Source organism: Symphalangus syndactylus, chromosome 9 (assembly GCF_028878055.3).
Source record: "Symphalangus syndactylus isolate Jambi chromosome 9, NHGRI_mSymSyn1-v2.1_pri, whole genome shotgun sequence".
In the NCBI taxonomy this organism is placed as follows: domain Eukaryota; kingdom Metazoa; phylum Chordata; class Mammalia; order Primates; family Hylobatidae; genus Symphalangus; species Symphalangus syndactylus.
This window is the reverse complement of record NC_072431.2, coordinates 110,724,451-111,298,002: the sequence shown is the minus strand read 5'-3', so window position 1 is coordinate 111,298,002 and position 573,552 is coordinate 110,724,451. Positions and strand designations below refer to the sequence as shown.

Sequence of the window (573,552 nt, the reverse complement as noted above, 5' to 3'; positions counted from 1 at the left end):
GCTGCCCCCAATATAGGAGTAAGGAAGGTGGGATAGTGGCTATAAGGAAGAAAACTAGCATTCTTCCTATGGCATGAATGACAGGAGCATGAATGAAAGGGAGAGATTGATATACAAATCATGTTCAGTGTGTCAAGGCCTTTCTGGAAGTGTTTCGTATTTCTCCTTATGTAATGGCTCGACAAGGAATAGAAGAGTCAGGATAGGATGGAGTGGTCTCTGCTGGGCTGCTTCTGGGGAAAAGAAAGTGTCTTTCACCGATGTATTAGCTGAGGGCCCAAAGTGGGGTAAAGTGAGAAACCAGGACTCTCAGCTGGCCCAACTCAGCTGAAGTATTGCTCTCTCTTCAAAGGATGCTGGCTTAATGATGGAGTTATCATCACTCATGCTCTTCTTCCCATATGGGATGCTCCCCTCACTCTACATCTGAATTCCCAGCTCCTACCCAACTCCTACTCAGTCCTTCAGTTCTTAGCTCATAGGTTCTTTTTTTTTTTTCTCTTGCTCTGTCGCCGAGGCTGGAGTGCAGTGGTGTGATTTCGGCTCACTGCAAGCTCCGCCTCCCGGGTTCACGCCATTCTCCTGCCTCAGCCTCCCAAGTAGCTGGGACTACAGGCGCCCACCACCATGCCCAGCTAATTTTTTGTATTTTTAGTAGAAACGGGGTTTCACCATGTTAGCCAGGATGGTCTTGATCTCCTGACCTCATGATCTGCCCGCCTCGGCCTCCCAAAGTGCTGGGATTACAGGCATGAGCCACCACACCTGACCAAAGCTCATATGTTCTCATAACCTTGTTATATGTTCTCATAAACCTGGAATTTGGTCGGGTGTGGTGGCTTACACCTGTAATCCCAGCACTTTGAGAGGCTGAGGCAGGAGGATTGCTTGAGCCCAGGACTTCAAGACCAGCTTGAGAAACATAGTGGTATCCTGTCTCTACGAAAAAATTAAAAAATTAGCTGGGTGTGGTGGTACACACCTGTAATCCTAGCTACTTGAGAGGCTGAGGCGGGAGGATTGCTTGAGCCCAGGGTGTCGAATTTGCAGTGATCCATGATTGTGTCAGTGTATTCCAGCCTAGGTGACAGTGTGAGACCTTGTCTCAAAAAACAAAAACAAAAAAGCCCTTGAAATTTACCAGTATAGCACTTGTTTGAGATCTGTTCCTGCCCCAGTCTTTTATTCTACCTCCAAGTAGAAGGTCCCTGAGAGGAGATACCATGTCTACCCTATTCATCATTGAATTTCAAGCACTTTATACAGTACCCAGAACATAGTAGTTGCTCCACAAATATTTTCTGAATGAATAAATATATCTTATAATAAAGTTCATACTATTTCTTAGCGATCTTTGGATTGTAATTAACAAAAATCTACTAAACTAGTTTAATCAAGAAGGAGAACTTATTTATAATGATACTGGAACATCTCAGAGACAAGGGACTAGATTATAGCCTAGCCTCAGGAATGGAGTAGAACTAGAAACTCAAATGCCACTGGGAATCTTTCTGTTTTTCGTTCTCTCTCATAAAACTAGATTCTTCTGCTTGTTACTCCTATATAATAAGGAAAATATGGCTGCCAAGAGCACCTAACTGTTACATGTTGTTGGGTCAATCAGCTGGAGGGGAGTTAATATAGCACTCTGTTCTCTCTTTCTTCAATATTCCAGCATGGCTCAGGTGCCTGACCCTGGACCAATCAAGTGACAAAGGGTCAGGGTCATATTGTAGAAACATGGCAGCTCCCACTACAACCTTGTGGTTTGGGTATGGGAGGGTTGTTTCCTGGAAAAGAGGAATGAGTGTCCATTGGAGCGAGCATCACTCATCCCTGCCCCAGCACTGGCTCCTTGACCATAGCTCCAGCATTTCATTAGATTGATGCCTGGATCCCTAGCACCTCCACTGGGTCTTGAGGGCCCTTGCCAGAGGCCTCTGATAGTTTCTAATCCAAATTCTTTGTTTACTCCCCTGAACCATTTTCCCCCAATAATGCCAGTATTTAGAGATACCATGGGTGCTTGAGACTTCACAGGGAGGAAGAGGCAGCCTGGCCTCCTCAAGATCCAAGAGATCTTGCTGAGCTTTACTGCCTGCAGAAGGTGACAGTGGAGTCAGGAGAGCTGTTGGACAAGGACAGACCTCAGGTGGGGGCAGCTCTCTTCATGATTTCCCTCAACTAGCACCCTACTCCCCTTACATCTGGTCATCATGCAGCTATGAGGGATGGGCCTCCATAACCATCTGACAAATGAGGAAACTGAGGCCCTTAAAGGGGGGAGGACATGGGCATGGTCATTCAACAGATGTCTCAGTTCATTTTGTGTTGCTATAACAGAACATCTCAGGCTGGGTAGTTTATAAAGAAAAGAAATTTATTTCTCACAGTTCTGGAGGCTGGGAAGTCCAATATCAAGGTGTCAGCATCTGGTGAGGGCCTTCATGCTGCATCATCCCCTCATGAAAGGTGGAAAGGCAAGAGGGGTGAGAGCAAGAGTGCAAAAGGGTGCTCAACTCACTTTTCTTACAGACCCAATCTCTCAAGAACTAATCCACTCCTGAGATAATGACATTAATTCATTCATTAGGGCAGAGCCTCCATGACCTGATCACCTCTTATTCAGCTCCATCTCCAACACTGTTGCGTTGGGTATTAAGTTTCCAACGTATAAACTTGGGGGACACCTTCAAACCATGGCAATAGATAAATAGCAAAGAAAACACTTGAACTTAAGTTTCCCTTCTTTGTGCTCCAGCTATAGGGATTGGATGAGCTTAACATCTCTTCTGCAGAGACAATGCTGTGTTCAACAGATATAGACTACATTTCCCAGGATCCCTTGCATGTAGGTATGTTGTGTGACTGAGTTCTGCCAATGGAAGGAGGTGGAAGAGATGCATACCATTTTCACATTTGGCCATGAAATATTCTACACACTTAGGCTGGGTGCAGTGGCTCATGCCTGTAATCTCAGTACTTTGGGAGGCCGAGGCAGGTGGATCACCTGAGGTCAGGAGTTCGAGACCAGCCATGGCCAACATGGTGAAACCCCATCTGTACCAAAAACACAAAAAATTAGCCAGACGTGGTGACAGACGCTTACAATCCCAGCTATTCTGGAGGTTGAGGCAGAAGAATCGCTTGAACTGGGGAGGTGGAGGTTGAAGTGAGCCAAGATTGTGCCACTGTACTCTAGCACGGGCGACAGAGTGAGACTCCATCTCAAAAAAAAAAAAAAAAAAATTTCTACACACTCTCTCCTCCACCTGTGAGGCTGGAAGCAAAAGGGTCTGTGAATGGTGAAACCTCCTAATGGAAGAAGGCCAAATCTCTGATTTCACCACTTGGATGAGAGTTACCCAGGAGAGAGTTCCCTATCAAGATCTGCATTGGATTTTGCTGAAGGAAGTAATCAATCTTTAATGTTAAGCCACTAGGATTTTGAGGTTATAAGTTCTTATACATAGCCTAGCATACCCAGACTAGCACATTTCTGATGGAGCCCCTCTTCCCCACAAAGAGTTAGACTTGATCTCCCACAGCACTCTATCTGCCCCAGCCCTCCCCGCCTTTTCCCCTGACAAAGACCCAAAGTACAGTTTTGCAATTAGGGGCACAGACCTTAGGTCTCCTCAGAACTGAGTCTGAACTCCAGGTCCACCTCAGACAGACCTAAGCAGGTTTCTTAACCTCTTTAAGACGTTTCTGCATCTGTAGAGATGGTATCCATGTCAAAATGTGGTTGTAAGGATTAAACGAGATATTATATGATCAATTGTTCACAATAAGATGATGCCACTCTCTGGGGACAGGGGATTAGAAATTTGTAGGGCCATTTTTAGTTGTAATGATGATTGTGGCACCCTTCTGGCTAGGGATGCTAGAGGTACTGTGACACTTAGGGCACTCTCACACAATGATAAATTGTTGCTTGTTCCCCACACCTTTCATATGGTTCATCATTCATTTGTCTGACATTACAATCACATAAGCCTAGAACCTAACTCTTACGTATAATCACAAAGTATTGTTGTGTGGCTTTAATTTACTTTTAATTTATTTATTCTTACTTTTTAATTGCAGTGAGGTCTCTCTGTGTTTCCCAGGCTGGTCTTGCATGCCTGAGCTCAAGCAATCCTCCTGTCTCAGCCTCCTGATTATCTAGAATTACAGGTGCATGCTGCCACACCCAGCTGTGTGGTTTTAAGATATATTAAATAGTCCAGGAATATCCAAGGGTGTGGACAAGGATGGGGAAGACAGAAGGGATATGGCAGAAACCCAGATCTGGCAGGAGCAGAGTTATCACCACCACTATGCCCAAGGAGTGAGGGGTGGGAGATTACTAGAACCTGGAAGAAGAGTGTATGTTGCAGAGTGGGCGGAGTGTTGCAGAAAGTGTTCGTTTCCTAGGGCTGTCACAACAAATTACCGCAAACTTGGTGGCTTAAAACAAAAAAAAGATTCTCAAATTTCCAGGGGCCAAAAGTTTAAAATCAAAGCAAGGTCACAGTCCTTTCAAAGGCCCCAGGGAAGAATCCTGCTCTTCCAGCTTCCAAGGGCTCCTTGGCTTGTGGCTGCATAACTTCAATCTGTGCCTCCATCCTCATGCAGCCATCTCTTCTTCTCTGATTTCTCTTCTGTCTCTTAGAAAGATACTTGTGATTAGATTCAGGGCCCACCCAGATCATACAGCACCATCTTATCTTGAGATCCTGAATTACATCAGCAACGATCCTTTCTCCAAATAAGGTCATGTTCACAGGTTCTGGGAGTCAAAACGTGGGCATATCTTTTTGGGGGGCCCCCATTCAATCCACCATGGCCACTGTATTAGTCTGTTCTCACATTGCTATAAAGAAATGCCTAAGACTGGGTAATTTATAAAGAAAAGAGGTTTAACTGACTCACAGTTCTGCAGGCTGTACAGGAAGCATGATGCTAGCCTTTGCTTGGCTTCTGAGGAGGCCTCAGGAAACTTACAATTTTGTAGAGACGAGGTGTAACTATATTGCCCAGGCTGGTCTCAAATTCCTGGACTCAAGTGATCCTCTGTTTCCACCTCTGGGTGGAGCTATGAGTCACCTACCCCTGTAGTTCTTAATGTTGTGTGACCTAAAGCCCCTTTCTTATAATAAATATTTTGCTACACCACGTTTAGCCTACATAGGCAATATAACCAAAGTACATCATGGCTTCATAAAATTAGGCCATAATATGTCACAATTAATGTAAAGGTGAATTAAAAGAAATATTTAACACAAGGATGTATATTTCAATATGTAAATGCTTGGACAGACCCCTGCTAGAAGATATAATAAGTAGTCATAAGATTGTACCTTACACAGAATCTCCGTGAATGTGCAACAGTTACAAGTGCAGACTGATACAGGTGTGTTACATAAGCAGGCACATCACATGGCTAGAGCAGCAGCAAGAGAGAGAGGGGAAAGGTGACACACACTTTTAAACCACCAAATCTCATGAGAACTCACTATTTTTAGAACAATACCAAGAGGATGGTGTTAAAGCATGCATGAGAAATTCATCCCCATGATCCAATCACCTCCCACCAGGCCCCACCTCCAACATTGGGGATTACAATTCGACATGGGATTTGGGGGGTGACACAGATCCAAACCATATCAGCCACCTTGAGAGCAGCAGTGATCTTAGTTTGAGGTATATAGCCAAGGAGGTAGCCAGAGAAATAAATGTCCCAATCTTCCTTTCTTCCCTCGGTCCATCTCCTACCAGGGGTCTCATAAACCAGAGGGCGTGAACATGGTTGGTGGGTCAGGCTCCCAGGGCTGAGAGCAGAGTAGAAAGGGAAGAAGCACGTATCTGGAGGGACAAACAAAAGACAGTAGCCCACCATGTAAATCAAGGGAAGATTGGACTCTTATTTAGAACTCTAGTAAGAGAGTTCTCTTGCAGTAAATCATAATTGAATGGGAATGGGACTGGTGGTATTTGAGCCAGTCACGTAACAGACCTGTATCAGTCGCCACTTGTAACTGTTGCACATTCACAGGGATTCTGTGTAAGGTACAAGCATATGACTATTATATCTTCTGGGAGGGGTCTGTCCAAGCATTTACATGTTGAAGTATACATCCTTGTGCTATACATTTCTTTTCTTTTCTTTTTTTTTTTTTTTTTGAGATGGCATCTTGCTCTGTCACCCAGGCTGGAGTGCAGTGGCATGATCTCGGCTGACTGCAACCTTCGCCTTCCAGGTTCAAATGATTCTCCTGCCTCAGCCTCCCAAGTAGCTGGGATTACAGGCATGCACCACCATGCCCAGCTAATTTTTATATTTTCAGTAGAGGCAGGGTTTCACCACATTGGCTGGCTGGTCACAAACTCCTGACCTCAAGTGATCCGCCCACCTCAGCCTCCCAAAGTGCTGGGATTATAGGCGTGAGCTACCGTGCCCGGCCTATATGTTCCTTTTATTTCACCTTACCTTCACTGTGACATTTATGGCCTAATTTTATGAAATCTTGATGTAGTTTGGTTATATTATCTACGTATGCTAAAGGTGGTGGTGTAAAATATTTATTATAAGAAAGGGGCACTGGATCACATAACACTGAGAACTACAAGTGTAGGTGACTCATAGCTCCACACAGAGCAAGCACTAAGTGTTCAATGCATAGTATCTATTGTTATTAAGGGTGTTATCACCCTTCTTCACTTCCAGGCACAATCAGGTTTAGATCTTGGAGACCAATCCTGTTGTGAGTCACCAGAGAGGAGCAGGCACAGCTTGGAGCCAGTTCCCCTGGGGAGGGTGGCACTGAGTGATGTAAGGCTGGGTCCCAAGAAACCCTGGCCCTGATGCCGCTGCCCCCTCTCTGGGAGCAGGAAGTCTCCAGGGGAAAGGACTATTTCTCTAGAGCCCTGGAAATCCCAGATGAACCCTCCTACTAGGTAGATCTACAGTGTTCCCTCTGAGCATACCAGCATCTCAAGTTTCCCACTAAAGCAGGGGACTGGGCCAGGCTTGGCTCCAGAGCTGTGAACAGCCTGGACAGAGCTGACATCAGCAGTTAGGCCAGGTTGGGGAAGGGTAGGGTTAGCCCCCAGCAGCTGGGCTGTCTCACCCATAGGGGAGGGGAGAAGAAGAAGAGGGAGCAGCAGGAGAAGGGAGGAGGGAAAGCAGGAATAGGAAAGTGAGCCCAGGGAAGTTTGCTCAGGACAGGCTTTTGCTGTAGGGTAGAGGAATTTCTCTAGCTGTAGCGTACCACTACACTTCAGCCTGGGAGCAGGATTCCTCCAGCTGTAAAGTGGAGTAATCCGATGCATGTTATCTCCCCGCTTAACAAGTGACGTCCAAGACGCCTGCCTATGTCTTCATCTTTATTTCATCTCAGACCATTTTCTGCCATGCACGGACCTTCCCATAGAATCACTTATAGATCCCTCCAAAGGCCATGCTAATCCATGACTATATGCCTTTGGGTATACAGTTCTCTATTTGAATTGCTTTTCCATGATTTATCTAGCTGGAAATTTCCTTAAAATATCACCTTCTCCATGAAGTATTCCCCAATTCTGAAAAATTATTCTTGCCTCTGTGTTAAAATCTAGGTGTCTAAGATACATTAGAATGACTATTTATTAATCTAGTAAGTGTTCTCAAACTTTAGTGTGCATCAGAATGACCTGAAAATCTTGTTAAAACACAGATTTTTGGGATCCAACCCCAGATTTCTGATTTCAGTTCTGACCTGTAGTGGGGTCAAGAATGTTCACTTCTGGCTGGGCATGGTGGCTCACACCTGTAAATCCCAGCACTTTGGGAGGCTGAGGCGGGTGGATCAATTGAGGTCAGGAGTTCGAGACCAGCCTGGCCAACATGGTGAAACCCCACCTCTACTAAAAATGCAAAAATTAGCTGGATGTGGTGGCGGGTGCCTGTAAGCCCAGCTACTCAGGAGGCTGAGGCAGGAGAATCACTTGAACCCAGGAGGCGGAGGTTGCAGTGAGCCAAGATAGCGCCACTGCACTCCAGCCTGGGCAACAGAGTGAGACTCCGTCTCAAAAAATAAAAAAGAATGTTCACTTCTAACAAGTTCCAACGTAATGTTGATCCTGCTGGTCCAAGGATCACACTTTGAGAACCACTGATTTACCACAAGAAATTCTCAGCCCTCAGTATGGTCAGTGCTTACTTATTAATTTATTCAGTGAATGTCTACTGAGGGCCTGCTATGTGCCAGACATGGACCAGGTGTTGAGTATTCAATGATAAGCAAAGCCCACATTCAACTTGCCCACATAGAACTTGCCTCCATGGAGCTTCCAATCAACTATGGAAGACATATTAAGCAAATAAACATACCATTAAGTATATAATAACAGGCCAGGAGTGGTGGCTCATGCCTGTAATCCCAGCACTTTGGGAGGCAGAGACAGAGGATCGCTTGGGCCCAGGAGTTTTGAGACCAGCCTGGGCAATATAGTAACACCTCGTCTCTACAAAAAAATTTAAAAATTAGCCAAGCATGGTAGCACACACATGGAGTCCCAGCTACTTAGGAGGCTGAGGTGGGAGGATAGCTTGAGCCTAGGAGGCAGAGGTGTACTGAGACAGCACTACACTCCAGCCTGGGTGACAGAGAAAGACTCTATCTCAAAAAAAAAAAGTACATGATACTTTGGGAGGCCGAGGCGGGCGGATCACGAGGTCAGGAGTTCAAGACCAGCCTGACCAACATGGTGAAACCCCGTCTCTACTAAAAATACAGAAAAATTAACTGGGCGTGGTGGCATGCACTTGTAATCCCAGCTGCTCAGGAGGCTAAGGCAGGAGAATCATTTGAACCCAGGAGGCGGAGGTTGCAGTGAGCTGAGATCGCGCCATTGCACTCCAGCATGGGTGACAGAGCAAGACTCCATCTCAAAAAAAAAAGTACGTAATAACAAACTGTGATAATTGATCTGAAAGAAAAGAATATTATGAGAAAGAATAATAACAAGAACCTATTTCAGATTGTGTGGTCAGTTAAGGCCTTTTTGGGAAGGGGACATTTATATAGGCAGACACCCAGTACTGTAAACAAACTTCTATAAGGTGTGTTTATTGCACTGTATTGTTACCTAGCTTTAAGTTGTCCAGCTAACAACCAGACTGTGTACTTCTTGAAATCTAGAATCTTGTCAATATTTGTGCCCTCAGCATGCTGCACAGAGTAGGGCCTTGGTAGCTAGTGAAAGAATGAATGGAAAGATGGAGGGATCATGGGAAGAGTGAGCAAAATAAATAAAGGAGGCCGGGCGCGGTGGCTCACGCTTGTAATCCCAGCACTTTGGGAGGCCGAGGCGGGCGGATCACGAGGTCAGGAGATCGAGACCACGGTGAAACCCCGTCTCTACTAAAAATACAAAAAATTAGCCGGGCGTGGTGGCGGGCACCTGTAGTCCCAGCTACTCGGAGAGGCTGAGGCAGGAGAATGGCGTGAACCCGGGAGGCGGAGCTTGCAGTGAGCCGAGATTGCGCCACTGCACTCCAGCCTGGGCGACAGAGCGAGACTCCGTCTCAAAAAAAATAAAATAAAATAAATAAATAAATAAAGGAAACATCAGGTAGCTGTATGAGTGCATACTTGCATGGATGGATGATGGATAGGTAACGGAGGGATGGGTGACTGTCTCCAGCAGCAAAACTGACAACCAGGATTCCTGGTGGTACCAGTGAGACAAGAGTAGAAACTGATAGAAACTTAGCTGATTCCTTTACTATATTTCCAAACGATGTCCATCATGTAAGGTGACCACCAATGGCCTCTCCTCCCCCAAAAGCCCCTTGATTACCATTGCTAAGCCCTACTCCACATGTGAATGAATTGCTGTCGCCTCCTGTACTCCCACACATGCCACACCACACTTACGTTGACAAACATAACTGCCTTGCGCTTGCCATCCACTGATCACCTGTGGTACAGGTTTCTCAGGGCAAGCCATGCTCTCTGTGTCAGTCTTAGAAGGGAAAAGGGATAGAGAGAGGAAGAAAAGAAAGTTTCTCTCCTACATCTGAGCCAAAGAAGGTGTAGAGCTCAGTGGGCAGTGAGGAGATTCCTGCTCTGATAATTCATCACATGACTTCAAAAAAGCACTTTAAATGACACATTTTTTCTAAATATGTGTCTTAGGCCTCCTAAGAGGAGTTTGTTTAGAGACCCAGTTTGAGTCACAATAAAGAGTTAAAAAAAGCACCAGGGTCCCTCTGGGATATTTTAAAAAATGGACAGAGAAAAGAAGATTATACACAGACCACTCTCTTCCCTTTAAACAATCTCTACCTGAAAGTGAATGCTTACCTGGTTTTGCGTTCCTCACCTGAGGATGAACGCTCACCTGGCTTTGCATTCCCCACCTGAGGATGAACGCTCACCTGCCTTTGCATTCCCCACCTGAGGATGAACGCTCACCTGCCTTTGCATTCCCCACCTGAGGATGAACGCTCACCTGCCTTTGCATTCCCCACCTGAGGATGAACGCTCACCTGGCTTTGCATTCCCCACCTGAGGATGAACGCTCACCTGCCTTTGCATTCCCCACCTGAGGATGAACGCTCACCTGCCTTTGCATTCCCCACCTGAGGATGAACGCTCACCTGCCTTTGCATTCCCCACCTGAGGATGAACGCTCACCTGCCTTTGCATTCCCCACCTGAGGATGAACGCTCACCTGGCTTTGCATGCTTTAAGACTCCCATATACTTGTTTCCAGTCTCATCGAAGCTCTTAGCTACCCAAGCCCAGTCCTGTGTCAAAGGAGCTTGAATTCAGAAGAGAATTTCCAAAGGGCTTGAAGGTGGGAACAGAGCCCCTCTCTTTTCAAAAGAGGGCAAGATAAAGAATCTGGGACATGACAGTCCCCAGAGATTGAAATAAAATACTTCTTAATTGTGAACGGCCTGAATAGACAATTCCTAAAAGAGGGCAAGGGATTAACAAATATGGTCATGAATATCTAACCCCAAAAGTAATGAAAGAAATGCAAATAAAGCAAGATTATATATGTCTCCATGTATATATGTATACACACATACACACATTTTACACTGTAAGACTCTATGTGTGTCAGGATGTGCTGAAATGGTTTCTCATGCGACTGTAATTGGTAATATGCTTCTGGAATCCTTGGGCAGTAGGTCTCAAGTGTCTCTAAAATGTTCATATTTTCCCCAAAAAAATACAGGAGGAAAGGATTTGATATCAATTTATCCCTAATTCTGCTCATACATTTTAAGGGAACACTTGAAATACAAAAAACAAAATAGCAAAAAGAATACTAATCATGAACACTAATCACAAAGATGTTCATCTCTGTGTTGTATGTAATAGCCAAAGGCTGCAAATAGCCTTAAAGTCCAGCAATGAGAAGATGGCTATTGGTTAGACATTTATAGAATACTCTTTTTTTTGTTTGTTTGAGACAGAGTCTCACTCTGTCACCAAGTCTGAAGTGCAATGGCACAATCACGGCTCACTGCAGCCTTGACCTCCCAAACTCAAGCAACCTTTCTGCCTCAGCCTTCCCAATAGCTGGGACTAAGGGTATACACCATCATAGAAAATTTTTTATTTTTCGTAGAGACAAGATTTTCCTATGTTGCCCAGGCTGGTCTTGAACTCCTGGGCTCAAGCAGTTCTCCCACCTCAGCCTTCCAAAGTGCTGAGATTATAGGCGTGAGCCACCATGCCTGGCCTTACAATATTCTTTATCAATGCCCACTTATGGGTTCTGCAGGGTTCTTCCCTGGGGAATGTGCTAGCAGGCTGTTGTCTAGGGTGCAGGCCCCAGATCCTTCAGGAAAGTGCCTTGATTGAGTCTCTCAAGTCCAAAACCTGGTTCTCAGCTTCTCTGGGTCAGAAACTGGATTTTCTTAGTGTACTAGAGACGAGTGGTCCCTTGGGGACAGACTTACTCTCACTAATACCATCCAAGGCTGATGTAGCCATCAAATACCAATTTATTAGATCACAGTGGATGACATCCCTTTGCAAACAGCATAGTATGTATATCCACTGCCCAATATCTATTCTCCAGCTGGTACTAGGGTAGACAGGAAGAAAAATCAGAAGGTTTCTTGGTGAGCAGCATGTTTGAATAAAAGGAAATGGACAGGCTTGAGGAGTACTTTTTCAAATCATGATGAGACCTGGTGAAATGTCCCTGATTGATAGGAGAGACAAGTTCTCTGTGACTAAATTGCTTGTTTCTCCTGGTAAAGTGTCTCTCTCCTCTGGAGTGTGTAGGCGGCTAGCTGACCAGTTTACTTTCCTGCACCTGCTTTTCCATGTTCACTGCTTCTCTTTTTATTAATGAATTCCATTCGTAGCAAAGGTAACTGAGCAATTGAGAGGGGGCACTGACAGGTCCAGCTGGCCCAGTCATGGTCCCTTCTCTGGGGATATGGACTTGGGATTGTGCTACTTATCAATCTATTGCCTCTCAGTGCCAAACTCAGACTTCATTCCCTGCTCTGCAAAAATGTAGCTGGACACTCTTAATATTTTTCCTTTGTCAACTGACAGAGGTTAAACTTTGTTAGTAAAGGGCACTAGAGAGACATTACAGGAGAAATAAATTTTTCTTTCTTTGTTATTCTGGTGTGCTCTGCTCAGCAGATCCCCTGCATGTCTCAGCACGCAACACCTGGGTTCTATAGATAAACTTCTCCAGTATCCAGCGTCTGCAGTGCAAGCAACTTCTTTAGCATCAGGTTCCCGCAAAGACAGACGGCTTCTCCAGGGTCTGGCTCCTACCATGCATGGTGGCCAGCATCAACCAAAGGCCCGCAGCAGCTTCCTCTGGCACTCCCTACTACAGGTAGTTTTATAGAAGGAATGACTCTGGCAGACACCTCCCAAGCATCTCAGATGGTAGATTTCCAGCAAGTTCCATCAACACAGCACCACATGGACTTCTTTACAATCCAGTGAACCGCAGCCATACCTGCTCCAACAATGTCTGGATCTCAACCCTCGGGGTGGGGATTGGGGATTGGTTTCTGTCTTGGATGGGATATCTCAGCCCTAGAGGTAGTAACTGCCCCTTCTAGCTGTTATTCCCATACTCTTTAAAATTCTCTTTACTTCTTACTGGCCAGTCCTTCACTACTCCAATCCCTGTTACAGATAGTTAATAATTCTTTTTTGAGACAGTCTCGCTCTGTCACCCCGCTAGAGTGTAGCGTGATCTTGGCTCACTGCAACCTTCGCCACCACCCACCCCGGGTTCAAGCAATTCTCATGTTTCAGCCTCCCGAATAGCTGGGACTACAGGTGTGTGCCACCATGCCTGGCTAATTTTTTGTATTTTTAGTAGAGACAGAGTTTCACCATGTTGCCCAGGCTGGTCTCAAAATCGTGAGCTCGGGCCATCAGACCGCCTCTGCCTCCCAAAGTGCTAGGTTTACAGGTGTGAGCCACCATGCTGGGCCTTCTAGTGTGTTTCTGTAATTTACAACCAAAAGATCCTTAACTAATACAACCTGACTCTGGGAGATGCTGCGCCTCCTCTCACTATGTATTCATTTCATTGGAACCTTTAGAGTTTGAGAGATGTCCCCTTTTGAGACAATGTTATTTATAAAACTGAAAATGAGAAATAACTTAAAAGCTCAATCATAGATATGCGGTGAGAATAGTACCACATTTTGAAATGTACTAATGTGCTTGTTTCTTTTGTCTTTTCCCCTTCAGCACAAATCTCATGGGCTGGTTATTTTCCACCTGCCTCTTCAGATCCATGGTCCACCGTTTTCCACCCTTTGTGCACTGGGAGGCCGCCTTTCTGCGGAATATACCTACCTCTCTGCCTTCCATTTCAGTTCCACAAATGGGAGGCACTGGAAAGAACGTGAGGGCAGGAGGAGAGATATGCCAGGGTATTTATTGCCCTAGCTCCCCCTCTGCCAGACCACAGGTAAGAAACGACTGCATTTCTCCACCTAAATTCCTTTCGAGCTGTCCCTCACCCATCGCTGCAGTTTGTATTGTTGCTCCTTTGGGCCTCAGGGTAGCGATGCTCTCCCACATTTCTAGTCCCTGAGTGCTTTGCCGTTTCTTATTCACTACCTTAGCCTTGCCGGCACTTTCATAAACAATGTCTTCATTAAACCCTTCAATGACCACATTGAGTAACCCGTCTGTTTTCTGCCGAGACCCTGGCTAATGTCGCATCCACTGGGAAAAAGGGAGGGCAGGGATTAGAATTTACTACAGAAAAAATACAAAGAGAAAGACTGAGGCTTCTGACATACAAAATTGGATTACATAGAAAAACAAAAGCCTTTGCCAAGCGTGGTGGCTCAAGCCTGTAATCCCAGCACTTTGGGAGGCTGGGGCAGACAGATCACAAGGTCAGGAGTTCGAGACCAGCCTGACCAACATAGTGAAACCCTGTCTCTACTAAAAACACAAAAACTTAGCAGGGTGTGGTGGCAGGCGCTGTAGTCCCAGCTACTCAGGAAGCTGAAGCAGGAGAATCGCTTAAACCCTGGAGGCAGAGGTTGCAGTAAGCCGAGATCACGCCACTGCACTCCAGCCTGGGCGACAGAGTGACACTCCATCTAATAAAATAAAAAGAAAAAGAAAAAAGAAAAACAAAAGCCTTAAATACAGGCTATTTAGGTTATTGCTTCAGATTTTTCTTTAGTTAGGCCCGTTGTCATTTTTCCCTATTAACCAGTGGGTGGGACATTGTGAAGGAGACTACATCAGTTAGGGAGAAAGAATATAGAAATCACAGTTTCTCTGCACATTCTCAGTCAAAGTGTGATATAAATCTGTCACCACTCTCAGGGATGTGACTAACTTAGAGGATCATAGGATGGAATATTAATTATGATTACAGCAAACGTTAATGAGTAAGAGCTTATAACATACTGCTAAGTGAAAAAGTAGGGCATGAAACGTATGGTCATTATGATCTGTCAACTATGTTAAATATATACATAAATATACATAGGAAAAAAACTTGTGAGAAATTCACCAAAATGTATAAGGAAGTGCCTTTAGATGGTGGAATTAGGGGCAGGATTTTTTTCCTTATATTTTTCTGTATTTTCTAATTTTTCTGTAATGAACATGAATTACTTTCGTAATGATAATTATTTTTCTTTTCTTTTCTTCCATTTTTTTTTTATGAGAGGGGGTCTTGCTCTGTTGCCCAGGCTGGAGTGCAGTTCACTGCAGCCTTGACCTCCCAGACTCAAGCAATCCTCCCACCTTAGCCTCCCAAGTAGTTGGGACCACAGGTGCATGCCAATACATGTGGCTAATTTTTAAAAATATGTTTTGTAAAGATGGGGTCACCCTATATTGCCCAGGCTGGTGGCAAACTCTTGGGCTCAAGTGATCTGCACACTTCAGCCTCCAAAAGTGATTACAGGTGTGAGCCACCATAACCAGCCTCTTTTTCCTTTCTGTTTTTTTTTTTTTTTTTTTTGGCAGGTCAGTTGTTACACACTCCTTAGCAGATTCAGACTTTCAGACTTACATGGAACACGATCCTGCTTATTTTGTTTTTTGTTTTAGCTTTTTTTTTCCTTCTTTTTGAGACAGGGTCTCACTCTGTCACCCAGGCTGGAGTGCAGTGGTGAGATCTCGGCTCACTGCCACCTCCACCTCCCGGGTTCAAGTGATTCTCCTGCCTCAGTCTCCTGAGTAGCTGGCATTGCAGGTGCACACCACCAGACCCAGCTAATTTTTGTATTTTTAGTAGAGACGGAGTTTCACCACATTGCTCAGGCTTGTCTCAAACTCCTGGCCTCAAGTGATCCATCCACCTCGGCCTCCCAAAGTGCTGAGATTACAGGCCTGAGCCACCACACCCAGCCTTATGTTGTTTTTTAAGAAAACACACACATTATGTTATGTTCATGTTATCAGGAACAAATGAGACTGACTCTGGCAAGTCCCAGCCAAGGAAGCTGCCTCCAGATATGCCTTGGCCTGGTTGACTCTTGGAGTTAACCCTTCAGAAAGCAGGAGGCAGAGACCCTTCTGAGGAGGGCTGCCTCTAGGAGTGGGACTGCTTCAGCGGATCCAGCTGAACTGTCCTGAGCAACTATTGTAGAGATATGGGGAGTACTTAGTCTTCCAGTTGAGGCCAGGTTGGGCCACTGTGCAGTGGGCTGCTGGAAGACAAGTTGAGTCCAAATTAGCCCAGTTCTTGAGGAGCAACCACACGACTCTATCACCGTGATATGCACAGGTTGTGACTGGTGTCCTCAGACTGGAAAACACAGTAGTGCCAGCTCAATCAGGGTAGGAGAAAGACATATACGTTGACGTTTGTCTTCTTGTCTGGATGAGTGTGGTCCTGCCTTTGGGCCTTTCCTTGGGCCCTCCCCCCTACGTGAAATGCCATCTCTACTAGCCCATCTCTGTCAACTAGAGTCCTGCCTGATTTATTTGTTTAGGTAGAATAGCAAGAAGTCTACATCCTGGCGATCCTGGGCATTGGGAGCTCACCTCACCTTCTCTGGACTCTGGAGGGCACACACAGATGGCCCCTGCTGGGGGATGCTTCGCACACAGACTGTCTCCTAGAGGCAGGGACAGGGAAACTGCTGTAAGGTGGGTGTTGGGATCTCTTTATATTTAGTTTTGTTGTGCTGTGGTTATTGATGTTGCAGTTTTCAGTTTCCTTCCCTCTTAGTTACTCCCCACCTGGGCTAGCCACTCTCTACCCATTACAGGCCCAAGTCTGTGAGAAGGGGCTTCTCCTAGGTCCTCACCAAGGCCCCTTCCCAAGGCCCAACCTGCCCACAGTCTCACCGAGGCCAGCAGGGCCCAGGTCTGGGCCCAGGTCCAGTCCCAGGTAAGGGTGTCGTGTCTGCTTCCTGATAGGTCAGGACGCCCTGAACCCTCCAGGTACACTGGCCCTAAATGTGTTTGCTTCCTGAAGGGTCAGGTTGCCCTGAACCCTCCCTGCACTTCCTCCTGTGACCAGTGTTGAAGATCAAGAGGAAGAGGAAGAGGCCAAAAATTCTCCACACAGAGCCCTTGGCTTCGAGGCCCTATGGCTGGTCACTTACCTGGTCCACAGCAGAGGTGGTGTCTCTAGATGAGGGTAATGGGAAGCATCTTTCCCCCATCCCCTGCTCCCTTCCTCCAAGCCATACCCATTACACTGAGCCGGTCAGGGCAGACATCTAGGCAGGAGGGACCACAGGGGTGGCCTCATTGCCTGTCTTTGCTCCCTGCACACTGCATATCTGCAGCCTAACCTGCTGAATCACAGTCATTGTTAGGTGAGGGCCAGGACAGGAGAGAAGACACTTTGCTTGTTGCCACTACCAGTCTTTCTATACCTTATCTTCCTATTCTGTCTGCCTGGCCTGGTGTGGAGCCCACTAGGTCAGCCTTTGACCAAGACACCACACAGAAATATATTTTGGTTCTGTTTACATTCTTGTCAGAAAGTGTGCTATTTTAAGGCAGCGACTCTCAAACGTGAATGCGCATAAAGATCACCCAGGGATCTTGCCACAGCCTAAGTTCTGATTTGGTAATTCTAGGTCAGGACATTCTGCATTTCTAACAAGCTCCTGATACTGCAAAGGTGGAAGGGACCCAGGCTCATATTCTAGGCTCAGATGAGGTCTTGCTTGTTCTGTGAAGATTATCAGAGCACTGATGTCAGAATTAATCACTTCACCCATCATTTCCTGAACACCTGGCTCAGCCGTTGTCCCAGGTGCCAACACAGTCTGCCCACATCTGCTCCCTGACTAGTCTGGGGGCTACTGGGACACGTAGTCTTTGTAGCTGTACTCCCTAACATGGTGGATCTCAGCAGTTTGTTTGAGCAAATTAATGAACAAATTAATGGCATTTGAAGGCGATTTGCAAAAGGTATAGGTTATTAACATATACATATATATTTTGAGATGGAGTGTCACTCTGTCACCCAGGCTGTAGTACAGTGGCACAGTCTCAGCTCACTGCAACCTCCACCTCCCAGGTTCAAGCAATTCTTCTGCCTCAGCCTCCTGAGTAGCTGGGACTCCAGGCACGCACAACCACGCCCGGCTAATTTTTTTGTATTTTTAGTAGAGATGGGGTTTCACCATGTTGGCCAGGCTGGAAGGTTGTTAATATTTAAGACATTTCCTAAACCATGTTCCCTGGGACACCAATTCAGAGGGATGTTAATAGATATTTGTTAAATGTGGTGGGGGGAGTGGGAAGCTTTTGTAATCACTTAATCCAAGAAATGCCAGATGAAAAATAGACTCCTGAAAAGCTTCTCACAGCCTTTAATAAACTAGTGGTCAGTGCCAGTGTCCCAGAGAGAGATCCAGTGAGCAGCATTTCGCTCACTTCGTTGACCATAGAGAATGCCTCTTGAGAAGCACCTTGCAGGGCTAGGATGCCGAGGAACAGAGGTGAGGGGCACAGTGAGCACTCTAGTGTTCACCCAAGTCTTGTAGATAATTAAGTTACAAAGGTCTAGAGAATTAATAGCCACTTGATGAGGGGAGAGGGATGTCAGAACTGAAAAGAAAAGAGGAGGATGTTTCTTTCACAGACTGAGTCATCAGACTTTGGAGTTTTGTTTTGTTTTGGGGGTTTTTTTTCATTTGTTTTAGATATTTTGTTTTGTTTTGGGGGACGGTGGTTGTTCGTTTGTTTGTTTTTAAGATGGAGTCTTGCTCTGTCACTCGGGCTGGAGTACAATGACACGATCTCAGCTCACTGCAACCTCCGCCTCCCGGGTTCAAGCAATTCTCCTGCCTCAGCCTCCCAAGTAGCTGGGGTTACAGGCACCCGCCACCACGCCCGGCTAATTTGTATTTTTAGTAGAGATGGGGTTTCACCATGTTGGCCAGGCTGGTCTCAAACTCTCAACCTCTGGTGATCTGCCTGCCTCAGCTTCCCAAAGTGCTGGGATTACAGGTGTGAGCCACTGTGCCCCACTTCTTTGGAGTTCTTATCACACTGCTGTGGGGCTCTCTCTGCTCTTCTAGGTTCCTCTGGGAGGGGAGCACAGGAGAAATTCTGACTCTTTCTCTTCCTCCTCTGACCTCTGCAGTGGCTGAGAGGGGGAGGTTAGGAAACCTAGAGAGAAGCGAACATGAAGACTGTTGATGCTCAGTCCGCTAAAAGACAAAGGACTCCAGAAAGTGTCTGGAGATAAAGTGTCTCCAGGAGGAGCTTTACTCCAGCTAGAATACAGGGGAGGATGTTTTTTTAAAGGGCCATGTAATACAAGTCTATAGCTGAGACTGGGTTTGAAATGAACTGATTAAAAGAAAGGAAACATCTAGAAAAAGACTCAGTGAATCCCAGACTTCATTTATCTTAAAACAGTCATTCTCAACTGGAGTGAATTTTGGTCTCCCATTGGACATTTGACAAGGTCTGGAGACATTTTTGGTTGTCACTACTGAGAAGAGGTGCTACTGGCATCTAGTGGGTAGTAGCCAGAGATGCTGCTAAACCTCCTACAGTGCACAGGGCAGCCCCTCACAACAAAGAATTATTAGGTCCCAAATGTCAGTAGTGCCACTACTGAGAAACTTTGCCTTAAAAGTTGTTTTTAAATATCAGCTTTAATTTACAATTTACAATGGTGCACAAATTCAGTTGCTATACTACAAAAAAATTGGGAGAAATTTATTCAGTATAAAAAAATCCAGATTAACAATTTGGTCACCTCCTTCGAGAATGAAAAAAAAAATGGACATCCAAATCTTAGTCAACAATACTATTTTGTAAATTTAAAACACATCTCAAACAACACTTGCTATTTTGCAAAGAGAGAGGTAAAAGGATTCACAGCATATATTCCCTTTAATTTAAAAGTTTAGGACATTGCTTAAATATATTTAATAACTTTTAGCACGAAGATTTTGAAGGAAATTTTTTATGATGCATCTTTTTATTTATAAAAATTGTAAAAATTTATGGGGTACATGTGAAATCTTGTTACATATATATATATATATATATATATATATATATATGATGCATAGTGATCAAGTCAAGGTATTTAGGCTGTCCATCACCCAAGTACAGTACATTTTTGTTTAACTATAGTCACCCTACTCTGCTATCAAGCAATGAATGTATTCCTTCTACCTAACTGTTTGTGTACACTTTAACCCACTTCTCTTCGTCCTTCCCCCTCTCTTCCATTCATTCTTCTCAGTCTCTTCTCCGTATTTCCTCTCTTTACCTCAATGTGATCACATTTTTTTGGCTCCCACATATGTGAGAACATGCTACGTTTGTCTTTTTGGGACTGGCTTATTTCACCCAAGATAATGACCAATTCTGGAGGAAATGTATTAAGTAGAGGGGGATAAAATGCTACAAATAAATAAATATTATGAGTAGGGATGGGGAGGATCCCACTACTGGCTATATAATTAAAGAGATTCTCACACAACTCCATAAAGAGACATGTAAGAGGATTTTTTTTTTTTTTTTTTTTTGAGACGAAGTTTCACTCTTGTTGCCCAGGCTGGAGTGCAATGATGCGATCTCGGCTCACTGCAACCTCCACCTCCCAGGTTCAAGCGATTCTCCTGCCTCAACCTCCCAAGTAGCTGAGATTACAGGCATGCGCCACCATGCCCAGCTAATTTTGTATTTGTAGTAGAGACAGGGTTTCTCCATGTTGATCAGGCTGGTCTCGAACTCCCGACCTCAGGTGATCCACCCGCCTCGGCCTCCCAAAGTGCTGGGATTACATGCATGAGCTACTGTGCCTGGCCATAAGAGGATATTTTATCACCAAGTTATTTGTGATGGCTGGAGAGCTGGATGCAATGAGGCATTCATCATTGGGGGAATGAATGTAAGTAAAATGTGACATAAGCACACTACAGAATATTCTACCACAGTAACAAGCAATGAATTAGATACACACGCAAGGTCAAGAAATCTTTAAAACACGGTTCTGTCCAGGTGCAGTGGCTCAAGCCTGTAATCCCAACACTTTGGGAGGCTGAGACAGAAGTGTTGCTTGAGCTCAGGAGTATTAGACCAGCCTGGGCAAGATGGTCTCTACAAAAAACAAACAAACAAGAGCAAAAAAACCCGCCAAAACTCCACAATGCTGAATGGCGGAAAAAAGAAGAAAGGAACAGAAGGAGGCCTCCAGCACAATACTATTTTTTGAAATGAAAAATACCCACAAAACAATGCCACATGCTTTTGAGAACACTCGCAAATAGAATGATTTATGAGTCTTAGTCACTGCATAAACTTTACAGTTGAACTCTTGGAAATTACGCATCAGTGCCACCTGGTGGTAGCACTTCAAATTTGTGGCATAATTCAGTTTTGTTTTTAACAAGATAATATTTACATACAATGAAATGCACGGATCTTAATTTGATGATTTTTCGACAAGTGTATACCCCAGTGTAATCCCCACTCTAAATAATATAGAGAGTATTTCCACTGCCCCAGAAGGTTCCCTCCTACTCTCCCTACGCCCAACCCTGAAAGCAACAACTGATCCTCCTCTGTCACTACAATTAGCTTCCCCTGTTGTAGAACTTACATATGTGGAATTATACAGGATTATACAATGCATACTCTTTTGTGTTTGCCTTCTTTCAGGATCATAATGTTTTTGAGATTCAGTCATGTTGTAGCACGTATCAAGTGTTAATTCATTTTTATTGCCAGGTGGTATTCCATTGCATAGCTGTATTCCAGTTGGTCTATCTATGCACCAACTGACTGACATTTGGATCATTTCCACCTTTTGCCTAATACAAATAAAGCTTCTATGAATATTTACAAATAAGGCTTTGTGTAGACATATGCTTTTTATTTACTGTGGATGGAATTGCAAGGTCATAGCATGGATGGATGTGTAATTTTTTTAATTGCCAAAAACAATTCTCCAAATAAGTTGTATCATTTTGCACATCCACCAACAATGAATTTATATCAGCAATAGAAAGATGAGCCGGGCGCGGTGGCTCACGCTTGTAATCCCAGCACTTTGGGAGGCCGAGGCAGGCGGATCACGAGGTCAGGAGATCGAGACCACGGTGAAACCCCGTCTCTACTAAAAATACAAAAAAATTAGCCGGGCGTGGTGGCGGGCGCCTGTAGTCCCAGCTACTCGGAGAGGCTGAGGCAGGAGAATGGCGTGAACCCGGGAGGCGGAGCTTGCAGTGAGCCGAGATTGCGCCACTGCACTCCAGCCTGGGTGACAGAGCGAGACTCCGTCTCAAAAAAAAAAAATAAAAAAAATAAAAAATAAAAAAAGAAAGATGAACAACCCAACTTATCTAAATAGGCAAAAAGTCTTGAATCAACATTCGAAGATATGTAAGTAGCTATATAGTACATGAAAAAGTGCCCACCATTATTAGTTTTCAGGAAAATGCAAGCTAAAACCACAATGAGATATCACTTTACACTCACTAGAATGTTAAAATGTTGAGAATGTGGAGAAACTGGAGGCAATTGGAAATCACACACACACACACACACACCAGCTCTCTCAGGTCACCAGCTCAATTCCTTCACAAAAGAAGGATTCAGCTTGTGACTTGCACATTTCCGCATAGGCTACTGTTGGTCAAGCCTGGAAAGTTAAAAAGGCGGAAAGACAAATCTGCTGCTGTGCATTGGTGGCATGGAGCCACAGGAGTGCCAGAGGCATATACTGGGGCAGGCTGTTATACCTGTTTTTAACTGCAGTTCTTCATTCAGTAGGGAAAGCTTTCACAGGGTTCTATTAGTAGAGGTTGGCCCTGACCCTTCTAAGGGGGATAAGAGTGTCCTGAAGTCAAAATGAATGAAAGCCAGGTGAAGAGATGGGCAGGTTTCCATGCGCCCCGCATTGCCTGGGGCTGCCCAGAACATGGGGCTGGCTGTAGCTTCACCACCCAACTTCTCTCTTCCCTCTTCCTCTTTCTGCTTCTCCTCGCCTCTCTCTTCCTCATTTTGATAACAGCATCATGTATTAAGTTTTGTTATGAGCCAAACGTTTAATTTTTTTTTTTTTTTTTTTTGAGACAGAGTCTTACTCTGTCACCCAGGCTAGAGTGCAGTGATGCAGTCTCGGCTCACTGCAACCTCCCCTTCCGGAGTTCAAGCGATTCTCCTGCCTCAGCCTCCTGAGTAGCTGGGATTACAGGTGCCAGCCACCATGCCAGGCTAATTTTTTTTTTTTTTTTTTTTTTGTATTTTTAGTAGAGACGAAGTTTCACCATGTTGGCTAGGCTGGTTTCGAACTCCTGACCTCAAGTGACATGCCCGCCTTGGCCTCCCAAAGTGCTAAGATTACAGGTATGAGCCACTGCACCCAGCCCTAATATATACTTTTTAATACAACACTTCAAGGTAGGCATTATTATTATTGTTGTTGTTGTTGTTGTTGTTGTCATTTTTGAGACAGGATCTCACTCTGCAGGCCAGGCAGAAGTGCAGTGGTGCTCACTGCAGCCTCGACCTCCAGGCTCAATTGATCCTCCCATCTCAGCCTCCCAAGTACCTGGGACTATAGGCGTGTGCTACCATGACTGGCTAATTTTAAAATTTTTTGTGAAGATGAGATCTCGCTATATTGCCCAGGCTGATCACAAACTCCTGGGATCGAGCAATCCTTTCACTTCAGCCTCCCAAAAATGCTGGGATTATAGGCATGAGCCACGGCACCCTCACCCCATAAGGGAATGTGGGTTCTCCGGTTAAGGAATTTGCTTGAGGTCACAGAACTTGTGGATTCGCACCCCATAGCTGCAGTCACAAATTACCACAAATGCAGAGGCTTCAAACAACATTAATGCATTCTGTTCCACTCGGGGGTCAGAGTCTGAAATGGTGCACAGGCTTGCTCTCCCTCTGCAGGCCCTAGGGGAGGAAATGTCCCTTGCCCTTGCCAGCTTCTTGGGGCTGCCTCTACCCCTGGGATCCAGGCCTGCATCACCCCCACTCTGCTTTCCTCATCACAGCTCCTTCTCTGACTCTCCCACCTCCCTCTTATTAGAACCTTATGGCCCAAGCTCACCCCAGTAACCCAGGATAACCTCCCCATTTCAGGATCCTTCCTTTGATCACAGATGCAGAATCATCTGTCATGTGAGGTAACATATTCACAGGTTTGGGGGATAAGGAGGTAGGTATTTGGGGGGATGGGAGCATCAGTCTGCCTATCACAGTGAGTGAGTGGCCAAGTGAGGGTTCAAACCCGGTTCTGTCATATTCCTGAATCTGGGATCTTTCTCCAAACCACACTGCCCCTTCCTTCAGTCCTTCCTCTCCTTGGAGCTGTCCTGGGTTCCCAGCAAGCACAGATTCTCAGAAAGGGACAGCAGAAGACCCTAAGGCTGGACACATCAGGAGGAGGCACTCCTGGTGAGAGTCCAAGGACTTCTTTTCAAATCTGGGAGGGAAGAGGAGAGGAGACGACAGGAGACTCCATGCCCATACCCCATTCACCATAAAGGGAGGGGGAGGTTGGCCTTGAGGGCCAGACAGGAGAGGTTCTGCAAAGGGAGCAGTGTACCCTCTGAACAATGCCAAGGACAACACATGTATGATGTGAATGTTGGTGAGGAGGGTGCAGGTTGCTGGGGTCAGTGGCGGTGTGAGTAGCAGTATTTTGGATCCCGTGTCTAAATTCAGCCTGGTCATAGATACTGCCAGTGGCTGTGTCTGGGAAGATGCCAAGCTGGGGTCACCTGGGTCCTGCCTGCTGAACCTATAAGTGCCATGGAGCATGTGTGGCAACTCCTCCCACCTTCTGCCTGGACCCCCTGGATTGACTGCCTTTTGGAGAGGGTCTATATTCAAGGACCTCTAGACCTTAGCTGGGACCAGATGCAAGGAGGTTCCACCTGTGGTCCACACTTGACTATTTTGGCAACTTCCTGCCAAGGCTGGACCACAGAATTTTCCACGAAACTCACTTCAAATTGTGCGGCTCTTTCAGCTCCTGCTATTTCAGTTACTGGGCCAGGATGGGCTTCTGGGTGTATATATTTGAAACCAGAATCTATGGTGGGCAGAGGAATCTGGTAAGAGTCTGAGATTTAAAATCAGATATTGGTTTGAATGCCAGCTCTGCCACTTACAATGCTGGAAACTTCGAACCTGTCATTTAATCTTTCTGAGCCTTAATTTTCTTGTCTGTAAAATGGATAGAATTATAAGGCCAGGTTAAGACGCTAAGAGGGGGAGCTCTTTGTGCGGATCTCGCACAAAGGGGTCCTCGAGGACCCCTGCTCAAGGCTGGGAAGAAAGAGGTGGGCAGGAGACCCTGGGCGGGAGACCATGCCCAGATCACACCCACCACAGGGAGAGGGTAGCAGAGATCTTCGGGCAGCTCGAGGGCCAGGCAGGAGACAATCACCAGGGAGGGGCAGACAAGCCCTGAGACCTCACCTGTCAACACACTGACTCACCGCAAATATTTACTGGGCGCCTTTGAGCATGAGAACTGGACCTCTCCCTTGCCTGCTTTGGCCTAGTGCTCATGGGCATATTGAAAGCACCTGCCTGGAAGGGAGTCTGCCTTGAGAGGGTGGGTACCAACCGGGGCCACCTTGGATATGGACAGGAAGCATCACGAAAAGGAAAGAATTTCCAGGGCTTCTGGAACCGACTGAAGACTTTAGCCTTTTGGGCTAAAGGCTGTGCCATTTGCCAGGCTCCAAAATCACTAATCATTTTATCCTGTTCCTTTGGCAACAATAGGGTACATGTGACCTCAGCCCAACACATCATAGATGCCCAATTTCCAGGCCACATTGATTGGTCCAAGAGATAAGCACATGACTTACCCAACCCAATCAGAGTCTTCTCTTGGGTTTTTATACACGGAAGGAGGCTGTGGGGAGAGGAGAAAAGTCCCTTCTGTTCTTTCAGTTCACAAAGTTGAGAAAAGTGGTCTGCAGCCATACCTCCCCATCCCTAATAGCAAAGAGTAAGCCTCTCTATAAGTGGGAGAGCATGATGACAGCTCCCCAAAGAAAAGTATGAGAGTGGGAGATTGTGAACAAAACTTTGGTTCACCCCAGCACACCCCAGGATCCTTTGGGCAGGTTGCGTGGCCTCTGAACTTTGCTGCTGGATATCTTACCTGCCCCCACTCCAGTTAAGTGCACACTACAGGGCCCATGGAATTTAAGGGGAATGGGACCCCCTGGAGATGAACAGAACACGTTCCACACAACCACATGAAGTAGTCCTGATTACAGATGAGCAACTGAGGCTCAGAGGTGCAATGACACACCCAAGGTCAAACAGACCAGGTGTCCAGACTCCAGAGCCTAGGTTCTGATGGCATGGCTGCCTCCTGGCCCACCCCTGGCACAGCCCAGAAGAGAGGCAGCACTCAGGACTCCAACATGAGTCTGGGAGCTGTTACTCTATGATGGCACCCCTGTGTCCAGGAGCCATCAGGAGGCCCTTGTTGGCCCAGCTTTATGAGGCCCTGGGCTCTTGTGAGTGAATTCATCCTACAAGTGAAAGATCAGCATGTGGCCATGGTGAAACCCTGTCTCTACTTAAAATACAAAAATTAGCTGGGCGTGGTGGTGCGCATCTGTAATCCCAGCTACTTGGCAGGCTGAGGTGAGAGAATTCCTTAAACCTGGGAGGTGGAGGTTGCAGTGAGCCAAGATCGTGCCACTGCACTCCAGCCTGTGCAACAGAGCAAAACTCCATCTCAAAACAAAACAAAACAAAAAAAAGTAAGCATGTGGGGAAGGTTTAGTGACATTTGTGGCTTTTGTCTGACGAGCAACATTCCTCCTTTCGGTAATAGAATCCCAAGTTTTCTTTGGAGACCTACTTACCTTCATTGGATACAAATAAGGGACTGTCCATCAAAATGTCTTCCCTTCCCTGGTCAGAAAATAGACATGGGCTGGGCACAGTGCTCACACCTATAATGCTAGCACTTTGGGAGGATCACTTGAGCCCGGGAGCTCGAGACCAGCCTGGGCGACATAGGAAGACCCTGGTCTCTACAAAATAAAAATAAAAAATTAGCTGGGCATGGTGATGCATACCTGTGGTTGCAGCTACTTGGGAGGCTGAGGAGAGAAGATCGCTTAAGCCAGGAAGGTCAAGTCTGCAGTGAGCCGTGATCTCACCACTGCACTCCAGCCTGGGCAACAGAGCAAGACCTTGTCTCTAAAACAAAAAACAAAAAAACAGAATGTGGACACATAACTCTAGGTTTTTTGAGCCCAGTTCTTTTGGGGCATAGTTTTTTCAGCTTGTCACCTAGTTTTTTGTGCAGCTGTGGTAGCAGGCACTGTCAGTGTCCCACCCACACTGTTTACCAGTCCCCGTTCTTGTGCATACCTGCGGCTTCCCTGTGCAACCCCTGCAATCCTTTGCCTAGAGGCTTTCTCTAAGAGCCCAGAGACATGAAAGGAGCTGGCCAATAGTGCCTGGGAGTTAATGGTCTCTCTTCCAGCAGCCCTCAATCAGCGACTGTTGGGAGTTGCTGGATATATACCCCAACTCCTTCACCTCTCAGTGGGGTAACTCCGACCTGTGTGCCACACAGTGTCCCAGCCATCCCTGGTTGGATTGAGGCCCAGTTTCCCCAGTGGTAACCTCAGCGATGCACACTTTATTAGTTCCCTTTCCTGCCGTCCTTATTCCCACTCTCCTGCAGGTGTTTCGTGGGATGGCTTCCCAGAAAATGACTTGGAATCTAACGTGCTTTTCTCAGGGTCTGCCCCTAAGTGAGTCCAACCTAAGACAACACCACATCCTTCTGGAAGATTATTATTCTGCTGAGGTTTGCCAAAGTCTGCTTCTGTTGCTTGCGACCCAAGGACCCTATAAAAATTCATAGTTGTCTGGAGTTGTGTCACGTTGCACCAGGCTGTGATAATCTCTGATTTTTCTGAAGGCCATCAGAGCTCTGGAAGGGAAGGGGGTATCAAGAGACTTTGTTCTAAGCTCTTTTGTATGTGTGCTCAGAGGACTTGAGCCACTGGTTATGTCCATGAATGGAAATGTTTGGATGGCAAAAGGCCCCAGAACACCAGGTCTCTTGCACAGCCCCACTCCTTGGTGAGGTCTGTATGATAATCCCTCACTGTTGGAGGTGATCAAGGCAAGAGTCCATGCACCAAGAGAGAAGATAGGCACTGAAGCTGTTTCCTGTGAGTTCAGCAGATGGTCTTGTGGCAGCTTATGGAGATAAAGCACCACACTCAGGTCTTAGAGGAGATACTAAGTTCTTAGGTCCCCAGCCAGGTTGGCTAAGAGCTCAGTAGAAAATGTGGTCCTTGAAATAGAGTGCCACCTCTGTTCCCGCCTATATGGACACAGCATAGGATGTCACTGGCTGGACCCAGTGGACCCGCTAGAGTGCAGCTTGTCCTCAGAGCTTCCTCAAGCCCTCAGTCCAGCAGACCAAGCATCTGAAGCTGGGATTCTTGCTGTCCTGAGATTTCATCCAGTGCAGGATGGATTCATATGGTCCACACACACATGCCAGGCCCTGGGCAGAGCACTGGGGATATGAAGTGACTGAAATGTCCCTCTGTCCCTCTCTTTAAGGAAATATGAGAGATAGTCACATAAGCAAGATAAGGTCATGAAACATTACAGCTGCTGCTGGGATAGATGGCTGTGCAAACATGGGCCCCAAACTGGAGCGGGCTGAGGGTCTGAGAGGAGAGCCCAAGGGGAGGTAATAGAGGGGCACGCCAATCAGAGAGAACAGCGTGAGAAAAGGCTTGGAGGCATAAAAGCCTGCAGGTGGTTCTATGGGATGGAGTGAAGGCTCAAGTGGCCAGAGGTGAAGTTAGAGAGGCCAACAGAGGACCAGTCATGGTGGAACTTGTATGTCATACAAACCAAGGAGCTTGGTTTTCATGCTTGAGTCAATAGTGATTGAATAACTTTAGTTGAATTGACTAACTGTAATTGAATAATATTAGGCAGAGGGATGATGTGGTCATTTTTGCATTTCAGAAAGATGGCTCTGAAAGCAGAATGGATTGGAGGAGGTGAGATTGGAGGCAGGGAAACAGCATGAGTAATGAAGGTGAGAGGTCGCAGAGGCTGAACTAGAGGAAATATAGAGGAGGTGATGGATATGAGAGGTGGTGAGGAGATGAAATCAGTAAGACCGGCCGGGCGCGGTGGCTCAAGCTTGTAATCCCAGCACTTTGGGAGGCCGAGGCAGGCGGATCACGAGGTCAGGAGATCGAGACCACGGTGAAACCCTGTCTCTACTAAAAATACAAAAAAAAAAAATAAGCCGGGCGTGGTGGCGGGCGCCTGTAGTCCCAGCTACTCGGAGAGGCTGAGGCAGGAGAATGGCGTGAACCCGGGAGGCGGAGCTTGCAGTGAGCCGAGACTGCGCCATTGCACTCCAGCCTGGGTGACAGAGCAAGACTCCGTCTCAAAAAAAAAAAAAAAAAAAGAAATCAGTAAGACCTGGTTCCTGGAATGTAGAGGTGAGGGAGAAGCTCAGGATGGTCCCCAGATTAGCCTAAGGCACGGGATGATGGTGGTGCTGTCCACCCAGGTGGGGGAACTGGAAGGTAGGGCAGCTCTGGGTGGACAGAAGATGGAAAGTTGACTTTTGGACATATTGAGAAGGGGGTCCATAGGATAATGGGGTGGAAGGAATATCTCTATCACTATTTCTATCATGGCTCTCACCACAGCATTTTATAGATACCTGCTCAAGTGTCCATTCCACCTCTTCACCACTGGTGAACTGCAAGCTCCTTGAGTCCAAGTCTCATTCATCTCTGGAGTCCCAAGGACTGGCATAGTGACTGGTGCCCCACAACAGGTGCTCAATAAGTGTCCATTGAATGGTAGAGTGGATGCCCCCATGGAGGGATGACTTCAGCCCATTTCATCACTGAGTATTCCTTGGAATCAAATCCCAAAAAAGTAGATGAAACCTCTCCTTAAAGCAGTGTCCTCCCATTGACCGCCCCCTACAGCTCTGGACCAAGTGGAATGGGCAGATGGGCTCTAGACCTGGGACATGGAGTTGGGTGGCTGAAGGGCCCAGGACAGGCTGTGGAGCTGGCTCAGTCCAGACCAGGTCTCCCTTGAGGGGATGCCCACACCTGGGTAGCTCACACAGGTTTCCAGGCAGATGGGGGCACTTTGGGCTGGAGGAAGGGTGGAGCAGGATGTGAGCTGGAGGCCAGGGAAGGTGGTCCCAGGGCAAACTGGCCATGCTGGCCATGCCATCTGGCAGGCCCAAGCTCTGCTGGAGCTCAGCTCACCCACCTTAAGCCAAACAAGGCCTCTGTCCCCACCACCCATCAGCAGAACTCATGACTCAGACCTGATGGATCCAGCATTGCCGTCATCAAGGAGTGGCTGTTTTCCTCAAGGAGCTGGGCACCAGTCCAATCTAAGCAGATGGCATGAAGGCTGCTGGGTAAGGCTGGGGAGTGTTGGCCCATCCAAGGCACAGGACCCAGGTCTTCACTCTGACCTGGGGCAGGAGATGCAGGAATTGCCCAGCTTCCCTGCCTGAGCCCTGTTTTAGGTCATCTCTGTCCTGATTGTATTGATTCCAGGACCTGTGCAGGTGCCCAGGACATGTAGGTCTTGGCCTCTCCTCTGCTTCCAGGAATCCCCACTTAAGCCCTTTCCTTGGTATCACAGCAGCTACACACATCTCATCTCACATTCTCCTCTCCAGGGCCCTCACAGCTGCCCTGGGAGTCAGGCTGCTGGTGGTACATATTGGTGAACCCAACATGGGAGATGGAAGAACATGTGCAGGCCCAAAGAGGGGAAGGGATGCACCTAAGCTCACCTAAGAAACTGGTGGCTGGGCTGGGAGCTGAGTGTATAACGTGGCCCTCACCTCCCGCCACTGACTTCCTTGTTCTTTCCATTCTGGCTGTACTGGACTCCTTGGTGTTGTAGCTGCCAACCCTGTTCCCACGTCAAGGCTTTTGCACTTGCAGTTCTTCTGCTTGGCAGGCTCTTCCCCCGCCATCTCTGCAGGACTCGTTTCATCTTTGCTCACGTGCTACTATTTAAAGAGAAGCCTCTCCTTTGTCCCTCTCCTCTTAGGCCACTTGATTTCTCTTCCACCTCACATGTCATGTGTTTATTGTTGTATTTCTTTGTTGTCTATCACCCCACTAGAATGTAAGCTCCTTAAGACAGGGACTTTCTCCATCTTATTTATAGCTGACTCCCTGGTGACTCGAACAGTGCAAGGAATATGGTAGATACTTCATAAATATTTGTTGAATGAACACACAAACCCAGATTGCCTCACTCCTGGTCTGGAGCTCTCTCCTGTACCTCTCTATGTCTCAGAGAAGCCAGAGGAGGAAAGAGTGAAGGAGGGGTTGGTTTAGGCTGGAGGGTGTCAGCCTTGCCCCTTTGCCAGAGACACAACAGGCACTGTGACCCAGGCCACGCCTCCTGGGGCCTGTATGTATCTGGGGCTCTCTTGGGCACTCACAGCATCCCAGGGGCATGGAGGGATCAGCACTTACCTCCCCTTTTCCCAAAGCAGGCACCATCTCTGCCCTTGGGCCCACTGTGTTCTTCCCATTCTTGGATCTGTCACGCAACATTTTTTTGAAACAGGGTCTTGCTCTGTCACCCAGGCTGGAGTATAGTGGTGTGATCACAGCTTACTGCAGCTTCTACCTCCCAGGCTCAAGCAATCTTTCTGCCTTAGCCTCCAGAATAGCTGATACTACAAGGCACATGCCACAGTGCCTGGCTAATTTAAAAAAAAATTTGTAGAGATGGGGTCTAACTACATTGCCCAGGCTGGTCTCAAACTCCTGGCCTCACGCAATCCTCCAGCCTTAGCCTCCCAAAGTGCTGGGATTACAGGCATGAGCCACCACGCCTAGCCTCAACACTTATTGAGCACCTACTGTGTCCCACGCTCAGGACTGGGCACCAGGGCAATAGAGATAATTGAAACATTGTCCTCTTTCCCAGACAGCTTGCAGCTTAGTCAGCAGATGGATAAGCAAGCGCCACCAAAGTGCAGGGGGAAGACAGGATGGAGGAGACAGAAGGGCACAAGGCGAGTGGGGCATTCGGGGTGGGTGACAACAGTCATGACCTTGTTGGTGAAGGGCAGTTAGGAAGGTTTCAGAAGAGGGAATGTTTAAGCTAGGTTTCACAGGATGGGAGTTGGGGGATAGAGAAGGGAGACCCAGCATTGCCAGCAGACAGAATAAATTGTGTAAGGGGTTCAGTTGAACTAAAGAAGTGCAGGTCCAGGGTGGGGCAAGGTGAAGGTGAAGCTGAAAAGATGGGTTGGAATCAGATGTTGAAGGGGTGTGAACACCAGGCTAAGGAGGTTGGGCTTCTTCCTGTTGGCAGTGGACGCCATTACAGTGTTTTGGGCAAGATGACCTGGTCAGCTTTGCTCTTTAGGAAGCTTGTCCTGGACGCTGCGTGCAGAGTGATTTGGAGTGGCACGTGGAGAGCCAGGGATATGAGTCAGGACACTATTGAGGTGGCCAGGCTGGAGACAACAGTGGCCAGGGCTAGGGTAGACTGGGGGGTGTGGAGGGGCAGGGATGGATTCAAGAGCTATGTAGGAAGCAGAACCTAGACCCTCCGTGGGAAGGCAAACAAGGCTGAAGGGTCAGTGCCTGTGATTCCACTGCCGGAGGTTGTTGGCATGTGGGGCAGGGGAGCAGAGATCAAGGCTTATTTAGCCCCCACTGACCATTCCAGACTCCTCTCACGGCCCCTCCCGGCTCCCTGGCCCCACCTTACCCACATGGCTTCTCTGTTCTTCAGATGTGAGAAGCTTCTTCTTGCCTCAGGGCTCTCACACATTCTGTTTCCTCTACCTGCAGCACTGTTCCACTTGGCTACAGCCTGCCCTGCCCACTCAGCCCTTGGTGTCTCTGATCTCAGATGGATAGGCCACTCTTGGATCCTCTCACAGAACGGAGCATGTGTGGTTCATGGGACCCACTCCAACAGTGATGATACAATGCTGCTGCCCGTTCAGTACTGTCGCTCTACTTAACCAAAGCTCCTGGAGGACAGGAACTGTACCTGACTCACTCTCTGCCATATCCAAGGACTCAGCATGGAGCATGGCACTTAGCCGCTCATTGAACTTTTACTGAACACATGAAGGCTGAATTAATGGTGAGGTTTACTTGGATGCACTGACATCTTTAGTGGGCTGTTCAATAGCAGTTGGATATAGAAGTTAGGTTCACACTTTGATGGGATGACAGATTAGGAAGTTTGTTACTATGAGTGAATCTAGAAGGTATTTGCCTGAAGAGGAGACCTTGAGGTGGGCTGGGATGGTAAGTGAGCTCAGTACTCCACAGGCTGCCCTTGACTTTGCGCTGTGCTTTGAAGGATGCAAAATTCAAGCGTCCTGGCTCCTTGCAGCAGCTAGAATGTTCAGTAGCCATTCCTGCCACATGGATAGAAGTCTAAGGTCCAAAACAAGGAAGGGGTCAAACCCCTTTGCTCCCCTCTGTCCCTTCCTTACTGTAACCTGGGACACTGACAGACAGACCTGGGATCAGATGAGAAATGAAGAGAGGCCCAGGAGCTTCACATGTGCAAGGGTAGGAGGCAGGCAGATGCCGGACCTGCTCAGCCTAGAGGTGCTCGTGCAAGTACAGGAGGTTCATGCAGGTACAGGAGGCCAGAGACAAAGCTCTGACCCCCAAGGACTCTCAGGGAGGCAGACCTCTTGTGTGAGGAAGGACTGTCTTTGTTCGAAGCCATCCAACAATGAAACTGGTAGGTAGTGAGCTCCCCATCACCATGAATGACCTCCCAGTGGGGCTGCTGTAGAAAAGCCCTAGTGGAAGAAGGGAGATGAAACCCAGATGACCATTATTTTTTATTTTATTATTTTATTTATTTATTTATTTATTTTGAGACAGAGTGTGGCTCCATCACCCAGGCTGGCGTGCAGTGGCGCAATCTTGGCTCACCACAACCTCCGCCTCCCTAGTTCAAGTAATTCTCCTCCCTCAGCCTCCCAAGTAACTGAGATTACAGGCACACACCACCACACCCAGCTAATTCGTGTGTGTGTGTATGCATTTTTAGTAGAGATGGTGTTTCACCATGTCAGCCAGCCTGGTCTCAAACTCCTGACCTCAGGTGATCCACACAGCTTGGCCTCCCAAAGTGCTAGGAACAGGCGTGAGCCACCACACCAAGCCTATTTTTATTTATTTATTTATTTATTGAGACAGTTTCTTGCTCTGTCACCAGGCTAGAATGCAGTGGCGTGATCTTGGCTCACTGTGCCCTCCACCTCCCAGGTTCAAGCAATTCTCCTGCTTCAGCCTCCTGAGTAGCTGGGATTATAGGTATGTGTCACCATGCCTGGCTAATTTTTTGTATTTATAGAGATGGGTTTCACCATGTTGACCAGGGCTGGTCTCGAACTCCTGACCTCAAGTGATTCATCCTCCTCAGCCTCCTCCCAAAGTGCTGGGATCACAGGTGTGAGCCATGGTGCCTGGCCCCAAGATGACCTCTAAAGTCCAATTCCCCTTTTATAAGATGGCGTTTTTGCTTTAGGACAGGAAGTCATCATTAAATATTTTCTCTACCTGCCTAAGCAATGGAAAGATAGCTGCCACCTGCCTCAGAGGCATCCCTGGGACTGTGCAGTTTCTTAAGGAGGAACGGAAGGATCTTGAAGCTGAGTCAGGGATCACTGGGGGCCTCAAGCTGGTCTTGGCCACAGATCTGGGGCTTCTATGGGTCTGTAGAGGTGACTGGTTGGCTGGTGTCCCCAAAGGGACTGTTCTTTTTTTTAATTTAAAAAAAATTTTTTTGTGGAGCTGGAGTCTTGCCATATTGCCCAGGCTGGTCTCTAATTTCTGGGCTCAAGCAATCCTCCTGCCTCAGCCTCCCAAGAGTTAGGATTACAGGCATGAGCCACTACACCTGGCTGGGGCTGTCCTCAAACAAGAATCCTTCGCCTTGTCATTAGAATATTCTTGCAACTTATCTGTAGGCTTGAAATCTTTCGAAATAAAGTTTTTCTTAAAAAAAAAAAAAACACAGATTCTGATTTAAATATTCCAGAGTGAAGCTCAGCATCTGTATTTGTAAATTCTCCCCCAGGGAAATCCAATCTGCAGATAGAGCTGAAAAACACTGACCTAAATGAATTAGAGAAATGTGTATGTAAATAAAATGTATTTTATAAATCAGAAATTCTTTGAGAGCAAATATCCAAATTACTTATTAATGTATACTATGTAAATATGGAGGAGTTTTAGATACTGATTTTTCTTTAAAAGAATCTTGTCTTTATTTAACCTATGAAGATGCAGATGAGGCCACGCACAGTGGCTCATGCCTGTAATCCCAGGACTTTGGGAGGCCGAGGCAGGCGGATCACGAGGTCAGGAGTTCAAGACCAGCCTGGCCAACATAGTGAAACCCCATCTGTACTAAAAATACAAAAACTTAGCCGGGCAGGTGGCGGGCGCCTGTAATCCTAGCTACTCAGGAAGCTGAGGCAGGAGAATTGCTTGAACCCAGGAGGCGGGGGTTGCAGCCAGCCGAGATAGTGCCAGGCACACCAGCCCGGGCAGCAGTGTGAGACTCAGTCTCAAAAAAAAAAAAAAAAAAAAAGAAAGTAATGCAAATGAACACATAATACCTGCAAAGCAAGAAGGCATCTTCCTTTTAATGTTTTATTTCGCCTTTGTTTTGCCGGTCAGTTGTGCCCACTTTGTGGTACCAAAAAAATAAGTGAAATAAAAGTAAGTAAAAACGATCATTTCTGCTTACATTGACAGCTCATTTCATATTCTGCAAAATGTTTTCCCATCTGCTATCACCGCCCCCATCCTCACAGCAGCCTGGGAGAAAGGCAGAACCAAAATTATCATCTCCACTTCGTGCATGGGTGATCTGAGGCCCAGTTAAAAAAAGTGGCTCTACTGAGGTCCCGAAGTTGGTTGCTGGAGGCACTGGCAAAGGAATCCACGCTCCAGCCCCCTTCTCTGCCTCCTGCCATCTTCCAGTTGCTTTTTTCCTCTCTCTTTCTCTATCTCTTTCCCTTCCTCTCTGCCTTGAACTCTCTTTCTACTTCAACTTTCTTCTCCTTGCTCCAACCCTCAGATTGGAGTCAGCTTTGCAAGTTGTCCAAACTTTTTTGTCACTCTGGAAACCTGCCAGCCCCATGGCCACAGCCCCATCTCATCAAAAGCTCAGCATCTGCACCTAGAGCAAGCCCTTTCCGGATGTCAGTGTGCGGAGATTAACTCTGGCCTCTCCATCTGGCCCTAGATAAGATAAGATTAGGGGAGCGGCACTGTAAATAGGCTCCCATCCTTCCCCAGGCCCAGGCCCCAGCCAGCTCAGGCTACACCATCGCAGGATCAGCATGGCCGTCCGCCAGTGGGTAATAACCCTGGCCTTGGCTGCCCTCCTTGTTGTGGACAGGGGTGAGTGGGCAGAACCTAGATTCTCTGTGGCTTTGTGTTGGTCGGTGAGCTCGGGATGAGAGCAGAAGCAGGGCCTGGAGCACCCTGTGAGGCCTCAGCTTTTTCCATGTACCTTCATTCTGCATATGCACCCTCCACTGTGGTGGAGAAAGTTCTGGGCTGGGAGAAAAGAAACTTGGGTTCAAATCCTGACTCTGGCTCAGAATTGCCAAAGTCCCCTACCCTCTTGGGGCCTCAGTTTCTCCAGCTGTAAAGGAGGGGATTGTTCCAGTTCAAAGCTGCACTGAGCAACTATTGGGCTGGAGGTTGTGGGGGCAGAAGGGAGCAGGTGGGTCCCAGCTCTCAGGAGAGACTGACAAGTATGCTGGCTGCAGGGTGGTGGGTGCTAAGAGAGACCTGGCTGAGGTCTTCTGAGCTCCCGATCTCTCTGAAAGGCTGTGGTTTGGGACTTGGGCAGCCATGTGAGCATGACAGAGCCCTTTCCCAGGACTGGACACATATACTTGGGGCAGGGCCCCGTCAGGGTCTGGGCCATCCCTGCAATCTCACAGCTACCATGTCAGGCACTGTTCTGAGCCCTTAAGACAGATTAGTGACCCAAACAGAAAAAGCACGGTCCTGATGGAGCATAAATCCAATGGCGTAGAGGAAAAGGGAAAGGCAATAAACAAGATGGTTACGATGTATGTTAAACGGTATGTTAGAAGGTGATAAAAGTTAAGGAAAAAATACTTGGCAGGGTGATGGGTACTGGAAGGGGGTTGCAATTTCTAATCGGGGAGGTATCTCTGAGAGTCCGATGTCTGAGCAAAGCTTGAAGGAGATGAGGGACTAAGCCATGTGGATATCTGGGAGAAGAAGGTTCCAGGCAGAGGGAACAGCTCAGGTGCAAAGGACCTGAGGCAGGAGCATGCCTGGAGTGTCTGAGGTACTGTAAGACCAGTGTGGCAGGAGGGGACGTTGTATGGAGTGATAGGAGAGGAGATGAGAGAGGCAACTGGGAACTGTACCAGGAAAGACCTTGTTGGCCAACATAAGAACTTGGCTTTTCCTCTGACTAAAATGGGAGGCACTGAAGGCTTTGAGCAGAGAGTTATGTCTTTCAGGAGTTGCTCTGGTTGGTACATTGAGAATAAATTGAACAGGGAAGCGGGGAGACCAGTTAGAACCCGCCTGGACAAAAGCTGTAAGTTATAAGGCAACGCCTGGCAGGATCCCAGGGCCACTGACCTCATGGCCCATCCCACACCCATTTCCCCAACTGGAAACAGACCTGGGCACAGGGGGAAAGGGAAATGGGTCTGGGGGCCTGTTCAGGAGCAGCCTGCTTATGGCCAGCCTGGCACCTACACCTACCTACTCCTTGAGCAGTTGGGAACACTGAAGGGCCTGCTCTGAAGAAGTTTGTTTTTGTTTGTTTGTTTTTTGCACATTTCAGATTACTGCCTTGGCTGAGTGAGGAGGGGGCACTTTGGGTCAAGGTCAAGGGCAGCCTGGGGGTAAATGTAACTTTTCCCCACATCCCCCAGAAAGAAACTCTGACATCTTAGAGTTCTGAACACCCCCTCCTCCCAATACACTTTACTTTTTTAAAAAATATTTAAACAAAATTTTTTTTTTCAAGACAGAGTCTTGCTTTGTCGCCCAGGCTGGAGTGCAGTGGCATGATCTTGGCTCACTGCAACCTCTGCCTCCTAGGTTCAAGCAATTATCCTGCCTCAGCCTCCTGAGTAGCTGGGATTACAGGCATTCGCCACCACACCCAACTAATTTTTGTATTTTTAGTAGAGACGGGGTTTCACCATGTTGGCCAGGCTGATCTCGAACTTCCAACCCCAAGATTTGCCTGCCTCGGCTTCTGAAAGTGCTGGGATTACACCAATGCACTTTAGTATTCAATTCCTGAACACCCACAGTGTGGGACATTGAACCAAGCGCTGCGCAACGGCAGACATAAAGGAACCCCAAGAAGCTCAGGTGCATAGGGAGGCGGGATGACCCAGTGAGTGGGACAGTACGTGGTGGTGTGAAAGAAGCCTCCATCCAGATCTGCTCAGGAAACTGTGGGGGATATCAAGGACAGCTTCACTGGGGGGCAGCATCAAGCCTTGAAAGGAGGGTATGATTCGGTGGGAGGAGAACGGAGATAAGGACATTTCAGGGAGGGGACATGGCATGAGCCAAAGCAGGGCCCAATCCAGGACCCGTGAGCAGAGCGGAATAGCTGGGGTATGGAGAGGTGTACTAGGAAGTCAGCCCAAGAAGCAGGTTTGGGTCAGCTCACACAGTGCCCTAAACGTAAGACTAAGCAGCTCAGGTCCATAGGGAGGCTTAATGATCAGGGCAGGGAACCATGGAAAGGCTTTATACTTTTTAAATTCTTTTCTTTTCCCTAACAGTTAAATACCAAGAAATGCACAAATCTTATCACTCGATGAATCTTATCAATGAGTCTTTATGATGTATACACTCGTGTAACCCAAACCCCCATCAAGATACAGTACATCTTGAGTCAAGGACTTAGGGAAGAAAAATAAATACAGAACATTTCCATAGCCCCAGAAATTCCCCTATGTCAGTCAATCCCTGCCCCCACCCCAGTGCTCTGACTCTTTTTTTTTTTTTTTTTAAGAGGCAAAGTCTCACTCTGTTGCCCAGGCTGGAGTGCAGTGGTGCAATCAGCTCACTGCAGCTCCAACCTCCTGGATTCAAATGATCCTCCCATTTCAGCATCACAAGTAGCTGGGACTACAGGTGCGTGCCACCACGCTCAGCTAATTAAAAAATTTTTTAAAATTTATTTTTATTTATTTATTTATTTATTTTTGAGATGGAGTTTTGCTCTGTCACCCAGGTTGGAGTCCAGTGGCACGATCTTGGCTCACTGCAATCTCTGCCTACTGGGTTCAAGTGATTCTCCTGCCTCAGCCTCCTAAGTAGCTGGGATTATAGGTGTGCACCACCATGCCCAGCAAATTTTTGTATTTTTAGTAGAGACGGGGTTTCTCCATGTTGGTCAGGCTGGTCTCGAACTCCTGACTTCAGGTGATCCACCCACCTCGGCCTCCCAAATTGCTGGGATTACAGGTGTGTGCTGCTGCAACCTGCCCTCATTGTTAAATTTTTTTGTAGAGATGGGGTCTTGCTATGTTGCCCAGGCTGGTCTCAAACTCCTGGCTTCAAGTGATCCTCCTGCCTCAGCCTCCCAATGTGATTTTTTTCATCATAGATTAGTTGGCCTGTTCTAGGATTTCACATAAATGGAATCACAGGTATATAATCTTTTGTGTCTGGTTTCTTATGCTCAGCAAACTATTTTTGAGATTCAGCCATGTTATTGCATGTATCAGTTGCTTGTTTTAATTGTTGAGTAGTGCCCCATTGTATTTATTTATCCATTCTCCTGTTGAAGGACATTTGGATCACTTTCAGTTTGGGCAATTTGACATGGAAGGGTTTGAAGCAGTTCAGTGACAAGTCTAGGTTTGCATTTTGATACCCCAATGCCAGGTTTAAACAGCATATCGGGGTGACTTAGTCTAAGTTTCTGTTTCCCTCTCTCTGTGGAAATATCTTGTAATAGCATCTCCAGGAAAATATAAAACTACATTGCCTTGCACACCTCCAGTGATGGGAAACTCACTACTTCTGGAGAAAGCCTCTTTCACCGTGGCATAGCTCCCACTGAGAGAAAATTCTGCTTCATATGGAACCCAAACCTGCTTCCCTGCAGCCTCCTCACAGAGATGGGCTCTGTTCTGTGAGGCTGAAAAGAGTCCATCTCTCCCTCAGTTCCAGGATAGCCCTTCAGAGACTTCAGGGAGCATCCTGCCCTTCTCTAATTTACATAAACGCCCTTCCTTCCACCTGTGCCATTAGACATAGCTCCAGTTCCCTCATCCACCCATCACGCTTGTCAGTCACATCACAGTTTGCTCATGTCCTTTAGGCAGTTCAGCCAGACCTTGAGGGGCACACCAGTGTATGTAGAAAGAGTCAGGCTCTGGACTGCAGCAGACGTGTGGGAAAATCCTAGCTGTGCCTTAACAACCTGCATCGCATCACCTCTTTGAGCCTCTTTCGTAGTTCGTTAAACTGACCTATGCCCCAGGAAACAGATTCTGAGCTATACATGCAGATTACTGGGGAGCGTTCATGGGAGTAACTTCCATGAAGGATGAGGGAAGTTGACTTCCATGCAGTGCAACAGAGGCTTCAGATGATCCTACAGGCAGCTTTGGGCAAGGGGATCAGGGTCTTTGTAACCACATCAACCCGACATGGGATATGGGCTGTTCCTGGGTAGAGGATGCAGCCCTGGACAAGGCAGCTTCATTCTCTGAGGGTAATTCCTAGGAAGAGACTTGCAGTGAGTGGTCAATATTTCCGGCAGCTGGGGAAATGAGTGCCTCAGACTTGCGGGAGGGCTCTTGATGGCAGAACACAGCATCCACTACTATCTCCTTTCTTCCCTCTGTTACACAGCAGTAAGAGAGGGGTGGAGAGGAGTTAAAATCATGTGTTCTCAATGCCCGGCACATGATAACTGCTGAATTGTTATTTTATAATTATTATATGGGACACAACAATTCCAGTGGGATCTAACTAACAAGGAATAGGCTGGACTGTCACCTTCCTAATTTTTGAATTTCTGTCTCTGTTTATGGAACCCAAGATCACATCAGCTTTCTGGCAGCCCCATTGTCTGGTGGCTCATCACCTTTCCTTGAGGAATTCCAGGTTGGGTAGTTGCTGGACCAAGCTCCCTGAAGAAGAAGCAGTCCTCAGACCCCTAGACCTGGGGTCTAGAGCTGGCATCATCTAATTCTTGCTTCTTTGTGTTTCAGAAGTGCCAGTGGCAGCAGGAAAGCTCCCTTTCTCAAGAATGGTAAGGCAGCTGCGTGCTGTTCTCACCTTCTCTCTGCTGAGAGGAGTCTTCTCATCCATGCTGAGAAACCAGTTATTCTTCTCCACGATCCTGCTCAGACACCTTCAATGGCTCCAAGGTGGCCAAGATGGCCTCCTGGCCTGCACATTCCCCAGATTAGCCCCCAAGGCTGAGTAGGCCCAGCCCCCTCACCCAAGTCCCAAGATTGGCCTCAAAGCCCTTGTGATGTCCCCCACCTGGTGTCCAAGGCCCCTTCCATCAGTGAGATCTCCCCACCCAGGCTTAGCAGGACAGGGTGTGCTCTCTGCTCTGTAGAGTGCAGACAGGCAGGCCACAGAGTTCAGGCCAAAGAGGGGACCCTGGCACACTGAAAGCACCTGTGGAGTGTGCCAGCCTCCCCCCACCACATTCCATCTGATTGTCTAAACACCAAGTTGTCCCTGAATCCTGATTCCACCTTGGCCCTTGGTCTGATGCCCCCAGTGACCCAGAAGGCTGTGGTACTGGCATCCTTGAGACCCTTGAGATTGCCCCTTCGTGTAGTGGAATGAGGAGGCTCGGAGCCACCTTCCCATCCACAGCCTCAGCATCGTCCCCGTCAGTCCATCAGAATCCAGCCCCATTTACTCAGTGCCAAAGAGCCAAATACTTTACATACATTATTTCAATTAGCCCTATGTGAGAGGAACACCACTATTATAATTTTTACAGATGAAGGAACTGAGACTCAGAGAGTGGAAATACCTCAATTAAGGTTATACAGCTAATCAGTGGCAAAATTCAGGTTTCTAGAGTTCGGGCCTTCACAGTTGCACCGCACGACCTTTCTCACCCTATCCCTGTCTCAGGCGCTAATGCCAGTCCTGACTGAGTTCTCACCTTGACCTCAGGCCTGTCCTAAAACCCTTTCAGACAGCCTCGATTAAGCCCCAAGCTCTGCCCCATTTCTTCAGCCTTCCTACCCTTTGCAGCCTTTCTGACATGGGCCTGATAGATCACGCAGGCCAGGGAGAGTTCAGGAGCCCCAGAGAGAGAGGGGCCTCCTAGGAATGATGGGTGGTTCTGTATCCTGGGGTCTTCAATGGGACCAGCAGCAGAAGTTCTGATTAGTGCCTCTGAAGAGGGTGTGAACAAGTCCCCAGGTGCTTGAGGGCACAAACTCACTCCACACACATAGACATAAACACAGGCATACGCTTGAATGCCTGCACACCTGGGGCTCCAGAGACACAGGTACACATATGTACACATCCAGCCATAGGCACACACGTGGTCATGCACACACACATACAAGCAAACACACCAAGGGGCCCTGAGTGGTTGGTTTCATCTTCACTGGACCCACACGGGGGACCTTCTTGACTCTGATACCTCACTGGGGCCCCACTGTTTCCGAGCAGAACCCCTGTATCCCTCCCCACTGCCTCTGAATCCCTGAATCCTCTCCCTCCCTTCTTTTCCACAGCCCATCTGTGAACACATGGTAGAGAGTCTCCAACCTGTTCCCAGACGTCCAATCTGGTCTGCGGCACTGATGGGCTCACATATACGAATGAATGCCAGCTCTGCTTGGCCCGGATGTAAGTCTGCCCCACAACCCCTGCTTGCTTGGGTGGGCCCCATCTCTGGTGCACAGTCTGAAAGGAGCAAGACTTGACCTGCTTCTTCCTTCATACATGCTTGACCTGAGAAGAGTCCTCCAACATATGCCCCTAATAGAATGAGCACCAGATTAACTCAAAGAAGGCACATGGTTCCAAGCAGAAATCTAGAAGCTGGTGGTGGGTAGGGAGTAGGGGCAGAAACCATTTTCCTTGCTCTGCCCTGACTGACTAGGTGACCTCATTTGTTCTTTCATTCATCTAACCAGTAATTATTTATTGAGCATTTACTATGTGCTAGGCACTGGGGCTAGAACAGAGCCTAAGTTAGACAGCATCACTGGCCTCCTGGAACATACAATTGGTGTAAGGGGGAAGCCAGGCTGATAGTCAGCCAATTGCAGCGCAGAATTTTTTTTTTTTTTTTTGAGACAGACTCTCACTGTCACCCAGGCTGGAGTGCAGTGGCACGATCTTGGCTCATTGCAACCTCCGCCGCCTGGGTTCAAGTATTCTCCTGTCTCAGCCTCCCGAATAGCTGGGATTACAGGCACCCACCACCACACCTGGCTAATTTTTTTTTTTTTTGTATTTTTAGTAGACATGGGGTTTCACCATGTTGGCCAGGCTGGTCTCGAACTCCTGACCTCAAGTGATCCGCCCGCCTCAGCCTCCCAAAGTGCTGGGATTACAGGTATAAGCCACCGCGCCCGGCCTTCAGCACAGAATTCTAAGGGATCAGTGGGCACACAGGAATAAGTAGAAATTAGCTAGGAAAAAGGAGCAAGGGAAGATAATTCCAAGTAGATGAGTTTGGAAAGGTCTACAAGGAAAAGTTTACATTTGAGGAAATATAAGAAATTGGACATGTTGGAGTATAAAGTTTAAGGGAGAATCAGGGAGAGGCAAGGAGTGAGTCCAGAGAGATGAGCAGGGCTAGAACATGACCTCCCTACATCAGATCACCTATTGGCTCTTAGTTTCTTCATCAATAAAACCCATCTTCTAGGATCCTGAGAACTAAATGAGACCATGGAAGTGAAGAAAGTCCTCGGAAGCTGCAAAGCTCTGGATAGATGTGAAAGTTTGTATTTGAGGAAATATAAGGAACATCAGGATGTTGTCCCAGCTTAGAGAAAGATCATGCTAATCAAAGACTCATGGTTAGGAGGTACATTGGGAGTGGAATTGACAGGCTTGGTATGTGACTGGATGTGAAGGCTGAGGGGAAGGAGGCAGCATACTGGTTTCTGATTTGTGGGCTTGGGTGGCCAGTGGTTCCATGTGCTGCGATGGATGGTTTGGGGGTCTGTACCAGTTCTGTGGGGGGCAGTGATGTTTGTGGACAGTTGAGCCCCTAGGACATCCCACTGGATATGGACAACTGCATGAACAGGCAGGACATAGGTCTGAGCTGGAGACAGATTTGGCAGCCATCAGCATGCACTGGTGGTTGAAACCCCAGGAAACTGAAATTCCCCAGGGGCAGGGTGTGCAAAACAGGAAAAGCTGTAGAAGGATGTGCCCATGGACCCTTGGGATCTGCCCTGTATCCATACACTGCATATGTGGGCGACGCTCAGCAGGATGTCTGGATGGACTATGCCAGGTCCCTGAATGGTACACTACAGCTCCTGAGAAGGTAGCCTCATGCCTGTCTTCTTTGATCCTAGAAAAACCAAACAGAACATCCAGATCATGAAAGATGGCAAATTCTGATCCCACAGGAGCACCTCAAGCCATGAAGTGTCAGGCTGGAGAACAGTGGTGGGCATGGAGAGGATATGACATGAAATAAAAGATCCAGCCCAACTAAGTGAAGTGGTCAGTGTCTCTGGGGACACTGGTTGCAGAGGGGATATAGGAGGTGAATCTTGCATTGTCACCTCTACTCTGAATTTGATGTCCAGCTTCTCTCCGTCCCTCTGGTGCTCCTTAACCCTGTCACATGTCCCCTCAGAGGTCCCAGTTATCTTCGCCTGCCTGAGAGGCCAGTCCCTGACCCCAGGATGCTGCCTAGTACTCCCGTCTGCCCCAGCCTGGACTATCATTCAGGCCAAGAACCTAGGTGAGGTCTGTATCCTCTGCCACTGCTGGGGTGCATGGCCCAGCCTCAGAAAGCCTCTGTGAAATCAGGAACAGTGGCTTATACCTATAATCCCAGCACTTTGGGAGGCTGAGGGTGGCAGGATCGCTTCAGGCCAACCTGGGCAACATAGCAAGACTGTCTTTACAATTTTTTTTTTTAATTAGCCAGGCTTGGTGGCATGCACCTGTAGTCCCAGCTATTCAGGAGGCTGAGGTGGGGGGGATTGCTTGAGCCTGGGAAGTCGAGGCTGCAGTGACCCATGATCGCATCACTGCACTCCAGCCTGAGTGACAAAGTGAAACCCTGCCTCAAAAATGAAAAAAAAAAAAGCTTTGTGAGAGTCATCCTGTGCCCCCCATGGCTTCCTCCTGGGCTGTGCCAGCACTCCAAGGCGTGTACACACAGACACGTGGCACAGCAATGGCTGATATTCAGGCAGTGTACACAGTACAGCTGAACTGCTTGTTGTAACATTGAACTAGGTTTTTCACAATCGAAAACAGGTGATGCCCCAAGCCCTTTGAGTGCCCCCCTATACCCTAGCCACCCGGATTGTCCCCTGGAAACACCTGGGTCTCTCGGTGTCCATGGTCTGGGGTTAATTCCTGGCACTGTGGGATGATTTCCAGATGCTGCTCTGCTCTTTTGGTCAACATCTGCTCTGACTGGTTGTCAAATATTCTGACATTAGACATAGCCCCAGGCACGCCCTGCACACATGCACTCACACAATGTCCCACAGGGACACACAGTGTTCAGAATTGTCACCATAGACAGAGACCCCCTCCTGTGGTATATGTTGAATACCTCCTCTTTTGGCCAAAGCCCCTAGGCAGAGCCTCTTGATAATGGTGGCAGGAGAAAGTGTTATGGAGAGAGGCCTGGGCAGGTGAGAGCAGTTTCACACAGACTCTGATTCCTGCTGCAGAGTGGGCAGAAAGGGCAGGAAATGCTCTGTAGAAGACACATGTCTGAGAGAATGGGCACAGGAAGGCAGGAAGCTACTTTCTCTTGGACCACTGGAATGGGAACACTGAGCAGGAATTGATGCTGATAGATTTGCAGGTGGCAGGCCTAGGAGGCCATCTATGAATAAGGCCTTCTACTGGGACTGATTCATACCTGTTTCATACCTGCATATGAATGATGTAGGATGAAGTTTGGCTGTGAGAGATAGAAAACCCAAAATAACAGTGACTTATAGACAGAACTTCATTTCTCCTACACGTAGCCCTATGTAGTATGACAACTCCATGCTCCTCTATTTTGTTACTCTGCCATCCGCATCACAGTTTCTACCTCAGGTCCAAGACAGCTACCCCAACCACAGCCATGACATCTGCATTCTAGGCCACAGAGAGAAAGGGCACGCCACCTGCCTCTGAAGACATTTCCCATAAGATGTACACACTCTGTATAAACCACATTAGCTAAAATGTAGTCTCATGGCCTTCTGAGCAGGGAGACTGAGAAATACAGTCTATATGGTTGGCCATGCATTAAACTAAAAATTAGTTCACTTTCTTTAGGAGGAGAAAGTGGATATTGGTGCCATCTAAAAGTTTCTGCCCTAAGTGGGACACCCCTCTTATACCCAAGTGGCATAGCCCAGCCAAGCCTCTCACCAGTGACCCTTCCTTCCCAGGCTTCTACTCATCATCTGAGGAATCAGAGATTAAGCCTGAACAATGTGCCAGGCACCACCTGGAAGGAATACCTAATTTACCACTTACAGATGTGGACTCTGTGGCCCCCTCTCTGGGAACTACCCCAAAACCTAAGTGTTGGCCCCTAAAGACCTTATGTGTGGCATGAGACCCTGCTGCCCTGGCCATTGCCGATTAGCCAAAAGATTCTTCCCCAGGATCTTTCAAATTAGAAACAAACAAACAGAGGCAGTTCCCCTCTGGCACTGAAGTTGTAGGATGAGCAACACAGGGGTTGTCAGCAGTCACACGTCCTGCTTTGTGGAAGGAGGAATGAGAGGATGATGCAGGCATGCAGAGGCAGAGTAATTACAGGCAGTGTTTGAATTCCTGAAGCCCGGCTGCCTTTGACCTTCCCAAAATTACATGGGATAACTTGATATCATGACCATAAAGTTTCTATTTTGCCCAGTCTCTTTGCAATTAGGCTTCTGGTATTCTTTCTTTCTTTCTCTCCTTCCTCCCTCCCTCCCTCTCTCCCTCCCTCCCTCCTTTCCTTCCTTCCTTTCCTTCCTTCCCTTTCTTCCTTTCTTTCTTTCGAGATGGAGTTTCACTCTTGTTGCCCGGGCTGGAGTGCAATAGTGCAATCTCGGCTCACCGCAACCTCCACCTCCCAGGTTCAAGCAATTCTCCTGCCTCAGCCTCCTGAGTAGTTGGGATTACAGGCATGCGCCACTACGCCTGCCTAATTTTGTATTTTTAGTAGAGACGGGGTTTCTCCATGTTGGTCAGGCTGGTCTTGAACTCTCAACCTCAGGTGATCCACCTGCCTCAGCCTCCCAAAGTGCTGGAATTACAAGCGTGAGCCACTGTGCCCGGCTTGGCTTCTGGCACTTTTGACAAAGGTCCTGACTACTATATGAAGGAGTCTCAGAAGAGGTAACCTTTAAGTTGTGCCTTGAAGGATAAGTAGAAACCATTAACTAAATAGACAATGTCGAGGCCGGGCACCGTGGCCCATGCCTGTAATCCAATCACTTTGGGAGGCCAAGACAGACAGATTGCTTAAGCTGAGGAGTTCGAGACCAGCCTGACCAACATGGCAAGACCCTGTCTCTACCAAAAACACAAAAAATTAGCCGGGCATGGTGGCACGCACCTGTGGTCCCAGCTACTCGGGAGGCTGAGGTGGGAGGATGGCTTGAGCCCAGGAGGCGGAGGTTGCAGTGAGCAGAGATCAAGCCACTGCACTCTAGCCTGGGCAAGAGAGCAAGAACCCATCTCAAAAAAAAAAAAAAAAAAAAAAAAGCAAACAAACAAAAAACAATGTGGGAGAATCCTTCCAGCCCTGAGGCTGAAGAATTCGTTTGTGGGAGCACACATTCCCATCTGTTCTCCCTGTGGTAAGACTTACCATGTTCCAGGCAAGTGGGCACCTGAGAAGGGGTGCTCTCTCCCCTTCTCACGGGAGAAGAGTTTCACAGGCAGAAACCCCTTGGATGAGCAGATCTGCGTGGTTGGGGCCTGTGCAATCACCTGTCACATCTGCCTAACAGTCCATGCCTTAGGGCCTCTTTTCTCAACCCTTCAGACAATAAAGGCTGTTAAGGCTGTAAATTCCAATGCTGACAGAGATTCTGAGGCCAAATGCAGCTATAGAAGTTTCACTATTGATGTGTGCATTCAACATTCATTCGTTCTCCAAATATTTATTGAGGTCTTACTATATACAAGACAATATGCTTGAAATAATGCTGTTACCAAGATAAAGAAGCTCCTTCACCCAAGGAACCCTGGTGTTAAAGGCAAAGATTAACCAAATAATCCCACAAGTAAACTATCATGGACTATGTAAATGCTGTGAAAGAAACGTATGGGAAGCCGAGAGAGGATCCCACCTGGGGGCCAGACAGGGTCTCAAGACAGTAGGTGAGGGTTCTCCATGGAAGAGACATGTGAGTTGAATTCTGAAGGATGAACAAAAGTCACCTATACAAGGGTAGGGTTGGAGGAAGGAAGATGAGCTGTTCAAGCAGAGGTAGTAGCAGGAGCAAAGACCCCCAGGCAGGAGAGGGTGCAGTGCATCTGAGGACCTGAAAGAAGAGTGGCTGACAGCAGACAGCAAACAAATGAGGGGCTTGAGATGAGATGGGAGAAGGCATGGGGTAAAGACTTTCGCCTTTATAGTAAGAGAAAGTGAGCCATTGGAGGGTTCTAAGGAGGGGACTGACATGGCAAGACTTGCACTTTATGATCACTCGGGCTGCTCTACAGAAAATGAACTAGAGCAGAGAGGAAGTGGGAGCTAGAGGGAGACGCAGAGGAAAAAAATCAGAGAATGGGCCTGTGCAACGCTGTGTTGGTTGAGAGGCAGTACAGTAGAGGTGAAAAGCACTGGCTCTGAAACCAAACCGCCCAGCTTTGTGTCTTGGCTTTGCCGCTTACTCTACAACTTTGTGCTAATGACCTAAGTTCTCTCGGTTTCCTCATCTCTAAAATAAGGATATCTGTCTACCTCTCAAGTTACGTAAGAATTAAATGACTAATATATATGAATAATTTAGAACAGTGTTCAGCAGTTCGGTGCACAGTAACTTCTCATTAAATGTTGTGGCCCACGCCACACAGCTATCACACAAAAATAGATCAATAGTGAACCGCTCTGATTAAAGTTGGGGTGCGGTGGGCTGGGACCCGAGCCTTGTCCACAAGTCTACCTCTACTACCTTGTCTGAGGTCTTAACCCCGCCCAGTCCTGAATTCCTGGGACTTCAACGACTCTCTCTCTGCCAAATGATGTGGGTCTTTAGGTAGAGTTCTAGCACAAAGGGCTACTATCAATGTTATTAAGCATAAATTATGACTACAGCCACAAAATGATTTCCTCATTCATCAAAAAAAAAAAAAAAAAAAGGCAAACCACTCTTCTACTTGATGATGAGCACATAAACAGTTTTTTTTTCTTTTTATTTATTTACTTTTACTTACTTAAATTTTTAGAGATGGGGTCTTGCTATGTTGCCCAGACTAGACTCAAACTCCTGGGCTCAAGTGATCCTCTAGCCTCAGCCTCCCAAGTAGCTGAGACTACAGGAAGGAGCTACTGCACCTGACTCAATTTTTTTTTTTTTTTTTTTTAGATGGAGTCTCACTCTGTGACCTAGGCTGGAGTGCAGGGGTGCAATCTCGGCTCACAGCAACCTCTACCTCCCAGGTTCAAATGATTCTCGTGCCTCAGCCTCCCCAGTAGCTGGGATTATAGGCACATGCCACTACGCCAAGCTAATTTTTTTTTTTTTTTTTTTTTTAAAGCAGAATGGGGTTTTGCTATGTTGCCTGGGCTGGTCTCAAACTCCTGGCCTCAAGTGATCCGCCCGCCTCAGCCTCCCAAAGTGCTGGGATTATAGGCATGAGTTGCTGCGTCAGGCCTTAAGTTTTTAAAAACAATGATGGGGTGGGAGTGGGGGACAGTCCACAAAATGGACAGAACAGCCGTGAAGGAAATATAGAACTCAGGAGGATATGGTTACAAAAATGCCTTTGAAGGAAACACATGTCACTCCTGAGAAGTTTGTGGTTGGCTTCACCACCTGCCTGCTTTACTCATTCTGGTGCCTTCTCTTTGCCCTTCCTAATCCATGGCTCTGGCCTGGTTTCAAGCACAGACTCAGTCAACACTGGGTCCTAACCTTCTAAAGACTTGCTTGGGGACAAGGAAGGCTTGCATCAACCACAGACTCCATCCAAGGAACGGCCCCCTGGTATCTCATGGCCTGTGGCTAGTCAGGGTCACTGGGAGGTGAGGACAAAATCTAGAAACAAACAACCCAGCCAGATGTTCTGGAATTAGGTCACGATGAAGGATATGTGGTCTATTTATGTGCCAAACACCTTGTTCTAGGCCATTCCCAATATTCCTGACTAGATGCAACCTCCTGGTGATTCTGGTTTTACAGCTATGGGACTACACGATCACAAGAGCAAAGAAGCCCTCATGTATCTGAAGACTGAGGGGGCCTATAAACCTGAAACTGGCCCAAGGCAAATTAGAGCTCTCACCAGCCCAAAGAAAGCACCCACAGGTCCAAACAGCTGGGAAAATTTGGGCAGAGGTGGCCCTCTCCAGAAAAGGTGGATTGCTGGACAGTACAACCACAGAGACAGAAGGAGAAAACAGATAGGAGCTTTACTCAAAATCACAAAGACACTATTTTTCATTGAGAACCGGTGTGAGAGTAGGAAAATTGGCAAATGGCCAGTTGCTCCCAGCAGCCCTGAAGAAATCAGGTAAATTCCGCTCCAGAGACGGCAGAGCTGGTGGCACCATTCTTCAGGGCAGCACAGCCTTTTTCTGCCACACCTCACTCGGCCAGGGCAAAGTTTGTAGACTGCAGCCGCTCGGTCTCCTGGCAGATGTTCTGCTCCACTGTGTCACACTCGGCTAGGAATGCCTAGAAAATACACACGGGGCAGTAAGGGCCCATCCAGGGATAGCCAACCACTGCCCACACAAGGCTCCTTGCTTACCCATTCTGGGGAACCCATGGCTGAGACTCAAAACAGACTGTGCATGAATGGAGATGGGCCACTGGCCCGGGTTCCAAGGTAAGGGGAGGGAGGGAGCATAGGACCAGCATTCTGACCATGCTCTAGGCCAGCAATCCCCTAAAAGGTGGTAAAGGCAGGGAGCTTTGCCTCAGGGCCACTGCACAGCAGCTGCACAATCGCAGGAAGCACTGTATGCATGAATACTGCCTCCTGGAATTGTGTAATGTGTCAGCCCTATCTGCTCTCCAGTGAGTTCCCTCCCTAAATAGTTTAAATTCAAATATAATTACAGGGACATAAGGTGCTCTTCTCTGATGTTTTGGGTTCCTGCTGATAAATAAATATAACCAAAACAAGCCCATACCACACACCATGCTCCTACACTACCTGATTTTGAATAGATAAACACACATAACCACACATTAACATATTATACCTTGTCGTGCACTATTACACAACTCACCTGAACCTTTTTTACCAAGCCTTTCCTTTTCAATCTACTGTCTGTGAAATTTTCTGGCAGGATCTATGGAAGAGTAAGTTGATAATACAAGTTGGTAAATAGTAAACATGTAACAAATAATCCTCAGTGAAAATGACATGAGAGCACATAAGAAACACCCACAGTACATAAAACAGGTCACGGGTCACCAATGTAAATGTGATGTCCATTTTCAGGAACCCTTTCCCTGGGTCTGTATCCTGTATGGCCTTTCCATTGCTCTTGTCCCTATAAAAGCTCCCTGTGTTCTCAATGTCTGGGCCATAGGAACTGATCTGTAACCCAGACTTTGTTCTTTTACTGTTTCCTATGTATGGATACTCTGCCCTGGCCACACCATGGGCTCACTGTGACAGGAAAAGTGCCTGCTGCTGCTTCTTTACACCCACCCTGGCCAACAGAAGTACACAGTGCAGTTCACCTTCAAGAATGAAGCATCAGGCTGAGATATCATTACTATCATCTGCAAAAGAGAACCCCTGAGTTAATGATTTTCAATGGCCTCACAAGACCTGGGTCTGGCTGAATCCTCTGTAAGTAGTAATGAGCCCTGCAGAATTATCAGTCACATACTCATCAGAGAAAGTTAAATCTGGCCGGGAGCGGTGGCTCACGCTTGTAATCCCAGCACTTTGGGAGGCCGAGGTGGGCGGATCACGAGGTCAGGAGATCGAGACCACGGTGAAACCCCGTCTCTACTAAAAAAAATACAAAAAATTAGCCGGGCGTGGTGGCGGGCGCCTGTAGTCCCAGCTACTCAGAGAGGCTGAGGCAGGAGAATGGCGTGAACCCGGGAGGCGGAGCTTGCAGTGAGCCGAGATTGCACCACTGCACTCCAGCCTGGGCGACAGAGCGAGACTCCATCTCAAAAAAAAAAAAAGTAAGTTAAATCCTCTGTTTCCTTGACCATGAGATCGTGGACTCCTTCGGTCCCAGCTTCATGATGATTACAGATGCTACTGGCAAACATAAGTATAAATGATAAAAGTCCTATGCTGGAGGGCTGTGAGTGCCTAGAAAGCAGGAACTGTCTTATCATCATGCATTCACCCAGGACCTAGCAACGTGACTGGCACACAATAGTAGATGCTTAATATTCTCAAGTGATGGGTTTGCTCAGGCAATAGGAGAGTACATTACTGAAAGAGTGAATGTGACTGAAATAAAGTCAAAGGAAACTAGTTATTCTCAGCTGAATATTTACTTACCAGTGTGTCAATCTCCTCCAAGATCTTCATAAACTGCTCTATTGTGGCTTTTACTCTCCTATCAAGTTTGCAGAGAGCTTCAGCTTGCAAATCCTTGGGCAGAAAACCCTGCGGGGAAATAATGCATTATTGCAAGGGTTCTTTGAGGCTGATGGAAGACTCCATGCCACAATACTAATGAAGCAATCACACTGAGCCCACCATAGCCCTGGCAGGCCAGGCCACATCTCAGATCCACAACTTTAACTCTTGGAAAAATTAAAAAGGCTGGCCGTGGGCCAATCCAAGAATTCTATCAGGTTGCAGTCTGCTCTACCTCGCATGACCCACTGCGGCTGCAAATGCCTCCTGAGGCTTGGCTCCAGTGAAGCCCCCAGTCACAAGAAGAGGCAGATGTTAAAAGCACAGGTTTAGAGTCTTCAAAGCCTCCGCCTGAAAACTGACCACCATTTACTAACTTGTGATCTTGAGCAAATTACTTAGCCTATTCATGCCTCAGTACCCTCATTTTAAAAATGAAGATTATGATACCCACACCCTAGAGGGTTACTGTGAGGTAAAGGGAATATATGTACATGTGTCACTAACTTGTGGCACAGACACATGCTAACAAATGGCAGCAGTGCTTATTTTTATCAAATTGTCTAATGGTTCACTCACACAGCTTGGCCTAATGACCAGTTAGCTGGTGACAAGAATTGGATAGCAGGGATCTCTGAGGATGTTTATCACAGCCACGAGCTACAGATACAGATTTCACAACATGTAGCAAGAGCTTTAAACATCACCCAGCAATTCTAACTCAAAGAATTTATTCTACCAAAAAAACCAGGAATGGTCAAAAAAGATTTATGTCCAAGGATAGTCAAAGAAGCATTACACATAATGGTAAAAACAATATTAAATGAACAATACAGAGTTGGCTAGGTAAATAATAAATTTATACAAGATGAAATGCATGCAAGCTTTGAAAAATACCATCACAGGAAAATGTTTAATTTTTTATCCAATAAAAGAATAGTTTATAAAGTGTAAATAACATTATATCAATTTTTTTTAAGATGAAAAATATATTTCAGGCTTTGGTAATGGTCATCTCTGAGTTGGGGCCTCATGGGTAATTTTTATTTTCCATATTAGTGCCTATACATATACTTAAAACTTTTGTACAGTCAGCATGTATTCTGTAATTAAAACACAAACATATAGGCCAGGCGCGGTGGCCCACGCCTATAATCCCAGCACTTTGGGAGGCCGAGGCGGGCAGATCACTTGAGGTCAGGAGTTTGAGACCAGTCTGGCCAACATGGTGAAACCCCATCTCTACTAAAAATACAAAAAAATCAGACAGATGTGGTGGCAGGCGGCACCTGTAATCCCAGCTACTCGGGAGGCTGAGGCAGGAGAATCACTTGAACCTGGCAGGCAGAGGCTGCAGGGAGCCGCTGAGATCGCACCACTGCACTCCAGCCTGGTCGACAGAGCGAGACTCCATCTCAAAAAAAAAAAAAAAAAAAAAACCAAAACACAAACACACCCCAATTAATGTTATAAAATGAAAGGGAAAAATAAGTAAGTGGTCTTGAGCTAGTCCTAATGAGAGGTGACAGCATGCTGGCAGTCCTCACAGCCCTCACTTGCTCTTAGGGCCTCCTCTGCCTGGGCTCCCACTTTGGTGGCACTTGAGGAGCCCTTCAGCCCACCGCTGCACTGTGGGAGCCCCTTTCTGGGCTGGCCAAGGCGGGAGCCGGCTCCCTCAGCTTGCAGGGAGGTGTGGAGGGAGAGGCGCGAGTAGGAACCGGGGCTGTGCGAGGCGCTTGCGGGCTGGCTGGAGTTCCGGGTGGGCGTGGGCTTGGGGGGCCCCCCGACTCAGAGCAGCCGGCCGGCCCTGCCGGCTCCGGGCGATGAGGGGCTTAGCACCCAGGCCAGCGGCTACGGAGGTTGTACCGGGTCCCCCAGCAGTGCCAGCCCCCCGGCGCTGCGCTTGATTTCTCACCGGGCCTCAGCTGCCTTCCCACGGGGCAGGGCTCGGGACCTGCAGCCCGCCATGCCTCAGCCTCCCACTCCCTCCATGGGCTCCTGTGCCGCCGGAGCCTCCCCGACGAGCGCCACCCCCTGCTCCAGAGCGTCCAGTCCTATCAACCACCCAAGGGCTGAGGAGTGCGAGCCCACAGCACGGGACTGGCGGGCAGCTCCCCTGCAGCCCCGGTGCGGGATCCACTGGTGAAGCCAGCTGGGCTCCTGAGTCTGGTGGAAATGTGGCAAACCTTTATGTCTAGCTCAGGGATTGTAAACACACCAATCGGCACCCTGTGTCTAGCTCGAGGTTTGTGGATGCACCAATCGACACTCTGTGTCTGGCTGCTGTGGTGGGGCCTTGGAGAACCTTTGTGTCGATACTCTGTATCTAACTGATCTGATGGGGACGTGGAGGACTTTTATGTCTAGCTCAGGGATGGTAAACGCACCAATCAGCGCCCTGTCAAAACAGACCACTCGGCTCTACCAATCAGCAGGATGTGGGTGGGGCCAGATAAGAGAATAAAAGCAGGCTGCCTGAGCCAGCAGTGGCAACCCGCTCGGGTCCCCTTCCACACTGTGGAAGCTTTGTTCTTTTGCTCTTTGCAATAAATCTTGCTACTGCTCACTCTTTGGGTCCACACTGCTTTTATGAGCTGTAACACTCACCGCAAAGGTCTGCAGCTTCACTCCTGAAGCCAGCGAGACCACGAGCCCACTGGGAGGAACGAACAACTCCAGACGCGCCGCCTTAAGAGCTGTAACATTCACTGCGAAGGTCTGCAGCTTCACTCCTGAGCCAGCGAGACCACGAACCCACCAGAAGGAAGAAATTCCAAACACATCCAAACATCAGAAGGAACAAACTCTGGACACGCTGGAACACTCACCGCGAGGGTCCACAGCTTCATTCTTGAAGTCAGTGAGACCAAGAACCCACCAATTCCGGACACACTAATCCTTACTGGGTTTTAGTACCCCATCTCTAATATTAGGAATTGAATAGGATGACTCCCCCAACCCCACTATCATGTTCAACTTGGACCTTCTATGAACCAACAAAATGTTATTTGCCTTGCCAAACACATTACAACAGCCCAGACAGAGAGAAGCTACTTGTTCTACTTCAGACAATACATGATCCTAGCATGGCAGGTGCTCTCCTGTGAGCATAAATGGATGCTGGCTGGGGTTTGACAATAACTATGACAATAAATGCTTATAAAGCACTTAGTATGTGTCAAGCTCAATCTACATTATTTAATCCTCCCAACAATCCTAATAGGGAAATGTCACCATTATTCCCTTTTTACAGATGAGGAACTTGAGACAAAGATAAACTTGTTCACAGTAAGAGAAAGGGTGAATCCAGGATCTGAACCCAGGGAGTCTGACTGCAGAACCTGTCCCCATAACCACAAGTTATATCCAGGAAGCTCTGATAGAAGGCAGAAAGTCAAGGTCCATGAAGAGAGTTACCTGCTGGATTCCAGTAAGCTCTTTATTCAACTCTTCCAGCTGGTCAGCTACCTTCTCCACAGACTTCTCCAAATGTTTCAACTTCTTTAGTTCAACCTCCTCCTGTGGACTGTTCTAAAATGTTTAAGAAGAAAATAAAGCCAATAGTCAACAAGAACAGGCTGGGCGCAGTGGCTCACGCCTGTAATCCCAGCACTTTGGGAGGCCGAGGTGGGCAGATCATTTGCTGTCAGGAGTTCAAGACCAGCTTGGCCAACATGGTGAAGCACTGTCTCTACTAAAAAAACAAAAAAATTAGCCAGGCATGCCGGTGTGCACCTGTAGTCCCAGCTACTGGGAGGCTGAGGCTGAAGAATAGCTTGAACCTGGGAGGTGGAGGTTTGTAGTGAGCTGAGATCTTGCATCTGTACTCCAGCCAGGGTGACAGAGCGAGACTGTCTCAAAAAAAAAAAAAAGGAAAAAGAAAAAGAAAAAGCAATCAACAAGAACAGTAGCCTCTGTCAGGAAAAATACCTGACCACAACTGCATGAAACCACTCACCTAGAAATAATGGTTTTAACTCTATTGCTTCTTGGAAACCAAGTCAAAGGGTTATACATCAAGTTTTCCATCTACAAAGACTCCAGACTAGAGAGAAAGCGTTAGGTAAACATTCTGGTGAGGGCCCTGACAGCTTGGGTGCAGAGAATGGAGACAATCCAAGTGCCAGATTCAGTCTCAGCCCTAGACTGATCAACAACCAAGACTGAAGCCTGGAGGGTAATCACATTTTAGTAAACACTTGTGAGGAGTCCAGAATGGCAAGACAGGTGGAATTCTACCATTCCTTTAAATGGAATTCCTAAATGGCAGCCTCCAGTTGAGCTCTCCTGTTTAATGTGATGCTGGTTAACAACGATGAATACTTTTATTGAACACTTCCTACATGCCACACACTATCCTAAGCACCTTACCTATTTTTTAAGCCTTACCACAACTCCATCAGGGAAGTACTGTTGTTTTACAGATGATGAAACTGAGGCTTAATGTAGTAAAGTAACATGAGATCACACAGTCCAAAAGAGGTAGATTAGACTTAAGTTCAGACTTTTTTTTGAGATAGGGTCTCACTATGGTGCCCAGGTTGGAGTGCAGTGGCTATTTACAGGCATGATCATAACTCACTGCAGCCTCAAACCCCTGGACTCAAGTGATCCTCCTGTCTCAGACTCCCGACTTGCTGGGACAATAGGCATGTGCCATGGTGCCTTCCTTGAGTTCACACTTCGCTCCATACGGTCTGTGTCAGCTCCAAGTAAAAGTCCTATAGTTTCTTCAAAGTTGACTCTTTGGTTCTGCCTGTTGCCCATCACCATTCTCCCTGACCCTGAAGCCAGAAATTTAGAATATTTCCCTCTTCTCTCAGGTAAACAATTGATAGATAGGTCTAGCAGCTTTCTGCTTAGTTATGCCATCCCAAATTATTCATTTCTCTTTGTAGCTAAGTCCTGAGTTCCAGTCTCCTGGCAGTTCCAAGTCTGGATTAGATTTTTTTGCCTTCACTTTGTTTATCTGCCCTCTCTCTACTCAGCCACCTCACTCACAATAAGGGAACTTCATATGCTCATAATTCCGCTGCGTCACAATGCAGGGCTGGCCACAGCCCTCTCTCATCACCTTAAGGGTTGCTGACCTCATCTGTCTTTTTTTCCCCTCAGTTCTTTAGTCTGAACCTTTCTTTCCAGTCGAAGGTTTTCCCTTGTGGGAGATTTTAGTTAAAAGGTTGGTTAAAGGGAGAGAGGCTCCTGAACTGGAACAGAGTGATTATTCTTAATATCTACAAGTTTATTTTAACAAAAGACTCTTGCAAATTCTACTCCAAGTGAATGAGAGCACCATTTTAAACAGACCAAGATTCCACCACCAAAACAAAAAACATATTATTAAGGCAGCACAACTGCTCCTAACTCCTAGAGCAAAAGTTCTAACCAACAGGAGCAGGAGGGTATGAGAACAACAAAATTGGTAATCCTATAAAACAAATAAAGATTGTATTTGCTTAGAGAGGTGTTTTATCAATGCAGAATCTGGGTCCCAAGTTTGGTCTTCTAAACAGAAACGTGTATAAAAGACTTCAGTCATTTGATTCTGAGGATTTCTGATGGAAAAAGCAAGTTACCTTTTTCCCAATTAACATGACCCGGCAACCATCTTGTATTCCAAGTGCTGACAACGGTGTTTCCATTTCCTTCAGAGATTTTCCTAAAAAGAGGAGAAAGGTAGGCCAAGCTGTAATAATTGTACAACACTGAAAATAAATTTCAGCAGGATACAGGAAATAGACAAGTGTGTTCACTAATGAGAATTGGTATCTTTTTAGAGGGTGTCATGACCCAGTAATTTCATTTCTAGATATTTATCCTAAACAAATAACTGGACATGCAACTCCACAGTAACTACTATACAATAATATTCAGTGCAACCTTTTCATAATAGTGAGAAACTGGAAAGAGCCAAATATTCAGGAAACGGGGACCAATGAACCACAGTACAGAAGACTTTAAAGTCTTCAGTAGGCACTAAGGTCTACAGTAGCCATTAAAGCTCATTTTTTGCAGGAAACCTCAATACCACAATGAATGCTGATGACACAGTGTTATTATGAGGGGTTTTATCCAGGGGAACATTTTCTTTTTCATGCATTCCTCTATTTTGAAACATGAATTTATATTGTCTTTATAATTCAGAAATAAAATATTTTAAAAAATTAAAGACAATATGTTACACTATGAAATATAAATAAAAATGCCTCCTATTACTAAATTCTTTATAATGACTGACACCCAATGGGATAAGTCTTTCCCCAGTGGATACCAGAATAATGGATTCTCAGGGGGGTGGGAAGACAGAGGACAGGGGCCAGGAGGGTGTGGGTCCTGGCAGAAATGAGCATCATCCATCCACTGAGCCCGCCACATCCAGGCCTCAGGTAAGTTTGTTCAAAACCTCCTTGGAGTCAGAACAATGTGAGGCACTGGAAACACAGCAGTATCTCCAACCTCACGAAGGCTGTTATTTTAACAGAGAAATCAGATGTTAAGCAACTACGAAAATGATTATGTAATAGTAATTTCATAGAAGTGATGCAAAAATAGCAGGGAGTACCATGGTAACATATAATGGGAAGATGATCTAACCTAGCCAGGGAAGACTGCCCATGAGCTTCATCAAAAATGGTGAGATTTCTGCCATCATCATAAGACTTCAAATCTGACACCTGTCCAGGTGTTTGAAAGTGTCCAATACCTAGCAGGTCTTCAATAAATACCTGTTGAAGAACTGAATGAATAAACAAATAAATAAAAATTGTCCCAGTTTGAAAACAGACTGACTATTAGGAAAAGTTCAGCAGTTTGAAAACTGTCCTTTGGCCATAGGGAAAAGCTGGAAAAGAAATGCTTACTCTTGGCCAGGTGCAGTGGCTCACACACACTTGTAATCCCAGCACTTTGGGAGGCCGAGGCGGGTGGATCACCTGAGATGAAGAGTTCAAGACCAGCCTGGCCAACATGGTGAAACCCCGTCTCTACTAAAAATACAAAAATTAGCCGGGCATGATGGTGGGCACCTGTAATCCCAGCTACTTGAGAGGCTGAGGCAGGAGAATCACTTGAATCCGGGAGGTGGAGGTTGCAGTGAGCCTAGATCGTGCCATTGCACTCCAGCCTGGGCGACAAGAGTGAAACTTTGTCTCAAAAAAAAAAAAAAAACAAAAAAAAGAAAAAGAAAAAGAAAAAGAAATGCATACCCTTAAATATGAGTTTCTGAAAAGACTGTGGAACCCCTATGACCTCTTCAACAACCTGGGCCAGGTCTTGGACAACTGGTTCACTGCTGCCCTGCTGTGGGGTAACATGAAGGTCGTGCTTCTCATTGCCTAGGGAGAAAGAAAAGCATTTGACGAATATGATTCTTTCACATAAACCAATATAGGATGACGCTTTATCACATTTATTTACCCAGCCTTCAAGGCCCAGTTCATATGCCACCTACTCCACAGAGCCTGCCCCCATGCCACGCAGCTTTCCTCTGGTGACCTCCTCAAGTATCTCTGTTTCCTCTATTATAATAACTAACAATATGAATGATATCAGCTAACATTTTAAGCATTTCATGCATAATCTAATTTAATCCTCAGATAAACCCCACGAAGTAGATCTACCTATTACTTCTTATTTCACAGATGAGCAAACTGTGACTTCAGGCAAGTTAAGGCCTGCCTATGGAGACCCAACTGTTGGAATCAGAACTTGACATCAGATCTAGCTGATTCCCAAGCCCACCTTTTTCATCACAAGCCATCTGCTTCCTGTGGCCTGACTGCCCTGTACCCTGTATTATATTGGTCTCGTCTCGCTTGCTGTAATGGGCAAGTGACTGTTTTCCTCCAAGTCTCTCCCACTGAACACACTTGAATGCATCCATGATTGGTGCTAAGTAAACAGACAAATGAATACGAACAGCAGAGCCTTTCTTTCTGAAGAAGAGACGCCAATTCTTTTCCAGGGATGTGGACAGTAAGGAGGGAGCCTGTGTCCAGTACATTACACCAAGGTTTGGTTCCCCCAGCAGCTCCGTGAGGTCAGCGGGAGCCAGGGTTACCAAATCTACTTCACAGAGGAGAAACCGGATTCTTAGAAAGAAGGCGTCCATCCCAAGGTCACTCAAAATCGCAGGATCTAGAATCCGGGTCTCCAGATTCCCAGACCCTTGGGCCTCCCCTAGCTGGTTCTAGAGAAACCTCATGGACTCAGCTCTCCAGTATACTGACTTCATTTGGTTGTGTGTCAACTCCAACAGTGGGCAGACCCAAAGGGTGCCCAGAGTACAACGCTTGGACCCACGGCCAACTCAAGCGGCGCACACGGAGAAGGCACTCAGCAGATGAGGAGCACCCAGGCATGCACGAAGTTCTGACTTATCACACACGGAGCAGTCGTAGACCACATGGCCAAATATATGCCTGACACAAAGGGCACAATAACTGCGCGGGCACACAAACACAACCAGGCCCACGACGTAAAGCACGTTGAAGCTCAAACACCCAGGATCGCACAAATGGCCAGAGACAAAATACACCGGCCACATGGAAAAGTGTACAGACACAAGCCCGGGACAAAAGACAGTTCCACGGACACAACCAAGAACCCACGCTTCCGGACGCCAGGACAAGCGTAAGGTCATGCGCTTCTGGAGGACACTTGACTAAACCCACAGACCCCCGCCGGGCTTTCGGGACCAGCACGGAGCCCACCTGGCGCCCGACACTCACTGTGGGTGACAGTCACGGTGAGCCCAGCTGCCGCCATTTCCTCCCTGGTCACCTCCTCGTCCCGGGTCACCTCCTGGCTCTGATTCATCTCCTCTTCACTCCGGGTCCCTTCCTCACTCAGGGTCAACTCCTCGCTCCGGGTTGAGCGGCGCCGGGTTTTCTTCTTCATCCGCGGCCTGCGAGCGCCGGCGGCGGCGCCCCTAGTGGGTCGGTCATGCCCGCTGGCAGTACCCCGGACAGGTGGACGCCGAGAAGGAGGCGGGCCACGCTGGGCCGGGGGCTCCGACTGGCGCGGCTCCCGGCCTGGCCGAAGGGCGCGCAGCCGGGAACCCAGCCGCTCCCGGTCGCCTCCCGGTCTCCGCGCCCCGCCGCGCTCAGCCAGGCCCGCACTTGTTGACCGCCCAGCGATGGTAGCTGAGCGCGGCGTCTCACAACCCCGCCCGACTACTTCCCCAGCCCCGCCCCGGCCTGCCGGCCCCGCCCTCGCCCTATGCCGCTTTAGTTGCCTCCAGGCCCCACCCACTCAACTGAGGCCCCGCCTTGCTACGGTAAAACCCCTCCCACTCCTTCTACCAACACCCCGCCCCCTGCAGGCTCTCTTCTAGTGCACCAAGTCGTTTTGCTCTCCTTCCCCGGAAGACCCGGCTGAAAATCCGGAAAAAGAATCGGGAAACGCCAGGAGGCATATTGCGCTTGCGCACGGAGGGGCCGGAAGTCGAGGCGGGAGTGACTCTGCTTCCGTTTCTGGTTTTGCTCTAGTGTTTGGGTTTCTTCGCGGCCGCTCAAGATGAACCGACTCTTCGGGAAAGCCAAACCCAAGGCTCCGCCGCCCAGCCTGACTGACTGCATTGGCACGGTGGGCATTTGATCATGCATAAGTAGCCTCAGGACCTCTGACACACCCGACCCCGCCCACCCCCAGCCCCGGGCCCATATTCTTCCACTTCGTTTCGGGTCCTGGGCCCCTTACACGTCATCCCTCTCTATCTCACCTTCTCCCCTTCATCCCTGTTACCCAAGTCATTCCTAACGCCACAAACCAGGGACCCCCAACCCCATCACTGCCTTGCCCTGCCAGCACCCAACCCGTTTTGATGCCCATTGCCCGTCCACTCTCTCTCGCCTTGATCCTCTCACCTCACCCAGCCCTAGGCCCGTACACCCTTCCCACCTCGTCCCGCCTGATCCCTTACCCTTCTTCCATCTGTCATCCCCAGTCCACATCAGGACTCAGCTTGATATCCTAGGTCAACATATCTGTACCTCTGTCCTGGATCTCAGTAACACAAAACTCAGAACCCTGGCGCCTCAGATTAAGCCATCATCCCCGATTTAGGGAATGGCATTAGATCTTCAATCAGCTGGTTTCACTTGGCACTGGCCCATTTCATGTGCCTCTTGGATGAACTCTCAGCCTGGCTTGTCTCTGATTCTAGGGAAATTCCAACTCAACTCAGTGATTCTCAAATTATTTTCTCCCCCAACCCACTTGAAGGCTACCTGGTATATCAGAATCGGGGCAGTGTGGCGGGGGGTAAGAGAATAATTTACAAAAGCCCAGGGTTTCTGGTTGGGAATACCCTTCTTTGTGAACCACTGTTTTTCACCCTTCCCCTTAAGCTCCTTTTTTATTCTTCTGTATTCCTTCCTCTCTACCTGCCCCTTCTGGAATAAGTGTATTGCAGTAACTACTAGTGCATTTGATATTTTCCCCTAAGGTGGACAGCAGAGCAGAATCCATTGACAAGAAGATTTCTCGATTGGATGCTGAGCTAGTGAAGTATAAGGATCAGATCAAGAAGATGAGAGAGGGTCCTGCAAAGGTAAGGTAGGCAGTAACTGCTGCACAAGGTGCTGGCAGAGCCTAGTTTTAGCACCTATAGAAATAGGGCCTAGTTCGGCTGGGCGCAGTGGGTCATGCTTGTAATCCCAGCACTTTGGGAGGCTGAGGCAGGTGGATCACGAGGTCAGGCATTTGAGACCAGCCTGGCCAACATAGCGAAACCCTGTCTCTACTGAAAATACAAAAACTTAGCTGGGCATGGTGGCAGGCACCTGTAATCCCAGCTACTCAGGAGGCTGAGGCAGGAGAATCGCTTGAACCTGGGAGGCGGAGGTTGCAGTGAGCAGAGACCACACCATTGCACCTAGCCTGAGTGACAGTGTGAGACTCCATCTCAAAAAATAAAAAAGAGAAATAAGACCTAGTGCAGGGGCTGTGAGCATCCCTACAGAAGAGATGCTTACAGTCTGGTAAGGAGAAAACATGTGAGGGTGTATCCTTTAGGGAGGAGAGTCTGCAATCAAATATGGAGGGGAGGCTGGGGATTGATCTGGTGGAAAGAGATGCTGGTCACACGTCTAAAAGTATGTACATGAGAATTAGCATATTATACTGAGAAGGTGGTAATCTGGAGAGGAAGACTAGGCTGTGCTCAAGATCAATGACTTGCTAAGCTGGTCAGGTTAGGTTGGTATGTTAGACTGCTTAAGGAGTGGCCTGCTGGGAAAAACTGAACTAGGCATCTGGGACCAGTGTTCTAATACTAACACTGTCACTGCCTTCTAGTTGTGACCTTGATAAAGTCACTTATTTTCCACTCCTGTTAGGTAGAAACATAAAATACTGTGTTTAAGCACATGGACTGTGGATATAGAACTACCTTGTTTTTTCCAGATCCATAACTTATTAACCATGTGAGCCTGGGTATCACTGAACCTCTATTTCCCCATCTGTAAAACAGAGATAATACCCACCTTACAGTATGAGGATTAAATGAGGTAATTGATGTGACCTGTGTACCACTATGTCTAGGATAAAGTAGTACTCAGTAAATGTGAGTTATGATCATCTGTGAAGTAATCTCCTTCCTCATTGGAGAAGACAAATAAAATGATCTACAGAATTCTATAGAAAAGGAAGGCTTTTCCCAGCCATCTTAGTGGATGGTGTGGAATGAAGAGCAACCAGAGGTAGGAAAGCCCATTTAGATTTGAGACGATGAAAGCCCAAACCATGGTGGTAGGAAACCAAAGAATCAGTTTGAAAGTGAGTTCTGAAATCAGCTAACAGGATGACTGTGCATGAAGAAACAACAGAAAGAGGAAAGAGAAGGTTGATAAAAAGGTTTTCAACCTAGAGAGGTGAGAGATTGGTGGGCCATTGTTACTTATTTCCAAGGTGAGATAAGGTTTAGGAGTTTAGAATTGTTGAGGTTAAGCTGATAGGCTATACAAGTGAAGAATCTCCCTAAGGCAACTGGATATACAGAATCAGCACTTTTGGGGCTAAAGGCAGAGATAATATGCATTAGGAAAAGAGAAAGTAGTTCAGGACTCTGGGATGTGGGATGCAAAGACAGATAGGAGTGAAGGCTTAAAGACTGGGCCTTAGAGATACCTGTTTTTGGGAGGGGAAGAACAGAATCCAGAAGCCATTATGCCTACTACTTTGAAGAAGAGAGGAAGTAGGCATGTGAGTTTGAGGCTATGGGAAATTTCTTTTACCGTATATGTGTTTTCCACCTTATTTTTATTAAATCTGTTTTTCTCTCCAGAATATGGTCAAGCAGAAAGCCTTGCGAGTTTTAAAGCAAAAGAGAATGTAAGTTACACATACAATTTCTTTACCTCTAGCAGGTTTAACTAAAAGAGAAATGGTCTTCCATTCCTTCAGGTTTTCATACTATTTTCTAAGCACTCTTGATTTAATTACAAATTTTCACTGACATGCAATCGAATACAGTTAGCTGGGTTGTTATCTGTTGTAACAACTTCCATCTAAATAGAACTTTTTGCCATGATGGAGATGCTCTATATCTGTGTGTTCAATACAGTAGCTATTAGCAACATGTGGTTATTGAGCACTTGAAATGGGCTAGTGTGACTAAGAAAATGAAGTTTAAATTTTATTCAATTTAAATAATTTAAGTAGCCTTATATGGTTAGTGACTACTGTTTTGGACTGACCAGATCTGTAGGGTTTGGTTTTCCTATTATTTATTTTAGAGTGTACCTTTTTTGTTTTTGTTTGTAAAGTTAGGAATCCTAAATGTTTGTTCCCTCCCACCAGAATAAATTTAAAGATCCTTAATTTGTTTTGGGTGACTATGTCCCAATTTTGAGCAGAAGCTAAGTAGTATCTTTGGTGCCTACCTCTGTAGACTGTTCAGCTGATGAGATCCTCTGCAGGGTTATAGAGGTCAGGTATAATTAGCTATCGAGGGACCAGAAAGATTGTCAGTGTCTCTCTTCCTATATTAAAATGACTTTTTACAAGATACCAGATGCCATCTTCCTTCTTTTAGATTAGATAAAATTGGAAAAAGAAATTGTAATGCCTAGACTGGTGAGGGTGTGGTGAAATGATTTACCTTCTTAATTGGTGGCATTGCTAGTTTTAAGTAACCTTTTTTGTTATAAAAAGAATATAGGTTCATTGTAGAAACTTGGAAAATATATAAATATGAACAGAAGAAAATAAAATTTACCTAGATTCTTACTACTAGAAATAACCACCTTTAAAATGCTAATTTCTTCTAGTTTCTTTCCTCTGCTTCTGCATACGTGGTATGTGTGCATATAACTTTTTAGAAGAAATGAAATTGTAGTGTGTATGTGTAGGTTTTCCTTTTCCACTTAATGTTATATCATGAGCATCTCCCTGTTCTTTTAAATATTCTTTGGAAACTTTACATTTTTTAATGAGATTATAATATTCTACCATTTGCTTGCACCATGAATGGACCATTCTTTTTCTAGTTGGATAGTTAGATTGTTTCCAATATTGTATAAAGAACATAGTGACATAAGTCTTTGAGGTAATATTATAATTTGATATAAAACTTTATTTTAAAAACATTTTGAACACCACACATTATATTAGGTCAGATGGATTACCTAATTATGGGTGCAAAATTAATAAAACACCTGGGGCTGGGCACAGTGGCTCACACCTATAATCTCAGCACTTTGGGAGGCCAAGACAGCAGATCACTTGAGGTCAGGAGTTGGAGATCAGCCTGGCCAACATAGCGAAACCCCATCTCCACTAAAAATACAAAAATTAGCTGGGCGTGTTTGCATGCACTTGTAATCCCACCTACTTGGGAGGCTGAGGCGGGAGAATTGCTTGAACCCAGGAGGCAGAGGTTACAGTGAGCTGAGATGGCACCACTACACTCCAGCCTGGGTGACAGAGCAAGACTGTCTCTAAACAAATAAGTAAATAAATAAACAAAATAAAATATGCCTGTCTTCAGGGAGTTCAAAATTCTGGAAAACCATTTAGCTATATGTATGAAGAGCCTTAAAAATAGTTTTACCCTTTGCTCTAAGAATTTCACTTCTGTATATTTATCATAGAAAATAATTATAAGGACTTATTAAGATATGTAGCAGGCTGGGTGTGGTGGCTTATGCCTGTAATCCCAGCACTTTGGGAGGCCGAGGTGGGTGGATCATCTGAGGTTGGGAGTTCGAGACCAGCCTGACCAACATGGAAGAACCCGTCTCTACTAAAAATACAAAATTAGCCAAGCGTGGTGGCACATGCCTGTGATCCCAGCTACTCCGGAGGCTGAGGCAGGAGAATCGCTTGAACCCAGGAAGGTGGAGGCTGCAGTGAGCCGAGATCATACCATTGTACTCCAGCCTGGGCAACAAAAGTGAAACTCTGTCTCAAAAAAAAAAAGATATGCAGCAAAACAGAAAAAAGCAAATGCTATAATGTTAAGTGGAAAATAGTGTTATAACTAAAATACAGTCATGTGCTGCATAACAATGTTTTTGTCAATGAATGACAGAACAGACTGCATTATACCACTCTGGCCCCTATGAGATTATAATACTGTATTTTTACTGTACCTTTTCTGTAGGATGTTTAGATACACAAATACCATTGTGTTACAATTGGCTATAATATTCAGTACAGTAACATGCTGTACAGGTTTGTAGCCTAGGAGCAAGCAGTAGGCTATATCATATAGCTTAGGTGAGTAGTGGGCTATACCACCTAGGTTTGTGTAAATACATTGTCTGATGTTTGCACAATGACGAAAGTACCTAGCAACATATTTCTTAGAATATATCCCCATTGTTAAGCGATGCATGACTGTACATGCAAAGGAGAAAGACTGGAGGGACACATCAAATGATATTTGTGTTAGAGTGATTAAATTGTTTTTGCCAATTTTTCTGTGTGATAACCTAATTTTTAAGTTTGTTGTTCCTTTTTTTTTTTTTAAATACTCTTATTTGGTGTGGGGATACTTTGTTCTTGAGGATTTCTATCTGGTTCATATATTTGCCATTCTCAATTGACTCTAAAAAGGTATGAGCAGCAGCGGGACAATCTTGCCCAACAGTCATTCAACATGGAACAAGCCAATTATACCATCCAGTCATTGAAGGACACCAAGACCACGGTACTCCCAAAACACCTTTTCCTGTTATTTCATTTATTTATTCTTATTCTCTTTTCCTATGGCTTTTTAAAGACAGTTTAACCAGCCAGGCACAGTGGCTCACGCCTGTAATCCCAACAGTTTGGGAGGCTGAGGCGGGTGGATCACCTGAGGTCAGAAGTTTGAGACCAGCCTGACCAACATGGTGAAATCCTTCCTCTACTAAAAATACAAAAATCAGCTGGGTGTGGTGGCGTGCACCTGTAATCCCAGCTACCTGGGAGTCTGAGGCAGGAGAATCACTTGAACCCAGGAGGCAAAGGTTGCAGTGAGCCATTGCACTCCAGCCTGGGCAGCAAGAGTGAAACTCTGTCTTAAATAAATAAATAAATAAAGACAATTTAACCAACATGACTTACTAAAACATTGTGTTTTCTTCTTCCTTTTCTTAGGTTGATGCTATGAAACTGGGAGTAAAGGAAATGAAGAAGGCATACAAGCAAGTGAAGATCGACCAGATTGAGGTGAGACATATGCTAGTTTCTGCAAGAATGTGCACTAGTTTCTGAGAGAATCCAAACGAGTGTACGTGTGATAGGAAGAGCACAGGAGAGGAACTGAATCTTGGGGCTGCCATTTACTAGTAGAGTAACTTCAAGAAAGGGTACCAAACGTCTCAGTTTCCTCAGTGCAAGGATCCTAATACCACATACAGTTACAGACAGTCCCCGATTTAAGACGGTTCAACTTAACGATTTTTCAGTTTGATGATGGTGCGAAAACTATACGCATTCAGTAGAAACCATACTTTGAGTATCCACGTAACCATTCTGTTTTTCAGTTTCCATACAATATTTAATAAATTACATAAGATACTCAACACTTTATTATAAAATAAGCTGTCAGATGATTTTGCCCAACTGTAGGCTAATGTAAGTGTTCTGAGCACAATTAAGGTAGGCTAAGCTAAGTGACGGTTCAGTAGGTTAGGTGTATTGAATGCACTTTCTACTTAAGATATTTTGAACTTACAATGGGTTTATCAGGATGTAACCCTATCATAAGTCAAGGAACTTATGTATTATGAGGATGAAACAAATGAGCTAGTATATCTACACACACAATGCCTGGCCTATAATAAGCATCCAGTAGTTACTTTTAACTAATTCAATGATATTTAGTCTGTTTCTTCGATGGTAGTGGTGTTGTTGCCTATTCCCAGGATTGTCATGAGTGTTAAATGAAGGTATGTAGGTAAAGTTTATGTAAAATGTTTAACCCAACTCCTGGCGTGGTAGACTTGGTTCCCTTTTCTAGTAATTCTCTTTAGATTTTTAATAATAATGTCATTAGTTCCTTAAAGTTAGCATTTCTTATTGGAATTGGATTTTGACCAGGGAGATGAGCCCTAAGAGCTTGGCAGCTCTCAGCTGTCAGATGAACAGCCCAGGTGGCAAGAAGAGATAGCAGAGGGAGTGAGTGGTGACTGGTCAGAGGAGAGAGGCTTCCTTTCTGCATATAAAATGGCGCCCTTGACCTTTACCCCCTGACTAGAATGTCCATTTCCTTGAATGCAGGGACTTGATTTTGTTCACTACTGTGTCCCCAGTGCCCATAACAATGCCCTGCCATGGTTGGTGCTCAGAAAGTATTTGATGGTTGATGAATCAGAGGCTATAAAGGGAGATAAAGCGAAAAAAAAAAAAAAAAAAGGAGAAAAAGCAGTACGGCCTGATTCAAGCAGTGTTTGTTAAAATACCAGGCATTTTATTGCCTCAGCAAAGATATTCTCTGATAATGCTAATCTTTAGTAAGAGTGAAGGCAGGCCGGGCACGGTGGCTCACGCCTGTAATCCCAGCACTTTGGGAGGCCAAGGCAGGTGGATCACGAGGTCAGGAGATCAAGACCATCCTGGCTAACACGGTGAAACCCTGTCTCTACCAAAAATACAAAAAATTAGCCGAGCGTGGTGGTGGGTGCCTGTAGTCCCAGCTACTCGGGAGGCTGAGGCAGGAGAATGGCAACCCAAGAGCAGAGCTTGCACTGAGCCGAGATGGCGCCACTGCACTCCAGCCTGGGCAACAGAGCGAGACTCCATCTCAAAAAAATATAAAAGAGTGAAGGCATTCCTCCCCTCTCTTATTTTTTCAAGCACCCCTTTTAGGTTGCCTTTGTCTGTCTCTAATCCTCCACAAGTGTTTGCATGCATGGAATTAAACTTTGTGATACTCTCTAAAAGCTTCACTGATGAAAGTGTTCTGTGTATGCTTGTCTTTTTTTTTTTTTTTTTTTTTTTTTTTTTTTTTGAGACAGAGTCTCATTCTGTCACCAAGGCTGGAGTGCAGTGGTGTGATCTCGGCTCACTGCACCTCTGCCTCCTGGGTTCAAGCGATTCTCCTGTCTCAGCCTTCCAAATAGCTGGGATTACAGGTGCCTGCCACCACACCCAGCTAATTTTTGTATTTTTTAGTAGAGATGGGGTTTCACCATGTTGGCCAGGCTGGTCTCAAACTCCTGACATCAAGTGATCCGCCCGCCTCGGCCTCCCAAAGTGCTGGGATTACAGGTGTGAGCCACCACTCCCAGCCATCTTTTTTTTGTATAATATCATTTGCCATTAAGATATAATGAAATGCAATGGTATTTTCTGCTTTTAGGGTTCCTTGTGTTTTAATTAAAGCTATTTAATAGGAACAAAAGAGAAACTTTGGTCTTGGTGAATGCTTTGTATGTCTCTTCGTCTTTCACCTGTGGTTGTCTGTCTGTCTCCCTGCCTAATTATCCTTTTCCTGTCCTCCGATAGATTGCCAGCATGACAGGTGGAGAGCCCCTTTAACTCTTTTGGTGTGTATGTGTCTTTGGTTAGATCCGAATTTTTTGGTCAGATTTATTTTCCTAAAATGCTTTACTTGGAAAATATTTTCATTGTTTTATAGCTTTAACTTTTTATTTTGCTGTTGTGTGTGTGTGGGTCTGTTTTTCTTTTGCTTTTTCAGTTGCTGCATATCACTTTGTCAATGTTCTTTTTAGCTTAGTGCTTATATTTTTTTATATTGCTTTTGTTTGTTTATATAATAGAGAACCAGCTAATGTTTTGTGGGATAAATTTTTTCTGTGTCTATCCTGGAGTCTTGCTAGGAATCCTACTCATAGATGATCTGGGAAGATGTGTCTTGATGTGTAATACTATTGTATAAGCTTGACTTGATTAGCTTTCTCTATGTTATTTTCATTGTCTTTTAATTATTACTCAGCCAGTGCTTCTCTGTGTAGCAGAGTGTTAAATATGCATATAATTTGGCAGTTTGGTACTTGGAAATACAGAAAATCAAAATTAAAAAAAAAAATTTCTGCTCCATTTTACTACCCTTTTCACCTTTATGGGGGCCAGGAAGGAATTTTCTTTTTTCTTTTTTTTTTTTTTTTTTTTTTTTTTTTTTTTTTTTTTTTTTTGCTGTTGCCCAGGCTGGATTATAGTGACTCAGTCTCAGCTCACCGCAACCTCCACTTTCCAAGCTCAAGCCATCCTTCTACTTCAGTCTCCTGAGTAGTTGGGACTACAGGCATGCACCATGCCCAGCTAATTTTTGTATTTTTTTGTGGAGATGAGGTTTTGCCATGTTCCCCAGGTTGGTCCCAAACTCCTGAGCTCAAGTTATCCGCCCTCTTTTGCCTCCCAGAGTGCTTGGATTACAGGCATAAGCTACTGCACCCAGCAGAATTTTCAAATGTCTTGCATTGCTTTAGAAATTCTGAAGGATAAATGGTGCTGATTTGGTCCTTTTGCTTTATCAACACTAGTTCTGTTCCTGTCTGTGTGGAATTTTAGTTTATGAAGAGTGTATTGTTGTTCCGCACATAATTAACACAGTAAAATATATATAGTATTAGGTGCTTAGTGTTTTACATATATTATTGCAATAAATCCTTACAATAACCTCAGTGAGATATGGCTATTTTATTTATTTATTTTTGAAACAGAGTCTCGCTCTGTTGCCCAAGCTAGAGTGCAGTGGCGTGATCTCGGCTCACTGCAACCTCTGCCTCCTGGGTTCAAACGATTCTCCTGCCTCAGCCTCCCGGGTAGCTGGGATTACAGGCGCATGCCGCCATGCCTGGCTACCTTTTGTTTTTTTTTTTTTGAGACAGAGTCTCGCTCTGTCACCCAGGCTGGAGTGCAGTGGCGCGATCTCGGCTCACTGCAAGCTCCGCCTCCCGGGTTCACGCCATTCTCCTGCCTCAGCCTCTCCGAGTATTTGGGACTACAGGCGCCCGCCACCACACCCGGCTAATTTTTTGTATTTTTAGTAGAGACAGGGTTTCACCGTGGTCTCGATCTCCTGACCTCGTGATCCGCCCACCTCGGCCTCCCAAAGTGCTGGGATTACAAGCGTGAGCCACCGCGCCCGGCCCTGGCTACTTTTTTGTATTTTAGTAGAGATGGGGTTTCACCGTGTTGCCCAGACTGGTTGCGAACTCATGAGTTCAGGCAGTCCACCCACTTTGGCCTCCTGAAGTGCTGGGATTACAGGCATGAGCCACCGTGCCCGACCAGATGTGGCTATTAATAATTGCATTTTACAAATGAGGAAAATAAGGCTTAGAGACATTACTTCTCATTGAGTAATGGCAAAATTGAACTTGGGTATATCTGACTCCAGAGTCTCACTCCTAACCATTATACCAGCTGCCCTTTGTTATGCTATACCACTTCTTAGATTGGTTTCACATTACAGTTTACCCTTGAACAGCAAGTGCAGTTTGAACTGCACGAGTCAGTTATATGCAGATACTTTTCAACCAAATGAGGATCGAAAATATAGTGTTTGCAGGATGCGAAGCCACCCATATGGAGGACCAACTGGGGACTTGGGTGTGGGCAGATTTTGGTATAGGCAGACACCCTGGAACCAATCCCTTGCGTGTACCAATGGACAACTGCATTTTTAGCCTTGTAGTAATCTCCCAGTTAAGCACAGGTAGATTATTCACACAGGGTTTATGCCCTTGGTCCATTTTTTTCACCAGCCTTGTCTTGGCTGTGACACCTATCATGCTTCCCTTTCTGGTTCTCCATCCAGGGTGGGCCATGTACAACTCATTTTTTGTACCACTTCAGTTGTTTCTACTCTTGCCTCCTTTCTCTACACAGTGGAATCTGTCTTTGGCTGACTTGAGAAGAATAATTTGCTTGTCTCAATAACCTCCCTGTCTTCATTAACTAGAAAATGATTGATAGTTTAGATCAAGATAGTTGCTTGATTTAATGTTTCAAGTAAAACTTTCTGTAATGGTAGACAGCTGACAATCATGTATTCTCACATAGGACTTTGGGCTTCCATGAGGCACTTTAAAATCAAATCCAACCGGGCACAGTAGCTCATGCCTATAATCCCAGCACTTTGGGAGGCTGAGACGGGCAGATCACCTGAGGTCAGGAGTTCGAGACCAGCCTAACCAACATGGCAAAACCCCATCTCTACTGAAAATACAAAAATTAGCCAGGCGTGGTGGCGCACACTTGTAATCTCAGCTATTTGGAGGCTGAGGCAGGAAAATTGCTTGAACCCGGGAGGTGGAGGTTGTAGTGAGCTGAGATTGCACCATTGCACTCCAGCCTGGGTGACAGAGTGAGACTCCCTCTCAATAAATAAATAAATAAATAAAGTAAAAAATAAAATGAGAGATCACCAATTCTATTCTTTATTTTTAAGTTCACATTTTGCCACCAAAAATAGGCGAGGGATTATGTGGGTCAGTAACATTCATAGTTATTGTTAGAGGAAATCTTTGGGCTTGTGATTTTTAGTTCTTTAAGCATCCTTTCATACTTTTAATTAGAAGGGATGTTTAAGAGTTACTTGAACCTGTCCTTTAGAGGAGTGTCTGCTCAGTTGTTAACATTAAAAAATTGCTAGCCAAAGACTGGGATAGGGGAGGTGAACTAACAGTTGTTGAGACCAGTTTATGTGCTTGGCATTTTACATACATTATCTTTTTAAAAATTGCTCATGTCTAGTCAAAGGAGAACGTAGGGGAAAAGGGTAGTTAAAAGAAAATGGTAAATGAGAGAAAATCCTCTCATATATATTTCCATAGGATTTACAAGACCAGCTAGAGGATATGATGGAAGATGCAAATGAAATCCAAGAAGCACTGAGTCGCAGTTATGGCACCCCAGAACTGGATGAAGATGATTTAGAAGCAGGTAAGTTATGAGAAAAGTAATGTATATTTAGTTTTGGAGTCCAAAAGGAACAGCTGCCTGGGACCTTTTCCCAAATGCTAGTGAAAATTTCTATCAGGATTTCCTGAAGGTTAGTTTATGGTACAGTCCCTGGGCAAAGAGCTTGTGAGGCAGCCACATCAGATTGCATACTCCACCAACAACAGTGGGATGGATCAACTCTGAAGGAAGTCCAGGTACAGGCTGACCTGGTGCTTGGTATCTGTAAGTGTCCTCCACATGGCCTTTCCTTGCTGTATTCCTTTTGATTTTGTTCTCCCTATTTTCCTAGTTGGAGTCCTCTCCCTCAGAACAGCAAAACCAATTAAGAAACAATAATTAGGGCCAGGTGCCCTAATCCCAGCACTTTGGGAGGCCAAGGTAGGTGGATCCACTCAAGCCCAGGAGTTCGAGACCTGGCTGAGCAATATGGCGTGACCTTGTCTCTATAAAAAATACAAAAATTACCCAGGCATGGTGGTATGCGCCTGTGGTCCTAGCTACTCAGGAGGCTGAGGTGGAAGGATCGCTTGATCCCAGGAGGTAGAGGTTCCAGTGAGCCGAGATTGCACCACTGCAGCCTGGGCAACAGAGTGAGACCTTCTCTCAAAAACAAAGAAAAAAAAAAGAATAGTTGGCAAATACTTAGTGTGCATCTACTCTATGCCAGGTACTCTACTAGGTGGTGGGAATTTAGCACCGAATAAAAATGCAGTCCCTACATTCATGAAGCTTCTCTAGCAGTGGAAGACATAAATGGTTTGCTTCAAGTAATTAATTACTAGACCACAGACTATAGGGAAGAAGTATGGGGTAGCATGGGAGCACATACTAAGGGACTCTAACCTAGTTAGTAGTGGGAGAGAGGCATGGGACCTGAAGGATGAGTAGGGGATAGCATGAAAAAATGAGAAGGGTTGTCGAATGGCCTCAGGGAGAACAGTCTGGAAGTTATTGCGATAGCCATTTAAGAGATGATGGTGGCCGAGACTAGTTAGGGTGATGGTAGCAGAAACAGACAGAAGTGGACAGATTGAAGATGTCTTAGAAAATTGAGTGGACAAGACTTAATGATTGACCGGATGTGGAAGAAGTGGGAGGTGTCAAGGGTGGCTGTCAGTTTCTAGCATGAGTAACTGGGTAGATGACAGAACCATTCCACACTGGATTTCTATTGTGTGATTCCCCTGTTACATTACTGCTGCTGCTTTCCCGCTCTCTCCATGGTCTATTTTTGCCTACAACCTTTTATTTTTTTTCCATTTATTTCTTTATTTTTTAATTTCCTATCTTCAATTGCCCCTGGTGAGTCTCTACCTGCTATTGTCATTCCTCTTGGCCACTTCCAACTCATTTTACCACAGACTTATTTTTGGAGTCTGATTTCATGTAATGGTCACACAGCATACAACAATCTCATGCCCTCTTCACTGCCTTCTTTCAGGTCCATCGATAAATGAGAGAAATTATTAGCTGCCAGTTTTCTTGGTTACATTTTTTTTAAATGTTGACTGTTTCAATCTCAGAGTTGGATGCACTGGGTGATGAGCTTCTGGCTGATGAAGACAGTTCTTATTTGGATGAGGCAGCATCTGCACCTGCAATTCCAGAAGGTGTTCCCACTGATACAAAAAACAAGGTGAAAGCTTTTTCTGTTTATATTTCAATGCAAAATAGCAAAGGCTTTATGCTTGACCATAAGTCTGGGAATCTAAAAGGTAGTCTTACACAAGAACAAAGAAAGACAGTCCTGGTCATTATTTTGTGAACCCTTGAAGGTCCAGTTTTTCTGCATTGGATGATGAACTGACTGCATAAACACTGTCACTGAGGTTCAGGAATATTTTTATACAATGACAATTTGTGTAACATACATAATCACCCTTCTTGTGAGCTGGCACTGGGTACCACTGATGGGTCTTAGACATTTCCTGTAAAAGCGTAAGCAACACATGCATGAGACTTGCTAGGCAGCAGTGAAAAAGTCTCACTCTCCATACACACCAGTTAATTACTGACTGGATTTTTAATTTTATTTTCCTTTCTTTTTCTTTTTTTTTTTTTTCCTGTACACACAGGAGTTTAGAATGGGTGGATTTTCTAAACTATGGATTAATAATTTAAGCATAAAATTTAATGTAGAAAGATTCTAGTTTAAGGCAAAAGAATCAGAACACCTGACACTAAGTATGACTAATTACTTAGCTATTGTAAGCTTTTCTTTTCCTTGCATCTGTAAAATGCAGATAATTACAAGTATCTCACATAATTGTTGTGCAAGCAAATTAGATCTTGTATGTAAAGGACTTTGCAAACTTAAAGCTCTGTCCAAATCTACATGATTGTCTTTTTTTTTTGAGACAGAGACTCATTCTGTCACTCAGGCTGGAGTGCAGTGGCATGATCTCAGCTCACTGCAACCTCCGCCCCCCTGGTTCAAGCAATCCTCGTGCCTCAGCCACCCCAGGTAGCTGGGATTACAGGTGTGCGCCAACATGCCTGGCTAATTTTTGTATTTTTAGTAGAGACGAGGTTTCACCATGTTGGCCAGACTGGTGTCAAACTCCTGGTCTCAAGTGATCTGCCTGCCTCAGCCTTCCAAAGTGCTGGGATTACAGGCATGAGCCACTAATAATGACAACCAGGCTGGGCAAGGTGTGGCTTTGAGCAAAATAGCAGAAATTTATGTCTTCTTTTTGAACCTCATCAGTTTTTCCTGCCTGTAAAATGTGAGAGCAAAGGGCAGGGAGCAGGTAATTTCTTCGGTCCATTATTACTGGTTTCTGTGAGTATGCATCTTCCTCTATTGTATCCTTCCCTTCTCTGTTGAGCCTGGGATAGTCTTGCCTTTCTGAACTGCCCACTCCTCCCCGACCTCTCTGGCAACTTCAAGGTCCCAGGTCCATGGGTTGCTTTTTCTCAGCAACCCATGAAATAATTTTTATTAACACTACCATAGCCCACCTTGTTAATTTCCTAGTAACAAGTCCCTGAAGCGGCCGGGCGCGGTGGCTCAAGCCTGTAATCCCAGCACTTTGGGAGGCTGAGGCGGGCGGATCACAAGGTCAAGAGATCGAGACCATCCTGGCCAACATGGTGAAACCCCGTCTCTACTAAAAATACAAAAAATTAGCCGGGCGTGATGGCAGGCTCCTGTAATCCCAGCTACTTGGGAGGCTGAGGCAGGAGAATCGCTTGAAGCCAGGAGGCGGAGCTTGCAGTGAGCCGAGGTCATGCCATTGCACCACTCCAGCCTGGGCAAAAAGAGTGAAACTCCGTCTCAAAAAAAAAAAAAAAGTCCCTGAAGCATCAATGTTATTTCCACTTTGAGAAGGTCACAGATTCCTGAGTTATATATGCTATGGATATATGGCAGTTTTGTTGTTGTTGTTTTATCTTTTTGAGATGGAGTCTCGCTCTGTCACCCAGGCTGGAGTGCAGTGGCACAATCTCAGCTCACTGCAGCCTCCACCCCCGGGTTCAAGCAATCCTCCCACCTCAGCCTCCCAAGTAGCTGAGATTACAGGCATGCTTCACTACACCTGGCTAATTTTTTTGTTTTTAGTAGAGATGGGATTTCACTATGTTGGTCAGGCTGGCCTCGATCTCCTGACCTCAAATGATCCACCTGCTTCAGCCTTCCAAAGTGCTGGGATTACAGGCGTGAGCCACCGCGCCCGGCCTGTTGTTGTTTTTAAAGTAAAGGAATAAAAGAATGGCTACTCCATAGGCAGAGCAGCCCTGGTGTTTTCATTGATAGTGATGTCGCTGCCTATGATTATAGTAAAGCATGATATGGAAGTGACTGCCTATCCAAGGGCACTGCTCCTTCAAGGATTTGGGAGGCTAAGAAAGGTATTGGTCCACATTAGGGATCAGAGTGAAAATGCAAATCTGGAGGCAAGGACCCACTCCTCAACCTTTCCTTTTTGACCCTCCTAGCCTCCTTTTCCCCTTTCCAGGTTTACTCTTAGATTTCTCTTTCTCCCTCTTTCACTCTCTTTCCCCTGTGGAGGAGTCCCCTTTTGGCCCTTTCTAGTTCTCTTCTTGATTCATCACTTCCTCCTTTACCTTTCATGAAAAAGCTTGTTCTCATCTTATGAGTGCAATTTTGGTTTTGATTGATTAAATACTTGGAAATGAGTTTTAACTATTAAATGTTTGTAATCCTTTTTTTTTTTTTTATCAAATAGAAAAATAGTGGCACTAAACATTGCTTCCTTTTTACAGGATGGAGTTCTGGTGGATGAATTTGGATTGCCACAGATCCCTGCTTCATAGATTTGCATCATTCAAGTGTATCTTGTAAAACAAACACATACTATGGGACTAGGAAATATTTATCTTTCCAAATTTGCCATAACAGATTTAGGTTTCTTTCCTTTCTTTGAAGGAAAGTTTAATTACATTGCTCTTTTATTTTTTCCATTAAGAGACTCATTGCTTGGGAAATGCTTTCTTCGTACTAAAATTTGATTCCTTTTTTTCTTATGAAAAACGAACTCAGTTTAAAAGTATTTTTAGCTCGTATGACTTGTTTTCATTCATTAATAATAATTTGAAATAAAACTAAGGAAATGGAATCTTAAAAGTCTATGACAGTGTAACTCTACAGTCTCAAAATGACCTGATAAATTGATAAGACAAAGATGAGATTATTGGGGCTGTTCATATTATGATTCAGAATCATTTTCTATTGTGGTATTATAGGTTGGTTAAAGTGATGGCCTTTTTGATGGGTTTTGTTGTGTCTTGTGAACAAGTCTTACTGTGTCCATTATTGGAATGGAATTATCACTACTGTATCATGAGTGGGTATTTTGATTCTATGGTTCCCTCAGTATTACATCTTGACTTGTAATCAATAATGAATATTTCTTGATATTTAATGTATAGGACATTTATTTATACTCAATAAATATTTTTCAAAAGGATATAATTTTAATAATATCAGTTCAGCTTAAAACCTCTACTGCGGAAACCAAATTTAATAGAATTTTAATGTCATTTCAGCCTATAACTCCACTACAGAAACCAAATTAACCAGTAGCATTGTGAGGAAAGAGCAAGGAACAATCTGGGCTTGGGCCCTGGGTCTACCATTTACTAACTACTGAGTAGTCTATTCAACTTCTCTAACCTGCTGTTTCCTTATTAGTAAAATCATGCTTAACTCACAGAGCTTTTGTGAGGAATAACTGAGGTAATGGTCATAAGTACCTTGTTAACTGCAAGGGGCTATTCTTATATGAGGGATTGTTAACAATAAAAAAGAAACTGCTTCATTCTTTTCTTGGAAGGTGCCTGGAGTACTACAGCAAGTTCAAACTCCTGCCCAATTTCAGGGTCTTTAATGATCCTGTCCCCCCTTCCTCACTCAACTTGTTGCCAACAGCATTCCCCCTCCCGCCTAGCTGGGTGCCTCACGGTGCCATGTGCACCTGACTCTCATGTGTCTGCAGATCAAACCAATAAACATTTAGGAACACCAGCTTTGTAGAAGTCTCTGTACCAGCCGAGGGGTTACCAAGTTCCTCACTTCAGGAGTTCTTGTCTAGTTACAAGTGGGGATGAGATAACATATGTCACCCTCTCCCATCTCCAACCTCATCTTCTCAAGAAGCCTTCCACAGGGAGCAAACATTACAGTATTCATCATTACCTTCTTGAAACCTTTCTTGGCTTTTCTATGAGTTCTGAGTTTTCTTCTAATCTGGCCCACTTATTCTCTTATATGGATACCTCTTAGCCCCTTGAATATTTCTTCCATTAGAGTTCCAATCTGTATTCTCCTTGAGAAATCTCACACCCATGATATCAACTATTACCTATGCACTAATGACTCAAAATGACTGTCTCTAGCCTAGACTTCTTATCCTTATTTTCAATTCTGGGCATTTCCACTTAAATGCCTCATCGTTACCTAGAATCTAACATATCCAAATTAAGCTCATTATCTTGGGGTTCACTGTCAGCAAACATTTCTCTTTGATTTCTTGTCTTGCTTAGTGTTACCAGTGACTCATATATTGCCCATTTTAGTGGGTGATATTTAGCCCTTTAGCTAGACCACATTAGTGCATCGGTTACGAGTGAGCAATCATTCTACCTAAATCTCTACTCTCTTGGCTTTTGTGACAGTACTCTCCGGTTCTCCTGTTCCTCTAACTATTCCCTCTGAAGCTTCTTTCTGAAATCCTCAACTCTATAACTGTAATATTACTGCTCCTCTGGATTCTAGCTTTTACCCCCCAGACTTCTTTCTCTGTTTACTTATATTTAGTGATCTCAGCTATTCTCATGGCTTTAACTGCTAAGTTCCAAATCTATACTTCTATCCCTGAACTTGCCCCTGAGTTTCAGGATCTTATTTATATCCAGCTGTTTGCCTAACAATTATTTGGATGTTCCAGAAGCCCACAAGCACCTCACATTCAAATGGCTGAAACAGCCTATCACCTTTCCTCAGACCTGAATCTCCTGCTTCTGATTTCCCTGTCTCATGATGGGAGCTGTGAGACAGGGAAACCATTGTCTCACGATGGGAGGCTGTCAGGCTAATGGAACTATTATTCTCCTATCATTCAAAAGAGAAAGCGCTTGAGTTGTCCTTGATGCCTACATTTTGCCTACACAGTCAATTATCCTTAAACCCTAATCCCTGTTTCTCAAATCTAACTCCTCCTCTCCTCTTAACTCTCCCTGGCCTAGATGTCTCTCACATAGTCTTTTGGAATGTCTTCTCTTCTCGCATAGTTTCACTTCCTTGAGTACACTGATCACATATAGCTACTCTTACCTTTCTAAAATGCAAATCTGACTTAAATTCTTTAATGTTCTCTAATACTTCCACCAGGGCATAAAAAACTGCCAATGACCTGGCCTCTGCCTATCCGTAATGGTTTATTGCCTAGTCTTTTCAGAAAGCATTTCCTTTCTTTCAAGGGAACTGCTCCCCCATTTCAACTGTGCGATTATTAGGAACATGCCAATTTTATAGTAGTACTGTCCTTACCCTTCCGAGCTATGGAAGTGTGTATGTGATCACGCTGTGTCTATCAGAGTCCATAACTCAGATTTTCTTTTTTTTTTTTTTTTTTTTTTTTTTTGAGTCGGAGTCTTGCTCTGTCACCCAGGCTGGAGTGCAGTGGCGCAGTCTCGGCTCACTGCAAACTCCGCCTCCCGGGTTCACGCCACCACGCCCGGCTAATTTTTTGTATTTTTAGTAGAGACGGGGTTTCACTGTGGTCTCGATCTCCTGACCTCGTGATCCACCCGCCTCGGCCTCCCAAAGTGCTGGGATTACAAGCGTGAGCCACCGCGCCCGGCCTCATAACTCAGATTTTCTAAATTGAAAGTAGGGGAAGGCCGGGCACGGTGGCTCACGCTTGTAATCCCAGCACTTTGGGAGGCCGAGGCGGGCGGATCACGAGGTCAGGAGATCGAGACCACGGTGAAACCCCGTCTCTACCAAAAATACAAAAAATTAGCCGGGCGTGGTGGCGGGCACCTGTAGTCCCAGCTACTCGGAGAGGCTGAGGCAGGAGAATGGCGTGAACCCGGGAGGCGGAGCTTGCAGTGAGCCGAGATGGCGCCACTGCACTCCAGCCTGGGTGACAGAGCAAGACTCCATCTCAAAAAAAAAAAAAAAAAAAAAAAAAAAGAAAGTAGGGGAAATGCTTTTTCCCTTTTTTTTTTTTTTTTTTTTTAATTCTTTTGCTCTGTCAGTATGAGAGATTGAAGCCAGAGGGGAGCCAAGATGAGAGACAGAATGAAAGATGTCCATGGCACTCAGCTCTGAATTCTGATCCTTGACATTCCAAGTCTCTACAACTCTTTGTTCTGTGAGGTATTTAAGGATTCTGCAAATAAACTTAACCCCCTTTTCTGCTTAAAGTAGTTGGCATTGGGTTCCCGTCACTTGCCAGTAAGAGACAGAATACTTGCTTTGCAGCTTGTGTCATGTCACACTTTTCAATTTTGTGATCTAGTAATTGTTCTGCGTCTAGTCCCCTCACATCCACCATACAACCATGATTCCTTGCCTCTGTTCATGGTTTCTCCTACCTGAAGCTTCTTTATGTCTTTTATATCTGCTAATTCTTCCTGTATTGGGGAAAGGCCAAAGGGCATGCCCTGGTTTGCGTCAATACCAGTGAATTAAAGGAAAATGGAAGGAATGAGTCCTGTATTAGAAAGCCTTAGGTACCATAAAGCCTGTGATCATCACTCCTGTAGCTACCACCAGACAACCTCGCTGGTCAATATTTCACCTGTTAACTATTAGGAAAGAGCAGAATTAAGTGCAGGGGGTCCTAGGTTTTAATCTGTCAGTTCTGAGAGTTTAGCAGGAATGGGGAAGGAGATTGACATGATTCTGTATAGAAAAAGTTTGGCACTTCTATCATCCATATCCCTTAGCTTTCCTTTTGTGTTTTCTTATAGTTATGTCACCAAGGGAGTTATTAAAAATATTGATGTCTGGGTCCTACCCCCATAGATTCTGATATAATAGATCTGGATACAGTGTGGGCATTTGGATTTTTAAAAGCTCCCCAAGTACTTAAGTGTATCCAAAGTTAACTGCTGCTCTGTGGTGCCTGATCAGTCTGAACCTATTTTCATGGTTAAGCATTCTGTACTGTTACCATCAATTAATGCAGTGAAGGAGTAGGCAATGATTGCCCTAAGGTAAAGTTTTTTGTCCATGGAATGAATTGGGAAGTACTCCCTCCTCCTGTACTTTTTGGAAGAGTTTGTGAAGGATTAGTGTTCATTCTTCCTTGAACATTTGGTAGAATCATTTGGGCTTGGGCTTTTCTTTATGGGAAGTTTTTAAAATTACTGATTCAGTCTCTACTTGTTACAGGTGTATTCAGATGTTCTATTTGTTCTTGAGTAGTCTGTGTCTTCCTAGGAATTTTTCCACTTCATCTAAGTAATCTAATTTGGTTGGCATACAGTTGTTCATAGTAGTCCCTTTTGATCCTTTTTATTTCTGTAATGTGGGTAGTAATGCCTACGTTTTCATCCATCATTTTAGTAATTTCAGTTTTTCTCCTTTTTTCTTGATTATTCTCTCTAAATATTTTTATCACTTTGGTTCAATGAACTGTTGATTTTTTTCTGTTCTTTTTCTATTTCAATAATTTCTGGTCTTTTATTATTTCTTTCCTTCTACATGCTTTGGTTTAGTTTGTTTGCTCTTCTTTTTCTTTTTTCCTTTTTTTTAAATTTTTTTTGAGACAGGGCCTCACTCTACTGCCCAGGCTGGAGTGCAGTGGTACAATCATAGCTCACTGCAATCTCAGCCTCCCAGATTCAAGCAGTCCTCCCCACTCAGCCTCCCTAGTAGCTGGAACTACAGACATGTGCTATCAAGCCCAGCTAATTTTTTTTTCAATTTTTAGTAGGGATGGGGCATCACTACGTTGCCCAGGCTAGTCTGAAACGCCTAGCCTCAAGCGATCCTCTCGCCTTGGCCTCCCAAAGTGCTGGGATTACAGGTATGAACTACCCCCACCCCAGCCCTGTTATTCTTTTTCCAATTTCTTAAGGTGGAAGTTTAGGCTGTTGATTTGCGATTTTTCTTCTTTTTTATTAATAAACTTTATTTTTTTAGAGTTTTGGGTTCACAGCAAATTGAGTGGAAAACACAGAGAGCTCCCATATAACACACAACCTTCCCACTATCAGCTTCCCTCACCACAGTGGTACGTTGCAATCAGTGAATCTACACTGACACATTATTATCACACGAAGTCTATAGTTTACATTAGGGTTCACTCTTGATGTACATTCTATGGGGTTTTTTGTTGTTTTTTGCTTGAGATGGGGTCTCACTGTGTTACCCAGGCTGGAGTGCAGTGGCATGATCTCAGCTCACCGCAACCTCCGCCTCCCGGGCTCAAGTGATCCCACCTCAGCTTCCTGAGTAGCTGGGACCTCAGGCGCATGCTACCATGCCCAGCTAATTTTTGTATTTTTAGTAGAGATGGGGTTTCACCACGTTACCCAGGCTGGTCTTGAACTCCTGGGCTCAGGCGATCCACCTGCCTTGGCCTCCCAAAGTGCTCGGATTACAGGCATGAGCCACCATGCTAGTGATTCTATGGGTTTTAACAAATATAATGACATGTATCCCCCATTGTAGTATCATGCAGAATAGTTCACTGCCCTAGCAATAGTTCACTGCCCTAGCAGTCCTCTGTACTCTGCCTATTCATCCTTCTCTCCCCTTTAACTCCTGTCAACCACTGATCTTTTTACTGTCTCTATAATTTTGCCTTTTCCAGACTGTTATATAGTTGGAATCAAACAGTAAATAGTCTTTTCAGATTGCCTTCTTTCACTTACCAATATGCATTTAAGTTTTCTCCATGTCTTTTCATGGCTTGATAGTTCATATGGATTTGGGATTTTTTGTCTTGTTTTGTGTTTTTGAGACAGGATCTCGCTCTGTCACCCAGGCTGGAGTGCTGTGGTGCAATCTTGGCTCACTGCAGCCTCCGCCTCCTGGGCTCAAGTGATCCTCCCACTTCAGCCTCCTGTGTAACTGGGACTACAGGTATGCACCACCAAGCTTGACTAATTTTTGTATTTTTGGTAGAGACTGGGTTTCACCATGTTGCCCAGGCTGGTCTCGAACTCCTGGACTCAAGCGATCCACCTGCTTTGGCCTCCCAAAGTGCTGAGATTACAGGCATGAGCCACCATGCCTGGTCTTTGGGTATTTTTTGTTTGTTTGTTTTTTGATAGTATCTCGCTATGTTGCCCAGGTTGGGCTTGAACTCACCTGGGCTCAGACAATCCTCCTGCCTCAGCCTCCCAAGTATCTGAGACTACAGGTAAACACCAACATGCTGGCTTCATTTGTTTTGGGCACTGAATAATATTCCATTATCTGGAGTTCTTTTTCAAATATAAGTGTTTACAGCTATATATTTCTGAGTACAGCTTTCACCACTTGCCATAAGCTTTAGTATGTTGCATGAAATAGTTTGTATAGGAAAGGCAAGATAAATGCTTGCTTACTTTCATTTATTCACAAGTTTTGAAAATAATGAGTAGATTCTGTAGAGTGCCAATTATGAATTTGCTTTCAGTTCTACATTTTTCGTTTTTGCTTGCTCTGTGAAATGGATTTGGGCCTTTTATTTATTCTTTGCCAGCTGGCAGATACTAAACCTTGTCAGCAGAGGGCACTGGAGAGATACTGCAGGAGGAAAAGGGTTTTGGCTCCTGTTTCTGATTTCAGTGGGGCAGGCTTCTGTAGTCTGGGCAATTTCTTCAATGGCTTCTGCAATGCGCTGGCTTCTTCAGTGCCTGGCTATCGCACTGTATCGCACCAGTTGTCAGAAACTTCTCCTAGCACTGTATCGCTTCTGACAACTGTATCGCACCAGTTGTCAGAAACTTCTCCTAGCACTCCCCGCAGATGGTTTGTAGTAGAGTACCTCTGGTGAGACACCTCCCCAAGAATGGCTTCAACCAGCACTCCATAAGAAAAATGTCTGGCAACTTCCATGCCATCCAGTGAGCCACAGGTCTTTTCTCTAACAAGGTCTGCATGCCAGCTCTGGTCTCGGCTTTTCTTTGACACTCTTACCTCAGCCCTAGCTGCTCCTTATATATGCTAATCCTGTTTTGGAATTATCTTGCTTCTTTACTAGCCAATCCATTATTATTCCAACTCCCTATTATACTTAATAAATCTTTAAATCAAACTTTTCTTATTAAAAAAATGTAATTCCTATTCAAAAAGTGGGGTTCGTCTCTCCTGATTGGACCCAGACTGATACACCTGGTAATTTTTAAAGGTGACTATAAAGTTTGATGAGCTAAGCTGTCAAAATTAAGGATTTATGTTCAACAAAGGACAAAATTAATATTTAATGGAATAGAAAACAATTTAAATGTCTAAAACTGACGATTGACACCTGCAATATACAAGAAACCATCAGGAAGGAAAATGGGCAGTGGATATGGATAAGCAGTTTTAAAAGGAGGAAACTCAAAAGACCATCAATAAATGTTTGGGCCAGCACGGTGGCTCACGCATGTAATCCCAACACTTTGGGAGGCCTAGGCGGGTGGATCACCTGAGGTCAGGAGTTCAAGACCAGCCTGGCCAACAGGATGAAACCCCATCTCTACTAAAAATACAAAAATTAGCCGGGCATGGTGGCAGGTGCCTGTAATCCCAGCTACTTGGGAGGCTGAGGCGCAAGAATCGCTTGAACCCCGGAGGCAGAGTTTGCAGTGAGCCGAGATGGTGCCACTTCACTCCAGCCTGGGCGACAGAGTGATAAGATTCCTTTTCTTTTTCTTTTTTTTTTTTTTTTTGAGACGGAGTCTGGCTCTGTCGCCCAGGTTGGAGTGTAGTGGCGCCATCTCGGCTCACTGCAAGCTCCGCCTCCCGGGTTCACGCCATTCTCCTGCCTCAGCCTCTCCGAGTAGCTGGGACTACAGGCGCCTGCCACCACGCCCGGCTAATTTTTTTGTATTTTTAGTAGAGACGGGGTTTCACCGTGGTCTCGATCTCCTGACCTCGTGATCCGCCCGCCTCGGCCTCCCAAAGTGCTGGGATTACAAGCGTGAGCCACCGCGCCCGGCGATTCCTTTTATTTTTCAAACCAATGGGGTTGTGTCTGTTGTCCCCCTTGGTCCCCAGGGGTGGGGGGCCCTTGGAAGGCAGGGTGGTGTCGGGGGGCTGAGGGGCAGGCTGAATGTGTGTGGGTGTGGGTGTGTGTGTGGAGTGTGGGTGTGTGTTTCCATGGTAGGACTCCAGTCCCAGCTGCTGCCTAGGCTCCTGTGGGTCCGACCGGGATCCCCCTCCCCTGTCCACCTTCCCCAACAGGGCTATAGTTTAAGGGTGTCCCAGGCCTTGGCTGGTTGGCTGGGCCCAGCTCCTGGGGGCTGGGCAGGGCAGGGCAGGGCTGGGTCCACTTCCATTGTTAGCAGTTGTTTGCGGAATTTTCTCTTTAACCATTCCTGTCTTTTTGTTCTCGCCCAGAGTGGGTGGTTTTTTGTTGTTGTTTCAGATTTTCATGTGAAGGCAGAGAGTTTTTTTTCTTTTTTAACTCCCCATCCCCCTATGCGGGGTGTCATTTCACCATCCACATCCACATCCTTGTTTGCGTTTCTGGCCCTCTTCTTCCCTGCCTCTCCTCTGCCTCCCCAACCCCCGCCTACCTACTGCTCCCAGGGGTCTCTCCAGGGGCAGGGGGATTTCAGGAGATGGGGTGGGGGCCAGCCCCTACTGGACCCTTGTAATCTGATTTGGAAACCACCCCCATGATGGGACCAGCAGCCCCGCCGGCCCACTGGGGGTCCCTCTTAACATCTGCTTGTTGTGGGGGTCAGTGCCAGGGTCTGGCTGGGGTCTTGGCACTGTCTTCCTGGCCGGGGCCTGGCACCTTAGCCCCCAGCCGGCCCGAGTGGGGGATATCGACACCCCCAGCTAAAGCACAAGCACCTTAGTCAACCCTCCTCTCCCCCTGCCTCCTGGCCTGCCACCCCACCCCAGTGTTCACCCCAAAGCACAATGCCCTGGTCACTTGGCAAGCGGCTGGGCCTGACGGAGGCCGAGGGGCAGACCGGGGCTCCAGCCAGACCCCCGAAAGGAAGCAGGTGCCCCACTTCCAGGCCTTAGTTGGAGCTGGGGTCCAGCTCCTGGGCCTGGGGTCTTCTCACCCCCACCCCCTTGTCCTGGGTAGGCCTCTGCCTGCCCCTCTCTGCCTTTTCCTCGGGTGTCCCTCGAGCCCCTGCGGCACTGGTTGGGTGGCAGAGCCCACTTGTTTCAGGGACCCCAGGAGGTGCTCCCGGGACTGTGTGTGGGTCTGGGGGGTGGGGAGAAGGGTCGGGCAGGGGGTGCAGGGGAGCAAACTCCCCACCAGGAAAGCCAAAGATAGGGTTGTGCCTTACCCCAGGAGCCACCCCTGTGCCCCCCTTGCCCTGCCGTTCACCCTCCACCCCTCCCCCCGGGCGGCCTGCTGCTTTTTCCTTCTCTTCCTCCCCTGCCCTGCCCTGAGCTGCATGGTTCCCCCACCCTGGGCAGCCAGGAAGGAATCTGAATGGAGAATCACCAACCACCAGAGAAAAAAGACTGTAGGGCCCTCTCCTGCCAACTCCCCTTCCCTGGCCGCCCACTCACCTACACCTCTTTCACGCAGGACAGGCTGCCCACCCTCTCTCTCCACGTGAAGTGCCAACGCCCTCCCCACCCTGGGCCGAGCCCCCACTCCTCCCTGGGCCCCCAGGTGAGATTGCACATTTAACTACTGTAAGGAGAGGAGCGGCGTTGGCAAATGTGAACCATGAGAATATCAGTGATACTGATGAGAATAAACTAAATGCCTTTGTGTAAAAAAAAAAAAAAAAAAAAAAAAAGTTTGGAGCCAGGCGTGGTGGCTCACGCCTGTAAGCCAAGCACTTCAGGAGGCCAAAGCGGCAGGATCGCTTGAAGCCAGGAGTTGGAGACTAGCCTGGGCAACATGGCGAAACCCGTCTCTACTAAAAATAGCTGCGCATGGTGGCTCTGCCTGTAGTTCTAGCTACCCGGAAGGCTGAGGCGGGAGGATTAGAGACTGAAGCTATAGTGAGCCATGATCAGACCACTGCACTCAAGCCTGGGTAAGGCAGCAAGACCGTATATCAAAAAAGAAAGAAAGAAAAACCACAATGATTACGCAAGTCGCCGCCCTCCCTCCCGCGATTGTTGCTATTTCCATCCAGCTACTAGTCGCCTCCTCCCGCCCGACACCTGGCGCATCTATCTGACGCCACGAACGCGCCACACAGATTCGGGCTGCGCAATCTCTGTGGCCATCTACACGGCGCGCAGATGCGAATATTCTCGCGGCGCCGGAAGTCCGGAGCACGTGACCTGGTGACAGTGCTGGCTTGGCTGTACAGCTCGATCTAGGTTCTGCGGCACGGGATGGCGGAGGCGCCTCCTGTCTCAGGTATTGTCCCGGCCCGAGCGGGACGGGGCCCCTTTCGGGGAGCGGAAATTGGGTCAGTGACGAAGTTCTAGGGCCTCAGCCACTCATATCGCGAGAGTAGCACATGCTAGGGCGTAGGATAGTGGCTCGGAAGGGCCAAGCCCCGCGCATCGTGCGTATGGAGATCTGTGTCCTCTTGGACTAGGTGGTGAAGCCCAGTAGCTGGGTTTCGGAGGAGAGAGGACTTGTCCCGGCGCTGCGAGTCAGTGTGGGTGCCCTGCCCTCCCACAGGCTGTTTCTGGGGCAGCGGCGCACTGACCTTCGACAGGCGGGCGTCGGCCAGGTCACAGCCCGTGACGGTGGCGGGCTCTTGACGTGTAGGGTGTGGTGTGCTCATACCGCCTGGAGTGGTAGCGTGGGCGCGAGCCGAATTCCAGTAGTTTAGAGTCTCAGCCTGCCACGAACCCCGTGTGACTCAGTCTCAGTTTTCTTATCTGTCAGTTGGGAGTAGTTAATTCCTGTGATGGCCCCCGCCCTGTACTGTACCTATTCCGTAATTGTTCATTCACTCCCCCTCTTGGAGTTGCCTCAGTGTGTAGAGACAGCCTCATTTGTTTGTTGATATAACATCCATTTCCTCAGGGTGTTCCATAGATCAGTGTTTTCCAAATTTGTTGGAGAGCAACCAAAAGAAATATTTTGCATCGCGACCTTAAATATTGTACACTTACATAACTATAAAAGCAAATATAAAAGCGAACCAGAAGTTTCTGGAATCAGTGAGGTTGGTTGGTTTTACAATCAGCAATATATTCTGTTTTCTATTTCGTTTAAAAATATGTCACAGTCCACTGCATTCGTTTGATTTTTATGGTCCACTCTGGAAAACAGGGCAGCAGTTTGCAGAATGGAGTTTGGAAACCATTGGTTTGAATCTTAGCTCTGTCCCCGACCAGCCGTTGGGGCACCAAGAAGACCATATATGTATTTGTATACTGAGTGGCAGGTAAAATGTATTTATTACTATGGTTCTTAGTTTAAAAAGTTGGGGCCGGGCACGGTGGCTCACACCTGTAATCCCAGCACTTTGGGAGGCCTAGGTGGACGGATCACGAGGTCAGGAGGTCGAGACCCTCCTGGCTATCACGGTGAAACCCCGTCTCTACTAAAAATACAAAAAATTAGCCGGGCATGGTGGCACGTGCCTGTAGTCCCAGCTACTCGGGAGGCTGAAGCAGGAGAATCGCTTGAACCCTGGAGGCGGAAGTTGCAGTGAACCGAGATCGTGCCACTGCACCGTGCCGCTGCACTCCAGCCTGGGCGACAGAGTGTGACTCTGTCTCAAAAAAAAAGTTGGAAAACACACTGCATTGGTGTACCCTAGTCTTGATGTGGATATTAAGTCTTCCTTGGGGTTGGAAAACTTTTTGGGCTGGGTATTTCGTTATTCTCCTCACCTAGTCCTTCACCAGATTCTCTAAACTGGATCTATTAATCGTCTCATCCACAGGCTCATTTCTGACTCATTTCTGTACCCTTCAGTGTTTGAAGAAGAATTGGGTGGGGCCTAGTTGTGAGTCATCGTGTTGAACTGTGGTGTTGTGCCCAAGTTATTACCTCCAACCCAGAAAGTATCTAATGAGGCAAAATCTTCTAGTCCAAAGACCTCCTTACTCCTTTTCATGTGCTTTAGTTTGATTTTGCTTTAGTTCCCATTCCATGTTCTTATTTTAGCATCATCTTTAGCCCACACCCTCATCATCAAAGTCTTTAAACGGAAGCCCAGTGCAGAGGATACTTTTCTGCCCTTGAGCAGACTGTGCAATGCCAGCCTTGTCTCTGGACTTTGTAATCTGCCGGTTGGATTTCCCTTTAGTCTGCCCTTCCCACCTGTTGGACACCTACTGTGCTGCTGTGTTATCTTGGATTTAGGGTACCACTTGTATTCTAGCCGTGGTGACTAGACATCCTATTTACTAACTTCCAGCTACTTGAAATAGTGAAATAAAAATAGTGCCTCTGATCTTTGCCATGGCCAGTTTCCTGATCAATGTGTCCTGTTTCCCTTCCTCATGTCTCTTATGGGTTTTTTTCCTGAGGGCTTTGCCTGCTACCTCATGTCTAGTTGAACATATCCTGTATATGAGTACATGCAGCCTTCTCTGGATTCTCTAGTTGCATCAACTCATTACTGCTTAACATGAAACACTCTTTTCCTATCCTTTACTAAGCTTCTGTAGACATCTTTACTGATCTTATTTCTGCCCCTCTTTCTAGTCTCGCTTTTTCAAGCCAGAGAGAACTACGTGATACCCACTGGTCCAATTTAACCATTCTAACCTTTAAATTATCGTATGTTTCCAGAATACCTCTGCCACCTTCTGCATTTGTCTAATCCTCTTGTGATTTTGTGAGGCCCTCCATCCCACCCCCTAGAATTCTGCCTATGTGAAAGCTTTCAGGAAAAATCCTGAATTGGGTGAGAGGTTACTCTATGACCTTTATGATCATTCCATTTTTCACTGTATGTTTCTATGGTACCCACTGCCCAAGCTCTGTTAGTGTAAGAGCGCAGTATCTAATACACATCCTGAGTTGGAACCCCGGGTCTTCCTTGGAATTCCTCTGTGGCCTTGGGCAAGTTCCTACTCTCTCTGTGCTTCAGTTTTCTCATCAGGAATGTCAGGATTAAATGAGTTAATACATGTAAAGTGCTTAGGATAGTGCCTCACACATAATACCTAACAAATGTTAGGTCTTATTATTAAACCTGAAACCCTCAGGCTCTATACTGCACCCATCTATGCTCAAGCCTGTGTGTTTCAGATACTCTGTAGTCCTAACAGCAATGATAGAGTACCATTTTAATCATTTTATGTGTGTTATTAACTTGCTTTACTCTTCACTGCAACTCTTTGATGTAGAGATTGTTACTATCTTCATTACATGTAAGGAAACTGGGGCTAAGTAACTTTCCTGAAGTTACAATAAGTGATAAGTGACTTAAACCCGTGTCTTCCAGGTCTTACCAATTTATAGTATATTCTGTATGCTACACATAGTTCTGACTTTGCTACTAATTTTAGGTCCTTAGGCAAGCCATTTTGTCTTTGTGCTTCAGGGACTGAATTGACTGTACCAAGAAGCATCTTCTGGGGGAACATGAGTGGGTTGAAGGGGAGTATGCTTGATTTTTTCTACTTTGGGATTGTAGACCATATTATAGAGATTATGTATGGAAAACCCAAAATACATTCTTAGAGGAAGGAGATGAAAACTAATACACTTATTAAGTACTATCTATGAAATCATATTTAAATTTCTCAGTAACCATTGAAATAAGTATTGTCATCCTTTACTATAGACAAGGAAACTAAGGCTAAAAGCAGGCACGTGATATCCCTAAGTTCATACAATAAGTTGGACAGGCGGACTTTAACCCATTTTGGCTTAGTCCAAAGCCTGTTTACTTGATATTACACAATGCTACTTTAGCATTTTGAAAGAAGACCACATGGAACCTGATGATTGATATCGCTGAACTGTTAGCTGGCCTTAAATTTTTGTAATAAAATGAATACATGTATACATAGTACTTTATGGCCCAGGTGAACATTTTTACTCAACAACACTTAGCTGTCATTGGCTATTGGTGTTTGGTTTTTGGACATGGAATAATGATTGATTAGTCCTCCACAAGCACCTTGAACCCATCACCTTCACTGGAAACATAGGTCTCACTTAACAGCATATTTTATACAAAGTTCTAAGGAAAATAATTTTTAGATTTGGCTTGGAGTCTATGACTTTCATGGATGAAGCTTAATCTCTTTATTGGCATGTCTATTTTTTATGTCCTAGGTACTTTTAAATTCAATACGGATGCTGCTGAATTCATTCCTCAGGAGAAAAAAAATTCTGGTCTAAATTGTGGGACTCAAAGGAGACTAGACTCTAATAGGATTGGTAGAAGAAATTACAGTTCACCACCTCCCTGTCACCTTTCCAGGCAGGTCCCTTATGATGAAATCTCTGCTGTTCATCAGCATAATTATCATCCTTCAGGAAGCAAACCTAAGAGTCAACAGACGTCTTTCCAGTCCTCTCCTTGTAATAAATCGCCCAAGAGCCATGGCCTTCAGAATCAACCTTGGCAGAAATTGAGGAATGAGAAGCACCATATCAGAGTCAAGAAAGCACAGAGTCTTGCTGAGCAGACCTCAGATACAGCTGGATTAGAGAGCTCGACCAGATCAGAGAGTGGGACAGACCTCAGAGAGCATAGCCCTTCTGAGAGTGAGAAGGAAGTTGTGGGTGCAGATCCCAGGGGAGCAAAACCCAAAAAAGCAACACAGTTTGTATACAGCTATGGTAGAGGACCAAAAGTCAAGGGGAAACTCAAATGTGAATGGAGTAACCGAACAACTCCAAAACCCGAGGATGCTGGACCCGAAAGTACCAAACCTGTGGGGGTTTTCCCCCCTGACTCTTCAGATGCATCCTCTAGAAAAGGAGTATTGGATGGGTATGGAGCCAGACGAAATGAGCAGAGAAGATACCCACAGAAAAGGCCTCCCTGGGAAGTGGAGGGGGCCAGGCCACGACCAGGCAGAAATCCACCAAAACAGGAGGGCCACCGACATACAAATGCAGGACACAGAAACAACATGGGCCCCATTCCAAAGGATAACCTCAATGAAAGACCAGCAAAACCTACCTGTGACAGTGAGAACTTGGCAGTCATCAACAAGTCTTCCAGAAGGGTTGACCAAGAGAAATGCACTGTACGGAGGCAGGATCCTCAAGTAGTATCTCCTTTCCCCCGAGGCAAACAGAACCATGTGCTAAAGAATGTGGAAACGCACACAGGTAAACCTACCTATATAGGTGGAAATATTTTGTTGTCTTTTTAAATTTTTAAATAAGTCATATATTCACATAATTTAGAAAGCAGAAAGTATGAAAAGTTACACTGTAAGAAGTCTCAATCTTTATTCACTGTCTGCCTAAGTTCTACCACCACTTGCTGCTCCCTGCCCCAATAGGTAACCACTTAGTTTTATGCATATCACAAGCAAATACAAATAAGAATTCTTTTTCTTTTCCAAATGAGGAATTTTGTAAGGGTTTTCAAAAATGCAAATACGGGTGGTGTAGATGTCTGGTTACAAGATTTTTTTGAGTTGTGAAACAAGTGGTGGGTGGTAACATCTCTGCTGCCTCTTTTGGTTTCATCCTGCATCATCTCACCTGGTCTGCTTAGTTGTAGCAGTTCCTAACTGGTCTTATCATCTCTTAATTTCTCTCTTTCAGTTCACTTCTTAAACCAGCATCAGAGAGCGATCTTTATGAAACACATATTTTATTTATTTTTTTTTTGAGAGGAGTCTCACTGTTGCCCAGGCTAGAGTGCAGTGGTGCAATCCCAGCTCACTGCAACTCCTCCTGGGTTCAGATGATTCTCCTGCATCAGCCTCCTGAGTAGCTGGGATTACAGGCGCCCGCCACCGTGCCTGGCTGATTTTTGTATTTTTAGTAGAAATGGGGTTTCACCATGTTGGCCAGGCTGGTCTCAAACTCCTGACCTCAGGTGATCCGCCTTGGCTTCCCAAAGTGCTGAGATTACAGGCGTGAGGCACTGCTCCTGGCCTAAAACACACATTAAACTGTGTCACTCCTCTGCTTAATTCCATTTACTGCTTCTGCCTTACTTAACAGTCCCATCTTCTGCTGCCTCAATATCTACCATATTTTATTCCCTGGATTCTACACTTTTTTGTCTTTGCATGCTGTTGCATGTGGCTCCCTCTCTCTAGAATTTCTGTCACTCAGTTCACTGGCGAAGTCTTATTCATTTTTCAAAAGCTACTTTAGGCCAGGCATGGTGGCTCACACCTGTAATTCCTGCACTTGGGGAGGGTGAGGTGAGAGGATCACTTGAACACAGGTGTTCAAGACCAGCCTGGGCAACATAGGGAGACCCTGTCACTACAAAATAATTAAAATAAAAAAATTAGCCAGGCATGTTAGCACATACCTGTAGTCCCAGACACTCAGGAAGCTGGGGTGAGAGAATCACTTGAGCCCAGGAGATCGAGGCTGCAGTGAGCTATTGTACTCCAGCCTGGATGACAGAACAAGACCCTGTTTTGGGCGGGGGGGAAAGTTACTTTAGTCACATGTCCAGGGAACCTTTTCTCACCTCTATTCTCTTACAGCCCTTACACTTATGTCTTTCTCTTATATTTGCATGCTTCTATTACAGAACTTACACTGGAAACCATAATTTATTTATGCTTCATTGTCCTCCACTAGTCCGTAAGCTCCTTAAAAACAGCCACTGTGTATTTCTTTTTTTTTTGTGACCCTGCTGCCCCACACAGCTCTTGAAACATAGTAGGTACTCAGTTCTGACCGTTAAAAAGTTCATCCTTATATTGAACCGAAAGCTTCTTTCCTTTCCTTCCTATACTTTGGTTTAAGTTTTATCCTCTGGAGCAGCATAGCAACTAGTCTCCCTTCTCACAGCTCCCCACCTCCTTATTGCAAATCAGTTTTTTGCAGTATTCGAAGACATCTGTCATTTTGCCCTAAGTGTATATTTCATCAAGCTGAATAGTTTTATTCTGCTAGCTCTCCCTCATGGACCTTCACTATCTTAACCCCTCTCCAGTTTAATGTGAGATACAGCCCAACCCTTGAAGCCACCCACCATCTACCCAGGGCCTGTTTTTACACCAGCCTATAGTTCTAGTTGCTTGCTTCATCGGGGTTGTTCTTGGAACCTCAATGTATACGTGAAGCAAAGCAATGTTATACTACAGTTGTTATTGAATCCTTAAGGCTAGTTAATAATTACCTCTTGCTTTATAGTGAATTATCACAATGTACTGGCTTATGATAACACACATTTATTATGCCACTGTTTCTGTGGGTCAGATGAATGGGTCCTGGTTAGCTGGGTTCTTTGCTCAATGTCTCCAAATTTGGCTAGGGATGTGATCTCATCTGAGGCTCAGGGTTCTCTTTCGATCACTGGTTGTTGGTAGGATTCAGTTCCTTACAGGTGTAGGACTGAGGTTCCTGTTTTCTTGCTGGCTGTTGGCCAGGGGTGTCTCTCTCAGCTCCTAGAGGCCACCTGCATTTCCCTGCCACATGACTGTACACGACATGATAGTTTGCTTCTTTGAGGCCTGCAAGAAAGCAACTGCTGCCACTTCAGATCTGACTTCTGTTTGATTTTCAACTCTTTTAAAATGACTTACTTGATTAAGCCAGGCCCACCCATACTCAAGGGGAGGAGATTATATAGGGTATGCATACCAGGGAGGTGGGAATCTGGAAGACCATCTTAGAATTCTACTTAACAAATCTCTTGGGGCCTTAACATTCTGACATTATTCATATCATTTTTGAGAACACTTCATTCATATTTATTGCGTAAATACTATATACCAAGCACTGTTCTAGGTACAGGGAATACTGATGGAACTTACATTCTGGTAGGGAAGACAGGCAGAAAGCACTTAGATATTTAATATGTCAGGTGGTGATAAGGACTAAAAAGAAATATTAAGAAGGTTAAGAGGACAGAGTGACAAGAGTGCTATTTTACATAGGTTGACCTCTTTGATAAGGAGACATTTGAACAGAGACAAGAATGAAGTACAGAAATGCACCATGTGGCTAGCTTGAGAAAGAGCATTCTAGGCAGAGGGAGGAGCAAATTTAGATGTGGGGAGGGGTATTATAGGCAATGAAGGTGGGGGCAGGAAAGGTGGTCAGAGAAATAGCAAGGGCTGAATCATGTGAGGCCCTTAGATTTGGTTCTGAGTGAGATGAGAGGCTGCTGGAAGGTCCTGGGAAGAGGGATGGCATGATCTTACATTCTAAAATAATCACTTAGGGTCTGGATGTGGCGGCTCACATCTGTAATCCCAGCACTTTGGAAAGCCAAGGCAGAAGGATTGCTTAAGCCCAGGAGTTCAAGACCTGCCTGGACAACTTAATGAGACCCCCATCTCTGCAAAAGGCAAAAAAATAAAAATTAGCTGGACATGGTGGCACATGCCTATAGTCCTAGCTACTCAGGAGGCTGAAGTAGGAGGATCACTTGAGCCCAATGGGTCAAGGCTGCAGTAAGTAGTGATTGTGCCACTGCACTCTACCCCGGGTGACAGAATAAGACCCTGTCTCAAAAAAAAAAAAAATAATAATAATAATAATAGGCTGCTGTGTGGAGAATAGGCTCTAAGAAAGCAACAGGACAAGTTAGGAGGCTATTGCAGTTGTTCAGGTAGGAGATGATGGAGACTTAGACTAGAGTAATAGTCGTGGAAAAGGTAACAATTGGATAGCTTTTGGATGTGTTTGGAAGGAAGATTTTATGCATGAGCAACTTAGAAGAATGGAATTGGCATTTACTGAAGTGTCAAAGCCTAGTAGAGAAAAAGGTGTTTGTCTGTAAAACGTTTCAGTTTGGAATAATTTCAGATTTATAGAAAAGTTGCAAAGATAGTTCAAAGAATTCCCATATATCTTTCACCCAACTTCCTCTAATGTTAACATCTTACTTAACCAGAGTGCCTTTGTTAAAACTAAGAAATTAGCACTGGTATAATCGTATTAAGTAAACTACAGATGTTATTCAGATTTCACCAGTTTTTCTGCCAGTGTCCTTTTTCTGTTTCAGGACCCAATCCACGTTGCATTTAGTCATGTCTCCTGAGTCTCCTACCATCTCTGACAGTTTCTTCATCTTTCCTTTTTGGAAAAGATGTTTTTGCTTTTGTTTTATTTACTTCTTATTCAGGGAAGATTTTTTTTTAATTTGGTTAAATTTCTGTAATCCCAATACTTTGGGAAACCAAGTCGAGGATCACCTGAGCCCAGGAGTTCAAGACCATCCTGGGCAACAGAGGTAGACCCCATCTCTACAAAAACTAACAAAAAAATCAGCCAGGTATAGTGGCACACGCCTGTGGTCCCAGCTACTCAGGATGCTGAGGTGGGAGGATCACTTGGGCCCAGGAGTTTGAAGATGCAGTGAGCCACGATCGTGCCACTGCACTCGAGCCTGAACTTTGGTGACGCCTATAACTTTCACAGAAAGAGGTTATGGAACAGACTAAATATCACTCATTTATTCCTTTATCCATGAATTTAACAAATATTTAATGGAGCACCTAGTATATGCCAGACACTGGAAATACTACACTCAGCGAGGTAGACAAAACTCTCCCTCCTCCTGAGCTTTCAGTCTCAGGGTGTTCTCTATTTCTTTTGACATTAAACTGAACAATCAGAAAGTAAATCTTAGGAGAGCCAATATTATGGAATATTACAATGTGCGCTTTTGAGTCAGATAGTTTGACAAGTTTGAATTTTGACTCTTAAATTTCTAGTTCTGTGACCTTGGATAAATGATCTAACTACATGAAGCCAGTTTCTTCATCTGTAAATGGTACCTATGTTATAGCCTTTTTTTTTTTTTTTTGAGATAGAGTCTTGCTCTGGAGTGCAGTGGTGCAATCTCGGCTCACTGCAACCTCTGCCCACCGGGTTCAAGAGATTCTCCTGCCTCAGCCTCCTTAGTAGCTGGGATTACAGCCACATGCCACCACGCCCAGCTAATTTTTGTATTCTTAGTAGAGATGGGGTTTCACCATGTTGGCCAGGATGGTCTTGATCTCCCGACCTCATGATCTGCCCTCCTTGGCCTCCCAAAGTGCTGGAATTGCAGGTGTAAGCCACCGTGCCCAACCTGTTATAGCCTTTTTGAGAGGACTAAATAATAAGTATGTAATGTGCTTGGAATGTTATATTTAAGGTTAATTTTATTCTTTTAACTTATTTGGACCTGAAAGCAAATAACAATAATATTGTGAAATAAATGCAATGCTAAAAGTATGTACTCAAAAAAGCATATACACACACTCACACTCAGTTTTGAGAGTATCTGGCTGTACTGACATCTAGAAAGACTTTGCTGCAATTGTGTTTGAGGAAAAAAATCTGGAAGTGGGTGAAGGTATTCAGGAATAGATCTGGGAGGATTATTCTGATACTATACACGGTTCTCTATCACAGGATGTTGAGCTCCTGGAGCCAGGGACTGTAACAACACCATGGGGCTTATGGTAGGCACCAAGAATATCTTTGTTAAGTGAATGACTAAAGACTTTGAGGGCAACTGCTAGAGCCATCTCACCACTCATGGGTTGTTGGAACCTGCCCAGACTTGGGCTTCTTATAGCTGACACTACAGCTTCATGAGTCCCTTTCTAACCTAAAATCCATGGATCTGATAGATTTAGAGGATCCTGGAAAACAGAAAATGCAAAGCAAGATCCTGTATTGCCCAGTGGATCCTCAGGCTATGTTACAAGGGGCATTTGGCTACTCTGCTATTTTCCTGGGAATGTTTCCTTAATTGTGGGAATCCCCACCTGAGTGTCTCCTTCCTAAATCCTCTTCCTCAGCAAATTCCTGCCCCTTATTGGCCTCAGTCTGAATAGCCAGCTGCCTTACCCAGAATCAGATATCCCTTAAAATCTCTGCATTTGGATTCTTCTCTTGAATGACTTGCTGATCCTTGGTTGATTAAAGTGAGGAATGGTTTTCTGTGTTTGAGTTTACCTTTTTTGTTATTTTGTTTTTTAAACAGGTTCTCTAATTGAACAACTAACGACAGAAAAATACGAGTGCATGGTGTGCTGTGAATTGGTTCGTGTCACGGCCCCAGTGTGGAGTTGTCAGAGCTGTTACCATGTGTTTCATTTGAACTGCATAAAGAAATGGGCAAGGTCTCCAGCATCTCAAGCAGGTCAATTAATTCTCTCTTCTGAGTAGTTCTTCTCCCCTATTTGATATGTTCAAGTTTTAAGCCCAGCTTTAAAAATATAGTTTAATTTCTCTCAACTACTTTTTCTGCAGGGAGAGTATGTTACCTTGATCATGTGTTTCATATGACCAGAATTAAGTTATAGATCTTAAATAAACCAGCTAAACATAACAATATTAAAATACATTTTAGGATATGATAAAATCAGTCACTCTTATTGAAAATGATGGCTTTTACTTATTATTTTTTCTTTGACATATTGATTTTATTTCCTGTGGATACATACACAGAAGTGTGATTGCAGGATCATATGGTAATTCTATTTTTAATTTATCTTCTTCTCATTTTTGGCCAGGCATGGTGGCTCACGCCTGTAATCCCAGCCCTTTGGGAGGCCAAGGCAGGCAGATCACCTGAGGTCAGAAGTTCAAGATTAGCCTGGCCAACATGGCGAAACTCCATCTCTACTAAAGATATAAAAATTAGCCAGGAGTGGTGGCGGGCACCTGTAATCCCAGCTACTCGGGAGGCTGAGGCACAAGAATTGCTTGAACCCAGGAGGTGGAGATTGCAGTGATCTGAGATTGCACCACTGCCCTCCAGCCTGGGTGACAGAGCAAGACCCTGTCTCAAACAAACAAAAAAAAAAATTTTTTTTCATTTTTAAATTTTTACTATGCATACGTAATAGTTTACATGTTTATGGGGTACACATGATATTTTGATACAAGCGTACAATGTATAATGATCAAATCAGGGTAATTGGCATATTGGGATTCCAACACCTCAAATACTTATCATTTCTTTGTGTTAGGAGCATCCCATTTCTACTCTTCTAGTTATTTTGAAATATATAATAAATGAGGCCGGGTGCGGTGGCTCAAGCCTGTAATCCCAGCACTTTGGGAGGCCGAGGCGGGCGGATCACGAGGTCAGGAGATCGAGACCATCCTGGCTAACATGGTGAAACCCCGTCTCTACTAAAAATACAAAAAATTAGCCGGGCGTGTTGGTGGGCGCCTGTAGTCCCAGCTACTCGGGAGGCTGAGGCAGGAGAATGGTGTGAACCCGGGAGGCGGAGCTTGCAGTGAGCCAAGATCGTGCCACTGCACTCCAGCCTGGGGGACAGAGAAAGACTCCGTCTCAAAAAAAAAAAAAAAAGAAATATATAATAAATTATTGTTAGCTGTAGTGCTACTAAACACTAGATCGTATTCCTTCTATCTAACTGTATATATATTTTTTTTTTTTTCGAGACAGAGTCTTACTCTGTTACCCAGGCTGGAGTCCAGTGGTGTGATCATGTCTCACTGCAGCCTTGAATTCCTGGACTCAAATGATCCTCCTGCCTCAGACTCCCAAGCATCTGAGACTACAGGCACATGCCACCACATCCAGCTAATTTTTTTTTTTTTTTTGAGGCGGTCTGCTGTGTTGCCCAGTCTTGTCTTGAACTCCTGGGCTCAAGCAATTCTGCATCAGCCTCCTAAAATGCTGGGATTAGAGACAGAGCCACCATGCCTAGCTAATGGTTTTTTTTTGGTTGGTTTTTTTTTTTTTTGAGAGGGAGTTTCACTCTGTCACCCAGGCTGGAGTGCAGTGGCGCGATCTCGGCTCACTGCAACCTCCATCTCCCAGGTTCAAGTGATTCTCCTGCCTCAGCCTCCCGAGTAGCTGGGATTACAGGCGCGCACCACCACGCACAGCTAATTTTTGTATTTTTAGTAGAGATGGTGTTTCACCATGTTGGCCAGGATGGTCTCAATATCCTGACCTCGTGATCCACCCACCTCTGCTTCACAAAGTGCTGGGATTACAGGCAGGGGCCACCACACCTGGCCTTTTTTTTTTTTTTTTTTTTTTTTTTTAATGAACCCCGTATTCAGTGGAAAATGCTGTATTCAAGCTAAGCAGTCAGTATTGTGAATTTGTTCCTTAAATGTCTGATATGCTTAACATTGAAATTATTACCACTACTTCAATATTGTGTCTTCCTATAGATTTAAATTTTTTAAATTACATGTAGCTTTTGGAAGAAAATTTATCTGGCCTACTCCCATTTTTCCTGACAGATGGCCAGAGTGGTTGGAGGTGCCCTGCCTGTCAGAATGTTTCTGCACATGTTCCTAATACCTACACTTGTTTCTGTGGTAAGTTTGTTTATATACACTGGAGTCTCTTTTACTACATACATTGTACCTTAGTTCAGGAAAGGTGGTCTGCGGGGCATGTTTTAAAAGTTACTAATGAGACTTCAAAGCTATAGGAATCTATAAGACTATAATTATGTGGTCCATCACACAGCTAGAGCCACAGCCTTTGTGCTCCTGGCAAGCTGTTCTGGAGATAGCCAACCAGGCTCATGCTGCTTCTGGGCTGTAGTGCTTGTCTCCTTGGTCTTGAGACCAGGCCTGACCAGGTAGCAGAGATAGGTGCGGACATGGGCTTCATCTCACCCCCAGCAGTTACAGCTTTGATATTCGAGATTTGAGCAGTATGAGTAAATAATAGTGTTTATTTTAATCCTGGAAATAAGTCACTGGTATTTATAATAAGCAGATTTTTTATAAACCAGCATTATAAACTCTATCCTGGTATCTTCCCTCTTTATGGCATATTTCTTTCTGTTTTTGAATATCTCAGTTCCCCCAAGTATTAGGGGAAAACTTCCTGTAATCCAGATGCTCATTCTTGCTGCTAGCCCATTTCTGCATGTTTTTTTTTTCCTTTCCTGCCTTTTAATGATCAACTTCCCTCTAGTTGTTGATTTTTCAGATTTTGTTTCTTTACTGTCTGTCTCCCTCCCTGAAGCATTGCATTTTTGCTTCTGTCTTGTTGCCTCACTGAAACTGTATTCAGAAATTACCAATGGGCCGGGCTTAGTGGCTCTCGCCTATAATCCCAGCACTTTGGGAGGCCAAGGTAGGTGGATCACCTGAGATCAGGAGTTCGACACCAGCCTGGCCAACATGGTGAAACCCCGTCTCTACTGAAATAAGTTAGCTGGGCATGGTGTCGCGTGTCTGTAATCTCAGCTACCCGGGAGGCTGAGGCAGGAGAATCGCTTGAACCTGGGAGGCAGAGGTTGCAGTGATCCAAGATCATGCCATTGCACTCTAGCCCAGGCGACAGAGTGAGACTCCATCTCAAAAAAATAAATAAATAAAATAAAAACAAAGAAATCACCAATGACTCCTTTCCAACCATATCTAGGGCTGATTTTATAAGCTCATAATCTTTTTGGTAGAGTGATAGCCCTTGACACCTTTGACCATTCCCCTCTTGAAATAAGTAGCTCTTCCTGTTTGTTTCTGCATGCTCTCCTTATTTTTCTAACCAATTTGCTCATATTTCTCCTTTCCCATTACTTAGCTAGCAGCTTTCACAAAGGGTCAAATCATTTACCATCAACTCTGTGTCTTCTAGACGCAATACCTTGGTGAACTCCTTGACTTCCCCTTCTTTTCTTTCAGTTCTTAACCACAATATCATTTAAGATCTGACCCCAAACAAAGGAAGCTTCCCTCTTACAAAGGAAGCTTTCCTTTGTTTTTCTCTCTCTCACTTTGGCCACTGTTTTATTTGGAATTTTCTGGTCTTATATGTTTTATTGACAGAATCTGAGCCTTAATAGATACTAAATTGGTATTAGATGAGGGAATAAATATTCTTGAATATACTACCAGAAAGGCAGCATGAAACTGGAAGTAAGAGATCAATGGAAATTTGGGCAAATAGGACAATACCAATACTTAATACCTTATTTTGAAGGATTTTTAAACATAAAGTACCACAATGGAATTAAAAATCTTGTTAAAGCCTCTACTGGCAAATTAGATGAGAGACTCCAAGGCAGTATAAGAATGTGGAGTGAAGGTCAAGATGATCTGAAAGTGGTAAAATGATGTGAGAATGCACATAAAGGCCTTATTTGCCAATGACTTTGCCCCACACTGTTCTTCCAGGGGACCATTAATTTAACATGTTTTTATTGAGAACTTATTAATGTTCGAGGCACTGTGAAGAAACAGAGGCGAATAAAACGGTTAACTTACCAGAGCTTACAGTCTAAGAGTTAAGACACGATTAGCCTGATACTCTGCTAGAAGTACAAAGTACTATGGGAGATATTTGGGGTAGTTACGACTTATAGCTGGATGATTAAGAGAAGCCTTCTTGGAGGAGGTAGAATTGAACTGGCATTGTAAACTAGGTAAAATCTTGGTAGGCAGAAAGATATGTTGAAGGGAATAGCATAGGCAGTTCAAAATCAACAGGGTTTAGGATCTACTGGGAGAAGAGTGATTCATCCACTTACAGAGCCCGAGATCTATGATGGTAGGGGAGTGAGAGATGACTGGAAAGGAAAGGCTGACCCTTTGATACCAGTCTCAGATGTTGGGACTTCATTTGGAAGGCTGTGGGAAGCCACTGAGGGCATCAACATGATTCTTTATGGAGATTAGTTTGGTAGCAGTGAGTAGAGTATTTTGGAGCCTAAACAATTTGGGACTTAAAATCCAAATGAAGAGTAGTACAAGCCTCTAATGAGTGTGATAGAAAAATATGGTGTTAGATTGATTCCTAACAGTAGTAGGAATGGGAGTCACCCAAAGTTTCATGCTTTTGGAAATGGTGATACCAAGGAAAAGGGCAGGTCAAAAGAACAAGGTCTGATGGGGACAGTGACTACAGTTTAGAAGTGTTGAGCTCGAGGAGTGGGCAGAACATACAGTGAGATATGTCCAACAGGCAGGTAGCAATATTTGAGGAAAGACCAGGACTTAAAGATGAGAATCACAGCTGAGAGGAGTAGTTAAGACCCTAGCGGATGAAAGGATACAGAGTGAGAAGAGGGCGTAATGCAGAACACTTGCAGGGGAAAGAAAAGCAAAAAACACCAAAGCATCATTTGGAGTCAGGGACAAGAGGTAGAGCTCTTGAGAGATGTTAGGGGAAAACCAGGGCCCTGTACTGGAGCAAAAAAGCACAGAGGCAGGGAGGCTTTTGTTATAGTCTGGAGACGAGGTTTTGGCCAGTAGAGAGGCAGGAACAGGAGAGGAGATGAGGTGAGAGCCACTTTGTAGGAAAAATTGACACAACTTGGTGATTAAGTAGAAAGAGGTGTCAGCGATGACTGTAGTTTTTGAGCATGTGTGACTCTGACAGAGTTGATGTCACTGACAGAAATAGGAAACCCTGAAAAGGGAGGAGTTGTAGAGGGAAGATGTGAACTTTGGCTGTGGATAAAGCCAGTTTTAGGTGACTGTGAAACCCCAAGCAAGAATGTTCAGCAGACATTTGGACATATGGGTCTGAAACTGAAGATTCAGGGCAAGAGAGAAAATGTGGATATGGGGATCAATGGCCTTTAGGTGGATTGCACCTCTCAACATGAATAAAATTTCTGAAAGAGATAGTTTAGAGAGAAAAGCAGAGGCCATGGACTGGGGATGGCTGCAATTTAGTGTGCAAATTGCCCAAGTGAGGATGAGTTCCTCAAGAGGAATCCTGTGCCTTCGTTTTACTCTTCCCTGTCTCTGCTGAGTCCATGGAAGATGTGCCATGAAGATTTGCAGTGACATTGATTATAAAATTATAAGCTATTTTATGCCAACTTTATCGTTCTGGAATAGGTGAGTTCCTGCTACACAAGGGATTTATGTCCTTTCCATCTCTTACTGCCTCCCCACTTTCCCCACGGTGCTCTTCTCTTATTCCCTCTCTCTGATCCTTGCAGCAACAATTTGCATATCAGTTTAGAAGCCCAGTTATAGACGACTTGTCTTATAGGTATTTATCTTAAATTAAACGTTTCCATTAGTCAAGGTAGTATTTTCATAAGTAAAAGTGACTTTTTATTTATCTTTCCTAGGTAATCCAAGATTTAAGATTTATCATCCTCAGTGAAACTTTTTATGAATAGCATTATATTTATCTTTTTATTTTAGGGTATGGGATAATACATTTGTTGAAATAATAAAAACCACACTAAAGTTGCATGCTGCCTAGCTATACTTTACTGTTTCATTAAAGTTGAGGATGTGGTTGAAGTTTGTACCATTGACTCTCTGATCTGATATGTTCTAGGCAAGGTAAAGAATCCTGAGTGGAGCAGAAATGAAATTCCACATAGCTGTGGTGAGGTTTGTAGAAAGAAACAGCCTGGCCAGGACTGCCCACATTCCTGTAACCTGTAAGTTGGAATGCTAATTCTGTTGGGATTGCTGGTGGACATGCTTTGCTGGTGGCTCTAAGTAAACGTACCTGGTTAGCATGTAATGGTTTGGGATGACGGGTGATATGGGACCTCAGTAAATGGTCTCAGATCACCCTGTGCCAGGCACTCTACATCAGTTAACTTGTTGAATCCTTACCACAGCCCAGTAATAGATATTTACCATCTCCACTTTACAGATGAGGCTCAGAAAGGCCAAGCCTCTTGCCCAGTGTCACAGTGGTAGGCCGTGGATGGTGGAGCTAGGGTTTCCAAAGCCAGTGCTCCTTCCATTACATTACACTGCTTGCTTCTAAGAAGAAATGTGACTCATATGTTTTATCCTCCATTGATATCCAGGATATTCAGGTCCAAGAGAATGTACGGGAGAACCTTCTGTCTGGGGAAAGACAATTGTGTAGGGTCCCGGTCGGACAGTATTTCTTTCTAAGATGTCAATCTTTTTCTTTTTCTTTTTTTCTTTTTTTTTTTCTTTTTTTTTTTTTTTTTTTTTAGACAGGGTCTCACTTTGTCACCCAGGCTGGAGTGTGAGTGTGGTGGCGTGATCACAGCTCACTGCAACCACCGCCTCTTATGCTCAAGCCATCCTCCCACCTCATTCTCCTGAGTAGCTGGGACTACAGGCGTGTGCCACCACGCCTGGCTAATTTTTGTATGTTTTGGTAGAAATGGGGTTTTGCCATGTTGCCCAGGTTGGTCTCGAACTCCTGGCCTCAAGCAATCTGCTCTCCTCAGCCTCCTAACATGCCAGGATTACTGGTGTGAGCCACCACACCCAGCCGTAGGCTGTCAATCTTTTCCCTGCAATAAACAGCCAGTTGTAGACTATATCCATAAGCCAGACACGGTGGCTCATGCCTATAATCCCAAGTGTTGGGATGCCAAGGCAGGAGGATTGCTTGAGGCCAGGAGTTCTAGACCAGACTAGGCAACAAAGTGAGACCCTGTCTCTACAAAAAAATTTAAAATTAGCCAGGTGTGGTGGCACACACCTATAGTCCCAGCTACTTGGGAGGCTGAGCAAGGAGGATCATCTGAGTCCAGGAGTTGAAGGCTGCAGTGAGCTGTGATTGCACTATTGCACTCCAGCCTGGGCAACAAAGCAAGACCACGTCTCTAAAAATAATAAAGAAATAAGTAGACTGTATGCAGCCAGCTTCTAAATACCAAAAAATGCACAGTAATAGAAAAACAATTGATCAGTTACAAATACATTTCTACAGGCCTTGACCTCAGACAAAGGTTTAAATCTTAGGTTCAAGTTACTTAAGTAGTTATGTGACCTTGGACAAGTTACTTAATTTATCTAAGCCTGTATCTGTAAAATAATAATGATAGTAATAATAATACTATAGGGTTCTATGAAAATTAAATGAATTAGTGCACCTATGCAATTCGATACAGAGTCTGGCAAGTGATCAAAAAATGACAATTCTTACTTTTACTACCCAAATCTAAGAGTAAACCAGACATCAGAGTGTTATCTTGGTATTTCTACTGCTTGGAGCAGGATAATATTGGACCAGGGTCCTAGTGATCAAGGCATGGTGGTGGCACTGGGGAAATGTCAGTGGGGGTAGAGCTGTTTTAAACTGGGCTAGACAGCATGGCCTGTGATCCGCTGGGCAGTCAGATACCTCCTTCCCTTTGACTGCTCACATAGGTCCTTCCTTAGGAAGGACTTAAGCTATTCTTGCCATTAGCTGTCATTTTCAGTAAATTCAGTAATAAGAAGTTAATCCTGGCTGGGCACAGTGGCTCACGCCTGTAATCCCAGCACTTTGGGAGGCCAAGGTAGGCGGATCACGCCAGGAGATCGAGACCATCCTGGCTAACACGGTGCAACCCCATCTCTACTAAAAATATAAAAAATTAGCCGGGTGTGGTGGCGGGCGCCTGTAGTCCCAGCTACTGGAGAGGCTGAGGCAGGAGAATGGCGTGAACCCGGGAGGCGGAGGTTGCAGTGAGCCGAGATCGCGCCACTGCACTCCAGCCTGGGCTACAGAGCGAGACTCCGTCTCAAATAAAAAAACAAAAAAAAACTTAATCCTCTGCATGGACTATTTTTTCAAACCCTTCATGACTACCAGAGATCAAAACTGGTTTAGATCACGTGATCAGCACCATGTCTGAAAGAAAAGAACACCTTAAAACCTGCTCCTGCTCTTTTGTGGCTCTGGAGCTCTCACATTTGACTTGGGAACTTTCTTTTACTTTCAGGGCCATAGAAGCCCATTCCCCAGTAGCACTTTTCTGGTCTCCAAGAAAGCTTTGGTTTCTCTCATTTACACTTGTTAGGACTCAAAAGCCATAGAGACAGGGTCTCGCTCTGTTGCCCAGGCCTGAGTGCAGTGATGCTATCGTAGCTCACTGCACCCTCGAACTCCTGGGCTCAAGCGATCCTCCCACCTCAGCCTCCCAAAGTGCTGAGAGTACAGGCGTGAGCCACCATGCCTGGTGTGAACATCTATATTTTTAAAAGCTCTCCAGGCACTTCTAATATATAGCCAGTGTTGTGAACCTCTGGTCTAAAAGTTAAGAAAACCTGAGATTGAGGAGATTGAGTCCAGGCTTCTGAGGTATTTGACATGACCTAGAATCACCCAAACCTGACAAGCAATGAAAATTGTTTCACCTGAAAGGATTGAGGTATATGTAAAATATAACTGTTGAATAATGATACTCATCTTTAAAGAAACATGCTTAAACTTATGTCTCCTATGGGTATTGTCTATCAAAATGAGTCATCTTAGAAGACTAGACACTTGTTCCTGGATTGTTTTCAATGTTTAAACCTTATTTAAGAATTATCAGAGCTTGTTTAGGAGTTTCATAGAAACTAAACATTCCAGCCAGACCACTTTATAAGCACACTAATGTTTTACAGCAAATTCTATTACCCATCTGATTAATTGGTCTTGGCTCTGATTGGCTTTTGATTCCCAAAGGGTTGTGATTTGCCACCTGGAATATACCCCTCCTACTCCAAAAACAGTTTCGTAGAAGTTCCCAAAATGTTTTAAGTAGTGGTATTTCTGTACCACTGTGTAATTTGCCAAAGTGTCTGCTTTGAAGAGGACAGTATATATTTGAATATACAAATTCCATATTGTAACTTTTTTCTATTGGTCTCTATAATATATCTCCTAAAAATAGCATTTTTCAGAGGGCTAATTCTGACCTATAGCATATCACTCAGCCCAGTTCTTTCCATGACCCCTTTCCCTCTTATTCTCTCCATGTTACTCACTAGCATGCCTCCCCTCGTGTCAGCCTTCTTTTCACTGTTCAATTGTTTGCCCAGTGCCTGATTATTACTTCACTAGCTGATAAAGAGTATGTCCGTACTTCTTACGGACCCGGTAGATTTGAGTTCTGTTACCTTGCTTAGACTCTGATCTTCCACAGTACTCTATTAGCCATTCTGCCTTTTACCTGAGTAGCAAACTATTTTTATTCCCCCACACTGCTGTAAGTGGGCCAAGACTGTATTTGAAAATGTCATCTTTGACTCTCAGACCCAAATATAACCAGTATTTTGACTTGGGATTTACTTCTCTGGTTAGTCTATGGTGATAATGATGTCAATTTTTTGCACATAAAAGTACAGTTGATATCTTTGTTCAAATAGTTTAATCAACTTGAAACAAATACAAAGACATGTCATAGTAGATGTATTTGTTGCCATATTCACAATAAGACCCAGCTGGGACAGCTTTGTTCAGGTTTGGATACATGGCTGTGGTGTATTCAGTGAAACCTTTCTCTTTCAGTCTCTGCCATCCAGGACCCTGCCCACCCTGCCCTGCCTTTATGACAAAAACATGTGAATGTGGACGAACCAGGTAAAGTTAAAATTACACCCTAAAGAAGACCTCAGTTTTCACATGCATGATTGACTTGTGAATTTCTAAAATAAAAGAATATAGGTAGATACAAATAAATGGTAGGCATGAATAGTACTTTTTTTTTTTCAGGAGTGAAAGTTTATTAAAAAGCTTTAGAACAGGAAGGAAAGGACAGAAGGAAAGTACAACTTGGAAGAGAGCCAAGTGGGCAACTTGAGGACCAAATGCGCCATGGATAGTACTTTTCTATAACTAGTAGTTCCCTGCGCTGCCCGTGACCCTATTTTGTAATCTTATAAGTGATTAAGAAATTATATGCACAATGAGATTGTGAGACTACCCATTATTTTGGGTAAAATACCAAAGTGACAAGGATTTTTTTTTTTTTGAGACGGAGTCTCGGTCTGTCGCCCATGCTGGAGTGCAGTGGCGTGATCTCGGCTCACTGCAACCTCTGCTGCCCGGGTTCAAGCAATTCTCCTGCCTCAGCCTCCCAAGTAGCTGGGATTACAGGCGCCTGCCACCGCACCCGGCTAATTTTTGTATTTTTAGTAGAGATGGGATTTCACCATCTTGGCCAGGCTGGTCTTGAACTATTGACTTCATGATCCACCCGCCTCGGCCTCCCAAAATGCTGGGATTACAGGCATGAGCCACCACGCTCGGTCGGCAAGGATTTTTTTTTTTTAACCTCTCTAGTGGGTGACAGAACCAGGAGTTGAACCCAGGCCTAAGGAGTCTGGGACCGGTTTCCCGTGCCTAGCACAGTGTCTGGCATCTAGGAGTCTTTTAATGAATATTGTTGAATGAAAGAATAGGTGACTCTAGAGCCCACCCTTGTTCCATTATAATACAAGGTCTCCTACATTGTTAATACAAGGATCACTGATAGCTGTGGAGTGTCTTTGAGGCCCAGTAAGATCTTAAAATGATTTCTGAACCACAGGATGAGATGAATCATGCAGATTTTCAGTGAGGTGCATTTGTTTAGCCTTCACTGAACTTATGAGGATAGCCATGTTGCCTGAGATTACATGTAAGTGTTTTGACTCAGAAAGGTCAGATCCTGGTTCTGTCACTTCGTGATTGTTGATTCTGAGCAAGTTGCTTGGTCTCACTGAACCTCATTTTTCTTATAAAGTAGAAATAATAGTGTCTACTTCAAGGGGTTAATGTTAGCCATGGTGCTAGGCAGAATGGTAGCATAATAGGCTAGTGTTAGCCATTATATCAAGTACTGCAAGCTGATCATTTATGTACATAACAGTGACTTTTAAAAACAAAATATGGAGTTGAGATGAGAGTCGAGGATCAAATAAAATGCTTCTTGCAGGAGAGTGGACTCCAAGTGCTTAACCATTACCCTAGAAAGAGACCTGAAGACAATTGTCTAAAAGTACTTTCTGCGGCTGGGCACAGTGGCTCACGCCTGTAATCCCAGCACTTTGGGAGGCCGAGGTGGGTGGATCACTTGAGGTTAAGAGTTCGAGACCAGCTGGGCCAACATGTTGAAACCCTGTCTCTACTAAAAATACAAAAATTAGCTGGGTGTGGTGACACGTGCCTGTAGCCCCAGCTACTGGGGAGGTTGAGGCAGGAGAATCGCTTGAAACCAGGAGGCAGAGGTTGCAGTGAGCCAAGATGGCACGACTGCACTCCAGCCTGGGCAACAGAGCAAGACTCTGTCTCAAATAAACAACAACAAAAAAGGACTCTCTTATATCCTTCTCTCAGCAAAATCAAGATGTTTATTAGAACAAAACTAGAATTAGCTTATTTCCCTACCCTGAAGCAAAGTCACATATAGTATGTTCTAAGTGCTGGGTCTCAGGATAATGCCATTGTGCTGTTAGTCTGAGTGTGTTAGATCTGGGTACATGATAGCTGTCTTTCTCCCCTGTCTGTAAAGTACTGTGGAAGCTCCAGGCAGAGCTAGGACTAGAACCCAGATCTTCTCACTCCTCACCCCAGCGTTCTTTGTCCTTACGCATGCTGCTTCATGGAACTCAGAGATGAAATCAAATAAAGCAAATACTCAGGAATAGCCTTCAGTTCCTCACCACTCAGAAAATAGGAGAGAAAGACAGGATGGAAAATGAAAAAGGAGGAGAAAGAAGAAAAAGTGGGCCAGGCATGGTGGCTCAAGCCTGTAATCCCAACACTTTGGGAGCCTGAGGCAGGAGGATCGCTTAAGCCTAGGAGTTTGAGATCAGTCTGGGCAATATAGTGAGACCCTGTCTCTATTTAAAAAAACAAAAAAAAACAAAAAAAAAAACAGAAGAAGAAAAAGAATGGAGAAAGGGAGAGTAATTGAGGAAATAAGAATTGGAGGAGGGAGACATAGGAAAAAGTGAGGGAAATGAAGTTAGAGAAAGGCTTAGTGGGTTTTGAGGGGAGAGGTAGGGCCACAGTGTTAGTTTAGTTGTCCAACAGGAACTTTTAGACTGATGCTGTCTTTACATCTATTGTCTTTACAGGCACACAGTTCGCTGTGGTCAGGCTGTCTCAGTCCACTGTTCTAACCCATGTGAGAATATTTTGAACTGTGGTCAGCACCAGTGTGCTGAGCTGTGCCATGGGGGTCAATGCCAGCCTTGCCAGATCATTTTGAACCAGGGTAAGTGGTGGGCACACCAGCTAGCAATGCTTGTGTTCTTTTCTGGAACCTTATTAATGATTGTCTTGATAAACTTTGATTGGTGTCAGACTTTTAGTCACAAAGACCTTGAGTAGAGAGAACTGGAGATACAATGCTTAGATGGTTTTTATTATTTTACCTGCATACCAGTGTAGGTCATTGTCCTATATAATTTTTTTTTTCTTTTTGAGATAAGTCTCACTCTGTCGCCCAGGCTGTAGTGCAGTGGCGTGATCCTAGCTCACTGCAACCTCCACCTCCCAAGTTCAAGCAATTCTCCTGTCTCAGCCTCCCAGGTAGCTGGGATTACAGGTGCCTGCTATCACGCCTTGCTAATTTTTGTATTTTTAGTAGAGATGGGGTTTTACAATGTTAGCCAGGCTGGTCTTGAACTCCTGACCTCAAGTGATAATGCCTGCTTGGGCCTCCCAAAGTGCTGGGATTACAGACATGAGCCACAGTGCCTGGCCTAATTTAAATAGCAGATTTTAAAATGCTGTTTAAAAGTAACTGCTTGAAAAGGACCAGATTATTATGGACCTAGAAAGACTAAAATAATCTTTAAAAATGAACTGGCCAGGCACAGTGGCTCACGCCTGTAATCCCAGCAGTTTGAGAGGCTGAGGCGGGTGGATCACTCGAGGTCAGGAGATTGAGACCAGCCTGGCCAGCATGGTGAAACCCTGTCTCTACTAAAAATACAAAAATTAACTGGGCATGGTGGTGGGCACCTGTAATCCCAGCTATTCGGGAGGCTGAATCAAGAGAATCACTTGAACCCGGGAGGCGGAGGTTGCAGTGAGCAGAGATCGTGCCACTGCACTCTAGCCTGGATGGCAGAATGAGGCTCAGTCTAAAATAATAATAATAATAATAATAATAAAATGGGCTGGGCACGGTGGCTCACGCTTGTAATCCCAGCACTTTGGGAGGCCGAGGCGGGCGGATCATGAGGTCAGGAGATCGAGACCACGGTGAAACCCCGTCTCTACTAAAAATGCAAAAAAATTAGCCGGGCGTGGTGGCGGGCGCCTGTAGTCCCAGCTACTCGGAGAGGCTGAGGCAGGAGAATGGCGTGAACCCGGGAGGCGGAGCTTGCAGTGAGCCGAGATTGCGCCACTGCACTCCAGCCTGGGCGACAGAGCGAGACTCCATCTCAAAAAATAATAATAATAATAATAATAATAATAATAATAATAAAATGAACATGTGAAATCTAAGAACATATAAAACTAATTTTTCATAATAAAAATTAGAAAATGGTTGCCTAGTGGTGGAAATTGGGGGAAGGGACACAAATTTTCTGGGTTGATAGAAATGTTTGATATCTTGTTTTGGGTGGTGGTTACACAGATGTGTACAATTACCAAAAGATATCTGAAACCAATCAAAACTGAATATGTAAAATATTTGTGTTTATTATATGCTAGCTATACGTCAATGGGAAAAAAAGTAGAAAGTATCTACATGAATAGAAAAAATTTTTTTAATTGTGAATATAAGTTCATGTTTTTGATGTTTTCAGTTTTTCTCTTCCTCTCCATTACTGCAATCTAGAAATGGGACAGAAGAATCTAATTTTATAGTTGGGGCGTGTTGGCGGGCACCTGTAATCCCAGGTACTTGGATGCTGAGGCAGGAGAATCACTTGAACCTGGGAGGCGGAGGTTGCAGTGAGCTAAGATCGTGCCATTGCACTCCAGCCTGGGCAACAAGAGCGAAACTCTGTCCCAGAAAACAAAAAAGGAATCTAGTTTTATTTTCTCTTAGTGCAATTATCCCCTCTTTGCTCTCCAGAGTGAATATTGTCAGGTACCCAGTCACTGATTAAACAGCCTGAAAGCTCACTGTATTTTTAGGTAGGCTGTTTGGTCATGATACAACTCTAATCGTCCCAGTTTTTTGTTTTATTGAGCCAAAATCTGCTTCCCTGAAATATACTCTGTCCTTGGTCTGCCTTTCTCTACATTTCATGTTCCTCCTGGGTTGTTCAAAATTAGCTGTCATATATTCTTTCCCCTGTTTCCTTTCAGGCCTAACAGCTGTGATTGCTTCATTTCTTCCCTGTGAAACATGCTCAGAGACCACACATCCTCTTAAAAGTGGCTAGATTGGGCTGGGCACGGTAGCTCATGCACTTTGGGAGGCCAGGGCGGGTGGATCACTTGAGCCTAGGAGTTTGAGGCTAGCCTGGGCAACATGGCGAAAACCAGTCTCTAACCAAAAAAAAAAAAAAAAAATTAGCCAGAGATGGTGGCATGCATTTGTAGTCCTAGCTACTTGGGAGGCTGAGGTGGAAGGATCGCTTGAGCCCAGGAGGCGGAGGTTGCAGTGAGCCGAGATCATGCTACCGCACTCCAGCCTAGGTGACAGTACCCAACTCTGTCTCAAAAAAAAAAAGTGGCCAGATTGTTCACAACAATGCCAGTCTTCTTGTGGGATCCACCAAAACCAGTATTGCTCAAAACTCGGTGTTCTTTGAGTACATTCTTGAGATTTTTCACTGAGACGGAGGACTGATTAAATGTGTCCTGATTATTTTCCAGACTAAAATTTCTGTAGTCAGTTCTCTCTGGAATAGAACTTCAGGGCTTCCATCACCTGTTGTGAATCCTGACCCTGCCTGTGAGTGCTCCCTCCAGTTTTATCCCAGGCTGAAAATGGGATAATATGCTCCAGCCCCTGTTTTTAATAGTCTCTTCAAGAGAATGAAGAGTTGCCTGTGCCCAGTTTGATTATTCATTATGTCATATGGATCTGTAATTAACAGGAAGTGTAGAAAAGCTCTCTATCCTGGTACTTACCAAGCTTTTTTTTTGGATCTCGTTCTGTCATCCAGACCAGAGTGCAGATTCTCCTGCCTCAGCCTCCCAAGTAGCTGGGACTACAGATGCACACCACCATCCCTGGCTTCAGCTGTTTTTTTTTTTTTTTTTTTTGAGATGGAGTCTCACTCTGTCGCCCAGGCTGGAGTGCAGTGGCGCAATCTCGGCTCACTGCAAGCTCCGCCTCCCAGGTTCACGCCATTCTCCTGCCTCAGCCTCTCCGAGTAGCTGGGACTACAGGCGCCCGCCACCACGCCCGGCTAATTTTTTGTATTTGTAGTAGAGACGGGGTTTCACCGTGGTCTCGATCTCCTGACCTTGTGATCCGCCCGCCTCGGCCTCCCAAAGTGCTGGGATTACAAGCGTGAGCCACCGCGCCCGGCCCGGCTTCAGCTGTTTTTAGCTCTTGATTCATATTGGGCTTTTACTCAGCGAAATCACCCAAGTCTTTTTTGTACAAATTTGTATGGATCCCAGTCTCTTCCTCCTTGTTTCTGTTTAGTTGATTTTTCAAACCCAGTTTTGAAGACTTGAAAAACTAATGTTTTTCTACATTAGTTATCTAGCAGAATATTTTGGCCATGTAAATAGTTTATCTTCTTGAATTATAATTCTTCTAGGATCCATTTCAGTGTTATCTAGAGATTAATAAGCATTCTTTTTGGGTCTTTATTCATATGTTGATAAAATACTAAATGAGTTAAGGCTGGCAACAGTGTCCTTTGGTTCCTTAATACTATTTAACCAGCTGTGACTCTACCTAATTCTTCTGTCACCTGTACCTAATTCTTCTGTCACCTGCTCATATTTCTGTCTCTTGTGCCTAGGAGAGCTTTTTAGTATTTACTCAGATTTTTTCATCAGGAACTCAATTTTTTTATTGTTACCCATTCTGACCCTTGATTCTTTTGCTCACAGCTTTCTATTCATTACCTCTGTAAAAAGCCTTTGTTCTGTTTGAGCAGAAACTTAGCAAAGAAAAGCCTACTAGCAAAAGCTCCCAGTTGCCGGGGTTTCTTTACCAGTTCACTGATTGTACAAATATTTATTGTATTTTCTGAATCTTTATTAATTTATCAAATCAGTCTTTATTAAATGAACAAATGAGTTTTAGACGGGGGAAAAAATTGCATATAGGCCAGGTGTAGTGGCTCGCATCTGTAATCCCAGCACTTTGGGAGGCCAGGATGGGCTGATCACTTGAGCCCAGGAGTTTGAGACCAGCTTGGGCAACATGGCAAAACCCTATCTCTACAAAAAATACAAAAGCTAGCCAGGTGTAGTGGCACACACCTGTACTCCGAGCTACTTGAGGGGCTGAAGTGAGAAGATTGCTTGAGCCCGGGAGTTTGAGGCTGCAGTGAGCTGTGTTCACATGACTGCACTCCAGCCTGGGTGACAAAGTGAGGCCCTGTCTCAAAAAGAAAGAGAAAGAAAAGAAATTGCACATGGACTTACTGGAAGATGGAATGTGTATTTTAAAAATAAAGAGTCCTTGAATCTTAAATTCAGCTAATTAAAAAAAAAAAAAATCAAAGCAGGCACAGTGGCTCATGCCTGTAATCCCAGCACTTTGGGAGGTCGAGGCTGCAGTAAGCTGTGTTCACACCACTGTTCTCTAGCTGGGCAACAAAGTGAGATCCTGTCTTTAAAAAAGGAAAAAAAAATCAAGAGTCTCGATTATGGCCGGGCATGGTGGTTCACACCTGTAATCCCAGCCGTTTGGGAGGCTGAGGCGGGTGGATCACCTGAGATCAGGAGTTCAAGACCAGCCTGGCCAACATGGCGAAACCCCATCTCTCCTAAAAATACAGAAATTAGCTGGGTGTGGTGGCGGGCCCCTATAATCCCAGCTACTTGGGAGGCTGAGGCAGGAGAATTGCGTGAACCAGGGAGGTGGAGGTTGCAGTGAGCCAAGATCATGCCATTGCACTCCAGCCTGGGCAAGAGTAAGACTCCGTCTCAAAAAAAAAAAAAAAGAGTCTTAATTATAGTGAAACCTTTTGGTTCTGTTTAATGTACGGTTTTATTTTATGAGTATTATTTTTAATACCTTATTAGAAGGTTTCTATTTTATTTTTATTACATATGTGATTTTTAAAATGTGATATTTTTATAATACTGCATTTATTCTGATCATTAGATCTTATACTCTCATGCCAATTTTTAAATTTCTTTTTAGTAACGGGGACCTTTTTACAAGCGTTTTATGTAAAACCTGACATAAAGTATGAAACCTGTGCTTCTTGGGTTGAAGTGAGGATGGGAAATCCAGATGTCAACTCCTCCACCACTACTACCAGCTTAGCTTGTCTATCCCCTCTAACATCACCAGAGGACCCCCAGGAGCCTCACAGTGAATGGTGTTCAACCATGGCCTTATGGACCAGATAGTGTTCTCTTAATTTAGAGGTTGCTTCACTCTGATGCTGTTCTTGGAATGTGCTGCAGAGGCACTATGAGATATTAATAGTTTAACAAGGCCTTTTTTATTTCTTCCTATGGTAAAGCTCTTAGGTGGGTCTCAGCTGCTGTATAAACTATACTCATTTCTGCATAGGTCTGATCAGTACTCTATTTGGCCTTCCAGAGTGCTGGGATTACAGGCATGAGCCACTGTGCCGGGCCCACATTTTGTATTTTCTTATAGATTATTTGGGATATTTTAAGAATCCATACATGTTACTAAGTTTTTGTTTTTGAAACTTTCTCTTCAAGTATGCTATTGCGGCAGCACCTCCCGAGATGTGTTATGTGGAACCGATGTAGGAAAGTCTGATGGATTTGGGGATTTCAGCTGTTTAAAGATATGTGGCAAGTAAGGTTTTACGTTTTCCTCAGCTGAGCTAAAGCTGCACTTTATGCAACAATTATGTAATAGTGTGTTATTCTTAACAGGGACTTGAAATGCGGTAACCATACATGTTCGCAAGTGTGCCACCCTCAGCCCTGCCAGCCATGCCCACGGCTCCCCCAGCTGGTGCGCTGTTGCCCCTGTGGCCAAACTCCTCTCAGCCAATTGCTAGAACTTGGAAGTAGTAGTCGGAAAACATGCATGGACCCTGTGCCTTCATGTGGAAAAGTGTGCGGCAAGCCTCTGCCTTGTGGTTCCTTAGGTAACTAGTAAGCGTAAAGTTGGCTTTAAAAATATTATTGTAAATGGTTGGCAGCAATGAGTGCTTAAGCAACGTAGAAGTAAGTGCCAGTTACAATATCAGAGGTTTCTAAATATTATGATCATATTTATGTAGGTACTTTTTCTTTCCTCCTCAAAATATACTTGCGAAAACCCATACGTTTGCCCAAATGATCTCTCTGATTCAGGTATTTTATTGTTAACTCTGGACAACTATGGTGAGTTACTGTTCCACAGGGGTTACAATTTCTCTTAGGAGCCTGTACTATTATGAACACTGTATGTATTTATACCAATCCAGGTTCAGCAAGTGTTGAAAAGCCTTTTCACATAATAGGAACATGCTAAAATAATTGTGGGTTAGACAGAGTCTAGTTTGGAGACAGAGTCTCGCTCTGTCACCCCAGCTCGAGTACAGTGGTACGATCTCGGCTCACTGCAGCCTCCGACTCCTGGGCTCAAATGATTCTTATGTCTCAGCCTCCCAAGTAGCTGGGACTACAGGCACGCACCACCACGCCCAGCTAATTTTTGTGTTTTTAATAGAGACGGGGTTTCACCATGTTGACCATGCTGGTCTCGAACTCCTGGCACCAAGTGATCCACCCGCCTTGGGTTCCCAAAGTGCTGGGATTACAGGTGTAAGCCACCGTACCTGGCCAAAGAACTAAAATTGTAAGTACAATAAAACCTCAGCCATTTAGATCATTCAAGGAATGTCAGTCTCTGTAGCTAAGTTTCCCATCTAGCTGAGGATATGAGGATAGCACCTATTGAACATCATTTTGGATGAATATTTTTCTTTCTTTTTTGAGACAGAGTCTCACTCTGTTGCCCAGGCTAGAGTGCAGTGGTGTGATTTTGGCTCACTGCAACCTCCACCTCCTGGGTTCAAGCAATTCTCCTGCCTCAGCCTCCCGAGTAGCTGGGATTACAGGCACCTGCCATCATGCCCAGCTAATTTTTTTTTGTATTTTTGTAGAGATGGGGTTTCACCATGTTGGCCAAGCTGGTCTTGAACTCCTGACCTTGGGTGATCTGCCCGCCTTGGCCTCCCAAAGTGCTGGGATTATAGGCATGAGCCACCATGCCCGGCTGGATGAATATTTTTCTAAAATTTATATTTCATGTTTAAACAGAGGTTACCGAAGGTGTTGTAATTTTTCTCTTATTGACCCAGAGTCATCATTTTTATGAACTCCAGTTACTGTATTACACTGAATGCAGTGATGCCCTCGGCCTGCTGAGGTTTCTCAGACTGATGCCCCATACCAATGAGCAGTTTGAATTGTTGTATCTGCTTGTTGAAGCTTTTTGTTGTTTATATTCTTGTCAGTGCTTTTAGTATGCTTGCCTGTCTACTTTTAGTGATTCCTCCTTTCTTCTGATTTGTGGCTTCTGATTACTTGGATATAGAAACCAGAAAAAGCTCATTGGAATTAGATACAAAGTAATACTATACTGAGCCTATCTGACTCAGTCTTTGGGGAATGTATGTCTGCAGTTTTGCAATGCCTTGGCAACTTCTCTCCTGAGTGGGTGTTGAAAGGCTGTGCATTTAGAAAAAATGGAAAGTAGTCAACTGAGATTGAATAGGAAAATTATTTCTAAAACTAACCATGTATCTTCTGAGGTAAAGCTAGAATCTTTAAGTTTGGTTTCCATTTCATCAAAAGGAGAGTTCACATTTCTTTCAAGTGCCAGCGTGAATCAGTGGGAGCACCCTACTTAATCCTTTTTCTCAATCGGACTTTAAAATTGTATACAGAGGAGAAGTGCTCTCTTCTTATATTTTAGTACACGTTCCAGCTGCATTAGGAAAGCCAGTCGTCTGTTGGTTCCCTGCTTGCCATGAAAATGTGTCTGTGATATGGAGATCAAATGACTAGTAAATCAAATCCCCTTTCGGAAAGCACATGAGTCAGTTTTATAAGAATTTCGTATATAATGACCAGAAATCCTACCCTGGCACTCACGTATCCTATTGGTGATGAGAGAAGAAGGAAATGTGAAATGGGTAATGCAAAGGGACTTGAGCAAGAGAAGGGTAGTAACTGGCAGTAACAGACCTTGGGATGGGACAAGACCAGGTTAAGGTATAAGAGGGTACCTGCTATACTTCAGCAGGTATCATGGAAAACCTTTAAGGAAATAGGCTGAGTTGACTGAGAAGCTCAGAGACAAGCCTATGGCTAGTGATAACAATGACTGTCAGGTTTGTTCAGACCTAGCTGATCTATAGAAAGCTCGCTTAGGTCTTTTGTATCTCACTCAGTAGGAAATTTCCATCCCAGAGGCACAGCTTCAGTATAAGAGACGGGGTAGAGTTCTACTTTAAGGATGGTAGCATGAGGAGCTCCCAAAGATCTGCTTCCCAGTAAAACAAACAAAGCTAGGGAAAACTATAAAAAAGCAACCATCAAGGCCGGGCATGGTGGCTCATACCTATAATCTCAGCACTTTGGGAGGCCAAGGTGGGAGAACTGCTTGAGTCCAGGACTTTGAGACCAGCCTGGGCAACATGGCGAGACCCTGTATGTACCAAAAAACATTTTTTATTTACCTGGGTATGGTGGCACATGCCTGTGGTCCCAGCTACTTGGGAGGCTGAGGCAAAAGGATCATTTGACCCTGGGATGTTGAGGCTACAGTGAGCCATGAATGCAGCACTGCACTCCAGCCGGGCTGACAGAGTGAGACCCTGTCTCAAAAAAAAAAAAAATGAACCATTTAAAGTTTCTGGAGGCTGGGTGCAGTGGCTCACACCTGTAATCTCCCATACTTTGGGAGGCTGAGGCGGGCAGATCACTTGAGATCAGGAGTTCAGGACTAGCCTGGCCAACATGATGAAACCCCATCTCTACTAAAAATACAAAAATTAGCCAGGGCTGGTGGCACATGCCTGTAATCCCAGCTACTCGGGAGGCTGAGGCGGGGGAATTGCTTGAACCTGGGGAGCAGCAGTTGCAGTGAACTCAGATCACGCCACTGCACTCCAGCCTGGGTGACAGAGTGAGACTCTGTCTCGAAAAAAAAAAAATGTCTCTAGAAATTGCCCTAAGAGCATACCTCAAATGAAGACATATTTATTCAACAAAATCTACTAAAACTCTGGTAAACAACAGCAAGAGTCTGTGGCATTGAGCCCTAGCCAGTTCCTTCCTCCTCCCCTCAGCTCAGCTTGACAGATCTCCACTCAGGATAAGTGTGGACAAGAAGATGGGGCTTCTTCTCCCCTCAGCCCCCAGTCAGGTTTACCATATCTCACTGGGAAGGCCACATTGTCAACATTTCTCTTCCGCTCCAACTCCAAGTTGAAGAGGCTGAAATTCTGGTGAGTGCAGCTGAGAGGTTAGGGCTCCCTTTCTCCACCAAGCTCCCACTTACAGAATGGAGGCTCCATCCCATTTGCAGCAGAATACTGGAGCCCTAATCGTCCTCACCCCAGCTCACTTGTAGGGCGGAGGTTCCACTGAGAGAAGCAAGCCAAGAAGGCAAGAGGCTGCTATCCCACCCAACACCCAGAGTAGTGCCTCAGAGACCTTTCCCAGGGGGAGAGAGAGTTCATAACAAAAGAGAGCTCCGAAGTACTCTCCAAAGGAACTGACTTTATTTGAAACAGTGTGGGGAAGTACAGGCCCAAGGACACTTTAGAAAATGATAACATACCTTAATAAAGAACAGTAACTAAACTGTAGGCCATCTAGTTCATCAGAGAGAATCACGGAAAGGTAGCTAAGAGGAGCCCTCTTCGGGTCAGAACAAATCTCAAAGACACAGCAAAGACTATTCCTGCCCAAATTTAATTGGATCAGACTGCTGAGCAATTGATGCCCTGGAACATTGTCAAAAACAATAGAACTACAATTAATGGATCCTCGAGGCTGAGTGTAATCCAAATAAAGCACACGGTTTAACAGAGAGATCAGGAATCAAGACAAAGAGAGCCCTGCTTGAAACGACTGTCATTCCAGGGTCAGTTTGTACCCCTAAGGCTGTGCCATCCAAAGAGTGACACCAGTGGCTTCATACTGTAGGGAAAATAGACTTCACTGAAATAGTATAGCCAAGTCACAAAACAAATAAATAAGCAGCCACAACAAAAACAAGCTGTGGAGAGGGGAAGCAGTATCCAGAGTTGCTATATAGCTAAAATGTCTAGTTTCCAATAAAAAGTATGAAATGTGCAAAGAAACAGGGAAAAAACAGGCAACAGAAACTGCCTGTGAGAGTGATCAGATGTCAGATTTTAAAAAGACTGTAGGATAATCGTAATAAATATGTTCAAAGAACTGGGCCAGGCATGGTGGCTCATGCCTGTAATCCCAGCACTTTGGGAGGCTGAGGCAGGAGGATCATGAGGTCAGGAGTTCAAGACCAGCCTGGCCGACATGGTGAAACCCCGTCTCTACTAAAAATACAAAAATTAGCTGGGCATGTTGGTATGCGCCTGTGGTCCCAGCTGCTCCAGCGGCTGAGGCAGGAGAATCACTTGAACCCAGGAGGCAGAGGTTGCAGTGAGCCACGATTGCGCCACTGCACTACAGCCTGGGCAACAGAGCAAGACTTCGTCTCAAAAAAAAAAAAAAAAAAAAAAACCAAATAAATAAATATCTTCAAAGAATTGAAGGGAAACCATACTTAAAGAGGTAAAGAAAGGTGCGAAGATGATGTCTTATCAAATAGAGAATATCGATAAAGAGGTAGAAACTAGTTTTTAAAAAGGCCCAAATGGAAATTCTGAAGTTTAAAAGTAGGATAACTGAAATGCAAAATTCATTAGGCTGGGTACGGTGGCTCATGCCTGAATCTCAGTGCTTTGAGAGGTGGAGGCAGGAGAATTGCTTAAGCCCAGGAGTTGAAGACCAGCCTGAGCACGTAGTGAGACCCTATCTCTACAAAAAATTTTGAAAACTTAGGCCAGGCACAGTGGCTCACGCCTGTAATCCCAGCACTTTGGGAGGCTGAGGCAGGCAATCACTTGAGATCAGGAGTTTGAGATCAGCCTGGCCAACATGGCGAAATCTCATCTCTACTAAAAATATAAAAATTAGCTGGGCATGGTGGCGCACGCCTGTAATCCTGGCTATTTGGAAGGCTGAGGCAGGAGAATCGCTTGAACCCAGTAGACAGAGGTTGCAGTGAGCCGAGATCGCACCACTGTACTCCAGCCTGGATGAGGGAGTAAGACTCCATCTCAAAAAAAAAAAATTAAATTTAGCTGGGCATGGTGGCACACACCTGTGATCCCAGCTACTCAGGAGACTGAAGTGGGAGGATTGCTTGAGCCCAAGAGGTCGAGGTTGCCTGGGCAACAAAGCAAGACTCTTTCTCAAAGGAAGAAGAAAACTTCATTAAAGGGGCTCAATAGTAGATTTGAGTTGGCAGTAGAAACAATCAGTGAGCATGAAAATAGATTGAAAGAGATTCAGTCAGGCACGGTGGCTCATGCCTGTAATCCCAGCACTTTGGGAGGCTGAGATAGGTGGATCACGAGGTCAGGAGATCGAGACCATCCTGGCTAACTTGGTGAAACCCCGTCTCTACTAAATATACAAAAAAAAATTAGCCGGGTGTGGTGGCAGGCACCCGTAGTCCCAGCTACTCAGGAGGCTGAGGCAGGAGAATGACATGAACCCTGCAGGTGGAGCTTGCAGTGAGCCGAGATTGCGTCACTTCACTCCAGCCTGGGCGACAGAGTGAGACTCCATCTCAAAAAAAAAAAAAAAGAAAGAAAAAGATTATATAACCCAATGGACAGAGAGAAAATATAATGAAGGCAAATGAACAAAGCCTCAGAAATGCAGGACACGTTTAACTGTATCAGTGTACACGTAATTGGAATATGAGGAGGAGAGTAGAAAGAAGCAGAAAAATATTTAATGAAATAATGGATAAAAACTTTCAAATGTATTGAAAAACACTACACATCCAGGAAACTCAGTAAACTCCAGGTAGGAAAGAGATCCACACCTAGACACATAATAAAAATGCTAAAAGTTAATGATAAGGAGAAAGTCTTGAAAGCAACAAGAGAAAAATGACTTATCACATACAAGGGAACCTCTGTAAGCTTAACAGTGGACGTCTCATCAGAAACAATGGAGAACACATCACAACCAGAAGGCAGTAGGATGACACATTCAAAGTGCTGAAAGAAAACTGGCAACTGGCCAGGTGTGGCTCATGCCTGTAATCCCAGCACTTTGAGAGGCCGAGGCGGGCGGATCACGAGGTCAGGATATCGAGACCATCTTGGCTAACACGGTGAAACCTTGTCTCTACTAAAAAATACAAAAAATTAGCCGGGCATGGTGGCGGGCACCTGTAGTCCCAGCTACTCGGGATGCTGAGGCAGGAGAGTGGCGTGAACCCGGGAGGCGTAGCTTGCAGTGAGCCGAGATTGTGCCACTGCACTCCAGCCTGGGCAACAGAGAGAGACTCTGTCTCAAAAAAAAAAAAAAAAAAAAAAAAGAAAAAGAAAAAGAAAACTGTCAACCAAGAATCTTACATCTCACGAAACTAACTTTAGAAAATGAAGATAAAAACAAAATTTATTGCTAGCAGGCAGACTTGCCTTACAATAAGTACTAAAAGAAATTCTTCAGGCTATAAGCAAGTAAACCCAAATAGAATTTCAAATCCACATGAAAAAACAAAGAGCACTAGTAAAGATGATTATGTAATTATAACAGGCAGTATAAATGCATATTTCTTCTTCTCAACTGATTTAAAAAACAACTGTATAAAATAATATGTATCTAATTATATTTTAGGCCTATAACCTGTAGAAGTATATTTGATAATTATAGCATAAAGGAGATAGATGGGATCAAAGTTGTGTTAGAATAAGAAAATGATACCAGATCACAACTCAAACCTACAGGAACAAATGAGGGATGCCATAAGTGGTAAATTTTGTGTAAGAGGAGGGCTACGCGCAGTGACTCACACCTGTAATCCCAGCTCTTTGGGAGGCCAAGGTGGGCGGATCATTTGATGTCAGGAGTTCAAGACCAGCCTGACCAACATGGTGAAACTCCATTTCTACTAAAAATACAAAAATTAGTGTGGTGTGGTGGCACATGCCTGTGATCCCAGCTACTCAGGAGGCTGAGGCACAAAAATTGTTTGAATTCAGGAGGCAGAGGCTGCAGTGAGCCAAGATCATGCCACTGCACTCCAGCCTGGGCAACAGAGCAAGCCTCTTTTATAAAAAAAAAAAAAAAAAAAAAAAGGCTGGGCACTGTAGCTGTCACCTGTAATCCCAGCTACTCAGGAGGCTGAGGTGGGAGGATCACTTGAGGCTAGGAGTTCAAGGCCAGCCTGGGCAACGTAGTGAGATTTAATCCCTAAAAGAAATTTGTAAAATTACCCAGACATGGTGGTATGTGCCTGTAGTCCCACCTACTCGAGAGGCTAAAGTGGGAGGATCACTTGAGGCCAAGAGTTCAAGACTGCAGTCAGCTATGATCATGCCACTGCATTCCAGCCTGAGTGACAAGAGTGAGACCCTGTCTCCAAAAATTAATAAAGCTATATATACATTTGTTATCTTTTTCAGCTTCTTTAATAGATATAACATTATATAAAGTTATAACAAAGTAGTATTGGGTTTATAACATGTAGATGTGATGTGTATAACAATAACTGCACAAAAGGGGAGAAGAATAGAGCTGTGTAAGGGTAAACCTTCTGTATCTTACTGGAGTTAGTATAAATCTGAAGTAGATTCTGATAAGATGTATATGGTAAGCCCTAGAGGGACCATTAAGAAAATAACTCAAAAAATGTAGTGAAAAGTATAATTAAAGGAATTACACTATAAAAAATATTAACAAAATGCAAAAGAAAATAGGAAAGGAGTATTAGAATAACAAAAAAAGACATGAGACTTATAGAAAACTAAAAAAGACGAACATAAATCCAGCTATAACAGTAACATTAAATGTGAATGGATTAAGCAAAAGCAGAGATTTTTGAGTTTTGATTTATTTATTTTTTATAGAGGTGGAATCTCACTCTGTTTCCCAGGCTGATCCCGAACTCCTGGGCTCAAGCAGTCCTCCCACCTTGGCTTCTCAAAGTGCTAGGATTACAGGCATGAGCCACTGCACCCAGCCAAAAGCAGAAATTTTTTAGACTGGGTTTAAAAAACAAGATCCAACTCTATGCTCTCTTGAGATGGAGTCTTGCTCTGTTGCCCAGGCTGGAGTACAGTGGCATGATCTTGGCTCACTGCAACCTCCGCCTCCCAGGTTCAAGCGATTCTCCTGCCTCAGCCTTCTGAGTCGCCGGGATTACAGGTGGGCGCCACCACGCCTGGCTAATTTTTTTGTATTTTTAGTAGAGACAGAGTTTCACCATGTTGGTCAGGCTGGTCTCAAACTCCTGACCTCATGATCTGCCCACCTCGGCCTCCCAAAGTGCTGGGATTACAGGCGTGAGCCACCGCACCAGGCCATGGAGACAATCTTTATAGTCAAAGATACAATGAGGCTGAAAGTTAAAGAATAGAAAAAGTACACCATGTAAACAGTAGCCATAAGACACTCCAGGTGATCCCCATAGGATCCTGGAAACAGGACTTGTCCTAAACCTAGTTTAGCAGCATGGATGCAGGCACCACCAGACATTCACAGAACTCTAGTCAGTCAGACTGTGGATCATGGCTTCTGATTATTTATAATCCCCAGATGACTTTCAGAGTCGAGAGCATTCCACTAAAGTCATCCATGGCTACAATTTTAAGGAGATTCAAGTCTACACTGGAGATGTGGGGCCTAAGGAAAAAGAAGATTTATTCTGCGTTTTTGTTATTTGTTTTGAAACAGGGTCTTGCTCTGTCACCTAGACTGGAGTTCAGTGGTGCGATCACAGTTCACTATAGCGTCAATCTCCCGTGCTCAGGAGATTTTCCCACCTCAGACTTCTGAGTAGCTGGGACTGTAGGCCTGCATCACCACTCCTGGCTAATTTCTTGTTTTTGTGCCTTTTTTTTTGGTAGACACAGGGTTTCACCATGTTCCCAGGTGATCTCGAACTCCTGGGGTCAAGCGATCCTCCCACCTCAGCCTCTCAAAGTGCTGGAATTATAGGCATGAGCCACCACACGTGGCCTTTTTTTGACTTAGGCAAAACGTCGTATACTTTAAAGCATATTCCAGTGTCTAATGCTGGGCCCTGAAATTGTCAGAAAAGGCCCAGTCTGCCAGATGAAGGGAAGATAGCAAAGAAGCATTGACTGCATACTTCCCTCAACTCTGATTCTGGAGTTGCAGGGCATGGAGGGGAAGACCAGTGTGTCTAGCAAATTTGGGAGTATGAAAATGAGTAGTTGCAATTTTCATTTCCAGCTCTTTTCGTTTTTATTAAAGATTTCATTCATACCTGTGAAAAGCTCTGCCATGAAGGAGACTGTGGACCATGCTCTCGCACATCAGTTATTTCCTGCAGATGCTCTTTCAGAACAAAGGTAAATCCTAAACAATGCTAGAGTTGTTGCCATCAATGTTTTCTTTAAAATGGTGATTATGGGAGGGGAGGAATCAAAATAACCTCAGTAGAATAGGTATGGAAAGTGGTTGTGGCGCTCAAGGTCCAAAGGCCTGTAGTGGGATAAGGCAAATGTACAGATCACTCTACCAAATACAGGTGTGATAGCCTGAAAAGAGGAACAGTAGCACTGTTGCAAGGAGTCAGCCAACTAAGAAGTTAGAGGAAACACAGTCCATATGACCACCCACTTGTGGTACCAACTTTTGATACCAATTGAAAGTTCAGTGGTCCCTAAGACCACCTGCGAGGCTTGATAATTTGATATAAGGACTTACTGAACTTGCTGATGGTTACACTCATGGTTAGAGGTTTACTACAAGGAGGTTACAGTTTTATTACAAGGAAAAGGATACAGATTAAATCAGCCAAGGGAAGAAGTATGTAGGACAAAGTCCAAAAAAGTACCAAAGATGGAACTTCATTTGTCCTTTCCCTGTGGAGTCAGGAAAGTATTATTCTCTCCGTGTCAGTGTGTGACAGCATACATGGAGTATTGCCAACCAGGAAAGTTCACCGAGGCCTGTGTGTTCAGTTTTTATTGGTGCTCTATTGTGCAATCATAGTTGACTGCCCATGTGGCTAATCTCAGTCTCCAGTCTCTCCAGAGGTCTACTGATACCATGTGACCCAAAGCCCCTGCCCTAAAACTATCCAGTGTGGCCAGCCTGCTCCTAAATCATGTAATTGGACTATCCAGTGACTCAAGACTCCAGGCAAACAATGACACTTCTGTCAGGCATGGCATTCCACTAGGCTTAGAGATTACCTCTCAGAAGCCAAGTGCAAAGGCCAGACTCTCTTTAAGTAAGGTTTAATTCTTCACTATACATCTGTTTTGTCAGTTTCTACTTTCTGGTGAAAGCCAGGATAGTTTTTATTTTTCTTTTTTTTTTAATTTTATTTATTTATTTATTTTGAGACAGAGTCTCACTCTATCACCCAGGATGAAGTGCAGAGGCGCAGTCTCGGCTCACTGCAGCCTCCACCTCCCAGGTTCAAGTGATTCTTATGCCTTAGCCTCTGGAGTAGCTGAAATTACAGGTACACGCCATCACACCCAGCTAATTTTTGTATTTTTAGTAGAGACGGGATTTTGCCATGTTGGCCAGGCTGGTCTCAAACTCCTGACCTCAAGTGATCCTCCTGCCTCAGCCTCCCAAAGTGCTGGGAGTACAGGTGTGTGCCACCACACCTGGCTAATTTTTGTATTTTTAGTAGAGGTGGGGTTTCACCATGTTGGCCAGGCTCATCTTGAACTCTTGACCTCAAGTAATGTACCCGCCTCAGCCTCCCAAAATGCTGGGATTACAGATGTGAGCCACTGTGCCCAGCCTACCTTGGATAGTTTTCATCAGACTTTATGTTATAAAAAGTCTTCGGGCGATTCAGCTTGGGGAACACACTGAGTGTTGATTTATCCTGCTCTTTGACCTCCCTAGTCATTTCAGTGTATATCAACATTTGTCCCAGCAGAGTACAAGCCAGGGTGGAGACAGAATTGTGAACCGCTGGTTCTGTTAAACACAATCCAGGGTCTGGCAGCATCTGACTTGCAAATAATTCTGAGGATATAGTCCATAAATTGGAAGCTAGTTTAATAGGAAAACTTCAGAAAAAAAGGGAAAAGTAGTATAATTTACATGTTACAAAAGTTGTGTAATCATATGTGGGTTTTTTCCTGAAAGAAATTACAATATACATAGGATACTAGAGGCATTTTGAATGTCAGGTATGGGACCACTTTTGTACTTTGCAAATACTGTATTAAAGACTGTGAGATGCTGTGATTTGGCAATCATAAATTTAGTAATGCCCAGAGATGCTCTTTGTGATCTTTGTGACTGAAAATTGTAAGCAGGGTTGGGACATGTAAGCCGGAAGTGGCTGCTGTCAGTTTTCTTCATTCTCCCACAATCCCTTTTTCTATCTCTACGTTTTCTTGCTTCTCATTGACTCTTTGTCCTCACTCCCTCTAATAGTAGAATCCATGGCAGTGAGTGTATTCTTGAAAAGCTATGTGTAAGTTGAATTTTTGCAAGTAGAAGTCCTTAAATTGCAGGAGGAGCTCACTGTCAATACAAACTCTGTTAAACCTGTTTGACAAAGTAAAAAAAAACACTCTTCAAAAAGCTGATAATTGGCTGGGCGTGGTGGCTCACGCCTGTAATCCCAGCACTTTGGGAGGCCAAGGTGGGTGGATCACGAGGTCAGGAGATTGAGACCATGGTGAAACCCCGTCTCTACTAAAAATACAAAAGATTAGCTGGGCAGGGTGGTGGGGGCCTGTAGTCCCAGCTACTCAGGAGGCTGAGGCAGGAGAATGGTGTGAACCCAGGAGGCGGAGCTTGCAGTGAACCGAGATTGCGCCACTGCACTCCAGCCTGGGTTACAGAGTGAGACTGTCTCAAAAAAATAAAATTAAAAAAAAAAGCTAATAATTATCACCTCATTGTTTAACTAGATTTTTCATGAATATGGATTTTTCATGACATGGTTTTTGTAATGGAATGGACTTTTCCACAGAAGTGAGTTTTCTAGGTAAATAAAACATTTCTTAAAACTTCAAAGATTGTTTTCATTTCATCACTTTGGTGGGACTCTGATAAATGTATGCTGTGTCTATGTCTTCATAAAGCATGCTATATTTAAGTCTTTATGGTAATTCACGTGCAGGAATTTATGGGATTTCTGCCTTTCCTGACATTTGTAGATAACCACTCCTGCATATCATTTCTTCTGTATAATCCAGTGTTCACTGATGGGAGCATTAACTCAGTTTCATGAGTCACTTTTGCTTTATATCTGTAGAGAGCATATAGGGAACTTTTTCGTATCATCAATCCCAGGCACCTCATTTTTTATCTGAAATGTATATTTTCCAGCCAAGAACCTTTTATTACTTAGACCTCTTCACATCTGTTATCAACTCCAGTAGCTGCCTTTTTTTTTTTTTTTTTCCAGGATAATTTTTACTAAGAGGGGACTTTTAAAGTCACTTTTCTCATTTCTGAGTACATGGCAACCTGTAAATGACATCAAAGCCAAAATCAGATGTAGAAGACGGGCAGCTAGCCAGACTCATTCTACCCCAAGTGACTGACTTGCTTCCCACACACCAGCATCACTACACACGTTTTTTAGGATCATGCCTCAGTAAAATTACATGATAGACCTTTTAGACCACTCATATGTAATGGAAACCACAGTAATAAAACTTTAGAGGCCAAACCGAAGATCCTGCTTTATTTCACTTTGCTATAGTTTGGTGATATTACCAGGTGTGCTCTGAAGTATATAGAGCCGTTTGTCCCTGCATTAAATGGTACGGATTGTTATCTGTTTTCAATTCTTATATCTGCTTTTTATGGCTTTTTCTGTCTGTATCCTTGTTAGGTGATGACTTCTCTTTCCTTTGCATACCTTTAGCAGCCCCTCTTTCTATTCAGATTTTGCAATTATTAGTCTACTGTGAATTTGGAGACCAGACCACAAGGATTGTTAGAATTGTATTTTCGTGAAAAGTCTGTAAGCCTGGAGTTCTCTTGTGAGTAAAGCTCATTCATATGGGGATTAGGCTTGCTCCAGACATGGCAAGTGAAATTGGTGAATAAGTGACTATCAGAGAAGTACAGGATATTTGGGTTATTGTTACCTTTGGCATTATATTATAGCTGTATTATTTTAATTATTCCTAAAGTAGTTACCATTTCTTTTTCTTTTTCCATAGGAGCTTCCATGTACCAGTCTCAAAAGTGAAGGTATGACTGGGGTGGGGCATGAGGGAATTTTTGGGGTGAAAGTGTCGTCACTTGGCTGGGCGCGGTGGCTCACGCTTGTAATCCCAGCACTTTGGGAGGCCGAGGCGGGCGGATCATGAGGTCAGGAGATCGAGACCATGGTGAAACCCTGTCTCTACTAAAAATACAAAAAAAAATTAGCCGGGCGTGGTGGCGGGCGCCTGTAGTCCCAGCTACTCGGAGAGGCTGAGGCAGGAGAATGGCGTGAACCCGGGAGGCGGAACTTGCAGTGAGCCGAGATTGCGCCACTGCATTCCAGCCTGGGCGACAGAGCGAGACTCCGTCTCAAAAAAAAAAAAAAAGAAAAAGAAAAAAGAAAGTGTCGTCACTCTGCATCTTGTTAGGGAGCTGGGTGGGTTATATATTTGTCAAAATTCAGTGAAGGCATACTTAAGATTTGTGGTATAACTTTCACCTCAAAAGGAAAAAATTATAAATTCTAATTGATGAAATGCTGAAAAATATAAGCTAAGTGTACTCATGTCTACAGCTTGCTTTGAAATGCATTAAAAAAGAAAATTAGTGTGTAGGTAGAAGAATGGATATGTATATGAAAAAGTATGTTAATGGTAGAATCTAGATATGGGCATATGGATGTTCACTGTAAAATAGTTTGAACTTTTTTTCTTTTTTCTTTTGAGACGGAGTCTCGCTCTTTTGCCCAGGCCAGAGTGCAGCGGCGCGATTTCGGCTCACTGCAACCTCCACCTCCCAGGTTCAAGTGATTCCCCTGCCTCAGCCTCCCAAGTAGCTGGGATTACAGGTGCCCACCACTACACCTGGCTGATTTTTTTATTTTTGGTAGAGATGGGATTTCACCGTGTTGGCCAGGCTGGTCTCTAACTCTTGACCTCAAGTGATCCACCCGCCTCGGCCTCCCAAAGTGCTGGGATTACAGGTGTGAGTCACTGCACCTGGCCTCGATTCCTGTTTTTATAACCGTCACATACTGTTGTTGATGCCACTTTAAAACCTTTTTGGAAAAGTGATGAAAGATAAGGGTATGCAAAATAAAAGGTCTTATTGTAGTCAGAAAGAAAGCTGTATTGGTTAGGAAGCTTCTGGATGCAGGTAACAAAACCCAAGAAAAAGTGACTTTTACGATAAGGGTGTTTACTACCACACCTAATGGGAAATCTGGTGGCAGAGCAAGTCCAAGATTGGTTAATTTTAAGCTCAGTGATTTTGAAGACTTCAATTTGGCGTCTCTGTGGTTTTCTTGATTTTTTCCTTGTGGGTATGTTAGCTGCTGCAACTTCACACATTTGGTCTCTGCCCAACAACATCTAAACAAAATCCATGAGGAGAGTGTTGATCTTCTCTTCCTATGTAAGAGCAAGGAAAATAGTCCTGAAAGGTTCTCAATACACTTTGTGTCCAGTGCTTCTGCCTAAACCTGTCACTAGCAAAGTGAATGGAATTATCATGGTGGGTAAAGCTACACAACATCCACCCCTGGAACTGAGGAGCACACTGGCCCCCAATTTCTGGACAAAATTAAGGTTGTCTTTGCCTGAAAGAGAAGAGTGGCTGTTTAGGAGGTACCCAGCAATATCTGCCTCAAAACCGTATTTAAACTTTTGGTTCAGTGTGCCATCTGTATCAAGGAAAAAAAATTTGGTTATTAAAAACATAATTTGGGGCCGGGCGCGGTGGCTCATGCTTGTAATCCCAGCACTTTGGGAGGCCAAGGCAAGCGGGTCACGAGGTCAGGAGATCGAGACCACAGTGAAACCCCGTCTCTACTAAAAATACAAAAAAAATTAGCCAGGTGTGGTGGCGGGCGCCTGTAGTCCCAGCTACTCGGAGAGGCTGAGGCAAGAGAATGGCGTGAACCCAGGAGGCAGAGCTTGCCGTGAGCCGAGATCGCGCCACTGCACTCCAGCCTGGGCAACAGAGCGAGACTCCGTCTCAAAAAAATAAAAAATAATAAAAAAAAAATAAAAAACAAAACATAATTTGGGTCCAGGCCTGGTGGCTCATGCCTGTAATCCCAGCACTTTGGGAGGCCAAGGCGGGCGGATCACCTGAGGTCAGGAGTTCAAGGCCAGCCTAGCCAACATGGTGAAACCTCATCTCTACTAAAAATACAAAAATTAGCCAAGTATGGTGGCGCACGCCTGTAATCCCAGCTACTCAGGAGGCTGAGGCAGGAGAATCATTTGAACTCAGGAGACAGAGGTTGCAGTGAACTGAGATCACACCATTGCACTCCAGCCTGAGTGACAGAGTGAGACTCCGTATCAAAAAAGAAACAAGAAAAACATAATTTGGGCCTGATGCAGTGGCTCACATCTGTAATCCTTATGCTTTGGGAGGCCAGGGCTGGGGGATCACTTAAAGCCAGGAGTTCAAGACCAGCCTGGCAACATAGTGAGACACTGTCTCTGCAAAAAAATTTTTAAAGTTAGCCAGGCATAGTGGCATGTGCCTGTAGTCCTAGATACTCAGGAGGCTGAGGCAGAGGATTGCTTGAGTCCAGGAGTTTGAGGTTGCAGTGAGCTGTGATTGTGCCATTACACTCTAGCCTGGTGACAGAGCAAGACCCTATCTCTAAAACAATAAAACAAAATAATAAAAACATAATTTGAAAAAATAAAAAATTAATACACTTACGAAGTTTAAAAAAAAAACAGTATGAAGTGAAAGATGAAAATTTGCCCTCTAATAGTAGTTTGTTAGAGTTTCAGATCTTTTTCCCTATTCATACAGATGTATAAACATGCCAGCATAGTTTTGTTTTTCCCCTAGATTTAGGCTCATACTAAAGATACTGTCTGCAGCTTATTTTCCCTCACTAATATCTCAAAGACGTATTTCCATGTCAGTATGCATAACTCTTGTTCTTGCAGAGTATTCCGTATGTGGATCTACCATGTCATAGTTCACCATGGCCCTTTTGGTGGTCATTTAGGTTGTCTCCAATTTTTCCCCATTATTAATAAGCAGGAACCGTTCTGTCCCACTTTTTATAACTTTATGATGCAAAATTTCAACCATATGTGAAAGTGGAGAAACTGGTATAATGAATCCCCACGTACCTATGACCTGTCATCATCAGTTGTCAACATTTTGCCTCTCTTGTTTTCATCCATCCCTCCTTCCCTACATTTTATTTATGCTAAAGTACTTTGAAAACAAGTCTCAAATATCATTTCACCCATAAATACTTCAGTGGTTAGCCCACTTTTTTTAGTTGAAATTCACATAACATAATTAACCATTTTAAATGTACAGTTCAGTGGCACTTAGTTCTCTCACAATCTAGTTCCAAAATATTTTCTCTATCTTACATTTTTCTTTTTCTTCTCCTTTATTTCTTTATCTTTTTTTTTTTTTTTTCTTGAGACGGAGTTTTGCTCTTGTTGCCCAGGCTGGAGTGCAGTGCTGCAATCTCGGCTCACTGCAACCTCCACCTCCTGGGCTCAAGCAATTCTCCTGTCTTAGCCTCCTGAATAGCTGGGATTACAGGCACCCACCACCATGCCTGGCTAATTTTTTTGTATTTTTAGTAGAGATGGGGTTTCACCATGTTGCCCAGGCTGGTCTCGAACTCCTGGCCTCATGTAATCCACTTGCCTCAGCCTCCTACAGTGCTGGGATTACAGGCATCAGCCACCGTGCCCGGCCTTCTTTTAAATTTTATTTTAAAAATATGTTGAGACAGGGTCTCACTTTGTTGACCAGGCTGGTCTTGAATGCTTGGTCTCAACACGTTGACCTCCCAAAGTGCTGGGGAAAAACATTTTTATCACCCTGAAAGGAAGCCCTGTATTAATTAAGCATTTACTCCCCACTCAGTCCTCCCCCTGGTAACCACTGATCTGCTTTCTATCTGTATGGATTTACTATTTTCGAATACTTCATCTAAATGGAGTCACAATATATATTCTTTTGTGCCTTGCTTCTTTCACTTAGCATGTTTTCTAAGTTTATCATACTTTAGTATATATCAGCACTTCATTCCTTTTTATGATTGAATAATAATTCATTTTATGAATATACATTTTATCCATTCACTGGTTGATGGATATTAGAATTGTTTCTACTTTTTGGCTATTGTGAATAGTGCTGTTATGAACATTTGTATACAAGTTTTTGTTTGAATACCTATTTTCATTTCTTTGGGGTATATACCTAGGAGTAGAATTGCTGGATCCGATGGTAATCTTGTGTTTAATTTTTTTGAAAAACTGCCATTCTGTTTTCCACAGTGGCTACACCATTTTATATTCCTACCAGCAACATATGAGGGTTTCATTTTCTCCACGTCCTTGCCAATACTTGTTATTTTCTGGGTTTTTTTTGTTTTTGAGATGGAGTCCCACTCTGTTGCCCAGGCTGGAGTGCCGTGGCACAATCTCGGCTCACTGCAAGCTCTGCCTCCTGGGTTCACGCCATTCTCCTGCCTTAGCCTCCCGAGTAGCTGGGATTACAGGTGCCCGCCACCGCGCCCGGCTAATTTTTGTGTTTTTAGTAGAGACGGGGTTTTACCACGTTGGTCAGGCTGGTCTCGAACTCCTGACCTCTTGATCTGCCCGCCTCAGCCTCTCAAAGTGCTGGGATTACAGGCGTGAGCCACCGCACCCAGCCATTTTGGGGGCTTTTTAAATCATAGCCATCCTAGCGAAGTGATATATCACTACCACATGATGTGATGTCTCTGATATCTCAATGTTGGGTTTTAAAATCTATTTATTGTTTGAGACAGGGTCTGTCTCTGTCGCCTTGACTGGAGTGCAGTGGCAGATCACAGCTCACTGCAGCCTTGATCTCCTGGGCTCCAGTGGTCCTCCCACACCAGCCTCCCAAATAAATAGCTGGGACCACAGGCATGTGCCACCACATGCCCTTGGCTTAATTAACTTTTAATTAAGTTTTAAAAACTTAATTTTTAAAAGTTTTTGCAGGGCTGGGCGTGGCGGCTCATGCCTGTAATCCCAGCACTTTGGGAGGCCAAGGCAGGCAGATCACTTGAGGTCAGGAGTTCAAGACTAGCCTGGCCAACAAGGTGAAACCCCGTCTCTACTAAAAATACAAAAAATTAGCCAGCATGGTGGCAGGCACCTGTAATCCCAGCTACTCAGGAGGCTGAGGCAAGAGAATCGCTTGAACCCAGGAGGCAGAGGTTGCAGTGAGCAAGTTCTTGTAGAGACAGGGTCTCATTATGTTGCCCAGGCTGGTCTCAAATTCCTGGGCTCGAGCAATCCTCCTGCCCTAGCCACACTTAAATTTTTGATAGAAACATACACTCAGCCAGCCTTCCATATCCACGGGTTCCATATCCATGGATTCAACCAACCACAGATTGAAAATATTCAAAGAAACAAATTACATCTGTACTGAACATGTACAAAATTTTTTCTCATCATTGTTTTCTAAACAGTACAGTATGACAACTATCTACATAGCATTTACATTATATTTGGTGTTATAAGTAATCTAGAGAAGATTTGAAGTATAAGGGAGGGTGTGCATAGGTTATATGCAAATATTATACCATTTTGTATAAGAGACTTCAATATCTGTGGATTTTGATATCCAAGGGAGGTCCTGGAATCAGTCCCCCATGGACTCCAAAAGTTTGTACACCCATCTACTAAGATGAGCATGCCTTTTTCTCCACACCTTAAACCCTACCATTGCTATTTTTTTTATTTTTTGACAGTTTTAAAGGTGAAAATTGATATTTTAATATGCATTTTCAGCTGGGCAGAGTGGCTTACACCTGTAACCCCAACATTTGGAAGGCCAAGATGGGAGGCTCATTTGAGCGCAGGAATTCGAGGTTACAGTGAGCTATGTTAATGCCACTGCACTCCAGCCTGGGTGACAGAAAGAGATCCTGTCTCTTTAAAAAAATAAAAATAATAATAATAAAAAAAAAACTGATGGCCGGGCATGGTGGCTCACACCTGTAATCCCAGCACTTTGGGAGGCCAAAGCAGGTGGATCACTGAGGTCAGGAGTTCAAGACCAGCCTGGCCAACATGACGAAACCCTGTCTCTACTAAAAATACAAAAATTAGCCGGGCGTGGTGGCACACACCTGTAATCCCAGCTACTCGGGAGGCTGAGGCAGGAGAATCGCTTGAACCTGGGAGGCGGAGGTTGCAGTGAGCCAAGATTGCACCACTGCACTTCAGCCTGGGCAATAGAGTGAGACTCTGTCTCAGAAAAAAAAAAGAAGAAAGCAAAAAGGCCAGGCGCAGTGGCTCACACCTGTAATCTCAGCACTTTGGGAGGCCATGGGAGGTGGATCACCTGAGATCAGGAGTTCAAGACCAGCTTGGACAACATGGTGAAACCCTGCCTCTACTAAAAATACAAAAATTAGCCGGCTGTGGTGGCAGGCACCTGTAAGCCCAGCTGCTTGGGAGACTGAGGCATGAGAATCACTTGAACCTGAGAGGTGGATGTTGCAGTGAGCCGAGATCATACCACTGCACTCCAGCCTGGGCAACAGAGAAAGACTCCATCTCAAAAAACAAAACAAAAAAAAACTGCATTTACATTATTACAGTTGTATTATTATTATTATATTCTTTGAGCCTATAGTTACTCAAATATTTGTTGAATGAATGTTCATATCCTTTGTCTGTTTTTTTTTCTTTTTAATTTGCCACAGCAGATGCTACATTTATGTGTGACAAGCGGTGTAACAAGAAACGGTTGTGTGGACGGCATAAATGTAATGAGATATGCTGTGTGGTAAGTGGACTTATTAGGCGTAATCATATTCCATTCATCCAGGGGCTGGGCTTCTGGAAGCCTGAGCCATGTGGAGAATGCAGCCCAGATTTAAAAGTCACTGGGACGGGCCCCTAAGCAGCAGTCAGAGAGCTCTCATAGTCCCCATAACCTCTCTGCAAAGAGATAGATTGGGCCTTTTTAGCCTCACCCAGGTCAAGAAGTCAGCCAGTGGCATCTGGTAGCAATGCAGAGGAAGAGAAAGAGGAAAGAGATCTCACACCCCAGAGCCCAAGACCCCTAGATGAGCACACAGTCTTCTGCAGAAGATTGTGTGTTGTCCCAACACAAACTGGCCTGGACTTAGCAACTCGGGCTTCAGGTTTCATGTACTGCTTAGGTCAGGTCAGTAGGAAAAATTATTAGGACATTTTTTAAAAAGATTTTTAAAAATAAATATTTAAAATATTTGCTTTTATGGAACTAATTAAATCACTAGCTAGCTATTTGTACTCTGTTATCTCATATACTCATATATAAAAAAGATAACATATATGTATGTTATATATGACATGATAACATGTATATATAAATGTGTATGTATGTATTAGTCCATTTTCACACTGCCAATAAAGACATACCCAAGACTAGGCAAGTTACAAAAGAAAGAGGATTAATGGATCTACAGTTCCAAGTGGCTGGGGAGGCCTCACAATCATGGTGGAAGGCAAGGAGGAGCAAGTCACATCTCACATGGATAGCAGCAGGCAGAGAAAGAGAGTTTGTCCAGGAAACGGCCTTAGAAAGCCATCAGATCTCATGAGACTTATTCACTATCACAAGAACAGCACAGGAAAGACCTGCCCCCACGATTCAATTACCTCCCACCAGGTCCCTCCCACAACATGTGGAAGTCAAGATGAGATTTGGGTGGGGACACAGCCAAACTATATCATTCCGCCCCGGCCCCTCCCAAATTTCATGTCCTCACATTTCAAAACCAATCATGCCTTTCCAACAGTCCCCCAAAGTCTTAACTCATTTCAGCATTAACTCAAAAGTCTATAGTCCAAAGTCTCATCCAAGACGAGGCAAGTCGCTTTGCCTATGAGCCTGTAAATTCAAAAGCAAATTAGTTACTTCCTAGGTCCAATGGGGGTACAGGCATTGGGTATATACAGCCATTCCAAATGGGAGAAGTTGGCCAAAACAAAGGGGCTACAGGCCCCATGCAAGTCCGAAATTTGGTGGGGCAGTCAAATCTTTTTTTTTTTTTTTTTTTTTGAGACGGAGTCTTGCTCTATCACCCAGGCTGGAGTGCAGTGGCCCGATCTCGGCTCACTGCAAGCTCCGCCTCCCGGGTTCACGCCATTCTCCTGCCTCAGCCTCTCCGAGTAGCTGGGACTACAGGCGCCCGCCACCACGCCCGGCTAATTTTTTTTTGTATTTTTAGTAGAGACGGGGTTTCACTGTGGTCTCGATCTCCTGACCTCGTGATCCATCCGCCTCGGCCTCCCAAAGTGCTGGGATTACAAGCGTGAGCCACCGCGCCCGGCCGGGGCAGTCAAATCTTAAAGCTACAAAATGCTCTCCTTTGACTCCATGTCTCACATCTAGGTCACGCTGATGCAAGAAGTGGGTTCCCATGGTCTTGGACAGCTCCGCCCATGTGGCTTTGCAGTGTACAGCCCCCCTACCAGCTGCTTTCACAGGCTGTCATTGAGTGTCTGTGGCTTTTCCAGCCACACAGTGCAAGCTGTCAGTGGATCTCCCATTCTGGGGTCTGGAGGACAGTGGCCCTCTTCTCACAGCTCTACTGGGTGGTGCCCCAGTAGGGACTCTGTGTGGGGACTGCAACCCCACATTTCCCTTCTGTACTGCCCTAGCAGAGGTTCTCCACGAGAGCCCCACCCCTGCAGCAAACTTCTGCCTGGACATCCAGGCATTTCCATACATCTTCTGAAACCTAGGCAGAGGTTTCCAACCTCAGTTATTGATCTCTGTGCACCCACAGGCTCAGCACCACATGGAAGCTGCCAAGGCTTGGTGCCTGCACTCTGAAGCCATGGCCCAAGCTCTGTGTTGGCCCCTTTCAGCTGCAGCTGGAGTGGCTGGGATGCAGGGCACCAAGTCCTGAGGCTGCATACAGCAGGGGGACCCTGGAGCCGGCCCCCAAAACCATTTTTTCCTCCTGGGCCTCCAGGCCTGTCATGGAAGGGGCTGCCATGAAGACCTCTGATGTGCTCTGGAGACATTTTCCCCATTGTCTTGGTGTTTTACATTTGGCTCCTCGTTACTTAGCAAATTTCTGCAGCCAGCTTGAATTTCTTCTCAGAAAATAGGATTTTCTTTTCTGTCACATTGTCAGGCTGCAAATTTTCCAAACTTTTATGTCTGTTTCCCTTTTAAAACTGAATGCCTTTAACAGCACCCAAGTCACCTCTTGAATGCTTTGCTACTTAGAAATTTCTTCCACCAGATACCCTTAATCATCTTTCTCAAGTTCAAAGTTCCACAGATCTCTAGGGCAGGGGCAAAATGTTGCCACTCTCTTTAATAAACAACAAGAGTCACCTTTGCTCCAGTTCCCAACAAGGTCCTTATCTCCATCTGAGACCACCTCTGCCTGGACATTATTGTCCATATCATTATCAGCATTTTGGGCAAAGCCATTCAGCAAGTCTCTAGGAAGTTCCAAACTTTCCCACATTCTCCTGTCTTCTTCTGAGCCCTCCAGACTGTTCCAACATGTGCCTGCTACCCAGTTCCAAAGTCACTTCCACATTTTCGGGTATCTTTTCAGCAGTGCCCCACTCTACTGGTACCAGTTTACTGTATTAGTCTGTTTTCACACTGCTGATAAAGACATATCCGAGACTGGGCAAGTTACAAAAGAAAGAGTTTTAATGGACTTACAGTTCGAAGTGGCTGGGGAGGCCTCACAATCATGGTGGGAGGCAAGGAGGAGCAAGTCACGTCTTAACATGGATGGCAGCAGGCAGAGAGAGCGAGCTTGTGCAGTGAAACTCGGCCTTATAAAGCCATTAGATCTCATGAGACTTATTCACTATCATGAGAACAGCAAGGGAAAGACCTCCCCCACCATGATTTAGTTAACTCCTACCAGGTCCTTCCTACAACATGTGGGAATTCAAGATAAGATTTGGGTGGAGACACAGCCAAACTGTATCAGTGTATATATACATAAACAAGATAACACAGTACCAATAGCAAGGTAGTATGTGTGTATGTGTGTATGTAACATACATAATTATTTTTTAAATTTATATATTTAAGTGAAGAGTGATGAATTGTGCAAGTGTTAGAAGGCTTAAAGACTTCCTCTTATTATAAAAAAATTTGCAGCCAGGCATGGTGGCTCACACCTGTAATTCCACTTTTGGAGGCCGAGGTGGGTGGATCTTGCTTGATCCAAGGAATTCAAGGCCAGCCTTGGCAACGTGGTAAAACCCCATCTCTACCAAAAATACAAAAATTAGCCAGTTTCGGCCGGGCACGGTGGCTCACACTTCTAATCCCAGCACTTTGGGAGGCCAAGGCGGGCGGATCACGAGGTCAGGAGATCGAGACCATGGTGAAACCCCGTCTCTACTAAAAAATACAAAAAATTAGCTGGGCGTGGTGGCGGGCACCTGTAGTCCCAGCTACTCGGAGAGGCTGAGGCAGGAGAATGGTGTGAACCCAGGAGGCGGAGCTTGCAGTGAGCCAAGATTGCGCCACTGCACTCCAGCCTGGGCGACAGAGCGAGATTCCGTCTCAAAAAAAAAAAAAAAAAAAATTAGCCCGTTTCATAACCTGGTCTCTAAATAAATAAATAGATTTAAATGTAAAAATAAGGCTGGACGCGGTGGCTCATGCCTGTAATCCCAGCACTTTGGGAAGCCAAGGTGGGCAGATCACTTGAGGTCAGGAGTTCCAGACCAGCCTGGCCAACATGGTGAAACCCTGTCTCTACTAGAAATACAAAACTTACCTGGACGTTGTGGGCACTTGTACTCCCAGCTACTCAGGAGGCTGAGGTAGGAGAATTGCTTGAACCCAGGAGGTGGAGGTTGCAGTGAGCCGAGATCGCACCACTGCATTCCAGCCTGGGCAACAGAGTGAGTCCCTGTCTCTCTCTCACACATACACACACACAATGTAAAAATAAAATACATTTTTTAAAAATTTCAAAGTGGCTCATGCCTGTATCCCCAGCACTTTGGGAGGCCAAGGCAGGCAGATCATGAGGTCAGGAGCTCGAGACCATCCTGGCTAACACAGTGAAACCTCATCTCTACTAAAAATACAAAAAAATTAGCCAGGCTTGGTGGCAGGCGCCTGTAGTCCCAGCTACTCAGGAGGCTGAGGCAGGAGAATGGTGTGAACCTGGGAGGCGGAGCTTGCAGTGAGCCAAGATTGTGCCACTGCACTCCAGCCTGGGCGACAGAGCGAGACTCCATCTCAAAAAATATATATGTATATATCAAATGTATGCAGAAGCAGAGAGACTAGTATAGAGAGTCCCATATACACAACATCCAGTTTCAGTATTGATCACCTCATGACGAATTTTGTTTTATCTTCATCCCCACCTACTCTCCCTTCTGTGGCTATTTTGAAGGTATTTCCAGACATCATTTTATCCATAAATGTGTAGAGCTTTGTTTTTATTAATCTTGTTGTTATTTATGGAAAATATAAAATGAAGACCATTTTATGAACAAATACAAATCTCTTTTCCCAGGATAAGGAGCACAAGTGTCCTTTGATTTGTGGGAGGAAACTCCGTTGTGGCCTTCATAGGTGTGAAGAACCTTGTCATCGTGGAAACTGCCAGACATGCTGGCAAGCCAGTGAGTGTCTTTACTGTATAGTTTATTAGAAGAGTTTTTTAGAAATTCAGACATAATATACTTTGAGAGATTGACTTACTTAGAATCGTATGGATTCTTGAACTAAGCCTTCGTATTTCCAATATGTTGAGACTTTTTTTAAAGTTACTTCTAATGCTGTGTTGTAGTCCCTGAATGTGCAAAACTTGGGATATGAGCAGCAATCCTGAGATGGGGCCTAGTTCGTTAATAGATTCCTTCTCTGGTACCTGCCTCATATATGTTATTGACCTAGGTTCTGTTCTCAACAATCTTCTTTCTCTATATTATTAGCAGCAGTTTGCAAACTTTTTGGTTGTAGGGCTCATTTACATTACTAAAAAGTATCCTAAAGAGTTATTTTTATGTGAGTTGTATTAATCTTTATCTACCATATTAGAAATTAAAACTGAGAAATTTAAAAAATAATTGATTAGTATATTTCAGAATAATAATATACTCATTGCATGTAATCACAAAAATTTTTTTAAATAACTTTTCAAAAAAATAGAATAGTGGATACTTGGTTTAATAGAAGATAGCTGCATTCTTATATCTACTTCTGCATCCAATCTGTCGTGATATAGTTGAGGCAAATGAAAAAAATCCAGCCTTACACAGATAGCCTTACACAGGAGAAGGGAAGACTATTTTAAAGATGTTTTCACATAATTATTGATATTCTTTGAAATTACACCAAAATTCAACCTCATTTCAGAAAGGACTTGACTCAGTGTTTTTGTTCTCTGTCACAAAAATTTATTGGACTTTCTTGTACTTTGAATGGATCTTTTTACCCGTGCATGATTTTATAACAGCGCACGTTGATCATTTGGAAAATAATTCTTCACTGAGTTATGTGGTCTTTGAAATGTTGATAAATTTCCTATTATAATATTAAAAACTCAGTCATTAATATAATCTCCAGTCTAGAAATATGTTGGGAAAAGTATTGGGAAGTTGTCAGGGTCATAGTAATAAATGAAACTTCATATGTGTGCGTGCCTTTTTCACCAGCTTAGCTTTAATAAAATAAAAGTTTAATAAAATAAAAACCTCTTTTGAAAAAAGTAGCACCCCCCAAAAATTCTCCTCAAAAAATACAAGCAAAAATGTATGTGCGTGCGTGTGTGTGTGTGTGTGTGTGTGTGTGTGTGTGAATATGTACGTGCACATCCCAAACTCAGAAAGGATTCTTTTGTTTTACCTGCTGCTCCACCAGGTTTTGATGAATTAACCTGCCATTGTGGTGCATCAGTGATTTACCCTCCAGTTCCGTGTGGTACTAGGCCCCCTGAATGTACCCAAACCTGCGCTAGAATCCATGAGTGTGACCATCCAGGTGAGTACCAACTTGTCTTCACACTTCAGCCTGCTCACACCGTGTCATTTAGGATCCTACTGTGTAACTGTCTTTGCTGCTCTAAAGTCATGCTGTGATGGCTGCCCCTTGCTCCCGGCTCAGGGGCTGCTTCTCTGAAGGTGGGTCTGCGATCTGGGCCATAGCTTGGAATCACAGTGCCCTCCATTGGTTTACTCTAGGGATGTCAAACACACCTAAAAATGTTGGAAGACACCCCAGCTGATCTTATGTCTCAGGAACTTTTCTTTCTTTGTGGTCTCCACTTTGGTGCATATTTTGAAATTTAGCATTTACAAAATTAAAAGTGATTTTTTTGTTGTTATAGAAGCAATATATATTTATCATATTAAAATTAAGAAAATAGAGTCCAGGGCCAGGCTCAGTGGCTCACGCCTGTAATCCCAGCACTTTGGGAGACCAAGGAGGGGCAGGGGCAGATCATGAGGTCAAAAGATTGAGACCATCCTGCCCAACATGGTGAAACCCCATCTCTACTAAAAATACAAAAATTACCTGGGCATGGTGGTGCACACCTGTAGTCCCAGCTACTCGGGAGGCTGAGGCAGGAGAATCACTTGAACCCGGGAGGCAGAGGTTGCAGTAAGCTGAGATCGCACCACTGCACTCCATCCTGGCGACAGACCAAGACTCTGTCTCAAAAAAGAAAATAGAGGCCAGGCACAGTGGCTCATGCCTGTAATCCTAGCACTTTGGGAGGCCAAGGTGGGCGGGTCACTTGAGGTCAGGAGTTCGAGACCACTCTGGCCAACATGGTGAAACCCTGTCTCTACTAAAAATACAAAAGTTAGCCAGGCATTGGGGCGGGCACCTATAATCTCAGCTACTCAGGAGGCTGAGGCAGGAGAATTGCTTGAATCCGGGAGGCAGAGGTTGCAGTGAGCCAAGATTGTGCCACTGCACTCCAGCCTGGGTGACAGAGTGAGACTCTGTCTCAAAAAAAAAAAAAAAAAAAAAGATAAAGTCAAAAGTTTGAATTAAATAATCTATTATATGTCACCTCCTAAGAATTATACCTTATATGTATTTCTCAGGGTCTTTTGCCATGTGCAAATATATATGTTTGCATTTTTTCCCCAACATAAAAGTGGGATCCTACCGAACTTAATGCTTTTAACTAGCTTTTTTTCCACTCTTATTATTGTATTTTTAATCTGTCCCCTTGTCAGTATTTTTTTACAATATAAATTTTTAATGGCAATTGAGTGTCCTGTTACATGGATGGGCCATAACTTATTCAGTCAGCCTTGTGCTGCTGGACATTTTAGTGTTTCCAGTTTTTCTCTGATAAACTGCTCAGATACCAGGCCAACAACCATTTGACATCACTCAATTTCCGCATCTGTCAAGTCTAGTTGCTGGCTTTTCTCTAGCACCATACCGGGCCCATCATTTCATTTTACCAAATACCAGAGGCAAACCTGAAGTAATTCAGGGGACCAGATTTGATACCCACAGTTAGTCTGGCAATATGATTCAGACTTAAAACTAGAAAACCAGCTCTTGATTTTTTAAGTTAATGGAGTAAAACAGAACTTAACAAATTCTTCATTAAGTGGAATGTTCCCTCCTTCCTTGGGGATCTTAGGATAGCCCTCCCAGTGTAGTTTATAAGCCCCTCCTGTGGCATTCATACCAGCATGAAGTACATGCCCAGGCCAGTCCCCACCCATTCCCTCCTTTACGCTTACCTGCAGGTGAAGTCCAAATCCTGCTGGGCAAGGTCCATAGTAAGAACTTCACCATTTGTGAATTGTGTTGTTTTAGCCTATTTTGTTCCCCATTCATTTCCATTTTCTTAAGTGTTTATTGTATTTCTAACATGGTGTCAGACACAGAGGGAACTTCAGAGGAAGAGAAAAATACCCTGTGACCTTGAGGTTCTTACGTTCTCCCTGAGAGGAGGAGGACGGTAGTTCAGTACACATGATACAACCACCCTTCACATGAAGATGGGCTAAATAATGTGGCAGCAACCCATCTGCATAGAAACTGAGACACCAGGAAGTGTGAGGGAGCTCAGGCTAGAGTGTGGTCAGCCAAGGAAAGGTTCGTTGTAGGAGGTGAGTTTTGATGAACCTCCCCTTATAGGCAGTAATGAAATTGGAAGGAGTCAGCAGAAGCATTTTAAATGGAATTAATAGCAAAGATATCTGAGCAGAAGTGAGCAGTTGCTGTTAAAGTAGGGCCAAAAGAATGACGTAGTAGAATTGGATGGACCATATGGCTGTGCTGCAAGAGATGAGATGGGAAAGCTGCCTCCTCTGCTTCTGTTTTGGCATGTCTCTTCTGCCTTGATTGGGTTTCGTTTTCTCACTCAACACTTTAACATAAAGCAAGGTACTTTTTACTTTCCTGTGACCGTTTTTCAAAAGTACTCCCAGTTTCTGAATTTAAAAGTTTCATGCCGTATGCCACTTATATGATGTATAATGGTTTACATGGCTTTATTTAGAAAGTATTCCTAAAGTTACCTTTCTCTTTCTGCAGTATATCATTCTTGTCATAGTGAGGAGAAGTGTCCCCCTTGCACTTTCCTAACTCAGAAGTGGTGCATGGGCAAGCATGAGGTAAGTTTTCTCTCTCAAGTGCTCATTGTTTCAGGCAGAGGTTCATGATTTTATTACTTAAGAATTGTTAGTCTCATCGTTTGTCAAAGTAAATACACTCAGAAGTAGAAGCTTTCCGTTGCTTAAAAATTTTTTCTGAAGATATAATTTGCATACAACAGAATTTACCCTTTTTATTATACAGATCCATGAGTACAAAAGCATACATACCATCAAACCACTACCACAATCAAGATGTAGAACAGTTCAGTCACCCCCAAACATCCTTCATGCCTCTGTATACTCAATGTCCCCTACTTCCAACCCCTGAAAACCAATGATCTGTTGTCTGTTCCAATCATTTTACTTTAAAACACCAAATTTTTTTTTAATAACCTCCTTATTCCTGCAAGAATGGCAATAATAAAAAAAGAATAGATGTTGGCGTGGATGTGGTGAAAAGGGAACACTTTTACACTGCTGGTGGGAATGTAAACTAGTACAACCACTGTGGAAAACTGTGGAGATTCCTTAAAGAACTAAAAGTAGATTTACCGTTTGATCCAGCAGTCCCACTACTGGGCGTCTACCCAGAAGAAAAGAAGTCATTATACGAAAAAGATACCTGCACACGCATGTTTATAGCAGCACAATTCACAGTTGCAAAAATGTGGAACCAGCCCAACTGCCCATCAGTCAACAAGTGGATAAAGAAATTGTGGTGTATATATACGTACCATGGAATACTACTCAGCCGGGAACGAAATAATGGCGTTCACAGCAACCTGGATGCATTTGGAGACCATTATTCTAAGTGAAGTAACTCAGGAATGGAAAACTAAACATCGTATGTTCTCAATTATAAGTGGGAGCTAAGCTATGAGGACGCAAAGGCATGAGAATGATACAATTGACTCTGGGGACTCTGGGGAAAGGATGGGAGATGGGTGAGGGATAAAAAACTACACACTGGGGCCGAGCACAGTGGCTCACGCCTGTAATCCCAGCACTTTGGGAGGCCGAGGCAGGCAGATTACGAGGTCAGGAGTTCGAGACCAACCTGGCCAACATGGTGAGACCCCATCTCTACTAAAATAATCAGCCGGGCCTGGTGGCGCATCCCTGTAATCCCAGCTACTTGGGAGGCTGAGGCAGGAGAATTGCTTGAACTCGGGAGGCGGACGTTGCAGTGAGCCAAGATTGCACCACTGCACTCCAGCCTGGGCAACAGAGCAAGACTCTGTCTCGAAAAAAAAAATAAATTTTAAAAACTACACATTGGGTACAATGTACACTCCTCGGGTGATGGGTGCACCAAAATCTAAAAAATCACTACTAAGGAACTTATTCATGTAACCAAACACCATCTGTTCCCCAAGAACTATTGACATAAGAAAAAAGAAAAAAAAAATCACTGATTGCAGGTCACCATAACAGACACAATAATGAAAAAGTCTGAGATGTTGCGAGAATTACCAAAATGTGATGCAGACGCGAAATGAGCATGTGCTGTTGGAAAAGTGGAACAGATAGACTTGCTGGACACAGGGTTGCCACAAAGTTTCAATTTGTAAAAAATGTGATATCTATGAAATGCAATAAAGTGAAGTCCAATAAAAAATGCATATTTATTGTACAGTTGAGAAGATTTAATTCTGCTACTGAGAAAGAAATACTCTAACATTCTGGCATATAAACCACCAGACATGTGGTACACATTTTTCCTTGCTCTGGTTAAGATGATACTGTTTTCTACATTCCAACTGTCCTATACCAAAAAAAAAAAAAAGATAGTGTTTTGTAACCTGCTTTTTTTGCATCATGACGTATTGGCCAACATTTCATGAAACTCTCTTGACATCTATAACAACATGCCATATTCTTTTATCTTCATGGACGTATATTCCTCCACTGATTTCCTGTGGGTGGTTCTCAAGTCCTTGGTATTTATTCTTTTCTATATGTCTCACCTTTTCCAGTTTATCCATTCTAAAACATCAATGTGTTATCTTTGTATTGATGGCTTATTAAGACTTCATTCAACAGATATCAAGTATGAGTACCTACTATGTGCTAGGTAACAGGCTAGGTTTGGGTGATTTGAAAGTGAACAAGACTAACCCAGCCGGGCGCGGTGGCTCAAGCCTGTAATCCCAGCACTTTGGGAGGCCGAGGCGGGCGGATCACGAGGTCAGGAGATCGAGACCATCCTGGCTAACATGGTGAAACCCCGTCTCTACTAAAAATACAAAAAATTAGCCGGGCGCAGTGGCGGGCGCCTGTAGTCCCAGCTACTCGGGAGGCTGAGGCAGGAGAATGGCGTGAACCCGGGAGGCGGAGCTTGCAGTGAGCCGAGATCGCGCCACTGCACTCCAGCCTGGGCGACAGAGCGAGACTCCGTCTCAAAAAAAAAAAAAAAAAAAAAGACTAACCCTTGCCCTTATGAAGCCTTCACTTTGGGTCGGGAGGCAGGCATGAAAACAGACAATAGCAGTAACGCAGGAAATACAGAGGGCTAAGGAGGATGGAAGGGCTCTCCAGGTGTTCTGGAAGAATTAATATCCTAAAGGATAGTGAGAAGAAAGTAATGTGGAGAGGATGACAGGGCAGAGCATGGGCAAGAATTATCCCCATTGCCCTGGTAGTAGAATGGGTAAGTGTTTAATGATTGAGAACTACATTCTACTAAAATATGGATTCCAGTGTGATGGGAAATATATATGTCCTAGATGTTGGAGGTCTCTTCAAGGGGAGAAGTTGTGTGTCACTGCAGTAGAAGTATATCCCTCATTTCGGGGGTTCATGAAAGAATTTAAGTGAATATATAAGACTAGCCTTTGGTCCTATGAGCGTAAAATTTCAGCAGCTTTTTCCTATGGTGAGGAAGCCTGGAAACAGGCCATTTTTCAAGAAAAAAAAATGAATTGGGGGTTCCATGCCCTGTTGTCTCTTAATTTTTTAAAGGACATGACTGCCTGAACCTGTGGAGACCATGAGTTGAGAGACATGAGGAGAGTTAAGTATTTTATTACAGAAAACAGCCTTCTAGCCTGGGCAACCTAGTGGGATCCTGACTCTACAAATAATACAAAAATTATCTGGGTTTAGTGGCATGCCTGTATTCCCAGCTACTTGGAAGGCTAAGGCAGGAGGATCACTTGAACCCAGGAGTTCAAGGCTGCAGTCAGCCACGATCGTGCCACTGCCCTCCAGCCTGGGCAACAGAGCAAGATTCTGCCTCAAAAAAAGCAAAACAGGCCGGGCATGGTGGCTCACGCCGGTAATCCCAACATTTTGATAGACTGAGGCAAGTGGATCACCTGAGGTCAGCAGTTCAAGACCAGCCTGGCCAACATAGTGAAACCCTGTCTCTACTAAAAATACAAAAATTAGCTGGGCATGGTGCACACACCTGTAGTCCCAGCTACTTGGGAGGCTGAGGCGGGAGAATCGCTTGAACCCAGGAGGTGGAGGTTGCAGTGAGCCGAGATCGCGCCACCGCACTCCACCCTGGGTGACAGAGCGAGACTCCATCTCAAAAAAAAAAAGCAAAATAAAACAAAAAAATGGCCCTGCCATCAGTCTCAGAACCCTGGGCTAAGGTTGCCCTCCACCCCTCATCTATAAGAATTAGTCTATTGACTGCTTTAGCAGTTCAGAAAGGAGGGAAAAGATCATCTGCCCCTCCCAGTTAGTCATAGCATTTTCAAGCACTCCCTAGTTATCTAGTTAACATTTGTTGTCACTTTGGAAAGTTTATGTCCCAGATCACATTTTTGGCTTCTGCTACAAATCCTTTCGAGTCATAACAGGGATTATTAAATAAAGTTAAGGTTTGTTTTCTTCATCTCAAACTAACCTTTCATACTTTGAAAATCAAACTGATTTTTTTCAGATAAATAGAGCTTTTTTAAAAATACAGCTTTTAAGCTGGTTGCAGTGGCATGTACCTATAGTCCCAGCTAATCAGAAGACTAAGACAGGAGGCTCACTTGAGCCCAGAAGTTCAAGTCCAGCTTAGGCAACATAGTGAGACCCTGTCTCTAAAAATTAAAATAATAATAATCCTTATTTTAAAAACTGAGCTGAGTGTAGTGGTTCACGCCTGTAATCCCAGCACTTTGGGAGGCCAAGGCAAGTGAATCGCTTGAAGTCAGGAGTTCAAGACCAGCCATCTGGCCAACATGGCGAAACCCCGTCTCTACTAAAAATACAAAAATTAGCTGGTCGTGGTGGTACACCCCTGTAACCCCACTACTCAGGAGGCTGAGGCTAGAGAATCACTTGAACCCTGGAGGCGGAGGTTGCAGTGAGCCCTGAGATCGGCGCCACTGTACTCCAGCCTGGGCAACAGAGTGAGACTTTGTCTCAAAATAAATAAATACAAACTGTTATTGCCAGATGCAGTGGCTCACACCTGTAATTTCAGCACTTTGGGAGGCCTAGGCGGGTGGATCGCTTCCACTCAGGAGTTCAAGACCAGCCTGGGCAACATGGTGAAACCCCACCTCTTAAAAAAAAAAAAAATACAAAAATTAGCCGGGCGTGGTGGCATGCACCTGCAATCCCAGCTACTTGGGAGACTGAGGTGGGAGGATCACCTGAGCCCCAGGAAAGTCATAATCACACCATTGCACTCCAGCCTGGGGGACAGAGTGAAACCCTGTATCTCAAAAAAAAAAGACAACCCTGCTATAAGCTGAGAAATGTTTAAAGAGAAAGTTAAAACTCACCCCAAATCCCACATGGAGATGAGAATCTGGCTACTTCTGTCTCTCCTAGTTTCGGAGCAACATCCCCTGTCACCTGGTTGATATCTCTTGCGGATTACCCTGCAGTGCCACGCTACCATGTGGGATGCACAAATGTCAGAGACTCTGTCACAAAGGGGAGTGTCTTGTGGATGAGGCCTGCAAGCAGCCCTGCACCACCCCCAGAGCTGACTGTGGTCACTCATGTATGGCACCATGCCATACCAGCTCACCCTGCCCTGTGACTGCTTGTAAAGCCAAGGTGGGTATTTCTGACCACAGATGGAGCATAGACTGTAGTTCTGAGGCCATTAGTGAATCCAGAACTGTCTACAGTGGCCCCTGGGCATGCATCTTAATCAGGGGTCATTGGTTGCAAATAACCACGAGTTAGAGAGAGGTAAGTCATACAGGTTTCTGCCTGCCCAACTTGGTATGGCCTTTTGATTCAGCAGGTACCCACTGCCACCGGACCACAGTCTGTGTCTCCCTTGGATCAGATTCTTAATAGTCACTGATTGTTTATTCCATTTATTTAATAAATGTATAAATGTCTTTTGTGCAAGTCAGTATGAGGTGCTAGGGATAAATTAGTGAACAAGAGACCCATGGTTCCTCACAATCTGATAGGACAGATACTCGATTATTACTTAGATAACTAATTATGGCTGTGGTGTCATGAGGGAGTAGTTTAAGCCTTGTGGAGGGTGCTGTGAGAGCAGGTAAATGGGAGGTTTAGCCTGGTCTAAAGGATCAAGTGTGGCCACCTTGAGGATGTGGAGTTGGCTAGGCCACAGTTGGGCCTAGGGCAAGTGTCTGTCTCTGATGGTAAAAACTTCATCCTAGGCCTGCCCCTCCAGCCAGGATTAAGAACAGAGGAGGTTTCCAAAAGGGGGCATTGTGGACGGGGCACTTCTTTCCTAGCATGTCAACAACTGTGTCAGTTTGCATGTGTGGTTAGCTTCTTCCAGCTTGGAGAGTGGCCACCCACTAACTCTCTAGTCTCTGCTATGGTTTAAGAGAGGATTTAAGAGTGAAAACTGCTTTATTCACATGGTTCCAGTGTGCTAAAAGTCGTTCCATGTTCATCTGACTTCAGGTAGAGCTACAGTGTGAATGTGGACGAAGAAAAGAGATGGTGATTTGCTCTGAAGCGTCTAGTACTTATCAAAGGTTAGTGTTACGTAAATGTTAACAACTGATGACCTAGGTGAAACAGATACATGTGTTTTGTTTTGTTTTTAAAGCTAGTCAAGTGAAGCAGTGGGAGTGGAGAAGAAACAAAGAAGTCTGTAACTGGTTGTGATCAGTGAGTTGTAAACACCACTGCACAGATACATGTGTTTATCATAGTATCCTTGCAACTTTTCTAAAAGCTGGAAAGGTTTTTCTGTTTTTTTGTTTTGTTTTGTTTTACTGAGAGGGGTCTTGCCCTGTTTCCCAGGCTGGTCTCCCACCTCGGCCTCCCAAAGTGCTGGGATCACAGGCGTGAGCCACCACACCTGGCTGGAAAGTTTCTTACATACATTTTTAAAAATCTGGTTTCTCTAGTTCAAAGAAAAAGTGCTGCTTTATGTACCTTGTCTTCCCTAACTTTAGTGTGTAAAATAACTTTGAAATTTCTCCACTTCCTCCTTCCTCTTTCTCTTTTTCTCTCTTTTGGTCGTATTACATTGTGAGATAAGAAGGAAAGATGTCCTGAAGTTAGGTGAATTGCTTTCACATCCTACCATTTGTCATTGACACAGCCAGGGCTAAGCCCTGTGCTCCTCTGGTGTGAGGGTTTCTAATTGTTCTGTGAGGTATCTCTGCAGCCTCCTGAAGTCTTGGGACCTGTGTAGCCATATAGGGATCTGAGTACTGAGATGGAGGTGTTAGAGAATGAATAGTTTTATATATATATATATATATATCTGGTTAGATGGGGAGAGGTGCCATGGATATAGGACTTTAAGAGGATGCACACATCAGATTGGCTGTGTTTGAATACCTACTAAGTGCCAAGTGTTGCTCTAGGGGATACTGAGGGATTGAGTCACCTCATCGCTTCCCATGTAGCTGCTTTGAATATAATTGAAGAGACATAAATATGTAGGTAGTTCATAGTAGCTGGGCTTCCAAGGCCACACCAGTTTTCATGTGCTAGATTTGCTTTTTTTTGAAACGGAGTTTCACTCTTGTTGCCCAGGCTAGAGTGCAATGGTGCAATCTCGGCTCACTGCAACCTCCACCTCCCAGGTTCGAGAGGTTCTCTTGCTTCAGCCTCCTGAGTAGCGGGGATCACAGGCGCCTGCTACCACGCCTGGCTAATTTTTTATATTTTTAGTAGAGACGGGGCTTCACCATATTGGTCAGGCTGGTCATGAACTCCTGACCTCAGGTGATCCACCTGCCTCGGTTTCCCAAAGTGCTGGGATTACAGGCGTGAGCCACCACACCCGGCCTAGATTTGCTTTTAAAGAGGTCTTCTGTATCCCAAGTATAAGGAGGTTCTTGTGAAACTGCAATGCCTCTTTTTCCCTTTCTTTTTTATATTTCAGAATAGCTGCAATTTCCATGGCCTCTAAGATAACAGACATGCAGCTTGGAGGTTCAGTGGAGATCGGCAAGTTAATTACCAAAAAGGAAGTTCATCAAGCCAGGTAATTTTTAAAATACATATATGTGCCTTCTTTCTTCAGTTAGACTTCAATTAGAGGGCAGGGATTATTCATTTATCTCAATCCTTCATAGCAGAGCCTTGCATACACAATAAGTATTCAATAGACAAGTTGATGTTGTGACATCCGCTCCATCCCCAATGAATCCTACTCAGGAGATGGCCAAGACTAGAGGAGACTTTTCCAGGCCTCACAGTAACCGAAGGAAGCAGAGACCTATAGGTGTTTAGCTTAACCCATATGAGAATAGAGAACCCAGAGTGGTGGCTGTCTCTGGAGAGGGAGATCGGGCTGTTAAGAGGGGCACCTGTGGAGCATTTGGGGCTGAGCAGCCAAGGAACACTCTGAGGCCACTGGAGGACTCCTAGACCCCATAACAGAGAGGCCATCCCACCTGTCCTTGAGAGGGACCTCATCCAGCCATTGCTGGATTGGGGTCCCTGGGGAAATGGTATTTCTAGGGCAAGGTTACTGATGGAAACTGAAGAACAGGTGGCCTCACAGGCCTCACAAAAAACATTCCTGGCCTGAGGGAATGTTTTTTGGCAAGAGTCAGCTGTGCTTCCAGGTTGACTGAGACTTCCTTTTCTTGCTGCATAGGAGCTGTACAGCCTGTATTCTGACTTTAATTTTTTTTCATTTGCTTATCAAGGCTGGAGTGTGATGAGGAGTGTTCAGCCTTGGAAAGGAAGAAGTAAGTAGTTGCAGCTGCTTTTTTAATCTCCTTGCCCTTGAGCTCTGTGAAATTAATGGGAGGGAGCAACCCTTCAAACATCAGACATTCACTCAGCACTGCACTGCGTCTTTTACTGTTATCAAAGAGCAAGAGAAATGCCATTACCAAAAATTGAATTGTCTTAAGGATAAACCACTCAGGTGATTTCAGCATATTGAGAAACAGGAGCTGCGTGGTTTTGGGCATGATATAAACATCACATAACACAGCATACTTATTCAGGGACTGGCCAACTTCCTGACTCAGAGATAAGAGGTTTAAAACAATGTTTAGTTAACTTTTCGTTGAAGTTTAGCATACATATTGAAGATTGAAAGTGTGCAGATCAGTGAATCGTCACTAAATGAATACAGTTGTGTAATCAAGCACTCAGGTGAAAAGATAATTACCAGAACTGTCTCCTATACTCTACATAAAGGTGAAACTCTATCCTAACTTCTCTTTAGATTAGTTTTTGAACTTTATGTAAGTGATGAAATCATGTAGTTTGTATTATTTTTGTCTGGCTTCTTTCGTTACATTTTTGTGACATTCACTCCTGTTGTTGCATGTAGCAATGCTTTATTCATTTTTATTCCTGCATGATTTTTTTTGTATTACTATTCATTTACCCATTATACTGTTAATGGATATCTTTGTATTAACCATTAGACTATTACAAATAAAGCTGTTAAGAATTCTTTTTTTTTTTTTTTTTTTTTTTTTTTGAGACGGAGTCTTGCTCTGTCTCCCAGGCGGGAGTGCAATGGCGCGATCTCGGCTCACTGCAAGCTCCGCCTCCCGGGTTCATGCCATTCTCCTGCCTCAGCCTCCCGAGTAGCTGGGACTACAGGCGCCTGCCAACACGTCCGGCTAATTTTTTGTATTTTTAGTAGAGATGGGGTTTCACTGTGTTAGCCAGGATGGTCTCGATCTCCTGACCTCGTGATCCGCCCACCTCGGCCTCCCAAAGTGCTGGGATTACAGGCTTGAGCCACCGCGCCCGGCCGAATTCTTTTTTTTTTTTTTGAGATGGAGTTTTGCTCTTGTTGCCTAGGCTGGAGTGCAATGGCATGATCTTGGCTCATTGCTACCTCTGCCTCCTGGGTTCAAGCGATTCTCTTGCCTTAGCCTCCAGAGTAGTTGGCATTACAGGCGCACACCACCACACCCAGCTGATTTTTGTATTTTTAGTAGAAATGGGGTTTCACCATGTTGGCCAGGCTCGTCTCGAACTCCTGACCTCAGGTGATCCACCTGCCTCGACCTCCCAAAGCATTGGGATTACAAGCGTGAGCTACCACGCCCAGCCCAGAACATTCTTAAACTTGCTTTGCTCTATATTTCTGTACATTTCTGTTGGATATAAGCCAGAAGTAGAATTGCTGATTAATAGGGTTTACGTATGTTCAGCATTAGTAGATTCTGCCAGTATCCAAAGTGATTGTACCAAATTACACTCCCACCAGCAAAGGATAATTCCCATTGCTGTACTTTTTTGCCAGCACTTGAAATTGTCAGTCTTTTTAATTTTAGCCATTTTGTAGATGTGTATAACAAGATGTCATTGAGCTTTTAATTTCTATTTTCCTGATGACTTAAGAGATTAAGCACCTTTCAGGCCGGGCGCGGTGGCTCACGCTTGTAATCCCAGCACTTTGGGAGGCCGAGGCGGGTGGATCACGAGGTCAGGAGATCGAGACCACGGTGAAACCCCGTCTCTACTAAAAATACAAAAAAATTAGCCGGGCGTGGTGGCGGGCGCCTGTAGTCCCAGCTACTCGGAGAGGCTGAGGCAGGAGAATGGCGTGAACCCGGGAGGCGGAGCTTGCAGTGAGCCGAGATTGCGCCACTGCACTCCAGCCTGGGCGACAGAGCAAGACTCCATCTCAAAAAAAAAAAAAAAAAAAAAAAAAAGAGATTAAGCACCTTTCTTGTAGTTACTGGCCATTGGATAGCCTCATTTTTGAAGTGCCTGTACAAGTCCTTTGCTTATTTTTTTGTGCTCTTTTTGTATTGATTAGTAGGAATTCTTTACGTATTCTGAATATGAGTCCTTTGTTGGCTTTATGTATACATTGTGAGTACTTTGTTGCACTCTGTACTTTCATTTTTTACTCTCTTGATGCCTTTTTTTAATCCCAGAAGCTAAAGAACTCTTGATGTCTTTTGATAAACAGAAATTTTTAATTGTAATATTATCCAGTTTATTTGAGTTTCTTAATAAGCACTTTTCATGTCCTATTTAGAAAAATTTGTCTATCCTGAGGCAATGACAATATTCTGTTACTATCTAGAAAGTGTATTATTTTACCTTTCACATTTTAAATCTACAGTTGACCTGTACTGATTTTTTTGAGTATGGATAAGGAGAGTTTACAATTCAGCTTTTTTCCATGCAAATATCCATTTAACCAGTACCAAGATTGTCCTTTTCCCAGCACTCTGCAGTGCCACCTCTGTCATAAATCACATATAAGCCTGGGCAACTTGGCAAAACCTCATCTCTACAAAAAATAAAATAAAATTAGCCAGGTGTGGTGGTGCACACCTATAGTCCCAGCTACTTGGGAAGCTTGAGGTGGGAGGATTGCTTGAACCTGCAAGGTTGAGGCTACAGTGAGCCGTGATCACCAGGCTGGACTACACTCTTGGTGACAGAGTGAAATCCTGTCTCAAAAAAAAAAAAAAAAAATAGACCGGGCATGGTGGCTCACACCTGTAATCCCAGCACTTTGGGAGGCTGAGGCAGGTGGATCACGAGGTCAGGAGATCGAGACCATCCTGGTAAAACCCCATCTCTACTAAGAATACAAAAAATTAGCCGGGCATGGTGGTGGGCACCTGTAGTCCCAGCTACTCGGGAGGCTGAGGCAGGAGAATGGCATGAACCCAGGAGGCAGAGCTTGCAGTGAGCCGAGATCGTGCCACTGCACTCCAGCCGGGACGACAGTGCAAGACTCTGCAACAAAAAAAAAAATAATAAATAAATTAAAGTATATCAAATATATATATATGTGAGTCTATTTCTGATCTCATCCTGTTCAACCGCACTAGTATCACACTGTCTTAATTACTGTGCCTTTATAACAAGTCTTAATATCTGATAGTATATATCCTCAACCATGACTCTTCTTCAATATTGTCTTTGATTATTCTTTATTCTTAGCCCTTTACATTTCCACTTAATGTCTTTTTCATTTATTTATTTATTTATTTATTTATTTATTTATTTATTTATTTATTTATTTATTGAGACCGGGTCTTGCTCTGTCACCCATGCTGGAATGTAGTGGCACAATCATAGTTCACTGCACCCTTGAACTCCTGGGCTCAAGAGATCCTCATGCCTCAGCCTCCAAAATAGGTAGGACTACAGGCACACACCACTACGCCCGGCTAAGTTTTTCTTTTTCTTTTTCTTTTTTTTTCTGTAAAGACAGGGTTTTACTATGTTGACCAGGGTGGTCTCAAACTTCTGGCTCAAGCGAACCTCCTGCCTTGGCCCCACAAAGTGCTGGGATTATAAGCATGAGCTACTGCACCCAGCCCATTTCCACTTATATTTCACAATTGGTTTGTTATTATAATATATGCCCAAGAAACCTGCTGGGATTTTGATTGAGTTGGTATTTAACTTGTAGATCAATTTGGAATCTTTACAATATTAAATTTTCTAATCCAAGAGGAAGGTGTATTCTTGCATTTCATGTCTTTGATTTCTCTCAATGATACTTTATGGTTTTCTATATATAGATTTTGTAGTCTTTCAGTAGATTTGTTTCTTGCTTTTTGATGCTGCTATAGATGGGTTTATTTTTCTTTTTTTTTTTTTTTTTTTTTTTGACATGGAGTCTCTCTGTCGCCCAGGCTGGAGTGCAGTGGCATGATCTCGGCTCACTGCAGGCTCCGCCCCCCGGGGTTCACGCCATTCTCCTGCCTCAGCCTCCTGAGTAGCTGGGACTACAGGTGCCCGCCACCTCACCCAGCTAATTTTTTTTGTGTGTTTTTAGTAGAGACGGGGTTTCACTACGTTAGCCAGGATGGTCTCGATCTCCTGACCTCGTGATCCACCCACCTCGGCCTCCCAAAGTGCTGGGATTACAGGCATGAGCCACCGCGCCCAGCTAGATGGGTTTATTTTTCTTGTATTACTTGTAATTTTTTATTTTTTTTTCGAGACGGAGTCTCGCTCTGTTGCCCAGGCTGGAGTGCAATGGCGCGATCTCGGCTCACTGCAAGCTCCGCCTCCCAGGTTCATGCCATTCTCCTGCCTCTGCCTCCCAAGTAGCTGGGACCAGAGGCGCCCACCACTACACCCAGCTAATTTTTTGTATTTTTAGTAGAGATGGGGTTTCACCATGTTAGCCAGGACGGTCTCAATCTCCTGACCTCATGATCTGCTCATCTCAGCCTCCCAAAGTGCTGGGATTACAGGCATGAGCCACTGCGCCTGGCCAACTTTTAATTTTTTAAAAATTATTATTATTATTTAATGTGACAAATGTTTTGTTTATTTTGCTTTTGACCAGGTTGACATCCTCAAGAAAAAATGCAAATTACAAGGCCTTCATTTTAAAGCAAATGCTCATTTTAGAAATGTGTTACAGAAGATATTTATATGCTTCAGCAGTCATAAAAATATATCACAGATTAAGGCAAAAAAATTCTATGAATGGCTTGATTTATTTATTTTTTTTTTTGATACAGAGTCTCACTCTGTCTCCCAGGCTGGAGTGCAATGGCACAATTACAGCTCACTGCAGCCTCTACCTCCTGGGTTCAAGTGATACTCCCGCCTCACCTCCCAAGTAGCTGGAACTGCAGGTGCATGCCACCACACCCAGCTAATTTTTACATTTTTTTGTGACACACCCAGCTAATTTTTTTGTTTTTTTGGTAGAGATGGCGTCTTGCTCTGTTGGCCAGGCTGGTCTCACATTCCTGGGCTCAAGCCATCCTCCTGCCTCAGCCTTCCAAAGTGCTGGGTTTATAGGTGTGAGCCACCACACCCGGCTTAAATTGGTATTTTCTAATTGCTTGTTGCTGGTATTTAGAGATACAATTGATATTTATTGACTTATTTAGAAACCTTGCTAAATTCACTTATTTCTGATATTATAGATTATTTTGGATTTTGCATATACACAGTCATGTCTTCCAATAATAGTAATTTTATTTATTTTCAATTCCTGTTTTTTCCTTTCTTTTTTCTTTTTTCCTTCTTTCCAATTCTTAACTTTCATTTCTTCTTCTTACCTCATTGTACTGGCTAGGGCCTTCAGTATATTGTTGAATGGAAGGTGGTAATAAAAGATATTCCTTGGCCGGGCACGGTGGGATGGCTCACACCTGTAATCCCAGCACTTTGGGAGACTGAGGCGGGCGGATCACTTGAGGTCAAGAGTTCGAGACCAGCCTGGCCAACATGGTGAAACCCTGTCTCTACTAAAAATACAAAAATTAGTTGGGCGTGGTGGTGGACACCTGTAGTCCCAGCTACTCAGGAGGCTGAGGCAAGAGAATTGCTTAAACCCAGGAGGCAGAGATTGCAGTGAGCCAAGATGGCGCCAACGCACTCCAGCCTAGGCGATAGAGCAAGACTCAGTCTCACAAAAAAAAAAAAAAAAAAAATAGATATTCCTGACTAATCCTCCATCTCATGGGGAAAAATTTAAGTATTTCACCATTAAATATGATGTCTGCAGTAAGTTACTTGAGGATACTCTATCAGATCAAGAGGCATTTATTCAATGACTGACAAACTTCCTGATTCTAGCAAAGATTGATTAAATTGAATAGCCCTGCAAAATGTTAATAATTGGAGAATTTAGGTGAAGGGTATATAGAAGTTTATTGTAATATTCTCATAACTTGTCTTTGAAATTTGTTTAAGATAAAAAGTTAGACAAATGCAGACAAAATATAGCCCTATTTTACCTTGAAGTTTGACTTTCAACAATTTTAATAGTACCTCTTTACATATTAAGTGTGTAGAAGGTAATGTGATGACTAGTAGTGCTGTCCAAATTTTCCTTGGTTTGACCCTTATGATAACTTTCTAGTGAGTGCCGTTCAAAACCCTTGCCCTTTAGGAACGGTCAGTCAGTATTCTCAGCTGCAGAATGTAAATTAGGAGTCCTAGGTATTCAGAAATGCTATAGTGAATACACAGAAGGTCTCCAAACATGGAAATGTACTTTTGGTGGTTGAAAGACATATTGTATACTAGTTAGAGCCAGAGCTCTGGAGTCAGATTGTCTGGATTTGAATCCTAGCTTCACAAATCACTTAGCTGTGAGACCTTGGGCAAGTCACATATTGTCTGTAAGCCTTAGGTTGCTTAAAAATCTAGAAATGATGATAATAACAGTATTTACCTTCCAGAGTTGTTATGAGGATTAATACATTAAAACTAAAAATGATACTCATAAAGCTCTTGGCACAAGAGCTTGGCTCATAGTAGGTACTCAGTAAATGTTATTGATTAAAACTAGCTATTTTTGAAAGCCTTTTGAATTTCTCGTCAATCTTGGTGATGACATAATGACCCTTACAGGTTAGAGTCTTTCATAAATACACACAAACCTAAGAGAAAAAAAATGCAAATTTAAAGAAAAGTCCATCTAAAGTTATATCTATATATACACACACATATATACACGCATACACCTGTGCGTATATGTATGTGTGTATGCATGTGTGTATATCTCTATTGTAGAAATAAAAAACTAGCAGGCCAAATTCAGCCCACAGACAGGTTTTATTGGTGTTTAAATTTGAATTAGTGGCCAAGTAATCAAAACATCAAAAGATCTTCCCCTCGAAATTCTCTTGAAAATTTGAGAAGTAAGCCTCTTTTGAAAAGTTGGAAATCTAGCAGTGTGAACCAGATTCTGTGGGCACTAAGCTTGTAAGTGACTCCTGGTGCAGTGTAAATGAAAATTGTACTAAGTGCTAAGCTGAAATCTAGCTTTAAAAAAATAAAATAACTTGAATGTTGGTGAGATGCCATGAGATTCAGACACTGATGGCTAGGGCACAAGGTGGCATTTCTGGAGACCACTTACTCCACGTTGATCAAGAGTCTTATGTCCGCTCCATGTGCCCCACAACTGGAAACATTTTCAAAGCTTTTTGCACAGAGATATTAGTTGTGTCTTAATTTTTCTCACAAAAAAAAAAAAATAGATATTCCTGACTAATCCTCCATCTCATGGGGAAAAATTTAAGTATTTCACCATTAAATATGATGTCTGCAGTAAGTTACTTGAGGGTACTCTATCAGATCAAGAGGCATTTATTCAATGACTGACAAACTTCCTGATTCTAGCAAAGATTGATTAAATTGAATAGCCCTGCAAAATGAGGAATATTGAGAAACTGAGGAACTGTTAAAGAAACCTAAATGGGAAATGATTAAAATATGGGAACATCATTAGAAGACTATGAGCCATGAAAACAGTTAAGTGTGAAAACAAAATAATAATATGAGAAATGCTAACAAGATAATGCTGGGGAGACGCAAAGAAACAAGGTTTTTTTAATTTTTTAAATTTTTTTATTAAATAAAAATGGTATATATTTATGGTAATACAGCATGATGTGTATGTATACATTGTGGAATGGCTAAATCAAGCTAATTTGCATATGCATTACCTCACATTCTTATTTTTGGGGGGTGAGACAATTTTGAATATAATAATGGCAGCTACTTAAAATTATAGAGAAAGGCCGGGCACAGTGGCTCACACCCGTAATCCCAGCACTTTGGGAGGTCGAGGCGGGTGGATCACCTGAGGTCAGGAGTTCAAGACCAGCCTGGCCAACATGGTGAAACCCCATCTCTGCTGAAGATACAAAAATTAGCTGGGCATGGTGGCGGGCACCTGTAATCCCAGCTACTCGGGAGGCTGAGGCAGGAGAATCACTTGAACCCAGGAGGCAGAGGTTGCAGTGAGCCGAGATCATGCCAGTGTACTCCAGCCTGGGCGACAAGAGCAAGACTCCATCTCCAAATATATATATATATATATATACACACATAGAGAGAGAGAAACGTTATAGTGAAGAAAGGGGCCCATTACAGCGGCTCATGCCCATAATCCCAGCATTTGGGTGGCTGAGGCCAGTGGATCGCTTGAGCTTAGGAGTTCAAGACCAGCCTGGGCGACATAGCAAAACCCTGTCTCTACAAAAAATACAAAAATTAGCCGGGCATGGTGGCACACTTGTAGTGCCAGCTACTGGAGAGGTTGAGGTAGGAGGATGGCTTAAGCCCAGGAGGTGGAAGTTACAGTGAGCTGAGATCATGCCACTGCACTCCAGCCTGGGCAACAAGAGCCAGACCTAGCCTCAAAAAAAAAAAAAAACAATGAGAAAAAAGGGAACACTTACACACTCTTGGTGGGATTGTAAATTAGTACAGCCACTATGGAAAACAGTATGGAATTTCCTCACATTAAAAATAGAACTACCATATGATCCAGCAATCCTATTGCTTGGTATCTCTACAGAGGAAATCAAATCTGTAGAGATACCTGTACTCTCACATTTGTTGCAGCACTATTTACAATAGCCAAGATATGAAATCAACTGAAGTGGCCAACATGGCTGAATGGATAAAGAAAATGTGGTATATATACAGAATGAAATACTATTCGGCCATAAAAAAAATGAAACCCTGTCATTTGCAACAACATGGATGGACCTGGAGGACATCATGTTACGTGAAATAAGCCAGACACAGAAAGACAGATACCACATGATCTCACTCATATGTAGAATATTTAAAAAATAATATAGAAGCAGAGAGTAGAACAGTGTTTATCTGACTGAGAAGAAGGACAGGGTGGAAAGGGGAGGATGAGGAGAGGTTGGTCAGTGGATAGAAAGTTACAAATAGATGGTAGTAATAAGTTCTGGTGGTTTTTTTTTTTTTTTTTTTTTTGAGAAGGAGTTTTGCTCTTGTTGCCCAGGCTGTAGTGCAATGCCGTTATCTCAGCTCACTGCAAGCTCTGCCTCCCAGGTTCAAGCGATTCTCCTGCCCCAGCCTCCTGAGTAGCTGGGATTACAGGCATGCACCACCACACCTGACTAATTTTTGTATTTTTCGTGGAAACAAGGTTTCTCCGTGTTGGTCAGGCTGGTCTCGAACTCCCGGCTTCAGGTGATCCGCCCGCCTCAGCCTCCCAAAGTGCTGGGATTACAGGCATGAGCCACCGTGCCCAGCCTAAGTTCTGGTGTTCTATGGCACACTGGGGTGATGATGGTTAACGGTAAGGTGTAGTTTACAAAATAACTAGAAAAGAGGCTTCTGTGTATTCTCACCACAGTGAAATAATAAGGGCATCAGGTGATGGATATGCCTAATACACTGATTTGGTTATTATACAACATAATATATATGTACCAAAACATCAAACTGTGCTTCATAAATATGAAGCAATGACAATGGGTCAATAAAAATAAAATAATAAAGTAATGTATTATTTTTTATTTTATTTTATTTTTTTAGAGTCTCACTGTGTCGCCCAGGCTGGAGTGCAGTGGCGCAATCTCGGCTCACTGCAACCTCTTTCTCCTGGGTTCAAGTGATTCTCATGCCTCAGCCTCCTAGCAGCTAGGATTACAGGCACACGCCACCACACCCGGCTAATTTTTGTATTTTTAATAGAGACAGGGTTTCACCATGTTGGCCAGGCTGATCTCGAACTCCTGGCCTCAAGTGATCCACCTACCTTGGCCTCCCGAAGTCCTAGGATTACAGGTGTGAGCCACCGCACCCAGCCAAGAAATGTATAAAAATGAAGTGTATATGTTAATGGAATTCTTTACTTTTCAGATTTCTATATTAATTTTAACATTTGTATGTCTATTTTATGTACCTTATCTTTAAACAAAGCCTCAGGGAAAGTCATCCCCCATTGACCATTCTCGGTGATCCCACACCCCCAAACTCCTCTTCCCCAAATAATCTAAGTCCCCAGTGTTCAGCCTATGACTTGCTCAGATCATTATAGATCTGTTTTATTTTCTTTTATGAAGACAATACCACCTCATGTACCAAGTTGTTGTTATTCTCTCCTTAATAATCCAGTTTACCAAAATAGAGATAAATAATGTGTAAAGAATTTAGGATATAGTAGGCACTCGGGGTGACTGTAAGATAGTTTCCCTCCCACTCCTTTTATTTGCATACCTCTCTCTCCCTTTCAGGAGATTAGCAGAGGCGTTTCATATCAGTGAGGATTCTGATCCTTTCAATATACGTTCTTCAGGGTCAAAATTCAGTGATAGTTTGAAAGAAGATGCCAGGTACGTAACTTGTTACCTGCTTTCTTAATTGTGGCTTGTCAGAGTGTTTGGTCTTTTGAGATGTCATAACTAATATGTACTCCTCCTGTGATTGAGCCAGTTCAGGTTTGTTTGTTTATCTATTGTGAAAGATTATGTGCTGTTTAATAAATACCCTTCTCTTGGTTTCTCAAAACTGTCCCCTTAAAGAACTGAGCTTGGGTAGGGTTGAGACAAGAGTTTGGGTGGGGCGGTAAGAGTTTGGGCCTCCCAAGGGCTGGACTAGACTAAATTGGAGGATCTCTGGGCTTCATTCCACCTCCGTCCACCCCAGTCTCACATTCACATGCGTTCCCACTTGGAGCTATAACAGCTCTTACTTTTCTCCTGGAGTCCCTGGCCCTCCAGTGGCTATTTCTCCTTTCATCTTCTCATTTCTTATATTTTTCTCTTTTGTTCTTTCTTCCGTCACAGTCATCCTTCTGTTTTCTGACAATTCCTGATCTCTGCAGTTTTTCTGCTAGCATTGTCTATTATCTCCGCTTTACAGGGAGAGGATGGGTGAAAGGGGTTCTCAGAAGGGCAGGGACAGACAAAATTAACTGGTGATTTCTCATTTCAGGAAGGACTTAAAGTTTGTCAGTGACATTGAGAAGGAAATGGAAACCCTCGTGGAGTCCGTGAATAAGGTTGAAGTTGAAACATCCCACTGGACATTTCTCTAAGGCCAGCTTGATGAAAAAAAAAAAGCAATCAAGTCCTGGAAACACTGTCAACCTAGAGTAGTTGTAGGAAAAAGTCACAACTTCTTTGAGGATCCTTATCTTTCTCAAAACACAGCCATTGTAACATCTGTGGAAGCCTGTCCTGGTTCAGGACAGTTGACTACAGAAAAGATCTACAGTCGGCCAGGCGCGGTGTCTCATGCCTGTAACCCCCGCACTTTGGGAGGCCAAGGCAGGCATATCACTTGAGGTCGGGAGTTCTAGATCAGCCTGGCCAACATGACGAAACCCCGTCTCTAATAAAAATATAAAAATTAGCTGGGTGTGGTGGCGGGCACCTGTTATTCCAGCTACTTGCAAGGCTGAGGCAGGAGAATTCCTTGAACCCGGGAGGTGGAGGTTGCTGTGAGCTGAGATTCTGCCACTGCACTCCAGCCTGGGCAACAAGAGTGAAGCTCCGTCTCAAAAAAAAGAAAGAAAGAAAGATCTGCAGTCAGCTGTAAGTAAATGCCAGGCACAGTGGCCCACACCTGTAATCCCAGCACTTTGGCAGGCTGAGGCAGCAGGCGGATCACTTGAGTCCAGGAGTTCGCGACCAGCCTGGGCAACATGGCAAAACCCTGTCTCTACAAAAAGTAAAAAATTAGCCAGGTGTGGTGGTGCACACCTGTAATCCCAGCTACTCAGGGTGCTGAGGCAGGAGGATTGCTTAAGCCCGGGAGGTCAAGCCTGCAGTAAGCTGAGGTTGAGTCACCGTACTCCAGCTTTGATCTCCAGCTTGAGATCCTGTCTCAAAAAAAAAAAAAAAGAAAAAGAAAATGCTGGCTAAGTGCCTAAGAATGGATGAAGAAACTCTGGGTGAGGGGGCTCAATAGTGATAGTTGAGTGACTGTGTGGGACACTTAGGAAGACACTCTAGCCCCTCAGATCTTTGAAGGGCTATTGTATGCCAGGAAAGCCCACTGTTCTTTATAATTCCAAAGGCAGGAATGTCCCCTTTGGGAAAGTTGTATGACTACAGCTGGAGAGCAGTGGGATAGACTCCTTCAGAGGAGGGAGACCCCTGTCCTGGAGGTGGCCAGGGATGTCACAGAGGTAGCTTTAAGTGAAAAGGACTTGAGTTTAGTCAGAAGCCCCCAGCACTGCATTGGCTCCCTCCCGCTTCCATCAGAGGGGACTGTGAGTAAGGACGAGATGGCTGCTTTAGCCCCTGTATCTAATGCTGGTGGTTTTCCTTCCCAGTCTCCTTACCCTCTTCCCATTCCCCTCCTTTCCTCCCTTCTGTTACCACTTCCCAGCAGAATATTAACATGAGGGAGAAAATGGAATGCATTGTTCCTCTCCTAATTAAGAAACCCAAACAGATGTGTTTCTCTGCTTGTGTGTCTGTATCTGAATACTCATGATTTTTAAAGTAGAATATACTTTTAAAGGAAATAATATTTTCTTGTTTTGTAAGTATTTAGTCATTTTTAGGGAATATCACCCACTCCCCAGTTATGGAACCCATCAGGAAGAACCATTATACTGTCTGCCTAAGTCGCAGTTCACGTACCCTTTGTCCCTAACCCTGTCCAGCTGCTACTGTTTTTTTTTTTTTTTTTTTTTTTTTTGAGACAGAGTCTCGCTCTGTCGCCCAGGCTGGAGTGCAGTGGCGCAATCTCGGCTCACTGCAAGCTCTGCCTCCCGGGTTCACGCCATTCTCCTGCCTCAGCCTCTCCGAGTAGCTGGGACTACAGGCGCCCGCCACCACGCGCGGCTAATTTTTTGTATTTTTCAGTAGAGACGGGGTTTCACCGTGGTCTCGATCTCCTGACCTCGTGATTCGCCCGCCTCGGCCTCCCAAAGTGCTGGGATTACAAGCGTGAGCCACCGCGCCCGGCCTAAGCTGCTACTGTTGTGGCTCACAGAGTAGGTGAAAGAAGTGCATCAATGCCCATCTTCCCAAACTCCTCCAGGCTTGCTTGGCAGTTAGTAAAATGCTCTGTGCTGTGGGCCTCTAAAATCACCTCTTATTGATCCATGCAATTCTTGTGTGGTAAGATTAGTTGTGAGCATTTTGTTTTCAGAGTGATATGATCAATCAGTCATCTTTTCCCTCAATACAGGGAAAGAATACTAAGAAAAGCCACAGCTTCCCTCCCATGAACAGAGACCACCGCCGGATCATCCATGACCTGGCCCAAGTTTATGGCCTGGAGAGCGTGAGCTATGACAGTGAACCGAAGCGCAATGTGGTGGTCACTGCCATCAGGTAGGTCAATCCTGCCATCAGAGGAAGAACTCCTAAGCAGGGCAAACTGGACCCAAGAAGCAGGGTCTGTCAATATTTGTCTTTCTTACTACCACTCTCCCTCTTGGAAAAGTAGAAGGAAAATCTGCTTCTCTGGCACTTCCCAGATAATCTAAAGGCCTGAGCCAAAGAGCAAAACCTATGCCTCGACCCACAGGGCAGATGCACTCAAAATGCACAAGTGTCACATCTGCCTACAGTCATAGCAGATGCTGGAAGCAGCATTTCTTCAGGCAAGGGGGCCTGCCCATCATATCTGCTCTTTTCTCCTTCTGTCTCCTGTTCCGCTGTCTGTCCTCTCCTTGGCTCTGTCCTCTTGGCATGGGGAAAACAGAAAGAATGCTGGACTCTGGTTTGAGGCACCACCTGTGAATGGTGTTTTTGCCATCAGAGGAAGCTGAAGGAATAATGTGGCCAGGAGGGGACAGGGAGGACCTAGGATCACTCTCAGAACCTGGGAATAGGAAGAACTTCCCAGTGAAGAAAACAAGTCTGACATGAAGCAAGCCACGGGCCTGGCATAGGTGGGTGGAAGGGACAGTGGGTTAAATGCAGGTGGCCATGCCTGAGAGCAGACAGTTAATACCAGAGAGTGCTCAGTAGTGTCACAGTGCCAAAATCAAGGGCTGAGTTTCTAGCTTTCTGTCCATCTCCACAAACGATTCTCACTTTTCAATGCTTGATGTTTTGACTTTTGTCAGGGGGAAGTCCATTTGTCCTCCTACCACGCTGACAGGTGTGCTTGAAAGGGAAATGCAGGCACGGCCTCCACCACCAATTCCTCATCACAGACATCAGTCAGACAAGTAAGATTCTCCAGCTGCTTTCCAAGGGGAACTGTCTGTCTAGAAAAGCCAGCAGGGGCTGAATTGTCCTGAGCTGCACCAGCCATTAGTGGCCTCTTCAGGCCTGGCCTTGGGGTACCATGTTCAAATATGTAATGTTTAGTTGGGGTATCAGACACATTTGTTCCCACCAGAGGGATCCTAAGTTTGTTTGTAGTGCTTGATTCTAGAGAGAGCAGTCACTGGACATAATTTCCATAGTGTGGATGGTGACACTGGGAAGTGGATTCAGTCTGTCATACCAGATGGTTTAAGACTGAAACATCGTGTAGTTAGGAATACTTACTCTGGGCCGGGCTCGGTGGCTCACGCCTGTAATCCCAGCACTTTGGGAGGCCAAGGAGGGTGGATCACTTGAGGTCAGGAGTTTGAGACCAGCCTGGCCAACAAGGTGGCTACTAAAAATACAAGAAAGTAGCCGTGTGTGGTGGCAGGCACCTGTAAACACAGCTACTTGGGAGACTGAGGCAAGAGAATCACTTGAACCTGGGAGGCAGAGGTTGCAGTGAGCTGAGATCACGCCACTGCACTTCACCCTGAGCAACAGAGAGACAGACTCCGTCTCAAAAAAAAAAAGAATAGTTACTCTGAAGATGGAAGTGGGTGTGGGGGTGAGAATTGCCGGTGACAGGGGCGGATGGTACTTTCTTGTTTTGCTCTGTCTACTTCTATATGGTTTGAATAATTTTTATAACATATTCATGATTTAAAGAGAAAAGAAAACCAGGTTGGCAAGGGGCAAGTCTGCCAGGTGTTTTCTCAGACAGGAGCAGGGAAGGAGCTCTGAGAGTTGGGGGACTGTTGGGCTTTATTTGGAGAAATCAGAATTGTGGCCTGAAACCAACTTTAGAGCACTAGCCCCAGTTGTCCAGTTGTTTGTCACTTGTCAGGGAGAGGAAGGGAAGGCAGGATGGTGCTCCTTCCCTGCTGCCCTACTGTAACTAAGGCAGTGTGTCTAAAAGTCACTTCAAAGCCCAGAAGGAGAGGGGTGCCTACTCCTGTTTTGGCTTTCCACAAACAAGTCCTAGCAATACCTCCTCTGTGATTCCTGCACAAAACCTCTGGAAGGGTGGTTAGGGCAGTTTACAAGGTCACCATGAAGGTCACAGCACTTAGTGTTCCTGTGGGACTGGACAAGAAGACAGCTAGGTGTTGTCCATTGAGCTCAGACTCAGCCAAGAGCGTCCTGGTCCCCAGGACCAGCCCTTCTCCACCCCTAGGAGCCAGGTGTCCTAGGTTCTGGTCAGCAGTCTGCAAATCCATATGGGTGGTCACTTTGGAAACATGAGGGGTTTTCTCAGAAACTGCCACAGTTGGGTCCAGTCCTGCTTAGACACAACGATGTGGAGTTATTGGCCCGTTTATCCCATGCTATCTTTTTTTTTTTTTTTGAGACGGAGTCTCGCTCTGCCGCCCAGGCTGGAGTGCAGTGGTGCGATCTTGGCTCACTGCTAGCTCCACCTCCCGGGTTCACACCATTCTCCTGCCTCAGCCTCCTGAGTAGCTGGGACTACAGGCGCCCGCCACCATGCCCGGCTAATTTTTTTATTTTTAGTAGAAACGAGGTTTCACCATGTGTTAGGATGGTCTCAATCTCCTGACCTCGTGATCTGCCCGCCTCGGCCTCCCAAAGTGCTGAGATTACAGGCGTGAGCCACCGCGCCCAGCCATCCCATGCTATCTTTTTAAAAACCCTTTGCTTGCTTTATTTTTGTATAAAACTCTATTATGGAAACTTTTTAGAGTAGAGAGAATAATATTACTATCATAAATGCCTATGTGCCCATTACCAAATTTCAAAATCACCAGCTCATGTTTGTCCCACTATCAAAACTTCACAAGTGAGATGCTCACTTGACTTAAGCTGTTAACTGAGCATTCGTTGAACTGTGAAGGCAGAGTAAAATAATCATCATGTATGAAATCCTGTAAATAGATTGTGAAAGGTTATCTCTAAACTGTAAAGTGTAAATAGAGAATTTGTTATCTCACAGAACAAAATTCCCCATGTAATATGTAAATCTAGAAAGAAACACAAAAGTTAAAAAAATTACTCACAAAGGGCAGAAGGAAAAAAGTAAGACTAAAATAAAAATAAAATAAAATAAACGTTTAAGCTTCACAAATGGTAAATCAGCTGATCCTTAACTTTCTGAAGTCCTGTGTCTGTTTCCCCTAAAGAAGAAAAGACTGATCATTCTTTGTTTTTCAGGAATCCTGGGAGCAGTAATTTACAAAAAATAACCAAGGAGCCAATAATTGACTATTTTGACGTCCAGGACTAAGAAGATCACGATGCACTTAGATAAAAGAATGATTAGGTGTAGTGGAGACTTATTTGCCAGCAGATAAATCATGCCTGTTCCCCTCTGCCTGGCATAATCAGTCTCACATACTGTCTTGTACTGACACATCCAAAGCATGAGTGTGTCAGAAATCCCTTGTCTATTCCTGTCTGTATAAAGTGTTTCATTATGACCAGATCTCTGATTGTATGGTCACTAGGTATGCAATCATGTATTCGAAGAGGCTCTTCACACCATCACTGTGATTGCTCTGAGAGTTGGGGGACTATTGGGCTTTATTTGGACAAATCAAACTTTTAGCCTGAAACCAACTTTATGTGACTAAGTCATAGCCTCAGTTGTCTCAGTTATTTGTCCTCCTGAAAATGCCTGAAACATCAGACAGACATTGCTTGCTTTACCCAAAATGAGCAAAATCTTTTGGAGCACAAATGAATTTCTTAGTCTGAAATACCAAATAATGAATTGGTGTACCATATCTGGAATCACACATGTTATCTTAAACCCAGCCATTATACCTAAGTCTTTTGCCAAAACCTCTCATAGGTATATCTAGCTGAACTTATTTTGGCATTTCCCAATGTGATCAGTTGTAGACCTAGAAGGGGATCAGGCTGCTTTACAGAACTCTATTTCCTTAAGTCCCTGGCACTTCTCATACCACATCACTGAACCTGTTCAGTAACAATCAGTTTGGCCGTCCCCCGTGATGGTAGGAAATATATAGAGCAAGTTCTTCTGCCAGGTTCACACTGTGGTCTCTGAACTGACCAGTATATCCCTAACTCCTCTTTGATAGAGAAAGAGTCTCAAATGGACAACTGTCCTGTGTTGCTTTTCCCTAGGCCTTCAGCAGCCATATTGGCTCTCCCTGCCTCTGAGCTCTGGACTCTGTTTGAATATTCCAAGTAGTATAGGGACAGTCCAGGGCATATGCCCAGCAGCCCACTGGAGGCATTCTTCAGGCTCCTTTAAGTCAGGTGCATTGATAGTTCCATTAGTATGACCCTTGCATTGGCACCCCTCCAGCCTGGAGACCAGGCTTCCAGCAACTTCCTTCTGCCCCAGAGCAAGCCACGAGTCCCAGAGCAGTAGCAGGAGACTTGAGAAGTAGAGTGACAAAAACAAGCAATTAAATTACAAAATTTAACTTTATAGGGCTGCCTTTTGGTGTTTTTATTTCTCTTCATTTTTTTCCTCAATCCTCCTCCTTCTGTAGCAGGGCTGTCCTTTGGTCCTTACCCAGTCTGCTTCGAAAGGGATCAGGTACAGCAGCAGGAACAGGCGACTGGAGGGAAGTGACACAAAACAAAACCACCTCTACCTGGACCCATGTAATGCAGGTCAGTGGCCCCACACACAACAGGAAGCCCATGAGCATCTGTTACCTCTTTCAAGCAGTGGGTTCAGTGGGTAAACAGTACGTGTGAGAGTATCTCAGAATCAGCAAAAGACAGGAGACCTGACTTCACATTCTAGCTCTGCCACATAACTTGCCGCTTGATGCAATGAAAGTTTCACTAACCTCATTAGGGTTGTGAAGATTAAAGGAGTAATATACCTGGAGGTACCTGATCCATCATAGATGCTCAAAGTTCATAAAAATGATACTTAGTATCTAGAAAATATGTACACATCTTCCTCCATAATACTAGCCAAGTAAAAGGTGTGGAATGCTAACCAGGCCTCTTCTGGTAAACATTTGCATGCCTACCCTGTGCCAGCCTTGTGCCAGGGCTGTGGGAAGCAGATGCAGCCTGGTTTCGTACATTTAGTAATCCAGGGAGGACACATGTGAACAGATGTTCTCAGTGGAATTGGCTGGTCTGCCACCAGTAGGTCATTAATCGGTTATTAAAAGCTGAAGAGTCCTAAGAGGAATATTTTGTGAAGTTGCGGTAGAAATGGGTTAGCTCTGGGGGTGGGGGCAGGACATGTGGGAAAGTGAAATGGGAGGAAGCCATTTGAGCTGAGGCTTGAGATGGTAGACTGCCATTTGGAGGAGGAAAGAGGCACATGCCGAGAGAAAGTAAACAGCAGGAGACAGGACTGGGGGAATGGTTAAGGAAGGGTTGTCCAGAGCAGGCAGACAACTAGGGGGACAGGTGATGAGGCTGGAGAGGTGGACAGGGGTCAGCTCATGGAGAGCCACAGGGAGTGACAAGAATTCTAAGCAGAGTGGCATGGCCAGATTTAGGATCTAGACCAGGATTCAGCAAATGTTTTGTGAAAAAAGATCAGATAGTAAATACTGCAGACTGTGAGACTTATAGTTTCTGTTGCAGCTATCCAACTCTGCCATCGTAGCGTGAAAGCAGCCGTAGACAATATGTAAATGAAAGAGTAAGGCTCTGTTCTAACGCTTTATTTGTGCACACTGAAATAATTTCATATGATTTTTATGTCACAAAATATTCTTTTGATTTTTTTTTTCCCAACCATTTATAAACATAAAAACCATTCTTAGCTCATGAGTTGTGCAAAAACAGGCAGCAGGCTAGATTTGACCAGGAACTTTATTTTACCTACCCTGTCCTGGAGCAGTCCCTCAGGCAGAAGAGTGTAGAAGGGATTGGAGGGCTACTTGGAGGCAAGAAGCTCAGCCGGGAAGCTGCAGAAGTGATCCGGGTGAGAGAAAATGAGGGTGATGGAGGTTGGCACTGCAAAGAGGGAAGAGATTCAGATCAGGGAGGTAGGATTGGATGCCAGAGGTTAGCGGGAGAACTAGCCCCCATCAGATCACCAAGGGGATCCCAGGTCTCCTCAGCAAGGGGAAGCTGCTTCTCGTAGCTTTGGTGGATTCCTCACTGAGCAGTGGCACTGGACAAGAGTGTACAGGAGCATGAGCTAGAGGGAAAGACCCCTCTGCCTCCACCACCCCATGCATGGAGGGAGGGCGCCAGGACACCAAGCTGTTGCTCCCTGAGAATCAGGTGGTAACTTCTCTCCCTGCTCCCACACTCTCTTTCAGCGGGAGAGTTTTTATGGGCCAGAGCTTTCCAGAGACCAAATTCTTCTCTCCGAAATTCCCTCTGGCTTGTTTGGCAGGGCCAGCTGCTCTCAATAGTGTTACCTGCCTGGCATGCAATAGTGGCTGTGTGCGGGACTGTGGAGATGAAAGCAGGCCCTCCTAATTGCAGGTCTGTTGGCCACAGCCCTAGATCCTGTCTTGGAGAGGCCAAAGAAGGTGGCAGGGGAGGAGGAGGAGGAGTGTCAGTCTTGAGGGAGGGGGAGGGGCAAAGACTCGCTCACTGAGTCCTATAGATTAAGGTTTGGGGAAGAATCCTTCCTGTGTAGTGCTGGCCATCTTTCTTTGTGCCTGAAAGCCTGGAGACCTTGTTCCCTAAGGAGAACCTGCTGATGTGCCTCCTCTTCTAAAATCGGTGAGGGACGGCCAGGCCAGCTCCTTCACCACAGCAGACCTGCCTTCCTCATTAGCCTTCCTCACACACAAACATTGGAAAGTTCGGCCTCCCTAACTTCCCATATGGCCTCAACACAGATGTCTCATACCATCTCCCATGGCTCAAGGATCCCCAGGGGCTTCTCTAGGCCATGTCAGTCCCTCAGCCTACAAAGGCCAAGCCCAGAAGGAACAGGTTCCCTGGGGTCACACCGTCACACTAGAAACATCCTGTACCAGGAGGGGGCTGAGTCCTCAGGACAAGGGGAGCTATTTTTCCTCCTGGCTTCCCCAAACACAGCTCAGTGGGAAGTCCTTCCCAGTATCCCAGGCTCCCTTCAGCCCAGGTTTTGCAAGGTCATTCTTCATAATGCACAGCCTTCTGGGAGAGCTGTCTGCAGAGAATCCAGCTGGACAGCTAGGATGTCTGTGTTGCTGCCTCAACTCACTCTGTCCCTGGGCAGTTTGGGCATCAGTTTCTGCATCTGTCGGGTGAGATAATGGCTCCTGCTCATGTGCTTCCCAGAGCCGTCCTGAGGGTGGTGGGTAGACAATGAAAGTCAGAGATCGGGAGAGTCTCCCAGTGCCACGTGGCATCTCAGTACAGTCAAACCTCTGGAGCCCATACCAGGTCCAGCTCTCAAAGAATAGCTCTTGGGGAAGAGGGAAAGGAACAGAGCCGTAGTCAAGCTGCTCAGACAAGGGCCAGGGTTTTGGTCACCCCCACTGACACTCCCCTCACTAGCTTCAAGCTTGACACATCAGTGAGGGAGTTGAAAGTCCTCATCTGCTCACATTTTCCCAAGAACCTTTTTTAACAGTAGGTAACAGCTATTGGCACTTAATGTGTGCTGAGCACCACAGCCATCTCTTACTCCTCAAAGCCCCATGAAACCAGCATGGTGGCACACATCTGAGCTACTCAAGAGGCTGAGGCAGGAGAATCACTTGAATCCAGAAGTTGTGCGAGCCCAGGAGGCTACAGTGAGCCACGTTTGCACCACTGCACTGCAACCTGGACGACAGAGCAAGACCCTGCCTCCAAAAAAACAAAGGCCAGGTGCAGTAGTTCAGGCCTGTAATCCCAACACTTTAGAAGGCTGAGGCAGGAGGGGATCATTGGAGCCCAGAAGTTCAAGACCAGCCTGGGCAGCAAAGTGAGACCCCGTCTCTACAAAAAATACAAAAATTAGCCAGGTATGGTGGCATGCACCTGTAGTCCCAACTACTCAGGAGGCTGAGGTGGGAGGGTTGCTTGAGCCCAGGAGTTTGAGGCTGCAGTGAGCCAAGGTCGTGTCACTGCACGCCAGCCTACACAACAGAGAGAGATGTCTCAAAAAAAAAAAAAAAAAATCCCCATGAAGTATGTATTCTTATTATCTCCATTTTACTAGAGGGGAAACTAAAGATCAGAGAAGTTAGGTCACTTGCCCAAGATCACTCAGCAAACAACCAGTGATCTGAAATTCCTCTCAGGTCTGTGTCTTTGACAAGAGCTGTGTGAATTGCCCCTGAAACTGTCTTAAAATTGCCTTGGAATTGGGGCATTTGTACAGCTCCTCTTGGAGTTCCTGGGGCAGAGTGGCCCAGGTCAGTCCAAGGGGGAGGGAAGTTTACACATGTCCCAAAGCAGAAAACACCCGTTAATCCCCAACTCTTGCACTAGAAGACAGGGCTTTTTCTCCAGTGGCCACTAGGGTGCAGTATGTATCCCTAAGCCCGGAGCCTGGGGGTGGGGTGGAGGAACGCTTACACTTTGCCTCGGGAAAACTCTCTTTATTTAAAACTCTTTAGTAGAGTTTATAACCAATATTTTCAAAATTTCCCACATTTTCATTTTTTTAATATTATTTTCTCTCCGCTAGTTGATATACACAGTATGGGCACCAGGGAAAAAAACAACGCACACAGATACTGAAAGTTCGGAAGGAAATTCAAGGCAGAGAGGGAAAGCAGCTGCAAAGTCTCTGAGGTGGCAGCGCGCTATACAACTTGAAGGAACAGCAAGGCCGTCAGGCTGTAGGGGAGTGATTGATGGGGGAAGTAGCAGGGCTCAGAACAGTAACAAAGGGAACCTGATAGGGTGGGACTTTGTAGGCCATGGGAAGGTTTAAGGTAAAGGAGTGAATGATAAAGCTAGCTTTTGTTGTTGTTGTTTTTGAGACTAGTCTCACTCTGTCCCCCAGACTGGAGTGCAATGGTGTGATCTCGGCTCACTGCAACCTCCGCCTCCTGGGTTCCAGCGATTCTCCTGTGTTCCAGCGATTCTCCTGTGTCAGCCTCCTGAGTAGCTGAGATTACAGGCGTGCACCACCACGCCCAGCTAGTTTTGTATTTTTAGTAGAGACAAGGTTTCACTATGTTGGCCATTCTGATCTCAACCTCATGACCTCAGGTGATCCGCCTGCCTTGTCTTCCCAAAGTGCTGGGATTACAGGTGTGAGCCACCGCACCCAGCCCCCTAGCTCATTTTTTTTTTTTTTTTTTTTTTGGCAGAGTCTCGCTGTCGCCCAGGCTGGAGTGCAGTGGCGCGATCTCAGCTCACTGCAAGCTCCGCCTCCCGGGTTCATGCCATTCTCCTGCCTCAGCCTCCCGAGTAGCTGGGACTACAGGCGCCCGCCACCTCGCCCGGCTAATTTTTTGTATTTTTAGTAGAGACGGGGTTTCGCTGTGTTAGCCAAGATGGTCTCGATCTCCTGACCTTGTGATCCGCCCACCTCGGCCTCCCAAAATGCTGGGATTACAGGCGTGAGCCACCGTGCCCGGCCCAACCCCCTAACATTTTTTACAGGGTAATGCCAGCTGCTGTACTGAGACTAGACCACAGGGCTGAGTGGGAACAAGGGAAGAGGCTGGAAGACCAGAAGTCCCCTGCTATAGTCTGAAAGAGGCAGCATTGGCTGGAACCAAGGTAACAGTGCTGTAGTGGTGAGAAGTGACTGGATTCTGGATATATTTTTCAGATTAACACCTACAGCTTTTGCCAACAGCTGGGATGTGGGGTGTGAGAGTGAGAGAAGAGTCAGGGATGACTTTAAAGTTTTTGGCCTGAGCAATTGGAAGACTGAGTTTGCTGTTTACTGAGATAGGAAAGCGTGTGGGAGGAGCAGGCTTGGGGATGCAAATCTGTCCAGTAGGCAGTTGTGCGTGGGAGTCTGAAGTCTGGAGAAAGGACTGGGCTGGAAATCTAATTTGGGGAGCTGTTAATGGCGCCTATAATGGTATTTAAAGGCTGGTGAAACCATGTAGGGAAGGAGGGTGAAAGAGAAGATGTCCAAAGACAACTGTGCCCTGGGCACATCCTCATCCTGAAGGCAGGAAGCTGAGAACAGGGAAAGAGTTAGAGATGTCCAAAGCCAGAAACAGGGGCTGAAGCTGCAGGACCCAGTGCTACAGGAAATCCTGTAGGGTGAGGGGCTCTAGGGTTTTCTTCCAGGTCGTCTAGGAGAGGATGAGTTTCTCTCACTTATCGTGACCTGTCTGAACCCCTTGAGAGAAGGGCCTGGCCCCAGGGCACATAGTCAGTTAAGGCCTCAGAGTGTTCAGGCTCCCAGGGCCAAAGGAGGCCATGAGCCTTGGCTAATTCCTCTCCTTTTCTTTTTTTTTTTTTTTTTTTTTTTTTTGAGATGGAGTCTGGAGTCTCGCTCTGTCGCCCAGGCTGGAGTGTAGTGGCGTGATCTCTGCTCACTGTAAGCTCCACCTCCCGGGTTCACGTCATTCTCCTGCCTCAGCCTCCCGAGTAGCTGGGACTACAGGCGCCCGCCACCACGCCCGGCTAATTTTTCGTATTTTTAGTAGAGACGGGGTTTCACCATGTTAGCCAGGATGGTCTCGATCTCCTGACCTCATGATCCGCCCGCCTCGGCCTCCCAAAGTGCTGGGATTACAGGCATGAGCCACTGCGCCCGGCCGACTTCCTCTCCTTTTCTTATCCCCCAGTATGGGTGCTCTAGAGGGCTCTGCAATCTCTCCCTGGGCTACCTCGTCCACCTGCAAGCCTTCAGCTGCCACTGCTGGGCTTCAGTGGTCTGTCTCCAACCCAGATTCCTGGCTTTCCCTAGATGTCCCACGAGCCTCTCCTACTCAGCATGTTCAATACCGCAGCCATCTTTCCCCCGCAAACTGTCTTCTGATGTCTCTACCACCTACCCAGTTCCTAGACAGAGCCCTGGACAACACCTTCCACCCTTCTCACAGCCGACTCAAGGTCCATAACTTCCCGCTTCTGAATTTCTTTTTTTTTTTTTTGAGACGGAGTCTTGCTTCGTCGCCCAGGCTGGAGTTCAGTGGCGCAATCTCAGCTCACTGCAAGCTCTGCCTCCCGAGTTCACGCCATTCTCCTGCCTCAGCCTCTCTGAGTAGCTGGGACTACAGGCGCCCTCCACCAAGCCCGGCTAATTTTTTTTTTTTTTTGTATTTTTAGTAGAGACAGAGTTCCATCGTGGTCTCGATCTCCTGACCTTGTGATCCGCCCGCCTCGGCCTCCCAAAGTGCTGGGATTACAAGTGTGAGCCACCGCGCCCAGCCTAGCTTCTGAATCTCTTATCTGGTCATCCTCTCTTCTCCCCACCCTTCACCAGCTGTGTCAATTCAGCTGCCTCTCCTTGCTCTCCTGCCTCCAGTGCCTCCCCTTCCAATTTAGCCTCCACACAGAGGCTAAAGGGCCCCTTCTCAGGCACAAATCTGGCTCTGCCATGACTTGGCTTAACACTCTTCTCTGACTTTCTAAGAGATGAAAGTCCCTGTTGTCCACCCTGGCCCTAAGCACCTCCAGCCACTCCCGACCTTGCCTGCTCCCTGTCACGTGCATCCGTGTGAAGAGAGTCCACCAACAGGCTTTGTGTGAGCAACAAGGCTGTTTATTTCACCTGGGTGCAGGCGGGCTCAGTCCGAAAAAGCAGTCAGCAAAGGGTGGTGGGATTATCATTAGTTCTTACAGGTTTTGCAATAGGTGGTGGAGTTAGGAGCAGTGTTTTGTTTCGGGCAAGGGGTGAATGTCATAAAGTACATTCTCGGGCCGGGCGCGGTGGCTCACGCTTGTAATCCCAGCACTTTGGGAGGCCGAGGCGGGCGGATCACGAGGTCAGGAGATCGAGACCTGTTGAAACCTCGTCTCTAATAAAAATACAAAAAAAATCGCCGGGCGCGGTGGCTCACGCTTGTAATCCCAGCACTTTGGGAGGCCGAGGCGGGCGGATCACGAGGTCAGGAGATCGAGACCACGGTGAAACCCCGTCTCTACTAAAAATACAAAAAATTAGCCGGGCGTGGTGGCGGGCGCCTGTAGTCCCAGCTACTCGGAGAGGCTGAGGCAGGAGAATGGCGTGAACCCGGGAGGCGGAGCTTGCAGTGAGCCGAGATTGCGCCACTGCACTCCAGCCTGGGCGACAGAGCGAGACTCCGTCTCAAAAAAAAAAAAAAAAAAAAAAAAAAATTAGCCGGGCGTGGTGGCGGGGGCCTGTAGTCCCAGCTACTCGGAGAGGCTGAGGCAGGCGAATGGCGTGAACCCGGGAGGCGGAGCTTGCAGTGAGCCGAGATCGCGCCACTGCACTCCAGCCTGGGCGACAGAGCAAGACTCCGTCTCAAAAAAAAAAAAAAAAAAAAAAATACATTCTCAAGGGTGGGGAGAATTACAAAGAACCTTCTTAAGGGTGGGGGAGATTACAAAGTACATTGATCAGTTAGGGTGTGGCAGAAACAAATCACAATGATGGAGTGTCATCAGTTAAGGCTATTTTCACTTCTTCTGTGGATCTTCAAGTGCTTCAGGCCATCTGGATGTATATGTGCAGGTCACAGGGGACATGATGGCTTAGCTTGGGCTCAGAGGCCTGACACTCCTGAGCAGCCTGGGCCTCCAATCTATGTGCCTTTGTTCCTGCCATTCCCTCTAGCTGAAGCCCCCCTAACCCCTGTCCCTGGTGAACAAGACTGCCTGGTACGGGTGAGAAGTGCCTTGAGAGCTGGGGTAGGCACTGGGTTGGGGGTCAGGGGTGGCGGGGAAAGAGGGAGTCCTTCCAGCGGGGCTCTGGAGGGCCTCTCAAATGAGGCATCCCCTTCCCGCATCAGAGACTCCTGCAGGGCCAAAGGGTTGGATGGGCCCAGGAGGGCACCTTCAACTGGCCTTCCTCCACCCAAAAACTGAGTCTCCCTTACCCTTAGAAGTTTTTCATCTCATATCCCCTGGCACAGGACCAGAGGCCAAGGCAAGGCTTGGGGAATGACGAGGGTTGGCGGGGGCAAGAACACAGTTTTGCTAGCCCTGACGGGGCTCTTCCAGGGGCCTGTTGCAACCCCCATCTAAGGACTCCTCATCATTGGCCAGTGAGGGTTTGGTTGGGTCTCTGGAGGACTCAAAGGATCAACCCAAAATTTGAGGCTCATCTGTGTGAGCTGTGTATGTCTTCTCCCTCAGCCCCTGGCCCAGCCTCGGAGCCTCCACCCTCCACTCACCAGGCCCTCCCACTAGGCCAAGAGCATCCTCTTCAGAACCCCCACCTTGGCTCCTGACCACAGAGACAAGGAGAGACCATGAGCTCTGGTAAACTCCACCCAGCCTTGCTCTGTCACAGGGGAATGCCAGTGTCAAGAATTAAACTTGAAGCATCTCAGTTCCTCTCAGCCCCATTATCCCGTTTTTGAGGTATGAAAACTGAGGCCCACAGAGGTTAAATCACTTACCCAAAGTTCAGGGTGCACGCTTGAGTGGTTTTTTTTTATTTGTAGTTTTGTTTTGTGTGTTTGTTATTTTAACTATACCTATATGTTATATATACTCATGTTTACAAAATATACTTAATACACAATTTAAAAACCAAACAAGGCTGGGTGTGGTAGCTCACGCCTATAATCTCAGCACTTTGGGAGGTAGAGGCAGGTGGATCACCTGAGATCAGGAGTTGAAGATCAGCCTGGCCAACATGGCGAAACCCCGTCTCTACTAAAAATACAAAAATTAACCAGGCATGGTAACACATGCCTGTAGTCCTAGCTACTCAGGAAGCTGAGGCAGAAGATTCACTTGAACCCAGAAGGCAGAGGTTTCAGTGAGCTGAGATCGCGCCACTGCACTCCAGTCTGGGCAACAGAGCAAGACTCCGTCTCAAAAAATTAAAAAATAAAATAAAATAAAATAAAATAAAAAACAAACAAAAACTAGCCAAGGTCACCTCCTTGGTTTCTGGGTGAAAGCACAGGCTTCACGGGCACATTGACAAGGGCTATAATTCCTGCTCTTTGCCCCTTACTGAGCCAATCTCCCCAGCCTCAGTTTCCCTGTATGTCAGATGTGCATGACGACGTGCAGCTCCCTTTAGAGGGTGCTTAGTGACAGCAGCACACACACTTCCATCTGCCAGACATCACCCGTGTCATCCTTCCAGTGGCACTGTGAAGTGGGAGCTATTATCTTACCTAAGGTCATACGGCTAGTGAGTGGCAGGGCCGGTATTTGGATCCAGGCGGGCTGGCTTCGTTGTCTGTGCTAAGTGCCACAGTATGAGCCCCTGCCACGTACAGGAGGGCCGGGGTCACCCTGAGTTTCACTGTTCCTACTGTAAGATCAGCACAGAGGTGGGTGTGGAGCAGCTGTGCTGTTCGGAGTGACTCCAGCCTCCTCACACTGAGGGTGCCAGCACCAGGCCAGGCCTGAGGTGGCTGCTCCCACCTCTTCCTAAGCTGCAGGACCCCATCTAAGGGAGGAAACCTAAGACAAGCCAGACCAGGGTGCTGCCAGTATCCCTTGGAATCCCTGGAGCTGAATGGGAGAGCAGGCCAGGCAAGGGTAAGGGGCTCCTCTCAAAACTGGGACTACCAGGCTGAGGACCATACATTCATCTGCAGAGCCCTGGATGGGCCTGGCCTGGGAATGGGGCCATGACGTGAGGCTTCAAAGTGCTGTAAGAAGAGCTGGGGGGCTCCCCAGATACCAAAAGATCCAAGCCTTCTGTACATATGGGGAAACTGAAGCCCAGAGAGGGGAGGGATCCTATCCAGGTCACACAACCAGTCCATGCTGGGACTGGGAGAATGGGAGAGGGTCCAGTGCTCCCATGGCTCATGTCTCAGCCTGGGTCCCACAGCTGCACAGATCCACCTACAGGAGGAACCATGCATATGCATGTGTGTGCGTGCATGCGCGTGTGTGCATGACAGCAAAACCAAGAGCAGGGACCCACAAGGTGCTATGATGCCCACCCCACCTTATCCTAATGCCTGCCTCCCTCCCTCCCTCCCTCCCTCCCTTTCCTTCTTCCCTCCCTCTTTCTTTCCTTCCTTCCTTCCTGGAGCAGGACCTGCCTTTCTCCTCCAGAGACTTACCTCTGCCCCAACCCTTGTTTTCATCTGTCCCCAGGGCCTGGCCTCAGTCCACCCACCATCCCCCTTACTTCTCTGACATCTTCTCCCCTTTCCTCTTTCCATTCCAGCACCATGGCCCCTGTGGCTCCCCCTCAGGGAACAGGCTGTTCCTTCAGCCTGGCATGTTCTTTTTTTTTTTTTTTTTTTTTTTTTTTTTTTTTTTTTTTTTTTTTTGAGACGGAGTCTTGCTGTGTCACCCAGGCTGGAGTGCAGTGGCGCGATCTCGGCTCACTGCAAGCTCCGCCTCCCGGGTTCAGGCCATTCTCCTGCCTCAGCCTCCCGAGGAGCTGGGACTACAGGCGCCCGCCAACACGCCCGGCTAATTTTTTGTATTTTTAGTAGAGACAGGGTTTCACCGTGTTAGCCAGGATGGTCTCGATCTCCTGACCTCGTGATCCGCCCGCCTCGGCCTCCCAAAGTGCTGGGATTACAGGCTTGAGCCACCGCGCCCGGCCAGCCTGGCATGTTCTTTCCCCAAGTGTCCACATGGCTCACTCCCTCACTCCTTCAGGTCTTTACTCAAAGTCACCTTCTCAATGAGGCCATCTGCTCTTCACACCTCCCCACACTTTCTAGACACTGTGCCTACTTTTTCTCCATAGCATCTATAACACGCCATATATTTTACATAGAACGCTAGCTCCATGAGGACAAAGACTTTTATCTTCCTTATGCCTGTGTCCTCAATGCTGGAATGGTGCCTGGCACGTTGGGGGCTCTCACCTGATATCTGCCAAGAGAATGGAAAGGATTGCTCTGCGACTGGTCAGGGCTCATCTGAGCCTGACTTTGGGACCAGAAACTGCAAGGTGTTAGGGGCAACGGGCCTAGTGCAAGCATGTGGCAAAGCAGTGGACAGCAGGTGGGGGCTCTGTATGAACTCATGGCTGTCCTGCCTCCAGGGCCCCTCCCAGGGACGGGAGGATGCCAGAGGGCTGAAGTGCTCAGGGAGGGACAGAGGAGGGTAGGAACCAGAACCCTGGGCCCCATATATGCCTCTCTAAGCTGTAACCGAGGCCTTGGGACCATGCTGCTCTGGAATGCCAACAATGAAAAAGGCTCACAGGGCCACTGAGGGTGAGAGAGGGAAAGGGGCTTGTAGAGGGTTACCAGAGAAGGCTACTGTACAGCTGGGGACTTCCAGCTGTGGGCCCTTCCCTGGGCACTCCCAGCCCTGGTTCCCCTGGCTCGGCTCCTCCCACCGTGGGACGTCAGATACAGTCGTCCTCCCTGGATTCCCTGTGTTCTCACCAGGCTCCCACCTGTTACCCTCCCCTCCCCTTGGTGCCCCCCCTCCCCACTCCACCATCCTCACACTACAGCTATTCCTTCTTTGTGTTTTTAAATGTATCTACATACTGGCTAGGCGGGGGAGCTCACGCCTGTAATCCTAACAATTTAGGAGGCGGAAGCGGGTGGATCACCGGAGGTCAAGAGTTTGAGACCAGCCTGGCCAACATGGCGAAACCCGGTCTCTACTAAAAATACAAAAATTAGCCAGGCATGGTGGTGCAGCCTGTAATCCCAGCTACTTGAAAGGCTGAGGAAGGAGAATTGCTTGAACCCGGGAGGCAGAGGTTTCAGTGAGCCGAGATCACACCATTGGCACTCCAGCCTGCGTGACAGGAGCGAGACTCCATCTAAAAAAGTATATATATATATATGTGTGTGTGTATATATATATACACATATACACATATATATCATACAAACAATATGTATCACATTTATATGTTATCAAGCACAATCATATAATGAATCCACAAATGTCCAACCCCAAAACTAGAAAATTATTAATAGCTTGTACTACTCCTGTGTTCCTCCCCATCTGCCTGTAGGAATTATTTCTTTTTCTAAAATAGTTTTCTTACATATATATATATAGCAAAGAATGTATTTTTGCTTATTTTTCAGCTACAAGACTGGTGTCACACTGTATATAGTCTACTGTATTACTTTTTTTTTTTTTTTTTTTTAGACGGAGTCTCACTGTCACCCCAGGCTGGAGTGCAGTGGCACAATCTCCATTCACTGCAACCTCCACCTCCCGGGTTCAAGGGATTCTCTCCTGCCTCAGCCTTTTGAGTAGCTGGGATTACAGGTGCCCAACTACAACAGGCTTTTTTTTTTTTTTTTTTTTTTTTGAGACTGAGTCGCTCTGTTGCCAGGCTGGAGTGCAGTGATGCGATCTTGGCTCACTGCAACCTCCGCCTCCCAGGTTCAAGCAGTTCTCCCGCCTCAGCCTCCTGAGTAGCTGGGACTACAGGTGTGTGCCACAACACCCAGCTAATTTTTGTATTTTTAGTAGAGACAGGGTTTCACCATGTTGGCCAGGATGGTCTCGATCTCTTGACCTCGTGATCCATCCACATTGGCCTCCCAAAGTCCTGGGATTACAGGCATGAACCACCACGCCCAGCTACTATATTACTTCTTATGCCTCCAGAATTTTTCTGTGTTGTTGCAGGTGTCTGTTGTGCCTTAATTTTTCCTATTGTAGAGGATTCTATTATGTGCAATTGCACAGCAGTGTATGTATCTGTTCCCCTGTGGATAGACATTTGGGTTGTGTCCAGTGTCTCTTGACCACCTACCTTGTGCCGTGCCCCTGACCCTCCTGTCATTACTCCACACTCTAGCTACATCCACAAAGCCATGACTTCACGAAACCCTGTCTTCCACTTCTGAGCTCCAGACCATATAAAAGGCATAACTGTGTTTATTGAGCACTTACTCTGAGCCAGAAACGATTCTCAACATTTTAAATGTGGTAGCACATTTAATATTCACAGCAACACAAATGGGAGGTAATATTCTTATCGTCATTTTCAAATGAGAAGACCAAGGCCCAGAAGGGTTGAATATCTTGCTCAAGATCAGACACCCTTTGCCACCCCCCATTCCGAGTCCCATAGGCAACTCAGACTCAGCACATCCATGATGTAACTTGTAATCTTCCTCTCCAAACCATTTCCTCACTTGTGCCCTACTGTCAGTGGGGACATCTCCAATCCCCAGGCCCAAGCTGGAAACTGGAAGCCATTTCTGACTCCTCCCTCTCCCTCACCCACTCCATCCAAATGGAGCCCAAGTCCTGTACATTGTACTTCTCGAGTATTGATCAATCCCGGCTCTCGTCTCCATGACCACGGTGCTGACCCATTATTAGGTGCCCGGCTGCTGCTCCTGGGTCATCACTTCCCAGCACTCTCTTCGCAGGCCCATCTCCACCATTTCCAGCATCCTACACACTGCGGCTCAGGTGTGCTGTCGAAACCTCACCTCACCGTGTCCCCACCTCCAGAACGAAGCCCAGCCTCCTCTGCCCATCTCCTCAAACTGTAAAGTGCAGCTCCCAGCCCCAAAAAGGACACCCCCCACCACCATACCCTGCTCTGTCTCCTCCTCTGGGAAGCCTCCTGGCCTTGGCCCAGAGGCTGGATGTGAGCTCCCCCACCCCGAGCCCCACAGCCTCCAGGCCTCCCACTCTGCACTCACCTTCTTCCTTATAATTACCTGTCCCCCATTAAACTGCCACCCTCAAAGGCAGAGCCCAGCGCATCCACTGCACATCCCCAGTGTCCAGGCAGGGCCTGCACACAGTAGGTGCACAATAATTGTTGAAAGGCAAAATGCATGAGCAATGACAGAAACCATGGGTGATGCTGCCTTCTGAGCCCCAGGCAACGGAGAGATTCCTGCCTGGCCCCAGGGTCAGCGGATCCTGGCCCCCCACCCCACCCAACCTCTGCACTTGCTTCCCTGGAGCCCTGGAGCCCTAGGAGGCCTCTTCCTGTGTCTTCATGTGTTCAAAGGATTTCCCTCTTTGCCTCTTCCTTTCCTACTCCTTCATGTGGGAGCACTCTGGCACCAGGAAGAAGAAAGAGGAGCCCAACCCTTACCAGCCTTCAATCTATAACAAGCATTCTCAAGGGAATTAAAACTGATTCTTAAAAGGGGAGGCGAAAAAAAAAATCTTACTCTTTTTTATGTATAAAGCACAGAACATATACAGAACATAAACAGATATATAGTATATCTGTGGTATTAAAATTTCATGTGATTAAGAAAAAAAATCCAGAAGAATACTAGGGAGGGCACTAATGAAAAAAAGGCTAAAAATTCTGATCTACATTCTTGGGCCTTGCCTTGTCTGGTCCAAGAACTGGCCAGAACTCGGGGAAGGGAAGAACCAGGGGAGAGTCTAGAGTCCAATCTCAGGATCCCCTCAAAGTATTTCCAAAGCCGGCCCCCCACCAGTCAGCTACGGTCCGTTCCCCAAAACCGCCCTTCCTTCCCCCGTGCCTGAAAATCCCTCATTCTGTTTCTGTCATTCTTTCATCTCACCCTGTTCCTACTGAGGGCACAGGTCAGCTCTTCCCCATTCTCCCCCAGGGGCACCCCAGTTCCCAGGGCATGAAAGACTTGAGGCGCCTCACCTCTACACCTTGGGCTAAGACATAGCCCTAGAGCTCCTGGAAGAACCCAGGAGGGAAGCCCAACCACAGGAGGCCCCCAGGAAGTGGGGGTACTGCTGTGGGACAAGCCTTGCTTTATTGGGGAAGGGATGGGATCACAAATAATCTCTAGGGGTGCTCTAGGGCCATGGATTCATGTAAGGGTGGGGCAGGGTGGACTGAAGATCTGTTGGCAGGGCTCACGGAGACAAGGGTGAGGGGAGAGATCGTGGGTTCATGAGATCCCGTCTTGCGCAATACGGTTATCCCGTGGTCTTCATACGCCACAGAGTCCTCCAGTTTCAGGGGCTCCCGTGGGATGGTGGAGCCAATGAAGACCAGGTAGATGATGCCACCTAGATAGGCACCCAGAAGTGGTGCCACCACTGGCACCCACCACCAGTTCTCCCCATCGCTGCAGGCAAGAGGCAGAGGCCTGCTGAGGGGGCTGATGCCCAGGACAGCACCCTCATCCACCTCGGGCCAAGACAGGTTGAGCAGAGGAGTCATCCCCAGGCTACCCCAGGAAACACCCTTAACCTGGGGCCCTGGTCAGCCTCAGCCCGATTCAGGGACAGGGTTGACACTCAGTGCAGGTGCAGGATCTGTATCTGTACTGGCCTGTGAAAATGTTGGGACTCACTCCTGCTCCCCAGGCCACCTGGGGGCTCTGCAGGACCCTCCTGTGCTGCCCCTCACATCACCCCCCACCCCTCAACACACAGGGGACCCACAGAAAAACTCAAAGGAATGGGCCTGGGCAGGGGCAGTACCTGAAGACCTGTTTGCCCCAACCAGCAATGAAGGTAAAGATGCGGGGGGGCAGGTCCCGGGACGGGTTGATGGCATATCCTGTGTTCATGCCGAGGGACACCCCGATGATGACCACGAGGATGCCTATCACCAGCGCCTGTGTTCCTGGCAGTGCTGGGTTGTTCTCCTGGTCCGTGATGGCGAAGAGACACAGCTGGAGCATCCCAGTCAGCCACGCCTGAGGAGCAGATGCTGTGGCAGCTCACCTGGGCCCCTCCCCAAGCCACAGGACCTCGGCAGTGCCCCAGATCCAAGCCCACCAGCAGAGACACGTCTCGGTACAGTCTCCATCCAGAGTTCTTGTCCTATCTATCCGGAGGGACTCCCTGCTGGCTCCATCCTGAGGGGTGGAGGGCAGGGGGAGGGGTACTCATCCTGGACCACTGACCTCATTCAGGAAGCCCCGCCACAATGTCATGTGATCAGGAAGGTAGGTGGCAAAAATGCCAGCTGTAGCGACGGGACCGGTCACCATCAGCTGTCCACCCGAAAAGTGGAGAATGGCCGCTGAGGAGACACAGACTGTCATGCGAACCTGCCCCCAACTAAGCCCCACCGGGGTCCCAGAAATGAGGTTATAGGTTAGAGGGTGGGGGAGCTCCAAGGCTTTTTTCTCCCAGCTATTTTTTACAAATCAGGACACTGAGGTCCAATCTGCCCATATTTCATAGGAGGCGGCTGAGGCCAGAGGCAGACACCAGGGCAGGACACTCACTGTAGAAGAGACTGTAGATGGTGGCAGCTGCCAGGAAGGAGCCCAGGAACTGCCCCAGCACATAGACCGGAAACTTCCTCCAGGGCACACGGCCCAGTGCACAGTTAGCGAAGGTCACAGCTGCGTTCATGTGGGCTCCTGTGGGCAGCAGGCAAGTGTGTCAGGGAGTGAGAGCAAAACAAACAACAGTGACAAACGGTATGAGAACAACGATGGCTAGTGTGTATGACAGCATGCTCCGTGACAGCTCTCTCCTGGAGCCCTCACAACCACTCCGTGAGGCAGGGGCCACCATCTTCGTTTCACTCTTAAGGAAACTGAGGAACACAGAAGGCGATGGCTTGCCTAAGATGACCCAGCCAGTGAAAATGGTAGGTCAGGGGGGCCCAGGAAGAATTTGGGGCAGACACGTCATAGGCGCGGGGTTCAGAGGAGACTTCCTCCCGCCCAGTGGTCAGGCTGAGGCACTGGCTGTGCTGGCAAAGGAGCTGGCTGAGGCGGGCAGGAAAGAGCCTGCTGGGGACACCTGGTCTTGCCCGGTCCGGCAGGGCCTGGGCTCACTCACCAGAGATGCGGCCTGCCACGTGCACTCCCATGGTGACTCCGAAGCCAAAACCCAAGTTGACACCAAGGTAGCTCCCGTATTTTTTATTTAGAACCATATGGGCCACGGAACCAAGGCCGAATACCTACAAGGGAGGGCCTCTAAGGGGGCTGCCTGCCTAGAAGCCCCAACCTCAGAGGAGGGCTTAGAGCTCAGTTCTAGCTCCTCACCCCCATGCCCTGGGCCTCCCTGGCATTGCCTCGAAGACCCTCTGCCACGCCCTCTTCCCCCAGAGCCTTCCCTCCTCACTGCCTCCTCTCCTTGCCTCTGCTGAGGCCTCTCAGACCTGAGCCACTGAGAGCCGGGTGGAGCGGCAGAGTTAGAAGCTCTTATGACAAACATCCAAGCACCTCAGCCCCAAGCCCACCTGAAGTTTGGGGGTGAGGCAGGGCTGCGAGGAGGGGATGGCTGGCATGCATTGCACCCCCTCAGAGTCCCTCACACTTCAGGCTGGCCTGAAGGAAGTTTCTTCAAGGGACCTCCAAATCCATCCATGCCTGACTGCCAGGAACCCCTCCCTGCACACATACACACATGCACGCGCACACACACACACACACTCCGCCGCAACCCCCACAATGCTGGAACAGTGGGGCCCTAACTGTCTTGCCCTCAGCTTCATTTCCACTGACCTCAGGCAGCATTCCCAAGCTGCTGCTTCTTGCCCATCCCTCATGGCTCCTCAGATAATGCCACCTTCACAGGGGAAGGGGCCTACCTTCAGGCCCATTAGCCTCAGTCTAGAGCCACTGTTCCCTTCAGCCCTGGCTCCTGTGCTATCCTCTCCCTCTGCAGAAGCTTCCGTCTCCCCTGTACCTCCCATCCTCCCATTGATCAGCTCCCACACACTGGAGTCTCATCCTTCCCAGCAAACTGTCCCACCCCTGCCCAGCGTCCTTCTCCAGCTGTGGGTTCCTGGTTGCCCCCTCCCTGTTTCAGTCAGGCTGCAGGAGAGAACACGCTGGCCAGCTGCTTCACCCCTTCCCTCGCACCCCATCCTCAATCTGGCTTCCACTTCCACATGTCACAGACACCAAAGCTCTCTCCAAGGGCTCCAGCAACCTCCTGATTTTCCAAAGGTCTTTTCAGGCATGGTTTTACCACGTAGACAGTTTCAGCTATGCCTGTAAAATTCCCATCATCTCCATGGGGGAGCCAGATCCCTATTTGCAAATCCCCACTGGAACTCTCCTGGTGTTCCACGGGCATCTCAGGCTCTGTTGAAGGTTCGCCATCTCACAGCACACCTGCTCCTCACTCTATGTTCCCCATCCCCATTGGCTGAGCCAGAAACTCAGATGTTGCAAATGAGAGCTTCCTCGCCATCCTCCCCAACACCCAATCAGCTCTGCTTACATTCTCCCCAAACCTCACCCAGCCTCCTCCTTGCAGCCAGAGTGATCTTCCTAACAAAAACCCCATCGCGTCTTCCCCGGACTCACTCACTGGCTCCCCTCCACTTCTAGGATAAAGTCCAAACTCAGTAGGCCACCATTTAAGACCCTGCATAATTTCATCCTTTCTGCCTGTTTCATATCTGTCCCAATACTCTTTGTATTCAGCAATAGTATTACTACTAAATAATAATAACCATTTATTGAGCACTGCCTACATGCCAACGAGTTATACTGATCACCTCCTTTAACCCTTACACCAATCTTACGAGTTAAGCACTATTTCTCCCCCACTTGACAAATGGGTAATCTGAAGCTTAGAGAACTTGAATGGCTTGTCCAAGGTCACACAGCCTGTACATGGTAAGCCAGGATTAAATCCAGGCAGTTACCTGTGCCAGATGGCCTCAAACCAAACAACTGCGCTGCTCCATGCATGCCTTGCTTTCTTGTGCCTCTGTTTTATTTGTTTGTTTGTTTGATGTTTGAGACAGGGTTTCGCTCTATCACCCAGGCTGGAGTGCAGTGCCATGATCAAGACTCATTGCAGCCTCCATCTCCTGGGCTCAAGTGATCCTCCCACCTCAGCCTCCCAAGTAGTTGGGACTATGGGCATGTGCCTCGGCACCCAGCCAATTTTTTTTTTTTTTTGAGACAGAGTCTTACTCTGTTGCCCAAGCTGGAGTGCAATGGTGCGATCTCGGCTCACTGCAACCTCCAACTCCCAGGTTCAAGTGATTCTCCTGCCTTAGCCTCCCGAGTAGTTGAGATTATAGGTGCACGCCACCATGCCCAACTACTTTTTTGTATTTTTAGTAGAGACAGCGTTTCACAATGTTGACCAGACTGGTCTCAAACACCCGACCTCAGATGATCCACCTGCCTTGGCCTCCCAAAGTGCTGGGATTACAGGCATGAGCCACTGCGCCCTGTCCCAGCTAATTTTTTCAATTTATTTTGTGTAGAGATGAGATTTCACTATGTTGCCCAGGCTGGTCTCGAGCTCCTGGCCTTAAGCAATCCTCTCACCTCAGCCTCCCAGAGTGCTGGGATTACAGGTGCGAGCCACCATGCCTGGCCAGAATATCCTAATAATTCTACATTGACTGCATCTTGAAACAGGATTTTGGATATATGGGTTAATTATTAAAAATTAATTTCACCTGTTGCTTTTTACCTTTTTAATGTGGATACTAGAAAATTTTAAATTATACAGATGGCTTGCATTTTATTTCCCCTGGAGAACTCTGTTCTAGAGTTGATAAAAGAGAAAACCTGGAGAATTGTAGACATGAGGGCTGAAGTCAAAGCCATCAGAGGAGAAGGCCCCAGGAGAGGGTACGGTGTAAGAAGGCAGACCAGGCCGGGTGCGGTGGCTCATGCCTGTAATCCCAGCACTTTGGGAGGCCCAGGTGGATGGATCACTTTAGGTCAGGAGTTCAAGACCAGCATGACAAAACCCCGTCTCTACTAATAATACAAAAATTAGCCAGGCGCAGTGGCGCTTGCCTGTAATCCCAGCTACTCAGGAAGCTGAGGCAGGAGAATTGCTTGAACCCAGGAGGCGGAGCTTGCAGTGAGCGGAGATCGCGCCAGTGCACTCCAGCCTGGGCGACAGAGCAAGACTCTGTCTCAAAAAAAAAAAAAGAAAGAAAAGAAAAAAAAAGAGTTGAAAGGCACCAGTGTAGACTCCTCTTCGAGAACTCGCCTGAGGAGCGGGGAGAGAGAACATGATCCGCGAAGGGGCCGACACGGTGAAGGGAGGGGTGTTTCATTTTGTGTTGTTTTCAGTGGAGAAACTTCAGTATGTTTATAGGCTGAGAGAGGGACGGGCTGAAGATAAAGGACAGAAAAAGGACAGAGTAAAGTACCTGAATAGGCTGGACAGCTGGATTGGTGCAGAAGTGGAGGGGTCCTCCAGGAAGGAGAGGACCCTGCCCCAGCCAAGGGGTGATATGTGGATACACGGGTGGTTAATGGGTCTGGTGGTGAGAGGGACAAGAGGGTGAGCTGAACACAGGAAGTGTTGATTATTTTACCTGTCAAGCAGCAGATCAAGCCATTTGCTGATTTAAAAAAAAAAAAAAAATGTCAGAGTACAGAGCAGCTTTGGGGAAGTCTGAGAAAATGTGAAATAGCCCAGATATGGTGGGGGAGAGGCAGCTGAGCAGGGCCCACTGGGTCCCTCAGAAGCCCCAGGACAGAAGCAGGGGAGCCCAGAGCTGGGCTGGCTTCGGATCCAGGATAAGATACAGCAGGAGAGCACAGGAACAGATGGGGGTGCAGGGAGGAGGGAGGCCAGGACAGGTTGACAGGCTGGCAGGGTCAAGAGGTAGAGGGACTGGAGCAGGCATGGAGGGTCTGAAAACAGAGGGGCCCCCATGGCCTTTCCCCCATTCCAATACCATGTGCTAAAAATACTGGATAAGCATAGGCCGGGCGTGGTGGCTCACACCTGTAATTCCAGTACCTTGGGAGGCCGAGGCAGGCCGATCATGAGGTCAGGAGTTCGAGACCTGCCTGGCCAACATGGTGAAACCCCATCTCTACTAAAGATACAAAAAATTAGCCAGGTGTGGTGGCACATGCCTGTAATCCCAGCTACTCGGGAGGCTGAGGCAGGAGAATCACTTGAACCTGGGAGGCAGAGCAGTGAGCTGAGATCACACCACTGCACTCCAGCCTGGGCAACAAGGTGAGACTCTGTCTCAAAATAAATAAATAAATAAAATAAAATACTGGGTGAGTGAATGAACCCCACATGATTCCCTGTGTCAGGGTTGCCAACTGGCAACTCATGCACCTAATTCATCCAGCGCACAGGTTTTGTTTAGATAACTTGGTTTTGAAGAACAGAAGTTTCTATCTCTCTTGAAAAATGAGCAGCTCAGGCAACACTGGCCTGCATTCCACCCTCCATGGCAACAGTCAGCTGGAGTGGCGGCAGCTACAGCCTTGCACAGATTGGCACTCTGCAGCCAGCCAAAGTCCCCACCGCCCTGAGTTGCCGCTCTCTTGGCCCCCGTAGCATGTGATCTACAACCCTTGCCCCGTGTCTCACGTGTATGGCTGGTTTTCCGGGGCCGGTTGGCTCCAGCCCCTCCTCTCCCTGATCAGTGAATGTGGCTCAGTTCATCCACCTCTCCCCCACAGCCAGAAGGCCAGCTCCAAGGGCAACACCCCTGGAAGCTGCAACATGGATCAGTCCACTTCCCTCGTCCTGGCTGCAATAAACGGGGCCGAGGTCACACTAGCTTTTTTGGCAAAACCTTCACCCTGGTGACTCACTGATATTCCTATATATATATTAAAAAAAAAAGCCCTCACTTCTTGGCACAGCCTGGCAACTAAAAATAACAACACAATGTCCGATATAGGCTTACACCTCACAAAGTTCTTTTACAAGTGCTACTGTCTTCAATCCTCACAGCAAATCTGCACAGCAAGAATTTTTCTCCCACTCTATAAATGGGGAAACTGAGGCCGAGAGAGGCACCTTGAACTACCTGAAAGTGAGGACCTTGCCCTGGCTGGGGGAGCATTAACAAGCCAGAGCCTTTAAAAGCTGGCAATATTTAAGCTAACGGACAGAGCATAGAGGTTAAGGGTCAAGACTGTGATATTGGGCCGGGCACAGTGACTCATGCCTGTAATCCCAGCACTTTGGGAGGCCGAGGTGGGAGGATCACTTGAAGTCAGGAGTTCAAGACCAGCCTTGACAACATGGTGAAACCTCGTCTCTCCTAAAAATACAAAAATTGGCTGGGCATGGTGGCATGCACGTGTAATTCCAGCTACTCTGGAGGCTGAAGCACAAGAATCGCTTGAACCCAGGAGGTGGAGGTTGCAGTGAGCCGAGATCGCGCCACTGCGACAAAGCAAGACTGAATCTCAAAAAAAAAGACTGTGATATTAGACTGCACTGGATTTAATCCTGACTTAAAGTGTGACCTTGGGCAAAAGGCTTAGTCTCAAGGAGACTCAGTTTTCCCATCTGTGAAACTGGGATAATAATAGTACCTACTTCATAGGGCTATTGCGAGGATTTGGGAAGATGCTGCACGTAAGGAGCTTGGCATCACAGAGCCCGGGATGCATTAGGTGCTCAATGAAAATCTCAATGAAAGGAAGAGAAACACAGATGTGGGCAGGTATCAAGCATGTGGGCGGTGCCTATTTCCCTAACAGCTCTCAGAGGACGCACCCTCCTGCCTCCGAGGTTCCAAGGGTTAACAGCCCTCATGGGGCTGGAATGTCTTGTGATAAGTGAATTACTTTGCCCTGGATTAAGGAGGGACAGGATCCAACTGCTGTCCTCACAGCTCAGGAGCCAAAGCAGGTGGGGAGGTAAAAGAGGAGCAGGGGAGGGCCAGAGGCAGAGAGGAGAGAGCAGCTAGAGCACCTCTCTCCTCTCTGTCCTAATAACAACGGACCAATACATGGGTATTGTTCTAATAACAAGGGACCAATACATGGGTACCACATGTGTACTGGGTGCTGAGACTTGGTCTTCTTGGCCTTCTTCACACAAGTCCTCCAGCTTGATGTTAGTGGTCCTGTTAACCAATAAGGAAGCTAAAGTTGTGGGCCGGGCGAGGTGACTCACGCCAGCAATCCCAGCACTTTGGGAGGCCGAGGCAGGCAGGTCACCTGAATTCGGGAGTTCGAGACCAGCCTGGCCAACATGGTGAAACCCCATCTCTACTAAAAATACAAAAATTAGTTGAGCACAGTGGGACGCGCCTGTAGTCCCAGCTACTCAGGAGGCCGAGGCAAGAGAGTCACTTGAATATGGGAGGTGGAGGCTGCAGTGAGCTGAGATCACACCACTGCACTCCATCCTAGGAGACAGAGTGAGACTGTCTCAAAAACAAGAAAGCTACATTTGTGAACAGTTAAGATACTTGTGGATAGTCGCTCAGCTAGAAGATAACAGAGCTAGGATTCAAACATAGCTCCAAAGCCCACGAAGGCCTAATTCTACACAATATAAGTGAGAAGTCAGGCTTTAAGCCAGGGAGAGACCTGCCCAAGGCCAACTGGTCACTCAGTGGCAGGGTCAGGCTAAGAACCCTGGTGTTCCGATTTCCTCTCTCCCTTGAGCTCCATGGGCCCCACCACACACACAAACAGCCTTTCTCACCCCACCTTCCTCTAGCATGCACCTGGCTGCCTTTGCCTCCCTTCCCAGAGGCTGCCCCTTCTTTTTCTAGACCCTGGACCCTGCATAAGATGCAATAAACATGGCTACAGTCATGTTAAGGGCAGAGGCTCACTGGGGTAAGTGGCAGGACTGAAGCAGGTGGAGAGGGAGCAACCTCACATCCCGCCTGCAGTCTGGATTCTGTCCCAATCACACACTAAAGAAGAGCCCTTGTCAAGGCTACCAGCAACCTCCATGCTGCCAAACCCTAAGGCCTCTTGCCAGTGCTCACCTCGCGTGGCCGATCTGCCACTACTCACGCTGCCGACGGCTTCTTCCTGGTGGAACCACTGCCCCCCTCTGTCACGCAGTCTGCTCTGGTTCTCCTCCCACCTCTCTGACCGTTCCTTCTCAGACTCCTTTGCGTGCACCTCTTCATTCCTCAGGGCTCTGTCCTCAAACCATCCTTTTCTCTTTCTGTAGACTCTCTCTGGACAGTATTGACAACCACCACCTGTGTTGTGATGAACTTCAACTTTTTCCTTCCAGACCAAGCCTCTCCTGAGCTCCAGCCCCTTGCCTGTGTTTAACTATCTCCTGGATTTCCCCACAGGCATCTCGCCTCTCACTCACTCTGTGCTGGGCCCCGTGCTCCAGAACAGCTCGTCAGCGCTTTGCCCACATCTTCTGCTAGCAGAATCTCGCCAATTCCATCTTCCACAGCCCTCTCAAACATGTGCTTTCTTCTCCAACCCCAGACCCTCTCTCTGTCCCAGATCAAAAACAGCCTCTTAACTGGTTCCCTCTTGCCAGCCTTGTCTGTCCTGCTTATGCTCCACACTGCACCCCAAATTACCTTTGAAATCCAAATCTGATCATGTCACTCCCCTGTTTGCCAGCCTTCAACATCGCCCATTGCCCTCTGGATTCATTATCATAGCCTGATCATCAAGCTTCTCTTCAATCTCTCTCTCTTTTTTTTTTCTTTTCTTTTTTTTTTTTTTTTTTTTTTGAGACAGAGTTTCGCTCCTGTCACCCAGGCTGGAGTGCAATGGTGTGATCTCAGCTCACTGCAACCTCCACCTCCTGGGTTCAAGTGATTCTCCTGCCTCAGCCTCCTGAATAACTGAGATTACAGGCGTCCGCCACCATGCCCAGCTAATTTTTGTATTTTTAGTAGAGACAGGGTTTCACCATGTTGGCCAGGCTGGTTTCAAACTCCTGACCTCAGGTGATCCACCTGCCTAAGCCTCCCAAAGTGCTGGAATTGCAGGCATGAGCCACCTCACCTGGGCCTCTTCAATCTCTTTACCCTGGGTTTCCCTTCTCCCCATTTCCAGCTGTGCCCCGGATACCCCAGTGCATGATTTCCTTTGACCCCCACTTATTATGAGCCCTTTCTGTCCAAAAAGATTTGAGAAAGGCCCCCCTCCTTACTTTCCTCTGCTGCTTCCCCAGGCTCCCAGCTCAGAGGCAAGGAATGGACAATATGACGCATGGGGTCAGCATGGGGAGGGGGCCATGGACGGCCCTGGCGGAGCCCCACCCACTTCGTGCTGCCCACCCACTCACCATCATGACATATGTGCTCATGAACTCGGCCAGGAACTCTCGCACCATCTTCCTCTGCAGTATTTCCTGGATCTTTGCTATCACGGACCAGGAGACCATTTTGGAGCCACGGGTGGACCTGAGACAGTGGCCCGAGCCCATGGACAGAAAGGAGACTCAAGTCTGCCTGCTGCCCATCGGCTCTTCAACTCGCAGCTGAGTTAATAGGTAACCCAGCAGCCTCGCCACACACACCTCTTGCCCAGGGCAGCTGGGACAGCTGGAATAGAAGACACTTGAGAGCCATGGGGACATGGAGAGGAGCTGGGGTAGATGGTCAGGCCATGCCTCTTCTAGTTGGGACTGGACCAGTAAAAATGGCACACCAATGAGGCCACTTTGCAGACGGGCAGGTGGGGAGCTGAAAGTGCAATCCATGATGCCAACAAGCCTCTGGGAAAAAGCAGGGTAGCAGAGAGCAGGCTGGAAAGTGGAGCTCAGTTGTCTATGTCTGTCCATCTGTCTGTCTGCCTATCTGCTAGAGCCAGAACTTTGGGGTCACAGGCCAGGGCCTGGCAACAGTGAGGCGCTCTACAAACAGCATGAGGGTGACAAAGTCTGCTGCCGAGCTCTATAAACAGCATGAGCGCTGAAACATGCGCCAGGTTCTGTCAGAAATGAAGGGGTCCGCAAAATGCACCAGGCTGTGCAACCAGGTCAGTGCAAACAGAGGTTTGTGGGAGAGTGAGTGAATGAATAAATGATCAAGAGAGAGGGAGGGAGAAAAGGAAGGACTGGATCTACTTCCTGGTGTATCTTCAGTGCCTAGCACAATGCCAGGCACATAGTGGATGTGCAATAAATATTTGTTGAATGAGTGAAAACTGGGGAATCTGTCTTACTCTTAACTAGATCCTCAGAGCTTCCCAAAGTGCCTGGCACTTGATTTATATTGAGTTAAGTGCACGGTTAGATGGAAAGGTAGATGAAACAGGTGAGCAACAGGTCCCAAATCTGCATATAGGGAGAGGTATAGGACTGGAGTTTGGGGAAGGTGGTGGGGTGGGTCTGGAGGAAAAAGAGGAATAAGAGGGGCTGGGCCCGGTGGCTCATGCCTATAATCCCAGCACTTTGGGAGGCCAAGGTGGGCAGATCACCTAAGGTCGGGAGTTCAAGACCAGCCTGACCAACATAGAGAAACCCCATCTCTACTAAAAAATACAAAATTAGCCAGGCATGGTGGCGCATGCCTGTAATCCCAGCTACTTCAGAGGCTGAGGCAGGAGAATCGCTTGAACATGGGAGATGGAGGTTGCGGTGAGCCGAGATCTTGCCACTGTACTCCAGCCTGGGCAACAAGACTGAGACTCCATCTCAAAAAAAAAAAAAAAAGAGGAAGAAGAGGGATACAGATACCTCTAAGTGTGGCCTTAGTGCTTGTTTACACTAGTCACTCTGCTATCTCACTGTGTGCATGCCCGGAAGCTGACACCAGCCCCTCAACTCCTCTGGCCAGCCCATCCTTGCACATCACGTACTGCCTTAGCTGCAGGCCTTTGCACATGCCAGTCCTATGCCCAGAATGGTCCCCTGCCTCCCCGGAGGCTCCTTTACCTACCAGCCTTCTTTTCTTGACCTAAATTTCCCTTTCTCTGGGAGAGCCTCCTACCCTCTCCTCTAGGCCATTCACTTCTTCCACATGCCCCACGGTGCCCACTCTTTTAGCTGGGGCAATGCTCATCACACTGCATAGTAATCGCTCAGTTAGGCCAAGCACATGGCTGATGCCTATAATCCCAGCACTTGCCCAGGCGAGCTGATCGCTTGAGCCCAGGAGTTCAAGACCAGCCTGGGCAGTATGGCAAAACCTCATCTCTACAAAAAAAAAAAAATACAAAAATTAGTCAGGTGTGGTGGTGCATGCCTGTGGTCCCAGCTAATGGGGAGGCTGAGGTGAGAGGATTGCTTGAGCCCAGAAGGCAGAGGTTGCAGTGAGCTGAGATCACACCACTGCACTCCAGCGTGGGTGACAGAGCAACACCCTGTCTCAAAAAAAAAAAAAAAAAGCTTGATTAATAATTAACGGTTTTTCTTCCTAAGGGCTGGGATCATACCAGTTTCTTTCGCTGCAGTATCTGAACATAGTAGGCATAGTAGATTCAATAAATCTTTGGTTTGTTGGCTGGTTGTTGCCTGCTGTGTGCTGATGAGAAAGGAGCCAGGCTTCCAGGATTCCCTTGGTGTTCTTGGCTTCCTGCTCTGTCTACCTCTCCCCTGCCTCTATGGTACCTTCCCAGGACTGTCTTTGGGCTGCTGCTTGCATTGGTAGGGTCTCTTCTTCAGGGCTGAGGAGGCTGGTCATGGGATAATGAGACCCTTATACGATGCTGCATGGGAGCTGGAGTTGGATGGGGGCCAGTGGATTATCCGCGCAACTCTGCATCCCCCTCCATCTACTCATCCCTGGTTTTGTTTCTCTGGGGTAAGGAATAGAGCAAGGACTGCGATGGGTGAGCGATGAACAGAGGGTCTCAGCTGAAAAGTGGAAGATGTTTTATTCCATGCCTGGACATCTCTCATTCCCTCTGCTCACTTTTTGCTGCTGTGAGGCCAGGGGAATTTAGGAGCCCTGAGGAATGCTGCTGCTCTCCCTAGCAGGGTGAGGTGACCCTCCACTGGCCCCCATCCAACCCCAGCTCCCATGCTGGAGGTAACCACAGAAGAGGAGAGAGAAGTGGACAGAGCAGAAAGCCAAGAACACCAAGAGAATCCTGGAAGCCTGGCTCCTTCCTCATCACCACACAGCAGGCAAGACACAGTAAGCAACAGATAACCACCAACCAGCCAATGAACTCAAGATTTCTTGAATCTACTATGCCTAGAATGTTCAGGCACTGCAGTAAAGGACACTGGTACGATCCAGCCCATGGGAAGAAAAGCAATAAACTGAGCAATTACTATGCAGTGTGATGCATAGTAATTTTTTACTGCCCCAGCTGAAAGAGTGGGCACCATGGGACATGTGGAGGAAGTGAATGGCCTAGAGGAGGGGGTAGGAGGCTCCCAGAGAAAGGGAAATTTAGGTCAAGAAAAGAAGGCTGGCGGGTAAAGGAGCCTCCAGGGAGGCAGGGATCATACTGGGCATAGGACTGGCACGTGCAAAGGCCTGCAGCTAAGGCAGTATCCAATGTGCAGGAATGGGCTGGCCACGGAGGAGTGGAGGTGGCATGAGATGAGCAGAGAGGGGCTAGGGCCAGGTGGCAGAAGGCCTCTTGGCCCACATTAGGGAGTCTGAACTCTACCAGAGGGCCGTGGGCCAAGTGGAGGATTTCAGCAGGAGAGCTGCCTCCCCTGTGGAGGCCAGGATGCAGGAAGTGGAGTGGAGGCAGGGTGAGCATCAGCTTCTCCACAGATGGGTGGAGAAGTGGTGGCAGCCTGAACCACAGAGATGGCAGTGCCAATGGCCACAAGAGCACAGTCAAGCTGACAGGCTTGGTGTGCGGTTAGAGAGGGAAGGGAGCGGGACAGCTCAGCGATGCCCTCAGGTCCTGGCTAGGGCAGCGGAATGATTAGTGTGGGGCGCAGCAGAGAAGCTGCGGGAGAACAGACAAGGAGGCCCTTTCTGGGCATGTTGAGTGTGAGGAGCCCGCTAGACACCTGGGTGGGATGGCCAGTGAGGAGGCAGCTGGTCATGTGGTCTCACTTACAGACACATTTGGAGGTCAGCACATCACAGATGGTCATCTGAGCCATGGGCATAAATGAGAGAGCTCAAGGAGAGGGTACAGACTAAGAAGAGGGGCCCAAGAAAGCCAGCCTACAAAGCAAGAAACTGACAGCCAACCAGATCCCCTAAGTAATCTGCTAACCAAGGAACTAAATAGCTAACAACTCACTAACGCTTGTTTCTTTACTTTTTCTTTTGCTTTTTTTTTTGAGACCGGGTCTCACTCTGTCACCCAGGCTGGAGTGCGGTGGCACAGTCACAGCTCACTGACTGCAGCCTAGACTTCCCAGGGTTCAAGTGATCCTCCCACCTCAGCCTCCCAAGTAGCTGAGCACGAGCATGCCACCACGCCCGGCTATTTTTTTCTATTTTTTGTAGAGATGGGGTTTTGCCATGTTGCCCAAGATGGTCCCAAACTCCTGGACTCAAGCAATCCTCCCACCTCAGCCTCCCAAGGTGCTGGGATTTCAGGCATGAGCCACCACGCCCGGTGGCTTACTAACCCTTTGACTAACCTATCAAAAACCAACTAACTGATTCTTCTGTTAACCAGCTATTAACTCATTTAATTATCTGATCAACCAATCAACCATAAACTATCCAACTAACCGCAAGCCAACAATTCAACCTGTTAACCAACATTTCTTCATTCAACAAACATTTGTTGGCCAGGCATGGTGGCTCATGCCTATAATCCCAACACTTTAGGAGGCCGAGGCAGGTGGATCACTTGAGGTCAGGAGTTCAAGACCAGTCTGGCCAACATGGCAAAACCCCGTTTCCACTAAAAATGAAAAAAAAAATTAGCTGGGCATGGTGGCAGGTGCTTGTAATCCCAGCTGAGGGGGGGCGCTGAGACATGAGAATCTCTTGAACCCAAGAAGCAGAAGTTGCAGTGAGCCGAGATCATGCCACTGCACTCCAGCATGGGCAACAAAGCAAGACTCTGTCTCAAAAAAAAAAAAAATTTTTGCCGGGCGCGGTGGCTCACGCTTGTAATCCCAGCACTTTGGGAGGCTGAGGCGGGCGGATCACGAGGTCAGGAGATCGAGACCACGGTGAAACCCCGTCTCTACTAAAAATACAAAAAAATTAGCCGGGCGTGGTGGCAGGCGCCTGTAGTCCCAGCTACTCGGAGAGGCTGAGGCAGAAGAATGGCGTGAACCCGGGAGGCGGAGCTTGCAGTGAGCCGAGATTGCGCCACTGCACTCCAGCCTGGGCGGCAGAGCGAGACTCCGTCTCAAAAAAAAAAAAAAAAAAAAAAAAAAAATTTTGTTGAGCACCTACTTATGAGTCAAGCACCAGGGATACAAAGTCAAAACCCGCTCTCCACCCTTGGGTCACTCTGTTTAATGGAAGAGATGGGTAACGGCAACACCACCAGAGAGAAGCAGCCTGGGACTGGGAGAGCTCAGGGGAGGCATGGGAGGTGAGGCCTGAAGGGGGTTTTGAAGAATGGGCAGGTGGTGGCCTGACATGGCCATGGGGGAGTAGCGTGGTAGTAGAAAGAATGGTGGAAGCTGTGCACATTCTAGATATTTTAGGAGATTGGTGACTGGATGTGAGACATGGGGGAGAGGGAAGTATCAAGGACATGACCTTGACTTCTGGCTTGAGCAACTGAGGAGAAGGGGACCCCTGACTGAGCCAAGAGCACAGGAGGAGTGGACTTGCAGGGGGCAGGGGAGGCTGTTTCCATCTAGGAGCTGAGTTGCCTGTGAGACACCAGTGGGTCTCTAGAAACAGGATCTAAAGCCCTGGAGAGAGACATAGGCTAGAGGCAATGATGTCAACAGAGGGGCACTATTCATTCTCTCCGTCCAAGTGTACAACAGGCAAATATCCCTGCTTGTGTGGAGCTGACAGCAATGAAATGTAATAAGCAAGTACATTTGTATAAGAGAAGGTACCAGCTCCTGTGGAAAAAAAACAGAGCAAGGAAAGGAGAATTGGGAGTGCAGGGGCTGGAGATGGGGTGTGATTTCAAATAGGGCAGCCAGAGTAATCCTTGTTGAGAAGGTGGCGTTGGAGCAAAGCCATGAAGGAGATGAGAGTGGGCTGTATGTTAACTGCAGGAAGCCTCTCAGGTGGAGGGAATAGTCACCAGAGGACTCTCAGCATGTTTGAAGAAAGCAAAGAAAGTCAGTGTGAGGCCAGGTGCAGTGGCTCACGCCTGTAATCCCAACCTTTTGGGAGGACGAGGCGGGTGGATCACCTGAGGTCAGGAGTTCAAGAACAGCCTGGCGAACATGGCGAAACCCCATTTCTACTAAAAATACAAAAAAAATAGTAATAATTAGCTGGGCGTGGTCGTGGTAGTGTGTGCCTGTAATCCTGTAATCCCAGCTACTCAGGAGGCTGAGGCAAGAGGATTGCTTGAACCCGGGAGGCGGAGGTTGCAGTGAGCCAAGATCGTGCCATTGCACTCCAGCCTGGGCGACAGAGCTGGATTCCATCTAAAAAAAAAAAAAAAAAAAAAAAAAACCAGAAAAGAAACTCCATGTGGCTAGAGGACGGAGAGCAGGGGGCGGGAGTGGGGAGGCCAGAAAGCTAACAAGGACTACATAGGCAGGGCCTTGGCCATTGCAAGGACTGGCTCTTGTTCACCCCAAAGACAGCTGAGCCTGAGAGGGTGAGAGGTGCTGAGTGCAGTTGAGCTGAAGGCCACCTGCATGCCTTGACCCTCATCCAAGTATTTCTGAGCCTCCCCTCACCCCAGGACCCAGCCCAGGCAACAGGTGGAAGATGTTCTTCTTCTGGGACCTCAGAGGCGCGTGGGTGGGTGGGGAGGAGGAGGTCGGGGGGCGACAGCTGCCCCAAGGGAGAGGCTGAGGATGGAGCAGGGAGGGCACTGAAGTGGGCTGGGTGGAGGACAGGGGGCTGGGGGGTGAGAAGAGGGTGGGGTACTTACCGCCTGTGCCTGGATGCTTGAACCATGTTTTGTCTTTCAGATTTGTAGATGCTGAGGAGCCAAAGAGAGGTCACTAGGGCTGGAGGACACAGAACTTGGCCCCACACTTCCATCAGACCTTGGTCCCCAGGGGAGAAGCCCTGGGGCAGCTCCTGCTAGTGCCACTCCCTTAACCAAGCCAAGCAACAGGGAGGGAGGAGCGGTACTCAGCCAATGAGGCGACGCCCTGGAGCCCCACCCCACCCATGCTGGCCCCAGTATCCCAACCCCAGGCCAGACCCTCCAGTGCTCCTCCTGACCTTCCCTGTCTGCAGCCCGGCTTTGGACTGTGGAGATGCCCTCAGCCTCTACTCAGTGGTTCCAGCCTCATATTTGCGTGCTATACCTTTAACCTCAAGCCCTCTTGCTGCTAACTTAAACTGTGACTGTCCAGGACCTGCACACACACATACATGCATGCATGCACACACACACACACAGAAGGAGAACACACAGGATGAGGCCCTGAAAACTCGTTTCACCCGTGTACCTCGCCCAAAAATTCCCCTTTGTACTCCTATCTTTATCTCTAACTGACAGCATGAAGGTAGCCCGAAGTCCCCTCACCCTGTCTGTCCTCCTGATTCTCTAGCCCAGTTCCCTGTAGCTCCAGCACAGACTCTTATCTCCAGCCCTGACTGCTGAAACCCTCCAGCCCCAGCTCCAGCCCCTCAGGAGGGACTCCGTGGGAGGAACGACTCCAGCAAGCCGGCAGCTGACCCGTCTCTGGCCTGCACACCTCCCGCTGTGGTCCACTGCCGGTGGGGTGGTCTTCAGCTCTCTCCTCGTCCCACCCCCATGGTCTGCTGACAGCCTAGCCTAGAGCATCCCTGCCATCTCTGCTCTACCACTGGTCCTCCCAACAACCAATTTACAGGTAAGGAAACTGAGGCCCAGAGAGAGGGTGTATGTGCCTGTGTCACACAGCAACGCAGGGCTGCACCATAACAAGAAAGCCAGGACTTCCACTCCCAGCCGGGGCTCCTTCCCCAAACTATCCCTCAGTCACCTCCTCCCTGTATGGTACCCAGGGAATGGCCCTTCCAGATCTGGGCACTGAGGAGGCCGCCCCATCCCCACCCTGCCTGGAGCCCCACTCACTTTGCTGAAATGTCTTGTGATTTTCAGCCTCTGCCTTGGGGGCTTCTCAGTTAAAGTGCATCTTGACCTTGTTCCTCCGTGACTGTCCCTGGCTCAGCTTCCACCCCCAGCTGGAGCTAAGCTATCCCTGTGTCCCCAGTCCAGAGTCTGCCTCTCAGCCCTCCCAGGGCGGCCTCGAGCGCTGCTCTTGCTTCTCCAGGGGAGAGGTCAGTAAGGTTTGGCTGGTGCAGCTTTAGCCAAGTCCAGATGCACTGCCCAAAATAACATCCCTCGTCCGGCCAGCAGTGCCATGGAGACCGAGTTCTGAAGCAGGCCTTTGTGAGGTCAGAGGTGGAGCTCTGGGTGGGCACTCTGGGCCTCACAGTCGCAGAGGAAAGGCCTGTCCTTCAAGCCAATGTGCAGCCTGACTCTGGGGCCAGCGCCTGAGGAAGCCCTCCCTGAGCCCCACCCCTGGGGAAGGTTGCAGAGGCCTCTGAGCCCCCAGCGTTGGGGAGAGCTGTGCAGAATACGACTGGAGGTGGAAGTGTTGGAGATTAACAGCTAGGTGGAGGGGACAGGGGGAGGCCCTGCGTCAGTCCTCAGGGAAGCCCCATTCTGAAGGGGGAAAGGGAAACTCAGGACCAGTCCTCAGGGGCCCCCAGTCTGAGAGGAAGGAGGACACATAAGCCATATTTGCAGAGAAACACCAGCCTGCGAGAGGAGGTAGAAGCCCAGGCCTGGCCCTCTGAGGGCCCCTAGTCTGAGGAGCAGTCCACCTGTCCTCGGGAAAACACCTCTCTTAGGAAAGGCCAGCAAGGCCCCCGTAAAGGAGCCAGAGCTGGATCGGGGCATGGGGCTCGGGGCTCAGCGGCGTGGGAGTTCTGGGACCGAGGTGCAGTCAGGAGAGACCCTGGGGGCCAGCGGCAGTCCAAGAGGACTTTTGGAGCCAGGGCCTGACTGGGTCTCAAACAATGGGGCAGGCAGTTTGGGGTTTCAGCAGGTGGCCCAGTGCTGAGACACAAGGGAGGTGTTTCTGGTCTGCAGACACTGAGGACACTTGCTACGTGGCGTGGTGGACAGTGGGTAAGTCCTGGGAACTTCTGGCACCAGGCTCCATGGATGGGAAGGGGCATAGGATTCAGTCGTCCAAAGCTCTGGTGTGGGAATGGAACTGTCCTGTAGAGGGTGCCAAAGACCAGGTCTGGAACTTGCATAGCCCCAGTCCCCACACCCCCCAACACCCCCTCCCACCCCTTCCAGCTTTTTCTGCAGATCTTTCTGTAGGGGTGAGGCAGAGAGAGGAAAGAGTTGGCCGCAGTCCCGGAGCTTCCTAGTCAGAAGCCGTCTGTAAGGCACTAACTTCCCTCTGCAGATTCTTTTTTTTTTTTTTTTTTTTTGGGACGGAGTCCCGCTCCGCCCAGGCTGGAGTGCAGTGGCACAATCTTGTCTCACCACAATTTCTGCCTCCCAGTTCAAGTGATTCTCCTGCCTCAGCCTCCTAAGTAGCTGGGATTACAGGCATGCACCACCAAGCCCAGCTAGTTTTTTTGGATTTTTAGTAAAGACGGGGTGTCACCATGTTGGTCAGGCTGGTCTCGAACTCCTGACCTCAGGTAATCCACCCGCCTTGGCCTCCCAAAGTGCTGGGATTATAGGTGTGAGCCACCACGCCCAGCCTCCCTCTGCAGATTCTACGTGGGCTCGAGACTCAGCCTCTCTTCCTCAGGAAGGGAGGGGTGCACGCCTGCAAATGGGAGAGCCCTGCCTTTATTCCTTTCCCACGTGTGCTCCCAGGGCTGGGATGAGGTCATGTTAGAAGTGGATCAGGGGTCTTGGATGAGGTCAGCACTTGGGCAGAGTTGGATTGAGCTGGTGTCAGGTTCGTGAGGGAGAGAATTGGGATCCATGCTGGGGTCAGAGATCAGGCTCTAAGCTGATTTACAGGGCTTGACCCTGGGGACTGAGAAGTGGAAAAGGGACAGTCCCACTGTGTCCGGAATTCGTGGGTTCTTGGTCTCACTGACTTCAAGAATGAAGCCGCGGACCCTCGCGGTAAGTGTTACAGCTCTTAAGGTGGCGCATCTGGAGTTTGTTCCTTCTGATGTTCGGATGTGTTCGGAGTTTCTTCCTTCTGGTGGGTTTGTGGTCTCGCTGGCTCAGGAGTGAAGCTGTAGACCTTCGCGGTGAGTGTTACAGCTCTTAAGGTAGCGTGTCTGGAGTTGTTCGTTCCTCCCGGTGGGCTTGTGGTCTCACTGGCTTCACTGCCAGGAGTGAAGCTGCAGACCTTCGCAGTGAGTGTTACAGCTCATAAAAGCAGCATGGACCCAAAGAGTGAGCGGTAGCAAGATTTATTGCAAAGAGCAAAAGAACAAAGCTACCACAGCATAGAAGGGGACCCGAGCAGATTGCCGCTGCTGGCTCCGGCAGCCTGCTTTTATTCTCTTATCTGGCCCCACCCACGTCCTGCTGATTGGTAGAGCCGAGTGGTCTGTTCTGACAGGGTGCTGATTGGTGTGTTTACCATCCCTGAGCTAGACATAAAAGTTCTCCTGTCCCCATCAGATCAGTTAGATACAGAGTATCGACACAAAGGTTCTCCAAGGCCCCACCAGAGCAGCTAGATAGAGTGTCGATTGGTGCACTCACAAACCCTGAGCTAGACACAGGGTGCTGATTGGTGTATTTACAATCCCTGAGCTAGACATAAAGGTTCTCCAAGGCCCCACCAGAGCAGCTAGATACAGTGTCGATTGGTGCACTCACAAACCCTGAGCTAGACACAGGGTGCTGATTGGTGTATTTACAATCCCTGAGCTAGACATAAAGGTTCTTCACATCTCCACCAGACTCAGAAGCCCAGCTGGCTTCACCCAGTGGATCCTGCACCCAGGCTGCAGGTAGAGCTGACCTGCCAGTCCCGCCCCGCGTGCTCGCACTCCTCAGCCCTTGGGTGGTCGATGGGACTGGGCACCGTAGAGCAGGGGGCGGCGCTCTTCGGGGAGGCTCGGGCTCCTAAGGGGGTGGGAGGCTCAGGCATGGCGGGCTGCAGGTCCCGAGCCCTGCCCCGCGGGAAGGCAGCCAAGGTCCGGTGAGAAATCGAGCGCAGCGCCGGTGGGTCGGCACTGCTGGGGGACCCAGCACACCCTCCGCAGCCGCAGGCCTGGGTGCTAAGCTCCTCATTGCTCGGGGCCGTCAGGGCGGGCCAGCTGCTCTGAGTGAGGGACCCGCCAAGGCCACGCCCACCCGGAACTCCAGCCGGCCCGCAAGCGCCGCGCGCAGCCCGGGTTCCCGCTCACGCCTCTCCCTCCACACTCCCTGCAAGCTGAGGGAGCCGGCTTCCGCCTTGGCCAGCCCAGAAAGGGGCTCCCACAGTGCAGCCGTGGGCTGAAGGGCTCCTCAAGTGCCACCAAAGTGGGAGCCCAGGCAGAGGAGGCGCCGAGAGCGAGTGAGGGCTGTGAGGACTGCCAGCACACTGTCACCTCTCACCATCTGGTAAGCAGCAGGTGACTTAGGACACACCAGATAAGCTGGAAGGAATACAGACGGGGCTAGCCCAAGCTCGAGGGGGACAAGGGTCTTCCGGAAGAGGTGAGTTTTCCAAAACGAGCAGGGGGAGGAAGGGCACCGTGGCATTTGAAGCTTGATGGGATTGTGAGAAAACCTGGGAACTGTGAGTGACTTGCAGAGGGCTGCGGAAGTGGGCAGGGATAGACCATGAAGGGCTTTGTCGGCCAGGCCCAGGAGTTCAGACTTTAACCCGAGGGCCTGAGGAGCCTGCGAAGGGTTCTAAGCAAAGAGAAGAGCAACAGGGTCAACCTGAGGTCCCTGAGGCCCCAGGGCATCCAGCAGGCAGAGGCGCAGTTGGGCCTAGGCTGGGGAGAGGGGTCTAGCTGGAGAAAGAGAAGAGGAGATATCAGCCCCTGGGCATTCACTAGAGTCGCTGGGGCTGCCAAAGAAACACAGGGAATGAGGCAAGGGCCAGGGCCAGGATTCTGGGGAACAAGGATGACGAAGAAGGAGTGGGTGGAGAAGGAGCTGGGAACCCAGACATGGGGCTGCCCAGAGGCTGACGGGAGCCAGTAGGGGGCTGTTGCCCCAGAGTTGGGTGCTGGGAGGGGCTGGCCAGGCAGGTGTTTGCAGAGAGCTGCCTGGATGAGCTGGTGGGGATAGAGGGTGGCAACAGTGCTGAAGAAGCAGAGACTGAGGAGGCAGAAAGTTCAACTGCAGAGAGAAGAGAGGCCCCTTTAGGGCCACCAAGGTGGGAGTTTGGGTCAGAGCTGTGAAGCATGTTAGTCTGCACAGAGCCTGCGGGTTTGGGTCAGAGCTGTGAAGCATGTTAGTCTGCACAGAGCCTGTGGGGGGGGTCTCTGGGTCTCTGAGCCAGTGGAGATAGTTGGAGGGCAGAGAGGGGACAGCCGGGGTCCTTTCTTCATAGGATGGGCTTGAGTAGAGTTACCAGATAAAATATAAGATGCCCAGTTAAATTTGAATTTCAAAGAAACAATATTTGACACAACCTTAAACCTGGTATACCTTTAGTCTAAACTCAGGCCCTCTTGATGCTTAAACTGTGACTGTCCAGGACACACACACACACACACACACGGTTTTTTTTTTAGCAAATAAAAATATAGCCGGGCGCATTGGCTCACTCCTGTAATCCCAACACTTTGGGAGGCTGAGGTTGGTGGATCACCTGAGATCAGGAGTTCAAGACCAGCCTGGCCAACATGGTGAAACCCCATCTCTACTAAGAATACAAAAATTAGCCAGGTATGGTGGCAGGTGCCTGTAATCCCAGCTACTCAGGAGGCTGAGACAGGAGAATTACTTGAACCCAGGAGGCAGAGGTTGCAATGAGCTGAGATGGTGCCATTGCACTCCAGCTTGGGTGACAGAGTGAGACTCTGTCTCAAAATAAATAAATATATAAAAATAAAATAAAATAGTTTTTTATTTTATTTTATCTTTTGAGACAGAGTTTTGCTGTTGTCACCCAGGCTGGAGTGCAGTGGTGCAATCTTGGCTCACTGCCACCTCCACCTCCCGGATTCAAGTGATTCTCTTGGCTCAGCCTCCTGAGTAGTTGGGACTACAGGCATGAGCCACTACACCCAGCTAATTTTTGTATTTTTAGTAGAGATGGGGTTTCACCATGTTGGCCAGGCTGGTCTCGAACTTCTGATCTCAGGTGATCCACCCCCCTCGGCCTCCCAGAGTGCTGGGATTACAGGCGTGAGCCACTGCGCTCGGTCTAAAATACTTTTTTCATTCAAACATTTGTTAAGAATGTCTTTCTATGGCAGTAGTTCCACGTCCACCTCATGCCTGTTGTACAGCATTCCACCTGATGGAGATTACATAATAAGGAATCCTTCTATTGATGAGCGTTTAGATTGTCTCCAATTTTAAACGGACCCAACTCTTCTCTATTATGAACAGCATGGGATAAACACAATTGGCTGAAACTCAATTAAGGATGAAAATGCAAATCGAAATTTTAAAATATCAGAATGAATAAACAAAAATGATTAAAGATGCTAAAAACTGTCCCTAAATGTCCCCCAGAGTGTTGACAAACCAAAAAAAACTAAACATTTTGATTATTTGTTTCAATCAACATGCCATTGGATTAACTTATCACAAAAACTGCTTTTCATCACGTTATTTTACACTTGTGGTTTTTCCGACTCTTTCGAGCCACGGAATCCTTTGCATAACTCAGGAGCCCATGGTATAAACAAGTAGGGAAGGAGTCGCTCTGGCTCCAGGCGCAGGGGTGGGGGTAGGAGGGCAGGGTAGGTCCCTCAAGGAGACCTGGTCTCTCTCGAATCATCTGAAGCCATGAAGGTTCTCAGAATGCCCCAAAAAGAAAAGACACTTAAGCCCCACCCAGGTAAGTGTCTCCTTCCAAACTTATTTTTCAGGTAGGAAAACAGATTCAGAGCAAGGTAACAACTTGCCCAAGATCACCTAGAACTAGAACATCCAGACCAGGGCTCTGGCTCACCCCAAGGAGACCAGGGTTTCCCTACTAGGCGGCGAGGCTGGGGAGGGGCAAGGGCACAGGCAGGACCCAGGAAGGTCTTTAACTCTCACACCCACCAATTACCAGAACTCCCCCTCACCCCTGCCCAGGCTCTCATCCTTCTCAGAATCATCCATGGGCCTTCAGCACAGAGCAGATGGAGACCAAGGCAGACAGGATCAGGCACAGCCACTTGTCCAAGGGCAAAGATCCCCTGAAGTCGAGAACCCAGAATTCCAACCTAGGCCTACTCCATCCTAAAAGAGCCTATATCGAGCTGCCTAACTTGGCATCTGAAACCAGGGACTGAGCTCAGGCTTGTCACTTTCTAGTATGAGCTGGAGCTATCAGGGAAGGCTTCCTGAAGGAAGAGGGGTCTTATTAACGGAAGCAGCCAGGGGGACAACACTGAAGAAATTTGCATGTGTGAGAAGCATTTGTGTCTTTGTATATACCTATATGTGAGCATGTGCCTGTGTGGATGGACAGGTGTGTGTGTGTGTGTGTGTACGCACACATGCATCTGCTTATTATGTGTCTGGTCTTGCACACGGAAGCCTCTCTGTAGTGAGACACACACACACACACACACACCCCAAGTTGTGCACACGTGAACATGCGATCATTCTTCCAGGTTAATATTTCCCTGCCTGCGTCAGCACGGTCCCAGTAAGTGGGCAGCTCGATGCAGGAACGTGCCCTATCTGATCTGGTCTGGGGCTGTGGGTCCGGAACAGGGGGATTAGGGTGGGCAGGGAGCCCATCTCAGTTTCCCCTAGGCAAGCTGCACTCTCTCCACTCTCCTGCTCAGCCAGAGAAAGGAGATAGCCCCAATGTAGTGTGACTGCCTGGTCTCCCCACTCACTCTGGGGACTCCCTGATGGGACAGCCTCCTTTCTTGCCTCCACATAGGCCAAGGCCAGCCGTTCCCTGAAAGACCCTCCCTACTCCCTCATCTCTGCCCAAATCCTGAGGCCTCTCTATGCATAGTTGTCCCCTTAAGGGCAAACAGGGAGCAAAGACGCTAGGAAATGCTCACAGTGAGCGCCTCCCTTCAGCAGGAAAGCAGCTTTGAAATGTCCAGGTGAGCCAGTGGGAAGGTGGGATTCAATTGGCAGCTTTCCAGGAGCACAGTGATTGCACCAAAGGCCTGTGCAGAGATCTGTGTGGTCAGGGTCTGGGGTACCGGCACCCACGGGCATTAAGCTTCAGCCAGGAAGGCTTGGTGGGACATGTGGACCCCAGGGAGAGTGGCAGCTCCCTAGTTGCTGGGCCTCTCTCTGGGTTGATGGAGAACCCTCCCACGCCTGCACTGGTCCCTGGGGTGCAGGCTGGGCCAGGCTGGGCTGGGTGAGCAGACACTGTCTCTTCTGCTTTTGGGACAGCCCAAGGGCTAGCGTGAGTCAAACCCAGGTGTCCTGGCTCCTAGCCCAGCTAGAGGATGCCCCAGTGCTTCCCTGAACAGGAGGAGAGAGAAGGCTGCAGCATGGACGGAGGGAGACGCTCACCGCTAAGGCTCTTCCCACAGTATAGCCCCTCTGCCTCCACCTCCCTCAGGCTCCATCTCTGGGCAGTCTCCTCTCCACCCTAGGGGCACATTAGGACTTTCATAGGCCCTCAGCGTTTTTTTTTTTTTCCTAGAGACAGGGTCTCGCTCTGTCACCCAGGCTGGAGTGCACTTGGCTCAGTGCAGCCTCAAACTCCCGGGCTTGAGCAATCCTCTCACCTCAGCTTCTTCTCACTGAGTAGCTGGGACTACAGGCACACACCACGATGCCAAACTATTTTTTGTATTCTTTTTGTAAAGACGAGGTCTCACTTTGTTGCCTAGGCTATTCTCAAACTCCTGGGCTCAAGCGATCCTTCCACCTTGGCTTCCTAGAGTGCTGGGATTACAGATGTGAGACACCACACCCAGCCTGGCATCTGTGTGTGTGTATGTGTGTGGTAAAAAATGCAACATAAACTTAGTGATCTTACACACTTGATCTTAGCCAAAAGGCCGAGAAGCGATAACTTAGTGATCTTAACTATTTTTTTTGGTTGGGGGACGGCAGGTCTTAACTTTTTTTTTTTTTTTTTTTTTTTTTTTTTTTTTTTTTTTTTTGGTGAGTCTTACCCTGTCATCCAGGCTGGAGTGCAGTGGTTCGATCTCGGCTCACTACAACCTCCACCTTCCAGGTTCAAGCAATTCTTCTGCCTCAGCCTCCCGAGTAGCTGGGGCTACAGGTGTGCCCCACCACGCCCAGCTAATTTTTGTATTTTTAGTAGAGACGGGGCTTCACCATGTTGGTCAGGCTGGTCTAAAACTCCTGACCTCATGATCTGCCCGCCTCAGCCTCCCAGAGTGCTGGGATTACAGGCATGAGCCACCACGCCCAGCCCAATCTTAACTATTTTTTAGTGTAGAGTTCAATAGTGGAAAGTATATTCACATTGTTGTACAATCTCCAGAACTTTGTCATCTTGCAAAACAAACTATACCCATTAAACCACTCCTCAATTCCCTTTCTCCTACTCCTGGCAACCACCATTCTACCTTCCATCTCTATGAGTTCGACTACTCTAGATGCTTTATATGAGTGAAACCATACACTGTGTGTCTACCTGTGCCTGGCTTACTTCACTTAGCATAATGTTCTCAAAGCTCCCTCCATGTAATGTGTCAGAATTTCCTTCCTTTTTTTTTTTTTTGAGATGGAGTTTTGCTCTTGTCCCTCGCTCAGGCTGGAGTGCAATGGCACAATCTTGGCTCACTGCAACCTCCGCCTCCTGGTTCAAGTGATTCTACTGCCTCAGCCTCTCGTAGCTGCGATTACAGGTGACTGCCACCATGCCCAGCTAATTTCCTTCTTCTTAAGTCTGAACAATATTCCATTGTATGAATGTACCACATTTTGTCTATCCATTCAGCTAGCCCTGGACTTGAGTTGCTCCCCTCTTTTGGCTGTTGTGAATAGTGCCGATATGAACATGGGTGTGCAATTATCTTTTTGAGATCCTGCTTTCAATTATTTTTAATTTTAGGTTTGAGGACACACATGAAGGTTTGACATATAGTAAACACATGTCATGGTGGTTTGTTGTACAGATTATTACATCACCCAGGTGTTAAGCCCAGTACCCAATAGTTATCTTTTCTGCTCCTCTCCCTCCTCCCACCCTCAAGAAGACCCCAGTGTCTGTAGTTTCCTTCTTTGTGTTCATAAGTTATCATTTAGCTCCCAGTGCTTTCCGTTCTTTTAGATATATGTGCCCTTGGCATTTTTGCCCTTTTGGGCCCCTTCTTCCAGCAAATAATAGTAATAATTAATTCTATTTTACAACTATTTGTATAAAGACAAATATGTTTTTTGTTTGTTCGTTTTTGTTTTTTTTGAGGCAGGGTTTCACTCCTGTCACCCAGACTGGAGTACAATGGCGCGATCTCAGCTCACTGCAACCTCTGCCTCCTGAGATCAAGCAATTCTTCTGCCTTGGCCTCCCAAGTAGCTGGGATGGCAGGCGCCCGCCACTACGCCTGGCTAATTTTCGTATTTTTTGTATAGGTGGAGTTTCTCCATGTTGCCCAGGCTAGTCTCAAACTCCTGAGCTCAAGCAAACCACCCGCCTCAGCCTCCCAAATAACTGGAATTACAGGTGTGAGCCACCATGCCGGCCCTGATGTATTAATATTAAAACATTTTCTTCAGCCTACAAGTTCTTCTTTTTCTTATTTTGATGCAAACTAAAACATTTTGTGGGCCCTTAGATTCAACATTCTCAAGGGTCCTGTGCCTCCTGTGCATCATGGAGAAGGCAGCCCTGCATGTCTCTCACATCCTCTTCTCCCATGCAAATGCTGCCACCTCCCCAGCCTCCATCTCCAGCCCAGAGCTCAAGAACAAGTGATCCAGCCTCCTCTCTTGTTATATCATATGTGTAACAAGCACATTACCTTCACCTGCCCCAACCCAACCTCACCTCCCCACAGTCTGACCCTTTCCCAAGGGCCCGGCCCAAGGAATGCTCCTCCCCACCACGTCTCTGAAGCTTTCCCTCCAGGAGTCACTCAACTGCTCCCCCTCTCGTGGCCTCCTCAGTCAGCCCCAAATCTAATCTCCAAGAGCCTCTTCACGGATCTCCCGGTCTGCATCCCCCTTGAAGTAGGAGGCGGGACTTGACTCCAGAGGTGGGGCTCGGACACTGGACCAGATTGAGGACTAGCTAAAACAGGGCTGGAAGCAGCTTTCTAATCAGACATGCCCCTCAATGTGCCATGTCAATTTATCATTACTATGTCAACACCTGGGAGTTATCACCCCTTTCCATGGCAATGACCCAATGGCCCAAAAGTTACCACCCCTTCCCCTAGAAATTTCTGCATAAATTGCCTCTTAATCTGCATACAATTAAAAGTGGGTATAAATATAACTGCAAAACTGCCCTGGGCTGCTGCTGTCTGCCTGTGTATAGCCCTGCTGTGCAGGAGCAGTCATGGAGCTGTAACACTGCCGCTTCAATAAAGCTGTTTTCTTCTACTTCTCTCTGCATTGCCCTTGAGAGGCAAAGCCGAGAACCCTCGCAGGCCAAGCCCCACTTTGGGGCTCACCTCTCCTGCATCACCCTCACCCATTCTCCATTTTACAGCAATTTTTTTTTCCTTTTTGAGACAGAGTCTCGCTCTGTCACCCAGGCTGGAGTGCAATGGAGCGATCTCAGCTCACTGCATCCTCCACCTCCCAGGTTCAAGAGATTCTTGTGCCTCAGCCTCCCAAGTAGCTGGAATTACAGGCACCCACCACCAGGCCCGGCTAATTTTTGTATTTTTAGTAGAGATGGCGTTTCACCATGTTGGCCAGGCTGGTCTCAAACTGCCTATTTTATTTTATTTTTATTCTTCTGAAATATGTTAAATTCCAGCTACTCTGTCATTTCATTCCTACATTCTTCAGTGTTCCCTCTAAAATATAGGAACATTTTCTTAAATAATCAGTGCCATACCTGACAAAATATACAATTCCGTAGAATGATCAAATACTTGCAATTGTTTCAAAGTGTCTTTTTGCATTGATTTGTTGGATTGTTTGCCTCAGGATCCAAACAAGGTCACACATTACGTTGGGTCAAATGTTCTCTTAAACAAGAGGAATTCCCCTTTCTCTATCATTATTTTTTCGTGTCATTGACTTGTTGAATAAATGTGGTCCTATAAGAGTCCCACATTCTAGATTTGTCTGTTTTTTCTTTGTAGTGTCATTTAGCTTTTCCGTCATCCCCTGTATTTCTTTGAGTAAGTGGCTGGGCATAGTGGCCCACACCTGTAATTCCAGCACTTTGGGAGGCCAAGGCAGGTGGATCTTTAGAGCCCAGGAGTTCAGTGCCAGCCTGGGCAACATGGAGAATCCCAATCTCTACAAAAAACACAAAAATTGCGAGGCACAGTGGCTCACGCCTGTAATCCCAGCACTTTGGGAGGCTGAGGTGGGCGGATCATGAGGTCAGGAGATTGACACCATCCTGGCTAACACAGTGAAACCCCGTCTCTACTAAAAATACAAAAAATTAGCTGGGCGTGGTGGTGGGCGCCTGTAGTCCCAGCTACTCAGGAGGCTGAGGCAGGAGAATGGCGTGAACCTGGGAGGCGGAGCTTGCAGTGAGCCAAGATCACACCACTGCACTCCACCCTGGGCAATAGAGCAAGACTCTGTCTCAAAAAAAAAAAAAAAAAAAAATTAGCCAGGCATGGTGGCATGCACCTGTAGTCCCAGCTACTCAGGAGCCTGAGGCAGCAGGATCACCGGAACCTGGGAAGTCAAGGCTGCAGTGAGCCATGTCTGTGCCATTGAGCAAGTCCCTATCTCAAAAAAAAGAAAAAAAAAAGAGAAGGAAATAAAAAATATATATATGAGAAGTTAGCTCTGGGCCGGGCACAGTGGCTCACACCTGTAATCCCAGCACTTTGGGAAACCAAGGCAGGTGGATCGTCTGAGGTCAGGAGTTTGAGACCAGCCTGGCTAACATGATGAAACTCTGTCTCTACTAAAAATACAAAAATTAACTGGGCGTGGTGGTGCACACCTGTAGTCCTAGCCACCGGGGAAGCTGAGGCAGGAGAATCACTTGAACCCAGGTGGCAGAGATTGCAGTGAGCAGAGATTGCACCACTGCACTCCAGCCTGGGCAACAGAGCAAGACTCTGCCTCAAAAACAAACAAAAAAAAGTGGCTGGGTGTGGTGGCTCACTCCTGTAATCCCAGCACTTTGGGAAGCTGAGGTGGGAGGATCACCTGAGGTCAGGAGTTTGAGACCAACCTGGCCAACACGGTGAAACCCCGTCTCTACTAAAAATACAAAAAAAATTAGTCAGGCCGGGTGATGGGTGCCTGTAGTCCCAGCTACTCAGAAGGCTGAGTCACAAGAGTTGCTTGAACCTGGGAGGCAGAAGTTGCAGTGAGCCAAGATTGTGCCACTGCACTCCAGCCTGGGTGGCAGAGCAAGACTCTTGTCTCAAAAAAAAAAAAAAAAAAAAAAAAAAAAACTCTAATGGTGTATGGTTTATTTATTTTTTATTAATTTTATTTATTTATTTATTTATTTTGAGACGGCTTCTCACTCTGTCCCCCAGGCTGGAGTGCAGTGGTGTGATCTCAGCTCACTGCAAGCTCTGCCTCCCGGGTTCACACCATTCTCCTGCCTCAGCCTCCCAAGTAGCTGGGACTACAGGCACCCACAACCACGCCTGGCTAATTATTTTGTATTTTTAGTAGAGACAGGGTTTCACCGTGTTAGCCAGGATGGTCTCGATCTCCTGACCTCATGATCCGCCCGTCTGGGCCTCCCAAAGTGCTGGGATTACAAGCGTGAGCCACCGCACCCGGCCCGGGTTTGTTTATTTTTTTGAGACAGTCTCGCTCTGTTGCCCAGGCTGGAATGCAGTGGCATGAATGTTGCTCACTGCAGCCTTGACTTCCCGGGTCCAAATGATTCTCTCAGCTGGGGCTACAGGCGCGTGCCACCATGCCATGCTAATTTTTGAATTTTTTGTAGAGATGGGGTCTGGCCATGTGCCCAGGCTTGTCTCGAATTCCTGGGCTCAAGCAACCCACCCACCTCGGCCATCCAAAGTGCTGGAACTACAGGCACGAGCCACCGCGCCCGGTCTGGTGTGATTTTATTTAGTTTCAGTCTTGCATGTGGGCTGGGTCAGAGGGTCCTCTGTGGAAGTGCTGCATGCTTCCTATTTCATCCCATCAGGAGACACATCATGTCTAGCTGCCCACGTTCAGTGATGCATGCCAACTGCTCAGTGGCTTCAGGGAGTGACAACCTGACCCCTCCATTGTCACATTCCCCCCTGCCCCCCCCATCAGTCCTTCGCCTTCTGCTTTTATTCTTTGATTTCTGCCTAAGCCCATTTCATAATCTTTCCACAATAAAGCATTTTAAAGGAAAAGCACCAAGCAGCAATTTCCTAACCCACAGGAAAGAAAGAGTCTAAAAATGGTAGAGTCTCAGGTACCAGGTTAATCAGAGCAGGGAGGAGGCTCAGGATAAGGGACGCATCATGAGAAGGAGGAAGGAGAGACTGAAGTGGTGGCCGGAAGGAGCAGTGGAAAAACCCAGAGACCTCCTGGCCAGGAGCCTGAGTTTGAGGCTGGTTTGAAGTTTCCGTACTCAGGGCCCCACCTGGGTGGTGAGTTGTTTATAGCTCAGGCTTTTTAGACAGACAGACCTGAACTTGAATCCAGCTCAGCTTCTTAATCAGCATTGGGTGACTTAAAGCAAGAAATTTAACTGGGCTTCTTCTGTAAAATGAAGATATGAATCCATACCTTGCAGGGTTGTTGGGAGAATGGACTGAGTGGGCAGGGGGCGTGGCAAGGGCCTGGGAGAGTAAACACTCTGGGTGGTGGGCAGGAAGCCCATTTGAGGGAGGGAAACTCTGTACTCCACACCTCCTGTCCTTCTCCTGCCCTAATACATTCTTGCCTGATGCCAGGGCCAAACTAGAAGTGCTGGGAGTAGAGTATAATATGCTCATTCCGCAGACAGCAAGAGCAATGCTCAGGGACGTCCACCTTCCTCTTTGGCTGCCCCAATGGTGTGTCTGGTCTCCTAGCCCTTGCCTTTGTAGCCTAGTGACTTAGCTTTCTGGACTTGAACCCTTGGTCACCCCCTCAGTCTAGGGGCCAGGCTGCCCCAGGCACCCTGCAATTGCCAGCCCAGTTAACAGGCAGCCGACTCACTGAGCAGCTGGGGGATCCAAGCATGACAGGGCCTTGGGCAGGCTGCCTCCTGGGGACAACTGGCTTGCTGAGCCCATGACGGGTGGGGCCATTTGATTCCCAGATGATTTCTCCTACACTGGGAACATAGCAGATGCACAATAAATGTTGAGAGAATGGAGCTTTCCCCCACTGAGTGGGAGAGAAATCGTTTGTCAGGTGACTCTGCCTGTGGGGGCGTCTTGGGCATCCCCAGGAATTCATGGCTCCAAGTCCTTGAGCCCTGGGCGAGCGGGTGCAGGGGCAGCACCTGGGGTGCGGCAGTGAGCCGGGAGCTCCTCCTTCCTCCTGTTCCAGCCCGTCTACTCCCGCCCTGCCCGCCCCTACCCACAGCCCTGGCCCCTAGTTGAGCCTCTCACTCCTTTCACAGCAGCTGAGGCAACCCAGCCAAGAGCCTCAGTGAGATAGGGTTGGGTAAGGTGGAACCTTAACCCCCAGACTCCCAACCTCATCCTGTTTTCAGCACCCATGAGACTGGCTCTAGCACCCCCTGCTGGCGGCCGAAGCTGACTCCTTTAGCCTGAGTCCACTGGAGGTGTCACCCGTGCGTGCGTCCCCAACTCCAGTCCCCTCAAGGGCTCCACCCAGCCCAGCCCACATGCCTTTGTTGTGGCTTCCAAGTTTTCTTTTCCACGTCACCTGTGCTGCTTGCTCTCTGGTTTTGTTGACTTTAGTGCTGTCTCTGTTTGCTCTGGCTGAGCCTACAGCCTCAGGATGAAACTCTGAGTCCAGGAAGTGTGAACCTGAGAGGCAGCAGGCTGGGGGGTGGGGATGGAGGCAAATGAGAGAGAGGGTAAGATCTGAGCTGGTTCCCAGCCTCAAGCTGGAGTTCATGGCGGTTCACTCCAGCAGCAGGGTCGGGGCCTAGGGGCAGGGATGGGTGGAAGGATTTTTCCAGCCTCACTGAGAGCAGGTCTTGGCCTGTCACATCACTGTTTTGAAGTTTATTTGGAAGCTCAGCCCCAGAACTCTAATGCTTCACATCTCCAGGAGGTCTGAACCCCTCTGTGGGGCAGTGCAAGTTCCCTGGAGGCTGCGATCTGATTTCAGCCCCTAGTCCTTCAACCGAGCAACACAGGGGATACCACCATCCCCCACAGGAAGCCTCCAGGACCCAGCTTTCCTGACTTTCCATGCACCTCCATGAGAATCTATTACCCAGCAGCCTGGTAAGGTGACCCCACAGGGATTATTGCCCCTCTACAAATTGAGCCCCAGACATGGTAAAGGGACATCTCCAAAGTCACCAAGTGAGAGCTTCCTGGAAGTCCAGACCCTTTGCCCCTCTTCAAGCATCTCTCAGATCATGGAGCGTGATGGGAAGGCAGCACCAGGCCCCAGGTGCCGGGGCAGGGGCCAACACACCAAGTTGTGGAGTGTGCATACAGTGCCACACAAACCAGGGGCATGCGAAACCTGGGGCTGACGTGCTCACCCCACAGCCCCCCAGACCAGATGCAGCCAGGACCCTCATGTCCCTCCTGCCTGCAGAGGGGGTAAGAGAAAGCAATGACTGAGTGCCCACCTGCCACTCACTGCTCCCAGCCTGCCTGTGTGGCCTGTGGGGTGTACATGCCGTCTCAGGGTTAGGACAGTGGAACCACCCTGGCCTGCAGCCGGGAGCTTAGGGATAAGGTTAGGGAAGCTGCTGCCATCACCACAGGCTTAGGGTGCCCAGCTCTGCCAGCTGATCCAGCCAAGTCCTTCTTGGGGAAGATGAGCTGTCATTAGAGAGCCCTTCCCACCTCTCAGACCTCCCCTTCTTATGGCTCAACAGGCTCTGAAGCTGCAATCCTTCTTTTCAGGAAGACACCTGTCACATGCGCGTGTGCTCTGGGAAGTGCTGTGTGTTCATCCACACCGCCTCCGCCCATGCCACGTGCCCCCTTCGCACCTGTGGCCCACAATCTAGGGGGCTGTGTGCCTAGGGACTCCCTATGTATGCTCAGTCAGACACGGGTACACATCTTGGACCCAGGTGTGTAACACAGCATTGCACCCATATAGATGAACACACAGGTGCTACATTCTGCATCCCCCCTACCCCTTTCAGAGCGAGGACCATTTGAGGGTGAGGGGTGAGTCACCTGCCAACCTGTGGGACCTGCTGAGCTAGCAGGATGGGAAGCCACAAGCTGACAGCTGTGGCCTCAAGGGACCAACACCCTGCGTGGGGCCCGCCCAACCACCAGCCTCCAGCGCCCCCCAACCCCTTACCTCCACCCTATTAACTCCTACCCACACCCTCAGCCAAGACTCATGCCAGAAAGGCACCTCTATTCCTTTACAATATATGTCTGCAGCTGAGCTGTCGCTGTACCTCATGGGCTACTACCAGACCTCTGCTTCTGTACAGATGCCTCAGGGAAAAACCAGGGTGGCAGCAGGACCCATCCCTCTCCTCTCCTCTGTCCAAACCCCAAGACTCCTAACTATGCCCCCCATGGAACCCCTTCTTGTTGATAATTCATACCTTTTGCGCCTCTTAGCTCACACACACTTGAGCATAGAGCCCCATTCTAGGCCCAGACGGGCTCTGTCCCCTCCTGCCCTCTCTCACCTCTGTATTCCTGCTCAGGAGTCTGTCCCCAAGTCTGGGAACTCCCTGAGGACAGAGGGGCAGTCTGCAAACATAGACAGAAAACCAGGAAGTCCGAGTAGCCCAGGTGAGTCGATTGTCCCCCAGATGAAGGAAGCTGGTTAAAAGCCCACCTGGCTCCTTCTGTGCTTTACCAGCACACCCAGTTAGTCACCAAGTCAAGTCTTGCTGGGTCTAAAGAATGTCCTCAACTCCTACTCTGTGCCAGACATATCTGTAAATACATGGTCAACTTTGTACATGCGTCACTCGGCTGGGCATGGTGGCTCACACCTGTAATCCCAGCAATTTGGGAGGCTGAGGCAGGCAGATCACTTGAGGTCAGGAGTTTGAGACCAGCCTGGCAAACATGGTAAAACCCCGTCTCTACTAAAAATACAAAAATTAGCCGGGCATGGTGGCGGGTGCCTGTAATCCCGGCTACTTGGGAGGCTGAGGCAGGAGAACCACTTGAACCCGGGAGGCAGAGGTTGCAGTCAGCCAAGATCGTGCCACTGCACTCCAGCCTGGGCAACAAGAACGAAACTCTGGCCGGGCGCGGTGGCTCACGCCTGTAATCCCAGCACTTTGAGAGGCCGGGGCGGATGGATCACGAGGTCAGGAGATCGGACCATCCTGGCTAACATGGTGAAACCCCGTCTCTACTAAAAATACAAAAAATTTTCCAGGCGTAGTGGCGGGCGCCTGTAGTCCCAGCTACTCGGGAGGCTGAGGCAGGAGAGTGGCGTGAACCTGGGAGGCGGAGCTTGCAGTGAGACAAGATTGAGCCATTGTACTCCAGCCTGGGCGACACAGCAAGACGGAAAACGAAACTCTCAGAAAAAAAAAAGAAAAGAAAAAGAAGAAAAGAAAGAAAAAAGATCAGTCTAACTCTTGCCATCTTTCTATCTTTCTAATCTGAATGTTTTTACATATAGTGGTTAAGCATGTGGGTTCTGTGCTGGGCATGGTGGCTCACGTCTGTAATCCCAGCACTTTGGGAGGCCGAGGCTGGGTGCAATGCATGAGCTCAGGAGTTTGAGACCAGCCCAGGCAACACAGTGAAACCTTGTCTCTATTAAAAAATAGAATAACAAATAAAGGATATGACCTCTGAAGCCAGACTGCCTGGGCTTAAATCTCTTTTTTTTTGTTTGTTTTTTTTTTTTTTTGAGACGGAGTCTTGCTCTGTCACCCAGGCTGGAGTGCAGTGGCGCAATCTCGGCTCACCGCAAGCTCGGCCTCCCGGGTTCCCGCCATTCTCCTGCCTCAGCCTCCCGAGTAGCTGGGACGACAGGCGCCCGCCACCACGCCCGGCTAATTTTTTTTTGTATTTTTAGTAGAAACGGGGTTTCACCGTGGTCTCAATCTCCTGACCTCGTGATACGCCCGCCTCAGCCTCCCAAAGTGCTGGGATTACAAGTGTGAGCCACCGCGCCCGGCCTATGGGCTTAAATCTCATCTCTGCTGCTCGCTAGTTACTTTATCTCTCTGTACCTCAGTTTCCTCATCTGTGAAAAGGAGAGAATATCCTCCACGTGAAGTTGTTGTGGACACCAAATGAGTTTATAACACATATGAAGTGCTTAGGAGAAGGCCCGCTCTATCATAAGAGCTGTTAAGAGTTTGCTACTATTATTCTCCCTCCCTCCACTAATTCATTCCCTTATAGTCTGTCCCCAGCTATCCAGTCTTCACACCGCAGTCAATGTGACCTTCTAACCACAGATGTGATGGGGTCATTCCTGCACTTGCAATCTGTCCATGGCTCCCCGTGGCCTTCAGGACGTTGTCTGGCTCCTTAGCCCTGCTCACAAGGCCCTTCACACCTGGCCCAGTGCCCCAACCTTCCATTGCCCCTCTCACATTGCCTTGCACACCCAGACTCCCCTCAGCCGTCTCTGCCTAGAACCCTCTGTACCCTGCTGTGCTAGAAAATGCTTAACAACTGGATGTCTGTAAAAACTGCATGCACAGATATGTCCCTCTATTTATTATAAGTTTTAAAAGTACAGAGCTGTAAAATAGCACATAATATACCAAATAAATCACACCAAAGTATACAGTGCTCTTTATTGTAAATTCTACAAAGTTAAATGCTCTAGAGAGTGCTTTTTTGACTTTTTGCCAACCCTTACATCTGCAGCCAACCTATGGTTGCAATTCATAGGATTTGACAAAGTCTCACTATGAACAAATGCTTGATTACTATCAAATTCAACAAGTAAGTCATTCATAGGCCAGACACGGTAGCTCAGGCCTGTAATTCCAGGGCTTTGGGAGGCTGAGGCAGGAGGACCCCTTGAGCCCAGGAGTTCAAGGCCAACCTGGGCAACATGGTGAGACCCTGTCTCTACAAAACAAAGAACAAAAAAAAATTAGCCAAGTATGGTGGCATGCACCTGTAGTCCCAGCTACTTAGAAGGCTGAGGCAGGAGAATCACTTGAGCCCAGGAGTTTAAGCCTACAGTGAGCCATGATCATGACACTGCACTCTAGCCTGGGTGACAGAGGAAAAGCCTGTCTCTAAAAAAAAAAAGAAAAGGAAAAAAAATACACACACACACAAACTATTCTTAGTTCATAGGCTGGATTTAGCCTGCGGGCTGCAGTTTGTCAACCCCTGGTCCATGCAATCAACAGAATAGTCAATTAAGCGCTGATTTGTAGTGTTTGTCAATTTCAGCAACACAAATACTCCCACAATGGCCTATTTCCAAATACCACTGTGTTGTCACTGAACAAAGAGGTGGGACGAGATGAGCAGAGCACATCATCATACAGACCCTCCACCTTAAAGATGCAATAGATGTAAACACCTTGAAGAGCATGTAACAATAAAACATAGTAATAGGAAGTGATGAGTTTTGATTATATATTACCTTTGTTTTTAAAATAATTTAGTTAGTTATATGTTTATATAATTTAATTTTCAGTGGTGGCAGTGTTTAACAAGCAGTCTGTAAAATTCCTGAAAATGGAACACTTGGCTCTCGCAAGCCTGTTGGAGTGGCTCCAGCACACCACCGCCTGTGCCTGTGCCATCTCCCACAACGCTCCCTGGCAAACGCCAAGTCACTCTTCAAGACTTAGTGTCATGCTCGCTTCAGCAGCACATGTACTAAAATTGGAATGACACAGAGAAGATTAGCAGGGTCCCTGCATAAGGATGACAGGCAAATGTGTGAAGCGTTAAGCATTCCATAGATATGTGTGTGTGTGTGTGTGTGTGTGTGTGTGTATATATATATATATATATATGTATTTTTTTTTTTTTCCGAGATGGAGTCTTGCTTTGTTGCCCAGGCTGGAGTGCAGTGGCATGATCTCGGCTCACTGCAACCTCTACCTCCCAGGTTCAGGCAATTCTCCTGCCTCAGCCTCCCGAGTAGCTGGGATTATAGGCGTGTGCCTCCATGCCCACCTAATTTTTGTATTTGTAGTACAGACAGGGTTTCACCGTGTTGGTCAGCCTGGTCTCGAACTCCTGATCTCATGATCCACCCACCTCGGCCCCCCAAAGTGCTGGGATTACAGGCATGAGCCACCACACCCAGCCTCCATATTTTTTTTTAAAGAAAGGAAAAAAAGAAACTTAGGGTCCACATTACCTGCTGCCTGGCTCCCCTAGACTGGATGTGGTGCCTTCGATGGGTTCTCACAGCCATATAGGCTTCTCTGTCTCACAGCCACTAAAGGCTAGGCTACTCCACTTATTTTCTTGCCTGTTTTCCCTTGGGAGGAAAAATGAGCATGAGGACCAACAATCTTGCTCACCACAGAATACCCAGGGCTTAGAAAATGCCTGGTAGATAGAAGGTGTGCCATTAAAAGGCGTGGAATGAAGTAGGAAGCGGCTGAGGGGCCTTGCAGAGGGATCCTGGGGCAAAAAGACAGGATTAGGGAAGTGGGGTCTGATGAGAGGGGCTTCATCCAGGGGCTCAGAATGTCTGGGAGGGCAGGGTCAGAATGCCCCCTATTTGTTGTGGGGGCCTTTGGGTGCAGATAGCTGATCTACTGGCATCCTAAAGCACCACCCTGCCCCCAGAAGGTCCAGGTTTCCCCTTTCCACTCCACTCAGCCTGCATCACAGCTATAGTTTCTCTCAGCTCTCCTGGATTTCAGAAGGAACTTACAAGGGAGCCTCCCTGGTCTTTGGTGATCAGGTCAGGAGACACTTTGTCTTCGGGCTCCCTTTGGTAGGCAGTGATCAAGGAGATTCTCCCCATTTCACAGAGGAACAACTGAGGCACAGAACCAGCCTCACCCAAGCCTCAGATATCCCAGGGCTTCCCCTTCAGCTGCGAATCCTCCGAACCATGGCTGCGGGCCTAGACTACCCTGTTTCCAAGGTCATCCCATCCATCTCCCTCCCCTGCCTTCTTTTTATCTTTTCCACACCCTTTTTTTTCTTTTCCTCCCCTGCCTTTTAACAAGACAGCCCCCTCTCCCTGTGTGGTATGGCTTTTCCCTTCCCTCCTCAGAGGCAGTCCAAATAGACACCTCATTCTCCCTAATTTGCCATCACCTGCCCTTCCTTTTTTTTTTCTTTTTTTTGAGATAGAGTCTTGCTCTGTCGCCCAGGCTAAAGTGCAGTGGTGAGATCCTGGCTCACTGCAACCTCTGCCTCCTGAGTTCAACCGATTCTCCTGCCTCAGCCTCCCGAGTAGCTGGGATTATAGGCGCATGCCACCACGCCTGGCTAATTTTGTATTTTTAGTAGAAACAGGGTTTCACCATGTTGGCCAGGATAGTCTCGAGCTCTTGACCTCGTGATCCACCAGTCTTGGCCTCCCAAAGTGCTGGGATTACAGGTGTGAGCCCCCACACCCGGCCTGCCCTTCCTATAGTCTAACCTGAATTGCTCCTGCTTTCATGACACTGTCTTTCCTTCCCAGACAGGGATCTGGGGTCCCACCCTACAAGTGACCTCACCAAGGGACTGTTCTCCACCCTCTAGCCCCTCCCCATCCCTACCGCAGAGCCAGGACCTAGCCTAGCCCAGCATCTGTCTCTGCAGTTCCTGGAGACAGTCACTAGGTAAGGGCAGCCGGCCTGCTGGAGCCACCTCGACCACCCCTGATCTTTGCCTAGGATCTGCCCCTGTTTCCTGGTTCTCCAGGACACACACCCCACCCTGGGGCGAGGCTCCACTATCCACCTGTCCAGACTTGCCTTCCATCTTGCGGGCTGACACGCCCAACCCAGCCAGTGCCCTGTGGTAGAATGTCTCACTCAGGTCAGAGAGTACAGCAGGAAGAGGGGGCTTGAGGGGGCACCTTCCACCCATCCCCATGGCTGACACCCCTTCCGCAACTCGGGAAGGTCCATGAAGGACCTCAGGACCCAGTTCACCAAACTCCTCAAGTTTTATAGGTAGGTGGAGTAAAGCCCTGAGGGCCAGACCAAGGCCTCAGGGTGGATTAGTGTCTGGGACAAGACTAGATCCCAGGCTAGATCCTATGCAAGGGAAGGCCATCCATCCCTACACAGGGAGACTTCTTCCCACAGACAGCCTCCAGGGAGGAGACTCAGAGGGCTCCCCTGAGAGAGTAGGGGGTGCTAGAGGAGTTACAGGGAGGTGGGTCCCAGTCCAGGAGAGACAATCTTGCCCTGCAGAGTTTTGGGAGGTTGGATACTTCCCAGCTCAGTGCTGAGGGATGGAAAACAGACCAGCTCACCCAGTAATTAGTGTTCCTTACAGGTGGCATACTTAAATGGGGGCGTGGGGGTGGGTGCTATCCTCCCCAAGGGCCAGCAATAGGGGGTGCATCATTGGCAATGAACTTAAAAACAATAAAACTGACTAAAAGTCAGTCTGCAGCCGGGCGCAGTGGCTCACGCCTGTAATCCCAGCACTTTGGGAGGCTGAGACGGGAGGATCACGAGACGGTGAAACCCTGTCTCTACTAAAAATACAAAAAAAAAAAATATATTAGCCGGGCATGGTGGTGGGCACCTGTAGTCCCAGCTACTCAGGAGGCTGAGGCAGGAGAATGGCATGAACCCGGCAGGCGGAGCTTGCAGTGAGCCAAGATTGCACCACTGCACTCCAGCCTGGGCAACAGAGCGAGACTCCGTCTCAAAAAAAAAAAAAAAGTCTGCTTCTTGTTGTCACCATCAGCAGCAATGTTAAACAATGTCAGTGGTAAAATACACAGATGGGGTGAACCAACTGCCCCCCTTTAGTACACCACAATTCCTATCTATATATTCACCCCCAAATTCCTGCCAATCAAATCTACATGATTTCTTAGATCCTAAGACAATTAAGCCTTCTTTGGAGAATGTATGGGTCCTTTTAGGACATTTTTTCCTGAATGTCTACAGAGCATCTTAAGAAGTGTTAATGTGCCAGGCGCAGTGGCTCAGGACTTTGCAAGGCTGAGGTGGGTGGATCACCTGCGGTCTGGCCAACATGGTGAAACCTCATCTGTACTATAAATACAAAAATTAGCTGGGCGTGGTGGCAGGCACCTGTAATCCCAGCTACTTGGGAGGCTGAGGCAAGAAAATCGCCTGAACCCAGGAGGCGGAGGTTGCAGTGAGCTGAGATTGGATCACTGCACTCCAGCCTGGGTGACAAGAGCGAAACTCTGTCTCAAAAAAAAAAAAAAAAAAGGAAGAAAAAATGTTAATCAGTTCCTACAAGAGTACTTCATTTATTCATTATTCATGTATTCAGCCATGGGAGCTCTCCCAAGTGCTAGGTGGTAGATGTGCACTGGAGAACAAGTCCCAGTCCCAGCCCTGGAGGACTTATAAGGCATGTAGGGAAGCTGGTGAGTAAACAAGAAGCTACAATGCAAGTTTAGATGTGATAAGCACACGGGTCTGTGGGAGTTGAGAGGACAGCACTGAACCAAGCTTGGGGCTTGGGAATATCAGGGAAGCCTTCCTGGAGGAAGGGACATCCACTTTAACAGCAGAGATGAGAAAGAGTTAGCCAGGCAAAAGGGTGAGGGACAGAAAGAATAAGTCAACTCATGCAAAGGCCCCGAGGGAGCCTGGGAAATGTGTGGCTGGAGCAGGATGGGAGCCCCTGACACTAGAGAGCTAAGCCCGGGCTGGACCATGAACGGTCTTGTACTTGCTCCAGGGAGTGATGGGGGTCACTGAAGGTCTGTAAACGGGAGTGGCAGGGAAAGATTAATATATTAGAAAGCTCTAAAGCATTGCTGTAGCTCAGAAGGCACGAATTTGGTGAGAAGAGCAGGAGTGGAGCAGAGAAACTGGTTAGGAGGCAGTTGCAGTAAGAACGGCAGGAGTTGGTGGTAACTGGAACAAAGGGAGTCACATCAGGATTGGAAAAAGGGGCTGGACTGGAGGATGGTGCCAGTGAATGATCGAGTCGGGGTGCAGGTGTGAGAAGTGTAGGGTAGCTCCAGGGTTTCTGGTGGGGTGGTGCCCCTCTCTGATGGGAACAAAGGAGGAGGAGCAGGCTTAGTGCATAATCGGGTCTTATTTTCATATTTCTGATAAGATTTTCTCAAGTCTACAGCACTTCCTAAATATGTCATCACATGTGTGAGGTATTTTGTTTTGTTTTGTTTTTTGTTTTTTTTTTTTTGGTTTTGTAGATCAAGGTGGCCCCCAAAACATTCTTTCTGTGTAAGGAGAAGTTACTCTGGAGAATTAAAGTAAAAGAGATGAGAGATGCAGCAAAAAAGTCCACTTATTTACTCCGCTGCACTTTCCCTATCCCTCTTTCATTCAACATCTACAAAGTCTGGTGCTTGGAAATAGAAAAGAATCCTGAGCCAGGCACAGTGACTCACACTTGTAATCCCAGCACTGTGGGAGGCCGAGGCAGATGGATTTCTTGAGGCCTCCTGGTTCGAGACCAGGCTGGCCAACATGGTTAAACCCTGTCTCTACTGAAAAATACAAAAATTAGCCAGGTGTGGTGGTGCACGCCTGCAATCCCAGCTACTCAGGAGGTTGAGGCACGAGAACCGCATGAACCCAGGAGGCGGAGGTTGCAGCGAGCCAAGACTGGGCCACTGCACTCTCCAGCTTGGGCAATAGAGCAAGAGACTGTCTAAGAATCCTGGCCTCATAAAACTTCCAATCTAGGTGTTGGCTTATATCTTTAATCCCAGCGCTGTGGGAGACCAAGGTAGGGGGATTGCTTGAAGCCAGGAGTTCAAGACCAGCCTGGGCAACCCAGCACAACCCCTATGTACAAAAAATTTAAAAATTGTCTGGGCATGGTAGCATGGGCATGTAATCCTAGCTACTTTCAAGGCTGAGGCAGGAGGCTGCAATGAGCCATGATCCAGCCACTGCACTCCAGCCTGGGTGACAAAACAAGACTCTGTATCTAAAAAAAAGAATTTACAATCTCATAAATCAGAAGTAATATAGGATTATAAAATACTGACATGGCCCGGTTAAGTGGCTCATGCCTGTCACCCCAGCACTTTGGGAGGCCAAGGCAGGCAGATCACCTGAGGTCAGGACTTCGAGACCAGCCTGGTCAACATGGTGAAACCCTGTCTTTACTAAAAATACAAAAATTAGCCGGGTGTGGTGGCACACACCTGTGATCCCAGTGACTTGGGAGGCTGAGGCAGGAGAATGGCTTGAGCCCAGGAGGGAGAGGTTGCATCAACCAAGATCGTGCCACTGCACTCCAGCCTGGGTGACAGAGCAAGATCTGTCTCAAAAAATAATAATAATAATGGTACTTTCACATAAAACATTTTTTTTTTTTTGAGATGGAGTTTCGCTCTTGTTGCCCAGGCTGGAGTGCAATGATGTGATCTCTGCTCACTGCAACCTCCACCTCCCAGATTCAAGCAATTCTGCCTCAGCCTCCCAAGTAACTGGGATCACAGCCGTGTGCCACCACTCCTGGCCAATTTTTTGTATTTAGTAGAGATGGGGTTTCACCACGTTGGTCAGGCTGGCCTCAAACCCCTGACCTCAGGTGATCCACCCACCTCGGCCTCTTAAAGTACTGGGATTACAGGCATGAGCTACCATGTCTAGCCCCTCGCTCTGTCGCCCAGGCTGGATGTGATCTCAGCTCACTTCAGCCTCCATCTCCTGGGTTCAAGCAACTTTTCTGCCTCAGCCTCCTGAGGAGCTGGAATTACAGGCACATGCCACCATGCCTGGCTAATTTTTGTAATTTTAGTAGAGACGAGGTTTCACCATCTTGGCCAGGCTGGTCTCAGACTTCTAACCTTAGGTGACCCACCCACCTTGGCCTCCTAAAGTGCTGGGATTACACGTGTGAGCCACCACACCTGGCCATTTTGCCTCTTTTTTTTTTTTTATGAATGCATAGCTTTTATTCTAAATGTAATAATACCCACCAAAGAAAACGTGAAAACTACAAGTAAAAACAAATGGCTCACAATTCAGAAATAACATAATGCCTATTGATGCTTTCACTTCTTTTCATCCATTAATCTTTCTAAATGCTCTACTGACATAATTGAAAATAATGTCGCATAAGCCTGTTTGTATAATGCCCTTTTTAGCTAATGTCATGATGATAGAATAATTATCAACTCCAGAAGTATTATTTTAATAACTAAGAGACAAACCATACTTTATTTAACTACCTCTGTCACTGTCACTGAGTATTTAGTTTCCAACTTTTAAATTTTTTATTTTTTATTCATAAATATACATTTGTATTTCAGTGTTTCAATATTATAAATAATATTGGAATGATCTTTGGGCAAAGGCTTTGTCTATCTCTGCAATTACTTTCCCAAGGATCATCCTCAGAAATGAAATAGCTGAGGAAGGAATATGAGAAATATCCAGGTTTGTTTTAATTTTTAATCCTTTATATATTTACCCTTCTTTTTTTTTTTGAGACAGGGTCTTTGTTGCCCAGGCTGGAGTGCAGTGGCACGATCTTGGCTCACTGCAACCTCCGCCTCCCTGATTCAAGCAATTCTCATACCTCAGCCTCCGGAGTAGTTGGGACTACAAGCATCCACCACCAAATCCGGCTAATTTTTTGTATTTTTAGTAGAGACGGGGTTTCACCGTGTTAGCCAAGATGATCTCAATCTCCTGACCTCATGATCCGCCCACCTCGGCCTCCCAAAGTGCTGGGATTACAGGCGTGAGCCACGGCGCCCGGCCTTCCCTCAGTTTCTTGAAACTCCCTTGGAGAAGAGAAGATGAAATACAGAGTTGACATGTCATGCCCAGATTCCCTTTGCCCTAATTACAAGAAAGTGTTTTCCCTGTTCCATGAGTAACTGCCTTTCTCTAAGTGGCCTCACTCTGATGAGTAACTGAAAATGCACTTCTCTGTTTGAACTTTGTCAGAAGTGTCCGTGCCAAAAAGCTTTGAAATGCTCAAAAGTACATAAAATAGAAAAGGACCGCAGAAATAAAACAGGAAACAAACAAGTTAATCAAGTGCTTAGCATAGTGCCCAGCCCATATTAAGGACTTGGTAAATGGTATTTATTAACTCAACAGACATTTATGGATTTCCTACTGGAAGTCAGGCACTATGGGGACCTGTCAGTGACCAAGACATAGTTACTGCCCTCCCACAGCGTCCTGCCTGGTGGGCAAGACAGCCTTAAACACATGATTACACGAATGGTGGTTAGTTATAAGTGTTAAGTGTCAAGGTACTGGGGGTCTATCACATCAGGACAAGGGGACACTGATGAATTATAAGGATACATTGGGGTGAGGCATGGTGGTTCACGCCTGTAATCCCAGCACTTTTGGAAGCCAAGGAGGGCAGATCACCTGAGGTCAGGAGTTTGAGACCAGCCTGGCCAACATGGTAGTACCCCGTCTCTACTAAAAATACAAAATTAGCCGGGCATGGTGGCACGTGCCTGTAATCCCAGCTACTCAGGAGGCTGAGGCAGGAGAATCACTTGAACCTGGGAGGCAGAGTTGCAGTCAGCTGAGATTGGGCCATTGCACTCCAGCCTGGTGACAGAGCGAGACTCCGTCTCAAAAAAAAAAAAAAAAAAAAAAAAAACAGTTGGGGTACGGTGGCTCACACCTGTAATCCCAGCACTTTGGGAGGCCAAGGCGGGCAGATCACCTGAGGTCAGGAGTTCGACACCAGCCTGGCTAACATGGTGAAACCCCGTCTCTACTAAAAATACAAAAAAATTGGCTGGGCATGGTGGTGCACACCTGTAATCCCAGCTACTTGGGAGGCTGAAGCAGGAGAATCGCTTGAACCCGGGAGGCGGAGGTTGCAGTGAGCCAAGATCTTGCCATTGCACTGCAGCCTGGGGGACAGAGTGAGGCTCTGTCTCAAAAAAAAAAAAAAAAAAAGGGATATATTGGGGAATTCTAAAAAGGGAAATAATTGTCATCTTAATAAATGGAGATTTTAGGGCCACGCTGGGCAGAGGCAACTGCCAGTTGTCATGAGTGCATGCAGAGAAGATTCAGGGCTTCCTGGAAAAGCCTTCTACCTGGTATTCCTTTAATACCCTGGGAGTAAGTGCCTAGGCCCAAGGCCTAGCCCACCTAGGGTTCAAAATGAAGCATTGCTGGCCAGGGCAGACGGCAAAGCTAAGTGTGGCAAATCCAGGTCAGGAAGCCCAGAGGAGGCCAGAGGCTGAAAAGGCAGGGGCAAAGTCTCAAATGTGGGCACATGTTGAGCATGTCAAAGGGAAAGACACCAAGGGGACCTAAGTGAGGGGCTTGAGATCAGAGGATGTGGATGATGATCGGGAGGAGGCAGAGGTAGGGCAGTAGTGGTTGACTAACAAAGGGGCAGGGGGAGGGTGGTGACAGTCCAGAGGACTTAGAGATCATGGGAACTGAGATAGGTGGTAAGAGCGGGAGACTATGTTGGGGCTGTGGCAGCAAAGGTGACAAGGTGACAGGGTCGGGTGGGGACAGTCAAGGTGACAGGAGAGATGGGAATGAACTAGCAAGTGACAGGTTGGGTTGGAGGTGGTTGACGAAGGGTTGGTCCACATAGCCACAGGCTTGGGCATGGGGCAGGGGCAGGGATGGTGGCAATGCTCGAGAAGGTAACATGATGATGGGAACTGGGTCAAGTGATAGCATGGGTAAGAAAGGGGCAGTGGTTGTGATGCAGGGATGATGGTGAGGGTGACAAATGAGTGACAGGGTCAGAGAGGAGTGATGACCATCAAGGTGACCCAGGGGTGACAGGAAGTGTGGGTGGCAATGATGTCTGCGCCAGTAGCAAGTCAGAGACACCCACCTGGCCCCCCTCCCCTGGGCCTGTTTCAACAGCGGAACTGTTTCCTAGGCCGCAGGTCTCATGACTCAGTACCATGTATCAGCCATGCCTTCGATAAGATCTCTAGGTGGAGCCACAGCCATGGGGGCAGGCTGGGTGCCTGTGTTGGCTGTGCCCAGGCCCATCGAGGGACCCAGGCATGGAACCTGAATGTCATCTCTGCCTCCTCTCTCCTGGGTCCACATCCACTCCAATCTGGGGTTGGCCACGAACACTTAGCCTCCTTCTCCTTACAGACTATGAAAATTCTAGCCAGAGCTTTGTCTATTCCAAAAGGCTTCTTCCACGCCTGACCCCGTTAGAAGTTTCCGGGCTCTAATTCTTTCTCATAACTATCGCCTGTGGGGAGAGAGAAAGGAAGGTGGACTTCAAGAGGGTTCTGAATAATCCCTTCCATTCATCCCACAGATATTTATTTATTTATTTATTTATTTATTTATTTATTTATTTTTATTTTTTTTTTTTTTTTTTTTGAGACGGAGTCTCGCTCTGTCGCCCAGGCTGGAGTGCAGTGGCGCAATCTCGGCTCACTGCAAGCTCCGCCTCCCGGGTTCACGCCATTCTCCTGCCTCAGCCTCTCCGAGTAGCTGGGACTACAGGCGCCCGCCACCACGCCCGGCTAATTTTTTTGTATTTTTAGTAGAGACGGGGTTTCACCGTGGTCTCGATCTCCTGACCTCGTGATCCGCCCGCCTCAGCCTCCCAAAGTGCTGGGATTACAAGCGTGAGCCACCGCGCCTGGCTCCACAGATATTTATTAAACTCCTTGCAAGGTACTAGGGGCTGACTTTCACAACCAGACCTGTTTGCCTGTCTCCATGAAGCTCAGTCTGGAAGAACAATGGCAGCGAATGGCAGCCACCATTGGGACAGTGCTATTTACTCGTAACAGACTGGGGCAACCTCCTTTTTTTTTTTTTTTTTTTGAGACAGGATCTCACTCTGTCACCCAGGCTGGAGTACAGGGGTGTGATCATGGCTCACTGCAGCCTTGACCTCCTGGACTCAAGTGATCCTCCTGCCTCAGCCTTCTGAATAGCTGAGGCTACAGGTGTGTGCCATGACACCCGGCTATTATTTTTTATTTTCTGTAGAGACAGGGTCTCACTATGTGGCCCAGACTGGTGCAAACTGCTTTTTAAACCCTGAAGAGACCAGACGCAGTGGCTCACGCCTGTAATCCCAGCACTTTGGTAGGCCGAGGAGGGCGGATCACCCTAGGTCGGGAGTTCGAGAGACCAGCCTGACCAACATGAAGAAACGCCATCTCTACTAAAAATACAAAATTAGCCGGGCGTGGTGGCTCATGCCTGTAATCCCAGCTACTCAGGAGGCTGAGGCAGGAGAATCACTTGAACCCGGGAGGCAGAGGTTGCAGTGAGCCGAGATCATGCCATTGCACTCCAGCCTGGGCAACAAGAGTAAAACTCCATCTCAAAAAAAACAAAAACAAAACAAAACAAAAAAACCCTGAAGAGAGTGGGTCCCATTAAAGGAAATCTTGGGGACTGTGCCAGTGACCCTTCGGCTCAGCTAAACACTTTATAAAAAGTAATTTAGAGTATAGTGAGCAATCAGGAGAGAGAAAGTAAGGAAGGGGGGATGGGAGGGTAGAGAAAACCAGCAGTGTGGCCAGAGGCTGGGACACTAAGTGGGGTGAAGGGGCCAGGGAGTAATAGCCTCTGGTGGAGGAGCCAAAATGATTTCAAAGAATAGAGATGTTTAATATTCAATTTGAACGTGTTGTACAAAGTAAATTCCCCACCAGGCACAGAAGTTCACGCCTGTATTCCGAGCACTTTGGTAGGCCGAGGCGGGCAGATCATTTGAGGTTGGGAGTTTGAGACCAGCCTGGGCAATATGGTGAAACCCCGTCTCTACTAAAAATACAAAAATTAGTCGGGCATAGTGGCACGCGCCTGTAATCCCAGATACTTGGGAGGCTGAGGCAGGAGAATTGCTTGAACTCGGGAGGTGGAGGTTGCAGTGAGCCAAGATCATGCCACTGCATTCCAGCCTGGGCAACAGAGCAAAACTCCGTCTCAAAAAAAACAAACAAAAACAAAACAAAACAAAACAATAAACCACCAAAGTAAATTCCCTCTGTCTCCCCAAACTTTCCACACAGTTTGTTACTAACAAAGAAGTTTGTTACTTCCAGGGCTTGGCACGGTGGCTCACGCCTGTAATCCCAGCACTTTGAGAGGCCGAGGCAGGCAGATCATGAGGAAAAGAAATCGAGACCATCTTGGCCAACATGGTGAAACCCCGTCTCTACTAAAAAATACAAAAATTAGTTGGGTGTGGTGGCGCACACCTGTAGTCCCAGCTACTCCGGAAGCTGAGGCAGAAGAATCGCTTGAACCCGGGAAGCAGAGGTTGCAGTGAGCCGAGATTGAGCCACTGCACTCCAGTCTGGCAACAGAACGAGACTCCGTCACAAAAAAAAAAAAAAAAGAAGTTTGTTACTTCCTTCTTATTGAGATATACTTCTTCACATGCCATAATATTTACCCTTCTAAATTGTACAATTTAATGGTTTTTTAGTGTATTCACAAAGTTATGCAACCTTTATCACTGTCTAATTCCAGAACATCTCATCACTCTAAAAAGACAACTCATCCCCAGTAGGAGTCAGTCCTCATCTGCCCCAGCCCCTGGCAACCACTAATCTACTTTCTGTCACTATAGATTTGCCTGTTCTGACATTTTATACAACATGTAGCCTTTTGTGACTGGCTTCTTTCACTCAGCATACTGTTTCCAAGGTTCATCTGTGTTGTAGCACGTAGAAGGTATAAGGAATTTCCTTTTCTTTTCTTTTTTTTTTTTTTGAGACAGAGTCTCGCTCTATTGCCCAGGCTGGAGTGCAGTTGCACAATCACAGCTCACTGCAGCCTTGACCTACTGGGATCAAGCAATCTTCCCACCCTAACCTCCTGAGTAGCTGGGACTACAAGCATGCACCACCATGCCCATATAATTTTTTTTTTTATTTTTTGTAGAGGTGAGGTTTCACCATGTTTCCCAAGCTGATCTCAAACTCCTGGACTCAAGTGATTCACCCACCTTGGCCTCCCAGAGTATTGGGATTGAGCCATCACACCCAGCCAGAGATTCCTTTTCTTCTTTTTCAAGTGGAATTCAGAGAAAAAAGAGCAAGATACGCATCTGAATTACCACGGTATGTTTCAGGGACCCAAGGGTCCAGGCCAAGATGGTGGCAAAAATGTCAGGACCTTAGCCTTTCCCCCTTTGACAGGATCCACTCAGGACAGAATTTTTACTATCTCTTGGCAGGCTTCCCACCTCCCCCAATCCTGCCCCCAGCAACTATCTTGACCCACCTTTGTTTGTTTGTTTGTTGTTTTTGAGACAGAGTCTCGCTGTATTGCCCAGGCTGGAGTGCAGTAGCGCAATCTTGGCTCACTGCAACCTCGGCCTCCCAGGTTCAAGCGATTCTCCTGCCTCAGCCTCCCGAGTAGTTGGTACTACAGGTGCCCGCCACCACACTTGGCTAATTTTTGTATTTTTAGTAGAGACAGGGTTTCGCCTTGTTGACCAGGCTGGTCTTGAACTCTTATTCTCAGGTGATCCACCCACCTTGGCCTCCCAAAGTGCTGGGATTACAGATGCATGAGCTACCGTGCCCAGCCTCTGTTTTTTGTTTGTTTGTTTTTTGTTTGTTTGTTTGTTTGTTGTGTATTTCTGCTGTTTAAATCCACCTTTCTTAAGTACCACTTTGGACACATTTTCCCACCCCTCTCACTTGCATCTTCTAATTCTTAAACTTGGCATTCCAGGTCCTCACAGCCAAGTCGCCTCCCATTGCTGCTGCCTTCTGCCTTCATGTGTGGCTTTCAGGATCTCTCTGCTTCAGCTGTGTCTCTGTCCCTTTTCTCACACCCTGCCCTCTGATGCAATGTCCCCCTGCCCTCTCTCATCTGAATCTAAGGCTGTTAGGACCCTAGAAAATAATCCAAGAATGCTAGGCCTGGGAAAGGAAATTAAGACTCAAATCATCTCATGCCATGTCCCTGTGGTACTGAGGGGGAAACTGAGGTAAAGAGTGGTAGTGGGAATTGCTCTGGGTCTCAGAATAACTTGGAGGTCCTGACACCCAGGCCCCTCCCTGCACTGTGTGCATTGGTCTCTATCCAAGGTGGCAACTGGTCCCAAGTTGACTCCTTCCTGACATCCTAGGTTGGTGATGGATGAGCTTATAGGGACCACTAAGCAAGAACGGTAGGAGGCTGTGGTTCCCCAGAACCTCCCCGACCTGGATCCTGCCTAACTTGGCCCCACACACCCTTCTAGTCTCATCTGGCATTCTAAGCTCCAGCAACACTGAATTCTGTCCAGCTCTTGCAGGGCACCCTCGTCTCCTGCCTTCAGGCTTTTGGACAAGCTGTTACCTCTCCCTGGATCAGCCCACAGGCTAATTCCTTCTCATCCTTCAGGTCTCAACATAAAGGTGGAGGGGCATGGGAAGGTGATGTGGGCCTTAAAAGGGCTCCACACTTGATTTAATGCTGTCCATATTGCCTCTGGTTGCTTGTATTTGCAGTATCCTCCACTAATTAGCCTTCAGATTCCATGAAGGCAGGAACAGTCCTCAGTTTCTATTTGGGAATCCATTTTTTTCTTTTTTTTTTTTTTTTTTTTTTTTTTTTTTTTTTTTTGAGACAGAGTCTCGCTCTGTCGCCCGGGCTGGAGTGCAGTGGCACGATCTCGGCTCACTGCAAGCTCCGCCTCCCAGGTTCACGCCATTCTCCTGCCTCAGCCTCTCCGAGTAGCTGGGACTACAGGCGCCCGCCACCACGCCCAGCTAATTTTTTTTTTTTGTATTTTTAGTAGAGACGGGGTTTCACCATGGTCTCGATCTCCTGACCTCGTGATCCGCCCGCCTCGGCCTCCCAAAGTGCTGGGATTACAAGCGTGAGCCACCGCGCCCGGCCGGGAATCCATTTTTTTCAGAGGAAGTTGACATCTCTCTTGGGACCAGAGGTGGGAAACTTGAGGGATGGGCCCATGACCAAGCTGATCTAATCAGAGTGCACCTTATGGTGTTTACTGGAATAGCTTATGACAAAGATGTTCCATCTTCCCTGCTGAACATTAACAAGGAAGCATGTGGCCCGAGAGCCACTGCCAGCTCTCTTGAAACCACAGAGAATCTAGCCTTAGGATGAAGCTGACAGCATGGAAGGAAGAAAGGAGAGACAGAAAGGACATGTATGCTGGATAAAGCCTCACCTGAAGTTTTCATCTAAATTTTTCAGTTATGCCAGCCATTTACCACTGTTGCCCAAGCCACATTGAGTCAGATTTCCTCTTACTGGCATCCAGATGCTTTTTACCTAATATTGTGGTATATCTTATCACAATATTATATAAGATATTGGTCATCATAGTATTTCTGGTGCTTACCATGGCCAACCTGGCATTGAAAAATAGGTGCTTGGGAGGTCGGGCGTGGAAGCTCACACCTGTAATCCCAGCACATTGGGAGGCCAAGGTTGGCGGATCACCTGAAGTCAGGAGTTCGAGACCAGCCTGGTCAACATGGTGAAACCCCATCTCTACTAATAATACAAAAATTAGCTGGGCGTGGTGGTGCACACCTATAATCCCAGCTATCAGGAGGCTGAGGCAGGAGAATCGCTTGAACCCGGGAGGCGGAGGTTGCAGTGAACCGAGATCACACTATTACACTCCAGCATGGGCAACAAGAGCGAAACTCCATCTCAAAAAAAAAAAAAAAAAGTGCCTGGTCGGGCGAGGTGATTCATGCCTATAATCCCAGCATTTTGGGAGGCCAAGGCAGAAGGCTCACTTCAAGAGTTAGAGACCCGTCTGAGTAACATAGCAGGACACCATATCTACAAAAAGTAAAAAAAAGTAATAAATTAGCTCAGTGTGGTGGTACACACCTGTAGTCCCAGCTACTCTGGGGGCTGAGGTGGGAGGATCACTTGACCCCAGGAGGTTGAGGTTGCAGTGAGCTGGGATCGCACCATTGCACTCCAGCCTGGGGAACAGATGGAACCCTGCCTCTAAAAAATAAAAATAAATTTAAAAAACTAAAAAAAGATGCTTAAATGTTTTTTGTTTTGTTTGAGACGGAGTCTCACTCTGTCACTCAGGCTGGAGTACAGTGGCATGATCTCAGCTCACTGCAACCTCCTCCTCCCAGGTTTAAGAGATTCTCTTGCCTCAGCCTCCCAAGTAGCTGGGATTACAGGTACGTGCCACCACACCCGGCTAATTTTTGCATTTTTAGTAGAGACAGGGTCTCACCTTGTTGGCCAGGCTGGTCTTGAACTCCTGGCCTCAGGTGATCCGCCAACCTCGGCCTCCCAAAGTGCTGGGATTACAGGCATGAGCCACCACGCCTGGCCAATAAATGTTTGATGAAATAATAAAGAAATACATGAGCCAGGTGCTGTGGCTCATGCCTCTAATTCTAACAGTTTGGAAGGCTGAGGTGGGAGGATCGCTTGAAGCTAGGAGTTCAAGACCAGCCTGAGGAACATGGCAAGACCCCATTTCTACAAAAAATTTGAAAAATTAGCCATGCATGGTGGTGCTTAGCTGTGGTGCCAGCTACTCAGAAGGCTGAGGTGAGAGGATCACTAATGGAGATGGAGGCTGCCATGAGCCGTGTTTGTGCCACTGCACTCCAGCCTGGGTGACAGAGCAAGACCTTGTCTCAAGAAAAAAAAAAAAAAATCAGTAATAAAATAAGGGCCGGGCACGGTAGCTCATGCCTGTAATCCCAGCACTTTGGGAGGCCGAGAAGGGCAGGTCTCTTGAGGTCAGGAGTTTGAGACCAGCCTGGCCAACATGGCGAAACCCTGTCTTTACTAAAAATACAAAACAAAATAAGCTGGGTGTGGTGGCAGGCACCTGTAGTCCCAGCTACTCGGGAGGCTGAGGTGGGAGAATTGCTTGAACTCAGGAAGGGGAGGTTGCAGTGAGCCAAGATCATGCCATTGCACTCCAGCCTGAGCAACAGAGCAAGACTCCATCTCAAAATAAATTAATAATAATTATAAAATAAACAAGCTCTCTAGCAGAAAGGCCGGGAGATACTCTTTTCCACGTGAGACTCTTCCAGGAGCCCTTCTGCAGATGTCTGCTGGGCTCTTCAACCCTGTGCCCCTCAAGGGATCCCCTACGGGTCCTCCTCTTTCCTAGCAGGAATCCAAATCCCTGGGACAGCACAGAGCATTGTCACTTTCTGTTCAGCCCCTGGCAGCTGGACCCGCCGAGGCTTCTCTCTACAGTCAGATGTCTCTGGGCTTAGAAGATGTACCCTGAGACTGTGGACCCAGGCCTGGACAGGCCACTGCCTTACCCAGTAGCTTTGTGCAAGTCACCTGTATTTGAGACTCAGCTACCTGCTCTGCAGAACTGCAGTAAGGGTGTGGATCCATTGACTTCAGAGGGTAAGACGGCCCTGACTCTCGTGCCTGAGTTTCTAAACTGTGAGACAGTGGCTGCTCTACCAGTTGGAAATCAGAAGTTTTAGTCTATCCTGCTGTTCGCTTATTCAGCAATATTTGTCAACAGCTATGGTGTGTGCCTACCCAGGCACTCAGACTCAGCCACAGTCTACAGACCTCCCGCTTCCCGACCACTTGCTCTGAAAATCTGGGTTGTGATCTGAAAACCTAAAGACTTCCTAACCCCACGTCCTGACCTCCGTGTCTTGTTTGGAGTATCACAACCCCTGACCCCGTACCCCCAGTCCTGTGCCCACCTCCACATACACTGCCGCTCTGTCCGACTCAGTACATAGATGTGTGGCTTCTGGCCCCCCAAGGTAGGAGTGTGGGTGAGTGTGTATTTGAGTGTGAGTGCCCCTGAGAGTGTAAGGCTGTGTGAATATAAGGATGTGGAGTGTGGGTGTATATCTGAGTGTGTTTGAGCGTGTGAGTGTGTAATGAGTGAGAGTCGCTGTCAGAGCTTGTTTGACTGTAGTTGGGTCGAGTATGGAGTAAGTGCGCCATGTGTGGGGGTGTGGATGAGCCAGTGTGGGTGTGCATGATTTTGTGTGAGGGTGTGCAAAGCCCCAGTCCCTCATCAGTCAAAGCAGACACACCCTCACGCGCATGTGGGCACATATGCATTCCAAGGGTCGAAGGTGGCTAAGCTGTAAGCCCATCTTCCAATAAGGGAAGACTTTGTCCACAGGCCAGGGATCACTCTCGCCTCCCCACCCCGACATGGAAGTGGGGATCCCCCAGCTAAAGGTCGCCTCTGTCAGGAACGAGCCACCTGAGACTGGGGCCCACAGCCCACCTCCCACCTCAAGCCAGGCTGCTTCCTCCTCTCTCTCAGCTGCTTTCCAGCCCAGCCCTGTCAGTGACCCTGGACCGAGAGGCGAAGGACGGGGTGGTGGCCAGACATTCCAGGTGCCTCCCCGGCTGTGGGGGGCATCTCCATGGAGACGAGCAGCTGACCATATCAAGATGATTATCGGGGCTCCCAGGGTCCCTTCCCCCAGCCTCTCCCAAACAGACCTCTTTAGCACTAAGCCGTGCCAGGAAGTGTGACAAGAACCCATTGCTCTTCACAGGAGCTTCTGAGAAAGGCAGAGACCACAGAGCCATGGGATTGTCCCTGAAACAGCTTCCCCGACGCAAGAGACCAAAGAAGTTGGCCAAGGCAATTGGATCTGGTTTAAGGCTTTATCCCCAGAGATCTCTAGAAGCAGGGGACGGTGCCACCCATTCCTTCTTCACTCATTGTATTTCACTCTGACCTGGAGGTATGACCAAGGCAATAGAGGGCGGGGGCCCCTAGAGGAGTCAGGGTGGCTGGTTTGCAGCCCACTCATCACCCCACCCCACTGTCAATCTCAGCTGTCCCTAAGACGTGCCGGTTAGTGTCCCCTAGTGTGCTTTGGCCATACACGGGGCTGGGAAGGGGCACCAACCCTTTTCTGGCTCCCAAAGCTGCTGGGACTCTCAGTGTGTTGGTGAGAGCTGGAAGAGGTCCCCAGAATCACTGCAATTGTCCTGGTTTCTGCCCTGTTCTTGAGGAGCTAAAGTGGGATGTCAATGAGACCTCAGAAAGAACTTCCTGATAGCAGGCTGTGAAACAAGATTAGTAAACACAGATTGGGATTTTTGCTTCTGCCCTCAACCTTCTGGGATTGACTCCCAGCCATGATCCCATATACACCACCCTGTGAACCCCTGTTTCATCACCATCACCACTCTCAACCCCTACCATATCCCCTGAGCCCCACGAGGGGATGGGATGCCCAGCCCTCCCTTTCCCAGGAGCCTGAATTTTCTGGAGAAGGCCCAGGGTGGGAAAGAGACTCTGGCTTCCATCTCCCCTAAGCCCAGGCTGCCTGGGGAAAGCTGACTCCACTGAAGCTGGAGGGACTGGGGCTTAACTCCCAGGCTGACTAAGGCCCCACAGAAGCTCCAAGCTCCCGGAACTAGAGCAGATGGCCTTGGGGAATCAGGCATCACTCCCAAGCCTGTCTTCATGCTTTCCTACCCCACAGTACACAGGGAGCTCAGGAGGAGTCATCGTTGCCATCATTATAGCCTCCACTTCAAAAGCCCTTACTGCCACATCTGGCATTGTTCTGATGCATGCGTTAATCCACTTACCCCACCTTGCACAACCTAATGAGGTAGATACTATTACCATCCGCATTTCACAGAGGAAGAAACTAATATTCAGAGAGGTGACATCAGTCAGGGATGACGCAGGAACAGATAGTGTCCTCTGAGGTTTCACCGAAGAGAGCCTGAGGAGGGACTATTTACAGAGGTTGCGGTAGAGTCAAGGGGACCAACCAGGGACGGCTTGGGGACTAACCAACAGCAGCCATTCCCCCTCAGCCAGAAGAGGCAAGAGGAGAGCAGTGTTCTAGAATGCAGGAAAAACCAGAGCCCTGGAAAAGGCATGAATACCCTGACCTTTATCCTCCCACCCTCCCTGCCCTCTGGTTTCCTAGCTGTGTCTCCCATTTGCAAACCTAGCTCGAAGCCTGAGGGCAAGAAGGCCCCAGGAATGCGGCCTGTAGAATTAGCCTCCTGAGACACAGAGCAGGATAGGGATTGGATCTGGGGCAGATGGAGACTCCCACCCACCCAAGATCCCGTGGCTGGGAAAGGCTCATTTGGAACCCAGGTAATCTGCATTCAGAGCCCTACTCCCTGAGATGTTGCAAAATGCTCTCTGAGGAAGGGGTTGAGAAGACTGGGGTCTAGTGCAGCCTCTGCTGCACTGCTCTGTGACTCTAGATGAGACTCTAGTTTTGCCTTTACGCAAAGAGGAGGTGTCCTCTCCTGGCACCCTCCACAGCCTAGGTGCCCAGACCAGACACAGCCTCTGTGTTTCCACTGCCACCCCCTCCCTTACCTCAGACAAACCTGGCACCAAAGGCCAAAGCCTGCGGCATGGAGATGCTGAGTCCCCGAGGAGCCCACCCCCAGCTGGGGGCAGACGCACCCATTCTCCTGCCCCCGTCAGACTCTGAGGTTCTACCCAGGAAGCCTCCTTCCAGTCTCCCTGGCGGCCCCAGGGTCTCCATCTCCATATCTCCTTTATTTGTACTACCACATTCCCAGGGCCCATAGCTCAGGGGTCCTACCCCCAAGACAGGCTTCCTCCTCCCAGCCAGGAGGTGCGGGGCCCTGCTTAGGCCAGCAACCTCACAAACCGTTCCTCGGGGATCCAGGCTGTCTCTGGCCCCTGGGGTCCCTGTACTGGGTGGAGTAGTCCCTCTTCTCCCCTTCCCACCCCACCCAACTCTACCCCACCCATGTTTCCCCAAGCCTAGAGGTGCCCCACCTAGCTTTTCAGAAAAACAAAATCAAGAGGAAAGAGGAAGGAGGGAGCTCATTACCGGGAATTAAGGAGGAGGCCTGCCCTAGGGGAACACAAGCGGGACTGGGCTGGCAGGCAGAGATACCCACTGAGTACACGGAGGTGTACTCAAAGTACACTGAGAGAGGGGCTCAGAGGAACATGCGGAGATGTGGTCTGAGGGTCACAGTCTAGGATGTTCACTCAGAGGTACACAAAGAAAGACCCAGACACAAGGCTGGGCACTGTGGTTCATGCCTGTAATCCCAGCACTTTGGGTGGCTAAGACAGGTGGATCACCTGAGGTCAGGAGTTCGAGACCAGCCTGGGCAACACAGTGAAACTCTGTCTCTACTAAAAATACAAAAATTAGCCGGGCATGGTGGCATATGCCTGTAATCCTGGCTACTCGGGAGGCTGAGGCAGGAGAATTGCTTCAACCCAGGAGGCAGAGGTTGCAGTGAGCTGAGATGACACCATTGCACTCAAGCCTGGATGACAAGAGTGAAACTCCATCTCAAAAAATAAAAAAAAATAATAATAATAAAAGAAAGACCCAGACACAAAGTCAGGCAGTAAGAGATACTCGGAAAGAGACAGAGACATGGTCTGCCAGAGGTTTGGACCCCGCAGAGACATAACCAGATACTTTGCAAGAAAGGCACAACCAGAAACACTGAGAAGTGCACACTTGCCTGTGTGCACACACACACTAAGGCAGGCACACTAAGAAACAGGAAACAAGCTCAAGTTTCACAGAGACTGATTTTAACCCAAGCAGATCCGAATTTTAAGGAAACATGGGCTCCTCCAGAGTGGGCTGTGGAGATGGCTCAGCACAGGAAGAAGGGACAGAGGTGAGATGGGGGATGCAATTCTCCCTCCATGTCCTCACCAGAAAATGGAGATGGATTACATGGAATGGGAGAAGATATCTTCTTTTTTTTTTTTTTTTTTTTTGAGATGGAGTCTCACTCTGTCACCCAGGCTGGAGTGCAATGGCATGGTCTCAGGTCACTGAAACCTCTGCCTCCTGGGTTCAAGCCTCCCAAGTAGCTGGGACTACAGGCGTGTGTCACCACACCCAGCTAATTTTTGTATTTTTAGTAGAGATGGGGTTTCGCTATGTTGGCCATGCTGATCTCGAACTCCTGACCTCGTGATCCGCCCGCCTCAGCCTCCGAAAGTGCTGGGATTACAAGCATAAGCCACTGCACCTGGCTTTTTTTTTTTTTTTTTTTTTTTTTGAGACAGAGTCTTGCTCTGTCGCCCAGGCTAGGGTGCAGTGGCGCAATTTCGGCTCACTGCAAGCTCCGCCTCCCAGGTTTACGCCATTTTCCTGCGTCAGCCTCCCGAGTAGCTGGGACTACAGGCACCTGCCGCCACACCCAACTAATTTTTTGTATTTTTTAGTAGAGACGGGTTTTCACCATGTTAGCCAGAATGGTCTCGATCTCCTGACCTCGTGATCCACCCGCCTCGGCCTCCCAAAGTGCTGGGATTACAGATGTGAGCCACCGTGCCTGGCCGGGAGAAGATACCTTCCTAAAGGAGATGAAGAGTTGTCTTGCTAGAACTTTCTGACAGCCAGAACTGCTGGTGGAAGGTACACCTGGAGGTGGGGTGAGGAGGTGGGGAGCTTCCCTCCTACCCCTGGAGGGGTCACACAGCTGCTGCCTGGCTCATGTCCCTATCAGCCCCTGCCCTGACCCACTGCTCCTGGTCCTGGCCGGGCCTTACCCTCTCTGACATGGCCTGACCCTCCAGGCAACACGTTCCCTTGGTTGCGACCACGTGCTTCTTTGCCCTGCCTCCTGTGTGTGAGCCCCTCTTGTCTCCCCTCCATCTCTCCCAAGAGCCTTCTGAAGTCAGGACACAGCACGCTATCGCCCTCACACTTCCTCCCTCCCCTTTCTCGGGAAATTCAGAATCCGTGGAAGGAATCTGAGGAGGAAGAGGATATTGAATTCAATGACCTTTAAAAAAAACAGCCTTTAGCATCCTCCCTCCACTGCCTCCCCACCCCCATCTCTGGTTCTGCAGGAAAAATCATGAGGTGACATTTATTGAGGATTTACCATCTGCTGGTCACTGTGTTAAGTCCTTTCCATGAATCATCTTCCATTATTTCCTCCTCTCAATATCTCCCAATTCACAGATAAGGGAGGTTCAGGAAAAGAACATGACTACCCCAAGGTCACCCAGCTAGAGAGAGACTCCTTGCTGGGCCAGGAACCCAGGTTTGCCTACCCATTAATTACTGCACCAAAAGTGCTGCCACCACCCCCTAGGCTGACTGGTCAGGGTCAGCAGCAGGATTTGAGAGAAATGGATGACAGAAGGACATGGGGCATGCTGGGAAGTACAGCAAGGTGAGGGCAGCCCAGGTGGGACTGGTGTGGCTGGAATGACCCTCTGCAGCCGTATTCCCCTCCCAAGGTTTGTCCTTTCTCCCCCCAGGGCCTGGGAAGGGGACACTCCCTCTGGCTCAGGTCCCTCCAACATTCCAGACACGCCTCTTGGGAGCTGGGGACAAAGAAGGGATAGAAACCTAAAATGGTATTGCCTTCTACTGCCTTCATCTCCCCAGGCAGATTCTTGGCTGTGTGACCCTGTGTTTGCCACCCGCCCTCTCTGGGCCATGGTCTCATCTGTGAAGGCTGGAGAGCAAAAGCTGGCTTAGCTTCTAAAAACCACAATTCGCCTGCCACACCCAGAGATCCTCTGCCTCCCATGGGGTTCGATCAGAGGAGGGATTGGGTAGGGGATGCCTTCCCTTGTATTGCATGAAGTTTCCCTTGATGAAACTTGAGGAGGGTATGGTAAGGAAGAAGCAAATGAGAAAAGCTTCCTGTTCTTAGGTGTGCTGAGCCCGTTGCTTTTCTGGGCAAGTCAGAGTGCCAGAGTCAATCTTCCAACCCCCTGCCTTACTGGGCACAGAGGTGCCTCTGTAGAAGTGAAGAAAAGACTGAAGAAATGAAGCAGAAGGGGAGATGAGCGTGAACGCAACTGCGGGTCTCGGCACTTAAGACAGCTGATTAGAAGATGCTGGAAGAGTGAGGCAGAGCAGGGATGGCTTCCCGGAGGAAGAGGCGTTAAAGCAGATCATGAGGACTTTAATGAGCAAAGATGTGAGTTGAGACTTTGGAGCAAAGTCTGAAGACACAAAAACATAGAAACACATAAAGTAGGCTGCGGGGGATGGAGCCGTGTGAGAGGAGGGGTAGGGTCAGGAGCCGGGTCCTGGAGGTCCTGAACGCCAGATGGAGGGTTGTGGATGGTCTCCAGATGGGCACTTGCAGCAGGGATTTTGAAGAGATCCCTCTGGTTGCTTTGTGGACTGACTGGGGCAGGCCTGGAGGCAAGGAGGCTGCCAAGGGGGCTGTGGCCAAGGTCTGGGTGGAGGTTATGGAGCCTGAATCGCTGCAGGTTGTGGAGGACAATACAGGTTCCCAGTCTGATGGGTCTCCTCCAGGAACAGGGAACTCACCACCTCCTGGGCAGCAGTTCTCCCCGCTGGGCAGCTCTGCAGCAAGATCTTCCCTGCATGGGGCTCAAGCCTTTCTGGGGTGATGTGTGGGTACAGGGATTGGGAAGAAGGTTCCATTCATTATGCTGGGGGTGCCCATGAGGATGGAAACTTGGGGAAAAGTTTGGGACCACTGAGTTCAAACTGAGAGGCTTGGTGAAGAGGCTCTCTAACCTCTCTGTATGACCCCCAGGGTAACCTGACCAGATCAGACACTCAGCCGGGCACCCTGGGTCAGTGTGGGCATGCTGAAGCTCCTTAACTGGCCCCAGAAAAGCAGCAGAGCAAGCAGAAAGATATTTGCACAACTGGAGGTTTTAGGCATATATTTATTTTTTTTAATATAAAAGATAAAAGAGTACATTGTTGAGTAGAGGATTAAAGGAGTGACGACCCTTTCTAAAGTGGGGTCTCCCATCCCCAATCCCTAAGACTGTAACATCTGCTACATACATTCAAAACAAAACAAAACAAAAGCAAACATGAAACTTATGACCTGGACTTCACCCCATCCTTCATGCCTGCATTATGACAGAAACGTGTCCCACTGCTCCTACTTATGTATATACATCCAGAGCTCCAAACCTGAGCTGTGGCCCTCTCTTCCCAGCCCTACCCACATCCACCCTGCCTCCCAAAAGCCCGTAGAAGCCCCCACTTAGAAAAAAAGGCAGACATACACATACACAGAAACACATATCTATCTGCAGCTCCTCCATGTGGAGCCCCTGAAACATACACACCCTGGAACTTTCCTCTCCCCATGCACAGATGGACAGGCTGCCTTCCCCTGTCTCTGGGCTCCCCCAACAGCCAGAATCCCTTCCGACTGCTCCCTTGCCCTGAGTATATGAAGCCACACACACACACACACGTGCACACACATGCACACACACACATACCTGCTGCCCATTCTCTTGCCTTGGGAGACAAAAGGATGTATTGGCCCAAATTCCGGTTCTACCCCAGCTTAGAGGCAGTGGCCTAAGGTGCTATATGGGCAAGGTCCAGTGGAAATCCTGAAGGGGCTGTCTCGTGGGGTGAGGGTAGATAGGGAGCTTCTTAGCCTGAAAGGGTGGATCGTGAAGGGGGCTTCTTGGGAGTGGCCCTTGGACAGTCAGTGGATGCTCAAGGCCAGGGCCGCAGAGTGGGGAGATGGCCCCTGCCCACTCAGATCTGCTCCTTGTGCTTCACATGGGCCAGCTTCACATTCTCTTGCTCCGTGGAGGGTGGGGGCTGCTCCAGGTGGCAGCCGATCATCAGCTGGTACACGAAGACACCCGCAATGGAGCCCAGGAGTGGGGACACGATGGGCACCCACCACCAATGCCGGCCGGTCCTGGGGGGACAGACACTCATAGTCAGGGACGTGGCGGGCAGGGCAGAGGAGAGGCAGGCTGGGGTGAGCTGGGTGGGGGCTGTACTCACGTGAAGACTTTAGAGCCCCAGCCCGCAAGGGCTGTAAAAAGCCGGGGGCCAAAGTCCCGGGCAGGGTTGACGGCATAGCCGGAGTTGAAGCCCATGGAGGTGCCAATGACCAGGACCACCAGGCCCACAGTGAAGGCCTCCAGGCCTCGGGGGACGGGGTTGTTGTAGGGGTCAACAATGGCCAGCACACACACGATGAGGGAGGCTGTGCCTATGAACTGGGGAGTGGGGAGAACAGGGTGAGCGGCAGCTCCCTCCCTTTCTCTGACCCCTCCTTCCGTCCCCTGTCTTCCCTCTAGCTCTTAAACTCTTGTCAGCGCCCACCCATGCTCTTCTCCTGAAAGCAATGGTGCTAGGATGTCTGCGTGACAAGAACCCGCTGGAGAGCCGCATGTTTTGTAAGTACCTGCCACCATATTCTGATGCGGTTACCCCACAGATTTGAGAAACCCTGCTACAGTCGAGGAGTCCTGTCCCCCAACCAGCCCATGAGCTACCAAGGCAACTTGGTTCCCTCTCTGCGTTCCCCTCACACGTCCCCAGCCCGTACCTGGTCAAAGAAGCCATTGATCGTATCCAAGTGTCCAGAGGGGTAGGTAGCAAAGATGCCAGCTGTGCCATTGGGGCCCGAAACAAAAAGCTGGTTGTCAGCAAAGCCCCAGATTGCATCTGGTGACAGATTAGACCCAGAGTGAGTTGGGGGAGAGGCCTGAGCCCAGCCTTCCCTCTCAGGTGTGCCCTCCCCACCCTCCCACGAGTTATGGGTAAGTAGCAATACTGCTATATTGCAGCAGGCAGAGGGGGTGACGTGGGGTGGGGTGGAGGGCCTGAGACTCTTGTTATCGCCCAACTTGTTTCTTTCCCCTCATGCCCCCCACCTTGGCCCTGTGCATGAATGAGTGAGTCATGAGCCCGGGGCCTAGCCGTCTGTCATCAAAAGGACTGGTGCCAGCAGGTCCTGAACAGAGGGAGGGGGGTAGTGGAGGAGGACAGGGTGGGGAATGCTTACCATAATACAGCCCAAAAACGATTCCAGCACCCAAGAAGGCTCCCAGCGTCTGTGCCAGGGTGTAGATGGGCAGCTTGATCCAGGGCTCACGAGCCAGGAAGCACATGGCAAAGGTCACGGCAGGGTTCAGGTGGGCCCCTGGGCAGAGGGGACGTGGGACCTATTAGCTGCAGCCTGCCACAGTCAGGAGGCTAGGGTACCCTGAGAAGGGGTGCAGAGAGGGGTTTCTTGCACAGGATGGCGGTTGGTCTATGTAACAGGTCAGCTGATAATCTCTGATTCCAAGGTGAGAGTCGAAGGTTCTAAGTGTCAAGTTTCTTCTCCACCCTCCTTTCCCAAGGGGCCAAAGCAGAGGTCACAGCTGTGACCTGCCCTTAGGAATGCCAGGACACCTAGTGGGAATGTTATTGAGGGCCAAGGGCTGGGGGCAGGGTTAAGGCCTTACCAGAGACCTGGCCAGCGATGAGGATGCCCAGAGTGACAGCAAAGCCAAAGGCCAGGTTGATGGTGAGGAAACCACCGTGGGTGCCCCGGCTGAGCACAACCTGGGCCACGGAGCCACAGCCAAACATCTGTCAGGAAGAAGAACAGGCAGGGAGGGTGAGGACCAGCAACTCTCACTCCAGAAGGAAGGGGTGAAGCCAGCAACCTGCCCACCCGCCACCACTGGGAGGACTAGAGGCCCTTCCTGGAACCCAACCCAAACCCCTTCTGCTGCAATTGCACTCTCCAGAAAAAGGACACATGCCTTCCCACCCACACTGTCCCAACTCTAATATGAGAGGGCCCTATGGAAAGGGCTGGAAGCAGGGTCTGCGACTGGGATCCTAGAAGATGACTGAACCATCTTCACTGATTTTCCTTGAATTCCAGCAGGCGTAGGTGTAGGGGAACAGCTTTCACCTTAGCACAAGTTTCTCCGCAGCCCTTCAGGCCTGGACCATAAAGGTGGGAAGCCTCTCACTCATCCCCCAGCTGCCCCAAAGAAAAGCCCATGTAGGCCGGGTGTAGTGGCTCACACTGTAATCCCAGCACTTTGGTAGGCCGAGGTGGGTGGATCACCTGAGGTCAGGAGTTTGAGACCAGCCTGGCCAACATAGCGAAACCCCATTTCTACTAAAAATACAAAAAGTAGCCAGGCGTGGTGGCCGGCGCCTGTAATCCCAGCTACTCGGGAGGCTGAGGCAGGAGAATCACTTGAACACGGGAGGCAGATGTTGCAGTGGGCCAACATTGCGCCACTGCACTCCAGCCTGGGTAACAGAGCAGGACCCCATCTCAAAAAAAAAAAAAAAAAAAGTTAAATTAAAAAAAAGAGTTAAAAAGAAAAGCTCATGTGGTGGTGGTAGTGGTGGCAATGGGCGGCACAAATAAATAGGGAGGAGACCAGAAGTGAGGTTGAATCCACTTCTCCTGAGTCCAGGATATCAGAGCCCCAGCCCTCACCATGTCCCCCTCAGCAACCTCCCCTTCCTTTACCTGTCCCTGTCCCAGCGTCTCCTCTCTCCACCCATGACCTCTCTGCTCTCAGGGGTCCAGATTCCCCACTCAGATTTGGAGGTCCTACAGACAGGGATCTGTGTGGCTCCTCTCACTATCCCCAGCCCGGGACCCAGGGCAGTAGAAATGGGGAGATCGGTTCTAAACTTTCTGCCAAAAATGGGGGAACTAAGAGACTAAGAGCCTGGTGTTCTACAAATATAGAACATACTAGAGCCAGCTGTGGTGGCTCACACCTGTAATCCCAGCACTTTGGAGGCTGAGATGGGAGGATCTTGAATCCAGGAGTTTGAGACCAGCCTGGGCAACATAGTGAGACCTTGTCCCTATTTAAAAAAGAAAAAGAATGTACTATGTCTGTTCCCCTTGTTCAAGCCTGAAAATACTTCTGCAGCAGCTGTAAAGAATTGTTGCCCTGAGCCCCCTGAGTGTCCCTCAAAGCTGCTCCAATGCCTTCCCCTGGTCTCCGCTCCCATCTGCCCATAACGAAAGGTTTTATGCCCACAGAGCAGGCAGTTTCCAGGACCTGTGCTACAGGCCCTGTTTATTCTGATGGGTCAGTGCCTGTTGCACTGGATGGTTAAGCATTTTGATTATCATCCCAGAAAGACCAAGAGATAACAGAGAAGCCAGCAGCAATGACATGGGGCAAAGGTGTGCAGGCAGGTGAGAGCAAAGATCAGAGACTGCAGGTGTATGTGTGAGGAGGGGTGGTGGGAGACAGGTACGTGAGGGTCTGAGGCACCCTGCCCTACTTAGGAGGCCCTGGCCGCAGCTCCTTGCCTGCCAAAGGCTGGGACCTGGCTCCACCCCAGGAGGCCTTGGAGGGAGGAGCTGTCAGAGCCAGTTCCACCACCTTGGGGCTAATCTTCCTCTTCCTCCCCCACCCCCTTCCCTGAGTTCTTGGCCAGCACCACCCCCTGCCCTCACACCAGGTATCTCAGAGAAAGGGGCTTTCCTCACCCCAAAGCCAACCCTGATTCTGCCACTGCAGGCCTAGGCTCCCAACACACAGGTATGCAGGCAGGCACTCACCCACTACAAAGGGACCCCCAGGCCTGCCCCTCCACTTCATGCAGTCCTTGAAGTTCTGCTTCTCACTGATATCCAATACCTCACATCCATCTGAGCCTGCAACCCTTCCCCCACAAATTTAACACTCTTCTTTTGTGGTCTGGGATAAGCCTGATGATCCTGGGGCTCAGTGGGAGGACTAACGGCTCCTTTGTGAGAGAGTGAACTGAGACTTGGGAGGGAATGAGGAGGCCCCTCTAGGAAAATAGAAGACATCATCCTCCCCTGGCCTGGCTGCTCTAAAACAGATAGCTGGACTCAGGACTCCGATAGGAGTGGGGGCTCCAAGGCAGGACAGTGATAAAGGCCACCTCCCATTGCCTTCTTGGCACAGGAGAGAGGGGCTAGGGCTGGCTGATAGGACGACTAATCTTACGGGAGGCTGTGGATAAAATGCCCCCTGTGGCTTCCCCACTTCCTATTCTTGGAAGCCAGAAGTGGATTTCAGCCCTCCTCTGCCCACAGATCCTGATCCTCAACCATTTGGGGATCCCTACTTGCCCTTAGTTAAGCTTCCTAGGCCACAGTGGGCCAGCTGGTCTGTACTACCTAGGGCTGGGGCAGGAACGGAGTAACCCACCCACTGCAATGTAGCAACTGAACCCAGAGGAAAACAGGTGTAACCACATGAGCGGCTGAAAATCAGAGAGTAACTGGGACAGGAAATAGAACCACAACTGGTGGGTCTGCCAGACCTAAGAAGCGCAAACAGAGTCACCCAGAACAAAACCAGGGTGAAACTGGCGTAACCAAGGAGTAACTAGGACTGAGGAGTAACTCAGGCAGGGAAATACTCAGAGAACCCACAGAGTAACCAAGAGACCCGAGAATAACCAGAATGCTTGTCGTCTTCTGCACAGACGCTGACAGCATCTGTCTGGATAACAGGGCCTGGGAGTCGCTCAGCACCAGGGGAGCAACTTTAGACACGCGTCCTCTGTGCCTGGGCCTAGCTTCCTCCCACCCTTCTACCGTCAGAATCTGCCTCCCTTCCCACTTCGCTGTTTGCAGCCCATGTGGCCTGCGCCCTCTGCCCCCGCTCGTGCAAACTGTCCTCACTCACTGCAACTTTTGGACTTTTTGAGGCTTAATTATTCATTAGAGGCCAGACACCCAGGACCCAAATAACCTAATAATGGCTCATTTGCCTCCGCCCCCTCCCCTACATCTGGGGGCTGGGATTCTGGGAAACTGGAGGGCTGTGGGAAGCAGGGGAAGTGGCTGGCGGTCCCAGACTGCAAGCGTGACCGCTGCCCCCAGCCTGTGGGCTGAGTCACTTGTGGGAGGGTAAACGATCGGCACTGTCACTGGGGAGTAACAGCTGTCATTCTGGCAAGAGTCGGAGCTGTCAGAGAGGGGGTTAGAACCGTGGGGAAGAGGACTTTGGAAGTCAGCTTGATCCTCCGCGGTTAAGCATGGGGGGTCAGAGCTGGGGAGGTGGGTCCAGGCTACCTTGGAAAACACAGCCCCTTCGGGGAAGTGAGAGTTTGAGGAGTGCAAGGGCTGGAGAGAGAAGGGCTTCCCCGGCTCCCTCCACTCACCACGAGGATGAGGGTCCCCAGGCACTCGGCCAGCGCCTGTCGGAGCAGCCGGTAGCGGATGTGGAGCATCTCCCCGCAGCGGGACACCAGCTCCTTCTGTCGACCCATGGCGGGGCAGGCGGCGGCGCTGTCGGGCGGGCAGGGGTGGCGGGAGGCGGCGGGCGCAGCGAGCAGCGGCCTCCAGCGCTGGTTGCTCCCTTTATAGGAGCGCGGGAGACACGGGCCCCGCCCGCCCTGCAGCCCCGCCCTGCAGTCCCGGAGCCGCCCCACCTCGGCTGGAGGGAGCTGCGGGCATGGAGTGTGAGGAACTTTGAGGGACGGGTGGCCTTTGGAGGGCGCTTAGGGGAGGGGAAGTCATGGGTGCTGAGAGGCTTAGGCAGATCTGAGAGCCAATGGTGGGATTACAGGCAGAGTTCAGGGCCATGGCTGGAGAGGATGCAGCTGTCATAGAGACCACCTGGGCCCTGTGATCACCCCACTTCCTTGGGGGCAGGAGGAGACCTGTCAGAAAGAAACTGGCCGCATCTCTCCAGGATGACTGGACCCAACAGGTCCTCAGTTCGAGGCAGCAGGAGGAGGCTGCAAGCCCCAAGTGAGAAGAAACACTGTTTCTTCTGTCAGGACAGATAGGCACGGACCCTTCAAGGGGACAGCTTGTGTCAGGGGGGCAGCAGCCCAGACCCAGGTGGGCACACAGACACATGTGCTGAGTTTCAACCAGACTTCATGGGCCCTTCTCCCTGTGCTGTGAGCACGTCGTGTGTCGCATGTCCTGGCCAGCTATGTCCACAGCTGTGTCTACACATGGCAGATGTCCTGTGTGCCTAATTGTACAGCTGGGCATTCCTCGTGGCTGTGCACATGCCTGTTGAACATGGTTGGGTGACCTAGCTTGTCACACGTGTACCTGCGTGCATTGCTCACATGGCTCCAGAGGCTGAGCTGCAGTTGCCCCAACATGCCACATGCCACATGTTTGCCAGCAGGCTGAGTCCCAGCTGTTTTTAACCCTCTCCTCTCCCATCTGACTTACCCCTGGCCAAGAAAGAGTTGTTTGTCTCTTTTTTTTATTTAGACGGAGTCTCTCTCTGTCGCCTAGGTGGAGTGCAATGGCGTGATCTCGGCTCCCTGCAACCTCCACCTCCCAGGTTCAAGTGATTCTCCTGCCTCAGCCTCCCGAGTAGCTGGGATTACAGGCACATGCCACCATGCCTAGCTAATTTTTGTTTTTTTAGTGGAGATGGGGTTTCGCCATGTTGACCAGGCTGATTTCGAACTCCTGACCACAAGTTATCCACCCGCCTCAGCCTCCCAAAGTGCTGGGATTACAGGCGTGAGCCACTGCGCCCGGCAAGTCTGTCTCTTTAAGCAAACTTAATTGTGGGGGAGTCAGCCCTATCTGAGGGGGATCATGGGACAACCTTGCTCTCTCTCTCTCTTTAAAGAGTAGGGTCTTGCTTCATCACCCAGGCTGTGGTGCAATCACAGATCACTGCAGCCTCGAACTCCTGGGCTCAAGTGATCCTCCCACCTCAGCCTCCAGAATGGATGGGACTATAGGGACTCTGTGCCCCCATGACACTCAGCTAATTTTTAAAAATCTGTCGTAAAAATGAGGTCTTGCTATGTTGCCCAGGTTAGTCTCAAACTCCTGGCTTTAAACGATCCTCCCACCTCGGCCTCCCAAAGTGCAACCTTGCCGTCTATGCTGCTTTTAATAACAAGGAAACATCTGGTGGCCTGGGAGCAAACAACATGCCATTATGCCGAGCTTCTATGGCAGCATTGCCAGAGGAGATCAAAGAAATCATTTTCCAGAGGGACTTAATCCAGGTGGGCTAATGACCCTGAGGACTTGTCCCTTGAGGGATGAAGATGAGAAATAAGGGCCCCCAGCTGGGCGAGGTGGCTCACACCTATAATCCTAGCATTTTGGGAGGCCAAGGCGGGCAGATCACCTGAGGTCAGGAGTTCAAGACTGTCTCTACTAAAAATACCAAAAATTAGCCAGGCGTGATGGCGGGTGCCTGTAATCTCAGCTGTCCGGGAGGCTGAGGCAGGAGAATCACTTGAACCCAGGAGGCGGAAGTTCAGTGACCTGAGATCGCGCCATTGCACTCCAGCCTGGGCAATAAGCGCCAAACTCCGTCTCAAAAAAAAAAAAAAATAGAAATAAGGGCTCCCACGGTTCAGTGAGAAGTGAGCAGGGCTAGTGCAGAGGTTCTTCTCCCAGAGGGGCCAAAAGAGAGGGCCGGGCGCGGTGGCTCACGCTTGTAATCCCAGCACTTTGGGAGGCCAAGGCGGGCGGATCGCGAGGTCAGGAGATCGAGACCATGGTGAAACCCCGTCTCTACTAAAAAAAAAAATACAAAAAATTAGCTGGGCGTGGTGGTGGGCGCCTGTAGTCCCAGATACTGGGAGAGGCTGAGGCAGGAGAATGGCGTGAACCCGGGAGGCGGAGCTTGCAGTGAGCCGAGATCGCGCCACTGCACTCCAGCCTGGGTGAGTGCGCGAGACTCCGTCTCAAAAAAAAAAAAAAAAAAAAGAGAGAAGGGTTAGCCCTGTCGTCCTTGATCAGAAATGTGATCAGCACCAAGAAAGCCCCAGGGGCCATTGGGACCTACAGTCAAACTGTGTTAGGTGACAGGACCATTGACATTTCAGGACAGATAGGCATGGACCCTTCAAGTGGACAGGTTGTGTTAGGAGAGGTAGCAGAAGAAGCTAAACAAGCTCTTAAAAACATGGATGATGACTCACTCCAGCCTCTAGCTCATGGGATCAAACAATCCTCCCACCTCAGCCTCTCAAATAGCTGGGACTACAGGCATGCATCACGACGCCCGGCTAATTTTTGTATTTTTTGTAGAGAAGGGGTTTCGCCATGTTGGCCAGGCTGGTCTGGAACTCCTGAGCTCAAGCAATTTGCCCACCTTGGCCTCCTAGAGTGCTGGGATTGTAGGGTTATGAGTATTGCTAAACCCGTCCCTTTGGGCATCAACCACGTCTGCCACACGCCTGTAATCCCAGCTACTCGGGAGGCTGAGACAGGAGGATCACCTGAACCCAGGAGGCAGAGATTGCAGTGAGCCGAGATCACCCCACCCGGGTTCAAGCGATTCTCCTGCTTCAGCTTCCTGAGTAGCTGGGATTACAGGCATGCACCACCATGCCCGGCCAATTTTTTTTTTTTTTTTTTTTTAGTAGAGACGGAGTTTCACCATGTTGGCCAGGCTGGTCTCGAACTCCTGGCCTCAGGTGATCCACCCGCCTCGGCCTCCCAAAGTGCTGGGATTACAGGCATGAGCCACCGTACCCGGCCTAGATAGGCATGTTAAAAAAGAAAAGAAAAGAAAGGAAATAAGGGCTCCCAGTCCCAGAGGTGGTTCATGCCCAAAGAGATGGGTTTAGCATACACATAAAGTAGATTCACATACATGCAGGCACTTGTGCATACACACACACAAACACACAGACACACACACACACCCTGTGGTTTGCAGTCACACACTTGCCTATAGACACTGAGCTCTGCTCCCATGATCAGGGATCCCATTCACATGAGAGCCTCGCCATGGGCTCACACATATATAGAACCCTCACACGAGGACTCTAATGACCCTTGACCCAGAAAGATGCACCCCACCCTCCAGGCCTCTGTAGGCTGGGAGGCCCCATGGTGAATCAGGGAGCCATCACTGAGTACCTGCCCTCTGGCCCCACTGCCAGCCTGTGACTCAAGACAGAACCATAGACTCCTGGTGCCAGGGCCCAGATCACAGGCTATGGGAGTGGTAGAGCACCCCTGCTATGCTGCCCCCTTTTCCTCCCACCCTATAATATGCGTCCAGCCCATCCCTGCCTCAAGTGGAGCTGCAAAGGCAGCACAGGGCAGAAACTGGCAAGGGACTCCTCAACACTGAAAGAAAATGGGGAACCCCAGCCCACAACACCCCATCCTCACCCTGTCCCATCCTGGGCCTGCTGGCATCCAAATCTAGCCTGGGAACCAGAGCAGGGGAAAAAAACAGGGGAAGCTCTTCCACCAGCAGACACTACACACACTTCTATTTTTATTTCTTTTCCTCTTCCCTTATAAAAGCAACCTGGAGGCTGGGCATGGTGGCTCATGCCTATAATCTCAGCTCTTTGGGAGGCTGAGGCAGGAGGATCATGAGGTCAGGAGATCGAGACCATCCTGGCCAACAAGGTGAAACCCCATCTCTACTAAAAACATAAAAAAAAAATTAGCTGGGTATGGTGGCGGGCACCTGTAGTCCCAGCTACTCGGGAGGCTGAGGCAGGAGAATGGCGTGAACCCGGGAGACAGAGCTTGCAGTGAGCCGAGATGGCGCCACTGCACTCTTGCCTGGGCAACAGAGAGAGACTCCATCACAAAAAAAAAAAAAAAAAAAAAAAGGCAACCTGGAGAGCCAGGCACAGTGGCTCATGCCTGTAATCCCAGCACTTTGGGAGGCCGAGCCAGGCAGATCATTTTAGGTTAGGAGTTCAAGACCAGCCTGGCCAACATGGTAAAACCCTGTCTCCACTAAAAATACAAAAATTAGGCCAGGTATGATGGCTTTCTCCTGTAATCCCAGCACTTTGGGAGGCCAAGGCAGATGGATCACCTGAGGTAAGGAGTTCAAGACCAGCCTGGCCAACATGGACAAATCCCATCTGTACTAAAAACACAAAAATTAGCCAGGCGTGGTGGCACGCGCCTGTAGTCCCAGCTACTGAGGCAGGAGAATCAAGGCTGAGGCAGGAGAATCGCTTGAACCCGGGAGGCAGAGCTTGCAGTGAGTCGAGATCACGCCATTGCACTCCAGCCTGGGCAACAAGAGCGAAATTCTATCCCCCCGCCAAAAAAAAATTAGCCGGGCATGGTGGCAGGCACCTGTAATCCCAGCTTTTCTGAAGGTTGAGGCCGGAGAATCGCTTGAGCCCAGGAGGCAGAGGTTGCAGTGAGCAGAGATCGCACCACTGCACTCCAGCCTGGGCGACAGAGACAGACTCCGTCTCAAAAAGCAAACAAACAAAAAAGCAACCTGCACACACATCTGTCTGCATTCAATTCACATGGGTTTTCTCGTGGGCTGCACCAGGAAGTAGCTAGTTACACACACAACTGTGGATTTGTCTGTCTTATATACGTTGAGCAGCATTTATTTACACATATGCAGCTACCTGTATGCACCCATATATGCATGCATGTATGTGTCTATCTATAATCCTGGACTGCAGCTCACCATAGAGCATCTTTGCAACCCCCTCCAGTCAATGCAGCTGCTGCATGCCAAGGCACATGGTTTAGCTAGCAGAACAAGGGCTGGGTCTCAATGCCCTTGTTCCCCACCCCCTCCATCAGGGCCCAACCTTCAGGACCATGACTCCGTGAACTCCCACCAAACTGATTCATGTCCATACCTCATGTGTACAAGCACGTTCATACATACACATACACATACACATTGGAGTGGCTAGAGTCGGAGCTGAGAAGATATGGGTAGATCTTCTTGCTTCTTCTTAGTGGATGTGAGAGGACTCTGGCTGGAGGAAGGGGAAGGATGCAGTACTTTCCATGGGCCCCTTATTCCTGTCAGCCCTCCTTGGGTCACCTGGGACAGAAAGGGGTCAGGATCTGAGGATGCCTGTGCAAAAGCACCGGGCTGGCCTGACTGTGGGGGGCAGAAGCCCACTGCTCCTTTGTGCGACCCCGGGAGCAGCATTCCCATTGTAGTCAATGTGGTTGGCGCCCCCTAGAGCCAAAGGCAGAAGAAAGCATGGCTCCACAGAGAAGAGAGACTGAGCTTGGTGAGGCCCCAGCCCTCTGAGTCACAGCTTGCCCAGGGTCCTCAGGGCTTCCGCTTGTGCTTTGGGAAGGAGAGCCAGGGCTGAGTGCAGGCTGGGAGCCAGCCCTCCTGGGTGCTCTGGGAGGAGGCCAACGAGGAGGTTCCCCCTCCTCCCAGGGCATCTTGAGTAAGGCCTGTGTCTCACCTGGGTGGGGGGAGCTGAGCCAGGGAAGGGGCCTGAACAGCCCCATCCACCCCGTGGGAGGCCATAACTTCTTTAAGGTCAGAGCTGGAGGAGTGGGTTCCCAGGCAAGGGAAGGGCTAAGGATGCAAGTCCCAGCCTGCTGGACCAGAGGGGCTGGCTGGGGCCCTTTCAAGGGGTGGGAGTGCCACACCTTTCATTTCCTGACCCCAAACTCTTTCTGCTTGAATGGGAGCAGCCCAAACCAGCAAAGAAAGAGACCTGGGCCTTCCTTGTTGTTAGTGAGTCAGAGGTGGGGGTGGAGACATAGAAAGCTACTCACTCTAGAGTACCCCCAAACCCCTAATCTCTTCCAGAGCATTGGAGTGGGGTGGGGGAGGGGCAGAGCAAAGCAGACATGCAGACCTATTCTAGTTTAGGAAGCACTTCCTCCCACTTTGCAAAACAGCTCCCAGAAATGAGTGTATTTTCCCCATTTCACAGATGACAAAACAGATTTAGAGAGAAGTCACCTGCTGAGGTCACTCAGCCACTGAGTGCTGATCCGGGATTCAAACCCCATAGGGATGGGGAGGACAGGTAAACAGGGCAGAAAGACTAGGGAGCCACAGTTCTGAGGCACAGGGAGAGCAGGGAGCCCGGGCACAGAACCCCATTGAGTCCCTCCATGCTCAACCCTGCTTTCCAGAGTGTGCCCCCACTCTTAGGCCACTGTTGAAAACTGTTCCTGCGTCTGGGCTTCAAGGCGGGGCTGGCTGTGGACTGGAATCAGGAGCGGAGAGCTGAGATGAATCGCCCTATTATGAGTGTCCCCAGACTCCTCCCCCTGTGCCAGTGCAGCTACTCCCATCTTTAAACGGGTGACCTGGGGGAGAGCCCATGAATACAAACTCCCCAGCCTTGGGCACCTTCAGCCAGATGTCCAGCTGGGCCTTGAGAAAAATCAACCTTTGACCCATATCCTGGGGACTCTGGGTTCACAGCCTGGTGTCCCTGACCTGCTCTCAGCAGCCTTTGAGGGCTTAGGACAGCTGTGGGTCATGTTGAGACAGCAGAGCCATAGGATGGAGGCTTAGACCTAGAGGCTGAGGAAGGGTGCAGTCCTAGATACTAGGCTGATGGGGACAAAACTCTCTTGCACACCCAGAATCTGAGCTCCAGGCTTGGCTTGGCCACTGAACAGTAAGGTCACCTAGATGGCTCTCTTCTCCCACCCCCACAGAGTCTCCCTCAGTGTCTTCATCTGTCGCCTAGAGGTTTCAGTTGAAGGGGGTCCCCACCTCCCGGTGGGGCCTTTGTAAGAATCAAAGAAGATTGTATATGTTTCCGGCTTTGAAAACTGTACTAGGCTGGGCGTGGTGGCTCACGCCTATAATCCCAGCACTTTGAGAGGCCAAGGCGGGCGGATCACGAGGTCAAGAGTTCAAGACCAGCCTGACCAACATAGTGAAACCCCGTCTCTACTAAAAATACAAAAATTAGCTGGGCGTAGTGGCACACGCCTGTAATCCCAGCTACTTGGGAGGCTAATGTGTGCATCTCCTTGTGTACACCTGTCTGGGCCAGGCTGTGGGTCTGGGTCACATGTTTATAAAAACCAGGGATAGGAGATGAGCATCTGTTGCGAGGTCTAGAGATAAACTGCTAGACATTTGGGCCTGCCCCATGCCAGCCTCAGGGGGAAAGGAGTTAGTGATATGGAGTTGACACAGACCAGTCATCACTGTGACAGGCCTATGGGGTCTGGAGGGCTCTGGTTCACACTTCAGGATGCCTGGAGCCCCTAGGTTTTCTGATTTCCCATCTCCATCCTCACTGGCAAGAAAGCTTCTGGAACCAGGAGAGGGTTGCTTAAGAGGATGAGGGGTCAGGACCAGAGATGGAAGAGGAAAAGAAAGCTCACAGGTGGCTGGGTGCAGTGGCTCACGCCTGTAATCCCAGCACTTTGGGAGGCTGAGGCGGGCAGATCATGAGGTCAAGAGATTGAGATGATCCTGGCCAACATGGTGAAACCCCTTCTCTACTAAAAACAACAACAAAAAAAATAGCTGGGCATGGTGGTGCATGCCTGTAGTCTCAGCTACTCAGGAGGCTGAGGCTGAGGCAGGAAAATCGCTTGAACCTGGGAGGCAGAGGTTGCAGTGAGCCGAGATTGCACCACTGCACTCCACCCAGACAACAGAGCAAGACTCCTTCTCGAAAAAAAAAGAAAGAAAAGGAAAAGAAAAAAGAAATTTCGGCTGGGCGCGGTGGCTCATGCCTGTAATTCCAGCACTTTGGGAGGCCGAGATGGGTGGATCACCTGAGGTTGGGAGTTCAAGACCAGCCTGACCAACATGGAGAAACCCCATCTCTACTAAAAATACAAAATTAGCCGGGTGTGGTAGTGCACACCTGTGTTCCCAGCTACACAGGAGGCTGAGGCCGGAGAGTTGCTTGAACCCGGGAGGTGGAAGTTGCGGTGAGCTGAGATTGCGCCGTTGCACTCCAGCCTGGGCAACAAGAGTGAAACTCCATCTCAGAAAAAAAAAAAAAAAAAAGAAAGAAAGAAAAAGAAGAGAAAAGAAACAAAGCTCACAGGCTTCCTAGGTGGCCTAAACTGGGGCCCAGCATTAGCTTGGCCCCTGCAGCCAGGAAGGGCACACGGAGCATCCTTTGGGCTGGGACAATCAGAGGGCTTACTAGAGGAAGAATCATTTGGCTGGGGATTTTATGGAGGGTTTTCCAGGTGAGAGACTGCAAGGCCAGACTCTAGCAGGGCTGACTGCCTGCCTAGGCAGGATGAGATCAGCAGCAAGGAGGCGAGGAAGGGACCCAGGTAGTGTGGGAAGGGCCTTGGGTTCCATACTGATGGCCAGGAGCTTACCCAGGGCCAAGATGTATTTGAACTTAGATATTCATTAAGCCCTGAGGTTCTAAGGAAGCCATTATAGGGACTGCTGCAGCTGGAGGTGGAGAGAAGGAAGCGGATAAGGCAGAGCCTTGGCCCCACCTCCTGCTTCAACCGAAGCATCTTAACCATTTTACATGACGGCTTTTTTTTTTTTTTTTTCTTTTTTGAGACTGAGTTTCGCTCTTGTTGCCCAGGCTGGAGTACAATGGCGCGATCTCAGTTCACTGCAACCTCCACCTCCCAGGTTTTCAAGTGATTCTCCTTTTCAAGTCGATTCTCCTGCCTCAGCCTCCCAAGTAGCTGGGATTACAGGCATGCGCCACCACACCTGGCCAATTTTGTATTTTTAGTAGAGATGGGGTTTCACCATGTTGGTCAGGCTGGTCTCAAACTCCTGACCTCAGGTGATCCACCTGCCGCAGCCTCCCCAAGTGCTGGGATTACAGGTGTGAGCCACCATGCCCAGCCTTACATCAGGGTTCTGAACGAGATTACAACTGACAAATGTGACACCACTAAGAACAGTGGCTAATGGTGGCCCTGAAGGTTTTAAGCAGGGAAGTGACATGGTTTCTATCTACCATTTAGAAGAACCCCTCCAGCTGCTGAGTGGAAGACGGGTTGGAAGGGAGAGACAGAGGCTGGAGGCCTGGGAGGAGGCCATGGAGGAGGAAGCCAGGCCAGATGGCCGGCAATGGCTGTGGGGAGGGAGAAGGGTTTAGGAGGCAGAGTGAGGAGGGCAAGCTGGCAAGCAGCTGAAGAAGTTGAAGGGGGCAGAACTGGGTGGACAGGAACCTCAGGTGGGGACCGAGAGGCCAGTAAGACAATGGTTCTCCAAAAGGCCTGTGGTCTAAGGGCAGGGGGTGCGGGTGAGGGGTGGGGAGGAGGTGGCAGGAGGCTATGCATTTGGCAATGCATTAGGTGATGGTTGTGCGTGAGCCCCAGTACACTCTACCCTCTGGCCAGCCCTGTCTGGTGGCTAATTATAGGGGAGCCACTAGCAACCCACCCCAGGCGAGAGGAGTCAGGGGAAGAATCCAAGGGAGGGAACAGGCTGCAGCAGGAGATTCCAAAGTCAGACTTCAAGAATGACTTCCTGGTCTCGAGACTGGGGGTCAGTGAGAACTAGGCTCCAGAGAGACCCCATAGGTTGGGAGATGAGGGTGGGGGCATTGTGGAGGTTGTGGAGGGAGACTGGGGAAACGGCAGGAAGCCATAATTATCTTTTTCTATTTTTTTTTTTCTTTTTTGAGATGGAGTCTTGCTCTGTCACCCAGGCTGGAGTACAGTGACGCAATCTCAGCTCACTGCAACCTCCGCCTCCCAGGTTCAAGCAATTCTCCTGCCTCAGCCTCCTGAGTAGCTGGGATTACAGGCACATGCCACCACACCCAGCTACTTTTTGTCTTTTTAGTAGAGACGGGGTTTCACCATATTGGCCAGGCTGGTCTCGAACTCCTGACCTCATGATCCACCCGCCTCGGCCTCCCAAAGTGCTGGGATTACAGGCGTGAGCCACCATGCCCGGCCATAACTATCTTTTTCATCTAAACTGTTGGTCGTCAAGTGGAACTGGGGCTCAGTCTGAGTGCTTCCTTGTCCCTTCAGACGAGGCCCAACCTTAGCCTCTTCAGTGCTTAGGAGACCCAAGCCCTGACCTGTGGAAGTTTCCAATCTGGGAGAATAGAGGAGAGCTGGGTCCTGCTTTTGAGCTCCCAGGCCAGGGAACAGAGGAGATTTAGGCTTGAGCTGAGGTTGACCAGAATGCTCATACTCCCTCTCTCCCTGCACAACCCCACTCTCCATATCCTTCACCCTGCTCCTCTGGGCTGCTGATAAAAGCTGCATTCAAAAGCCTTGGGCAGGCTGGGCGCAGTGGCTCACGCCTGTAATCCCAGCACTTTGGGAAGCTGAGGTGGGTGGATCACCTGAGGTCAGGAGTTCAAGACTGGCCTAGGCAACATGGTGAAACCGCCCCCCTCCGTCTCTACAAAACTACAAAAATTAGCCAGGCATGATGGTGAGTGTCTGTAATCCCAGCTACTTGGGAGACTGAGGCAGGGGAATCGCTTGAACGTGGGAGGCGGAGGTTGCAGTGAGCGGAGATCAGGCCACTGCACTCCAGCCTGGGCGTCTCAAAAAAAAAAAAAAAAAAAAAAAAAAAAGCCTTGGGAAGAAGGAGGGGGTTAGGCTGGCAAGTGGCCCAGAACAGGTGAGGCTCCTGGCCTTTGCCTACTCCCCTGCCCCACTAGAGAGGTCTGCAGCTCGGGCCTTTCTAGTCCTTTCTTCCTCCACACTCCACTCCTTGGCCCCAGGAAAGCCAGGTTCAAGCAGGTGGCTTGCCTGGAGCCAGGACACCTAGATTCGCAGTAGCTGTACCCCCCAAGTTCCTGTGTGATCCTAGACAAGTTCCTACACATCTTGGCCTGATATAAACCAGAAAATTATCCTCTCCACTCATTTCTGAAGTAGAAGAGGAAGTCTCCCTCTGGTTTGAAACACCGTTCTTCTTGGTCCTCCTTGGTTCCCTGGGGCAGTGTGAGATGCCTCCTTCTTCTCCCTCTCAGGGGTAGATGAGCAGATTGGCCTTTCCTGTGAAGGGTACGGGTGACTCACGTGCCCTAGGCTTCCCCTCGCCCTTATCACTCACCTGGATTAATCTGTGACTCATAAAGCAAGTACCGGATGTTGGAGGGGGTTACATATAAACTTGGGAGAGGGGGGCTGGCTAGCCTAAATCTGACTTAATAGGTCAGGGACTGAGCAGCCCTGAGGATTTCATTGATATAACATGCTATATGGACCCCTTAGGCTTGGGGGGCTTGCTTTTTTCCCCCAAAGTATGGAGCTGGGTAGAGGAAAATAGGGTCTTCAGCTAACAGGATTCTGGGGTAGAGGAGGTTGTCAGATACCATAGCCAGAAAGGAGGACCCTTGTTGAGTTCACTAAATGAGGCTTAGGTCAGTCAGAACACGGGGAAACTCTGTATCCTAGCACTGTGGGAGGCCAAGATGGGAGGATCATTTGAGCCCAGGAGTTTGAGACCAGCCTGGGCAACATAGTGAAACCCCCAATCTCTTAAAAAAAAAAAAAAAAAAAAAAAAACTGGGAAAAGTGAAACCCCAAGAAGAAAGCTTTATTTAAAGCCAGGGGAAGAAATCCAGCGTCCCTGCCTCCGACTTGAGAGCTTTTTCTAACCTGCCCTCTAAAAAACAGGGCAGAGTTCCCCTTTTGCAGCAAACCAGAGCTGGAGGTGAATACAGACACACACAGACTAGTGCATACAGACGCGTGCACGTGCACCACACACAGAACAGACAAATCATGCCATACTTAAAATCCACTCTGTCTCTGTCCACTTGTGAAGTTAAAGGCAGAGAACCACCAAGGCAAGCACATCCATGACGATGCTTAACCATTACCCTGTGTACACTTGCTCACACATAAGGCTTCCTGCTAGGCTTTTCTCCTTCCCTTCCCCTGGGGTTCCAGCTCCTGACTGCCCATCTCCACCCTCCCCTGCCCTGGCCCCTCAGCTAAAGCCTGAGCACCTCCCTACTCTGGAGCTGGGGCCTCTGTGGCTAGACAAGAGTCATGCTGGGCTGGGGCAAAGGAGCCTAGGGCAGTCATCTTGAACACTAGCTTGTTCAACTGTTTTCCAGAGAAAACCTGAGGAAAGCAGGTTGGAGCTGCAACTGTGAGGGATTGAAATTAGGGACGGGCACGGTGGTTCACGCCTGTAATTCCAACACTTTGGGAGGCTGAGGTGGGTGGATCACCTGAGGTCAGGAGTTCGGGACCAGCCTGGCCAACATGGCGAAACCCCATCTCTACTAAAAATACAAAAAATCAGCAGGACGTGGTGGCAGGCACCTATAATCACAGCTACTCGGGAGGCTGAGGCAGGAGAATCGCTTGAACCTGGGAGGCGGAGGTTGCAGTGAGCCAAGACCATGCCATTGCACTCCAGCCTGGGCAACAGTGAAACTCAGTCTCAAAAAAAAAAGAAAGAAAGAAATTGGACCCAGGACTTCCTGCCCACCCACCTCCCCAGTGGAACTGGAGCAGGGAGAACAGGAAGGCATGGTGCAGCACCTTAGGGTTCTAAATTCTCAGCTCTCTTTCCTTGCCACACTGGGCAATGGTCAACTGACAAAGCCATTACCATGCCTATTCTATGGGTTGGAAGACTGAGCCCAGCAAAGGTAAGTGATTTGCACAGGGCCACATGAGGTGGCAGGGCCAGGGCTCATTTCCCATTGGGACTGGTAACTGCACCTCTTGGAGCCACCTGCTATAGTCCTGCCTGGGGGCAGATTCCACCCCCTCCCCCATGGGGATAATCGAGAGCTGGGTTTGTGAAGGGCCTGAAGCTACAGGTAACTGACCTGGGGATGAAACAGGTGATCTGCCACACCCGCAAAGTTAAAGGCAGAGACCCCCCAAGGCAGGCACATCCAGGAGGATGCTTAACCATTATCCTGTGTACACTTGCTCACACATAAGGCTTCCTGCTAGGCTTCCAGCAACCCCTGGCCCTCCCAGGAGCCCATGGAGGGACTGTGGAGAAATAGTCCAAGGGACCAAGGGAGGCAAGAGGAAGAGCCAAGCGTCACCATGGACCACAGGGCTCCACAAGGGATGGGATTACATTTCACTCCCTGAAAATAAAGCCTGGCACATTGATGCTTGAAGCTCAAGAATGAATAGCAGCGGGAGAGATGTGGACTCCAGCTCACACAGCGAGCCAATTTATTCCCTCCCTATTCTAATTTCAACCTTGGGCTGAGCTGCTCCATGGCAGTGACAGTAGAAGCAAGCAGTGATTCACAAAGACCAACAGTTGAGACAGAATTGGAGGCCAGAGTTCTCACATGCAGCTTCTCATCTTGAGGATGGAGCTTGCTAGCCAGGCATCAAAGTTCCTCACACAACAGGCCCCTGCGCTGAGCCGTTCTCTCACTCAGAAAATGAAGGTAAATAAAAGTACCTACTCCATAAGGCTCGTATGACTGTACGACAAGTTTCCACACATAAGATCCGGACACCACCACCTAACCCCGCCTGGCACCTATTAGGCACTCAATAAACGTCAACTCTATAATCTCTTAGGCTTTCTCTTTCACCGTCACCACCCACTTGTTGCAGAGTTCACAAATGGATTCCCTTTACTCTATAATCTTCCAGTGGGCTTCTCTGCCCTCCATCTGCCTGTGCTGGATGGCCCACTGTAATAGGTGCTAGGAAGGACATGAAGAAGTCTATGTTCAAACGTGTTCCTTGCCCTCAAGGAGTTTACATACAGGAAACCAGGTTAAAATTATGTGAAAGGGGCAGACAGGCCAGGAATACGGGGGAAATTAAGCAATTTAACTTTTTATTTAAAAGAGATGGGGTCTTGCTGTTGCCCAGATTGGTCTAGAACTCCTGAGCTCAAGTGATTCTCCTGACTCCCTAAGTGTTGGGATTACAAGCATGAGCCACCACGCCCAGCTGCAATTTAATTTTAAATCAGAGTTCAAAACAATAGAATTTATGCCACTGTGTGTGCCTGCCAAGAAAACTGAACAGACAGTAACTGCTCTAATAGTTCAGAGGAGGGAAAGATCACCTCAGGCTGGGGGCGAGGGATGGGCTTAAGGAGGGGCACTATTTGAGCTGAGTCTGGAAAAATAGCCAGAATTACAGGAAGCGGAGAGGCTGCCAGAAAGGGGGTGTAGACCAGACTGAAAGGAGGCAGCATTCTCCTCCTTGGGCCCTGGGAGCTCCTGGGGAGCAAGACTTGAGTCTCCCCCATCTCTGCAACCCCACTGCAGGTACATAGTAGTGGCAGTTTGTGACATGAATGGGCAAACAGCCAGGGCAGATACAGCTAACGGGTAGCCCCCAGTGCTTTTTGCACCTCTCCAAGATTGGGTGACTACCAGTCCCCTGACTCCTTCACCTACCCAATCCTTTCCTGTCCTCGGTTCTTTTCCACTGTCTCCACCCTGGGAAGTGGCATCAACACAGGAAGGCATTGTGCTCCTTCAATGTGGTCTATTCATACACATATAGCCCCTTTCCACTGCTCAGTGTCGGTGATGTGACTCTTAGAAGGGCCACATTTTCTCTGGGTTCCATCTAAAGGCCTGACGCTGCAGTGAAGGGCATGCTAAGTCTAGGCACAGGTCCTGGCAGTAGGAAGGAGACAGAGCCTCTCCCAGGCACACATCCCCTTCTCTGTTTCTGGAAGAAGACTAAGAAAGGAGTGGGAAATCGCGGGGAGGTCCAGGCCCAGGGCTAATAGGTGGATGGATCTCCTGGGTTCAGTTCCTTCTCTGAGCCGGCTCCCACTCCTCTTCTGGGATGGTCAGGCCCAGGAGACTACACGGGCCACCATGCCCCTGCCCCAATGCTGGAGCATCAGAGAGAAAGTTGGGGCTGGGTTTTGTTGGAGATGATTCAGCGTGTTCAGCCAGCAGGCCCTCCATGGAGGATTCATGTCCAAGGAGGGTGGAGGTCATCCTACTGACATCTTGCTCGAGAGGTCCAATGTCCTGCTGTCCATCTACAGCTTGCTCCAGGGCTGGGATCACACAGTCCACCTCTCACTTCGGGCCTCCACAGTCTGCACCAGGCCTTCACCCAGCACAGCAAAGTCCTCCAGGATTGCTTCTACATTGGGCACCATTACCAGCTCCCCACCTCGAGACATCACCATGCACCCCTTTGTGCTGGAGGCCTGGGGAAATCAGAGAAGAGATGTGGGTTGAGTGTCACAACGGCACACCCAGAGACACCAAGCTGGGTACAGAGTGGGGGTGGTGGGGATAGAAGCACAAGCCCATATACTCCGCACCTGACACGGGTTTGCCCATAGGACAGACTACACACAGACATGCATGCCCACACGGAACCACATGCACACACTCAGGAACACAGCTGTCACCAGCCAGCACACCTTGAAGGGCTGGGGCTGGAAGCTGGTGGGCTTCCAGAGGACACCAATCACCTCTCCACCATGCTGGTCATAGAAGAAAAGGGCCAGATCCCCAAAGGCCTCCTAGAAAGGGACAGAACAGAGAAGATTATAGGCAGGCATTTAAGGGCTCCTCCACAGCCTCGGCTTCACCTGGAAGTCCCCTCCCCAGGGTCATTCAGCTGTTTAGGACCAACCCTGAGCTGCGTCAGATAGAGCTGAGGAGGATCATAGCCCAGCACGGGCATCAGGGACGAGGGCCCTGGCTGGCTGAGCAGGCCCCGGCAGAAGGAGGCAGCTGGCGAGTCCACAGCCTGGCGGTGCCGCGGGATATGGCGAGGAGACAGGCGAATCAGCACATCGTAAATGTCCAAGGGTGGCCGGAACACTGTCTAAGGAAGGGGAGAAGGAGGGGACCCCCTTGACTGAGGAACTGGACCACAAACCTCTCCACATGTCCACCTTGGTTTCCTCCTTCCCTTTCATCTGACCACCCACTATGGGCCCACCTGCCCATTTGAAGACTGAAACACTGAGACCCACAGAGGAAGCAGCTGTTGCACAGCCTGGCAGGAGGAGCACAGGCTAGAAACAGGAGACCCAGATGGAACCCAGGTTTCCCAGGCTCTGCCACCCCAGGCACCACAGCAGCTTCAACACCTCCTCCATTCAGTCTCACCTAACAAGGGGACCTGGTCTCCTGTGAGATCCCTGAACGCTGAACTTCCAAAGACAGAATCCCCAGAGGCCCTGGAGTCACTGCTGGTCAGAAGCTTACCCTGATGTCCCCAGGTCCCTGGGGATCCATGAGCTGCTTCTCTAACATGGGCAGGGCTTTAGCTGCCAGGACCACAAGCTGCTGCAGGATCTGCGGGGTACAGACACATCAGACTGGAACTGACAGTGGGTCTCTCCCAGGTCAGGCTGGGCCTGCTTTTTCCTTGGGAAGAAAACCACACATTACGGGGCAGGTATGGGGTTGAACCTGGGCTGAGGGTCCATCCTGTGTCCACACAGAGTTTTTGCGGTCTTGGGGGGTAACAATGACCATGACGGGGAGCTGTGCCCGAGCTGCCAGGAAGCCACTGCGGATCTCCACCTGCTCCTCCACTGGAGACAAGAGTCCTGGGTCAGCCTGCCCCTCCCTGTAAGACACCCTCTACTCCCCCAGGCCCTCCTACGGTGCCCCCAACAGCTGCTCATCACAGGCATTTTTCAACGCTCCCCCCCACCAAGTGGCAAAGGGGACGAAAGGGACATCGCATTTGCCTCAACTGGGTGGGGCATGAATCTCCCAACCTCAGCCCAGAGGCAGAATTTTCCACTGCTTGGCACCCCCAGTCTGGTTTCCGGGCCTGCACAAGCTGAGTCTTGCCCCTGGCCCCCTCCCACCATGGGCTTCCACACACCTGGGGAATTAGGAATCTGACACCCTGCTCTCTGCAGAGACCGAGCGCCTCATGTTACAACGAGAAATCACCATTCCCACCCCCCACCAAGAGGTCTGAGTATCTATTGCTACACTTCCTAGCTCCGTGCCCTAATACTTCTTACCTGGTATTCAGGATCCCCCTTCTATTCTCCTCTTCCTTCCACAGCCCCCCGCCAGGTAGCTTGCTTACCACCCTATCATTCTGTCTCTGACAATTAAGAGCAAACCATGTCATAATGGTCAGGCTGTTCACCTGGACCTCTTCTTCATGTCAGGCTTAGACATCTGGGGCTGGGGAGGCACAGAGAAAACCTAACACTGCCAGGGAAACCCTTGCCTACAATCCATAAAGGGCTGTTCTTCCAGCAGTCTGACCCGTTCTACCACTTACCAGTGAGCTCATTATTGAGGTTGACAATGAGGGGGTTGTTCTTCCAATCAAAAGTTGATACCAAGAAAAGGAATCGAAGGAAGCCAACCTGGGGGGAACTAAAGGGCTGGAGTAAGCAAAGAATCCAGGGCCCAGCCACATATCCCCAGGCTTCCCTCAGGCTATGGAGCTCAGACCCCCTGGTGTGGACTGGCAGGGCAGGGCATCTTAGAACCCCTTCTACCACTTGCTCAACCACCCATTCCCATGTAGACTTAGGGTGCAGCACGAAGGATGATAGCTGGCCGCAAGGGAACTTCTCAGCTAGGGAAAAAGTGGTGGGAATCACCTCGGAGGGGTGAAGGGCTCAGGGTGCAGGAAAAGGGCAGCGGCCACCAGATCCAGGCTCTCATCAGTGAAACCCTCACCAAGAAGCTGGGCACGCACCCACCGCTTGGCCAGCCGTGCCACACCAGAGAAGGCTGGGTGCTGCTGCTGCAGTCTGGGGAGAGAAGGGGAGTGTCAGTGAGACTCAGGGCCCCACCACCACTGTTCATCCAGCCCCTACCCAAGGCCAGCCTCAGTGATAATAGGTTACATATATAATCTCATATTCTCTTCACGAATGCACCAAGAAGTTGGCCCTAGTGTTATTTCCATTTTACAGATGAGAAATATAGGGACCAAGGAGGAAAATCTGACCATAGGGTCACAGTCAGTAAGTGGCAGAGCCAGGATTCCAGAACTTGCCTGACTCCAGAACTCATACCCCTAACTATGATACCATCTGGCCCCCAGAGAGACAGGTGGCTAGGCGAGGAGAATGGAGGCAGGAGGGGTCCTACAGACAGGGAGAAGCTGTGTCAGTGGCCTTACCCGTGCAGGGCACTGGTGAGCAGCGGCAACTGCTTTGTGTCTCTCTCAAGGCAGAGGGAGGCAGGTGTGTCCCTCAGCGAGATCATCCCCTCTGGGCTCTGCACCTCCTTCAGGATCTGGGGCTCCCGCTGATAGGCCACGCGAATCCGAAACACAAATCCATCCTGTTGGAAGAAGGTACGGAAAGAGAAGGATGTGCCAGCCCAGGACCCCAGGAGTACTCTGTGGCCTACAGCCCTATTCCCCAGCGAGGTACCCACAGGGGTGTCTTCTTCCACGCCCTGACATCCCTGGTGCCCCCCCTCCCTGGGGACATATCTGCCTGCACCAGCCTAACCTTAAGGACATCCGTGTGCATGGCAGTGGCACGGCACTGCAGACCATGCTGTTGTGTCAACAGCTCTGCCAGGCGCAGCTGGAAGGCAGCTCGGACCCGCTGCACGGCCTCAGCGTCCTGTGGCCACTGGCCACTGCCCTCCAGGTGACAAACCACTGAGGAAGAAGAAGAGTCAGAGGTCTCATACTGTGGCCTGGAGCTGGAACTATCCCTCCCACTCCCTCCCAAGGGCCCTCTTACCGGTCATGGGCTCCACGTAGGCCGGACAGGGCTTATCGAGCCGGGGCAGCAGTGAGGACCGCTCCCGCAGAGGCTCATAGAAGGAGGAGGCTGGATGGACTGGAGTTGGTGGGAACACCTGTGGAAGAAGAGGGGCTGAGGAAGGGGCCTGGGACTGGGAGGGAGTGCCCAGAGTCAGGAGTTGGAAGCAGGGAATACTGGGTGACTGGAGCAGAGGTGGGGCCGCTAAGCAGAAAGGTCACCTGCGCCGTTGCACCTCACCTCTGTGTAGCGCAGCACTGGGTGAGCTCCCTGAACAGCAGACACGGTCAGTGGGAGACCCTCCAGCCCCCACAGTAGGCGACTGAGGTCGTCGTAGCAACGTACCGCCACTGCCAGGGCCTCCTCGCCTGTGCTGGAGGTCTGAGAGGGAGAAGACGGTCAGGAGGCTGGACCCTACAGAAGGCCAGCTTCACCTGGATTTTGCCCCAGCTCAGGCTGCAGCAGAGCCAGCACCACCGCCTGCTGGACATGCCAGGAAGTGCAAGCTGGCTGAGGCGGAGAGGACTCTCTCCCCACAGATTGATTACTCTACTCTACAATCACTAGCCTTGACCCCAAGACACTTACCTCTTTCAGGCCTTGGATAAGTGCATCCAGGGGGCCCCCCACATAGTGGACACAGGTTTCTGGGATGTCAGCATGGCTGAAAAAGAGGCAGAGACACAGTGAGAAAATTTGGGGCTATGTTCTCGCTCAACTGCCTGGGCCAGACCCCTGTAAAGACTCCCCAGCCCACACTGCCTCCTGGAATCCAGATGCCAACACTCACAGTGCCAAGAGGTGGGTGACCACCTGGTGGGGAATAAGGCGCTTCTGGGACATAGAAGCTGCCTCCCAGACCACAGCTTCCCGAATGGCTCCGTCCTGGAAACGCCGAAGCTCCGAGCGGGATCCCCAGAACTGGCGGAATTTAGCAGCCTGAGGAGGCAAGGGTGGTAGTAGAGCTGGGGAAGGAAGGGCTCTGTGGACCCTCCCCGACAAGCTTCAGTCCAGGTGCCACGAGGATGAGCCGCCCCATTCCTTCCAGTGTGCATGCTGGGTTCCCTCACCTCAGGCTGGTCTGCCTCTGGACCCAGCTCAAGGACGCTGGTCAGTCCCTCAGGCCGGAGAAGGAGTCCCAGGGTCAGGGTCCCAGAGTCTTTGTGCTTTGGTGGATCTTGGCTGATGTCCCACTGCAGGATTTCAAAAGGCTGAGCTCAGTCCTCCAATCCTCCAGCCTGGCCTAGAAACCTACTTTCTAGCTAGCTAGAAACGCCTAGCTGGAGGAATGGTGTGTCCTTTGTGTCTCTTGGGACCCTGGATCCAGCCCAACTCAGACCCAAACTCCCCAAACACCTCACCTCTGGGACTGGGGGTCGAGAGTGAGCCAGCAGGTTTAGTCGAGTCCCCAGGCCCTGCTCCAGGATGGTGGTCAGGGGGCCCAAAGCAGCGGAGACATAGTCCCCACCATTGTCCTGCAGCTCTGGCCAGAGCTTCAGCCGGTGGCACGCTGCCTGCAGGCGACTCAGTGGACGGAGACTGGAGGGGTACAGAGGGCCAAAGAGGGGTAATCAGGTTGCTGGCCCCTAGTACCACCTCCTCCCTGAATGATCTGAGCACCTGTCTGAAGACCTTTGCCCCACAACTGTAGCCCCAAAGAGACAGGACCCGCCAACATACCCTGTCACCCCTAAACTCACTGCAGGACATGGTCGAAAGCCCGGATCATGGGTTTGGGAGTCATCAGCAGCAGCTGGAACCCGTCGTCAGCCCTGCTGTCCAGCAACGTCATAGATAGCCGTGCTTCATGCTGCACCTAGAGCCACAGAAAGGACCATCCCTGTGCCCTTCATTGATCCAAGGGCTTAGACCAGGAGACATGCCCTAAACTTAGCTCTTTGAAGAGGAGTTTCTGGGGTTCTGGTACTTGCAAAAGGGACAGAGTCTGGGCTGAGACGTCAGGGGAACACAGATTGGGGGCCCATTGGTACCTGGTGGTAAGTAGAGGCAGTGACATCAGCACAGAGGTTGAGACGGCCTGAGGAGTCCAGGAAGACAATGGAGAAGGCCTGCTGGAAGTCAGCCAGGGCCGGCTTGGGGGGTGTAGAGAGAAGCAGCAGGTCAGGATTGGCAGCTTACTTGCAGGCCTCCTGGCATAGACCTGGCCCTTCCCCAACTCACCAAAGAGGGATCTGAGCTGAGACATAAACTGATCCCGTTGACCGTCAGGTCTGTAGTGGCTGAAGTGAACCACGAGTGTATTAGAAGGTATCCTCTTCTGGGGACCCAGCCCTAATGACACCCTCCCTCAGCCGATTCAGTTTGCTCATCTGTCTGATGGCAAAACACCAAAAAACCCCTACTGGGATGAGAGGATTCCCAGGAGGAGTGGAGCCCCTGGCCTTTCCCCACCTAGTTGCCTCACCCAGAAACTGCAAGACGCTTCTCAGGACCTGGTAGCCACTCATGGTGGTATGGATCTTGCGTGTAGACACAAGGAAGACAACCAGCATGGAGACAATGAACCCAGTAAACCCACCCTGGCCCTGAAAGAGACAGGGAGAGGCCTGAGGTCAGAGCCTGCCCATCACACAGGCGCTCAGGTAGGGAGGCTGGGCCACCCCCAACTCACCTTGTCCAGCTCCCGCTGCCGCAGCCAGACCTTCAGAAGTGCCACGCCATCCTTCAGACCCTGGGCTGAACCCAGAATGGTTGACAGGAGCTGCAAATGGGACTCAAGAACTGTATCTTGCAGGATCCATGTGTTATAGTGGGGGGTAGGAGGCTCTGGGCTACCTGTGGGATGAAAAGGGAAGCCATGAGAGGAAAAGTCCCCACACCTCTTCCCTCCATCTCCACCTCAACACCAGGACCTGCTCACCATCCCCTGCAGGACTCTGCCCTCGGTACCAGGCAGAGCGCACATTGTTCTTGGTTGGCAGCAAGCGGCACGGGCGGAAGAAGTCAGGTGGAGGGCAAGGATGCAGACGTACAGTGACCAGGCGCTCATCCTTTCCTGGCAGAGACAGCAGGTGCCGAGACTCTGCAGGAGCCCTTGGAGCCAGAGGGCTCCCCATCCTGTCCCCCTATACTTGAGGCCTCTGTGCTTCTGTGCCTCCTCTTCCAGATTTACCACCCCATGCTATGCCCTCAGCCCAATGTGTGCCTCTCACCACGTGGCCGCAGCAACAGTGAGGGTTTCAGGTGGCAGCCATTTGTGTAGGAGAAGCAAACACTGCCAAAGAGGGGGTCCTGGGCCAGGTGGTGAGCCAAGTGCGCCAGGTAGAGGGCACGCTTGCGGAAGTAGCGCTGGTTCAGCCCGTCCTTGTCCTGTAGGATTTCCTGGAGGGGCCAGGGGAGAAGAGAAGGCCAGGCACATAAGTGGGCCAAGGTGAAGCCAAGGTGAGAGAGCCAGGGCTCCTCTGCTGACAGAAGTGCCTGAGCCACGGTTAGCAACACTATGCCCACTTCTCATATCAGGCGGGCAAAGCTCCAAAAGGATAGCAACTGGCCAGAGCGATCTAAGCTGCCTTCAGGATGCTTGCAATGGTCTGCTCTTCTGATTTAGAATTCTGACTTCAATCCCCTGGCAAGCGGCAGATAAGAAAGAGGGATCCAGGATTTGTAGGTAGTCAGGTCGTGGGCGTCTATCCCCTAAACCCTGGACCTTACCCTGGGCATGGTCAGTGCCACATCCACATTGATGTCTGGCCGGATGCAGGTGCCCAGAAGGTAGCTGCCCACAACAGTAACCTGGGCTGGGGGCAGGAAGCGGAAACAGCCCTTCACTGCATAGGGCACTTGGTGGAGGGGCACTCGAACCCCAGCTGGGAGCCATGCCTGGTCAGTGAGCTGTGGGAGCAGAGACAGGGACACATACTCATTCAACTGCCTTCCTCACATGTACCCTTTATGTCTAGAAGACATTTTAACACATCGATATGTTTGAAACCAAACTCCCAATCTTCCCATAACTATGTCTTCCTTGCTAAGACAACTCCATATGAGTTGCTCAAGCCAAAACCACTTAAATCACCTTAACTTAGCTCTGTTAAGAATATCCATTTTACGAGCCAGGCGCAGTGGCTCACGCCTGTAATCCCAGCACTTTGGTAGGCCGAGGTGGGCTGATTACGAGGTCAGGAGATCAAGACCATCCTGGCTAACACGGCGAAACCCCGTCTCTACTAAAAATACAAAAAAAAATTAGCCGGGCGTGGTGGCGGGCGCCTATAGTCCCAGCTGCTGGGGAGGCTGAGGCAGGAGAATGGCGTGAACCCGGGAGGTGGAGCGTGCAGTGAGCTGATATTGCGCCACTGCACTACAGCCTCGGTGACAGAGCAAGACTCCATCTCAAAAATACAAAAAATACAAAAAAAATTACCCATTTTACTACCAAAATGTATTCAGAAATGGATCACTTCTCTGAAAAGAAAACTTTTTTAAAACAGAGAGAGGAAAAAAATTAAAAAAAAAAAAAAAGAAATGGATCACTTCTCTACTTTCCTCCCTAGTTTGAGGAGCCACCATTTCTCAGTGCCTAGACTAGTTCCTAACTGGTCTCTCTAATCGCATCATTGTCCCTCTCCATTCTACTTTTGACACAACAGCCAGAGTAAATTTTTCTAAAACTAAACTTTTTAAGGCTGGAAAAGTGAACTTTTTAGGCTGGGCGTGGTGGCTCACACCTGTAATCCCAGCACTTTGAAAGGCTGAGGTGAGCAGATTACCTGACGTCAGGAGTTCAAGACTAGCCTAGCCAACATGGTGAAACCCCCTCTCTACTAAAAATACAAAAAAAAATTAGCCAGGTGTGGTAACCCCAGCTACTCGGGAGGCTGAGGCAGGAGAATCGCTTGAACCTGAGAGGTGGAGGCTGCAGTGAACTGAGATCGCGCCATTGCACTCCAGCGCCATTGTCCTCTAGTCTGGAGGACAAGAGCAAGACTTCGTCTCAAAAAAAAAAAAAAAAAAAAAAAAAAAGTGAACTTTTAAAAGTTAGATTGGGAGGCCGAGGCGGGCGGATCACGAGGTCAGGAGATCGAGACCATCCTGGCTAACACAGTGAAACCCCGTCTCTACTAAAAATACAAAAAATTAGCCGGGCGTGTTGGCGGGCGCCTGTAGTCCCAGCTACTCGGGAGGCTGAGGCAGGAGAATGGCGTGAACCCGGGAGGCGGAGCTTGCAGTGAGCCGAGATCGCGCTACTGCACTCCAGCCTGGGCCACAGAGCGAAACTTCTTCTCAAAATAAAAGTTAGAGGGCATCACTGCTCTGCAAAATAAAACCCAGCAGTGGCTCCCCATCTCACCCAGAGCAACAGCCAAAGTCCTTATTTCGGGACACAATGCCCTGCATGATATGCTACTTTTCCCCATCACCTTTCTGAACTCATCTCCTTCTATCTTCCTCATTCATTCCGAGGAATGTAACTGGAACATTCCTGCCTTTGTGCCTTTGTACTGGCTGTTCCCCCTTCCTGGAATGCTTTTATTCCCTTAGATATCTATATAGCTGACTCACCTACTTCAAGTCTTTACACAAATGTCACTTCAATAAGGCCTACTTTGTGAACACCCCCTTTAAACTTGTAAACCACTCCCATCCCCTAATACTCCCAATCCCTTTACATTGCTTGTCCTACTTTTTCCTTTTTCCAGTATTTAACACATTCTAACACTGCCATAGAGTTTACCTGTCATGCTTATCTATTAACTATAACCTCGACATTAGAGCATAGGCTATTGTTTACTGATATATCCTAAGAACACAAATACTGCAAGGCATGCAAGTACTTGCTGAATGAATACACAAATGACCACGCTCCCAGCTAAGCTTCCTTGCTGTGAGAATGAGCTCTCTGCACCCCAACGCTTAAAGAGAGTAACAGCAAAGCCCCTGTTTGATACACCCCCACTGGAGGTCTCTCTTGGGCTTCCCAGTTCCCCAGGCCACTTGCTTACTTCTGTCTCAGAGACTGAGGACACCCTCACGACCCGCTGGTTGACCTCCCGTAGGAAGGCATCAATCCGATCCTTCTTCTTCTCTGACAGCCTTACTTCCTTTAGTAGCTCCTCTACCTGTAAGAGAGGGTAGAAGACAGTCCATCAGCCTCAGGGTCCCAGGTACACCCCTCGAACAAAAGCCGCAGACACTCAACAGTACCTGTAAACGAAGCAAGCTGGAGTGGAACAAGATCTCAGTCTCCCGAAGGCAATTAAGTTCCTCATTGGTAGGCTCCTTGTACAATTCTGCCCTGCTGAGCTTCACTGGCTGCAGGAGGCCCTTCGCTGGAGGTTCAGCCAATGTACGCTTCCTGGAGGATGCCTTCTTCCCCTCTTTGCCTGTGCCTTCCAGGGCCGGTTCCATCACCTGTGGCCAGTGAGGGAGAAGCCATTGTGAGGTAATAGGTATCTAGTATCTGCCGCCTAAAGTGCCACCATGATAGGTTGTAGGTAAAAGCTTCACCTGCTCCACCCCTCTTTTGAATAGGAGTCAGATTTTGTAAAACTCAGGAGAATCATTACTTGGAGGAACATCACTGAGTGCTGAGCCGAAAATTCCTTGAGTTAAGAGTTCTCGTGTCTACCTGACACCACAAGCATGGAGCTCTGTTTGGAACTGGTAGGGATAGAAGCTGACTGGGCCCAGGCTGGACACGGTGGCTGACACCTGTAATCCCAGCAGTTTGGGAGGCGGAGCTGGGTGGATCAGCTGAAGTCAGGAGTTCGAAATCAGCCTGGCCAACATGGGGAAACCCTGTCTCTATTAAAAATACAAAAATTAGCCGGGTGTGGTGGCACATGCCTGTAATCTCAGCTACTTGGGAGACTGAGGCAGGAAAATCACTTGAACCCAGGAGGCAGAGGCTGAAGTGAGCCGAGATCGTGCCATTGCATTCTAGCCTGGGCAACAGAGCAAGACTGTTTCAAAAAAAAAAAGAAGAAGAAGCTGACTGAGCCCTGCCCTAAGTAATGCCCAGGCCCCTTGTATTTTCAGGAAGTTTCCTCTTCTGCTGATATAGGCCTGGGACTTCTCAAATGTCTTTTCCATTCTCGCTCCAACCAAATCCTGCCAGGTTCCACCTCCTTTAGGAAGCCCTGACTGCCTCAGTATATACTAAGTACTCACTGATGGAAGGAGCTAGAACCGACTGCACGCCAGAGGATACATTTAGCAAGTCATTAAATCCTCAAAATAATTCTTGAAGACACTTGAAGTCCCACTATTCACTCGAGGTTCCACAACTGGTACACCCGTACTATGAGCAGGCTTCAAAGGCAAGCGTGCAGGATCCCAAACCTTTTCCCCTACAGCCGTGGGCCCATCCCCTCCACGATCCCTCTCATCCCAGAGAGCCTTACTGGAGCGCTCCAGGAGAGGCACCGTATGCCCTCCGCTACAGTGGAGAGCACAGAACTGGACACAAATTCTGTGGAGGGAGGAAGACCCCGCTTATCGTCAAGGAGGACCAAGTAAAGGAAACGACCCAAGTGTGGGTCTCTTCAACTTTCAGGTGCAGAGCTCCAGAAGGGAGCAGAGGCTCTACTGGCTTCACTGCTTCTAACCAAATACTGCCAGGTTCCATTTCCCCTAGCAAGCCCTGTCTCAGTGCCACAGGCTGGAAACATCCTCCAGAATGGGCCGCCGGCATGGGTTTCACCGGCAAGCTGTCAGGCCACGCCATCTCGGGCCCTGCAGCCAAGGGAGCGCACATTGAGCCTCTGTTCCTCCCCGATGGCTCAACCCACCTCTGGCTCTCCAGTCGCTCCGCGAAGCTGCTCTCCAGCTGGCGCCGGCCCCATCACTCGGGGTCCAGCACTCTCCTGCACTTCATATTCTAGCCGGGTCTATACAGCATGGCTTCCCACGTGGGCGGAAATGCCTAACTCCAGGCCCAAGTCCAGCCCACCCCAATTCCTCAGGACTCCACCCACTCCAGAGCTATTGGATTATCCCTCAACTACTCGCTTGCTATTGGTCGGACCGTCTCAAGTCCCGCCCATTAGGGGAGGGGCCAAACGGGTTTCTCTGATTTACGGCCTCTTCGCGACGCTAGAACGGAAGCCTGCCGGTAGCTAGGCCGTTGCTTTCTTTTCCTCACTTCCTTCGCGTGGGTGCGTAACGGGAAGGGCGGAGCGAGTTTGGTCCTTTTGGTCAGGTTGTTTGTTTACAACAGTTATTCCTCCCTTTTTCTTTATTTGCTACACCTTATCAGTTAACAAACCTTGTCAGTTCTACCTCCAAAACATACCTTGAATTTATTCATTTTTTTGTGTCTTCACTGCCAGGTTTAGCCCGTCACATCATCTTGTTCCCGAATTATTGTTATGGCTTTTCTCCAGTTTTTACTTATTACTTAGCTTATTACGATTTCAAGTAATTTAGTTATTTTTATTTTTATTTATTTATTTATTTTTGGCGTAGTCTCGCTCTGTCGCCCAGGCTGGAGTGCAGTGGCACGATCTCAGCTCCCTGCAGCCTCCGTCTCCCAGGCTCAAGCGATTCTCATGCCTCAGCCTCCTGAGGAGCTGGGATTACAGGCAGGTGCCGTCACACCTGGCTAATTTTTGTATTTTCACTAGAGATGGGGTTTCCTCATGTTGCCTAGGCTGGTCTCAAACTCCTGACCTCCAGTGACCTGCCCACCTTGGCCTCCCGAAATGCTGGGATTACAGGCTTGAGCCACTGCGCCCGGCCTATTTTTAAAATATTAAAAATTTAAAACAAATGTTGCAAGAATAATATAATGAATGCCCATATACTCTTCACCTAGATTCACTTAGTGTTACTATTTTGCCAAGTTTATCTTTACCTGTGTATTTACATATTATTTTGCAAAACCATTTGAAAACCAATCACACATCTCCCTAAATACTTTGGTATGTATCTACTAAGATCAAGGACTACCTCTTATATAAGCACAGCCTAATTATGAAATTAAGGAAATTTAATCGTGATTCAATACTAGTATACAAATTCCATCTTTAAATTTTGTCACTTATTCCAGTAATAACCGTTACGTTTCATTTTATTTCCTAATGCAGGATCGTCTAAACTCAACTATTACTATATATATACATACATATGTATACATATATACACATATATATGTATATGTGTATATATGTATATATACACATATATGTATACATATGTATATATATATATTTTTTTTTAAGAGAGAGAGAGTGTCCCTCTGTTGCCCAGGCTAGAGTGCAGTGGGTCGATCTCAGCTTACTGCAACCTCCACCTCCTGGTTCAATTGATTCTTGTGCCTCGGCTTCCCAAGTAGCTGGGATTACAGGCATGCGCCAACACACCAGGCCAATTTTGGTATTTTTTTTTTTTTTTTTTTTTTTTTTTGAGACGGAGTCTTGCTCTGTCACCCAGGCTGGAGTGCAGTGGCGCGATCTCGGCTCACTGCAAGCTCCGCCTCCTGGGTTCACGCCATTCTCCTGCCTCAGCCTCTCTGAGTAGCTGGGACTACAGGCGCCCGCCACCACGCCCGGCTAATTTTTTTGTATTTTTGGTAGAGACGGGGTTTCACCGTGGTCTCGATCTCCTGACCTCGTGATCCGCCCGCCTCGGCCTCCCAAAGTGCTGGGATTACAAGCGTGAGCCACCGCGCCCGGCCCATAATTTTGGTATTTTTAGTAGAGACAGAGTTTCACCATGTTGGCCAGGCTGGTCTCGAACTCTGGCCTCAAGTGATCTGCCCTCCTCAGTCTCCCAAAATGCTGGGATTACGGGGTGAGCCACCGTGCCCAGTCTAAAAATTTGTATTGAAGTACAATATACATAAGGAAAAATTTACATATCCCAAGTGTAAAGCTTGAATACTAACAAACCAAACATACTCATATAGTCAGCTCCCAGAAAATAAGCAGAACATTTCCTGCACCTTCAGAATCTCCCCTCATGCTGCCCTCTCGTAACTCCCTGCCCCCAACATTAATCACTATTCTGACTTCAAACAGTGCAGGTCAGTTTATGCAATAGCTTTTTTTATTTTTTATTATTTATTTATTTTTTGGGACAGAGTCTCACTCTGTCGCGCAGGCCAGAGTGCAGTGGCACAATCTCGGCTCACTGCAAGCTCCGCCTCCCAGGTTCAAGTGATTCTCCTGCCTCAGCCTGCCAAATAGCTGGGACTACAGGCGCCCGCCACCACGCCCGGCTAATTTTTTGTATTTTTTAGTAGAGACGGAGTTTCACCGTGTTAGCCAGGATGGTCTTTTTTCTTTCTTTTTTTTTTTTTCTTTTTTTTTTTGAGACAGAGTCTCGCTCTGTCGCCCAGGCTGGAGTGCAGTGGCGCAATCTCGGCTCACTGCAAGCTCCGCCTCCCGGGTTCACGCCATTCTCCTGCCTCAGCCTCTCCGAGTAGCTGGGACTACAGGCGCCCGCCACCACGCCCGGCTAATTTTTTGTATTTTTAGTAGAGACGGGGTTTCACCGTGGTCTTGATCTCCTGACCTCGTGATCCGCCCGCCTCGGCCTCCCAAAGTGCTGGGATTACAAGCGTGAGCCACCGCGCCCGGCCAGCCAGGATGGTCTTGATCTCCTGACCTCATGATCCACCTGCCTCAGCCTCCCAAAGTGCTAGGATTACAGGCGTGAGCCACCGCACCCGGCTATGCAATAGCTTTTTAAGGAAGTTTCACAAGAGTGGTGTGCCCATTTTCAATTCATTTTCCTCACAGCTGCCAGAATTAGTTTTCTAAAATAGAAATTATATCATGTCACTTCCTTTTAAAAACTCATCAGTGTCTTCCAATTGTACTTAAAACTAAATACAAACTTCAACTTCCATAAAGTCATGATCAATATGGCCCTTCACTTGCTATTCCATCTTTCTTTTTTTTTTTTTTTTTTGAGACGGAGTCTTTCTCTGTCCCCCAGGCTGGAGTGCAGTGGCGCGATCTCGGCTCACCGCAACCTCCACCTCCTGGGTTCACGCCATTCTCCTGCCTCAGCCTCCCGAGTAGCTGGGACCACAGGCGCCCACCAACACGCCCGGCTAATTTTTTTGTATTTTTTAGTAGAGACGGGGTTTCACCGTGTTAGCCAGGATGGTCTTGATCTCCTGACCTCGTGATCCACCCGCCTCGGCCTCCCAAAGTGCTGGGATTACAGGCTTGAGCCACCGCGCCCGGCTGCTATTCCATCTTTCTTTTCTTTCTTTTTTTTTTTTTTTTTTAGACAGAGTCTTGTTCTGTCGCCCAGGCTGGAGTGCAGTGGTGCAATCTCAGATCACTGCAACCTCCGCCTCCCAGATTCAAGTGATTCTCTTGCCTCAGCCTCCCAAGTAAAGTAGCTGGGACTACAGGCGCGTGCCACCACACCCGGCTAATTTTTGTATTTTTAGTAAAGACAAGGTTTCACCATGTTGGCTAGGCTGGTCTCAAACTCCTGACCTCAAGTGATCAGCTCACCTCAGCCTCCAAAACTGCTGGGATTACAGGGATGAGCCACCTTGCCCGGCTATTCCGTCTTTTTTGTGGGAGAAGAGGGGCAAGTTCTCGCTCTGTCGCCTGGGGTGGAATACAGTGGTGGAATCACACCTCAGCCTCCTCAGTAATTGAGACTACACACGCGCACCACCATGCATGGCCAATTTCTGTATTTTTGTGTAGACTTTCGCCATGTTGCCCAGGCTGGTTTCAAACTCCTGAGCGCAAGGAATCTGCCGGCCACGGCCTTCGAAAGTGCTGGGATTGCCGGGCGCGGTGGCTCAAGCCTGTAATCCCAGCACTTTGGGAGGCCGAGGCGGGCGGATCACGAGGTCAGGAGATCGAGACCGTCCTGGCTAACACGGTGAAACCCCGCCTCTACTAAAAATACAAAAAATTAGCCGGGTGTGGTGGCAGGCGCCTGTAGTCCCAGCTACTCGGAGAGGCTGAGGCAGGAGAATGGCGTGAACCCGGGAGGCGGAGCTTGCAGTGAGCCGAGATCGCGCCACTGCACCCCAGCCTCGGGGACAGAGCAAGACTCCGTCTCAAAAAAAAAAAAAAAAAAAAAAGAAAGTGCTGGGATTACAGGCATCGGCCACTGCCTGGCCCCCATCATTTTTCTTACTACTCCACCCCTGGTTCCCTGAGCTCCAGCAACATCAGCCTTTTTTCGGTTCCTTGGTTGTATTAAGTTCTTTCCTAACTCTGGGACTTCACCCAAGCTGTTTGTTCCATTTGGAATGTGCTTTCTTGGCTTTTTCTCCTTTTCATCTTTCACCTCTCAGCATAAATATCACCTCTGGACTCAAACCATCCTCCCACCCCAGCTTCCTGGCTAGCTGGGATCACAGGCATGCACCACACACTCTAATTTTTTGTAGAGATGGGATTTCACCACGTTGCCCAGGCTGGTCTCAAATTCCTGGACTCAAGTGATCCTCCCACCTTGGCCTCCCAAAGTGCTAGGATTACAGGCTTGAGCCACTGCACCTGGCCAAGGTCTTCACTAAAGGCCTAAAATATGTTCTCTAAACATATTTAGATATGTTTTCTTTTCCTTTTTTTTTTTTTGAGATGGAGTCTTGCTCTGTCACCCAGGCTGGAGTGCAGTAGCAAGATCTCAGCTTACTGCAACTTCCACCTCCCAAGTTCAAGTGATTCTCCTGCCTCAGCCTCCGGAGTAGCTGGGATTATAGCCACACACCACCACACCTGGCTAATTTTTGCATTTTTAGTAGAGTAGGCCACCATGTTGGCCAGACTGGTCTTGAACCCCTGTCCTCAAGTGATCTGCCCTCCTCTGCCTTTCAAAGTGCTGGGATTACAGGCGTGAGCCACCGCGCCCAGGCCGTTATGTTTTCTCTTTCTTTCTCCTTCCCTCCCTCCCTCCCTTCCTTCCCTCCCACCCTCCCTCTTTTATTTTCTTTTCTCTTTTCCTTTCTTTTCTTTTTATTTTTTATTTTTTATTTGTTTTTTTTTTGAGACAGAGTCTTGCTCTGTCGTCCAGGCTAGAGTGCAGTGGCAAGATCTCAGCTTACTGCAACCTCCTCCACCTCCGGGGTTCAAGCAATTCTCATGCCTCAGCCTCCCGAGTAGCTGGGACTACAGGTGCACACCACCTCGCCTGGCTAATTTTTTGTTTTTTGTTTTTTGTTTTTTTTTTGAGACGGAGTCTCGCTCTGTCGCCCAGGCTGGAGTGCAGTGGCGCAATCTCGGCTCACTACAAGCTCCGCCTCCCAGGTTCACGCCATTCTCCCGCCTCAGCCTCCCGAGTAGCTGGGACTACAGGCGCCCGCCACTGCACCCAGCTAATTTTTTTTGTATTTTTAGTAGAGACGGGGTTTCACCATGGTCTCGATCTCCTGACCTCGTGATCCGCCCGCCTCGGCCTCCCAAAGTGCTGGGATTACAGGCGTGAGCCACCGCGCACTGCCAATTTTTTGTATTTTAGTAGAGACAGGGTTTCACCATGTTCCCCAGGCTGGTCTTGGATTCCGAACTCAGGCAATCAGCCCACCTTAGCCTCCCCAAGTGCTAGGATAACAGGCGTGACCCACCACGCCCGGCCTGGCTGATATGGTTTTTTTTTTTTTTCTGAGACGGAGTCTCGCTCTGTCGCCCAGGCTGGAGTGCAGTGGTGCAATCTCGGCTCACTGCAAGCTCCGCCTCCTGGGTTCACGCCATTCTCCTGCCTCAGCCTCTCCGAGTAGCTGGGACTACAGGCGCCTGCCACCACGCCCGGCTAATTTTTTGTATTTTTTAGTAGAGACGGGGTTTCACCGTGGTCTCGATCTCCTGACCTCGTGATCCGCCCGCCTCGGCCTCCCAAAGTGCTGGGATTACAAGCGTGAGCCACCACGCCCGGTCGATATGTTTTCTAAAAGGTTTCTTTTATATCATCCATTTTCCTTTTAGTGCTTTTTACAATTTCTGATTATCAGTTGTCTCTTCTTTTGTTTTACTTTTATTTTTAAATTTATTACTATTTTTTTAGAGACAGGATCTCACTGTCACCCAGGCTGCAGTGCAGTTGTAGCTCACTGCAGCTTGGGATACCTGGGCTCAAGTGATCCTTCCAAGTAGCTAGGACTACAGGTATATGCCACCATGTCCAGCTAATTTTTTAATATTTGGTAGTGGTCTTGACCTCAGAACCTCAAACAATCCTCCCATATCAGCCTCCCAAAGCACTGGGATTATAAGCATGAGCCACTTGCCCAGCCCAGTTGTCTCTTTTTGCCCTTGACTGTGAACACATGAAAACGAGGACCATGTGTACATGCCCAATACCTAGCACATTGTAGATACTTAATAAATGTTTACTGAATGATTGTGACCATAGTCAATCCTTTCCGTCTTTCCTTTAACCATTGTCTCCCTCAAATTTTATGCCCCAGTTGCACTGAACTACTTGAGAGTTTTCTTACTCTGATTTATTTCCTGGGCCTTTGATCTTGCTGCTCTCTTTGCTCAGAATGTTTTGATTGATAAGGTTTACTGGAGAAATGGAGCTTGTGCTAAGTGTTGAAGCATGGTTTGAATTTGAATTGACAGAGGGGAAGAAGCAGCATCATTGAAGTCTAAGAAAGACCAAAAAGCTGTGAAATGAATTGATTATTCATTCCATACTTAATGATCAAGCCCCGTGGTCAAGAATGGTCAAGAATTGACACATTGTAATCTCAGAACTTTGGAAGGTCGAGGTGGGAGTCCAGGAGTTTGAAACCAGCCTGGACAACATAGTGAAACTCCATCTCTATAAAAAAATACAAAAATTAGGCCGGGTGCGGTGGCTCACGCTTGTAATCCCAGCACTTTGGAAGGCCAAGGTGGGTGGATCACGAGGTCAGGAGTTCAAGATCAGCCTGACCAAGATGGTGAAACCCCATGTCTACTAAAAATACAAAATTAGCTGGGCACAGTGGCAGGTGTAATCCCAGCTACTCAGGAGGCTGAGGCAAGACAATCGCTTGAACCCAGGCGGCAGAGGTTGCAGTGAGCTGAGATTGTGCCACTGCACTCTAGGCTGGGCGACAAAGTAAGACTCCGTCTCAAAAAATATATATATAAAAATTAAGGCCGGGCATGGTGGCTCACACCTGTAATCCCAGCACTTTGGGAGGCCAAGGCGAGTGGATCATCTGAGGTCATGGTTTTGAGACCAGCCTGGCCAACATGGCGAAACCCCGTCTCTACTAAAAAAAATACAAACATCGACCGGGCCTGGTGGCACGTGCCTATAATCCCAGCTACTCGGGAGGCTGAGGCAGGACACTTGCTTGAACTTGGGAGGCGGAGGTTGCAGTGAGCTGAGATTGTGCCACTGCACTTCAGCCTCAGCAACAGAGTGAGACCCTGTCTCAAAAAAACAAAAACCAAAAAACAAAAATTAGCTGGGTGTGAGGCCGGGCGCGGTGGCTCACGCCTGTAATCCCAGCACTTTGGGAGGCCGAGGCGGGCGGATCACGAGGTCAGGAGATCGAGACCATCCTGGCTAACACAGTGAAACCCCGTCTCTACTAAAAATACAAAAAATTAGCCGAGCGTGGTGGCGGGCGCCTGTGGTCCCAGCTACGCGGGAGGCTGAGGCAAGGAGAATGGCGTGAACCCCGGGGGGCGGAGCCTGCAGTGAGCCGAGATTGCGCCACTGCACTCCAGCCTGGGTGAAAGAGCGAGACTCCGTCTCAAAAAAAAAAAAAAAAAGTTAGCTGGGTGTGGGCCGGGCACGGTGGCTCACGCCTGTAATCCCAGCACTTTGGGAGGCCGAGGCGGGTGGATCACGAGGTCAGGAGTTCAAGACCTGTAGTGCCAGCTACTTAGGAGGCTGAGGTGGGAGGTGGGATTGCTTGAGCCCGGGAGGTTGAGGCTGCAGTGAGCCATGATTGCACCACTGTACTCTAGCCTGGGTGACAGAGCAAGACCCTGACCCAAAAATAAACAAATATATAATTAAAATAAAATTGTATCCTGCCCTAACATTTTCAGTATTAGGCACCTTTTTAGTCACTTTCACTGGTACTCACCAAAACTTGTAACAATATTATCTACTAACTACTTGTTTTTATCTGTTTCTGTCTCAGAAAGAGACAGAATGTAAGCTCCACAAGGGCAAGGACCACTTATTTCTGTCTCATTTACTACTGTATCCCTGATATTAGCACAGGGCCTGTCACATAGGAGGCACTCAATAAATTTTTTGAATGAAAAAATGAATGAATGAATGAATGAATGAATGGCTCATTCTCAATGGCACTTCAGAGGCTGAGAGGAAATAGACACATAAATGCAGTGCAGCATGGGGGGTGCTATGATATGCACAGATTGCCATGGGCACATTAGAAAGATTACTGTGAGAAAAGGAAAACAGTTCAGAGCAGTCTGAGCTATGTGAGGTATGCAACATTCATCAGGCCCAAGGAGGTGAGGACAGGACTTCAGTTATGCACCCCTCACTCACATGTCCAAAGTCTATTTCATTTTATGTATTTTTGTTTTGTGTTATTTTGTTTATTTGAGACAGGGTCTCCCTCTATAGCCCAGGCTGGAATGCACCGGTGCAAACACAGTTACCTGCAACCTTGACTTCCTAGGCTCAAGCAATCCTTCTGCCTCAGCCTCCCGAGTAGCTGGGACTACAGTTACATGCCGCCACATCCAGCTAATTTAAAAAATAAGTTTTTCTGGCCAGGTGCAGTGGCCAAAGTGCAGTCCCAGCACTTTGAGAGGCCAAGGTGGGTGGATCACCTGAGGTCAGGAGTTTGAGACCAGCCTGGCCAACATGGTGAAACCCCATCTCTACTAAAAAATACAAAAATTGCCGGGCGCGGTGGCTCACGCTTGTAATCCCAGCACTTTGGGAGGCCGAGGCGGGCGGATCACGAGGTCAGGAGATCGAGACCGCAGTGAAACCCCGTCTCTACTAAAAATACAAAAAAAATTAGCCGGGCGTGGTGGCGGGCGCCTGTAGTCCCAGCTACTCGGAGAGGCTGAGGCAGGAGAATGGCGTGAACCCGGGAGGCGGAGCTTGCAGTGAGCCGAGATCGCACCACTGCACTCCAGCCTGGGCGACAGAGCGAGACTCCGTCTCAAAAAAAAAAAAAAAAAAAAAATACAAAAATTAGCCGGTCGTGGTGGCAGGCGCCTGTATCCCAGCTACTTGGGAGGCTGAGGCAGAAGAATCGCTTGAACTTGTGAACTGTCAAGAGACGGAGGCTGCAGTGAGCTGAGACCATGCCACTGCACTCCAGCCAGGGGGACAAGAGCGAGACTCCGTCTCAAAAAAAAAAAAATTTTTTTTTAAAGATGGGGTCTTGCCATGTTGCCCAGGCTGGTCTCAAACTCCTGTGCTCAAGTCATCATCCTGCCTCCACCTCCCAAAGTGCTGGGATTTCAGGCATGAGCCACCTCACCTGGCCCAAAGGCTATTGTTAAAGCAGGGGTCTCCATCCCCTGGGCCACAGACCGGTATGGTCTTGGTGCAGTCCATGCCCTGTTAGGAGCCAGCCACACAGTAGGAGGTGAGCGGCAGGGGCATATTACTGCCTGAGCTCTGCCTCCTGTGAGATCAGCAGGGCTTTAGATTCTCATAGGAGCACAAATCCTATTGTGAACTGCGCATGTGAGGGATCTATGTTGCACACTCCTTATGAGAATCTAACTAATGCCTGATGATCTGAAGTGAAACAGTTTCATCCTATTCCCCCCACCCTGTAAAAAAATTGTCTTCCACGAAACCCGATGCCAAAAAGGTTAGGGACCGCTGATTTTTTTTTTCTTTTTTTTTGAGACAGTCTTGCTCTGTCACCCAGGCTGGAGTCCAGTGGCGGGATCTCCGCTCACTGCAAGCTCCACCTCCTGGGTTCACGCCATTCTTTTTTTTTTTTTTTTGAGACGGAGTCTCGCTCTGTCGCCCAGGCTGGAGTGCAGTGGCACGATCTCCACTCACTGCAGGCTCCGCCTCCCGGGGTTCACGCCATTCTCCTGCCTCAGCCGCCGGAGTAGCTGGGACTACAGGGGCCCGCCACTACGCCCGGCTAATTTTTTGTATTTTTTAGTAGAGCGGGGTTTCACCGTGTTAGCCAGGATTGCCTGGATCTCCTGACCTCGTGATCCACCCGCCTCGGCCTCCCAAAGTGCTGGGATTACAAGCGTGAGCCACCGCGCCCGGCTGGGTTCACGCCATTCTTTCCTGCCTCAGCCTCTTGAGTAGATGGGACTACAGGCACCTGCCACCACACCCGGCTAATTTTTCGTATTTTTAGTAGAGACGGGGTTTCAGCGAGTTAGCCAGGAGTCTCGATCTCCTGACCTCGTGATCCGCCTACCTCGGCCTCCCAAAGTGCTGGGATTACAGGCATGAGCCATCGTGCCCGGCGGGGACCGCTGATTTAAAGGCATTTGGCCAGGTATAGTGGCTCACGCCTGTAATCTCCCCACTTTGGGAGGCTAAGGCAGGAGGATGGCTTGAGGTCAGGAGTTAAAGACCAGCCTGGGTAACATAGTGAGACCTTGTCTTTACAAAAAAATAAATAGGCTGGGCACGGTGGCTCATGCCTGTAATCCCAGCACTTTGGGAGGCCGAGGCGGGTGGATCACCTGAGGTCGGGAGTTCAAGACCAGCCCGACCAACATGGAGAAACCCTGTCTCTTCTAAAAATTCAAAATTAGCCGGGCGTGGTGGTGCATGCCTGTAATCCCAGCTACTGGGGAGGCTGAGGCAGGAGAATCACTTAAACCTGGGAGGCGGAGATTGTGGTGAGCCAAGATCGCTCCAGCCTGGGCAAGAAGAGCAAAACTCCGACACACACACACACAAAAATAAAAAATAAAAAATAAATTAAATAAATAATAAAATAAATAATTAGCTGGGCTTGGTGTTGCACAAGCCCAGCTAATTATTGGTCCTAGCTACTAGGGGTGCTGAGGTGGGAGGATTGTGAAAGCCCAGGAGGTTGAGGCTTCAGTGAGCCAAGATCGCACCACTACACTTAAGGGCAACAGAGTGAGACCCTGTCTCAAAAATAAATAAATAAATAAAAATAAAAGTATTTTAATCCTGACTAGCTGCCTCACCCATTATCTTCATGTTCCTGGAACTTGTGATACAAAACACAAGGTATAGGCCAGGCTCGATGGCTCATGCCTGTAATCCCAGCATTTTGGGAGGCTCAAGGTGGGTGGATCACTTGATCTCTGGAGTTCAAGACCATCCTGGCCAACATGGTGAAACCCCATCTCTACTAAAAATACAAAAAAAAAAAAAAAATTAGCTGGGGCTGGGCGCGGTGGCTCACACCTGTAATCCCAGCAATTTGGGAGGCCGAGTCAGGCGGATCACGAGGTCAGGAGATCGAGACCATCCTGGCTAACATGGTGAAACCCTGTCTCTACTAAAACTACAAAAAATTAGCCAGGCGTGGTGGTGGGTGCCTGTGGTCCCAGCTACTCGGGAGGCTGAGGCACGAGAATGGCGTGAACCTGGGAGGCAGAGCTTGCAGTGAGCCATGATCATGCCACTGCACTCCAGCCTGGGCAACGGCGAGACTCTGTCTCAATAAATAAATAAATAAATAAATAAATAAATAAATAAATAAAATAAAAATAAAAAAATTAACTGGGCATGGCGGCATGTGCCTGTAATCCCAGCTACTCGGGAGACTGAGGCAGGAGAATCACTTGAACCCGGGAGGTGGAGGTTGCAGTGAGCTAAGATTGCACCACGGTACTCTAGCCTGGGCGACAGAACAAGACTCCACCTCAAAAAAAAAAAAAAAAAAAAAAAAAAGGTAGGTATAGCCAATCTATAGTTTGTTATTTTAATGTAAACTTTTGGTAAACAACTTGGAAACTGCCTCTTTTTTTTTTTTTTTTTTTTGAGACGGAGTCTCGCTCTATTACCTAGGCTGGAGTGCAGTGGAGCGATCTCGGCTCACTGCAAGCTCTGCCTCCCGGGTTCACACCATTCTCCTGCCTCAGCCTCCCAAGTAGCTGGGACTACAGGCGCCCGCCACCACGCACGGCTAATTTTTTTTTTGTATTTTTAGTAGAGACGGGGTTTCTCCGTGGTCTCGATCTCCTGACCTCATGATCCACCCGCCTCGGCCTCCCAAAGTGCTGGGATTACAAGCGTGAGCCACCGTGCCCAGCCTGCCACTTCTTTTTTACTTTAAAAACTCACTTGTTGGCTGGGCATGGTGGCTCACACCTGTAATTCCAGCTGTTTGGAGGCGGAAGCAGGAGCTCAAAGAGTTCAAGACTAGCCTGGGCAACACAGCAAGACCACATAAATAAATAAGAAGTTCAAAAAAACCCCCAAAACATTTGTCATGTTGGGGGCAGCAGTGTGTGCCTGTAATCCCAGATACTCAGGATGCTGAGGCGGGAAGAATTTTTTTTTTTTTTTTTTTAGAGGTCTAACTATGTTGCTCAGACTCAGACTGTTTCTTTTGTTTTGTTTTTTTGAGACAGTCTCACTCTGTCACCCAGGCTGGAGTGCAGTGGCACGATCTTGGCTCACTGCAACCTCCGCCTCCCGGGTTCCAGCGATTCTTCTGCCTCAGCCTCCCGAGTAGCTGGGACTACAGGCACAAGCCACCATGCCCAGCTAATTTTTGTATTTTTTTTAGTAGAGACAGGGTTTCACCATGTTAGCCAGGCTGGTCTCGAACTTCTGCCCTCAGGTGATCTGCCCACCTCAGCCTCCCAAAGTGCTGGGATTACAGGCGTGAGCCACGGCATCTGGTGGCACTTCTTTTTTTTTTTTTTTTTTTTTGAGACGGAGTCTCGCTCTGTTGCCAGGCTGGAGTTCAGTGGTGTGATCTTGGCTTACTGCAACCTGTAACTCCACCTTTGACTCTGATTCAAGTGATTCTCCTGCCTCAGCCTGCCGAGTAGCTGGGATTGCAGGCACGCATCACTATGTCCAGATAATTTTTGTATTTTTGGTAGAGATGGGGTTTCATCATGTTGGTTAGGGTGCTCTTGATCTCCTGACCTTGTGATCCTCCCGCCTTGGCTTCCCAAAGTGCTGGGATTACAGGTGTGAGCCACCGCGCCCAGCCTGTGGCACTTCTTAAACTGGTTTTCTTTCTTTCAAAAGAAAAGATATGGAAATCTTGGTAAGATAAACAGGAGGGAACAATATTTGCTTTAGGAAGGTTAATTCTGACCTTATAAACAATGACTTTTATGGGGATCAACCTTTTTTTTTTTTTTGAGACAGTCTTATTCTGTTGCCCAGGCTGGAGTGCAGTGTTATGATCTCAGTGCAATGCAACCTCCACCTCCTGGGTTCAAGCGATTCTCCTGCCTCAGTCTCCTGAGTAGCTGGACTACAGGTGCCCCCCATGATGCCTGGCTAATTTTTGTATTTTCTTTTTTTTTTTTTGAGACGGAGTCTCGCTCTGTTGCCCAGGCCGGAGTGCAGTGGCACGATCTTGGCTCACTGCAAGCTCCGCCTCCCAGGTTCATGCCATTCTCCTGCCTCAGCCTCCGGAGTAGCTGGGACCACAGGCGCCCGCCACCACGCCTGGCTAACTTTTTTGTATTTTTTTAGTGGAGACAGGGTTTCACTGTGTTAGCCAGGATGATCTCGATCTCCTGACCTCATGATCTGCCCGCCTCAGCCTCCCAAAGTGCTGAGATTACAGGCGTGAGCCACCGTGCCCGGCTAATTTTTGTATTTTTAATACAGACGGGGTTTCACCATGTTTGCCAGGCTGATCTTGAACTCCTGACCTCAAATGATCTGCCTGCCTCAGCCTCTCAAAGTGCTGGGGTTACAGGCGTGAGCCACTGTGCCTGGCCAACTTTTTTTTTTTTATTAATTTTTTTTGCATACAAAAACAATAAACATTTTCTAAAAATACATACAAACAAAAAGATGCGTATCAAACATATTAGGAAGGTTGCACATGGGAAGTCGGGGAATAGAAATGGGGGGTGGGAGTTAAAATAAATGAGAGAGGGACTTTATATGGATCAGTGATAATAACTCAATCCTCTATTTGACAAAGAAGAGGGAGAAGGAAGAGGAAGAAAAAGAAAGTGGGATAAAGGATCAGAAAGGGAGGAAAATAGAAAAAATTAGAGTATGACTCCAGGGTAGACCTGTTTTGTTGTCACTGAGTTGGTTGGTTGGTTTGTCTGTTGTATTCTTCATGTTTCGCCAAGTTGGCCAGACTGGTCTTGAACTCCTAGCCCAAAGTGATCAACCCGCCTCGCCCCCCAGAGTGCCGGGACCACAGGCATGAGCCACCACGTCCAGCCCCCACATTGCTTCTGGCCTCCGTGGTAGACCTCCCAGACGGAGCGGCCAGGCAGAGGAGCTCCTCACTTCTACCCAGACACGGGGCGGCCGGGCAGAGGAGCTCCTCACTTCCCAGACGGGGCGGCCAGGTAGAGACGCTCCTCACTTCTTCCCAGACGATAGGTGGCCGGGCAGAGGCGCTCCTCACTTCCCAGACGATGGGTGGACCTGGCCAACATTTTTAAATGTTTTTTTTTTTTTTTTTTTTTTTTTTGAGACAGAGTCTTGCTCTTTCACCCAGGCTGGAGTGCAGTGGTGCGATCTCGGCTCACTGCAGGCTCCGCCCCCCGGGGTTCACGCCATTCTCCTGCCTCAGCCTCCCGCGTAGCTGGGACTACAGGCGCCTGCCACCTCGCCCGGCTAATTTTTTTTTTTGTATTTTTAGTAGAGACGGGGTTTCACCGTGTTAGCCAGGATGGTCTCGATCTCCTGACCTCGTGATCCGCCCACCTCGGCCTCCCAAAGTGCTGGGATTACAGGCGTGAGCCACCGCGCCCGGCAACATTTTTAAATTTAATATGTTAACATATATGTAAAATTTGTACACTACTCTTAAGGAGCCATAGTCTTCCTCTAAAATTAGTAGTGGGCCTGCCGTGGTGGCTCACGCCTGTAATCTCAGCATTTTGAGAGGCTGAGGTGGGCGGATTGCTTGAGCTCAGGAGTTCAAGACCAGCCTGGGCAACATCATGAAACCTTGTCTCTACTAAAAATACAAAAATTAGTCGGGCGTGGTGGCACTGTGCCTGTAGTCCCAGCTACTCCGGGGGCTGAGGTGGGAGGATTGCTGGAACCCAGGAGGCGGAGGTTGCAGTGAGCCAAGATCATGCTACTGCACTCCAGCCTGGGTGACAGAGCAAGACTCTGTCTCAGTTTAAAAAAAGAAGAAGAAGAAGAAAGAAGAAGAAAGAAGAAGAAGAAGGAGAAGGAGAAGGAGAAGGAGAAGAAGAAGAAGAAGAAGAAGAAGAAGAAGAAGAAGAAGAAGAAGGAGGAGAAGAAGAAGAAAGTACCCTGGTTGGAAAGTACCAGGTGATGCCTGACACTGAGCGTTAAGTGCTCTGTTTTCTTTTTTAAAAAAAATTATTATTATTATTATTATTATTTATTTTTTTTTTTTTTTGAGACGGAGTCTCGCTCTGTCGCCCAGGCTGGAGTGCAGTGGCACGATCTCAGCTCACTGCAAGCTCCGCCTCTTGGGTTCACGCCATTCTCCTGCCTCAGCCTCTCTGAGTAGCTGGGACTACAGGCGCCTGCCACCACGCCCGGCTAATTTTTTGTATTTTTAGTAGAGACGGGGTTTCACCGTGGTCTCGATCTCCTGACCTCGTGATCCGCCCGCCTCGGCCTCCCAAAGTGCTGGGATTACAAGCGTGAGCCACCGCGCCCGGCCAAAATTATTATTTTTTAAATTTTAATTTTGAGTGCTGTTTTTCTTTACCACCAGAGGGCACCAATCAGGCAAGTCAATCTACATGCCATTATGAAACAATATGAGAAAGCTCTAGGAAGCTGTTTCTAGCATTCATTCTTTTTAACAAATAGGTTTTGAGCACTTAATATGTGCCAAACATTGGAGTAGCTGGTATAGAGTTTTGGAATTTATAGTCTTGAGCACCTACTATGTACTTGAGAGAACAGCTAGGCATGAGGATAGAGGGTAGGGTTCAATTTGTGATTTTGTGATTACTCATTGTCTTCCTGTCCTTGGCCATGAGTCTCTTGAGAACAATTACTTAGTGTCTACTTTGTGTCAGATGGTGTGCCTGTTGCTGAGGATTCAGGCATGAATAAGACACAGTGGCAGTCTACTAATAAACAATGTCCTACTGGCTAGAATAAAAACACATGAGCTAGTTCTGTGGAATTCCAGTTCCTGTGACCTGAGAGTAAACAGCCTTGATTATAAAACTCATTAACACATTGAGCTTCCAACCTCCCAGCATAGAGGCATGCCCACAGTGGATGCTTAGTGAGTTTGTGAGTTGACATGAGCCCAGGGGGCCGCTTCTGGTCTGGGTGCCAGGTATACCTTCCAGTGGGTTAGACTAGGGCTTCATCATCCTCCAGGTCAGGGTGGGGCTGTGATGAGTTTTTGTGGGTGAAATGCTTTGAAGATGACCTTTCTACCTATTTATCTGCTCACTGCCTTGCTATTAAAGGTGTCAACATCATCTTTCACATTTCCGGGTCAGCAATCCTCTTGTCCCTAAATTGACTGGTACTGGAGGGAAAGACAGAATGGGACATAAACCATCATTTTGATAAGAGGGGCTGCATTCACTAGGATACTCCTTCTTCTCTGAGGGGAGCTCTAATTCCAGTGGAGTTCGGTCTCAAGACCTGGACAGTAGCGTTGGCGGCTAGAAAAGGATGTTTTAAAACACTGAGACCTTGTCTTTTAGGGGAAAAAAAAGGCCAAAAAAAAAGGAGGGGGGCTGCTTAAGTGTGGATTGTGTACAGTGACTCCATTCCAAAGAGTACAGTATAGAAAAGGGGGAGGAAGGGGCAGAGTAACTTTACAGTAGAAAGACTTGACACACTTCCTCAGCCAGACAATCAAGGTCAACATCAACATTGCTAAGTCATGTTGCTATTTGTGCCCTTAATATGATGTGATGAAATGGCATTTCACCTCTGTGATCTTACCCTCAAAAACTCACAATCCCAGTCTAATCATGAGAAAACCATCACAATCTCAATTGGGGGACAGTCTACAAAATACTTGACCAGTATTCTCCAAAACTGTTAAGGTCATCAGAACAAAGTCTAAGAAACTGCCACAGTCAAGAGGAATCTAAGGAAACAGGAAAACTGAATGTAGACTGGTATCCTGGATGAGATCCTGGAACAGCAAAAGGTCACTAGGTAAAAATTAGGGAAGTATGAGCTTCAGTTAATAGTGATGTATTAATATTAGCTCATTAATTGTAATACATGTACTCTACTAATGTAATATGTCAATAAAAGGGAGAACTGGGCACCAGGTGTAGGGGAACTCGACTATCTTTTCAATTTTTCTATAAATCTAAAACTGTCCTTGGCTGGGCACAGTGGCTCATGCCAGTAATCCCAGCACTTTGGGAGGCTGAGGTGGACGGATCACCTGAGGTCAAGGGTTGGAGACCAGCCTGGCCAACATGGTGAAATCCCGTCTCTACTAAAAATACAAAAATTAGCTGGGCATGGTGGTGCGCACCTGTGGTCCTGCTACTTGAGAGACTGAGGTTAGAGGATGGCTTAAGCCCAGGAGGTTACTGCTGGAGTGAGCTATAATCACTCTACTGTACTCCAGCCTGGGCAACAGAGTGAGACCCTGTCTCAATAAAAGGGGTGGGTAGTGGTGGTATCCAGAATACAGCTATGCCTTAAAGTTTTTTTCTTTCAAGTTCCTGTGAATCATTTACCATGTGCCAGTCACTACGCTAAATGCTGTACATACATTTAATCATTACAATTGCTTGTGTTGGGTATAATTAATCCCCTTTTACAGAAGCTGATTAAACAGCCAGGTGTGGAGGCATGCACCTGTAGTCCTAGCTACTTGGGAGGCTGAGGTGGGAGAATCGCTTGAACCTGGGAGGCGGAGGTTGCAGTGGGCCGTGATCGCGCCACTGTGCTACGGCCTGGGTGATAGAGCAAGACCCTGTCTCAAACAAAACAAAACCAAAAAACAAAAAAACAAAAAACTGATGATACAGGGAGAAGTAATGTGTGGAACTAGGGTTGGAACCAAGATCTGTCTCGTTCCGAAATTGTGTGTGTAGAACTCTCACAGTATTCTGGCTTTTCTAGGAAATTTTTAGGCAGTTATCCTAGGACATGCCTTCCTAAGAGAAAGGAGTACTGTATTCTGAACCACGGTGACCAAAGACAGTCTCCACATCTTACTTCGGTTATGATTATCTCGAAAGTCCCTCAGTTCCAGGGCGGGCATTCAAGCCAAAAGCACCTATACGGGGGTCAAAGTTACACCATAGTAGTTTATTTTACAAATGGCGAAGGCGAAGGGCAGCCTGAGCACTTGCTCCAAATCACAATGAGAAGGGCTAGAGACCCAGTTTGTTATTGTCTCTTTTTCCTCACAACTTCCTCTTTGTAGTTAAGAAGGGAAGCAGAAGCTGACCTTTCTGTCTCACCCCGTTTCTCACGTGGGACTGCCGCACCCAGGGTGGGTAACGTGCCAAAGGGCACACTTGCCTGTGGGCTGGCCTGCGGGAAGGTCTGTTCCCACCGAAAAGACCCACATTGTCAGCACATCCTAAGCAAGTAGCTACTAAGTGGAGGGACCGCAGACTGGGTGTCACAGGGAGGGGCCTGCAGGGACCAGGCCCGTCCCAGGATGGCTACGGAGGCCCCTGGATCCACAGTAGGGAGGGCCCCGAGAGCCGGGGGACCTGGGTTCCCTTCCGGGGCACGCCTTTGGAACTGCGGCGTCCAGCCACACAACCGTCACTCTGGCGCCACGGCAGTCCCTGCGCCCACCCTCGGTCCCCACTGCTTCTGGGATCTTTATGGGCGGGGGACACGCGCCGGCGTCACAAAGCGCCGCGACCGCGCGGGAGGCCGAGAAGAGGCGTGGAAGCGGGAGGAGGAGGTGGTAGTGGAGGAGAGCCAGGGACGGTGGGGGGAGGGGAGGGAGGGGCGCGCGCACGCGCGTCGGGCCGCCAGCCGCTGAGAGCCGCCCAGCACCCGGCGTGCGCCCCTCCTCCCTCTCTCCCTCCCTCCCTCCCTGCTTCTCGGCTCCGTCGCTCCCGCGGCGCGAGGCGCTCTCGCTCTCCTCCTCCTCCGCCGTCGCCCCTCCCCCCGCGCAGCCCCCGCCGCCACCGCCGCGAGACCCCCGCACGCCGCTCTCCCCCCACCCTCTCCAGCCCCGCGCGCCCTCCGGCCCTTGCGGCCCCCGAAGAGAACGAGAGGGCGAGCGAGCGCGGCGTTCCTGGGCTGGCCCGGCCCCCTCTCTTCACCATCGCCGGCCCTCCACCGCCTTCCTCCGCTTCCACCTCCTCTCCCCCCCCCCAAGTTGAGGCCCCCTCCGGGGGGGGGAGGCCCGGGACCGGGACCCGGAGCGAATTCCTCTAACTCCCTCGACCTCTCCTCTCGCCCGGCCCGAGTGTGAGGAGAAGGGCCCGGCCCGGCCTGCGTCGTGTGTGAGGAGGACCCCGGGCGGGCCCACGGGCCGTGTGGGGCCTGGTCCGGCCCGCCGGGTGTGTGAAGACCGGGGTCCGGTGCGGCCCGGCCGGAGGGCGAGCGGAGGGGAGGGGCCTGGTCCGGCCCGGCCGGTGCGTGAGGACTGGGGCCCGGGCCCGGCGCCGCCGCCGCCGCCGCGATGGCCCAGCAGCAGATGACCAGCTCACAGAAGGCCCTGATGCTCGAGCTGAAATCCCTGCAGGAGGAACCAGTGGAGGGCTTCCGGATCACCCTGGTGGACGAGTCCGACCTCTACAACTGGGAGGTGGCCATCTTCGGGCCCCCCAACACCCTCTACGAAGGCGGCTACTTCAAGGTACCCTCACCCTCCTCCCGGACCCTGCCTCCGCGGCCGAGGCCTCCGGCTCCCCGCCGCTTTCTGCAGTTCCTGGGACCAGGAGTATGAGCACGGGCGAGTGGAGGGGGCTTCTCACCCGTGCAGCCCCCTCCCCCATCCGTGGAGGCAGGAAGGCCTTGCTCGCCGATTGCCTTTTCTTTGTCATGGGGGCGGGGGCTCGGGCGGGGGCGGGAGGGCTGGCTGCACCGGGAAATCGGAGAGCCTCTCTGGTTAGGGTAGTGTCTACGGGCGGAGGAGGCCGTCTTTGTTTCCCCCGCTGAGGGTGGGTGGAAAGAGCGGTGGTCTATCTGTGCTTGCTTGTCCTCCCGTCGGAACCCCTCCCTGCGCAGGCTGGAACTGCCCCAGAGGGCAGGGTGACCTGCACCGACTGGATTGGACTTTTCTTTTTTGGGGGGGGGTGGGGTGGGGGAGGGGCACCAGCTTGTCATTTCAGAAGCTGCCGAGTGCCCTGACATTTTGAGGATTTGTTGGGTTTCTTAGGTACTCGTAGTGCCAACTTTGCATTCCAATGGGTGGTGGTGAAGAATGGGACCCTAGGGGTGGTAAAAAAAAAAAAAAGGGTGCCCGCGTCGTCTTGTCATTATCCATTTGGGAGAACTTTAACCCTCTTTCCGTTCACATTCTCTGCTTACCTCAGTCACTGGTTCTTTCAAAATGCCCTTTGTCCTCACCATGCCACCAAGTTTGCCAACCTTTTTTTCCGCAGGTAGAAATATCCACAAAGGGTGGAACGAGTCATGTAGGGAGATTGATAGCTTCCCACTTTCAGAGACAAAATTGAAACCTGCTCAAGTGGTTAACTCTAACTAAAGGGGTGGTCTCACAGATGACAAGTATCATCTGAGGCGAGATCGTTTCTCTGGGTGGGATGTATGGTTCCTTAGCGACCACAGACATTGTTTCTGTTGTTTTATATGGTTTTAGAACAGTAGTTATCATTCCAGAATCTAATGATTTTTTTTTTTAACTCCAAGGTAGTTAACTTGGAGATAATCAGTGTTTGTTTTGTTTTGTTTTTACTTGAGTGTTTTTTCAGGGAGGAATCATAGATTGAATGTTTGAATGTTTGAATGTTTTAAATGATGGGGGCTGAGAGAGGAAATGAGTGCTTAGGAATCCATTTAGTTTTATTTTTTTATTTTTAAAATTAAGTAAAATAGGCCAGTGAGTCAATTTTAGTTTTGAAGGGAGGGGTTATCTTGGCACAAGTTTTAAATGAGTATCTTAGTCATGTAGTTCTGATGTGTATTTTTAGGACTACCCAATTACTTAACTCTTGTTTTCTACCCTTCTAAAGGTGGAAACCTCAGTTTTATGCTTGAAATTAGGTCAACTTTGTAGGAAATGGGATTGATACAGGAATGTTTAATATTCACTACTGTATAGTCACTGAGTACCTAGGAAAAGCACGTTTTTAGAATATTATGTAAGTGTGGTACCCCTACCAACTGTTAGGCTTCATCTTTTGTGGTCAGCCTACCCTATACTTTTCAGATGGAGGTATTTAAAATTACTAAGAAAACATGCAAGTTATTAGTAACAAAGTGGAAAAGGTATTGCTGTGTTTATGTTGAAGCGTATTCTCTGTTGTCAAATATAAATTTTTATGCATACTGGAAAAATTAGTTTTACAAAATTGAATGTATGTGATGCCTTTTTTTTTTTTTTTTTGAGAGGGAGTCTCGCTCTGTCACCCTGGCTGGAGTGCAGTGGCGGGATCTCGCCTAACTGCAACCTCCGCCTCCCAGGTTCAATTGATTCTCCTGCCTCAGCCTCCCAAGCAGCTGGGACTACAGGCGCACGCCACCACGCCCAGCTAATTTTTGTATTTTTAGTAGAGATGGGGTTTCACCATATTGGCCAGGCTGGTCTCGAACTCCTGACCCTGTGATCAACCCGCCTCGGCCTCCCAAAGTGCTGGGATTACAGGCGTGAGCCACTGCGCCCGGCCATGATGCCTTTTCTGACAAAGCATTGTTTAGCAAAATCTGCTGGCTAATGTTAGTGGAATAAAGTTTGATTTCCAAAAAGTGTCATTGTTTGGTACAACCGATATTTAGTAAATGGGTACTAGTTAGAATAATCTCACTCCAATAAAGTTAAAAACAACAGCAAAAACAAAACAAAACTTGTACATGAGAGAAAATAATGGGTTGCAAATTTTAACATTTGTGCATAAGTCTGGGAAAGGAGTGTGGAGAACCCTTTCAGAAATAGGTAGTATGGAAGGATTCCTTATGTTAATACACTGATTTAAATTAAATGCTTCTGAACTTCAGTCCTTGTTTAAAAAGAATGATTTAATCTCCTGCTTTGTGATGTTAGATTTCTTAAGCTTTGAGTGTTTTTACCTTTAATTCTGACATGTATGAAAATTTGTAAACAGGTTTTATGGTTTAGTCTTGTGTGAGAAGTTTGTTCGATTTTATTTTCGACTACTTTTTCCCTTATATGGCCTTTTATCCCATTAGTCGTTCATTAGAAAAAGGCAAATTTATGGTCATGAGCAGTTAACACTGGGGATATGTTTAAAACTATTGTTTTTGTTTTACTGCTTTTGTCTTAAGACAAGGCTTTTAGTGTATTTCACTACAGCTGCATTTAAAAGTTGGCACAAAGCTTTCCCTACCATATCACTCTTCTCCCTTATTAAATGTTAATCCTTGAACATTTAGTATAATTTATTTTCAAGTTAAACTCTTTTCCCTTTTTGGCATAGTCATTCGTGAAGGCAGTGGGACTGCCAGTCATTCTTTACATTTTTCATACTGTAATTCCTTTAACTTTTATATATTAATAGGTTTCTAACTGATCTTTTTCACCCTGAAATAGTTGGCTCTTGTCTCTTAACAACAGGATCTCCATTGGAGATTTGTGAGACCTGTATTTCACAGAATTTTTTTATTCATCCTGCTTTTGCTTATTTTAATATCTCCAATCCGTGTGATTCTTAGTTTTGGGCCATATAGATGTAGGATGGGCAAAGATAGTTTCTTCTGTCCATTCTGAATACTATACAATTTTTTTTGGCCTTGCTATCTTTTTGTGTAGTTTCTTATTTTGCTACCGAAGCAAGTCGGAATTTTATTGTTACTAGAAAAATAAATTGTGGATCAAGTCAGTAGCTAATGACTTTTAACAAGTTCTCCCTCTTTCTTTTGAAAGGAACTTTTTCAAGGTCTTGCTCTGTCACTTAGTTGGGGGTACAGTGGTGTGATCATGGCTCACTGCAGCTTCCACATCCTAGGCTCAAGCAGTCCTCCCACCCCAGCCCCCTGAGTAGCTGGGACTACAGGCATGACTACGCTCGGCTAATTTTTTTTTCTTCAGTATTGTTAAGTGAGGTAGGGTCTCACTATTTTGTCCAGGTTGCTCTCAAACTCCTGAGTTCAAGGGATCCTCCCTTCTCAGCCACCCAAAGTGCTGGTTTTACAGGCGTGAGCCACCATGCCTGGCTGGAACTATCTTTTCAAATAACTCCTGCTAAGGATTGTAGCTTAGTGTGGGTGCTTTAGTACTGAACCTCCTTGGAACTTTTGCATTATTTATCTAAAGCATTATAGCAGCGAGTCTAGAGCCAGAAAGAGTGCCTCTTTTATGATATGCGTAACAAAAAAAAATTTTTTTTTTTTTTTTTTTTTTTTGAGATGGAGTCTCACTCTTGCCAGGCTGGAGTGCGGTGGCACTCTCTCGGCTCACTGCAACCTCTGCCTCCTAGGTTCAAGCGATTCTTCTGCCTCAGCCTCCTGTGCAGTTAACTTTTTATAGTTTTTTTTGTTTTTGTTTTTTGAGATGTGTCACTCTGTTGCCCAGGCTGGAGTACAGTGGCGCCATCTCAGCTCACCGCAACCTCTGCTTCCTGGGTTCAAGTGATTCTCCTGCCTCAGCCTCCTGAGTAGCTGAGATTACAGGTGTGTGCCGTGAAACATGGCTAATTCTTTTTGTATTTTTAGTAGAGACAGGGTTTCGCCATGTTGGCCAGGCTGGTCTTGAACCCCTGACCTTAAGTGATCTGCCCATCTCAGCCTCCCAAAATGTAATCCCAATTAGAGGCCCAAGCCACCACTCCTGGCCAGCCTTTTATAGTTTTGATTTTATTAAATAATTTGATTGAGATAATGAAATATAGGTGTGTTCCATTTTTAGAAAACTCCCATCTGATAATTTAGAAAGTATTTGTTGTATACTTAAAGTTTTCCTTATTAGGAACCTCTTTATTAGACTCAACACTGACATATAACACTGACATACATATATATATATATATATATATATATATATATATATATATATTTTTTTTTTTTTTTTTTTTTTTTTTGAGACAAGAGTTTTGCTCTTATTGCCCAGGCTGGAGTGCAGTGGAGCGATCTCGGCTCACTGCAACCTCCGCCTCCTGGGTTCAAGTGATTCTTCTGCCTCAGCCTCCTGAGTAGCTGGGATTACAGGCATGCACCACCATGCCCAGCTAATTTTGTATTTTTGGTAGAGACGAGGTTTCTCCATGTTGGTTAGGCTGGTCTCGAACTCCCAACCTCAGGTGATCCCGCCCACCTCAGCCTCCCAAAGTGCTGAGATTACAGGCCTGAGCCACCACACCCGGCCTACACTGACTTATATTAAAGAAACTCTTCAAAACTTTTTTTTTTTAAGAGATAGGGTCTCACTCTGTTGCCCAGGCTGGAGTTCAGTGGTGTGATCATAGCTCACTGCAGCCTGAAACACTTGGGCTCAAGGGATCCTCTTGCCTCACCCTCCTGAGTAGCTGGGACTGCAGGTGTGTACCACACTCGTTTTAATTAAAAAAAATTTTTTTGTGTGCAGAAAGGGTCTCATAGGCCAGGCTGGTCTCGAACTCCTGGCTTCTAACAGTCCTCCCACCTTAGCCTCCCAAAGTGCTGGTGTTACAGATGTGAGCTACCACACCCAGCCAAATATTTTTTTTTAATAAGAGAATATGCATTATTTCCTATGCTTCATTTGTTTTGCAATGAATGAATCTGTTTTCTGCCTTCCCTCTTCCCCCTAAAAAAACAAACCAGACTTAGCCTAGATCTGGCAATGTCACTTAGATATTTTATTTTTTTTCTTTTTCTTCTTCTTACTAATTTTTTTTTTTTTTTTTTTTTTTTTTTTTTTTTTAGCTGAGTCTTGCTCTTTTGCTCAGGCTGGAGTGCAGTGGCGTGATTTTGGCTCACTGCAACCTCTACCTCCTGTGTTCAAGCAATTCTCGTGCCTCAGCCTCCCCAGTAGCTGGGATTACAGGCGTGCGCCACCATGCCTGGCTAATTTTTGTAATTTTTAGTAGAGATGGGGTTTTGCCATGTTGGCCAGGCTGGTCTTGAACTCCTGGCCTCAAGTGATCTGCCCACCTTGGCCTCCCAAAGTGCAGGGATTACAGATGTGAGCCAGTGTGCCCAGCCTATTATTATTATTTTAGAGACAGTCTCGCTCTGTTGTCCAGGCTTGTCTTGAACTCCTGGGCTCAAGTAATCCTCCCGCCTCAGCCTCCCAAAGCACTGCGATTATAGGTCTGAGCCATTGCACCCAGCCTATTTTATGACTCTAATTGGTAAAATATAGTTGAAAAAAAATTGTTTTTTTCCTAGATGGAGTCTTGCTCTGTTGTGCAGGCTGAAGTGCAGTGGTGCGATCTTGGCTCACTGCAACCTCTGCCTCCCGGGTTCAAGCAGTTCTCCTGCCTTAGCCTCCCAAGTAGTTGGGATTACAGGTGCGTGCCAGCACGTCCGGTTAATTTTTGTATTTTTAGTGGAAACGGGGTTTTACCATGTTGTCCAGGCTGGTCTCAAACTCCTGACCTCAGGTGATCCACCTGCCTTGGCCTCCCAAAGTGCTGGGATTACAGGCGTGAGCCACTGCGCCTGGCTGAAAAAATTTTTTTAGGAAAATGATTGTTTGCGTTTGAGACAGGGATTCTTTTGAGAAATTGAATAATTTTCTCAGAGAAAGTGGGTACGCATAAACTAATTTTATATATCTTTTTCAGAGGGTTTACTGCCGATGAGCTAACAATCCTCTTGTAAGGTATTTGGATAGGCAACTTAAAGACAATTTTAAACAGCTCTTTTAAAATTATAAAATGAATGCTCTTTTATTCCCCCATTTCTCTCAGTTAACTTTGAAACTACCTCTTAGGGCATTTAGCTGTCTCTTTCTGAAAGATGAAGTTGTCTTGAGTACTAGGTGAACTAAGGCAACGTTATAAATGGAAACACAGTTAAGGTCTAAGGGTTTTGGAAACTAAATGAAGTTTCACTTTTTATTGTTTCTCAGAACATTTTTCAAACCAAATATACCTTAGTTTTTCATAGAATATGCTTTTATCCTGTTTAGTTGATTACAAGATGCATATTTTTCTACCTTTTAACTTCTTTTTGATTAGGAAATTTCTTAGATGGCCGGGTGTGGTGGCTCATGCCTGTAATCCCAGCACTTTGGGAGGCCGAGGCGGGTGGATCACCTAATGTCAGGAGTTCAAGACCAGCCTGGCCAACATGGTGAAACCCCGTCTCTACTAAAAATACACAAATTAGCTGGTGTGGGCCGGGCGCGGTGGCTCACGCCTGTAATCCTAGCTCTTTGGGAGGCCGAGGCAGGCGGATCACAAGGTCAGGAGATCAAGACCATCCTGGCTAACACGGTGAAACCCTATCTCTACTAAAAAAATACAAAAAAATTAGCCGGGCATGGTGGTGGGCACCTGTAGTCCCAGCTACTCGGAAGGCTGAGGCAGGAGAATGGTGTGAATCCAGGAGGCGGAGCTTGCAGTGAGCCGATATCGAGGCACTGCACTCTAGCCTGGGCGACAGTGAGGCTCCGTCTCAAAAAAAAAAAAAAAAAAATTAGCTGGTGTGATGGTCCGCACCTGCAGTCCCAGCTACTTGGGAGGCTAAGGCAGGAGAATCGCTTGAACCCAAGAGGTGGAGGCTGCAGTGAGCCTAGATCATGCCAGTGCACTCCAGCCTGGGCAACAGAGTGAAGCTCTGTCTCAAAAAAAAAAAAAAAAGAAAAATTCTTGGAATCCATGAAGTCTTGTAATTGCCATCAGCCAAGTGGTACTTTTAACCTAGTTGTGGAGACCATTTCATTGAAATCTTTTGGTAAATTTTTTTTTAAATACCAGTTTCAATGTCTTAGATTTGCTAAAATAAGGATTATTTCTTCCTGGAATGAAGGATTTAGGTCCTAATTAATACTCTGCATTGATTCTCCTTTTTTCACCTTTTGTGTCAAGAAAAGTTTTTATTGAGGACTCATTAAAGGAAAAGCAAATTGTAGGAAAAGTCACTTCCTTAAAGATAGTAAGTGAAAGTATTAGGGTAATGATGACCTTAGGGCTTTTAAGAATGATCAGCCAGGTGGACGCCTGTAATCCCAGCACTTCGGGAGGCAAACAACAAAAACAAAAAGAATGATCTTTATAAAAGCAAAGCTTTTTTTTTTTTTTTTTTTTTTGAGACGGAGTCTTTGTCACCCAAGCTGGAGTGCAGTGGTGCAATCTTAGCTCACTGCAACCTCCGTCTCCCGGGTTCAAGCGATTCTCCTCCTCAGCTTCCCGAGTAGCTGGGACTACAGGCACGTGCCACCACGCCCGGCTAATTTTTGTATTTTTAGTAGAGATAGCGTTTCACCGTGTTGGTCAGGCTGGTCTCAAACTTCTGACCTCAGGTAATCTACCCACTTTGGCCTCCCAAAGTGCTGGGATTACAGGCATGAGCCACCACGCCTGTCCAGAAGCAAAGCTTTTAAAGCTTTAAGGCTAGTTAGACCATTTTTCAACATAATGGTAAAATGTTCCATCTTTCCAACTCAGTGGTCAGTTGGAGACAGGTGAGAGAAAGGAGACCATCTGGCAAATTAGTCTACCTCTGATCATCTAGTTATGGAAAAATAACAGCAAGGAAAAGGTATAAATTCAGAGTTTAGGAGTACAGATTTCCATCTTGCTTAAAGATTATATTGAAAAGGTTTAATTCTTTTATGTTTCTGAACTTCTTTTGAACTGCTTCACATACGACTGCAGGGATATCTGAGCTGGTTGGGTGCAGTGGCTCACGCCTGCTCACGCCTGTAATTCCAGCACTTTTGGGAGGCTGAGATGGGCAGATCACTTGAGGTCAGGAGTTCAAGACCATCATAGCCAATGTGGTGAAACCCCGTCTCTACTAAAAATACAAAAAGTAGCCGGGCGTGGTGGCATGAGCCTGTAGTCCCAGCTACTTGGGAGGCTGAGGCAGGAGAATCGCTTGAACCTAGGAGGTGCAGGTTTGCAGTGAGCCAGAATCTTGTGCCACTGCACTCCAGCCTGAGCAACAGAACAGGACTCTGTCTCAAAAAAAAAAAAAAAAAAAATCCTACAGAGATGCCTGAGTAAAATTGAACCTCTTTGATTGTGTTAATATCAACTTTATTCAGCAAGAAATTGTTATTCAGAGATCATGCTTATATACCTCAAAATGAGTTGACTGAAGTGAATGGAATGATAGATACTAAGTTGAAGAGCTAAATTTAGTTCACATCACCAAGGTTTGATGTTACTTAAATGATCTTCCACATGATAATTGGAAAATTCAGGTGTTGGAATATGTATTTAAGATGCAAAGTGGCCAGGCGTGGTGGCTCACGCCGGTAATCCCAGCACTTTGGGAGGCCGAGGCAGGCGGATCACGAGGTCAGGAGATTGAGACCGTTCTGGCTAACACGGTCAAACCCCGTCTCTACTAAAACTACAAAAAATTAGCAGGGCATGGTGGCATGTGCCTGTAGTTCCAGCTACCCGGGAGGCTGAGGCAGGAGAATGGCTTGAATCCAGGAGGCGGAGGTTGCAGTGAGCTGAGATTACGCCATTGCACTCCAGTCTGGGCAACAGAGTGAGACTCTGTCCCCTGCCGCCCCCCCACAAAAAAAAAAAGAAAAGTGAATCGTCCACTTTAAACACCTTTATTTGATTTAGTAACAAATACATATGAAAATGTTTTGGTTATTGGGTGGGTGCAGTGGCTCACGATTATAATTTTTACCCAGCACTTTGGGAGGCAGAGGTGGGCAGATCACCTGAGCTCGGAAGTTCGAGACCAGCCTGGACAGCGTGGTGAAACCCCGTATCTACTAAAAATCCAAAAATTAGCCAGACGTGGTGTCGTGAACCTGTAGTCCCAGCTATCCAAGAGGCTGAGGCAGGGGAATCTCTTGAACCCAGGAGAATCGCTTGAACCCAGGAAGCTTTCGGAGGCTGCAGTGAGCCGAGATCGTGCCACTGCACTCCAGCCTGGGCGACAGTGAGACTCTGCCTCAAAAAAAAAAAATAAGTTTTGGTTATTGTCTTACTATTATTTTTTTTTGACGCCGTTCGAATAAAAAAATATTAGCCAAGCATGGTAGTTTGTGTCTTTGGTCCCAGCTACTTAGAAGGTTGAGTTGAGGTGGGAGGATCACTTGAGCCCGGGAGGTCGAGGCTGCAGTGAGCCATGAGCATGCCACTATACTCTAGCTGGGTGACAGAGCAAGACTCAGTCTCAAAAATAAATAAGTTAAATTAAAAATAAATAGGCTGGATGCTGTGGCTCACGCCTGTAATCCCAGCACTTTGGGAGGCCAAGGCGGGCGAATCACCTGAGATTAGGAGTTGGGCACCAGTCTGGTCAACATGGCGAAATGCTGTCTCAACTAAAAATACAAAAATTAGCCTGGTGTGGTGGTGCGCGCCTGAAATCCCAGCTACTTGGGAGGCTCAGGCAGGAGAATTGTTTGAATGCAGGAGGTGGAAGTTGCAGTGAGCTGAGATTGCGCCATTGCACTCTAGCCTGGGCAACAAGAGTGAAATTCCATCTAAAAAAAAATTAATAAAATTAAATTAAAAATTAAATCAGGCTCAGCATGGTGACCCATGCCTGTAATCCCAGCACTTTGGGAGGCTGAGGTGGGCAGATTACCTGAGATCAGGAATTCAAGACCAGCCTGACCAACATGGTGAAACCCCGTCTCTACTAAAAATACAAAAATTAGCTGGGCATGGTGGCACATGGCTGTAATCTCAGCTACTCAAGAGGCTGAGGTGGGTGAATCGCTTGAACCCGGGAGGCGGAGGTTGCAGTGAGCCCAGATCGTGCCACTGCAATCCAGCCTGGGCGACATAGCAAGACTCCCTCTCGGCCGGGCGCGGTGGCTCACGCTTGTAATCCCAGCACTTTGGGAGGCCGAGGCGGGCGGATCACGAGGTCAGGAGATCGAGACCATGGTGAAACCCCGTCTCTAATAAAAATACAAAAAATTAGCCAGGCGTGGTGGTGGGCGCCTGTAGTCCCAGCTACTCGGAGAGGCTGAGGCAGGAGAATGGCATGAACCCGGGAGGCGGAGCTTGCAGTGAGCCGAGAGCGCGCCACTGCAGTCCGGAGTGGGTGAAAGAGCGAGACTCCGTCTCAAAAAAAAAAAAGACTCCCTCTCAAAAAAAAAAAATACAAATAGATAAAATAAATTAATAAAATTAAAAATTAAATTAGGCTGGGCTCAGTGGCTCACTGTAGTCCCAGGACTTTGAGAGGCTGAGTCCGGCAGATCACCTGAGGTCAGGAGTTCAAGACCAGCCTGACCAACATGGTGAAACCCGATCTCTACTGAAAATACAAAATTAGCTGGTTGTGGTGGCATGCGCCTATAATCCCAGCTACTCGGGAGGCTGAGGCAGAAGAATCGCTTGAACCTGGGAGGTTGAGGTTGCAGTGAGCCGAGATCCCACCATTGCACACCAGCCTGGGCAACAGAGCAAGACTCTCTCAAAAAAAAAAAAAAAAAATCAGACTTACGGAGTGTTTTACAAAGAACTATTTTAAATTTTGATGACTTCAGTTTTTGTCTGTTAAAACTTTTTTTTTTTTGCAGACACAGTCTCACTGTCGTCCAGGCTGGAGTGCAGTGGAGTGATCTTGGCTCACTGCAACCTCCGCCTCCTGGGTTCAATCAGTTCTCCTGCCTCAGCCTCCAAGTAGCTGGGACTACAGGCATGTGCCACCACTGGGCTAATTTTTGTTATTTATTTATTTGTTTTTGAGATCAAGTCTTGCTCTGTTCCCCACCCTGGAGTGCAGTGGTGCGAGCTCGGCTCACTGCAACCTCCGCCTCCCTGGTTTAAGCAATTCTCCTGGCTCAGCCTCCCGAGTAGCTGGGATTACAGGCACGTGCCACCACGCCCAGCTAATTTTTGTATTTTTTTTTTTTTTTTTGAGATGGAGTTTTGCTCTTGTTGCCCTGACTGGAGTGCAATGGCACGATCTTGGCTCACTGCAGCCTCTGCCTCCTGGGTTCAAGTGATTATCCTGTCTCAGCCTCCTGAGTAGCTGGGATTACAGGCGCATGCTGCCATGCCTGGATAATTTTTTGTATTTTCAGTAGAGATGGGGTTTCACCCTGTTGGCCAGGCTCTTCTTGAATTCCTGACCTCAGGTGATCTGCCTGCCTCAGCCTCCCAAAGTTCTGGGATTACAGGCGTGAGCCACCATGCCCGGCCTGATTTTTGTATTTTTATTGGAGACAGGGTTTCACCGTGTTGGCCAGGCTGGGATTGAATTTACCTCAAGTGATCTGCCCACCTTGGCTTCCCACAGTGCTGGGATTATAGGTGTGAGCCACCGCACCTGGCCTTTTGTCTGTTGAATCCACAGGAAAAAAATAGGTTTTTAAAAACTTCTGGACTACTTGAATAAGAGAATGATAAATCATATTTCAGAAAGGCTTTTTATTAGCAAATTGATGTCTTTAATAGCAACTTTAACATTACTTTAAGGGGAGGGTGGGAATGGTGCCAATATTGAGAAAAATACAAGTGTAAGAATTTGGTTTTGGAGACATTGGATACTCAGAAAGGTGGAAGAATGGAGGCAGCTTAAGTGATGAGAAATTACCTAATGGGTACAATGTATACTCTTTGGATGGTGGGTACACTGAACGCCTAGACTTCACTTCTATGCAAAACATCCATGTAACAAAACTGCATGGGTACCCCCGAAATCTGTTTTTGTAAAAAGTTGGTTTGGGGATGAGAAATGATGATATATAGTACCTCTGAAAGTGAGAGATGATAGAGGAAGTTAAATTTCTCATTACAATATTGGTTTATGCTTTTAAAATAATAGTGCCTTGATATTTTCCAAGTATATTTAAGCATCATAGAGGAAACCTAAGCTTAGGGAAACATTCTTTGCAGTTTTTGCATTTGAGTCTAGTGAGTGGTAATTTTTGTTTTGTTTTTGTTTTTTTTTGAGACGGAGTCTTTCTCTGTCCCCCAGGCTAGAGTGCAGTGGTGCGGATCTCGGCTCACTGCAAGCTCCGCCTCCCGGGTTCACGCCATTCTCCTGCCTCAGCCTCCCGAGTAGCTGGGACTACAGGCGCCCGCCAACACGCCCGGCTAATTTTTTGTCTTTTTAGTAGAGACGGGGTTTCACCGTGTTAGCCAGGATGGTCTCGATCTCTCTCCTAACCTCGTGATCCGCCCGCCTCGGCCTCCCAAAGTGCTGGGATTACAGGCTTGAGCCACTGTGCCCGGCCATGAGTGGTATTTTTTAACCTCTATTACAGCATCTTTAGATTAGTGCAATAGTTTTTTGTTGTTTTTTTTTTTTTTGAAACAGTTTCACTCTAGTTGCCCAGGCTGGAGTGCAGTGGCACAATCTAGGCTCACCGCAACCTCCGCCTCCTGGGTTTTCAAGCGATTCTCCTGCCTCAGCCTCCCGAGTAGCGGGGACTATAGGCATGTGCCACCACACCCGGCTAATTTTGTATTTTTATTAGAGACAGGGTTTCTCCATGTTGGCCAAGCTGGTCTCGAACTCCCGACCTCTGGTGATCTGCCCGCCTCGGCCTCCCAAAGTGCTAGGATTACAGGCTCGAGCCACCGCACCCAGCCTAATCAGTGCAGTAGTTTTAATTGGTTAATTTATTCTGTATTTGGATTTCCAAGTTTCATAATTTTTTTTTTTTTTTTTTTTTTGAGACAGAGTCTTGCCCTGTCACCCATGCTGGAGTGCAGTCGTGTGACCTCAGCTCACTGCAACCTCCACCTCTTGGATTCAAACGATTCTCCTGCCTCAGCCTCCCAAGTAGCTGGGACTACAGGCGCATGCCACCATGCCCAGCTAATTTTTTTATTTTGCTAGAGACGGGGTTTCACCATGTTGGCCAGGCTGGTCTCGAACTGCTGACCTCAGGTGATCCACCTGCCTCGGCCTCCCAAAGTGCTGGGATTACAGGCATGAGTCACTGCGCCCGGCCTCATAATTCTTTAGATATCTGCTTTGCTGGTTGGACGCGTTGGCTCATGCCTGTAATCCCAGCACTTTGGGAGGCCGAGGTGGGCAGATCACCTGAGGTCAGGAGTTCGAGACCAGCCTGACCAACATCGTGAAACCCCTGTCTCTACTGAAAATACAAAAATTAGCCTGTTGTGGTGTTGTGCGCCTCTCATCCCAGCCACTTGGGAGGCTGAGGCAGGAGAATCTCTTGAACCCGGAAGGCAGAGGTTGCAGTGAGCAAAGATCAGCCACTGCAATCCAGCCTGGGGGACACAGCGAGAATCCCTCTCAAAGGAAAAAAAAAAAAAAAGATACCTGCTTTGTTTGTTGCATGGGCAGCTGTTATTTAATTTGAGGGATAAGTCCCATAAAATAATTCAGATTGTGTGGCTCATTTAGTAGCAAACATAGTAATTTGGGTTTTAAACATTGAATGATTTCTACCTTGTTGAAATAACTGTGGTTCCATTTATAAGATAATACTAAGAATTAGTGGAGTAGGCTGGTCCAAGTGCAGTGGTGTTTACAACCTATTGATCACAACCAGTTACAGATTGCTTAGTTCCTTCTTCATTCCCTCTGTTTCACTGAACTAGCAAAAAAAAAAAAATAGAATGGGCAAAGTTATACAAACTTGGAAAATATGTAGTAGTTCTTCACAGAAACAGACTGGTGGCTGGGTGTTGTGCCTCACACCTGTAATCCTAGCACTTTGGGAGGTTGAGGCTGGTGGAGCTCTTGAGCCCAGGAGTTCAAGACTGGCCGAGCAACATGGTGAGACCCCCATCTCTACAAAGAAAAAAGAAACAATGGCTTAAATCTTAAAAAACAGATTTAAGTTTACTTGTAATCATACCTGATATATATAATAAGGCAAAACAAAAAAAAAAAAACAGAGTTTTGTTATTCAAAAGAATATTTTCCTTCATATGACTTAATACTTTTTGTTTGTTTGAGATGGAGTCTTGCTCTGTCTCCCAGGCTGGAGTGCAGTGGCGCCATCTCGGCTCACTGCAACCTCTACCTCCCAAGTTCAAGCTGTTCTCTTGCCTCAGCCTCTGGAGTAGCTGGGATTACGGACATGCACCACCACACCTGGCTAATTTTTGTATTTTTAGTAGAGATGAGGTTTCACCATGTTGGCCAGGCAGGTCTCGAACTCTATTTTATTTTATTTTGTTTGTTTTTGAGACGGAGTCTCACTATGTCGCCCAGGCTGGAGTGCAGAGGTGCGATCTCGGCTCACTGCAAGTTTCGCCTCCCGGGTTCATGCCATTCTCTTGCCTCAGCCTCCCTAGTAGTTGGGACTACAGGTGCCTGTCAACACGCCCAGTTAATTTTTTGTATTTTTAGTAGAGACGGGGGTTTTTCCATGTTGGTCAGGCTGGTCTCGAACTCCCGAACTCAGGTGATCTGCCCACTTCAGCCTCCCAGAGTTCTGGGATTACTGGCGTGTGCCACCGTGCCCGACCTGCAACCCGGGTATTCTTAAGCTTGATTCATTGAATCAGTGATAGCAATCACTAATAAATTATTTAGGCCGGGTGCAGTGCCTCACGCCTGTAATCCCAGCACTTTGGGAGGCCGAGGTGGGCGGATCACCTGAGGTTGGGAGCTCGAGACCAGCCTGACCAATATGGAGAAACCCCGTCTCTACTAAAAATACGAAATTAGGCAGGCGTGGTGGTGCGTGCCTGTAATCCCAGCTACTTCGGAGGCTGAGGCAGGAGAATCGCTTGAACCCGGGAAGCAGAGGTTGCAGTGAGCTGAGATTGTGCCATTGCACTCCAGCCTGGGCAACAAGAGTGAAAATCTATCTCAAAAAAAAAAAAAAAAAATTATTTAATACCCTTTGGTTGAACTTTAATTAAATTTTTTCGGCTGGGCGCGGTGGCTCACACCTGTAATCCCAGCACTTTGGGAGGCCGAGGCGGGCGGATCACAAGGTCAGGAGATCGAGACCATCCTGGCTAACACGGTGAAACCCCGTCTCTACTAAAAATACAAAAAAATTAGCCGTGCTTGGTGGCCAGTACCTGTAGTTCCAGCTACTTGGGAGGCTGAGGCAGAAGAATGACGTCAACCTGGGTGGCAGAGATTGCGGTGAGAGCCGAGATCGTGCCACTGCGCTCCAGCCTGAGCAACAAGAGTGAGATTCCGTCTTAAAAAAAAAAAAAAAAAAAAAAAAAAAAAAAAAAAGAAAGAAATTATTTAATACTCTTTGGTTGAACTTTAATTAAATTTTTTCAAGGTTTTTTTTAATGCTCTTCAGAATCAAAACTTTAATTCTATTATAGTTTTAAGTAGTCAGGTTTATGAAGGTATAATTTATACATTAAAATTAATCTTTTTAGTTACATAGTTCTATGAATTTTGTTAAATGTATAGTCACATTCAGTTTTTTAAAGAAAAAGATGACGATAGCAGGGCAGGTTTTATATCATATTTGTCTGTGTGAGGACAAAATGAAGTTACTCTTTTTTCTTAAAATATGAGGAAAATGGCTCTGAGGACTAAGAGTTGTTATTTGTGTGGTACAATGAGTCCTCACTAATTTGGATTCTACTAATTTGAAAATTAGGTTTTTCTTTTTTTGAGACAGGATTTTGCTGTATTGCCCAGGCTGGAGTGCAGTGGCACGATCTCAGCTCAGTGAAACCTCCACCTCCTGGGTTCAAGTGATTCTCCTGCCTCAGCTTCCTGAGTAGCTGAGACTACAGGCATGCACCACCATACCCAGCTAATTTTTGTATTTTTAGTAGAGACGAGTTTCACCATGTTGGTCAGGCTGGTCTCGCACTCCTGACCTTAGGTGATCTGCCCACCTTGGCCTCCCAAAGTGTTGGGATTACAGGCCTGAGCCACATGCCCGGCCTTCCTGGAGCTCCTTAGTCCACCATCTTCCATGACCTTGTCACGATATTAGCTGTTAAATAGCTACTATTTAATTATATTTATAAAACCTATTCATTATATAAAAATTAGAAAATATAGACCTGGCACGTGGCTCACACTTGAAATCCGAGCACTTCGGGAGGCTGAAGCAGGTGGATCACCTGAGGTCAGGAGTTCGAGACCAGCCTGGCCAACGTGGAGAAACCCCATCTCTACTAAAAATACAAAATTAGCCAGGCGTGGTGATACATGCCTGTAATCCCAGCTACTTGGGACGCTGAAGGAGGAGAATCCCTTGTTCCCGGGAGGTGGAGGTTGCAGTGAGCCAAGATCGTGCCATTGCACTCCAGCCTGGGCAACAAGAGCAAAACTCTGTCTCAGGAAAAAAAAAAAAAAGAAAAGAAAATATTGATAAACAAATAGAAAAAGAGAAAAATTACCCATGATCACATTTCCTTTTTGTCTGTCCTTCCAGTTATGCATGTTGGGAACATATTACATAAACTTTTGTAATATGCTTTGAAACTTAATATGAATATGTTTTAGCTATCTTTCATGAGAGAACATGCATGTCTAAGTGTAGTTTTTTTTTTTTTTTTTTTTTTTGAGACCCAATCTCTCTCTGTTGCCTAGGCTGGAGTTCAATGGCACGATCTTGGCTCACTGCAACCTCTGCCTCCCAGGTTCAAGTGATTCTTCTGTCTCAGCCTCCAGAGTAGTTGGGACTACAGGCACCCACCACCATGCCTGGCTAATTTTTGTATTTTTAGTAGATACAGGGTTTCATCATATTGGTCAGGCTGGTCTTCAGCTGGTGACCTCAGGTGATCCACCCACCTCAGCCTCCCAAAGTGCTGAGATTATAGGCGTGAGCCACCGAGCCCGGCCTAAGTGTAGTTTTTTTTTTTTTTTTTTTTTTTTTGAGACGGAGTCTCACTCTGTCGCCCAGGCTGGAGTGCAGTGGTGCGATCTCGGCTCACTGCAAGCTCCGCCTCCCGGGTTCACGCCATTCTCCTGCCTCAGCCTCTCCGAGTAGCTGGGACTACAGGCGCCCGCCACCACGCCCGGCTAATTTTTTGTATTTTTAATAGAGACGGGGTTTCACCGTGGTCTCGATCTCCTGACCTCGTGATCCGCCTGCCTCGGCCTCCCAAAGTGCTGGGATTACAAGCGTGAGCCACCGCGCCCGGCCTCTAAGTGTAGTTTTTAAATGCCATGTAGTGTATATGCTGTACTTCATTCCTATTGCTAGACACTTAAGTTGTTTCAGCCTTTTCCTTAATACAAAAAATGTTGCAGGAAACTTTATATGTCCTTACAATTTTTGTTTGTTTTTGAGACAGAGTTGGCCAGGCACAGTGGCTTACACCTGTAATCTAAGCACTTTCGGAGGCTGAGGTGTGTGGATCACTTGAGCCCACGAGTTCAAGACCAGCCTGGGTGATATAGGGAGATCCTGTTTCTACAAAAAAAAAAAAAAAAACAGCCAGGCCCGGTGGCACGCACCTGTAGTCCCAACTACTCAGGAGGCTGAGGTGGGAGGATCATTTGAGCCTGGGAATTCAAGGTTACAGTGAGCTATGATTGCACTGCTGCACTCCAGCCTGGGCAACAGAGTGAGACCCTTTCTCTAAAAAAAGGCTTGTAGAAGAAAGTAAAGATATGAGTTATTTTTGTACAGCTGTATAGTGTGATTTTGTTTTAAGCTAAGAAGCTAAGTGTTGTTTCAAAGGTCAAAAAGTTTAAAAGTTTACATAGTATAAGAATTGTGGGCCGGGCACAGTGGCTTGTGCCTGTTAGCCCAGCACTTTTGGGAGGGTGAGGCAGGTGGATCACCTGAGGTCAGGAGTTTGAGACCAGCCGGGCCAACATGGTGAAACCCCGTCTCTACTAAAAATATAGAAGAATTAGCTGGGCGTGGTGGGAGTCGCCTATAATCCCAGCTACTAACCTACAATATTCAGTATAGTAACATGCTGTACAGGTTTGAAGCCTAGGAGCAATAGGCTATACCATATAGCCTAGATGTGTAGAAGCCTATACCATCTAGGTACAAGTATACCATTTTTGTGTAAGCATGCTGTATGATGTTCACACAATGATGAAATTGCCTAATGATGCATTTCTCAGAACATATTCCTGTCATTAGGCAACATATGACTGTAATTCAGTGGTTTTTAGTCAGAGTTGTGCAATCATCACCACAGTCAATTTTAGAATATTTTGCTGGGCTTGGTGGCTCATGCCTATGATCCTAGTACTTTGGGAGGCAGAGGCACGCAGATCATTTGAGGTCAGGAGTTTGAGAGCATCCTGGCCAACATGGCAAAGCCCCATCTCTACTAAAAATACAAAAAATTAGCCGGACATGGTGGCACGTGCCTGTAGTCCCAGCTACTCGGGAGGCGGAGGTAGGAGAATCACTTCAACCTGGGAGGCAGAGGATGCAGTGAGCCAAGATCATGCCACTGCACTCCAGCCTGGGCAACAGAGCAAGACTCTTGTCTCAAAAAAAAAAGGATATTCTTGAGGAAGTGTGCCTAGCAGGTAAATTTTTTTGATGCTTTATTCTAACTTTATACTTGAAATTACTTGGCTGGGTATAGAATTTTAGATTGGAAATCCTGTAGCTTTAGAATTTCGAGGACATTACTGTATTGGGTTCTTAGTTCCAAAGGTGATGTTTGAAATTCAAGAATGTTCTAAATCCTGTGCATGGTATGTGAAGAGTTTTTTCTTCTGGAAGTTTGCAGGACTCTCTTTGTGTCCCTGATTTCTTAAATTTCACATTGCTGTAGGTACTTTTTTTTTTTTTTTTTTTTTTTTTTGAGATGGAGTCTCGCTCTTTCACCCAGGCTGGAGTGCAGTGGCGCAATCTTGGCTCACTGCAGGCTCCGCCCCCCGGGGTTCGCGCCATTCTCCTGCCTCAGCCTCCGGCGTAGCTGGGACTACAGGCGCCCGCCACCTCGCCCGGCTAATTTTTTGTATTTTTAATAGAGACAGGGTTTCACCGTGTTAGCCAGGATGGTCTCGATCTCCTGACCTCGTGATCCGCCCGCCTCGGCCTCCCAAAGTGCTGGGATTACAGGCGTGAGCCACCGCGCCCGGCTGTAGGTACTTTTAAACTCATGTTTTTCAGCATTGGGAAATTTTCTTGAATTATTTCAAGATATTTCCTCCTCTATGTTTTTCCTCATCTTTTTTTGGGAGCACCCATTATCTGGATATAGAACAATCTGAATTAATTCTTCTAATTAACAAATCTTTTTCTCTTTTTTTTCCTTTATTTGTTTTTGAGACAGAATCTTGCTTCATTGCTTAGGCTGGAGTGCAGGGGTGCGATCAAGGATCACTGCAGCCTCAACCTCTTGGGCTCAAGTGATATTCTTACCTCAGCCCCCACCATGCACAGTGCTGTGATTACAGGTGTGAGCCACTGTGCCCAGCCTCTTATTTTCAGTTTTGGCGGCGGCTTCTTTTTTTTTCTTTTTTTTTTGAGACAGGGTCTGCTCTTGCTCTGCTGCCTAAGCTGGAGTGCAGTGGCGCGATCATAGCTTACTGCAACCTCTGCCTGCTACCACACCCAGCTAATTTTTATATTTTTAGTAGAGATGGGTTTTGCTGTGTTGCCCAGGCTGTTCTTGAACTCCTGAGCTCAATTGGTCTACCTGCCTTAGCCTCTCATTGTGCTAGGATTACAGAGCCACCACACCTGGCCTGTTCTTGTTTTTTAATAGAGACGGTGTCTCAATATGTTGCCCAGGCTGGTCTCAAACTCTGGGCCCGAGCATTCCTCCTACAGTGTTAAGATTGCAGGTATGATCCACTGGGCTTGGCCAACATTCTGTTTTTGATGTCTTGGTTTTGATGTCTTGATCATGGTTGTCGTTTCTCCAATTAACTCTCTGAAGACATCATGTATATACAGATATATAGGTAAATATATATAGCTTATATAGAAGTATACGTAGTTTTATGTATGTGTAATTATATGTCTCATATATAAGCCATTATTTACAGTTGTCCTTCAGTATCCATAGGGGGAGTTCCAGGGACCCCCACTGATACCAAAATCTTGAATGCTCAAGTCCCTTACATAAAATGGTGTAGTATTTGCATTTACCTGTGCACATTCTCCCATATGCTTTATTTTTTTAATTTATTTTTTTGAGATGGAGTTTTGCTTTGTTGCCCAGGCTGGAGTGCAGTGGCAGTCTAGCTGTATTTTTTGGTTTGTATTATTTTTCATTGCTTTTTGTACTGTTTTTTTTTTCCTTTTTTTTTCGCTTGAATATTTTTAATCCACTGTTGGTAGAACCCAGGGATATGGAGGGCCTACTGTGTATATGTATATAATGTTTATATATATGTATGTACATATATATACATTTTTAATACATTTTACTTTTCCTGCATGGACTGTTTTCTTCACGTTGAGTTGTTTTTTAAGTGTTTCGTGGTAAACTTTCCCGAGATGTTTGCTAATGTTAATCTGCTTAATAGTTTTTTTTTAAATTGAGGTGTATGTACATACAATAAAATGTGTATATCTCGGCTGGGCGTGGTGGCTCACACCTGTGATCCCAGAATTTTGGGAGGCTGAGACAGGTGGATTATGGATTCTTAATTTACTACAGTTTAGTTTATGTTAGTGGTTTTATTACTTCCCAGAAAATGCAAGAACCATACATTTAGCTTTTTACCTCCTTCTTGTCCTTTGCCCTATTGATGGTATATTTTCTTATAAACCTCTAAAGCAACAGTATTATTGTTTTACATAGTTCCTGTGGTCTGGCCAGTCGTGGTGGTTCAAGCCTGTAATCCCAGCACTTTGGGAGGCCGAGGCGGGTGAATCACCTGAGATGAAGAGTTCAAGACCAGCCTGGCCAACATGGAGAAACCTGGTCTATACTAAAAATACAAAAACTAGCCGAGCGTGGTGGAGTGCACCTGTAATCTCAGCTACTTGGGAGGATAAGGTAGGAGAATTGCTTGAACCTGGGAGATGGAGGTTGCAGTGAGCTGAGATGGAGGCACTGTACTCCAACCTAGGCAACAGAGCGAGCACTGTCTCAAAAAAAAAAAAAAAAGTTGCTGTGGTCTGAATGTGTATCCCCAAAAGACATATGTTGAAACATAGTTCCCAATGTGATAGTATAAGGAGGTCTGGCTTTTGGGAGGTGATTACGTTGTGAGGGCCCTGGCTTCATGAATGAAATTAGTGTTTATGTTTTTGTTTTTGTTTTGAGACAGAGTTTCACTCTTGTTGCCCAGACTGGACTGCAATGGCAGGGTCTCTGCTCACTGCACCTTCTGCCTCCCGGGTTTGAGCAATTCTCCTGCCTCAGCCTCCCAGGTAGCTGAGATAACAGGCTCCTGCCACCACACCTGGCTAATTTTTGTATTTTTAGTAGAGACGGAGTTTCGCCATGATGGCAGGCTGGTCTCAAACTCCTGACCTCAGATGATCCACCTGCCTCAGCCTTCCAAAGTGCTGGGATTACAGGTGTGAGCCACCGTGCTGGGCCTGAGATTAGTGTTCTTATGACAGAGGCCCCAGAGAGCTAGCTAGTCCTTTTCACTACTTGAGAATGCAGCAAGAAAGCATCGTATATGAAGAATGGGCCCTCACTAGACTCCAGATTTCTTGGTGTCTTGGTCTTCCAGTCTCCAGAACTGTGAGAAATAAATTACTGTTGTTTAAGCTAGGAGTGGTGGCTCATGCCTATAATCCTAGCACTTTGAGAGGCTGAGGTGGGAAGATTGCTTGAGATCAGGAGTTTAAGACCAGCCTGGGGAACATAGCAAGATTCCGTCTCTACAAAAAAATTTAGTAAGTTAGCCAAGTGTGGTTGTCCGCCTGTAATCTTAGCTACTTGGGAGTCTGAGTTTGGAGGATTGCTTGAGCACAGGAGTTTGAGGCTGCAGTGATCTATGATTGTGCCATTGTACTCCAATCTGGGTGACAGAGTGAGACCCTGACTCTTAAAAAAAAAAATTCTGTTGTTTATAAGCCACCCAGTTTATGACTTTTGGTATAGCAGCTTGAATGGACTAAGTAGGTATGTTTTCTAAGTTACTTTTAATATTTGTATGTGAAATTAGCAGAAAACGTCTCTTTTACAAACATAGAGATAGTGCTTTTTCCCCCTTTTTTCTTTTTTTAAGAAATGAGGCAAATATCCATATCCCCAGTTCAAGAAACAGAACTTTTCAGCCATCCAGGAGCCGTCCATGTGTTCCATTTCAGTTGTAACTCACCTCCCGAAAAAGAAAAATAACCACTATTTCACTCTCTCTGTCATTTCCTTTTCTTTTATAGTTTTATCACCAAGTGTACATTCTTAGACATTATATTTTATTTAGTGTTATGATGTCTTTTAAACCACAGTTTATGCCTCTATCCCTTTTTTCCTTAGTTTTTATGTTGAAGAACCCAGGGAGAGTTAACTAAGGTTTGAATTTTACTGATTGTACACTCATGTTGCATCTTTCTTCATTCCTTGTATATTTTGCAAATTGGTTACTGAACTCAGAGACTTGGTCAGACTCTGGTTCGGTCTCTTTGGCAATACTGTAGGCAGTGTTGTGTTCTTTCATGGGGAGGCAGAAGTCTGGTTTTCTCTTTTTTTTAATCATGTCAGCAGTTGTTGGGCTCAGTGCCCAGATCCATTAATTTATCAATGGTTTAAAAATAGTGACATTCTAATTGTGGGGGTTTTTTAAAAATTTTTTGTTGGAATACTTTTATTAAGAGATGCTTCTGCTTACCTACTGTTCAGTTATCCAGTGGCACAGTTATGTAGGAAAGGTAGGATATATACTTGATTCTTTGCCTTTATTTATTCTTTTTCAAAATAGTGACTTGGGTCCCTATTATTCTCTAAGAGAACCAACTATTTAATTTAATTTAATTAATTAATTTTTTTGAGATGGAGTTTCACTCTTTCGCCCAGGCTGAAGTGAAGTGGAGCCATCTCAGCTCACCGCAACCTCTGCCCCCCTGGGTTCAAGCAGTTCTCCTGCCTCAACCTCTCGAGTAGCTGGGATTATTATAGGCACCTGCCACCATGCCTAAAATTTTTTTTTTTTTTTTTTTGAAATGAAGTCTTGCTCCCAGGCTGGTGTGCAGGGGCGCGATCTCGGCTCCTTGCAACCTCCACCTCCCAGGTTCAAGCAGTTCTCTGCCCCAGCCTCCCGAGTAGCTGGAATTACAGGCACCCACCACCATGACTGGCTAGTTTTTGTATTTTTAGTAGAGACGGGGTTTCACCATTTGGCCAGGCTGGTCTTGAACTCCTGACCTCGTGATCCACCCGCCTCGGCCTCCCAAAGTGCTGGTATTACAGGCGTGAGCCACCGCGCCCAGCCACACCTGACTAATTTTTGTATTTTTAGTAGAGACAGGGTTTCACCATGTTGGCCAAGCTGGTCTCAAACTCCTGACCTCAGGTGATCCACCAGCTTAGACCTCCTGAAGTGTTAGGATTACAGGCGTGAGCTACCATGCCCGGCCAGAAACAGCTATTTAGAACAATCATTATCACACCTATAATCCTAGCACTTCGGGAGGCCGAGATGGGCAGATCACCTGACGTCAGTAGTTTGAGACCAGCCTGGCCAACATGGTGAAACTGCAACTCTACTCAAAATAAAAAAATTAGCCAGGCATGGTGGCACATGCCTGTAATCCCAGCTACTCAGGAAGCTGAGGCAGGAGAATCGCTGAACCTAGGATGTGGAGGTTGCAGTGAGCTGAGATCGCGCCAATGCACTCTAGCCTGGGTGACAGAGTGAAACTCCATCTCAAAAAAAAAAAAAAATCATTATAAGCTAGTGGATTTAATCATAAGAGTTGGGCTTTAATCAATGGCAGTTAATATTGTCGACTCTTTTTTAAAAATTTTGTTTTGGAGATGGAGTTTCACTCTTGTCACCCAGGCTGGAGTGCAATGGCACGATTTCGGCTCACTGCAACCTCTGCCTCCTGGGTTCAAGCTATTCTGATTCAGCCTCCCTAGTAGCTGGGATTACAGGCGTGTGCCACCATGCCTGGCTAATTTTTGTATTATTATCAGAGACAGAGTTTCACCATGTTGGCCAGGCTGGTCTCGAACTCCTGACCTCAGGTGATCCACCTGCCTTGGCCTCCCAAAGTGCTGGGATTATGGGCGTGAGCCACCACACCCAGCCTTATGTCTTTGGCCAGTTGGAGCTTCTTCAAGTTGACTCCTGAATGACTTGGTCTACTTCTTGTTGTTTTTGTAGCATCTTTGCTATCTGGTATGACCAGGTGTTGCAGGCTTATCTTTTACAGTTTCTACCCCAGATTTATAACCTATTATTTCTCCAAGAATCCCTGGTTTTAGTGGCAGACGTATTTAGGGAGCCTAATATGGACCTTAGAGATTATTGCTGCTGTGAGTTGTCATTGTTTCTAGGACAGAGTTATGGGTGATATATATGTATATGTGTATATCTGTACACATGCTTTTTTATAAAACTTAACCACTTCTGTATTATAATACATCAGTGTATATTTTTCCATGTTAAAAATTCTGGTTCTCAAGGATAGGGAATAATGAATTAGAATATCCTCATTATTAATTACTCGCTTGTTTTCTCCTACATTACACAGTAGTCTCAGAATAGCAATACTAATAATACCATAACCAATGTGATTGCTGAGAATAGTTGCATAAATTGTTTCATGTATGCTGTCCTCATCACCCCCCCACATCATCGTATCTGTATTATATCTATCTTGTCAGATTATTCATTACATACAATATTCTCTTTCAACCTTAATTTGTTTTTATTCTGTAAGTAATTATATAGTTCAGTGGCTGGCATGCTTTTTCTGTAAAAGGCCAGGTAGCAGATGTTTTAATTTTTGCAGGCCTGGAGGCAAAATTAAAGATACTATATTTAGGCTGGGCAAAGTGGCTCATACTTGTAATCCCAGCACTTTGGAAGGCCGAGGTCAGAGGATCACTTGAGCCCAGGAATTCTCCACCAGCCTGAGTGACATAGTGAGACCTTGTTTCCACAAAAATAAAAAAAAATTAGCTGGGCATGGTGGTGCACGCCTGTAGTCCCAGCTACGCGGAAGGCTGAGGTGGGAGGATCACCTGAGCCTGGGAGGTTGCAGCTGCAGTGAGCCTTATGGCACTGCACTCCAGCCTGGGTGACAGATTTATATTACAAGAGAGAAGATAAATTTCCACCAATTTGTATTGACAAAATTCAAAATGAAAATAATCGAATTTTTTTTTTGGTAATGCAGGTCTCATTAAGAATTGAATTAATTTTGGAGGGATGGATAATTGCATCACTTAATAACGTTATTGTTTTCATTAAAATGGATTGCTCATGTTGATCTCGAATGAGATTTCCTTTTTGAAAATGTCTTTTCATACAGATTGGTACTGCTAAATGCAGATACTAGTACATGGGCATATGATTTTCATTGTGATATTTATTGCTTGGGAGGCAGTATATAGAATTCTGTTAGATTCTTCTCTTGATATTTGCTTTTCAGCATGCCATTATAGTGTAGATTAATCACTTCCAATTAAAGAGTACGTGGAAGCGCTATAGTTGCACAGTTAACTGAATTTTGATGTATATAAATTTCCTTTTGTACTTGGCTGAAGGTCTGAAAAACACTGCTGAAGCTGCAATTTGAGCTCAGGAAATATATTCTAGCCACGTGCCATGACACATGCCTGTAGTTCCAGCTACTTGGAAGGCTGAGGTGGGAGGATGGCTTGAGCCCAGGCTGTGATCGTGCTACTGCATGGCAGCCTGAGTGACAGTTGTGAGACCGTGTTTACGAAAAAAAAAAAAAAAAAAAAAAAAAGCAGACCACTTTTTTTTTTTTTTTTTTTAAGACAGCATCTTGCTCTGTCGCCCAGGCTGGAGTGCAGTGGCACGATCATGGCTCACTGCAACCTCCACCTCCTGGGGGTGAAGCGATTCTTCTGCCTCAGCCTCCCGAATAGCTAGGATTAGAGACATGCGCCATCCCGCCCAGCTGATTTTTGTATTTTTAGTAGAGATGGGGTTTCACCATGTTGGCCAGGCTGGTCTCGAACTCCTAACCTCAGGTGGTTTGCCCACCTTGGCCTCGCGTGCTGGGATTACAGGTGTGAGCTACTGTGCCCAGGCAAGCAGACCTCTTTTTTAAAAAAGATCACTCAACTTACTTCAGTAGTAGTAATGCAGCAAGTAGAAAAAAAGGAAAATATGTTCATAGCAAATTTGTCTGGAAATGGAGGTTTTACTTCTTGTTTTAACTTTTTTGTTTTTTGTTTTTTGTTTTTTGAGATGGAGTCTGGCTCTGTCTCCCAGGCTAGAGGGCAGTGGCATGATCTCAGCTCACTGCAACCTCCGCCTCCTGGGTTCGAGTGATCCTCCTGGATTCGAGCAATCCTCTTGCCTCAGCCTCCCTAGTAGCTGGGATTATAGGCTCATGCCACCACAGCTGGCTAATTTTAGTATTTTTGGTAGAGATGGGGTTTCACTGTGTTGTCCAGGCTGATCTTGAACTCCTAACCTCAAATTATCTGCCTTGGCCTCCCAGAGTGCTGGGATTACAGGCGTGAGCCACTGCGCCCAGCCTACTTCTTGTTTTAACTTTTGTTTAAGACAGGAAGTTTATAGAGATGTTTGACATTACTTATAATTCAGACAACCTTTGTTTTCATCCAAATATTTTGGGTTTTACCACTGCATAAGTTTTGTACATAAGTGCTATTTGTCATATAATTTTAGTTTAAATATCTATTAAGAGGCATTATCAAGCTTGCAGTAAAAAAGCTGATTTCCAAGGCCATTTAGTATTCTTTTTTTTTTTTTTTGAGACGGAATCTCGCCCTGTCACCCAGGCTGGAGTGCAATGGTGCGATCTCGGCTCACTGCACGCTTTGCCTCCCGGGTTCACGCCATTCTCCTGCCTCAGCCTCTCTGAGTAGCTGGGACTACAGGCGTCCACCACCACGCCCGGCTAATTTTTTGTATTTTTAGTGGAGACGGGGTTTCACCGTGTTAGCCAGGATGGTCTCGATCTCCTGACCTCGTGATCCGCCCGCCTCGGCCTCCCAAAGTGCTGGGATTACAAGCGTGAGCCACTGCGCCCGGCCTAAGGCCATTTAGTATTCTATAATGATAGTTAAGTTACTTCTTCAGAAAAATTTATCTTGATCCCAAGCTCAAAAAATTGCAGTTAAAACATCACTGCCATCAGTACCTGCTGATGAATAATACAGTGAGTAACCATAAGCTTGAAACACTTTATTACGTTTTATATTTTCATAAGTTTTATTAATTTATCCAATTAATAAGCCTTTTTCTGTTCCACACACACATATGTATAAGTATTTTTGAGAGAGTTTCACTCTTGTCGCCTAGGCTGGAGTGTAGTGGCGCGATCTCCACTGACTGCAACCTTTGCCTCCTGGGTTCAAGCAATTCTTCTGCCTCAGCCTCCCCAGTAGCTAGGATTACAGGTGTGCGCCACCATGCCCGGCTGATTTTGTATTTTCAGTAGAGACAGGTCTTCACCATGTTGGTCAGGCTGGTCTCGAACTCCTGACTTCAGATGATCCGCCCGACTCGGCCTCCCAAAGTGCTGGGATTACAGGCGTGAGCCACCACGCCCGGCTGTCCCACACCTCCTATTTTTTTTTTTTTTTTACCATCAGTTGTAATGTTTCTTTAGCAGATTCCATTTCAGGTTGAACTGAATTAGTGTTTATTCAAGTTTGAAAATATCCTTGGTGGTGGTGTTCCAAACGTTCATTAGAGAGGCTAATTATTCAGTCGCTTCGAAGTCTGTATTGACTGCTCAAATAAACAACTGAGCAGTATCAGTAACATATGTTGACTCCTCTAGAGCCAAGGAAAACCACTCGAAATCATTTGCCTTTTTTTTTTTCTTTTTCTGAGACAGAGTCTTGCTCTGTGGCCCAGGCTGGAGTGTAGTGGTGTGATCTTGGCTCACTGCAGCTCCCACCTCCCGGGTTCAAGCAGTTCTCTTGCCTCACCCTCCTGAGTAGCTGGGATTACAGGCATGTGCCACCACGCCTGGATAATTTTTTTGTATTGTTAGTAGAGACGGGGTTTCACCATGTTGGTCAGGCTGGTCTTGAACTCCTGACCTCAAATGATCCACCTGCCTCGGCCTTCCAAAGTGCTGAGATTGTAGGTGTAAGCCACCAAGCCCTGCCTTCACTGCCTTGTTTTTTAATCAACTATTGATGTTGCTTACAGTATCCTCAGCTTGCTGAGCAACTGTTCTCACCAAAAAGCTAATAATCTTATTTCCTTTGGACACATTCCTTTTTTTCTTTTTTGTTTTTGAGACGGAGTTTCACTCTTGTCGCCCAGGCTGGAGTGCAGTGGCACAATCTTTTTTTTTTTTTTTTTAGTCGGAGTCTTGCTCTGTCACCCAGGCTGGAGTGCAGTGGCAGGATCTTGGCTCACTGCAAGCTCCGCCTCCCGGGTTCACGCCATTCTCCTGCCTCAGCCTCCCGAGTAGCTGTGACTACAGGCGCCCACCACCACACCCGGCTCATTTTTTCTATTTTTTTTTTAGTAGAGACGGGGTTTCACTGTGTTAGCCAGAATGATCTTGATCTCCTGACCTTGTGATCTGCCCACCTCAGCCTCCCAAAGTGCTGGGATTATAGGCGTGAGCCACCGCGCCTGGCCTGGCCTGGATACATTTCTTTGACTGGTATAATCAAACATGATTTAATGAACTAATCATTAGTAAGTAGTTCTTGACAGGCTAACAAATGAGCCATTCACCTAATTTAGTTGCTGTTTTATTTTCATTATTTTATGAAGAAATTCTACTGTGATAAGATAGTCCATTTAGAATTTTCTAGGCCAAGTACAGTGGCTCACGCCTGTAATCCCAGCACTTTGGGAGGCTGAGTCGGGCAGATCATCTGAGGTCAGGAGTTCGAGACCAGCCTGGCCAACACGGTGAAACTCTGTCTCTACTAAAAATACAAAAATTGGCCGGGTGCGGTGGCTCATGCCTGTAATTCCAGCACTTTGGGAGGCCGAGGTGGGCAGATCATGAGGTCAGGAGATCGATATACCATGGTGAAACCCTGTCTCTACTAAAAATACAAAAAATTAGCCAGGCGAGGTGGCGGGTACCTGTAGTTCCAGCTACTCGGGAGGCTGAGGCAGGAAAATGGCGTGAACTCATGAGGTGGAGCTTGCGGTGAGCCAAGATTGCACCACTGCACTCCAGCCTGGGCGACAGAGCAAGACTCCGTCTCAAAAAAATATATATAAAAATTAGCCAGGTGTGGTGGCACGAGCCTGTAATCCCACCTTCTCGGGAGGCTCAGGCAGGGGAATCACCTGAACCCAGGAAGCAGAGGTTGCAGTGAGCCGAGATTGCACCACTGCACTCTAGCCTAGGTAACAGTGAAACTCCATCTCAAAAATAAAATATTCTAATTTTTTGCTGCTATTTTCCCACGAGTTAGGTACTGTTGTGTGATGAGTGTAATTTGGTAATGTCTATGAATAGTGTATTTTTTTAGGATAGTTACATTGTCATTGCATAATAAAGACAATGCTTTGTCATCTAATTTGACAAAACATTCCTTGCGCCTAAAAGTATGACGTTTCAAGTCCACTTTTCTCCCTCTCTCTTTTTTGGTTTTGATATGATGGGTTAAGCAATGACAATAAAAAATAAAATATCCCAGTACAGCATTATGTGTGGCTCTCAAAACATTGTCAAATGTAGCTACTATATCACTGTAATTTTGTAGTATATCATGCAGCAGTGTGAAGTGATGAGAACACCACATATGGTCTCGCAACTGCTAAACTCTGCCATTGTAGCATTAAAGCAGCCACAGATAAGTTGTAAATGAGTAAGTATGGTTGTTTTCCAATAAAACTTCATTTATTGAGTTTTATATAGTTTTTATGTGTCACAAATATTATTCTTTTGATTTTAACCGCATATTTTCCTTAACAGTGTTTCTCATTTCTTCCTGAAGTGGTACTTTTATCTGAGAAATTTTCCTTCAGCTTAGTGAACTTTTAATAATTTTTATAGTGCAGATCTGTTGTCAACAACCCGTCTCAGTTTTTATTTGCCTGAAAACATCTTTATTTTGCTTTTTTTTTTGAAGATTTTTTTTTTTCCTGGATATAGAATTATAGGCTGGGTGTTTTTCCCCCTTTCAGTACTATGAAGTTTTCATTTTATTCTTTTCTGGCTTTATTTATTTATTTGAGACAGAGTATCACTCTGTTGCCCAGTCTGAAGTGCAGTGGCATGATCTTGGCTCACTGCAACCCCTGCCACCCGAGTTCAGGCGATTTTCCTTCTCTGCCTCCCGAGTAGCTGGGATTACAGGCATGTGCCACCACACTCGGCTAGTTTTTTTTTGTATTTTTAGTAGAGACAGGGTTTCACTATGTTGGTCAGGCTGTTCTCAAACTCCTGACCTCAGGTGATCCACCCGTCTCTGACTCCCAAAGTGCTGGGATTACATGCAGGAGCCACTGCGCCTGGCCCGTTGACCTGAATTTAAGTTAACTAATTCTGTTTTATACTGTCTATCCAATGAGTTACAGATTCTAGGTACTGTATTTCAGATTTAAATTTTTAAAATAGTTTCCAGTATTCTGTTAAAATTCATTCCAAAAAGTCATTTCACAAATTCATTTTGTGCAATTTTTCTTCTATTTCCTTTTAACATACTAATCATAGTCATTTTAAAGTCCACGTCTGCCAGCTCCAATATCTGAATCATCTGTGGATTTGTTTCTGTACTTTTTTCTCCTCTTATCAGTCATTCTCCCTCTTTCCATACTTCTTAATTGTTTAAATTGTTTACAGACTTTGCATACAAAAGAATCCTAGAGACAAAGATGATATCTTTCTCCCTCTTTCCTTTGCTAGGTAGATGGGATATGGGGCTGTTCACCTCAAATCAGTCAAGGATTGATTTAGGTTGGAGCTGGGTTACAGTTTTCAAAAGACTTAGTATATCACCTCAGTTTCAAAAGACTACAGAAGATTGAATTCTGTTCTTTAGCTCTGACACCATACAGCTATAAAATCTTTTTTTTTTTTTTTTTTGAGACGGAGTCTTGCTCTGTCACCCAGGCTGGAGTGCAGTGGCGCAATCTTGGCTCACTGCAAACTCCACCTCCTGGGTTCACGCCATTCTCCTGCCTCAGCCTCTCCGAGTAGCTGGGACTACAGGCGCCCGTCACCACGCCCGGCTAATTTTTTGCATTTTTGGTAGAGACAGGGTTTCACCGTGGTCTCGATCTCCTGACCTCGTGATCTGCCCGCCTCGGCCTCCCAAAGTGCTGGGATTACAAGCGTGAGCCACTGCGCCCGGCCTTTTTTTTTTTTTTTTTTTTTTTTATGAAGTCTTGCTGTTGTAGCCTGGGCTGGAGTGCAATGGTGTCATCTCGGCTCACTGCAACCTCCGCCTCCCAGGTTCTAGCAATTCTCCTGCCTCAGCCTCCCGAATAGCTGAGGTCGTTATAGGTGCCCGCCACCACGCCCGGCAAATTTTTGTATTTTAAGTAGAGACAAGTTTCACCAGGTTGACCAGGCTGGTCTCGAGCTCTTGACCTCAGGTGATCCAACCACCTTGGCCTCCCAAAGTGCTGGGATTACATGCATGAGCTACCACACCTGCCAAGTCTAATCTTAAAATGAGAAAGTTGTTTATCAGAGAACTACAAAGATAATAACTCCTGTTTAGGCCGGGTGCCATGGCTCCCGCCTGTAATCCCAGTACTTTGGGAGGCCAAGGAGGGCGGATCACCTGAGGTTGGGAGTTCGAGACCAGCCTGACCAACATGGAGAAACCTTGTCTCTACCAAAAATACAAAAATTATAATGCCGGGCGTGGTGGCGCATGCCTGTAATCCCAGCTACTCGGGAGTCTGAGACAGGAGAATCTCTTGAACCTGGGAGGCAGAGGTTGCAGTGAGCCGAGATCTCACCATTGCACTCCAGCCTGGGCAACAAGAGCAAAACTTCGTCTCAAAAATATAAATAAATAAACTCCTGTTTATTGAGTGATTAATATGTGCATTAATATGCACTGCTCTGTGCTGAGTAGGGAAATATCCTTATCTTTTTGTGTGTGTAGGTGTGTATATACACAAACATATCTATGTATACCGAATATATAAAGAAATCTGTTATATATAGGTATATATAAAGAGATATGTAAGTAATATCAAACAACCATTAGTTACTTAGCTGTGTGACCCTGTGTAAGTTTCTTAAGTTCTTTGTATTCATTTTCCTTATTTGTAATACAGGTTTGATGATGATAACTGCCTCATAGGGTTGTTTTAAGAATCAAGAGTATGAATGGATGCCTGTAATCCCAGCACTTTGGGAGGCTGAGTCAGGCAGGGTGCTTGAGCTCAGGAGTTCAAGACCAGCCTGGACAACATGGTGAAACCTCATCTCTACTTAAAAAAAAAAAAAAGCCGGGCGGTGTGGTGGCGTGTGCTGCTAGTTCCAGCTGCCTAGGAGGCTGACATGGGAGGGTGACTTGAGCCCAAGCGGTGGAGGTTGCAGTGAGCCGAGCCAAGATCTTACTACTGCGCTCCAGCCTGGGCAACAGAAACAGACCCCCTCTTTGTATTTCTTAGACCAACCCAATGAGACAAGTACCACTGACCCAATTCTATATGTATAGGAAACTAAGGTTCACAGAGAGTTGTCCAAGGTTTCAGTGATAAGTTTACATTCCTGGTTCTGCAGCCTATACAAGTTTGTCTGCCTATATCTATATTTTTTCCTGCCTCCAAAGCAGGTGACACTGGATATTTACACAGAAATTTGTCAGGCAGTTGTTTGCTAAGAGGACCAGAGAAACGCTTGCACTGGGCTGGAGTCTGTGACAGAGTACAGCCTTGAGAGAAGTACACAGGGCATGGCAAGCAGAAACTAAATATGCTGTCAGAACAAGAATTTTGGAATTAGAGCACACAGTGGTATTCATCTTGGCGTCCAGTAATTAGACCATTAAGGATTGGATTGAGGCTGAGGATCTAGAGCTCTAAAAATCAAGTCAGAATTTCTCTTAGGAGTTAGGGATGCCCAGATTCTGTGGATGTGTTTAAAATGGCAGTAACTGCAAAGAGGATTGCTGCAGAGACTGGGAATGAGGCTGCCATTAGTTGCTTCATTTCTCAGTCGCCTGTAACCGTTCTTCATTCCATGAAACTAGATCTACTATTCCCTGATAAAACAGCTGAACAGATGAGCCTACCAAACTCATGGTTTGATGCCCTCTGCAATACCAAGTTTCATCTGTGTCTTTATGGCTGATAACTGACCTGCATATCTAGCTTCCCGACTTCTGCCTTAATCTTAACCTCTTAAATTTGCCTGCCCCTACAAATCCTGCCAATCCCGATTCCTTTTCGCCTTCATATTACTGATTTCAAACTTGTTTTGTTCCTATTACATTTAATTGTTTATTTATAATAATAGTTCACATATATAGTTTTAAGAGTAACATGTGGTGTAAGACTTACAATAAGGAACAATCAGTTCCCTACTCTTCCCCATTATTCACTAGCAACCCCTTTCGGCTCTTATAAAAATGGAGAGAAAGTGAGTCTTTTGTTTACTTCCTATGGTCACCTCCAGCCTAAAGCCACACTTCAGGTGAGCCCTGCCCCCAGATTCAGTCACTTAGGCCAATATTTACTTAAACCAAATTTTTTGGTTATTGTTCTAGAGTTCAGTTCATAATCGTACTTCTCATTAATACTTCTTAAACATTTTGGCCTTCCAGGCCTTTTCTTGCTTGTTGGTATGCATATGTGTATTAATTTCTTTTTATTTCCATTCCCACTTCTATTCGCCTCTGAATCCTTAGGCTAACATTGTAGTATGTTTGTTCACATCCTTTGGTAGGCACTCTTTTTAAAAACAATTAAAATAAAAATTTTTAAACAACCACAAACTTACAGACAAGTTCAAAGAACTATTTTCCTGAACCATTTGAGGGTGAGTTGCCAACCTCTGATAGTTTCACCATTCCTCTGAATATTTTAAAGTGTATTTCCTACAGACAAGTGCATTCCACATCATTATAATTATTATCAACAATTATGAAGTTAATAATTCTCAGCCCCCATTTAGTTTTGTCAGTTATAATAATGTTCTTTGTAGCAGAAGGATCTGGTACAGAGCCATGTATTTGCTTTTAGTTATCCTGTTTCTGTAGTCTCTTTCCGCCTGTAATTGTTCCTTAGTCATGTCCTAGACTTTCATGACCTTTATAATTTTGGCAGTACAGGTCACTTACTTTGTGGAATCTCCTTCAATTTGGGTAAGTTTTCCCTATGTTCTTTATATTCTTTTCAGGTGGTACATGATTTTGATTTGTCTCATTTCTGGTGATGTCCACTTGGGTCACTTAGAAGTTGTTTGCCAGGCTTCTCCACTATCAAGTTACTTTTTCCTTGTAATTCATGAGTATTTTGTGAGGAGGTGCTTGGAAACTATGTAAACATCCTGTTGCTATTGAACTTCTAATTTATTCATTTATTTATATCTCAATGGACTTGTCTCCTATTTCATTAAATGCGTAATGGTATACATTCACATAAAGTGTGTTTTACATGCATGCATATGACATTGGCATAAATAGTATTATTTGAATATATAACTATATATATTAAAGTATGAAAATATTATCTACATCCAGAAAGTCATATTCTAGAAGGTTCAGGATAATTATCTGGTAGTAAGACTCCACCATAATGAGATAGGTGGGGTTCAACATATTTAATCAGGCCGGGTGCAGTGGCTTAGGCCTGTAATCCTATCACTTTGGGAGGGTGAGGGTGAGGACTGCTGAGACCAGGAGTTCGACATCAGCCTAGGCAACATAGTGAGACCCTGTCTCTCCAAAACATAAAAAACATTAGCCAGGTGGGGTGACATGTACCTGTAGTCCCAGCCACTTGGGAGGTTGAGGTAGGAGGATCGCTTGAGTCCATGAGGTTGAGGGTGCAGTGAGCTATGATTGCACCACTGCATTCCAGCCTGTGTGATAGAGCAGACCCCATCTCAAAAACAAAATTTGATCACACTAGTGTTATTTCTAGCTAGCCTGGAGTTACAGGAATCCAGCTGCATGATCCAAATCTGACCTGGTCCTAGCTGTGGTTTGCTGCCACCTGGTGACAGTTGTCCACTTGAGTATAAATATAAATGGGGACAAATCTGGCTAAGACTTCCACACATTGGCAGCAATTTCAGGTGTGGTTAGTTGATGCCAAGTTCTTTGGCACAATCCTGGGAGATTGGGCGAGGAGAATGCTGTGAATGAGAAAGACCCATTCTTTGCTTCCTTGCTTTCTAAGACAGGTGGCCTATTTTCTTCTTCTAGGCCTTGCCTTTGCCTCTGTGAGGGCCATACTGAATGGTAGGTAACTGCGTTTACTGTTCTGTTGATGATTTTAATTTTATCTGAAGTTTTCTTCAAATTAACAAGTATGGGGCCGGGTGCAGTGGCTCAGGCACTTTGGGAGGCCGAGGTAGGTGGATCACTTGAGGTCAGGAGTTAAATACCAGCCTGGCCAATATGGTGAAACCCTGTCTCTACTAAAAGTACAAGAATTAGCTGAATACAGTGGCGCACACCTGTAATCCCAGCTACTTGGGTGACTGAGGCATGAGAATTGCTTGAACCCAGGAGTTGGAGGTTGCAGTGAGCTGAAATTGCACTGCTGCACTCCAGCCTAGGCAACAGAGCAAGACTCTGTCTCAAAAAAAAAAAAATATATATATATGTATGAATGAAAATTATAATTAATTTTTTAACAAAGGAAAAAAAAAGCAGTTAAGATGGAAGGCCCAACTTTTTTAGCAGTAAGAGAAACCATGTGGATGATTTGTGTAGGAACTATTTTCCAGCACTTCAGAAATTTTTTCAAGTATTTATTTAAGGCCTACTATCTGTACTTGGTTCTGAGTATGTAAAAATATTCTCTCTCCTTCTGTCTCAAAAAAAAAAAAAAAAAAAAAAAATTCTCTCTTCTAAAGCAAGACTTACCTGGCTTTACCTTTTCTCTCTCTCTTTTTTTTTTTTGAGATGGAGTTTTGCTCTTGTTGCCTAGGCTGGAGTGCAGTGGTGCGACCTTGGCTGACTGCAACCTCCGCCTCCCGGGTTCAAGCAGTTCTGCCTCAGCCTCCCGAACAGCTGGGATTATGGCATGAACCACCATGCCCGGCTAATTTTGTAGTTTTAGTAGAGACGGGGTTTCTCCATGTTGGTCAGGCTGGTCTCGAACTCCCAACCTCAAGTGATCCGCCCGCCTTGGCCTCCCAAAGTGCTGAGATTACAGGTGTGAGCCACCGTGCCCGGCCTACCTTTTCTATTTTAATTCTATTACATATTCTCACCATTTTCAAATTTCTGCTGATTCATTTATCCACCCACAAACATCTTAATTCTAGATGTCAGGCACGGATGATTAATTTAATCATAGTCCTCAGTTTTATGGCCCATGTTGTCATTGGTCTGTACAAGCAACCTTATTTTTGTTACTTCCTCCCTATTTTTTTTTTTTTTTTTTGAGACAGGGTCTTTCTCTGTCACCCAGCTGGGAATATTGGCACGTGCCACCACACCTAACTAATTAAAAAAAAGTATTTTGTAGAGTCCAGATCTTGCTGTGTTTCTCAGGCTGGTCTCAAGATCTTGGGTTCAAGCCATCCTAGCACCTCGGCCTCCCAAAGTGCTGGGATTACAGGCTGTGAGCCACTGCACCCGTCCCCTAATGGTGTAACTTTTTTATGAATTGTTTTAACTGTGTCCCACAAAATGTAGTGTTTTGACAAAGTTTCTTAGTTTCCTTTATTTTTCTTTTTAACATGAGTCACTTAGTATGTTTTAGTTTCTAAATATATTGGTTTTTTTCAACAAAACTCTACTTTTGATATTAATATCTAATTTCATTATATCATAGTTAATGTGATCTCTGTGATACTGGTTATTTGCTTTATGGCTGTAAATGTGTGCTTGAAAAGACTTCCTTCTTTATCTTTGCTGTGTACAGAGTTCTATATATTGTCTAATTGTTGAGAATCTTTTTTTTTTTTTTTTTGAGACGGTGTTTCGCTCTTGTCGTCCAGGTTGGAGTGCAATGGTGCAGTCTTAGCTCACTGCAACTTCCACCTCCTGGATTCAAGTGATTCTCCTGCCTCAGCCCCTACAGGTGCCCGCCACCACGCCTGGCTAGTTTTTGTATTTTTTGTAGAGACGGGGTTTCACCATGTTGGCCAGTTTGGTCTTGAACTCGTGACTTTACGTGATCTGCCTGCCTTGGCCTCCCAAGGTGCTGGGATTACAGGTGTGAGCCACTGTGCCCAGCCCAGAATTGTTAATTATGTTGTTCAGATCTTCAGTACTTTTATTTTTTTCTACATGATTAGTTTCTGAGAAGGGAGTATTAAAATCTGCAAGTGCAATTTTTTTTTTTTTTTTTTTTCGAGACGGTCTCACTCTGTCACCCAGACTGGAGTGCAGTGGCATGATCACGGCCCACTGCAGCCTCGACCTCCCAGGCTCAGGTGATCCTCCCGCCTCAGCCTCCTTGGTAGCTGGGACTACAGGCAGGCGCCCACCTCCACATTTTCTTATTTCTTGTAGAAACAGTTTCACTATGTTGTCCAGGTTGGTCTTGAACTCCTGGGCTCAAGTGATCCACCCACCTTAGCCTCCCAAAGTGGTAGGATTATCACCGTCAATGATGGGCATAAGCCACCATTCCTGGCCACGATAGTTAATTCATATATGTTTCTCTGCATTCTCTCATTTGTTACTTGACATATTTTGTTACTATAATTTCTAGATCACAAACATGCAGGCTTGTTTGTTATGGTTGTATCTTCTTGTTTTATTATTCCTTTTAGCAGTACATACTGCCCCTCATGGCATTTTTTTGTCTTGAATTTCATTTTATCAGATTGTTTCTTCAGCTTTCCTTCAGTTTATTTTTTTCCTATGATATTTTTCTCTCCTTTTTTGTGTCTTGTAGATAACATTGTTGGATTTTGGAACAGATGGACCAAGAACTTAAAATAAGCATGATAATATATTTAAGAAACTCAGGAATTCAGAATGGTATATTTTATCTGGTTTTTGTCCATCTGTTGATACAGTTGTATGTACTCTTTGGGTGATTAATTATTTTGGTTCATGAGTTTCTTTTTCCTGGGGTTTTCAGCTACTATGTTTGGTTATGTATATTGGGGAAATAATGGAAATCCAAGTTCCATTCAAGTTCTTGTCTGCTTCCGAGAGGAGGATGATCCCCAGGCAACACAAAATCAGCATTGATCATTCCTGATTGCTGTCACTTTACCATGTAACAACACTGGACACAGTTGTACTTTGAAACTCCTAGACAGTAGTGGAAGGAGACCTTCTTTTAAAATTATAATCTACCAGCCAGGAAACTTGTAAGAGGAAAGGCTAGAACAGTGAATGCTGAGGATGGCCAGCGAGCCTGTATCTGTTTTCATTGAAACCTTACAGCTAGGCAAGGTGCCTCATGCCTGTAATCCCAGCACTTTGGGAGGCCAAGGTGGGCGGATCACTTGACCCCAGGAGTTCAAAATCAGCCTGGGCAACATGGCAAAACAAAAAATAGCTGGGAATGGTGGCGTGTGCCTGCAGTCCTAGCTACTTGGGAGGCTGAGGTGGGAGGATTGCTTGAGCCTGGGAGGTTGAAGCTGCTATGAGCTGAGATTGTGCCACTGTACTCCAGCCTGGGTGATAGAACCTGCCTCAAAAAAACAAACAAAACCTTATACTAGCAGGGCTCTTACCCTGTCCTGGTTTTACTGTGTACACACTTGGCAAGCAAGGGACAGGGAATGATTTTCCCAAAGCATAAATGGGTGAGAACCAAGGACAAAATGTAAATGCTTTTTTTTCACCCTTCCCCAGGTAGCCCTCCTACTTCCAGTCCTCAGCAAAGCATTATTTTCTGAAGTTTTTTGTTTACTTTTATCAATGTAATTATGTATATGTAATTTTAAAAATTAAAAAACTATTAATATTAAGCTTATGATGTGAAACAGTAGTTTCTTGTCTTACCTATTCCCTCCCACATTTCCTCTCTCTAGTCTTGTTTGTTTTCTGGTACATTACTTATCACTAGATTTCTAAATAGTGTGCTTATATTGCTAATTAATGATTTTTTAATTTTTAGCATTTTCTATTGATTTACTATTGTGGAACATGAATTTCGCTCTTTTATACCACTCAGCCTTACCTTTACCACCATTTTTCCTTCCTTTATCTTTCCCATTATAGTGATAGCAATATCAAGTGTTTACGTTATTTTAACTGTACATAAATACTATGTTGACTCTTCTCAGTTGTGTATGATTACATTACCTTTCTTGGAAAATCTTTTGTTTTTCCTGAAGTTTTCTTGTTTTTTATTTTATTTTATTTTTTTTCATTTTACGTTGTTTCCTTTGTCATTCTCATCTGTAATTCCAGATTTTCTATTAGAACTGTAAAACCCCTTTACTTCTGTCCTTCCGTCCTTCCATCCATCCATCCATCTGTCCATCTGTCCGTCCTTCCTTCCTTCTTTTCACTTTTTTTTTTTTTTTTGAGATAGAGTCTCGTTCTGTTGCCCAGGCTGGAGTGCAGTGGCTCAATCTCGGCTCACTGCACCCTCCACCTCCCGGGTTCAAGTGATTCTCCTGCCTTAGCCTCCCGAGTAGCTGGGATTACAGGCACGTGCCACCATGCCAGGCTAATTTTTGTATTGTTAGTAGAGACTGGATTTTGCTGTGTTGGCAGGCTGGTCTCTAACTCTTGACCTCAGGTGATCCGCCCATCTCAGCCTCCCAAAGTGCTGGGATTGCAGGCATGAGCCACCCTGCCTGGCCCCTTATGAGTTTATATGCTTTTTTTTTAAATTCCCCTTACTGTCACTTTAGTAGGGTTTCAGAAGATGGTAGAGATGAGTACTTATGTTCGTTCTAATGTGGTTAAACTGAAATTAGTGTTGACTTTTATTTATTTATTTATTTTGAGATGCAGTCTCACTCTGTTGCCCAGGCTGGAGTGTGGTGGTGCTATCTCGGCTTGCTACAACCTCCACTTCCCAGATTCAGGCTATTCTCCTGCCTCAACTTCCCAAGTAGCTGGAATTACAGGTGTATGCCACCACACCTAGCTAGTTTTGTATTTTTAGTTGATGGGGTTTCACCATGTTGGCCAGGCTGGTCTGGAACTTCTGACCTCAGGTGATCCACCCACCTTGGCCTTCCAAAGTGCTGGGATTACAGGCGTGAGCCACCGTGACCAAGTGTTGACTTTAAAATTTTAAATTAGAAAGTGTTACTTACTATGATAAACTGTACTTGAAAGTAATATTTAGTTATTTGTAGGGTAATAATGTTACTGTGGAATAATGTAGCTGTGTGTGTGTGAAAGAGTGGCTGATTAGACTGGCATGGTTAACCTTTATGCTTTTAAGTATATAGAAATTGACAAATTGTTGAGTGGCATGTGAACTGTTTTGCCTATAGTTCTTTGATAGTTTATTGTTCATTTGTCCTTTTCTCCCCCTATTTCTTTTTTCAGCTAAGCTTCTTAAGATGGAAGTTGTTCCTTAATAATGGCTAAAGCCCTATGGGAATATGTTCTTTCATTTATTACATATAAGTTAGAAAGTCCTTATTACTGTAAGGCCAAGATGCTAACTTTAGGCACCAGTTTCTCCTAATTGAGAGTTTTTTCCCCCACCTCACAGAATAATCGCATATAATAAAAGCTAATTTACCCACTCCTGAAGGTAAAATACTTACTCATTTTCACATATCTCTATGTAGTACATTACTGGATGATGTAAATAACAATTCTCTTTTGTTGTATCCTGAAGTACCCTAGAGTCTTCTCAGGAAGACTAAGTTAGATTCCGAAAGGTAGCTTGCGATTATCAAAAGATAGTACTCCATACTCTACTGTCTCAGGAGAGACAGGAGACACCTTCTGTCTCGTCCTTACATTCTAATCAGAAATGAAAGAAAATAGGAAGGTAGAGAACAAGTGAGAACAGTAAGTGTATTTTGTTAAGCACTTGGTTCTTTGAATATTTGTAATCTATAATAGAGTATAGATGTTAAATTTTTTTTTTCCTCAGACGGTGTCTCACTTTGTCAGCCAGGCTGGAATGCAGTGGCATGATCTTGGCTAGCCGCAGCCATGACCTCCCAGGCTCAAGCAGTCTTCCTGTCTCAACCCACGAAGTAGCTGAGATGCACCACCACACCTGGCTTTTTCTATTTTGCTAGAGATGGGGTTTCGCCATGTTGCCCAGGCTGGTCTTGAACTCCTGATAGAGCTCAAGCACTCCACCCACCCCAGCCTCCCAGAGTTCTGGGATTACAGGCACGAGTCACTGTTGCCAGGCCAATATTAAATGTTTTAATTAGAATCAGTGCTAAATCATTGCATTCTTCTCTAGGACTATGCCAGGTAATAGTGTATTCTCTTTACATTTCAGTTTATGGAGGAGTTTTTTTTTTTTTTGAGACGGAATCTTACTCTGTCGCCTGGGGTGGAGTGCAATGGCGCGATCTCAGCTCACTGCAACCTCCGCCCGCCTGGGTTCAAGCAATTCTCCTGTCTCAGCCTCCTGAGTAGATGGGATTACAGGTGCCTGCCACCACACTCGGCTATTTTTTGTATTTTTAGTAGAGACAGGGTTTCACCATGTTGGCCAGGCTGGTCTTGAACTCCTGACCTCGTGATCCACCCGCCTTGGCCACCCAAAGTGCTGGGATTACAGACATGAGCCACCACTTCCGGCCGGAAGAGTTCATTTTAATATTAAAAAATATATGCTATGAATTGTGGTTTCTGAGCAGTAATGCATATACTTTGAAATCATTAAACCTTTATAAAATTTTTGTTTTCAAAATGTAATTGCTACTATACTCTGTGTATTTTATCTTTGGTAGATTAAAAATACTCTGATATCTGCTCAAAGCTGACATATTCAGAAATTTATGAAAACTAAGCTAAGCTGGGAAGGATAGTTTATATTGAAATTTGCTTAGGCTCATTGTCCAAGTGTAGTTTGGAATCCCTAACCTGCCTGATAGTTTTAGATCCTTGAGAATACCCCTGTTTTAACATAGTAGGTCATATTTTCAAAATGCCCACAGGAATGGTTTATGTAGAGTATTAAAATCTTAAGACTGGGATGGACTCTGAGATACTATTTTTCCTTACATCTTTATTTTGGAAAACTTACTAGAACTAGTATTTCCCCCCTAAATAGCTGAAAATAAAATTTTACAGAAGCATTTTTGTGACATTAGGAGCCTTGAGACTTTAAATTTCTTTGTTTTGTTTTTCAGAATAATTTTGGATTCAAGAAAATATGATTTGGTTATTTAAATGTAGGTTTAATGTTTAACATACAATCCTTGTGGTTATCTAGGCCTTTTTTTTTTTTTTTTTTTTTTTTTTTTTGTGAGACAGGATCTCTATGACCAGGCTGGAGTGCAGTGGCAGTGGTACAATCAGGGCTTACTACAGCTTCAACCTCCTGGGCTCAGACAATCTTTCTACCTCACCTTCCCAAGTAGCTGAGACCACAGGCATGAACCACCGTGTCCAGCTAATTTTTAAAATTTTTATAGAGACGAGGTCTCCCTGTGTTGCCCAGATTGGTCTTGAACTCCTGGCCTCAAGCAGTCCTCCTGCCTTGGCCTCCCAATGTGCTAAAATTACAGGTGTGAGCCACCTTGCCTGCCCTTTTTTTTTTTTTTAAATAGCATTTTAGGAAGGCACGTTTCTCAAGTGATTATGTAAAAGGAGGTTCTTTTGATTGGGAAGAAAACCTTCCTGACAGGCAAAATATCGATACACAAGTCTCTTTTCCTCCTGACATTTTAGCCTTTTGTGTGTTTTTATTACCATCCCCTTTCCTCTGATTCCTAGTTGCTTTCCCCTGACATTTTCTGTCATTAATTAGGTTATAAGTGGCAGATACATTTTTGGAAGAGAATCCGGCATCCTGTGGTAGTGACCTGTTACTACGCCCTACCACTCTTTGGCTGTGTAAAAACATTGCTGTCAATACCTTTTCGTTTGTTCATTCTTTGAATTCTTGTGTGCTTGAAATCAGAATTTTCACAGATTCATGGTTGTATAACATCAGATTTTCATTTTTTATTTGTTTGACCTTATTTGTTCTATTTGTTTGGATTTTCTTCTTTCTAGGGGTGGTGTGGTAAAATAGAATATGAGTTAACTCAAGGCCTGGCATGTTGGTTCACACCTGTAATCCCACCAATTTTGGGAGGCTGAGTCAGGAAGATCACTTGAGTATAGGAGTTTGAAGCCAGCCTGGGCAACATAATGAGATCCCATCTCTACAGAAAAATTAAATAAATATTGTGGGTGTGGTGGCCTGCAGCCTTAGCTACTTGGAAGGCTGAGGTGGGATGATCTCTTGAGCCCAGGAGTTTAAGGCTGCAGTGAACTATGATCATGCCACTGTACTCCAGCCTGGGTGACAGACTGAGACACCCCACCCTCCCACACCCTCCCCACAATCATTAACCCTGTGTTAAGTTTTAAAAAGCAGGCTGGGGTTGGTGGCTCATGCCTCTAATCACAGCACTTTGGGAGGCTGAGGCAGGCGGATTTCCTGAGGTCAGGAGTTTGAGACTAGCCTGGCCGACATCTCTACAAACCCCATCTCTACAAAAAATAGAAAATACAAAAATACAAAAATTAGCCAGCCATAGCCTATAATCCCAGCTACTTAGGAGGCTGAGGCACACGAATCTCTTGAACCTGGGAGGTGGAGGTTGGTTGCAGTGAGCTGAGATCATGCCACTGCACTCCAGCCTAGGTGACAGAGTGAGACCCTGTCTCAAAAAAAAAGTTTGAACAAGCTAGTCTTCATTAATTAGATAATGGGAAACAACAGTATCTGACAGTCTTCTGCAATTTTAATTTTAAAGGGTTTATTTTTTGTACTTTTTCAAAAGCAATAATATATTTAAGGTAAACTTGAATGTTTTTTGATGGAGTAAAATATGGATTGATGAAAGGGTTTTAAATCTTTTCAGTCTGTTGTTTCTTTTCCAAATGACTGTCCCCAGAGATACCATTTGTTGATCCACTTTCTTTTTTTTTTTTTTTAAGACGGAGTCTCACACTGTCGCCCGGGCTGGAGTGCAGTGGCACAATCTTGGCTCAGTGCAACCTCCACCTTCCAGGTTCGAGCGATTCTCCTGCCTCAGTCTCCTATGTAGCTGGGATTATAGGTGCTTGCCACCACGCCTGGCTAATTTTTTGTATTTTTAGTAGAGACAGGGTTTCACTGCGTTGGCCAGGCTGGTCTCGAACGCCTGATCTCATGATCCACCTGCCTCGGCCTCCCAAAGTGCTGGTATTACAGGCATGAGCCACCGTGCCCGGCCTGTTGATCCACTTTCATAGTTGGTAATAAAACTTTATTGCTTCTCATTTGATATGATAAACAACCAAAAGTTAGTAATTTCAGTGTCTTCCTTATTCTCTTTTGCCTTTGCCATCATTATAACCTAGACTTTTGCTCCTTCATATCTGGTAGTTTAACCCCATTCGGTTGTCATGCACACCTCATATCCAGAACTTCTTTCGTTATGTTAGCCGCCTGCTGAAGAATTTGGGAGTGTCTTTTCCTGGTGGCTAAATTAGACAGAACTGCCGAAGATAGTATATAGGCAAACTGTTCATTTCTTTTCTTGTCAATAAGCTTGATGTTTTACATATATTTCTCTCGTTGGCTGAATTACATGCTGTGTGCTCTCATTTTTTCCCACTAGTATACAAAAAAAATGCTATCCTATATTTTTTAAAAGTTGCTGACACACTTTGCTTATAGGAGTGGTTTTCTAGCTAAGCTTCTCAGAATCCTCAAAAAATCTATGAATAGTCTGGTAAGTAGTAGAGTATGTTTCTTCTTTTTGGCTTGTGTCCTTTGCCTGTTTTACTGTAGAAGGGTTTGTCTTTATGTCTTGATTTAGAAACACTCATATAACCCTTTGAAAAAAGTTTTAAACATTTGCCCCATTTTGTAGTTTTGCCTTTAACATATAAACAGTATGTTTTGTTATATAGAATTGTTTAACTTTTATTTTATAAAATTCATCTATTACTTTCTTTAAGGTTTTTAATCTTTGATGTCGTGCCTAAAGAAAGTATACCAGCGTGGTGGCTCACACCTGCTTTGGGAGGCCTAGGTGGGCCGATCATGAGGTCAAGAGATCGAGACCATCCTGGCTAACATGGTGAAACCACATCTCTACTAAAAATACAAAAAATTATCCAGGCATGGTGGCGCGTGCCTGTAATCCCAGCTACTTGGGAGGCTGAGGCAGGAGAATCGCTTGAACCCGGGAGGCAGAGGTTACAGTGAGCCAAAATCGTGCCACTGCACTCCTGCAGCCTGTGCGACAGAGCGAGACTCCCTCAAAAAAAAAAAAAAAAAAGAAGAAGAAGAAAAGAAAGAAAGTACATGGTAAGCCAGGCGTGGTGGCTCACACCTGTGAGCCCAGGGCAGGTTCATCACCTGAGGTCCCAGCCTGGTCAACATGGTGAAACTCCGTCTCTACTAAAAATACAAAAATTAGCAGGGCATGGTGGTGCGTGCCTATAATCCCAGCTATTTGGGAAGCTCAGGCAGGAGAATCGCCTGAACCCGGGAGGCAGAGGTTGCAGTGAGCCGAGATCAAGATTGCATTGCCAATGTACTTTAGCCTGGGGGACAGAGAGAGACTCCATCTCCAAAAAAAAAAAAAGTACATGGTAGATTTAGTGTTTTTCGTGAAAAATTTAGAAAGAATATGATTGATGTTTATTTTGTACATTTTGGAATTGATTATTCATTATCATTTTAAACTTATATTAAGGACATTCTTCTAATATGGGGCAAAACTGATTACTAATTTTATTGGGTTTTGTTTTTTGAGACAGAGTCTCGTTGTGTCATTCACTCTGCTGGAGTGTAGTGGCATGATCTCGGTTCACTGCATCCTCCGCCTCTCGGGTTCAATGGATTCTCCTGCCTCAGCCTCCTGAGTAGCTGGAACTACTGGCATGTACCACCATGCCTGGCCAATTTTTGTATTTTTAGTAGAGATGGGATTTCATCATGGCTCACTGCAACCTCTGCCTCCTGGGTTCAAGCTATTCTCATGCCTCAGCCTGCTGAGTAGCTGGGATTACTGGCATGTAACACCATGGCCCTGCTTAATTTTTGTGTTTTTAGTAAAGATGGGGTTTCACCATGTTGGCCAGGCTGGCCTTGAACTCCTGGTCTCAAGCAATCCTCTTGCCTCAGCCTCCCAAAGTCCTGGGATTACAGGTATGAGCCACCATGTCTGGCCTGATTACTAATTTTATCCACTGATGTTCATATATGTAAGTATATGAGGTGTTAAAGATACTTCATCAATAAGGGCAGAAAAAAACGGAAAGGAAAAACTTCCTTAGCACTAGAATGTCTTTCCTTGTGGTGGAAAGCAGACAGGCCATTTGAGCTCCTGTGTTCAGGAGATCAGTTACCCAGGATGTCTTATCCTGGCTGTCAAGGATCCCGTTTCTTAGATTAGCCATAACAAACCATTCATAAGTTATGTGTATGTAACACATGGTAATAATAGAAACTCTGAGAGCCCAAAATGCTAAATAATTCTATTGTTATTAACAATTGAATCGACTATTTAAAAAGTTGTTATGAAAGTAATAACGTACTTTGAACCTTTTCAACTCTTCTGGAATTACTCCCACATTTCTAAATATTCTTAATTTACTTTTTAAGAGATGGTGTCTTGCATTGTTGCCCGGGCTGGAGTGTGGTGTTGCAGTCATAGTCCATTGCTGCCACGATTTCCTGGGCTCAAACTATTCTCCCGCTGAAGCCTACTGAGTAGCTGGGACTGCAGGCCTGCCACCAATCTCAGCTAACTTTTAATTTTTTTTTTTTTTTTTGAGACAGAGTTTCACTCTTGTTGCCCAGGCTGGAGTACAATGGCGTGATCTTGGCTCACTGCAACCTCCGCCTCCTGGGTTCAAGCAATTCTCCTGCATCAGCCTCCCAAGTAACGGATTACAGGCGTGTGCCACCACACCCGACTAATTTTTGTATTTTTAGTAGAGACAGGGTTTCGCTGTGTTGGCTGGCTGGTCTTGAACTCCTGACCTTAGATGATCTGCCCACCTCAGCCTCCCAAAGTGCTGGAATTACAGGCGTGAGCCACCGCGCCCAGCCAACTTTTAAAATGTTTTTGTAGAGACGGGGTCTTGACCTGTTGCCCAGGCTGGTCTTGAACTCCTGGGTTCAAATGATCCTCCCACCTTGACCTCCCAAAGTGCTGGGATTGCAGGTGTGAGCCACTGTGCCCAACTTACTATCTATCTATCTATCTATCTATCTATCTATCTATCTATCTATCTTTTAAGACAGAGTCTTGCTGTGTTGCCCAGGCTGGAGTGCAGTGGTGCGATCTTGGCTCACTCACTGCAACCTCCACCTCCTGGGTTCAGCGATTCTCCTGCCTCAGCCTCCCGAGTAGCTGGGAGTGCACCACCATGCCCGGCTAGTTTTTGTATTTTTTAGTAGAGATGGGGTTTCACCATATTGGCCAGGCTGGTCTTGAACTCCTGAGCTCAGTAGCTACCACCATGCCCAGCTAATTTTTGTATTTCTTAGTAGAGATGGGGTTTCACTATATTGGCCAGGCTAGTCTTGAACTCCTGACCTTGTGATCTGCCTGCCTTGGCCTCCCAAAGTGCTGGGATTACAGGCATGAGCCACCACGACTGGCCTTCTAAATATTTTTAATGCCGTTTTTCATTTTTAAAATTTCTAGTTTGTTGTTAACTATCATACTTCTACTGTGGAAGATGAGGATTTCACTCATTACTGTAACACCCCATCCCATAAACATACTCATTAGCTCCCCATATTTCTAGTAGTTATAGTTTTAATTTAGACTAATTTTCAGTGTTTACATTAATATGACTATGTAAATAATAGTTCCGGTTGAACCATGTTGTACACCATTATTAACCTTTTGTTTCACGTGTAGTGTAGTGTTTTGTTTTTTGTTTTTGCTGGAATTCCTCTTCATCCCTCCACATTTAGTTTTTTTGTTTGTGGGGTTTTTTTTTTTTTTTTTTTTTTTTTTTTTTTTTGAGATGGAGTCTCACTGTTGTTGCCCAGGCTAAAGTGCAATGGAGCGATGTCGGCTCACTGTAACTTTAACGTCCCAGGTTCTAGTGATTGTCCTGCCTCAGCCTCCCGAGTAGCTAGGATTATGGGTGCCCACCACCACACTCGGCTAATTTTTGTATTTTTAGTACAGATGGGGCTTCACCATGTTGGCCAGGCTAGTCTCGAACTCCTGACCTCAGGTGATCCGCCCATCTTAGCCTCCCAAAGTGCTGAGATTACAGGCGTGAATCACCGGTGCCTGGCTCACATTTAGTTTTCTAATGTGCTTATCAGTAATTCATTCCTGAACTCTGACAGAGTATAAAATCTCTTTAAATACACATGGTTATCATACTTAACTGAAATGTAATTACTTTTTTTTTTTTGAGACAGAGTCTTGCTCCCTCGCCCAGGCTGGAGTGCAGTGGCACGATCTCAGCTCACAGCAACCTCCATCTCCTGGGTTCAAGCAATTCTCCTGTCTCAGCCTCCCGAGTAGCTGGGACTACAGGTGCCTGCCACCACACCTGGCTAATTTTTGTATTTTTAGTAGAGACGGGGTTTCACCTTGTTGGTCAGGCTGATCTCGAACTCCTGACTTCAGGTGATCCACCCGCCTAGGCCTCCCAAAGTACTGGGATTACAGGCGTGAGTCACCGCACCCAGCCAACATTTTTTATTTGATCAAAACATGTGAAGGTAGAAAGGTGTATGTGTCATAAATATACCAATTGGTGGATTTTCACACACTGGGGCATCTGTATATACTAGTCCTCAGATCATGAAAAAAGAAAATTGCCAGTACTACTGTAAGAAGCCCTTTCTTGTGTTCTCTTACAGAACCATCTTCCCACCTCCTAGGATAATCCCTATCCTAATTTCTAACAGTATGAATTAATTTTGCTTATTCTTGAATTTCATAATAAATAGAGTCATACTGTATGAATCTCTTTTGTGTTGGGCTTCTTTGTCATATATGTTGATGTGATTTATCCACATTATGTGTAGTTGTAGATCATTTATTCTCATGCTAGGTAGTAATCTATAAATGACTCTTCCACTTCATCCATTCTCCTATTGAGGGTCATTTGGGTAGTTTCAGATTTTGTCTGTATGTATATTCCTATTTATGAACATTCCAGTTTTTGTATTTTGGTGAAAATATTTATTAAGGAGTAGACTTTTTGAACCTTAGGATACATATATGTACAGGTGTAGTAAGATTGCCAGTTTTCTAAGCTGGTTGTACCTGTTCTACATTCCTATAAGCACTATATGAGAGTTATGGTAGTTTTGCATCTGCCAGTCTTTTTCATTTTAGGTATTTTGCTTTTAATTTGCATTTCCTTGATGACTAATGACGTTGAACACCATATTAACTGAATTTATTTACTGGCATTTAGATAACCTCTTTTGTGAAATGCCTGTTCAAGTCTTTTGCTCATTTTTGTTTTTTTGTATTTTCTTTATTCATAGGAGTTCTTTATATACTGTGCATATTAAATCATTTGTTGGATTGTATATGTGAATCCACATACATGTATTGTGAATAACTTCTTCCACTCTGTGGCTTGCTTGTTCCCTGTTTTAATAATTTTTTTGATGAAACAAGTTCTTGGTTTTAATAAAATCAAAATTATCAATGTTTTCTTTTATGGATATTACTTTTTGTGTCCTATTTTAAAACTTTTGTCCCCTCCAGTGTCCTAAATATTCCTGTTTTTTTTTTTGGTGGTAAAATATATATAACATAAAATTCACCATTTCAGTTTTAAGTGTATAATTCTGTGATATTAAGTGCATTCACAGTGTTGTGCAGCCACCACCATCATTCATTCCCAGAAATTTTTTCATCTTCCCAAACTGAAGCTCTTTACGCTTTAAACAATAACTCCCTCTTCCCTCCTCTCTTCAGCCTCTGGTGGCCACTATTCTATTTTCTGTCTCTCTGAATTTCACTATTCTAAGTGCCTCTTATAAATGGAATCAGGCAATATTTGTCCTTTTGTTACTGGTGAATTTCAGTTAACACCGTGTTTTCAAAGTTCATTCATGTTGTAGCACGTGTCAAAATTTTCCTGCTTTTTAAGGCTGAATAACATTCCACTGTATATGTTGCCACATTTTGTTTATCCACTTATTCACTGATAGCTACCTGGGATGCTTCCATGTTTTTTTCCTTTTTTTTTTTTTCCCTCCCCGGTATTGTGGATAAGCTGCCCTGAATATAGGTGTGCAAATATCGATTTGAATCCTTGCTTTTCATCATTTTGGGCTATGTACCCAGAAGTGGAATTTCTGGATCATGTGATAATCCTGTTTAATTTTTTTTATTTTTATTTTTTTTATTAAAGAAATGAAGCCTTGGTATGTTGCCCAGGCTGGAGTACAGTGGCTATTCACAGGTCTGATAATAGTGCACTGTGACCTCAAATCGGGCACAAGCAATCCTCCTGCTTTAGCTTCCTGAGTAGCTGGGACTACAGGCTTGCACCTCTGTGTCCGGCTGGTGTCCAGTGTACAAGTCTTTTGCTTCCTTGGTAAAGTTTATTTCTAAATATCTTTTTCTTTCTGGTGGAGTTGTAGATGAAATTGCCTTAATTTCTTTTTTGGATTTGTTGTTAGAGTATAGAAATACAGCTGATTGTTTTGGGTAACTAATGTGGATGTTGATTTTGGATCCTGCCACTTTGCTGAATTTATCATTTCTAACAGTTTGTGTATGTGTGTGTATAATCATTAGGATTTTCTATGAAGAACATCATGTCATCTTCAAGCAGAGGTAATTTTACTTCTCTCCAATTCAAATGCCTTTTGTTTCTTTTTCTTGCCTCATTGCTCTGGCTAGGACTTCAAGCATGAAGATGATCTTTTGTTTTCTTCTAGAAACTTTGCAGTTTTAGTTTTGCAATTAAGTCTATGATCCATCTGAAATATGTGAGACAAGAGTCAAGGTTGTTTTTTCTATATAGAAAATATAGAATATAGATATCCAGTCAGTCCGGTGGCATTGAAAAGGCTATCTCCCACTGAATTGCAATGGTGCCTTTGTTGTAATGTTAATCTGTTTCTGGATGCTGTCTTCTATTCCATTTGATTGTTTGGCCTTGCACCAATAGCACAGTCTTTTTTTGAGACGGAGTTTCGCTCTCGTTGCCCAGGCTGGAGTACAATGGCATGATCTCGGCTCACTGCAACCTCTGCCTCCTGGGTTCAAGTGATTCTCCTGCCTCAGCCTCCCAAGTAGCTGGAATTACAGGCGCCCATCACCATGCCCAGCTAATTTCGTATTGTTAGTAGAGATGGGGTTTCACCATGTTGGTCAGGCTGGTCTCGAACTCCTAACTTCAGATGATCCGCCCTCCTCAGCCTCCTAAAGTGTTGGGATTATGGGCATGAGGCACCGTGCCCAGCCAGCACAGTCTTAATTGCTATAGCCTTATGATGTCTTGAAGTCTGGCAGTGTATGTTTGAATTTGTTGTTCTTTTTCAAGATTGTTTTGTTTTGGCTATTCTATGGACTTTTCATTTTCATGCAATAAATAAATACATATTTATAAATTTTAGTATCATCTTGTCAATTTCCACACAGAAAACCTGCTGGAATTTTATTGGAATTGCATTCAATTTGTAGATCTATTTGGGGACAATGGACATCTTAATAATATTGAGTCTTTCAGTCTACGAATGTGTTGTATATCTCTCTGTTTATTTGGGTCTTTAAAATTTTTCTTATTGGTGTTTTGTAGACATTACACACATATCCCTATAGATTTATTTCTAGGTATTTGTTACTGTACATGGTATTTAAATCTTTATTTTTTATTTTATTTTATTTGAAACGGAGTCTCGTGTCACCCAGGCTGGAATGCAGTGGCACAATCTCAGCTCACTGCAACCTCCGCCTTCTGGGTTCAAGCAATTCTCTTGCCTCAGCCTCTGGAGTAGCTGGGACTACAGGCATGTGCCACCATGCCCAGCTAATTTTTTTTTTTTTTCGGTAGAGATGGGGTTTCCGCATGTTGGCCAGGATGGTCTTGATCTGCTGACCTTGTGGTCTGCCCTCCTCGGCCTCCGAAAGTGCTGGGATTACAAGCGTGAACCACCATGCCCGGCCATAATTTTTTTTTTTATTTTTTATTTTTTTTTTGAAACTGGGTCTTGCTCTGTCGCCCAGGCAGGAGTGCAGTGGCGTGATCTCAGCTCACTGCAAGCTCTGCTTCCTGGGTACACACCATTCTCCTTCCTCAGCCTCCTGAATACAAAATTAGCTGGGCGTGATGGTATACGCCTGTACTCCCAGCTACTTGGGAGGCTGAGGCAGGAGAATTGCTTGAACCTGGGAGGTAGAGGCTACAGTGAGCTGAGATCGTGTCATGATACTCCAGCCTGGGTAACAGAGCAAGACAGGGCCTGCCAAGTGCCAGCCACTTCAGTGGAGGGTCAGTCAGGATGGTGGCCCCTGTTCTCTCGGCACCCTGTTCTTGTTCGGTGTCCATGAAGAATCAGCTCACATGAACTGTTTGAAAGGTGATGAATGCAGAAGACTTTATTGAGCAATGGGTGGCTCTCAGCGGAAAGGGAGGCTGGAAAGGGGATGGGAAGGTGATCTTTCCCTGAAGCTGGGCTTGTCTCTGGCAGGCCCCTCTCTGAAGCCACAGTGTCTGAAGATAGCCGAATTTTTCCTATGCTCAGCTGCTTGTATCCTTGACACTCAGCCGCTTGTGTTGCTCTGCCAGCTGAAGTCTTTTTATGGGCACAGGATCGCGGTGGGGCAGGCCAAAAAGGCAACATTTGGGCTGGAAAAATAGGGTCAGCTGTTTTCACTTAGGGCAAACTTAAGGGTGGGGCTTAGCCAGGATCCCAGCCCTTCTGTCAGTTTGACCTTAAAACCTGCAGCACATGATATAGCCTTACTAGGGGGGATGTGTGTGTGTACACACACTTTTTTTTCCCACATATTATTATTGAACAATTTAAAGATTTGTAGTTGGCAGACTTTTGACACTTTCAGCAAGTTAATAAGAAAGCATGTCTTAACCACCCTTTTCTTGGGGTTGCGCTACTGTCCAAGGAGTGCATAGCGAGGGCAGCACTGCTAATGCCTACACAACACTCCCACCTCAGCTAGAGCTTTGCTTTACCTTGGTGCAGTTTTTGGAAAAATGAAAACCTGCTCTACCTTCCTCCAAAAAAATATGTCTTGATTGCTTTTGCTGATGTTATGTTGGAAACATAGCCTATGGCAGATGTGAGCTGATGACATAGCAGAAAAACTCAGCAGTGGGAATATCCTCATTTCACACTAAATCCAGGCACAAATCCAAATACAACAGTAAACACTACATTTGCCATCAACTGAGCTATTACCAACTACAATTGTATTTAGGACTAGGAAGCTTTTTCACATATTTAATAGTATGTTAATAAATAGGTAGCAGGAATAATTGGGATATATTTCATTATTCATATGTAATTGTTTTTTGGCCAGGCACGGTGGCTCATGCCTATAATCTCAGCACTTTGGGAGACTGGGGTGGGTGAATTGCTTGAGCTTGGGAACTCAAGACCAGCCTGGGCAATATGGCAGAATCCTGTCTCTACTAAAAATGAAAAAAACTAGTTGGGTGTGATGGTGCAGGCCTCTAGTCCTAGCTGCTTGGGAGGCTGAGGTGGGAGGATTGCTTCAGCCCGGGAGGTCGAGGCTGCAGTGAGCCCAGATGGTGCCACTGTATTCCCGCCAGGGCAAGAGACCCTGTCTCAGAACAAACAAGAACGTAATTTTTTTTGTCATTGCTGAAATTCCATCTGAAAATAATTAGTAGGATAACAAAATTTATTTAATACTGCACATTGGAGGTTACCTAAATTTTGCTCCAAGTCAGTTTATACTTGGTTTTACATATTTACATACACAATGTTTTATTTATTTATTTTGAGACAGAGTTTCGCTCTTGTTGCCCAGGCTGGAGTGTAATGGTGCAGTCTCGGCTCATTGCAATCTCTGAGGCCTCCCGGGTTCAAGTGATTCTCCTGTTTCAGCCTCCCTAGTAGCTGGAATTACAGGCTCCCACCACCACACCCGGCTAATTTTGTATATTTAGTAGAGATGGGGTTTTCACCATGTTGGCCAGGCTCGTCTGGAACTCCTGACCTCAGGTGATCTGCCCACCTTGGCCTCCCAAAGTCCTGGGATTACAGGCGTGAGCCACCGTGCCTGGCCGGCACATCATGTTTTTTTTTTTTTTTTTTTTTTTGAGACAGAGTCTTGCTCTGTCGCCCAGGCTGGAGTGCAGTGGCGCAATCTCGGCTCACTGCAAGCTCCGCCTCCCGGGTTCACGCCATTCTCCTGCCTCAGCCTCTCCGAGTAGCTGGGACTACAGGCGCCCGCCACCACGCCCGGCTAATTTTTTGTATTTTTTAGTAGAGACGGGGTTTCACTGGTCTCGATCTCCTGACCTCGTGATCCACCGCGCCCGGCCCACATCATGTTTTTTAATGACTTTTTGCTTATGCATTTTAGGGTATATCTTTCTTTGCCTAGATATTTTTTATTTTTAAATTATTATTTTTGTTTTGTTTTGTTTTGAGATGGAGTTTCGCTCTTGTTGCCGAGGCCGGAGTGCAGTGGTGTGATCTCGGCTCACCGAAACCTCTGCCTCCTGGGTTCAAGCGATTCTCCTGCCTCAGTCTCCTGAGTAGCTGGGATTACAGGCACGTGCTACCACACCCAGCTAATTTTTGTATTTTTAGTAGAGACTAGGTTTCACCATATTGGTCAGGATGGTCTTGAAGTCCTGACCTCGTGATCTGCCCACCTTGGCCTTCCAAAGTGCTGAGATTACAGGCGTGAGCCACTGTGCCCAGCCTTATTTTTATTTTTTTGAGATTGAATCTCACTTTGTCACCTAGGCTGGAGTGCAGTGGCACAGTCTTGGCTCATTGCCACCTCTGCCTCCTGGGTTCAAGCGATTCTCCTGCCTCAGACTCCTCAGTAGCTGGAATTACAGGCTCATGCCACCATTCCCAGCTAATTTTTGTATTTTTAGTAGAGATGGGGTTTCACCAAGTTGGCCAGGCTGGTCTCGAACTCCTTACCTCAGGTGATCTGCCTACCTTGGCCTCCCAAAATGGTGAGATTACAGGCATGAGTTACCATGCCTGGCTTTTATTTTTATAATGTGCTACATTTGGGGAGAATAGGAAACCAAGGAAAGTTATGATGAGGGTACATTAAATTAAAAAGAGGATCTTGGGAGGAGCCAAGAAGTATGAGAAAGAGTGAGTAGAAAAGTTAGAGCATTAGGAGACAGTGAAATTGGAGAAGCCCAGGAAATAAAGTGGTTCAAGAAGACAAAATGATAAATGGGAAAATGCTTTTTGGTAGTCATAGATGACTAGAAAATTATCTGTTCCTCAATAAATAGGTCGTATGCATTTATGTCTATGTCTTCTTAACTGTTAATTTCACAACTGAGTGATGAAGTGATACAGTTAGCTCAATGGCTGACATATAGTAAGCACTTAATGAGTATTATTTATCACTACTTGTATCTGTCATTGTTCACTTATTCCCTCAATATAGAAAACTGAGAGTTGTCCTTGAATTTTTCTTTCTCCTCAATCCCAATATTAAACCAATTACTGAGTCTCATTGACTATACTTCCTATATGTCTCAAAAATATGTTTTCTTGTGTTTATTCCAACTGCCTCTGTCTTTGCTCACATGTGTAAGCCTTTCTGCATTATTTTTCCCATTGCCTGTAAGGTCCCTTTCACCTTGGCCTCAATACTTGGCTCAAGTAGCACCCCTTTGTAAATTTTACCTGAATGTCTCAGCCAGAATTAGGCATTTATTTCACAGTGCTCTTTTAGCAACCAGTAGAGATTTCATTTGAGGCACTTAATTTGTAATCATTTATTTGCATGCCTGTCTTTTAATTAAAACATAGCCATTCAGGCATAGTGTTCTAAATATGTTTATTTCCTACCTCCCATATTGGTACATGGTAACATGTTTGGTTTTCAGTTAACAGTATGTTGAGAAATTGAATAAGTGAAAATATTTACGTAAATAGTGTTTGTATAACTAAAAATAGGTGTCTGATGAGTTCATTGATTTCATTGAGGGTACACTTAGTCCATTGTCAGGGTGAGTTGAAACTTTAAAAATTAATTTAAATAGGACATGCTTGTGAGTGGTTCAAGCATTTTAGGGAGGACATATGTGGTAATGGTACAGAAATGTATTTTGGAGGTACTTGTTCTTTTTATTTATTTATTTTTAATTCTATTTGCGATGGACTAGGGAAGTACTTGTTCTTAGGAGTTTGCGTAGTAGTCAAAAAAGATGTAAGGAGTTGCCTGAAAAAGAGCCTCTCAAGATTGTAATTAACTTCTGTAACAATTGCTTCTATTGAGGTGTGACGTCTCAGATTCATTTCCGTATTTATTTTTTTTGAGACGGAGTCTTGCTGTGTCACCCAGGCTGGAGTACAGTGGCGTGATCTTGGCTCACTGCAACCTCCACCCCCCGGGTTCAAGCAATTCTCCAGCCTCAGCCTCCTGAGTAGCTGGGACTACAGGCGCGTGCCACCATGCGTGGCTAATTTTTTGTATTTTTTTAGTAGAGACGTGTTTTCACCATGTTAGCCAGGATGGTCTCGATTTCCTGACCCCGTGATCCGCCTGCCTCGGCCTCCCAAAGTACTGGCATTACAGGTATGAGCCACCGCGCCCGGCCTATTTCCTGTATTTCTTGAGACAGCTGATATATAGGTCAAATTCAAAACTTTACCTCATGAATAATTTTTTTAATTAAAGACAATTTTTTAGCTGGGCATGGTGGCTCAAGCTGGGATTACAAGCATGAGGGACCATGGGAGACTGAGGCAGGAGGATCTCTTGAGTCCAGGAGTTCGGGACCAGCCTGGGGAACATGGGGAACTATCTCTACCAAAAAAAAAAAAAGTTATCCAGGCATGGTGGTGTATACCTGTAGTTCCAGCTATTTGGGAGGCTGAGGCAGGAGGTTCACTTGAACCCAGAAGATTGAGGCTGCAGTGAGCTGTGATCATGCCATGGCACTTGTCTTGGTGACAGAGACCTTGTTTCAAAATCTTTCAGAGCAGTTTTTAGGTTAACAGCACAATTGAGAGGAAGTTACAGAGGATAATTTTTTTTTAATGGTAAACTTCAATATTTAAAAATTGAGGCGCCAGGCACAGTGGCTCACGCCTGTAATCCCAGCACTTTGGGAGGCCGAGGCAGGCAGATCACCTGAGGTCGGGAGGCCAAGACCAGCTTGACCAACATGGAGAAACCCCGTCTCTACTAAAAATACAAGATTAACAGGGCATGGTGGCACGTGCCTGTAATTCCAGATACTCAGGAGGCTGAGGCAGGAGAATCGCTTGAACCTGGGAGGTGGAGGTTGTAGTGAGTCAAGACCGTGCCATTGCACTCCAGCCTGGGCAACAAGAGCGAAACTCCATCTCAAAAAAAAAAAAAAAAAAAAAAAGATTTGGTGTGTGTATGAATTTGGTTAGCAGATACACTTTAGTACACTTGCTTAACAGTTTCAGAAATAAATGGTTAAGATTTCATATCAGGCCGGGCTCTGTGGCTCTCGCCTGTAATCCCAGCACTTTAGGAGGCTGAGGCAGGTTGATCACTTGGGGTCAGGAGTTTGAGACCAGCCTGGCCAACATGGTGAAACCTCATCTCTACTAAAAATACAAAAATTAGCCAGACGTGGTAGCAGGCACCTGTAATCCCAGCTACTTGGGAGGGTGAGACGGGAGAATTGCTTGAGCCTGGGAGGTGGAGGTTGCAGTCAGCGGAGATCGCGCCACTGCACTCCTGCCTGAGCGACAGAGCAATACTCCGTCTTAAAAAAAAAAAAAAAAGATTTAATATCATAGATACTACTTTAACTTAATTAAATGGACCTGTAGGTAAATGAAAGTAATTTTTCTCTTTAATTTTGTGCTGCTGTTTTTTTCCCCCACCCCTTAGCACAGCAATGGTAAAATTTCTCCTAGGTAATTTAGGGCTGGACAACCAACTGTGACTTCTAGATATAATGAACACTAAGTTATTGTTTTTACAGTTTAACAGCATGATTAAGCAAAAGTTTATTGATAACTTGAATAAAAGGTTACTGCAGAAAGAACCAATGCTTATGTATATGCACTGTATAGCTGCAAAGTAAAGATAATTCCACATGTGACCTAAACATAAGACTCCCTAAGGCTATCAAACTTCCTAAGGAAGTTCAGTTATAACTCATAGATTTCATATGTACACAATTTCGAATGAAAAATATCCTATAATTTATATTAAAACTTTTTTGGGGAGGGGCCAGGTCTCGCTCTGTCATGTAGGCTGGAGTGCAGTGCTACCATCACGGCTCACTGCATACTTGACCTCCCAGGCTCAAGTGGATACTCCCACCTGAGCATCCTGAGTGGCTGGGACTATAGGCTCAAGCCATCATGCCTGGCTAAGTTAAAAAAATTACGGTGTGTGTGGAGTCGGGGTTTCACCATGTTGTCCAGGCTGAACTTGAACTTCTGGGCTCAAGTGATCCGCCTGCCTTGGCCTCCCAAAGTGCTAGGGTTTCAGGCATGAGCCAGCCACTGTGTCTGGCCTAAATTTTTTTTTTTTTTTTGACAGAATTTTGTTCTGTCACCCAGGCTGGAGTGCAATGGCACAATCTCCACTCACTGTAACCTCCACTTCCTGGGTTCAAGCGATTCTCCTGTCTCAGCCTCCCAAGTAGCTGGGATTACAGGTGCCCGCTGCCATGCCTGGCTAATTTTTGTATTTTTAGTAGAGATGGGGTTTCACCATGTTGGCCAGGCTGGTGTTGAACTCCTGACTTCAAGTGATCTGCCTGCCTCGGCCTCCCAAAGTGCTGGGATTACAGGCATGAACCACCGCGCCCAGCCTTAACTTAGATTTTATATTTTCAAACTTAATTGAGTGTATCATTGCAGATGTCAATTTTCAGTGCAAAGTAGGTATAGACCATTGTATAGAAGATTCACAAGTGAAAAATCTTTTTTCAGTTTATAAAAATAATAACATGTTCATTGTATCAGTCATAAAGAAGTTACAAAGTTCTTTAAATGCCCCGTTCTTCTTCCCTTGCCCTCTGTTCCTGAGCTAATCATTGTTAATGGTTAGGAATGTGTCTTTTCAGTCTTTTAAAATATATACATAATGCATATGAAGAAATATATATGCACACATTGTTTTTATATATGTATATATATTATTATTATCTTTATCCTACCCGCCCCCCCATTTTATTTTGTAATTAATTTCTACTTTTCATTTCATTTGTGAAAATTTCAGAATAGTTTTTTGTTTGTTTGTTTGTTTGTTTTAAGACAGGGTCTCCACCTGTCTCCCAGGCTGGGGTGCAATGTGAGGATCATAGCTCACTGCAGCCTGGGTTCAAGTGATCTTCCCACCTCAGCCTCTTGAGTAGCCGGGACTACAAGTGCACACCACCATGGCTGGCTAATTTTAAAGAATTTTTTTGTAGAGTTGGGGGTCTCGCTATGTTGCTGAGGCTGGTCTTGAACTCCTGGGCTCAAGTTGATCCTCCCGCCTCAGCCTCTCAAAGTGCTGGGATTATAGGCATGAGCCACTGTACCCGGCCTCAAAATGTATTTTTAAAATATGTTTTGTTTTACCTTTTTTTTTTTAATTGGCCAGGCTGGTCTCAAACTCCTGACCTTGTGACCCACCTGCCTCAACCTCCCAAAGTGCTGGGATTACAGGTGTGAGCCACTGTGCCTGGACAAGTTTTGTTTTACTTTTTAAAAAACTTTAAATGAAAATTACTACAGCACCAACTAAATAACATGTATTTTTGAGACCTAACTGTAATACTATTATCACAACTAAAAAAGCTCGTAATTCCTTAATATCCAGTCAATGTTTACATTTCCCTTGTTCTCATAAATTTAGTTTGTTCAAATCATACCCTGAAATTATGAAGATCTATAATGGGTAAGAGCAAATTTTCTAATATATTGAATTTTATTTTCCCTTTTACTTCTTGTGGAAAATACTTCAGTATTTATTAATGCTCCTGAATACAATGATAATGATTTAACCTTTGATTTGATGATTTAAGATTATCTTGGAGCCAGGTGTGGTGCCATACCCCTGTAGTCCCAGCTACTCAGTAGGCTGAGGTGGGAAAATCACTTCAGGTCTTGAGTTTGGGCAACATAGTGAGACTCTGTCTCTAAAAAATAAAAAATAATTGTGTCTTGGGATCCATTTTTGAAGGTTCTCTTAAAATTTGTATATGATCCTCATGATAACTCCCTAGGGTCAGTGTTTTTCGCCATTTTATATAAAAAGGAACTTGAAATCTAGAGATTTAAATGAGTTGACCTAAGGTCAGAGGCCTAGCAAAGACAATGTTTAGAATTGTGCCTGACAAATAAAAGATAGAAAAATGTAAATTAAATAGTCAAGAATCATGCCAGGGCTACAACACAGGGCTACTGATTCTAGTACGTTCCCTTCTTCTTTTAAAATTGTTATGTTGTTCTGTGAATATAACTGAAATGGTATGAGATCTCATATTCATATGTTTACAGCAAGTTATATCTTATTTCATAAAATTTCAAAAAGGAAAGAAATTTCAGTGACAAGTTGGCTGAAGTAGGAGTATTAAATATGTGTATGAGGTAAGACATAGATAACTATAGGTCACCATATACATGTGAAATAGTATGTTTAAATTGTTAATAAGGACTGGGCATGGTGGCTCACACCTGTAATCCCAGCACTTTGGGAGGCCAAGGCAGGTGGATCACCTGAGGTCAGGAGTTGGAGACCAGCCTGACTAACATGGTGAAACCCTGTCTCTACTAAAAATACAAAAATTAGCCAGGTGTGGTGGCATGCGCCTGTAGCTACTCGGGAGACTGAAACAGGAGAATTGCTTGAACCCGGGAGGTGGAGGTTGCAGTGAGCCAAGATTGTGCCACTGCACTCTAGCCTGGGCGACAGAGCGAGACTCTGCCTCAAAAATAAGTAAATAAATAAACAGTTAATAAGGTTCTGAAAAATAAGTAAAATAATAGAGATAGAGATAAAATTGTATAATTGCTCAGGGAAGCATTACAGCAGGATATTCCCCCTGAATGTTAACTTCAGCTAAATAGTTGAGGATTATAAACTCCTCTGAAAGAGTTCTTAGTACAATTTAAATAGCCTTACCAGAAGCACACCAACCAATGTTACCTCTTCTAGTGGTAATGTAAGCATACTTTAGGCATGATGCTTTAAAAAAATCAATCATAAGGCCGGGGGCGGTGGCTCACGCCTGTAATCCCAGCACTTTGAGAGGCCGAGGCGGGCGGATCACGAGGTCAGGAGATCGAGACCATCGTGGCTAACATGGTGAAACCCCGTCTCTACTAAAAATACAAAAAATGTAGCCGGGCATGGTGGAGGGCGCCTGTAGTCCCAGCTACTCGGGAGGCTGAGGCAGGAGAATGACGTGAACTCGGGAGGTGGAGCTTGCAGCGAGCCGAGATCGTGCCACTGCACTCCAGCCTGGGCGATAGAGTGAGACTCCATCTCAAAAACAAATAAAATAAATAGTTCGAGACCAGCCTGGCCAACATGGTGCAACCCCAACTGTACTAAAAATACAAAAATTAGCCAGGCGTGTTGGCACATGCCTGTAATCCCAGCTACTCCAGAGGCTGAGGCAAGAGAACAGCTTGAATTTGGGAAGTGGAGGTTGCAGTGAGCTGGGTGACAGAGCGAAACTCCATCTTAAAAAAAAAAAAAATACTTCTAGAATAAAGTCAAAAGGGTCACATTAAAACTACTTATGATTGATTTTTTTTTTTTTTTTTTTTTTTTTTTTTTGAGACGGAGTCTCACTCTGTTGCCCAGGCTAGAGTGCAGTGGTGCGATCTCGGCTGACTGCAAGCTCCGCCTCCCAGGTTCATGCCATTCTCCTGCCTCAGCCTCCCGAGTAGCTGGGACTACTGGTGCCCGCCACCTATGCCCAGCTAATTTTTTGTGTTTTTAGTAGAGATGGGGTTACTCCATGTTAGCCAGGATGGCCTCGATCTCCTTACCTCGTGATCCGCCCGCCTCGACCTCCCAAAGTGCTGGGATTATAAGCGTGATGGAGGTAGTTTTAAAAAATTGTATAGTGGGCCGGGCGCGGTGGCTCACGCTTGTAATCCCAGCACTTTGGGAGGCTGAGGCGGGCGGATCACGAGGTCAGGAGATCAAGACCACAGTGAAACCCCGTCTCTACTAAAAATACAAAAAAAATTAGCTGGGTGTGGTGGCGGGCGCCTGTAGTCCCAGCTACTGGGAGAGGCTGAGGCAGGAGAATGGCGTGAACCCAGGAGGCGGAGCTTGCAGTGAGCCGAGATCGCGCCACTGCACTCCAGCCTGGGCGACAGAGCGAGACTCTGTCTCAAAAGAAAAAAATTATATAGTAGATAATGGTCAAAAAGCTGAAAGTTCAAGAATAATTCAAAATATTAGTAGATGCTTAGAGAAAATACAGAAACTCCATTAATACTACTAACCAATATTTATTAAGATTTAAGTAGAATATAATTAGGTTTGGTAAGGCTCTAGGAAAACTAATTCCATAATCATCAAAGTCTTAAGGTTGGTATTAATCTTTCCAGTTGTCTTATCTAAAGCTGATAGTATTATAATCTAAGGGCAAGTAGGTAAAAGAGATAAAACAGTGAAAATTAGCAATATATGAAACAGCCTTCATGATTTTTGCCTCTCTCTCTCTCTCTCTCTCTGCCCCCCTCCGTCTTTCCTCAGCCTCCTGAATAGCTGGGATTACAGGCAACTGCCATCACGCCCAGCTAATTTTTGTATTTTTAGTAAGTGATGGGGTTTCACCATGTTGGCCAGGCTGGTCTTGAACTCCTGACCTCAGGTGATCTGCCCACCTCAGCCTCCCAAAGTGCTGAGATTACAGGCGTGAGCCACTGCACCCATCCACCTATTTATATTTTTATAGCTTTTATTTGTCAGGCACAGTTCTAAACATTGTTCAAACATTACCTCATTTAATCCTCATACAAACGCATTAAATAAGTACTATTATCCCCTTTTTACTGGTGAGGAAACTGAGATATAAATTAAGTAATTGAGCAATACGCAGCGGCTCAGGGATCTGTCCAGGAGAACGATGGCTGTTTGGACCAGTGGCCCAGGTCCAAACTTACTAAAGTAATTTACTGAGGCAGTTGTAAGTAAAGGAAGGCAGGCCAGGTGCAGTGGCTCACGCCTGTAATCCCAGCATTTAGAGAGGCTGAGGCAGGAGGATCATTGAGCCCAGGAGTTCGAGACCAGTCTTGGAAACACGGCAAAACCCTGTCCCTACAAAAATTAATGAAAAATTAGCCAGACCTGGTGGTGCACATCTATAGTCCCAGTTACTCTGGAGACTGAGATGGGAGGATCACTTGAATCTCGGAGATGGAGGTTGCCATGAGCCAAGATTGCACCACTGCACTCCAGCCTGGTTGACAGAGTGAGACCCCGTTTCAAATTTACAAAAAAAAGGCAGGTTTATTAGAGAACATAGGAAAATACATTGCGAGCGAGGCAACCAGCAGCCTGCCAGAGGGAAGCCAACTGCAGAGAAACAAAAGCTTGCTAGAGATTTTATAGGATAGTGTTTATGCTGTATGCTGAAGAGGGCTTTGTGGAGTACTGAAAACGCCAAGGTTGCAGTGAGCTAACTTGCAGGTGTGTGGTGATAGTTGGGCACAGGAAGATTGTGAGTTATTTGCACAGGAAGACTTATGTGTCCTGGACGATGAAGAAAGGCTGACTTGTGGCTTACCTGCTTTCTTTTATTGCTTTTCCCTCGGTCCCACTAGCCTGACTCCTTTTCCCTAATTAGGACTATACAGAGTCCCAGCATTTTAGGAGGCCAAAGTGGGAGGATTGCTTGAGCCCAGAAGTTTGAGACCAGCCTGGGCAAAATGGTGAAATCTTTACAAAAAATCAAAAATTTAGCTGGGCATGGTGGCATGGCCTGTGGTCTCAGCTGCTCAGGAGGCTGGGGCAGGATCGCTTGAGCCTGTGAGGTCAAGGCTGGCAGTGGTCCATATTTGTGCCACTGTACTCTAGCCTGGGTGACAGCTTAACCCTGTCTTTTTTTTTTTTTTTTTTTTTGAGACGGAGTCTCGCTCTGTCGCCCAGGCTGGAGTGCAGTGGCGCAATCTCGGCTCACTGTAAGCTCCACCTCCCGGGTTCACGCCATTCTCCTGCCTCAGCCTCTCTGAGTAGCTGGGACTACAGGCGCCTGCCACCACGCCCGGCTAATTTTTTGTATTTTTTTTAGTAGAGACGGGGTTTCACCGTGGTCTCGATCTCCTGACCTCGTGATCCGCCCGCCTCGGCCTCCCAAAGTGCTGGGATTACAAGCGTGAGCCACCGCGCCCGGCCCAACCCTGTCTTAATCAGTCAATCAATCAGTTGATCAATATAAATTAAGTAAGGATTGCTTAAGATAACAGCTGAGTTGTAGAGTCAGGATTCAAACCCAGATAGTCCTGGCTTCTTGAGTCAGTGTTCTTTACTGCTATCCTGTGCTACCTTTTATTGTATTGGTGCATATCATCTATTCTACATAAATTTTCATGCATCACTGCAAAGATTTCTCTTAGTATCCTAAGTAATCTTAACAAGACTTTTTTTTGAGACAGGGTCTCTCTGTCACCCAGGCTGGAGTGCAGTGGCGTGATCACAGCTTACTGCAGACTCAACCTCCTGGGCTCAGGTGATTTTCCCACCTCAGCCTCCTGAGTAGCTGGGATTACAGGCACGTCCACCACGCCTGGCAAATTTTTGTATTTTTTGTAGAGATGGGGTTTTACCATGTTGCCCAGACTAGTCTTGAACTCAAGCAACCTGCCCACCTAGGCCTCCCAAAGTGCTGGAATTACAGGCACAAGCCATGGCGCCTGGTCACAAGACATTTTTTTTTTTTTTTGAGATGGTGTTTTGTTTAATTTAATTGATTTCTGCTTTTATGTCAGTTCTCTTTCTTCTGCTTGCTTTTAGTTTAATTTCATAGTTTGTCTTCTTTCCTCTTTTTTTAATTTTGTTTGTTTGTTTTGTTTTTTTTTTTGAGACAAGGTCTCACTGTGGCACCCAGGCTGGAGTGCAGTGGCAAGATTATGATTCACTGCAGCCTCAACCTCCCAAACTTAAGTGATCCTTCTACCTCAGCCTCCCAAGTAGCTGGGACCTCAGGGGTGCACCATCATTCCTGGCAACTTTTTGTATTTTTTGTAAAGATGAGGTCTTACCGTGTTGCTCGGGCTGCTTTCCAACTCCTGTGCTCAAGCAATCCACCCGCCTCGGCCTCCCTAAGTAAGTGCTGGGATTGTAGGTGTGAGCCACTGAAACTGGCCTAATTTTGTATTTTTCTCATTTCTTAAGTAGAAGCTTCTATTATTGAAATGAGACCTACATCTTTTCCAGTGTAAGCAATTCTAAAAATTTCCATTTGAGTATTGCTTTAGGTATATGTTACAGATTTTCATGTCATTTTTTTCATGTTCAATTAAACAATTTTCTAAGTAACATTGTGGCTTCCTCTTTATACTGTGATTTGTACAGTTATGTAATTTCCAAATATTTGGGGATTTACTAAATATCTTTGAATTTAGAAAATCAAAATTTCTAGCTTAATTCATTGTGGTCAAAGAATATGCTATGTATTATGTCATTTCTTTAAACTTTAGATGTTGTACGTTTAGATGTTGTAGATAGATGTTGTACGTTCCAGAATATGGTATGTCTTGGTGCGTGTTCTGTGTGTCCACAAAAATAATTTGTATGCTGCTGTTGTTTGGTGGCATGTTGTCTTCTGTATCCTTACTGAGTTTTTGTCTCCTTGTACTTTAAACCAGGGGTCCCTACCCGATACTGATCTGATACCACTTTGTGGCCTGTTAGGAAGTAGGCCGCACAGCAGGAGGTGAGCTCGGCCTCCAGTCAGATCAGCCCGGGCATTAGATTCTCAAGGAGTGCGAACCCTGTTGTGAACTGGGCATGTGAGGGATCTAGGTTGAGTGTTCCTTATGAGAATCTGACTAATGCCTGATGATTTGAGGTGGAACAGTTTCATCCCCAAACACCCACCTCACTACCCTTCCCACTCCTCCGTCCTCTTGTCCATGGAAAAATTGTTTCAATAAAATCAGTCCCTGGTGCCAAAAGGGTTGGGGACCACTGCTTTAGATTGTTGAGAGAGAAGTGATGATATCTTCAACTGTAATTGTGCATTTTTCTATTTTTCCATTTGGTGGATAAAAGTTTTTAGTTAATCATTTCGTGTTCTAAAGCTCTGTTGTTACTAGGTGCACACACAGTTAATATTATGTCTTTGTGAATTGATCCCCTTATGAAATTACCCTCTTTATCTGTGATAATATTTTTTGTTCTAAAGTATACTTTCTCTGTTATTCAGATAGCCACTCCAGCTTTATTAACTAACCTCGAGTTAGTTTAGTTTAGATTTCACCAGTTTCTGCACTAATGTATTAATTAAGGTATAATTCATATACCATAAAATTCACCCTTTTAAAGTATATAGTTCAGTGGTTTTTAGTATATTCAGATGGTTGTACAGCCATCACCACCATCTAACTCCAGAATATTTCATCATCTCAAAAAGAATCCCCATACTCATTAGCACCCACTCTGTATTCTCCTGTGCCTCCATATCATCATCTTATTTCAGAGTCCAGTTCAGGATATCACAGTATATTTAGTTGTCTCGTCTTTTTAGTCTCCTCCAGTCTTTGATGGTTACTCCGTCTTTCCTTATTTTTTGTGACCTTGACAATTTTTGAAGAGGATGGGTCAGATTTGGCAGAATATTCCTCCATTTGGGTTATCTGATGTTTTTCTCATGACTAGAATGGGGTTATAGATTTTGGGGGAAGAATACCACAAAGGTGAAGTATCTTTCTTACCACATCATATCAGGGAGGTCTTGATACCAATATGATTTACCGCTAGTGATGTTAACCTTGATCACTTGGTTAACATGTCTGCCAGATTTCTCTACGGTAGAGCTACTATTTCTTGCCATACTCTATTGTTAGAAAGCGAGTCATTAAATCCAGCCCACACTCTAGGAAAGGGGAATTCAACTTCACCACCTGAATATGGATTATGATTATTTGTAGTACTACTGTAAGGAAGATTTGACCCTTCTCCACCAGTATTTTTATATTCAGTAATACTTATCAGTATGTACTCATTTATATTTATTTCATATTTTGGGTAACAGTATTACATTATGTATTTTATAGCTTAGATTGTTCTAGTTTTGGCCATTAGGAGCTCTTGCAGGTTGGCTCCTATGCTGTTTTGAAATACTCCAATTTGTTTTCTTTAGCACTTACTTTTTGGCATTATAAGGTGCTCTAGGCTTGTCTTTTGTTTTTCCTGCCACAGATCTAGAATCAGGTGTTTCACCAAAGGGCCCTGGTTCCTTTTATTGAATAATGATATTTTATATTATTTTATTTATCTTTTGAGACGGAGTCTCATTCTATCGCCCAGGCTGGAGTGCAGTGGTGCAATCTTGGCTCACTGCAACCTCTCCTGCCTGGGTTCAAGCAATTCTACTGCCTCAGCCTCCCGAGTAGCTGGGATTACAGGCACCTGCCACTGCGCCTGGCTAATTTTTAGTTTTACTAGAGATGGGGTTTCACCATCTTGGCCAGGCTGGTCTTGAACTCCTGACCTCGTGATCCACCCGCCTAGGGCTCCAAAAGTGCTGGGATTACAGGCTTGAGCCACCATGCCGGCCAAATAATGATATTTTAGAAACCAAGGTCTCTGAGGGACCTGGGTGTTTGGGCTCCAGCCTTTTTTCCCCCTAATCAGCTTTACTGTGATTTTAATGCATATGTCATACAGTTCACCCATTTATTAAAGTATATAGTTTAGTGGTTTCTAGCATATTCACAAAGTCGTGTAACCATCACCAAAATCAATTTTAGAATACATTGTCATCTGAAAAAGAAACCTTGGGCCGAGGATAGTGGCTGATACCTGTAATCCTAGCACTTCGGGATTCTGAGGCGGACGGGTCACCTGAGGTCAAGAGTTTGAGACCATCCTGGCCAACATGGCGAAACCCCGTCTCTACTAAAAATACAAAAATTAGCCAGGAGTGGTGGCACATGCCTGTAATCCCAGCTACTCAAGAGGCTGAGGCAGGAGAATCGCTTGAACCCAGGAAGTGGAAGTTGCAGTGAGCTGAGATCATGCCACTGCACTTCAGCTTGGGCAACAGAGCAAGACTCTATCTCAAAAATAATAATAATTTTAATTGTGTCCCATTTCTTTTTACTTTTGTTCCTTGTGTTCTTGGTGTCACATCTACAAAACTTAGTGAATGCAAGGTTATGAAGATTTACACCTATGTTTTCTTTTAAGAATTTTATAGTTTCTCTCTTATCTTTTTTTTTTTTTTTTTTTTTTGAGACGGAGTTTTGCTCTTGTTGCCCAGGCTGGAGTGCAATGGCACGATCTCGGCTCACCACAACCTCCGCCTCCCGGGTTCAAGTGATTCTCCTGCCTCAGCCCCCCAAGAAGCTGGGATTACAGGCACGCACCACCACGCCCGGCTAATTTTGTATTTTTAGTAGAGATGAGGTTTCTCCATGTTAGTCAGGCTGGTCTCGAACTCCCAACCTCAGGTGATCCGCCCACCTCGGCCTCCCAAAGTGCTGGGATTACAGGCGTGAGCCACTGCGCCCGGCCGTTTCTCTCTTATCTTAGTCCTCCAATTCAATTCATTGTTGACGCTGTCTACCTGGAGATAGCATCAGATTCTATAGGTTAAGGACTCAGTCCCACAAGAAAGACTGCCTCCATTTCGGATGCCTGTGGCAGACCTATACTCCTGATGAATCAGCTATAAATTGGGATTTCCACTACTCCCCCTTAAAAGAATAAGATCAATAAGGCCAGGTGCGGTGGCTCATGTCTGTAATCCCAGCATTTTGGGAGGCCGAGGCAGGCAGATCACGAGGTCAAGAGATCGACACCATCCTGGCCAACATGGTGAAACCCCGTCTCTACTAAAAAATACAAAAAATTAGCTGGGCATGGTGGCATGCCCCTGTAGTCCCAGCTACTCAGGAGGCTGAGGCAGGAGGATCACTTGAACCTGGGAGGTGGAGGTTGCAGTGAGCCGAGATTGCACCACTGCACTCCAGCCTGGTGACAGAGCAAGACTCTGTCTCAAAAAAAAAAAAAAAAAAGAATAAGGTCAATAAATTGACCTATCTTCAAATTCACTATTTTTTCTACCTGCTCAAATCTGTTGCTCAGCACCTAATTTTTTTTTTAATTTCAGTTTTTGTACTTCCAATTCTCCTCTTCCCCATTCCTTCATCAAAAGGAATGAACAGGCCAGTTGTGGTTGCTCACATCTGTAAATCCCAGCACTTTGGGAGGCCGAGGCGTGGGGATTGCTTGAGCCCAGGAGTTCGAGACCCAGCCTGGGCAACATGATGAAACCTCCAGCCCCACAAAAAAATTAGCTGGGCTTAGAGGTGCATGCTTGTAGTCCCATCTACTCAGGTGGCTGAGGTGGGTGAATCACTTGAGCCCAGAATGTCAGGGTTGCAGTGAGCTGTAACCCAGTGCACTCTGTCTAGCCTGGGTGACAGAGCAAGACCCTGTCTCAAAGAATCAACAGTTTTTGTACTTAAACAACTTAAGAATCTCTCTCTGTCTCTTTCCCCTCCCACCCCCAACCCCCACCTCTTTTTTTTTTTTGAGACAGGCTCTTCCTCTGTTGCCCAGCCCTGAGTGCAGTGGTATGATCATAGCACACTGCAGCCCCACCTCCTGGGCTCAAGTGATCCTCCCACCTCAGCCTTCTATGTAGCTGGGACCACAGACACCACCGTACCCGACTGATTTTTAAATTTTTTGTAGAGATAGGGTCTCGCTACCTTGCCTAGGCTTGTCTGAAATTCTGGGCTCAAGGGATCCACCTGCCTCAGCCCTCCAAAGTGTTGGGATTACAGGCGTGAGCCACCACTTTTTGTGGATTTTTAAAAATAATTTATCTCATTACTGATATTCAGTATTTATGGGTGAGACATCATTCTCATGCTTTCCTTTAAGTTCTTTAGCCATGATTTTCTTTAGTCCTTTGAAATGTTTAAAGGTTTAAAGATAAGCTGACTTAAGTCTTTGCCTAGTAACTTTAATACTTAGGTTTCCAGTTTCTATTGATTCTTTTTTTTTCTCCTGTTGTATGGACCATACTTTGTTCATACCTTGTAATATTTTGCTGAAAACTAGAAATTTAAATAATATACAGTGGCACCTGCAGAAATCCAATTCTCCTCTTCCCCAGGGTTTTTGTTGTTGCCATTGCTGCTCCTGTTGTAATTACTGTTGACTTCTCTTACCTAATTATATAATGTCGATATTATTTGTTATGTGTGGCCAGTGAATTCTCCACTCAGCTTAGTGGTCAGGTAATGATTGAACAGAGATTTTCTTGGTTTTCTAGAACCAGTTAGTTACCTAGAATTTGTGGAGAGGCTCTGCATATGTGTCATTGCATGTCTTCAACTTAATTCAGACAGTCATTTGCAAACTCTTTACTTTCTTGTTGCATACATTCTCAAGTTAAGCCAGAGGTATAAAGTTAGGGCCTTCTTAGGGCTTTCCTGAGCATGCACATAGTGCTGGCATGTGCATAGCTCTACACATTGTCATGGTATTATAGACTCACAATAATTTGTCAGAGCTTTTCAGAACCATAATGGACAACTCTTAGCCCAGCCCAGCTTTTCCTTAACGTTTTTTGGTTAGTCTGTTTTGTATTTTCCACTGCCTCAGGTACCTTTAAGATTAAATAGTTGCCTGCCATTGTTTTCATCAAAGCTGCCAAGGAAAATGTTTTCATATTGGCCAAGCTCCAAATCCGATCACATGTAGACAGCCTTGCAAGTGGAGTTTTCTAGGGAACCATAAGAAAGGTAAACTAATGACAATTCTCTAGGAGTAAGGCTTTGGCGAAATGCCAGCCCATTCTGTCCTCTCCAGGGCCTGTCAGCTTCCTTGGTTTTTACTTTGAATGTGTTTTAAGGCTGCTGCACAGCTAGAGTATAGGAGATTGGATTAGGGTAAGTTAAAATCACATAGCTTGATGTTCTTACTGAATGTCAGCCATTTTCTTTAAATATCTACTCCTTGAATTGTTGCAAGCCTCTGGTTATTTTCTGGAATTCTGAAAATGTTGATGCTTATAATTTTTGGCAATTTTCTCATTGCTTTTATGGAAGACAGAACTTTTCAGGTTTTCTGGATTTCTTCATATAGAAAATACAGGGATACTGCAAAGGACCTTCACTGCAGCAGGATTTGTAACAGCAAAGGTGTGAGAAACAACCCAAATGCCCAAAATAAGGAAATAGTTTTATAAAATGGTTCATGTAGGTATACATTTGATGGAGTATAATGCAGATACTGTCAGTCACCCATGTAGAGAGAATATTTTATGGTGTAAAAAAATGTTTACAATGTGATATAGGTGAAAAAAGCAGAATACAAAATACGGTATGTTGAAGTTTTTAAAAATAAGTTTTGTAAAGGAAATCAGCAATGTCAGCATTTATTATTTCTGGGTGATAGAATGACAGTTAAATTATGTGAGTAAAAAGAAAAATACCGTTGTTCCATATTGTGTACCCTAAAATTAGATTATTTTGTTATAAAAATAAAATGTACAGAGTACTGTTTTTCACTCGTGAGCCAAGTTAAAATTATGTATGTTTGTGTATGTGAGTGAGTGTGTGAGTTTTGGTGACTTAAAATAGCCTTTTATAGGGGCAGGGCACAGTGGCTCACACCTGTAATCCCAGCACTTTGGGAGGCCGAGGCAGGTAGATCACAAGGTCAAGAGATTGAGACCATCCTGGCCAACATGGTGAAACCCCGTCTCTACTAAAAATGCAAAAATTAGCTGGACGTGGTGGCGTGCACCTGTAGTCCCAGCTACTCGGGAGGCTGAGGCAGGAGAATCGCTTGAACCTGGGAGGTGGAGATTGCAGTGAGCTGAGGTCACGTCACTGCACTCCAGCCTGCTGACAGAGTGAGACTCCGTCTTAAAAAAAAAAAAAAAAAAAGGCTTTTATAAATATTTGAAGGGATGCTGTAAGAACATACTAATGACCCTGGCACTGGGGATAACAAAATATGTCTGAGCTACTTTAATCTCAAGAGTTTACTCTATGAAAGGAGCCTTGTTTCTGTGGGGTGTAATAGGGTGAATTATTAGGCAGATGAATAAGTTATAGTCTCATTTATTAGCATTTCATTTTTTTTCTTTTCAGGCGCATATTAAATTTCCTATTGACTACCCCTATTCACCACCTACCTTCAGATTCTTGACCAAAATGTGGCACCCCAACATTTATGAGGTAAGAGACATCCATCATAAATTTCTCTGAAGATTTTTTTTTTTTAATCAGTACTTTAAAATAGCCTATCTCAGCACACTTTGATAGTTAGGCTTTTGTAGCCATAGAGAAATATTAATGATTTTGCACTTCAGTTAACAGTTTCTGGATTAATTATTTAACATTTGTGTAGTTTTATAATACCTTGTGTATATTCTACAGGGTAAAGGATAAAGTAAAGGATTTGGGCTTTAGACTTTTGCTGTTCATTGCTAGGGTTATAATACACATGTGTTTAACATGTGCATTTAAAAATTTAGTAGATAATGTAATATAAATTTATTTGTATGCCTATCCTCTAACTTCACAGCAAGGGTCACCTGTTCCTATGATGAGAGATTCAGATTTTGGTGGGGGGAGCGGGATTTATCGCATTACATTTGGACTGGCCTCTTTTTAGGAATTGCTGCTGAACATTTGAGAGGCTCTTTTGGAATAAATTCAAGGTGAGGTTCTTCTACTAGACAAGTGCACATGCCTCAGGGAAGGGGAAGCATTTCTAGCTTTGTTGATGGAACGTACTTAGCTTTGGGCTAATCCATAAGGATACTATAATAATGCATTCTGTTTCTCAGGATGATATATCAGGGCCCGCTAGTTTTTTTCTTTTGAGGCTACTCTTCACTATTCTATAAGTGTACTTTTTTATTTGTTTGTTTGTTTTTGAGACAGTCTCGCTCTGTAGCCCAGGCTGGAGTGCAGTGGCTCAATGTCGCTCACTGCTACCTCTGCCTCCCAGCTCCCAGTTCAAGCAGTTCTCCTGCTTCAGCCTCCCGTGTAGCTGGGATTACAGGCAGGCATGCGCCACCATGCCCAGCTAATTTTTGTATTTTTAGTAGAGATGGGGTTTCGCCATGTTGGCCAGGCTGTTCTTGAACTCCTGACCTTGTGATCCACCCACCTCGGCCTCCCAAAGTGCTGGGATTACAGGCGTGAGCCACCGCGCCTGGCCTACTATTCTAAAAGTGTGTTTTTAAATCTCCAAATGTTTTGGGGGTTTTGCGGGTATCTTTCTGTTAGGAACTTCCAGTTAAATTCCATTGTGATCTGAAAGCAGACATTGTATGATTTCTATTTTTAAAAATTTGTCAATATGTGCCTTATGGCCTAGAATGTGGTATATCTTCATGAGAAGTTCCATGTGAGCTCAAGAACAGTGTGTAATCTGCAGTTACTAGTGTAGTAGTCTACAATGCTCATTATATACGCCTGAAGAATGGTGTTGCTGAGTCCAGCTATGTCTTTACTTATTTTCTGCCTGCCAGCTCTGTCCATTTCAAAAAACAAAACAAAACAAAAAAAACCATTCTGTAATCTTTTTCATTGCAATATGGTTTTGCAGTGGTCTCATTTTTTCATAGCAGCATCCCAAGCATAGAAATTGCTTTAGATTGTTGCCATCTTAGTCATGCATCAGTTCTTTTTTTTGGCCCTGTGGATGTTGGAAGTACCTTTGCTCCAGAAACTGAGCTAACATCACCTTTAAATTGCTTTTATTTTATTTATTTATTTGTTATTTTGAGACAAAATCTCTGTCACCCACGCTGGAGTGCAGTGGTGCGATTTCAGCTAACTGAAACCTCCACCTCCTGGGTTCAAGCGATTCTCCTGTCTCAGCTTCTTGGGTAGCTGGGACTACAGGTGTGCACCACCACACCCGGCTAATTTTTATATTTTTAGCAGAGACAGTGTTTCACCGTGTTGGCCAGGGTGGCCTCGAACTTCTGACCCCAAGTGATCCACCTGCCTTGGCCTCCCAAAGTGCTGGGATTACAGGGTAAGCCGCCATGCCCGGCCACCTTTAAATTGCTTTTAGGCAAGAAATGGAGAACCCGCTCTAGGGTCTTGAATTTGGAGTTCATTCTGTATAAATGAGCACATTGGGGCAGCTGTGTCATTTTCCACAGTCTGTTTCTTATGTAAGACATCTTAATTTTTCTTTTTCAGACAGAACAGACTGGTACTGAAATGACATATAGTTTTCTTTTTAGAAATAAGCTTTCTAAATATTGTTTAATATTTGACATAATATAAATAAACAATAGTGAATACACTGTTTTGTGTAACAACGTTATCTTCCTTTTGTAGGAAAGAGTCTGTAGAAATAATTCATTGTTTCCTAAGTTCAAACTGAGGTCAGTACGCACAGCAGTATTTTGGTATCTGTCTTAGTACATTTGCCTAGACTGGATAATATATTAACAACAGAAATTATTGCTCACAATTCTGGAGGCTGGGAAGTCCAAGACCAAGCCACCAGCACATTTGGTCTGTTGAGGGCTTGTTTTTCATAGATGGCGCCTGTTTTGTTGCATCTTTATGGGAGAAGAGGCAAGGCAGTTCTCTCTTGCCTCTTTCTTTTTTTTTTCTTTTTTTTCTTTTTAGTAGAGACGAGGTTTCACCATGTTAGCCAGGATAGTCTTGATTGCCTGGCCTCGTGATCTGCCTGCCTTGGCCTCCCAAAGTGCTGGGATTACAGGCGTGAGCCACCGCGCCTGGCCCTCTCTTGCCTCTTTCGTAAGGGTGCTAATCCCATTCATGGGTGATGCCAAAATTCAGACCATAACAATGTCCCTGTCTAATAATTAAAGGTTTTTGCCTTTACAGTTATGTGGTGTATATATAGATTTTAGATAGCAAGAAAGAAGTGAGAAGGAGCAAACTTTTGTCTTGCAATTGAGAGGTAATTACTTTTGTTTTTTTGAGATGGAGTCTCATTCTGTCACCCAGGCTGGAGTGTGGTGGCATGATTTCGGCTCACTGCAACCTCTGCCTGCCTTCAAGGATTCTTCTGCCCCAGCCTCCTGAGTAGCTGGGACTACAGGTGCGCGCCACCACGCCCAGCTAAATTTTGTATTTTTAGTAGAGACGGGGTTTCACCATATTGGTCAGGCTGGTCTCTTAACTCCTGATTGTGATCCTCCCACCTCAGCCTCCCAAAGTGCTGGGGTTACAGGCGTGAGCCACTGCACCCAGTGGAGAGTTAATTGCTCTTAAAGCCATATACATACTGTTTTCCATCTCAGTTATCTAATTTCCAAACACCTCTCCAAAAAGAAACAGAAAAATAGGATAAAGGAGTCAAAGCTCTACAGGAACGAAGTGTAGGTAGGTAATTACACTCCCCTTTCCACTTTTTTTTCAGTACGTAGGCTTTTAGTTCTTTCATGAGATACCATTAGATCATGATATAAAATTTTTTCCATGTTCATAATGAATTTTTCTACAGTAAAATGCATGCATATCCCATAAATGTGTAGATATTTTTCACACACAAATGTTTTGTTTTTAAAGAAGTGATAGGCCGGGCGCAGTGGCTCACCCTGTAATCCCAGCACTTTGGGAGGCTGAGTTGAGGAGTTCGAGACCAGCCTGGTCAACATGGTGAAACCCCGTCTTTACTAAAAATACAAAAATCAGCCGGGTGTGGTGGCACACACGCCTGTAATCCCAGCTACTCAGCAGGATAAGGCAGGAGTATCGGCTTGAACCCGGGAGGCAGAGGTTGCAGTGAGCTGAGATCAAGCTAAGGCTGGGCTCGGTGGCTCACGCCTGTAATCCCAGAACTTTGGGAGGCCGAGGCAGGCAGATCATGAGGTCAGGAGTTTGAGACCAGCCTGGCCAACATGGTGGAACTCCGTCTCTACTAAAAATACAAAAATTAGCCAGGCGCGGTGGCAGGTGCCTGTAATCCCAGCTACTCAGGAGGCTGAGGCAAGAGAATTGCTTGAACCCAGGAGGCGGAGGTTGCAGTGAGCTGAGATCGTGCCACTGTACTCCAGCCTGGGCAACAGAGCAAGACTCCGTCTTGGCGGGGAGGGGGCGGGTGGGGGAAGAAGTGACAAATCATATTTAGGAATTAAATTTGATGTTGTCAAAGGAATCATAAGAAACTCTTCTCACGAGACTATTAACCTTCATAGCAGTATGGAAATGGTATCAGAATTGAAATTTTTGAGGGCCAGTGTTGGTATTTGTGGTAATAGAGATCTAGAGACCCCATCTGGCCAAAAATAGTTTTTTATGTCATGTTTTTTTTTTTTTTTTTTTTTTTAATTTTTTGAGATGGAGTCTTGCTCTGTCACCCAGGCTAGAGTGCAATGGCGTAATCTTGGCTCACTGCAACCGCCGTCTCCTGGGTTCAAGAGATTCTCCTGCCTCAGCCTTCTGAGTAGCTGGGATTACAGGTGCCTGCCCGGCTAATTTTTGTGTTTTTAGTAGAGACGTGGTTTTACATCTTGGCCAGGCTGGTCTCGAACTTTTGACTTCGTGATCCACCTGCCTCGGCCTCCCAAAGTGCTGGGATTACAGGAGTGAGCCACCACGCCTGGCTTTTATGATTTTAAAAAGACAGGTGTGGTCAGGTGTGGTGGCTCACGCCTGTAATCCTAGCACTTTGGGAGGCCGAGGTAGCCAGACCACTTGAGGCCAGGAGTTCAAGACTAGCCTGGCCAACACAGTGAAATCCCACCTCTACTAAAAATAGAAAAAATTAGCTGGGCATGGTGGCGCACACCTGTAATCCCAGTTGCTCGGGAGGCTGAGGTGTGAGAATCTCTTGAACCCAGGAGGCGGAGGTTGCAGTGAGCCAAGATTGCGCCACTGCACTCCAGCCTGGGCAACAGAGCGAGACTCCTGTCTCAAAAAATAAATAAATCAAAAGACAAGCGCTGTGGTCACAGTTTATTAAATAAATGTATAGATATATTACTGCAGCCCCCAAAAGTTGTAAATAACTGTTGTGTTACATGAGTGGATTTATTTTAAAATTGTCTTCTCCTTGAGTTAAAGCTGCAAAACTTTTTGTTGTTGTTGGCTGGGCACAGTGGCTTATGCCTATAATCCCAGCACTTTGGGAGGCTGAGGCAAGTTCACCAGGCATAGTGGCACATGCCTGTAGTCCCAGCTACTTGGAAGGCTGAGGTGGGAGGGTCACTTGAGCCTAGAAGGTTGAGGCTGCAGTGAACTGTGTATATGTATGTGTGTGTGTATATATATATATTTATATTTTCATCATTACCATATTTGTGAAATTCATTAGTATCAAGGGAAAACTAGGAAGACTAAGGAAATTTGATAGGAATTTGTCATCAGTGATTGTACTGCACAGTCTATTTCCTTTCTGCTTTGCACTGTGTTTAGTGAGCCTTAATATATATGTTACTGGTTACATTCTGGTCATATTGTTAAAAAGTAGACAACCAATGAGCACCATATTTTTCACAAACTGTATTACAATGAGAGTTCATATAACACTTTCTTTACTACAGACTTCACAGATATGGCAACACATAGAATTTCACTGTTCATTAGTACCTAAACATTTTTTATAATAGACATTAATTTTTAGAGCAGTTTTGGGTTCATTACAAAATTGAGGGGAAAGTTCAGAGAAAAAAATTGCTGATTATTTTATTAATAGTTACTAGTGTGTTGTAGAACACAGTATGGAGCTTTTTATAAGTTGCTCTATGGGGATATACATTATAGGTTTATCTATATGGTACATTAGCCATCATTTAGAATATGTTAATATTTAGGCCTCTAAATTTGTACTTTTCAGAGCTGAGCTCTGGTTTGTAAATAACTTGTCACAAGCAGGATTTTATGCATATTTATGTAATTCTTGGATTTACAGATCTTATCCATTTTCTCTTAACATTTTAAGGTATAGGGAAAATGTTTCCTAAGTATTGACATGCCCAGATTTGGCCATATATCAGAATCATGTGGAGAAGTTATTAAAAAGAATCCTGGAAATTTTTATTTAATTGGATTTGGATGGGGTGTAGGCTAGATAATTCTTCATTTTATCTTTTAGAATCCCCATTCTAGAGTCCAATAACTTCCTCATTAAAAAAAAAAGAATTTATTGAGATGAAATTCACATACATAAAATTAACCATTATTTAAAGTAAGCAATTTGCAGGGAGATCCTTTGAGCCCAAGAGTTTGAAGTTGCAGTGAGCTATAATCATGCTACTGCAGCAGCCTGGGTGACAGAGCAAGACTGTATCCTTCATTCATAAATAAATAAATAAATAATCAATTAATAGCATTCAGTACGTTCATAATGTTGTACAACTATTAATACCTCTATGTAGTGGTAAAGCGTTTCCATCACTCCAACTTAAAATACACTACATATGAAGTAATTTCTTGCCGTTCCCATGTTCCCTCAATCTCTGGCAACCACTCATCTGCTTTCTGTCTCTATAGATTTACATATTGCAGATATTTAGTATAAATAGCATCATATAGTATGTGACATTTTGTGTGTGGCTTGTTTCACTCAGCACAATATTTTGGAGGTTCATCCACGTTGTAGTATGTATCAGTACTTCATTCCTCTTCATGGCTGAAGAATATTGCATTATATAGATATACCACAATTTGTTTCTGCATTCATCTTTTGATGGACACATTTGGATTGTTTCTCCCTTTTGTATATGTGAATAGTACTGCTCTGAACATGCATGTAGTTTTTGAGTACCTGTTTTTAGTTCTTTGGGTTACATACTTAGGAGTGGAATTGTGGGGTTAAATGGGAATTCTATGTTTAACTTTTTATTTATTTATTTTTTGAGACAGAGTCTCGCTCTGTTGCCCAGGCTGGGATGCAGTGTCAGTTCACTGCAACCTCTGCTCCTGGCCCCAAGCTATTCTCATGCCTCAACCACCCAAATAGCTGGGATTACAGGTGTGCACCACCACGCCCAGCTATTTTTTGTATTTTTAGTAGAGACGGGATTTTGCCATATTGGCCAGGCTGATCTAGAACTCCTGGCATCAAGTGATTCACATGCCTTGGCCTCCCAAAGTGCTGGGATTACAGGTGTGAGCCACTGCACCCAGCTGACTTTTTCTTCCTTCTTTTTTCTTTTTTTTTTAAACCTATTTTCCCGTTAGTGCTGGGATTACAGGCATGTGAGCCACTGTGCCCAGCCATCTTTTAAATGGACTGCCAAATTTTTTCCCATAGCAGCTGAACTGTTTACATTCCCACCAGCAGTGTGTGTGTGTTCCAGTTTCTTTACATCCTTACCAACACTTGTTATTTTCCTTTTTTAAAAAAAAGGCTAGGTGCAGTGGCTCACATCTGTAATTTCAGCACTTTTAAAGGCCAAGGCAGGAGGATTGCTTGAGGCTAGGAGTTTGAGACCAGCCTAGGCAACACAGCAAGATCACCATCTCTGTATTTTAAAAAAATAGGACAAAATATGGCTATCCTAAGTGGGTGTGAAGTGGTAGCTCATTGTGGTTTTGCTTTGCATTACCCACATGGTTTATGTTGAGCATCTTTTCATGTGCTTATTGGCCATTTGTATATCTTCTTTGGAGAAAGGTCTGTCCTAGCTCATTTTTTATTTTTCATTTATTTTTGGGGAATGGGGTCTTGCTGTGTTGCCCAGGCTGGAGTGGCCCAATCATGGCTAACTGCAGCCTCAAACTCCTGGGCCCAAGCAGTCCTCCCACGTCCGCCTCCCAAGTAGCTGGGACTACAAGTGTGTGCCACCACACCTGACTAGTAAAATTTTGGGGGGGTGGCGGGGGCAGGTGTGGTGGCTCACACCTGTAATCTCAGCAGTTTGTGTGTCCAAGGTGGAAGGATTGCTTGAGCTCAGGAGTCAGGACAATCCTGAGTAACAGTGCAACTCCATCACTATAAAAAAAATTAAAAAATTATCCAGGTTTGCTGGCTGTCATCTGTGGTCCCAGCTACTTGGGAAGCTGAAGTGGAAGAATCACTTGAGCCTGGGAGGTAGTGGCTGCAGTAAGCTGAGATTGCACCACTGCACTCCAGCCTGAGAGACAAAGTGAGACCTTGTCTTTTTATGTCACCCAGGCTGGTCTTGAACTCCTGCCCTCAAGCAGTCCTCCCCATTCAGCCTCCCACAGTGGTGGAATTATAGGCATGAGCCACTGCACCTGGCCTTCCCTATTATTGAAATGGATATCTTTTTGTTACTGAGTTTTAGGAATTCCTTATATATTATACATATTAAACCCTTATCAGATATATGATTTGCAGATGTTTTCTCCCATTCTATAGGTTGCCTTTTCACTTTCTTGATAATGTCCTTTAGATGCATAAAAGTTTTCCATTTTAATGAAGTGCAGTTATTTCCAAGTCTTTGATCTATTTTCAGTTAATTTTTGTATATGACATGAGGCAGGAGTTCAGTTGCATTTTTTTGTTTGTAGAAATCCAGTTGTCCCACCACCATTTATTGAAGAGTCTGTTTTTTCCCCATTGAATGGACTTGGCATCCTTGTCAAAATCAATTGGCCATCAATGTATTGGATTATTTCTGGACTCTCAATTCTAAATTATGTTCCATTGGTTTATATGTCTGTCATTATGCCAGTACTGAACAACATTGTTGTCTTTGTAGTAATTTTTAAAATTAGGAAGTGTGAATCCTCCAACTTTTTCTTTTTCCAAATTCTTTTGGCTCTTTGGGTCCCTTAAATTGCTATATAAATTTTAGGATTACCCTGTCAATAACTGTAAAATGGGAAGGTAGGATTTGATAAGGATTGTGTTGAATGAATCTGTAGATCAAACTGGGGAATAGAACCATCTTAACATCATAACCCTACATTTTTTCAGGTCTTTTAAAATTTCTTTGAGCACCGTTTTGTAGTTTTCAACGTACAAGTCTTTTCCTTTCCATGACTAGATTTATTCTCTCTCTCTCTCTTTTTTTTTTTTTTTTTTTTTTTGAGATGCAGTCTCACTTTATCGCCCAGGCTGGAGTGCAGTGGCTTGTACTCAGCTCACTGTAACCTCTGCCTCCCGGGTTCAAGCGATTCTCCTGCCTCAGCCTGCTGACCAGCTGGGATTACAGGCATGAGCCACCATGTCTGGCGAATTTTTTGTATTTTTGTGGAGACGGGGTTTCACCATGTTGGCCAGGATGGTCTCGAACTCCTGGCCTCAAGTGATCTGCCAGCCCCGGCCCCCCAAAGTGCTGGGATTACAGGTGTGAGTCACCCCACCTGGCCAGATCTATTCTTTTAAATGACAATTATCAATGGAGTTGTTTTCATAATATCCTATTAGGTTATTTTTGCTAGTTTATAAAAATAAAAGTGACTGAGTTTTGATTATGTATCCTATAACTTTCCTGAATTTATTAGCTTTTGTAGCTTTCTTATATAGGATCATGTCATCTGTGTATAAAGATGCTTTTCTCCCCTTCAACTCAGTTTCCTTTTTTTCTTTTCCTGTCTAAATACTCTGGTTAGAAATTTCCAGTACAGTGTTAAATAGCAGTGGTGAAAGCAGGCATCCTTGTCAAGCTCCTGATCTTGGGAGTAAAGCTTTTAGTCTTTCACCATTGTCACCACTGAGTATGATGTTAGCTGTGGGTTTTTTTGGTTTTTTTTTTAGACAGAGTCTTACTCTGTTGCCCAGGCTGGAGTGCAGTAGTACGATCTTGGCTCACTGCAACCTCTGCCTCCTGGGTTCAAGCGATTCTCCTGCCTCAGCCTTCTGAGTATCTGGGACTACCGGCGCCGTGCCATGCCTGGCTATTTTTTTTTTTTTGTATTTTTAGTAGAGACGGGGTTTCACCATGTTAGCCAGGATGGTCTTGATCTCCTGACCTGGTGATCTGCCCGCCTTGGCCTTCCAAAGTCCTGGGGGTTACAGGCGTGAGCCACCGTGCCTGGCAACTGTGGGTTTTTAATAAATGCCCTTTATGATGTTAAGATAATTCCCATCTATTCATAGCTTTCTGATTGTTTTTATCATGAAAGAGTGTTAGATTTTGTCAAATCCATTGTCTGTGTCAATTTGGATGCCTATTTTCTAATATGTCATTTTGAAATGCAAATCTGTTCAGTTCATTCCACTACTAAGAAGGTTGTGTTTTTTTTGTTTGTTTGTTTTTTAAATATATATTACGCTCTGAACCAAGTAGCACACTTCTGTGGCCTAATTTTTTTTTTTTTTTTGAGACAGAGTCTCGCTCTGTCGCCCAGGCTGTGGCGCGATCTCAGCTCACTGCAAGCTCCGCCTCCTGGGTTCACACCATTCTCTTGCCTCAGCCTCCTGAGTAGCTGGGACTACAGGCGCCCTCCACAACGCCTGGCTAATTTTTTTTGTATTTTTAGTAGAGACGGGGTTTCACCATGTTAGCCAGGATGGTCTCGATCTCCTGACCTCATGATCCACCCACCTTGGCCTCCCAAAGTGCTGGGATTACAGGCGTGAGCCACCGTGTCCAACTGCGTGGCCTAATTTTTATGCTCTATTCTTCATCAAAACGAGGCTGTTTACTACTGAGGTAGGTAGAATAATGGTTCCCCCAAAATGTTCACATGCTAATCCCTGGAACCTGTGAATGTTAGGTTATATTTCAGAGAGAAGTTAAAGTTGTTAATCAGGTGACCTTAAAATAGGGAGATTATTCTGGATAATCCAGGGGAGCCGAATGTAATCACAAGGGTCCTTAATAGTGGAAGAGGGAGGCATAAAATTAGTTAGAATAGATATGACTTTGGAAGAAAGACCCAGAAAAATGAAACATTGACATTTTTTTAAAAATAGAAGAAGTCCAAGGGAAAAGATTGGCCTTTAGTAGCTAGAAAGGGCAAGGAAAGGGGCTTTTCCTTAGAGCCTCTAGAAGGGAATGCAGTGCTGTCAACACATTGATTTTAGTCCTGTGAGAGACATGATAGACTTTGACTTACAGAAATGTAAAATTGTAAGTTTGTGGTGTTTACACCAAGTTTATGGTATTTTATTACCGTAGCAATAGAAAACAAATACAAGTACCCAAGCATATTTTATTCTACTATTTATAGTGTTGGCTTATTTCTCCTGAAAAACTCCTTTTTTTTTTTTCGAGGCAGAGTCTCACTCTGTCGCCCAGGCTGGAGTGCAGTGGCGCGATCTCGGTTCACTCCAAGTTCCGCCTCCCAGGTTCACGCTATTCTCCTGCCTCAGCCTCCCGAGTAGCTGGGACTACAGGCGCCCACCATCACGCCCAGCTAATATTTTGTATTTTAGTAGAGACGGGGTTTCACTGTATTAATCAGGATGGTCTCGATCTCCTGACCTCATGATCTGCCAGCCTCGGCCTCCCAAAGTCCTGGGATTCAGAAAAACTCTTTTTTTTTGAGACAGAGTTTCGCTTTTGTTGCCCAGGCTACAGTACAGTGGCGTGATCTTGGCTCACCGCAACCTCCGCCCTCCCGGGTTCAAGCGATTGATTCTCCTGTCTCAGCCTCCTGAGTAGCTGGGATTACAGGTGTGTGCCACCACGCCCAGCTAATTTTTGTGTTTTTAGTAGAGATGGGATTTCATCATATTGGTCAGGCTGGTCTCGAACTCCTGACCTTAAGTGATCTGCTCGCCTCGGCCTCCCAAAGTGCTGGGTTTACAGGCGTGAGCCACTGCACCTGGCCAGAAAAACTCATTTCTACATTTCCCATAGGTTGTTTAAATTGTTATTATTAAAGGAAAGCTCATCTCAAAGCTTCCTCAACGACAAAGCCTTTTATCCTCCACCCCACCTCCCATGCATTCACTGCCCAAATATACCAAGTTTCTCTTTTCTTTTCTTTTCTTTTTTTTTTTGAGATGGAGTTTTGGTCTTGTTGCCCAAGCTGGAGTACAATGGAGCAGTCTCGGTTCACCACAACCTCCACCTCCCAGGTTCAAGTGATTCTCCTGCCTCAGCCTCCCGAGTAGCTAGGATTACAGGCATGCACCACCACGCCTGGCTAATTTTGTATTTTTAGTAGAGATGGGGTTTCTCCATGTTGGTCAGGCGGGTCTTGAACTCCTGACCTCAGGTGATCTGCCCGCCTTGGCTTCCCAAAGTGCTGAGATTACAGGTGTGAGCCACCACGCCTGGCTCTCTTGTTTTTGTTTTTGTTTTTTGAGATGGAGTCTCGCTCTGCGGCCCAGGCTGGAGTGCAGTGGCGTGATCTCAGCTCACTGCAACCTCTGCCTCCTGGGTTCAAGGGATTCTCCTGCCTCAGCCTCCTGAGTAGCTGGGATTACAGGTGTCACCACACCCAGCTAGTTTTTGTATTTTTAGTAGAGATGGGGTTTCATCATATTGGCCAGGCTGGTCTCGAACTCCTGACCTTGTGATCTGCCTGCCTCAGCCTCCCAAAGTGCCGGGATTACAGGTGTGAGCCACCATGCCTGGCCTCTCCTTTTTTCTGTAGTAACTTTTTACATGCCTTATGGTATCTAACCATAAGGCAGTGTTTTAGAATATAATATTTTGTATTTTATTTTAAAAATATTTTATATTGATAATGGTTACATATATATTCATATAGTTTCTGTTTGTCTAAATTTGGGTTGTATATGTAAGATTTTTGTACTTTATATAGTTATACCTCCAGTTTTTTTTAAAATATAAATCTTAAGTCGTGTGTAGTAGCACACCGTAGAGTCCCAGCTATGGGACTACTGAGGTGTGAGGATCACTTGAGGCCAGGAGTTAGTGGCTGCAGTGCACCATGGTTGTCTTATGCATAATCACTGCGCTACAGCCTAGGTAACATAGTGAGACTCTCATCTCTAAAGTCAGAAAGAAATTAAATAAATAAATAAATCTTACCTTCCATGTTAGGCTAAGTCCCAAGAGATAAGTCACTGTATTTTACCTAACTTTATCTTTTCTATTGAATTGTGTTCTGTATTGCATATGGTAGGCAATCCATATGTGTATGAATTAATCTAAATGTACTTGTGGATTAAGTTGTGTAAGTTTATGAAGCAAAATATAATAGCCATAGTGGGAAGTCATTCTAACTATATCTTGAGGATGTTAACATTTGCTGCGAGGCATATTTTTGGTTTATATAAGCCATGGTTATTGACGTAGCATCTATCTGAGTAGATACTAAGCAAGGTTAGATATTTTTTCTTCCTTTTTATGTACTCTAGGTACACAGATATATCTGAAAACAAAGGGATATATATTTGGCTGCTTCTAAGGCAATTGAATCTTGATTTATTATGTTTGTCTTTTTTTTTTTAAGGTGGAGTCTCATTGTGTTGCCCAGGCTGGAGCACTATCCTGGCTCACTGCAACCTCCGCCTCCCGGGTTCAAGCGATTCTCCTGCCTCAGCCTCCTGAGTAGCTGGGATTACAGGCGCACGCCACCACGCCCGGCTAATTTTTGTCTTTTGTTTTTGTTTTTTTGAGACGGAGTCTCCCTCTGTTGCCCAGGATGGAGTGCATTGGCACAATCTTGGCTCCCTGCAATCCCCACCTCCCAGGTTCAAGCGATTCTCTTGCCCCAGCCTCCTGAGTAGCTGGGATTACAGGGGCCTGCTACCATGCCTGGCTAATTTTTGTATTTTTTAGTAGAGGCGGGGTTTCACCATGTTGCTCAGGCTGGTCTCGAACTCCTGACCTTGTGATCTGCCCACCTTGGTCTCCCAAAGTGCTGGGATTACAGGCGTGAGCCACCGCGCCCAGCCAATTTTTGTATTTTTAGTAGAGATGGGGTTTCGCCATGCTGGTCTCAAACTCCTGACCTCAGGTGATCCACCCGCCTTGGCTTCCCAAAGTGCAAGGATTACAGGCGTGAGACACCGCGCCCAGCCTCAGTCAATTTTTTATCAGGATCGTACTATAGGAATAGTAAGTCTTCTCACTAGAAAATATACCTTGGAGATTGGTCAAAATAAATATTGTATTTTTAAAATGCTTAATTATTATTTATCTTTGATGTTGAACATAAAAAGCAGAATTGTTTTCTCCTTTGATGAAAAAACAGTTTCTAGGAATAAAGGAAACTTTAGAACCGATGTCCCTTTTTGTACATCACTTTTTGAGTATTTAATGAATGTAATGTTTGTGTCTCATAGAATGGAGATGTATGCATTTCAATTCTTCATCCGCCTGTAGATGACCCACAGAGTGGAGAACTGCCTTCTGAAAGGTGGAATCCAACTCAGAATGTGAGGTAAGGAGGAATCTGTTTTGGAGTTATTCTTAATCTCCTTATTGTCTTTGCCCCTAGTAAAATAAAATTACGTATTGTCTTTTAACATGTAAAAAATCATCTTTCTTATATTCAGTTGCTTTGTCTTCAGCTACAGCTTTAAGAAATATGTATGCATCATTTTGAAGAGCTGTATTTACTAAACAATAATGTATATGATTCTCATTTCCCTATGTTTACTTAGGAATAGATTTTCAAGCCTGAATCCCTACTTTTACCTTATCCTAGTTCTACTCTGGTTCTTTATTACCATCTAACATTAGTGTCATTCATTGGTTACAGTTAATAAACAATGTTAATTCATTATAACTAACTGAAGTCCATACGCTTTCACATTTCCTTTGTTTTTACCTGTCGTCATTTTGCTCCAAAATATTTCATATATATAAATATATATCTATATCTATATGTGTGTGTATACGTATATGTATTTAAATTTTTTGTAGAGATGGGGTCTCACTAAGCTGCCCAGCTGGTCTCAAACTCCTGGCCTCAAGCAGTCCTCCCCACTTGGCCTCCCAAAGCGCTGGGATTATAGGCATGAGCCACTGCGCTCTGCTCATCACATTATATTTAATAGTCATGTCTTCATGGGCAACTCCTCTCTCTCTCTGTCTCTCTCTCTCTCTCTCTCTCTGTCTCCGTCTGTCTCTCTGTCTCTCGTCTTTGAGACAGTGTCTTCCCGTCACCCAGACTGGTGTGCAGCGGTATGATCACAGGTCACTGCACCCTTGACCTCCTGGGCTCAAGTGAGCCTTTCACCTCAGCCTCCCAAGTAGCTGTGACTATAGGTATACGCTACCATACCTAGCTATTAAGCAACTCTTGATTATAAATTTTCTTGTTGTTGATGACAATTTTGGGGGGTACTGATCAGGTATTTTGTACAATGTCCCCCAGCTGAGATTTTTCTTATGTGTTTTCTCATGATTAGTCTAGGGTTATAGGTTTGGGGAAGAAAGACCAGAGAAGTAATGTGCCATTTTCATTATGTCATATCTGAAGTATTTACTATCGGTGTGGCTTATCTCTGTTGATGGGAAACCTTTCATCACCTGCCTGAGATAATATTTTTAGCTTTTCTCCACTGTAAAGTTGCTCTTTCCCGAACTTTTCATTCTGTACTCCTTGGAAGGAATATGCATAGCCCACAACTAAGGAGAGGGTGGCTATACCTCCTTGAAGCCAGGGTATCTATATAAATTATTTTGAATTCTTCGCATGGATTGATCTATTCTTCCTCCTTTATTTGTTTATTCAATCATTTGTTAAACATTTTTACCGATACAAAACTAGTAACTTGATTAGAATCTCCAGGTTTATCAAAAGTGAAGAATTGGAAGCTTCCTGATTTGTAATAGAAGCTCTTCAAGATGTATCAAATGACTGTTGATTATGTTTGTTACTCATTCCTTTGGGTACCTTGTTCCATCCAATTTATTTAGAAAGAGTTGAGAAAATAGATATATTAAAGATTTCAGCATATCTTACCAATATATTTTTTAAGACAGAAAAAAATGTTACTTTCTTTTTAAATTCAAATAAATGTGTTTTTACACCTCACCTTGAAAACCATCATCCCTCTGAATGTTTTTTTCTTATATTTCTTTCTTTTTTTTTAAAGACAGGATCTTGCTCTGTCGCCCAGGCTGGAATGAAGCGGCGCAGTCACGGCTCAGCGCAGCCTCAACCTCCTGGGCTTGAGCAGTCCTTCCACCTTAGTCTCTCAGGTAGCTGGGACCACAGGCGTGCATCACGGTGTCTGGTCAAGAGTTTGTATTTTTTTTATAGAGAGATGGGGTTTTGCTTTGTTTCTCAGGCTGGTTTCGAACTACCGAGCTCAAGCGATCCACTTGGCCTCCCAAAATGCTCATTATAGGTGTGCCCCAAAGCACTTGGACTAATTTTTAAATTTTTTGTAAAGATGGGGTCTCACCATGTTGGCCAGGCCGGTCTCAAACTCATGGGCTCAAGTGATGCCCCTGCCTCGGCGTCCCAAAGTGTTGGGATTACAGGTGCTCACACTACACCCGCCTTCTGAATCTCTTATCTATACAAGAATAATACCTACCTCAGTAGGTTGTTGATAGAATTTAAGTGAATAATGCATGTAAACCTACCAGAATGGTGGATATTACCTGGCTGGCTTGGGTTGCAGCTATTATTTTCAAGGAATTTTTTGGGTCTAATGTGAAGCAGTCATTTGCTATCTATTAGAAGAGAAACACATTTCTTAGTTCCTCATATTTATTTCATCTTGCTACAGGGAGACATAATTGTTAGATGCCTGTATCGTAACCAATTCAAGTAGTACATAATTTATCTTGGGTTCTAAATACATGAAAATAACTAAAATAATTGTTTTGAGCTGTTTTTGAGATACTCTATAATTGAGAATACGCTTTCTTTTTTTGAGGGGAAAAGTATCCTACGTAGCAAATTATGTATACATGAATTATCTTGATAGACTCAATTTTAAATTAGTATTAAAAATTCTGACTTTTAGGCCGGGTGCCGTGGCTCACGCCTGTAATCCCAGCATTTTGGGAGGCCAAAGTGGGTGGATCACCTGAGGTTGGGAGTTCAAGACTAGCCTGACCAACATGAAGAAACCCTGTCTCTACTAAAAATACAAATTAGCTGGGCATGGTGGCACATGCCTGTAATCCCAGCTACTCGGGAGGCTGAGGCAGGAGAATGGCTTGAACCTGGGAGGTGGAGGTTGCGGTGAGCCAGGATCGTGCCACTGCACTCCAGCCTGGGCAACAAGAGTGAAACGCTGTCTCAAAAAAAAAAAAAAAAGTCTGAGTTTTATGTATTCTGTATTAAGAGTATGTTTGAGGGTGCTATGTCTTCAGAAGTAATTGTAGCACATGATTTTGACATTATAATTAGACAATGTGTATAAAAGGTTTTTTAAAATATTTTGGATGATTTGTTGAAAAAATTGCATCCGAAAAAATCCCCAGTTGTCCTTTAATAATGATTCTGGTGCATAGATTTTCAGGACGAGTAGTAGAGGAAGTGGTAGCTAAGATACTGGTGATTCTTGGTTTTGATGGTTGAATGTTGAATCAAATGCTTGCACCCCCTCCCTATTTGAGAAAATAAGCTTCCCCTTTCCTCAAATACAAAGCCCCAAACAAGATTTTCCTCATTGCATTTTTATGCTGCCTGGCTGGATAATGTATTGCCACCACCCACGGGAATTCAGGCTTTTTATCCTTTACTTCTCTTGCATTTACACGCAAATATGTCATTTTTGAAAATGATGTCATTTGCCTTATCTCAGCTTAAAATATTATGAACATTTTTTCTTTTAAAATAGGCCTACTTCTCATGTAATCCAGTCTTTTGGAGGCAGAGGATTCCTTTTATACTTATCTGCCCATCTGAAACTGCCTTTGTTACTTTGGGTACTAGCCTCATTTTGTTTCCTCACACTTGAGTCCCCAGGCCACCTGAGCCACAATTTAGGGACATTCCCCAAACTCAAATCAAGATGTTTTCCCTGCTTTTATGCTGCTTTGTTTAGAAGCTTCCCAACTACAACTAGTTATTTGGAGTTACACCTAACATCTTCACACAGCTCTACAAGGTTATTTGCGTTGGAAATTGTTTACCTTCTTAGACTTTTTATGACTTAGTTCTATGTAATCATTGGGTAGTCCTTCAACATTTTCATCTTATTGGTGTTTTCGGGGGCTGTGGGATGTTTTGTACACGTTTTGGAACCTCACCTGTCTGGAATACCTGGTGGTGCTCAGAACTCTGAGCGGAAGTCAGGAAAGCACTACCTGATGAGCAGATGTGGAATACTTTCCCTTATCCCTTTTGTTTCTGTGTTCACTTGGTTGTGAGACAAGGGAGGTTTTAAAGTAGTAAACTGTTGTATTTTCTGACAGGTCATTTATGGCACTGAAATATTAAGAGGGAAGATACAAGATGTAGTGAAAATGCGCAACTATTTTCCTTCTTGTACCTCTCTGCTGCTAAATTATCTAGGGCCAGCAACTGTCTAAGGGTTCTGGGCTCCATGTCCAGTTTATGGGTGGCTGTAGTAAGACAGCAGTGGAGATGGCATAGGGTTCATCTCATCCTGTTTTGGAGTCTTGTCTGCCGCCTCTCACTGGCATCTGAAAGTGATTCCATATTCACGTATTTGGTTTTCTTCTCCATAACCACGTGTACTCGAGACTATTGTTCAGCACCTCAGGGGACATATTTATAACTTAAAGTGGCAAATGGAGCACTTCTGTAACTTGAAGAAGAATAAGGGACTCCAGTTACCTTCAAGAGTCTAAGTCAGTCTGTATTATCAGATCTGGTGAGTAGTGAGAGTTAGCCAACCTGAAAAGGAAGAATTTTAGGGATGCAGAGAATCAGCCAACTGGTGTTCACTAAAGGCTCAGTAGCTTGCTACCTCTTGGGAAAGCCAGCATACTTCTTTTGAAAGAAAACATTCACAGGCCTCCTCCTCCCAGAGTCCCAGGATTAAATTGGTGGGGCTGGAGGTGGTGGGGAGGGTTTCTTCCTCAATTGGAAAGTTTTAAGGAGTAGGCATTTGTCAGCAAGAATGGAGTTGGGAGTTGCCGCATGTCTTTGATTAGAAGTTCACAGCATCATGCCTCTTCCTGATGGAGGAAACAAAATGTACCTTAATACATGATTTGTCTAGAATGATGTGGGAGCTTTGGGGATAGGGTAGGGTGGGAGTGGGAGTAGCAAAGCCCTCAGACTTTGCTATAGAGTTCACAGCTGCTTTCTGTGAGACACCATCCCCAGAACTACTATCTGCTATAGGCTCTGGGATAGTGAAGTGGTCTTGGTGTGGATTTGCTTTATGTTGAAGGAGGCATACATGATGTTTTCTTTTTCAATTTCAGAAATAAAGCGTGAAACCAAATTTATTAACCCAATCAAGAGAGGCTGTTGTTTGATATAAAAGAGTCTGTCTCAGAAGTGGGGTAGGATATTTTTCTGTCTAGTCTTAAGAACAGAGAGCCAGAGACATCACCCCTAGCATTGGGTGCCAAAGTAAGCAGGGTCAGGGGAAACAGGCATAACCATGCTGTTCCTAAAGCTCTTTTAAACCCAATTCTGGAGCAATGTGGTTTTATTTATTTGCTTCCTTGGTTTTTGCACGTGTCAACCTGCCAATTCCATTCTCTGCAAATGATACATAATTTGGACATTTAAAAAGTGTACTTGAATTCCTACCTTGCATTCTCAGGGATACATCAGTCAGCAGCAGATCCAGCACTGCACAGAAGGAGGTATTATATTTGTTGGTTGTTTTAGCAGCCTAAAGAGAAACTTTATAATAATGTAAACCCATTAAGCTACTATATTTTACCATCAGTTGCCCTGTTTTCCCTGTCATAACAGGCTTCTTTGTTCTTTGTCATGATGTCCTCTTTAAATCCCTCCCCCACACTGAAACATGTAATGAGGACTGAGCTTTAGTCATCTGCAGTTACTGGCCCATCCTTTGATAGAGCGGAAATGAGAGATTTTAAGGACCCAGGACAACTAGAAAGGTCAGGGTAGAACCCAGAGTCAGTAAGGGTGGTAGTAACAGTATGCAGGATTTAGGTTTGGCTCCAGAGAACTGGACTTCACACATCAACTGTCATCACATTACGCTGGGTCTATAAAACTCAATATCTAAATCAATCTGCGTGTGTGTTTTTGTGTGTGCAGTGCATACATGCATGCTTGCGCATGATTATGGAGTGAAGTAAGTTCAGGTTTGTTTTTTGTTGTTGTTTTTTGTTTTTTGTTTTTTTTTGAGATGGAGTTTTGCTCTTGTTGCCCAGGCTGGAGTGCAATGGTGTGATCTCAGCTCACTGCAAACTCCGTCTCCTGGGTTCAAGCAATTCCCCTGCCTCAGCCTCCCAAGTAGCTGGGATTACAGGCATGCGCCACCATGCCCAGCTAATTTTGTATTTTTAGTAGAGACAGGGTTTTTCCGTGTTAGTCGGGCTAATCTTGAACTCCCAACCTCAGGTGATCTGCCCACCTCGGCCTCCCAAAGTGCTGGGATTACATTTGTGAGCCACTGCACCTGGCATAAACTTAGATTTTTTGGTTTTTAGGAATAAGCCCTTTCTACTTCTCCCATCCTGTCTGGAGGGATATATACATGGGAGGTGCGGGCAGGGGAAGGTGCCAGTCTGTAATCCTTCAAAATTCTGAGCTTTTCTTGCTTGGTTTCCAGGTAGACCCTTGAGCCAGGTCTTATTTGTGATGCTAGGGCTATCACAACCCTGTTAAAGTTGTGCTTATGGTGACATGGTAGCTAACAGAGAAAGGGTTATCGACATGTTGAAAATGGGCAAATGGAGTATTACCCACTGGGTCATACAATCCTAATTTCCAATTTCCCTTAAATACTTCTTTAGGCCAGGCGCAGTGGCTCATGTCCTTAATCCTAGCAACTTGGGAGGCCAAGGCGGGTGGATTGCTTGAGCCCAGGAGTTAAAAACCAGCCTGGGCAGCATGATGAGATTCCATCTCTACCAAAAAAATTAGCCGGGCATGGTGGTGGGCACCTGTAGTCCCAGCTACTCAGGAGGCTGAGGTGCAAAGATCACTTGAGCCCAAGTGGTCAAGGCTTCAGTGAGCTGTAATTCTGCCACTGCACTGGAGCCTGGGGGCCGGGTGAGACCCAAGTTTGCTTTATCTTTTAAACACATATGAGCTCTGCAGAACTTCACAGCTTGATTTGCTGTTGGCTAGTCTGTAATATATATTATATATGATGTGTTGGTCTTCATTTTCTTTGAGGGTTTTTATTGTTTGTTTGTTTGTTTTTTTTGTTTGTTTTTTTTGAGACGGAGTGTCGCTCTGTCGCCCAGGCTAGAGTGCAGTGGCGCGATCTCGGCTCACTGCAAGCTCCGCCTCCTGGGTTCATGCCATTCTCCTGCCTCAGCCTCCCAAGTAGCTGGGACTACAGGCGCCCGCCACCACGTCCAGCTACTTTTTTGTATTTTTTAGTAGAGACAGGGTTTCACCATGTTAGCCAGGATGGTCTCGATCTCCTGACCTCGTGATCCGCTGGCCTCGGCCTCCCAAAGTGCTGGGATTACAGGTGTGAGCCACAGCGCCTGGCCTGAGGGTTTTTATTGTTTACAAAATTTTTTTTTATTCAAAACAAGATAGCTAAATAACCTCTGACCAAAGATACTGAAGCAGGCAAAAGGATCTGAAATATGAACCTGAAGACTGTAAAGTGAGGTGCTTTTGCCTGTCCTTTTTTTCTGTGTTTCCTTTCTCTTCTTAGCATTTTTCTCTTTTGGCCTAGATCCTCTATCTTGAAAAGACCTACCTTATTCCCTGGCTGTGGCATAAGGGGCAGAAGGAGCACATTTATTTCTGGGAGTATCCCTAACTCCTTGAATGGTGGCGGTGGGAATTGTGTAATGAACCACAGAGACTAAGAACTCTCTGGCCCTCATTCTTACCCCAAATTCCCTCTAGGTCTATTCTTTGTTGTAATAAATGTTAAACATGGATTCTGCTGGATTGAGATAGATCAGATCTGTTCCTCCAGATGTGGAGAAGGGTGGTGCACCAGTGTGTTCTTGTGGAGGGGCGGGGAAAGCAAAGGGTAGTAGTTATTCTTTATAGGAACTGAGAGTCTGGGGATGATGGGCCCTCAGGGTCTATTTTGCTAGTCCAACCTCTTGTTTCTCAAACAAAAAAATGAGCTAGCAGTTGAAATAGTTTTTTGTTTTGTTTTGTTGTTTTTTTTTTGAGACAGAGTTTCACTCTTGTTGCCCAGGCTGGAGTGCAATGGCACGATCTCGGCTCACTGCAACCTCCACCTCCCGGGTTCAAGCGATTCTCCTGCCTCAGCCTCCCGAGTAGCTGGGATTGTAGGCATGTGCCACCACACCTGGCTAATTTTTAGTAGAGATGGGGTTTCACCATGTTGGTTGGTCAGGCTGGTCTTGAACTCCCGACCTCAGGCCTCCCAAAGTACTGGGGTTACAGGTGTCAGCCACTGCGCCCGGCCTGAAATAGTTCTTAAATTCAAATTCAATTTTGTGTATTCCAACAGTATTGTTTTTCCAGTTCACATCCATCCATCTGCCGGAGGAGACCAATTCTCTCAGCTTTCCTTATTCTCACAGTTGTCCATCTAATCAAGAGTAGTTCCCACCAGGCTTCTGATTGGCCCAGGTTAGGTCACATGCATATCCTCAAATGCATCGCCATAACAAGAGGGATGGAATCCTTTCAGCACTTGCTAGGTCTTACGTCTACTACTGTGAGTAGGTAGGTCGTTTGTATAGGAGGTGTGGTACAATGGTAGGAGAAGGAGATTATTCCCCATACAAAAAAGAAAAAGAAAGATTCTGCTCTTCAGACAGAAGAAAACTTACTGGGTTGACGGTTACCACTATATTAATCTGCTGTATTACTCAGTGCCTCTTAAAACATCCTGGATTTTTAACTTAGGAGGACATGGAATTAGAATTTCTCATTTTGTTAGATATGGATGATTTACCATTTAAAAATTTGTTTCCCAATATACACATCATCTTAATACACAAGATGTAAGGAAACCAACTTGGTGAAACTACTTGTGGGAATTTTTTCTTAATTCAAGTAATAGGATTCATCTAGATCTGTGTAGTCCAATGTGGTAGCCTCTAACTACATGAGGCTTTTTACATTTGAATTAAAATTAAATACTAGCCTGGCACAGTGGCATGCACCTGTAGTCCCAGATACTTGGGAGGCTGAGGCAGCAGTATCACTTCAGCCCGGGAGTTTGAGGCTATAGTGTGCTATGATCATACCTATAAATAGCCTCTGTATTCCAGCCGGGGCAACATAGTAAGACCCTATCTTTAAATAAATAAATAAATATTAGAATTCACTTCCTCATTTGTGCAGGATACATTTCAAAGTGCTCATTAGCTGCATGTGGCTAATGGTTACTGTATTGCACAGCATAGGTTATACATTATCATCATCATCATCGTCGAAAGTTGTTAGTACACAGTACTGATCTAGACAGTTAAAGTAGACAGTTAAACCTATTTTTCTGGCCGGGCAAGGTGGCTCATGCCTGTAGTCCCACAATTTGGGAGGCTGAGGCAGGTGAATAACCTAAGGTCAGGAGTTTGAGACCACCCTGGCCAACATGGTGAAACCCCATTTCTACTAAAGATACAAAAAATTAGCCGACTGTGGTGGCGTGCGCCTGTAATCCTAGCTACTTGGGAGGCTGAGGCAGGGGAATTGCTTGAACCCCGGAGGCGGAGGTTGCAGTGAGCCAAGATCACACCATTGCACTCCAGCCTGGGCGACGAGTGAAACCCCGTCTCAACAATAAATAAATAAAAATTTAAAAACACTATTTTTCCAGCTAGGAGCAGTGGCTCACACCTGAAATCCCAGTACTTAAGGAGTCCAAGGCAGGAATATTGCTTGAGCCCAGGAGTAGCCCACAAGTAGTTTCACCAAGTTGGTTTCCTTACATCTCGTGTATTAAGATGATGTGTATATTGAGAAACAAATTTTTAAATGGTAAATCATCCATATCTAACAAAATGAGAAATTCTAATTCCATGTCCTCCTAAGTTAACATGGGGTTTCACCATGTTAGCCAGGATGGTCTCGATCTGCTTATCTTGTGATCTGCCCGCCTCGGCCTCCCAAAGCACTGGCATTACAGGCATGAGCCACTGCGCCCAGCCTTCTTTGATTCTTTCTAATGTAATTACTGAAGAAATCCAGAAAGCTCTTGAGGGAGGAAGGCCAAGGAGTTATCCCTAACCTAATAGGAGCATGTGTGATCAATGGATTTTAACTAGATAGAAATGTTTTCTTTGAAAATGCCTTTGTCATAATCTTGTATAAATCATGTAACAGAAATTCTTCACCTTTTTAAAGAAAAGTTTTCATCAAATCAGACATCTAATTGCCTGGTTTCCTCCCTTTATTTTTGGCTTGGGGCCTGGAGCAAAAGGGTATTTTGCAACAGCACAATCTCTAACCTTTAATCAATGAGAAAAGATAGAGAAATTTCATTTTTCCTCCCATTTTCTCCTAATGCACGTAATTTTTAGAGGGAAAAAGCCTAGGAGTAATTTGGAACAGTTTTGGAGCCTATTACACTTTTATTTATTTATTTATTTATTTATTTTTGAGATGGAGTCTTGCTCTGTTGCCCATGCTGGAGTACAGTGGCATGATCTTGGCTCACTGCAGCCTCCACCTCCCGTGTCCAAGGGATTCTCTTGCCTGTCCAAGCAATTCTCTTGCCTGTCTCAGCCACTCAAGTAGCTGGGATTACAGGCACCTGCCACCACGCCTGGCTAATTTTTGTATTTTTAGTAGAGACGGCGGTTTCACCATGTTGGCCAGGATGGTCTCGAACTCCTGACCTCATGATCTGCCTGTCTCAGCCTCCCAAAGTGCTGGGATTACAGGTGTGAGCCACTGCACCCGGCCCCTATTATGCTTTCTAACATAAACTTTATTCCCTGATTATTTGGAATGTCTAATTTTTATCTGTGGATGAAAATTGGCCGTTTGTAATACCCACTAGATTGGTAAGCCATGGGAGACCAGGGATGGCATCTAACTTGCTCACCATTGTACATCCAGCATCTCACTTGGTGCCTCTGGCACACAGTAGGTACATAGTAAATACTTTTGAATAAAGATTTCTGTTATTCAGAGACTCTAGTTCTTCTGTTTGAAGGATTTTGCTTTTCCTCCATTCTCCTGCATTACTCTGTCTTCCTTCAAAGTATGGAAAAAATACATTTGTATGTAGCACTGTTTTTCAGGTTAAGAGGCCACAATAAAAACTGGTTATATAGGGCCAGGTGCGGTGGCTCACGCCTGTAATCCCAGCACTTTGGGAGGCCAAGGCGGGCAGTTCACTTAAGGCCAGGAGTTCGTGACCAGCCTGGCCAACATGGCGAAACCCTGTCCCTACTAAAAATACAAAAATTAGCCAGGCATGGTAGTACAATGCCTGTAATCCCAGCTACTCAGGAGGCTGAGACAGGCAAATCACTCGAATCCAGGAGGCAGAGGTTACAGTGAGCTGAGATGGCACCACTGCACTCCAGCCTGGGTGACAGAGCGAGACCCTGTCAAAAAAAAAAACAAAAAAAACACGGCCAGGCGTGGTGGATCATGCCTGTAATTGTAGCACTTTGGGAGGCCGAGGAGGGCGGATCACCGGAGGTCAGGAGTTCAAGACCAGTCTGACCAACAGGGAGAAACCCCATCTCTACTAAAAATACAAAATTAGCAGGGCGTGGTGGCAGGCGCCTGTAATCCCAGCTACTCGGGAGGCTGAGGCAGGCAGGAGAATCGCTTGAACCTGGGATGCGGAGGTTGCAGTGAGCCAAGATCACACTATTGTGTTCCAGCCTGGGGAACAAGAGTGAAACTCCATCTCAAAAAAAAAAACCTGGTTATATAGAATAGCATCATTTTTACCCTCTCCCACATCAAGATTGCCTTGAAACTAAATATTTTAAGCTTTTTCCCCCATGCCATTTAATTTGTAATTTTTAAAATAAACAGTATTTGAAAGCTTCCAAGACATCTGCTTTCTGTAGGTTGGAACATGTGACCAGTTGAAACAGGGCATTCTATCAAGTTCATTTTTATGCTTTGTGCATTACCCTTATACTAGAATCACAGATTTCTTCTGCTTTGCCTACCAGTTAGCAGCTTGTTTCTTAGTACTGAAAAAAAATTTTTTTTTATTTTTCTTAAATGCCTTTTATAAAAACTATCAGTAAAAAATTTATATCTCTATTCCCCCAAGGTCTTAAATTTAATTGTATCAGAAAAATTTTAAGGGAGGGAGAATTTGAAATCTGATTGTACTATCTTAAAAAGCAGAATACTTTTAAATACTGTCAATATGGGTATTCATAGCTGATCCTTTTTTCCTGTTTCTAGGACTATCCTATTAAGTGTAATCTCACTGCTTAATGAGCCCAACACCTTCTCCCCAGCCAATGTCGATGCTTCAGTTATGTTCAGGAAATGGAGAGACAGTAAAGGAAAAGACAAAGAATATGCTGAAATTATTAGGTAAGGTTGTTTTTTTTTTTATTACCTCAAGTTATACAAAACCAAAATATATTCTGGAACCAAGGGTTTAAATCAAACTTAAATATCCTGTCCATTCCAGGATAATTTTCCTCTATTAGCCTAAAGAACTTTGCTATTTACCGAGAAAACGGCCACTAGAAGATAAGGCAGTAGCAGACCTGATTTTCTAGGAACCAGAACTTCTAGGTTCTGGCTGGACATGGTGGCTCATGCCTGTAATCCCAGCACTTTGGAAGGCTGAGGCAGGCGAATCACCTGAGGTCAGGAGTTCGAGACCAGCCTGGGCAACATGGTGAAACCCCGTCTCTACTAAAAATACAAAAATTAGCCAGGTGTGGTGGTGCACACCTGTCATCCCAGCTACTCAGGAGGCTGAGGCAGGAGAATCGCTGGAACCCGGGAGTTGAATGTTGCAGTGAGCTGAGATCACACCACTGCACTCCAGCCTGGGCAACAGTGCGAGACTCCGTCTCAAAAAAAAAAAAAAAATTGAATAAATAAAGCCTTCCAGTTTATTGGCATTCCTGACCATAGCAGCAGGATCTTTTGGAAATCCTCATTATCAGCAACACTAATGTATGGTATAACAGAGCCCTAGAATAAGATTCAGGGGATTGGAATCTACTCATGGGACCATTTATCAGATAATTTTTGGGGTCTTTTACTTTCTCCTCTGTATAAAATGGAAAAAAGCTTAACTTTAATCCCTTAGGACATCAGGTTCTTATAATAGTACCCAAGAAATTTGCAATAAATACAAACCCTACACTTCCCCTACCTCTTTTTTGTTTCTAATTAAATTTTTTTTTTCTTTTTGAGATGGAGTCTTACTCTGTCATCCAGGCCAGAGTGCAGTGGCGTGATCTCGGCTTACTGCAACCTCCACCTCCTGGGTTCAAGCAGTTCTCCTGCCTCAGCCTCCCGAGTAGCTGGGATTATAGGTGCCCACCACCATGCCCAGCTAATTTTTGTATTTTTAGTAGCGAGAGGGTTTCACCATGTTGGCCAGGCTAGTCTCGAACTCCTGACCTCATGATCCACCCGCCTTGGCCTCCCAAAGTGCTGGAATTACAGGCGTGAGCCACTGTGCTCAGCCTCCTCCACCTCTTTTTAAAGAGACAGACATGGTCTTACTCTCTTGCCCGGGCTGGAGTGCAATGGTGTGATTACATGGTAACTTCAAATTCCTGGGCTCAGGCAGTCCTCCCACCTGAGCCTCCCAAGTAACTAAGACTATACACATTCACCACCACACCCAGCTAATTTCTATTATTTTTGTAGAGATGAGGTCTTGCTGTGTTGCCCAACCTGGTCTCGAACTCTTGGCCTCAAGTGATCCTCCTGCTTCAGCCTCCCAAAGCTCTGGGATTATAGGTGTGAGCCACCGTGCCTGGCCTCAACCCCCCTTGATATTACATTTTTATTTCTTAAAATAGAGACCCCAAATACAGTTACAGCTTCCTCTGTGCATAGGAGTTTACTAAGCATTGGCATTTATACAAATAATAAAATCTAGTTGGCTTGAGACCATGTGATATGAAAAAAGTTAAAACAATGCTGGGAAAGCACATGAGGTGACTGCTGAGTAATATAAAATCAGCAGTTCTAAGTTTTCTGCCCATTGGGATCACTTTTAAACTGTCCCTAAACAATAGCTGTCTTTTATGGGATTACAAGGACAGAGTTTGGGCATCTGTGTGTGTATATATCTCTCACCTAGGTGACTGATGTGTACCAAACATTGAAGATAATTAGTAGAAATAGTAAGATTCCTACAGAAATTTAGAGGAGTGGGAGTGTACTAAGGATTGAAAGATCGGAAGGCTTAGGTATACATATTCCCAAGGTACTTCTATATATTTCTTAATTTGTTTAAGGGTCTGTTTATCTCATTCTATCTATTCCTTAATGACCTAGTACAGTACCTGACACTAAGCAACAGCTTTGTGTCAGGTACTCATTAAGGCATAGCCTGTCTCCTTAGGGAGCTCACTTTATTAGCATTTGAAAACAAATGACCATGTAATATTATACCTGTAGAAGCCTAAACAAGATACACTGGGAGAAATATATAATGTAATAGATTTCCTAGCAGAGATAATTCCTTATAACCCATACTTTTTCAGGTGAAAAAAGGGAAAACGCCCATGTTTGCTAAAATACAGGAGTATAATAGCATGACACGTTAAGGGAATTACAAATGCTTGAGTGTAAATTCTGATGTGGGAAATATTAGAAAATTAAGCAAGAGAGGCACCAGGGTCTTCAAAGACATTGAAGTCATGATAAGAGTATGGTTCTTAATCTAAGAAGTGATGGGGTACCACTTAAGTATTTTTGGGAGGGAAGAGGTGATGCTATTTGAGTTCTGATAAAAGAATTGGCTGCCTGGTGTGGTAGCTCACACCTGTAATCCCAACACTTTGAGGCAGGTGGATCACCTGAGGTCAAGAGTTCGAGACCAACCTGGCCAACATGGTGAAACCCCGTCTCTCCCAAAAAATACAAAAGTTAGTCGGGCATAGTGGCACACACCTGTAATCCCAGCTACTCGGGAGGCTGAAGGCAAGAGAATCGCTTGAACCTGGGAGGCAGAGGTTGCAGTGAGCTGAGATCGCACCACTGCACTCCAGCCTGGGGAACAGAGCAAGACACCATCTCAAAAAAAAAAAAAAAAAGAAGACAGCTGGGCACAGTGGCTCACGCCTGTAATCCCAGGACTTTGGGAGGCCGAGGCGGGCAGATCGCTTGAGCCCAGGAGTTCGAGACAAGCCCAGGTAACATGGCAAAATCCCATCTCTACAAAAAAATTAGCCAGGAGAGGTGGCTTATACCTGTAATCCCAACTACTTGGGACTCTGAGGTGGGAGGATTGCTTGAGCCCTGGAGCCAGAGGTTGCAATGAGCTGAAATTGCGTCACTGTACTCTAGCCTGGGTGACAGTGGGAGACCTTGTCTCAAAAAAAAAAAAAAAAAAAAAAAATCAGTTGGCCAGGGGACCAACATGGACTAAACTGAGGTAGTACTAACAGGGATGAGGGGACAGATATAAAAATATTTAAGCTGTGAAGCAATAGGTCTTTGTAGTGAGATTTGTTATTTTAAGAAGCAATGCTTATTTATTCAGAGAAGTAAAATGGGAGAAACTGGCCATAGAGGTAGAAAATGCATATGCAGTCTACCTCTGCATACGGAACATCAGGACAGAGGCTTCCAAAAGGCATTTGTTTATATAAGCCAGGAGCTGTCAGCATAAAGGGAGTGGTGGTTAAAATTATGGGAACAGAGATGATGTCCCAGGGAGAGTGCTGAAGAGTGTGGAGATTGAAGCCCAGAAGCCTCAGGACCATCAATATGCAAAGCAAGGCAACAGAAGAAAAGCTTCAAGCACAACTAAGAGATTGACATTAGGAAGATCAGGAAGAGGGTCTAGTCTTCATGACTCAAATTTTTATAATTGTTGAAGGAAACAATTTATTGTTCTATTCATTCATACAATCAGTATTTATTGCACACCTCTTATGTGCCAGGCTATGTGCTAGGCACTGACTGGGGAAATGGGACTAAGAAAGACATTTACGCTCACATTCAAATATGTGGAGACAGAAGAGTGAGCAAGCAAAAAATACTAGATAGTGCTAAGTAGGATAATGTGAAAGAATGACTAGATGGCTGCTTTAAATTGGGTTGTCAGGCCAGGCCTTCTCTAAGATGATATTTAAGCCTTCATATCTGAGGCTTTGATTCTGAGTGACAAGAAGGAGCCAGGCATGTGTGGGGCAGGGGAAGAGCAACTGGTCTAGACAGAAAAATCAACAAGGTGTGTCCGAGATACCAAAAAAAGACCAGGGTGAATGTGTTGAAGGGCTGGAGAAAATATAAGAGTGGGTCGTGTGGCCGGGTGCGGTGGCTCACGCCTGTAATCCCAGTACTTTGGGAAGCCGAGGTGGGCAGATCATGAGGGTCAGGAGTTCGAAACCAGCCTGGCCAACATGGTAAAACCCCATCTCTACTAAAAACACAAAATTTAGCCAGGTGGGGTGGCGGGAGTCTGTAATCTCAGTTACTTGGGAGGCTGAGGCAGGAGAATTGCTTGAACCTGGGAGATCGAGGTTGCAGTGAGCCGAGATCGCGCCACTGCACTCCAGTCTGGGTGACAGAGTAAGACTCCATCTTAGGTGGGGAAGAGTGGGTCGTGCAAGACACTGGAATCTGGCATAGGCATTTGAATTTTACTATCAGTGAAAATTAAGAGGATAATTAAATTAAGAATTGTTGGGGCACTTGAGTTTGGTGGTGAGGTGACTAGGTCAAAACTCTTACACCCTAGCCAATCCCCTAAGCACCCCACCCCACATTAAACCAGAGTGGCACTTTTTATTCACATATGCAATCTTATGATCTAGCCCCAAGAAACCAGGAGGCGTATTAGCCCTTCTATTATCTATTCTTATTCTGGCAGTCATCCCTGTGCTTCACACATGCAAACAACAAAGCATGACATTCCGCCCACTAAGTCAATACCTGTTCTGATTTTTAAGTCGCCAACCTATTGGCCCTTACATGAATCGGAGGACAGCCAGTTGTCGAGGTGATTCTGGCTATAACTGATCCACTGCTTTAAACTCCCTTGATATTAACGGTGTATTTCCCCCCCTAAAAAGTCAAAGTTTACTTCAAAATTGTACCCAATGGGTTGAAAGCATTTAGTGTTGTACAGGGTATCTGTCAGATGCTTTCAGGCAGGTACTGAAGTTTGGAGAGCTGAGTCATAAGTAATATTATTTAAGGCCAATTATAAATCTGTCTTAAAACAAGACTTATCATAAACCATTTCTGTGTCACCCTCCCTTCAGGAAACAAGTTTCAGCCACTAAGGCCGAAGCAGAAAAGGATGGAGTGAAGGTCCCCACAACCCTGGCGGAATACTGCATCAAAACTAAAGTGCCTTCCAATGACAACAGCTCAGATTTGCTTTACGACGACTTGTATGATGACGACATTGATGATGAAGATGAGGAGGAGGAAGATGCCGACTGTTATGATGATGATGATTCTGGGAATGAGGAGTCGTGACGTGCTCCTTCAGTGCCCCTGTACTGCCCTGCCGTCTCAGGCCAAAGGGAGGGGAGCAAGTGGGGACCTGGCCATGGCCCCTCAGCAAAAACCTATTCACAGCAGGTGGGGAAACACACACAGCTCCTGCTGACTCCCCTTATGGATCTGTTTGCTCCTTTTTATGGACCTTTAATGGAGAGAGAGTAACCCTCCACAGAATGTCTGAATTCTTGCATTCTTTACCCTTCCATCACTGTATTGATTCTTTTTTTAAAAAACATCAACCCAAACTCCCGCCTCACTTCGTCTCTACAGAATGTTCACAGCAAAACACGTTTGGTCTGTTTTTAGATTCTTGAAGAATTCAATAGTCTTTCAAGATGTTTAATGTGTTTAAAGCTGGGAACCTGTTGGGAGTTCACAAGTGCTCCATATACTGGGTAGCAAAAGAAAATGGGAAAAAACCCACAAAACAAACTTTAAAAAAAAAAAAAAGCAAATTTGCCAAGGTTTAGCTGCTCATTTACATTAGTGTGTGTGCGTTCATTCAGCCCCATGGTGGTGAATTCTGTTTCTTTCCCTTCCTAAGGCTGGGACATGGTGGGCGTCAGGGACTTTGTGCTAAGCCTGATGAAATGTGCTCCTTCAATCTCCATGAAACCATCATAACATGGAGGCCTCAACTGCTCTGAGGAGAGAAATCAGACTTTGTTTTTTGAAATCGATTGGGATCGAAAGCCTGAAATAAATATTCATACTTTACATAGAACTGAGCACTTGGTTGCTATTTATTTTAAAGGCAGGGTTATTTTTCCCCCCAGGGAGTGGGGCAAGTCGGGAATTTGGGATGAGTATGTGTGGGTGCAAAGAGTTAAAAATCACTATGCTAAGTTTGGTTGATGCTACTGGGAGGAAAAAGTTGAAACTACTGGTGACCACTGTTGGGAGAGGAAACATCTGTTTTATAGATTTAGCATGGCCTTCCCATCAAAAATACACTCTTACCATGACGTTTTGTTTTTAAGTAGCCACTTTTAATTACTCAGCATTAATCCTAGATGCATGTGTTAAGATTTCGGTTTTCATCGAGCTGCTTATACTGATAGTGAAAAACTTGAATGTGTGTGAAACGCTTTCTTCATTGGATGTGATCTGGACTTTTTTCTCCTTTCAACATACTTAGGCTGTGGAGCGCAAGCAGAATTGTGCATAGAAATTGTGGCAAGGCTGAGGGAGTTGACTGCAGGCAGTTTTTAGGCCAGATAAGGCTAGATCTTCCTGCGATGCACTCGCTGCAGCTTTTGATTTTCCAGATCTCAATCGTGTTGCTTCAATCAATAATTGAGATCCAGCATCCTTCACCATCCAGGGGACTTCAGAACTTGAAGGTAATTTTTGGTTGTTACGGGGGTGCACCAGATCATAGGAGGGCATTATTTGGAGGAAACCGCTATAACGTAAAATCAGATTTCAGAAGGAAAATGCAGCAAGGACTAACTGTAGTCCTATTTCAGGCCCCTGGGCACTAGTGTCAACTCCTTTGGCTCATAACTCAGAACCAAAGGGCAGATTAGGGACGGGCAGGAGGGATCCTAGGATGGCCAGAGTAGGTGACACTTCCTTAGCTCCTCCTTCCATTCTGATCTCAGGGTTTTCACTCTTCAAACTCCCAAACACATGACTTCTTCCCAGCAGCCCTTCCTGGCCTCTAAAGTTTGGTCTGGTATGAGATGGGACTGTTTAACAAGCGAGGCTCTTAGGGGACACTGTTGAGCCTGGTTCCAGAATCTCTGTGATCTCCACAGGGCCAGGGTTGCTACTTGGCCCAGAATCTAGTGATTTTAGTGAGATTTGTGGAACAGAGCAGCTTTGTAATACATTGTCAAGTTACCTGATTACAAACTCATAGGAAGATGTTGGAACTACCTTTTTACTCCCCATACTTTGTAAGTAATGCTTCCAGATTAACCTGCAAATCTTGTGGAGCCAAAGCCTCTCACAGTGCTCTGATTTACCTCCCCAAAAATGCCCCCAAACCCCCATGCAAGTTTACAGCCAGTAGCTTGGTCTTACTCTCTTGGAGCCCTAAAATTAAGCCTTTCATTCCCCTTACTGCTAAAGCATCTCACTCCCAGGGCAGCCCCAGCACCCTGGCATTGCGTGAGGTGCTCTGCTGCACAGCTCTGTTCCATCAGGCCCTATTGGCCTCTGTTACACATTGACTCAGGAAGCCAGAGCGCCAAGTGGAGGTTGTACCTTTCAGCCCTTTGGGGTGTTAAATGTCAAGGGCTGGGTTTGCCTCTGATGAGTACAATCAATCAGTTCCAGAAGACTGGGTAAGTCTCTTGCTAGCAGGTGGACATTCTGGTATTTTAGACTGACTTAACGAAACCCAGAGGCTGGTTCCAGAGCTGTGTCCCTGAGAACACATCTCTGTGGAAAATACTTGAGTTTGTAATTTTTTTTCCCTTTCTGGGAGTGGAGGTCTCAGGCTCAATCCGGAACCATGTACGTACAGTTTTGCTTATTATTTGGTGTGACATGAACTCAAAATCCTGCATTTTTAGATTCCTTTTAATTCTAATTGAGGCCTCACTAGATGCTCTTCAGTTCTGTGTATTTTGAGGCTGGGTGGATAAAGTATATGATTCCGCTGTTGCTTCTTTCAGTCTTCCCCCCTTCTCCTTTTATCATTCCAGAGTTAGTCATTTTCTATTAGTCAAACTTTTTTGTAGAACCTTCTTTCCTTTACCCTGGCAAATTGCTTCTTTACTTGCTGGTTTCCTTACGTTTGGGGCACATATTGTAAGAAACTGATTGGAAGGGGAAATGTGCAGCTCTCCACTGAAAAGAAACTCTCCACCCCTCCCATCCTGATAAACAAGGTTTACATTTACAATTAAAAGGATTCAGAGATGCAATTTTCAACTATTCTGAAACCAGCAGGACACACCTGACTTTAATAGTTTTAGCTGAAATTGTAGATGTTTTTCTTCAGTTTAACTTATGAGAAAAGATTATCTGATGCATTTTGTGTTGACTTCCCCTTTAGTGGTTTATTTTGTCTTTTTCTGCCCATCTGTCTACTAATAAAATGTGAAATAAAATATCTGTATTGCTACTTCCCCATGAAATGACCCTCTTCTTTTTTTACCTTATGTTAAAGAAAACTAAAAGGTGGTCTCAATATCACTGTTAAGCTTGCAGATTACGCTAGGGCTCAGCTGAAAAATTAGACAAAAACCAAAACTGGGGAATCTGCCTTTCTAACTAACTCACCTCCCTGGTGTATCCCCAATCCCTTCAAGCTCCTTACAGACGTGGCCATTTGTTAAACTTGATTCTGAAAATGGGAGCTGATAGGAGTAGGTCAGTGAGGGATTGCGGGGTGCTCTGCTGCTTTCCTTAGGCAAACATTTTCACTGTCATTTGTTTTCCTAACTAACTTACTGCTGCTAATAGCAGGGATCAGGCAGAGCACCCTATTTAATAAAAGTCCTAATTTTACTTGTAGACACTTACCTTTTTTCTAGATAAGGTCCTAAGCTGTGAGTTAATAGGAGTATTGGTCCCATCTGATGACAGGACCATTGCTCTCAACTGTAGAGGCCAAAAGCAGACAAAGAAGTAGATTGTGACCCTAGGCTGGTTCTGACATTATTTAACCTGATCTGAAGCAGTGATTTCGGAGTGAAAAGAGAGGCTGTAGCACCTTGGGCAACACTTCTAGGCCCTGAGCTTCCTGCCTGCTGGATTGGAGCACAGTTGTGGTTGGCCAACAGATCTGCCTCCTTCCTATGGCCCTTGGCTACTCCCTGGCTTCTGACCTGACACAAGGTGAATGAATGGTTGGTTGGGCTTTTCTGGAGCAGATATGTAGCCCCGGATCCACCAGCCTACCTCGTGACACCCCAAAACTCACTAGTCACGTGTTCTACCATAGCTTTTGACTGCCAATCAAGATTATGTTCAGTTGATGACAAGCAAAAGACAGGTATACCTGTTCATACTTACTTACTCTCCCTTAAGGCCTAGAACCCTGCTCTCAGTTCTTGGCTTTGCTTCAGATTGTAAAAGTCCACTGAGGTTTGGAAAAGAAATTACCCTGCCTTGGTGTTCCAGTGGACAGGGCTCTGTGGGACACTGCCCTATCCCTAAGTCAAGTCTCTTAAGGAGCTATAAGAAAAGCCAGGTTAACTTTGATCAACATGGCCTGGGCCCTGTAAGGAGGTTTAGCTGTCCTTACAGCCATTGTGATTTGGGCCAAGAGGGTCCAGTAAAAAGGAAAACCATTTCAAGCCTTTGTAGCCTGTGTCAGAAGACTATGACCATGTGGGGTTTCCTTTAGCCCTGTGAAGTCCAGGGCTTCTGCCCTGAGCTGCCCTTCAGTCACACCACACAGAGACCGTGCATGCTCTCAGAACTTTATTAGGTGGGGATTGGGCAAGAGAAAACCCCTGAAACAGTTGCCCACCTGGTTCAAGACAACTAGAATGGAAATGTGTTGCTTGGAGATACCTTTGATTTTTAAAGGGGAGCTGACTGGCTGAACAACTCAGATTATTATTTTTTTTTTCATGGTCAGCCAGTCTCTAGTAAGTCTCTAGGGACATGACCAGACCAGAAGCCCCTGTTCTATATGAAGACAAACAGGTGCCCGTATTTGTGTTAAGTGGAGGGATATTGCTGCTATTCCCAGATCAAGATTTGGTGGAAGGAGACCATGACAGATGACAAAAGGAACAGTTTCTCAAAAACAGAGGTATAAAGTAATTACACAGGAAAGAAAACAATTTCTAAAGGAGTGAGACAAGTCGTGATTCTTCATTGGTACCTGACCCCTATACCCGAACAGCCTTGAACCAGCCCTTCCAGAGACTTCCCCTAGTGGCCCACTGGGCAGTGCAGGCTGTGAAGACCTGAAGGCAGATGGGGTGGGGGTGCTTATTTTGCTACAGTGGAGAAGGGGCTTGAATGGGGAGAGCAGACCTGGCTAACATCTGCCGCTGTCCCCCAACTCCCCCCCAACTTCTATCACATTTACAAATACATACATAAATACATTACATACAATAGCCAGTCTGGGAGGCAGACTCCCCACAGAGGCATGGCTGACACATGTCTCGGGAATTCTAGGAAAGGGCACTGGCCTCCCAAATATGTGCTCGTGTGTTCTCTCCTGCCCAGGATAAGCCTTGCCCCAGCCCACCCCTCTCTTCCGGGTTTAGTTTGTCCAGTATGGAGAGTTGCCGTAGGCAGGTTTGGAGGCTTGAGACTTGGGCTGCAGGGAGCTGGGCTGGCTGCGCTGACCCGAGCCACTCTGAGGAAGAGGAGAAGGGAAGGCTGTCAAGGCTGGAGCAGAACCCCTGGCCCACAGCAGGGTGGCTGCCTCCATCACTGTGCTCACCTGGGCATCCTGCGGAAGGTGGTGGTGCAGCAGCTGTGAGTGGGGCTGCTGGTGGGCTGGCAAGATGTGCAGGAATGGTGGGGGCGCATAGCCAGGGGCCGCTCCCGGGGCCAGGGGCCCAGTGGAGCCCAAGGCCGAGGGCAGGCTGAAAGGTGGAGGGGTCCCTGCATGAAATCCCTGCTTGTCAAAAGTCTGCAGGGCAAAGAAGACAATGGTGAAGGTCAGGTTGGACTGTAACCTCCCAAAAACCTATACACCCAACCCACCTTTGTCCCTCACCTGTGTCTTACTGTAGACAGAACCAGTCATATCAGGTAGACCGGTGGTGCTTGAAGACACTGATACTCCTAGGAGGAAAAGCAGTTGTTCCCCACAGCAGTTGTTCCCAGCTCCAGGCTCCCCACCTCCAGGGTCACTCAGGGGTTGCCCTGCGTGAGAGGGGATCAGGCAGGAGCCTACCACTCCAGGCCTTATCCTGGAAAGGAGAGGTAAACACTACCTTTGCCAGGCCCAGAACCTGCAGACTTGTTTGGTGCCTGCGATGACCCAGCATAGCCACCTTTGGAGTAGTCTCCTGCTGCTGTCCCCTGGGTCAGGTCGTCATAACCTAGCGTGGCAGGGTACAAGAGGCAAGTGTGAGCCAGGCAAGCCTCTCTGACCCCGTGTGTCTCTGTCTGGGGAGTACCCCTCACCTGTACTGTAGCCATGCTGGCCATAACCACTGGCCTGCTGGAAGGGAGGTGTGGGAGTGCTGAGGTTCACCCCGTGTTGCTTGGCTGAGGCTGGAGGGACCTAGGGGGGGCAAGCAGATGAGGTATTAGTGTAGGAAGAGGCAAGCTGAGGCTGGTCAGGTACCCCTGCCAGAGCCTAAGGCAGCAGGTGACATACCCACAACCACAGGGGACCTGTGTTTTCATTAGTGCAACACATACTGGATCTAAACACAGCAGGGGAAAAGTGACCTTGTCCCCAGCCTGAACAGTTCCTGAAGATCAGATAAGAGGGAGTGGAATCACGACCCTCCCTCCCTGCTGGAAGATAGGTCCCAGGTTTCCACCTGCCAGCAACTCAAGGCCAGGAGACACAGTCACACCCGCTGAAATACTCACAAACATGGTGGGGCCATACTGGAAGGCACTGGGCACGCCTGTGTAGTAGGGAAGACCAGTGTAGCTATAGCCAGGTGGCAGTGCAGGGTTCAGGAAGGGCTGCTGGGCTGTGTGGTGGGTCTGTGATTGGCTCTGCTGTGGCTGAGCTGGTGTGGTAGGGGGTGCAGGGGATGCAGAGTCCCCACGGCCAAACTTTGTGACATCACCTAGGAAAGAGCACTGACTCCAGCCACTGCCCTTCCTCCAACCAGAGAAAGGCCCAGCTGGCTTCTGCAAACAGGAACAGGTCTGGCTGCCAGCTCAGCACAGGCTGCCAAGAGGCCTCTCTCAGCTTTGCTGTTGCTGCTTCCCAGCTCCTGGAGTTCGCGCTAGGCCAGCCGTGGGCCACTCCTCATCCATTGAGCAAAACTCACCTGGATATGGATTATTAGCCAGGCTCCCATCTCGGCTGGCAAGCGCTGTGGGTGCAGCAAAAGGAATTCCATAGTAGTCCTAGGAGAGACCAGGGAGGCTCAATCAGCGACTGGCCCTGCTTGACTCCCAGGGCAGCAGAACCAGCACATGGAAGTGGTGACGCCACACTCCTGAAATAGACTGCATGCCTGAACGCCAGCAGTCCCAGGGAACGCCAAGTAAATGGTGCCCCTCGGAAGAGTGTGCAACTAGGCGGCCTGCCTAACACATGAGCGCACAGACCGGCCAACCCTGCAGCTTCACCAGGCAGAGCTGCTGGAGACCAAGCCTCACACATCCATTTGACACCACAGGCAGATGCTTGTGTGAATGCCTCGGGCTGAACCAACTTCGCTGGCTTTTCTGTGTGAGAGACTACAGAGCAGCTAGGAAAGCTGACTAAACAGAGCAGACCCGAAAAAGGAGGCAACGGAAGTACAGGGGCCTGAAAGGTTTAAGGGGGGACAGGGAGTAGTGCCAGGTAGGCACAGGAATAAGCAGGACCCCAGGTGAAGCCCGGAACTGGCCTGTCACCACCTACACTGCTCTCGAAACACTGACATGGCCTAGGACAAGCTTGTCCAACCCGCGGCCCACGACAGCTTTGAATGTGGCCCAACACAAATTCGTCTTTCTTAAAACATGAAATTTGTTTGCAATTTTTTTAAGCTCATCAGCTATCTTTAATGTTAGTGTATTTTATGTGTGGCCCAAGACAATTCTTCTTTCAATGTGGCCCAAGGAAGCCAAAACATTGGACACCCCTGGCCTAGGACTTGGGGGAAGTATGGCAGATACAACAAAGCGTGGAGACAGAGACGGCAAAACAGTGGAGCTTCGTGGAGGAGGGGAGGTCTGACCTGACCCTCACTCACCATCCAGGGCCTCGCACTCCTGGACACACCTGGCCCCTGAGGAAAGGCAAAGCCCTTGGGCTGTGCCCGATCCCAGAAAGGAGCCATCCTGGCTGGGAATGGCACTCACACCCTCCAGGAAACCTCCTGGAAACCCACAGCAGCCTAGAACCCCGGGGGGAGGCAGAGCTGGGAACACACAGAGCTGCACAACTGAGGACCGGAGCAGAGAAAGCCCAGAAGGGGGGGCACTTTCACAGAACACAAGAAATCTCCAGGCGGGAACTAGGCTCACAAGCAGCATAGGTGAACAAACAACCCGAGGGATAGAAAGAGCAACGTATCTCAAAAGATGGGCTCCAGAGGGTCTTTTCTCTAAGGCACCAAGTGATAAAAGCCAAAAGAGTGCTGTGAATAAGTGTGGAGACCACGGAGAGCCCCTGAAGCAGAATGAATCCCGGGGCTCAGCACCACCTCCCGCACTTTGGGCCTTTGGCCGGCAGATTAAAGGGCTGCTGGTTTGCACAGTGGGGAGAAGCCGCTCGGCTCCCAGGCTAGGCCTCTGCTTCTGGAAATACGGCCAGCCAGTGGAAAGGGCTACTCTTCTGAAACAAGAGTAGCTCCGTCAGCTCTTTGTGGTGCGGCAGAGAAGGGGGCAACACCAATGGGGAAGAAGGCATCACTGCACAAGGGAGAAAGCCTCTTCCTCCAGGAACAGGAAAGACTGTATCTAGCAGAGGTGGTGTCCAAACTGCTTGCAACTCTCTGACAAGTGCCCTGGGAAATGGCAGAGCAAGAAGACAGTGGCTCCCAGGAGAAAGTCCTGCCCATGGGCAGGGCAAGGAGCGGGCCTATTCCCCTCTGTCCCCACGGTTCTGTTCATGTGGCTATCCCAGGAAAGGCCCACACTGCATTCTGGCACCAACGGTCAGAAGAAAGAGGCAACCCTGGTCTCAGAGTAAGGCTGTAACCACAAGGGACGTCCCAGGGCAGGCATTCTCACAAATCTAGATGGGAGGCCAGACCCAGAAGAGACCTTAAAGACCATCAGCTCAAGCCACTCACTCAGCTGATTGCAGAAGAGCAGTCACTGGCCACCTCAGACCAAAGACACTATATGGTACTCTGAGGAAGAGGAAGACAGTATAAAACTCCAGGGCCAAGTAAGCAACGTCCATGTCTTGTGTCATATGGTTTTTCTTTTTAAAAAAGAGAGAAAACAAGATGGAGGAGGAAAGATAAGGACCAACATTTAACAGGGGGCATGGCCTACCAGGGCCCCAGGTCCCAAAGGCCTTCATGTTTCCCAGGGATAAGCACTGGACACTCTGTGCCAAAGCCATGGTCACGCCTGGCACAATCGCCAGATGAAAACAGCTTTCTCAGTAGTGGTGCTGAGAGGTTCCTCAGGCAGAGGATCCTAAGGGCCACACAGTGTGGCAGCCAAGACCGTAAGAGGGGGGACATGTAAAAGATTCTGAACCCTCTGCTCCGACCAGTCCATACCCTACTTACCACTGGCAGCCGTGACTGCAGCATCTGGAGCTCGTCATAGCCATAGATCTGTGTGAGAACCAGAAAGTATATTTTAGGAACCACATACCACCCCCTGGGAAGCCCAGGTCCATCTAGGAGTCAAAACAAGGTTAGGGGGCTGTAACACACCCAGGAATGGGATCTGGATCAGCTGTTATGGGAACAGATCCTGCCTTCACAGAGTCTAGATGGAAGAAGACCACCAGGGCTCAGAAGGGCAGAGACGGGGGGGCTCAGGGATGGAAGGGCAGCTCGAGGTGGGCAACCTGGGCCCAATGCCAGGTTCCTGCCAGGTGCCAGCCCCTGAGGCCAGGGGAGCAGGGCAGGCCAAGAGTTCCGCCATACACTCACCGGGTAGGCAGGAAGCAGTCCTCCGGGACCTACGAGGTACTGGTTGTGCAGCAGGGGAGGCACCCCCTGAGGCAAGTTTGGGGGTGCTTTGCCTGTATAAAGGGAAAAATCAAATGGAGTGAAGTGGTCACCACAAAGAGAGAGAGTCCTCAGCTGCTTCAGGAGGAGGCACAGTCACTGAGCTACCCCAGATGGGTTCAAAGAAGGGCAGTGGCCAAACGCGGCAGAGGGTCATTCTACAAATCAGTGAAGGGGAGACAGAAAGCCCGGCCACCACACTGAGGTTGTTTCAACGTCAGAGAGTTCTGGGCCCAGACAAAAGCAGCCCCTTTCCCCCAATCCCTAAGGTCCCACTGCACTGAGCAAAGAGAAATATAAAAAGAATCTGCCTCCTCCAAAGAGGGCAAGGAAGCCATGCAGTGCCAGGAGAGGGACAGGCTGAGTTCAAAGTCGGTTTTAGCAGCGACCATCAAATCATAGTCTGCTGGGCCTACAGACAGCCTAGGTCTGCAGTCGTGGAGCCCACAATAAGTCATCCCTGGCCCCCCCAAGTCACAATGTCAACTCGGCTCCAGGAAAGAACAAAGAGGAAAGATTGAAAAGCTAGAAGCATGAAGAATTCATCCCCATCAGGGGTGGGGAGATCGGGCCTCAAGGTCAATGGAACACACAGCACACTCGGCGGGCCTGAGACTCTCCTGACACCTGCACTGCCTTCCTGGGACACCAAGGAGGCAACTTTGAGGGGCTCAGGGGTGGGCAGGAAAGGCCTCTGGAGCACATACCTGAGGTCACCAAGGGCGCAGCCCTGCTACTGCTGCTGGATGCACTCGCGGGGGTCCCACCCAGACAGAGGCTGTTCGCGGTGTTCATGCTACTGGACAGGCTGACGCCTGAGGATGCGGAACTTGAGACGGAGGTCGCTGCCGTGGAGAAGGTGGCTGAGGACTGGTGGGAAGAGGCGCTCTCCACACTGGCATGCTGGCAAAAGAAAAGCCAGGACACATGGATCTGGAGGCAGAGGAGGAGGGTGCTGGGGAGAGCCTGGCCTGGCGCTTGGGCACACAGTCTCAAGGCTGAGCAGGCAGGCGATGATGTAACCACCCAGGCTCCCTTAAGGTGAGAGGCTCTGTGCTCAGTGCTCACCGCGGCCCCTCACATAGCAGCTGGTTCCAGCCATCAGGATACAATACATAAACTGAACATCAAAACTATTAACATTAAGCTTTAATGACCACGACTCTCTGTAAAAATCCTTCAAGTTGTTCATGCATTGGCATCCAAAATGAGGGCATAGAAATCCCAAGATAACTTCGGATCATAAATGAACACAGACTATCTGAATATGGGACGAGTACCTACCTCAAAGCAAAGCAAACAGTCTGAGAAGAGGCGAGCACAGGCCACAGGAAGCCCAGCGCAAGTCTCAATCTTTTGGAGATTTCCCTTCTATTGGGATTCTCAGCCACTGTCGTCTGGAAACAACAGGAGGCTGAGAGAGGCCTTTGCTCCAAAACCTGGTGACACCTTTCAGTCCACCAATGCCTCACCAGTGCCCACCTAAAAGGGCATGGCCTGCCACTATGCCTGTTTGACAAGGTACCCCTGGGAAGAAAGAGTGAACCAGCGGATGTTCCATCAGCCCCAAGTCCCAGAAGCCCAACCCTAGCAACAGGGTCCTATGAAGAACTTCAATCTCCGAGCAGGAAGGTGGGAGAGGCACACCTAGGTGGACAAAGCAAGTCCCAAAAAGGGAGGAGAAGCTCTGTAAGAGGGAGACCAGTCTCCAAACCAGGGCACAGAAAGCAGCATATAAACTCATAGAATAAAAGCCAAAGAACAGGAAGGGCCCAGGAGAAGGACCCAACCTGCCTCCACAGACTAACTCTCCGCCGCCATCCCATGCCCATAGGTCACTACCCGCCTGGGCACTGGCTTTAAGGAGCTAACATCCAGAACAGATTCACCAAGGTAAAGACAGTCAGAAACATGGTTTCCTGGGGCTCCAAGGCATCTTGTTCCTTCAGCACAGATGGGCAGGACAAGGCTGGAGAGAGCCCCACCAGGAGCAGGGCAAAGGATGCACTGGCCTGCCCACCATCTAGGTTCTCGCTAAGGAGCCAGACTCCCCACCAACCACCACAGAAATCTGGAACAGCTCTGACCAATGCTCGCAAGTGTACTTGGATATATACAACCTTTTAATCTCGGAAGGAAAAATAAACATTCCCCATCGCTAAGAGATGCTCACTAGGGAACTAGGTCCTGACTTGCTAAAAGGGACTCAAGAGTCATCTGGCAAGTCTCTTCTCCCTTAGCTGCCTGACGGGGTTCCTGTCTCTGGCCCTCATCTTCCAAAACTGGGAGGACATCAACCTGCTAGATTAAAAGGTCAATACTAATTTTCAAGGTCTCGCTCAGTCCATCCAATGGGGCCTATGCAGTCAACTCCCCAGGACGGGCCCAGAGAAGTAAAGGCAGGAGAAGATGCTGAGATTTCCTTTACGTATTGATGGAGAGTGGTAAAGATCTAACTACAAGAAAATGCAAGAAAATACAGATCTATGTAAAAAAAAATCATAAACAGCAAACTTAGGGAAAAATACCTGTACTTCCCATCACAAAGGGCTCCCTAATATAGAAATAGAGACCAAAGACCTGAAAAAAAAAGGAACCAAGAATATAAATAGCTCACATAGGCCGGGCACGGTGGCTCACGCCTGTAATCCCAGCACTTTGGGAGGCCGAGGCAGGTGGATCACCTGAGGTCAGGAGTTTGAGACCAGCCTGGTCAACATGGTGAAACCCTGCCTCTATTAAAATAATATTAGCCGGGCCTGGTGGCGTGTGCCTGTAATCCCAGCTACTAGGGAGGCTGAGGCAGGAGAATTGCTTGAACTCGGGAGGTGGAGGTTGCGCTAAGCCGAGATTGTGCCATTGCACTCCAGCCTGGGCCACAAGAGTAAAACTCCGTCTCAGAAAAATAATAAATAAATAAATAAAATAAAAATAAAAAACTCACATAAAGGAAATCAAATGGTTTTCAAATATATATAAAAAAAGGATGTACAACCTCATTAAAAACGAGACTGATGGGCCATTTTTCTGCGAACATATTAAGAAAATACAAATGTTTAATAACACCATTTTGAGGACACAATGGTGTAACAGGATATTTCATTCACTGCCAGTGGGAGGTAAACAGGGTCGAATCACTATGCGGGGCAATCTGGAAATGTGTATAAAATCACAAATGCCTTGCTGTTCCATATCACAGACTGACCCGCTACATATAGCTATACACATCAAACAATGTATGTAGGTTATCAAATGCAACATTCTCTGTGGTATCAAAACTGAAAACAACCCTAAATGGACAGCTGCTTAAATAACCTTAAATAACATCATAAAGCAGAACTGTGGGGAAAAAACAACAACAACAACAAAAAAACCCTCAAGTTTCAACATGGAAACATCAAGATACACTTGTGGGGATACACAAGTGGGGAAAAAAAAGTTGAAGGACACTGTACATAAAATACTCTCATTTATGTAACAAGAGAAAAAGAATAAAAAGGGCAGATGATGGCCGGGCATGGTGGCTCACGCCTATAATCCCACCACTTTGGGAGGCCGAGGCGGGTGGATTACAAGTCAGGAGTTTGAGACCAGCCTGACCAACATAGTGAAATCCCGTCTCTACTAAAAATACAAAAATTATCCAGGCGTGGTGGTATGCGCCTGTAACCCCAGCTACTCAGGAGACTGAGGCAGGAGGATCGCTTGAACCCAGGAAGTGGAGGTTGCAGTGAGCTGAGATTGCACCACTGCACTCCAGCCTGGTGACAGAGTGAGACTGCATCTCAAAAAAAAAAAAAAAAAAAAAGCAGATGATAATGGGGAAATGACTATGTATGCACTGCGTGTTTTGACTTTTATTTATTAAAAGGATGGAGAAAATGGAAGGGTAGAGCCAAGTAGACGAGAGACAGAAAAACTTTTCATTGTCTATCTTTCCGTAACTTTTCAGATGAAATATTATGAACAAACAGTTGACCCCTGAACAACACAGGCTTGAAGTGCATGGGTCCACCTACAGGCAGATTTTTCACCCCGATGCACTCATGCGTAATTTGAAAACACCCATATTTGGAAGGCTGACTTTTCCTATAGGTGGGTTCCACAGGGGCAACTGTGGGACTTGAGAATGTGCAGATTTTGGTGTATGCAGTGGTCCTGGAATGAATCCCCTGCATATATGGAGGGACAATTGTATTAGCAATGTCACAGTTCTGTCATGCTGACAAAGTATGGGACCCACTGGATGAGATGATTCTGGCTGTGGCAGGTTGGAATACATGATCTGGAGTTTTTTTTGAGGAGATGGAGAGTGCAGCTCCCCATGAGTGCAGGAGCACTGGGCTTCCAGGCAGCAGTGGCACGGTCACAGAGGACAGCTCCATGGCACTCCTGCTGAGGTCAGCTCACCGCTCCCATGAGCCACAGAGGGCAGGGGCAGGGGGACAGGCAGAGGTGTCCACACTATGCTCTACTTTGAAAGTGGCAGTTTGTGTGTTTTATGATAAAAGATTCTGTGTAAGGTTTGACTTGGAACACTAGAGTGTGAAAGCCACAGCATTAGCCGGATCCAGAGGAAAGGACAGGACATCCCTTTTCCACCACCTCACGCTGCTGGTGAGCTGCTGCCTTCTTCAGAGGACACGAAGTTCATCAGTTTCCTGCCTCCTCCATTCGTCTGCACCCTAATCCTTCCTCCAAGCTTGTGGACCTGCCTACTCCAACCTCACCCAACACCTCCTGTTGTCCAGGAGCATGTACATTTTGTTAATCCAGGCACCTTTCTATCCTCCAGCCTCTCCTAAGTTTTCATTGCATGCCCTCTACAATCCGCCTCCTCCTCTCCATCTCACTACCATTCACTCAGCAACCCACCACAATCTGGCTGACTCCTACCACTTAAAACCATGCTCACAGCTCCACGACCCACTGAGCCACACCTCAATAACCATAACCAAGGGCTACTCTTTGGCATATAAGGACACTTCCCAGCTGGCGCGCCCACTCCAGCCCTCCTGCCTGGCTTCTCGGCAGTGCATGTTTGCTTCCACTCCTGCCCTCCACCCTCTAGACTCCCTTCTCCAACATCGACCTTCTCACAATCTCTGCCTCTGAGTTAGGAAAGAAGGCACGAGGAAAGATCAAACAGCAAATTCCTGGGAGCAAGGTCACCACCTGACACTCCTGCCAATGACAGATAAGGTTCTGGAGCAACGATTCTTCCCAGGCGCTACAAACTTAGAAAGCAAGATGTCCCCAGATGGTGCCCAGGAAATCAGAAGCTCGAACCAGATCACGCCATCAAGACATTTCAGCCAAGCAACTCTGGATTATCGGATACTAAAAATCAGACTGAAGCCCCAGCTGCATGTGACTAAGCTCCAGGCTCCCCAAGCATGGCGGAGTTAGAGGAAGCCGCGCAGACACTTACTGTGTGTGACGTGCTCGAGGAGAGGGCTGCATGTGCAGAGGAGAGGCTGCTCTGGTGGCTGGAGAGCGAACTAGAAGAAAAAACAGAGCGCCGTATGTCCACCTGAACAAGTGACTCCAGATGAACAAGACCCACGTGGGTCAGTGAGCTAGATTCAAACTTGTCCCTAGTCCCTAGCAAAGGACCAGCTTCAGACCCATCCTCATTCCTTATCCTCACAGAGCCCAGTGATGGGGTCCTGGTGGACGGGAATGACTTGCCATGAGGTCTGGAAAACTCCAGAGCCAGCTTCCCTCAACACCCATTTGCTCCTCAGATGCGAAAAGTGAAGACAGAGTTGCACTAAGAACACGGTCACCCTTGACAACCCCATTCAATCTGTGAATGAGGGATCAAAGTTCCTATGCTCAACTCCACATGCCAATTCCCATCAAATCCACTTTTGCTCCTAGCTAAAGAGTGACGGAGAACACTCCTCAGAAGACACAGGTAGCAACGCCACCCATTTTCCTACACCTTGTTCTAGTAACATCGTTTCTTCAGCCATGGAAAGTTCAAGTCAGACATCTGCTCAGAAATCCATCATTCTCATTCCACCTCAGTGACATGGGCCCAGCGGTGCCCAGAGAGGCTAGGCTCAGGCACCCTCTGGAGGGTGAAGACAGGTAGGAGGGAGCTGCTGGCCTCACCCTACTCCCAGGGGACCCAGTGCTCTGTGCCAGCAGAGGCGGTACAAGCAGGCAAGGTTTCCATATCTGGTGGTTTTAAGGCACAACCTGGCCAAAACCTAAGCTACAGTCGTAATGCAAAAGCCCAGGACATCACGTCAGAGACAACAAGTGTGCTCTGTTCATGGAAGCAACCTTCTACATGAGCTCTAGGACTTTGCCCCAAGGTACTTCTCACTTTGGGCCCACACCTTCCCCATACCTGCTAAGCTGAGAGAGAGGGCTGCTGGTCAGGTCGCCTGTGTGCTGGGATGTGGACGGCAAAAGTGCAGTGCAGGAGGTGGTGCTGGGCAGGGAGCTCACAGACGGGAGGGCAGAGGGAGGGCCTGTTGTCTTTGGAGCTGGAACAGATGAAGTAGCTTTAAGAAGCAGATCTGTTTATTTCTAAAACCAATCCTAAGTACCTGAAAACATGCTCAATATCTTGTGACACGTCAGCCTCAGTTGAGACGTCCATAAAGTTACATTGCCCAGGAAAATGCCAAGCATGTCGCCAGATAGCCCCTTGTCTGTCAAACAACACTATCAAAGGACACACCATGGTCAGCTGTTCAAGATGCAGCAAAGAATAGGAAATGACACCTTTATAACCCAATCTATCCTATATGGGGACATACTTTTCCCACCTAAAGGAACCTAAGCTGTAGATGCATCCAGAAAGAAAAACAGGTGCTGAGCCTAATATGTAAAATTATAATGTGAGGCAAACTCCTCAAAGGGCACAGCAAGGGGGAGTAATAAGCTGACAGGCAAGACCACCTACACGTGCTTCCGCCAAGTCAGGCTGACTCTACCAATGCTCACGGCCAACGTAAGGTAGATTGGGGTTGATGCATATGTTGTGGAGAGACACGGACACCTAACATCTGCAGTCCAACTGTCTAACACCTACTTCCAAATGCACAGTGAGCATTTCCTTGGTATGTGCTTGAATAGATGAATCTCAGAGCACAAAAATGAGCTTTGTAGGCTTCAGAAAGGACATGGAGACACTCAGTCCTAGCTGTGGAAAGACTCAGTCTCAGTGCTGTCCACACACACAACTCAGATATGTGCTTGGAAATAAAACATCATTGTCTTTTCCAGTTAGGAAAGAGGAGCAACCTTGACCCTTCGAAACCCAGGGAAAGCACTTGAGTGTCTAAAGGAAGGGCAGGTCAAAACCAAACACAAGCAATGAAAGGGCCAACTTATACCTAGGTCAGTTCTTACAGAGGCCTTCTTTTTATTGGCAGTCTATTCCATATATAAACCTTGTTCATAGATAAACTGTATAAAGACACCACAGATATACCTCACCTAAAACTAAGACCCCAAAATGTACCGCCCTGGGCCTTGTATTATGATGCTAACAGCTTCACAGGAAGCCTCTCTCAAACAAACAAACAAACAAAATGGGGAGGGAAGGGGAGGAGGAAGTGAGGGAGAAGAGAGTATGGGAAATGAAAAGTAGGTTAATGTACACTGCCTCCCAGATACTTTAGTTCTCGACCCATGCCTAGACAAAAGAAACCCGCCATTACCACTGCTAGAGTAAAAAGTTCCTCTGTCATTCAACAAGCTCAGAACGACCAACGAATCTCCAAACAGCCTTGGCAGCCCAACAATACCAATGTCAAACCAAAATCCTGGGGCTCCAAATCTGTCATTACAGTTTCAACTGAGGATCATCTCGGTCTGCTTAAGTTCAATATCCGCACTCCCAAGAAATCCTATTTAAAGAGAGTCTTTCTGGCTTCCCCACCCATTTGCCTTCCTGAATAAAGAAAGCAAACTACTATAAACAATCACAGACAAGCTGGCCAACTACAGAAAAGAAGCAATTAACGGATTTGCCTGCACTATCTTTGGTAATCACTGAGCTGTTGGAAGGGGGGTCTCATTTTCTCCCAAATGTCCACAGTGAACATTTATCTCTCTAGGCAACAGTCCTTCAGGTCCTAAAGACAATGAGCCTATCTTTCCTGAGCAAGAACAGTAAATTTTTGCTTTAGAAGTAGATTTTTTTTTTTTTTTTTTGAGACGGAGTCTCACTTTGTAGCCCAAGCTGGCTCAAGCAATTCTTGTGCCTCAGCCTCCCAAGTAGAGAGGATTACAGGCACGCACCACCACACCCGGCTAATTTTTCGTATTTTAGTAGAGACAGAGTTTCACCATGTTGCCCAGGGTGGTCTCAAACTCCTGAGCTTGGGCAATCTGCCCGCCTTGGCCCCCCAAAGCACTGGGATTATGGGCATAAGCCACCCCCGCCTGGCCCAAGCATCTTTAAAATGCATACTGTATGCTGCACTTGTGGTGCAGTCTGATTAGGGCAGAAGTATATGAGACCATTATCTCCTTCTTGCTGTGGCTAAGACATTTCTAATAACACCATAGCCAATACCTGGTCCAAAAAAAAAGCAAAAGGGCTGCTTTTTAACGAACGAGCCATTGACCAACTGGTGTTTTCCACATCATGTGAGCTATCCTCTTCCTCTGTTTGGTTGGCACCAGCCATGACAAGAGTAGCTTGCTGCTATACTTACTGTCTAGTGTCTGCTGACTTCGACCACCACCATGTCCATTCTGTAAAGAAGAGAAGAGAACATAACCTTACAAAATGAAATCATTACCTGAGTGGCTTTTTATACTTTCTATAACATGTAGCTTAATCAAAAAACAATGATCTTTTATTCTATTTTTTAATAAAGGGAAGGTAAACAACAAACTCTCATGCAAGAACAAAAATGTTTAAAAAAATTTTTTTTCACCTCCCCAGGTTCAGGTGATCCTTCCCCTTAGCCTGCCTAGGGGCTGAGGCTACAGGTGCATCCTACCATGCCTAGCTAATTCTTGTATTTTTTGTAGAGATGGGGTTTTGCCATGTTGACCAGGATGGTCTCCAACTCCTGCGCTCAAGCAATACTCCTGCCTTGGCCTCCAAAAGCACAGGATTACAGGCATGAGCTACCACACCCAGACCCAAATAATTTTTTTTTTAAAGGTAACTTTTTGAGATGGTGTCTTGCTCTGTCACCCAGGCTGGAGTGCAATGGCGCATCTTAGATCACTGCAAACTCCATCTCCCAGGTTCAAGTGATTCTCCTGCCTCAGCCTCCCAAGTAGCTGGGATTACAGGCGCGCACCACTACACCAGGCTAATTTTTGTATTTTTAGTAGAGATGGGATTTCACCATGTTGGCCAGGCTGGTCTCAAACTCCTGACTTCAAGTGATCTGCCCACCTCAGCCTCCCAAAATATTGGGATTACAGGTGTGAGCCACCATGTGAGCTGAGATTGCGCCACTGTACTCCAGCATGGGCAACAGAGTGACACTCCATCTCAAAAAACAAAACAAAACAAACAAACAAATAAATAAAGGAGACAATACCACTATAGATCTCAGAAACATTAAAAGGACAGGAAAGAAATACGTTGAAGTTTTATACCAGTAAATTAACAACTTAGATGAAATGGACAATTCCTTGACATACACAAATAACAAAAGAAACTGAAGCATAGTGGTTCACACCTGTAATCCCAGCTACTCAGAACACTGAAACAGGAGAAGTGCTTGAGCCCAGGAGTTCATGACTACCCTGGGCACTGTAGCAAAACTCCAGCTCAAAAAAAAAAAAAAAAAAAAAAAAGTCTGTGAATAGCCCTGTATCAATTGAATGAATTGAATTTACAATTACAAAACTCCTTGCAAAGAAAACTTCTGGCCCACACAGCTATACTGGTGAATGCTACTAAAAATTTAAGGTAGGAAAGAGAACAATCCAACACAAACTCTTTCTAAAAAATAAAGTGAGACTGGTGGTGATTAAAAAAAAAAAAAGTGAAAATTATATTGCATGGTAACACATCAAGAACTAATATCTAAAACCAGGATGAAAAATCAACAAGTAGCAATATACAGAGGGAAAAGTCTAACAAAGGTTCAATTTAACTGTGTCTGGGGTGTAAATAAGTAAAATTATCTCGCCTGCAGTTGAGAATACATAGTATCAAGTTGACAGCGGATGCAGTGGCTCACACCTGTAGTCCCAGCACTTTGGGAGGCCAAGGCGGACGTTATCACTTGAGGTCAGGAAATTGAGACCAGCCTAGCCAACATCGTGAAACCCCACCTATACTAAAAATACAAAAATTAGCTATGTGGGGTGATACACACCTGTAGTTCTAGCTACTCGGGAGGCTGAGGAAAGAGAATCATTTGAACCTGGGAGGAAGAGGTAGCAGTGAGCCAAGATCGCACCACTGCACTGGGCGACAGAGCCAGACTCTGTCTCAAAAAAAAAAAAAAAAAAAAAATTAAGCTGGGCACAATGGCTCATGCCTGTAATCCTGCCACATTGGGCAGCTGTGGTGGGTTGATCACCTGAGGTCAGGAGTTCAAGACCAGCCTGGCAAACATGGTGAAACCCCGTTTTCTACTAAAAAAAATACACACAAAAAAAAATTTAGTCAGGTATGGTGGTGGGCGGCTGTAATCCCAGCTACTCAGGAGGCTGAGGCAGGAGAATCACGTGAACCCAGGAGGCAGAGGTTGCAGTGAGCCAGGACCATGGCACTCCAGCCTGGGCAACAACAGCAAACCTCCCTCTCAAAAAATATATACATGTATTTACACACACTACATTGGCAGGTGTACAGTTGTTTTGGGGTTTTTTTTTGTTTTGTTTTGAGACAGTGTCTGGCTCTGTCACCCAGGCAGGTGTGCAGTGGCATGATCTCAGCTCACTACAACCTCCGCTTCCTGGTTCAAGCCATCCTCCCACCTCAGCCTCCCGAGTAGCTGGGACTACAGGTGTGTACCATCACACCTAATTATTATTATTATTTTTTGTAGAGGCAGGGTCTCATCATGTTGTCCAGTCTGGTTGTGAAATCCTGGGCTCAAGTGATCCACCTGCCTCAGTCTCCCAAATTGCCAGGACCACAGGCTCGCACCACCACGCCCAGCCACTTTTTGTATTTTTTGTAGAGACAGTTTTTTGTCATGTTGCTTAGGCTGGTCTTGAACTCCTGACCTCAAGCAATCCACCTGCCTCCACCTCTCAAAGTGCTGGGATTCCAGGCATAAGTCACCATGCCCAGCCCAACATGGTTGTTTAGATTATGTAAGAAATGTTATATGATGAGCTTCTCAAAAACTTATGTTGAAACAAAAACAGCTTGTCATTGGCCAGGCGTGGTGGCTCACGCCTGTAATCCCAGCACTTTGGGAGGCCAAGGCAGGCAGATCACCTGAGGTCAGAAGTTCAAGACCAGCCTGGGCAACATGGTGAAACCCTGTCTCTACTAAAAATACAAAAATTAGCCAGCATGGTGATGGGTGCCTGTAATCCCAGCTACTCGGGAGGCTGAGGCAGGAGAATTGCTTGAACCCAGGAGGCGGAGGTTGGAGTGAGCCAAGATCACGCCATTGCACTCCAGCCTGGGCAACAGAGCAAGACTCCATCTCAAAAAAAAAAAAAAAAAAAAAAAAAGCTTGTCATTGAAATTTCCATAGTTCACATGGTTTTTCTTGTTTTAGTGCCCATCTGTCAGGATATAGACTCTAACTTATTTCTGTCAAAGTGTCTCTGGGAAGGTAATTTTAATCTGTGGATATTCCAGGCTGTGGAAGGGGAAGAGAAGAAGGAAGGGAGGATGATCCATCCAAGACAGACAAGGCACACAAATATTTTTCTAAATGTTTAGTTGAAGGGAATGATGAAAAAGACAAAACATGGAAAGCTCCATTTTACTCAGCTAATATGTTCCAAGATTCTATTCCTGTTTGTGATTTTATGTCTCATTAGAGGTAGAGTGGCATAATCTCAGAAAACATAGCTTAAAAACATTATCTGATTTCCTATGTCTTTTTTTTTTTTTTTTTTTTTTGAGATGGAGTCTTGCTCTGTCACCCAGGCTGGAGTGCAACAGTGTGATCTCCGCTCACTGCAACCTCCTCCACCTCCCGGGTTCAAGCGATTCTCCCACTTCAGCCTCCCAAGTAGTAGCTGGGACTACAGGCACGCACTACCACATCAGGCTAATTTTTGTATTTTGGTAGAGACAGGGTTTCACCATGTTGCCCAGGCTGGTCTCGAACTCCTCATCTCAGGTGATCTGCCCACCTCAGCCTCCAAAAGTGCTGGGTTTACAGGAGTGAGCCACTGTGCCCAGATTCCTATGTGTTTTTAATGCTCTCAGCCATTTGTGTGCTTTATAACACAAGATTCCTTGAGACTAGCCTGGGTAACATGATGAAACCCCCTCTCTACAAAAAAATTAGCCGGGTATGGTGGCATGTGTCTGCAGTCCCCACTACTCGGGAGGCTGAGGGTGCAGGCAGTTGTCATTGCGCCACTGCACTTCAGTGGGTGACAGAGCCAGACCCTGTATCAAAATGAAGAAGCGAAGGAGAGGGAGGGAGAAAGGGGGGGAGGGGGAGGAGGATGGGGAGGAAGAGAAGAAGAGGAGGAGGAAGAAGAGGAAAGGAAAAAGAAGAAGAAAAAAGAAGGTAGGAGGGAGGAGGGTGAGGAGGAGGGGAAGGAGGAGGGGAAGGAGGAGAGGGGGAGGGAGAGGGAAGAAAGGGAGAGGGAGAGGGGAAAGAAGAAGAAGAAAAGAAAAAGAAGAAAAGGAGGAGGAGGAAGAAGGCCATGACAACAAGATTCCTTAATTCAAATGCAGTTAAGACATCGGATGCATGCAGGCAGATTTAATATAGGAACAACCACAGTGTAGTTGTTTCTTTGGCTCTAGAAAGGCTTCTTCCTAAACTGGAAGCATATCTATACTTTTCTCAGCTGCCTACACCAAGTAAGATGCTGCAAATGTGTGTGTAAGGGCGTATACATCGTAGGAGGGGTTCTTGTGGGGCAAGGGCTTGGATTTACTCATAGGATTATCAAGTTGCAGCACTGTTAATAAAAATTGTTGGCTTAAAAATTTACTCAGAAACCTTGGATATATAGAGTTGCTGAGCTGAAATCCTAAGCTATCATGTCATATTTACAAAATAATGTCAAGTGATAAAAGGAACAAAGAGCCCAGTGTAGTGGCTCACCCTACAATCCCAGCACTTTGGAAGAAGGCCAAGACAGGTGGATTGCGTGAACCCGGCAGTTCAAGATCAGACTGGGCAACATGGTGATACCCTGTCTCTAAACAAAATACAAAAGTCAGCCAGACATGGCAATGCATGTCTGTAGTCCCAGCTCTTTGGGATGCTAGGGTGGGAGGATTGACTGAGCCCAGGAGGTCAAGGCTGTGGTGTGTTGTGATCGTGCCACTGGACTCTAACCTGGGTGACAAAGCAAGAACCTGTACTCCCCCAAAAAACAAACCCACAGAATTGGTCACACTGAATGCTCACATATTAATTTTTAGCATTTATCAATAAAGTATCTTTAATTAAGATATCCACATTGTAACTTTTATATGCAATAGGAAACCAAAAAATTAGCGCAACTTTCTTTATTGCAGTGGTGTAAAACAACCTGCAGTATCTCCAAGGTATGCCTGTAGTGTCTTCCATATTATTTTAATTTCCTGGGAGAGAATGATGTTCAAGTATTACTAGTGTGACATGAAATGTGTATACTTCCTTGTTCTTTTTTAAGTTTCTTTCTAAGATTCTCAGGAGTTATTGGTACATCTCAACTTAACAGAAAGCAATACAACTGGCAATGACCATCAGATATGCAGCTAGCAAGAATCTAGAAGGGTAAAACTTTAAAACTATATCAAAAATAGATCTGGTTCCTTTATCTATAGTCCAATATTATTAACAAAAACTAGGTAGAAAATACACAATTTTAACACAAAAATACCTAACAGTGAAGAAGCAAATACATTCAAAGCAAATGGGGCAATCAGAGAGAAAGCGGTACATGAAATATTCAGATATTTCAGACAATGTAGAAGTACCCAGTACTACAGCCAAAGTGCTCATACTACATGCATGCTTGATTTTCTCCACAATGTGTATGAACCTGCGGATCTATCCACACACTCAAGAGCATGGGTGCTAGAGATGCCCACTGTAAACAAACTCAATGAACTATAAGGATTCTTCTCAAAAGGTTAGTCAATTTGTAAAATAAAATCATATCCAAGAAGCGTAATTAAACCAAACATTAATTTCCAAATAAGACAGACATCTTATGAGAAAAAAACTAAAATACCACTTACCATGATGGTTCCTGGAGCTGACTCTGATGAACTCACAGGGCTTTGGTATGGGATCCTGTTATGCACAGAACTCTGGTCGTAAGAGGAAGACATTGCTACTGGACTAGCAGAACTCAGTGATGAGCTTGTCAGACTGCAGGAGGTAATGACGGAAGTTGTGTATGTGGAGTTCTGTACTGCACTGGTCATTGGTAAAGATGTATTCAAAGGCTCACTGAAAAGAGTCAAAGATATTCAACATAATTTTGTTACTTTAAATAGCTTCATAAAAAAAACATAAACAGCTTCACGAGATGCAACTACTGCATCAATTTATTATCCCAAATGAGACCCACCTAATTTAACTGAGAGATGGGGGACATCTTTAAGAATACTTAGGCTGCGTGCGGTGGCTCACGCCTGTAATCCCAGCACTTTGGGGGGCAGAGGTGGGCGGATCCGGAGGTCAGGAGATCGAGACCATCCTTGCCAACATGGTGAAAACCCGTCTCTACTAAAAATACAAAAATTAGCGGGACGTGGCAACGGGCGTCTGTAATCCCAGCCACTCTGGAGGCTGAGAAAGGAGAATCACTTGAACTCGGGAGGCAGAGGTTGCAGTGAACCAAGATCGCGCCACTGCACTCCAGCCTGGTGACAGAACAAGACTCTGTCTAGAAAAAAAGAAAAAAAATAAGAAGATTCTTTAAGGAATCCAGGTGTTTGAGACTATCTTTAAAAAGGAAACTTAAACAAATATCAGGTTTTGCCTCTGGAATGTGGAAAAACTAAAACAACAACAACAAAGTCAGCCAGGCACGGTGGCTCATGCCTGTAATCCCAGCACTTTGGGAGGCTGATACAGGCAGATTCATTGAGCTCCAGAGTTTGAGGCCGGTCTGGGCAACATGAGGAAACCCTGTCTCTACAAAACATATTAAAAAATTAGCTGGGCATGGCGGTGCATGCCTGTAATCCCAGATACTCAGGAGTCTGAGGCAGGAGGATCATTTGAGCCTGGGAGGCAGAGGTTGCAGCGAGCCAAGCATGCTGCTGCACTCCAGCCTGGACAACAGAGCAAGATCCCATCTCAAAAAAAAAAAAAGAAAAGAAAAGAAAAGAAAACTAAAATCTGAGATTTTGTATTTATAAAATATTCCACTGAAGGAAAATTACTGCTGCAAAGATGTGGAGAAATTAGACCGCTCATAGACTACTGGTAGGAATGTAAAATGCTACAGCCACAGTGGAAACAGTATGGGAGTTTCCTAAATGGTTAAGCTACCATATGACCCAGCAATTCTACTCCTGGGATATACATCCCAAATAACTGAAAGCATGCAAAACTTGAAACCAAATGTCCATAGCAGCATGATTCACTATAGTCAAAAAGAGCAAACAACCCAAATGTCCACCAACTAATGAATGAATAAAATGTGGTATATCAACACAATGAAATGTGGCAATAAAAATGATACATTAAACATGGGTGTACCTTGAAAACTTATACTAAGTGAAAGACCAGACATAAAAGGCCACACATTCCAAGATTCCAGTTATATGAAATGTCCAGGTAGGCAAATCCAGAGACAGATTATTGGTTGCTAAGGGGCAGGGCAATGAAGAAACTGAGACTGTCTGCTACAGGTATGGGGTTTCTCATGGAGATGATGGAAGGTCTGGATAAACACTGAGGATAGCTGCACAATGCTATTACCACAGGATGTATTCTTTCCACCAGGTGATCTCTTAGGATCTATTTTGCTTCATAACAAAGGACTAAATTCAGTACCTTAAAGACTTCGAATACAAGCTGATGGGAATCTGATTACTATTTTCACTGCTTGGAGCTGATCCAAATTCAGAGAGAGAAGGTTCTGACCCAAATTCCAGAGCCCCAAACTGCACATTTAATCCTGTGACATCTGCTGAACCAGGCATTTCCACTGCAGAAGCTGGGATCTGAAAAAGCAAAGCTGTCGTGTCAGGAACAGAGGTCACAGATTCCAGGTCACAAAGGCCTATAACAGAGCCAAACAAGCATTTAGGTTCCCAGGCAATACTGGCAAGAAAGAGGAGTGAGAAACAAGGAGAAAAAAGGAATAAGACTTTTCTAAAAAGGGAAAGAAAAGAAACAAGCTGAGAAAAATTAAAAGTTGGCTGGGCGTGGTGGCTCACGCCTGTAATCCCAGGACTTTGGGAGGCCAAGACAGGAGGATCATTTGCACTCAGGAGTTCAAGACCAGCCTGGACAACACAGCGAGACCCTGTCTCTTTTTTTTAAAAAAGGAGAAATTAAAAGCTAAACAGGAATGGTTGGCATTAATATCACCACCTGCATCTAAGAGCAATGCGGGGGAGCTGTGATGGTGGGTGGGGAGTGAACACTGAGCTGACTAATTTTGGGGACTCACCAATGATGAAAGTATCACCTGGTCAAGGAACCATGCATCCTCCAACTATGGGATACAGCAAAACCCTCAAGAACAACAGTTCTCCGAGCCAGATCTTCAAATCTGTACTTGAAATAAGGATCTGTGGCTCTCAGCACAAACCCATTCCCTCTAATACTAGTCTGGTCACTCAGAAATGGCCATATCCTTATTATGCAATCAATAAGCTATGTGCATGAAAAACAATGTACCCCAGTTTCCAAAACTTAGTATCCCACTACTTGAGCTGAATGTAAAAATAATTCCACCTTTAGGACGGTGACTTCATGATGAAATGCCCACCTTAGAAGCTGGGGGTATCCGCCGCTTAGCAAGTTTGATGTGTTTGGGCTGTGGCTGGTGGGCAGACACAGAGATATTTTCAGTGGTCATGCTGGGAAGCTGCAAAAGCTTGTTCATAGCAGAGGGACTGTCTCCAGGCGCTGATTCTCGAAGTTTTGCCTGGGAAGGAAAGGACTCCAAACCAGGAGGAGGAACAGTGACTGCCTGGCTCTGGTGCTGCTGTCGCTGGCTCAACTGGCTAAGAACTGGGGATGGCTCAGGTTGAGATTTGAAGTCTAAAAAAAGTAAGCAGAAATTAATGAGGCACAATGGCTTCACAATGTTCTTCAATAGAACATGAAGTGTTCTATTACCACCAATTTCTCCAAATCATTTCCAGCTGAATTTCTTAGGTTTTACACACACTATGTGTAACACTTCATTTATGATAAACGGGAAAAGTTCCCAAATGGGTACACACCTTGTTTCCTATCCAGAGAGATTTGGTTTATTTGTTTAAGCATAGGGGGTGATGAACTCGTGAGAACAATATTATGGTGCTATACACACCTGACCATTAGCTAACGGAGAATCATACTTTTATTATTTTATGGATTTTCTACATAACTGTTAAAAATTTAAGCCAGGCACAGTCACTCATGCCTATAATGCCAGCACTTTGGGAGGCTGAGGTGGGAGGATTGCTTTAGCCCAGGAGTACAAGGCTGCAGTGAGCTATGATTGTACCACTGCATTCCACCCTGGGTGACAAAACAAGACCCTGTCTCATCCAAAAATTAAAAAAAAAATTATTAAGTTTTTGGACTAATTGATATATATATATGATGTTACAAAATCCAAAAGATGGCCGGGCACAGTGGCTCACGCCTGTAATCCCAACACTTTGGGAGGCCGAGGCAGGCAGATCACGAAGTCAGGAGATCAAGACCATCCTGGCTAACACGGTGAAACCCCATCTCTACTAAACATACAAAAAAATTAGCCAGGTGTGGTGGCGGGCACCTGTACTCCCAGCTACTCTGGAGGTTGAGGCAGGCCGTATGACATGAGCCCGGGAGGCAGAGCTTGCAGTGAGCTGAGATGGCGCCACTGCACTCCAGCCTGGGTGACAGAGTGAGACTCCATCTCAAAAACAAACAAAAAACAAAATCCAAAAGATACAAGAATATGTATGATGAATATTAAGTTTCTCTTCCATACCACCCTCCCATACTTGCTCCACAAAGGCAAACACTGTACCCGGTTTTCCTCAATGTCTCTTTCAGAGATACTATATCACAATATATATAGACAGACAGACAATGTATATATACACACACTATATACCTTACTGTCTCACAAATCATTTAATTTCCATTGAGTGTCTCACATTAATGTTCAAAGAGCTACTTCATACTCATTTTGGTGACTACACAGAAATCTAGCATACATAGGTATCATTTTATAAAACCAGTACTATTATTAATGGACTTTTAGGTCAAATCTTATGCTATTAAAAGCAATGCACTAATGAATATATTTGTATGTAAGATATTTTGTGCAAGTACAAGTATACCTGTAGGATCAACTGCTAGGATAAAGTTGCTCCTTCACAGGGTAAATATATTTTGAATTTTGATAAATATTATAAAATCACTGTCCACAGATAGGACACATCCTTTTTAACACACTAATATCAAACACTTTTGAATTTCCTGGTTTAATTGGTGGAAAATGGTATTAAAAAATACAAACTAAAATGATACAAATGTGCTTAGTATCATTTCATATACTTAAGTGTTCTTTACTTATAGACTCTGTTCTTATCTCTTTAGCCAGTTTTTTAACCTGTTTGTTGATCTGCTTTATTTTTACTTACTCTTTTTATATTAAGGAAATTAACTCTTTTTGTCTATGATACAAATTTTGAGTATTTTTTTCATTGTATGTCTGCCTAATTTGGTGTTTTCTGCCTTACCCAGAAAGGTCTCCCTCACACAGAACAACAAAAAAATTCTCCTGTGTTTTCTCTATTATAGTTCTAGATTCACTATTTATGTTTAACTATTTGACCCACTGGCATTTTGGTATAGAGATCCAACTTCATTTTTCAACCAGATATCCAGTTTTAATAAACCGTTTTTTCACTACTGATTTGAAAAGCCAGTTCTACCATATGGGACAAAGGTTGGCCATCTTTTTCTCTATGGGGCCAGATAGTACAACAACCTAATATTTTAGCCTTTGTGTCTCATCACGTTGCCCAGGCTGGTCTCAAACTCCTGCTCATGCAATCCTCCTCCTTCTGCCTCCCCAAGTGCTGGGATTACATGAGCCACTGTGCCCAGCTGGCTGAGTGTCAATAGAATTTAAGTTTAAAAAAACAAATAGCAGATCTGGTTTAGATGCATTCATTTTTGAACTTGGTATTACAGGCATGCACCAAACACATAGGCTTTATAAAGAATATGGGAATAGCATGGTTCTATCTAAAAAGTCCTATCACTCACTAGTTATGTGTGCAGAAAAAGTTAACATAGGGACCTACAATTCCTCTCAAAAAGGCCTGCTTGATGACTGGACCTTGGCTAATGTCTGAGAATTTGGACTGCTGGTATGTACTTGGCAAAGGGTGCCAACACACTAACCTATTAGAGTGGCTCACTGTGCTAAGAATGTCTGTATAAACAATGTGGCTTATGCTCAACATCTGCTTTCCTTCTAGGAATCTGTAATTTTGCTATGTGCTATAGCAAAAAATGTAGGCACAGGGCACCTACATTTCTTGCCCCAACAAAAACTTTGGGCACTGAGTCTCTAATGATTTCCCTTGGTAGACATCGCTTCAAACCCAGGAGTGGTCTCAGGTACTTCTAACACAGTAAGTCATTTCACAGAACAGAGGAATATGCTTCCCATGCCCTAACCATAAACCAGCCCACATGGCCAGCTCCATAATGAATGAAATCTCCTGCTATTCCTTAATACAGTGTGGCATGTGAGTGCTGGTGGGGAATGGTGGCTTAATGTCACAATTTCTATGGGAGTTTAGTTTAGAAAACATCCAGTCTATACATGGGACCTTTACAATACAAACCACGGAATGTAAAGGTTGATGAAATCATAGTTGATACTTCAAAATGTTAGAATGAGAAAGCGTAAGAGTGTGATGGTTAAAATACTGTCCAGGCTGGGTGTGGTGATCACAGCTGTGATCTCAGCACTTTTGGAGGCCGAGGTGGGCAGATCGCCTGAGTCCAGGAGTTCCAGACCAGCCTGGGCAACAAACATGGCAAAACCCTGTCACATAAAAAAAATTACAAAAACATCAGCCAGGTGGCCGGGCGCGGTGGCTCACGCTTGTAATCCCAGCACTTTGGGAGGCCGAGGCAGGCGGATCACGAGGTCAGGAGATCGAGACCACGGTGAAACCCCGTCTCTACTAAAAATACAAAAAAAAAAAATTAGCCGGGCGTGGTGGCGGGCGCCTGTAGTCCCAGCTACTCGGAGAGGCTGAGGCAGGAGAATGGCGTGAACCCAGGAAGCGGAGCTCGCAGTGAGCCGAGATCGCGCCACTGCACTCCAGCCTGGGCGACAGAGCAAGACTCCGTCTCAAAAAAAACATCAGCCAGGAGTGATGGCATGTGCCTATAGTCCCACCTACTAGAGAGGCTGAGGTGGGAGGATCGACTGAGCCTGGGAGGGCAAGATGGCAGTGACGCATTACTGTACCAATGTACTCCAGCCTGTGCAACAGAGCAAGATCCTGACTCAAAATAATAAAGTAAAATATTGTCTAGGCTGGATACAGTGGTGCACATCTATAATCCCAGTTACTCAGAAGGCTGAGATGAAAAGACTGCTTGAGGCCAGGAGGTGAAGATTAGCCTGGGCAGCACAGGAAGACCCCATCTCAAAAAAAAAAAAAAAAGTCAAAATGTTTTCCACATTCTATGTTCTATCACCACCCTCTTCTAATGGAGCTCAGAAAATTCTGTCCATGCATTTACACAAAGTGTTAGATGTTCATATTTGCATGCTTTTACCATACTTTTCAAGGCATGTACTACCACCACTCCTACTACCAACAATAATGAAACTATCAAGAACAACAACAAAAACAAATAAATGCAGGTATTGTACAACAAAGGAAGACTGATTTAACTGAGAAACTGCAAGAGTTCTACTAAAAAGAAACATCTCTGGACAAATTCCACATTAGCGTTCACAAGTCAACACACTCTGCCAAAGCTTGAAACGTCCTCAGTAGGGGCAAACCCACAAACAATGTATACCTACCAAAATGACTGAGGACTGAGGACTGGGATGTTGGCGGCTTGAGGTCCCAAGAAGTAGTAGTTGTAGGGTGACTTGTACTATTCTGCTGTATACTTGGGGTGGTGGTAAACTGGCCCAAACTCGGAGCTTTCAACTGGTCCAAAATCTGGGAGCTGGGGATGTTTGCCATTTTTGGTGGTGCAAGCTCTCCAAATCCTGAGCCAAGGACGGATGACTTTAAAAGGGGGATAAAAGAACAAATCCTCAGCAATACAGAATTTCTACCCAAGGCTTTAAAACACATCAAGTATTTTCACAAGTATGTTAAAACCTATAATCTAAGACATATGAATTACTAAAATATAACTTAGAAAATACTACATGAAAATATTACTATGCAATAAAAACTGACTAAATAAATACAGCTATCCTTCCTCATTCTGACATAAGAAGTTAAAGGGAAGGGAAATATTTGCCATGAATTTGAAGAAATCGATTTTTAAAAACGTGATGTTGGCCGGGCACGGTGGCTCACGCCTGTAATCCCAACACTTTGGGAGGCCAAGGTGGGCGGATTACAAGGTCAGCCGGATCACAAGGTCAGGAGATCAAGACCATTCTGGCTAACACAGTGAAACCCCATCTCTACTAAAAATACAAAAAAATTAGCCGGGAGTTTTGACAGGCGCTTGTAGTCCCAGCTACTCGGAAGGCTGAGGCAGGAGAATGGCATGAACCCAGGAGGTGGAGCTTGCAGTGAGCAGAGATCACGCCACTGCACTCCAGCCTGGGTGACAGAGCAAGACTCCGTCTCAAAATAAATAAATAAATAAATAAATAAATAAATAAATAAATAAATAAATAAAAAGTAATAAAAAGTGATGTCATAAGTTCACAATTAAATATCACTATCTAAAAAAAACTAAAGAGGAATGCCATGAAATACATGACAAAGATATATGCTTGACCAACAAAAACACATTATTTTCCTAATCTGTGAACCACAGTCTTCATCTTTAATGATTACAAGATGTACAGTCAAAGAAGAGATCAGTGTGAGATGACCCTGCAAGATCAAATACAGGTCAGGCTGGGCACAGTGGCTCACACCTGTAACCTCAGCACTTTGGGAAGCCGAGGTGGGTGGATCACCTGAGGTCAGGAGTTAGAGACCAGCCTGGCCAACATGGTGAAACTCCGTCTCTACTAAAAATACAAAAATTAGCCAGGGATGGTGGTGCACGCCTGTAATCCCAGCTACTCGGGAGGCTGAGACAGGAGAATCGCTTGAACCTGGGAGGTGGAGGTTGCAGTAAGGTGAGATCGCACCACTGCACTCCAGCCTGAGTGACAGAGCTAGACTCGTCACTCACGCGCGCACACACACACAAGATCAAATACAGGTCAAAGAACTGAACTTAAGTGGTTAATATTCCAAAATGAGACACTGCAATACACAGGTATTTGAAGTTGAGCAAATACCATAGACTCTGCTATTTTCATTTCAAGTTGTTTAGATGACTAAGAACACCAAATATGTTCCATAAATAAGTACAGGAAAAACAATGTTACTCCTCTCCCATCTGTCCTGTCAGGTTGAGATCCAAAGAGAATGAAAGCCTATGACTAGAAAAGACAATGGAAGCTCAACTACATTTTTACATATCAAGATCATTCTGAAATATAAGTTCTTCATCAAAAATAACATTTCTTTTCTTTTCTTTTTTCTTTTTTGAGACAGTCTCACTCTGTCACCCAGGCTGGAGTGCAGTGGCGCGATCTCGGCTCACTGCAATCTCCGCCTCCCAGGTTCACTCCATTCTCCTGCCACAGCCTCCCGAGTAGCTGGGACTACAGGAGCCCACCACCACGCCCGGTTTTTTTTGGTTTTTTTTTGTATTTTTAGTACAGAAGGGGTTTCACCATGTTAGCCAGGATGGTCTCGATCTCCTGACCTTGTGATCCGCCTGCCTCGGCCTCCCAAAGTGCTGGGATTACAGGCATGAGCCACCGCGCCTGGCACAAAAATAACATTTCATATCCATTTATGGTCAAAAACAAATACTTTGCCTTCCCTCAAGTAAGTTGAAACAATTACTCTATTATCAGCATTCAAAGGCAAGGAATGTCCCACTTGTATGGAAATCCTAACTTCTCTGCTTTGAGTAAAACATTAGGTTATGGACAGCTGTGACACAGAATCTGCTCATACTAAAACAGTTGTGCTAACATTACTTACCACTGCTCCAGATTCTTTTTTCAGGTTGCCCAATACACTGGTCTGAGGTTGCTACCAATTTGCAAAAATCCAGCTCAAGCCCACTGATTTAATGAAGGCTTCCCTGGTGATGACTCTCTTCATCCTGTTATCCTACATAATCCCTAACACGCATCAGCTAGTTTTATCAAATGCACTATGTGCTTTGCTTTACAACACAGCGAAATCACTGAATCAATGACTACTGCCATGCCCTAGGTAATACACAGCATAGGCCTCTTAAGTCCACCTACACACTTAAATCAAAGGAGAGACTTTTAAAATGTATACAATACACACATGTGCATACATGCACATACACACAAACACACACAGTGCCCAAATCCCAATCCCAAAGATGAGGACACGTTTTTAGAGACTCAGGAAATATCATTATCACTTCTGTTGCTGCTGTTATTTACTAGGTTCTCCAGCAATTTTATTTTATTATTAATTATTATTTGGAGACAAGGTCTTGCTGTCAACCCAGGCTGGAGGGCCACAGAACAACCTCCTGGGCTCAAGTGATCCTCCCATGCCAGCCTCTCAAGTAGCTGGGATTACAGTAGCTATGATTACAGGGCAGGTGCCACGACAACCAGCTTATTTTATTTTAGCAAGATGAGGCCTCGCTATGTTGCCAGGCTGGTCTCAAATTCCTGGCATCTCACAATCTTCCAGCCTCAGCCTCCCAAAGTTCTGGGATTTACAGGGATGAGCCACCATGCCATGCCTGGCCTCCCCAGTGATTTTTTTTTTTTTTCTTTTTTTTTTTTTTGAGAGTTTCTCTCGTTGCCCAGGCTGGAGTGCAATGGCGTGATCACGGCTCACTGCAACCTCCACCTCCCAGGTTCAAATGATCCTCTTGCCTCAGCCTCCCAAGAAGCTGGGATTATAGGCGCCCACCACCAAGCCCGGCTAATTTTTGTATTTTTAGTAGAGATGGGGTTTTACCACATTGGCCAGGCTGGTCTCGAACTCCTGACCGCAAGTGATCCACCCACCTCGGCCTCCCAAAGTGCTGGAATAACAGGTGTGTGCCGCCGCGCCCAGCCCCCAGCCCCCAGTTATTTTTAAAGTTTAGAGTAGGGTTGAGAACCACTGCTCTAATACAACGCCACACAAACAATTCTTATTCTGCTTTCTCATGTTGGTCATTCTCATGCTGGTCACTACATAAAGCAACATATCTGAAGATCGCTGTAAAAACTCAAGTCCTTCTTATCAATTCAGTGGACACACATAGATTTCAGCAAGGGCATTACATAATTATACCAGTAGCAGAGGGAAAGGCGGAGGAGGAAAAGACTCTGGTGCTTCAATTAAAAATCAGGGTTTTTATTAGGCCTTCTCAAAATAGAGAAGCCTTGGGCTGTCCTACACTTCAAGCACTGACACCACCTCATATACCAATGATACGAAAAACACCAAGTCCCCAAGCCCAACACATGATATGGCTACACAGAGTAGAAAATACTAAGGAAAAGTTTAAATATTCAATTCTCAATTTTATCACGGTAAAACAAGTGATTTGACTCAGGGGAATTCTGTTTCTCAGCAATAAATTTCAGGAAAAACGCAGCAACAAACTAAAATAATTATCCCTAGTAAGAGCTGTAGTTCTGCATCCATAGACCTTTCCAACTTCCCCTTGCCAGCTCAGAACTTCCTGTAGTTGGGTAGGAACTTCAGTTCACCATTCTAAAGCAACATTCTTGTATAAGCTATGATCTAAGCTTATACTTCCATAAGCCTATCTTCACAGCCTTCACTAACAGTTCCTGAAGTTCCTTCTGGATGGGAGCTTAACTCACATTGGAAGTCAGTCATACAGTACTAAACGACACTGTTTCAATAAAAACACATCCAAACTATAAGGGCCTCTGTTAATCATTTGGCATTTTAAGAAAATGTAGCTTATTTTACGGTCTTAGGGGGAAAAAAAGCAAAAAACATAAGTACCTAGGCAGACTTAGACTGTTTTTACATTATTTTATAGCAAGTCAATTCTGATAAACTTTTGCATTTAATTGGAAAACAAGTAAGAAATTGAATATACTACTTATAGAGACACAATGTGAAACAAAATACAAGGAAAACATCATTCAGAAGAAAGGGGTGCTTTCAATCTCAAGAGTGATCATCAGTTCAAAGAATTCGACAAACCATAAAAAAATTTTTATCTTTGTCCAGGAAACTCAGGTAGTTAAATTCCACATGGAATCATCAGATATGTGCTTGGAAATTACCACATCATTGTTTTCTGGACTGAGATCTACTGTAGAATTTTTTGATGTTTTGTTTTAGAGACAGGGTCTCGCTCTGTCACCCAGCCTGGAGTACAGAGGCATGATCATGGCTCACTGCAACCTCAAACTCCTGGGCACAAGTGATCCTCCAATCTCAGCCTCCCAAGTAACTGAGACTACAGGCACACAACATCACACTCAGCTAATTTTTGTTAGTTTGCTTTTTTTGTAGAGACAGAGTTTTGCCCAGGCTGGCTTCAAACTCCTGGGTTCAAGTAATCCTCATGCCTCAGCTCCCAAAGTGCTGGGATTACAGGCATGAGCCATCATGCCCGGCCTTACTGTAGATATTTTTATATTTAGAAAGTAATTATAAGGCATGTATCATATTCTAGAATACATTTGCTAATGGGTATATTTCTTAAAATCCCACACTGAAATAGAAGTGAGTTACCAGGCTCTGAGGAGAATAGGAGTTGACAGCACTGGAGCTGCCAGTCCCTGGTGCCATCTGATTGTTGTGTTGCGAATTTGTGAAGACAAGGGCTTGGCCAAAGCCCTGCTGTTGGGAAGTTTCAAAGGAGTTGGCTTCTGAGGCTTGACTGTGAGGAACAGGCTTCTGGAGCAAGGCTACCAGATCAATGCTAAGCAGACAAAAAGCAATGAGGAACCAGTCATAAGCAAATCTTACCAACAAATGAATTTGAGAAGTCAATCAATATATAGTGAATTTACATTAAAAATCAAATGAGGAGAACCTCTGGAAAATGGGGTTTAAGGGGGCAAAAGGAGGGCATCATCCACACAAAAGAGCATACCAAGCCACAGAGACTGAAGCAGGGCTTTGCAGAGAAGAGAATCAAAAGGTATATTGAGAAATTTTCAAAGTAATGACTAACACATTATAAACTGATTTGAAAACCTGGAGCAATAAAATAAAATTAAACAATTTTCTCAAGTTTGGTTCATTTTACCTAGAATATTTTACCCATTTATTACCTAAAACCAGAATTCCTAATAAATCCATATTTCTAGGGAATGAAGACCTCACCTGCAGTAAGCAATTCAATAAGTTTCACCTTTTTTTTTTTCTAAGACAGTGTCTCACTCTGTTACCAAGGCTGGAATGCAGTGGTGTGACCCTGGCTCACTGCAACCTCCGCCTCCCAGGCTTAAGCGATTCTCGTGCCTCAGCCTCCCAAGTAGCTGGGATTACAGGCATGTGCTACCATGCCCGGCTAATTTTTCTTTTTTTTTTTTTTTTTTTTTGAGACGGAGTCTGGCTCTGTCGCCCAGGCTGGAGTGCAGTGGCACAATCTCGGCTCACTGCAAGCTCCGCCTCCTGGGTTCACGCCATTCTCCTGCCTCAGCCTCTCCGAGTAGCTGGGACTACAGGCGCCCGCCACCACGCCCGGCTAATTTTTTTGTATTTTTAGTAGAGACGGGGTTTCACCGTGGTCTCGATCTCCTGACCTCGTGATCCGCCCGCCTCGGCCTCCCAAAGTGCTGGGATTACAAGCGTGAGCCACCGCGCCTGGCTAATTTTTCTATTTTTAGTAGAGACAGGGTTTCACCATGTTGGACAGGCTGGTCTCACTCCTGATCTCAAGTGAGCCGCCTGCTTGGCCTCCCAAAGTGCTGGGATTACAAGCATGAGCCACCCTACCTGACCAAGTTTCACATTTATCTTAAATTTTTACATTCTATCCCATAATACATTTAAGTGTGTGTATACACACACACACACACATGCCCACATAATTTTATCTTTAAAATATTCAGGAATAAATGCACAGTATAATAACAAATATACTGTTAACCAGAACTTTTAAAACACCCCCAGACAGATATTCCAATTTGGACTACCTGACAAGAATGAGCTACAAACTTCCTGTACCAACTCTTTTCTAAACTTACCTAGTGTAGTAGGACCTGCCAGATGCACCGTATTACCTAACCTTGTAATGAATGCCATTCAATCCTTTCAAAGGCCAGTTCCCATCAGTTCTCCTAACTGACATTCTCACTATGCCAATGAGACAGGCAGATTGTAGGACAATTCAAGACTCATTCCTGACACATGGCAAAAGTTCCTAGCCTGAGTTCCTCTCCCTTATAGACTATAGCCAAGTTGAATTTCATGACAATGATCCCAGTAAATTCACTGAATCATAAATACAATAGAGAATATGTGCATTTAACAAGAAACTCTAAACAATCTCAAAACAATATAAGACATAATCATTAATCATTTTTATTTCCCTACAATGAAATCTCATCACCATCTCATCTGGCATGAGATTGATCCTGTTAAGTTCAAAACTGCCTTCATTTATAAGGTATCATATGTAACCAGTCTTTTATCTTTCCAGATCACTACACTTTGAAACCACTTTCAAAGGTGTTTAGTGTGAAAACTAAAATGTAAATAAATGCTCTTCTCATTTGGTTCAGTGTACATTCTAAGAATGTTGTTGTTATCCTGTAAGTTCCTTCCTTTTCTGTAATCTAGTAGAGTAAAACTAGTAGAACTCAAATAAGAGATCTGTATTAGTTTCAGAAGATCTAAATAGATGGTACATGAAGAAACCAAAGAATACAATGTATTAAGTTCATTCTGTCAAAAAAAAAATATGTCTACAAAAGTGAAAATAGCAACCATTTAAAAAGTTTAGGCCAGGCATGGTGGCTCATGCCTGTAATCCCAGCACTTTAGGAGGCCGAGGCTGGCGGATCACGAGGTCAGGAGTTCGAGACCAGCCTAGCCAATATGGTGAAACCCCGTCTCTACTAAAAATACAAAAATTAGCCGGGCGTGGTGGCGGGCGCCTGTAATCCCAGCTACTTGGGAGGCTGAGGCAGAAGAATCACTTAACTTGGGAGGGGGACGTTGCAGTGAGCCGAGATCACACCACTGCATTCCAGCCTAGGCGACAGAGTGAGACTCCGTCTCAAAAAAAAAAAAAAAAAAAAAAAAAAGAAAAACGGCCAGGTGTGGTGGCTCACATCTGTAATCCCAGCACTTTGGGAGGCTGAGGTGGGCGGATCACCTGAGGTTGGGAGTTCGAGACCAGCCTGACCAACATGGAAAAACTGTCTCTACTAAAAATACAAAATTAGCTGAGCGTGGGGGCGCATGCCCGTAATCCCAGCTACTTGGGAGGCTGAGGCAGGAGAATCACTTGAACCCAGGAGGCGGAGGTTGCAGTGAGCAGAGATAGTGCTATTGCACTCTAGCCTGGGCAACAAGAGCAAAACTACGTCTCAAAAAAGAAAAGAAAAAAGTTTAACATGATGTCTGCAACAACTGCTAACAAATTCATCAGTGGATACATCAATTAGAAAATGACTGAAGCTCTGTCAGATTACCAAGTAGTGGTAAAATAAAGGTTAGCCTTGGATAAAAAGGGATAAAATAGAAAGAGACCCAAAAATGAAAATACTTTTCCTGAGGCAAAAGATTTCAGTAATGCTTTGAATAACAAATATAAGATGGCAAAAAGGATTTACCTTTGCCCAGGTGAGATGTGATTCTCCGCTGGAGCAGATGAGGCAGTGAAGACCTTTGTTTCAGAAAGCTGTATGGAAAGTTGAAAAATTTAATCTTATTCTACATACTATTAAACCCAAAACACTGACTTCCTGATCATTTGTAGTCATCAGTAGTCTCTTACACTTCACATAACAGTTATTCTAAAGAAAATGAAACATGCAAGTGACCATGACAAGTAATTTTCAAGTGAATGCATTTTTTTTTTTTTTTTTTTTTTTTTTGAGACAGGGTCTGGCCCTGTTGCTCAGGAAGGAGTGCAGTGACGTGATCTCGGCTCACTGCAATCTGTGCCTCCTAGGTTCAAGCAATAATCTCACCTCAGCCTCCTGAGTAGCTGGGCCTCCAGGCACGCACCAGCATGCGCCACCACACCGAGCTAATTTTTGTATTTTTAGTAGAAACGGGGTTTTGCCATGTTGCCCAGGATAATCTCCAATCCCTGGCCTCAAGTGATGCACCCACCTCGGCCTCCCAAAGTGTTGGGATTACAAGTATAAGCCATGGCGCCCGGCTGCAAGTGAAGGTAATTTTAGATTGAAAGGCCTAGAAGAATGATTTCAAATCAGGAAAATGATGAGACTAATGGTAAACAACACAGTGAAACACTCAAAGCAGGGCTCAACCGCAGACTCACTTCTCTATTTGTCATTACACAAAATGAGAATACCAGTAAACCCACCAACAATGCTAACAGAAATGCCAAAAAGAAGTTGAGAAGGTGGCCAGGAATGGTGGCTCACACCTGAAGGCCCAACACTCTGGGCAGCCGAGGCAGGAGGATTGCTTGAGGCCAGGAGTAAGACTTCATCTCTAGGGAAAAAAAAAAAAAAAAAATTTGCTGATCGTGGTGGTGTGCACCTGTCCCAGCTACATGGGAGGCTGAGGCAGGAGAATCGCTTCAGTCCAGAGATAGAGGTTGAGGCTGCCGTGAGCCATGATCACACCACTGCACTCCAGTCTAGGGGACAAAGTGAGATCCTGTCTCAAAAAAAAAAAAAAAAGAAGTCATTAAGAAGTTTGTAAAGGTGAAATAATCGATGTTTTCTCCCCCAAAGACAGATGTCTTTAGTACTTAATTGATGAGTAATTTTACATTTCATTTTTATTAAACCATGGTTTTCTATTATTTTTAAAAAATTGATTTTATCGCATTCTAACACATCCAATAAACCGCAAATATTCAAACCGAGTAACTGAGTAAGTCTGGCATACATAGGCTCCCATGAAACCATCACCACAATCAGGACAGTGAACATATTCTTTACTCCCCCACAATTTCCACCTGTCCCTGTGGAATCACTCATTCCCACAACTTGTCTGCATCCCCAGGCAACCACTCACATGCTTTCTGACACTACAGATTAGGCTGCATTTTCTAGAATTTTAAATGAAATCATAAAAGTATCCAAACCTTTATTCCTGGCTTCTTTCACTCAGCATAATTATTTTGGGATATATGCACATTGTTTTAACTCACTTTTAGGGCACTCAGGATAAATTTTTTGAAACCTCAACTGACATTAATAAAAGATACATATTCTTTTTATGTTTTCAATGTGGGGACTTGGCTTTGAAAGGCTGGAAAATGTTGATCTAATGAGGTAATACGGAAAACATAAAAATGCTACTCAAAAGGTTCTCATAATTCTTATCAACTCTAAATATCTCAGAAACACTGTATAAAACCAGACTTCCTGCATGAGACAGTATGTGTAAGCAGGAGGTAGAGCAGACAGTAGGTGTTCATTTTCTTCAACAATATAAAAATGCTAAATTGTTTACCGGTTCAACAAGTCAACAAGAAAGGCATAAGTTGCATCCTATTCCAAAACAGGGTGTGTGGGAAGGGTTTTTTTTTCTTTTTTTCTTTTTTGGGAGACAGACCTTACTCTGTCACCCAGGCAAGAATGCAGTGACATGATCACTGAGGCTCACTGCAGCTACAAACTCAACCTCCCAGGCTCAAGCATTCCTCCCACCTCCACTTCCTAAGTAGCTGGGACTACAGGCACCTGCCATCACACACAGCTATTTTAAAAATTTTTTGTAGAGATAGGGCCTCCCTATCTTGCCCAGGCTGCTCTTGATCTCTTGGGCTCAAGCGATCCTCCTGCCTCAGCCTCCCAAAGTGCTAGGGTTACAGGCATGAGCCACTGTGCCTGCCCCAAGGTAGTAGTATTTTAATATTCCGAGTGAATCCATTTTTGCCTGAAAGAAACTTACAAATTAAATCTATTTAAGAAAAAGAGAAAAAGAAGTAAATGAGAACTACTACAAACATTGACATATCTAAACATGATAATAAAACACTGAATGGTTCCCCCCACCCTTTTTTTTTTTTTTTTTTTTTGAGATGGAGTTTCATTCTTGCTGCCCAGGCTGGAGTGCAATGGTGTGATCTCGTCTCACTGCAAGTGCCTCCCGGGTTCAAGTGATTCTCCTGCCTCAGTCTCCCAAGTAATTGGAATTACAGGTGCCCACCATCACACCTGGCTAATTTTTGTATTTTTAGTAGAGACAGGGTTTCACCACGTTGGCCAGGCTTGTCTTGAACTACTGACCTCAGGTGATCCGCCCACCGCAGCCTCCCAAAATGCTGGGATTACAGGCATGAGCCACTGTGCCCGGCCTTTTTTTTTTTTTTTTTTTTTTTTTTTTTTTTAAGGAAGGGCCAGGCATGATGGCATGCACCTGCAATCTCAACTACTTAGAGGCTGAGGCAAGAGGATCGCTTGAGCACAGGAGTTTGGGGTTGGAGTGAGCTGGCCAACAGTGCAAGACCTAGTCTCTAAAATTAAAAAAAGGCCGGGCGCAGTGGCTCATGCCTGTAATCCCAGACCTTTGGGAAGCCAAGTCAGACAGATCACTTGAGGTTAGGAATTCGAGACCAGCCTGGCCAACATGGTGAAACCCCGTCTCTACCAAAAATACAAAAATTGGCCAGGCATGGTGGCGCGCATCTATAATTCCAGCTACTCAGGTGGCTGGGGCAGGAGAATCACTTGAACCCCGAGGCGGAGGTTGCAGTGAGCCAAGATCGTGCCACTGCACTCCAGCCTGCACAACAGGGAGAGACTACATCTCAAAAAATAAAAAATAGATTAATTAAATTTTTTATAAAAGGAGAAAAGACGGCCGGGCGCGGTGGCTCACGCTTGTAATCCCAGCACTTTGGGAGGCCGAGGCGGGCGGATCACGAGGTCAGGAGATCGAGACCATGGTGAAACCCCGTCTCTACTAAAAATGCAAAAAGTTAGCCGGGCGTGGTGGCAGGCGCCTGTAGTCCCAGCTACTCGGAGAGGCTGAGGCAGGAGAATGGCGTGAACCCGGGAGGCGGAGCTTGCAGTGAGCCGAGATTGCGCCACTGCACTCCAGCCTGGGTGACAGAGCGAGACTCCGTCTCAAAAAAAAAAAAAAAAGGAGAAAAGAGGTGACTAGTTATTGTTCTAAAATCTAGAAGGAATCTAGGATTCACATTTTAGATTATTCCCCTACCGATCAGCATTACTTTGTATCACCTCAGAGAAATTTACAATTTTTATGATTCCAAAGAAAAAATACCCAAATTCTGTTAACTCTTTTCAGGAATTACATATTTTGATACAGCAGAATGTTAATGTCTCTCTGGAGGCCGGGCGCGGTGGCTCACGCTTGTAATCCCAGCACTTTGGGAGGCCGAGGGGGGCGGATCACGAGGTCAGGAGATCGAGACCACGGTGAAACCCCGTCTCTACTAAAAAAATACAAAAAATTAGCCGGGCGTGGTGGCGGGCGCCTGTAGTCCCAGCTACTCGGAGAGGCTGAGGCAGGAGAATGGCGTGAACCCGGGAGGCGGAGCTTGCAGTGAGCCAAGACTGCGCCACTGCACTCCAGCCTGGGCGACAGAGCGAGACTCCGTCTCAAAAAAAAAAAAAAAAAAAAAAAAAAGTCTCTCTGGAGTACATGTATACTGCCTGATACTAGATGTTCATCAAAAGACTTCATGTGACCCACAGAAAACTCCAATAATTTAGGCAGGACAGCTATTATGATATTCATTATACAGATGAAAAATAGGAGGCTCAGACTGGAAAGATGCCTTGTTGAAGGTCAACAGCTAGAATTTACATAGAATTTTGTCTTCTGGGCCGGGCGCGGTGGCTCACGCTTGTAATCCCAGCACTTTGGGAGGCCGAGGCGGGCGGATCACGAGGTCAGGAGATCGAGACCACAAAAATACAAAAAATTAGCCGGGCGTGGTGGTGGGCGCCTGTGGTCCCAGCTACTCGGAGAGGCTGAGGCAGGAGAATGGCGTGAACCTGGGAGGCGGAGCTTGCAGTGAGCCGAGATCGCGCCACTGCACTCCAGCCTGGGTGACAGAGCAAGACTCCGTCTCAAAAAAAAAAAAAAAAAAAAAAAAGAATTTTGTCTTCTGATCCCTTGCTGATTTTCTAACATGCCTGCTGATCCTGAGAGGCAACCAGATGTAAAGCTTTTAGCCTTGCAACCTTCTCCTATCCCACCTTGCAACAAAACTTTAGCAAAAATTCTAACAATAAAAAACATTTATACGTGGGATGGTTCTGTTCAAAATAAGGTAAGATGTCCACAGACTATTCACTTTGACCTCCCTTTAACACTAGTGCCCAACCCTCCACTGGTTTAAATAACCACTTATCAAGTCCAGCCTCTGATATTAAAGGTATCAAACGTCGTACCAGTATGATGCACAGCCAAGGATAACTAGAGAGCCAGGTGGCATCATAACACTAAGGACTTTCAATTAGTATGCAGCAGCAGTAAAAATATCCCCCAAATCCCAACTAAAGGAGCATATCTACTCTCATCTTTGTCACACTCTACCCAGCTCACTCCTAACAAGCCAGATTTAATCCTGCTAAAAAAAGAAAGGAAGCAAAAGTACAAAGTTTAAAAAAAAAAAAAATGCTTGTCCAAAATTGCTTAATTTTGGCCAGGCATGGTGGCTTATGCCTGTAATCCTGGAACTTTGGGAAGCCAAGGCAAGAGAACTGCTTGAGCCTGGGGGGTTGAGGCTGCAGTGAGCTATGATCGCACCACTGCACTCCAGCCTGAGCGACAGAGCAAGAGCAAGGCCCTGTCTCAAAAAAAAGAAAAAAAAAATTAAAGTGTTTATTTTTTACAAGGTAAAATGAATCTATCTATGGTAGTGGGTTGTTCAAACACCACTTAAAACCCAAATAATACTGCGTGTGAAGGAGTAGTAAGACCCAAGGAACAATGCCCTGCCTAAGGTCATCAAACAAGTCAAGTAGAAATCATGTTTCTTGTTTCTCATTCCAAGCAGGTCCTGTTAGCATAAATGGAAACACATATGGAGACAGAGAAAAAGAATCTCAAACTCTGCGTCATTGTATATAGTTTTGAGGATCTGTATTTGTAACCCATTTATTCTTTCCCTCTCAATGTCTGCTCAAATTCTGTGTCAGGTAGATACCAAACTCAAGAGTTCTAGAATTTGACAGTCAAACAGAAAAGAGGTATAAAATTTTATGGTATTGGGTTATTTATCCCTTTTTTCTCTTTATTATTTAACTTATTTTTTTTTCCAAAAAAATACTATGCTGAAAGCAGAACTTAATAGACTGACGGTACCCAGAAGCTAGTGTAACATGCTCAAAAATATCTCTGGAATAAAGGAATTTAAAAAAAAAAAAAAAAAAAGCGTTCTTCTAGTCAAAAGGGGAAGAGGTTGGGCATGGAACCAGAGCAAACTTATTCAGGTTAATTTCAACTGTGATCCAAAATATAGACTCTCCTTTAATGAAAATATTCTAAATAATAGTTCACAAATCTGGGCAACAGTGTCAGCTGGCTATCAGGTCAAACAAAACACAGATAAGCTTAAAAAAAAAATCAATCCTACTTAACACCTGGTAAATTTTGTTTGTTTGCTTTAAGATGGATTCTTGCTCTGTCACCCAGGCTAGAGGGCGGTGAAACGATAATGCAGCCTTGAACTCCTGGGCTCAAGAGATCCTCCTGCCTTAGCCTCCTGAGTAGCTGAGACTACAGATGCACAACCCCACATCCACGTAATTTTATTATTATTATTATTTTGTAGAGACAGGGGTCTCACTTTGTTACTCAGGCAGGTCTCATATTCCTGGCTTCAAGTGATCCTCCTACCTTAGCTTCTCAGAGTGCTGGGATTATAGTTGTGAGCCACTACGCCCAGCCTAACACCTCAACCTTTTTTCTTGTTTGTTTTTTCCAATTTCCCAATCGTCTTGACACTTGGTCATTTTTAAGCACGAAAACAAATATTCTTAAAAATCTGAAAATCTAAGTTCCTTTTAAGAAGCATCTGTTAAAAAAGCCAACTCTCGAAAACCCTGGCTACGACACATGCCAGAAAAGAAGCCAAGATAAGATGTCTCAGGCTCTTTCTTCCAAGCACCGAAGTTCCCACCAAACACTGAAAGAAAGACAGGTATCGGCCAGGCGCAGTGTCTCATGCCTATAATCCCAGCACTTTGGAGGTTTAGGCAAGTGTATCACCTGAGGTCAGGAGTTTGAGACCACCCTGACCAAAATGGTGAAACATCATCTCTACTAAAAAAAAAATACAAAATTAGCCAGGCGTCGTGGCACACACCTGTAATCCCAGCTATTTGGGAGGCTGAGGCAGAACTGCTTGAATCCGGGAGGCGGAGGTTGCAATGAGCCGAGATCACACCATTGCATTCCAGCCTGGGCAACAAACGTGAAATTCCATTTCAAAAAAAAAAAAGAAAGGTCTCATCTGACAGCGAACACTTACATCTTCAGTCCAGTCTTCTGTTGTCCACTCTTCCACAGAATTCTTCCAAGCCCCTGTTGGGAAACAACAGCAATCAAAGTTTACACCACAAAGTCAAATACAGTCCGAGTCCAAATGATTCCTTTTTGTGTACTATGCAGGAAAAAAGATACATACACCTCACTAGCAATTTAGTTTACAACCCAAGAAACATGACATTCTTAATCTATTCCCGGTAAAATCAGTAATATTTCTTTTCTCTCCTTCTCTTTGAAGTAATGTTTACAAATGCAACTTGACTAGTAGTCACTATCTACATAACCTCAAATCAGTGTTTCAAATGGATTTTGCTTCAATATAGGTCAAATCCAAGCAATTCTGCCATGAGTAAGAAAGTATGGATGTAGCACAAATATAGACATTTAACAATGGTTTGATTTCTTACAATATAGTCTTCAAAACAACAAATTTCATTTTAAGGCAAATCTGTCTTGGACCCTATTTCAGGTGGATTACTGAATTATCAAATTTAGAGAAGCATCCTTTTTATAAAATATTAGCTCTACTACGTGGTTTCCTAATAGGTCTCCAGCAAAGTTTAACACTACTCTTGCTCACACCAAGTCTGCTGCTTTAAGTTCTGGAGTCAGTACGCAGGATGCACTCAAACAGTTCTTACAGAATACTCATCCATAACCCATCTAAATACTTTCAAAAGTGTTGCTACTCAAAAAATACTTACTTACAGATCTTATATAAGTAGAGGGCCATTGTTTATAGCATGTATAAAAAAAAATGCCCATAGATAATGGTTTTTAAAGGAAATACACTAAGAAATTAACGACAACCCCAGAAAGCGGGATTATGGATGTTTTCAGTTCCTTTATAGGAAGAAAGGAGTTAATCATCTGACATACAAAATTCCATTTCTCTCCAAAAGTTGTGTATGGAGAGGGAAAAGGAGGAGGGGCACGCTTGTGAGACAAAAGAAGTCAGGTAACCATGTCTACCTTCCTTAGAATCATGTAAACAGCCAAATAACTGACCTCCTCATAAGTAAAATGATGACTGTTTCCTAGAAAGAGAGTCCTTATTTATGGAATGTTTTTCACAGGATGTACCTGATTTCAGATTGGGATGACTCTCTGTAAAATGTGATGTAAACTGTGCCAATATTTGGATGTAAAATACAGATGTTTCAAAACCGAAAACATTTAATTCTGTCTGAGAAACCACTAATACACTGGAAATTTGGAGGATGAAGTTAATGAAAGCCAGAATGGTAAGAGAAAGCTTGATGGCGAAGATGAAACACACACACACAAGAATATGAAGGAAAATTTCCAGGAGAAAAACAATGATGAAACATTACAAAAACCTACATAAAAAATATTAAAAGTACTCTAAAGCTTAAAATATACATTATTTTTTCTAATTTTTAAAATTGTGATAAAATACATATAAATTTGAGCAGCTCAGCCACCATATGTACAGTTAATGTAGTAAGTTAAAACAGACTTTTATACATGATATGTAGTAAGAATGGCCTACCATGGCAATTCAGGAGATGTATTAAAAGTTTAAAAAAGGCTGGGCATGATGGCTCATGCCTGTAATCCCAGCACTTTGGGAGGAAGAGGTGGGTGGATCACGAGGTCAGGAGTTCAAGACCAGCCTGGTCAATATGGTGAAACCCCGTCTCTACTAAAACTACAAAAATTAGCCGGGCATGGTGGCGTGTGCCTGTAATCCCAGCTACTGGGGAGGCTGAGGCAGGAGAATCGTTTGAACCCGGGAGGTGGAGGTTGCAGTGAGCTCAGATCATGTCACTGCTCCAGTCTGGGCGACAGAGCGAGACTCTATCTCAAAAACAAATAAATAAATAAATAAATAAATAAATAAATAATAAAAAATAGGGCCTGGAGCAGTGGCTCATGCCTGTAATTGCAGCACTTCGGGAGGCAGAGGTGAGTGGATCACCTGAGGTCAGGAGTTTCAGATCAGCCTGGCCAACATGGTGAAACCCCATCTCTACTAAAAATATAAAGAATGAGCCAGGGGTGGTGGCTCACACCTGTAAATCCCAGCTACTTGGGAGGCTGAGGCAGGAGAATTGCTTGAACCCAGGAGGTAGAGGTTGCAGTGAGTCGAGATCACGCCATTGCACTCCAGCCTGGGCAACAAGAGCAAAACTCCATCTCAAAAAATAAAAATAAAAAAACATAAAAATAATATAATAAAAAAATAAAAAAAGACTGGCCTACCACTTTGAGAGCAGTATTTTGAAAATAATTAAACACAACTTTGGACTTGCATAATAGGGTGAGAATCTGAGTACATTTAAAAGCAAGTACAAGGCACTATGTATGTAGCCTGAAGGAAAAACAGGGAAACAGATAGTTATAAGCAGAGATGCAACATGATAGAGTGGTAAGTCAGGAAATTACAGGGGAAACTCCCATGTCAGAAGCAAGTGCCACGTTGTTGCAGGAACTAGCCATACCTACACAGACTATAAAAAATTCCAGACATTAAATACAGAAGGCAGAGGCTCAGGTCTTAATCATATTTTGGAATATTAAAATTTTAATTTGGTCCACATTAGACCTACACCCCAAAACATAAGGGAAAAACTTCAACAATTCTTATTTTCAGCTTAAAACAATATATTTGAGATGAATGCTTTAGGTTCAATTTAGCTTGGTGTTAGTCCTCTAACGAATGTATGTTAAGGCCACTTAGGAACAAGGAAAACGATGAAAATTCTGTGGCACCTTGAAAGTCAATCAACAAAACATTTCCATTAGCAAACTGCAAATATGATTACCAAATAAATAGGTATAGTTTACAAACATTTATCTGATAAATTTTTATTAGCTAGCTTTGATAAAAAATGACAGGTATTGCAAGCAATTTATAAGATTCTTAATTTAAAAAATTAAAAAATTATTCATACCTTTGAGTCCATAAGAACTTTTGTTTGACAGATCCTGAGCTATGTTGTGAGTATTTGATGCCAGTTCTGTGGACCAATGTAAAATTGAGGGTTTAAACATATCAAAAGAATGAAAGTATTCATCACAGAGAAGATGGTCACTGTCAAAGCTATGTATATGCTGCGTTACTGCCCAAGGATAGTGAAATGTAATTGAAATCCATACTCTTACAGGTCACTGCAAATCAAGTTATGAATCTTATCCTTGATGGCTCTTGGACACTCAAATTACTTCAATTATTCTCATTCTCATGCCCATGTTTACCAAGCTCCCTTCTCACTCATCAAAGAGAGTATTCTAATCTGTTCAACAGGTACCAGTTTTTAGAAAATTTATAAATTAGCCTTCTGAGTATACACAAGTCTTTCTAGTTTGGTTAATTTGAGTGCTCCTCACATCGGGAATAGATTTGTGGTTATTATACTGTCAACAGTTGGGTTTCTGAGCCTATAAGGCTGAGTCCTGGACTCAGAACTCTCTTATCAACAAGCCAATACCATTCTGTGAGGCCTCTGGAAAAACAGCCAGCACCATCAGCTGATGACATCCTTTAACTGTATTCTACAACAAACTGGTTTTGCTTATCTAAATGCTTTTCAGCAAGAAATCTGCTACTTTAAATAATAAGTGGGAGGAGATGAAAGAAAAGAGAGAGGAGGAAAGAGAAAATTAAAAAAAAGTAACTAATTGACTAATTCAACATTCTGCTTCAACACTTGCACAACATTCGGCTTCAAAGCCATGGAAACGGGCACAGCTTCCACACACAGTTCTTCCACACTGTGTGGAAGCTGTGCACAGTGGTACAGGGCTGTAGTCCCAGCTACACAGGAAGGTGATGCAGGAGGATCACTTGAGCCCAGGAGTTTGAGGTTGTAGTGCACTAAGATTATGCCTGTGAATACCAACTACACTCCAGCCTGGACAACAAATTGAGACCCCCATTTCTTAAAAAAAAAGAAGCAAGAAAAAAAACCATCAGTGGAGGTATTAATAAAGGCACTATAATATCACATACAGTTTTTTGTTTGGATGTGTTTTCATTCCACTTTTATAAAAACCTGAGAATGGGATTGTCAGATTGTACAATAAAGGTATGCTTTCCCACCAGGCATGTATATGAGTACCTGTTATTCCACAATCCTCACCAGCACTTGGAATTTTTCATTTCCTTTAAAGCCATTTTAATAGGTGAATGGGAGTAACTCAATGTGGCTTTACTTTGTATTTCCCCAGTGACTAATAATGATGAGCGCACTCAAAGATTTGTTTGCTATCCATTTATCATCTTCCCTTATAAATGCAAATATTTTGCTTTTAATTAACTTATGTTAAAATAATTACAGATTCACAGGAAATTATCCTTCACCAGTCTCCGTGTTGAAACAGACATTACACAAAATTTACCATTTCTGACCCTCTCCAAGTGTACAATTTAGTGGCACAGAGTGTATTCACAATGTTGTACAATCATTACTATCCATTTCTAGAACTTCTTCCATTTTTTCCCCCATTTTTAATTGCTCATTTGTTTTAGGTGGTTGTTTTCTTATTACTGAATTGTGAGAGTTCTTTATTTATTTTGTATATAAGTCCTTATCAAATATGGATTTTATATAAACATTTTCTCCAAGACTACGTCTCATCCTATCATTTCATTTTTCTCTTCAGAAGAATTTCATAATTTTTGATAAAATGTACTTTGTCAATTTTCTCTTTTATGACTCAAGCCTATTGGATTCTATGTAAGAAATCTTTGCCTAACCTAAAGTCACTAAGATTTGCCACTACATCTTTTTTGTAAGTTGTACTTTTAGGTTTCATGTTTAAGTGTAAACTTGGAGGGTAATTTTTGTATACAGTATAATGTATGGCATTGAATTGCCTCATAATCTTTGACAAAAAACAATTAGCCATATGTATATGTGTTTATTTCTAAACTACTATGCTATTGATTTATGTGTTTTGCTTACTGTAGCATTAGAGCAGTTCTTAAAATCAGGGAGTGTGGGCCGGGTGCAGTGGCTCACACCTGTAATCCCAGCACTCTGAGAGGCTGAGGCGGGTAGATCACAAGGTTAGGAGATGGAGACCATCCTGGCTAACACAGTGAAGCCCCGTCTCTACTAAAACTACAAAAAAATTAGCCAGGTGTGGTGGCGGGCGCCTGCAGTCCCAGCTACTTGGGGGCTGAGGCAGGAGAATGGCGTGAACCCAGGAGGCAGAACTTGCAGTGAGCAGAGATCGTGCCACTGCACTCCAGCCTGAGTGACGAAGCGAGACTCCATCTCAAAAAAACAAAAGAAATCAGGGAGTGCGGGTCTTAGAACTTTTTTTTCTTTTCAAAATTGTTTAGGCTACTTTAGTCCCTTTAATATTATATAAAAATTTTAGAGTCAAGTTGTCAAGGCCAGGCACAATAGCTCACACCTGTAATCTCACCACTTTGGGAGGCTGAGGTGGGCAGATCACTTGAGGTCAGAGTTCAACACTTACCTGCCCAACATGAAACCCTGTCTCTACTAAAAATAAAAAATAAAATAAAAATAAAAAAATAAAAATTAGCTGGGCATGGTGGCGCACACCTGTAATCCTAGCTACTCAGGAGGCTGAGGTAGGAAATCACTCATCCGGGAGGTGGAGGTTGCAGTGAGTTGAGATTGCAACACTGCACTCCAGCCTGGGTGACAGAGTGAGACTCCATCTCGAAAAAAATAAAAATAAAAAAAAGAATCAAGTTGTCAAAAATCTGCTAAGATTTTGATTGGAATTGTGCTGAAGCTATCGATCAATTTGGAGAGAAATGACATTTCAAAGATATTGAGTCTTCCAATTCATGAACACTGAATATGTTCCCTTTTATGAGGGTCTTCTTTGATCTTTCCCAACATGTTGCATAATATTAACATACAAATCTTGCATATACGTAGTCAGAAATAACTATTTCTTGTTTTTTTTGGTGCTACTAAAAAAAGTACTGTTTTTCTTATTCTTTGTTTGCAATTGTTCACTGCTAGTAAAGAAGTACCATAATTATATTTTAATTATGGTTATAATTCTATATGCATTTGTTAGAATTCATCCTCTGTACGTCTAAAAAGGGGAGAATATATGTGTATTTATACAAAAACTACAACAAATCTGATTTTTTAAAAAAATCAGTGGGGAAAATTTACATGAGACGAACTACCGTGGATTAATAAATTCAAAGACTGAGTCAGTAAAAACTAAATGTCACAACAGTGAGACTAAAATATTAAAGTGGTATATCCCTCTATTTATTGTCTTCTTTATTTTCTCTCAATATTGTTTTATATTTTTTCTAATCTTACATATCTTACATATCATTAGACTTATTCCTAGGCATCTGGTGTTTTCTGAAGCTACTAGCAATTTTTTTCCATTTTCTGTTTGTTGATGATTTATAAAAATACATGCCTTCATGAAACTTGTGTCTTGCATCTTGTGCTTGTGAAACTCTCCAATAATTTGTCTATAGATTCTTTCACACAATCACAAAAAACAATGGCTTATTCTCCCTTTCCAATCCTTATGACTTACTTATTTTTTCTTTATTGCACTGGCTAGGACCTCCAGTACAGTGTGAATGGAAGCAGGGACCGCATGTGTTTTTATCTTGTTCCAGAGGAAAACCATTCAATATATCACCATTGACTGTAATATCTGCTGTAAGTTTACAGATATTCCTTATCTGATTAAGGAAATTCCTTGTATTCCTAACTGCCAGGGTTTTGTTTTTAATTAGAAAAATTATTTATTTCTGCTCCTTTCATAGATCTTATTGTTCAGGAAACAGTCACACATAGATATCTGAAATAATGTATTATCACACTCCCTGTTAAAAGGCAAAGCACCACAGGTAAAGCTGATCAGCCATCTAGAATTCTCAACTTATGGAATCTTGCTTCCAGATTTTATATTAATTTCTGAAAATCAGAAATGTCATCTCCAAAAAAAGTTAAAGGGGCTGTAAAAAATAATCACTTTATTCGATATTATATTTGTAAACTGGAGTATATTTTCTTTAAAAAATGAAAAACTAAGAAAATGTCACTCAACATCATTGATGTCAATAGGTCAGCAGGAAAAAAAATACTGTGATAAACTTGTCTCTTTGATACCAAGAAGAAATTTTACTCCAAGCTACACTTCCAGTGTTTTCACTACATACTTCTTTACTGCTGCTCTTCATTCTTTTCCACGTTTCGCAACAGCGGATTGGTATAGCCTTTAAAACTTCATTGACAGGAACAAATCCAGTATCCATTGATTTCTTCTCAAAAGGCACTCCAACCTATCAGATTGCCTGGCAGTTACATTCTCATGAATACTCTAGCCATAAAAAAAACTCAATAGGACACAGACAAATCCACGGAATAGAAGAAGAAATCTACTGGGTTTTGGGATATTTGGTGCATTCGACTGGTACGGGATTATGAAACCTAAACCTTCCATTGTGAACAGGAAGCTGGATGCAAGTCCTTCCATAATATACTGTCCATTTACTCTGTACACCAAGAAAGCTACTGGCCACTGATGCCCATGTTCATCGGTCACAGAGCCAACACTTTGAGGTTCAACAATAACATCATAAATTATTCCTCTGGTGATGAGGAAGCAAGACACCACCACCAGAGCATACATAGCCATGGCCGAGGGCATGTGCAGCCTGGTCGGCTTCTTCAGCTTCAGGTTGGGACATTTGAGCACTAATGGGACGCGGTACAAAGTCTCTATGTTGGTGGAATCAAGGGCCATTATCAGGCTCAAATCCCACATGCCACTCAGAAACAGTTTGTTTTAATCATGAACGAATATTGAATGCTTTTCCTTACTGAAATAATCATATGGATTTTTCTCCTTAATTTTGTTAAATGGATAATACTAATTTCTATATTTTTATATATAATACAAACATGAAATCTATCCTTTTACAACAGTTGAATAATTTTTAGTATATTCACAATTTGTGCAACCATCACCTCTAATTCTAGAACATTTTCAACACTCCAAAAACAAACTCCATACTCATTTGTAGTTACTCACCACTTTTCCCAAATAGTTCTAGCCCTAGGCAACCACCAAGCTAATTTCTGTCCCTATAAATTTGCCTTAGACATTTCAGATAAATAAAATCATAAAATACGATATATGTGGTCTTTCTGTGACTCTGCATACTATTTTCAAGGTTCATCCATGTTGTAGTATGTACCTTAATTCCTTTTTATGGCTGAACATTATTCCATTCTGTGTATATTCTATATTTTGCTTATACATTCATCCATTGATAAACATTTGAGGTTTTTTCCGCCTAGACAGACCTGTTCAATAGGAAGTATGGGTTGTTTCTACTTTTTTATAATTATGAATTATGTTGCTATCAATCTTTTTGTACAAGATTTTATGTGAACCTATATTTTCCTTTCTTTTGGGTATGCATCTAAGAGTTGATTTGACTTGTTTTTTAAAAGTTAAACAAACTAAGCTGGGCATGGTGGCTCATGTCAGTAATCCTCGCACTGGCTGGGTAGGAGGATCTTTGAAGCCAGGAGTTCAAGACTAGCCTCCGCAACAATGCAAAATCTTACCTCTACAAAAAACTTTAAAATTCACCCAGTGCAGTGGTGTGTGCCATAGTTCCGGCAGTAAGTACTAGGGAGGTTAAGGTGGGATGGCTTGAACCCAGTGGTTCAAGGCTACAGTGAGCTATGATCACACCACTGCACTCCAGCCTGGACAACAGAGTGAGATGTTCTCTCTTTTAAAAAAAAAAAAAAAAAGAAAGAAAGAAAGAAAGAAAGAAAGAAAAGAAGGTAGGGCACAGTGGCTTATGCCTATAATCCCATCACTTTGGGAGGCCAAGGTGAGTGGATCATTTGAGGTCAGGACTTCAAGACCAGTCTGGCCAACATGGTGAAACCCTGCCTACTAAAAATACAAAAAAGCCAGGCATGGTGCCGGACACCTGTAATTCCAGCTACTCAGGACACTGAGGCAGGAGAATCGCTTGAACCTGGGAGGTGGAGGTTGCAGTGAGCCAAGATCGTGCCATTGCACTCCAGCCTGGGTGACAGAGACTCCACCTCAAACACCCCCCACCCCCCCCCCAAAAAAAAACAGTTAAGCAAACTTAAATACCACGCATAATTTTTTTTTTTTTTTTTTTTTTGAGACAGAGTCCCACTCTGTCACCCAGGCTAAAGTGCAGTGGCACAATCTCAGCTCACTGCAACCTACGCCTCCTAGGTTCAAGTGATCCTCCCACCTCAGCATCCCAAGTAGCTGAGACCACAGGCATATGCTACTATGCCCAGCTAATTTTTTTATTTTTTTTTTTTGCAGAGACGGGGTTTTACCATGTTGCCCAGGCTGGTCTCAAACTCCTGAGCTCTAGCTGAGTTATCTTATAATCTCCTAATATCTATATGATCCATATCAATATTCCTTTTCTCCTTCCTGGAACCAATTATTCATGTTCTTCACCTTCCCTTGATGATCTCATAAGAAGCTTAACAATTTTACTAGTGTTTTCAAATAACAACTTATAAATTTTGTTGACCCTCTTTACAGTTTCTCTATTTACAGTTGATTAGTTGTGCTTCTGGTGGTACTCTCTTACTTTTTGGCTAGGGTTGATGTTATATGGATGTTTGTGTGCATTATTTATTTATTTTTTTTCCAGACACAGCCTTGCTCTGTTGCCTAGGTTGGAGTGCAGTGGCACAATCATAGCTCACTGCATCCTCAACCTGCCAGGCTCAAGTGACGCTCCCCACTTCAGCCTCCCAAGCAGCTGGGAACACAGGTGCACACCACCATGTCATGCTAATTTTTTAAGTTTTCTTAGTATAGATGAGGTCTTACTACGTTAACCAGGCTCGTCTCAAACTCTGGCTCAAGTGATCCTCCTACCTCCGCCACCTAAATGCTGAGATTACAGGCATGAACCACTGCACCTGGCCTTGATAATTTATTGAGCTATATTCTAAGTCTAGGTTATATTTCATTGTGTTAAATTATGTTTTTGTTTTTTTTTGTTGTTGTTGTTGAAGTCTCGCTCTGTTGCCCAGGCTGGAGTGCAATGGCACGATCTCGGCTCATTGCAACCTCCACCTCCTGGGTTCAAGCGATTCTCCTGTCTCAGCCTCCTGAGTAGCTGGGATTACAGGCATGTGCCACCATGCCCGGCCAATTTTTTGTATTTTTATAGATACAGGGTTTCACCATGTTGGCCAGGCTAGTCTCGAACTCCTGACCTCAAGTGATCCATCTGCCTCAGCCTCCCAAAGTGCTGGGATTACAGGTGTGAGCCACTGTGCCCAGCCAAATTATGTTTCTATAAGTATAATCTCAATAATTACTGTACAGCCGGGTGCGGTGGCTCACACTTGTAATCCCAGCACTTTGGGAGGCCGAGGCGGGCGGATCACGAGGTCAGGAGATCGAGACCACGGTGAAACCCCGTCTCTACTAAAAATACAAAAAAATTAGCCAGGCGTGGTGGCGGGCACCTGTAGTCCCAGCTACTCGGAGAGGCTGAGGCAGGAGAATGGCGTGAACCCGGGAGGCGGAGCTTGCAGTGAGCCGAGATTGCGCCACTGCACTCCAGCCTGGGCAACAGAGCAAGACTCTGTCTCAAAAAAAAAAAAAAAAAAAAAAAATTACTGTACAAAGAACTCTATATAAATAAACAACCAATATTTACCCCAAGAATTTCAGAAAATAAATAATCCAGAAACAGCATGATACAGAAAAACCTGCAGAGGCAACGTTGCTACAAACCCATCTATCATCTACCACCTTATCATACATTATCTGGCCAAAGAATCCACCATTAGAAATGGGAAGTACTTCCAGTAAAACATCTTCTCCTCAGAAATTCTATATATCTGTGACACACTTTGATCGGAGTGTGGGTTTGTGCCGATTTATGCCAATTACCTTATATAGCCTCTTTCTTAGCTTGCAGAAAGGAAAATCAAATTCCTTATCACGAGATTTGTATGTGACAGACTTTGGTGGTAAGAACCAACTAAGAATAGTTTCAGAGGTAGGACAGTAGCCTGTTTTTCATTCTTTTCCATCAGCACATTTAGACTTCATCTTTGTATGAGAACATAAAACTCTTAATAGCTCAAACATTTAAAACTCATCTCTGGCAAAAACAGAACACTTACCAGTTCCCTCATCTGCACCATTCTGAGCAGCTTCCCAAACTACTAGCTTTGTCCCACACACATCTGTAGATGTAGAATCTGAATAGTCCGCAGGATTAAATGTCCTGGGGTTTGAAATAAAGAAATAATAAAGGCAAAAGAAGCAAGCACCTAAGCCAAAATATTAACCGTACATGATCTTCCACCAAACAAGCCCAGTGCCTTCTCACAGCCACTGTAAAAGACGTCACCTCTCCTTCCCCTATTTTAAATATAACTAATTCTGCCAGCCATGGAGATGCAGATGTGAAAACCAGAAGTTCCACACATTCTGGTATAATAGCCTTATTTTCCTAAAACACAGTCCTCAGCATCCTAAAGCAGACAAGGAGATGTATAATCTTTCAAGGCAGAATAAGAGCTCTTATGAGAGTCCTGCTGAAAAATAAGGCTTAAATAGGCAACAGGTATTTTCTTCCCAAGTCAGAATCCAAGTTTGGCTTTGAATCTTTTACAGCTTAGATTTATATGCTCCTTTACAGAAACATTAGATAAAGAAGAAAACATTTTGTTCAGCACCTCTATTTCTTTTCAATAAAATCCTAAACTGAACACCCAGTTTAATTGAATCATGGTTCAGAGGTCTAACATGAGCCAAAACAAATATTACCTTTAAAATTTTCACAAAGGAATGTGAAGTAAACAGAAAAATCCACAAAACAATTTAAAGCTAATGAGCAGGGCTATGTCTTAAAGTGCTCCTGAGAGTTTGCTCCCTGTGTGTTCATCCCTCCTTTTCCTCAAAGGGGCTTAGGCAGAAGGCAGACTGCACGAGGCATCACCACTTTTAGAAGGCACTAACACCAAGAGTGCTGCCTGAAGTTAGAGAGAGACAAAGGGCTTTTCTTGGAGCCAATTCCTTTCCTTGACTGCATCTACGCATGGCTTCCACAGGATGTTTTAAAACTTTTTCTAAAAATCCAATGGGAGCTAACGTTTGAGAAGCAACAAAAAGTAAAAAAAACACCCAGAAACAAGAAATAAACCTCTGATTTTAGTGCCTTTGAGTCTGTTCAATGTTCACTATTACAATTCAGGAAAAAGGTATCACTCATACATAAATAAGCATTACATTTACTTAGCATTCAAAGACAATGGCTGAATTAACTAAAATGGCTCTTAGGCAGTGCCATTTAGGTACGTCTATAGGTATTTTGTCACAACTTCAGGCGAGGTGCTACTGACATTTATTAATAGTACACAGAGATGTTGCTAAACATCTACAATATACAGGAGATCCTACCACCCCATGGAAGAATTATCCAACACACAATCTCAATAGTGCCAAGGCTAGAAACCCTGCTCTAATACCTATTTAAAAGATCAATTTTATTCATATTATTTTTCTTATTTGTAAATCTCTTTAAGTATAGAAAATACTAGATTCATCATGATGACTAAATTAGATGCAGGGTATCAGAAGCAACTGCAGAATAAAAACTAGGGAAATAAATAATTATAAAAATAGGATGGCTATCACTTACCCCATGCCTTGGGTTGAGAACCTTCCTGCCCCTCTCCCTCTGCCACGTCCAAATCCTTTAAAAAAACACACAATTATAGTATAAAATAATACTTATGTCCTACACAATTACACTTCCTTCTTCATCCTATACTCACTACCCAGACAATATTATCATTGTTCCTAATGGCACCTACATTCCAAGCCTGGGCACCCAATTTACTGATCCCTGCTGATGGTATACCCAGTTACTGATCCCTGCTACCTATACCCAGTTAGTGACTTCTAAGGCTAGAAAAGAATTAAACTCTCCTTGTATATTTGTGGTATTTGACAGCTAAGCACAGGGAGGTTGTATTATAAAAGTCTGCATCTTTTAAAATCAGAAAGGGCTAACACTATGGAATTATAAGCCACTACTATAAAATGAAATGAGAACCATAAAGAGGAAAATGCAAAGTAAGCTGAAGGCACTGTTAAATATCATTTTAAATACTAGGTCTTTGATCCAAAGACCAAAATGGCAGCAAGCATGAGAACAAGCAAGCAAGAAGAGAAAATTATGACTAGCACCTTTCCACATTCTCTTCATTAAAATCCTAAACTGAAGAGCAAAGGCCTAAATTTAAGAGCTAAAACTATAAAACTCTCAGAGAAAAACACAAAGCAAAAGCTTTACAACGCTGGATTTAGCAATGATTTCTTGAGTATGACACTAAAACTACAGGCAAAAAAAGAAAAAACAGACAAAATGGACTTTATGAAAACTAAAAACTTTTCTGGGACAGGCATGGTGGCTCACACCTATAATCTCAACAATTTGGGAGGGTGAGGTGGAAGGGTGGCTTGAGCCAGGAGTTCAAGACCAGCCTGGGCAACATAGGGAGACTCCCTCTCTGCAAAACTATTTTTATGGGCATGGTGGCGTGCGCCTCTAACTTAGCTACCTGACAGGCTGAGGCAGGAGGATCCATGAGCCCAGGAGTTGGAGATTGCAGTGAGGTATGATCAAACCACTGTATGCAAGCCTGGGTGACATAGCAAGACTCTGTCTCAATAACAACAACAAAATCTGTAACAAAACACATATTGGCTAGGCATGTGGCTCATGCCTGGAATCCCAGCACTTTGGAACACCGAGGCAGGTGGACTGCTTCAGCTCAGGAGTTCAAGACCAGCTTGGGCAAATGGCAAAACCTTGTCTCTACAAAAAATACAAATATTAATGGGGCATAGTGGTACATGCCTGTAGTCCCATCTACTCGGAAGCCTGAAGTCGGAGGATTGCTTCAGCCTGCGAAGTTGAGGCTGCAGTAAGCTGAGATTGCACCACTGTACTCTAGTCAGTGTGACAGCGTGAGACCATTTCTCAAAACCAAACAAAAAAACACCACAGTATAAACAGAGTAAAAAGGCAACCCACAGAATAGAAGAAAATATTTATAAATTATATATCTGATCAGAGAGTAACATCCGGAACATACAAAGAACTCCTAAAACTTGACAACAAAATACTCAATTCAAAATGGGCAACGGCCAGGCCCGGTGGCTCATGCCTGTAATCCCAGCACTTTCAGAGGCCAAGGCAGGCGGATCACCTGAGGTCAGGAGTTCAAAACCAACCTGGACAACGTGGCGAAACCCCATCTCTAATAAAAATACAAGAATTAGGCGCATGCCTGTAGTCCCAGCTGCTCAGGAGACTGAGGCAGGAGAATTGCTTGAACCCAGGGGGCAGAGGCTACAGTTCCTAAGTTGCGCCACTGTTCTCCAGCCTGGTTAACAGCGTGAGACTAAAAAAAAAGGGGGGAGGGTGGTGGCGGGCAATGGACTTGAATACGGATTTCTCCTAAGAAGATATACAAATGACCAATAAACACACTAAAAGATACTCAGTATTGCTGATCATTAGGGAAATCCAAATCAAAACCACAATAAAATACAATCCCACATTCATTTGGATGACTACTACCAAAATTAAAGTAAAAAACCAGAAAATAACAAGTGTTGGCAAAGATGTGGAGCACACCATTGTGCACTGCTGGTAAAAACGTAAAATGGGGCCGGGTGCAGTGGCTCACGCCTGTAATCCTAGCACTTTGGGAGGCCGAGACAGACGGATCACAAGGTCAGGAGATCGAGACCATCCTGGCTAACACGGTGAAACCCCATCTCTACTAAAAATACAAAAAAAAAGAAAAATTAGCCGGGTGTAGTGGCAGGCACCTGTAGTCCCAGCTACTCGGGAGGCTGAGGCAGGAGAATGGTGTGAACCCGGGAGGCAGAGCTTGCAGTGAGCTGAGATCACAACACTGCACTCCAGCCTGGACAACTGAGCAAGACTCTGTCTCAAAAAAAAAAAAAAAGTAAAATGGTGCAGCTGCTATGGGTAACAGTATGGCAGTTCCTCAAAAAATACAATGATTGACCATATGATCATGAAATTGCACTTGTGGGTATATGTTTATAAAACAAATTGAGGCCTGACACAGTGGCTCACACCTGTAATCCAGCACTTTTGGAGGCCAAGGCAGGAGAATCGCTTGAGGCCAGGAATTCAAAACCAGCCTGGGCAACAAAGCGAGGCGCCACCTCTACAATAAATTTTTTAAATAATTTTTTGTTTTAAGAAGGCAAAAGTGGCCGGGCACGGTGGCTCACGCTTGTAATCCCAGCACTTTGGGAGGCCGAGGCGGGCAGATCACGAGGTCAGGAGATCGAGACCACGGTGAAACCCCGTCTCTACTAAAAATACAAAAAATTAGCTGGGTGTGGTGGCGGGCGCCTGTAGTCCCAGCTACTCAGAGAGGCTGAGGCAGGAGAATGGCGTGAACCCAGGAGGCGGAGTTTGCAGTGAGCCGAGATCGCGCCACTGCACTCCAGCCTGGGTGACAGAGTGAGACTCTGTCTCAAAAAAAAAAAAAAGAAGGCAAAAGTAAGACTTCACACAGAGGTATTACTGTGACTTACAAGAATGTAAGAAATTCACCTAATTAGCTCTAAGAAGAAAACTTTCAGTCTACAGCTTTTGGCAAGAATACAGGCCAAAATTAAACAAGCTACAAAACAAGGAAACTATTCTCAGGACTTAAAACCTTGAACCGAAAAAAAAAAAATGCAGTATATTCATACAACATTATATTATATTGCCATAAAAAGGAATGAAGTACTGATACATACTACAACATGGATGAATGTTTAAAACGTTAAGTTAATCCCTTCAGGGTAAAGGTGACGGGGAACCCAAAACATTATCTAAGAGAAAGAAGCAGTCACAAAAGACCACGTATTATACAATTCCATTTACAGGAAATGTCCAGAACACAAAAACCTACAGAAATAGGCGATTACTGGTGCTCAGGGTTGAGGTGGAAGAATGAAAGAATTGGCGAAATGATAGTTAAAGGATAAGGTATACTTCTGAGGTGTGGAAAATGTTCTAAAATTGATTGTGGTGATGACTGCACAACTTGGTGAATATACTAAAAACCATTCAATTGTACATTAAATGGATGAAATGTATGGTATGTAAATTTTATAAAGAATATTTTCTTTCTTAGGCTGGAAGCAGTGGCTCGTGGCTGTAATCCTAGCACTTTGGGAGGCTGAGGCGGGTGGATTACTTGAGGTCATCAGTTCAAGACCAGCCTGGCCAACATGGTGAAATCCCATCTGTACTAAAAAAAAAAAAAAAAAAAAAATATATATATATATATATAAATTAGCCAGGCATGGTGGCACATGCCTGTAATGCCAGCTATTAGCGGAGGCTGAGGCAGGAGAATTGCTTGAACCTGGGAGGCAGAGGTTGCAGTGAGCCGAGATGGCGCCACTGCACTCCAGCCTGGGTGACAAAGTAAGACTCAGTCTTGGAAAAAATAAAAACAACTTTTTTTTTTTGAGACAGTCTCGCCCTGTCGCCCAGGCTGGAGTGCAGTGGCGCCACCTCGGCTCATTGCAACCTCCACCTCCCGGGTTCAGGCAATTCTCCCGCCTCAGCCTCCTGAGTAGCTGGGATTACAGGTGCCTGACACCACGCCCGGCTGATTTTTGTATTTTTATTAGAGACGGGGTTTCACCATTTTGGCCAGGCTGGTCTCAAACTCCTGACCTCGTGATCCGCCCGCCTTAGCCTCCCAAAGTGCTGGGATTACAGGCGTGAGCCACCGCGCCCAGCCAAACAAAAAATTTTTAAAAATTAAAAAATCTAATCCATCGTCCCCATAAATTCTAGCAAGATAATAGAATTATCATTTCCTACTCACCTAGTAGTAATGCTACTAGTAACATTGGTTTCTGTGTATATACCATTTCCCTGCATTGTTATCTGGAACAAACAGATTAATCTAGCAGCTCAGAATAAAGATCCAGAGTCTTTTAATCACAAAAACCAAGTCCAATGTTTCCAAAGATTATCAAAGCGAATAAACCATATTATGGTAAATGCTGTACCTTTCCTCCTCAAGCTCTGGGACTCGTTACTACATCTCTGCTGAATGACTGTTCAAGGGTTTTTTATTTTTTGAGACAGAGTTTTGCTCTGTCACCCAGGCTGGAGTGCAGTGGCGTAATCTTGGTTCACAACAACCTCAGCCTCCCAGGTTTGAGTGATTCTTGTGCCTCAGTCTCCCGAGCAGCTGGGATTACAGGTGTGCATCACCACGCCTGGATAATTTTTTTGTATTTTTAGTAGAGACGGGGTTTCACTGTGTTAGCCAGGATGGGCTCAATCTCTGTAGCCCCAGCTTCTCGGGAGGCTGAGGCAGGAGAATCCCTTAAACCCGGGAGGTGGAGGTTGCAGTGAGCCAGGATCGCACCACTGCACTCCAGCCTGGGCGACAGAGCGAGACTCTGTCTTTAAAAAAAAAAAAAAAGACTGATCTGTAATCCCAACTTCATAAATATGGAGTCTTTCATGGATTAAACTCTCATATACAGAGGCACAATAATGGCATTATATCATTACAGGAAATAAGCTATCTGTTCAGTAACTGATTTGAGAATCAGATTTTGTTAAACGCTATGTGGAACAAGGACTCAGCGAGACTCCAAAGAAGGTACTACAAAGGATTCGAAATTTAAAAGTAAGCTGGGTTTGGTGGCTCATGTCTGTGATCCCAGCACCTTGGTAGGTCAAGGTGGGAGGATCACTTGAGCCACAGTAGTTTGGGATCACCCTGGGCAACAGAGCAAGAGCCCCTTCTCTACCTTAAAAAAATTTTTTTAAGTAGAATGTTAAAACATAGTAGGTGCTCAAAATTACTTTGCACTTGTACTATATAGACCATATTCACATAATAATTCGTTTTAAAAGTGGAGGAACTAGGCCAGGCGCGGTGGCTCACACCTGTAATCCCAGCACTTTTGGAGGCCAAGGCAGGAGGATCACGAGGTCAGGAGATCAAGATCATCCTGGCTAACATGGTGAAACCCCAACTCTACTAAAAATACAAAAAATTAGCCAGATGTGCTGGCGGGTGCCTACAGTCGCAACTACTCGGGAGGCTGAGGCGGGAGAATGGCGTGAACCCAGGAGGGGGAGCTTGCAACGAGCCAAGATTGCACCACTGCATTCCAGCCTAGGCAACAGGGCAAGACAACGTCAGAAAGGAAAGAAAGGGAAGGGAAGGGAGGGGAGGGGAGGGGAGGGGAGGGGAGGGGATGGGGAGCGGAGGGGAGGGGGAGGAGGAGGGGGAGGAGGAGGGGGAGGGGGAGGGGAGGGGGAGGAGGAGGGGGAGGAGGAGGGGGAAGGGGAGGGGGAAGGGAGGGGGAGGGGGAGGGGAGGGGGAGGGGGAGGGGAGGGGTGAGGGGAGGGGTGAGGGGGAGGGGAGGGGTGAGGGGGAGGGGGGAAGGGGGAGGGGAGGGAAGAAAGAAAGAGAGAAAGAAAGGAAAGAAAGAAAGAGAGAAAGAAAGGAAAGAAAGAAAGAGAAAAAGAAAGAAAGGAAAGAAAGGAAAGAAAGGAAAGAAAGGAAAGAAAGAAAGAAAGAAAGAAAGAAAGAAAGAAAGAAAGAAAGAAAGAAAGAAAGAAAGAGAAAGAGTAGAGGAGCTAATCTGAGTTACTAAATACAAAACAGTAAGGTAAAGCAGTGAGAAAGGTTAGGGAGTAAACTATTGTTGCCTTTTTTGCATTATTTTTCTTCCATCCAGAAGGAAACCAACCCCTGTAACTTCAAGTGTAATTCATTACCAGCCAAAGCAGTGGCTCGTGCCTGTAATCCCTCTGCTTTAGGAGGCCAAGGGAGGAGGACTGCTTGGAGCCAGGAGTTCAAGACCAGCCTGGGCAACACACAGAGACCTGTTTCTACAAAAATGCTTTTAAAAATTAGCTGCGCATTATGATGTGCACCGGCAGTCCTATCTACTCAGGAAGCTAAGGCAGGAGTATTGCTTGAGCGTAAGAGTTGGAGGTTGCAGTGAGCTATGATCATGCCACGGTACTCCAGGATGGGTAACAGAGTGAGACCCTGTCTCTAAAAAAAGAAACAATAGTTCACTACCTTACTTGACTCAATCTCACCAGAAGACCAAAATAATACATATAAGCTGATAAACCATTTATGAACGCACAAGATAAAGAAACATACAAAAGAAGAAGAGTAATTTAAATACACATTTAAGCCTGACCTACATGGAGAAATCCCGTCTCTACTGAAAATACAAAATTAGCTGGGCGTGGTGGCGCATGCCTGTTATCCCAGGTACTCAGGAGGCTGAGGCAGGAGAATTGCTCGAACCCGGGAGGCGGAGGTTGCGGTGAGCCAAGATCCCACCATCACACTCCAGCCAGGGCAACAAGAGCGAAACTCTCGTCTCAAAAAAAAATAAATAAATAAATAACTGGCCAGGCGCGGTGGCTCATGCCTGTAATCCCAGTACTTTGGCAGGCCGAGGTGGGCGGATCATGAGGTCAAGAAATCGAGACCATTCTGGCCAACATGATGAAACCCCGTCTCTACTAAAAAATACAAAAATTAGCTGAGCCTGTAGTCCCAGCTACATGGGAGGCTGAGGCAGGAGAATTGCTTGAACCCCGGAGTGAGTTCAAGCCGAGACTGCACCACTGCACTCCAGCCTGGAGACACAGCGAGACTCTGTCTCTAAATAAATAAATAAGTGTAACCGGTGAAACTCCATCTCTACTAAAAATACAAAAAATTAGCCGGGCATGGTGGCACACTCCTGTAGTCCCAGCTACTCAGGAGGCTGAGGCAGGCAAATTGTTTGAACCTGGGAGGTGGAGGTTGCAGTGAGCCGAGATCACACCACTGCTCTCCAGCCTGGGCGACAGAGAAAGACTCTGTCTCAAAAACAAAACAAACAAAAAACAAAAACAAAACAAAACTGTATCATGGAATCAAATCTTCAAGCAAAGCTGGCAAACACATACTTAGCTGACATTCTAATAATTCCGCTTTAATCCAAATCCTGACATTCTAATAATTCTGCTTTAATCCAAATCCTGAGTGTCATTTCTTTTTTTTTCTGTTTTCTTTTTTTTTTTGAGACAGAGTCTCGCTTTGTTGCCCAGGCTGGAGTGCAGTGGTGTGATCTCGGGTCACTACGAGCTCTGCCTCCCAGGTTCATGCCATTCTCCTGCCTCAACCTCCTGAGTAGCTGGGACTACAGGCGCCCACCACCACGCCAGCTCATCTTTTTTTTGTATTTATTATTTTTTTTTTTAGTAGAGACGGAGTTTCACCATGTTAGCCAGGGTGGTCTCAATCTCCTGACCTCGTGATCTGCCCGCCTTGGCCTCCGAAAGTGCTGGGATTACAGGCGTGAGCCACCGCACCCGGCGAGCATCATTTCTAATATATAAACATACTCAACTACAGCAAAGAAAAAAAGATGGATATATGTCAAGTCCATTAAGTATATTAATATCTTTTTCTGCATAAAGCACATTCAAAACAAAGTTAAATGAAATAGCAGGCCAGACGCTGTGGCTCATGCCTGTAATCCAAGCACTTTGGGAGTTCGAGGTGGGCGGGTTGTTTGAGCTCAAGAGTTTGAGACCAGCCTGGGCAACATGGCAAAACCCTCTCTCTACAAAAATTAGCTGGGCATAGTAGTGTGCACCTGTAGTCCCAGCTACTAGGGACGCTGAGGTGGGAAGATGGCTTGAGCCTGGGAGGTGGAGAGTGCACTGAGCCAAGATCACACCACTGCACACAAGCCTGGGTGACAATGCAAGACCCTGTCTCAAAAATAAATAAATAAACATACAATAAATAAAAGTGGTGAGCCACACTAAATTTTATATTGCTTTGGAACTCCTAAATTATGTCAAGACCAAAAAAATAATATGGGCTTATTTACTTCATTCATATATATATATATATACACACACAAATAAATAAAAGATGGGGAAAGATACGATAGTAAATAAAGGCCTAACGTCTGAAAAGTTTAAAATATCTGAAGGCTGGAGTGTAGTGGCACAATCACAGCTCACAGCAGCCTCGACTTCCCAGACTCAAGCCATCCTACCACCTCAGCCTCCTGAGTTTCTGGGACTACAGATACACACCATCATGCCTGGATAATTTTTTTTTTTTTTTTTTTACACAAAAAAAGCCTGCTACATTGTCCAGTCTGATCTTGAACTCCTGAGCTCAAGTGATCCTCTCACCTCAGCCTCCCAAAGTGCTAGGATTACAGGCATAAGCCACTGTACTTGGCCTGAAATTATTTTTTAAATGCACTGATACAGAACTGCTTGAGTTCATGAGTTTGATACTAGCCAAGGCAACACAGACTCCTGCAAGGAGAGATGGAAGGAAGGTAGGAAGGTAGGAAGGTAGGAAGGTAGGAAGGAAGGAAGGAAGGAAGGAAGGAAGGAAGGAAGGAAGGGGGAAGTGGTGAAGGGGGATGGGGGGAAGGAAGGAAGGAAGGAAGGAAGGGGAGAGAAAGAAATACACTGAGGTACACTACAAAAAATAATGTCAGAATCATAGCAATTTTCACATTATCTCTATGAAATGGAAAACTTCTCTCTGCTTTTCTCTTTCCTCTCTTCAGGATACTGGTGAGAAGAACAGAATTGTTAAGATATAAGACAGTTGCTCCTTCCCCTATGATCATCACATACCTGGCAGATCCCAAGACAGGCCCCACTCCTTGCAGTTGCTTTTTACAACTCTGAAGCTAAGCTTCAGGAAAGTCCTAAAAAAAAAATCTCAGCAGAACTGCCAGCAGCCAGCAGCCCCTCTTTCAACCAAGCTGTCAAAGGGCCTGCTGGTAAACATACTTACCTGACATTCTAATAATTCCGCTTCGACCCAAATCCTTTGCAAAAATCCTCAATTACACTCCACTAGCAAAAAAGCCTATGAAAGATATACTCTATAGGAATGATTTTTCAAGTGGCTTCAGCTTGAATGCAAACTCTGCTCCACACTTACGACAACTTACTATCCAGCAAGGCCAACTGATCAAGCTAAGAACAAAAACCAAAACAAATAAAAAATAGGTAGGTAGTTTGCCTACATAGCTGCTTTTATATAAAGCGAATATAACAGATTTTGACAGTAAAATTAAGTGCCCATTTTGTCGCCCAGATAGTTTAAATGGACTACATTTTTGATTGTTTGCATTCTGTTCCTATTCACTGGTATATATACCGATGAGAAAATTATATGAACAGCCACCATACAGTCCCAGTAAGAACAGCAAGAACAGGTCAAATAAAACACCACACCCCCTGCAGAATTTATCTGGCATACTTGTGATTAAGAAAAACTATGGTGATTTTACATGGTCTGTTAACTTTTATTTATTTGGGTTTATTAGCCTAAATAGAACCAAGGTAAACATATCAACTTTTTCCTCAAAGTAATAACAGTCCCCATCCTAACAGATACTCAATCTCCAATTCACTGGTTATCCCCTACAATGTGTGGTGTTTTTTTGTTTTGTTTTGTTTTGTTGTTTTGGAGACAGAGTCTCACTCTGTCACCCAGGGCAGAGTGCAATGGCATGATCTCAGTATTTAGGATATCCGTCACCATGAGCATTTATCATTTCTATGTGTTGGGAACTTTTCAAGTCCTCACTTCTGGCTATTTTGAAGTGAAGCACTATTCACAATATTCACAAATATAGAGAATCAACCTAAGTGTTCACCAACAGATGAATGGATTTTAAAAAGTGATATATTTACACGTTGGAATACTACTCAGCCATAAAAGAATGAAATCATGTCCTTTGGAGCAACATGAATGGACTTGGAAGACATTGTGTTAAATAAAATAAACCAGACACAGAAAGATAAATATCACACGTACTCACTTATGTGGGAGCTAAAAAGGTTATCTCATGCAGGTAGAGTGTGGAATGATAGTTACCAGAGGCAGAGAAGGTGAAGGGTATAGAGGGTGGGGAATAAAGAGAGATTGGTGGATAGGTTAAAACACAGAGAGAAGGAATAAATTCTAGGCCGGGCTCGGTGGCTCATGCCTGTAATTATGCCACTTTGGGAGGATTAGGCAGGTGGATCACTTGAGGCCAGGAGTTTGAGACCAACCTGGCCAACATGGTAAAATCCCATGTCTACCAAAAATACAAAAATTAGCTGGGCATGGTGGCGTGCACCTGTAGTCCCAGCTACTCAGGAGGGTAAGTGAGAGGATTGTTTGAGCCCAGGAGGTGGAGGTTGCAGTTAGCTGAGATGGCGCCACTGCACTCCAGCCTGAGTGACAAAGTAAGACCCTGCATTTAATTATGCCTGGATAATTTTTGGTTTTTTTTTTTTGTAGTTTGTATGTTGTATTTTTTCTGAGACAGAGTCTTGCTCACTTGCCCAGGCTGGAGTGCAGTGAGGAGATCTCAGCTCACTGCAACCTCCGCCTCTTGGGTCCAAGCAATTCTCCTGCCTGAGCCTCTCGAGTAGCTGGGACTATAGGTGCGTGCCATCACACTTGGCTAATTTTTATATTTTTTGATAGAGACAGGGTTTCCTTGTGTTAGCTAGGCAGGGTCTCAAAAAAAGGGAATAAGTTCTAATGCTCAACAGTAGAGTAAGATGACTACTTAATGATTACATATTATACGCTTCAAAATAGCTAGAAGTGAGGACTACAGCAAAAAGACTACAACTCACTGAAAGCTCAAATGATCATAGCCTTTTTTTAGCAATAAAGTATTTTTAAAATAAGGTTTAAAAAACCCTATTGCATTGTATTCCAAACGTAATACAATTATAATTTGTCAGTGCTTTTGGTTAGAGCTTTAAGTTTTAAATTATTCAAGAAAGGGCTTTCTCAGCTCATCCAAAAACAACCCTTTGGTTTCTTCAAAACTACATAACCCAAAATAGTTCATTTATAGGCATCAGTAAACAAATTATCAGATTTTAGATGACCTGCTATTCTTTCAGAACACACTGCCATCCCTAGTCACAGTCCAGCAAAGCAACTGCCTGCTTCTTCCCCCTAATTGAAAGCATTTTCTTCTCTCTTACTCTAGCTTACCTCTACCTCGGGCTCGCTTGCCACGATCTGAAGATTTGTCCACTTGATTGCAATCAATTCCATTTTCTTCACCTCTAACTAGGGGAAAAAGAGCAGAAAAATCAAATTTCCATTTCCAAACCTCTTGTACATAACCTTATCATGCACCTATTAAAGGCAAAGAAGGAATGACAAACAGGCTACAATTTAAACAACAGGTTCAGAAACAGGAAAAACAAAAACAAAAGTAACTTAAAAACTGAATAAGGTCAGGCACAGTGGCTTACACTTGTAATTCCAGCACTTGTAATTTCCAGCTGACGGGGGCAGATCTCTTGAGCCCAAGAGCTTGAGACCAGCCTGGGCAACATACAAAAAAAATACAAAAATTGGCCGGGCACAGTGGCTCACAACTATAATCCCAGCACTTCGGGAGGCTGAGACGGGTGGATCACTTGAGGCCAGGAGTTCAAGACCAGCCTGGCTAACACAAGGAAACCCTGTCTCTATCAAAAAATATAAAAATTAGCCAAGTGTGGTGGCGTGCACCTACAGTCCCAGCTACTCGAGAGGCTAAGGCAGGAGAATTGCTTGGACCCAAGAGGCGGAGGTTGCAGTGAGCCGAGATCTCCTCACTGCATTCCAGCCTGGGCAAGTGAGCAAGACTCTGTCTCAGAAAAAATACAACATACAAAATACAAAAAAATACAAAAATTATCCAGGCATGGTTGTGATGGCATACAGCTAGTAGTCCCAGCTACTCAGGAGGCTGAGGTGGGAGGATCACCTGAGCCCAGGGAGGTCAAGGCTGCAGTGAGCTGTGATCACACCACTGTACTTCAGCCTGGGTAAAAGAGTAAGACCTTGTCTCAAAAAAAGTGAAAAAAAAAAAAAATATACATATATATATATATATATATATATATATATATGAAATCACATCTTCCTTAATACACATGAAAATTCTGAAAATAAATTAAAATAACATACTGATTTTTCTTTCTTCTTTGTGGACTTGCTGTGAAGTTTTTGCTTCAAAAAAACTACTTCCATTATGCAACTACATTAATATATCACAGAATTTGCTCATTAGTTTCAAAGCCTGGAAAGGCACAGAATAGTAAAATAGCAATACCAAGGAAACACTGAGTTCTTAGAAAAACTAAAGTGCTAGAGTTGGATTTTTCTAGGATACTAACGGGAAGAAGCCAACACACAGTCTTTTCTTTTTCTCATCCCTATATTGGCATTAATAGCTCTATATAATACAGAAATTTTATGAAGGATATTGGCATGGCTTGCTCCCTTCACCTCTTTCAGAGGCTGACTCACATGAATTCCAGTGAGGCTTTCCTTGGCAACCCACTTAAATTTGCCAGACTTCTTCCTATAATTTGCATCTCTGTTTTTCCCTATAACATAATTTCTACATAACACCATTAAAATATATTAATATAAAATATTTTGCCGGGCGCGGTGGCTCACGCTTGTAATCCCAGCACTTTGGGAGGCCGAGGCGGGCGGATCACAAGGTCAGGAGATCGAGACCACAGTGAAACCCCGTCTCTACTAAAAATACAAAAACATTAGCCGGGCGTGGTGGCGGGCGCCTGTAGTCCCAGCTACTTGGAGAGGCTGAGGCAGGAGAATGGCGTGAACCCGGGAGGCGGAGCTTGCAGTGAGCCGAGATTGCGCCACTGCACTCCAGCCTGGGCGACAGAGCGAGACTCCGTCTCAAAAAAAAAAAAAAAAAAAAAAAAAAAAAATTTATGTTCTTTATTGTTACATCCCATTTGACCTTCATTAAAAGCTTTACAAGGGCAAAGATTTTACCTATTTTATTCATTGCTGTAGGCCTATAAAAGTATCCACTACATAGTAGATACTCAATAAATATCGGTGGAATATATAAGACAGCAAGAGTCTCAGGGTGATATGTTAAATATTTACATTTTATTCTTTCATAACTTAGCTACACTGACACACTGCCAGAGCAGACAAGGTTGTTTTGCATAAACAGTGACAAAACCTACAAAACCTAGGTCTAATGGAAATGAGACCTGCCTATGAGAAATCCTGCCTATTCAGCAACTTTCCTCTTAATCTAACCCTTGTCTATACCATGAGTGTCTACAAATGGAGAATAAAAAACGGCTTTATCTACCTGTAAGTAAATGACCCCTGGCCCCTTCTTCGCCACACACACACCATTCTAAAATTAACAAATGTGTCTGACTCATAACAGAAGGGAGTCATAAGACACACTACACAACCACCTACCTACAGCCCAGGTCAATGCTGATATGAAACCACATGGGAGGCTCTTATGAAACTACTCAGGTGCCACTCATTTCTAGTGTTAAGTATTAGAACAAATCTGCATTGAGGAAACCAATTTATGAGCATGCTATGGACTAATCTTTCAGTTGTTCAGAATGTATGAAAACTAAGAAAAAATTTGAGAAAGCTGAGCGCAGTGGCTCATGCCTGTAATCCCAACACTTTGGGAGGCTGAGGCGGGAAGGTCACTTGAGATGAAAGAAGAGAAGAGAAAAAATTGAGGAGAAAGTCTGTACTTACATTCTCTGCCACGACTGCCGCCTCTTCCTTTCCGGTTGTTGTTTCCACGTCCATGACTCGATTCTTTCTCGCTTTTCTTCTCTCTATTCTCTTTGTTTTCTGAATTTTCTTTTGCAAAATTCTTTTTCTTCCCCCCTACAGTCTCCCATGAAGTCTATCAGAGAGAACGGCTGTTAATCATTTATCATTCAAAGTGTGTACAATTATCAAGGGCACATGCATGTATCCTTCTTTTTTTTTTTTTTTTGAGACGGAGTCTCGCTCTGTCGCCCAGGCTGGAGTGCATGGTGCCATCTCGGCTCACTGCAAGCTCCGCCTCCCAGGTTCGTGCCATTCTCCTGCCTCAGCCTCCTGAGTAGCTGAGACTACAAGCGCCTGCCACCACGTCCAGCTAATTTTTTGTATTTTTAGTGGAGATGGGGTTTCACCGTGTTAGCCATGATGGTCTCGAACTCCTGACCTCGTGATCTGCCCACCCAGGCCTCCCAAAGTGCTGGGATTACAGGCGTGAGCCGCAGTGCCCAGCCAGTCTTACTTTCTAATACATAGCCCAGAACCAGCTCCTTCAGGTTCGGTCCCAAATGAGGAGGTGGTGTTAAAACTCAAAACAGAAAGAGAAAACTGGACATTTAAGACTTAAAAATTCACCAAACTACCAGAGAAAAGGAATTAAATCTGCTGGAGCTAATGGAAAGGCAACAAAAAATAGTGTCTGGACTTATCTCTACCATAAAAAGATCCAAAAAGATCCTCTCCAGTGAACAATTTGGATTATTTTGTTTATTCCCAAAGATTTTTCTTTTCTTTTTTTTTTTTCCCTAAACAAAGAGAGCAGTTAGGCCCTTCAGTTCACTTTGAAAATAACTGAAAGCCACTCTCTGCTGTACCCATTAGCAATAAGGTAAACAGATCCTCCATATTTGGCAAAACCTAGGATACTTATTCCCAGGTCAGTAAACAAAAACTATTCAAAATTTAATTTATCATTTAATATGGTTTTCCCAAACAAAAATCACAAATTTGGTGGTTTGTCTTGTGTACCAGTGTTCTCTTACATGGGATTTTACCAACAATTACTGCTACACTCAAACAGTGAAATCTTTTCCACATTAGTTAATTTTTACTCTAAAAGAATTCATTCTCTTTGTTTCACATCAACTAAAAAGATAGTCATTTTAGCTTTCAGTTTCTCAGAGTTCATTTTTGTATTTCTTGTACCTAATGCAGCATGACCCTAAAATGAGACTTCAATTAAATCTGAGCACTGACACGGTCAGTTTGTTTGTTTTAAATTTTCCAAGGAAAGGCAGTTATTGATGTGTTCATCTTTGTATCCTCTTTTAGGTGAGTCATTTTTAATCTACTCTAAAATAGTTTCCTCAATTTAAGAAACATAAACACAGGCCAGGTGTGCTGGCTCACACTTGTAATCCCAACACTTTGGGAGGCCGAGACAGGTGGATCACCTGAGGTCAGGAGTTTGAGACCAGTCTGGCCAACATGGCGAAACCCCGTCTCTACTAAAAATACAAAAATTAGCTGGGCATGGTGGCACATGCCTGTAGTACTAGCTACTTGGGAGGCTGAGGCAAAAGAATCACTTGAACCCAGGAGACGGAGGTTGCAGTGAGTCAAGATCGCACTACTGCACTCCAGCCTGGGTGGCAGAGTGAGGCTCCGTCTCAAAAAAATAAATATATATATATTAAATATATATTTATATATTATTAAACAAATATTATAAATACATATTATTAAATATTATAAATATATTTATATATTAAATATAAATATACTTATATATTAAATACATATTATGAATATATTTATATATTAAATATATTAAATAATTTAATTATTTAAAATTAAAGTTATTAAAATTTAAAAGTATTAAATATTAAATATATATTTATTTATAAATATATATACATATGTATAAAAACTATATATATATAAATATAAATATATACACACAGCAAAATTTTAGGGCTGACAAGTGCCTGGTGTAGCTTTAGCTGTATCCTTCTTAAAATCCAAGGCCTGAGCTCATGAGCCTGCAAGCTCACCTAACTTAACCCAATATTTAAAAAAAAAAAAAGTAAACTTAATATTCCACATAAGCAAATACATATACCAGCAAATCCTGGTTTTCTGTTATAATAGAGATGTAAGAAGTAATCAGAGGTGAGGACTGAGATGAAGAAACGTAAGCAACAGAGCCAAGAGATGCTTTTCAGGTGGGGGTGGTGAAAATATACACAGGCACAGAGATTTTTGGAAACTGTAAGGCTGGAGTAGATCACCAAGTTCTCTTTCAAGTCATCAGATTCTACGACTTCATGAAGAAACCATACGTAACAAAAACAGTCTTTTCAGGTAATCGTTCTTTCTGGAACTTAAAACAAATATGGAATGGCACCATAATCCATTCCCTCCCCACCCCGACCAAGGTGAAGTTGAAAATGTGCTACGGAATTGGAGACAAATGTAAACAATGCAAATCAATTAATAATACTTACTGTGTCTGAATTCCCTTCCAGCAATATATTGATAGCTTTGTTCACATCTCCGTTACAATCATGTAGGGCCACTATGCATTCATCCTGATTTTTCCCTGTCACTTCCATAAGCTAGTGAACATATCAGAAAATAGTTAGAGGCAACCAAAAACTGGCACTTGATATTAAGATTCTTCTATACAAATACAGAATTACATAATCCTTCTACATGAAGATGGCCTCTTCTAGACTCTGAGTTTACGATGAGGACATGTTTACTTATTTTTTTGTGGCCATTCCATGCATGTCTTTTCACTAACACTGGTAGAATCTAACTACAAATCAATCTTCCTCCAAGTTGACCAAGGAGCAGATCATTAATCAGCAGCACATACATACGTACCAACACTCTCAGAATACCCAAGATCAGGTATCTGAAGAATCAAATTTAATTCAAGCACACAGGATTCCTAAACTTAAATATGAGGTGGAACTATATGAGTACACAGTCATCATTCATGGAAAATCTAATACAAATTTTTTGTCAGGGACAATATTCCATATGCTGGCTTTCACCATTTGGATTAGAACACTTCAAAGGCCAGCCGCAGTGGCTCACGACTATAATCAACACTTTGGGAGGTAGAGACGAGAGGATCGCTTCAGCCCAGGAGTTCGAGACTGGACAATATAGTGAGACCTCACCTTTACAAAAAATTAACCAAGCGTGGTGGTAGGATTGCTTCAGCCCTGGAGGTGAAGGTTGCAATAAGCCATGATTGTGCCACTGCACTCTAGCACAGGAGACAGAGCGAGACCCTGTCTCCCCCGCCAAAAAAAGAAGAAAAAATAGCATTCCATATACATACTAAGTTATATAACACCCTAAAGTCTTACAAGTGGAATTCTGCTACTATCACAAAACACACTCCTAGACATATTTTCTCAAGGATCTTCAACATGGTGCTGTGCTTGAAGTAATGATGAAAGAAACTCTTCAGTTTATTCTCATTAGCAAGGGATACTTGTTACTTAGCATTTTCATCACTAGAACGATCACAGACTAGGCAAAATGCAGGTTTCTCAAGTATCAGTGAATAAACCTATGATTTAATATTTATTGCATTTTAACTACATTTAACTATTTTAATATGTACTAGTTGAAGTTCAAAACAGCTTGATCCCAACATATCAAGTGATTTGTCTATGGTCACAAAGGTAATTAATAGCAAAGCCCATCTAGAACCCAGGCCTCCTGATCTCACAATCACAGCTCTCTGCACTATACTATTTGGCCTCCCTGCTTTCATCTTTTCATTTTATCAAGCAGCAAAAGTTCTGCATACTCTATAGCTTTCTGATGCTTCAGTCTTTGGATAGCTACTAATAAATGTCTCATTTTTATCAATGATCTGTACTAAGTGAATGCCTGCAACATACAATTTTTAAGACACACAGTCAGCATCAAAATTTCCCCAGTGATCAGATTACTGACAGACAGAACTAAAATTAGAACTTAAACCTCTGAACTCCTGGGCCAGTGTTCTATCTATACTATTCAGATAAAAGGCAACGTAATATATAGAAGTATATCTCAAACTGTATGAAGATCTCATTCCAGAGAAAGAAATCTATGATTTCTTGTGAGACAAAACAAGATTTCATTGTGAGACCTTTACTCCAAAGAACAATTATTAGACAACATCTACCAAGAGTTGGAATATCTGGCACTGAGGTAGGGGTTACAGTTTGGTTTCTAGAATCTTGATGAGAAAGGGTCAGCAAAGAAGAATTGGAAATTAAGATTAAGTTATCAAAAATATCTCTTATTAAAGTTCGAAATGAAGACATTGCCCTAAAATTTAATTTTATACTTTTCCAACGAAAACACAACCATGTTCGAAATGGCAATTCAGGCCAGTAATCCTGTAATCCCAGCACTCTGGGAGGCCAAGGCAGATTGCTTGAGCCCAGGAGTTCAAGACTAGCCTAGGCAACATTGCAGGACACTGTCTCTACAGATATTTTTAAAATTAGCTGGGCATGGTTATGAACATCTGTCGTCATAGCTACTCAGGAGACTGAGGCAGCAGGATAGCGTGAGCCTAGGAGTTTGAGGCTGCCGTGAACTATGACAGCACCACTGCACTCCAGCCTGGGTAGCAGAGTGAGACCATGTCTCTATGAAAAAAATTTTTTTAAAGGTAATTCAGTTCATCTCTAACATTAAACAAAATTCCCAGAGACTGTGCCAAATGTTAGATATACTTTCTATGCACAGGTATCAGAAAATCTCAGTGTGCTTACAGAAATGTCTGGTTCAATGTTCACATGTAAATACATGTAAGGTAGGTGAACGTATTCAATTCCTTCACTTGCCCACCAATAAAGGTATTTTTAATCACAAGTCCAAAATCCAATACACAGATTTCAGGTGAGACTAGAAGCTAGAAGTAATACTTTAAAATAAAAATCTTTACTGAAATTATCTTTTTAAGCACAATCAAAATAGATTATAAAAACGATGATATCCTTTGCCAGAAACATACCTGCTTAACTTTAGCTTCAAAATCTGAATCATTCTTATCAAAGATCACTTGAGCAAGACGCATCTGTTCAGCTGTTGCCTGGAAAGTACATACAATTGTTAAGGATTCAAACACCAAAAGCGTAAGTTAGATTCCAAAATCTGGGTCAAATAGATAAGGCTCTCAAGCACTAGAAATACTAAGTAACAACAAATAAAAGACCCTGAATTTAGGCCTCTCAACCATATATAACCTGTTCCCATAGGAAAAATAAGCATCAAATTAAGTAACATAAAGGACCCATTCCTTTGACCAAATGACCTAAAGCTATTGTTCATCTTAACTGGCCAACGACTTATTTGAATTTTCTTTCCCTTGGTAGAGTGGGGGAAATCAGCTCAAGAGAAAGCAGAAGAACAAAAAATAATGAAATCTTGGTGGGGCATGGTGGCTCATGCTTTTGGGAAGCCAAGGTAGAACTGCTTGAGCCCAGGAGTTCGAAATTAGCCTGGGCAACATAGAGAGACCCTGTCTCTATTTAATTTTTTAAAAGATTAAAAAAAAAGGCTTAAAAAGTAATGAAATCTTTAGAGGTAGTTGGTAGGCAAAAAATAATAAAAGAAAAAATAAAAGGTAATGCAAACAACTGCCCAGACACAGGCTTAGAACTCTGTGTCAAAAAAGCTCTGTTGTCAGGTCTAAAAAGGTATGCTGGTCAGTTCTGAAGAAAAAAAGCTGTATTTAGCTAAATTAAAAATATTCTTAAAGTTACTTTATCTTTTTTATACACAATAATTTTGTTTTTCTAAGAGACAGGGTTTCACTATGTTGCCCAGGCTGGTCTTGAACTCCTGGGCTCAAGTGATCCTCCCACCTCAGCCTCCCAAAGTGCTGGGATTACAGGCCTGAGCCACTGCATCTGACAAAAATTACCCTCTTCACGATTTTTTTCTTTTTTTGAGATGGAGTCTCGTGCTGTTACCCTAGCTGGAGTGCAGTGCCGTGATCTTGACTCTGCAACCTCCGCCTCCCAGGTTCAACCAATGCTCCTGCCTCAGCACTCCAGAGTAGCTGGGATTACAGGCATGCACTACCACGACCAGCTAGTTTTTGTATTACAGGCATGCACTACCACGACCGGCCAATTTTTTGTATTTTTAGTAGAGATGGAGTTTCACCATGTTGGCCACAATGGTCTCAAACTCCTGACCTCAGGTGATCCACCTGCCTCGGCCTCCCAAAGGGCTGGGATTACAGGCGTTGAGCCACCACACCCGGCCTAAATCACAATTTCATTAAGTTTGTATGTATGTATGTATTTATTTATTTATTTTGAGATGGAGTCTCACTCTGTCGCCCAGGCTGGAGTATGTATGTATGTATGTATGTATTTATTTATTTTGAGATGGAGTCTCACTCTGTCACCCAGGCTGGAGTACACTGGCACGATCTTGGCTCACTGCAACCTCTGCCGCCCAGGTTCAAGCAATTCTCCTGCCTCAGCCTCCTGAGTTGCTGGGACTACAGGCGCCTGTCACTGCGCCCAGCCATATTTACTTAATTTTTTAAAGGTAGGGTCTCACTCTGTCCCCTCAGACTGCAGTGTAGTGATGCCATCATAGCTCACTGCAGCCTCCAACTCCTGAGTTCAAGAGATCCTGCCACCTCAGCCTCCCATGTAGCTTGGACTACAAGTGCGCACCACCGTATCTGGCTATTTGCAGAAAAACTTCCAGTTACTTTTGTCACTCAAAATATTTTTTCAATCATATTATTGACTGAAGTTTCGTTTTCTGATGTTTATACCAACAAAAAATCAGAAAAGTTCTAAAGAAAGTTATTCTTCTGTGGAGTGACTTTGTAATGTGCCAGTCTGGTTTCTTAGTTTTAACGAAGGTACCGTAATTATTACAACAGGGAAATTAGGTGAGGAATATACAGGAACAATCTGTATCATCTCTGTACAACGGCCTATTAAATCTAAAATTACTCCAAAATAATTGAAGTTGCCTCGTTAACCAAGTCTATACTAACTCACAACACAAATATTTAAAAAGCTGAACAGTTTACAAAAAGATCTTAGAGGAAGAAAAGCCATAAGGAACTAATAAACAGCTTTTATTCTCAGTTTTTTATATATACTCATTTCAAATAATCTTGACTAAAGTGGGATACGGGGGGAGTTGCTGACATTTTTTGCATTTTAAAGCACTTTTCAAAAGGCCTTTCCAGGCCATGTGGGTGGGTGATTATACAAACCCCAGGTGCTTTGGCCTGTTCATCCCAACCTATGCCTGCTGAGACATCAGTTTAACTGCTGCAGTATTGCTACATTATACCCAAAAAGACACTGGTAGTGTCTACACTTACTGAAAATCTTACCTCAATTGTTCTCTGTAAATGTAAGGACCTTACATATATTCTCACTATCCCTAAATCAGACAATCATTTTCCTGAATCATAACCAACCAAGAAGTCCCAGTGCCACAGCCAAGAGCACCACTGTCATGATAACTAGATGAAGTAAAAGGGAAAGGCAAAGGCAGAGATGGGTTTTTAAAAGATGGCATTTCCACATCATACATTTGGGTTTGGAGTAATGACAACTTGTTATGAACTGTTAAAGTCAAAAATATAGAGAGAAACAAATCTCTAAGTAAAAAAGGTTTTATTTGGGAAGAATATATAAGTAGGACTGCAATCCAGGACATACATACCTACACATACTAGGGTAGCCTCCAGTGTGTCCAAAGAACACAAAGAAGGTTGGGAGTTTAAGAAACGTGACTTACTGTTTTGAAAGAAAACTCACTGGAACTACTAAAGCTTTTGGGAGCTGGTAAGCTCTGATTGGTAAGTGAACACAGTTGGTAAAACTAGACTTAGAGTCACAAGAGTTCATCTCAACAGCTAGTAGGTAAAACTGGATTTAAGGTTACAGCACGTCATTGTGGCAGCTGCTTGCAATATAATCCCTGGGCAAGCGCTTTGTGCCCCAAGCACTTTTTCACCGTAACCCTTGGTCCATTGACTCTAAATTTAGTTGAGTGTGACAAGATAACTCCAATTCATATCATCAATTTTCACAAAATGAAAGTAGACTGTTGGTGACCCTGTTGCAAGAAGCCTGTATGAAGAGTTTGCCCGTTTTCCCTAATACTATTATTTTCTGCTCCCTGTGTTTCAAACCTAAAAAATATACCATACTCATTATCCAGCAGATTCAGGTAGCCTTGTTCCAATCCAAGCACCACTGATGCTCATCCCTTCCCATCATTACAGTTTCTTAAATTATAAGCTTTACGTGTCAAACACAAGAAAAACTGAAAAATCCATAAGGTGACCATCTAACACCAAAACTATTTATGTATTTGGTATTTATATTTTTTCATTAAAAAAAAAAAAACAAAAAAACAGGGTTTCACTCTGTGTTGGAATGCAGTGGCACAATCACAGCTCACCAAGGCCTCGACCTCCCAGGCTCAAGCACTCCTCTAACCTCAGCCTCCTAAGTAGCAACCATGGCAGCCACCATGCCTGGCTAATTTGTTGTTGTTGTTGTTTTGGTAAAGACAAGGTCTCACTGTGTTGCCCATGCTGGTCTCAAACTCCTGAACTCAAGCAATCCTTCTACTTTTGCCTCCCAAAGAGCTGGAATTATAGGCATGAGCCACCACACCTGGCTATTTTCCTCTTTTATCAAAAACATACTACCATGTAGAATCACTCACATACACAATTTATTATGAATATCTATATCATGTTTAATGCTACATGACAATCCACTGCATAGGTGCTACTTTTTTTTTTTTTTGAGACAGAGTCTCACTCTGTCGCCCAGGCTGGAGTGCAGTGGCGTGATCTTGGCTCACTGCAACCTCCACCTCCCAGGTTCAAGTGATTCTCCTGCCTCAGCCTCCTGAATAGCTAGGATTACAGGCACACGCCACCACGCCTGGTTAATTTTTGTATTTTTGGTGGACAGCGGGTTTCACAATGTTGGTCAGGCTGGTCTCGAACTCCTGACCTCATGATCCGCCCACCTTGGCCTCCCAAAGTGCTGGGATTACAGGCGTGAGCCACCCGCCCGGCCTTACATTTTTTTTTTTAAGCTAGGGTTTCACTGTGTCGGCCAGGCTGGAGTGCAGTGGCACAATCAGTGCTCACTACAGCTGCCTCCCAGGCTCAAGCAATCCTCCCACCTCACACACTCCACTCCCCACAATTTCCCCCAATAGCAGGGAATACAGGCGCACAACACGATACCTGGTTAATGTTTTGTTTTTAGTATAAACAAGGTTCCACCATGTTGCCCAGATTAATATTGAACTCCCGAGTTTAAGCAATTCCTCTGCCTCAGCCTCCCGAAGCGCTAGGATTACAGGCGTAAACCACAGTGCCCAGCCTATATTTCTTACTCTGCAAATTTTTATTACTACTAAAACACTGCCAGAGATCCATTCTTTTCTTTCTTTTTTTTTTGAGACGAAGTCTCCCTCTGTTGCCTTGCAGTAGCGTGCTCTCGGGTTGCGGCAACCTCCGCCTCTTAGGTTCAAACAATTCTCATGCGTGGGACTACAGGCATGCCACCACGTCCTGCTACTTTTTGGTTTTGGTAGAAACGGGGTTTCACCATGTTGGTCAGGCTGGTCTTGAACTTCTGACCTCGAGTGATCTGCCCACCTTGGCCACCCAAAGTGCTGGGATTACAGGTATGCACCACTGCGGCAGGCCGAGGTGCATTCTTATACCCAAATCTGTACATACATCAAAGATAGCTTTTTTTTTTTTTTTTTTTGAGACAGTCTTGCTCTGCTGCTCCGGCTGGAGTGCAGTGGCATGATCTTGGATCACTGCAACCTCCGCCTCCCAGGTTCAAGGGATTCTCTGCAACCTCCGCTTCCCAGGTTCAAGCGATTCTCTGGCCTCAGCCTCCCCAGTAGCTGAGATTACAGGTGTTCGCCATCACACCCGGCTAATTTTTACGATTTTTAGTACAGATGCGGTTTCACCATGTTATTCAGGTTGGTCTTGAACTCCTGACCTTAAATAACCCTCCTGCCTTGCCCTCCCAACGTGCTGGGATTACAGGCGTGAGCCACCACAAACGGCCAAAGATAGATTTCTTTCTTTTGTTTTTTTGAGACAGAGTTTCACTCTTGTTGCCCAGGCTGGAGTGCAGTGGTGCAATCTTGGCTCACTGCAACCTTCACCTCCCGAGTTCAAGCAATTCTAGTGTCTCAGCCTCTCGAGTAGCTGGGATTACAGGCACATGCCACAATGCGCAGCTAATTTTTGTATTTTTAGTAGAGACAGGGTTTCATCATGTTGGTCAGGCTGGTCTCAAACTCCTGATCTCAGGTGATCCGCCCACCTTGGCCTCCCAAAGTGCTGGAATTACAGGTATGAGCCACTGCGCCCAGCCCCAAATATAGCTTTCTATTAATGAATACAAAGAAGTAAAACTATAGGGTCAAAGAAATGTCTACCAGTGTTAAAAGGAGTTTAAAACCATCTCCACAAAAATGCTCTGCACAAAGACTGTAAAGATATATACTCAACGAGCAGTAAATAAGAGAACCTGCCTCCTCAAAACCTTTCCCAAAATGGGCATAATGAACTTTTTAAAAAAGATTTTAAAACTTTTTAATTACAGGCCGGGTGCGGTGGCTCAAGCCTGTAATCCCAGCACTTTGGGAGGCCGAGGCGGGCGGATCACAAGGTCAGGAGATCGACACCATCCTGGCTAACACGGTGAAACCCCGTCTCTACTAAAAAAATACAGAAAATTAGCCGGGTGTGGTGGCGGGTGCCTGTAGTCCCAGCTACTCGGGAGGCTGAGGCAGGAGAATGGCGTGAACCCGGGAAGCGGAGCTTGCAGTGAGCCGAGATCGCGCCACTGCACTCCAGCCTGGAGCAGAGAGCAAGACTCCGTCTCAAAAAAAAAAAAAAAAAAAACTTTTTAATTACTTAAAATGGCCTATATTTGGTGTAATTTTTATTTCTTAGCTCACTATTAAGACTGCAAAACCTCATTTCTACAAAAAAAAAAACAGAAAAACTAGCCAAGGTGGTGGTAAGTGCTGTAGTCCCAGCTACCCTAGAGGCCAAGGTGGGAGGATCACCTTAGCCTGAGGAGGTCAAGGTTGCAGTGAGCCAAGATGGCGCCATTGCACTCCAGCCTGTGTGACAGAACAACCTGGTCACAAAAAAAAGGAAAAAAAAAGGCCGGGCGCGGTGGCTCACGTCTGTAATCCCAGCACTTTGGGAGGCCAAGGCAGGCGGATCACGAGGTCAGGAGATCGAGACCATCCTGGCTAACACGATGAAACTCCGTCTCTACTTAAAAAATACAAAAAATTAGCTGGGTGCGGTCGTGGGCGCCTGTAGTCCCAGCTATGAGAGGCATGAACCTGGGAGGCGGAGCTTGCAGTGAGCCGAGATAGCTAGCGCCACTGCACTCTGGCCTGGGCAAAAGAGCGAGATTCTGTCTCAAAAAATAAAAGAAAAAAAAGTAAATTTTAAGGCTGGGCACGGTGACTCACGCCTGTAATCCCAGCACTTTGGGAAGCTGAGTCAGGAGGAGAAAAGCCTGGGCAACATAGTGAGACCCCCATCTCTATAAAACATTTAAAAATCAGACACTTCTTGCATCACCTTTTTCTTAAATCCCATTGAAAACAACAGCCAGGCATGGTAGCTCAGGCCTGTAATCCCAGCACTTTGGGAAGCAGAGGCAGGCAGATCACTTGAGGTCAGGAGTTCAAGACCAGCCTGGCCAACATGGTGAAACCCCGTCTACACTAAAAATACAAAAATTAGCAGCGCATGGTGGCACGAGCCTGAAATCCCAGCTACTCAGGAGGTTGAGGCACAAGAATCATTTGAACCCGAGAGGTGGAGGTTGCAGTGAGCTGAGATCGCGCCACTGTACTCCAGCCTGGGCAGCAGAGTGAAACTGTGTCTCAAAAAAAAGAAAAATATTAGCCAGGCATGGTGGCGCATACCTGTAGTCTCAGCTACCTGGAAGGCTGAGGTGCGAGAATTGCTTGAACCTGGGAGGCAGAGGGTGCAGTGAGCCTAGATCGTGCCATTGCACTCCAGCCTGGAAGCCAGGGCAAGACCCTGTCTCAAAAAAAAAAAAAAAAAAAAAAAATCTGATAAAAGAATAATATATCTCTAAGTTTTTCTATTTCTTCTTTAAATTACAGAATTCAAGAAATAATTATTTAAAGAAAGTCCTATCACATATGAAAATGGAGTCTAAACTACAAGGAATATAAAACTTAACAATTAATGCCTCAAGAATAACAGAGAATAAAACGGGAAATTTTTTTCCTGTAAAAAGGAAATAAAAGGAAAGAGAAATGAAGAGATAAACAGGAATGGGAGAAAAGAAAGCAAAGTGTCAAACACTGAAGATAGGCAAAAGACAACCCAACTTAAAGCTATGGACAATAAGCCTCCAAAGAATAAAAATACAGTATAGATCCTTAAAACTAAAATTTAAGAAAAATGTCTGGAAAACAAACCGAAAAATGTATAAATATGTCAATGAAAATACACTGTACTTGAGAATATCGATCCCTAAATAATCAGTCCACACTAAGACATTCTTTAGTTTAAGAAATGGACTCTGGCCGGGCGTGGTGGCTCATGCCTATAATCCCAGCACTTTGGGAGGCTGAGGCGGGCAGATCACTTGAGGTCAGGAGTTCAAGACCAGCCTGGCCACCACAGTGAAACCCTATCTCTACTAAAAATAAAAAAAAATTAGCCGGGCATGGTGGCATACACCTGTAACCCCAGCTACTTAGAAAGCCGAAGCAGGAGAATTGCTTGAACACTTGGGAGGCCAGAGGTTGCAGTGAGCCAAGATCGCACCATTGCACTCCAGCCTGGGAGACGGTGAGACTCACCTCAAAAAGAAAAAAAAAAAAAAAAAAAAAAAAAAGAAGAACTGGACTCTAAAAGAACAAACATCCACTGGACAACTAGGCAGAAATGTCAAGAGACCTAGAAGAGAATGAAATTAGAATATCAACAAACTTGTCAAGAGCAATGCTTTGTGTAAGAAAAAATTAATATTTAAGATAGTCAGGTACAGCAGCTCACATCTGTAATTCCAGCACTTCAGAAGGCTGCAGGCAGATTGCTTGAGCTCAGGCATTTGAGACCAGCCTGTGCAACACAACAAAACCCTTTACAAAAAAATACAAAAATTAACCAGTGTGGTGGCATGCACCTGTGCTCCCAGCTACTCAAGAGGCTGAGGTAGGAGGATTATCTGAGCCCAGGAGGTCAAGGGAGAAGGGAGCAGTGAGCGTGACCATGCCACTGCACTCTAGTCTGGGTGACAAAGTGCGACCTTGTCTCAAAAAAAAAAAAAAAAGATAACGTAAAGAAAATGTGGGCCTAGCACTTAGAGCCAACAAAACTGATGTTCTACTAAAGTATAAAAGGTATAAATTGTGAACAACACCAAACACAAGGAATATTGTTCTCATAATCCTTTCCAGAGGAATCAACAAAACCAATGGGTTCAGACAATCAAAACGACTACAGAAACTGACTTAAGTATTGACAGTGACTACTAAACATATTATTTACTAAATGGCTAAAGGGGAAGCATATACTATATAATGAGTACCTAAACAATGTAGACAGAATACAACTGTTTTGCTGTTGATATATATAAAGGCTAATTTTTGTTGTTGATTTTGTATCCTGCAACTTCACTGAACTCATTTCTCAGTTCTAACAGTTGTTTGGTGGAGTTTTTAGGTTTTTCTAAATACAATATGTCATCTATAAATAAGAATATAACATGACTTCTTCCTTTGCAATCTAGACCCCTTTATTTCCTTCTCTTGCCTATTTGCTCTGGCTAGAACTTCTAGTACTCTGCTGAAGTGAGGCCAGGTGCAGTGACTCACAACTGTAATCCCAAAACTTTGGGAGGCTAAGGAAGGCGGATCCCTCGAGCCTAAGAGTTTGAAACCAGCCTTGTGGGTAACTTGGTGAGACGCTCTCTCTACAAAAAATAAAACATTAGCAAGGTATGGAAGTGCACACCAGTAGTCCCAGCTACCCGAGAGGCTGAGGCAAAAGGATCTCTTGAGCCTAGGGCGTCAAGGCTACAGTGAGCCATGTTCGCATCATATTCTAGCCTGGGTGACCCTGTCTCAAAAAAAAAAAATAGCCTTTATTATTTTGAGTTATGTTCCTTCCACACTCAGGTTGTTGATAATCTTTACCACAAAGGGATGTTGAATTTTTTCACATACATTTTTCAGCGTTTATTAAAATGATCATATGTTTTTTGTCCTTGTTTTTTTTTTTTTTTTTTTTTTGAGACTGAGTCTTGCTCTGTGGCCCAGACTGGAGTGCAGTGGAGTGATCTTGGCTCACTGCAAGCTCTGCCTCCCTGATTCACGCCATTCTCCTGCCTCAGACTCCCGAGTAGCTGGGACTACAGGCACCCACCACCACGCCCGGCTAATTTTTTTATTTATAGTACAGTCAGGGTTTCACCTTGTTAGCCAAGATGGCCTCTACCTCCTGACCTCGTGATCTGCCCGCCTCGGCCTCCCAAAGTGCTGCAATTACAGGAATAAGCCATCACGCTGGCCTGTCCTTGTTTTTCTTAACGAGATGTATCCTGTTCATTGATTTGCATATGCTGAACCATCCTAGTGACACAATTATTTTTAAAAAGAGGGCCAGAGGCTGAGGCAGGAGAATCGCTTGAACCTGGAAGGCGAAGGTTGTAGTGAATCAAAATCGCGCCACTGCACTCCAGCATGGCAACAGAGCAAGACTCGTCTCAAAAAACAAAAATACACATACAAACACAAAATTAGCCGGGCTGGGCATGGTGGCGCATGCCTGTAATCCCAGTTACTTGGGAGGCTGGGACAGGAAAACTGTTTGAACCCAAGAGGCGAAGGCTGCGGTGAGCTAAGATCGTGCCATTGCACTGCAGCGTGGGCAACAAGAGCGAAACTCCGTCTCAAAAAAAAAAAAAAAAGTGGGACACAGAAAATGACTAATTTTGGGATAATCTAATTCTACCACCTTCTGGTTCCCTTTGAACCAGGATGGTGTGTGGAAGCAATAAGACATAACACAAAAGAAGTTAAAAACCCTGTCATCAGCTGGGTGCAGTAGCTCAGGCCTGTAATGTAAGCACTTTGGGAGGCTGAGGCAGACGGATCACCTGAGGTCAGGAGTTCCAGACCAGCCTGGCCAACATGAGACCCCGTCTCAAAAATGTAATAAAATAAAAATGCAACAGAGATTGTGTCTGGACTGCAAAGTGTAAGATAGTTACTATCTAACACTTTACAGAAAAGGTTAGGCAATCCTTTATGTAAAAAGGTGACCAGGCGCAGTGGCTCCTGCCTGTAAACCCAGCACTTTGGGAGGCTGAGGCAGGCGGATCACAAGGTCAAGAAATCAAGACCATCCTGGCCAACATGGTGAAACCCCGTCTCTACTAAAAAAACAAAAATTAGCTGAGCAGAGTGGTGTGCGCCTGTAGTCCCAACTACTTGGGAGGCTGAGGCAGGAGAATGGCTTGAACCCAGAAGGCAGAGGTTGCAATGAGCCAAGGTCACGCCACTGCACTCCAGCCTGGTGACACAGCGAGACTGTCTCAAAAAAAAAAAAAAGTTAACATTTAGGATAGCTGGGTGAATATATCAATATCTCTATCATTCTTTGCAACTTTTTTACAACTCTTAAAATTATTCCAAAATAATTTTTCCCTAAAAAATTGGTGGTTTTTTTTTTTTGAGACAGAGTCTTGCTCTGTCGCCCACGCTGGAGCACAGTGGCACAATCTCGGCTCACTGCAACCTCTGCCTCCTGGGTTCAAGTGATTCTTGTGCCTCACCCTTCAAGTAGCTGGGATTACAGGTGCGCACCACCACGGCCAGCTAATTTTTCTATTTTTAGCAGAGATGGGGTTTTGTAATGTTGGCCAGGCTGGTCTCGAACCCTGGCCTCAGGTGATCCACCCGCCTCAGCCTCCCAAAGTGCTGGGATTACAGATGCAAGCCACCTCACCTGGCCAAAAAGGTTTTTTTCTTATATATTTTTTTAAAAATATTTTTTATGGAGACAGGGTCTCGCTACTTGGCCCAGGATGGTCTTGAACTCCCGAGCTCAAACAATCCTCCCACCTCAGCCTCCCAAAGTGTTGAGATTACAGGTGTGAGCCACCATGTCCCGGTTCAAAATGTTTTTTTATTAATTGGTAAGCCAACAGATTCAAGCACTTGTCCTACCATACAGTATAAGTAGTTTGTAATTTTTGTAGAGACAGGTCTCACTATGTTACTCAGGCTGGTCTCGAACTCCTGGACTCAAGCAATCCTCCCACCTCTGCTGGGACTACTGGAGTGAGCCACCATGCCCAGCAGGGAACAATCTATGTAAATATTCCATGTAACAAATGAAAAATAAGTGACTTTTATATATATATATATTTTTTTTTTTTTGAGACAAGAGTTTCACTCTTGTTGTGCAGGCTGGAGTACAATGGTGGGATCTCTGTGCATCGCAACTCCGCCTCCTGGGTTCAAGAGATTCTCCTGCTTCTGCCTCCCAAGTAGCTGGGATTACAGGCATGTGCCACCACGCTTGGCTAATTCTGTATGTTTAGTAGAGACTGAGTTTCTCCATCTTGGTCAGGCTGGTCTCAAACTCCTGACCTCAGGTGATCCGCCCACCTTGGCCTCCCAAAGCGCTGGGACTACACACATGAGCCACCGCGCCCAGCAGGAAATGACATATCTTTTCTAACAAGTTTTGTATTGGCATGTTATTGTGATTTTAATACGGATTTCTCTAAGCCTAATGAAGTAAAGGATCTTTTCACGTACTTATTTGCAACACATATACCTTCCTGAGTGAAATCTCATTCAAATCTTTTGTCCTTTTTTGAGATAGGGGTCTTACTCTGTCACTCAGGCTGGAGTGCAGTGGCATAATCATAGCTCACTGAAGCCTCAACCTCCTGGGGTCAAGCAATTGTCCAACCTCAGCCTCCCAAGCAACTGGGACTAAAGATTCCTACTATCCCGTTCGCCAATTTTTTTTTTTTTTTATTTCTAGTAGAGACAAGGTCTCCCTATGTTTATGTTGCCTATGCTGGTCCTGAACTCCTGGGTGCAAGTAATCCTCCTGCCTCAGCCTCCCAAAGTGCTGGGATTACAGGCATGAGCCACCATGCTCCACTTTTTGTCCATTTTGTTAAATGTGTTATTTCCTTATTTTTGTTTCAAAAGTTTGTGACAAGTCCTTCATCAGATGCAAAGATTTTCTCCCGATCTGTGGCTTGTCTTTCCATTCTCTGAACAATCTTTTGAAACTGTAAGTTTTCAGTTTTCCTAAAGTCCAGTTTATCCATTTGTTCTTTTATGGATCATGCCTTTGTTGCTACATCTAGGAAACCTCTGACTAAACCAATAGCATGGAGATTTTCTCCCGTATTTTCTTGTATAAACTTTAAGCTTGGGGTTTTCAGTCTATGACCCATTTTTTTGTTTTTATGAGTGATTTGCATATTGATATACAATAGTTGCCCTACTATTTACTGAAAAGGCCATGCTTTCCCCTCTACATTGCCTCTGACTCTCAAAAATTGGTTGTCGACATATAAGTGAGTTTATTTCTGGACTCTCCATTTTATTTCACTGTCTACCTTTACACCAATCCAAAACACTAGGCATGGCAACCAAGTGTTGGTGAGGATTTTACGCCAGCAGAACTGGAACTCTGCTGGCAGAAAAGCAAAAAGCAAATGGTACAACCACTTTGGAGAACAGTTTAGCAATTCTTTTTTTTTTTTTTTTTTTGAGACGGGGTCTTATTCTGTCACCTAGGCTGAAGTGGACTGGCGCAATCTCTGCTCACTGCAACCTCCACCTCCCAGGGCTCAAGCAATCCTCCCATCTCAGCCTCCTGAGTGGCTGGGACTACAGGCACAGGCCACCACGTCTGGGGGATTTTTGTATAGACAAGGTTTCGCTGTGTTGTCTAGGCTTGTCTCAAATTCCTGGGCTCAAGGGATCTCCCCGCCCGCTTCGGCCTTCCAAAGTGCTAGGATTACAGGTGTGAGCCACCATGCCCCTACATCTGGCAATTTCTTTTTTCTTTTTTTTTTTTGAGATGGAGTCTCGCTCTGTTGCCCAGGCTGGAGTGCAATGGCATGATCTCCACTCACTGCAACGTCCGCCTCCCAGGTTCAAGCGATTCTCCTGCCTCAGCCTCCCAAGTAGCTGGGATTACAGGTGCCCACCAGCACGCCTGGCTAATTTTTTGTATTTTTAGTAGAAATAGGGTTTCATCATGTTAGCCAGGCTGGTCTCAAACTCCTGACCTCAAGTGATCTACCTGCCTTGGCCTCTCAAAGTGCTGGGATTACAGGCATGAGCCACCACACCCGGCCCGAAGTCCTGTCTATTAAAAAAAAAAAAAAAAAAAAAACCAGACAGGCACAGTGGCTCATGCCTGTAATCCCAGCACTTTGGGAGGTCGAGGCAGGCAGATCACCTGAGGTCAGGAGTTTGAGACCATCCTGGCCAACACGGTGAAACCCCGTCTCAACTAAAAATAGAAAAATTAGCCGGTCATGATGGCGGGTGCCTGTAATCCCAGCTACTCAGGAGGCTGAGGTGGGAAAATCACTTGAACCTGGGAGATGGAGGTTGCAGTGAGCCCAGATTGCGCCACTGCACTCCAGCCTGGGCAACAAGGGCAGAAACTCTGCCTTAAAAAAAAAAAAAAAAAAAAAAGACAATAAACAAATAATACACTCTAGTCAATGATATCCATTCGGAAGTGATTAAGAGTACCACTAATCATTCAATTCACTTTGAAAAGCATTAAAAAGTTAGATAAAATAATGGCTGGCTAAACAGATGTGATAAAACAAATAGAGCAACAAGGTAATAGAACATATGGATATTGACTGTACAACTCTCAACTTTTCTTCATGTGTGACCATTTTCATAATAAAGTATTGTGGGGAGGGATTTTGGCAGACAGAAAAGGAGTGGAGGCGGCGGCTTGGGGTGGTAGATGTGTTAAACAGGAGCTACAACAAAGATTTTTTTTAAAAAGTAAAATTATGGACTACTTGTGACTATCCACTCACTGCACAGTAAGTATTATTACAAGAACATCCCTGGTTTAAAGACATTTCAGACAGAAACTACTTCATGCAGAAATGTCAGAGTAGAAGATAAACCAAAGTCAGGGAGTATGGCTGAAATCTTTGTGGAAAAAGTATGAAAAAGTAATGGCGGAGTGGGGGAACCAGGAACAAATGACTCAAAAGGCAAGAATATTTAAACTTGAAAACTGCCTGAGAATAGCCAGTGCTTTGTAAACGTGCACAATTTACAAAACCAAAGAAACACTTACCAACCCGATAAAAATATTAACAAACAAGAACTTGATGGGTGAAAGAATCTCACCAAATATTTCAAGCAGAATAGTTATTAATAATCGCATTTTGCTGTAGGGGGCAGTCTGGGGCTTATATATGTTTCTACATTATCATTCTGATACTGTTTCACCCATACATTTCTAACTATAAAGTCACTATTCATTGCCATATGTAAGGTAAATGCCAATGACTGATTTATTCAGACTTAGCTTTTTCAGCTTAAGTATTATATGACACAAATACTCTGTATTTCTCTTCAGTAATATCTTTTTTATTCCTAAAAGGGATAGACAGACTACTTCTGAAAGCATAGCCAATACACATAATAGCCATTTAACAATAACAATATAGTAACACTAGTGCTAGCATATTTATGAAAATAAATTTTAATGAGAACTTTAAGTATTTTTTTTACCTTTATAAAATACCCTGAGTCAAGAAAAAAAATAATTTTCTTTGATAAACAATTCAATAAATATTTGATAAACAAAGCACCAAACATAAGAGTATAATAGGGAAGTTACCAGGCTGAGCTCTAGGAAGTGTCAAGAGGTCGGTACAGCTTGGGAAAAAAGAGGAAAAATCAAGATCAACTGGTAATTCTTAAGTTAAACAAGGTCAGTGCACCCTCCCCTGCAATAAACATTAGTGACATACACTAGGTCACATCTCAAGTTGAAAAATATCTTGCCAAGAAAAGTAGCATCACTACAGCTCTTCCTCTGGATCTCTTATCCATTCACATGGCTTATTACGAACTTAGCTGCTTTCACAGTGGAAAATGTGAAATTTTTCAAATGAATCCAAATTTTTTTTAATTAGAGCTGTCACCCAGAAAAAAATCGGAAATAATAATAAAGTAGGATTATTTATGCCCACCACCAAAGATAAACATTATTAACAGTCTACTAAGCCTGTTCTCATTAATGTTCAACAGTTTTGCTTTAATTTTACATATTTTTTGAGTTGATCAGGAAGCATACCTTTTCTAAGACATTTTATATCACAATTTTCAAATATTCTTATAATCACTTCATAATTGTGGAATGTTCACATAATTTTGTGGAATTTTCACATAAATTCACAAGAGAGTTGACATCTGAATACAATGTATATTCCACAATCTAATTAGCTAAAAGGGACATTACAGCTGGGCCCAGTGGCTCATGATTGTATTCCCAGCACTTTGGGAGGTCAAGGCAGGCGGATCACCTAAGGTCAGGAGTCCGAGACCAGCCTGGCCAACATGGCGAAACCTCGTTTCTACTGAAAATATAAAAATTTGCCAGGCATGGTGGCGCATGCCTATAATCCCAGCTACTTGGGAGGCTGAGGCAGGAGAATCACTTGAACCCAGGAGGCGGAGGTTGCAGTGAGCTGAGATCGCACCACTGCACTACAGCCTGGGCATCACAGTGAAACTGTCTCTCAAACAAAAAAAAAAAAAAAAAAAAAGGCATTATGAGGACCATTGAAAAAATATAAGTATAGTCTGTAGATGTTCTGATTTTTTATAATTGTACTGTAATTATGTAAAAAGATCCTTGTTTTTTAAAAAACACTGAGGTATTCAGTGAAGAAGAACCTTATTCACAACTACTTGTCAAACGTTTCTGGGAATAAACTGTAGGGAAAGGAAGAGAACAGGATAAAGTAGATGTGACAGAAATGTTAACGTCTAGGGAATCTGAAAGAAGGGTATTCAGTAATTATTCATATTCCTGTTGCAACTTTTCTGTAAGTCTCACAATGTACTTTTTTTTTTTTTAAATTGAGGTTCACTGTCAGGCCCAATGGCTCACACCTATAATCCAGGCAGTTTGGGAAGCTGAGGTGGGCAGATCACTTGAGGTCAGGAATTCAAAACTGACTAACCTGGCCAACATAGTGAAACCCCTCTCTACTAAAAATACTAAAATTATCCGGGTGTGGTGATGTACAAGTGTAGTCCCAGCTACTCTGGAGGCTGAGGCAGGAGAATCACTTGAACCCAGGAGGCACAGGTTGCAGTGAGCTGAGATCAAGCCACTGCACTGCAGCCTGGGCAACAGAGTGAGACTCCATCTCCAAAAAAAAAAAAAAAATTGCCGGGAGCGGTGGCTCACGCCTGTAATCCCAGCACTTTGGGAGGCCGAGGCGGGCGGATCACGAGGTCAGGAGATCAAGACCATCCTGGCTAACACGGTGAAACGCCGTCTCTACTAAAAATACAAAAAATTAGCCGGGCGAGGTAGCGGGCGCCTGTAGTCCCAGCTACGCGGGAGGCTGAGGCAGGAGAACGGCGTGAACCCCGGGGGGCGGAGCCTGCAGTGCGCCGAGATTGCGCCACTGCACTCCAGCCTGGGTGAAAGAGCGAAACTCCGTCTCAAAAAAAAAAAAAAAAAAATTGAGGTTAAAGGAGATTTAAGTAACTCATCTAATTAGTAAGTGCTAGACCCAGGACAAAAATCCTGGTTTATACGGATTCAAAAGAATTCTCACCACCTGGTGCAGTGGCTCACGCCTGTAAACCCAGCACTTTGGGAGGCGGAGCCGGGTGGATCACCTGAAGTCAGGAATTCAAGACCAGCCTGACCAACATGATGAAACCCCGTCTCTACTAAACATACAAAAAATTAGCCAGGCGAGGTGGAGGCAGAAGTTGCAGTGAGCCGACATCACAGCATTGCACTCCAGCCTGGACAACAAGAGCAAAACTCCGTCTCAAAAAATAAAAAAAATAAAAAATAAAAAACTCTCTTTCATCATGCAACCTGAATAGGTTATCTCAGAACACCTCTAACATAACACTGGACATTTAAAATTGAGTAATTAACATCTTACCGGCAGGGCGTAGTAACTCATGCCTGTAATCCCAGCACTTTGGGAGGCCAAGGTGGGCGGATCACCTGAGGTCAGAAGTTTGAAACCAGCCTGGCCAACACGGCGAAACCCTGTCTCTACCAAAAATATAAAAATTAGCCAGGCGTGGTGATACGTGCCTGCAATCCCAGCTACTCCGGAGGCTGAGGCAGGAGAATCGCTTGGACCCGGGAGGCAGAGGTTGCAATGAGCTGAGAATGCGCCACTGCACTCCAGCCTGGGCGACAGAGCAAGGCTCCATCTCAAAAAAAAAGAAAGAAAAAAAATTACCAAATAAAGCCACTTTTTATGACCCCAATTTAAGATTAGTTTCTTAGCAACTACTTCCCAGAATAGGATTAATGAATAAATAAACATGAATAATTTTCCTAATGCATACTAGTGTTTAAAAGAAAAAAATTTAAAAGGGCCAGGTGCAGTGGCTCACGCCTGTAATCCCAACACCTTGGGAGGCCAAGGGGGGACAGATCACTTGAGGTCAGGAGTTTGAGACCAGCCTGGCCAACATGGTGAAACTTCATCTCTACTAAAAACACAAAAAACTTAGCCGGGCATGGTGTCTCACGCCTGTAATCCCAGCTACTGGGGAGGATAAGACAGGAGAATTGCTTGAACCCCAGAGGCAGAGGTTACAATGAGCCAAGATAGAGTAACTGCACTCTAGACTGGGCTACAGAGCAAGACTGTCTCAAAAAAAAAAAAAAAAAAAAAAAAAAAAAGGGTCAGGTGCGGTGGCTCACGCCTATAATCACAGCACCTTTGAAGGCTAAGGGGGCAGTCACTTGGGGTCAGGTGTTGGAGACCAGGCTGGGCAACATGGTGAACCGTGCCTCTATTAAAAATACAAAAATTAACTGGGGGTGGAGGCAGGCGCCTGTAATCCCAGCTACTTGAGAGGCTGAGGCAGGAGAATCGCTTTAACCCAGGAGGCAGAGGTTGCAGTGAGCTGAGATGGCACCATTGCACTCCAGCCTGGGCGACAGAAGGAGACTCCATCTCAAAGAAACAAAAAAAATTAGGCAGGCATGATGTTGCCTGCCTGTAGTCCCAGCTACTTGGAAGGCTGAGGCAAAAGAATCAGTTGAACCCGAGAAGTGGAGGTCGGAGTGAGCCGAGATTGGCCACTGCACTCCAGTCTGGGCGACAGAGTCCGTCTCAAAAAAAAAAAAAAAAAAAAAAGACCATTCATTAAGCAAACTTTTTCCTAAGTAAATTCAACTATAAAGGAGGACCTAGCCTAAAACTTCCAAATTTTTCCATCACTGGCCTAGATCAGTTTGTGAATAAATTCCTATCAGAGTAAGTGTATTTAGGACCAAGCACTGAGTAGCAGAGATATCTGTCTGTTAATACCAGCAGAATACTACACTAACTTCATACTGAAAAATGTAACGCAACACTTAAATCTCCTCACTATGTCCCTTAACAGGGCACTTGGGTATAAATGAGTGATTATAAGAAGCACTTTTAATTAACTATCATAGTCAAATCAATCTGCAAGTAAGACAAATTGGATATAGTTTACTTACTTGCATATTGCCTGTGAAAAAGGGTTTGCCAATCTAGTCAATAACATGTATATAATGCTTAATTTTGCACCAGGTACTGTGCTTAGCACTTGACTTATCTCACTTCACTTAAAATAATAATATAACCAAATTGAGGAGGGAGTATTTAACATTAAAAATTTTATTCAAATGGGTCTTTGTTTTTTTGAGACAGAGTCTCGCTCTGTCGCCCAGGCTTGAATGCAGTGGTATGATCTTGGCTCACTGCAACCTCTGCCTCCCAGGTTCAAGCAATTCTCCCTGCCTCAGCCTCCCGAGTAGCTGGCATTACAGGCACCCACTACCACGCCTGGCTAATTTTTGCATTTTTTTTTTTTTTTTTAGTAGAGACAGGGTTTCACCATGTTGGGCAGCCTGGTCTCGAACTCCTGATCTCAGGTGATCTGTCCACCTCGGCCTCCCAAAGTGCTGGAATTACAGGCATGAGCCACTGCGCCCAGCCTCAAGTGGATCCTGATCATTAAAAGCCATTCTAAGATTCAAGCACTCTTCCTTGTGCTTTGAAGAAAAGGCAGGTTTTTGTTTTCTTGTTGAGCCAAGGTCTTACTCTGTCACCCAGGCTGGAGTGCAGTAGCACCATCATAAGTGATCCTCCCACCTCAGCCGCCCAAGTACCTGGGACTACAAATGGAAGCCATCATGCCCAGCTACTTTTTAAACTTTTTGTAAAGACAAGGTCCTCACTATGTCGCCCAGGCTGCTCTTAATTCCTGGGCTCAAGCAATCTCTTGCCTCAGCCTCCCAAAGTGTTGAGATTACAGACATGAGCCACTATGCCCAGCAAAGGCAGCTTTTTAAAGTCTATTGTTAAATTCAGGTATTTTACTACTTCAGACTATTAGTTCTCCATCTACCTTGGATTTTCATATTTCATTCTAAGGACACACTTAAATTAACAGAAGGGAGAAGGGAGAGGAGATGATGATGAAGCAGCAGGGAAGGAGGATGAGGGGAAGCAGAGGAAGGTGAAAGGGGAGAGGAGGAGGAGGAGTAGGAGGAAGAGGAGGAGGAGGAAGAGGAGGAAGAGGAAGAGGAGGAGGAGGAGGCAGCGGCAGCAGCAGAGGTGGCGGTGGCGGTGGTGGTGGTGGTGGTGGCAGTGGCAGCCTAATAGCTAAGAGGTACCTGGAAAAGGTTAGCATTAAAGAGTTCTCATGGAACAACATCCAATTGTACCTGAATCAAGTACAATACTTCTTCCTATTCTTCATTACCTACTTTTTATTTTTTATTTATTTATTTATTTATTTTTTAGGAAGGAGTCTCGCTTTGTCGCCCAGGCTGGAGGGCAGTGGCGTGATCTGGGCTCACTGCAACCTCTGCCTTCTGAGTTCAAGCGATTCTCCTGCCTTAGCCTCCCGAGAAGCTAGGATTACAGGCGCACGCCACCACGCCCAGCTAATTTTTGTATTTTCTTAGTAGAGGTGGGGTTTCACAATGTTGGCCAGGCTGGTCTCAAACTCCTGAACTCAAGTGATCCACCCACCTCGGCCTCCCAAAGTGCTGGGATTACAGGCGTGAGCCACCGCACCTGGCCATCACCTACTGTTTAAACACAGGGTCCAAAATCCTAAAGTTTCCTACAAAGGAAAATATTAAATCATATGCTCTCCCTTAATTTCCTTAATTCTAAACAAGGCAAACAAGAGCTCCACAAAAACTTACCTGTACCACTTGTTTCTGTGGTTGCGTTGATTGTGCTGCTGAAATCTGTGGTTTTTCCCGAGCACCTCGACAATGGTCACTGCTCACTGAAGTCATCATATACAGTATATACAAAATAATGTATGTACAAAATAGAAAATCTGCAAGAAAGGAAGGATGGTAAGCAAAACAATTATAGTAAAAGACAAGCATGTACTTCAGAGAAAACAAGGACATTTACAATAAAAGATAAAAGCTCTCTGGAATACAAATTCTCAAGAAGTAGCCCTTGAGGATTTTACATTTTGCTGGTATGTTAAACCAATTCGACTACTGCAATCTAAGTGTATGGTTTACGAGCTTAGCAATTCTAAACCAAAATCTCAAGTACCACCAATTTTAACCAGCAACCATTTTATCACTACATGTAGTCACTGTACATGAAGTGCTATCTGCCTCTTACTACTTGCAGTTGGTATTTGAACCCCAAAACAACATTGCATCCAGCCAAGATTTTACCTGCCAATAACCCAATTTAAAATGTGTCAAGAAACAAGCTATGCCTAAAAGCAAAAGTCACCTGTAAATAATAAATCTTAAACAATTGTGTGGCCGGGCGCGGTGGCTCACGCTTGTAATCCCAGCAATTCACGAGGCTGAGGCAGGCGGATCATGAGGTCAGGAGATCGAGACCATCCTGGCTAACACAATGAAACCCCGTCTCTCCTAAAAATACAAAAAAGTTAGCCAGGCGTGGTGGCGGGCATCTGTAGTCCCAGCTACTCAGGAGGCTGAGGCAGGAGAATGGCGTGAACCTGGGAGGCAGACGTTGCAGTCAGCCGAGATCGCGCCACTGCACTCTGGCCTTGGCGACAGAGCGAGACTCCATCTCAAAAAAAAAAAAAAAAAAATTGTGCATATAATTTTCTTTGATTTGTTGAACAAATATTTATTGACTAGCCACTAAGTGTCAAGCACATAATTATGTCATCAAAACATGATTCTAAGCTGGGCACGGTGGCATGCACCTGCAATCCCAGCTGTTTTGAGGCTAAGATGGGAAGACTGCTTGAGCCCAAGAGTTTGAGACCAGCCTAGACAACATTGTTAGAACAACTCCACCTCAATTAAAAAAAAAAAAAATTATAACAATAAGATTCCTACTTCCTACCCTTTAGGGATAGCGATTACAATTTTTTTTTTTTGGACAGAAGAGCCGGGAATTTTCCGATAAAGACCAGAAAACCTGCTAGACAAATTCTAAAAGAGCTGTAACACTATAATTGTTTTTTTGTTTAATTTTAAAGAACACAGAAAGCATCGGTGAGGATGTACAAAAACTAGAACCCTTGTGCACTACTGATGGGAATTTAAAGTGGTACAACCATCATTAAAAGAATGGTGGTTCCTTAAAAAACAAATCAAAAACTCAATTACCATATGATCCAGCAATTCCAATTCTGGGTAGGCACCAAAAACAAATCTCAAAGCAGAGTCTCAAAACAGATGCTTGTACTTCCATGTTAAAAGTGCCACTATTGGCCTGGCATGGTCGCTCACGCCTGTAATCCCAGCACTTTGGGAGGCCAAGGCGGGAGGATCACAAGGTCAGAAGATCAAGACCATCCTGGTTAACACGGTAAAACCCCGTCTCTACTAAAAATACAAAAAATTAGCCAGGCGTAGTGGCAGGCGACTGTAGTCCCAGCTACTCAGGAGGCTGAGGCAGGAGAATGGCGTGAACCCGGGAAGTGGAGCTTGCAGTGAGCCAAGATCGTGCCACTGCACTCCAGCCTGGGCGACAAGAGCAAGACTCCATCTCAAAAAAAAAAAATAAATAAATAAATAAATAAAAAATAAAAAAGCGCCATTATTCATAATAGCCAAAAAGTAGAAGATACCCAAGTGTCCATCAACAGATGAATGGATAAGCAAAATGTGACATATATATACAATGGAAAATTATTCAGCCTTAAGAAGGGAAGATATTCTAACACATGCTACCACATGGATGCACCTCAAAGACATTATGCTAAGTGAAATAAGCCAGTCAAAAAAGGACAAGGCTGGGGTGCAGTGGCTCACACCTGTAATCCCAGCACTTTGGGAGGAGGAGGCAGAGGTAGACTGATTACAAGGTCAGGAGTTCAAGACCAGCCTGGCCAACATGGTGAAACCCCGTCTCTACTAAAAATACAAAAATTAGCCAGGCATGGTGGCGCACACCTGTAATCCCAGCAACTCAGGAAGCTGAAGCAGGAGAATTGCTTGAACCCAGGAGGCAGAGGTTGCAGTGAGCCAAGGTAGTGCCACTGCACTCCAGCCTGGGCGACAGAGCAAAACTCTCGGGGCAAGGGGTAAAAAAAAAAATGGACAAATAGTATATGACTCTACTTATACAAGTTACTTAGAAAAGTCAAATTCATAGAAACAAGCAGAATGGTAGTTACCAGAGGCTGGGGGTAGGGGAAGAACGGGGAGTTACTGTATCACAGGTATGGAGTTTCTGTTTGGGAGGATAAAAAGGTTTGGAAGATGGATGGCAGTGGTGGTTGCACGATAATGTAAATGTACTTAATGTCAGAGAACTGTATATGTAACAATGATTACAATAAACTTTATGTTATGTACATTTTACTACACACACACACACACACACACACACACGCACAGAAAAACATGTAGCAATGCCTTAAAAGTTAAATTTCCAAAATGGAATTCTCCACAGAGGAAATATACCCATCAATCAGAAACAAACTGTTTATGCAAACAATTCCACTCTTACGAAGCTCCTAGAACAAACAAAACAAAAACAAATGTGCAGCCGCTCGCGGTGGCTCATATCTGTAATACTAACACTTTGGGAGGCCAAGGCAGGCAGATCACGAGGTCAGGAGTTTGAGACCAGCCTGACCAACATGGTGAAACCCCGTCTCTACTAAAAATACAAAAATTAGCCAGGCATGGTGGCAGACGCCTGTAATCCCAGCTACTAGGGAGGCTGAGGCAGGATAATTGCCTGAACCTGCGAGGCGGAGGTTGCAGTGAGCCCACTGCACTCCAGCTTGGGTGACAGAGGGAGACTCCATTATAAAACAAACAAACAAACAAACAAACAAAAACGCTAAGAGATAAACATACACATTAGTCTAGGCCTACACAGGGTCAGGATCATCAATATTACTGTCTTCCATCTCCACATCTGTCCCACTGGAAGGTCTTCAGTGCCATAACACACATAGAGCTACCATCTCCAATGACAACAATGCAGAGCCAATGAATTTTTTTTTTTTTTTTTTTGAAACAGAGTCTCACTCCATCACCCAGGCTGGAGTTCAATGAATAGTGCGATTTCCGCTCACTGCAACCTCCGCCTTCTGGGTTCAAGCAATCCTCCTGTCTCAGCCTCCCGAATAGCTGGGACCAGAGGCACGCACCACCATGCCCGGCTAATTTTTGGTATTTTTAGTAGAGATGGGGTTTGGCCATGTTGGTCAGGGTGGTCTCAAATTCGTGGCCTCAGGTGACCCACCAGCCTCGGCCTCCCAAATTGCTGAGATTACAGGCGTGTGCCACCGAGCCGGCCCAGAGCCAATGATTTTAACAATACATGGAACTCTGTTCTTCATTTTTTTTTTTTTTTTTTTTTGAGACAGAGTCTTGCTCAGTCGCACCAAGCTGGAGTGCAGTGGCTTGACCTCTGCTCACAGCAAGCTCCGCCTCCTGGGTTCATGCCATTCTCCTGCCTCAGCCTCCCAAGTAGCTGGGACTACAGGCACCTGCCACCAAGCCCAGATAATTTTTTTGTATTTTTTTAGTAGAGACGGAGTTTCACCGTGCTAGCCAGGATGGTCGCGATCTCCTGACCTCGTGATCCACCTGCCTCAGCCTCCCAAAGTGCTGGGATTACAGGCGTGAACCACCACACCCGGCCAGAATTCTGTTTTCTAGAATAGTCAGTTTTAGACACCGAAAAGCAAGCATTCCCATGATGTGGAAAGATATTCCACTATTTGTATATCTTATACATTTCAGATTAATAAAATGACATTATAACATTTCTACATATTTTTGATCTGTGTATCATAAAATAAAATAGAGGAGACTAACCATAATTCATCATACTAATTCAGGTACCAAAGAAAATTGTGTCCCTGAAACCTATTTTAGCCAGAAAAGGTCTGACAAGCATTTTTCTGTGTTAGCTGCACTAACACTAACTTATTTTTTCAACAGCTTCATTAACTGGCTTGCTAAAGGCCACAGACATATTATTGTACTGCCTTTTACATTATAGTAACAACCAATTAACTAGAATTTCTCACAGGCTCAATACACTGGTTTAAAACTTTTTACTGCATTTGAATCTGCCTCTCCAGTCAGTATGAATATACATTTTGCATCCTTTTTCAGTTTAACAACTTTATAATTTTGTTGGTTTGCGTTTATCATTTTGGTTGTATTATAGAGAACAAGGTTAATTATTTTGCCATGATTCCATTTATTTTTAAAGCATTCTCTCAGATATGAATAAATGCATACGAACACACTGTTTTAAAACTGTGATGCATTTAAACAAATGTAAGGCATATCTGTATTTGAGAAAGAATCAATTTGATTTTTTTTTTTTGAGACGGAGGCTCGCTCCATCACCCAGGCTGGAGTGCAGTGGTGCGATCTCAGCTCACTGCAACCTCCGTCTCCTGGGTTCAGGCGATTCTCCTGTCTCAGCCTCCCGAGCAACTGGGACTACAGACGCCTGCCACCATGCCCAAGTAATATTTGTATTTTTAGTAGAGATGGGGTCTCAACTTGTTGGTCAGGCTGGTTTCGAACTCTGGACCTCAGGTGGTTCACCCGCCTCAACCTCCCAAAGTGCTGCGATTACAGACATGAGCCACCGCGCCCGGCCCCATTTGATTATTTTTAAAATCACCTTCAGGCCAGGCACGGTGGCTCACGCCTGTAATCCCAACACTTTGGGAAGCCAAGGCAGACAGATCACCTGATGACAGGAGTTCAAGACCAGCCTGGCCAACATGGTGAAACCCTACCTGTACTAAAAATTCAAAAATTGGCTGGGCAAGGTGGCGCACCTCTGTAATCCCAACTACTTAGGAGGCTGAGGCAGGAGAATCGCTTGAAGCCAGGAGGAGGAGGTTGCAGTGAGCTGAGATTGCACCACTGCACTCCAACCTGGGCAAGAGCGAGACACCATCTAAAAAAATAAAAATGAAAAAGTCACCTTCAGCACTAATACTCTGCAATTCCATCTTAAGTATCTAAAGTGAAGCATCCAAGCTGGGCAAGGTGGCATGCACCTGTAGTCCCAGCTATTCAGGAGGCTGAGGCAGGAAGATCACTTAACCCACAGTTCAAGTCCAGGCTAGGCAACACAGCGAGACCCTTTTTTTTTTTTTTTTTTTAAAGACACAGTCTCGCTCTGTTGCCCAGGCTGGAGTGCAGTGGCACGATCTCAGCCCAGCAACTTCTGCCTCCCAGGTTCAAGTGATTCTCCCGCCTGAGCCTCCCAAGTAGCTGGGACTATAGGTGTGCACCACCGCGCCCAGCCGATTTTTTTGTATTTTTAGTAGAGATGGGGTTTCACCATGTTGGCCAGGCTGGTCTTGAACTCCTGACTTCAAGTGATCCACCAGCCTCAGCCTCCAAAGTGCTGGGATTACAGGTGTGAGCCATCATGCCCAGCCACCTATCTCGTTAAATAAATACATTTTAAGAAAAGAATAAAACAGAATTAAGCATCTAATCAAAAGCTAACTGGTTGAGTGGTGTTCCTACCATAAAACCTTTTTAAGAAGTGAGTAGTTTACTCATAGATTTCCAGTTCTGTTGATTGGATGATCTGATCTTTTTCTCACTGTTTATTCTCAGTGACTCCATTTATGAAAATAATCGGGCGCAGTGGCTCACGCCTGTAATCCCAGCACTTTGGGAGGCCGAGGCGGGCGGATCACGAGGTCAGGAGATGGTGACCATCCTGGCTAATACAGTGAAACCCTGTCTGTACCAAAAATACAAAAAATTAGCTGGGCATGGTGGCACGCGCCTGTAGTCCCAGCTACCCAGGAGGCTGAGGCAGGAGAATCGCTTGAACCTGGGAGGCGGAGTTTGCAGGGAGCTGAGATGGCGCCACTACACTCCAGTCTGGATGACAGAGCAAGACTCCGTCTCAAAAAAAAAAATAAAAATAAAAATAGCAAATACAAGGGTGAGTGCAGTGGCACAAGCCTGTAATCCCAGCATTTTGGGAGGCCGAGCCGGCTGGATCACCTGAGGTCAGGAGTTCAAGACCAGCCTGACAATCTCTACTAAAAATACAAAATTAGCCAGGTGTGGGGGCACATGCCCCTAATCCCAGCTACTCAGGAGATTGAGGCAGGAGAATCACTTGAACCCGGGAGGCGGAGGGTGCGGTGAGCCGAAATTGCCCCATTGCACTCCAGCCTGGGAAACAACAGCAAAACTCCGTCTCAAAAAAAGAAAAAAGAAATAGCAAATACATTCTTTGAAAAATAAAAATAATTATAAGGGCCTCAGGACATCCAAGAATGCATGCTTAAATAAATTCAGATTAACTTGTCTTCTGTCAATTGTGCCTCTCCACACTATCACTGAAATGTTATAATAGCTAATTCCCTATTCATAAAAGTCTTAATATTAAAGATGTCCAACAAAAAAATTTCCAGAGATGAAACAGTTTTCGCAGAACAATCACAGGGGATGGGGAATGTGACTGAAATCTGGAAAAACAGGGGTCAGGAAATAACTTTAACAGGATGCATGATTCAACAGACAAATTTTCCCTTATTAATTTTACATAAAACTTCTGATAAGGTCAGGCGCAACGCCTGTCATCTCAGCACTTTGGGAGGCTGAGGCGGGTGGATCGCTTGAGATCAGGAGTTCCAGACCAGCCTGGCAAACATGGCAAAACCCTGTCTCTACTAAAACTACAAAAATTAGCTGGGTGTGGTGGCGTGAGCCTGTAATCCCAGCTACTTGGGAGGCTAAGGCAGGAGAATCACTTGAACCCGAGAGGCGGAGGTTGCAGTGAACCGAGATCATGCCACTACACTCGTTTGGGCGACAGAGCAAGACTCTGTCTCCCAAAAAAAAAAAAAAAAAAAAAAAAAAAAAACTAAATTTCTGATAATTGTGAATCCATTAAATCAAGGTAAAAACATAAGTTACCAAAATATTCTTCAAGACCCTTAAAAATTGTTATCACCACTGAACTGTAAAAATGACTAAGACATGGAAACTAAACCGTAAATATCAACACCTTCAACTAACATACTGTTATGAGGAAATTCTATGTCCTCCTTTTCTGGGAAACGGAGCGGTGTGTAATAAACAGGAATGCTTCTACAACAAGTACCCAGTTGCCAGACCATAGGAATTCAGTGTACGCTTGTGTTCCATCATCTATCACTTTCCACTCCCAAGAGTTCTACTACACTGGAACAGGTTCCAAGAGAATTCTCAGAATAGAAACAGACAAGAGCAAAAGATTCTAAAAATAATTCAGTAGAAACTCAAACATACATATCTCAAGTTCTTGAGGGGCAGGAAGCACCAGGTTTACTTCAATCTATCCAACCAAATTTTGAAACCCGTATTTATCTCACCTCAAAGTGAATTAAAGATGTGACAGATTTTGCCGGGCGCGGTGGCTCATGCTTGTAATCCCAGCACTTTGGGAGGCCGAGGCGGGTGGATCACGAGGTCAGGAGATCGAGACCACAGTGAAACCCCGTCTCTACTAAAAATACAAAAAAAATTAGCCGGGTGTGGTGGCGGGCGCCTGTAGTCCCAGCTACTCGGAGAGGCTGAGGCAGGAGAATGGCGTGAACCCGGGAGGCGGAGCTTGCAGTGAGCCGAGATCGGGCCACTGCACTCCAGCCTGGGTGATAGAGCAAGACTCCGTCTCAAAAAAAAAAAAGATGTGACAGATTTTAACACAGGTAAAGAACTGCTGCTACATTTTTAACTTCTTCAGAAACAAAATCAGCAAAATATAAAGTTTCCTATTAACTATTAAAGTGAAAAAATTGGCCGGGCGCGGTGGCTCACGCTTGTAATCCCAGCACTTTGGGAGGCCGAGGCGGGCGGATCACGAGGTCAGGAGATCGAGACCACGGTGAAACCCCGTCTCTACTAAAAATACAAAAAAATTAGCCGGGCGTAGTGGCGGGCGCCTGTAGTCCCAGCTACTCGGAGAAGCTGAGGCAGGAGAATGGCGTGAACCCGGGAGGCGGAGCTTGCAGTGAGCCGAGAGGGCGCCACTGCACTCCAGCCTGGGCGACAGAGCGAGACTCCGTCTCAAAAAAAAAAAAAAAATAAAAAAATAAAGTGAAAAAATTGTCTAAATGTAATGAGGAAAGAAAGTCTCTGGCCGAATAAACCAACCTGATTAAACTACAAAGATATTCTCTATAGAAGAAATAGTTTTGGAAAAAAGTTTTAACTGCCTAAAAAGTTTTGTTTCCATTTTTGTTTTGTTCTGCATAGACATAAGGTCTTCCCATATTTGCCTAGGCTGGTCTCAAACTCCTGGGCTCAGGTGATCCTCCCACCTTGGCCTCCCAAAGTACTAGGATTACAGGCCTGAGCTACCATGCCCCGCTTAACTGCTGTTTTTTTCAAGGACCGTTCTGAAGATAAGATACCTCAGTGAAACAGCCGCATTTTCAAGTGATCTCAGTTTAGACTTAACTGAAAATGGCTGACTTAACAACCACCAACATTTCTGTTAAAGCTTACATAAGCACAAATTCATCTAACTTAATTCAAAAAACACGGTCGGGTAAAAATTTTCTAAAAACCCTAAACGAAAAGCAAGGACACACTTTATCATTCTGAAAAGTTACAGAACACTTGCTGACAACATACTGAGAACAGGGAAGATTTCAACAGCCATTTAATAAAATTTTGAACAGTTAATTAAATCCCAAACTACATACATACACTGCATGTATTCAAGACAGCATCACAAAGCGTTGATTGAAAGATAGTTCTAAAACCAGGATGTTGACACACTTGTGCAAAAGTATCTCAGCTACTACATCAAATAAATTTACGTTTCAGGAACAGAAAAATTAATGTTTTTTTCAAATCAAATATAATTCAGATGACATGAATTACATAATGGGCTAAGGGTTCAACTACTAAAAACAGGATACACAATTTATGTTGAAGAAGCAAGTCTTCATCAAGAATGTCCAGAGATGCTGTTCACTGGGTCATGAGACCAGTGGTGCCAGGGTCTATCTTAGACTGGCAAGGATGGGTCTCAGGTCCTTCATCTATATATGTCCACTCATTCCCAAAATCTAAAAGCAATGGTAATGGCAATACTAGCAGAAAGCACATACAATTCACTATGTGCCAGACACCATTCTAAGCACTTTATAGGTACAGTATTAAGTCACTAATCTTTCCAACACTCTAGAGTACACATTACTTTACTCCCATTTTACAGAGAGGAAAGTAAGATACACAGAGAATCACAGCTAGTAAGTGGTGAAGGCAGTATTCAAACCCAGGACATTTGGCTCTACAGTGTGTGCACTTAACTATTATGCTACGTTGTAAGGCTAACTCTTCAGTCACAGATAACTAATAGTTCCCAATTGAGCTTCCTCTTCTATACAACAGCATAACTATTGTTGGCATCACCTGCAAAGCTTGTGCCTGATGACAAAGATCTGGTCTAGACCAGATCTCACCTAGCTTCTCAGCCTTTCAGATACCCATATGTTCTATATTGGTATATTTCTGTGACCATTACTATTATTTTTGTTTAATTTCTAATCTGTGTTCCTGCATTTTCTACTAAGAAAATAGTCAATATTCTCAACCTTTTCTGCAGAGGAAATTCATTTATTCATACCTGCAGAAGACAAAATTAGCTCAGATTAAGAATCTGGGGCCGGGCGTGGTGGCTCACGCTTGTAATCCCAGCACTTTGGGAGGCCGAGGCGGGCAGATGACGAGGTCAGGAGATCGAGACCATGGTGAAACCCCATCTCTACTAAAAATACAAAAAATTAGCCGGGCGTGGTGGCGGGCGCCTGTAGTCCCAGCTACTTAGAGAGGCTGAGGCAGGAGAATGGCGTGAACCTGGGAGGCGGAGCTTGCAGTGAGCCAAGATTGCGCCACTGCACTCCAGCCTGAGCGACAGAGCGAGACTCCGTCTCAAAAAAAAAAAAAAGGCCGGGCGCGGTGGCTCAAGCCTGTAATCCTAGCACTTTGGGAGGCCGAGGTGGGCGGATCACGAGGTCAGGAGTTCGAGACCATCCTGGACAACATAGTGAAACCCTGTCTCTACTAAAAATACAAAAAAAAATTAGCCGGGCGTGGTGGCAGGCGCCTGTAGTCCCAGCTACTTGGGAGGCTGAGGCAGGAGAATGGCGTGAACCCGGGAGGCGGAGCTTGCAGTGAGCCGAGATGGTGCCACTGCACTCCAGCCTGGGGGACAGAGCCAGACTCTGTCTCAAAAAAAAAAAAAAAAAAAAAAAAAAAGAATCTGAGGCCAAGGCCAGGTACGGTGGCTCACACCTGTAATCCTGGCACTTTGGGAGGCTGAGGCAGGAGGATTACTTGAGGTCAGGAGTTTGAGATGAGCCTGGCCAACATGGTGAAACCCTACCCTACTAAAAATACAAAAATAAGCCGGGTGTGGTGGCACATGCCTGTAATCCCAGCTAATTGGGAGGCTGAGGCAGGAAAATCCACTTGAATTTATTTATTAAAAAATAAACAAAAGAATCTGGCCTGGCATAGTGGCTCATGCCTGTAACCCCAACACTCTGGGAGGCCAAGAAGGGGAGGATCGCCTGAGCCCAGGAGTTCAAAACCAGCCTGGGCAACACAGTGAGACCCCATTTCTATTATTTAAAAAAGAAAAAAATAGGCCAGGCACGGTGGCTCACGCCTGTAATCCCAGCACTCTGGGAAGCCAAGGCGGGCGGTTCATGAGGTCAAGAGATCGAGACCATCCTGGCTAACATGGTGAAACCCCGTCTCTACTAAAAATACAAAAAAAAAAAATTAGCCGGGCGTGGTGGCGGGTACCTGTAGCCCCAGCTACTCGGGAGACTGAGGCAGGACAATGGCGTGAACCTGGGAGGCAAGAGCTTGCAGTGAGCCGAGATTGCACCACTGCACTCCAGGCTGGGCGACAGAGCAAGACTCCGTCTCAAAAAAAAAAAAAAAAGCCTGCCTTCCTTCCTTCCTTCCTTCCTCCCTCCCTCCCTCCCTCCCTCCCTTCCTTCCTTCCTTCCTTCCTTCTTCCCTCCTCTCTCTCTCTCTCTCTCTCTTTCCCTCTCTGGCCCAGGCTACAATCTACTTGGCTTGCTGCTGCCCGCGCCGCGGACTGCCTGGGACTGCCGGCGCGCGCCACCGCTGCCTGCCTTTTCTCCTTCGGATGCAGGCACGCGTTCGCCATCTTGGCCACGCTGGTCGCCAGCTCCTGACGCCGAGTGCTCTGCCCGCCTCAGCCTCCCGAGGTACTGGGACTACAGACGGAGTCTCGCTCACCCAGTGCTCGGTGTTGCCCGGGCTGGAGTGCGGTGGTGTGGTCTGGCCTCGCGGCAGCCTCTACCCCCCGGCCACCTGCCTTGGCCTACCAGGGTGCTGGGATTGCAGCCCCTGCCTGGCTGCCGCCCCATCTGGAAGGTGGGGAGCGCCTCTGCCCGGCCGCCCCGTCTGGGAGGTGAGGAGCACCTCTGCCTGGCCGCCCCGTCTGGGAAGTGAGGAGCGCCTCTGCCCGGCCACCCACCATCTGGGAAGTGAGGAGCGCCTCTGCCCGGCCACCCACCGTCTGGGAAGTGAGGAGCGACTCTGCCCGGCCACCCACCGTCTGGGAAGTGAGGAGCGCCTCTGCCCGGCCACCCACCGTCTGGGAAGTGAGGAGCGCCTCTGCCCGGCCACCCACCGTCTGGGAAGTGAGGAGCGCCTCTGCCCGGCCACCCACCGTCTGGGAAGTGAGGAGCGCCTCTGCCCGGCCACCCACCGTCTGGGAAGTGAGGAGCGCCTCTGCCCGGACACCCATCGTTTGGGAAGTGAGGAGCGCCTCTGCCCGGACACCCATCGTCTGGGAAGTGAGGAGCGCCTCTGCCCGGCCACCCTGTCTGGGAAGTGAGGAGCGCCTCTGCCCGGCCGCCCCGTCTGGGAAGTGAGGAGCGCCTCTGCCCGGCCACCCATCGTCTGGGAAGTGAGGAGCGCCTCTGCCCGGCCTCCCATCGTCTGGGAAGTGAGGAGCGCCTCTGCCCGGCCGCCCCGTCCGGGAGGAAGTGAGGAGCGCCTCTGCCCGGCCGCCCCGTCCGGGAAGAAGTGAGGAGCGCCTCTGCCCGGCCGCCCCGTCTGGGAAGTGAGGAGCGCCTCTGCCCGGCCGCCCCGTCCAGGAAGAAATGAGGAGCGCCTCTGCCCGGGCGCCCCATCCGGGAAGAAGTGAGGAGCGCCTCTGCCCGGCCGCCCCATCCGGGAAGAAGTGAGGAGCGCCTCTGCCCGGCCACCCATCGTCTGGGAAGTGAGGAGCGCCTCTGCCCGGCCACCCACCGTCTGGGAAGTGAGGAGTGCCTCTGCCCGGCCGCCCCATCCGGGAAGAAGTGAGGAGCGCCTCTGCCCGGCCGCCCCATCCGGGAAGAAGTGAGGAGCGCCTCTGCCCGGCCGCCCCGTCCGGGAAGAAGTGAGGAGCGCCTCTGCCCGGCCGCCCCGTCTGGGAGGTGAGGAGCGCCTCTGCCCGGCCACCCATCGTCTGGGAGGTGAGGAGCGCCTCTGCCCGGCCACCCATCGTCTGGGAGGTGAGGAGCGCCTCTGCCCAGCCACCCATCGTCTGGGAGGTGAGGAGCGCCTCTGCCCGGCCACCCATCGTCTGGAAAGTGAGGAGCGCCTCTGCCCGGCTGCCCCATCTGGGAAGTGAGGAGTGCCTCTGCTTGGCCACCCATCGTCTGGGAGGTGAGGAGCGCCTCTGCCCGGCCGCCCATCGTCTGGGAAGTGAGGAGCGCCTCTGCCCGGCCACCCATCGTCTGGGAAGTGGGGAGCGCCTCTGCCCGACCACCCATCGTCTGGGAAGTGAGGAGCGCCTCTGCCCGGCCACCTATCGTCTGGGAAGAAGTGAGGAGCGTCTCTGCCTGGCCGCCCCGTCTGGGAAGTGAGGAGCCCCTCTGCGCGGCCGCCCCGTGTCTGGGTAGAAGTGAGGAGCTCCTCTGCCTGGCCGCTCCGTCTGGGAGGTCTACCACGGAGGCCAGAAGCAATGTGGGGGCTGGACGTGGTGGCTCACGCCTGTGGTCCTGGCACTCTGGGGGGCGAGGCGGGTTGATCACTTCGGGCTAGGAGTTCGAGACTAGTCTGGCCAACTTGGCGAAACATGAAGAATACAACAGACAAACCAACCAACCAACTCAATGACAACAAAACAGGTCTACCCTGGAGTCATACTCTAATTTTTTCTATTTTCCTCCCTTTCTGATCCTTTATCCCACTTTCTTTTTCTTCCTCTTCCTTCTCCCTCTTCTTTGTCAAATAGAGGATTGAGTTATTATCACTGATCCATATAAAGTCCCTCTCTCATTTATTTTAACTCCCACCCTCATTTCTATTCCCCGACTTCCCATGTGCAACCTTCCTAATATGTTTGATACGCATCTTTTTGTTTGTATGTATTTTTAGAAAATGTTTATTGTTTTTGTATGCAAAAAAAAATTAATAAAAAAATAAAAAATAAAATAAAATAAAAAAAAAAAAAAAAAAAAAAAAAAAAAGAATCTCAACTAAATTAGGAGGCCCAGAACAGCCACCGAGACAAAGTCTACACCCGTAATCAAGGAGAGAATAAGGTATCTAGGGTGCCAAGAAACTCAACTATGAGATCCAATTCCATGCAGCTCAACTGCTTGTACCCTGCATGCCAGGAGCTGAACAAGCTGATACTTTTATTCTCTGCAGCTGTTAAGGGCAGGGTCAGGCCTCTAGCAGCTGATGGATAAGAGTGAACTCTCTCCTACACCCACACTTGGCTGACAGAAGAATCACAAAGTTATCTGCTGTTCCATGGATATAACCTGCCCATGGAAAGGATGAGTGCTGGTGAACTCAAACACTATAGGACATCAAAATTTATTTGATACCGTCACAATTCTCTTTCAGGTTACCTAAGGCCATGAAGGGAATTAATTGCCCATAGCTGTTTGCACACATCTGTCCTGTTCCTATCCTGCTAATTCAGCTGTAAACCCTGTCTTATTTATTTATTTATTTATTTATTTATTTATTTATTTATTTATTCTGAGACGGAGTTTCGCTGTTGTCACCCAGGCTAACATGGTGAAACCCCGTCTCTACTAAAAATACAAAAAAAAAAATTAGCCGGGCTGGAGTGCAGTGTCGCGATATCGGCTCACTGCAACCTCTGCCTCTTGGGTTCAAGCGATTATCCTGCCTCAGCCTCCCAAGTAGCTGGGATTACAGGCGCCCGCCACCATGCCCGGCTAATTTTTTGTATTTTTGGTAGAGATGGGGTTCACCATGTTGGCCAGGCTGATCTCAAACTCCTGACTTTAAGTGATCCGCCTGCCTCAGGCTCTTAACGCGCTGCAATTACAGACGTGAGCCACTGCGACCAGCCTTCAACCTTGTCTTTTGCCCAGCAGGTAACTAGGATTCTTCACCCTGGAATCTCTTGAAAAGCATGTAATTATTCATAACCAGTCTTCACCACTACTTCTAACAGTTCTCTCTCTCCTACAAAAAGGAAAAAAAAAAAAAGTCTATACTATAAAGCAGGGATCCCCAATCCCCAACTCCCAGGCTGCAGACCGGGGTTATTAGGAACTGGGCCGCACAGCAGGAGGTGAGCAAACCTGGGCAGCGTGGCAAGTCCTCGTCTATACAATAAAATTTTTTTTTAATTAGCCACGCTTGGTGGCACACACCTGGAGTCCCACTCATTCACGAGGTTGAGGTGGGAGGAATCCTTGAGCTTAGGAGATCAAGGCTGCAGTGTGCTATGATCATGTCACCACACTCCAGACTAGGCAACAGAGTAAGACCACATCTCCTAAAAAATAAAAAAAATTTAAAAAATTCCTAACAGTTCCTAAAGAAGTTAAACAGTTACGATAAAGACCAAGCAATCCTACTCCTAGGTATGCACCCAAGAGAACTGAAAACACGTTCACCTAAAAATGTGTACATAGGGCCGGGCGTAGTGGCTCACACCTGTAATCCCAGCACTTTGGGAGGCCAAGGTGGGTGGATCACCAGAAGGTCAGGAGTTTGAGACCAGCCTAGCCAACATGGTGAAACCTCATCTCTACTAAAAATATAAAAAATTAGCTGGATGTGGTGGCAGGTACCTATAATCCCAGCTGCTCGGGAGGCTGAGGCAGGAGAATTGCTTGAACCCAGGAGGCAGAGGTTGCAATGGGCCGAGATTATGCCACTGCACTCCAGCCTGGACAACAAAAGCGAAACTTCTCAAAAAAAAAAAAAAAGAAAATGCATACATAGGCCAGGCCCAGTGGCTCACACCTGTAATCCCAATACTTTGGGAGGCCATGGTGGGAGGACCACTTGAGCTCAGGAGTTTGAGACCAGCCTGGGCAGCATAGCAAGACCTTGTCTCTATTTAAAAAAATAAGAAGAAGAAGAAAGAAATGCAGCCAGGCACGGTGGCTCACACCTGTAAACCCAGCACTTTGGGAGGCCAAGGCAGGTGGATCATGAGATCAGGAGTTCGAGACCAGCCTGGCCAACATGGTGAAACCCTATCTCGACTAAAAATACGAAAATTAGGCCGCTGTGGTGGGGGCACCTGTAATCCCAGCTACTTGGGAGGCTGAGGCAAGAGAACTGCTTGAACCCGAGAGGCAGAGGTTGCAGTGAGCTGAGATTGCGCCACTGCACTCCAGCCTGGGTGACAGAGCAAGATTCCATCTCGAAAAAAAAAAAAAGAAAAGAAAAGAAAAGAAAAAAATGCATACATAGGCCAGGCACGGTGGCTCACGCTTGTAATCCCAGCACTTTGAGAGGCTGTGGCAGGAGAGTAGTGTGAGGCCAGGAGTTCAAGACCAGCCTGGGCAACATAGAGAGACCCCGTCTCTACAAAAAATTTTAAAAATTAGCCAGGTGAGCTAGGCGCGGTGGCTCACACCTGTAATCTCAGCACTTTGGGAGGCCGAGGCGGGCAGATCACGGGGTCAGGAGATCAAGACCACCCTGGCTAACACGGTGATACTCCATCTCTACTAAAAATACAAAAACAAAATTAGCCGGGCATGGTGACGGGCGCCTGTAGTCCCAGCTACTTAGGAGGCTGAGGCAGGAGAATGGCATGAACCCGGAAGGCGGAGCTTGCAGTGAGCCAAGATCGCACCACTGCATTCCAGCCTGGGCGACAGAGCCAGACCCGTCTCAAAACAGACAAACAAACAAACAAAAAAATTAGCCAGGTATGATAGAGCACACCTGTGGTCCCAGCTACTCAGAAGGCTGAAGTGGGAGGATCACTTGAGCCCGGGAGATCAAGGCTGCAGTATGCCATGATCATGCCAGTGCACTCCTAGTACAATGCCCAGGAGATGAGTGAGACCCTGTTTCAAAAATAAAATAAGGGGCCAGGCACGGTGGCTCACGCCTGTAATCCTAGCACTTTGGGAGGCCCAGGGGCATGGATCACGAGGTCAGGAGATCGAGACCATCCTGACTAACATGGTGAAACCCCGTCTCTACTAAAAATATTTTTTAAAAATTAGCTGGGCATAGTGGCAGGCGCCTGTAGTCCCAACAACCCAGGAGGCTGAGGCAGGAGAATGGCATGAACCCAGGAGGCGGAGCTTGCAGTGAGCCGAGATCGCACCACTGCACTCCAACCTGGGTGACAGTGCAAGACTCCATCTCAAAAAAATTAAAATTAAAATTAAATAAGAGCCAGGCACTGTAGCTCATGCCTATAATCCCAGCATTTTGGAAGGCCGAGGCAGGCAATCACCTGAGGTCAGGGTTTCAAGACTAGCCTGGCAGGGTGGGAGTCAGGAGTTTGAGACCAGCTTGGCCAAATGGTAAAACCCTCTCTCTACTAAAAATACAAAACTTAGCCGGGCGTGGTGGTACGGACCTGTAATCCCACTACTCGGGAGGCTGAGGCAGAGGAATTGCTTGAACCCAGGAAGCGGAGGTTGCAGTGAGTTGAGATCGCACTACTGCGCTCCAGCCTGTGCTACAAGAGCAAAAGTCAGTCTCAAAAAAAAAAGGCCAGCTTGGCCAACATGGTAAAACCCCGTCTCTACTAAAAATACAAAAATTAGCCAGGCGTGGTGGCATGTGTCTGTAATTTTGGCTCACTGCAACCTCTGCTCCCAGGTTCAAGCTATTCTCCTGCCTCAGCCTCCTGAGTAGCGGGGATTACAGATGCCCACCACCACGCCTGGCTAATTTTTGTATTTTCAGTAGAGACAGGTTTCACCATGTTGGCCAGGCTGGTCTCGAACTCCTGACCTCAGGTGATCCACCCGCCTCAGCCTCCCAAAGTGCTGGGATTACAGGTATGAGCCACAGCGCCCGGCCTTAACTTGCTTTCCTAAGTAAATTCAAGCGATTATCCTGCCTCAGCCTCCCGAGTAGCTGGGATCACAGGTACGTGCCACCATGCCCGGCTAATTTTTGAATGTATGAGGCTGAGGCTTCACTGAGCTGAGATCATACCACTGCACTCTGGCCTGGGCAACACAGCAAGACCCTGTCCCAAACAAACAAAAAAAAAAAAAAAAAAAAGAAAAGAAAAGAAAAAAAGAGTATCTATTTCCTGTGTATTAACAAAAAGTGCTAACAGGCCAGGTGTGGTGGTTCATGCCCGTAATCTCAATACCTTGGGAAGCCAAGGAGGGAGGACTTCTTAAGCCCAGGAGTTTGAGACCAGCCTGGGTAACATAGCAAGACCTCATCTCTACTAAAAAATACATTTAAAAATTAGCCAGGTATGGTGGCGCATGCCTGTGGTCCCACCTCCTTGGGAGGCTGAGGCGGGAGGATTGCTTGATCCCAGGATTTCGAGGCTATAGTGAGCTATGATCAGCCTGGGCAACAGAGCATGACCCTATAGCACCAAAAAATTTAAAAAGTGCTAATAAGTTGCCAACGGAACATCCTCATCCATGTCAAATTCTACTCCTAAACCTAGCTAAACACAGCTCTCTCGCCAACCATGTTCAGCTGCAGGAATCCCCATCTATCCTCTCTTGAAAGGATGAAAGTAAAGGCAAATTAAGTCATAGATTTAATGCCAACAACACAATAACCTTAGTCTGTGGTAAAGACTCAGGCATATTTCTGTCTTTATACACTCACACTCCCTCTGCCCTGAGTCTCCAGCTCTGCATCCACCAAAGTAAGATTAACTTCCCACTAGTTACTCTGTCCCAAGGCTTCACAGGAAAGGGGATAAGGAGGGAAACCATCTTCCCCCTTTGGCCAGTCAGAAGGAAGGAAGATATCAAAATATAGGCTAATCTACCTCAGCTTTCTTAGGGATACAAGTTCAATAAAGCAATTTTTCTTCTAGTACAGTCATGATGACCACAACCAGTCACAGAGATTAAGAATCTTTGTTTTGGCCGGGCGCGATGGCTCATGCCTGTAATCCCAGCACTTTGGGAGGCCGAGGCGGGCGGATCACAAGGTCAGGAGATCGAGACCATCTTGGCTAACATGGTGAAACCCCGTCTCTACTAAAAATACAAAAAATTAGCCGGGCGTGGTGGCAGGCGCCTGTAATCCCAGCTACTCAGGAGGCTGAGGCAGGAGAATGGTGTGAACCCAGGAGGTGGAGCTTGCAGTAAGCCAAGATCGCGCCACTGCACTCCAGCCTGGGCGACAGAGCAAGACTCCATCTCAAAAAAAAATAAAAATAAAAATAAATAAATAAATAAATAAATAAAAGAATCTTTGTTTCTTAGGCCAGGTGTGGTGGCTCATGCCTGTAATTCCAGCACTTTGGGAGGCCGAGGCAGGCGGATCACTTGAGGTCTGGAGTTTGATCAGCCTGGCCAACATGTCAAAACCCTGTTTTTACAAACAATACAAAAATTAGCTGGGCGTGGTTGCGCGCATCTGTAATCTCAGCTAGTCCAGAGGCTGGGGCACGAGAATCACTTGAACCTGGGAGGCAGAGGTTGCAGTTAGCCGCCACTGTACTCCGGCCTGGGAAACAGATCAAGACCCTGTCTTCAAAAAAAAAAAAAAAAAAAACAACATCTTTGCTTCTTGATACTCTAAGCCACAATGTTTAACTCTTGCTTATTTTCAAGAACAGAAAAACCGTGACAGTACTCAACACACAGTATAACTACTATGGAAAACAGTTTGGAGGTTCTGGAAAAAACTAAAAATTAAGCTACCATATGATCCAGCAATCTCACTGCTGGGTATATACCCAAAATAAGGGAAATCAGTATATTGAAGAAATATCTGCATTCCTGTTTGTTGCAGCACTGTTTACAATAGCTAAGATTTGGAAGTAACCTAAGTGTCTATCAACAGATGAACAGATAAAACATGGTACTTATACACAATGGAGTACTATTCAGCCATAAAAAAGAATGAGATCCTGTCATTTGAAACAACATGGATAGAACCGGAGATCATTATGTTAAGTGAAATAACCCAGGAACAGAAAGACAAACATCACATGTTCTCACTTAGTTGTGGGAACTAAAAATCAAAACAATTGAACTCGTAATCACAGACAGTAGAAGGACGGACTACCAGAGGCTAGGAAGGGTAGTGGGGGACTTGGGGGAGGTAGGGATGGTTATTCAGTACAAAAATAATAACAATAAGACCCACTATTTGATAGCACAATAGGGTAACTATAGTCAATAACTTAATTGTATAATTTTTTTTTTTCTCCTGAGACAGGGTCTGATTCTTCCGCCCAGGCTGGAGTGCAGTTGTGCAATCTCGGCTCCCTGCAACCTCTGCCTCCTGCGCTCAAGAGATTCTCCCACCTCAGCCTCCCAAGTAGCTGCGACTACAGTCAAGCATCAAATCAATTCCTTTTTTTTTTTGAAACAGAGTTTCACTCTGTTGCCCAGGCTGGAGTGCAATGGCATGATCTCAGCTCACTGCAACCTCTGCCTCCCAGGTTCAAGCAATTCTCCTGTCTCAGCCTCCCAAGCAGCTGAGATTACAGGCACCAGCCACCATGCCTGGCCAATTTTTGCATTTTTAGTGGAGACGGGGTTTCATCATGTTGGCCAAGCTGTTCTTTTTTTTTTTTTTTTTTTTGAGACAGAGTCTCGCTCTGTCGCCCAGGCTGGAGTGCAGTGGCGCAGTCTCGGCTCACTGCAAGCTCCGCCTCCCGGGTTCACGCCATTCTCCCGTCTCAGCCTCTCCGAGTAGCTGGGACTACAGGCGCCCGCCACCACGCCCGGCTAATTTTTTTGTAGTTTTAGTAGAGACGGGGTTTCACCGTGGTCTCGATCTCCTGACCTCGTGATCCGCCCGCCTCGGCCTCCCAAAGTGCTGGGATTACAAGCGTGAGCCACCGCGCCCGGCCGGCCAAGCTGTTCTTGAACTCCTGACCTCAGGTGATCCACCTGCCTCAGCCTCCCAAAGTCCTAGGATTATAGGCATGACCCACCACGCCCGGCTTCAAATCAATTCTTAATGAAGACCAGATGACCTAAAATAATAATTCTCATTATTCACATCTCTGCATGAACCATTTCAACATTTGGCACTCAATTGCCACAAATTCACAAATTATTTCACAAGTGATTTATAAAATTATTTCACAAGTGATTAATAACATACCTATACGTCATTTTGAGACAGTTACATCATCTCTAGGTTTTATTATAAGCCTAAAATATAAATACTGATTTAATACTTCAGACAGTTTTTCATTATAGTTCTTCAACTTTCCTCATGAATCCAGGATATCAAGTCCTGGTTTTTCTTTTTTTAGTAAAAGTATATTGGTTTTATTTTACTGACATCCTTATTACTTAATCACTCATGCCAAAAGCAACTTTCTTAAAAATGTCTGTTACCTAAAGAATGTATCTATCAAAACAAAGTCATGCCATCCATTTAAACATTAACACACTTGCCACATAAGTATCTGGCCCAGTTTTCATCCAAATACAAAATACAAAATTCCTTAATAAAGAAAGCACTATGGCCGGGCGCAGTGGCTCACGCTTGTAATCCCAGCACTTTGGGAGGCCGAGGCAGGCGGATCACGAGGTCAGGAGATCGAGACCACGGTGAAACCCTGTCTCTACTAAAAATATAAAAAAAATCAGCCGGGCGTGGTGGCGGGCGCCTGTAGTCCCAGCTACTCGGAGAGGCTGAGGCAGGAGAATGGCGTGAACCCGGGAGGCGGAGCTTGCAGTGAGTCGAGATCGCGCCACTGCACTCCAGCCTGGGCGGCAGAGCGAGACTCCGCCTCAAAAAAAAAAAAAAAAAAAAAAAAAGAAAGCACTATACTAATGAGAAATATCCCACATCCTTATATGTCTAAAGAACCGCTCAACTGGCTGGGCACAGTGGCTCGAGCCTGTAATCCCAGCACTTTGGGAGGCAGAGGTGGGCGGATCACGAGGTCAGGAGATCAAGACCATCCTGGCTAACATGGTGAAACCCTGTTTCTACTAAAAATACAAAAATTAGCCAGGTGTAGTGGCATGAGCCTATAGTCCCAGCTACTGGAGAGGCTGAGGGAGGAGAATTGCTTCAACCTGGGAGGCGGAGGTTGCAGTAAGTCAAGATGACGCCACTGCACTCCAGCCTGGGAAACAGAGCGAGACTCCATCTCAAAAAAAAAAAAAAAAAAGAATTGCTCAACTGTTCTCTACATCCGGATTATTCTCGAAAACAAAGGCTCAGAAAAATTACCTTCCAAGCACTCCTGAAACTTCACGTTCTATCTTGTAAGCAACAACTACATAAACCGTATTTCACAAAATGAATACATTCATTGCCTCCATTTCCTCACTAAACATCTCCTTAACCTTCTTTATTCTGGTTTCCATCACCCTATCACTCTAACAGTAGGAAAAATGCTACTCCCTAGGTCACGACTGGTCTCCTAATTGTCAAATCTTTCTTCTGTTCTCATTCTTTCATCTGTCTCTGTCATTCAAAACATTTCATACAGCTAGGCGCGGTGGCTCACACCTGTAATCCCAGCACTTTGGGAGGCCAAGGCGGGCAGATCACCTGAGGTCAGGAGTTCAAGACCAGTCTGGCCAACATGGTGAAACCCCATCTCTACAAAAATACAAAATTACAAAAATTAGCCGGGCGTGACAGCGGATGCCTGTAATCCCAGCTACTTGGGAGGCTGAGGTGGGAAAACAGCTTGAACCTGGGAGGTAGAGGTTGCAGTGAGCCGAGATCGCGCCACTGCACTCCAGTCTGGGTGAGAGAGCAAGACTCCATCTAAAAAAAAAAAAAAAAAAAAAAAAAAAAAAAAATATATATATATATATATATATATATATATATATAAATAAAGATTAGCCAGGTGTAGTGGCACGTGCCTGTAATCCCAACTACTCAGAGGAGGCCGAGGCACGAGAATCACTTGAACCTGGGAGGCAGAAGTTGCAGTGAGTCGAGATCGTGCCTCTGTACTCCAGCCTGGGATATAAAGCGAGACTCCATCTCAAAAATAAAGAAACAAACACTGTCAACAAAAACTGTCAACTTCTCTTCACAAACCATCAACTCCTCAATAAAATGCAAAGTGTTTATTCCTTCCAATCCCTACACTTTGGTCAAACCAGCCTTGGTATTCTCCTAAATTGTCCCTGCCTTTTTGCCTTCAGGTTCCACAGGCATGTTTACTCAAGGACATACTGCACATGCCCATTTTCTCTTTTTTTTAAGGGGGGGAAATTGCTTGAGCCCAGGTAGGTTAAGGCTGTAGTGAGCCTGATCGCATCACTGCACTCCTGAGTGACAGAGTAAGACCCTGTCTCAAACAAAACAGAACAAAGCAAAATAACAGCAAATTCTAATAAAACTAAACTCTGAATACAACATTTAAAGTGTTTTAACAATTTAATTGTAACTTCAGGAATTTGATACTTCTTTTTTCTTTTTTTTGAGACGGAGTTTCACTCTTGTTGCCCAGGCTGAAGTACAATGGCGTGATCTCAGCTCACTACAACCTCCGCCTCCCAGGTTCAAACGATTCTCCTGCCTCAGCCTCCCAAGTAGCTGGGATTACAGGCACCCGCCACCATGCCCGGCTATTTTTTTATATTTTTAGTAGAGATGGGGTTTCTCCATGTTGGTCAGGATGATCTCAAACTCCCAACCTCAGGTGATCCATCTGCCTCGGCCTCCCAAAGTGCTGGGATTACAGGCATGAGCCACCGTGCCCAGCCTTGATACTTGATTCTATAGGAAGAATCTAAGAAAACTAAGGCTCAGCCTCCCCAGCTCAAGGAATCCTTGCCAAATACTCAAGCTCAATTCAATAATGCTTTTCTTTGTCACAGCCAGCAGTACCCTGGAATCCTATACACACATTTAAACTGTGTCTGTCTGCTCACCAACATGTAAGCAACTGAAGACCAGGAACCTACATTATTCATCTGTATTCTAGCATCTAACATTGTTGACAACTGGCAGCAATAAATATTCGTTCAAGTGAACACCTATAGAGTAGCATATGCCATTTGTGCAGGAAGAACCATCATTCAGGCCTAATCTGTAGTAACATAAACTGAGCATTTACAGAAATAACAGAGAATATACTACCTTAAGTTTTTCTCCTTTTTTTTTTTTTTTTTTTTTGAGACAAGGTCTCATTCTGTCTGCCCAGGCTGGAGCGCAGTGGTGCGATCTCACCTCACTGACCTCTGCCTCCCCTCCAGGGTTCCAGCAATTCTCCCACCTCAGCCTCCCAAGTAAGTGGGACTATAGGCATGTGCCACCACATCCAGCTAATTTTTTTTTTTTTTTTTTTGAGACAGAGTCTCGCTCTATCACCCAGGCTGGAGTGCAGTGGCACAATCTCGGCTCACTGCAACCTCCGCCTTCTGGGATCAAGCGATTCTCCTGCCTCAGCCTCCCAATTAGCTGAGATTACAGACGCGTGCCACCATGCCTGGCTAATTTTTTGTATTTTTAATAGAGACGGGGTTTCACCGTGTTAGCCAGGATGGTCTCAATCTCCTGACCTCGTGATCCGCCTGCCTCGGCCTCCCAAAGTGCTGGGATTACAAGCGTGAGCCACCGCGCCCAGCCCACACCCAGCTAATTTTTGTATTTTTTGGTAGAGGTACGGTTTCACCATGTTGGCCAGGCTGGTCTCAAACTCCTGACCTCAAGTGATCCACTTGCCTTGGTCTCCCAAAGAGCTGGGATTACAGGAGAGAGCCACTGCACCCAGCACATATACTACCTTAAGTTTTTACTAACGTAATTGTTGCCTCATTCCCACAAATCAAAGGAAACTTTCATCAGTGTTTCAAAACTTAGGGTTGGCATAGCAAAGAATACATATTTTTAGACTTTCCAAAACCCCCAAAAAGTTACATTTTATCCTACAATAAATTAGCAATTTACTTAGCATTGATGAAAATTACCTGAACTAAGTAACAGCAGTAGTTATTTCTTGCTTATCAGATGACCTGACTGGCAATTATATCTGATAAGTAATTGAGAAAATAACCATCTGAGAAAAGGATTATCATTCAGTAGTGTACTTCAGTCACAATATGTAAATACACAAACCCTGACTGGATGGGAAAAGAGGCTATAAAAATACTTCAGTGACAATATGTAAATACAGAAACCCCGACTGGATGGGAAAGAGGCTATAAAAATACTTCAGTGACAATATGTAAATACAGAAACCCCGACTGGATGGGAAAGAGGCTATAAAAATACATTTTGTGGACCTAGAGCAGCAGCTCACGCCTGTAATCCCAACACTTTGGGAGGCTGAGGTGAGCACTTGAACCCAGCAGTTGAAGACCAGCCTGTGCAATATGATGAAACCCTGTCTCTACAAAAAAAAAAAAAAATTAGCTAGGCATGGTGGCACAAATCTGTAGTCCCAGGTACCCAAGAGGCTAAGGTGGATCATCTGAGTACGGAGAGTTCAAGGCTGCAGTGAGCTAAGACTGCACCACTGCACTCCAGCCTGGGTGACAGAGAGAGACCTTATCTCAAAAAAAAAAAAAAAAAAAAAAAAAAAAAAAAAGTCCGCGTGTGGTGGCTCATGCCTGTAATCCCAGCACTTTGGGAGGCTGAGGTGGGCAGATCATGAGGTCAGAAGTTCAAGACCAGCCTGGCCAACATAGTGAAACTCTGTCTCTATTAAAAATACAAGCCGCACACGGTGGCTCACGCCTGTAATCCCAGCACTTTGGAAGGCTGGGGCGGGCGATCACCTGAGGTTGGGAGTTCAAGACCAGCCTGATGAAAACGGAGAAACCCCGCCTCTACTAAAAGTACAAAATTAGCCGGGCATGGTGGCACATGCCTGTAATCCCAGCTACTTGGGAGGCTGAGGCAGGAGAATCGCTTGAACCCAGGAGGCGGAGGTTGCGTTGAGCCAAGATCACACCATTGCACACTAGCCTGGGCGACAAGAGCTAGACTCCGTCTCACAAAAAAAAAAAAAAAAAATTAGCCAGGTGTGGTGGCATGCGCCTGTAGTCCCAGCTACTCAGGAGGCTGAGGCAGAAGAATCCCTTGAACTCGGGAGGCAGAGGCTGCAGTGAGCCGAGACCACGCCATTGCACTCCAGCCTGGGTGACACACAGGCCAGCCAACTAGAAGACTAAATATAATGGTAGAAATATATCCAAAATATCTGTAATTACAACAGATATGAATGGTCTCCATGCTCTAGTTAAAGAGGTTAGCTGATGGCTCACTCCTGCAATCCCAGCACTTTGTGAGGCTGAGGTGGGAAGATCACTTGAGCCGAGGAGTTCACAATCAGCCCAGCCAACATAGCGATACATTCTAATTAAAAAGAAGTTAGCAAGTTGCTAACTTAACAAAGCAAAATCCAGCTATGTGGCGTTCATAAAAGATATATCTAAAACATCCCACTACAATTGACTAAAACTAAAAAGGCAACATAAAATGTTGACAAGGATGTAGAACTCTTAAACCACTCAGTCTTTGAGAATGAATTCCCAATTCTTAGGGCATCCACTGTGTGTAGAAGCTGAACTTTTTCCAGACACTTAGAATGAAATTCATTATGTACCATCCTTGATAGATTTGAGAAAACAGTCACTCAACTTTCTGTGTTCTGTGGTTCAGCTGACAAGCCTGAGAACAACTGTGTAACATGTGGAAAACACTTTAGCATTACTTAGTAAAGTTACACATACCCTACACACAAACCAAAAATTCCACTCTCAGTTATGTAGTCTTGAGAAAATGGACTTTGTTTACTGTGGGCAGGGTGGCAAATGTCCACATGAGGACAAGTACAATTGGTAATCTCAAAAAACTGGAAATGAGACAAATATCCATCAACAATGAAACAGACAAATAACATATGGCACATCCTTACAATGCAACATCATACTACTATGAGAAATCAATGGGCCGGGCGCGATGGCTAACACCTGTAATCCCGGCACTTTGGGAGGCTGAGGTGGGCGGATCGCTGGAGGTCAGGAGTTCAAGACCAGCCTGCCCAACATAGTGAAACCACATCTCTACTAAAAATGCAAAAAAAAAAAAAAAAAAAATTAGCCAGGCATGGTGGTGCCTGCCTATAATCCCAGCTACTTGGGAGGCTGAGGCAGGAGAATTGCTTGAACCCAGGAGGCAGAGGTTGCAGTGAGCCAAGATCGCACCATTGCACTCTAGCCTGGGCAACAAGAGCAAACTCTGTCTCAAAAAAAAAAAAAAAAAAAAAAAAAAAAAGCAAAAACAAGAGTCCGTGACCAGCCTGGCCAACATGGTGAAACCCCGTCTCCACTAAGAATACAAATATTAGCTGAGCATGGTGGCAGGTGTCTGTAATCCCAGCTACTCCGGAGGCCGAGGCAGGAGAATTGCTTGAACCCAGGAGGCAGAGGCTGCAGTGAGCTGAGAAGCCGAGATTGTGCCACTGGCATTCCAGCCTGGGCAAAACAGCAAGACTCCGTCTTACAAAACAAAAAAATGAAAAAAGAAATCTACATGGGGGCTGGGTGCAGTGACTCATGCCTGTAATACCAGAACTTTGGGAGGCCGAAGCAGGCAGATCACCTGAGGTCAAGAGTTCGAGACCAGCCTGGCTAACACAAGGAAACCCCGTCTCTACCAAAAAATACAAAAATTAGCCAGGCATGGTGGCGGACACCTGTAGTCTCAGCTATTCGGGAGGCTGAGGAAGGAGAATCACTTGAACCCGGGAGGTGAATGTTGCAGTGAGCCAAGATTGAGCCACTGCACTCCAGCCTGAGCAACAGAGTGAGACCCCATCTCAAAAAAAAGAAATCAACATGGATAAATCTCAAGCATGTAAGAGTGAAAGAATCAAGCATCAGAAGAATCATACAACTCTTACACTGAGAATAAGACTGAAAATGGGCACTATTAAACCATATGTTGCTTATGGATATACACATAAGGTAAAATTACTGTAAAAAAGGAACAGTAGGCGGGGGTGGTGGCTCATGCCTGTAATCCCAGCACTTTGGGAGCTCAGGTGGGCGGATCATGAGGTCAGGAGTTTGAGACCAGCCTGGCCAACACAGTGAAACCCCGTCTCTACCAAAAATACAAAAAATTAGCCAGGCGTGGTGGCGGGCACCTATAATCTGAGCTACTCGGGAGGCGGAGGCTGGAGATTAGCTTGAACCTGAGAGGTGGAGGTTGCAGTGAGCGGAGATTGGGCTACTACACTTCAGCCCAGGTGACAGTGCAAGACTCCGTCTCAAAAAAAAAAAAAAAGGAATAGTAGAACCTGTAGAGTGACTCATACCTATAATCCCAGGACTCTGGGAGGCCAAGCAGGAGGATCACTTGAGTCCAGGAGTTCAAGACCACCCTGGGCAACATAGCTAGACCTTGTCTCTATTTTAAAACAACACCACAAAGGAACAGTAAACCTAAAATGTAGGGTAATGGTTACCTCTAGGAAAGCGAAAAGAAATGCCTTGGGAGCTGGCATACACAGGGGACTTCCAGGTAGCAGTAATGTCCTATTTCTTGGTTGTTCATTTTACTTTTAATTTTACATATGGGGCCAGGCGTTAAGATCGCACCTGTAATCTCAGCACTTTAGTAGGCCAAGGCAGGAGGATCACTTTAGCCTAAGAAACCAGCCTGGGCAACATAGCAAGACTCCCTCTCTACAAAAAGAAAAATTAGCTGAGCATGGTGATGCATCCCTGTGGTCCAAGCTACTCAGGAGGCTGAGGTGGGAGGATGGCTTAATCCTGGGAGATAAAGGCTGAAGTGAGCCATGATCATGCCATGACACTCCAGCCTGGGCGACAAAGCAAGATCCTGTCTCCAAAAAAAAACAACTCTACATATGTTTTTACCCCCAACCACCTTCTACATTATACATTGACAGCTCTACATGTTTTTATGCCTCATATACCATTTACGGTATGTACGCTATTTTTTGGGTTTTTCTTCTGAGACAGGGTCTGTCACCCAGGCTGAAGTGCAGTGGCACAATCACAGCCCACTGCAGTCTCAACTACCCAGGCTTAAGCAATCCTCCAACCTCAGCCTCCTGAGTAGCTAGAACTACAAGCACACCGCGCCCACCTAATTTTTGTATTTTTAGTAAAGACAGGGTTTTGCCACGTTGTCTAAGCTGGTCTCCAACTCCTGGGCTCAAGAGATTCACCACCCTCGGCCTCCCAAAGTGCTGGGATTATAGGCATGAGCCACCACACCCAGACTATGCTGTATTTTTCAATAAAAATCAGCAAGTATGCAAAGTATGATCCTATTTATTTATTTATTGAGATAGGGTCTCACTCTGTCACCCAGGCTGGAGTACAATGACACAATCATAGCTCACTGCGGCCTCAACCTCCTGGACTCAAGCGATCCTCCCACCTCAGCCTCACAAGTAGATGGGACTCTGGGTACATGCAATCATGCCCAGCTAATTTTTACATTTTTTTATAGAGACAGGGTCTCACTATATTGCCCACGCTGGTCTCGAACTCCTACTCAAGAAATCCTTCCACCTCAGCCTCCCAAAGCGTTGGAATGACACGCAGGAGCCATGAAGCCAGGCTCCAACTTTTTTTTTTTTTAAACATATACTCTATTTTTTTTTTTTTTTTTTTTGAGACGGAGTCTTGCTCTGTCACCCAGGCTGGAGTGCAGTGGCGCAATCTCGGCTCACTGCAAGCTCCGCCTCCCGGGTTCACGCCATTCTCCTGCCTCAGCCTCTCCGAGTAGCTGGGACTACAGGCGCCCGCCACCACGCCCGGCTAATTTTTTTGTATTTTTAGTAGAGACGGGGTTTCACCGTGGTCTCGATCTCCTGACCTCGTGATCCACCCGCCTCAGCCTCCCAAAGTGCTGGGATTACAGGCGTGAGCCACCGCGCCCGGCTTACTCTATGTTTTAGGGGGGAAAAAAAAAGGCCAGGCACAGTGGTCCACACCTGTAATCCCAGCACTTTGGGAGGCCAAAGCAGGTGGATCACCTGAGGTCAGGAGTTCAAAACCAGCGTGGCCAAAATGACAAAATCCTGTCTCTACAAAAAATACAAAAATTATCAGAGCACGGTGGCAGGCTAATCGCTTGAACCCAGGAGGCGGAGGTTGCAGTGAACTGAGATCACACCACTGCACTCTGGCCTGGGTGACAGAATGAAACTCCATCTCAAAAAAAAAAAATTAGCCAGGCGCGATGGCTCACGCCTGTAATCCCAGCACTTTGGGAGGCCGAGGCGGGAGGATCACGCACGAGGTCAGGAGATCGAGACCATCCTGGCTAACACGGTGAAACCCCGTCTCTACTAAAAATACAAAACATTAGGCAGGCTTGACAGCACACGCCTATAGTCCCAGCTACTCCAGAGGCAGGAGAATGGCGTGAACCTGGGAGGCAGAGCTTGCAGTGAGCCGAGATAGGACCACTGCACTCCAGCCTGGGCAACACAGCAAGACTCCGTCTCGAAAAAAAAAAATTAGCCGGGCGTGCTGATGTATGCCTGTAGTCCCAGCTGCTTGGGAAGTTGAGGCACAATAATCACTTAAGCCAGGAAGGTAGAGGTTACAGTGAGCCAAGGCACCACAGCACTCCAGCCTGGGTGACAGAGCAAGACTGTCTCAAGAAAATAAAAACAAAAGAAGAAGCCAGGTGTAGTGGCTCACATCTGTAATCCCAGCACTTTGGGAGGCCAAGGCAGGCAGATCACCTGAGGTCATGAGTTCGAGACCAATGTGGCCAACATGATGCAACCTCTTCTCTACTAAAAATACAAAAATTAGGCAGGTGTGATGGCTGATTTTTGTAATCCCAGCACTTTGGGAGGCCAAGGCAGGCGGATCACCTGAGGTCAGGAGTTCCAAGACCAACATGGCCAACATGGTGAAATCCCATCTCTTCTAAAAATACAAAAATTAGCCAAGTGTGTTGGCAGGCACCTGTAACCCCAGCTACTCAGGAGGCTGAGGCAGGAGAATCGCTTGAACCCGTATGCAGAGGTTGCAGTGGGCGAGGATCGCACCACTGCACTCCAACCTGGGTGACAGAGCGAGACTCCATATCTAAATAAATAAATAAATGAAGAGTATTACCTAGTCTTAAATAAAACACCTACTCTACTCCTTAATGTGAGCCCTATTTCATACTTCAAATCCAAATAGTTAACTGGATTCCAATTCAATTATGCTATGTCCAGCATGAAAATGAGTTATCAAAAAATGGAAACTTACCAAACATTGTTTACAAACGGGTAAAAAAAGGCCGGGCGCCGTGGCTCACCCCTGTAATCCCAGCACTTTGGGAGGCCGAGGCGGGCGGATCACGAGGTTAGGAGATCGAGACCATCCTGGCTAACACTGTGAAACCCCGTCTCTAATAAAAATACAAAAAATTAGCCGGGCGTGGCGGGCCGCCAGTAGTCTCAGCTACTAGGAAGGCTGAGACAGGAGAATGGCGTGAACCCGGGAGGCGGAGCTTGCAGTGAGCCAAGATCACGCCACTGCACTCCAGCCTGGGCGACAGAACGAGACTCCGTCTCAAAAAAAAAAAAAAAAAAAAAAAAGGAAAGGCTTCAATTCAGACCACTCCAAACCTTCAAGAAAGGTTTGTCCTTTCTACACATATTTTATACTTAAGAGGGTAGATACAGGGACCAGTTCCCATCACAATACAAGTGCATATTGAAATAAACCTATTAGTCTCCATGTTCTCACACCATTTCTCCCTACACAATAAAAGTCACTCAGGCTAATACTAAGAGAGACACTCTTGGTGATCACTACATAGACTGCACTAGTAACCAGGAAAGGGAAGCAGAGGTGTTACTGTTGTTCCAATATAGTTCTAAACGCAACTCCAGGTGACTACTGCTGATCCAGCCCACATTCAAAGGGAGGACAGAGGAAACCAGAGCAGCAGGAAACAGGCAGGAGAGGCAATTACCATAGCCCTTTCCCATGGCCTCATTCTCTCCCATGCCACCACTCTCGGGCATATTTCAATTACAACAAAAACCTTCCTTCTCTGAAAAGTTTCATAATTATCGAGGGTGAGGCAACAGGGAAGCAAATGGGGGAAATCAGCGCTGTGGGAAAATCTCTCGTCACATGTATCAACTAGCCATAAGTAGGAAAATCAGGAGTACGCTGACAGCAAGCAAAAGGGCAGTTTGGGAAACTAATCACTTCTGCCTAATGATAAGAAAAGCCTTCAAAGCAATGGAAGGACAACCCTAGCGAAGGGGCTCCACAGGTGAGTGTACTGAAAGAAACTATCATCTCCAGGGAGTGGAATACATTCCCTTTCCTGAGGTAAAAGGGGAACACACCAATGTAGGATACCAGAGAACTTAGGTATCATGTTCAACTTCCTCCTACCTTTCACAAACTGGCACTAAAATGGATACACAATTCACAGTGAAAAGTGAGGAATGCAATAACTAGTCGCATACCCCTTGGTGAAAAAAGTGCTGTCACAACGGGAGAGGAATAAAGAACTGGGTTCACCCAAGAAATTATATGCCCTTCAAATAAAAGATAATCTTTGGATACCTTATGGAGACCTGAAAAAACCCTCAACTAGCTGGGCACCGTAGTGCACACCTGTAATCCCAGCTACTCAGGAGGCTGAGGTGGAAGAATCGCTTAAGCCCAGGAGCTGGAGGCCAGCCTGGGCAACATATGGAGACCATATCTCTAAAATTAATAGTAATTTTTTAAAATCTCTCAACTGTTAGGATACACCGGTGCTGTAGAAAGATAATAAGCCTAAATACTGGCAAACCATATACCTTCCTTGAATGTGAGGTAAAAACAATATGCAATAGAAGTGGTAGTAAATGACTGGATTACATCAAACAGGAAATAACAGTAATAATGATGGGATCAACCCCTAAAGCGAGCAAGGATTAGAGACCAGCGTGGTGACAGTTGAGATGCGTGGGCAACTAATTAGACTAAAAACTCAGGGGAAAATGTGGAAAAGCCGAGTGGGAAAGTGATTCAGAGGCAAACAGAACTGAGCTGTAATGTACCAATGAAAGAATAACATTTTGAGTATGTATTATTAACAGAGAGAGCTTTGCGGTTTACAAAGCGCTCAAAAACCTACATTAAAGAATGAACTGTGATATAACCAGACTACAGGAACAGGGGGTGAGGAGGAAAACTGAGTCCCAATTGACACCAATGCCCTACACAATTGAAAAGAAGTAGAATTGAACTGTGACTCCGGGTAAGCCAGGAAAGGTTAGAGAGCGCCTATGTTGGGGCTATAAGAGGGCCAGTCCCAAGACTAGCTACCGGCGTGAAAGCGGAAAGGTGATGAGATGGGACCGACAGCGTGGCGGAGAAGCTCCAGTCTACCGGCAGGCACCGAGGTGGGAGAGAAAACCACACCCTCCAGGGCAGAAACCCGAAGGGGGGAGGGGAGGCGCCCCTGGGGCTGGGTGGGGCCCGGCCGACCCAGACGGGGGAAAGCAGGAAGAAGCACAGGGCAACGTGAGGGGAAGAGGAAGGAGAGAGCCCGGGCCTGTACATAGAGGGACCGTGGACCTGGCGAGTGAAGCTCGGCCCGGTCCTCACGGGTGGGCGCTGGGGCAGTCTGCAGGCGGTGGGGGTTCAGACCAGCTGAACCCAGAACTCTACAGAAAGCACACGCTGCAGCGCTCAGGGCCCTGGAACAGGGAAGGAGAGGGAGAGAATGGCAATTACCGCTGCTGCTCTCGGAGGACTCAAGACCCGCTGCCGCCGCCGCCGCTCGTTACCTGCCAATGTGCCTCTTACAAAGCGGCGGCGGCGGCACAGGCTGCCCAACCCGTCACGTGACCTCGCGTCACGGGCGAAGGAGGAGCCACAACACGTCGCTCGTATGCAGCTTCAGAGCCAGCCCAGGCGGCGCGCGGCCTCTTCTAGCCACCACCTCCACCCCAACCCCGCGAGGCCGACCGCGTGGAGGTGGGGAACGACAGAAAGGAACAAATAAGGGAGAGCTGATAATATGTATTGTACTCGGAGTCATCAGGAGAGTATTACCCACCGCATCCAGGGTATCCACAACTGCATCTTGTCGTCGCGCCGTGATGACCTCACAAAGCACCGCAGATTGCTCCCCTGTGGTCGCCCTGTGCGCATCACGTGATGTGGTCCAACCACTCAGGGCAAGTTTGGCCTCCCAAATGTTGCACGAGGGGACCACGACTCCCAACATGCTGCACAGCCAAGGCGACCCCTACCGCAGCCTTTCTCCCGCGGGCTTCTAGATGAACCCCCTAGTGCCGAGGGAAGGCCGGGACGGAAAGCGGACTAAGCTGGCTTGAAGGACTAATACCATTGGATGCCGCCCGCCAGGTGGCGGAGCGTGGTGCCTGCTGGGAGGTGTAGTCCTGGCGGGGGGTGGGGTTCCGCTCCCACGTTCCTGGGCTCGGTCTGCGCCCTGCCCCCTGCGCGGGAAACGTCAACGGCTAGCAGCGAGAGCCTCCGCAAGGCGGAAGGTGCGCCCACTTTTAGTCTTGTTCAGTGCGGTTTTACTTTTGCCCTCCAAGCCCCTTCTGGGTGAAAAAGACTAGAATCTATTGAACGCCTACTCCAAGTCAGCCGTGTATTTCTGTTATATCATATAATCAACCCCTTGAGTCCAGGATTTCCCCTATTTAAGGATAAGAAAAAAGCTTAGAGTTGTCTGTTGACCGAAGAGACAGACCCAGGTTTTCTGTCTTAGAAAATTAATGACCTCCTCTCAATAGGATCTGACCTGTTGTCAACTCCAAGAATTACGAATAAATAAGATGATGGTTTATAATTGTAGCATGGTGTTTTAAAGTATTTTCCATTTACTGGCCTGTTTGGATGTGAGGGCGATCTGGCTGAGATATCTGTCACCCCATTGATCGCCAGGGCTGATTCGGCTGATCTGGCTGCCTAGGCGGGTGGCCCCTTCCTCCTGCACCTCTCCATGTGCGTCCCTCCCGAAGCTGCACATTCGGTCGAAAAGGAGGAGCATCCCCCATAGAGGAGGACAAGTCAAGGATATAGGAGTAGCTGCACGCCCGTTAACAAGCTCTCAAGGTCCTCCAAACGAGCTCTCAAGGTCCGCTTACTGGCCTGTTTTATCCCAAGCTAGTTACATACAAGGACTTTGCAGTCCCGTCATGCCTTACCTCAATTGGAGCTTTCCTCTGTAATAACACCACTTCACCGGCTTGTGAAAATTAAATGAGATTATGTAAAATGCCTGCTTGGCACATAATAAACCCTCAATAAGTATCAGTAATCATTTTCACACTCTACCCATTGGGCCCAACAGATCTAAGTAAGGTAGAAAGGAGAAATTAGCTTATACTGAACTTTGTACAGGGCACTATGCTAATTACTAGTTTGCTAGTTATTAAGTAAAACAATTGACATCTTAAACAGTCCTGTCTAGTTCAAATAAAGCCTTTGTTATTCATCTGAATTAAAGAATGCTGCCGGGCGTGGTGGCTCACACCTGTAATCTCAGCAATTTGGGAGCCCGAGGAGGGCGGATCACAAGATCACGAGTTTGAGACCAGCTTGACCAACATGGTGAAACCTCCGTCTCTGTTAAAAATACAAAAAAATGTCCGGGCGCGGTGGCTCACGCCTGTAATCCCAACACTTTGGGAGGCCGAGGCGGGCCGATCACGAGGTCAGGAGATCGAGACCATCCTGGCTAAAACGGTGAAAACCCGTCTCTACTACAAAATACAAAAAATTAGCTGGGCGCGGTGGTGGGCGCCTGTAGTCCCAGCTACTCGGGAGGCTGAGGCAGGAGAATGGCGTGAACCCAGGAGGCGGAGTTTGCAGTGAGCCGAGATCGTGCCACTGCACTCCAGCCTGGGCGACGAAGCAAGACTCCGTCTCAAAAAAAAAAAAAAAAATTGGCTGGGCGTGGTGGCACATGCCTGTAATCCCAGCTACTCAGGAGGCTGAGGTAGGAGAATCACTTGAACCCAGGAGGTGGAGGTTACAGTGAGCCAAGATAGCACCACTGCACTCCGGAGTTTGTCTCAAACAAAAACAAAACAAAAGAATGCTTAGACTGTGCCTTTAACAAACAGAACTGGGCCGGGCGTGATGGCTCACGCATGTAATCCCAGCACTTTGGGAGGCCGAGGTGGGTGGATCACCTGAGGTCAGGAGTTTGTGACCAGCCTGGCCAACACGGTGAAACCCCATCTTTACTAAAAAAATACAAAAAATTAGCCGGGCGTGGTGGCAGGCGCCTGTAATCTCAGCTACTTGGGAGGCTGAGGCAGGAGAATCACTTGAACCCAGGAGGCGGAGGTTGTCGTGATCCAAAATTGTGCCACTGCACTCCAGCCTGGGAGGCAGAGTGAGACTCCATCTCAAAAAAAAAACAACTTATCATCATCACCATTCATGTGTAGGTGTATCTTATCTCACCTCTTTTGACAATGAGCTAGGATTGTGTCTTGTCTGTTCGTCTTCCTCCTCTTTGTCCTGCTGCTTTATAGAAATGTGTGGGAGCATCAAAGATAAAAACCACCCTTGAGCCGGGCGCGGTGGCTCACGCTTGTAATCCCAGCACTTTGGGAGGCCGAGGCGGGCGGATCACGAGGTCAGGAGATCGAGACCACGGTGAAACCCCGTCTCTACTAAAAATACAAAAAATTAGCCGGGCGTGGTGGCGGGCGCCTGTAGTCCCAGCTACTCGGGAGGCTGAGGCAGGAGAATGGCGTGAACCCAGGATGCGGAGCTTCCAGTGAGCCAAGATCACGCCACTGTACTCCAGCCTGGGCAACAGAGCAAGACTCCGTCTCCAAAAAAAAAAAAAAAAGAATGTGATAACAGAGAGGAAATAGGCTTCCTAGAGTCTTAAAAAAAAAAGTGAACCTTAATAAGCAAAAGTGTATGCCTTGCAAGAAACCGGGTGGCCTAACCAGCACTTAGAACATTCTGACCCCTTAGCAGATTTCTGCCTTTAACAGATGAAGATGGGTGTTCCATGCCTATTAACCATAAGGTTCCCTGACCTGTGTTCCATGTTTTCAAGCAACCTACTGATTAGAATTTGGCTGCTATTTAATACTTTCCTCCAGAGAAGTGAATGTGCTGTTGACCAGAGAACCATATGTTATTTGGCTTGACTGAAAAGTAGTGTACTGGCCAGGCACAGTGGCTCACGCCTGTAATCCCAGCACTTTGGGAGGCCGAGGTGGGTGGATCACCTGAAGTCAGGAGTTTGAGACCAGCCTGACTAATGTAGTGAAACCCCATCTCTACTAAAAATACCAAAAAATTAGCATGGCATGGTGGCACATGCCTGTAATCCCAGCTACTAGGGAGGCTGAGGCAGGAGAATTGCTTGAATCCAAGAGGCAGAGGTTGCAGTGAGATCACGCCATTGCACTCCAGCCTGGGCGACAGAGCGAGACTCCTTCGAAAAAAAAAAAAAGAGAGAGAGAAAGAGAAAGGAAAGGAAAAGAAAATGAAAATTAGTGTACTGGAAGCCAGGCACAATAGCTCATGCCTGTAATCCCAGAACTTTGGGAGGCCAAAGTGGGAGGATCCCTTGAGCCCAGGAGTTCGAGACCAGCCTGGGCAACATACTGAGACCCCATCTCTTTTTTTTTTTTTTTTTGAGGCGGAGTTTCACTCTTGTTGCCCAGGCTGGAGTGCAGTGGCACGATCTCGGCTCACTGCAACCTCCAAAAATCCCAAAGTGCTGGGATTACAGACGTGAGCCACCGCACCAAGCAACCCCACCTCTATTTTTAAGCAAAGGAAAAACAACTGGCTGGGCAGGTTCAAGTGATTCTCCTGCCTCAGCCTCCTGAGTAGCTGGGATTATAGGTGCATGCCACCACGCCCGGCTAATTTTTGTATTTTTAGTAGAGATGGGGTTTCACCATGTTGGCCAGGCTGGTCTCGAACTTCTGACCTCAGATGATCCGCCCACCTTGGCCTCCCAAGGTGCTGGGATTACAGGGGTGAGCCACTGTGCCCCGCCTGAGATGCTGAACTTTAAATGCAGTGACCAAAAGAAGTAATCATAATGTCACTGTGTGAGGCCTTTTGGGCATGGTGACTTACACCTGTAATCCCAGCACTTTTGGAGGCCTAGGAGGGAGGATTTCGAATTGCTCTAGTATTGACTTTGGAAACAAAAGACATCGTTCTATTTATAGCATTCTGTTTTTGGTAGTGGTATTTCCATTTACAAAATGTTGTAATTCTCAATCGCTGATAATGTCAAATCCTAGAAAACACAGCATTCCTACATGTGATTTTAACATCATTCTCAAAGAGTTGTTGGCCGAAGACTCATTTCACGAATCCAATTTTTCCAAAATAGACAATTCTGATGATTCAGATGATCCTGATGTTAGCTCTGTTTAGAAATAACTCCAAGAACAGTTTGTTAAATTTTATGTTCACACTGAAAACCAGTCAGATTTGCTTCAGCCTCAATGAGCGTGTTTATGTGAAATTAAATGAGCACTGGCAGCAAGCTGCACTTTTTTTTTCTAAACCAGGAAAGGGTTAAAAACCTTTGCTTAGGCCAGACACAGTGGTTCATGCCTGTAACCCCAGCACTTTGGGAGGCCAAGAGGGGATAATCCCTTGAGCCCAGGATTTCAAGACCAGAATGGCCAACATGGCAAAACCCCATCTCTACTAAAAAATACAAAAATTAGCCAGGAGTGATGGTACACACCTGTAGTCCCAGCTACTCAGGTGACTGAGGCACAAGAATCACTGGAACCTGAGAGGTAGAGGTTGCAGCGAGCCGAGCTCATACCACTGCACTCCAGCCTGGGCAACAGAGCAAGACTCTTGTCAAAAAAAAAAAAAAAAAAAAAAAAAAAAAAACAAAGAAAGCAAGCCTGGCTGGGCACAGTGGCTTATGCCTGTAATCTCAGCACTTTGGGAGGCCGAGAAGGGCAGATCACAAGGTCAGGATTTCGAGACCAGGCTGGCCAACATGGTGAAACCCTGTGTCTACTAAAAAAAAATTTAAAAATTAGCTGGGCATGGTGGTGTGCGCCCGTAATCCCAGCTACTCGGGAGGCTGAGGTGGGAGAATTGCTTGAACACGGGAGGCAGAGGTTGCAGGGAGCCGAGATCGCACTGCTGCACCCCAGCCTGGGCGACAGAGCAAGACTCTGTCTCAAAAATATATATATATTACAAAAATTAGCTGGGTGTGGTGGTACATGCCTGTAGTCCCAGCTACTTGGGAGGCTGAAGCACAATAATTTGAACCCAGGAGGCGGAGGTTGCAGTGAGCCAGATTGCACCACTGCACTCCAGCTTGGGCAACATAGCAAGACTCCATCTCAAAGAAACAAAACCAAAAAAAAAATCCCTTTGCTTATGGCCAGGCACGGTGGCTGATGCCTATAATCCCAGGATTTGGGGAGGCCATCGCCAGCAGATTGCTTGAAGCCAGGAGTTCGAGAACAGCCTGGGCTACATGGCAAAATATCATCTCTATAAAAAAAATGCAAATATTAGCTGGCGCTGGTGGTGCACACCTGTAGTACCAACTACTAAGGAGGCTGAGGTGGGAGAATCAATTGAGCCTTGGAGGTCAAGGATGTAGTGAGCCATGATCACATCACTGCACTTCAGCCTGGGCAACACAGCAAGACACTGTTTCAATAAAAACAAAATCTTGGCCGGGCGCAGTGGCTCACTCTTGTAATCCCAGCACTTTGGGAGGCCGAGGTGGGCGGATCACGAGGTCAGGAGATCGAGACCACGGTGAAACCCCATCTCTACTAAAAAAAAATACAAAAAAATTAGCTGGGCGTGGTGGCGGGCGCCTGTAGTCCCAGCTACTTGGAGAGGCTGAGGCAGGAGAATGGCGTGAACCCGGGAGGGGGGGCTTGCAGTGAGCCGAGATTGAGCCACTGCACTCCAGCCTGGGCGACAGAGCAAGACTCTGTCTCAAAAAAAAAAAAAAAAAAATCTTTCCTTATAAGCCATTCAGGAGGTCACTTTTTTTTGTTTTTTTTTTGTTCTTGTTGTTGTTTGTTTTGTTTTGTTTTTTTTTTATTTTTATTATTTTTTTTATTTTTTGATGCGTATCAAATATATTAGGAAGGTTGCACATGGGAAGTCGGGGAATAAAAATGGGGGGTGGGAGTTAAAATAAATGAGAGAGGGACTTTTTGTGGATCAGTGATAATAACTCAATCCCCTATTTGACAAGAGGGAGAAGGAAGAGGAAGAAAAAGAAAGTGGGATAAAGGATCAGAAAGGGAGGAAAATAGAAAAAATTAGAGTATGACTCCAGGGTAGACCTGTTTTGTTGTCACTGAGTTGGTTGGTTGGTTGGTTTGTCTGTTGTATTTTTCATGTTTCGCCAAGTTGGCCAGACTGGTCTCGAACTCCTAGCCCAAAGTGATCAACCCGCCTCGCCCCCCAGAGTGCCGGGACCACAGGCGTGAGCCACCACAACCAGCCCCCACATTGCTTCTGGTCTCCGTGGTAGACCTCCCAGATGGGGCGGCCAGGCAGAGATGCTCCTAACTTCTTCCCAGACGATAGGTGGCCAGGCAGAGGCGCTCCTCACTTTCCAGACAATGGGTGGCCGGGCAGAGGCGCTCCTCACTTCCCAGATGGGGCGGCCGGGCAGAGGCGCTCCTCACTTCTTCCCGGACGGGGCGGCCGGGCAGAGGCGCTCCTCACTTCTTCCTGGACAGGGCGGCCGGGCAGAGGCGCTCCTCACTTCTTCCCGTATGGGGCGGCCGGGCAGAGGCGCTCCTCACTTCTTCCCGGACGGGGAGGCCGGGCAGAGGCACTCCTCACTTCTTCCCGGACGGGGCGGCCGGGCAGAGGCGCTCCTCACTTCCCAGACGGGGCGGCCGGGCAGAGGCGCTCCTCACTTCCTCCCGGACGGGGCGGCCGGGCAGAGGCGCTCCTCACTTCCTCCCGGACGGGGCGGCCGGGCAGAGGCGCTCCTCACTTCCTCCCGGACGGGACGGCCGGGCAGAGGCGCTCCTCACTTCCTCCCGGACGGGGCGGCCGGGCAGAGGCGCTCCTCACTTCTTCCCGGACGGGGAGGCCGGGCAGAGGCGCTCCTCACTTCTTCCCGGACGGGGTGGCCGGGCAGAGGCGCTCCTCACTTCTTCCCGGACGGGGCGGCCGGGCAGAGGCGCTCCTCACTTCTTCCCGGACGGGGCGGCCGGGCAGAGGCGCTCCTCACTTCCCAGACGGTGGGTGGCCGGGCAGAGGCGCTCCTCACTTCCCAGACGGGTCGGCCAGGCAGAGGCGCTCCTCACTTCCCAGACGGGGCGGCCGGGCAGAGGCGCTCCTCACCTCCCAGACGATGGGTGGCCGGGCAGAGGCGCTCCTCACCTCCCAGACGATGGGTGGCCGGGCAGAGGCACTCCTCACCTCCCAGACGATGGGTGGCCGGGCAGAGGTGCTCCTCACTTCTTCCCGGATGGGGCGGCCGGGCAGAGGCACTCCTCACTTCCCAGACGGGGCGGCCAGGCAGAGGCGCTCCTCACTTCCCAGACGATGGGTGGTCGGGCAGAGGCGCTCCTCACTTCCCAGATGGTGGGTGGCCGGGCAGAGGGGCTCCTCACTTCCCAGACGGGGCGGCCGGGCAGAGGTGCTCCTCACTTCTTCCCGGACGGGGTGGCCGGGCAGAGGCGCTCCTCACTTCCTCCCGGACGGGGAGGCCGGGCAGAGGCGCTCCTCGCTTCCTCCCGGACGGGGCGGCCGGGCAGAGGCGCTCCTCGCTTCCTCCCGGACGGGGCGGCCGGGCAGAGGCGCTCCTCACTTCCTCCCGGTCGGGGCGGCCGGGCAGAGGCGCTCCTCACTTCCTCCCGGACGGGGCGGCCAGGCAGAGGCGCTCCTCACTTCCCAGACGATGGGTGGCCGGGCAGAGGCGCTCCTCACTTCTTCCCGGACGGGGAGGCCGGGCAGAGGCGCTCCTCACTTCTTCCCGGACGGGGTGGCCGGGCAGAGGCGCTCCTCACTTCTTCCCGGATGGGGCGGCCGGGCAGAGGCGCTCCTCACTTCCCAGACGGTGGGTGGTCGGGCAGAGGCGCTCCTCACTTCCCAGACGGTGGATGGCCGGGCAGAGGGCCTCCTCACTTTCCAGACGGGGCGGCCGGGCAGAGGCGCTCCTCACTTCCCAGACAGGGCGGCCGGGCCGAGGCACTCCTCACCTCCCAGACGATGGGTGGCCGGGCAGAGGCGCTCCTCACCTCCCAGACGATGGGTAGCCGGGCAGAGGTGCTCCTCACTTCCCAGACGGGGCGGCCGGGCAGAGGCGCTCCTCACTTCTTCCCGGACGGGGCGGCCGGGCAGAGGCGCTCCTCACTTCTTCCCGGACGGGGCGGCCAGGCAGAGGCGCTATTCACTTCTTCCCGGACGGGGCGGCCGGGCAGAGGCGCTCCTCACTTCTTCCCGGACGGGGCGGCCGGGCAGAGGCGCTCCTCACTTCCCAGACGGGGCGGCCGGGCAGAGGCGCTCCTCACCTCCCAGACGGGGCGGCCCGGCAGAGGCGCTCCTCACCTCCCAGACGGGGCGGCCCGGCAGAGGCGCTCCTCACCTCCCAGACGATGGGTGGCCGGGCAGAGGCGCTCCTCACCTCCCAGACGATGGGTGGCCGGGCAGAGGCGCTCCTCACCTCCCAGACGATGGGTGGCCGGGCAGAGGCACTCCTCACTTCTTCCCAGATGGGGCGGCCGGGCAGAGGCGCTCCTCACTTCCCAGACGGGGCGGCCGGGCAGAGGCGCTCCTCACTTCCCAGACGATGGGTGGCCGGGCCGAGGCGCTCCTCACTTCCCAGACGATGGGTGGCCGGGCAGAGGCGCTCCTCACTTCCCAGATGGGGCGGCCGGGCAGAGGCGCTCCTCACTTCCTCCCGGACGGGGCGGCCGGGCAGAGGCGCTCCTCACTTCCTCCCGGACGGGGCGGCCGGGCAGAGGCGCTCCTCACTTCTTCCCGGACGGGGCGGCCGGGCAGAGGCGCTCCTCACTTCCTCCCGGACGGGGTGGCCGGGCAGAGGCGCTCCTCACTTCCCAGACGATGGGTGGCCGGGCAGAGGCGTTCCTCACTTCCCAGACGGGGCGGCTGGGCAGAGGCGCTCCTCACTTCCCAGACGATGGGTGGCCGGGCAGAGTCGCTCCTCACTTCCCAGACGATGGGTGGCCGGGCAGAGGCGCTCCTCACTTCCCAGACGGGGTGGCCGGGCAGAGGCGCTCCTCACTTCCCAGACGATGGGTGGCCGGGCAGAGGCGCTCCTCACCTCCCAGACAGGGTGGCCGGGCAGAGGCGCTCCTCACTTCCCAGACAGGGTGGCCAGGCAGAGACGCTCCCCACCTCCCAGACGGGGCGGCGGCCGGGCAGGGGCTGCAATCCCAGCACTCTGGTAGGCCAAGGCAGGCGGCTGGGAGGCGGAGGCTGCCGCGAGGCCAGACCACGCCACCGCACTCCAGCCCGGGTAACACCGAGCACCGGGTGAGCGAGACTCCGTCTGCAGTCCCAGTACCTCGGGAGGCCGAGGCGGGCAGAGCACCCGGCGCCAGGAGCCGGCGACCAGCGCGGCCAAGATGGCGAACGCGTGCCTGCAGCCAAAGGAGAAAAAGCAGGCAGCGGTGGCGTGCGCCGGCAGTCACAGGTAGTCCGGGGCGTGGGCAGCAGGGAGCCGAGTAGATTGCAGCCGGGGCCACAGAGGGAAAGAAAGAAAGGAAGGAGAGGGGAGGGGAGGGGAGGGGAGGGGAGGGGAGGGGAGGGGGAAGGAAGGAAGGAAGCTAGCTAGCTTGTTTTGTTTTTGAGACGCAGTCTCGCTCTGTCGCCCAGGTTGGAGTGCAGTGGCACAATCTCGGCTCGCTGCAAGCTCCGCCTCCCAGGTTCACGCCATTCTCCTGCCTCAGCCTCCCAAGTAGCTGGGACTACAGGCGCCTGCCACCACGCCCGGCTAATTTTGTTTTCATATTTTTAGTAGAGACGGGGTTTCACCATGTTAGCTAGGATGGTCTCGAGCTCCTGACCTTGTGATCCACCTGCCTCGGCCTCCCAAAGTGCTGGGATTACAGGCGTGAGCCACTGCACCCGGCCAGGAAGTCACGTTTTATTTATTTATTTATTTTTTTATTTTTTTTTTTTTTGAGACGGAGTCTCGCTCTGTTGCCCAGGCTGGAGTGCAGTGGCGCAATCTCGGCTCACTGCAAGCTCCACCTCCCGGGTTCACGCCATTCTCCTGCCTCAGCCTCTCCGAGTAGCTGGGACTACAGGCGCCCGCCACCACGCCCGGCTAATTTTTTGTATTTTTAGTAGAGACGGGGTTTCACCGTGGTCTCGATCTCCTGACCTCGTGATCCGCCCGCCTCGGCCTCCCAAAGTGCTGGGATTACAAGCGTGAGCCACCGCGCCCGGCCCCAGAAGTCACGTTTTAAGCATGAGCTGCCTGATTCTTCTTGCTTGGTGCCCTGAAAATAAATGCCCTCCTTTCTCCCACTACAAAACCTCAATATACATGTTTGGTTTACTGCACCAGGCAAATGGACCCTAGTTCAATTCACTAACAAGTTCAGCCTTGGAAACATAGCAAGACCTCATCTCTAAATAAAAATAAAAATAGACCAAGCATAGAGGCTCACACCTGTAATCCCAGCACGTTGGGTTGCCAAGGTAGGAGGATCACTTGAGCCCAGGATTTCAAGACCAGCTTGGGCAACATAGGGAGATCTCATGTCTACAAAAAGTCAAAAAATTGGCCAGGGGCAGTGACTTACACCTGTAATCCCAGCACTTTGGGAGGCTGAGGCGGGTGGATCACCTGAGGTAAGGAGTTGGAGACCAGTCTGACCAACATGGAGAAACCCCATCTCTACTAAAAATACAAAATTAGCCGGCGTGGTGGTGCATGCCTGTAATTCCAGCTACTTGGGAGGCTGAGGCAGGAGAATCACTTGAACCCGGGAGACAGAGGTTGCGGTGAGCCGAGATTGTGCCATTGCACTCCAGCCTGAGCAACAAAAGAGTGAAACTCTGGCCAGGTGTGGTGGCTCACGCCTGTAATCCCAGCACTTCGGGAAGCAGAGGCAGGCAGATCACAAGGTAAGAAGTGTGAGACTAGCCTGGCCAACGTGGCGAAACCCTGTCTCTACTAAAAATACAAAAATTAGTCGGGCATGATGGCGCGCGCCTGTAGTCCCAGCTACTCTGGAGGCTTGAACCCGCGAGGCAGAGGTTTCAGTGAGCCGAGATCCTGCCATAGCACTCCAGCTTGGGTGACAGAGCGAGACTCCATCTTGGAAAAAAAAAAAAAAAAACAGACTCTTCCCCTAATAGGAATAGCTAAAAGTAAGTAAGGAGACAATTTGTTAGCAATCTAGGGAAAAAGATTTAGAACCACACTGCACTCCATATACCTGTTAACCTAAATATCAGAGAGAGGCTCTCTAAAGAAAATTATATTTATTCAGGAATAAGGCATTGGAATGGGAATTCACATACCATAGTAAACTATGTGTGTATTTAGGAAAATAAAGGAGGACAAAGATTTTCAAAGGGAAGATAGGAATTGCACAATTGTTTTGAGATAATTATCCTTGGCTATGAATCCAAGGATTAATAACAAGGATCATGCTAGTTTGAGGTTGGGCAGGCAGTTGGGCAAATGTCCTTTGCAGAAGTATTTTTTGTATAAGATTGTGGGCCATTGTCCAAGGTTGCAGTTTGGCAGTCTTCTGTGACAGTTTCTGTTATCAGGCATTTATGTATGAGAATCCTCTCTTCATGGTCTTCCTCAGCACTATTTGTCAGAGGTTTTTTCTAGTTGTTTTTTTTTTGTTTTTTTTTTTTTGAGACGGAGTCTCGCTCTTTCACCCAGGCTGGAGTGCAGTGGCGCGATCTCGGCTCATTGCAGGCTCCGCCCCCCGGGGTTCACGCCATTCTCCTGCCTCAGCCTCCCGCGTAGCTGGGACTACAGGCGCCCGCCACCACGCCTGGCTAATTTTTTTGTATTTTTAGTAGAGACGGGGTTTCACCGTGTTAGCCAGGATGGTCTCGATCTCCTGACCTCGTGATCCGCCTGCCTCGGCCTCCCAAAGTGCTGGGATTACAGGCGTGAGCCACCGCACCCAGCCCAAGAAATCTGTTCTGATGAGGATGAGTATAATTCCCAGCCCAGCCAGAAAAGAAAACATGCCGCCCACAGCACACTAGGGAGAGAAGGAGGGGGCCTGACAACCTGTTTGGCCCAGACCTTCCCCAACATTCCCCCAGTCAAATGATAATCTCCTAGCGGCTTGGGCCTTGTTTCAGGCCAAAGATAGTTCAGTATGGCCTTCTGCAAGGACAGAATGGCTACACCTGTGGGCTCCTTAAAAGTAAGACCAGGCCAGGCAGTGGCTCGTGTCTGTAATCTCAGCACTTTGGGACGAAGGAGGATAGCTTGAACCCAGGATTTCTCTCTTTTTTTTTTGAGACGGAGTCTTGCTCTGTTGCCAGGCTGGAGTGCAGTGGTGCAATCTCAGCTCACTGGAACCTCCAACTCCCTGGTTCAAGCGATTCTCTTGCCTCAGCCTCCCGAGTAGCTGGGATTACAGGCACGTGCCGCCATGCCCAGCTAATTTTTGTATTTTTAGTAGAGACAGGGTTTCACCACGTTGGCCAGGAGGGTCTCCATCTCTTGACCTCGTGATCCACCCGCCTCGGCCTCCCAAAGTGCTGAGATTACAGGCGTGAGCCACCACGCCCAGCCAAGCCCAGGATTTCAAGACCAACCTGGGCAACATAGTGAGACCCTGTTTCTAAAAAAAAAACAAAAACAAAAACAAACAAAAGCCTTTTGGCTGAAAAACCACAATACTTCTCAACATTTCTGATACTGAGCTCTACTCTTGGGAAAACTGTAACAGTCATATATCTTGGAAATGACTCCTGAGCCCAAATCCATCTTCCTGGCAGTGAAGGAAATATTATCCTTATTTTAAAGAGGAAGATTTGAGGCCCAGAGAGATTAACTGCTGTTCTTTCCTCTCCCTAGGATGCCTCTTTGACAAGTAATTATTGTTGTCCACTAAATAAATGCCTGAGACTGTATTAGGCAGTGGGAGACAATATATCAGATTTTGTCTTAAGGGTCTTCATAATCTAACAGGTAAACGGATATGCAAATCCTTTAAGTGTGTGGAAATAGAGAATTGTACCAGAAGGGGCAGGGCACCAGGTAAGGCCTCAGAGAAGAGAAACTAAGTGTGCAGGATATGAAAAGATTGAGATTTCTCCAGTTAGGTTTGGTTGCTTCTTATCAAGTACAAATTCCTGAAAGAAATCTTAAAGAGCTCAACTTTTCAGGCTGGGCATGATGGCTCACGTCTGTAATCCCAGCACTTTGGGAAGCTGAGGTGGGCAGATCACAAGGTCAGGAGTTTGAGACCAGCTTGGCCAATATGATGAAATCCTGTCTCTACTAAAAATACAAAAAGTAGCCAGGCATGGTGGCGCCTGCCTGTAGTCTCAGCTACTGGGGAGGCTGAGGCAGGATAATCACTTGAACCTGGAACGCAGAGGTTGCAGTGAGCTGAGATTGTACCACTGCACTCCAGCCTGGGCGACAGAGTGAGACTCCGTCTCAAAAAAAAAAAAAAAAAAGGGCTTGGCGTGGTGGCTCAAGCCTGTAATCCCAGCACTTTGCGGGGCCGAGGAGGGCGGATCACGAGGTCAGGAGATGGAGACCATCCTGGCTAACACAGCGAAACCCCGTCTCTACTACAAAAATACAAAAAAATTAGCCGGGGGTGATGTCAGGCACCTGTAGTCCCAGCTACTTGGGAAGCTAAGGCAGGAGAATGGCATCAACCCGGAAGGCAGAGCTTGCAGTGAGCCGAGATTGTGCCAATGCACTCCAGCCTGGGTAAAACAGGGAGACTCCGTCTCAAAAAAAAAAAAAAAAAAAAGAGCTTAGCTCAATTTTTCAAGCCAGATAATACTATGGGTCAATGGTCACTCTAGGATATGGAGATTTTCACCCTGGTCCAGTTAGCTGAGGTTGGTGGTCGTAGCAGGTCATGTGACCTGCCCAGGGCTGCACCTTCAGTAGGGGCCATCAGTGACCATGGCAGGTATCAGGGGAAGACTTTCCTGGTTTCTGAAGTATGAGTAAGAAGAGAGTTCCTGGCTGGGAGTGGTGGCTCACACCTGTAATCCCAGCACTTTGGGAGGTTGAGGCAGATGGATCACCTGAGGTCAGGAGTTTGAGACTAGCCTGGCCAACATGGGGAAACCTTATCTCTACTAAAAAAATACAAAAAATTAGCTGGGCACAGTGGCAGATGCCTATAATCCCAGCTACTCGGGAGGCTAAGGCAGGAGTATCGCTTGAACCCAGGAGGCAGAGGTTGCGGTGAGCCAAGATTGCACCATTGCACTCCAGCCTAGGAGAGAGCAAGACTCCATCTAAAAAAAAAATAAATAAGTAAATAAAAAAAAAGTCAGTTCCTAAACAGCCTAGAGACGCATTCAGCCAAGGTCCCCAGGCTTAGGTGGAATGTACCTCCAACAGGTGCTGGGGCCTTAAAAGCTCACACTGGGTGCGGTGGCTCACTTCTGTAATCCCAACACTTTGGGAGGCTGAGGCAGGCAGATCCTTTGAGGCCAGGAGTTCGAGACCAGCCTGTGCAACATGGCAAAACCCTGTCTCCACTAAAAATACAAAAATTAGCAACATGGTGAGACCCTGTCTCTACAAGAAATTTAAAAATTAACCAGGTGTGGTGGCACATGCCTATAGTCCCAGCAGAGGACTGCCTGAACCCAGGAGTTTGAGCGTAGCCTGGGCAACATGGGGAAACCCTATCTATAAAAAATTATATATATATATATACAGAAAAATTAGCTGGACATGGTGGTGCACACCTGTAGTTCCAACTACTCAGGAGACTGACGTGGGAGGACCACCTCAACCTGGGGAGGTCAAGGCTGCAGTGAGCCATGATTGTGCCAGTGCACTCCAGCCTGGGTGACAGAGCAAAACCCTGTCTCAAAACAAACAAAACAAAACAGGAACAAAAAACACCACACAATAAAAAACTCAACAATCAACAAAACAAGCCCTAATGTGTAGCATGTGCTGATTTCTGTGGCATAAATATCCCTACCATAGCCTATTTAAAGTTACAGGATATGGCTAGGCGTGGTGGCTCACACCTACAATCCCAGCATTTTGGGAGGCCAAGGCTGTTGGATCACTTGAGATCAGGAGTTCAAGACCTGCCTGGCCAACATGTCAAAACCCTGCCTCTACTAAAAATACAAAAATTAGTTGGTCATGGTGATGTGGACCTGTAATCCCAGCTACTTGGAAGGCTGAGGCAGGAGAATTGCTTGAACCCAGGAGGCAGAGGTTGTAGTGAGCAAACATTGCACCACTGCACTCCAGCCTGGGTGACAGAGAGAAACCTGTCTCAAAAAAAAAAACAAAAAATAAATTAAATAAAGTTACAGGATATATCAAGCTACATCAACCTACAATATAATCCTGGAAGTGGAGAGTGAAGTAGTGGAGAACCCTGACTCTGGTGCAGGCAAGTTACTTATCTCTCTGGGCCTCAGTTTCTTCATCTGTAAAATGATGATACTAATGCTTCCTCCGTGGAGTCATTAAGGGGATTAAATGTGAATATATGAAAATCACGCCGGGCGCGGTGGCTCACGCCTGTAATCCCAGCACTTTGGAAGGCCGAGGCGGGCGGATCACAAGGTCAGGAGATCGAGACCATCCTGGCTAACACGGTGAAACCCCGTCTCTACTAAAAATACAAAAAATTAGCCGGGCGAGGTGGCAGGCGCCTGTAGTCCCAGCTACGTGGGAGGCTGAGGCAGGAGAATGGCGTGAACCCCGGGGGGCGGAGCCTGCAGTGAGCCGAGATCGCACCACTGCACTCCAGCCTGGGTGAAAGAGCGAGACTCCGTCTCAAAAAAAAAAAAAAAAAAAAGAAAATCACGTATGGCAGAGCCTAACATTCCGTACCTTTTAGCTATTGTTAGCCTATACTATTAATTTACTGTGTGACCTTGGGCAAGACTCTATCTCTGCATCTTAGTTCCTTCACTTTGTAAAACAAAGAGGTTTTTTTTTTTTTTTGAGACAGAGTCTCGCTCTGTCACCCAGGCTGGAGTGCAGTGGCACGATCTCCGCTCACTGCAACCTCCGCCTCCCGGGTTCACGCCATCCTCCTGCCTCAGCCTCTCCGAGTAGCTGGGACTACAGGCGCCTGCCACCACGCCCGGCTAATTTTTTGTATTTTTAGTACAGACGGGGTTTCACCGTGGTCTCGATCTCCTGACCTCGTGATCCGCCCACCTCAGCCTCCCAAAGTGCTGGGATTACAAGCGTGAGCCACCGCGCCCGGCCCTATTGTAAATAATCTTTGACATCCTTCCAGCTCTAAAAATCCTAGGGCCATCTCTGACTCCAGTAAAAGAGAAACCTCAGCCTCCCTCTCTGGTTTATAAGCACTTTCCCTGAAATCACAGGTATAAGTCACCCGGGTGATGCAAGAAACATCCAGGTGGATTCTGTTCCAAAGTTGATTCATTCTAAAATGTAAAGTTAAAAGGCCAGGTGTGGTGGCTCACTCCTGTAATCCCAGCACTTTTGAAGGCCAAGGCAGAGGGATCACTTGAGGTCGAGAGTTCGAGATGAGCCTGGCCAACATGGTGAAACCCCCCCAAAAAATTAGCCGGACGTGGTGGTGCACACCTGTAACCCCAGCTACTCAGGAGGCTGAGGTAGGAGAATGGCTTGAACCCAGGAGGCAGAGGTTGCAGTGAGCTGAGATCACACCACTGCAAGACTCTGTCTCAAAAAAAAAAGAGTAAAGTTAAAAGTAATTGTCAGGCCGGGCGGTGGCTCACACCTGTAATCCCAGCACTTTGGGAGGCTGAGGTGGGCAGATCACCTGAGGTCAGGAGTTTGAGACCAACCTAGCCAACATGGTAAAACCCCATCCCTACTAAAAATACAAAAATTAGCTGGGCATGGTGGTGCACATCTGTAATCCCAGCTACTCAGGAGGCTGAGACAGGAGAATCGCTTGAACCCAGGAGGGAGAGGTCGCAGTGAGCTGAGATCGTGCCACTGCACTCCAGCTTGGGTGACAGAGCAAGACTCCATCTCAAAAAAATTAAAAAAAAAAAAAAAAAAAAGAATTGTCAGCCTTTGCCTTACTCAGTCTGGGAAAACTTCTCTGGGGCCAAAGCTTCCCAGCATCTGGGACTCTTTTCCTCTAACTGGCAGGCCCAGGTGCTGGTCAGTTCTGGCTGCGTCATTTGTAAACCTGCTAGGTGCCTGGTTTAGGAACTTTCTGATTCTTCCCTGTTGGGAAGGTCCTAGGGGAAAATGCCTTTTTCTTTTTTTCTTTGTTTCATGGAGAGAAACAAAAACAGAAAGAAACAGAAATACAGAGAGAAACCTAGAGGCACTATTAATAGAAAGAGACTGAGAAAAAAACACCAGGAGAAAGATTTTTCTGACATTTTTTTTTCTAACAAGAGAAGACAAATACAAACAGCTGGAGATAAAATAAAAGCTGATTCCCACCACAACTCTGCAGAATTTCTTGGAAAGAATCACGTTTCAAATAAATACATATGCAGTACAGATGGCGAACTCTGGGATATTTTGAGCATGCACCTTCCTCCAGCCCAAATGCCCAGTGGAATAATCTTACCTATGTTTCCATTCAGGCCCAGTCCTCCTGGTTGAATTCCATAGGAGCTAGAATTATTATCACCTTAGAACCAAATATTCTAAGAGCAAAAAATGACTTTAGAGCACACCTCCTCTTCCTGCAATATTTTACGTATGAGAAAACCAAAGCTCAGAGAGGTTAGGTAACTTACAGAGATCCTACAGACAAATGACAGAGCCAGGTTAGATGGCAATCTGTAGTAAGATACATGTCCTTATTTATCAGGTCCCCAGCAAGAAATAGATGGATAATTGAGGAGAGTTTAATAAAGACGAGAGATGTTACAGTGCCCGAGGGCCAGTGACAGTGTGGAAACCTGATCACTATTGGGCTTCAGGGGACAACAGGAAGGGAGCAGCGAACAAATGAGAAGGGTCACCTGACAGGGGTCTGCAGTGACCCCACTTTAAGGAAGGTGGGGTGTCAGTGGAAAATAAATAACCTCTTTTTTGAGACGGAGTCTCGCTCTGTTGCCCAGGCTGGAGTGCAGTGGCGCAATCTCGGCTCACTGCAAGCTCCGCCTCCCAGGTTCACGCCATTCTCCGGTCTCAGCCTCTCCGAGTAGCTGGGACTACAGGCGCCCGCCACCACGCCCGGCTAATTTTTTGTATTTTTAGTAGAGACGGGGTTTCATCGTGGTCTCGATCTCCTGACCTCGTGGTCCGCCCGCCTCGGCCTCCCAAAGTGCTGGGATTACAAGCGTGAGCCACCGCGCCCGGCCCTCCTTTTTTTTTTTTTGAGACGGAGTCTCACCCTGTCATCCAGGCTGGAGTCCAGTGGAACGATCTTGGCTTACTGCAGCCTCCGCCTCCCAGGTTCAAGCAATTCTGCCTCAGTCTCCCAAGTACCTGAGACTAAAGGCACGCGCTGCCATGCCCAGCTAATTTTTGTATTTTTAGTAGAGACGGGGTTTCGCCATGTTGGCCAGGTTGGTCTCGAACACCTGACCTCAGGCAATCCCACCTCAGCCTCCCAAAGTGCTGGGATTACAGGCATGAGCCACCGCGCCCGGCCATAAATAACCTCTTGTCCCAATCCTCTCTCCTCCTAATCTCCATTGGGAGAATTTAACCGGAAGGCAAAGGACAAGAAGGGCTACTGATAGAGACCACGAGTACCCAGTAGGGCAAAGAGTAGATCTGGAGGGGTACATGGAAGCACGCCTATCATCACTTTGTTTATTATTGTTATTATTATTGTTTTTTTTTTTTTTTTTTTTTTTTTGAGACGGAGTCTCGGTCTGTCGCCCAGGCTGGAGTGCAGTGGCGCAATCTCGGCTCACTGCAAGCTCCGCCTCCCGAGTTCACGCCATTCTCCTGCCTCAGCCTCTCCGAGTACCTGGGACTACAGGCGCCCGCCACCACGCCCGGCTAATTTTTTGTCTTTTTTTAGTAGAGACGGGGTTTCACCGTGGTCTCGATCTCCTGACCTCGTGATCCGCCCGCCTCGGCCTCCCAAAGTGCTGGGATTACAAGCGTGAGCCACCGCGCCCGGCCTATTATTATTGTTATTTGAGATGGAGCCTAACTTTGTCACCCAGGCTGGAGTAAAGTGGCGAGATTGCACCACTGCACTCCAGCCTGGGTGGCAGAGCGAGACTCTGCCTCAAAAAATTTAAAAAAAAAAAAAAACAACAGAGAAGCTGGAGTCTTGGGATCTGTGAGCAGATAGTTTAGTGGAAGCCTGGGAGGCCCTTTCCTCCTTCTGTAGAGCAGTCATCTCTCCAGGGACCTCTTTGACTTGACAGATCCCTTTGGCTGTATCCTGTCTCCTGCTCTCCCTACCTCTAGAATCACCTCCCTACCCTAAAGCCAAAGGAGTCTGAGGCAGAGTCAAGACTCTCAGAAGCAAGTTAAACCAGTTCCTGCAGGCCCTGACATGCCCTGCTGAATAGCCCCTGCAGAAAATTCCTGTCCTCAGCTGTAGCCACAGCTGGCTACTGATGGTAAGAAAGAGACCTGGGGAGGGGAGAGATCTCAAGGAAAACACAAGTTGACACCTTCCTCCAAATACAGATAGAGCCAAACTGGACTTTTAGGAGCTGAGACCGTGCCTGTGGGGCAAAGCTAACACTCAAGTCACCTCTTTCTTGGTCAGCATAGTGGCTACTTCTGCCTGAAAGGACGTCTCCAAAGAGCACCAATGCCTGTTTCATGGGGCCTCTATCCAATTGTGTCAGCTCAGATCCTAGCAGAGCTCCCGGTGTTCTCTGAGAAGCCGCCTCCTAGCAATATCTGAGAGCCCAGCTTTCAGTTTCTTCCTCCAGGTTGCTCAGGTCCCGAGTCCTGGGGAAAGGCCACACATGGCTTATTCCTCATGCAGGAAATGTGGCTGGGTGTCTTGCCTCGCTGTGGTTATATAGGGTAGGCTACAACCAGGAGGAGTACAGAGGTTAATGGTTCAGGATTGGGTAAAGGCCTGGCTGGAGGCTTGAGGGCTTGGAGCTTGGTGTAAAAGTTACCTCCCCCTGTTTCTGGAACTTCAGAGTCAAAATTATTTGGCCTGACTTTAAGTGAGGGAGTTCTGCCATCTCTCCAGGACTGTGAGAGCTCAGCCGATGACTCAGGGAGCCCTAAGAATGCTTTACACCTGTGCTCTGTAAACATCGTCACATTTCATGTTGCAGAAGTTCACAGTCAGCCAAGAGATTTAGTTACCTGCCTACAGTCAAAAGCTGGTTAATGATTAGAAACAGGATTTAACTGGGAGCATCAACCTCAGATCCAGTGCTCTTTCTCTAAGCTGCCTCCTACCTAACTCCTCCAATGCTCTATTTATTTATTTCAGATAGGGTCTGGCTCTGTCATCCAGGCTGAAGTGCAGTGGTGCAATCATAGCTAACTACAGCCCCAAACTGCTTGTGCTCAAGCGATCCTCCCATCTCAGCCTCCTAAGTAGCTGGGACTACAGATACGTGCCACTTGTAGTGATTTTTAAATTTTTTTTTTTTTATAGAGATGAGGTCTTGGTATGTTGACTAGGCTGGCCTCGAGCTCCTGGCCTCAAGCAATCCTCCTACCTCAATCTCCCAAAGCGCTGAGGTTAGGTATGAGCCACCGCACCCCACCTCAATTTATTGCATCTGGTGATCCAGTGATCCAGTGGCAACATTCCATTCCTTCCACAATAAGATCTATTTGGCTTTAAACAAAACACACACACTTCTGAGAAGCTGTATGCTTACATCTTTGTAAATCAAGTCTGCAGATAAATGCAGAGGGAAACTTGATTCAAGGATTGCTACTCTGAAAACCTCATTAAAGTGAAATAAAACCCCAGGAAACTCCGAGTTTGAGACCAGCCTGAGCAATAGAGCAAATCCCGCCTCTAAAAAAAAAAAAAAAAAATTAGCTATTCAGGGTAGTGCATGCCTATAGTTCCAGCTACTCAGGAGGCTGATGGGAGGATTGCTTGAGTGACCAGGCGGTTGAGGCTACAGTGAGCCAAGATGGGGCCACTCCACTCCAGCCTGGGCAACACAGCAAGACCCTGTCTCAAAACAAAAACAAAAAACTCTTTCACACTACAGCTACCTTCCTCTCTCCGCAGTCCCCTTAAAAGACATGTTTTGTGCATATCTTTGTTTTCTCCACACTCCATGTGGAGTTATGCAGGAGAGGGATCTCCAGAGGCGAGGAGCTAAGCTCTGGCTCCCCCTACTGGGTATATGATGGATTCATTGGCCCCAAATCTCCCATAAGACTCTGGGGCTCTCCAATCTTGTACCTGCCTGTGCCTGGAAAGCCTCCAGAAGGCAGGGCTCCCTAAGGAGAGATGTGACCATGGAAGGCTTTCTAGAAGAGTTGGAACCTAAACTACATCTTGAAAGATTTTGACAGGGGAAGTTGGTAAGCTGGTTTGTAATTATTTCATCATTTAACAATAAATCTTAACAATCATTCTATGTTAGTACCTATAGATTTACTTTTTTTTTTTTTTGAGACGGAGTCTTGCTCTGTTGCCCAGGCTGGAGTGCAGTGGCGTGATCTCAGCTCACTGCAAGCTCTGCCTCCCGGGTTCACGCCATTCTCCTGCCTCAGCCTCCCAAGTAGCTGGGACTACAGGCGCCCGCCACCACGCTCGGCTAAATTTTTGTATTTTTTAGTACAGACGGGGTTTCACTGTGTCAGGCAGGATGGTCTCGATCTCCTGACCTCGTGATCCGCCCGCCTCGGCCTCCCAAAGTGCTGGGATTACAGGCGTGAGCCACCGTGCCCAGCCTCATTCTTTCTTTGATTATTATTGTTTTTTTTTGAGATGGAGTCTTGCTCTGTCGTCCAGGCTGGAGTGCAGTGGCGCGATCTCGACTCACTGCAAGCCCCGCCTCCCGGGTTCACGCCATTCTCCTGCCTCAGCTTCCGGAGTAGCTGGGACTACAGGCGCCCGCCACTGCACCTGGCTAACTTTTTGTATTTTTAGTAGAGATGGGGTTTCACGTGTTAGCCAGGATGGTCTTGATCTCCTGACCTTGTGATCTGCCCGTCTCAGCCTCCCAAAGTGCTGGGATTACAGGCGTAAGCCACCGCACCCAGCCCTATTATTTTTATTTTTTTGAGACGGAGTCTTGCTCTGTCACCCAGGCTGGAGTGCAGTGGTGCGATCTCAGCTCACTGCAAGCTCCGCCTCCCGGGTTCATGCCATTCTTCTGCCTCGGCCTCCTGAGTAGCTGGTACTATAGGCGCCCACCACCACGGCCAGCTAATTTTTTGTATTTTTAGTAGAGACAGGGTTTCACTGTGTTAGCTAGGACGGTCTCGATCTCCTGACTTCGTGATCCACCCGCCTCAGCCTCCCAAAGTGTTGGGATTACAGGCGTGAGCCACTGCGCCCGGCCCCTTTCTTTTTTTTAAAATAATCCAGCCCAAAATGTCAAAAGGACAAGTATGTTTTTATTTATTTTTATTTTTTGAGACAGATTCTTGCTCTGTCACCCAGGCTGGAGTGCAATGGTGCAATCTTGGCTCACTTGTACCCTTGACCTCACAGGCTCAAGTGATCCTCCCATCTCAGCCTCCCAAATAGCTGGGGCCACAGGTGTGCACTACCATGCCTGGCTAATTTTTTTTTTTTTTTTTATTAGACAGTCTCACTCTGTTGCACAGGCTGGAATGCAGTAGTGTGATCTCGGCTCACTGCAACCTCCGCCTCCTGGGTTCAAGCCATTCTCCTGCCTCAGCCTCCCAAGTAGCTGGGACTACAGGTGTACACCACCACGCCCGGCTAATTTTTGTATTTTTAGTAGAGATGGGGTTTCGTTATGTTGGCCAGGTTGGTCTAGTACTCCTGACCTTAGGTGATCTGCCCACCTTGTCCTCCCAAAGTGCTGGAATTATAGGCGTGAGCCACTGCACCTGGCCATGCCTGGCTAATTTTTTAAATTTTAGAAATGGGATCTCCCTGTGTTGCCCAGGCTGGTCTTGAACTCCTGAGCTCAAGTGATCCTGGCACCTTGGCCTTCCAAAGTGTTGGGATTACAGGGATGAGCCACCATGCCCAGCTACCTCATTCTTTCAAAGGTGGACTATATATGTACATTTAAAAAACTTTTTATGGCTGGGCGCAGTGGCTCACGCCTGTAATCCCAGCACTCTGGGAGGCCAAGGCAGGTGGATCACCTGAGGTCAGGAGTTCAAGACCAGCCTGACCAACATGGTTAAACCTCATCTCTAATAAAAATACAAAATTAGCCAGGCTTGGTGGCGGTTGCCTATAATCCCAGCTACTCGGGAGGCTGAGGCAGGAGAATTGCTTGAACTCGGGAGGTGGAGGTTGCAGTGAGCTGAGATCAAATCCATTGCACTCCAGCCTGGGCAACAAGAGCAAAACTCCATCTCAACAACAGCAACATTTTATTATTAAATAAACCTGGCCAATATTATTTCTACTAAAAATTGTTTAAAAAATTAGCCAGGGGTTGGCTGGGCACGGTGGCTCACGCCTGTAATCCCAGCACTTTGGGAGGCCAAGGTGGGTGGATCACGGTCAGAAGATCGAGACCATCCTGGCTAACATGGTGAAACCCCATATCTACTAAAAAACACAAAAAATTAGCCAGGTGAGGTGGCAGGCACCTGTAGTCCCAGCTACTTGGGAGGCTGAGGCAGGAGGATGGCTTGGGCCCAGAAGTTTGAGACTGCAATGAACTATGATTGAGCCACTCCACCCCAACCTTGGTGACTGAATGAGATCCTGTCTCAACAAAATAATAAAATAAAATTTGTGCTAGGCATGGTGACTCAGGCCTGTAATCCCACCACTTTGGGAGGCCCAGCCAGGAGGATGGCTTGCATCCAGGAGTTTAAGAATAGCCTGGGCAAAAAGCAAGACCCCATGGCTGCAAAAAAAGTTTCAAAAATTAGCCAGACATAGCAGTGCATGCCTGTAGTCCTACTTGAAAGGCTGAAGAGGGAGGATCGCTTGAGCCCAGAAGTTCCAGATTGAAGTCAGCTGTGAAGTGAGCTATGATCCTGCCACTGCACTCCAGCCTGGGTGACAGAGCAAGAGACCCCGAGTAAAAAAAATTTTTTTTTTTTTTTGAGATGGAGTCTCGCTCTGTTGCCCAGGTTGGAGTGCAGTGGTGCGATCTCATCTCAATGCAAGCTCTGCCTCCTGGGTTCATGCCATTCTCCTGCCTCAGCCTCCCGAATAGCTGAGATTACAGGCGCCCGTCACCACGCCTGGCTAATTTTTTTGTATTTTTAGTAGAGACAGAGTTTCACCGTGTTAGCCAGGATGGTCTTGATCTCCTCACCTCATGATCTGCCTGCCTTGGCCTCCCAAAGTGCTGGGATTACAGGCGTGAGCCACCATGCCCGGGCCCCAATTTTTTTTTTTAATAAATATAGGCCAGGCACAGTGGCTCACACCTGTAACCCCAGCACTTTGGGAGGCTGAGGTGGACAGATCACCTAAGTTCAGGAGTTTGAACCAGCCTGGCCAACATGGTAAAACCCCATCTCTACTAAAAATACAAAAATTAGCCAGACGCGGTGGCACACGCCTATAATCCCAGCTACTCGGGAGGCTGAGGCACGAGAATTGCTTGAACTCGGGAGGTGGAGGTTGCAGTGAGCCAAGATTGCACCATGGCACTCCAGCCTGGGTGATGGAAATCTAAAAAAAAAAATTTTTTTTTAATATCTATAAATTAAAAAGTAAAAAATTAGGTCCAGGGGCCAGGCGTGATGGCTCACGCCTGTAATCCCAGCACTTTGGGAGGAGGCCAAGGCGGGTGGATCACCTGAAGTTAGGAGTTCAAGACCAGCCTGACCAATATGGTGAAGCCCTGTCTTTACTAAAAAAAATACAAGTCGGATCACGAAGTCAAGAGATCGAAACCATCCTGGCCAGATGCTGGTGAAATCCTGTCTCTATTAAAAATACAAAAATTAGCTGGGATTGGTTGCATGGGCATGTAGACCCAGCTACTCAGGAGGCTCAGAAAGGAGAATCGCTTGAATCCGAGAGGCAGAGGTTGGAGTGAGCCGAGATCGCGCCACTGCACTCCAGCCTGACGAGAGTGAGACTCTGTTTAGAAAAAAAAGAAAAAAATGGCCAGACGCCTTGGCTGACGCCTGTAATCCCAGCACTTTGGAGGCTGAGGCAGGCAGATCATGAGGTCAGGAGTTCAAGACCAGCCTGGCCAATATGGTGAAACCCTGTCTCTATTAAAAATACAAAAATTGGCCGGGTGCAGTGGCTCAAGCCTGTAATCCCAGCACTTTGGGAGGCCGAGGCGGGTGGATCACGAGGTCAGGAGATCGAGATCATCCTGGCGAACACAGTGAAACCCCATCTCTACTAAAAACACACAAAAAAATTAGCCGGGCGTGGCAGCGGGCGCCTGTAGTCCCAGCTACTCAGGAGGTTGAGGCAGGAGAATGGCGTGAACCTGGGAGGCAGAGCTTGCAGTGAGCCGAGATGGCGCCACTGCACTCCGGCCTGGGCGAAAGAGCGAGACTCCGTCTCAAACAAACAAACAAAAATTAGGCCGGGAGCGGTGGCTCACGCCTGTAATCCCAGGACTTTGGGAGGCTGAGGCAGGTGGATCATGAGGTCAGGAGATCGAGACCATCCTGGCTAACATGGTGAAACCCCATCTCTGCTAAAAATACAAAAAATTAGCTGGGCGTGGTGGTGGGCACCTGTGGTCCCAGCTACTCAGGAGGCTGAGGCAGAAGAATGGCGTGAACCTGGGGGGTGGAGCTTGCAGTGAGCCGACATCGCACCACAGCACTCCAGCCTGGGCGACAGAGCGAGACTCCGTCTCAAAAAAAAAAAAAAAAAATTAGCCAGGCATGGTGGCAAGCACCTGTAGTCCCAGCTACTTGGGAGGTTGAGGCAGGAGAATTGCTTGAACCCAGGAGGCGGAGGTTGCAGTGAGCCAAGATCATGCCATTGCACTCCATCCTGGGTGACAGAGCAAGACTCTGTCTCAAAAAAAAAAAGAAAAAAAATACAAAATTAGTTGGGCGTGGTGGCACATGCCTGTAATCCCAGCTACTTGGTAGGCTGAGGCAGGAGAATTGCTTGAACCTGGGAGGTGGAGGTCGCAGTGAGCCGAGATCACGCCATTGCACTCCAGCCTCGCGACAGCACAAGACTCCATCTCAAGAAAAAACAAAACAAAACAAAACAAAACAAAAACAACATGGACCAGGCGCGGTGGCTCAAGTCTGTAATCCCAGCATTTTGGGAGACCCAGGCAGGCAGATTGCTTGAGGCCAGGAGTTTGAGACCAGCCTGGACAACATGGCAAAACCTCTCCTCTACTAAAAATACAAAGATAAGTCAGGTGTGGTGGTGCGCGCCTGTAATCCCAGCTACTCAGAGGAGGCTGAGGCACAAGAATCACTTGAATCCAGGAGGCACAAGCTGCAGTGAGCTGAGCTGAGATTGCGCCACTGCACTCCAGCCTGGGTGACAGAGAGGCTCTGCTTTTTTTTTTTTTTAGACGGAGTCTCGCTCTTTCACCCAGGCTGGAGTGCAGTGGCGCGATCTCGGCTCACTGCAGGCTCCGCCCCCTGGGGTTCACGCCATTCTCCTGCCTCAGCCTCCCGCGTAGCTGGGACTACAGGTGCCTGCCACCTCGCCCGGCTAATTTTTGTATTTTTAGTAGAGATGGGGTTTCACCTTGTTAGCCAGGATGGTCTCGATCTCCTGACCTCGTGATCCGCCCGCCTCGGCCTCCCAAAGTGCTGGGATTACAGGCGTGAGCCACCGCGCCCGGCCGAGGCTCTGCTTTAAAAAAAAAAAAAAAAAAAAAAGGCCAGGTGCGGTGGCTCACGCCTATAATCCCAGCACTTTGGGAGGCCCAGGCGGGTGGATCACCTGAGCTCAGGAGTTTGAGACCAGCCTGGCCAACATGGTGAAACCCCAACTCTACTAAAAATACAAAAATTAGCCGGACGCAGTGGCATGCACCTATAATCCCAGCTACTCGGGAGGCTGAGGCACGAGAATTGCTTGAACCCGGGAAGTGGAGGTTGCAGTGAGCCGAGATTGCACCACGGCACTCCAGCCTGGGTGACAGAAGTCTCAAAAAAAAAAAAAAAAAAGAAAAAAATTTTTTAATATATACAAATAAAAAAGTAAAAAATTAGGGCCGGGGCCAGGCGTGATGGCTCACACCTGTAATCCCAGCACTTTGGGAGGAGGCCAAGGCGGGCGGATCACCTGAAGTTAGGAGTTCGAGACCAGCCTGACCAATACGGTGAAGCCCCGTCTCTACCAAAAAAAAATACAGGCCGGGCGCGGTGGCTCACGCCTGTAATCCCAGCACTTTGGGAAGCCGAGGCGGGCGGATCACGAGGTCAGGAGATCGAGACCATCCTGGCTAACATGGTGAAACCCTGTTTCTACTAAAAATACAAAAAATTAGCCGGGCGAGGTGGTAGGCGCCTGTAGTGCCAGCTACGCAGGAGGCTGAGGCAGGAGAATGGCGTGAACCCCGGGGGGTGGAGCCTGCAGTGAGCCGAGATCGTGCCACTGTACTCCAGCCTGGGTGAAAGACCGAGACTCCTCAAAAAAAAAAAAAAAAAAAAAAAACAAAGATTAGCTGGGCATAGTGGCAGGCGCCTGTAGTCCCAGCTACTTGGGAGGCTGAGACAGAAGAATTGCTTGAACCAGAGAGACGGAGGTTGCAGTGAGCCTAAATTGTGCTACTGCACTCCAGCCTGAGCGACAGAGTGAGACTCTGTCTTAAAAAACAAACAAACAAACAAACAAAAAAACAATAGGCCCAGGTACAGTTTGGGCAACACAGTGAGACTGTGTCTCAAAAAATAATACTAATTTTTCAACACCGTAAATACCATTTGATAGGCTAAGAGTTCCTGATAAAGACCACAGTCACCAGTTAAATAAACTGGTAGCCTCAGAACAATAACATCAAAGCTGACATCATCTGTGATGACTCATGCATCCTCCATCATCTTTGGGAATCCTATGACATCCTGGCTAGCAACTCCAGGTCTGCCCAGGTGCCTGCAAGGCAGATTCCATAGCAAGGCAAGTTTAGGTATCTCAGGTCTTAGCTAGATCTCCTATTATCTTCTGCTATCAAAGGAGACCCAAGACAGCTGTACATTTTCTTGGCTAATTCAAGATAAGAAAGCATCCTAAAACTCTACAACCTGCACTTTGAAAGGATGTCTTAGAGTACAAGTTCAAAATGTTGAGATAGGCTGGATGCAGAGGCTCAGGCCTGTAATCCCAGCACTCTGGGAGGCCAAGGCAGGGAGGAAGATCATTTGAGCTCAAGAGTTTGAGAGATCAGCCTTGGCAACATGGTGAAACCCTGTCTCTGTTTAAAAAAAAAAAAAAACATTAAAGCCGGGTGCGGTGGCTCACGCCTGTAATCCCAGCACTTTGAGAGGCTGAGGTGGGCAGATCATGAGGTCAAGACATCGAGACCATCCTGGCCAGCATGGTGAAACCCTGTCTCTACTAAAAATACAAGAATTAGCTGGGCGTGATGGCACAGGCATAGAGACCCAGCTACTCGGGAGGCTGAGGGATGAGAATCGCTTGAACCCAGGAGGCAGAGGTTGGAGTGAGCCGAGATCATGCCACTGCACTCCAGCCTGACGAGAGTGAGACTCTGTTTAGAAAAAAAAGAAAAAAAATAGCCAGGCGCCTTGGCTGACGCCTGTAATCCCAGCACTTTGGAGGCCGAGGCAGGCGGATCACGAGGTCAGGAGTTTGAGACCAGTCTGGCCAATATGGTGAAACCCCGTCTCTGTTAAAAATACAAAAATTAGCCAGGTGTAGTGGCAGGCGCCTGTAGTCCCAGTTACTTCGGAGGCCGAGGCAGGAGAATTGCTTGAACCCAGGAGGCGGAGGTTGCAGTGAGCCGAGATCATGCCATTGCACTCTATCCCGGGTGACAGAGCAAGACTCTGTCTCAAAAAAAAAAAAAAAAAGAAAAAAAATACAAAATTAGCCGGGCATGGTGGCACACGCCTGTAATCCCAGCTACTTGGTAGGCTGAGGCAGGAGAATTGCTTGAACCTGGGAGGTGGAGGATGCAGTGAGCCGGGATCACGCCATTGCACTCCATCCTCGTGACAGCTTGAGACTCCGTTTCAAGAAAAAACAAACAAAAAACCAGCCAAACAAAAAAACAACATTGACCAGGCACGGTGGCTCAAGTCTGTAATCCCAGCACTTTGGGAGACCGAGGCAGGCGGACTGCTTGAGGCCAGGAGTTGGAGACCAACCTGGGCAACATGGCAAAACCCCTCCTCTACTAAAAATACAAAGATTAGCCAGGTGTGGTGGTGCGTGCCTGTAATCCCAGCTACTCAGAGGAGGCTGAGGCACGAGAATCACTTGAATCCAGGAGGCACAAGCTGCAGTGAGCTGAGATTGCACCACTGCACTCCAGCCTGGGTGACAGAGCCAGGCTCTGCTTTAAAAAAAAAAAAAAAAAAGGCCAGGTGCGGTGGCTCACGCCTGTAATCTCAGCACATTGGGAGGCCAATGTGGTGGATCAGGAGTTCAAGACCAGCCTGGCCAACATGGTGAAACCCTGTCTCTACTAAAAATACAAACATTAGCCACGTGTGGTGGTGGGCGCCTGTAATCCTAGCTACTTGGGAGACTGAGGCAGGAGAATCACTTGAACCTGGGAGGTGGAGGTTGCAGTGAGCCGAGAACGCACCATTGTACTCCGGTCTGGGTGTGAAGAGCAAAACTCTGTCTCAAAACAAAAAACAAAAAACAAAAAACAAAAAACATTGAGATAGTTTGAAATAGGTAGGAAAAAGCAACCAGTGGTATGCAGATTTGATGATCACTTCCTCCAGTATCAATTCAGTCATGGTTCTGAGCTTTATTTTTTGCTTTTTTAAGTCTTAGCACTAATATTACAGTTCATTTGTGTATTATTGTAAGAGAAAATATTTTCCTTTGATCTAGTGTGATTTTACAAAAATTGATATCTAAAAATTCCTCAGAATACTCCTAAATTACCACAAACTTGGTGGGTTGTTTTTTGATTTTTTTTTTTGAGACAAAGCCTTGCTCTGTCGCCCAGGCTGGCGTGCAGTCGCACGATCTCAGCTCACTGCAACCTCCATCTCCCAGGTTCAAGCGATTCTCCTGCCTCAGCCTCCCAATTAGTTGGGACTATAGGTGCATGCCACTATGCCAGGCCAATTTTTTGTATTTTTAGTAGAGACGGGGTTTCACCATATTGTCAGGCTGGTCTCGAACTCCTGAGCTCAGGCGATCCACCCACCTCAGCCTCCCAGAGTGCTGGGATTAGAGGTGTGAGCCACTGTGCCCAGCCTAACTTGGTGGGTTTTAAAACAACAGAGTCATTCTCTCATAGTTTTGGAGTCCAGAAGTCTGAAAACAAGATGCCAATCTCATGCCATGCTCCTTCTCGAGGCCCAAGGGGAGAATTTTTTCTTTTTTGACGGAGTCTCACTCTGTCGCCTAGGCTGGAGTGCAATGGTGTGGTCTCGGCTCTCTGCAACCTCTGCCTCCTGGGTTCAAGCGATTCTCTTGCCTCAGCCTCCTGAGTAGCTGAGATTATAGGCGCACACCACCACGCCCAGCTAATTTTTGTATTTTTTAGTAGAGGTGGGGTTTCGCCATGTTGGCCAGGCTGGTCTCAAACTCCTGACCTCAGATGATCTGCCCACCTCGGCCTCCCAAAGTGCTGGGATTACAGGCGTGAGCAGCCGCACCTAGCCTAGTATTATTTTTTGAGACAGGGTCTTGCTCTGTCACCCAGGTTGGAGTGCAGTGGCACAATCATAGTTCACAGCAGCCTCAAACTCCTGGGCTCAACCACTCCTCCTGTGCACCATCATGCCTGGCTGTTTTCAATTTTGTGTAGAGACCAGGTCTTGCTATATTGCCCAGGCTGATCTTGAGCTCCTAGTATCATGCAATCTTTCTGCCTTGGCCTCCCAAAGTGCTGGGATTATAGGCATGAGCCACTGCACCTGGCCAGTTTCTTTTTTTTTTTTTTTTTGAGACAGGGTCCTGCTCTGTTGTTGCCCAGGCTCGAGTGCAGTGGCACAATCCTGGCGCACTGCAGCCTTAAACTCCTGGGCTCAGGTGATCTTCCTGTCTCTGCCTCCCAAGTACCTGGGACTATAGGTGGGCATCACCATGCAAGGCTAATTAATTATGTGTAGAGATGGGGTCTCACTGTTGGCCAGATTGGTCTCAAATTCCTGGCTTCAGGCAATCCACCTCAGCCTCCCAAAGTGTTGGGATTACAGGTGTAAGCCACTGCATCCAGCTCAGTTTATTTTAAGGTATGAGTTGATCATCTGTTTTCTTCCTGTCCATAGCACTAGCAATGTTAATTATAGCTCTGAATACACCTTACAGCTTAACAAGAAGCATAGTAAACATGTGACTATGAGCACTTTTTTTTTTTCGAGACGGAGTCTCTCTCTGTTGCCAGGCTGGAGTGCAGTGGCATGATCTCAACTCACCACAACCTCCAACTCCCGGGTTCAAGCGATTCTCCTGCCTCAGCCTCCCGAGTAGCTGGGATTATAGGCACGAGCCACCCCACCCAGCTAATTTTTTGTATTTTTAGTAGACACAGGGTTTCACCATGTTGGCCAGGATGGTCTTGATCTTCTGACCTCGTGATCTGACTGCCTCGGCCTCCCAAAGTGCCAGGATTATAGGCGTGAGCCACTGCACACGGCCTGAGTACTGTTAAATAGTATTATTATCCCTTAAAAATCCTGACTTCGGCAGTTCCACACTAATCAAGAAGAGTGTTGAGATGTGAAGCCCAGCCCAGGGGGATTCTGATAGAGGATAGTCCACACCTCTCTTGGGGAGTGGAATCATAAAAGAGCTCACAACTCCATCTCCATCTTAAGTTCAGTTCACACCTTTCTCTCCAGTGGTAGTATTCCTATGTCTCACATTTCTTTCATTGGATTCGTCTTTGGAGGAGCTAAGGGCAGAACCAAGCTAAGAAACCTGAGCCTTTTATTGTCTTCATCACTGGTTTCAGAATTAGCAGCCTATGTTTCCATCCTCCCAAACCTTTCAGTTATCTCAGCACACTAGCATGAAGAAAGATACGAATGAACTAGCATGAAGCAAATAACACTGACTGATTCCTTCTCCTGTCCACCCCCCACTCCTCATTGTTGTCTTCTAGATGCCACAACTGAAAAGCAGAACAAAAACACTTGGATCATAGGCTAACTCCTACAGGATTGAACCCTGGTGCTAATACAGGTATGGACATCCTGACTTGCTATTTCTGGGTACTTGCACCAGGAATGGCAGCTGGATCAGAGTGGCCTGGACTGGGGCAGTCTTTAGTTTTATTAGGAACAGAAGGCCAGATCAATAATCAATTAGAGTTGGCAGGGGACCAGGGACTTGGAGCATAAACAAGTCATGAAGGGCTAAGAATTCAGTTCAGCTCCAAAGCCTCCTGTAAAAGGACCCAAAGGATGAGGAGCCAGCAGACTATTTGGAATAAGGCATGTGGCATGTGGCCTGAGACAGAACAAGAAGTGCCTGAGAGAGAACAAGAAGTTCTTTCACGGAAGGGAGTAGGGACTGCTGGCAAAAAAGGGACCCCATAAAGTCCACAAGGCCCTTCTGTGATACATGCTTTGCTGGAAAGTCTGGCTGGAAAATGGGAGCAGGGCCAAGATTCCATGGAGGCCAGAGGCCTAGACCAAGTCAACCCCACATTCCCTAAGTCACCTTTCTTTGAGCATGTTCTATGGAACAAGTCCCATAGTAAAATACCAAAAACCTGAGAGTTCAGTTGCGCATGTGTACCTTTTTCCTTTTATAAATATTCATGACTCCTCCTGTAGCTTATTAAATACATATATTCAGCCACATTGTTAAACATAAATTCCTGTCCCCTTTGCCCCTCCCTCAGAGTGTTTCTGACTTCTGGCCAGAGGCTCTACTTCCCAGCCTATCAGAATGGCCACCCTGCAGACTGCAACCCTTTGAGAAATAAAGCTCTCCTTTCCAATTTTTAAAAATAAAAAAACCTGATAGTAAAGGAATGAAGCTGCCTTTGTTCTAATCTGCATTTCCCAAAAATGATTTGACAATATTTTTTTTTGGAGATGGAGTCTCACTCTGTTGCCCAGGCCGGAGTGTAGTGGCACAATCTCGGCTCACTGCAACCTCTGCCTCCCAGGTACAAGCAATTCTCCTGCCTCAGCCTCCCAATAGCTGGGATTACAGGCACCCGCCAACACGCCCAGCTAATTTTTGTATTTTTGGTAGAGATGGGGTTTCACCATGTTGGCTGGGCTGGTCTCAAACTCCTGACCTCAGGTGATCCACCCACCTGGGCCTCCCAAAGTGCTGGGATTACAGGTGTGAGCCACTGCACCCGGCTGACAATGAAGATTTTACAAATATCTTCTAAATTCATTTTGGGAAAGGCTAGTTTCAGCCCTTTCCAAATGTAACTCGTCTCCTCTGGGGAGCCCTCTCAAATTGATTTAACTTACTCATCCCCCCTTCCTGTCTTGCAGCCTTTGATCATATAGGAACCCATGTGTCATATTCTGAACCAGTCAGTCTCTAAGGCAGGTGCATAGAGCAGCTGTGTCTGGCTTGCCCTGGAAAGAACAAGTACCATGTGGCAGAAGAATAGGGACGGCCTTGCCAGGCTCTGTGGCCTAGCCCTGGTGGGTTTCCCAGAGATGACTGTGTGAGGAAAGGTGGTATAATTTAGCAGTTTCTCTCAGCTACAGCTCCAAATAGGCTCTAGAAGAGCATCACTCACTGTGGTCACTGTGTCTTCCCCTTACAAAGGGCAGTGGAGGTCTATGGTTCCAACTACAAAAAACAAAAGACAAAAATTAATATCCTATTTCCAGAGTACTATGCAAGCACTTTCAGAGTCATTCTCAGGGCACCAT

The 573,552-nt window shown here is 46.1% G+C and overlaps 11 protein-coding genes, 1 long non-coding RNA gene and 5 other non-coding genes across 47 annotated transcripts; 7 read left to right on the top strand and 10 right to left on the bottom strand.

Moving 5' to 3' along the window:
- Positions 1–36,345: 36,345 nt before the first annotated feature.
- Positions 36,346–44,909, top strand: SPINK4 (serine peptidase inhibitor Kazal type 4). Its single transcript, XM_055293985.2, is given in 5 exon segments — positions 36,346–36,406; positions 41,254–41,294; positions 42,760–42,780; positions 42,783–42,874; positions 44,569–44,909. Coding segments are annotated over 5 exon segments (261 nt in total). The 3' UTR covers positions 44,615–44,909.
- Positions 44,910–50,797: 5,888 nt separating this feature from the next.
- Positions 50,798–62,222, bottom strand: BAG1 (BAG cochaperone 1). Of its 2 annotated transcripts, none has more exons than XM_063609060.1 (7): positions 61,699–62,222; positions 60,175–60,303; positions 58,546–58,628; positions 56,387–56,500; positions 52,889–52,996; positions 51,642–51,704; positions 50,798–51,081 (listed from the first exon to the last, which is right to left on the bottom strand). In XM_063609060.1, exons 1-7 carry the CDS (start codon positions 61,865–61,867, stop codon positions 50,992–50,994), a joined length of 756 nt encoding a protein of 251 aa, XP_063465130.1. In that variant the 5' UTR covers positions 61,868–62,222; the 3' UTR covers positions 50,798–50,991. The 2 variants fall into 2 exon arrangements, with proteins under 2 accessions (XP_063465130.1, XP_055149959.1); XM_055293984.2 differs by having other exon boundaries at positions 61,681–62,157.
- On the bottom strand, positions 59,563–60,165 carry LOC134731353 (uncharacterized). The gene is made up of 2 exons (XR_010113564.1): positions 59,830–60,165; positions 59,563–59,705 (listed from the first exon to the last, which is right to left on the bottom strand). It is a non-coding gene; the product is annotated as an uncharacterized lncRNA (long non-coding RNA).
- A 53-nt stretch (positions 62,223–62,275) lies between the features above and the next one.
- CHMP5 (charged multivesicular body protein 5) lies at positions 62,276–79,263 on the top strand. Of its 3 annotated transcripts, none has more exons than XM_055293982.2 (8): positions 62,276–62,554; positions 63,417–63,521; positions 65,256–65,302; positions 68,030–68,123; positions 68,555–68,626; positions 74,203–74,311; positions 75,856–75,968; positions 78,560–79,263. In XM_055293982.2, exons 1-8 carry the CDS (start codon positions 62,486–62,488, stop codon positions 78,608–78,610), a joined length of 660 nt encoding a protein of 219 aa, XP_055149957.1. In that variant the 5' UTR covers positions 62,276–62,485; the 3' UTR covers positions 78,611–79,263. The 3 variants fall into 3 exon arrangements, 2 of the variants coding, with proteins under 2 accessions (XP_055149957.1, XP_055149958.1); XR_010113563.1 differs by having other exon boundaries at positions 62,386–62,554; positions 75,856–76,812; positions 77,991–79,263; XM_055293983.2 differs by lacking the exon at positions 75,856–75,968 and having other exon boundaries at positions 62,390–62,554.
- Positions 79,264–82,053: 2,790 nt separating this feature from the next.
- On the top strand, positions 82,054–173,397 carry NFX1 (nuclear transcription factor, X-box binding 1). 5 transcript variants are annotated; one of them, XM_063609052.1, is made up of 24 exons: positions 82,054–89,295; positions 93,136–94,143; positions 99,941–100,099; positions 102,190–102,267; positions 106,208–106,313; positions 110,129–110,200; positions 112,681–112,820; positions 118,385–118,484; positions 118,565–118,782; positions 128,180–128,277; positions 132,088–132,118; positions 138,789–138,868; positions 143,595–143,703; positions 144,944–145,063; positions 147,593–147,672; positions 152,434–152,664; positions 153,502–153,575; positions 154,943–155,044; positions 155,715–155,756; positions 165,996–166,094; positions 166,696–166,762; positions 168,907–169,052; positions 169,793–169,897; positions 172,149–173,397. In XM_063609052.1, exons 1-24 carry the CDS (start codon positions 89,271–89,273, stop codon positions 172,219–172,221), a joined length of 3,363 nt encoding a protein of 1,120 aa, XP_063465122.1. In that variant the 5' UTR covers positions 82,054–89,270; the 3' UTR covers positions 172,222–173,397. The 5 variants fall into 5 exon arrangements, with proteins under 5 accessions (XP_063465122.1, XP_055149949.1, XP_055149947.1 ...); XM_055293972.2 differs by having other exon boundaries at positions 89,101–89,295; positions 138,786–138,868; XM_063609050.1 differs by having other exon boundaries at positions 89,109–89,295; positions 128,159–128,277; positions 138,786–138,868.
- Positions 173,398–188,538: 15,141 nt separating this feature from the next.
- On the bottom strand, positions 188,539–206,761 carry AQP7 (aquaporin 7). Of its 4 annotated transcripts, none has more exons than XM_055293975.1 (8): positions 206,459–206,761; positions 205,319–205,369; positions 198,702–198,819; positions 190,554–190,677; positions 189,989–190,126; positions 189,662–189,780; positions 189,234–189,451; positions 188,539–188,875 (listed from the first exon to the last, which is right to left on the bottom strand). In XM_055293975.1, the coding sequence occupies exons 2-8, from the start codon at positions 205,342–205,344 to the stop codon at positions 188,590–188,592; spliced, it is 1,029 nt and encodes a 342-aa protein (XP_055149950.1). In that variant the 5' UTR covers positions 205,345–205,369; positions 206,459–206,761; the 3' UTR covers positions 188,539–188,589. The 4 variants fall into 4 exon arrangements, with proteins under 4 accessions (XP_055149950.1, XP_055149954.1, XP_055149952.1 ...); XM_055293979.2 differs by having other exon boundaries at positions 188,539–188,816; positions 206,459–206,744; XM_055293977.2 differs by lacking the exon at positions 198,702–198,819 and adding an exon at positions 191,967–192,054 and having other exon boundaries at positions 206,459–206,743.
- Positions 206,762–226,407: 19,646 nt separating this feature from the next.
- LOC129490818 (U6 spliceosomal RNA) lies at positions 226,408–226,514 on the top strand. Its single transcript, XR_008660314.1, has one exon. It is a non-coding gene; the product is annotated as a U6 spliceosomal RNA (small nuclear RNA).
- Positions 226,515–250,216: 23,702 nt separating this feature from the next.
- On the bottom strand, positions 250,217–256,680 carry AQP3 (aquaporin 3 (Gill blood group)). Of its 2 annotated transcripts, XM_055293980.2 has the most exons (6): positions 256,460–256,680; positions 252,790–252,916; positions 252,345–252,482; positions 251,886–252,004; positions 251,336–251,553; positions 250,217–251,246 (listed from the first exon to the last, which is right to left on the bottom strand). In XM_055293980.2, exons 1-6 carry the CDS (start codon positions 256,565–256,567, stop codon positions 251,078–251,080), a joined length of 879 nt encoding a protein of 292 aa, XP_055149955.1. In that variant the 5' UTR covers positions 256,568–256,680; the 3' UTR covers positions 250,217–251,077. The 2 variants fall into 2 exon arrangements, with proteins under 2 accessions (XP_055149955.1, XP_055149956.1); XM_055293981.2 differs by lacking the exon at positions 251,336–251,553 and having other exon boundaries at positions 256,460–256,638.
- A 14,029-nt stretch (positions 256,681–270,709) lies between these two features.
- NOL6 (nucleolar protein 6) lies at positions 270,710–283,508 on the bottom strand. 3 transcript variants are annotated; one of them, XM_055293970.2, is made up of 26 exons: positions 283,338–283,508; positions 281,752–281,958; positions 281,550–281,666; positions 279,259–279,438; positions 278,760–278,928; positions 278,468–278,602; positions 278,219–278,382; positions 278,012–278,132; positions 277,768–277,826; positions 277,578–277,679; positions 277,287–277,402; positions 276,948–277,125; positions 276,657–276,779; positions 276,377–276,525; positions 276,175–276,250; positions 275,827–275,967; positions 275,566–275,683; positions 275,326–275,480; positions 274,989–275,152; positions 274,462–274,614; positions 274,134–274,231; positions 273,296–273,420; positions 273,089–273,178; positions 272,508–272,702; positions 272,293–272,394; positions 270,710–272,073 (listed from the first exon to the last, which is right to left on the bottom strand). In XM_055293970.2, the coding sequence occupies exons 1-26, from the start codon at positions 283,389–283,391 to the stop codon at positions 271,924–271,926; spliced, it is 3,441 nt and encodes a 1,146-aa protein (XP_055149945.1). In that variant the 5' UTR covers positions 283,392–283,508; the 3' UTR covers positions 270,710–271,923. The 3 variants fall into 3 exon arrangements, with proteins under 3 accessions (XP_055149945.1, XP_063465119.1, XP_055149946.1); XM_063609049.1 differs by lacking the exon at positions 279,259–279,438 and having other exon boundaries at positions 283,338–283,477; XM_055293971.1 differs by lacking the exons at positions 272,293–272,394; positions 272,508–272,702; positions 273,089–273,178; ... (5 more) ...; positions 275,566–275,683; positions 275,827–275,967 and having other exon boundaries at positions 283,338–283,477.
- A 19,080-nt stretch (positions 283,509–302,588) lies between these two features.
- UBE2R2 (ubiquitin conjugating enzyme E2 R2) lies at positions 302,589–410,717 on the top strand. 2 transcript variants are annotated; one of them, XM_055293926.2, is made up of 5 exons: positions 302,589–303,346; positions 376,312–376,398; positions 390,287–390,384; positions 402,370–402,504; positions 407,382–408,352. In XM_055293926.2, the coding sequence occupies exons 1-5, from the start codon at positions 303,170–303,172 to the stop codon at positions 407,599–407,601; spliced, it is 717 nt and encodes a 238-aa protein (XP_055149901.1). In that variant the 5' UTR covers positions 302,589–303,169; the 3' UTR covers positions 407,602–408,352. The 2 variants fall into 2 exon arrangements, with proteins under 2 accessions (XP_055149901.1, XP_055149902.1); XM_055293927.2 differs by lacking the exon at positions 402,370–402,504 and having other exon boundaries at positions 407,382–410,717.
- On the top strand, positions 356,922–357,047 carry LOC129490913 (U4atac minor spliceosomal RNA). Its single transcript, XR_008660383.1, has one exon. It is a non-coding gene; the product is annotated as a U4atac minor spliceosomal RNA (small nuclear RNA).
- A 1,276-nt stretch (positions 410,718–411,993) lies between the features above and the next one.
- On the bottom strand, positions 411,994–539,774 carry UBAP2 (ubiquitin associated protein 2). 16 transcript variants are annotated; one of them, XM_063609042.1, is made up of 29 exons: positions 539,488–539,536; positions 505,789–505,928; positions 485,260–485,337; positions 482,732–482,842; positions 480,213–480,366; positions 477,654–477,731; positions 466,205–466,259; positions 464,682–464,785; positions 456,444–456,509; positions 453,509–453,561; positions 446,685–446,752; positions 443,629–443,818; positions 438,690–438,903; positions 434,412–434,686; positions 433,469–433,638; positions 431,698–431,911; positions 426,056–426,095; positions 423,733–423,871; positions 422,803–422,872; positions 418,079–418,274; positions 417,294–417,385; positions 416,922–416,969; positions 414,513–414,591; positions 414,100–414,305; positions 413,683–413,782; positions 413,490–413,597; positions 413,270–413,337; positions 412,991–413,182; positions 411,994–412,903 (listed from the first exon to the last, which is right to left on the bottom strand). In XM_063609042.1, exons 2-29 carry the CDS (start codon positions 505,885–505,887, stop codon positions 412,808–412,810), a joined length of 3,363 nt encoding a protein of 1,120 aa, XP_063465112.1. In that variant the 5' UTR covers positions 505,888–505,928; positions 539,488–539,536; the 3' UTR covers positions 411,994–412,807. The 16 variants fall into 16 exon arrangements, with proteins under 16 accessions (XP_063465112.1, XP_063465110.1, XP_063465109.1 ...); XM_063609040.1 differs by having other exon boundaries at positions 418,079–418,304; positions 539,488–539,532; XM_063609039.1 differs by having other exon boundaries at positions 413,270–413,418; positions 539,488–539,532.
- LOC129490918 (small nucleolar RNA SNORD121A) lies at positions 424,536–424,616 on the bottom strand. The gene has a single exon (XR_008660387.1). It is a non-coding gene; the product is annotated as a small nucleolar RNA SNORD121A (small nucleolar RNA).
- On the bottom strand, positions 443,113–443,194 carry LOC129490917 (small nucleolar RNA SNORD121A). Its single transcript, XR_008660386.1, has one exon. It is a non-coding gene; the product is annotated as a small nucleolar RNA SNORD121A (small nucleolar RNA).
- On the bottom strand, positions 457,994–463,812 carry LOC129490248 (oligosaccharyltransferase complex subunit OSTC-like). Of its 2 annotated transcripts, XM_055293952.2 has the most exons (2): positions 461,011–463,812; positions 457,994–458,996 (listed from the first exon to the last, which is right to left on the bottom strand). In XM_055293952.2, exons 1-2 carry the CDS (start codon positions 461,281–461,283, stop codon positions 458,976–458,978), a joined length of 294 nt encoding a protein of 97 aa, XP_055149927.1. In that variant the 5' UTR covers positions 461,284–463,812; the 3' UTR covers positions 457,994–458,975. The 2 variants fall into 2 exon arrangements, with proteins under 2 accessions (XP_055149927.1, XP_055149926.1); XM_055293951.2 differs by having other exon boundaries at positions 457,994–463,812.
- LOC129490865 (U7 small nuclear RNA) lies at positions 506,986–507,047 on the bottom strand. The gene has a single exon (XR_008660348.1). It is a non-coding gene; the product is annotated as a U7 small nuclear RNA (small nuclear RNA).
- A 5,618-nt stretch (positions 539,775–545,392) lies between the features above and the next one.
- On the top strand, positions 545,393–571,858 carry LOC134731352 (collagen alpha-1(III) chain-like). The gene is made up of 2 exons (XM_063609053.1): positions 545,393–549,075; positions 571,806–571,858. The coding sequence occupies exons 1-2, from the start codon at positions 546,963–546,965 to the stop codon at positions 571,850–571,852; spliced, it is 2,160 nt and encodes a 719-aa protein (XP_063465123.1). The 5' UTR covers positions 545,393–546,962; the 3' UTR covers positions 571,853–571,858.
- Positions 571,859–573,552: the final 1,694 nt, after the last annotated feature.

Bases quoted from the DNA above. Each gene is read 5' to 3' on its own strand.
- AQP3 (XM_055293980.2), bottom strand. From the start codon at position 256,567: ATGGGTCGACAGAAGGAGCTGGTGTCCCGCTGCGGGGAGATGCTCCAC. The intron at 251,554-251,885 runs GTACGGGCTGGG...CCCACTCCCCAG, and splicing joins TCAATGGCTTCTTTGACCAG to TTCATAGGCACAGCCTCCCT. The intron at 251,247-251,335 runs GTGAGTACAGCC...CTGTCCCCCCAG, and splicing joins TGGGGCTCTAAAGTCTTCAC to GACCGGCCGGCATTGGTGGT.
- UBE2R2 (XM_055293926.2), top strand. From the start codon at position 303,170: ATGGCCCAGCAGCAGATGACCAGCTCACAGAAGGCCCTGATGCTCGAG. The intron at 390,385-402,369 runs GTAAGGAGGAAT...TCCTGTTTCTAG, and splicing joins AATCCAACTCAGAATGTGAG to GACTATCCTATTAAGTGTAA. The intron at 402,505-407,381 runs GTAAGGTTGTTT...CCCTCCCTTCAG, and splicing joins GAATATGCTGAAATTATTAG to GAAACAAGTTTCAGCCACTA.
- LOC129490248 (XM_055293951.2), bottom strand. From the start codon at position 461,283: ATGTGGGATTTGAGCCTGATAATGGCCCTTGATTCCACCAACATAGAG.
- BAG1 (XM_055293984.2), bottom strand. From the start codon at position 61,867: ATGAAGAAGAAAACCCGGCGCCGCTCAACCCGGAGCGAGGAGTTGACC. The intron at 60,304-61,680 runs GTGGGCTCCGTG...CTTTCTCCCTAG, and splicing joins CAGTGAGTGTCGGGCGCCAG to GCAATGAGAAGCACGACCTT. The intron at 51,082-51,641 runs GTGAGTTGTGTA...TGTATTTTCTAG, and splicing joins GCTTGGTAAAAAAGGTTCAG to GCATTCCTAGCCGAGTGTGA.
- CHMP5 (XM_055293982.2), top strand. From the start codon at position 62,486: ATGAACCGACTCTTCGGGAAAGCCAAACCCAAGGCTCCGCCGCCCAGC. The intron at 74,312-75,855 runs GTAAGTTATGAG...TTTCAATCTCAG, and splicing joins TGAAGATGATTTAGAAGCAG to AGTTGGATGCACTGGGTGAT. The intron at 75,969-78,559 runs GTGAAAGCTTTT...TCCTTTTTACAG, and splicing joins CCACTGATACAAAAAACAAG to GATGGAGTTCTGGTGGATGA.
- NOL6 (XM_055293970.2), bottom strand. From the start codon at position 283,391: ATGGGGCCGGCGCCAGCTGGAGAGCAGCTTCGCGGAGCGACTGGAGAG. The intron at 281,959-283,337 runs GTGGGTTGAGCC...CACTGGCCACAG, and splicing joins GAGCGACTGGAGAGCCAGAG to GTGATGGAACCGGCCCTGGA. The intron at 272,395-272,507 runs GTTGGTCCTAAA...GTCCCTTTCTAG, and splicing joins TCTATCTGACGCAGCTCAGG to GAGGCCTTTGGGGATCTGGC.
- LOC134731352 (XM_063609053.1), top strand. From the start codon at position 546,963: ATGGGTGGTCGGGCAGAGGCGCTCCTCACTTCCCAGATGGTGGGTGGC. The intron at 549,076-571,805 runs GTAGTCCGGGGC...GTTGTCTTCTAG, and splicing joins GCGTGCGCCGGCAGTCACAG to ATGCCACAACTGAAAAGCAG.
- NFX1 (XM_063609050.1), top strand. From the start codon at position 89,271: ATGGCGGAGGCGCCTCCTGTCTCAG. The intron at 106,314-110,128 runs GTAAGTTGGAAT...TTTCTCTTTCAG, and splicing joins TGCCCACATTCCTGTAACCT to TCTCTGCCATCCAGGACCCT. The intron at 128,278-132,087 runs GTAAATCCTAAA...CTTTTTCCATAG, and splicing joins GATGCTCTTTCAGAACAAAG to GAGCTTCCATGTACCAGTCT.
- AQP7 (XM_055293975.1), bottom strand. From the start codon at position 205,344: ATGGTTCAAGCATCCAGGCACAGGCG. The intron at 190,127-190,553 runs GTGAGTGAGCCC...TGCTGCCCACAG, and splicing joins CGTGGCAGGCCGCATCTCTG to GAGCCCACATGAACGCAGCT. The intron at 189,452-189,661 runs GTCAGTGGTCCA...TCTGCTCCTCAG, and splicing joins GGCGGGGCTTCCTGAATGAG to GCGTGGCTGACTGGGATGCT.
- UBAP2 (XM_055293879.2), bottom strand. From the start codon at position 539,582: ATGCGCACAGGGCGACCACAGGGGAGCAATCTGCGGTGCTTTGTGAGG. The intron at 539,126-539,487 runs GTGGGTAATACT...TCCCTGTTCCAG, and splicing joins TTGTGGATACCCTGGATGCG to GGCCCTGAGCGCTGCAGCGT. The intron at 414,592-416,921 runs GTAAGTAGGGTA...GGTCTCTCCTAG, and splicing joins TGCAGTCACGGCTGCCAGTG to GACTACTATGGAATTCCTTT.